Genomic DNA, 576716 nt, shown 5'->3' with positions numbered 1-576716 from the left:
AAGACAGGGTGGGACTTTTTGGGTTAAAATTAATGTAAGACAGGGTCTTACTTTCGGGGAAACACGGTATTCCAGATCCGGCACCTTCCGGCTCCCATAGACTTCCATTCTAGCAAACAGCCGGAGACAAAAAACGCTGCTATGGACTTTTTTCCAGAAACCGGAAACGGCAGATTTGCCGGATCCGGTGAAAATCGTATGAAACGCAATGTCATCCGGCGCAATCCGGAACTAATGCAAGTCTATGGGAAAAAAAACGGATACGGCGGCAAAATTCGCCGGATCCGTTTTTTTGAAATTTAGCCTGACAGCGAAAACCTGATGTGGGAAAGTAGCCTTAGGCATACCCACTTGAGTAGAAATGTTTAGCCTTTGGATTTAAGAATGTTCACATTCACTGACCTCAATCAGGCATCCTGAAAATGATGATAAGTAGAAACACAAAAGGGCCAATTCAACAATGCAGGGTTTTCCTATTCCATTCTTGAAGGAAAGCCTGATGAATTTCAAATGCAGAATAAATACAAACAAAAAGAAAATGGAGAGACGAGTACAATAATAAACAATTTAATTAATTATGACCTGCAGTAGGTTGTTGCTATAAGTTACACCACTTTCAGGAGTAAATTCTAATAATTTTTGGGGTCTGTGGTGAGACTAACCCCCTCTCACTAAGCCTGACCCACTTTTTTGAAAATGCAATTGTTTTTAAAGAGGATTTTTAAAATTGGATCAGAGATCAGGATGAGAGCATCTGTGTATCATTACATTTCACAGGAGAAAGTAGGTTCTACTGACTTTCTGGGGCGTGTTGTTTTTTTGGCATCTGCATGATGTCTCCTTCTTATGATTGGTCACCATCACACAGGAGAAAATTTATATGTCCATAGAAAGAAATCTCTGGTAATGTCCAGTTGGAATTATCATAAATTAGAACTTAAGCTTTACAAGCTAATATCTCTGCAACAGAGATGAAAAAAATAATAATTAAAAATTAAAGTTTTATTCAACTCTGCAGGCACTGATGTAGCCAGTATATCATGCTGAGATAGGAAAATTTACATTTTTCATAATAAATGTATACACTGTTAGCTGCCCAATAATTTGTCACATGAGAAATAAGTATTTGATCCCCTACCAACTATTAAGAGTTCTGGCTCCTACAGACCAGTTATATGCTCCTAATCAACTCATTAACTTCATTAAAGAAAGCAGTCTTACATAGTCACCTTTACAAAAGACTCACTTAATCAGTCGGACTCTAACCTCTACAACATGGGCAAGACCAAAGAGCATTACAAGGATGTCAGGGACAAGATCATAGACCCGCACAAAGCTGGAATGGGCTACAAAACCATAAGTAAGATGCTGGGTGAGAAGGAGACAACTGTTGATGCAATAGTAAGAAAATGGAAGAAATACAAAATGACTGTCAATTGACATCTATCTTGGACACCATGCAAAATCTCACCTCGTGGAAGGTGAGAGATCAGCCTAAAACTACTCGGGGGGAACGTGCTAATGATCTCAAGGCAGCTGGGACCACAGTCACCAAGAAAACCATTGTTAACATTACGCCGTAAAGGTTTAATATCCTGCAGTGCCCGCAAGGTTCCCCTGCTCAAGAAGGCACATGTGCAGGCCCGTCTGAAGTTTGCCAATGAACACCTGGATGATTCTGTGAGTGAATGGGAAAAGGTGTTCTGGTCAGATGAGACAAAAATTCAGCTCTTTGGCATTAACTCAACTCGCCGTGTTTGGAGGAAGAGAAATGCTGCCAATGACTCAAAGAATGCCACCCCCACTGTCAAGCATGGACATGGAAACATTATGTTTCTGTGCTAAGGGCACAGGACTACTTCACCACATCAATGGGAGAATGGATGGAGCATGTACCATAAAATCCTGAGTGACAACCTCCTTCACTCCACAAGGACATTAAAAATGGGTCGACTGGGTCTTAGAGATGATCTGCAAAGAGGAGTGGACCAAAATTCCTCCTGACATGTGCATAAATCTCATCATCATCAACTACAAAAAACATCTGATTGCTATGCTTGCCAACAAGGGTTTTGCCACCAAGTATTAAGTCTTGTTTGCCAGAGGGATCATATACTTATGTCTCACTGTAAAATGCAAATAAATGTATAGAATTTATACAATGTGATTTTCTGGATTTTTTTTTTGATATTCTATCTCTCAATGTTAAAATTAACCTACCCTTAAAATTATAGACTGTTCTTGTGGGCAAACTTACAAAATCAGCAAGTGATCAAATAATTATTTCCCTCACTGTATATTATCCTAAGAAAGACATAACTTCACTTTTACTTCGTTAAATATTTAGATTTCAGGTTTTTTTAACCTTTTGGATGCACCGACACCAGTGAAGGTTTTCAAAAATAAATTGAATCGTCAAAAATACAAATTGCCTGATATTCGTGCACATGGTGTATAGTGTACACACATAACTGCTTACTCTAATACTGTACCTGAAACGACAGGTATTCTTAAAGTGAAAATGGGATTGTGAACCTTCTTGATGCAGAGGCTGATCTGAATCCTGACAATCTCAGTAGAAAGTGAAAGCCTTCTGATCCTCCTTTTGCAAAAAAAAAACAGCCTCTAGTCGCTTCAGGTAGCTTTGAATGAGTTCCTGGATCCTGGATGAAGGTATTTTTGACCATTCTTCTTTACAAAACAATTCCAGTTCAGTTAAGTTTGATGGTCGCCGAGCATGGACAGCCCTCTTCAAATGATCCCACAAATGTTGAATGATATTCAAGGTCTGGGGACTGGGATGGCCATTCCAGAACAGTGTAATTGTTCCTCTGCATGAATGCCTGAGTAGATTTGGAGCTGTGTTTTGGATCATTGTCTTGCTGAAAGATCCATCCCCTGTGTAACTTCAACTTTGTCACTGATTCATGAACATTATTGTCAAGAATCTGCTGATACTGAGAGGAATCCATGCATCCCTCAACTTTAACAAGATTCCCGCTTCCCAAAGCATGATGGAACATCCACCAAATTTTACTGTGGGTAGCAAGTGTTTTTCTTGGAATGCTGTGTTTTTTGGCTGCCATGCATAACGCCTTTTTGTATGACCAAATAACTCAATCTTGGTTTCATCAGTCCACAGGACCTTCTTCCAAAGAGAAATTGGCTGCTCCAAATGTGCTTTTGCATACCACAGCCGACTCTGTTTGTGGCGTGCTTGCAGAAACGGCTTCTTTCGCATCACTCTCTCATACAGCTTCTCCTTGTGCAAAGTGCGTTGTATAGTTGACCGATGCACAGTGACACCATCTATATATCTATATATATATATATATATATATATATATATATATATATACACTGCTCAAAAAAATAAAGGGAAAACTTAAACAACAGAATATAACTCCAAGTAAATCAAACTTCTGTGAAAACAAACAGTCCACTTAGGAAGCAACACTTTAACACTTTGATAATCAATTTCACATTCTGGTGTACAAATGGAATAGACAACAGATGGAAATTATTGGCAATTATCAAGACACAGTCTATAAAGGAGTGGTTCTGCAGGTGGGGACCACAGACCACATCTCAGTACCAATGCCTTCTGGCTGATGTTTTGGTCACTTTTGAATGTTGGTTGTGCTTTCACACTCGTGGTAGCATGAGACGGACTCTACGACCCACACAAGTGGCTCAGGTACTGCAGCTCACCCAGGATGGCACATCAATGTGAGCTGTGGCAAGAAGGTTTGCTGTGTCTGTCAGCGTAGTGTCTGGAGGTGCTACCAGGAGACAGGCCAGTACACCAGAAGATGAGGAGAGGGCCGTCGGAGGACAATAACCCAGGAGAAGGACCGCTACCTCAGCCTTTGTGTACGGAGGAACAGGAGGAGCACTGCCAGAGCCCTACAAAGTGACCTCCAGCAGGCCACAAATGTGCATGTGTCTGCACAAATGGTTAAAACTGACTCAATGAGGATGGTCTGAGCGCCCGACGTCCACAGATGGGGGTTGTGCTCACAGCCCAACACCATGCAGGACGCTTGGTATTAGCCACAGAACACCAGGATTGGCAAATTCACCACTGGCGCCCTGTGCTCTTCACAGATGAAAGCAAGTTCACACTGAGCACATGGACAGACGTGACAGAGTCTGGAGATGCCGTGGAGAGCGATCTGCTGCCTGCAACATCCTTCAGCATGACCGGTTTGGTAGTGGGTCAGTAATAGTGTAGGGTGGCATTTCTTTGGAGGATGGCACAGCCCTAGATGTGCTCACCAGAGGTAGACCTGACTGCCATTAGGTCCTGAGATGAGATCCTCAGACCCCTTGTGAGACCATATGCTGGTGCGGTTGGCTCTGAGTTCCTCGTACTGCAGGATAATGCCAGACCTCATGTGGCTGGAGTGTGCCAGCAGTTCCTGCAAGATGAAGGCATTGAAGCTATGGACTGGCACGCCCATTCCCCAGACCTGAATCCAATTGAACACATCTGGGACATCATGTCTCGCACCATCCACCAACATCACGTTGCACCACAGACTGTCCAGGAGTTGGCAGATGCTTTAGTCCAGGTCTGGGAGGAGATCCTTCAGGAGACCATCCGCTGTCTCATCAGGAGCATGCCCAGGCATTGTAGGGAGTTTATACAGGCACGTGGAGGCCACACACACTACTGAGCATCATTTCCTGGTCATGAGGCATTTCAACTGAAGTTGGATCAGCATGTAACCTCACTTTCCACTTTGATTTTGAGCATCATTTCAACTCCAGACTATTGTTCTCAACGCATTCCACTATGTAATGAATAAAGATTTGCAACTGGAATATTTCATTCAGTTACATGTAGTATCTGGGATTTTAGTGTTCTATTTATTTTTTTGAGCAGTGTATAAATATATCTATATATAAATATATATATATATATATATACACAGTATATATCCCTTTTCTGTGTCATTTGCATCGTGACTGCTTTATGTAGAGCACTCAGAGTAGAACATAGGCAACACATCGGCTCTGTATTAATAAATAGTTTATAACAACACTGTTAGACACTAATATATTTATATAGGGTCCCACTGGGGATCTGAATCACCGTTGCCTATGAAACAATTTTCATACACGGTTCCCTAGAGCTCTTTTCTATAATTTCTTTGATTGCACAAAAAAAAGGAAAATTATGCACGGCTGCACAAACAACAAACAAAAACACCGGCTTACAATCGTTCCTCGGCTTTGATCTTTCTTTATTCCGCTTGAAAGGAGACCAAAATAATTTCGCAGCGACTTTTGTATTTGTAATTGCTGACAAAAACTAAGTTTGGTGCTGGGGAGCTACGTTGGAGAAGGACAGCTGGATTTCACATGGTCACGAACGTGGATCCGGAATGAAATGTAACCACAGGATATTTTAGTAGGACTTGTGCTGCTCCATTATGGAAAATAGTTGGAATGTCTCCAGTTTGCACAGGCCAGCCAGTCATGGATATCCTGCTCTGGCCACAAAGGGGCTGCGGAGGAAGCAGCCTCACAACAATTGGGGAAAGGTTTTTAACCACAGGAGTCAAATGAATGAAGCCAGCAGCAGCTTCGGCCAAGTGATGCAATCCTTGAAAAAAAAATAGGCTCCTACACTGCAGCATTCATCATTCACTGTGACCTTCCAGGAATGTGCTGACAGACGCAAAGTGTTTTGTGTAACATTCTGCCAGGGAGCTGGAACGCATTTTTTTTTAGTTATAGCTATGGATCTTGACAGAAGGATGCCATCTGCTGGTAGAAAGTTGTCACAAATACACTGTTACATTTATGCATGTAAAAAATATATATATAAAGCTTTATGTAATCTTGAAAAACACAAGCTTGCATATATCTTTTTCAAGATGGCCATAAGTGGAGATTCAAAGTGTAACTGCACTTTCAAATAAGTTTTTGTTATTAACATTGCTACGCATGTACATGAGGAACGATACTATTTCTGCCACTTATTTGACTTGTTTCCTGCATTTTTAGGAGTTTTACCTGTTTATTTTGCATTTACCCTTGAGCTGGTGGGAAAAGACTAGCTGTTATGATGTCTTCTAAACACAACACAACATGCAGGTTGATCAGCAGAAGCTGTATGGAGGAAATTCCACAGCTTTATTGTAGCATGTGTCCATCTCTTGGGGGAGGTAAAAGACTTGTTGGAAAGCTCAGCGCGATCTTTTTGTGCCTCTCTCTGCTTGTTTGCTGCATTTTCACCAGTTTTACCTGTTTATTTTGCATTTACCATTGAGCTGTTGGGAAAACACTAGCTGTTATGATGTCTTCTAAACACAACACAATATACAGATTTGTCAGCAGAAGCAGAATGTAGGAATGCCCACAGCTGTACTGTAGTATGTATCCAGCTCTTGGGGGAGGTAAAAGACTTGTATGAAAGCTCAGCACCATCTTTATGTGCCTCTCTCAGCTTGCTTTCTCACTCTGCTCCTCACCCCATAATGTATAATAGGAGGTGTAACCTGACACTACAGTTAGCTGACAGTTCATCTTGTCTTGAGCAGTTTTTAAGAATGGATGACAGGTACAGGAGATAACGGGTAGCAATAGAAATGTCTCAGAAGTAGAGAAAGAAGCAGAATTCTCTGGAAGGATATATTGCAAAGTTTAAAATATTTGCATGCACTATTGATTTATGCAATGTTTGCTAAAAGTACAGCTCTTTTGTAAAGAGAAGCATTAGAAAAAAAATGGTATTTACCTATAACCAAAGTTTGAGTACGAAGTAAATTGGATTTTTTTTTTTTTTTTAAATTCCTTTATAATATTAACTTTTTCTACAAATTGTGAATCAAGTGTAATAATACTACTCACTAGCACTCCTCCACAGGGGCCTACCAGAGGATTCTACTGTTCTCCTGTGGGCCAGTCCGAGCCTGCGTGAACCTTTCAGTAAAGTTTAACATATAGAAAAAAGCCAGCATGTAGGGTTTGTAACATGAATACTAACTCAGTTATAGCATGTTAAATATAAGAGGACTAACATAGTAACATAGTAACATAGTTAGTAAGGCCGAAAAAAGACATTTGTCCATCCAGTTCAGCCTATATTCCATCATAATAAATCCCCAGATCTACGTCCTTCTACAGAACCTAATTGTATGATACAATATTGTTCTGCTCCAGGAAGACATCCAGGCCTCTCTTGACTAGAGTTATTAGTATTAAAAATATCATTTATTAAATACAAAAAACATAAAAAATACAAAAAAACTTTTAAAGTATCACATATAATAAATAAGCATGAAAATATAAAGGATAGTGTGATCCCTATGGTGTAAAAACGCAAAGGGGTCGTAATCCTGGGCTACGAGAGGCAGCAATACACAATGTGAAAATACAATGAATGGCATGGAAACAAGTAAATTTGAACTGCACATGTATTAGCAGGGAAGGTAATTTCCTTCCTTGTAACCTTTCAAATGGTTCCAGCCGTGCACAACTACCTCTATATCATCAAGGGCACTTGTTGCCCACAAACAAAAATTGCATAATAGAAGGTTAATTACCCATAGTGTGTATAGTGCCGTCCAGGACATGACCTCTCTCCCCGACGTGCGTTTCGCGAGAATAGGTCTCGCTTCCTCAAGGGGGCGTGGTCTCAACTGAATAGACGTCAGCGTTAAGTACCCGGCCGTTCCGGTCACATGACCAGCAACGAGCCTATAGTATCCCATGTATTTACGCATGCGTAGGCGCTGTCACCGGGACCAATGGATTGCAACCTCGCACCGCCAATGCACATGCTGGACACAGCGGCCGGCACCAAGCCGCATATTATCCGACATGAGACATGGAGGTACAGAGCACGCAAATAAGCCCAGAGCACAGCGGACACGCAGGTGAAACACACTATCCTTTATATTTTCATGCTTATTTATTATATGTGATACTTTAAAAGTTTTTTTGTATTTTTTATGTTTTTTGTATTTAACCCCTTTACCCCCAAGGGTGGTTTGCACGTCAATGACCAGGCCAATTTTTACAATTCTGACCACTGTCCCTTTATGAGGTTATAACTCTGGAACGCTTCAACGGATCCTGGTGATTCTGACATTGTTTTCTTGTGACATATTGTACTTCATGATAGTGGTAAAATTTCTTTGATAGTACCTGCATTTATTTGTGAAAAAAACGGAAATTTGGCAAAAATTTTGAAAATTTCGCAATTTTCAAACTTTGAATTTTTATGCAATTAAATCACAGAGATATGTCACACAAAATACTTAATAAGTAACATTTCCCACATGTCTCCTTTACATCAGCATAATTTTGGAACCAAATTTTTTTTTGTTAGGGAGTTATAAGGGTTAAAAGTTGACCAGCAATTTCTCATTTTTACAACACCATTTTTTTTTTAGGGACCACATTTCATTTGAAGTCATTTTGAGGGGTCTATATGATAGAAAATACCCAAGTGTGTCACCATTCTAAAAACTGCACCCCACAAGGTGCTCAAAACCACATTCAAGAAGTTTATTAACCCTTCAGGTGTTTAATAGGAATTTTTGGAATGTTTAAATAAAAATGAACATTTAACTTTTTTACACAAAAAATTTACTTCAGCTCCAATTTGTTTTATTTTACCAAGGGTAACAGGAGAAAATGGACCCCAAAAGTTGTTGTCCAATTTGTCCTGAGTACGCTGATACCCCATATGTGGCAGTAAACCACTGTTTGGGCGGATGGGAGAGCTCGGAAGGGAAGGAGCGCCGTTTGACTTTTCAATGCAAAATTGACAGGAATTGAGATGGGACGCCATGTTGCGTTTGGAGAGCCACTGATGTGCCTAAACATTGAAACCCCCCACAAGTGACACCATTTTGGAAAGTAGACCCCCTAAGGAACTTATCTAGAGGTGTGGTGAGCACTTTGACCCACCAAGTGCTTCACAGAAGTTTATAATGCAGAACCGTAAAAATAAAAAATCATATTTTTTCACAAAAATTATATTTTTGCCCCCAATTTTTTATTTTTCCAAGGGTAAGAGAAGAAATTGGACCTCAAAAGTTGTTGTCTAATTTGTCCTGAGTACGCTGATACCCCATATGTGGCAGTAAACCACTGTTTGGGCGCATGGGAGAGCTCGGAAGGGAAGGAGCGCCGTTTGACTTTTCAATGCAAAATTGACAGAAATTGAGATGGGACGCCATGTTGCGTTTGGAGAGCCACTGATGTGCCTAAACATTGAAACCCCCCACAAGTGACACCATTTTGGAAAGTAGACCCCCTAAGGAACTTATCTAGAGGTGTGGTGAGCACTTTGACCCACCAAGTGCTTCAGAGAAGTTTATAATGCAGAGCCATAAAAATAAAACAAAATTTTTTTCCCACAAAAATTATTTTTTTAGCCCCCAGTTTTGTATTTTCCCTAGGGTAACAGGAGAAATTGGACCCCAAAAGTTGTTGTCCAATTTGTCCTGAGTACGCTGATACCCGATATGTGGGGGGGGAACCACCGTTTGGGCGCATGGGAGGGCTCGGAAGGGAAAGAGCGCCATTTGGAATGCAGACTTAGATAGAATGGTCTGCAGGCGTCACATTGCGTTTGCAGAGCCCCTAATGTACCTAAACAGTAGAAACCCCCCACAAGTGACACCATTTTGGAAAGTAGACCCCCTAAGGAACTCATCCTGATGTGTTGTGAGAGCTTTGAACCCCCAAGTATTTCACTACAGTTTATAACGCAGAGCCGTGCAAATAAAAAATATTTTTTTTCCACAAAAATTATATTTTAGCCCCCAGTTTTGTATTTTTCCAAGGTTAGCAGGAGAAATTGGACCCTAAATGTTGTTGTCCAATTTGTCCTGAGTACGCTGATACCCGATATGTGGGGGGAACCACCGTCTGGGCGCATGGGAGGGCTCGGAAGGGAAGGAGCATCATTTGGAATGCAGACTTAGATGGATTGGTCTGCAGGCGTCACATTGCGTTTGCAGAGCCCCTAATGTACCTAAACAGTAGAAACCCCCCACAAGTGACCCCATATTGGAAACTAGACCCCTCAATGAACTTATCTAGATTTGTAAACAAAAGTTGAAAAAGTAGCGGCACTCACCAGTCTGCTCAAAATTATGTCTTTAATGTGTCTTCAATCCATAGTACAGATTATGCGGACACAATGCAGGTAGTTACGAGGGTGCGGGGAGTGAAGGGGGACGACGGCCGTTTCGTGCGCTCTGCACTTCGACGGGTCCATTTCTCCAAGGAATTTTCTAGACATTATCTAGATTTGTTGTGAGAACTTTGAACCCCCAAGTGTTTCACTACAGTTTATAACGCAGAGCCGTGAAAATAAAAAATCTTTTTGTTTTCCCACAAAAATTATTTTTTAGCCCCCAGTTTTGTATTTTCCCAAGGGTAACAGGAGAAATTGGACCACAAAAGTTGTTGTCCTATTTGTCCTGAGTACGCTGATACCCCATATGTTGGGGTAAACCCCTGTTTGGGCACACGGGAGAGCTCGGAAGGGAAGGAGCACTGTTTTACTTTTTCAACGCAGAATTGGCTGGAATTGAGATCGGACGTCATGTCGTGTTTGGAGAGCCCCTGATGTGCCGAAACAGTGGAAACCCCCAATTATAACTGAAACCCTAATCTAAACACACCCCTAACCCTAATTCCAACGGTAACCCTAACCACACCTCTAACCCTGACACACCCCTAACTCTAATCCCAACCCTATTCCCAACCGTAAATGTAATCTAAACCCTAACCCTAACTTTAGCTCCAACCCGAACCCTAACTGTAGCCCCAACCCTAACCCTAGCCCTAACCCTAGCCCTAACCCTAGCCCTAACCCTAGCCCTAGCCCTAACCCTAACCCTAGCCCTAGCCCTAATCCTAGCCCTAATCCTAGCCCTAACCCTAGCCCTAACCCTAGCCCTAACCCTAGCCCTAACCCTAACCCTAACCCTAACCCTAGCCCTAACCCTAGCCCTAGCCCTAACCCTAAACCTAGCCCTAACCCTAGCCCTAACCCTAGCCCTAACTCTAGCCCTAACCCTAGCCCTAATCCTAACCCTAGCCCTAACCCTAGCCCTAGCCCTAGCCCTAACCCTAGCCCTAATGGGAAAATGGAAATAAATACATTTTTTTTATTTTTCCCTAACTAAGGGGGTGATGAAGGGGGGTTTGATTTACTTTTATAGCGAGTTTTTTAGCGGATTTTTATGATTGGCAGCCGTCACACACTGAAAGACGCTTTTTATTGCAAAAAATATTTTTTGCAATACCACATTTTGAGAGCTATAATTTTTCCATATTTTGGTCCACAGAGTCATGTGAGGTCTTGTTTTTTGTGGGACGAGTTGACGTTTTTATTGAAAACATTTTCGGGCATGTGACATTTTTTAATCGCTTTTTATTCTGATTTTTGTGAGGAAGAATGACCAAAAACCAGCTATTCATGAATTTCTATTGGGGGAGGCGTTTATCCCGTTCCGCGTTTGGTAAAATTGATAAAGCAGTTTTATTCTTCGGGTCAGTACGATTACAGCGATACCTCATTTATATCATTTTATTATGTTTTGGCGCTTTTATACGATAAAAACTATTTTACAGAAAAAATAATTATTTTGGCATCGCTTTATTCTCAGGACTATAACTTTTTTATTTTTTTGCTGATGATGCTGTGTGGCAGCTCGTTTTTTGTGGGACAAGACGATGTTTTCAGCGGTACCATGGTTATTTATATCTGTCTTTTTGATCGCGTGTTATTCCACTTTTTGTTCGGCGGTATGATAATAAAGCGTTGTTTTTTGCCTCGTTTTTTTTTTTTTTTCTTACGGTGTTTACTGAAGGGGTTAACTAGTGGGCCAGTTTTATAGGTCGGGTCATTACGGACGCGGCGATACTAAATATGTGCACTTTTATTGTTTTTTTTTTATTTAGATGAAGAAATGTATTTATGGGAATAATATTTTTTTTTTCATTATTTTGGAATTTTTTTTTTTTTTTTTTTTACACATTTGGAAAATTTTTTTTTTACTTTTTTACTTTGTCCCAGTGGGGGACATCACAGATCAGTGATCTGACAGTTTGCACAGCACTCTGTCAGATCACTGATCTGACTAGCAGCGCTGCAGCCTTCACAGTGCCTGCTCTGAGCAGGCTCTGTGAAGCCACCTCCCTCCCTGCGGGACCCGGATCCGCGGCCATCTTGGATCCGGGGCTAGAGCAGGGAGGGAGGGAGGTAAGACCCCCGCAGCAACGCGATCACATCGCGTTGCTGCGGGGGGCTCAGTGAAGCCCGCAGGGAGCCCCCTCCCTGCGCAGTGCTTCCCTGCACCGCCGGCACATCGCGATCATCTTTGATCGCGGTGTGCCAGGGGTTAATGTGCCGGGGGCGGTCCGTGACCGCTCCTGGCACATAGTGCCGGATGTCAGCTGCGATAAGCAGCTGACACCCGGCCGCGATCGGCGGCGCTCCCCCCGTGAGCGCTGCCGATCGCTATGACGTACTATCCCGTCCAGGGTCAGATAAGCCCAGGGCACCTCGACGGGATAGTACGTCTAAGGTCACAGAGGGGTTAATAAATGATATTTGTAATACTAATAACTCTAGTCCTCTTATATTTAACTTTCAGTAAAGTTATTGATTACTACATTTTTCACCTCTGTTGTCCATCTGCACAATCCAAACAAGTTACAAGATACAGAGGTTTTATAAATGAAATATTTGGAGATTTTTTCTAAATGAAGACTAAAAGTTTGTCATTTTATGTATAATTCAACTATTGAGATGACTATTTTTATCGTTATCAATATCAAAAAGAAATTAATGTGAGGGGTCAAATACTTTGATATACTACTGTATGAAAAAGTACACAGGGTGGGAATTTCTTATCTGTGTGATTTTCAGTAAATATTAACAGAGTATACGTTGTCTAGAGGAAATCTTAGCCGTCGATCGATGCATTGTTTCCTCTATGAATTATCCATTTCTGCTTGAAATTAAATGGCAGGTACAAAGTGCAGGTCTCAGAGGGACGTATCATATTATAGAGACACAGAGGTCATATGTCGCACATCTATCTTCTGCTATTTGTCTTGGACTGAATGAAATACAAGAATCACCATTCAATTCATTACCATGCTCCACTTCTCTCATCATGGGCATGTCAGCAAATAGAGAAGATCCAAGGATAACAATTCGTTCTGTAATTTGTTTTGTTTTCTTTCTCCATACATATGCTTCCCCAGACACAATGTAATTAGACTCCTCAAAACTTAAGGCAGAGCAAAGCAGGTTGCAGAACAAGGAGACATGTTCATTACAGGCCTCCATCAAAGCCTGAGAGTCAACACAAAGGTTTATCGTCGGTGCTATAAGGGTATGTGCACAAGATGGCTTATACCCTCTGAGTATTTGAAGCAGTAGACGTTTCAGGGAGTGTCCTCAAGTGTCTTCTTTGGTCTCATTTTCATCGTCTTTGGAGCCTGAAGAATGGTGTGGTCACTTATTTTAGCTTCTTCGCAACTTTCGAAGCCTAAAGCAGTTAAAAGAAGCAGAAAAAGATTGAATATGGGCACAGCAGGTCTTTTTTGACATTGAAGTGCAGATGTTAAATTCTTTTTAGTCTTTTTAAGTGCTTTTTTTTGTCGGATTTCAAGTGTTTGTTTTCTAGAGGCTCGCATGTCTCTGTAAAAATAGATAGGCATAGACACAGATATGGAATAGATAGTGATTGCTGAAATTGTTGGCACCCTTGAAATTGCTCCAGAAACTGTTGAATTTGTGTCATAAAATTATTGCAATTACACATATTTTGTTATACACATGTTTATTTCCTTTGTGTGCATTAGAGCAACACAAAAAAAACTGAAAAAAAAGGAAAATTGGACTTAATTTCACACAAAATCCCCTAAAATGCGCCAGACAAAATTGTTGGCACTTTTCCAAAATTGTGGGTAAACCACTTTGTTCCAAGCATGTGATGCTTGTTCAAACTCACCTGTGGCAAGAAACAGGTGTGGGCAATATGAAAATCATACCTGAAACAATATAAGTCCAACTTCCTTGGCGTTGTCCACACCAGCCTATGAAGATAAGTTTAGGAACGCCTCAATACTCTTGCCAGTTCAGCTCACACCTGACCTCTGCAATCCAGGTAACAGATCTTTTCATGCGTGTCTCCAGTTTGCATTTACTTTTCTTTTACATTACTGCTATTAATCGTTGCTGTGCCAGAAGGTACAATACTGCATTTACCTTTCTGTTAAGCGGGTTTCAGGGAAATATTAGCTGAAACCGAGCCCACAGCATTGCATCGCTTCTGCAGCTGCCGGCTTCCAAAGGAAGGGACCCTGCCCCCTGTGATCCTACTCCACCACTGCCACAATCCCCCTAGTAAGCTACATTCAAACTATAAGACGCCCTGATCAGATTCAAACATGTCTTGACTGAAATCTGTTCCCAGCTCTCTTCTACACATTCCCAAAGTTGGTGCATACTGGTCCACTCACTTGGGTATGTATTCAGTTTTTTTCTTCAACTGTACCCACAAGTGTTCAATTGGGTTGAAGTTTGGGGACTGTGGGGCCTAATCCAGCACCTCTACTTCATTGTCATTGAACCATTTCTTCGCCAACCTTGATGTATGCTTCAGGTCTTTGTCCTGATGGAACACAATGTCATCCTATTCATACTCATAGTACTCGAGTGTATGAAGTAACTCGTCATGTAGGATACTCACATGTAGCTAAGCATTGATACCACCATAGATCCTGGTCAAGTATCCAACGCTTTTGGCTGTGAAACAACCCTATGTCATCAGGCTTCCTCCACCAAACTTGACGGTTCCTTCAATTTCTCTTTTTCTCTTGTTTCTTCCAGAACCATTTGCACCCATCAGAGCCTAGCCTATTGATCTTCATCTCATCGCTCCAAATCACTAGTTTCTAATCTTATACTGCCCTCCTTTCATACTTTTTTGCAAACTCGAGCCCATGCTTTTTATGGTGATATTGAAGTTGAGGCTTCTTCACCTTTTTTTGAGACAAAATTCCAGACTTGTGTAATGTTTGTTGCACAGTGCTTGCTTGGACGTCTGTGATTTCACTATTATGAAGTATACAAGCCACATCTACTGGCTTTTTTATCGAGCCAGAAATGATAGACCTTCTGATAAACCAACTTGTTGACTTCGATATTTTGCCAGGACATCCACTTCTTGGCTTTTGAATGAATAGACAGACTTCATTTCATATTCTTCCAACTGTCATGGCACTTACATGATGCAATTTGGCAAATTTCTTGGCAGAGAGACCGCTATCGTTGAGATGGATGATGCTGTTTCTCTTTCCCTGGGAAATCTAATTCATTGCTGCTCCTGGATTGGAACCAGTGACCTTTGGTTTGTGAATCAACCTAATAACACACTGAACTATCAGGGCATGTGAGAACAGATTGTATTTTATTATATACAGGAAGAAAAAGATATTTGAGAAAGGCACCGCTCCAGCGCAGAAGCGCGCTGGTATGAATAAAAACCTTTTTGGAATCCCAAGGCTCTTTATTCCCACAGAGCAGTCTGCCTAAACGTGCCAGCTTTCCTTTTTGCCATTATACCTCTGGAAGAACTTTTTCCTCCAGCAGTTGTGTAATGTGTGTCGCATGGTGTTTCAACAGACCTTACGGGGCAGCAGCAGCGCTTTTATAGGTGTTGTGCCTGTACACAACTCCTTTAGATGAGTGCTACCATCGATTATGCCTATCCCTTGCACCTATTTTGTGAGCTCCAGTGTCCCTTTCCAGAGCTTCACAATGATGAATAAATAGCTCTTTGTCGGTCAGCGGATAGAAGATAAAATGTTTCTCTCATTTGCTAATAGACTTTTGAAGTAAATGGTGACACTGAACTATACAGAAGAGCAAAGACCTAGTACCTTCATGAAAATAGGTATTGTGTTTTGAGATCAGTTTCTCTTCCAAATGTAGAGAATTCTGCAAGAGAAAATCGGATGGGAATCGAACCAGCTGTGGAAAGAAGCAGTTACTAAAGAAAAGAAAGAACTATTTTCTGGAGATCCCAACAACTCAGTATGTCAAGTGAAGTCCCAGAAAATCATATAGACATCATGATGTGGGGTTGAGAGTTGAGGAAGAAAGGCATGGTGGTATTGGAGAGTACCATGTGTTCCAAAGTTTCATTGAACCCCAGAATGAATATTTTGACAGAGTTTTATTGGCCTGTGGTCAGTTTATTAAAGTCAAAATACTAGAGACTTGTTCTGAGTGAAAGACCACCATATGTGACCTTCCAGGAGAAAGCAGTCCTGAACCCAGAAAGTGCAGTTAGAATTACTCAGGTATGCCAGTTATACGAAGGTATTTGTCTCCGGTCCATTAGAAGTACACACAAGGTATGAGGCATTGGTGCCTTTAGTGATCGACATTAGCAAGGAAATAAAAGGAGTTGTCTCTCAAAATTTGAGTAATAAAATTGGTGGAAGCAGGGCCGGACAGGGACTAAAATTCAGCTCTGACATTTGAAGTCACAGAGGCCCACTTGTCACATGGTGACTGTATAATATCTTTGTACACTTGTAGGCAGGGCCGGTTTTAGGCAAAGTGGGGCCCAACGCCTGGCTAAAGTTTAAAATGGGGCCCCAAATGCTAACATATTGCACATCACGCAAAAGCATTTCGGTTGTATTTACGAGCGCTGAGTTCAGGCTGCTAAATGACAACAATACTGAAGTTGTTCAACACTTGTTTCCCGGTCTCTTTCCACCAGCTGAGGAATAATGATGGGACAGAACGATCACTAATAGATCACTAACAGATCACCATACAGTATCATGTTATCAGCAGCACATCTACAGTTTATGCTGGCGATGTGCTGCTGAGAACAATGATTTTTGTTCCAGCAAAAACAATCTGAATATGCAGCATTTTACTTGTTTAGTAAAATACACCCCATAGTCCTCCATATATTATAATGTGCACCACAGTCCTCCATATAGTATAATACACTCCCTATAGTCCTCCATATAATAAAATACACTGCTCAGTCCTCCATATAGCATAATACACTCCTCATGGTCCTCCATATAGCATAATACACTCCTCATAGTGCTCCATATAGTATAATGCACCCGCATAGTCATCCATGTAGTACAATTCACTTCCCATAGTATAATGCTCCCCATAGTTCTTCATATAGTATAACGTATTCCCCATAATCCTCAATACAGTATAATGCAGCCACCCCAGAGTATAATGCAACCACCCCATAGAATATAATACAGCCCACCTCCCCATAGTATATAATGCAGCCCCCATAAAATATAATGCAGCCCCCATAGTATAACACAGCCTCCCCATAGACTATAATATACCCCCACAATAGTATATACCAGCCACATAGTATATAACACGGCCTACCCCATAGAATATAATATACCCCCATAGTATATAGCACAACCCGCATAGCAGATAGCACAGCTCATGTAGCAGTATACAGCACAGCCCACACAGTAGTATACAGCAGAGCCCACACCATAGTATTTAGCACAGCCCACATAGTAGTATACAGCACAGCCCACACAGTAGTATACAGCAGAGCCCATACAGTAGTATATAGCACAGCCCACACAGTAGTATACAGCACAGCCCACACAGTAGTATACAGCAGAGCCCACACAGTAGTATATAGCACATCCCACATAGTAGTATACAGCACAGCCCATATAGTAGTATACAGCAGAGCCCACATTGTAGTATACTTCACAGTCCACATAGTAGTATACAGCACAGCCCACATAGTAGTGTATAGCACTGCCCACATAGTAGTATATAGCACAGCCCACATTGTAGTATACTTCACAGCCCACATAGTAGTATACAGCACAGCCCACATAGTAGTGTATAGCACTGCCCACATAGTAGTATACAGCACTGCCCACATAGTAGTATACAGCACAGCCCACACAGTAGTATATAGCACAGCCCACACAGTAGTATACAACACTGCCCAGATAGTAGTATACAGCACTGCCCACATAGTAGTATACAGCACAGCCCACATAGTAGTGTATAGCACAGTCCACATAGTGTATAGCACAGCCCACATAGTAGTTTACAGCAGAGCCCACATAGTAGTGTATAGCAGAGCCCACACAGTAGTATACAGCAAAGCCCACATAGTAGTGTATAGTACAGCCCACAGAGTAGTGTATAGTACAGCCCACACAGTAGTATATAGCACAGCCCACATAGTAGTATATAGCAGAGCCCACACAGTAGTATACAGCAAAGCCCACATCTCTCCTCACCCCCTAGAATAGCCCCACAGTCCAATAAAAAAAAAAATACTCCTCACCTCCCCTCATGCCCTCGTTGCTCCCTGCTCCTGTGTCGGCGGCTGCCGCTGCACTGCCTGGGTCACAGTGAGTGCGCGCGCACCCGCAGTGTCAGAGGCATAGCGGGGAATTATGGGAGAGGGAGCATCAAGTGATGCTCTCTCCTCCATCATTGCATTCAACTGTACCGGCGTCATAGACGCTGGTATGGTTGAATGCAGCAGCGGCGGCGCTGGGGGGTGGGGAATCGGCGTGCAGCGGCCCACTACTGGCACCAGCTCTTCTGGCATTTGCCAGAACTGCCCGATGGGGTGGAAGCCAAATTTAATTTGCTTTGAATTTTATGAAAACTTTTGACCATCAGGGAACAACTCAAACAAAATCATGATAAACTGAGCTGACTGTGAGCAACTTGTAAGATGTGGTCGAGCTGCTGGTGTAACACCATCCCTGCCTATACTTACACAATAAAGGACTTCAGAACTCGAAATTCCGCCAGGAGACACTAAACCTAATTGGGAGCGTTATCACCAGATCTCTTTAGCTCTCTATCCAGAAGTCAAGATGTTATTACTGGAGAACATGATCAGGCACAATAAGAGTACCTGGGTGTCCTCATTCGTGTTAGTGAGGATCTGTGTTGTCTGTCGACAACTGAATGTCCGCACAGTGAATGTCCGCACAGTGCAGGATGCAAATCAATTGTCACGAATAGAGTAGATTCTGAGCATCAATTTTAAGTTTGTTAGAGCTATATCTGGGGCATGTTGGGACAGATATAGTGTGCAACCTACGGACAACCTGTCTTCTTAAATTGAGAGACCAGAACTCACCCTGGATAATGATAAATTATGTGGCCTTGAAGAAGAGCAAACCTTGAGATTTGGTACTGTGTGTCTATATTCTTGCCTACGTTGACCCCACCATGTCGCTTGGGTTATACATAGAATTCAAAATTTTTTTTGAACCCAATATGATCAAGTACCCTCACTGTTTAAATCTGCAAGACATAGATACCACTCATTTCCTACCGATAAAAGGCAAAGTGTTACAAGCCTATCACTGTTTGGGTAGAGTCTTTGAACAAGATCAGGTGCTTTCTAATGGTAAAGAGGCAAAATAGAGGACTCTTTAACTAATAAAGAATTAGCAACTGGACGTATACAGTATGTGGAGGCAGTGAAGCTGAGGCTTGTGGAGGGACTACAACCAAAACAAGAGGAAAATCTATCATGATAGAAATATATTGCTGATGTTGATGTGACGCCCCAGGGTCCTGGTCGTCACAGTGATATTGCTTTCCTCATGGGTAGAGTGATGCCACGTTTGGAAGCGATGAAGGATAACTCTTATCAGGTAATCACAATGCACACAACATGTTCACACTCCAGGCCACAAGGGGGAGCTTTTGATCCTATTCCTAGGTTACTCCCCCCTATATATTGTGGTATGGAGGGAAAGTGAGTTCAGTTCCTGTCAGAGAGAGACAGAGGAGAGAGCAGACCGACATAGAGTGTCAGAAGGTCTGAAGGGGCCGTGTAGTCTGAAGTACTACAGCCCCTGGAGAAAGGGACATACAGAAGGAAAGAACATAGTTCAGTGAGCATGAAGGAGAGCGAAGCACAGGAGAGTGATATCAGGGGAGACCAGCTGCGAAGGAGCTGCCTCCCTCTGAAGCGCAGATCACCGGTAGCCGGAACACCAAGGTTGTAAGGGACTCTACAACTTACAGCAGAGACCAGCAGGACAGCTGAACTGCAAGTTACCTGTCCGCCACACACACCTGAAGACACAGTAACACATAGCACCCGGAGCATGATAGAGTCCCTGTAAAAAGGCTCGAGTTACCTGTCAAACAGGTATTGTCTTATCCTATATGGGGGTCAGAGAGAAGAACTGTGAGTAGCAGCTGTGATCTAGATGTGATAAAAAATGGGGAATTTCAGACCTTCAAAACCACTTAGCTGGCTACAAAAATAATCTTTCTCTTCTCCTAAGTTACAGAAGGCCCTTCATGATATCTGCCGGAAGCTTTAGGCTAAGTTCATACCAGCGGGTTTTTTATTCCCCCTTCTTGCAAATTTTCAGCTGCGTTTTACAGTACCAGCAAAGGCTATGAGATTTCAGAAATCTCATGCACACACATTGTTTTTTTGTCATCCGGATATTGTGCTTTGCATGGGTGCATGGGTTTTTGCACAAAAGAACATGTCATTTCTTTCAGAGCTCTTCATCCATTGACTTTAATGAGTGGTGAAAAAACGCTGAAAAATGCACCAAAAGCGCAGGTATCATGTTTTGCTGCATTTTTTGTGCCAAAACCTGATTCTATAGAATAGGACTTTATCAGAAAAATCTAGCATGCCAAAACCGCAGCACACAAATGCAAGAAAAAACAAGGAAAACTTGCTTTTTTCTACAGCGTCTTTCCTGCCAAGAGATCAGGTTTTGCCGTAGAAAAAAAATGCTGAAAAAACGCCTAGTGTGTTACCCTAACAAAGGTGAAAGGACAATGGACCCTAATAAGCACCATCCAGATTTCTTACCCCTTGCCATTAGTGTTGATGGGATATCTGATAGTAAAATAATTGCTACATGTCTACCAGTAGCTGGTGTGCGTCCTTGACCGCTTTACAAAGATTGCAGAGGCTGTCGCAACCCATGATCAGATTTTGTTGAAGAATTTCATCTTTCTTTATGGTTGCCCCACACATCTACAGTTTGTGAAGAAGAAAACTGATTGAAGTACTGTGTTGGCTCTGTTTGATAAGAACGTTTCAAGCTTTTCATGTCGAGCTCATGGCAAAATTTTAAAGAAATGAGAGTTTTTGAAAACTTTTTTTTTTCTTTTCTAAGGCTAGTTTCACATTTGTGTTTAAAAACGCAGCGTTTAAAACGCAAACGCAGGTGGTGAAAAAAACGCATGTAAACACGTGCAAACGCTGCGTTTTTTAGACACATGCGTTTTTGCATGTGGTAAAAAAAAGCGGCGTTTTGACGCGTTTACATGCGTTTTTTCATGCGTTTGCGTTTTTGAAACGCAAATGAGAAGTGTGTGACAGCTGCCAATCATCAAAATCAATTAGAAAATCCACTATAAACAGAAATAGCTAGGGTTAGGGTTAGGGTTAGGATTAGGGTTGAGCGAAACGGGTCGAACATTTTCAAAAGTCGCCGACTTTTGGCTAAGTCGGGGTTTCATGAAACCCGATCCGACCCCTGTGTGGGGTCGGCCATGCGGTACGCGACTTTCGCGCCAAAGTCGCGTTTCAATGACGCGAAAAGCGCCATTTCTCAGCCAATGAAGGTAAACGCAGAGTGTGGGCAGCGTGATGACATAGGTCCTGGTCCCCACCATCTTAGAGAAGGGCATTGCAGTGATTGGCTTGCTGTCTGCGACGTCACAGGGGCTATAAAGAGGCGTTCCCGCCGACCGCCATCTTACTGCTGCTGATCTGAGCTTAGGGAGAGGTTGCTGCCGCTTTGTCAGAAGCAGGGATAGCGTTAGGCAGGGTCCATTAACCACAAAACCGCTTGTGCTGCAGCGATTTGCACTGTCCAACACCACCCTCGGTGTGCAGGGACAGTGGAAGTTTTTTTTTTTTTTTTTTTCCCCTCAGCGCTGTAGCTCATTGGGCTGCCCTAGAAGGCTCCCTGATAGCTGCATTGCTGTGTGTACGCCGCTGTGCAAACCAACTGCTTTTTTCAAAGCACAAATCCTCTTGTTCCTTCCTTTCTGCACAGCTATCTTTTTTGTTTGTCCACACTTTTTATTTCATTTGTGCATCAGTCCACTCCTTATTGCTGCCTGCCATACCTGGCTGAGATTACTGCAGGCAGGGAGATAGTAGCTGCCTGCCATACCTGGCTGAGATTACTGCAGGCAGGGAGATAGTAATTGTAGGACATTCCCTGTTTTTTTTTTTTTTGGTGGGAGATTAAGATTGGCAATTTGGCATTTCTGCTAGAGTGCCATCCCTGTGTGTGCCATCTCTCTCACATAGTGGGCCATAGAAAGCCTTTTCATTTTTCTGTATTTTTTTTTGTGGGGTGTATAAATTCTCCCTGATAAAAATACAGTGGGAGATTAATATTGGCCTTTGGGCTTGTGTGCCAGTCCTGAGTGTGCCATCTCTCTCACAAATAGTGGGCCATAGAAAGCCTATTTTATTTTTTTTGGGGTTTTATAAATTCTCCCTGAAAAAAAGGGAGATTAATATTGGCCTCTGGGCTTGTGTGCCAGTCCTGAGCGTGCCATCTGTGCCAGCCCTGAGCGTGCCATCTCTCTCACAAATAGTGGGCCATAGAAAGCCTATTTATTTTTTTTTTTGGTTTTATAAATTCTCCCTGAAAAAAAGGGAGATTAATATTGGCCTCTGGGCTTGTGTGCCAGTCCTGAGCGTGCCATCTGTGCCAGCCCTGAGCGTGCCATCTCTCTCACAAATAGTGGGCCATAGAAAGCCTATTTAATTTTTTTTTTTGTTTTATAAATTTTCCCTGAAAAAAGGGAGATTAATATTGGCCTCTGGGCTTGTGTGCCAGTTGTGAGCGTGCCATCTGTGCCAGTCCTGAGCGTGCCATCTCTCTCACAAATAGTGGGCCATAGAAAGCCTATTTAAATTTTTTTTTGGTTTTATAAATTCTCCCAGAAAAAAAGGGAGATTAATATTGGCCTCTGGGCTTCTGTGCCAGTCCTGAGCGTGCCATCTGTGCCAGTCCTGAGCGTCCCATCTCTCTCACAAATAGTGGGCCATAGAAAGCCTATTTTATTTTTTTTGGGGGTTTTATAATTTCTCCCTGAAAAAAAGGGAGATTAATATTGGCCTCTGGGCTTGTGTGCCAGTCCTGAGCGTGCCATCTGTGCCAGCCCTGAGCGTGCCATCTCTCTCACAAATAGTGGGCCATAGAAAGCCTATTTATTTTTTTTTTTTGTTTTATAAATTTTCCCTGAAAAAAGGGAGATTAATATTGGCCTCTGGGCTTGTGTGCCAGTTGTGAGCGTGCCATCTGTGCCAGTCCTGAGCGTGCCATCTCTCTCACAAATAGTGGGCCATAGAAAGCCTATTTAAATATTTTTTTGGTTTTATAAATTCTCCCAGAAAAAAAGGGAGATTAATATTGGCCTCTGGGCTTCTGTGCCAGTCCTGAGCGTGCCATCTGTGCCAGTCCTGAGCGTCCCATCTCTCTCACAAATAGTGGGCCATAGAAAGCCTATTTTATTTTTTTTTTGGGTTTTAGAAATTCTCCCTGGAAAAAAAAAGGGAGATTAATATTGCCCTTTGGGCTTGTGTGCCAGTACTAAGCGTTCCATCTCTCTCTCTCTCTCTCTCAGTCAGTGGGCCATAGAACGCCTATTTTTGGTTTTATTTGTTTTATAAATTCTCCCTGAAAAAATCATTTTATTTTATTTGGTTTCTAAATTCTTCCTGATAAAATCTTTTTTTTTTTATTATTTTTTTTTCTAAAGTCTCCCTGAAAAAAAAAAAAAAAAACAGTGGGAGATTAATATTGGCCTTTCTGCTTGTGTGCCAGTCTTGACTCCTGGGTGTGCCATCTCTCTCTCTCTCTCTCTCTCTCTCTCTCTCTCCAATTGTGGTCCATACAAAGCCTATATTTTTTTTCCTTGATTTGGGTTCTAAAATCTACCAGAGAAAATAACTACATCAATCATTGGTAGAAAAATATTGGCCTCTGGGTTTGTGTGCCACTCCTGACTCCTGTGTGCGTCATCTCTCAGTCAGTGGGCCATAGAACGCCTATTTTTGTTTTTATTTGTTTTATAAATTCTCCCTGAAAAAATCATTTTATTTTATTTGGTTTCTAAATTCTTCCTGATAAAATCATATTTTTTTTATTATTTTTTTTTCTAAAGTCTCCCTGAAAAAAAAAAAAAAAAACAGTGGGAGATTAATATTGGCCTTTCTGCTTGTGTGCCAGTCTTGACTCCTGGGTGCGTCATCTCTCAGTCAGTGGGCCATAGAACGCCTATTTTTGGTTTTATTTGTTTTATAAATTCTCCCTGAAAAAATCATTTTATTTTATTTGGTTTCTAAATTCTTCCTGATAAAATCACATTTTTTTTATTATTTTTTTTTCTAAAGTCTCCCTGAAAAAAAAAAAAAAAAACAGTGGGAGATTAATATTGGCCTTTCTGCTTGTGTGCCAGTCTTGACTCCTGGGTGCGTCATCTCTCAGTCAGTGGGCCATAGAACGCCTATTTTTGGTTTTATTTGTTTTCTAAATTCTCCCTGAAAAAATCATTTTATTTTATTTGGTTTCTAAATTCTTCCTGATAAAATCACATTTTTTTTATTATTTTTTTTTCTAAAGTCTCCCTGAAAAAAAAAAAAAAAAACAGTGGGAGATTAATATTGGCCTTTCTGCTTGTGTGCCAGTCTTGACTCCTGGGTGCGTCATCTCTCAGTCAGTGGGCCATAGAACGCCTATTTTTGGTTTTATTTGTTTTATAAATTCTCCCTGAAAAAATCATTTTATTTTATTTGGTTTCTAAATTCTTCCTGATAAAATCATATTTTTTTTATTATTTTTTTTTCTAAAGTCTCCCTGAAAAAAAAAAAAAAAAAACAACCAAAAAAAACAGTGGGAGATTAATATTGGCCTTTCTGCTTGTGTGCCAGTCTTGACTCCTGGGTGTGCCATCTCTCTCTCTCTCTCTCTCTCCAATTGTGGTCCATAGAAAGCCTATATTTTTTTTCCTTGATTTGGGTTCTAAAATCTACCAGAGAAAATAACTACATCAATCATTGGTAGAAAAATATTGGCCTCTGGGTTTGTGTGCCACTCCTGACTCCTGTGTGCGTCATCTCTCAGTCAGTGGGCCATAGAACGCCTATTTTTGTTTTTATTTGTTTTATAAATTCTCCCTGAAAAAATCATTTTATTTTATTTGGTTTCTAAATTCTTCCTGATAAAATCATATTTTTTTTATTATTTTTTTTTCTAAAGTCTCCCTGAAAAAAAAAAAAAAAAAAAAAAAAAAAAAAAAACAGTGGGAGATTAATATTGGCCTTTCTGCTTGTGTGCCAGTCTTGACTCCTGGGTGTGCCATCTCTCTCTCTCTCTCTCTCTCTCTCCAATTGTGGTCCATAGAAAGCCTACATTTTTTTTCCTTGATTTGGGTTCCAAAATCTACCAGAGAAAATAACTCCATCAATCATTGGTAGAAAAATATTGGCCTCTGGGCTTGTGTGCCACTCCTGATTCCTGTGTGCGTCATCTCTCACTCAGTGGCCCATAGAAAGCATATAGTTTGTTACATTTGTTTTCTAAATTCTCCCTGCAAAAATCTTTTTTTTTTTTTTTGGGGGGTTTCTAAAGTGTTCCTGAAAAAAATAAAAATAAAAAAAAAATAATAGTGTGACATTAATATTAACATTTGTGCTTCAGTGACAGTCCTGCGTGTGGGGCATCTCTCTAATTTGCAGCCACCAAAAAAAGAGTGTGTAACATTGGGCCTGATTTTCGCTGTGGTCTCACCAACCTGTAAAGGGGTAGCTAAATCATACTGAAGTTATAGCTCACCGTGTAAGTTGTGTGACTGCAACAAATAACGTTAGTTTGGTTACGTTTTTAAAACAATGAGGAAGTCTAGTGGAAGAGGTCGTGGCCGGGGGCGTTCATTGTCAGCTGGTAATGAGGGTAGTGGTAGTGGTGGAGCATCAGGTGGTCGTGGGGGAAAAAATATTGCACCTAAGTCTGGAGCTGTGGAGCCAGGTTCGTCGTCCGGCTACACAAGGCCTCGAACGCTCCCTTTTCTGGGATTAGGAAAACCGCTTTTAAAGCCGGAGCAGCAAGAGCAAGTTTTGGCTTATCTTGCTGACTCAGCCTCTAGCTCTTTTGCCTCATCTCGTGAAACTGGTAAAAGTAAAAGCAGCGCGTCGTTAGTGGATGTTCACGGTCAGGGACAAGTCACTTCCTTGTCCTCTTCAGCAAAAACAACAACAGAGAAGAATGCAGCAGGCGACACAACGGGTTACTCCATGGAGCTCTTTACACATACCGTCCCTGGCTTAGAAAGTGAAGCAGTTAACAGTCCATGCCCATTACAAATTGAATCTGACATGGAGTGCACTGACGCACAGCCACAGCCAGACTACTATGCTGGTCCTTTGACTCAGACCACAACATTGCCCTCGCAGGGTGCTGATCAAGAATCAGACCCTGATGAGACTATGTTGCCCCATCACGAACGCTATACCACCGAACGACACGGTGACACAGACGAAGTTGCGCAGGAGGTACAAGAAGAGTTATTAGATGACCCAGTTCTTGACCCCGATTGGCAGCCATTGGGGGAACAGGGTGCAGGCGGCAGCAGTTCTGAAGCAGAGGAGGAGGAGGGGCCGCAGCAGGCATCAACATCGCCACAGGTTCCATCTGCCGGGCCCGTATCTTGCCCAAAACGCGTGGCAAAGCCAAAACCTGGTGGAGGACAGCGTGGCCATCCGGTTAAAGCTCAGTCTGCAATGCCTGAAAAGGTATCCGATGCTAGAAAGAGTGCAGTCTGGCATTTTTTTAAACAACATCCAATTGATCAGCGCAAAGTCATCTGTCAAAAATGTTCTACTTCCTTAAGCAGAGGTCAGAATCTGAAAAGTCTCAATACTAGTTGCATGCATAGACATTTAACCACCATGCATTTGAAAGCTTGGACTAACTACCAAACGTCCCTTAAGGTTGTTGCACCCTCGGCCAATGAAGCTAGTCATCAACGCAACATCCCTTCCGGCAGTGTAGGACCACCATTTAGCGCACCACCTGCTGTATCTGTGCAGGTATCTTTGCCAGGCCAAAGCAGTCAGGGTCAGGGAATCACCAGTTTCGTAGTAGGAAACACTGCATCTAGGGCACCGGCGGCAACAATACCATCTCCCACTGTCTCTCAGTCTGCCATGTCCACCGGCACCCCCGCTAGTTCCACGATCTCCAGCTCTCCAGTCCAGCTCACCCTACATGAGACTATGGTTAGAAAAAGGAAATACTTAGCCTCGCATCCGCGTACACAGGGTTTGAACGCCCACATAGCTAGACTAATCTCGTTAGAGATGATGCCCTACCGGTTAGTTGAAAGCGAAGCTTTCAAAGACCTGATGGACTACGCTGTACCACGCTACGAGCTACCCAGTCGACACTTTTTTTCCAGAAAAGCCATCCCAGCCCTCCACCAGCATGTTAAAGAGCGCATCGTCCATGCACTCAGGCAATCTGTGAGCACAAAGGTGCACCTGACAACAGATGCATGGACCAGTAGGCATGGCCAGGGACGTTACGTGTCCATCACGGCACACTGGGTAAATGTGGTGGATTCAGGGTCCACAGGGGACAGCAAGTTTGGGACAGTTCTGCCTAGCCCACGGTCTAGTAAACAGTTGTCTGTAGCCGTTCGCACCCCCTCCTCCTCCTCCTCCTCCTCGTCCTCCTGCAGAAGCAAGAGCTCGTCCACAGACCGCAGTCGCACAAACACTCCATCCGCACCTGCCACTGTTGCACACCAGGTCTCCCATTATGGGGCAGCTACTGGCATACGTCAGCAGGCTGTATTGGCTATGAAGTGTTTGGGCGACAATAGACACACCGCGGAAGTTCTGTCCGAGTTCTTGCAGCAAGAAACGCAGTCGTGGCTGGGCACTGTAGATCTTGAGGCAGGCAAGGTAGTGAGTGATAACGGAAGGAATTTCATGGCTGCCATCTCCCTTTCCCAACTGAAACACATTCCTTGCCTGGCTCACACCTTAAACCTGGTGGTGCAGTGCTTCCTGAAAAGTTATCCGGGGTTATCCGACCTGCTCCTCAAAGTGCGTGGACTTTGCGCACATATCCGCCGTTCGCCTGTACACTCCAGCCGTATGCAGACCTATCAGCGTTCTTTGAACCTTCCCCAGCATCGCCTAATCATAGACGTTGCAACAAGGTGGAACTCAACACTGCACATGCTTCAGAGACTGTGCGAACAGAGGCGGGCTGTTATGTTTTTGTGGGAGGATACACATACACGGGCAGGCAGTAGGATGGCAGACATGGAGTTGTCAGGTGTGCAGTGGTCGAAGATTCAAGACATGTGTCAAGTCCTTCAGTGTTTTGAGGAATGCACACGGCTGGTTAGTGCAGACAACGCCATAATAAGCATGAGCATCCCCCTAATGCGTCTGCTGATGCAAAGTTTGACGCACATAAAGGATCAGGCGTCTGCACCAGAGGAAGAGGAAAGCCTTGATGACAGTCAGCGATTGTCTGGTCAGGGCAGTGTACATGACGAGGTACCGGGCGAAGAGGAGGTGGAGGATGAGGAGGATGATGGGGATGAGTATATTTTTAATGAGGAAGCTTTCCCGGGGGCACGGGAAATTGGTGGCGTGGCAAGGCCGGGTTCTGGTTTTTTGAGGGACACAAGTGACGTAGATTTGCCTGCAACTGCCCCTCAACCAAGCACAACCGCAGATTTGACAACGGGAACTTTGGCCCACATGGCGGATTATGCCTTGCGTATCCTCAAAAGGGACACACGCATTACAAAAATGATGAACGATGACGATTACTGGTTGGCCTGCCTCCTTGATCCTCGCTATAAAGGCAAATTGCAAAATATTATGCCACATGAGAACTTGGAACTAATATTAGCAACAAAACAATCAACTCTTGTTGACCGTTTGCTTCTGGCATTCCCTGCACACAGCGCCCGTGATCGTTCTCACACGAGCTCCAGGGGCCAGCAGACCAGAGGTGTTAGAGGGGCAGAAATCAGAAGTGGTGTTGGCCAGAGGGGTTTTCTGACCAGGTTGTGGAGTGATTTTTCTATGACCGCAGACAGGACAGGTACTGCAGCATCAATTCAAAGTGACAGGAGACAACATTTGTCCAGTATGGTTACAAACTATTTTTCATCCCTTATCGACGTTCTCCCTCAACCGTCATTCCCATTTGATTACTGGGCATCCAAATTAGACACCTGGCCAGAATTGGCAGAATATGCATTGCAGGAGCTTGCTTGCCCGGCAGCTAGTGTCCTATCAGAAAGAGTATTCAGTGCTGCAGGTTCAATACTAACAGAAAAAAGGACTCGTCTGGCTACCCAAAATGTAGATGATCTAACCTTCATTAAAATGAACCACAACTGGATTTCAAAATCTTTTGCCCCACCCTGCCCGGCTGACACCTAGCTTTCCTATGAAAAGGTCTTGCCTGTGGACTATTCTGAATGACTTTTCCAATCTCGTAATTTTCTTCACCTGATTGTCCAGCATACGACATGTTTCCACCTCACGAAATGGCCAAACTCCCCACACGGGGCCGTGCTATCGCCACTTTGCGCTTGGACCCTTGAGAGTGCTGTTTGTCTGAAGAGGTGGGTGTGGCCGCTTTTGGTCGACGGCACTGCCACTGGGTCCCTCATAGTACAATAAAGTGTCTCTGGCGGTGGTGGTGCGCACCCAACGTCAGACACACCGTTGTAATATGAGGGGCCCTGTGCCTGTAACGCCGGCCACAAGACAGTTCCCCCCCCAGCTCAAACAGTGCTCTACCACTAGCAAAATTATCTCTCACAGCTTCACCAATGTGTAGTCTAGGCGCTGACATCCTTCAATGCCTGGCACTGACAATACCATTGTTTTGACATTTTTGTTATGTTAGGCCTTCGAAGCCTGTCTGCGGTCCCTTCTTTCTACAACTACTACACTGACCAGGCCACTGCTGGCCGTGTTACCCTGGAACCAATTTAAAAGTGCCTACAGTCAGCCCAATTTTGTTATGTTAGGCCTTCGAAGACTGTCTGCCGTCACTCCTTCCACTAGACTTCCACTGACCATACACTGCTGCCCATGTACCCCTGGAACCAATTTAAAGTGCCTACAGCCAGCCCAATTTTGTTATGTTAGGCCTTCGAAGCCTGTCTGCGGTCACTCCTTCCACTAGACTTCCACTGACCAGACCACTGCTGCCCGTGTACCCCTGGAACCAATTTAAAAGTGCCTACAGCCAGCCCAAGTTTGTTATGTTAGGCCTTGGAAGCCTGTCTGCGGTCACTCCTTCCACTAGACTTCCACTGACCAGACCACTGCTGCCCGTGTACCCCTGGAACCAATTTAAAAGTGCCTACAGCCAGCCCAAGTTTGTTATGTTAGGCCTTGGAAGCCTGTCTGCGGTCACTCCTTCCACTAGACTTCCACTGACCAGACCACTGCTGCCCGTGTACCCCTGGAACCAATTTAAAAGTGCCTACAGCCAGCCCAAGTTTGTTATGTTAGGCCTTCGAAGCCTGTCTGCGGTCCATTCTTTCAACTACTACTACACTGACCAGGTCACTGCTGCCCGTGTACCCCTGGAACCAATTTAAAAGTGCCTACAGCCAGCCCAAGTTTGTTATGTTAGGCCTTGGAAGCCTGTCTGCGGTCACTCCTTCCACTAGACTTCCACTGACCAGACCACTGCTGCCCGTGTACCCCTGGAACCAATTTAAAAGTGCCTACAGCCAGCCCAAGTTTGTTATGTTAGGCCTTGGAAGCCTGTCTGCGGTCACTCCTTCCACTAGGCCTCCACTGACCACACCACTGCTGTCCGTGTACCCCTGGAACCAATTTAAAATTGCCTACAGCCATGTGTTATTATTTTAGGCCTTCGATGCCTGTCTGCGGTCACTCCTTCCACTAGGCCTCCACTGACCACACCACTGCTGTCCGTGTACCCCTGGAACCAATTTAAAATTGCCTACAGCCAGCCCAATTTTTTTATTTTAGGCCTTCGATGCCTGTCTGCGGTCCATTCTTTCAACTACTACTACACTGACCAGGTCACTGCTGCCCGTGTACCCCTGGAACCAATTTAAAATTGCCTACAGCCATGTGTTATTATTTTAGGCCTTCGATGCCTGTCTGCGGTCACTCCTTCCACTAGGCCTCCACTGACCACACCACTGCTGCCCGTGTACCCCTGGAACCAATTTAAAATTGCCTACAGCCAGCCCAATTTTTTTATTTTAGGCCTTCGATGCCTGTCTGCGGTCCATTCTTTCAACTACTACTACACTGACCAGGTCACTGCTGCCCGTGTACCCCTGGAACCAATTTAAAATTGCCTACAGCCAGCCCAATTTTTTTATTTTAGGCCTTCGATGCCTGTCTGCGGTCCATTCTTTCAACTACTACTACACTGACCAGGTCACTGCTGCCCGTCTACCCCTGGAACCAATTTAAAATTGCCTACAGCCATGTGTTATTATTTTAGGCCTTCGATGCCTGTCTGCGGTCACTCCTTCCACTAGGCCTCCACTGACCACACCACTGCTGTCCGTGTACCCCTGGAACCAATTTAAAATTGCCTACAGCCATGTGTTATTATTTTAGGCCTTCGATGCCTGTCTGCGGTCACTCCTTCCACTAGGCCTCCACTGACCACACCACTGCTGCCCGTGTACCCCTGGAACCAATTTAAAATTGCCTACAGCCAGCCCAATTTTTTTATTTTAGGCCTTCGATGCCTGTCTGCGGTCCATTCTTTCAACTACTACTACACTGACCAGGTCACTGCTGCCCGTGTACCCCTGGAACCAATTTAAAATTGCCTACAGCCAGCCCAATTTTTTTATTTTAGGCCTTCGATGCCTGTCTGCGGTCCATTCTTTCAACTACTACTACACTGACCAGGTCACTGCTGCCCGTCTACCCCTGGAACCAATTTAAAATTGCCTACAGCCATGTGTTATTATTTTAGGCCTTCGATGCCTGTCTGCGGTCACTCCTTCCACTAGGCCTCCACTGACCACACCACTGCTGTCCGTGTACCCCTGGAACCAATTTAAAATTGCCTACAGCCATGTGTTATTATTTTAGGCCTTCGATGCCTGTCTGCGGTCACTCCTTCCACTAGGCCTCCACTGACCACACCACTGCTGTCCGTGTACCCCTGGAACCAATTTAAAATTGCCTACAGCCAGCCCAATTTTTTTATTTTAGGCCTTCGATGCCTGTCTGCGGTCCATTCTTTCAACTACTACTACACTGACCAGGTCACTGCTGCCCGTGTACCCCTGGAACCAATTTAAAATTGCCTACAGCCATGTGTTATTATTTTAGGCCTTCGATGCCTGTCTGCGGTCACTCCTTCCACTAGGCCTCCACTGACCACACCACTGCTGTCCGTGTACCCCTGGAACCAATTTAAAATTGCCTACAGCCAGCCCAATTTTTTTATTTTAGGCCTTCGATGCCTGTCTGCGGTCCATTCTTTCAACTACTACTACACTGACCAGGTCACTGCTGCCCGTGTACCCCTGGAACCAATTTAAAATTGCCTACAGCCATGTGTTATTATTTTAGGCCTTCGATGCCTGTCTGCGGTCACTCCTTCCACTAGGCCTCCACTGACCACACCACTGCTGCCCGTGTACCCCTGGAACCAATTTAAAATTGCCTACAGCCAGCCCAATTTTTTTATTTTAGGCCTTCGATGCCTGTCTGCGGTCCATTCTTTCAACTACTACTACACTGACCAGGTCACTGCTGCCCGTGTACCCCTGGAACCAATTTAAAATTGCCTACAGCCATGTGTTATTATTTTAGGCCTTCGATGCCTGTCTGCGGTCACTCCTTCCAATAGGCCTCCACTGACCACACCACTGCTGCCCGTGTACCCCTGGAACCAATTTAAAATTGCCTACAGCCAGCCCAATTTTTTTATTTTAGGCCTTCGATGCCTGTCTGCGGTCCATTCTTTCAACTACTACTACACTGACCAGGTCACTGCTGCCCGTGTACCCCTGGAACCAATTTAAAATTGCCTACAGCCAGCCCAATTTTTTTATTTTAGGCCTTCGATGCCTGTCTGCGGTCCATTCTTTCAACTACTACTACACTGACCAGGTCACTGCTGCCCGTGTACCCCTGGAACCAATTTAAAATTGCCTACAGCCATGTGTTATTATTTTAGGCCTTCGATGCCTGTCTGCGGTCACTCCTTCCACTAGGCCTCCACTGACCACACCACTGCTGCCCGTGTACCCCTGGAACCAATTTAAAATTGCCTACAGCCAGCCCAATTTTTTTATTTTAGGCCTTCGATGCCTGTCTGCGGTCCATTCTTTCAACTACTACTACACTGACCAGGTCACTGCTGCCCGTGTACCCCTGGAACCAATTTAAAATTGCCTACAGCCAGCCCAATTTTTTTATTTTAGGCCTTCGATGCCTGTCTGCGGTCCATTCTTTCAACTACTACTACACTGACCAGGTCACTGCTGCCCGTCTACCCCTGGAACCAATTTAAAATTGCCTACAGCCATGTGTTATTATTTTAGGCCTTCGATGCCTGTCTGCGGTCACTCCTTCCACTAGGCCTCCACTGACCACACCACTGCTGTCCGTGTACCCCTGGAACCAATTTAAAATTGCCTACAGCCATGTGTTATTATTTTAGGCCTTCGATGCCTGTCTGCGGTCACTCCTTCCACTAGGCCTCCACTGACCACACCACTGCTGTCCGTGTACCCCTGGAACCAATTTAAAATTGCCTACAGCCAGCCCAATTTTTTTATTTTAGGCCTTCGATGCCTGTCTGCGGTCCATTCTTTCAACTACTACTACACTGACCAGGTCACTGCTGCCCGTGTACCCCTGGAACCAATTTAAAATTGCCTACAGCCATGTGTTATTATTTTAGGCCTTCGATGCCTGTCTGCGGTCACTCCTTCCACTAGGCCTCCACTGACCACACCACTGCTGCCCGTGTACCCCTGGAACCAATTTAAAATTGCCTACAGCCAGCCCAATTTTTTTATTTTAGGCCTTCGATGCCTGTCTGCGGTCCATTCTTTCAACTACAACTACACTGACCAGGTCACTGCTGCCCGTGTACCCCTGGAACCAATTTAAAAGTGCCTACAGCCAGCCCAAGTTTGTTATGTTAGGCCTTGGAAGCCTGTCTGCGGTCACTCCTTCCACTAGACTTCCACTGACCAGACCACTGCTGCCCGTGTACCCCTGGAACCAATTTAAAATTGCCTACAGCCAGCCCAATTTTTTTATTTTAGGCCTTCGATGCCTGTCTGCGGTCCATTCTTTCAACTACTACTACACTGACCAGGTCACTGCTGCCCGTGTACCCCTGGAACCAATTTAAAATTGCCTACAGCCATGTGTTATTATTTTAGGCCTTCGATGCCTGTCTGCGGTCACTCCTTCCACTAGGCCTCCACTGACCACACCACTGCTGTCCGTGTACCCCTGGAACCAATTTAAAATTGCCTACAGCCATGTGTTTTTATTTTAGGCCTTCGATGCCTGTCTGCGGTCCATTCTTTCAACTACTACTACACTGACCAGGGCACTGCTGGCCGTGTACCCCTGGAACCAACATCAGAAAATATAAAAATAAGTATTTTGCTTATAAAAAAGAAAATACTGGTGAGATATCAAATGCAGACATTTTAACATTAAAAACAAACACACAACTAAAATCTGGTACAGTACTAAAAATGGCCACCAGCTACAATTACTTTCTCCTGCAAGTAGTTAACTGAAAGTTTTTTTAAATTGAAAACACACATATGGCATCCACCGAGTGTTGTCCTGTCGCGTCTTCTTTATATTATTGCCGAGAAGATGCAAAATAATGAAAATAATAAAATCATTAATTACCAAAATAATAGAGAAAGTCAACACCACATTGCAAATAAACATTCATTCCAAATAAAGAAGCAGGGCGCGTCCGAGGGTGAGTATATACCTAATAAGAATCTAATCACCCTCGGACGCGCAATGCTTATTTCCAACAGCCTTCCTTCCTAAGAATCATCCCTTCCGTGGTGTAGAGAGACGTTGTGTTACACTCCAAGGTGTTCCCCAGGTTGCCTTTCCTGAGCTTCGATCTACCGGCTCTCGTTTAGTAGTTGTTGGAAACTACGCTGCATTAGGCCTTCAAATTGGGTATGGGGTGTAGAGAGATGGTGTGTTCCACTCCAAGGTGTTCCCCAGGTTGCCTTTCCTGAGCTTCGATCTTCCGGCTCTCGTTTAGTAGTTCTTGGAAACTACACTGCATTAGGCCTTCAAATTGGGTATGGGGTGTAGAGAGAGGGTGTGTTACACTCCAAGGTGTTCCCCAGGTTGCCTTTCCTGAGCTTCGATATTCCGGCTCTCGTTTAGTAGTTGTCGGAAACTACGCTGCATTAGGCCTACAAATTGGGTATGGGGTGTAGAGAGAGGGTGTGTTACACTCCAAGGTGTTCCCCAGGTTGCCTTTCCTGAGCTTCGATCTTCATGCTCTCGTTTAGTAGTTGTCGGAAACTACGCTGCATTAGGCCTACAAATTGGGTATGGGGTGTAGAGAGAGGGTTTGTTACACTCCAAGGTGTTCCCCAGGTTGCCTTTCCTGAGCTTCGATCTTCCGGCTCTCGTTTAGTAGTTGTTGGAAACTACGCTGCATTAGGCCTTCAAATTGGGTATGGGGTGTAGCGAGAGGGTGTGTTACACTCCAAGGTGTTCCCCAGGTTGCCTTTCCTGAGCTTCGATCTTCCGGCTCTCGTTTAGTAGTTCTTGGAAACTACACTGCATTAGACCTTCAAATTGGGTATGGGGTGTAGAGAGAGGGTGTGTTACACTCTAAGGTGTTCCCCAGGTTTCCTTGCCATTGCTTCGGTCTTCCGACTCTCGTTTAGTAGTTGTAGAAAAGTACACTGCATTAGGCCATACAAAATGGGTATGGGGTGGAGAGAGATGGTGTGTTACACTCCAAGGTGTTCCCCAGGTTGCCTTTCCTGAGCTTCTATCTTCAGGCTCTCATTAAATTGTGGTTAAATGGAACAACTGCATTTGGCGTACTAGTTGGTTTGGGGCCTACTATCGGTGTCTGCCACTCCTTGCTGTTCTCCTCCACTGAACAAAGCTGTGCCGCCTGTTTACTACGGTTGCCAATTTTGAACTGCATTTCGACTACTTACTGATTTGGCCCTACTCTCTGTGTCAGCCTCTCATTCCAGTTGTCCTCCACTGCAATGCCCCCTGGTTATTCCTGTGTTACCAATTTTGAACTGCATTTAGCCCACTTTCTTCTTTGGGCCTATATCTGTGTTTCCACTTCATCGTGCCCATTGCCCAGCCAGTGATAGATGAGTCTGCTGGTACATTGACCCATAACGCAACATTCCCCGTGCACGCTACACAACAACATTGTGACCCTGCTGAAAGTCAGGTTGCTCTTCCCGCATACCATACCACCTTACACGGGGACAAAGAGGAAGGTGCAGATGAAAGTGCAGGTTCCTTCATCAGGTGGGGGGAGGAATACTAGTTGGCGACGTCACTGGCACAGGGCCTCTCATAGTACGCAAAAGTGTTGCTGCCGGTGGGAGGCGCCCCCGCCGTGCAAACACACCGCTGTACTTTGAGGGGCCCTGTGCCAGTGCCAATGCCAACGAGTGGGCCCCCCCTGCTTGCTCAGGTTCACAGCACTTGCAAAGTTGAAATACTTACCTCTCCCTGCTCCACTGCCGTGACGTGGTCCAGATTTCCTGGGCCCACTAATTACTTGAACCAGCCCTACCCCCCACAACTTTAGCCAAATGACCCCCAATTTCAAATGCCTTCCAATTATTATAAGGTAAATTACGCTTGACAAGCTTCATTAAGAAGAATGGATGGTTTTGACATTAAAATGGGCACTCTAGGTGTTTTCCTGGCCCCCACTCACTGCCGACTATGCTGCCCCATTGACTTGCATTGGGTTTCGTGTTTCGGTCGATCCCGACTTTACGTCATAATCGGCCGATTTCACTCGACCCGACTTTGGACATAGTCGGGTTTCGCAAAACCCGGCTCGACTCTAAAAAGGTCAAGGTCGCTCAACTCTAGTTAGGATCCCTAGGGTTAGGGTTAGGGTTAGGATCCCTAGGGTTAGGGTTAGGGTTAGGATCCCTAGGGTTAGGGGTAGGTTTAGGGTCAGGGTTAGGATCCCTAGGGTTAGGGTTAGGGGTAGGGTTAGGGGTAGGGTTAGGGTTAGGATCCCTTTATCACCTTTATGGTGGGGGGTGGCTTATAAGTGTGTATTCTTGTTTTTTTCTATGGAAACACATGCGTTTTTAATGCAACCAAACGCATGTGCTTAAAAACGCATGCATTTACATAGACAGCAATACGTTTTTTTGCCGCAAAAAAAGCCTCTAGAAATTACTACATGTTGCATTTCCGCAACAAAACGCAAGCATAGAATCGACGCATGCGTCGTGAAACACGGCAAAACGCATGCAAAAAAAGCATGCGTTTTTAATGTTAAGTATAGGGGAAAAAAAGCATGCTTTTTTTGCGCTAAAACGCAGCAGCAAAAAACGTAAATGTGAAACCAGCCTTAGTAAGAGGAAACAATTCGACTTTGCTTGATACAGTACAGATGACTTCAGGCCATGAATGTGTTCATTTGAATCTCCATGGTGGTGAATGATGTTATTCTCTTTGACATTCATATTGTACTCATCTTTAGATAGTAATAGTACGGAGCCAAGACTTTTGCATCATTTTGCAAGCATGCAAGCTGTTTTCAATTTGTTTGCATTCTCAATAATGGGAGTGCTCGGTCCCTCTGGGGTGCAGAGGAGCTGTGGCCCTGCCATATGTTGTCCCAGCAGTTGCATAGCACTTAAACCAAAAGCCTCAGGAAGGAAATGAAATGTGGTAAGAGAAGAGTGGCCCTGTGGTGAAGGAGCTGGTCTCCACAATGGAGAACCACAGTCTGAGATCCCATGCCAACTCCATGACACAAGTCAATTTATAGTTTACATATTTTAGTAGTAGAGGAACAAGTGGCTATGGCTCGGGGCTTCGGAAAGAAATTATTGTTCTGCTATTTCCCAACTACAGTAACAGATGTGTGTCAGGCCGTGTTCCTTTATTAATGTTCTGCCTTAATTTATAGGCTAAGCTTGAAGACAGCGAGAGAAAAAAATGATGACAGAGAGAAATAGATACTAATTGTTCACATATTCAAATATGTTATCATTTTTATTACATTTCTAATATAATAAACTTGCACTGAGGCTCCCAAATCTTGCACAATAACATCGGTATGACTTAAAGGGAATCTGTCAGCAGGATTTCACCCCCAAGCTATTTACATGCACACGTAGCTCTTGTAAAGACAAGTCCAGTAATACGTTTAGCTTGACAGACCGTTTTTCCTTTACTGAAAAATCTGCATATTATTCAATATGAAAATGAGGTTGAAGTGCTTTTGGACCATGATAGCACTTCTCAAGACTCTGTCACTCCAGCTCTATTCCCCTGCCCACCACTGCTTTCTCTTGCTTGACTGACACCTCCTTTGCTTGAAATTTCACTGCAAAATGAGCTTTTGAGTCACCCGCTAGGGCTGTGGGGTGCTCGGTACCGGGTCCAGTATTCACAGGGGGATGTCACGGTGGCGAGCCAGGCCATGGCCGTGGGCTCCCATGTAAAAGAGGAATTTGAATAAATGTTATGTTCGTGACGCCACCTGTGGTATTCTGTCAGTGGGGACCGACGCTGCTTTAAGGGGTCCACTGGGGTGATGTTATGGCAGTTAGATGGTATACCTTCCCACAGGTGAAGTGTGTCCCCATGGCTCCCGATGTATAGATGAAAGATGGTGAATGGCGCAGTAAAAAAACGAGGACACAGGTTTGCAATCTCTTTACCTTGTTTACTGAAGACTTCAGGCAGCCACAGTCCAGGATACCAGATCACAGGGCAGATAGGGTCCGGCCGGCTTGGAAGCGAATCCAGAGTCCCTTTATCCAGGTTGGAGTTCAAAGCCTTCCTCAAAGCGCAGTGGTGTTGTAGTCCCTTACTTCCTATGGCTTCACATAAGGTCCTCAAAGTTGTTCTCTCTGTCCCCCATATAGGATAGGACATAAACCGTATGACTGGTGACTTGAGCCTTTTTGCAGGGACTCAAGCACGCCCCGGGGTCTATAGGTGTCACCGTGTCTCCTGGGTATTAAGGCAGACAGGTAACTTGCAGTTCAGCTGTCCTGCCGGTCTTTGATGTAAGTTGTAGAGTCCTTACAACCTCGGTCGTCCGGCTACCAGTTATCTGCGCCTCAGAGGGAGGCAGCCTGCTCTTAGCTGGTCTCCCCTGATATCTCTCCCCTGTGCTTCGCTCTCCTTCACACTCACTCAACGATGTTCGGCTTTCAGTATACTCTCTGTCCAGGAGCTTCAGCACTTTCTGGCTGAACGGCCCCTCCAGTCCTATAGACTGCTCTCTTCTTGCCTCAGACTGCTCCAGTCTGCTGTCTAGCAGGAACTCTCTGACAATCTGACCTAAACTGATGTCCTTTCCTTCCAAACCACAATATACATATATATAGGGTAGTCACCTAGTAAATGGGATCAAAAGCTCCCCCTTGTGGCCTGGAGTGTGAACATGTTGTGTGTGTGGTGGTTACCTGATAAGAGTTATCATTCATCGCTTCCAAACGTAACATCACTCTCCCCGGGAGGAAAGCAATTCTACTGTGACGACCAGGTCCCTGGGGTGCCACACTCTCAGTTAAGCAGAAAAGGTGGGTGGGGAATGGAGCTGGAGTGACAGAAGTTTGAGAAGTGCTATACCAAAGCACATAAGCCTCATTTGCATATTGATTCAAAAGCAGATTTTTCAGTAATGGAAGAATAGACTGACTAGTTAAAAGTATGGTTGGGCAGCATGGTGGCTCATTGGTTAGAACTGTAGCCTTGCAGCGCTGGAGTTCTGGGTTCAAATCCCAACCAAAGACAACAACTGCAAGGAGTTTTTATGTTCTCACCGTGTTTGTGGGAATTTACTCCATTTTCCTCCCATATTTCAAAGACATACTGATAGGGAATTAAGATTGTAAACCCCAATGGGGACAGCAATGATGATGTATGTAAAGCGCTGCCCCGCTAGGGCCGTGGGGTACTCGGAACCGGGTCGGACGGCTCTGATAGTGCTCGTCACAGCAGCGGTGACCCGGTCAGTGTCCCTGGGCGTGCAATAAAATGAGAAAGGGAATTTTGTAAGGGATTTTAATGTCACGCCACCTGTGGTGTTCGACTGTAGATGGCCGACGCTGCTTAAGGAGACTGCTAGGGCCAATGGTGACCCAGCTGGGATGGTTCTGCTCTCCACAGGTGGAGCGGGGCCCAAGGGCTACCGCTACAGTATGGGAATTGTGGACGTTGGGGTGCAGGACTGAGGGCACAGGAAATGACTAGAGGACACAAGGCTGCAGTTTTCTTTACCTTTAATCCCTGGTTGAAGGTGCAGTCCGGGGCACATGTAACAGGTGGTAATGAAGATCCGGGCAGCCTGGAAGCAATTCAAAGTCCTCCTAACCAGGTGGGGTTGGAGGCCTTCCTACTGTGCTGTTCTCTGGGTTCTTGGTGCTTTAAGTTCTACTCATGTCCCTCTCTCAGTCTGTCCATTAAATGGAACACTATCCGCATGGCAGGCAGCTTGAGCCAGTTACAGGTGTCACTCCCTCATGGCGACTCCGGGCTCTGGTATGCTGCAGTGCCTCTGGGTGTCAGATGAGGCCAGGAGACCTGCAATCTCCTGTCCTCCGGATTTAGTTGCTGGATCTTCAGTACCGGCACAACCACAGACTCCGGCATCCGGCTTTCTTGCGCTCAGCTCTGGGGGAGCTTGGTCACAGCTCCACTCCCCATGCTCTCCTCACTTTTGTCCCTCCAGATTCACACTCTCTGACTGACTAACTAACTCTGCCCCAGGCTAGAACTTATGGGGAAGCTCCCCTGAAATCAGATGTTAGAGCTTCCCCTTCAGGTCTGGAGTGGGAAAGGTGTGGGATACTGATGTCAGGTGGTAAGGGGACCCATCCTTGCTTCCAGGCATGGCATCACCCCCTGTGAGGGAGGCAATGCCACTATGGCAACCGGACTCCTGGGGTGCCACAATAACGCCATATAACCAAACATAATAAATAAATAACTTCTCTTTGCAAGAGCTATATGTGCATATAAATAATTTGAGAGGGGGAGTGTGAAGCCCTGCTGGTAGATTCACTTTAAATGGAACCTGTCAACATTTTTGTTAGGCAACCAGATGTATTGTATTATAGCACAGTGTCCAACAATGCCTATTTCTTTATGATCTGACCATTTAGGTGAAATGTTATTTTTACCCATATATAAATGAGCCCACCAACACACTGGGGGCAGTATTGCACTAGCATTCTATGGCTACTTCTCACTTGTCCCTGCCTGGTGCCACTCTCTACTGTTTGATTGTGGAGACTCTGCTAGGTGACGTCACCATGTCCGTTGAAACCCCATAGTATTTTGCTGATCTACCTTTGTCTGGCACAGTATGGTGCCATGCTATGCTATGCCACACTACTATGCTCTGCAGGCCAACGAAAAAGTAGCATATGTGGGAGATTCTGGTCGAGAGCAGAGGTGTAATCAGGGGATGATGAAACATAGGGGGAGATTTATTAAAACTAGTATAAGGAATAGAAGTGTTAAACCTATAGCAATGAAAACCTTTAGTATTTGAAAATCATATATCTTCTCTTTGTGCAGTTAGGTGACTGTGGAACCCTTTAAAGGCTTGTTCACACTGGCGAGTAGCATCTGATGATTCTCTCATGCCAGAGAATCGAATGATATATGCAAATGACCCTTGGCTCAAAATCTACTATGAGCGCAAGCCGAGTGTCAGTGCTCTGTGCTCCAATTCTCTCGCAAGAGTGAATCACAGCACAGGTGTGAAGGAGAAGGAGAAAGTCAGTTCTCCATTTCCTCCATTGCTGGTGCCCACGATAAATGGGTACTGTTATGACCTGATGGTCAGGACAATAATTGACCTGGTGGTTAAGAGCACACGGAATGACCTGATAGTTTCTGATAATAAAGGACGAGCTCTGGGACGTGGGAACTCTGCTGACCGCAATCCCTAATCCTATCAAACACACTAGAAATAGCCGTGGATTGCGCCTAACGCTCCCTATGCAACTCGGCACAGCCTAAGAAAATAGCTAGCCCTGAAGATAGAAAAATAAAGCCTACCTTGCCTCAGAGAAATTCCCCAAAGGAAAAGGCAGCCCCCCACATATAATGACTGTGAGTAAAAATGAAAATACAAACACAGAGATTAAATAGATTTAGCAAAGTGAGGCCCGACTTACTGAACAGACCGAGGATAGGAAAGGTTACTTTGCGGTCAGCACAAAAACCTACAAAAAGACCACGCAGAGGGCGCAAAAAAGACCCTCCGCACCGACTCACGGTGCGGAGGCGCTCCCTCTGCGTCCCAGAGCTTCCAGCAAGCAAGAAAACAATAAAAATAGCGAGCTGGACAGAAAAATAGCAAACCAAAGAAATACAAGCTGGAACTTAGCTTCTGCTGGGAAGACAGGTCACAAGAACGATCCAGGAGTGAACTAGACCAATACTGCAACATTGACAGGTGGCATGGAGCAAAGATCTAAGTGGAGTTAAATAGAGCAGCCAGCTAACGAATTAACCTCGTTACCTGAGGAAGGAAACTCAGAAACACCCACCAGAGGAAGTCCATGGACAGAAGCAGCCGAAGTACCATTCATGACCACAGGAGGAAGCCCGACAACAGAATTCACAACAGTACCCCCCCTTGAGGAGGGGTCACCGAACCCTCACCAGAGCCCCCAGGCCGACCTGGATGAGCCAAATGAAAGGCACGAACCAGATCGGCAGCATGAACATCAGAGGCAAAAACCCAGGAATTATCTTCCTGACCATAAAACTTCCACTTGACCAGGTACTGGAGTTTCCGTCTTGAAACACGAGAATCTAAAATCTTCTCCACCACATACTCCAACTCCCCCTCAACCAACACCGGGGCAGGAGGATCAACGGATGGAACCACAGGCGCCACGTATCTCCGCAATAACGACCTATGGAACACATTATGGATGGCAAAAGAAGCAGGAAGGGCCAAACGAAATGACACAGGATTGATAACCTCAGAAATCTTATACGGACCAATGAAACGAGGCTTAAACTTAGGAGAGGAAACCTTCATAGGAACATAACGAGACGACAACCAAACCAAATCCCCAACACGAAGTCGGGGACCCACACAGCGACTCATGGTGCGGAGGCGCTCCCTCTGCGTCCCAGAGCTTCAGCAAGCAAGACAACAAATTAAAAAGCAAGCTGGACAGAAAAATAGCAAACCAAAGAAATAAAAGCTGGAACTTAGCTTCTGATGGGAAGACAGGTCACAAAAATGATCCAGGAGTGAACAGATCAATACTGGAACATTGACAGGTGGCATGGAGCAAAGATCTAAGTGGAGTTAAATAGAGCAGCAGCTAACGAATTAACCTCGTCACCTGTGAAACTCAGAAACACCCACCAGAGGAAGTCCATGGACAGAACCAGCCGAAGTACCATTCATGACCACAGGAGGGAGCCCGACAACAGAATTCACAACAGGTCCCTATGCAACTCGTCACAGCCTAAGGAACTAGCTAGCCCTAAAGATAGAAAAATAAAGCCTACCTTGCCTCAGAGAAATTCCCCAAAGGAAAAGGCAGCCCCCCACATATAATGACTGTGAGTAAAGATGAAAATTACAAACACAGAGATGAAATAGATTTAGCAAAGTGAGGCCCGACTTACTGAACAGACAGAGGATAGGAAAGGTAACTTTGTGGTCAGCACAAAAACTACAAGAGGACCATGCAGAGGGCGCAAAAAGACCCTCCGCTGTTATGATCTGGTAATTCAGTACCACAATGGACATAGAAGTCAGAGCACATACAGTGACCTGACAATAACCCAAAAACATAGAACGAGCTCTGAGACGTGGGAACTCTGCTGACCGCAATCCCTAATCCTCTCCAACCACACTAGAGGCAGCCGTGGATTGCGCCTAACGCTCCCTATGCAACTCGTCACAGCCTGAGAAACTAGCTAGCCTGAAGATAGAAAATAAGCCTACCTTGCCTCAGAGAAATACCCCAAAGGAAAAGGCAGCCCCCACATATAATGACTGTGAGTTAAGATGAAAAGACAAACGTAGAGATGAAATAGATTTAGCAAAGTGAGGCCCGACTTTCTGAACAGAGTGAGGATAGGAAAGGTAACTTTGCGGTCAACACAAAACCCTACAAACAACCACGCAAAGGGGGCAAAAAGACCCTCTGTACCGAACTAACGGCATGGAGGTACACCCTCTGCGTCCCAGAGCTTCCAGCAAGCAAGAAAAAACAAAATAAGCAAGCTGGACAGAAAAAACAGCAAACAAATAGCAAAAGCGGAACTTAGCTATGCAGAGCAGCAGGCCACAGGAACGATCCAGGAGGAAACAGGTCCAATACTAGAACATTGACTGGAGGCCAGGATCAAAGCACTAGGTGGAGTTAAATAGAGCAGCACCTAACGACTTCACCACATCACCTGAGGAAGGAAACTCAGAAGCCGCAGTACCACTCTCCTCCACCAACGGAAGCTCACAGAGAGAATCAGCCGAAGTACCACTTGTGACCACAGGAGGGAGCTCTGCCACAGAATTCACAACACTCCGCACCGACTCACGGTGCGGAGGCGCTCCCTCTGCGTCCCAGAGCTTCCAGCAAGCAAGGCAAAAATCAAAATAGCAAGCTGGACAGAAGCATAGCAAACAAGAGAAAAACAAGCAGGAACTTAGCTTCTGCTGGAAAGACAGGTCACAAGAACGATCCAGGAGCGAACTAGACCAATACTGGAACATTGACAGGTGGCATGGAGCAATGATCTAAGTGGAGTTAAATAGAGCAGCCAGCTAACGAATTAACCTTGTCACCTGTGGAAGGAAACTCAGAAGCCGCAGCCCCACTCACAACCACCAGAGGAAGCCCATGGACAGAACCAGCCGAAGTACCATTCATGACCACAGGAGGGAGCTTGACAACAGAATTCACAACAGTACCCCCCCCTTGAGGAGGGGTCACCGAACCCTCACCAGAGCCACCAGGCCGACCAGGACGAGCCAAATGAAAGGCACGAACCAGATCGGCAGCATGAACATCAGAGGCAAAAACCCAGGAATTATCTTCCTGACCATAACCCTTCCACTTGACCAGGTACTGGAGTTTCCGTCTCGAAATACGAGAATCCAAAATCTTCTCCACCACATACTCCAACTCCCCCTCAACCAACACCGGGGCAGGAGGATCAACGGATGGAATGGAACCACAGGCGCCACGTATCTCCGCAACAACGACCTATGGAATACATTATGGATGGCAAAAGAAGCCGGAAGGGTCAAACGAAATGACACAGGATTGAGAACCTCAGAAATCTTAGACGGACCAATGAAACGAGGCTTAAACTTAGGAGAGGAAACCTTCATAGGAACATAACGAGACGACAACCAAACCAAATCCCCAACACGAAGTCGGGGACCCACACAGCGCCGGCGGTTAGCGAAACGTTGAGCCTTCTCCTGGGACAATGTCAAATTGTCCACCACATGAGTCCAAATCTGCTGCAACCTATCCACCACAGTATCTACACCAGGACAGTCCGAAGACTCAACCTGCCCTGAAGAGAAACGAGGATGGAAACCAGAATTGCAGAAAAACGGCGAAACCAAAGTAGCCGAGCAGGCCCGATTATCAAGGGCGAACTCAGCCAACGGCAAAAAGGACACCCAATCATCCTGATCAGCAGAAACAAAGCATCTCAGATATGTTTCCAAAGTTTGATTAGTTCGTTCGGTTTGGCCATTTGTCTGAGGATGGAAAGCCAAGGAGAAAGACAAATCAATGCCCATCCTAGCACAAAAGGATCGCCAAAACCTCGAAACAAACTGGGAACCTCTGTCAGAAACTATGTTCTCCGGGATACCATGTAAACGTACCACATGCTGGAAAAATAATGGCACCAAATCAGAGGAGGAAGGCAATTTAGACAAAGGTACCAAATGGACCATCTTAGAAAAGCGATCACAAACCACCCAAATGACCGACATCTTTTGAGAGACGGGGAGATCCGAAATAAAATCCATAGAAATATGCGTCCAGGGTCTCTTCGGGACCGGCAAGGGCAAAAGCAACCCACTGGCACGAGAACAGCAGGGCTTAGCCCGAGCACAAGTCCCACAGGACTGCACAAAAGAACGCACATCCCGTGACAAAGACGGCCACCAGAAGGATGTAGCCACCAAATCTCTGGTACCAAAGATTCCAGGATGCCCAGCCAACACTGATCCATGAATCTCAGAGATAACTCTACTAGTCCATCTATCAGGGACAAACAGTTCCTCCGCTAGGCAACGGTCAGGTCTATCAGCCTGAAATTTTTGCAGCACCCGCCGCAGGGGAGATGGCAGACAAAATTACCCCCTCTTTGAGAATACCCGCCGGCTCAGGAACACCCGGAGAGTCAGGCACAAAACTCCTTGACAGGGCATCAGCCTTCACATTCTTAGAGCCCGGAAGGTACGAAACCACAAAATCAAAACGGGAGAAAAATAACGACCATCGAGCCTGTCTCGGATTCAACCGTTTGGCAGACTCGAGATAAGTCAAATTCTTGTGATCTGTCAAGACCACCACGCGATCCTTGGCTCCTTCCAGCCAATGACGCCACTCCTCGAATGCCCACTTCATGGCCAACAACTCACGATTACCAACATCATAGTTACGCTCAGCAGGCGAAAACTTTCTAGAAAAGAAAGCACATGGCTTCATCACCGAGCCATCAGAACTTTTTTGCGACAAAACAGCCCCTGCTCCAATCTCAGAAGCATCAACCTCAACCTGAAACGGAAGCGAAACATCTAGGTGGCACAACACAGGGGCAGAAGAAAAACGACCCTTCAACTCCTGAAAAGCCTCTACAGCTGCAGAAGACCAATTGACCACATCAGCACCCTTCTTGGTCAAATCAGTCAACGGTTTAGCAGCAGTAGAAAAATTTGCGATGAAGCGCCGATAAAAATTAGCAAAGCCCAGGAACTTTTGCAGGCTCTTCACAGATGTCGGCTGAGTCCAATCGTAAATGGCCTGGACTTTAACAGGGTCCATCTCGATAGTAGGAGGGGAAAAAATGAACCCCAAAAATGAAACCTTCTGGACTCCAAAGAGACACTTTGACCCCTTCACAAACAAGGAATTCGCACGAAGGACCTGGAACACCATTCTGACCTGCTTCACATGAGACTCCCAATCATCAGAAAAGACCAAAATATCATCCAAATACACAATCAGGAATTTATCCACGTACTCTCGGAAGATATCATGCATAAAGGACTGAAATACTGATGGAGCATTGGAAAGCCCGAATGGCATAACCAGGTACTCAAAATGGCCCTCGGGCGTATTAAATGCAGTTTTCCATTCATCGCCTTGTTTAATACGCACAAGATTATACGTCCCTCGAAGATCTATCTTGGTGAACCAACTAGCCTCTTTAATACGAGCAAACAAATCAGACAGCAACGGCAAAGGATACTGAAATTTGACTGTAATTTTATTAAGAAGGCGGTAATCAATACAAGGTCTCAAAGAACCATCCTTCTTGGCCACAAAAAAGAACCCTGCTCCTAACGGTGATGACGACGGGCGAATATGGCCTTTCTCCAAGGATTCCTTTATATAGCTCCGCATAGCGGCGTGTTCTGGCACAGATAAATTGAACAATCGGCCCTTAGGAAACTTACTACCAGGAATCAAATTAATTGCACAATCGCAATCCCTATGAGGAGGTAGGGCACTGGCTTTGGGCTCATCAAATACATCCCGATAATCCGACAAAAACTCTGGAACTTCAGAAGGAGTGGAAGACGAAATAGACAAAAATGGAACATCACCATGTACCCCCTGGCAACCCCAGCTGGACACAGACATAGATTTCCAGTCCAATACTGGATTATGAACCTGTAGCCATGGCAACCCCAAAACGACCACATCATGCAGATTATGCAACACCAGAAAGCGGATATCCTCCTGATGTGCAGGAGCCATGCACATGGTCAATTGGGTCCAGTACTGAGGCTTATTCTTGGCCAAAGGCGTAGCATCAGTTCCTCTCAATGGAATAGGATACTGCAAGGGCTCCAAGAAAAAACCACAGCGCCTAGCATACTCCAAATCCATCAAATTCAGGGCAGCACCTGAATCCACAAATGCCATAACAGAATAGGATGACAAAGAGCAAATCAGAGTAACAGACAATAGAAATTTAGACTGTACCGTACCAATGGTGGCAGACCTAGCGAACCGCTTAGTGCGTTTAGGACAATCGGAGATAGCATGAGTGGAATCACCACAGTAAAAACATAGCCCATTCCGACGTCTGTGTTCTTGCCGTTCAGCTCTGGTCAAAGTCCTATCACATTGCATAGGCTCAGGCCCATGCTCAGAGAATACCGCCAAATGGTGCACAGCTTTACGCTCACGCAAGCGTCGATCGATCTGAATGGCCAAGGACATAGACTCATTCAGACCAGCAGGCATGGGAAACCCCACCATGACATCCTTAAGGGCTTCAGAGAGACCCTTTCTGAAGATTGCTGCCAGGGCACATTCATTCCACTGAGTGAGCACAGACTACTTTCTAAACTTCTGACAATATATCTCCGCTTCATCCTGACCCTGACACAGAGCCAGCAAGATTTTCTCTGCCTGATCCACTGAATTAGGTTCGTCATAAAGCAATCCAAGCGCCAGGAAAAACGCATCAACATCACGCAATGTCGGATCTCCTGGCGCAAGGGAAAATGCCCAGTCTTGAGGGTCACCACGTAACAAAGAAATAATGATCTTTACTTGTTGAACAGGGTCACCTGAGGAGAGAGGTTTCAAGGCAAGAAACAATTTACAATTATTTTTGAAATTCAAGAACTTAGATCTATCACCAAAAAACAAATCAGGAATTGGAATCCTAGGCTCTGACATCGGATTCTGAACCAGAAAATCTTGAATGTTTTGTACCCTTGTAGTGAGATTATCCATCCAAGAGGACAGACCTTGAATGTCCATGTTTACACCAGTGTCCTGAACCACCCAGAGGTAAAGGGGAAGAGAGAGACAAAACACACTGCAAAGAAAAAGAAATGGTCTCAGAACTTCTCTTATCCCTCTATTGAGATGCATTAGTACTTTGGGCCACCTGTACTGTTATGACCTGATGGTCAGGACAATAATGGACCTGGTGGTTAAGAGCACACGGAATGACCTGATAGTTTCTGATAATAAAGGACGAGCTCTGGGACGTGGGAACTCTGCTGACCGCAATCCCTAATCCTATCAAACACACTAGAAATAGCCGTGGATTGCGCCTAACGCTCCCTATGCAACTCGGCACAGGCTAAGGAACTAGCTAGCCCTGAAGATAGAAAAATAAAGCCTACCTTGCCTCAGAGAAATTCCCCAAAGGAAAAGGCAGCCCCCCACATATAATGACTGTGAGTAAAGATGAAAATGCAAACACAGAGATGAAATAGATTTAGCAAAGTGAGGCCCGACTTACTGAACAGACCGAGGATAGGAAAGGTTACTTTGCGGTCAGCACAAAAACCTACAAAAAGACCACGCAGAGGTCACAAAAAAGACCCTCCGCACCGACTCACGGTGCGGAGGCGCTCCCTTGCGTCCCAGAGCTTCCAGCAAGCAAGACAACAATAAAAATAGCGAACTGGACAGAAAAATAGCAAACCAAAGAAATACAAGCTGGAACTTAGCTTCTGCTGGGAAGACAGGTCACAAGAACGATCCAGGAGTGAATTAGACCAATACTGGAACATTGACAGGTGGCATGGAGCAAAGATCTAAGTGGAGTTAAATAGAGCAGCCAGCTAACGAATTAACCTCGTCACCTGTGGAAGGAAACTCAGAAACACCCACCAGAGGAAGTCCATGGACAGAACCAGCCGAAGTACCATTCATGACCACAGGAGGGAGCCCGACAACAGAATTCACAACAGGGTACATGCGATCCGATTCTCAGATGCACTCGTAGCAGGCTGTGATTGCTTTCTCATACCGAATCGAATCTGCACTGCCCCATAGAATAACATTAGGCCAAGTGCTATCCGATAAAACATCAGAGAGCACTCAGTCGTTTTATATGGAAGTATGAGCAAGTCCTTAGTCAGTGACTTTTGAATATTGTCCTAATGAAACAATAGTCTGTCTACTCATAGTAAAGAGCTATGTTTTTTGGTTTTGTTAAACTGTCTTGATCCATAATGTTGTAGTAACGTTTTTAATGTTTTGGTTCCTTTATTTGGTATCTGATTTAGTGCAAAATCAGGAAAAGACTCCCCAGTAAATTTATTTTGCTCTTGATTGGGTAGAAAATCAGGAAAAGTCTCCCCTGTAAATTTAATAAACACTAAAATCCCAATTCATCCAAGTGTTTAAATCAGAAAAGTAATGTAAAGCAGCTCCGTCAAACTTGGCGGTACTGGAGTGGAGCTAGCGCACAATGGGGAGTGGCTACGGCCCACCAGTCAAGTTGTTTAAAAGTGGCAGCGTTTCTTACACCAGAAATGTTACTCCAGTCATATTCCATATTTCTGAGAGGGCGCATAGAGAAGCATGACACTGCTAACATGCGCCAAATTCATTAAAGGGCGTGTGCCTCTTAATGAACTCTGCACATCTTATTCCCACACACAATTATTAATGCTCTACGAAATGCAAGTGTTAATGAATCGGGGCCTTAGGCTATGAATTTCATGGCAACTTTGGACATAAATATCTCAATCATCTGAAGGCCTCAATGTCACTTCTATTCACAACTATTGATTTGTATGATTGTGCTGAAGTACATGGCCAGAACTGACCACGACACGACTGTCTAACAAATAGGGATTGTTCAAACCAAACAACACCTTTAACATCAAATCAATAATGGATATTGATATTTAGGAACATTTTGTTTCTTGAATTTGCCTTCCAAAGTTAAGAAAGAAGATGGACTTTTCGTCATGTCAAATCATATGCATCATCTACTGCATCCTTCATCCGGTTCATTTTATATTGATGTTTTGACACCATATTTATTATTCAGGAGATAGCCTGGGTGTGATTTCTAACTGGTAATGGAATGACTTGTTTCTGAAATGCATGATGGGATGGAGTTTGGAGGTTAAGTGGCTTTTGTCTTACTCATCCTAACCTCTCAAACACAAAATATAGGATGTAGACAAAAACAGCACTTTAGCCCTTAACCGCCCTGCCTTGCACTGATCCTTTTCTATTATACTGTATATCAAAACTGTTCCAAATATTCATATGACCCAGATGATCAGACATTTCCTGTCCTCCTGTCAAATCTGTGTCTTTCTTCAAAAAATAACTTAGTTTAACAGTAGCCCTCCACAAGTGACCAAAGACCCAATGTACCCGTTAGACAAAAAGTGGCAGAAAAACCATCTTTAGATGGATAAATGTCAGCAGAAAAAGAATATCAGTAATATCAGTCTTTATCCATGTTGGACTTTTTTGACCGATGATGCAACCAGTGCTTGACAATGGCTGAAAAAAGTCCATTGTACCCAACCAGCGTTTATGAAAGATAACGGTACATAGTTACATAGATTGATAAAAGACCTATGTTCATCAAGTTCAACCTTTCTCCACCAATTACACACTTTTTGTCACTAAATTATCTATAACCCACAATGTTATGTGTACTAAGGAAATCATCCAGCCCTTTTTCACAAACTGTCATAGTGTCTGTGTGGCGCCTCAGGGTCCTGGTCATCACAGTAATGTTGCTTTCCTCATGGGGAGAGTGATGTTACGTTTGGAGGTAACGAAGGAGAACTCTTTGTCAGGTAACTGAAAAAATGCATGCAACATGTTCACACTCCAGACCAGAAGGGGAAGATCTAAGCCAGTTTAAGGTGAACTCCCCTATAGGAACATCCAGATCTGGAGGGAAGGAGTTCAGTTCCTGTCAGAGAGATAGAGGGTAAGGAAAGAGATGAGCCGTGTAGCTTGAAGTGCTACAGCTCCTGGAAGGAGACATTGCAGAAAGCAGAATACATTGCAGTGAGCGTGCAGGAAAGCAAAGCACAGGAGAGGATACCAGAAGGGGACCAGCCCAGAGTAAGTAGCCTCCTTCTGAGGCACAGATAACGCCGGTAGCTGGAACAACGAGGTAGTAAGGACCTCTACGCCTTACTTCAGAGACTAGCAGGACAGCAAATTGCAAGGCCATCTGGGTGCTACATGAACCACAGCCCAGCCGCACAGTGCCCCCTAGGTGTCCTGCCCTCAAGTACCACCAAGAGGTGGCGCTTCATCCTCAGGTCCCTGCTGAGGCCGATGCCCAGTTCCTCGATGATGATTCCCCCACGGGACTACGTCTCCAGCTGCAGGAGCTGACTAAGAACTTTGCTGCATTAGCCCGGACCGTGCAGTCCCTACAGGAGGCCCCCAAGTAGAAGATCAAGCTGGCTTCCAGATGGGAGGATGTTCCCGGGCGACGACAGAAGAGGACTCCGCCGACCCGAGGAAGGGGTGACGATCGCTATCACCAGGATGGACGACCCATCTGCCGCTGCTGCGACACATCGCAAGGTACTGTCATTTAAATGAGTGACCCCTGGGGCAGAGGGCCAAACCCCAGGAGTAGGACGACCAGGCCCACAGAACTGGCGAGCCAAGTACGTCGGAGGCCGACCAGTCCTCCCTATTGTGATCGACGGCATCCCGATGAACACTTTATTGGACACCGGTTCTCAGGTGACAACTATGCCTTACATCCTTTATAAACGTTATTGGGCTGACACAGACATTACTCGTGGCCCCGATGATGATTTCACCATAGTAGCCAGTAATGGTCAGCCACAGCTACAAGTGGGGTGCAAAGAGGTCACCATTAAGGTGGAGCGGGTAGAATTGAAGGCCCAAGGAATGGTGATTGTTGATATTGACCGACGTGAACGTAACCACGTAACCCCATGATAACCATTGGTACTAATGTCATAGAAAATTGTCTTGCAGAGGTTATTGTCTTATTACAACAGGTGGCCGAAACTGCTGGTTCCAGTGAACAACGTGTACTGCAGAAAGAAATCAGAGCTCTGGTGCAGAGACAGCAGGTAGAACTATCTGGTGGAGAAATTGGCTGTGCAACAGTGAGTGATTCAATCCCCATTGCAATACCCCCCAGGAGTGAAATGTTAATATGGTGTCGGGCAACAATAGGCCTCAGAGGGAAAGACTACCAGGCCCTGGTAGAACCTGTGTATTCAGATAGTAGGCCCACAAGCCTGACAGCCAGAGGGGTGGTTGAAATCCGCAAGGGGAGGGTGCCAGTACGCGTCCTTAACTGTGGAAAGAAGGAGGTCTGCCTAACCAAATATGCCACACTTGCCAAACTGTTTACTGTTGATAATAATGTGATACAGGCAACAGAACCCTTGGGCCCGTCCAACCAGGTGGAGGACAATGGCTCTGCAGTACAAATGGAAGATTGGTGTCAAAAATTACACGTGGGCAATGACTCTACACCATCACACCAAAAACAAGGGGCTTACTGGGTGGTCCATGAGTATGAGCGAGTATTCAGCAAACACCCACTAGATTTTGGGCAGGTAAAAGGGATTCAACATCATATCCCCACGGGAGATCATCCACCCATTTAGGAGACATACCGGCCTGTACCTCCAGCTCATTATCAGTGTGCCAAAGACATATTACGAGAGATGAAAGAGGCTGGGGTAATCAGAGATAGTTGTAGCCCCTGGGCAACTCCATTAGTCCTCATCAGGAAAAAGAACGGCAGCTTGAGAATGTGTGTAAATTATAGGCAGATAAACCGCATAACACACAAAGATGCATACCCACTGCCCAGAATTGAAGAGTCATTAGCTGCTTTAAAATCTGCTAACTACTTCTCTACCTTGGATCTCACCAATGGGTACTGGCAGGTTCCCGTAGCAGAGGTGGATAAGGAAAAGACAGCCTTCACCACTCCGATGGGTCTCTGTGAATTCAACTACATGCCGTTCGGACTGTGCAACGCCCAGGAACGTTTCAGAGGATGATGGAGTGATGTCTTGGACACAAGAATATCGAAACCATCTTGCTGTATCTGGACGATGTCATTGTCTTCTCCAAGACTTAGGAGGACCACCTGAAGCACCTGGCCGAGGTGTTCGAAGCTTTGTCCAACTTTGGCCTAAAGGTAAGACAATCCAAATGCCATCTGTTAAAGCCCAAAGTGCAGTACCTGGGCCATGTTTTGAGCGCTGAAGGAGTGGCTCCAGACCCTGACAAGGTCACTGTGATCAGAGACTGGCCAAAGCCCAGCAACCTCCATGAAGTCTGGCAGTTCCTTGGGTTGGTAGGCTACTACAGAAGATTTATCAAAGACTTCACTAAGAAAGCCACTCCACTACAAGACCTGTTAGTGGGCCAATCCAAGAAAACCAAGGGTAAGAATGCCCCATTTGACTGGGACGATGGACTGGAGAAATCCTTCACTCATTTGAAGTTGGCTCTGATGGGAAATGAGGTACTGGCTTACCCTGAATATGACCAACCGTTTGTGCTGTACACAGACGCCAGCAACGTGGGACTAGGAGCCATGTTGTCACAGGTCCAGAAAGGCAAATAAAGGGTAAGCAGGAAACTTCACCCAACCGAAAGGAACCCTGAAAACTACAGTTCTTTAAGCTGGAGTTCCTCAGCATCATCTGGGCAGTGACAGAGAGATTCAAGCATTATCTGACCTCAGCAAGATTTACCGTCTTCACGGATAACAATCCCCTGACACACTTGGACACCGCCAAACTAGGTGCCTTGGAGCAACGGTGGATGGCTCGGTTGTCCAATTATGATTTCACCATCTAGTACCATGCAGGGCATAAGAATGCGAATGCCGATGCATTGTCTAGAATGCCCAACTTGCCGGAAATAAGAGAAGATTCAGAAATACTCGTAGAAATAGAGTTACCAGCTTTCCATCACCCCAGGGTGACTAAGTATTCTCATCATGTGAGGAACAGGCGGAAGGACAAACAGGACGCCACGCTGAATCCCCTGCCCCACCATGGGTGGGCAGAGACCCAGGACAGTGACCCCGCGGTCCGTCTGGTGAAAGAACTCCTGACGCAGGCACGTTCACACCCTGGTCCAGATGATCCACAAGAGACACAACTGTGGAACGAGAAAGGCAAACTATTTTTCTACGATGGTAAGCTGTGCCGGAGAAACATCGACCCACGCACTCACGAGTTAGTTTGGCAGATAGTGGTCCCAAGACAAGATACGCCAATGGTTCTGGAAGCATACCATGATGGAGCAGGACACTTCGGATAGAAGAAGTTAGAGATTCTACTTCGTGGAAGGTTCTACTGGTTTGGCATGAGAAAAGCCATCGAAAAGTGGTGCCGAGAGTGTGGCCCATGTAGCTTGCGTAGAAAGGACCGTGACAGCCAGAGGGCTCCCCTACAGCCCATAGTCACCCAGCAGCCACTTGAACTGGTGGCCTTAGACCATGTGAAGCTAACTCCAAGTCGGTCAGGCTATGTCTACGCCTTGACTATTGTGGATCACTACTCCAGATTCCTGGTTGTCGTACCTGTCAAGGACCTGACAGCAAAGACGCAGCCAAAGCCTTCCAACAGCACTTCTGTAGACCACATGGATATCCTGAGAAGGTACTTACTGATCAAGGACCAGCCTTTGAAGCGGAAATGTTTCAAGAATTCTGCAATTTTTACAGATGTAAAAAGATCAGAACCACACCGTACCACCCACAAACCAACGGAATGTGTGAAAAGATGAACCAAGTAGTGGTTGACCTACTGAAAACCTTACATATACAGGAAAGGAACTTATGGCCAGAAAAGTTGCCAGACTTGGTAGACTTGTACAACCACATCCCAGTAAATTCCACCAACTGCACACCAGCATACCTGATGAGAGGAAGATCCAGTAAACTACCTATTGATCTAGACATGGGAGTCCTAACCCCAGAAAATACCTCATCTGATGCAGATTGGGATACGGAAAGACAACAAAAGTACCGCCAAGTACAAGAGTGCGTAGAGAGAAGTTTATGACAAGCAAGGCAAAACAAGAAAGATACTATAACCAACATGCCCCTGCAATTCCCTTGTCACCAGTTGAACAAGTGCTCAAATGTAAAAGAAGACTGCTCAAACCTGATGACCAGTGGGAAGCAGAACCTTACACTATTCTACCTTCCAACTTTGACAACACAAAAGTCTGCCTTATCAGCAAAGATGGAGGAGAAACATCGACGGCGGTGTCCAGAGACCATCTCAAAATATGCCCTGATAAATTGAGGAACAGAGAAACAGACCCAGGAACATCTCCACCCATGGAACCAGAGGAAAAGAAAATTCGCACTGTTCTTGGAGATTTTCCCCAGTCTTGAACTCAAGTACGTCAGGCCATCATGATACCTGTCTTGACTTTTCCCCAGCTGAAAATACCAGAACAAAATGTGATTCCAGACCATCCTGAACCAGAAGAGACTGCACCAACAGGTTCAAGCAGCAAATGTCACCTCAGCAGTGGAACCAGAAAATCCACCCTCTGCTATTGGTGAATCTGTTAGACCTATGGTGAATCTAAGAAGACGCAGACTCTTGCCCAATTTACCTACACAATGCAGGCCTACAGACAGTACACACACTAGTGGGTCCACTACAGTAACAGCAGACATGTTAGATCAGGAGCTACGCATGTCTACTCGTAGTACCAAAGGTCACATCCCAGCTCGTTACAGGGACTAAAAATGTCAATAATTGCTGTTATTTGTTGAATTGCTTGCTTACATTTGTTACAGCTTATATGGACATTGAGGTAATGGACAGTGAATTACCCAAAGACTTTCATTGTAAATAGTTTGGCACCCTCAAGGTGCACCCTGGTTCTGCCCACTTTGCCAGCGTGGGCAGAGCCTTTCTTTGTTTCTACGGACCAAAGACAACACCAAATGTACTTTTATAAACTTGTTTTTGCAACGTTCAAGTGTCCTTACCTCCCATAAAGGGAAGCCAAAGTTTTGTAATTGTTCCAATATGTTTTTCAAAATGTTTGCATTATTTATCTTGTATTGTTGTTCTTCTATTCCCAGATCCTAACGCTGTATGACTTTCTGGTGTTTTCCTATCTTGTGGTGGTTAGGTGTTCTATTCACAGACCGGGAGTACTGGATTTAATGGAGGGGAGTATGGCACCCCAGGGTCCTGGTCATCACAGTAATGTTGTTTTCCTCATGGGGAGAGTGATGTTACATTTGGAGGCAACGAAGGCAAACTCTTTGTCAGGTAACACAATGCATGCAACATGTTCACACTCCAGACCAGAAGGGGGAGCTCTAAGCCAGTTTAAGGTGAACTCCCCTATAAGAACATCCTGATCTGGAGGGAAGGAGTTCAGTTCCTGTCAGAGAGACAGAGGATAAGGAAGGAGAGGAGCCGTGTGTTAGGGGTCAAGTTCCTGCCTCTGCACAGGGGGAATCTCGGGCCATCTCCGCTGCGGTCTCCCATTCTTCTCCGGCCGCAGTGGAACCTGCTCAGCGGAGACGTTGATCCCAGCGTCTCGCTCAGTCTGACTTTGTGCTAAGAGTTACTGCTGCATTTCCTGCTTCTGCCATTGAAGTCAGTGCTGGGCAGCGGCGAGCAGACGCTTCTGGGACTAAGTCCTGCTTTTCACGTTCTGAGCATGCCCAGAGTAAGATCGCTCACTCGAGATCGAGGGTCACATGATCAGATACTGCAGCTAGGTCATTGGTCCTTCTTGGAAGGTCCTTGTAGGTGCTAGGACTAAGTCCTGCTTTGCACTCTGAGCATGCCCAGGGCAAGATCTCTCAGTGGAGATCTGGGGTCACATGCTCAGGTACTGCAGCAAGTCCTTCTCTGAAGGTCCTAAATGTGCTGCAACTATTTAAGGCTCGCATGGCCGCACGGCCATGCGCGAGTATTGACTTTTTTTAACGTGTGTGCGTTGTGAGTGAAAGTCGTTCTTTAAAATCCCCTCCCTATTGTATGACTGATCGCGGAAGGTGGATGATTGCTATCTAGCCCCCGTCTTAGCCACCAGCACGTTACACACATTACAGCGTCTAATTGCTGTGACCGCCAGTGCGGCGCTGTGCGCTTTCTCTGCGCTTTCCTGACCCAAGCGTGGGTGGTTAGTGGCGTCCGCCAGTGCATTCCACAGTATGACTGCTCTAACTATAAAGAACCCTTTCCTATTTAGCTGACTGAATCGCCTTTCTTCCACCCTTTCTTTCACTCTTTGGAAGGAATAAGTCATGTGCGTGTCCCTTGTAATGACCACCCATGTATTTACACATATAAAAGAGATCTCCTCTAAGACATCTTTTTCCTTAAGCTAAACAAGCCGAACTTTTCCAACCTCATCATATGAGAGGCCTTATATCCTCGCAATAATCTAGTTGCCGGCCTTTGAACTGACTCTAACTAGAAATGAACAAACCCGAACTGTAAAGTTTGGTGTTCGTCCCAGACAACTAGTGTCAGGTGCTTAACCTCCAAACACAGACTTCTTGTGGAAGTTCATTTTACAGTTCAGGACTCCAGGGAAGAGATTGATTATCCAGTTCCAAAGTTTGGGTCCCCATTGATTTCTGTGGGTTTCGGGTTTTGGTTCAAGTTCGGGAACAGTTCTGGTACCCAAACCAAATTTTACGATAAATCCAGCAGGAAATTCAAGTAAAAATTCTTGTTTATTTCTTCATATTAAAATATAGATAATGGTAAACCACTCAAAAAGTATCCAGGTTTTGTTGACCTTTTCATTAGGTGATCATTGGTTAAAATAAATTAAACGTTTGTTCATTATGGTTGAAATCAGCCATTTCAGCAATCTCTTAAACGTCTTATCCAAGATTAAATTATTTATTTATTGGTTACAAAAAACTAACAGGTAGGCAGTTGCTAACTAGTTAGCCTTCTCAATCTGGTACCAGCTCAGAGTGGTCACTGACCACTTCTACCAGCAATTCAGATGCCCAACATTAACAAAATAGCTCTTCTTCTTCTTCCGGGCAGCTCTATCAGCGAGGTGTGACTGCCAGCGTTATGCTCATTGACAGCCGGTTTCCTGCAGTTAGGCAGAACAGAGCAGAAGAGAAGCCGCCACTCTGTCAACATAATGTAGCGTAGGCCGCAGAATCATTACAGAGATCAATGACCACTCTGTGCTGGCAGAGATCTGGCAGATCTGCATTGGGCAGTACAGGTAGACCCTACCTGACTGTTGCTTCTTAGGCCCACAGTAAAAAATGAATAAAGTCACTTCTCCACTAAGCCTCACCTCAGAACCTGTATGATTTATTAATAATTTTTAGTTTTAGTATTTTTCTACTCACCTTTCAGTGTGCTCCTACTACCAGATGGCTTCCGTTTGTAGTCTAACAATGATCTTCTGCTCCTTATAGGTGCCTCCAGATCTCCATTTCTAGCTGTGCCTTTTTAGCTGCCTTTTTAGCACGGCAACTGGCTTGACCCAATGACGTCAAACCAAAAAGGCAAATTTGAAGGGTCATTGGCCTCCTGACCTCATGTAAGTTCTTGGTTATTGACCACTTGCAGAATTGTCTCTGTGTTTAATGGTTCTTATCAATAAGTCTTCACTTGACCTTTGTTACTTTAATAGGGAAGGTACGAGGAGTAAATTCAAAGAAATTATTTCACTTCAACTGCAAATTTATGCACTAAAATATCCACCGCATCCTTCCCTGGGCTTATTTCTACACAGGTGGATGCAGTTTTGTTACCAGCAGTGACAATAATGTTTCTCTGTTTAGAAATGTTGAACATCGATACGTGTAATACACTTACATGTATTGAACCTCTATGGTTTCTTGCTCATAGGTTGTGAGAGGTTTGAAATGAGCTAGCATATTTTATATTTATGTTCTAAATACAGAAACATCATCTTGAGTGCTTGTAACACATCTATTCTTACCCACAAACAATGTACTATTGATCTCTGCTCTGAAGGTCCAATGTCTTAGACTATTCTGACCAAATTTAAAGGTCTTCGTAATGGTTCTGGTGTTGACCCTCTTGATCTACACATCTCCTCTACAGCTCTCCTTTTCAGCTTTTCTCTAAGAGGGATTAAAATCATTTTTCTTAAAATGTAAAAGTTTTGTTAAAGATATTTACATAAGTTAAATAATTTACCAACGTATTCTTGTAAGACCAAGTGTCGCCATCATCCTCCAGTCCCTGCATTCCAGGTCCAGGCAGGTCGTTTTCTGAATGTGTGCTCAACATAAATACAAAAAGACTGTGTGGCACTCTTGTAGGGTGCTCTGATAGGGTTCTACGACATAAATAGCAAAAGAAAGGAATTTGGCACTCCAGTATTTTGATGCTGAAATTATATGAGTTTATTTGACATAGAAAAAAAAGAATCCACTTATGTAATTGACGTTTCAGCCTAAACTGGCCTTCTTCAGAACGAATAGTAATGCCTCTCCATAAGCACGGTTGAGCTTCCTTCCCAGCGTGGTTTGTTCTCTCTGCACAAGACTTTACTGCTTTTACACCAACTCTTACCTTCATTTGATCTATTATTGTTCTGAAAAAGGCCAGTTTAGGCCGAAACATCAATTACATAAGTGGATTCTTCTTTTTCTTGTGTGCTCAATACAAGACATGGCTGAAGCAGTGAATGAAGGAGGCTGGCCCACTTCTAATTTCAATAATTAAGCCAGTTTGATCCTCAGACAAAATAGTTTGGACAGCAAGATTATTCAAATTAGCAGTTAAAGAAAACTTTGATCATGGAGTGATGCAGGAAACACAGTCCACTGCTAAGGACCTGATAGTATCTGGAATATGGCAGATGAAGGTCGATGGAGGACCTAGGGTAAGAAGACTGCATTAGTAAGCTATCTAACATGCTATGTAAAAATTATATTTAACAACATGTTTGAAAGGAGTTATACACGCTTAAAGGTGTTGTTTATGTTTGGGGTCAATTTTTTTCCATAAAGGGGTTATCCGGTCCAAATCGATAAGTCTGCCGTCACTCTGTGTGACTACAGACTTATCAATTCCCCCAGAGCACACACTGTGCACTGTGGGGATTCGCCGGTTTCTGAGTCGGGACTGGTGGATATGTATGAGTTATTCATACTCCCGGACAGAAGCTGTCTAGTGAGCTTGGCTGACTAGAAGGGTCAACCTGCAAGTGTATGGAAGCGATTTCGCGCCCATTGGCATGGAGTATGTATAATTCATACATACGCTCAAGGTCCAGAATCAGAAGCTGGCGAATCCCAGCAACCTCTTTTATAAAATGCATGCAATTGGGGATAAAAATAATTTCTGCAATTGGGTGTTATTAAAAGTTTTGCAGTTTTTCTTCTATATCCTCTGTATTGTACTGCCTGCTGCAAGCTGCATAATGAGTTAACTAATCAGTCAGCCAGCCTGCCACTATGATGGGTCTGGTGAAGAGTTTGTATCTCTTTTATCTCTATTTTCTGAGTTCCTCTCTGCTGACTTATTACCACCAGCCACTTCAAAGTTGAATGTGCAATAAAACAAAAATTCTGTAAACGTCAGACTGTGTAAAATTTTTTCAAGGAACCCAACTGCAAACATTTTTTAGCCCCAAATACATGCATTTAAGTAAAATTTTTAAAAAAAGTTCCCCAAAAATATGTCCAATAGTGATGAGCCAGCGTTTTCGGATAAGATGTTATCCCACACTCGTGTGCTAATAGAGTATCTATGGTGTGCTTGAATACTATGTTCGAGTCGCCACAACTGCATGTCTCACGGTTATTCAGCATGAGATTGCCTAACAAACAGGTAATCCCTGCATGTGTTGCAGCTATTAAACAGTCGCGTGACTCTTGAGACATGCAGCCGTGGGGACCCGAACATAGTATTCAAGCACGTCGAAGATGCCCTATTAGCACATGAGCTAATGCTAATGAGCATGCTCCTTCATCACTAGTGGCCAATGCTTAAAGGGAATCTGTCAGTTGGTTTTTGCTACCTGATCTGAGAGCAGCCTGATGTAGGCAAAGTGAATCTGAATCCAACCATGTATGACTTAGATTACTGGGTGCAGTGGTTCTGACACAATCAGAGCTTTTAGTCTTATAATGAAGCAGAGCTGAGAAGCTGACCCAGCCCACACCAGGCTTCCTGTATACAAAGTCCATAGACAGTGAGCTGCTTATCACAGGAGGGGGCGTGTAAGACCAGGGCTCACTCAACCAGCCAGTCAGAGCAATGATAAGGTACTGGTACTAAAATAATCATTGTAGGCAAACAAAACCTCAGAACTTGATACGAGAGGCATCACTGAAATCTGTGTTTTCACCCCTACCTCATGCTGTCTTCAGATTACATAGCAAAAACCTGCTGACAGATTCACTTTAAAAGGAACCTGACAGCAGAGTCATGCAACCTGGACCATGGGCAGCATGAATCAGAGTCCAACTCTACTTTTACAGCTGTGTATATGTTATTTTGAAACGTTTTAGCATTTTAGAGAAAACATACTTTTTTATAGACGGCTGATGAAAATGTAACAAGGATAACGAATCTAAGGCTAAGATCACGCCAACGTATTTTTTCTCATCTTAGAGAATTGTGCCAATTATGGTAATTCCACTCTGATTTTCTCGGAAGAACAGAAGATGGAAAAAAAAATCTCCATCTTCTCCATTCTGTCACTTTGTGAAAATCGGACAGCACTCAGATATCAGCCAAGTGCAGTCTCATGTTTTCCACGTACTCATTGACTTACAGGGTCAATAATTGCGATTTTTTCCTCCGACCAGCTCGGTTGAAGGAAAAAATTGGATATGTGAACGGCTCCATAGAATAACATTGGTCCGAGAGTTATGTTTTGTCAGATCGCAATTGTACTGACAATATGGCTGTGTGAATGCGCCCTTGGGGACGGATCCACAGTGGATTCTCCAAGCCCTCTTAAACAGATTGACAGATCTCTTCCTACATGTGTATGGGGAGAGGTCTGGCAGTCAAAGAGATTGACTGCCAGAAACTCTGCAAACTCTGCAAACTCTGCAAAAACTCTTACTGTTTCACTTATTCATTCTCGTCTGGACTATTGTAACTCTCTACTAATCGGTCTCCCTCTTGCAAAACTCTCCCCGCTCCAATCTGTCCTGAATGCTGCAGCCAGGATCATATTCCTCACCAACCGTTACACCGATGCCTCTACCCTGTGCCAGTCATTACACTGGCTACCCATCCACTCCAGAATCCAGTACAAAACTACTACCCTCATCCACAAAGCACTCCATGGCTCAGCACCACCCTACATCTCCTCCCTGGTATCAGTCTACCACCCTACCCGTGCCCTCCGCTCCGCTAATGACCTCAGGTTAGCATCCTCAATAATCAGAACCTCCCACTCCCGTCTCCAAGACTTTACACGTGCTGCGCCGATTCTTTGGAATGCACTACCTAGGTTAATACGATTAATCCCCAATCCCCACAGTTTTAAGCGTACCCTAAAAACTCATTTGTTCAGACTGGCCTACCGCCTCAATGCATTAACCTAACGATCGCTGTGTGGCCCATTTATAATAAAAAAAAAAAAATAAAAAAAAAAGGATCCTCGCATCAGGTTCTCATACACTTTATGCAGTATTAGCCCTCTGTGTCTGTACTGCTACATACTGGTTCATGCAGCTTTACATGAACACCCGAGCCTTACACTATGGCCGGTCCGAATAACTAAAGCAATTGTTACCATCCACCTCTCGTGTCTCCCCTTTTCCCCATAGTTTGTAAGCTTGCGAGCAGGGCCCTCACTCCTCCTGGTATCTGTTTTGAACTGTATTTCTGTTATGCTGTAATGTCTATTGTCTGTACAAGTACCCTCTATAATTTGTAAAGCGCTGCGGAATATGTTGGCGCTATATAAATAAAAATTATTATTATTATTATTATTGAGGCACTGAGATGCCGCCAGGGACCCACCTTTTGGACTAGTCATATGAGTCACATCGCATCCCACTAGCTTTTTAAAGGTGCTTTCTCTGAAATCCTGCAGACTTTCATAGTAACACATACACAGCTGCAACAATGGAGTCAGTCCTGATTCATTCTGTCAGTGGTCCAGGCTCCATAATTCCATTTTTAGGTTTCTTTTACGATACCGATGACCTATCTTTAAAACGCCTTTGCGGCTTCATCATGTGGGATACGGACCATCGTTTAATTATAACTCTATCTATGTAACCTCCTCCAATATACAAACCCAACTGCGCTCCTCTTTACAATGAAAGAGAGTTTTAATTAGTTCTTAACTAACAAGAGAAGTAATAATGAAAGTCAATAAAAAAAACTAAGAACCGAGCTCCAGTGGGCCATTCTGTTCTACTATGAAAGGTCAAACTCAAAGACAATCATGGATTAAAGCCTGTGCATTTAAAAAAGTTACTTTTGCTCTCCCGTAAAGCAAATTATAACATCTAATCAATTAAACCATAAATATATGGCCTAATGAAAGATCAGCGACATGCGCTGAGATCCTGTGACTCCATCCAATGCCCACACCCCATGGATTATAAACTACAAAGAACATTTTAATGAAAAATTGATTGGGCGCAGATCACATAAACCCAGAACTTTAGCTTCAGTCACTTTGTGTTTGGTCATAATTACTGAGGCAAGCTTCCCTCTTGAAATCCGAGTTAATGCATTGCATTCTAATTGCACATTATGTTGACTATACTAGTTGTAAAGAATGGACTTGTACACCATCTGGGAATGTGGTCACATTACATGTGGCTAGGTAATTTGCGTGTGACCGGAGTATGCCAGAACATGCGCTCCGTTATTGGTCACAAAGAAGAGTTGTAGGCAAAAGATCTTCTATATTGTCCATATGTCCCAATAGAGCATTTTACATTTTAATTGATTCCATCTTAGCCCCTGTAACTGGGCTCCTATGCAGTGGCAAATCGAGGTTTTCCCCACACGTGACAAAAATTCAGTTTGTCGATTCCTCCTATACACAGCTTAAGTGGATTGAGTACTTATCATGTTACAGCTCCTGCAGGATACAGCGGAGCTAAATAGCAAACCTGAACCCAGAATGAGGCAGAGCAAAATTAACCTTTGACATGATCAGCCCAGGAAAGGGACAGACAGGGCTCAAAACCCAGACTGGATCATGACAGCAATCCTTAACTTGTCAGAAAGCAGAACTCTTTATTAACATAGCCGTGCATCATATTATTTGACAAGTTATCTATTGCTACAAATGTACAGTATTAGAACTAATAACAATACATACATAAATACAGCCCCATAATCACCACCAATACATGAATGCATCACCAGAACTACCAAAAATACAGAAATACAGCATCACAATCACTATCAGTATAGAAATACAGCATCACAACCACTATCAGTACAAGAAAACATTGCCAGAACCACCATCAGTATATGAATACATCACCAGTACCACCATCAGTACAGAAATACATCACAACCACCATCAGGACAAGAATGCATCACCAAAAACACCAAACCTACCGAAATACAGCACCAGAAACTCCCACAGTCCAAAAAAATACACCAGAAACATCATCTGTACAGAAACATATCACCAGAACCATCAACAGTAGAGAAATACCTCACCAAAGCACAAGTGAGTTGCCCAGCAGGGCAGTATGGTACCGGGTCAGGTCGCAAGGGGGATGTCACGGTGGCTGCGACCCGGTCCATGGCCCTGTGCCTCAACATTTAAGGGGAAAATATTAAAAGTTTGTTGTGACGCCGCCTGTGTTGTTCGGTCAGTAGTGGGACCGACGCTGCATTAAAGGGGTCCCCTGGGGGTTGTTGCGGCAGCACAGATGTTACACTTCCCACAGGTGAAGCGGGGTCCCCAGGGGTCCTATGGTGTAGGGCGTGGATGGTATGTGCCGATGAATAAATGGAGGAGACAAGTTGTAAGTCTTTACCTTGTTTACTGCAGGCTGCTGGCCAGAGTCCAGAGTACCAGGCACAGGTGAGGATAGTCCGCCGGCTCCGGGGCAATAGAGGGTTCCCTTCTCCAGTAGAGGTCTGTGAGCCTTTCCAACTAGCGCCATTAGAGGTGAGGTCCCTGCTGCCTGATGTTTCCTACAGGGTCCTCCAGTTTCCCCCTGTCCTGGGACAGGTATCTGCACGACGGGCAGCTTGAGCCTTTCTACAGGGACTCTATCATGCCCCGGGCTCCTCAGGTGCTGCTATGTCTCAGGCGTGGTGCGGGCAGGTAACATGTAGTATCATACCCTCCGGTTCTGCACTGTGTCCTAGAGTCCCACAAAAGCCTCAGGCTCCCGGTTCCTGGCTACTGCGCTTCAGCTCTGAGGGTGCCCTGCCACAGTTCCCCTCTGAGCTCTGTTCCTCTCCTGTGTTCCTTCTCTTCTGGCTACTCCACATTCAACACATCAGGTCTTCCTCCTTCCAGAGGCTGAAGCTCCCTCGTGGCTGCCAGGCCTCTCTGTCTGCACTGCGTCTCTCCTAGATGTCTGCTCTGCTTGGTCTCCCAGGACCAACTGTCTTCGCTCCTCCTCCAGGTCAGGAATCATATAGCATAGGGAAGCTCCCCTGAATCCGGGTCCTGAGCGCCCCCTCCTGGCCTGGATTCAGAATGTGTTGCAGGTGTGTGCCTTACCTGGTGAAGAGAACTCCATTGCCTCTGAGCATGACATTACCTTTCTGGAAGGAAAAGCAACATCACTGCAGAAACCGGTCACCTGTGGTGCTGCACAAGCAGTACAGTAATACAGCATTACAACCATATCAGTACAGGCACCTGTCAGCAGAACATGAAGGCATTACCAGAACCACTATCAGTAAATGAATACAACACCAGAACCAACATCAATAAAGAAATACAGCACTACAACCACCATTAGAATATGAATACATCACCAGAACCACTAATAGTAGAGAAATACATCACAAGAACAACCAGCAGTACAGGAATACATCACCTGAACCACAAACAGTGCAGGTATGTGGGCACCAGAACCACTATCAGCATAGAAATACAGAACCATAGGCACCATTAGTACATGAATACAGCACCAGAGCCACCAACAGTTTAGAAATCCATCACAAGAACCACCTTTAGAGCATAAATATAGCAGCAAGTCTAGTCCAGCGATCAATTGTAATGGCCAGCAGTTTTAATATACAATTTTATTACATGAACCTACAACTCAACAATGGTAAATATAGACTGGGAATTGCTGTTAACAGTCATCATCAGATTATGGATCATACAAAAACTATAGTACTAATGACATGCTGTAAGTATCGCAAATAAACATTTACAGCCATGTACTTTATAAGTGACATCTTCTCGGATAGTAGCAGTTATCTTTCCTTTCTTCTTCTTTGTTGTGAAGATGCCATGATGACTTTTCACATCCACAGCTCATCTATGCAAACTTCCATCTTCTCCATCTTCTGCAGCACATCATGATAAAGTTAAAGGGAACCTGTCAGCAGATTTTGCCACTATAAGATGTGGCCACTGCCTTTCAGGTCTTATCTACAGCATTTTATAATGCTGTAGATAAGCCCCCCGGTCCAACCTGCAAGTGAAGAAAAATAAGTTATATTATACTCATCCGGGAGGCGGTCCGGTCCGATGGGTGTGGCAGGTCCGGGTCCAGCGCGTCCCATCTTCTTGCCTTGACGGCCTCCTTCTTATTCATCTCTCCCTGGTATCGCGCTCCTGCGCAGGCGTTCTTCTCTGCCCTGTTGAGGGCAGAGTAAAGTACTGCAGTGCAAAGACGCTGGGCCTCTGACTATAATGACCCCTCAGCTCTCCTCTCATATTGTCTCCTCACACATTTCTCTCTCCCCATACTGTAACCTAATTTAAAGACGTTGCAAATGCAAGAAGTTTATGTCTTGTGTCCTGATATGTGAAACCATAGAACTCAAAGAGGGTATACTTAGTTTTTCCCATGACTGTAAGATCTTGACATTATACATCTGCATGTATGATAATTATCTGCAAGATCCACAATTCTTGTACTTTGTGGTGACATGTGGAAAACCCTGGAAGACAATTTTTGCTTGATCTGAACTTTTCCTTCTGTAAATTGGCGAGAGCGGCATAGATTGTACATTGTGAGCTGTTGACCAGTCTGTTTGTTTTCCTCTTGCCGCTTTGTTAAAATAATTGTACTCTACAGCTTATCGATGCTTCAATTAACGTCCCCGTCAATCTGAATGAAGACCGGACTCCCAGGGAACATCGCCACTAAATATCCTGTATCCATGAAACAAAGGACGTGACGGCATCACCACTGCGCTGCCACAATACAGAGCCAACACCAACAATAATGATATTTAAATTGTGTTTTTCTCCGAGGGATCCAGGCTGGATGCCGTCATTTACAGGGAATGTCATGAAGAACATTGCATTCAGACATAAAACAGAGGAAAATGAATCCGGGGAAACATGTCACATTGCATTTTCTAAATCTGCCTCAAAGCAAATTCGTACATTTTGCCTTTTTTATTACTCTACGTCAGACACATCCATACAATACTACTAGATACAGAGCCTGAACAGTGTTGTCAGTCACAAAATGCCTAATAATAGGCATAAGTACAGTGTGTGCATCATAGTGATAGCTCCCCTGACCACGTCTTAATCATATAATAGTGCTAGCGTCAGGGGTCCTGTATAGTGACAGCCACAGAGCTCCTGTAATAATAACATCCACAGAGTTCTGAATGTATTGTGGTACTGTTTTGAATCAACTGATTGTGTTGATCTCCCAAGCCCAAGGTCCTGGTGGGCACACGGCCACAGCTATCGTTGAAGAAGGTAGATGAGGCATGCAGGAAACAGATCGCAGAGGTGCTGCAGACTGCCGGCAGACGGGAGGCTGAGAATTAGGTAGCAGAGGTACTGGATACTGCAGGCAGACAGGAGACCGAGAAGCAGGTAGCAAAGGTACTAGAGGCTGCAGGCAGATATGAAACTGAGAAGCAGGTAGCAGAGATACTAGAGGCTGCAGGCAGACAGGAGACTGAGAAGCAGGTAGCAGAGGTAATTGAGACTGAAGGCTGACAGGAGACTGAGAAGTGGGTAGCAGAGGTGCTAGAGGCTGCAGGCAGATATGAAACTGAGAAGCAGGTAGCAGAGGTACTAGAGGCTGCAGGCAGACAGGAGACTGAGAAGCAGGTAGCAGAGGTACTGGAGACTGCAGGCTGACAGGAGACTGAGAAGTGGGTAGCAGAGGTGCTAGAGGCTGCAGGCAGACATGAGACTGAGAAGTAGGTAGCAGAGGTACTGGAGGCTGCAGGCAGACAGGAGACTGAGAAGGAAGTAGCAGAGGTACTAGAGGCTGCAGGCAGACAGAAGACTGAGAATCAGGTAGCAGAGGTGCTCCAGACTGCAGGCAGACAGGAGACTGAGAAGTAGGTAGCAGAGTTACTGGAGGCTGCAGTCAGACAGGAGACTGAGAAGCAGGTAGCAGAGGTACTAGAGGCTGCAGGCAGACAGGAGACTGAGAAGCCTGTAGCAGATGTACTAGAGGCTGCAGACAGACAGGAGACTGAGAAGCAGGTAGCAGAGGTACTGGAGGCTGCCGGCAGACAGGAGACTGAGAAGCCTGTAGCAGATGTACTAGAGGCTGCAGGCAGACAGGAGACTGAGAAGTGGGTAGCAGAGGTGCTAGAGGCTGCAGGCAGACATAAGACTGAGAAGTAGGTAGCAGAGGTACTGGAGGCTGCCGGCAGACAGGAGACTGAGAAGCAGGTGGCAGAGGTACTGGAGGCTGCAGGCAGACAGGAGACTGAGAAGCCTGTAGCAGATGTACTAGAGGCTGCAGGCAGACATAAGACTGAGAAGAAGGTAGCAGAGGTACTGGAGACTGCAGGCTGACAGGAGACTGAGAAGTGGGTAGCAGAGGTGCTAGAGGCTGCAGGCAGACATGAGACTGAGAAGTAGGTATCAGAGTTACTGGAGGCTGCAGTCAGACAGGAGACTGAGAAGAAGGTAGCAGAGGTACTAGAGGCTGCAGGCAGACAGGAGACTGAGAAGCAGGTATCAGAGGTGCTGCAGACTGCAGGCAGACAGGAGACTGAGAAGCAGGTAGCAGAGGTACTGGAGGCTGCAGGCAGACAGGAGACTGAGAAGCAGGTGGCAGAGGTACTGGAGGCTGCAGGCAGACAGGAGACTGAGAATCGTGTAGCAGATGTACTAGAGGCTGCAGGCAGACAGGAGACTGAGAAGCAGGTAGCAGAGGTACTGGAGACTGCAGGCTGACAGGAGACTGAGAAGTGGGTAGCAGAGTTACTGGAGGCTGCAGTCAGGAGACTGAGAAGCAGGTAGCAGGGGTACTAGAGGCTGCAGTCAGACAGGAGACTGAGAAGCAGGTAGCAGAGGTGCTGCAGACTGCAGGCAGACAGGAGACTGAGAAGTGGGTAGCAGAGGTGCTAGAGGCTGCAGGCAGACATGAGACTGAGAAGTAGGTAGCAGAGGTACTGGAGGCTGCCTGCAGACAGGAGACTGAGAAGCAGGTGGCAGAGGTACTGGAGGCTGCAGGCAGACAGGAGACTGAGAAGCGTGTAGCAGATGTACTAGAGGCTGCAGGCAGACAGGAGACTGAGAAGCGGGTAGCAGAGGTAATAGAGGCTGCAGGCTGACAGGAGACTGAGAAGCGGGTTACAGAAACACTAGAGGCTGCAGGCAGACATGAGACTTAGAAGCAGGTAACAGAACTACTAGAGGCTGCAGGCAGACAAGAGACTGAGAAGCAGGTAGCAGAGGTACTGGAGACTGCAGGCAGACATGAAACTGAGAAATAGGTAGCAGAGGTATTGGAGACTGCAACAGGACTCAGGAACAGTAACAGTCTTAATACCATGAAACTGGTGTGTGTCTTGCCTTATATAGGTCCAGGCTGATGATCACATTGGAGCATGCTGAGACACCTGCAAAGCCCATGCAGCACAACAGAGTTCAGCATCCCAGTTTCACTTTGAAATGCTGCAGAGCTTTACATAAAATGTATCTTTAACCTCTTTCCGACATTGGGCATAATAGTATGCCAATGTCAGACTCCCCCTGTTTGGTTTGTCTCCATCGCTGAGCCCGCACCTTTCCGGGCATATGTCAGCTGAATTGCCACCTGTGGCTGTTAAACCATTAAATGCCGCTGTCAAACTCTGACAGCAGCATTTAACTCACTCTTCCGGCAAGTGCGCCAGAAAACTCACTCATCGGTGACCCCGTCACATGATCGCGGGTCACGGATTGGGTTGGCATGACAACTAGAGGTCTCCAGCAGACCTCTATTGTTGTCATAACCAGATTGCCATGAGCGCCGCCCGGTAGTCAGCGCTCATAGCAAGTGAGAATTTCTGCTACATACAGGCTATCTGATCATCGCCTGTTTGTAGCAGAGCCGATCGGGCTATGGCAGCTTCTAGCCTCCCATGGAGACTAATGAAACATGACAAAAGTAAAAAAAGTTTTTAAAAATATAAAAAATAAACAAAATATAAACGTTCAAAAAATCAAACCTACACATACACTGTGTTCCAAATTATTATGCAAATTGGATTTAAGTGTCATAAAGATTTAATTGTTTTGTTTTTCAAATAAACTCGTGGATGGTATTGTGTCTCGGGGCTCAATGGATAACTGAAATCAATCTTAAACACATGTGATAATTAGTTTTCCAGGTGATTCTAATTAAAGGAAAACTACTTAAAAATGATGTTCCACATTATTAAGCAGGCCAAAAGTTTCAAGCAATATGAGAAATAAAAAGGATCTCTCTGCTGCTGAAAAGCATTAAATAGTGCAATGCCTTGGACGAGGTATGAAAAAATTAGATACTTCACAAAAACTTTGTGATCATCATACTGTGAAGAGATTTATGACTGAAACAGAGCACAGACAGAGTTCATGCAGATAAAGGCATAATGAGGAAGGTTTCTGCCAGACAAATTCATTGGATTAAGAGAACAGCTGCCAAAATACCATTGCAAAGCAGCAAACAGTTATTTGAAGCTGCTGGTGCCTCTGGAGTCCCTTGAACCTCAAGGTGTATGATCCTTCAAAGGCTTGCTGTGGTGCATAAACCTACTATTCGGCCACCCCTAAACAGTGTTCATGAGCAGAAACGGTTGCCGTGGGCTCAGACATACATGAAGACTAATTTTCAAACAGTCTTGTTTTCTGATGAGTGTCGAGCAACCCTGGATGGTCCAGATGGATGGAGTAGTGGATGGTTGGTGGATGGCCACCATGTCCCAACAAGGAGGTGGAGAAATCATGTCTTGGGCCGGAATCATGGGGAAACAGCTGGTGGGGCCCTTTAAGGTTCCTGAAGATGTGAAAATGACCTCTGTAAAGTAAATAGCACTTCTGACTGACAACTTTCTTCCATGGTCTAAAAGCAGAAACGTGCCTTCAGGAGCAAAATAATCTTCATGCATGACAATGCCCCATCTTATGCTGCAAATAATACCTCTGAGTTACTGGCTGCTATGGGCATAAAAGGAGATAATCTCATGGTGTGGCCACCATCTTCCCCTGACCTCAACCCTATAGAGAACCTTTGGAGTATCATCCAGCACAAGATCTATGAGGGTGGGAGGCAGTTCACATCAAAACAGCAGCTCTGGGAGGCTATTCTGACCATGCAAACACGTACAAGCAGAAACTCTCCAAAAACTCAAGAATGCAAGAATTGTTAAGGTGATATCAAAGAAGGGTTCCTATGTTAACATGTAACTTGGCCTGTTAGGATGTTTTGGAGTTAAATAGCTGTTTTGTTCAGTGAATGTGACCTCCTAATGCTGCAAATTCCACAAATGAGCATTTTCAGTTCTTTAAAACATATCAAATGTTTAGAAATTCTACTGTGCCTAATAATTTGGAACAGTGCATTTTGAGTCTTTATTCATTTTGGAGATTATACTGTTATCATTGGGAGGTTTATTCACTAAAATTCGATGTATACTCTAACGGGTGATGATGTTTATTAGACTGACTGTCATTTACACCGACCATTTAGGAAAATCCGAGAAAAATATCATCTGCATAATAATTTGGAACACAGTGTATTTGGCATTGCCACGTTCAGAATCACCTGATCTATCAATATAGAAAAAGAATGAAACCGATTGATAAACGACTTAAAGAGAAAAAAAGTAAAAATGCCAGAATTACTTTTTTTTTGGTCGCCGCAACATTACATTAAAATGCAATAACGGGCGGTCAAAAGATCGTATCTGCACCAAAATAGTGTCATTAAAAACTTCAGCTTGGTGCACAAAAAATAAGCCTTCACCCAACCAGAGGTCATGAAAAATGGAGAAGCTACAGGTGTTGGAAAATGGCACAATTCTTTTTTTTTTTCAACAAACTTTGGAATTTGTTTTCACCACTTAAATAAAATGAACCTAGACATGTTTGCTGTCTATGAACTCATAAGGACCTGGAGAATCATAATGGCAGGTCAGTTTTAGATTTAGTAAATTTGTTAAAAAAACAAAAAATCAAAAACAACAACTGTGGGATTGCACTTTTTTTGCACAGCAGTTGGATTTTTTTCCCCCATTTTCCAGTGCACGATAAAACCAATGGTGGCGTTCAAAAGTACAACTCGTCCTGCAATAAACAAGCCCTCACATGGCCATTTTGACCCAAGAAATTACAACATTATGGCTCTGGGAAGAAGAGGAGGAAAAATGAAAACGAAAAAGCAAAAATACCTATGGTCGTTAAGGGTTTTAAATAGTAATGAGCGAATATACTCATTGCTCGGGTTTTCCCGAGCACGTTCGGGTGACCTCCACGTATTTGTTAGTGTTCGGAAATTAAGTTTTCATCACCGCAGCTGAATGATTTACAGCTATTAGCCAGGCTAAGTACATGTGGGGGTTGCCTGGTTGCTAGGGAATCCCCACATGTAATCAAGCTGGCTAATAGCTGTAAATCATTCAGCTGCCATGATGAAAACGAAATCTCCGAACACTAATAAAAACTCGGAGACCATCCGAACGTGCTCGGGAAAACTCGAGCAACGAGTATACTCGCTCATCACTAGTTTTAAATCTAACTAGTCCGAGGCACCTTCTCGCTGTACTTCTCCCATTGGTAAGAGCCAGTCCAGTTACTGTGCTCCTACATTAAAGCCATCCATAGCCACCATACATCAATGCTCTTACTGCCTCTACCACTCAACTTCTCTCCTTATCTCAGGTACATGCGTTTCTGGATTGTAGGGTATTATCAAGTTTGGAAGTCATTTCCTATCCATAGGAAAGGACATAACGTCTTAATCGCTGGGAGTATGAGCACCGGGACTTCGCTGATCCGGGGAACCAGAGCTCTGGTGCACAAGGCATATTTGCATACATACGCCAAATTTTACGATTCCCCCTTTTCCAGGCACTTTTAAATACGGCAGACACCATGCAGTTATTTTTTTTACCAAATTTTGCCCTATTTTGATTAGTCGTTCTCCCTATCGCCTTTCCAATATCACACACAGGTCTTTTCTTTTCTTTCTCTATTTCTTCCAGAGAAATACATTTAGACTCTACTATGTGAAATGCAAATGACATGAAAAGAACCATCTGATTCTGGTGATTTCCCATTCGTCAGTGATTTGATTGAAAGAGATACTTCCCCGGTTACAGCAGCAAATTCATAGCCGTGTTTCGCCTCGGGCTCAGGCCTTGTCACATTACATGTACTTAAAAACAGTTTGATTTTTCCATATCTGTGCCAGAAATAGCTCTTCATTCAGCGGAAAGGGAACGATGGGACCTGTAGGAAGCACTTATCATACTGGGGTATTAAAACATTGTATTATTCATCTCTGCAGTAGAAATCTGTCTTAAAGGGGACCTGTCGGTAACATTTTCGAGGTGGTGCAGTGTAAAAAAAAATGTGTAAAAATTGCAACAATACAGATTTCCATGTGATTTCACCTAAAATAAAATTGGCAAATGACATTGAAAGTGCTTTGGGGATCATATTGAGTCATTTACAGGCCATGGCTCCCCTTCAATTCTTCTCCCTACCAAACGCTTGATTGACAGCAGAAAAAGCCACCTCTGCTCCGACGTGATGAAATCTTATGCTGATGCCGCTCTTTATTTGAGCAATGCATGCACAATACTCTACCATGTGTTGCCCCGATCCTTAGAGTCTGTGCATGGATTTTGGTCGCCTCTTTTTTTTTCTGCGCAGTTTTGTTATGAAACCTGAAGGATTTTCTAGCACCGGCAAAGTAAATGAGATCTGAAGTGTCACGCACGCGTTACTCATTTTTTTTCTTGCAGATGTAAATCTGCGGGTTGTCAATTCTTTCAGCGTCTTTGCTGCAGATTTCACTCAAACTAATGAGCGCGGAAAAATCTGGAACAGAAAGGTAAGTAAAAAACGAGGCAAAAATGTATGAATGTTAATGATATTGGGAAGGAATCGGTAGCACCTATTAGGCTACTTTCACACTAGCGTCGTTTTGGATACGTCGCAATGCGTCGTTTAGGGTAAAAAACGTATCCTGCAAAGTTGTCTGCAGGATGCGTTCTTTCCCCATAGACTAACATTAGCAACGCATTGCGACGCATTGACACACGTCGCAACCATCGTGCGACAGTTGCGTTGTGTTGTGGCGGACCGTCCGCAGCAAAAAACGTTACATGTAACGTTTTTTGCTGCGTTGTGTCCGCCATTTCCAACCGTGCATGCGCGGCCGGAACTCCGCCCCCACCTCTCCACAACTCACAATGGAGCATCGGATGCGCTGGAAAAATGCATCCGCTGCCCCCGTTGTGTGGCGCTTGCACAGAATGCGTCGGTACGTCGGGCCGACGCAGCGCGACGGCCCCGTACCGACAATAGTGTGAAAGTAGCCTTAGATTGACAAACTGCTCCACAAGTCCAGGAGGTCTTCTCTTCTCCTGAGAGCCTCCAGGATGCTACAGGGCAGTTGGTAAGTATGGCTTACCAGTGACGTGACGGAAGGGCTTGGTATCTTCTTCCAAGAGGGTGAGAAACGGTGCGAGGAGAGGAGACCTATATAGTTTTTTTTGGCTTAATGCCACTCCTGTTTATTGATTGTACCTGCTACTACAGATCAGCCTCCTTCATCTCCTCCACATGAATAGGTTGATGCTGCAATACAAGATACAGCCTATAGACAAGAGTGGTGCTGTTTTTTGGAAAAAAACAAAAGTAACATCATTTTTTCGCATTTCGTCGGCCCCTTTAAAAAATGATTTGTGCATCACGAACCAGATGACAGGTTCCCTTTAATTCTAGCAAGCTCCATGTAAATGCTGCTGGTAATCAACGGTACCGGAATTTAAATTATGCAATTACCGATGCAATGCGATCAAGGGGAGTTGATGGGTTTTTACATGGTACTGGGAGCCTGCCGAATTTAGACGGACTGTGAAGCGCATCCACAGACTGAGCTTCATAGAAAACCTGCCATGTTACCATTTACCGCAATACCATGGTATTGCACTGTGTAGTACAAGCGATCAAACGATTGCAGGTTCAGAACACGAAGCAAAAACGAATAAAAATAGTTTTAGAAAATATTAAAAATATATAAAGTTTTAGATCACCCTTCTTTTCCACCTTAAAAAATAAATTTTTCTATAAAAATATTTGGCATCATCGGGTCTGAAAGAGTCTAATATATCGAATTAGAAAATTAATTAAACCATATTGAAAACATCCAAAAGAAAGAAAAATATAAACTGCAGAATTGTCAATTTTATGGTTGCCACACGTCTCCCAAAAAAGTACAATAAAAGTGATAAAAAATGTATCGACCCCAGTATTGTATTAGTAAAAGCATCAATTAAGCAAAAACAAAAACAAGCCATCACCCAGCTCCAAGGAGAGAAAAATATCAAGAAATGGTGAAAAAAAATAAAGAAATAAATAGTCACAATTTTTTTTAACGATTAAAATATTTAAAAAATCCTTGTAAGTTTAGTATTATTGTAATCGTACTGAGCTGCACAGTAATATAATTAACCGATGGAAAAATGCTATAAAAACAAACGTAAAAAATAAAAACAATGGAGGAATTGCGTTTTTATTCACCCAACATAGAGTTTTTTTTCCTATTGTTCGGCACATTATAAGATAAAATTGATCATGACATTCAAAACTACAACTCATCCTGCAAAAACAACAGCCTTCATGTGACTATGTTGATGGAAAAATTAAAAAAAATAAAAAGTTATGGTTATTGGTAGAAGGGGTGGAGAAAACAAAAGCGCAAAAAACTAAAATATCTGCGTCCTTAAGCGGTTAAATTTAATATTGTTTTTGGTCTGAACACTGACCACCACGGCCTCGTTTTCAGCCTCATTTTACTAATATCTGCATTATGCCGTACTTTGTTATTTTCCTATAGAAATGAAATGGAATATCAGGATTTGGAATTCGAGTCACATCGAGAAACAAAACCTCAGAATCGTGTTTCCAGTAGCAAGCATGAAACATTTACTAAATGAGTTCTTCCATTCTGGCATTTCAGACTAGGCGCTGGAGTTCTGTTGGGATTATAATATTTTGGCAATTAGATGCTGTATGCTGTTAGCGCTCACAAATTATTTAAAATGTTTCACCGATGTGTTCACTGGAGCAGGCAGAAGCTCATGCCGTGGAAAATACTTTGGGAGAAAAGTAGGCTTTTATCTGCACTCTTCTCATACTGAGTTATGGCGCTGGTTATAAATCTTAAAAATCACACTTTGTTCTTATTTATATAATATTGATGTAGTTAAATGATAATGTAGGTTGTCAGCCCAGTAAAATGGACCCTAAAATAAAATTCTTATACCATTAGACACGCACTGAAAAACAGAGGCTAGTTACATTGTGTTTAAAGGAAAAGCAAGTCTGAACATATAGGAAGTCATACTTTTTTTATAGAGTGCTCTGTATGCAAATTAGCCCTATCCTTGAAGAAAAGAAAAGTCTCTAGTGCCACTTTGTGGAAGTAGTTACCCTGTAACTGTTCTAACAAACCTTGTGTTAGGCTGGTAGGTGTAGTCCCACTTTGCCATGAGGAGGCTTACCAAGGGGCAATTGCCTGGTTTTCACTAGAGCGTCTGGTGGTGAGGTAGGCTTGGTCACCGGTAATTGCCAGGTGTCATGCCAGGGCAGTCCTGGACCTTCAGCAACTGACCCATGGGTCAAAGTAGGTATATGGAGAAGAGGAGGGCAAGACAAATGCATGGTCAGATAGTCCATGGGTTCATGATACAAAACGGGGTCAAGAGTGGAGAGTTCAGAATAGATGAGTGGACAAGCCAGGTCAATAACAGAGACTAAATAGGGGTATACCTTAGCAGGAAGCTAGAGACAGATGCCACTAGAACCAGGATCAGGCAAAGATGAGGAGGAAGAAGCTGCCTAATATATCCCATGCCTGTCAGGGGATTGGCTGGGCAAGACAAACCCTGCAGTAAACAGCAGGGTTAAATTACTGCAAGATCTGGCCACACCTCCCTATAGCCAGGGGGAGACAGCAGGAATATGCAGCAAGGTTTGGAAGTGCTGCATAAAGACTCAGCACAGTGGTCTGACACAGGGAGGAGCAGAGCGGCAAACAAAATGAATAGGGTGGCACTAAGAAGGCATGAGAGTCACCAGTTTAACAGTACCCTCACTATGCCCCCCTTTTTTTTTAGGCCAGACCACTGAGAAACACTCCAAAGAATGACAGAATGATAAAGCTTCCATGGACAGACTTGCACAAGTCATTCTGTTTAGCAGGCCCAATGGGAACCTTGGCCTTCACGCTTTAAAGTGCATATGTCAGTAAAATTAACCCTCCTAGTCCTAAGCAGTCTATAAAGGAATAAGGTCATAGAAAGTTTAATTAAATTATACCTTAAGATATGCAATCTGATGAATGTTTCCCATGAAATCCACAAGAATTGTTAACCAATCATTGGATTTCAGATCTCAAGGAATCTTTTGATTGAACTTTATATGCCCTGCATACCCATGTACACACGTGGTCAAAATTGTTGGTACCCCTCGTTTAATGGCAAAAAAACCCACAATGGTCACAGTAATAACTTGAATCAGACAAAAGTAATAATAAATAAAAGATCTATGAAAATGAACGAATGAAAGTCAGACATTGCTTTTCAACCATGCTTCCACAAAATTTAAAAAAAAATAAAAAAAACTCATGAAATAGGCCTGGACAGAAATGATGATACCCCTGAAAATAATGTGACAAAAAGGGATGTGTTAAATCAAGCATCACATGTGTCTACAATCTTGGAATCAGTGAGAGGCCTGTATATAGGGTTACAGATACTCACTGTGCTGTGTGGTGACATGGTGTGTATCACACTCAACATGGACCAGAAGAAGCGAAAGAAAGAGTTGTCTCAGGAGATTAGAAAGAAAATTATAGACAAGCAGCTTGATGTTCCTGTGACTACAGTTGCACATATTCTTTAGATCCATGGGACTGTAGCCAACCTCCCTGGACGTGGCCGCAGGAGGAAAACTGATGACAAATCAAAGAGATGGATAATACGAATGGTAACAAAATAGACCAGAAAAACTTCTAAACAGAGTAAAGGTGAACTTCAAGCTCAACGAACATCAGTGTCAGATCGCACCATCCGTCGTTGTATGCCCCAAAGTTGACTTCATGGGAGACGACCAAGGAGGACACCATTGTTGAAAAATATCATAAAAAGCCAGACTGAAATTTGTCAAACTACATGTTGACAAGCCACAAATCTTCTAGGAGAATGTCCTATGGACAGATGAGACAAAAATGGAATTTTTTGGTAAGGCACATTAGCTCTATGTTCACAGATGGAATAATGAAGCATAAAAAAGAAAAGAACACTGTCCCACTGTGAAACATGGAGGAGGATCTGTTATGTTCTTGGGCTGCTTTGCTGCATCTGGCACAGGGTGAATGTGTGCAGGGTACAATGAAATTTCAAGACTATCAAGGGATTCTAGAGAGAAATGTGCTGCCCTGTGTCAGAAAACTTGGTCTCAGTCGCAGGTCATGGGTCTTGCAACAGGATAATGACCCAAATCACACAGCTAAAACACCCAAGAATGGTTCAAAGGAGAACATTGGACTATTCTGAACTGGCCTTCTATGAGCCCTGACCTAAATCCCATTGAACATCTTTGGAAAGAGCTGAAACATGCCGTCTGGAAAAGGAAACCTTCAAACACGAGACAACTGGAGCAGTTTGCTCTTGAGGAGTGGAACAAAATACTTGTCGAGAGGTGCAGAAGTCTCATTGACAGTTACAGGAATCATTTGATTGCAGTGATTGCCTAAAAAGGTTGTGCAACAAAATATTAATTTAATGGTACCATCATTTCTGTCCAGGCCTATTTTATGAGTTTTATTTTTTTTTAAATTCCGTGGAAGCATGGTTGAAAAGCAATATCTTACTTTCATTTATTCATTTTCATAGATTTTTTATTTGTTATTACATTTGTCAGATTCAATTTATTTCTCTGACTATTGTGGGTTTTTCTGTCATTAAACGAGGTTTACCAACAATTTTGACCACGTGTGTAGATAGTTTAGTAGGGTTTATCCTACTGACAGATGCTCTTTAATTCCTATACAGAGATCTGGACTTACGCAGGGCCCCCCTGGGTTGCATCTACGGCGTTGCACTGGCTGATGGATCAAGCTGGCAGAGAGAAGGGTCATCAAGCCAGATCAAATCCAGAAGGTCAAAGTAAGAAGCAAAAACAAGAAACAGTAATCAAAATACAAGTTGAGTTAAGGAACTAAAAATTAGGAAAGTAATAGCTACAAGGACTAGACAAAATAACAGTCCAAGATAGTAACTATATATATCTAGCAACACAAAGTTAGCTTCTGAAAGTTTAAAAAGGAAGTGGCCCCGCTAAAATCTCACAGCAGTGACCTTGGTTGCAAGAGATAATCAGCACCCAGCAACAAGACAAGGGCACTCCAGACTGATGTAACACGGGACCACGCCAGCATCCCTCAAAGCCATCGGTAGTGCAAGTCTGGTGCCACCTAGTGGCAGAGACAGTGGTAAAACGAGTGGTTACTTAAACAGCTGTAACAGCTATTATTCCTAGCCATTTAAGTGTTGCACATTGACATGGAGGGTGACTACCTTAACAAGATGGCACTGGTGAAATAGTTTGTTTTCTTTCCAGGTGAGAACTAGTGTGCATATTTTTCCCACGGAGAATTGTCAGTAGGAGTCTAAATTTAGTTGGTCTCTGTAAGGAAAACCGGCCCCCTCCCCAAAGTACAGTTTAATGTTTAAATAGTATGTGGTAAGCTGCTTAGCTCCCCCTACTGGTAGCTACAGGCATCCAGAATGCAGTAATTCTGAACCGCGTTGTTGCATTAAATGGGTACATTTTCATTCCCCAACAACAGCTTTGGTGACAATTTGTGCAGAAAATTTCAAAAGTTCTCTCCATAATCCTTACATTGCCCCTACTCAAAAAAAAACAATTCATCTGTGAATTTCTCCGATTCCCACAGACATGTGTATTCCATAAGACACCACTTCCAGGATATAAACATCTCATGAGTCACAATAATGTGCACAATCCACATCCATAATGTGTTGTGGGCTCCATTGTTTTATGGTGACAATAGGATTTCCAAGTGCTAATGAAGCTCTTGTTGATGGCAGCTAAATGAGAACCAGCTACAGGTCAAGAGGAATCATTTAATTAAGATGTTCTGGGTTTCCATGGGAGCTCTGTAAGACAATCCTCACAATGTATCACGAGCCATCATATCCTTGACAGATCCCTCATCTGTTCACAATAAGTACAATTACGAGACCCAGACCTGGATGTGTCTCAGCCATCGCTGAACATACACAATTAATTTCTGCAATTACAGAATATAAAAACATCTCAGGAATGGGGAACATGTAACCATAAGTCCAAGGTGATAAATAAAGTGGATGGTGTGACATTTAGCAGTTGGATTTCACAGCTAACGTATAACCTGTCTAATTATACCATGTGCAGTGAGGCGCACAGGAACGTAGGGTTGTGTCATCGGCTCTGAGGTTTCAATATTCGCTCTGGCCACAGCTTTCGAAATAAAACGAAAAACAGCTGGCCATTTTACCAGGTGTGCATGGGGGAGGAAGTCATGTTTCCTGTTTTGAAATATTGGAGAAGTAGACCACCGGAACAAATACTGGCGGAAAGAAACGTAAAATCAGCTGTTAAGGAAAAGGGTTTTTTTTTACTTTTCAGTTTTTTTCTTTCTATATTTGATGTTGCGTTACAGCCTCTACATGTAAATTGTACAGAAGTCTGTTCAGACATGCTTAAGGTATGGCCTATCTCGCACATGCAGTAGGCAGCTCAAGGCATCCTTGCTCTTTGCCAAGGCCACCGTGCACAATAGATAAAAGTTGGTCGGGCTTACCTATTTCCATGGAACCAGCCTACCAACTGTTGTGTGTGGGCCTGTCGACCATCTCTTGACTGATGATGAAAAGAAGAATCAGGCCATTTCAATAATAACAGATGATTCTTTTGTTTTCTCCTCTCTCCCGGTGGAAGACACATGAACACTCGTTTGCCGAGTGCTCATGTGCATGGGGAGCTTCCAGAGAGATAACTGTCTGCTGAACGAACACTCGACAACAGCTATCTCATATGTTTCGCCAACTTTAGGCACTAGGCTGAAACAATTTATTTATTTTACATACTTATACGGCACCATCATATTCTCCAGCGCTTTACAGACATTATCATCACTGCCCCCATTGGGGCTTGCTAGATTTTCTATCAGTATGTCTTTGGAGTGTGGTAGGAAACCGGAGAACCCGTAGGATTCCCACATAAACATGGGGAGAACATACAGACTCCTTGCAGATGTTGTCCTTGGTGGGATTTGAACCCAGGGCCCCAGTGCTGCAGTACTAACCACTGAGCCAAGAATAAAATGTCAGCCCCAGTGATTTACAATACTGACTATGATATGTCCAACAAAACCCCATCTTTTTGTCAGCACCGCAATCTGCAATGATCTTGGTACAGAAATCATAGCCACCAACAATCCCAAAACTGTCAGAAATGCCTAATATTTTCAGAAGCCATAAGGACAAATGTCCATGTAAGGCTACTTTCACACTAGCGTCGGTACGGGGTCGTCGCCATGCGTCAGCCGGACGTACCGACACACGTTGTGAAATAAATGAACAACGGGGCAGCAGATGCAGTTTTTCAATGCATCCGCTGTCCCATTGTAATGTCCGGGGAGGAGGGGGCGGAGTTTCGGCCGCGCATGCGCGGTCGAAAATGGCGGACTCGACGCACAAAAAAACGTTACATGCAACTTTTTTTGTGCCGAGGGTCCGCCAAAACACGACACATCCGTCGCACGACGGATGCGACGTGTGGCAATACGTCGCAATGCATCGCTAATGCAAGTCTATGGAGAAAAAATGCATCCTGCGGGCACATTTGAAGGATGCGTTTTTTTCTCCAAAACAACGCAAGTCCCTTTTTTATTAATTAGGATGAGAGTATGAGAAAAGGTTTGAATTGCTAGGATCTGAGAGCCCGTAAGACTGCAAATGAAGTTAAGACACATACCCCTTTGTAGGATTTTTTAAAAATTCTTAAGTTCTGTATTATTTATGCCATGAGACACTGACATTCTGATAGGGCCTCTATTTTGCATCGATGTAGCGTTACAGAGCAGGGTCACTGAGTGCTGAAGAGCAAAATGCATAAAAGTCACCATCGCTTCTTTGGTATTGACATCAGCGCAAACACTGCGCCCCACCGGGAGCTTCAAAGCATGGATTTCCATGGCCAAGCAGCTACATGGAACCTTACATCACCAAAGCATAATACCAGGTGTTGGATGGAGTGGCGTAAAGTCGCGGTCAATGGATTCCGATGCAGAGGAACCATGATCTGTGCAGTGATAGATCACGCTTCTCTATCTGGCTTATGATGGTCTGGATTTGGCAAATGCTAGAACGTTACCGGTCTAACTGCATTGTGCCTTCTGTAAAGTTTGGTGGAGGAGCGATGATGCTATGGAGATGTTTTTCAGGGTTGTCTTTGGCTCCTTCATTCCAGTGAAGAGAAATCTTAATGCTTCAACATAGTAATATATTTTGGATAATTGTAGTTTCCAACTTCATGGGAACAGTTTGTTGAAGGCTTTCTTCTCTTCCCCATGGTGGTGTTCAGTGCACAAAGCAAGGTCTATAAAGGCATGGTTGGGCAGTTTGGTGTGGAAGAACATGACCGGTCGCCCATAGCCCGGACCCCAACCCAATCCAACATCTTTGGGAAGAATTAAAACAAAGATTGAAAGCCTCAACATCAGTGTCTGACCACACAACTGATCTTCTGGATGAAGAGGTGAAAATGATATATGGATAAATGGTTGTAAATTAAAAATCTCCAATACTGGACCAACACAATAAAACATGGAAAACTGAACTCATTTCTCCCCTTTTTTTAATAAAAGAGCTTTTACGTAATGTCTTATTAAATATAGATTTTTAAAAATTATATATAAAAGTAGGTTTGTAATAAATACCCAGAATTGTAAAAAAACAATGTAAGTCACCATAGAGGGTTTGTTTTATATTGACAATCTGCATAATAAAACATAGTTATGTTCAGTTGCTGCATAAAAAATGAGAAAATTATCTAAAAATGCCTTTAAAAGAGTCACATCAACATAATCTGCCTGTATCATGAATTGCAAAGTTAATTAAACAAATGGAAAAAAAACAAGGTCAGCAATAACTATAAAAAAAAATAAAAAAAGCATCTTCTTAACCAAACGAATGCAAATCTGCTCCAGGTGTTATCCACAAACATTGTACATCTCGGTTTTGTGAGTCATAAATTCAAGAAATGTTTAATGAAATGTATCAGAGTCATTTGGTGCAGAGTGAGCCCTGAGCCCGAGCAAACGCCAACAAATTCATACATGCGCTTGTGAATATTTCATAGAGCAGCACAAGATGGAACGACTTCATTATTTTTTTTCTATATCAACTCAATTTATATTAAGTGTTGAAATCCAGGAATATACAGTAATTTCTTCACGAGCGACCAGGGAATGGTTTAAGTTATTTCCACTCTTTTTGTATTAAAAGGATTTCAGATAATAAGACAATCACAAGTTGTACTGCTGCCGAGATCCCGAGTGATCAGCAAAAAATCTTTATAGCAAGTGTCCATCTTGCCTGCAGTGCCCCCGCAGGGGAGAAAAAGTATTACACTGTACACACTGTAATGCACAGCGGTGATCATTCCTCCAAAGCAACAGTCCGTTGTTGGATTTGACTATTAGTAAAAGTCCTGAACAGGTGACCCCTCCATTAAAATGTGTTTTCCGAAAAAGACAATTCAGCCCTCCACAGAAGCAGAAACTGTGGAGGTCTGAGACTTCAAGCCGCAGGCAAAAATCTGGCTCCAGGTTTACGCGGCCACTTGGGAGACACAGTCCAAGTGGGCCCTTTCTTCGCTTTCAATATTTCTTCTTCATCTTCGATAACTTTTCTATATTTCGGTCAATAAGGCTCGGTTTTTTTTTGTGGTACGAGCTGTAATTTTTATTATCACCATTTTGGGGAACATACAACTGTTAGATCTTTTATTCCTTGCTTTAAGCGGTAACTTAACAAAACAAACAAATGCAATTTTGCCATTTCAGATTCATTTCAGGGGCAGTAGGTTACATCATATTGCGTGTGGGGCTATGGGGACCATCCCACTGTATGTTGGGGGCACTTTAAGGACATCATGCTGTGGAAGGAATTATACTCTATTAGAGTTAGTGTGGCGGCGTCATACTTTGCTGGAGGCACTGCGGTATCATCTAAATGTCCGTGATGTGGGAATATTGGGGGAATTCACTGTGTGGTATCCTACAGAATGTGGGTCAATTTTTAGAGCATTGTGCTCTATAAGAGCCATTAAAGGGGTACAGTAGTGGGTGAGAACACCAAGGGGCTTCAGTATTGGCATATCTACTTTGAACATGCTGTAATACATGTATCTCTTTCTGATTTTAAAAAAGACTACGCCTATTCCGGCAAAATTATTTTTTGGGTGGGGCGTGTAGAAGAGGAGCCCAATTACGGTAGATATTTTGCTATGAGTTGGGTTATTGGGGGCAGAAAACCCTGCATTTGCTTAGGTTCATTGGGTTCTATCATCATGCCTTGACAGGTCAAAGCTTTTTTCAGTGGTACAAGGAGGATTCCCCACATTATTGGGCAGGTGGTTTAATGCTATGGTTTATTGGTTTATGTTGCATTTTGAAAGAAGCCCGGTAGTACAAATTTCCAATTAATCGGCCACCTCTCTAAAAAATTCTGGCTTGATTACATATAATAAGTGACACAGATGAAAGCTGGAATCCGCCATTATTTCTCTCCTTATCAATAAAGAGGATGGAAGTTTGACCTTGAATCTTCAGAGAATGGTGCACGGGGATATGCATAGCAGCAATAGTCATGTGTTTATCTAAAATCTCCCTGACGAGAAGATGGATTTTTATTTTCAGCTCTCTGTGCCTGATTACTGCAGAGAGGGAAGAAAAATAATACAGACGTAGTGGTTGATTTCCAATGTGAAACTTAAAACCACAATCTCCGGTTCAGAAAACAGAATGAGTCACAGGAAGAGGCCACTTGATTGTAAAACTCATTAAAGGCAACGCGAGGCACATTGGATTTCCTATGTCGATAAATAGATTCTGGCATTCCATGGATTGCTTTGTGCGTCTTGTATTTGAATAATATATACATACTCCATCGACGTGTGCCAAATTAAGGAATAAACACTATACGTCTCTTGTGTTAGGATATATTTCCCATTCTGATATCAGAGTTTTCACTTTGGTCTTACATAGGACAAGATATTGCACTAATATAAAACACAGGACTATCACAATGCACAAAAGATGCTGCTGTAAACACTCTGTGCCATATATACAGGGTGGGCCATGTATATGGATACACCTAAATAAAATGGGAACGGTTGGTGATATCAACTTCCTGTTTGTATCACATTAGTACACTGCTCAAAAAAATAAAGGGAACAGTAAAATACCACATCCTAGATATCTCTGAATGAAATATTCCAGTTGAAAATTTGTATTCATTGCATAGTAGAATGTGTTCATAACAATAAAACATAACAATTATCAATGTAAATCAAAATTAAATCAAAATGAATATCCCATGGAGGTCTGGATTTGGAATTAAAATCAAAATCAAAGTGTAAAATCAAATTACAGGTTGATCCAACTTCAGTGGAAATGCCTCATCACAAGGAAAAGATGCTCATTAGTGTGTGTGGCCTCCATGTGCCTGTATGACCTCCCTACTGTACAACACCTGGGCATGCTCCTGATGAGGCAGCGGATGGTCTCCTGAGGGATCTTCTCCAAGACCTGCACTAAAGCATCTGCCAACTTCTGGACTGTCTGTGGTGCAACGTGACTTTGGTGGATGGAGGGAGACATGATGTCCCAGATGTGGATTCAGGTTTGGGGAACAGGCGGGCCAGTCCATAGCTTCAATGCCTTCAACTTGCAGGAACTGCTGACACACTCTAGCCACATGAGGTCTGGCATTGTCCTGCATTAGGAGGAACCCAAGGCCAACCGTACCAGCATATGGTCTCACAAGGGGTCTGAGGATCTCATCTCGGTACCTAATGGCAGTCAGGCTACCTATGGCGAGCCCATGGAGGGCTGTGCGGCCCTCCAAGGAAATGCCACCCCATACCATTACTGACTCACTGCCAAACCGGTCATGCTGATGGATGTTGCAGGCAGCAGATCGCTCTCAATGGCATCTCCAGACTCTGTCACATCTGTCACATGTGCTCAGCATGAACTTGCTTTCATCTGTGAAGAACACAGGGCACCAGAGGTGAATTTGCCAATCCTGGTGTTCTGTGGCAAATGCCAAGCATCCTGCATGGTGTTGGGCTGTGAGCACAACCCCCATATGTGGACTCTGCCAGTGCTCCTCCTGTTCCTCCTTGCACAAAGGCAGAGGTAGCGGTCCTGCTGCTGGGTTGTTGCCCTCCTACGGCCCCCTCCACATCTCCTGGTGTACTGGCCTGTCTCCTGGTAGCGCCTCCAGCCTCTGGACACTACGCTGACAGACACAGCAAACCTTCTTGCCACAGCTCCCATTGATGTGCCATCCTGGATGAGCTGCACTACCTGAGCCACTTGTGGGGGTTGTAGAGTCCGTCTCATGCTACCACGAGTGTGAAAGCACAACCAACATTCAAAAGTGACCAAAATATCAGCCAGAATCATTGGTACTGAGATGTGGTATGTGGTCCCCACCTGCAGAACCACTCATTTATTGAGTGTGTCTTGATAATTGCCAATAATTTCCATCTGTTGTCTATTCCATTTGCACAACAGCATGTGAAATTGGTTGTCACTCAGTGTTGCTTCCTAAGTGGACAGTTTGATTTCACAGAAGTTTGATTTACTTGGAGTTATATTTTGTTGTTTAAATGTTCCCTTTATTTTTTGAGCAGTGTATATGGGAGGGGGAGAACTTTTCAAGATGGGTGGTGACCATGGCGGTCATTTTGCAGTTGGCTATTTTGGATCCAACTTTACTTTTCCCAATGGGAAGAGGGTCATGTGACACATCAAACTTATTGAGAATTTCACAAGAAAAACAATGCTGTGCTTGGTTTTAATGTAACTTTATTCTTTCATGAGTTATGTAACTTTATTCTTTCATGAGTTATTTACAAGTTTCTCTTTGCTTACAGCCAATGACATGTTGCAGAGGTTAACACTTGAGGAGCGGATAGAAATTGTCTTGATGTCTGGTGAACCCGGGTCATTGCAGCAGATTTCAATGCAAGACACCCTACGCAAGAAAACTCACCATTCCCATGTTATTTAGGTGTATCCATATAAATGGCCCACCCAAAAAAGTTTGCCTCGACACTGAACATAATGTTCTGTGTAAACTGAGGGTCCTGTTCCAATTTTTGTTTTGCCCATTCTGCAAATTCATCACGCCAATCTTGCATCAGTCGAACATACCTTCGGCAGATATTAGCTACTCACAAATGGCACCCTTACAAAATCCAGCTGCTGCAGAATCTCAAAGAGGATGACCCGTATCGGACCGCTGAATTCAAGTCAGCTACCAGGCAGTCTGTTGCGCTACACAGTGGTGTCCGATCCAATGTTACATAATGTCCTAGAGGTTCTCAATTGGATTCAGATCTTGGGAACACGGGGGACAGTCAATGTCATCAGTGCCTTCATCATCCAGAAACTGCCTTCATAATATGGATACATGAGGCCATGCAGTTCCCACTCTAGGACCTTGGTCCATCATTCCACCATCATAGAGTCTGTTTCTTGCAATTTGGCTAGAAGTCTTTTTTGGAGAGTTCTAGCAGTTTCCCTGCTGTTTCTCTTCACATAAAGGAGCAGATACGGGTTCTCCTTGTGGACTGATGCACTTCTAGGTTCCTGTCCAGCTCTCCTTGTTTGCTGATATTTATCTTTAGACTGTGCTGGGAAACCATTCTGCAATGGCAAATATAGATGAACCACCCTGGAGGAGCTGGACCACCTCTACAACCTGCAGGTATTGGCTCATGCTACCAGCAGTGACAAAGACACAAACAAAAATAAAGAAGAACCGGTCAAGAAGGAGAAAGGAATTGTCTATGGCCAACTGCAGCAAAACGATTCCCTATTTGTCCGTGTATGGACCGTGATATAAGGACTGGCTGCCGGTTTCCCTACAGACATATATGAAGCTGTAGAATTCGGGATGGCCAGCCTGTACATCCCATTCTATACAGAGACCATAATTTCTTTTTTGGCCTAACTGGACAGAATGATATTCCAGAAGACTAATTGACTTGGGACTATACTGTGATGTGCAAGGGTTAACTTAATTATTTTGAACAGTTTATAACTATAGACAGATGCAGCAGAGCCATGTGGGTCTTTTGGCGCAGTGATATATTCGTCTATAGTGTATTTATAACCATATATGCATAAACCACACACAATCATGAATTATTCCTGACATCATCTTACAATTATTCCTATTTACAGCGATCAGCGCGACGTTTATTTCACATTCATCTCCTGCACAATCTATTTTTCATTGTCTTGCAATACGCCTCTGGGATGGAGAAGCAGCACAGATATGCAATTCTGCAAAATTCATATGACAGAACACAGGGGTAGAGACTTTAATTCTGCTTTGTAAATTATGTATATCCCTTTTCTACCATAGTATATGAAGTCATTTGTCAGAGAAGCATTGAGGGTAATAAAACCATAGTGTGATTGGTATTCTGTGCACTGAGCTCGGGGGGGAATATGCATCCCAATTACACTCCTATAAGGCCAGAATTGGGGTAATACAGGCCAGTATGATGGGGTTTGGAAAGACTGTATTAGAGCTAGATCCATTTAACCCCTTCATGACCTTGGGATTTTTCGTTTTTCCGTGTTCGTTTTTCACTCCCCTCCTTCCCAGAGCGATAACTTTTTTATTTTTCCGTCAATTTGGCCATGTTAGGGCTTATTTTTTGCGGGACGAGTTGTACTTTTGAACGACATCATTGGTTTTAGCATGTCGTGTACTAGAAAACGGGAAAAAAATTCCAAGTGCGGTGAAATTGCAAAAAAAGTGCAATCCCACACTTGTTTTTTGTTTGGCTTTTTTGCTAGGTTCACTAAATGCTAAAACTGACCTGACATTATGATTCTGCAGGTCAGTACGAGTTCATAGACACCTAACATGACTAGGTTATTTTTTATCTAAGTGGTGAAAAAAAATTCCAAACTTTGCTTAAAAAAAAAAAAAAAATTGCGACATTTTCCGATACCCGTAGCGTCTCCATTTTTCGTGATCTGGGGTCGATTGAGGGCTTATGTTTTGCGTGCCGAGATGACGTTTTTAATGATAGCATTTCGGTGCAGATACGTTCTTTTGATCGCCCGTTATTGCATTTTAATGCAATGTCGCGGCGACCAAAAAAACGTAATTCTGGCGTTTTGAATTTTTTTCCCGCTACGCTGTTTAGCGATCAGGTTAATGCTTTTTTTTAGTTGATAGATCGGGCGATTCTGAGCGCGGCGATACCAAATATGCGTAGATTTTATATTTTTTTATTGATTTATTTTGATTGGGTCGAAAGGGGGGTGATTTAAACTTTAATATTTTTTTTATTTTTTTAACATTTTTTTTTCAACTTTTTTTTTTTACTTTTGCCATGCTTCAATAGCCTCCATGGGAGGCTAGAAGCAGGCACAACGCGATCGCCTCTGCTACATATCAGCGATCTGCTGATCGCTGCTATGTAGCAGAAATGGAGGTGTGCTGTGAGCGCCGACCACAGGGTGGCGCTCACAGCCACCGGCGATCAGTAACCATAGAGGTCTCAAGTCCTGGCTGGTGAAAGATTTGTCTTCCTGTGCTAAGTGCTAAAGCTGAGTAGCTGGAGTGGAGTTATAGTAGTAGTGACGTGTTATTAGCTGTTATACGTGTGAGTTTATCTCCTGGTCCCTATTTCTATTTTGTTTATTCCTCCCTATCCACATCCTCCACCCTATTTTTGATGAGTGCTTTTGTATGATAGTGGTTTTCTGTAGGGTTGAGCGACTTTTGTTTTTATAGGATCGGGTCGGATTTCACGAAACCCGACCTTTTCAAAAGTCGGGTCGAGTGAAATCGGCCGATCCTATAGAAAAGTCGGGGTCGGGGTCGGCCGAAACACGAAACCCAATGCAGTGCATTGGGTTTCTAATGGTTCCCAGGGTCTGAAGGAGAGGAAACTCTCCTTCAGGCCCTGCGATCCATATTAATGTGTAAAATAAAGAATAAAAATAAAAAATATTGCTATACTCACCCTCGGACGCGCCCTGGTTGTAACCAGGAGCCTTACTTCCTAAGAATCAGCGCTTGTAGGACCTTTCGATGACGTCGCGGCTTGTGATTGGTCGCGTGAGCGGTCACATGGGCGTCACGCGACCAATCAGAAGCCGTGACGTCATCGAAAGGTCCTTCAAGCGCTGATTCTTAGGAAGGAAGGCTGCGGGTTACAACCAGGGCGCGTCCGAGGGTGAGTATATACCTATTAGGAATAGTGTGTTACTAACAGTAATGTTTGAGACTTTGCTCCCAGCTTTCTTCAGGTCATTGGAATCAATGGGATAAGCGGATTCCTGTATATAGTTAAAATATAACTTTTATTTCTATCTTCTTAAAAAAGTACAGACATAGTGCCAACAAAGGTGCAAGGTGCATACGTACAACACAAAAGACACATATAAAAACGCATCTGCGTATCACCGCCAAAGAAACAGTAATGCCTAGTAACAATGACTAGCATTACATACAGGTCTACGATATCCGTGAATCCGTAACCCTCTAGATCTCACAGTTTATAGATCTGTATATACACAACATACGGTAGGATGGCGTGCCAGAAAACTATATTGCTGCCAGTCTTCAAACTTATTGGTGACCACTATTGTGATACACACATTCCTACCAGGCGGTATGATCTTATTACAATGCTCATTTATCCGCAGTGACCCCGTGGTTATATAGACCTACTCGATAAATATATATATCAGGTATGATACCACATATGTCACCAACATCTATGAAGAAATAATGATACTCATCAGTCTTCTGCCGGTTGCCATCTGGACCTTATGCAGTGCTGAATTACAGTGGCCCGTTCGGGCGGTTTAATTCTTCCAACCACATCCTTCACTTTGGGTTCACGTTGCTAAACAGTGCCTCATCCTTACCCCATGAAACAAGATCTTGGAGCCCATGACCGAGGAAGATTGGCAGTCATCTTGTGCTTCTTTCATTTTCTGACAACTGTGCCAACAGTTGTTGCCTTCTCACCATGCTGCTAGCATATTGTCCTGTAGTCCATCCCAGCCTTGTGCAGGTCTACAATTTTGTCCCTGGTGAACTTAGACAGATCTTTGGTCTTGGCCATGGTGGAGAGGTTGAAGCATGATTTATTGAGTGTGTGGACAGGTGTGTTTTATATAGATAATGAGTTCAAATAGGTGTAATTACTACAAGCAATAAGTGCAGAGTAGGAGGGTTTCTTAAAGAAAAACTAACAGCTCTGTGAGAGCCAGAATTCTTGCTGGTTGGTAAGTGATCAAATACTTATTTCATGCAATAAACTTCAATTTAATTATTGAGAAATCATACAATGTGATTTTCTGTTTTTTTTTTTATTTTTGGATTTTGTCTCTCACAGTTGAAGTGTAGCTAAAACAATTACAGACCTCTCCATTCTTTGCAGATGGGAAACTTGCAAAATCGTCAGTGTATCAAATACTTATTTAGTTCACTGTTTCTAATACCTTGGAAATTTTTCTGTACCCTTCTCCTGACTGATAACTTTCAAAAACAATAAAGCCCTTCGCTGTGTTGTAAGCTGTTTACAGACCATGGATTGTGCAGAAAATGTCAAGAATATCCTACTAAAACAGCAAAACTTGATATGTGGTTCACCAGAATCAATTAAGTTTAAATGTGATTGTTTCACAGTGGATTTGTGCAGATTATGGATGACATCATCAACTTTTTGATAACACTGCGCACGGTAGACACAGGAACATTCAGGTCTTTGGAGATGGACTTGTAGCCTTGAGAGTGCTCATCCTTCCTCACAATTTGGTTTCTGAAGTCCTCAGACAGTTCTTTGGTCTTCTTTCTTTTCTCCATGCTCAATGTGGTACACACAAGGACACAGGACAGAGGTTGAGTCAACTTTATTCCATGTCAACTGGCTGCAAGTGTGATTTAGTTATTGCCAACACCTGTTAGGTGCCACAGGTAAGTTACAGGTGCTGTTACTTACACAAATTAGAGAAGCATCACATGATTTTTTGAACAGTGCCAATACTTTTGTCCACCTCCTTTTTATGTTTGGTGTGGAATTATATCCAATTTGGCTTTAGGACAATTCTTTTTGTGTTTTTTTCATTAAAGACAAATTAAATGAAGATAATAATACCAAAGAATTTGTGTTTGCAATCATTTTCAGGAAGAAACTGAATTTTATCTGACAGAATTGCAGGGGTGTCAATACTTTTGGCCACAACTGTATGCACCGTTGAGGCCATAGACTATAAGGGTGTTGGCAGAGAGAATGTGAGCTTTGACATCTATCATTTTCGGAAGTATACGCCTACTGGAGGCGGACACAAAGGCGCAGTCTATGATGTCTGAGTATCCACCTCCAGTAGATGCACGTCAGAGCTCTCATTCTTCTATTTGCACCATTAGAGTCTATGGCCCCGCCGTCGCAAGCTCCCACGAGGCCAAGGAACGGGAACCTGAACGCAATGTCAAAGCGCCCTGACAAATACCGATGTGAAATACTGACTAAAATACTGCTGCATCAACGTACCCAAAAACTGATGAAACTCTGATCAAACTCTGATAAGAAATAGTGATGAAACTTGGACCGGTTTGCCTGTACAAGAAAATAACTGATGTGTGCATGAGGCCTAACTTACCAGAAAAAGGGAATATTTAGTAGAGTAGCAAAAGATGTAGACAAGATGCATACACAAAAAGTGATTTTGCTAATTTGTTTTATTTTTGTATTTTTTTTCATTCAGGATTGAAAAAAAAGGTGATTGCAAAAGTGTACATACCTTTCACATTGTATTTCATGGACATTCAATTTCAAAATTAGCTGGAGTACAGATCTTCCAGAAGAACTTACGGTTTAGATGTTTGTCATCAGAGTCTAAAAGTCACCATATTATCCTTATATTTTGCACTACAATTACCGTACTTAAGATCTGGTCAGAGGTGGGAGGAAAATTTTAGGGCATCACTCCTAGTATCCATATTGCCTTTAATTCATACGTCCATATGTAGCAGTTTTGCGCTCTTTTGTCACAATTTTCCAAATACAGTTCAAAATGCTAAAACAAAACCTGCATTTTGCCTCCCTCAAAAACTTCCACTATCAGGGTTGTTCCACAATTCTATTTATTTCCTTTCTACAGGTTAGTTGATAAATATCTGATCGCTGTGACCCCTACAATCACAAGAACGGGCGCCCCTTCCCAGAGCAAGTTAATGGAGCAATTCAAACCTATGGGACTGACAGAGACCACCAGTTCCATGCAATTATAATGGGAGCTATGCCCATAATGGGAGGATTGCCCATATTCTCAAACTCCTCCAGGCTGCAGGTGTGCAGAACAGTAGGGGTCGCAGTGGCGAGGCCCCGCACCCCTCCGATAGAACATGTATTACCTACCATTTGTGAATATAATAAAAAACCCTTCACACTGCAGGCGTGCGGAGAGTAGAACCGGGAGGACCTGTAGGGGTTCCAATGGCGAGGCCTTCCCCCCCAATAGGACGTGTATTACCTACCCTGTGTGAATGTAAGAAATACGCATTTGCACTGCAGACGTGTGGAGAGTGGAACCGGGAGGATCAGTAGGGGTCCCAGTAGCGAGGCCTTCCCCCCTATAGGACATGTATTACCTACCCTGTATGAATGTAAGAAAAATCCCTTCGCACTGAAGGTGTGCAGAGAGTAGAACCAGAAGGACCAGTAGGGGTCTCAGTGGCGAGGTCTTCCCCCCTGATTGGACATGTATTACCTACCCTGTGTGAATGTAAGAAAAACCCCTTCGTACAGAAGACATTCAGAGAGTAGAACTGGGAGGACCAGTAGGGGTCTCAGTGATGATGCCTTCCTCCCCCCCCCCCGATAAGACATGTATTACCTACCCTGTATGAATGTAAGAAAAACCCCTTTGTACAGAAGGCACCAGAAGGACCATTAGGGGTCCCAATGGCGAGGCCTTCCCCCCGATAGACAAAAAAAAAAGGTTGCACTCTATCGTGCCAAAGCATGTCGAATATGAAATACATCAAATATGAATAGCAAAATGGCTTTTTGAACATTAGGAAAAATATTTGAGATGCTTTGCACAGAATTTGGCCAAATAGTGTGAGCCCATCAACCATCGTCAAGGTGGTCTCATTAATCTGATGGGTCCCTGACCTCCCTGTCCAAATGTGAACACTTACCGAAGGCTAATGTCTATATGCATGGGTGAATGTGGACACCTCTCTCAGTAAAGCCTACATATATGGGTTGGCCGGAACCAAGTGTGATTAGAAGTAATTAAAAACATTAGATGAGGTTTTTAATTACATCTAATTACACTTGGCTCCGGCCAACCCATATGTAGGCTTTACTGAGAGAGGTGTCCACATTCACCCATGCATATAGACATTAGCCTTCGGTAAGTGTTCACATTTGGACAGGGAGGTCAGGGACCCATCAGATTAATGAGACCACCTTGACGAAGGTTGATGGGCACACACTATTTGACCAAATTCTGTGCAAAGTGTCTCAAATATTTTTCCTAATGTTCAAACAGCCATTTTGCTATTCATATTTCATGTATTTCATAATTTCATATTCGACATGCTTTGGCACGATAGAGTGCAACCTTTTTTTTTGTTTTTTTTTGTATATTGTATATTGTATATGGAGGTAGCTGCTCCTGGTATGCACCTATTCACACTAGTTTGGATGTGCCAGTCGTTTTTCTGTCATTCCCCCCCGATAGGACATGTATTACCCGCCCTGTATGAATGTAAGAAAAACCCGTTTCGCACTGAAAGCTTGCGGAGAGTAGAACTGGGAGGACCGGTAGGGGTCTCAGTGGCGTGGCCTTCCCCCCTGGATAGGACATGTATTATCTACCCTGTGTGAATGATAAACATTTTCAGCAAATATTTCAATTAAATTCGAGATCCCCTCACTGCCACTTATGTAATTTTTCCCAGTTTGGATCTCCCTGTGATTTCGGGTGTCAGTATCACAAGGTGCAGGGCTGGTTCTAGAGTAGCACGACCGAGATCACTCATGAGAAGTGAAGACTGATTAACAGTCAAATACTCTACAGCAGCTTAGAGCCATAGAGAAGCCTCACGGGGTGAGAGGATAAGTGTACATGCAACAAACTCAACATTACAGCAAAAGGATTAACTAAAAATACAAAAAATTCAGAAACAGCACACGCTCCGCATAGAAAAATACTCAGCTCTACTAATTGTGTAGAAATAATAAAAGTATTGAAAATAATTTAAATATGAAAATATATATATATATATAGATGCAGCAGAGCTGACCATCACTTGGCACGCCTTATGGGTATATCCTACAATAATACACAATTACAGTAATAACTCCCAGTTGTCATATATACAACATTCATAGTCTGGCGCGGCTGAGGATACATTTTCGTGTCATGAGTCTTGATGCCAGCCAATACATTGAAATCCATACTAGGACCGTGAATGTCGGATGTGTGATCCCGGCCTTAACCATCATTTTATTTTTATTTTTTTCTAAATTATTAGTAGGCGTGAAAAAGAAGCCGATTTCTCTGATAAGATAAATTTCAAAGTTGCTTATTTTCATGCAAACTGTTGAGTTATGATATGCAAATGAAAACGATTATTGCTCTATAAAGATATTTTACTGCTAAATACATTTATCTCCTATCCACAGGAAAGGTGTTAAATGGTTGATATCCGGGGAGCCCACTGGTCTATACACTTTAATGGAAGTGACCCTGTGAATTGAGGGCATGACCACCGCTACATTCACTGCCATGGGACAGACAGAATGGTTATTGCTGTCAGTCCTACAGGACTGAGTGATCCGGACATTACATATGTGCCTCACTGCTCTATTCACACAGGAGACTTTAGGACCCCTTTTCTCAGGACCAGAGGTAGGACCCCCAGTGATCATATATTTATTACCTAGTCTATAGATAGGGAAACCGTACGACTATGGGACCAAATGTTACCAACGAGTCCAAATTCATATTAAGGTCTTTTCTATCAAATCAAACAATGTGTTCATAAAAGCCATAAGGCAACACGTGAAATGCCTGCGACTTCATAGTAGGGAGCCGCATGGACGCATGTACCTCTGTATAGTGCTGTGGACTGGCGGACACAGGCAGAAGAGGCCCCTGTGCCAGAACAATATGTGGGACCTTTGCAGTCCAATAGTGCAAAATAATGCCCAATTCCACCGGCTTTGGAGATGGATCGGGCCCCCTAACCTGTTGGGCACAGGCTGCACCAATGATATATTTGCCCCTGGTGCAGTGAATATGAGACCTTAGGCAAGTTACACATGTACAACATTCATAGTCCAAGAGCGGAACAAGATGTCCAGACTTAGGTCAAGAGACCTGCCGGCGATCTGAATGTCATGGTTCGTACTTGGACTGTGAGTCTTGAAAATCTGAAACCAGAACTGGAGACCGGGATCAGCGCTGTCTTCTGTTGCCAAGATTGAATCAAGAACAGTGTCTTTTTGATTGCCAAAAATGGAGTTCAAAAGGTCCCTCCAAACTACAGATGACTGGGTTTCACAACCCTCTGCTTGTTGGTGGAGAGTACTAGCTGTTTCTAATTCAATCTGAAACCGGCGTTCCTCAATAGACTGCACAGAAGAGTTAAAAGACATGTTCAGCTCTGCTACATCGATATATCCATATACTGCAGTTGATTAATATGACGTTGGAAGGTGTCTAGATGGAGCAATCATGGCTTCTTGTCTTAATACTCATAAGGCCATAATCCTTTGTTCAAACCCATATTAATGGTCTATGACTATATGACTTCAGTGGAGAGTTTTATCCATGGGCAAAATTGTGTCCCAGACACCAGCAGTTCTACACACCCCAGCCTAATTCTACATTATAAATTATGTCACGTGTTATATAATATGTCTTATAAACACAAATGTTTCTCAAAATTATAGCAACAACCAATAAAATAAATCATGCCTCAGTTATCAAAACTGTCTGACAAGATGACCTTGTTGCCCATAGCAACCAATCAGCGCTCTGCTTAGATTTCTAAAACTCCTCTGGAAAAATGAAAGCAGCGCTGTGATTGGTTGCTATGGGCAACAAGCCTACTAAATGAGGCCTAGTTAGTATAAAAAGCTAATGAGCTCTCACATACACAACTTAAAGGTAATCTGTCAGTGGGTTTTTGCCATGTAATCATAAGACAGCAGGGGATAGAGTCTGAAACAAAAATTCAGGGATGTGTCACTTGTTAAAGTGGGTGCTGTAGTTTACTAACTGTGAAGGATTATTCACTAAGAGATTAACATTTCCGGACTAGTCCGTCAAATAAGCACCTCACTGTCTATGGAGTTTGTACACAGAGAGCATGGTGTGGGCGGGGTTAGCTGTGGTGAGGGCGGGGTTAGCTTTCTCAGCTCTGCTTCAGTCTGAATCTAAAAGCTCTGATTGTGTCAGAACGGCTGCACTCAGTAATCTAAGTGATACATCGTTGGATTCAGATTCTCTTTGCCTACATACTGCTACTCTCAGATGAGGTAGCAAAAACCTACTGACAGATTCCCTTTAAGCCCAAATCTATCCATAAGACAAACAAGTTTCTCAGCTTTGTGCTTTAATAAAGAGTAAATTAAGTGCATCAAAACATCCAGTAATAATATAGATCATCACAGTAAACCCAGCGATTCTTCCCCCTCGATTATTAAGATTCTGTCACAACACTGGTCGCACCTCAATACATCCTTTTAGCAATTACACAATAAAAAAATAGATATGAGTATATAGGTGAATAAAAACCCTGCATTACTATGTAAGCGGCCCATGGATTTCTTTCATAGAAAGAATAAGTAGTCCACATAGCACTCTATAACGGTCCTATGGAATCCTGCATACTATGTCTGTCTAGGTAGTGAGTCGATGAGCGATGCCATCTGGCGACAGTGCGAGGTGGGGAAAATATTTTTGAACAAGGAAAAAAAATCAATGTTTCTAGAAAACTAGGATGGATGATGAACGCCTGAAGGAAAAGTTCAAAGTTTGGTTTGATACCATTCTGAAAAGTGCTGACCGATGGGCCAGTGAGGTAATTGTCTCTCAAAAAAGCCCGCCATCTGGCCATCAATATGTCTGCTCACTGAGGCAGAAGCTGTCAGCGCTTTCCTTTTCTTCACCTATGTTATTTTTATTTTTTCTTATACGAGGCATAAAATCCCTTTGGTGTGATCCATTTGAATGAAGTGTCAAAAAGAACCACGCCATCTTGCAGCTTCAGATGAAATGATAGCCTAAATGATAGAGCTGCCAATACGATGACGTACCCTGTATGCCGTCATGCCATATAATAATGTGCATTTAATACTAGTCTTACTTTTCATTCTATGGTATTATTATATGCATACACACAACAATGGATGTCTTCTTCTGGGAGACGATAAACCAAACGAAACATCAGTGTACAGTGTATAGTGGTCCTGTACAGTATGTGAAATATGTGCCGGTTACAAAAATTTCATAGCGGGCAATGTAGCTTCATTGATTACTGGATTTGTAGGTCCACTAAGTGAAAAATGTAATCTTGGTGGGGATCCAGGAGTTAATGCTGCCACTGTCCAGTAGTACAGTGGACCTTGGTTCCCTTTCTTTTCACGCCATGAAGTTTTACTGAATGCATGCCAACTCCGAAAATGGCCACAAAGGGGTGGTGTTTATGCAAATTCATTCCAAAAGTGGATCTTTTTGGGGCACTTCTGGGGTTAGGTTTAAAGAGGTTGCCCAGAAAAAAGAAGTTATCCCCTATCCTGCATCGATCGGTAGAAAATTTTATCCCCATTACAAAATGAAGAGGCAGATTGAATACCCAACCATTGCTCCATTCATTCTCTATAGGGCTTCCGAAAAGAGTCGAACACAGTGCAAGGAAGCCCCATAGGGAATAAATGGAGCAATGGTTAAACATGAACACTGCCACTGCATGGATAAAGGTTTCCCTGTTCTACAAATCGGTGAGGGTTTTGGGGGTTAGACCCTCACAATCAACAAGGTATCAACTTGACAGGTGATGACTAGTGATGAGCGAGCGTGCTGGGATAAGGTGTTACCCGAGTACCCTCGTGTACTAATAGAGTGTCTTCGGCGTGTTCGATTGCTATATTCGAGTTACCGTGGATGCATGTGTTGCGACAGCCGCGACACATGCATGGATTGCCTAACAAATCCCTGTATGTGTTGCGGCTGTCAAAAAGACATGAGACATGCAGCTACGATGACTCAAATATAGTATTCGAGTACGCCGATGATACTCTATAAGCACACGAGGGTACTCAGGTAACACCTTATCCCAGCACGCACGCTCATCACTAGTGATGACTTGTTTTCACCAGCCAACATCTTCACCTATCCCAATTTTGGGGATTTCAATGTTGAGAAGTATGGCTACTGCTGCTTTCAAAAGTAAAGAGTGATGCAAAAAACACCTTACTTTCACACTTGGTGCGGATCAGAAGCTCAGGACTCCCATTCTACCATTTATCGTGGGTCTTAGTGGTAAAACCCCTATCAATCTTAAGAAATGCTCACGAGTTGGCATCAAAAACTGATTCAAATACTCTCAGATTGGGATTATAAAGAGGATCTGCTTCAAAATCCATAAAAAAATAAATAAGTGTAAACATACCCCTAGATTATTAATTATTGTATAGATTAATCTTTGTCTTTGGGCAGATCCAGAAATACATTTCCGCATGGCTTAGTCCTGAGAAATGTACAGGACCTATCTATCCACTAATCTCTTCATTACACAGAACTTCCCAAAATGTACCAAATTGGCCTTAATTCTGGGGATTGCCCATAGCAAGTAATCAGATTAATGCTTTGAAGTAAATCTGATTGGCTAACGTAGGTGCAATATACGCTTACACAGTCTAGCATCGCAACCATATAGAACTCAATGGGAGGGAACACTTTAACATAAGCGTTACACCCAAGGACCTCAGTTCGGTGGAGACCGTACATTATAAATAAGCTTGTCCTTCCCTATATCGAAATAGAACAGTGGAAAAACAATGGCCGGATGATATTAATTGCATCTCCCTTCACATTGCAGGATTTCATAGCCTAGATTCTTTTCCCAGTTGGGATCTGATGCCACAGAAGCCTCGCGTATTAGGAGGGGAGGGTGCAGTCTTGTGTTACAGTACGCACACACCCCTCCGGTCATGTACAGAGAAAGCGCATATTACTCATGTCAATCAATACATTTCTCTGAAGAACGCAAATTCTATAGAAACCTCCTCGAAAACAGCAGAAGCAATCCCAGCTGGAACATATCAAGTCAAAATAATTATTTTGCCACCCGACTTGCGCAGCCGATGAAGTTCAGGGCATCGAGATGTATCAGATGTAGCACAGATTTTTTTTGTTTTACTTTTTCCTTAAGAAGCCGTAGGGTGTAGATCTTGGTTCTCAAATGGGAGTAAAGGTTCTCTCCAATATGTGAAATTGCTGTAAGTGTCTGAGCAAGGGAAATCCGAGGAATGGCTTCTTCTTAACAGCGGGAAGACGTGATCCACCACCTCACAGAGCCGAACGTAGCTGAAAAGACAAAAAAAGTCATGTGAGTGGCAACATGGTGAGCACTACAGTATATAATGACCACAGTCGTTCTTGGATATTGCAGGTAGTTGAGCCGCTTCTCCAAAGTCTCAAAAATTTAGGAAAATATATAATTTTAGAAAAACATTTCAGTGGTTTTTTTTTAAAGGAATAACACTGTCCATTGATATATCACCTAAATGAGTCTCGACTGCAGTACCAGACCCCGGTAATGGACAAAATTGGTGCTATTTCTGGGGGAAAATTGCTGTTTTAAACCCTTAAAAAATTGACTCCCCACTTTTTTTTTGCACAGGATGGTTTATAACTTGCTAATCACTGTACTCAGGCTATCTCAGAGTGCCTGTGCATACGCGTGGTCAAGCTCCACTCTTGCGTGACATTTCAGAGCTGCGTTCGTGGGATGGGTGGGGTTGTGAGTGTGCAGACTCAACAGCAATCAGCAAGTTATCACTTATCTGGTGAGTAGGTGCTAACTAGCTAAGTTAGGATTTGCAGCATATATCAGCCAAGACTCGCCAATGCAAGTCTCTGGGTGCGAGAAAAAAAAAATCGCACACCACACGGGGACCATCAGTGTGACTTGCAAGAAATACGCACCGGTGTCCTTTGAAAACCCGGCAATTCATGTGCGGTGTACAGTAAAATCACACTGAGGTTAGAATAGAATAGATATATACACTGTGAACGTAGGCTAATGAATGATTAGACTACCCTTGAAAACCCTTGTGCAAGTATGTCAGCACAGCTGAAAACAGTTTAGCTGATTAGAGAATCTATAAACCTGACTTTCCTTTGAGCTAGTTGAGAAGCTGGAGCATTACATTTGTTGGTTCCATTAAACTCTCAAAGTGGCCAGAAAAAAATGTCATGTGAAATTCGACAATCTATTCTTGTTCTTAGATATGAAGGCTATTCCATGAGAGAAATTGCCAAGAAACTGAAGATTTCTTACAACGGTGTGTACTACTCCCTTCAGAGGAGAGAGAGAACAAAAAGGCTTTAACCAGAGTAGAAAGAGAAGTGGGAGACCCCGCTGCACAACTGTACATTAGAGTCTGTAGTTTGAGAAATCGACGCCTCACAGGTCCTCAACTGGCAGCTTCACTAAATAGTACACGCAAAACGCCAGTGTCAACGTCTACAATGAAGAGGCGACTCCGGGATGCTGGCCTTCAGGGAAGAGTGGCAAAGAAAAAGCCATACTTGAGACTGGCTAATAAAAGGAAAAGATTAATATGGGCAAAAGAACACAGACATGGGACAGAGGAAGATTGGAAAAAAGTGTTATGGACAGGCGAATCCAAGTTTGAGGTATTTGGATCACACAGAAGAACATTTGTGAGATGCAGAACAACTGAAAAGATGCTAGAAGAGTGTCTGACGCCATCTGTCAAGCATGGTGGAGGTAATGTGATGGTCTGGGGTTGCTTTGGTGCTGGTAAAGTAGGAGATTTATATAAGGTAAAAGATATTTTGAATAAGGAAGGCTATGACTTCATTTTGCAACGCCATGTCATACCCTGTGGATAGCGCTTGATTGGCGCCAATTTCATCCTACAACAGGACAATGACCCAAAGCACAGCTCCAAATTATGCAAGAACTATTTAGGGAAGAAGCAGGCAGCTGGTATTCTATCTGTAATGGAGTGGCCAGCGCAGTCACCAGATCTCAACCCTGTTGAGCTGTTGTGGGAGCAGCTTGACCATATGGTACGAAAAAAGTGCCCATCAAGCCAAACCAACTTGTGCTAGGGGCTTCTGGAAGCATGGGGTGAAATTTCTCTAGATTACCTCAGCAAATTAACTGCTAGAATGCCAAAGGTCTTTAATGCTGTAGTTGCTGCAAAGGGAGCATTCTTTGGCGAAAGCAAAGTTTGAAGAAGAAAATTATGATTTCAAATAAGAATCTTTTTTTTGAACCTTGTCAATGTCTGGACTAGATTTTCAATTCATTTGGCAACTCATTTGATTAATAAAAGTATGAGTTTTCATGGAAAACACAAAATTGTCTGGGCGACCTTAAACTTTTGACCGGTAGTGTATATATATGTACTTTCTCAAAGATATCCATAAAAAGTGTTGTTTAAAGATTGCAACAGGCCACCCAGGAGACACACCAAACATGTGGAAGAAGGTGCTCTGGTCAGATGAAACAAAAAAAAAAACTTTTTGGCAACAATGCCAAACGATATGTTTGGCGTAAAGGCAACACAGCTCACACCCTGAACACACCATCCCCACTGTCAAACATGGTGGTGGCAGCATCATGGATTGGGCCTGCTTTTCTTCAGCAGGGACAGGACAGATGGTTAAAATTGATGGGAACATGGATGGAGACAAATACAGGACTATACTTGAAGAAAACCTGTTCGAGTCTGCAAAAGACCTGAGACTGGGACGGAGATTTGTCTTCCAACAAGACAATGATCCCAAACATAAAGCAAAATCTACAATGGAATGATCCACAAATAAAGGTATCCAGGTGTTAGAATGGCTAAGCCAAAGTCCAGACCTCAATCCAATCTAGAATCTGTGGAAAGAGCTGAAAACTGCTGTTCACAAACGATCTCCATCAAACCTCACTGACCTCGAGCTGTTTGCCAAGGAAGAATGGGCAAGAATTTCAGTCTCTCGATGTACAAAACTGATAGAGACATACCCCAAGCGACTTGCAGCTGTAATCGCAGCAAAGGTGGCGCAACAATGTATTAAGTTAAAGGGGCTGAATAATATTGCACACCCCACTTTTCAGTTTTTGTATTTCCACATAAATTTAAAACAACCAATAAATTTCGTTCAACTTCACAATTGTGTACCACTTGTTGATTCTTCACCAAAAATGTACATTTGGTATCTTTATGTTTGAAGTATGATATGTGGGAAAAGGTTGAAAAGTACGAGTACTTTAGCAAGGCACTATGTATATATACATATATATATATATATATATATATATATATATATACATACAGTATATATATATATATATATATATATACATATATATATATATATATATATATATATATATACACACAGTCATGGCCAAAAGTATTGACACCCCTGCAATTCTGTCAGATAATATTCATTTTCTTCCTGAAAATGATTGCAAACACAAATTATTTTGTATTATTATCTTCATTTAATTTGTCTTAAATGAAAAAACACAAAAGAGAATGACGTAAAAAGCAAAACATTGATCATTTCACACAAAACTCCACAAATGGGCCAGACAAAAGTATTGGCACCCTCAGCCTAATACTTGGTTGCACAACCTTTAGCCAAATAACTGCGACCGACCGCTTCCGGTAACCATCAATGAGTTTCTTACAATGCTCTGCTGGAATTTTAGACCATTCTTCTATGGCAAACTGTTCCAGGTCCCTGATATTTGAAGGGTGCCTTCTCCAAACTGCCATTTTTAGATCTCTCCACAGGTGTTCTATGGGATTCAGGTCTGGACTCATTGCTGGCCACCTTAGAAGACTCCAGTGCTTTCTCTCAAACCATTTTCTAGTGCTTTTTGAAGTGTGTTTTGGGTCATTGTTCTGCTGGAAGACCCATGACCTCTGTGGGAGACCCAGCTTTCTCACACTGGGCCCTACATTATGCTGCAAAAGTTGTTGGTAGTCTTCAGACTTCATAATGCCATGCACACGGTCAAGCAGTCCAGTTCCAGAGGCAGCAAAGCAACCCCAAAACATCAGGGAACCTCCGCCATGTTTGACTGTAGGGACCGTGTTCTTTTCTTTGAATGCCTCTTTTTTTCTCCTGTAAACTCTATGTTGATGTCTTTGCCCAAAAAGCTCTACTTCTGTCTCACCTGACCAGAGAACATTCTTCCAAAACGTTTTAGGCTTTTTCAGGTAAGTTTTGGCAAACTCCAGCCTGGCTTTTTTATGTCTCCGGGTAAGAAGTGGGGTCTTGCTCGGTATTCTACCATGCAGTCCCTTTTCATTCAGATGCCGACGGATAGTACGGGTTGACACTGTTGTACCCTCGGCCTGCAGGGCAGCTTGAACTTGTTTGGATGTTAGTCGAGGTACTTTATCCAGCATCCGCACAATCTTGCGTTGAAATCTCTTGTCAATTTTTCTTTTCCGTCCACATCTAGGGAGGTTAGCCACAGTGCCATGGGCTTTAAACTTCTTGATGACACTGCGCACGTTAGAGACAGGAATATTCAGGTCTTTGGAGATGGACTTGTAGCCTTGAGATTGCTCATGCTTTCTCACAATTTGGTTTCTCAAGTCCTCAGACAGTTCTTTGGTCTTCTTTCTTTTCTCCATGCTCAATGTGGTACACACAAGGACACAGGACAGAGGTTGAGTCAACTTTAATCCATGTCAACTGGCTGCAAGCGTGATTTAGTTATTGCCAACACCTGTTAGGTGCCACAGGTAAGTTACAGGTGCTGTTAATTACACAAATTAGAGAAGCATCACATGATTTTTCGAACAGTGCCAATACTTTTGTCCACCCCCTTTTTTATGTTTGGTGTGGAATTATATCCAATTTGGCTTTAGGACAATTCTTTTTGTGTTTGCAATCATTTTCAGGAAGAAAATGAGTATTATCTGACAGAATTGAAGGGGTGTCAATACTTTTGGCCATGACTGCATATATATATATATATATATATATATATATATATATATATATATACATGTTTTGAAGAATATTTGGTTTTAAAAGGATGTGTACAGTTGTGTACTACAATGCAATTTTAACATGAGCTTTTACAGAGAGAGAACTGCTGTATGTAAAAGCTCATGTTAAAATCGCATTGCATACGGATGCCATACAGGTGTCACACGGTTACTTGATGCGAGGAAATCGCATCATCGCACAGCAAACGGATTACACACGGATCACTGATCACTATTCGGAGAACATTGCTGCGATTCTCGTCCGTCAAAATTGGACCGATTTTTTATGCGTTAAGTGTGACTCCAGCCTGTAGAATCACAAACCTTGGCACCCAGTGTGTTGCTGAAACACCCTGTTATCTCTATGTGTATATATAGTGATAAGAAGTGCACACACTCCAGAACAAACCACTGATGGCTGTATGTGTTACAGCAGAACTGGTGCTGAGCTTTATAGTTTTAATACTAGTACAGCTCTGCTATTCACCAGAACTGTCACTCAAGGAGGAAAGCACCGCCCCACCAGAAGCCAGGAGGTTAGGAGACAGTAAGGAAGCAGCTCAGAGATAACAATTTGGGAATAACCCTATTAGGGCCCTGATCTTGAGATAGATGCAGGTCCAATATTCCAGGGATTTAAGGTAGACGATGAGAATAATACTTTAATTATAAAGGCTACAAACCATATGATCAACTCCATCAGTGTCACTATATAAATACAGTCGCAGAGAGAAAATCCCACAAAAGGTGAAACACAAGCAAGCAATATTAAGTATATTTTACCAGAGATTATAGCACATTATATTAAACTGCACATAGTTTTCAGAGCTGTATATATATATATATATATATATATATATACCGTATATATATATATCATCATATAATTATCAGCAGCACTGAGCTTTATTATCAGCAGGTTTTCGCATCGCCTAATAACCAAGCAGAGATAATTACTGAGGAAAGATTCTCGGGAAAGTAATTAATGAATCTGTGTGCTAATTGGATTCCTACTATTTTTGCATTCCATTGACAATTGATCAAATCACAATTTTAGGACAGATGATTAAATATATGATCAAAAAACATTTTTTAGGGGATTTTATTTATGAACAATCAATACTTTTTTCAGAATTTGCAGAAAAAATAATAAATCATACGTTTACCTAAAATCCCATTAATTTAAAAATGCCAATATAAAATCCACTAAAGGGTAATGTATCATGAAAATTGTTTATATTTCAGCAAGGGTCTGTAGAAAAGAAAAAAGGGAGCTTTGGGGTATTTTTTTTTTTTACTTTTACAAACTTTTTTGTTGGAGGCCATAACAGAGTGTTGACCTTATGATCAATGTAACAGACTATTACAGTCTCCAGTAAGTGAAGGAGCACAGACCCTACCCTGAGACTAAGGAGCATCCACATCCGGATGTAATTATGTGGCATGTTTGCCAGGTATTTTCTCGCATTGTGAATGCCGGGCAAGTACTATACCCGCAGCCCATTTCCATCAATAGGACAGATGCATGATCACTGCTACGTGTGCACAAAGTCTGGTAAGCGGCTGACGGACACCACATCAGCAGCTTTTCGACAGTAGTTTGTTGGGTGCGGTGCACGGCCAAATGTGTGGACCAGTTCCCAAATGTGAATAAGGTAGATAATTCCAGCATCCACAATTGAATTGAAAAAAAAAAAAAAAAAAAAAAAAATATATATATATATATATATATATATATATATATATATATATATTTGATTACACTAAAATTTCGCAGCCACAATAATTAAAACAAACCTAGCCTACGCGTTTCGAGCCCATGCAAGGCCCTTAATCAAGACTATGACTCGCCTTTGAAATTTTAGAGTGAACAAATAATTATGTTTTATTTATTTATTTATTTTAATTCAATTGCAGATGTTGGAATTATCCACTTTATCTCACCTATTAATGCTTAAAGAGAGCCCCTGGATAAACCCTTTAAAGCTACGTGCACAATGAGATTTTCATGGAGTTTTGGCAGCAGAAACAGAGCAGAAACGCAAAAAGACTCCATACCCTAAACTGGACTTACACATCAGGTCGAAGATGGCAGACCGCCATTAATCCCGACCCCTATAGACATGCATATTCTGGCTGAGGCTCATCTCCCCTGGGGTCAAATGGACATGTTGAAATTCAACATGTTTGATCCTGTTTTCCCCCCAACATCGGCCATAGGTTAGATCTAGGATTTACATTAGGGCCTTGCTGCTCATAGCGACCTACAACTTTACGTTTGTTATATGACCAGTTTGTTATACCCAGTTCTGATAAATGAGATCTACAGGGCAAGATTAACCAAAAGGTTGGAAGCAACTCACTAGGACCCATAGTCACATTTGTCTTCCTTACGCCACACACTTTATAGTGTAGATGTCAAAATTCTGTGCTAAAAATATGCATTTGTAATCAATTTACCATTTTTCTTATCAATGTTTCTTTTTTTGTTTAAGATGATTTTCGAAAAGGTTTAAAAGTGAAGTGAATTTGTTTTCAAGTCGTAGTTTGGAGCAATATATGTTAGCACTCCAGGGCACTTAGTTACATAGTTACATAGTTACATAGTTATTAAGGTTGAAGGAAGACTATATGTTCATCTAGTTCAACCCATAGCCTAACCTAACATGTTGATCCAGAGGAAGGCAAAAAAACCCCATGTGCAAAGAGTAAGCTCCACATTGGGGAAAAAAATTCCTTCCCGACTCCACATACGGCAATCAGACTAGTTCCCTGGATCAACGCCCTATCAAGGAATCTAGTGTATATACCCTGTAACATTATACTTTTCCAGAAAGGTATCCAGTCCCCTCTTAAATTTAAGTAATGAATCACTCATTACAACATCATACGGCAGAGAGTTCCATAGTCTCACTGCTCTTACAGTAAAGAATCCGCGTCTGTTATTATGCTTAAACCTTTTTTCCTCCAACCGCAGAGGATGCCCCCTTGTCCCTGTTTCAGGTCTATGATTAAAAAGATCATCAGAAAGGTCTTTGTACTGTCCCCTCATATATTTATACATTAAAATAAGATCACCCCTTAGTCTTCGTTTTTCCAAACTAAATAGCCCCAAGTGTAATAACCTATCTTGGTATTGCAGACCCCCCAGTCCTCTAATAACCTTGGTCGCTCTTCTCTGCACCCGCTCCAGTTCAGCTATGTCTTTCTTATACACCGGAGACCAGAACTGTGCACAGTATTCTAAGTGTGGTCGAACTAGTGACTTGTATAGAGGTAAAATTATGTTCTCCTCATGAGCATCTATGCCTCTTTTAATGCATCCCATTATTTTATTTGCCTTTGTAGCAGCTGCCTGACACTGGCCACTGAATTTAAGTTTGTCATCCACCCATACACCCAGGTCTTTTTCATTGACGGTTTTGCCCAGAGTTTTAGAATTAAGCACATAATTATACATCTTATTACTTCTACCCAAGTGCATGACCTTACATTTATCCCCATTAAAGCTCATTTGCCATTTATCAGCCCAAGCTTCTAGTTTACATAAATCATCCTGTAATATAAAATTGTCCTCCTCTGTATTGATTACCCTGCAGAGTTTAGTGTCATCTGCAAATATTGAAATTCTACTCTGTATGCCCCCTACAAGGTCATTAATAAATATGTTAAAAAGAAGAGGGCCCAATACTGACCCCTGTGGTACCCCACTGCTAACCGCTACCCAGTCCGAGTGTGCTCCATTAATAACCACCCTTTGTTTCCTATCCCTGAGCCAGCTCTCAACCCACTTGCACATATTTTCCCCTATCCCCATTATTCTCATTTTATGTATCAACCTTTTGTGTGGCACCGTATCAAAAGCTTTTGAAAAGTCCATATACACTACATCCACTGGGTTCCCTTGGTCCAATCTGGAACTTACCTCTTCATAGAAACTGATCAAATTAGTCTGACATGAACGGTCCCTAGTAAACCCGTGCTGATACTGGGTCATGAGGTTATTCCTCTTCAGATACTCCAGTATAGCATCCCTTAGAATGCCCTCCAGGATTTTACCCACAGTAGAGGTTAAGCTTACTGGCCTATAATTTCCGAGTTCAGTTTTTGTCCCCTTTTTGAATATTGGCACCACATTTGCTATACGCCAGTCCTGTGGCACAGACCCTGTTATTATGGAGTCTTTAAAGATTAAAAATAATGGTCTATCAATGACTGTACTTAATTCCTGCAGTACTCGAGGGTGTATCCCATCCGGGCCCGGAGATTTGTCAATTTTAGTGATTTTTAGACGCCGCCGCACTTCATACAGTTTATCTACTTACAACTCCATTAGGGTATGTTCACACGTTGCCTTTTTTTGCAGCAGGTTTTTACTGCACCAAAAACCAGAGTGGAGGCAAGAAACAACAAAAATATGTGGGGAAAAAAACAGTGTGTACATGAGATTTCAGAAATGTCACTGATTATGCTGGTACTGTACAATGATGGACATTTTATGCACCAAATACGCTACGTAATAAATGCAAAGTGTGAACATACCCATAAAGGGTATTTTTACCAAAATTGAAAGTTATAGCACTGTCCTCAGTTATCTTCAGCAGTCAAATAGGCAATGATGGGAACGGAGTTGTGCATGTTCGACCTCTGCTCCATATCGACAGGGCTTTTCCGAAATCCCTTCTGCAGATGGGTGGGATGAGTTATAGCAAAATTGAAAGTTATCGCACTGTCTTAGGTCATCTTCGGCAGTCAAATAGGCAATGATTAGAGCGGAGTTGTGCATGTTTGACCTCTGCTCCATATCGACAGGGCTTTTCCGAAATCCATTCTGCAGATGGGTGGGATGAGTTTTAGCAAAATTGAAAGTTATCGCACTGTTTTAGGTTATCTTCGGCAGTCAAATAGGCAATGATTGGAGCGGAGTTGTGCATGTTTGACCTCCGCTTCATATCGACAGGGCTTTTCCAAAATCTGTTCTGCAGATGGGTGGGACAAGGGTTTTACCAAAATTGAAAGTTATTACACTGTCCTTGGCTATCTTTGGCAATCAAATAGTCAATGATTGGAGCGGAGTTGTGCATGTTCGACCTCCGCTCCATATCGACAGGGCTTTTCCAAATTCCCTTCTGCAAATGGGTGGGACTCACAGCAAATGGATTCCCAGCGATTATTAAGTTACGACAGGGGATAACATCCAATCATGGTAAAACCCCTTTATTACTTGTGCGTTCTCACTGTAAAATGTTTTGGAATATTCGAGTCTGACTCCGCACAATTCTGTAACGCCTTCCGATTTTCAAAAAGGTTTATATCAGTTGGCTTAGGGCTTCATAAAATTGGTGTCCAAGCTGAGCGGTCCAATGCCCCACAATCGTCTACTCTACCAAGTTACAACAGGACAGATACTCACGAGGAGATGTTGGTCTTCGCATGCTCCTGAATGAGTTCTCCTTTGGGATTGACGGTAAATATTCTGTTTAGAGAAACTCCCACTTGCTTATATGAATAAACATCCTGTGTAAATCATAAAAAATACGCAGATTAGTTTACAGTGTTGGCAGTTTTACGGAGCAATAATGGCATCAACTCCGGCAAGTTCAGAGCATTTCCATTGATTTATCACGTCATAAAGAGAAGTCCTCTGTGTAAGCAGATAAAAAACACAGAATGAGAAAAAGTCCAATAAAAAGGTTCCGTGTAAGATTCAATAAATATCCTCTAAGAGTGCGCGAGTGCTTGGGTTTTATGTGGACACCGTCGTAAATTCACTGACGCCTCCTATTGGATTAATACAAGTGTTTTAATCTCTGTCCTATTCAGTCAGATCTAATCCTGCCAAAACCAAGATCCTGTTACCACGGGGAGCGATAAGCTGTGTGGATGTCGCAGCGTTTTATAGGAGGTGGATACATAAAATATTAACAGGCAAACGGGCTCGTGACTTCACATGAGAAATACTGATTCAGACTGTGCTGAGCTACAGATGAGCAGAGATAACCGCTGTAAGACTCGGAACATTTCCAAACCCAAATTATCGCTTATTCAAAGTGAAAAGAAAACTAAGGATCGTGGAATCAAAATTAACAATTTCATATATTTAAAAAAAAAGAAAATTGTGTTTTAAAGTGTATTTTTTTGTGAACATTGTAGAACATGCGGACATCATATAAAGGGATACTGGCGATAATAGCTGCAGCATACCCGGTGATTCATACAGGTATCTGAAGCAAGATCTACGATTGTCACCGGTCAGGCTTCAAATTAAAAAGCGGTTGTCCAATAATGTACAATAAAGATAATTCAGAATAAGCAGATTGGATGAGGTTTACAAAAGGGAGAGAGATTTACAAAAGGCAGGTAGAGAGGAAGCAAGAGACAGATTTACGGCAGGTGGAGACAGAAAGAATTATGGCAGGGGAGACACAGAGATCAACGTCAGGGGGAGACAGAGAGATTTACGACAGGGGGAGACAGACATTTACGACAGGGGAGACAGAGATTTATGACAGGGGGAGACAGACATTTACGACAGGGGAGACAGAGATTTATGACAGGGGGAGACAGAGATTTACGAAAGGGGGAAACAGAGAGATATACAGCATGGGGAGACAGAGAGCTTAATGGCAGGGGGAGATAGAGATTTACGACAGGGGGAGACACACATTTACGACAGGGGAGACAGAGATTAACTACAGGGGGAGACAGACATTTGCAACAGGGGAGACAGATTTACGAAAAGGGGAGACAGAGAGATTTACAGCATGGGGAGAAAGAGAGCTTTACGGCAGGGGGAGACAGAGATTTACGACAGGTGAAGACAAAGATTTACGACAGGGGAGACAGATTTACGACAGGGGGAGACAGACATTTGCGACAGGGGAGACAGAGATTTATGAAAGGGGGAGACAGAGATATTTACAGCATGGGGAGACAGAGCTTTAGGGTAAGGGGAGACAGAGATTTACGACAGGGGGAGACAGAGATTTACGAAAGGGGGAGACAGAGATATTTACAGCATGGGGAGACAGAGAGCTTTAGGGCAGGGGGAGACAGAGATTTATGACAGGGGGAGACATAGATTTATGACAGGGGGAGACAGATTTACGACAGGGGGAGACAGACATTTACGACAGGGGAGACAGAGATTAATGACAGGGGGAGACAGACATTTGCGACAGGGGAGACAGAGATTTACGAAAGGGGGAGATAGAGAGATTTACAGCATGGGGAGACAGAGAGCTTTACGGCAGGGGGAGACAGATTTACGACAGGTGAAGAAAGAGATTTATGACAGGGGGAGACAGATATTTACGACAGGGGGAGACAGAGATTTACGTCAGGGGGATACAGATTGATTTACAAAAAGGGGAGACGGATTGATTTACGGCAGGAGGAGAAAGTGATTTACCAGAGGGAGACAAAGATTTACAAATGGGAGAGATTTACAAGAGAGAGAAGTGCATTGAGCAGCAAGGTGGATTGCAGCTGAGGGGAAAAAGAAAAAAAAAATATTCTTTAAATCTTCAGCTAAGCGAGTGTGACCTGAGCGTAAGTGTGACTTGTGATTCAGTGACTTTGGGGTCAGGGAGTTTCCAAGGGAGGAATTACTGAATAGCGGTCTATGTTTTATTGATACTTTGCATTTATTTTTTTTTTGTTTAACGGTCCTGTCTGGTGCAATCCCGATTAGGAAATGTGCTCCACTATTGTTAATGCCATCCAGTGCACATCTTGCCACATAACTGCTATCCTTGAGCAGCCGGTCGAGGGTGCATACTGCTGTGCAAGATGTGAGCACGTTCTGCACTTGGAAACCCAGATTCTGGATCTAAATGTGCAGCTGACAACACTGAGATCCATTGACAACATGGAAAGGAGTCTTCTGCTCACTGAGCAGACGCTCAATGGGACAGATGAGGTGGGGGATGGTAGGATGGAGCTGCAGGATGGTGAAGAATCAAGCTGGGTGACAGTTAGGAAGCGGGATAGAGGGAAGAGTGCCAGGGAGGCTAGTCCTGATCTTGCACACCCCAATAAGTTTGCTAAGTTGGCAGATTAGGGGGGTGCCAGCACAGGGCTAGCACTGCTGCAGCCAGGCATGTCCTCTGAAAGCCGGAGGAGTGACTGCTCCAGTAAGGAGGGAAATAGAAGAGCAGGGCAGGCCAGACAGGTGCTGGTAGTGGGGGACTCAATTATTAGCGGAACAGATAGGGCAATCTGTCACAAAGACAGGGATCATCGAACGGTGTGCTGCCTACCTGGCACTCGAGTCTGACACATCGCTGATCGGGTGGACAGATTACTGGGAGAGGCTGGTGAGGACCCAGCGGTCATGGTGCACATTGGCACAAATGACAAAGTTAGAGGTAGGTGGAAGGTCCTTAAAGATGATTTCAGGGAATTAGGCTGCAAGCTGAAAGCAAGGACCTCCAACGTGGTATTTTCCGAAATACTGCCTGTACCACGTGCCACGCCAGAGAGGCAACGGGAGAATAGGGAGGTTAATAAGTGGCTGAAGAATTGGTGTAGGAAGGAGGGGTTTGGGTTTTTGCAGAACTGGGCCGACTTCTCAGTTGGCTACAGGCTCTACGCTAGGGACGGGTGCAGCTGTGTTGGAGGAGAAAATGGCTAGAAGGTTGGAGGAGTGGGATTGGGGGGAGGGAATTCATTTTATAGGAGGGGATGATAGTGCAGATAGAGACCTGATCACAAATAAGGAAGATGGGGGTGGCGGTGGCATGGGGGGAGGGGTTAGAACAGTTAACAATTTAAGAAAGAATAGAGGTACAGAGAGGAACATCAAGTGCATGTATACTAATGCCAGAAGCCTTGCCAACAAAATGGAAGAATTAAAATTAATGTTGTTGGAGCATAATTATGACATGGTGGGGATATCTGAAACGTGGCTGGATGAGAGTCATGACTGGGCTGTTAACTTGCAGGGCTATAGCCTGATCAGAAATGACCGAATGGATAAGCGAGGGGGTGGGGTGTGTCTATATGTAAAATCGTCCTTAAAACCCATCCTGCGTGATAATATAGGTGAATCTAATGAAAATTTAGAGTCCCTGTGGGTGGAGATAAGGGGAGGGGGAAAAAATAATAAATTACTGATAGGGGTTTGTTATAAATCTCAAAAAATAATGGAAGCAATGGAGAATATCCTCGTAAAGCAAATAGATGAAGCTGCGACTCAAGGAGAAGTCATTATTATGGGGGACTTCAACTACCCTGAAATAGATTGGGGAACAGAAACCTGCAGTTCCAGCAAAGGTAATCGGTTTTTGACAACTATGTGAGACAATTACCTTTCACTAGGGTTGAGCGACCTTGACCTTTTTAGAGTCGAGCCGTGTTTCGCGAAACCCGACTATCTTAGAAGTCGAGTCGAGTGGAATCGGCCGATTATCGCGAAAAGTCGGGTATCGCCCGAAACACGAAACCCAATGCAAGTCAATGGGGGAGCATAGTCGGCAGTGAGTGGAGGCCAGGAAAACACCTACACTGCCCATTTTAATGGCAAAAACATCCATTCTTTTTACTGAAGCTTGTCAATCGTAATTTAGCTTATAATAATTGGAAGGCATTTGAAATTGGGGGTCATTTCGCTAAAGTTGTGGGGGGTACGGCTGGTTCAAGTAATTAGTGGGCCCAGGAAATCTGGAACGCGTCACGGCAGTGGAGCAGGGAGAGGAAAGTATTTCAACTTTGCAAGTGCTGTGATCCTGAGCAAGCAGGGGGGGCCCACTCGTTGGCACTGGCACAGGGCCCCTCAAAGTACAGCGGTGTGTTTGCACGGCGGGGGCGCCTCCCACCGGCAGCAACACTTTTGCGTACTATGAGAGGCCCTGTGCCAGTGACGTCGCCAACTAGTATTCCTCCCCCCACCTGATGAAGGAACCTGCACTTTCATCTGCACCTTCCTCTTTGTCCCCGTGTAAGGTGGTATGGTATGCGGGAAGAGGAACCTGACTTTCAGCAGGGTCACAATCTTGCTGTGTATACAAAAAGTAACCAGCGCACTACCAATAATCAAATAATATAAAGGGGTGCGAAAGAGATGGTATAGAAGACAATAAAACAAAAAAGAAAAAGCACCACTCTATATTAAATCGCACACCACTAGTAAATAGTGAAAAAAGGAAAACTTTTATTGATGCACAATTTAAAAAACAATTAAAATGGCATAATGCCATAATCCCCACACTGGCCCGCCACAAAAAGTCTACAAATAAGCACGGGCACATACAGCAAATAACATAGCCAAGTCAATCGTATAATACACAGCAGTGCCACGCGCCCACAGTCTTAATAATAAAACGGCACAGTCAGTACATAAAGATCCCCCCGGAGGAACAAAATGATAAATAGCACCTGATGTAGGAACAGGGTATGTCCGCATGCACAGTGATCTGAATAGGACATAGAAGATAAAGCGTGCTAAATACCAGGGTCGGCTGTCAGCATGGCACAGGGGTATAGAGTGACTGGGTGAAGTGGCAGTAAATATACACCACAAAATGACCCCAGTAGTGGTATAATTACTCAAGGGAAGAAAGCACAACCAAGACCTAGGTCCTAGGTACAGCCAAATAGAACCCTACAGGCACTATAACAGAGAGTCCAACGGAGGGGACTAGGTGCCAGAAGAAGGGCACAGCGTGGGGAGCGAACCCAACGCGTGTCGCCGTCACAAGGACGGCTTCGTCAGGGGAAGATGCAAGGAGGCAAACAATGCCAGTTTAAATACCTTATCCTAAGGCAAGGTGATGAGCCGGGCACGCCGGAAACCGGAACCGGAAACGACACAGATAGGGCGGAAGCACGCATACTGGCAGACGTCTCTGCCAATACTACACAGTGCGCATGCGCCGGAGGTATCCGGCGCTGCGCATAGTGTAAGAAAGTAGATGGAATATACAGCGCTGCGCAAGTAATAAGCATGCATGGAGGACGAGGGAACGAAGTGGAGTACAAAAGCTAACTGACTAACTAAATAAATGAATATATGGTCAGCTGGAACCGGCCTGATGGAGTTGAACAGGGGAAAGATGGTGTAGACTGAGCACACATGACATACAGGCAAGCACACAAGAGGGGAAGAAGACCAAACGAAACAAAGAATTGTAGACAGTCAGTGAATACGTAACCAGGCAAGGTAAACATATAAGACCTGCCTGAGTATACAAAACATCCATAGGTATGTGCCTAGGCATAAACCTAAAGAAAAAGAAAAAGGAGGGAACACAGGCATAAATGAATGCAAATAGTAAAGATTTATTACGTAACGCGGCATGGTAACTTATATGCCCACTTGTCAAAAAGAGCTACCAATCACAGGTAGGATAGCAAAGACATGCTAGACCAAATCAATATAAGGTAGACCATAGGATGTTGGTGGCAAGAGACATGATGGACCAAATCAATATAAAATAGATCATAGGATGTCGGTGGCGAAAGATGATCAATCACCCCAACATAAATAACTAGCACCAAGAGGCCCCTTGATGAAACCTATGAGTAGGATGGTGTAGATAGTGCTCCCCTAAGAGAAGGAGAAACAAATACTCCTATTACATACAAAAATGTCCAAAGAGCAAGGTAAGATCCAGGCAGCTCGCCCGTGTAACCTAGAACATATGATCAGAGCATAAGTACAGATATGTAAAAATTATATAATATAGCAATCATGCCAAAGAGCATAGGCATCTTGATCTAACCGAGGTGATTTGCTTGAATATATCATCTGCTGATTATTAGTATCTCGCTGGTCCTCCGAAGAATGCTTTATGTAGAGAAAGAGGACATATCAAACAAGCTTTGCTCCATGTGTAAAAGAAAAAAAGAAGAGAAGATGTAGACATCAAACCATGGTCGACGAGGAAATGGGAGCTAGTCCCGATGACATCTGGTGAGAACATCTGGAACAAAGAAATGACTGGTTAGACTTAACCCAAAAAGCCCGTAAAAAGAAGATCCTCATTTATACCAGAGGGGACTGTAGATCGTAATGAGAAAATCCAACGGGCCTCTACTTGTAGGAGCCTGTTTTCAAGTGATCCACCTCTGCCCGAGCCATAAACACGTTCCAAACCCACTACTCTGGCACCCGAGTATTTGCCCGCATGGTGCAATAAAAAATGAGCTGCCACTGTGGTGAGTATTTTGTCCTTACGGGAGTCGGCTGCTGCGGTACTTATTGTGGAGAAATGTTTTTGTATACGTCGGCGCAACTCCTGGGACGTTTGCCCCACGTATACAAGTGGGCAGGGGCAAATGAGGGCATAGATGACATTAGTTGTTTTACAATTGACATAGTTCTTAAGTACATGTTTGCTCTGGTCAGTGGGATTACAAAAATTATCCCTCACCGGATGCATGTACTGGCAAACGTTACAGTCACCGCAAGGAAAAGAGCCCTTTAACGAAACGCCCCTGTTCAATTTCACCGTAGGCCTCGCATAGTGACTTCTTGTAAGGATGTCTCGTAAGTTGGGCGCTCTTCTTGCGGTTATCAGTGGACGCTCACTGACCACCTGTGCTGTTGCCAAATCAGTCGTAAGAATGCCCCAATGCTTCCGTAGGATCTGTCTTACCTTAGACCAATGTGTAGTGAACTCAGTAATGAACCGGACAGATTTGTCCGGTGGTTTCTTTCTTGAGTCCAAAAGGGAGACTTGAGACTGCATCTTGGCCCTTTGATATGCTTGAGAGATACATTTATTGGGGTAGGTCCTCTTCTTAAACCTCCTGGTCAAGTCCTGCGCTTCCCTGTAGAAATCTTCATCACGTGTGCAATTCCTCCTTGTCCTGAGGAATTGTCCAACAGGAATACCCCTCTTCGTGTGGGATGGGTGGAAGCTGCGAAATTCCAATAGACTGTTTGTGGCTGTAGGTTTCCGATACAGACAAGTGGACAGGACGCCGTCCTGGCACATCACATTGAGGTCCAGGAAGCTCACTGAAGAAGAAGAACACGAGGAGGTATGGAAAATGTTAAACGGATTATCATTGAGAGAGTTGATAAAGATCTCGATCTTTACGGATTTATAGACGACAGTAGACTCCCACCACCCTAAGAATAAGTTTGCCAGGGCTGGGGCACAACGTGCCCCCATCGCGACGCCGGAGACTTGCAGATAGAAGGTCCTATCAAACAGAAAAAAATTGTGTCTGAGAATGAAATCAAGGAGATCAATGATAAAGGAGTCATGTAACCTATTGGAATTCTGCTGCAAATCAAGAAAGAAAAGCACTGCTTGCAAGCCATGGTCATGATCAATATTTGAATACAGAGACTCGACGTCACAAGTCACCATAATCTCACCTTGAGCAAGGGTAATATCTTGTAAGGATGACATAAAATGGGATGAATCTTTGACATATGACGGAAGCTCCAGTACAAGTGGCTGCAAACTTATTCTTAGGGTGGTGGGAGTCTACTGTCGTCTATAAATCCGTATGGTTTCAATCTAAGGTACGATGTTGGCTAAGATACATCGATGATGTGTTCTTCATTTGGACAGGTTCCCTGGATGAGATCGAGATCTTTATCAACTCTCTCAATGATAATCCGTTTAACATTTTCCTTACCTCCTCGTGTTCTTCTTCTTCAGTGAGCTTCCTGGACCTTAATGTGATGTGCCAGAACGGCGTCCTGTCCACTTGTCTGTATCGGAAACCTACAGCCACAAACAGTCTATTGGAATTTCGCAGCTTCCACCCATCCCACACGAAGAGGGGTATTCCTGTTGGACAATTCCTCAGGACAAGGAGGAATTGCACACGTGATGAAGATTTCTACAGGGAAGCGCAGGACTTGACCAGGAGGTTTAAGAAGAGGACCTACCCCAATAAATGTATCTCTCAAGCATATCAAAGGGCCAAGATGCAGTCTCAAGTCTCCCTTTTGGACTCAAGAAAGAAACCACCGGACAAATCTGTCCGGTTCATTACTGAGTTCACTACACATTGGTCTAAGGTAAGACAGATCCTACGGAAGCATTGGGGCATTCTTACGACTGATTTGGCAACAGCACAGGTGGTCAGTGAGCGTCCACTGATAACCGCAAGAAGAGCGCCCAACTTACGAGACATCCTTACAAGAAGTCACTATGCGAGGCCTACGGTGAAATTGAACAGGGGCGTTTCGTTAAAGGGCTCTTTTCCTTGCGGTGACTGTAACGTTTGCCAGTACATGCATCCGGTGAGGGATAATTTTTGTAATCCCACTGACCAGAGCAAACATGTACTTAAGAACTATGTCAATTGTAAAACAACTAATGTCATCTATGCCCTCATTTGCCCCTGCCCACTTGTATACGTGGGGCAAACGTCCCAGGAGTTGCGCCGACGTATACAAAAACATTTCTCCACAATAAGTACCGCAGCAGCCGACTCCCGTAAGGACAAAATACTCACCACAGTGGCAGCTCATTTTTTATTGCACCATGCGGGCAAATACTCGGGTGCCAGAGTAGTGGGTTTGGAACGTGTTTATGGCTCGGGCAGAGGTGGATCACTTGAAAACAGGCTCCTACAAGTAGAGGCCCGTTGGATTTTCTCATTACGATCTACAGTCCCCTCTGGTATAAATGAGGATCTTCTTTTTACGGGCTTTTTGGGTTAAGTCTAACCAGTCATTTCTTTGTTCCAGATGTTCTCACCAGATGTCATCGGGACTAGCTCCCATTTCCTCGTCGACCATGGTTTGATGTCTACATCTTCTCTTCTTCTTTTTTTCTTTTACACATGGAGCAAAGCTTGTTTGATATGTCCTCTTTCTCTACATAAAGCATTCTTCGGAGGACCAGCGAGATACTAATAATCAGCAGATGATATATTCAAGCAAATCACCTCGGTTGGATCAAGATGCCTATGCTCTTTGGCATGATTGCTATATTATATAATTTTTACATATCTGTACTTATGCTCTGATCATATGTTCTAGGTTACACGGGCGAGCTGCCTGGATCTTACCTTGCTCTTTGGACATTTTTGTATGTAATAGGAGTTTTTGTTTCTCCTTCTCTTAGGGGAGCACTATCTACACCATCCTACTCATAGGTTTCATCAAGGGGCCTCTTGGTGCTAGTTATTTATGTTGGGGTGATTGATCATCTTTCGCCACCGACATCCTATGATCTATTTTATATTGATTTGGTCCATCATGTCTCTTGCCACCAACATCCTATGGTCTACCTTATATTGATTTGGTCTAGCATGTCTTTGCTATCCTACCTGTGATTGGTAGCTCTTTTTGACAAGTGGGCATATAAGTTACCATGCCGCGTTACGTAATAAATCTTTACTATTTGCATTCATTTATGCCTGTGTTCCCTCCTTTTTCTTTAGGTTTATGCCTAGGCACATACCTATGGATGTTTTGTATACTCAGGCAGGTCTTATATGTTTACCTTGCCTGGTTACGTATTCACTGACTGTCTACAATTCTTTGTTTCGTTTGGTCTTCTTCCCCTCTTGTGTGCTTGCCTGTATGTCATGTGTGCTCAGTCTACACCATCTTTCCCCTGTTCAACTCCATCAGGCCGGTTCCAGCTGACCATATATTCATTTATTTAGTTAGTCAGTTAGCTTTTGTACTCCACTTCGTTCCCTCGTCCTCCATGCATGCTTATTACTTGCGCAGCGCTGAATATTCCATCTACTTTCTTACACTATGCGCAGCGCCGGATACCTCCGGCGCATGCGCACTGTGTAGTATTGGCAGAGACGTCTGCCAGTATGCGTGCTTCCGCCCTATCTGTGTCGTTTCCGGTTCCGGTTTCCGGCGTGCCCGGCTCATCACCTTGCCTTAGGATAAGGTATTTAAACTGGCATTGTTTGCCTCCTTGCATCTTCCCCTGACGAAGCCGTCCTTGTGACGGCGACACGCGTTGGGTTCGCTCCCCACGCTGTGCCCTGCTTCTGGCGCCTAGTCCCCTCCGTTGGACTCTCTGTTATAGTGCCTGTAGGGTTCTATTTGGCTGTGCCTAGGACCTAGGTCTTGGTTGTGCTTTCTTCCCTTGAGTAATTATACCACTACTGGGGTCATTTTGTGGTGTATATTTACTGCCACTTCACCCAGTCACTCCATACCCCTGTGCCATGCTGACAGCCGACCCTGGTATTTAGCACGCTTTATCTTCTATGTCCTATTCAGACCACTGTGCATGCGGACATACCCTGTTCCTACATTAGGTGCTATTTATCATTTTGTTCCTCAGGGGGGATCTTTATGTACTGACTGTGCCGTTTTATTATTAAGACTGTGGGCGCGTGGCACTGCTGTGTATTATACGATTGACTTGGCTATGTTATTTGCTGTATGTGCCCGTGCTTATTTGTAGACTTTTTGTGGCGGGCCAGTGTGGGGATTATGGCATTATGCCATTTTAATTGTTTTTTAAATTGTGCATCAATAAAAGTTTTCCTTTTTTCACTATTTACTAGTGGTGTGCGATTTAATATAGAGTGGTGCTTTTTCTTTTTTGTTTTACAATCTTGCTGTGTAGCGTGCACGGGGAATTTAGCGTTATGGGTCAATGTACCAGCAGACTCATCTATCACTGGCTGGGCAATGGGCAGGATGAGGAGGAAACACAGATATAGGCCCAAAGAATAAAGTGGGCTAAATGCAGTTCAAAATTGGTAACACAGGACTAACCAGGGGGCATTGCAGTGGAGGACAACTGGAATGAGAGGCTGACACAGAGAGTAGGCCCAAATCAGTAAGTAGTCGAAATGCAGTTCAAAATTGGCAACCGTAGTAAACAGGCGGCACAGCTTTGTTCAGTGGAGGAGAACAGCAAGGAGTGGCAGACACCGATAGTAGGCCCCAACCCAACTAGTAGGCCAAATGCAGTCTAACATTAACAACTACTTAACGAGAGCCTGAAAATGGAATTTCAGGACAGGAAACCAGGAGAACAGCAAGGAGTGGCAGACACCGATAGTAGGCCCCAACCCAACTAGTACGCCAAATGCAGTTGTTCCATTTAACCACAATTTAATGAGAGCCTGAAGATAGAAGCTCAGGAAAGGCAACCTGGAGAACACCTTGTAGTGTAACACACCATCTCTCTACACCCCATACCCAATTTGTAGGCCTAATGCAGTGTAGTTTCCAACAACTACTAAACGAGAGCAGGAAGATCGAAGCAATGGCGAGGAAACCTGGGGAACACCTTGGAGTGGAACACACCATCTCTCTACACCCCATACTCAATTTGTAGGCCTAATGCAGTGTAGTTTCCAACAACTACTAAACGAGAGCAGGAAGATCGAAGCAATGGCGAGGAAACCTGGGGAACACCTTGGAGTGGAACACACCATCTCTCTACACCCCATACCCAATTTGTAGGCCTAATGCAGTGTAGTTTCCAACAACTACTAAACGAGAGCAGGAAGATCGAAGCAATGGCGAGGAAACCTGGGGAACCCCTTTGGAGTGGAACACACCATCTCTCTACACCCCATACCCAATTTGTAGGCCTAATGCACTGTAGTTTCCAACAACTACTAAACGAGAGCATTAAGATCGCAGCAATGGCGAGGAAACCTGGGGAACACCTTGGAGTGGAACACACCATCTCTCTACACCCCATACCCAATTTGTAGGCCTAATGCACTGTAGTTTCCAACAACTACTAAACGAGAGCATTAAGATCGCAGCAATGGCGAGGAAACCTGGGGAACACCTTGGAGTGGAACACACCATCTCTCTACACCCCATACCCAATTTGTAGGCCTAATGCACTGTAGTTTCCAACAACTACTAAACGAGAGCATTAAGATCGCAGCAATGGCGAGGAAACCTGGGGAACACCTTGGAGTGGAACACACCATCTCTCTACACCCCATACCCAATTTGTAGGCCTAATGCACTGTAGTTTCCAACAACTAGTAAACGAGAGCATTAAGATTGCAGCAATGGCGAGGAAACCTGAGGAACACCTTGGAGTGGAACACACCATCTCTCTACACCCCATACCCAATTTGTAGGCCTAATGCACTGTAGTTTCCAACAACTACTAAACAAGAGCATTAAGATCGCAGCAATGGCGAGGAAACCTGGGGAACACCTTGGAGTGGAACACACCATCTCTCTACACCCCATACCCAATTTGTAGGCCTAATGCACTGTAGTTTCCAACAACTACTAAACGAGAGCAGGAAGATCGAAGCAATGGCGAGGAAACCTGGGGATCACCTTGGAGTGGAACACACCATCTCTCTACACCCCATACCCAATTTGTAGGCCTAATGCAGTGTAGTTTCCAACAACTACTAAACGAGAGCAGGAAGATCGAAGCAATGGCGAGGAAACCTGGGGAACACCTTGGAGTGGAACACACCATCTCTCTACACCCCATACCCAATTTGTAGGCCTAATGCAGTGTAGTTTCCAACAACTACTAAACGAGAGCAGGAAGATCGAAGCAATGGCGAGGAAACCTGGGGAACCCCTTTGGAGTGGAACACACCATCTCTCTACACCCCATACCCAATTTGTAGGCCTAATGCACTGTAGTTTCCAACAACTACTAAACGAGAGCATTAAGATCGCAGCAATGGCGAGGAAACCTGGGGAACACCTTGGAGTGGAACACACCATCTCTCTACACCCCATACCCAATTTGTAGGCCTAATGCACTGTAGTTTCCAACAACTACTAAACGAGAGCATTAAGATCGCAGCAATGGCGAGGAAACCTGGGGAACACCTTGGAGTGGAACACACCATCTCTCTACACCCCATACCCAATTTGTAGGCCTAATGCACTGTAGTTTCCAACAACTACTAAACGAGAGCATTAAGATCGCAGCAATGGCGAGGAAACCTGGGGAACACCTTGGAGTGGAACACACCATCTCTCTACACCCCATACCCAATTTGTAGGCCTAATGCACTGTAGTTTCCAACAACTACTAAACGAGAGCAGGAAGATCGAAGCAATGGAGAGGAAACCTGGGGAACACCTTGGAGTGTAACACACCGTCTCTCTACACCCCATACCCAATTTGTAGGCCTAATGCACTGTAGTTTCCAACAACTACTAAACGAGAGCAGGAAGATCGAAGCAATGGAGAGGAAACCTGGGGAACACCTTGGAGTGGAACACACCATCTCTCTAGACCCCATACCCAATTTGTAGGCCTAATGCACTGTAGTTTCCAACAACTACTAAACGAGAGCATTAAGATCGCAGCAATGGCGAGGAAACCTGGGGAACACCTTGGAGTGGAACACACCATCTCTACACCCCAGACCCAACTTGTAGGCCGAATGCAGTGTTGTTTTCAACAACTACTTAAAAAGAGCCTGAAGATCAAAGCTCAGAAAAGGCAACCCGGGGAACACCTTGGAGCGGCAGACACTGGTAGTAGGCTGTAAACCCCAAATTTTGGTCAATGGAGTTTATGAAATGTTCCAGGGGTACACAGGCAGCATTGGTGTGGTAAGCGGAGGACAATTTATATTTGGGACTGCAGACAGACTTTGTAGGCTGTCCCCTGTGGACCATGCATCCACAACATTAACCCAGTGCGCCGTAATGGACATCTAACCTTTCCTGGACATGCCTACTGGTCCATGCATCTGTTGTCAGGTGCACCTTTCTACTATTAGATAGCCAGAGAGCATGGACAATGCAGATTTTTACATGATGCTGTAGTGCTGGGATGGCTTTTCTTGCAAAAGAAGTGACGACTGGGTAGCTCTTACCGTGGTACAGCGTAGTCCATCTGGGCTTTATAATTGTAAAATAGAGAAAAAAAATTGGCTGTATGCACTTTAAAATAGGTTACAGGGGTACACGGGCGGCAGTGGTCTGGTCAGTGTAGTTGTAGTAGAAAGAAGGGACCGCAGACAGGCTTCGAAGGCCTAACATAACAAATTGGACAGGCTGTAGGCACTTTTACATTGGTTCGAGGGGTACACGGGCAGCAGTACAATGGTCAGTGGAGGCCAAGTGGAAGGAGGGACCGCAGACAGGCTTCGAAGGCCTAACATAACAAAAATAGGGGTGCAGGCAATTTAACATTGGTTCCAGGGGTACACGGGCAGCAGTGGTCTGGTCAGTGTAGTAGTAGTAGAAAGAAAGGACTGCAGACAGGCTTCGAAGGCCTAACATAACAAAATTGGGCTGTTGGCAATTTAAAATTGGTTCCAGGGGTACACGGGCAGCAGTACAATGGTCAGTGGAGGCCTAGTGGAAGGAGGGACCACAGACAGGCTTCGAAGGCCTAACATAACAAAAATAGGGGTGCAGGCAATTTAACATTGGTTCCAGGGGTACACGGGCAGCAGTGGTCTGGTCAGTGTAGTAGTAGTAGAAAGAAGGGACTGCAGACAGGCTTCGAAGGCCTAACATAACAAAATTGGGCTGTTGGCAATTTAAAATTGGTTCCAGGGGTACACGGGCAGCAGTACAATGGTCAGTGGAAGCCTAGTGAAAGGAGGGACCGCAGACAGGCTTCGAAGGCCTAACATAACAAAAATGTCAATACAATGGTATTGTCAGTGCCAGGCATTGAAGGATGTTAGCGCATAGACTAAACATTGGTGGAGCTGTGAGAGATAATTTTGCAAGTGGTAGAGCACTGTTTGAGCTGGGGGGGGGGGAACTGTCTTGTGGCCGGCGGTACAGGCCCAGGGCCCCTCATATTACAACGGTGTGTCTGACGTTGGGTGCGCACCACCACCGCCAGAGACACTTTATTGTACTATGAGGGACCCAGTGGTAGTGCCGTCGACCAAAAGCGGGCACACCCACCTCTTCAGAAAAAAAACAGCACTCTCACGGGTGCTGGCGCCAAGTGGCGATACCACGGCCCCGTGTGGGGAGTTTGGCCATTTAGGGAGGTGTAAACATGTCGTATGCTGGACAATCAGGTGCAGCAAATTACGATATTGGAAAAGTCATTCATAATAGTCCACAGGCAAGAACTTTTCATAGGAAAGCTAGGTGTCAGCCGGGCAAGGTGCGGGCAAAAGATTTCGAAATCCAGTTGTGGTTCATTTTAATGAAGGTTAGATCATCTACATTTTGGGTAGCCAGACGAGTCCTTTTTTCTGTTAGTATTGAACCTGCAGCACTGAATACTCTTTCTGATAGGACACTAGCTGCCGGGCAAGCAAGCTCCTGCAATGCATATTCTGCCAATTCTGGCCAGGTGTCTAATTTGGATGCCCAGTAATCAAATGGGAATGACGGTTGAGGGAGAACGTCGATAAGGGATGAAAAATAGTTTGTAACCATACTGGACAAATGTTGTCTCCTGTCACTTTGAATTGATGCTGCAATACCTGTCCTGTCTGCGGTCATAGCAAAATCACTCCACAACCTGGTCAGAAAACCCCTCTGGCCAACGCCACTTCTGATTTCTGCCCCTCTAACACCTCTGGTCTGCTGGCCCCTGCAGCTCATGTGAGAACGATCACGGGCGCTGTGTGCAGGGAATGCCAGAAGCAAACGGTCAACAAGAGTTGATTGTTTGGTTGCTAATATTATTTCCAAGTTCTCATGTGGCATTATATTTTGCAATTTGCCTTTATAGCAAGGATCAAGGAGGCAGGCCAACCAGTAATCGTCATCGTTCATCATTTTAGTAATGCGTGTGTCCCTTTTGAGGATACGTAAGGCATAATCCGCCATGTGGGCCAAAGTTCCAGTTCTCAAATCTGCAGTTGTGCTTGGTTGAGGGGCAGTTTCAGGCAAATCCACGCCACTTGTGTCCCTCCAAAAACCAGAACCCGGCCTTGCCGAGCCAACAATTTCCAGTGGCCCAGGAAAAGCTTCCTCATTAAAAATATAATCATCCCCATCATCCTCCTCCTCTTCGCCCGCTACCTCGTCCTGTACACTGCCCTGGCCAGACAATGGCTGACTGTCATCAAGGCTTTCCTCTTCCTCAGCTGCAGACGCCTGATCCATTATGTGCGTCAAACTTTGCATCAGCAGACGCATTAGGGGGATGCTCATGCTTATTATGGCGTTGTCTGCACTAACCAGCCGTGTGCATTCCTCAAAACACTGAAGGACTTGACACATGTCTTGAATCTTCGACCACTGCACACCTGACAACTCCATGTCTGCCATCCTACTGCCTGCCCGTGTATGTGTATCTTCCCACAAAAACATAACAGCCCGCCTCTGTTCGCACAGTCTCTGAAGCATGTGCAGTGTTGAGTTCCACCTTGTTGCAACGTCTATGATTAGGCGATGCTGGGGAAGGTTCAAAGAACGCTGATAGGTCTGCATACGGCTGGAGTGTACGGGCGAACGGCGGATATGTGAGCAAAGTCCACGCACTTTGAGGAGCAGGTCGGATAACCCCGGATAACTTTTCAGGAAGCACTGCACCACCAGGTTTAAGGTGTGAGCCAGGCAAGGAATGTGTTTCAGTTGGGAAAGGGAGATGGCAGCCATGAAATTCCTTCCGTTATCACTCACTACCTTGCCTGCCTCAAGATCTACAGTGCCCAGCCACGACTGCGTTTCTTTCTGCAAGAACTCGGACAGAACTTCCGCGGTGTGTCTGTTGTCGCCCAAACACTTCATAGCCAATACAGCCTGCTGACGTTTGCCAGTAGCTGCCCCATAATGGGAGACCTGGTGTGCAACAGTGGCAGCTGCGGATGGAGTGGTTGTGCGACTGCGGTCTGTGGACGAGCTCTCGCTTCTGCAGGAGGACGAGGAGGAGGAGGGGGTGCGAACGGCTACAGCCAACTGTTTCCTAGACCGTGGGCTAGGCAGAACTGTCCCAAACTTGCTGTCCCCTGTGGACCCTGCATCCACAACATTCACCCAGTGTGCCGTGATGGACACGTAACGTCCCTGGCCATGCCTACTGGTCCATGCATCTGTTGTCAGGTGCACCTTTGTGCTCACAGATTGCCTGAGTGCATGGACGATGCGCTATTTAACATGCTGGTGGAGGGCTGGGATGGCTTTTCTGGAAAAAAAAAGTGTCGACTGGGTAGCTCGTAGCGTGGTACAGCGAAGTCCATCAGGGCTTTGAAAGCTTCAAGCCACATATCCAAGCCCTTGCCTCCTCCTGTCGTCTCAAACTCAAAAATATTTCCCGGATCCGTGCTTTCCTTGACCGCGTAGTCCATCAGGGCTTTGAAAGCTTCAAGCCACATATCCAAGCCCTTGCCTCCTCCTGTCGTCTCAAACTCAAAAATATTTCCCGGATCCGTGCTTTCCTTGACCGCAACACTGCAAAAACGCTAGTGCATGCCCTTATCATCTCCCGCCTCGACTACTGCAACCTCCTACTCTCTGGACTCCCCTCTAGCACTCTGGCACCGCTCCAATCCATCCTACACTCTGCTGCCCGACTAATCCACCTGTCCCCCCGCTATTCCCCAGCCTCTCCCCTGTGTCAAGCCCTTCACTGGCTTCCTATCGCCCAGAGACTCCAGTTCAAAACCCTCACACTGACATACAAAGCCATCCACAACCTGTCTCCTCCATACATCTGTGACATGGTCTCCCGGTACCTACCTACACGCAACCTCCGATCCTCCCAAGACCTCCTTCTCTACTCCCCTCTCATCTCTTGTTCCCATAACCGCATCCAAGACTTCTCCCGTGCTTCCCCCATACTCTGGAACTCTCTACCCCAACACATCAGACTCGCGCCTACCATAGAAACCTTCAAAAAGAACCTGAAGACTCATCTCTTCCGACAAGCCTACAGCCTGCAGTGATCCTCAACCTACTGAACAGCCGCACAGCCAGCTTTTCCCTCTCCTAGTGTATCCTCACCCACCCCCTGCAGACTGTGAGCCCTCGCGGGCAGGGTCCTCCCTCCTTATGTACTCGTGTGCCTTGTTATCTGCTCATGTTTAATGTATTTGTCTATATTTGCCCCGTTTTCACATGTAAAGCGCCATGGAATAAATGGCGCTATAAAAATGTATAATAATAATAATAATAACTAACCGGTAGGGCATCATCTCTAACGAGATTAGTCTAGCTATGTGGGCGTTCAAACCCTGTGTACGCGGATGGGAGGCTAAGTACTTCCTTTTTCTAACCATAGTCTCATGTAGGGTGAGCTGGACTGGAGAGCTGGAGATCGTGGAACTAGCGGGGGTGCCGGTGGACATGGCAGACTGAGAGACGGTGGGAGATGGTATTGTTGCCGCCGGTGCCCTAGATGCAGTGTTTCCTACTACGAAACTGGTGATTCCCTGACCCTGACTGCTTTGGCCTGGCAAAGAAACCTGCACAGATACTGCAGGTGGTGCGGAAAATGGTGGCCCTACACTGCCGGAAGGGATGTTGCGTTGCTGACTAGCTTCATTGGCCGAGGGTGCTACAACCTTAAGGGACGTTTGGTAGTTAGTCCAAGCTTGCAAATGCATGGTGGTTAAATGTCTATGCATGCAACTTGTATTGAGACTTTTCAGATTCTGCCCTCTGCTTAAGGTAGTTGAACATTTTTGACAGATGACTTTGCGCTGATCAATTGGATGTTGTTTAAAAAAATGCCAGACTGCACTCTTTCTAGCATCGGATACCTTTTCAGGCATTGCAGACTGAGCTTTAACCGGATGGCCACGCTGTCCTCCAACAGGTTTTGGCTTTGCCACGCGTTTTGGGCAAGATACGGGCCCGGCAGATGGAACCTGTTGCGATGTTGATGCCTGCTGCGGCCCCTCCTCCTCCGCTTCAGAACTGCTGCCGCCTGCACCCTGTTCCCCCAATGGCTGCCAATCGGGGTCAACAACTGGGTCATCTATTACCTCTTCTTGTAGCTCGTGTGCAACTTCGTCTGTGTCACCGTGTCGGTCGGTGGTATAGCGTTCGTGATGGGGCAACATAGTCTCATCAGGGTCTGATTCTTGATCATTACCCTGCGAGGGCAATGTTGTGGTCTGAGTCAAAGGACCAGCATAGTAGTCTGGCTGTGGCTGTGCATCAGTGCACTCCATGTCAGATTCAACTTGTAATGGGCATGGACTGTTAACTGCTTCACTTTCTAAGCCAGGGACGGTATGTGTAAAGAGCTCCATGGAGTAACCCGTTGTGTCGCCTGCTGCATTCTTCTCTGTTGTTGTTTTTGCTGAAGAGGACAAGGAAGCGACTTGTCCCTGACCGTGAACATCCACTAACGACGCGCTGCTTTTACATTTACCAGTTTCACGAGAGGAGGCAAAAGAGCTAGAGGCTGAGTCAGCAAGATAAGCCAATACTTGCTCTTGCTGCTCCGGCTTTAAAAGCGGTTTTCCTACTCCCAGAAAAGGGAGCGTTCGAGGCCTTGTGTAGCCAGACGACGAACCTGGCTCCACAGCTCCAGACTTAGGTGCAATATTTTTTTTCCCACGACCACCTGATGCTCCACCACTACCACTACCCTCATTACCAGCTGACAATGAACGCCCCCGGCCACGACCTCTTCCACCAGACGTCCTCATTGTTTTAAAAACGTAACCAAACTAACGGTATTTGTTGCTGTCACACAACTTACACGGTGAGCTATAACTTCAGTATGATTTAGCTACCCCTTTACAGGTGGGTGAGACCACAACGAAAATCAGGCACAATGTTACACACTCTGTTTTTTGTGGCAACAAATGAGAGAGATGCCACACACGCAGGACTGTCAATGAAGCACAAATGTAAATATTAATCTCCCACTGTTTTTTTTTATTTTTTTTTTTTTTTCAGGGAGACTTTAGAAACAAAATAAAATAAAATGATTTTTTCAGGAAGAATTTAGAAAACAAATAAAACAAAAAATAGGCTTTCTATGGCCCACTGAGTGAGAGATGACGCACACAGGAGTCAGGAGTGGCACACAAGCCCAGAGGCCAATATTTTTCTCCCAATGATTGATGTAGTGATTTTTTCAGGTAGATTTTGGAACCCAAATCAAGCTAAAAAAATTATAGGCTTTCTATGGCCCACAATTGGAGAGAGAAAGAGAGAGATGGCACACCCAGGAGTCAAGACTGGCACACAAGCAGAAAGGGCAATATTAATCTCCCACTGATTTTTTTTTTTTTTTTCAGGGAGACTTTAGAAAAAAAAAATAATAAAAAAAATGATTTTTTCAGGAAGATTTTAGAAACCAAATAAAATAAAATGATTTTTTCAGGGAGAATTTAGAAAACAAATAAAACAAAAAAATAGGCTTTCTATGGCCCACTGTGTGAGAGATGACACAAACAGGAGTCAGGAGTGGCACACAAGCCCAGAGGCCAATATTTATCTCCCACTGATTGATTTATTGATTTTTTCAGGTAGAATTTAGAACCCAAATCAACCAAAAAAATAAATAGGCTTTCTATGGCTCACTATCTGAGAGAGAGAGATGGCACGCTTAGGACTGGCACACAAGCCCAAAGGCCAATATTAATCGCCCTTTTTTTTTTTCAGGGAGAATTTATAACACAAAAAAAAAAAAAAATAGGCTTTCTATGGCCCACTATTTGTGAGAGAGATGGCACGCTCAGGACTGGCACACAAGCCCAGAGGCCAATATTAATCTCCCACTTTTTTTTTTTTTTTTTTCAGGGAAAATTTATAAACCCAATAAAAAAAATAATAAATAGGCTTTCTATGGCCCACTATCTGAGAGAGAGAGATGGCACGCTTAGGACTGGCACACAAGCCCAAAGGCCAATATTAATCTCCCTTTTTTTCAGGGAGAATTTATAAAACCCAAAAAAAAAAAATAAATAGGCTTTCTATGGCCCACTATTTGTGAGAGAGATGGCACGCTCAGGACTGGCACACAAGCCCAGAGGCCAATATTAATCTCCCCCTTTTTTTTTGTTTTTTTTCTTCAGGGAAAATTTATAAACCCAATAAAAAAAAATAATAAATAGGCTTTCTATGGCCCACTATCTGAGAGAGAGAGAGATGGCACGCTTAGGACTGGCACACAAGCCCAAAGGCCAATATTAATCTCCCTTTTTTTTTTCAGGGAGAATTTATAAAACCAAAAAAAATAAAATAAATAGGCTTTCTATGGCCCACTATTTGTGAGAGAGATGGCACGCTTAGGACTGGCACACAAGCCCAAAGGCCAATATTAATCTCCCACTGATTGATTTATTGATTTTTTCAGGTAGAATTTAGAACCCAAATAAAGCAAAAAAAAAAAAATAGGCTTTCTATGGCCCACTGAGTGAGTGATGATGCACACAGGAGTCAGGAGTGGCACACAAGCCCTGAGGCCAATATTTTTCTCCCACTGATTGATGTAGTGATTTTTTTCAGGTAGATTTTGGAACCCAAATCAAGCAAAAAAATAAATAGGCTTTCTATGGCCCACTGACTGAGAAATGGCACACACAGGAGTCAGGAGTGGCACACAAGACCTGAGGCCAATATTTTTCTCCCACTGATTGATGTAGTGATTTTTTCAGGTAGATTTTAGAACCCAAATCAAGCAAAAAAATAAATAGGCTTTCTATGGCCCACTGAGTGAGAGATGGCACAGACAGGGGATGGCACTCTAGCAGAAATGCCAATCTTAATCTCCCATAAAAAAAAAAAAAAAAAAAAGGAACTGTCCTTCAATTACTATCTCCCTGCAGTAATCTCAGCCAGGTATGGCAGGCAGCAATAAGGAGTGGACTGATGCACAAATTAAATAAAAAGTGTGGACAAACAAACAAGATAGCTGTGCAGAAAGGAAGGAACAAGAGGATTTGTGCTTTGAAAAAAGCAGTTGGTTTGCACAGCGGCGTACACACTGCAATGCAGCTATCAGGGAGCCTTCTAGGGCAGCCCAATGAGCTACAGCGCTGAGAAAAAAAAAAAAAAATGTAGCTTCCACTATCCCTGCACACCGAAGGTGGTGTTGGACACTGCAAATCGCTACAGCACAAGCGGTTTGGTGGTTAATGTACCCTGCCTAACGCTATCCCTGCTTCTGACGAAGCGGCAGCAACCTCTCCCTAAGCTCAGGTCAGCAGCAGTAAGACGGCGGTTGGCGGGAACACCTCTTTATAGCCCCTGTGACGCCGCAGACAGCAAGCCAATCACTGCAATGCCCTTCTCTAAGATGGTGGGGACCAGGACCTATGTCATCACGCTGCCCACACTCTGCGTTTACCTTCATTGGCTGAGAAATGGCGCTTTTCGCGTCATTGAAATGCGACTTTGGCGCGAAAGTCGCGTACCGCATGGCCGACAACGCACAGGGGTCGGATCGGGTTTCATGAAACTCGACTTCGCCAAAAGTCGGCGACTTTTGAAAATGTTCGACCCGTTTCGCTCAACCCTACCTTTCACAACTGGTTCAGGACCCAACAAGAAGGGCGGTACTGCTAGACCTAATATTAACCAACAGGCCAGACCGCATAGCAAATATAAGGGTTGGGGGTCACTTGGGAAATAGCGATCACAAAATAATAAGTTTTCATGTATCCTTTAAAAAGATGTGTAATAGAGGGGTTACAAGGACACTAAACTTCAGGAGGGCAAATTTCCAACGGATGAGAGAGGATCTTGGTGCAATTAACTGGGACGATATCCTGAGACTTTAAAATACACAAAGAAAATGGGAGACATTTATTAGCATCCTGGATAGGACCTGTGCACAGTATATACCGTATGGGAATAAACATACTAGGAATAGTAGGAAACCAATATGGCTAAATAGAGCTGTAAGGGGCGCAATAAGTGACAAAAAGAAAGCATTTAGAGAATTAAAGGAAGTAGGTAGTGAGGAGGCATTAAATGAATACGGAAAATTAAATAAATTCTGTAAAAAGCAAATCAATGCAGCAAAGATTGAGACAGAGAGACTCATTGCCAGAGAGAGTAAAAATAATCCTAAAATATTCTTTAACTACGTAAATAGTAAGAAACTAAAAAATGATAGTGTTGGCCCCCTTAAAAATAGTCTGGGTGAAATGGTGGATGAGGATGAGGAAAAAGCCAATATGCTAAATGACTTTTTTTCATCAGTATTTACACAAGAAAATCCCATGGCAGACAATATGATCAGTGATAAAAAAATTCCCCATTAAATGTCACCTGCTTAACCCAGCAGGAAGTACGTCGGCGACTAAAAATCACTAAAATTGACAAATCTCCGGGCCCGGATGTGATACACCCTCGAGTACTGCAGGAATTAAGTACAGTCATTGATAGACCATTATTTTTAATCTTTAAAGACTCCATTATAACAGGGTCTGTACCACAGGACTGGCGTATAGCAAATGTGGTGCCAATATTCAAAAAGGGGACAAAAACTGAACTCGGTAATTATAGGCCAGTAAGCTTAACCTCTACTGTGGGTAAAATCCTGGAGGGCATTCTAAGGGATGCTATACTGGAGTATCTGAAGAGGAATAACCTCATCAGCATGGGTTTACTAGGGATTGTTCCTGTCAGACTAATCTGATCAGCTTCTATGAAGAGGTAAGTTCTGGACTGGACGAAGGGAACCCAGTGGACGTAGTGTATATGGACTTTTCAAAAGCTTTTGATACGGTGCCACACAAAAGGTTGATACATAAAATGAAAATAATGGGGATAGGGGAAAATATGTATAAGTGGGTTAAGAGCTGGCTCAGGGATAGGAAACAAAGGGTGGTTATTAATGGAGCACACTCGGACTGGGTTGCGGTTAGCAGTGGGGTACCACAGGGGTCAGTATTGGGCCCTCTTCTTTTTAACATATTTATTAATGACCTTGTAGGGGGCATACAGAGCAGAATTTCAATATTTGCAGATGACACTAAACTCTGCAGGGTAATCAATACAGAGGAGGACAATTTTATATTACATGATGATTTATGTGAACTAGAAGCTTGGGCTGATAAATGGCAAATGAGCTTTAATGGGGATAAATGTAAGGTCATGCACTTGGGTAGAAGTAATAAGATGTATAATTATGTGCTTAATTCTAAAACTCTGGGCAAAACCGTCAATGAAAAAGACTTGGGTGTATGGGTGGATGACAAACTCATATTCAGTGGCCAGTGTCAGGCAGCTGCTACAAAGGCAAATAAAATAATGGGATGCATTAAAAGAGGCATAGATGCTCAAGAGGAGAACATAATTTTACCTCTATACAAGTCACTAGTTCGACCACACTTAGAATACTGTGCACAGTTCTGGTCTCCGGTGTATAAGAAAGACATAGCTGAACTAGAGCAGGTGCAGAGAAGAGTGACCAAGGTTATTAGAGGACTGGGGGGTCTGCAATACCAAGACAGGTTATTACACTTGGGGCTATTTAGTTTGGAAAAACGAAGACTAAGGGGTGATCTTATTTTAATGCATAAATATATGAGGGGACAGTACAAAGACCTTTCTGATGATCTTTTTAATCATAGACCTAAGACAGGGACAAGGGGGCATCCTCTACGTCTGGAGGAAAGAAGGTTTAAGCATAATAACAGGCGCGGATTCTTTACTGTAAGAGCAGTGAGACTATGGAACTCTCTGCCGTATGATGTTGTAATGAGTGATTCATTACTTAAATTTAAGAGGGGATTGGATACCTTTCTTGAAAAGTATAATGTTACAGGGTATATTTACTAGATTCGTTGATAGGGCGTTGATCCAGGGAACTAGTCTGATTGCCGTATGTGGAGTCGGGAAGGAATTTTTTTCCCCAAAGTGGAGCTTACTCTTTGCCACATGGGGTTTTTTTTGCCTTCCTCTGGATCAACATGTTAGGGCATGTTAGGTTAGGCTATGGGTTGAACTAGATGGACTTAAAGTCTTCCTTCAACCTTAATAACTATGTTAATTACTATGTTAATTACTGGTATTTATGAGAGTTAGGGAGAGATTTACAAAAGGGAGAGAGAGGAAAAAAATTAGATTTGCAAGAGAGAAATTTACGAGAGAGAAATTTACAAGAGAGAGGGAAAGAGAGATTTACGAGAGGGAGAGAGAAAGATTTATGAGAAGGAGAGTGATTAACAAGAGGGAGAGAAAGCGCGAGTATCGAGAGGGAGAGAGAGAGAGATTAATGAGAAAAAGACAGATAGAGACGTACAAAAGAGATTTACAAAAGAGATATTTACAAGAAAGAGATTTACGAGAAAGAGAGACACAAAAGTTGGAATTTTTTTTGCAAACCGTGAACTAAATCTCAAGGTTTTCGAATTTGCTTGAAAGTGCAAATTCTGGTAAATTCAACTTGAACTCGATCTCTAACAATGAGCGCCCCAGATCATGGTCAGCACCAGATGCAATGCTGCGAAAGTCGCCCCTCTGCCTTTGACTGATGTGGATGATATTTGTAATGTCATCTACGCAACCTGGAAAATCTGACGGAAGTACAATTAATCAGGACCAGTGCATGAGCAGGAGAGAATCGGGAAATTGTGGCATATGCTGCCAATCAAAGGGGCAAGAGTGACATTCTCAAAGCAAATTTAATACATAAGAATTTGAATTTGGTTTTAAATGAAAAAACCCGATGACAGGTAATTAGAAAAAATTTGAACATTTTCTGTGTAAAAATTAGTAAATCCGTTAAGATCATATCCATACAGTCATGTAACATTGGTATAATACCACACCACCCAATAACCATATTTTCATTGCTGCACTCACCGTAGGTCTATTCCCAAAAGCAGCGTAGAAGGGTTCAGTGTTTGGGTGAAACAGATTTTTAATATCTGTCAAGCACTCGATCTTGAATTTTTCCGGCTTCTTTTCTATTACTTCCCTGTAAAAAAATGATTTGTTTAAAAGAGAAAATGATGAAACCATATGTGGAGGGCCGATGCGGTAATAATACAGAACTAATCCAAAACATTACAAGGAACCCATCATCAGACTCATGCTGCCTGAACCACGGACTTGCTTTGTTTCAGAGTATAACATGTTTTGAAGAGCCGGGAGGGGACTGTGTGTGTCTAGGCTGACTTGTCCGATGAGGTTTGGGACGTAGTCTCCCCACCCCGCTCCTGTGGTCACACCAGCAACTCTCACGCCTTCTCAGCACCGTCCGACTCACTTTGTTTGCCGCTCTGCTCCTCCCTGTGTCAGACCACTGTGCCTCATGCAGCACTTCCAAACTTTGCTGCCTATCCCTGCTGTCTGCTCTCTCTCTCCAACTGTTGATAAGGAGGTGCTGCAAGATCCTGCATGAATTTAACCCTTCTGTGTTCTGCAGGGTTTGTCTTCCCCCGTCAATCCCCTGCCAGGCAAAGGTTATATTAAGCGACTCCTCCCTCCTACCTTTTGCCTGAGCTTAGGTTCTAGTTGCATTTGTCTCTAGCTTCCTGCAAAGGTGTACCTGTTTAGTCTCCTCTGTCATCGACCCGGCTTGTCTATTCTGATTTCTCCATTCCAGACCCCAGCTTGTATAGTAAACTGGTGCTACCCACCCTGACCATTTGACTATGCCTCTGTCTCGCCCTCCTGTATCTGCTCTGACCTGTGGGTCATGTCCGGGGACTACACTGGAATGATACTTGGCAGCTAACTGTGACCAAGTCTATTGTCAATACCAGAGGCTCTAGTGAAAACTAGGTAGTCGCTTAGTTACGCCCCTCCATTGTAAGTCGGGCCTGTGATGCACCCACCAGTGTTACAGACCTGTTAGTCAACAGGGGAATATGGCCAGGGATTGCATCGGATTGGTCAACCGAGACTCACAGTCCCTGGCCGGATCTTCAAAGTATGTTTACTCTGAAACATTGAGCATTTCAGACTAAACATACCTGGCTTCCAGGCTCTGATTCATGGTGCCCGTGGTTTGGGTAGCATGAAATTGATGACAGGTTCCCTTTAACATAACTGTAATCTACACATTACTGCAACCTTCAAATATGGCTCCAATGCCTCCATATATGTTATACAAACCTCTATGTATGAAGCCCGTTCTGTGCGCCACCATAAGGCGCCTCTGTACGACACTTTATTTTATAGATATTCACTTCTACAAGCAATGCTTCCAGGAGACTATATTGGCGTCAAAAGGCATCTAATGGAGCTTATGTATGAGACTTGAGCTACGTTCAGGTACAGTAATGCTCCATATATTTCTAATGCTACCGTATTACGACAGCTCAGAGGTCCTCTGAATAATCCATCATTTTCCTGTGTGTATGAGCTCTTACACGCCACAATTTAAATAAACTTTGACGCAAGAAAATATGTGAAAAATAAAACCTAAGAAAATATAAGGTTTTATTTGGTTAGTCATTATGAAGTTAAGCTGCTGCCAATACCTGTGTAATGCAGAGAACAAACTACTAGGACTCAAGAGGACGGGTCCTTGGGGTAAGACTGTGCCACGTTCATTAACCCAGTGCAGATATCCTCGGGTCATGTCTGCCATCCCGATAGCTCGTGCGGAGCAGTAGAGGAATTTGTAACCATTCCTGTTCCATGAGAAGAAGAAGAAAGACATAAGTTATGGAAAAGGGAACAAGAATAAGGGTAAGAAGCAAATCTATGAAATCTTCTGGCAGGTTGGAGTCAGACTCAGGGACAACTTACGACTCAAGGATCGGGTCAGAGAGATGGGTTAGGACTGCTGGTGAAAAATATATCTAAGTGGACATACTACTGGCGTGGGCAAGTTGTACTATAGGATGTCCTATAGACTCGGAGATCCCAAGAACATGTCATCAATATGGCAGCTGTTTGGGAATTTACAACTTTTATGTGCACAACCAGTCTCATATAAGAAGGTAGGGCAAATACTTGGGGATAATGTTGTAATACTCACTGGCTGACTTTATGATAGAGTTTTGCAATACCCTGGTGAGTCCAGTCTTTTCCTAGCGTTGGTAAAATGTGACCTAACGTATCTGATCTGAAAAAGAAAACCGAAGATTTCACTTGACGATTGTAGAAAGGTTTCTGCTAACAGCATTCACAACTTTACAGCCATCACACAGACCACTGGATGTGTAGCTGGGAAGAGACTCAAAGTTGTGGGCATGATCGGTAATCTATGTGGAGGTCATTTTGAAGGAAAGGGGTGGAGGTGAGCTGTGACCATCACTTGTGTACCCTGGATCTTATGTCATCTACTATTTATAAAGATGTTACCAGTCACTGTAAGTGTGTCTGTGATGATAAGGAGATGACTGCTAACGCCTCTTTCACACTTCAGTCTTTTGGCGTCAGTTTGAATCCGCCGTTTTCAGCAAATAGCGGATCCGCCATTTTTTTTTTTGGCGGATCCGCTATTTTCCCATAGACTTGCATTAGCGACGGATTGTGGCGGATGGTCGTCCGTTCTATCCGCCATGTGACGGATCCGTTGAAATTTGGCGGACGTCATCTAGACATTGACGGACATTGCAACGTTTTTTGCCTGCGCCGAAATGGCGGTTCATGACGGATCCGTCGCGTCCACAATTTCCTAGAATGGCCGCCTATGGACGATCCGTCGCGACCGTCTTTTGGCGGATCCGTCACCCCAATCCGCTTTTTCAATTGAGCATGCTCCAAAAAGTAGATACTTTTGCCAGATACACAGATGCGTCAAAAAAATAGAACCGTTTTCTCAACAATTTTGACGGATCCGTCACGATGTCGGAGCAGACTGACGCCAAACAACTGAAGTGTGAAAGAAGCCTAAGAAGTGATCTCTACACAACAGGAAGTATCAGCCAGAGTGAAAACTTCAAGATTTCAAAATTATCTTTCATTTTACATGTGATATGAAAAGAAATAAAAAAAATAAAAATAAAACGTATGTCATCAAAACCTAACAGGTCATTTTCTAGCAATATATTGCCTGTAAGTGTTAGGTGCCACTTTAAGTTCATTCTGGTTATCCTGGAATTACACTGTCACTTTGGTAAAAGCTATGGTTAATATGCAGAATAATAGCGTTACAATGCTGCCCGACTACAATGCTCAAAGTGCGACACATGAGAGAAGACAGACTTATTTCCTCCCGGGAGCGCCGGCTTTCAGTCATATAGGCATGCACGCAGTGGTTACAATCACCGCTTACAGTATTTTGACTGAAAGCTGGCTCAGCATTGATTGACAGACAGCTCATTGGTGTATTAGTGTCGACCCAGCTGTCGGTCAAATTGCTGCGAGCGGTGATTGTAACCGCTCCCGTCCATGCCTGTACGCCTGAAAGCCGGCGGCTGCTGGAAGGAAATGAGCATGCTTTCTCCCGGGTGTCGCACTTTGAGTACAGTAGCCGCTCCTCATTGTAATGCCATTATCATGCAGATTAACTCAGCATCTGCAGGTTAATAGCATTCTCTGGCGTGACAGGTTCCTTTTAAATTTTAGTCAACAGTACATATTAAAATGTTGTCAGATTGGCATCATCTAGAGGGCCAAAAAATGTTCACAAATCTATAATAACAGCCAAATAAAAAGTAGGATTGTTTTACTTCCATAGAAAGCTTTGAACCCCCTTATGTAATCTATAAAGATTGGAGACCATGGGAAAATTACATATATCTGCCAAGTAATATTACATCCATGGATGGATGAAGGTCCGACAAGGTCATTGGGTCAAACTTCTGCAGGGCCTTTATTTTATTTCCCAATATTTTTGGGAAGGAGGTAACTGCGGATGTATAATATGATATTTGATGTCACATTTGGCACAGTATGGTGGTATTCTTTTGGCAATGTAATAGTGTTTTACTTACAATAGTATAATGCAATTAATTCATACCAGCACCAAAGAGACAATATAAGGCCGGGGTCACACTTGCGAGTGCAATGCGGGAAACTCTCATGAGTCTCTCCCATCAATACCCGGCACTGCCGCCGGCACTCGGGAACGGAGCGTGCGGCTGCATAGAAATATATGTGGCGGCACACTCCGGTCCCGAGTGCCGGGTATTGAGGCGAGAGACTTGTGCGAGTTTCTCGTATTGCACTCGCAAGTGTGACCCTTGCCTAAGAGTAGTAGTATCCATATAAGAAAACCACTATGGTTCCTAACAGCATAGCCAGAACAATGGCGTACATCTGGGCCAAAAAGAGGGAATGGCGATAGATTCTCTGGGGTGATTGCATCTTTTACGTAGAAATAATACAATGAACTTCATACTGTCACAACATATACATTAAAAAATATCCTTTCTTCTTCTTCTCCGATAGAGGATGACCTTATCACCAGTTGGCTGGTCAAGTTTCTCCAAAGCTCCTATCAAGACCGTTAATGTTTATTTGAGTTTTGGAGCTGCAGACAAGGAATTGTAAGACATAAAGTTTCCATCAATTCTCGAAACGAATAGAAGCTTGCACACACTTTCTGAAAAGGCAATTAAAGGACGGTAATAGAAGCAGCACATTCCGCTCGCACCATGTCCCCCCGCAAGTAACACCGAACTTGACGAAGAACTCACCTGGTAATTGTTCCATCAATATCAGAAATGATGATTTTATCATCCCAGTTCCACAAGTAAATGGTGCCCTCACAGCGACACGTCCCCTGGTATTGAGTGGTAACGCTAAACACAACATCATTTGGGCCGTTTTTCAGCTTCAGACTTTTCTAAAATAGAATATAATTAGAGTCAGAACACAATCCACCATCGGCCCAGCGTCAACACAGGCTTGGGTATAACAACGCCTGAAAATTAGTCTGCTCCGGATAACCTCTCGGCGGTGGAATAGATATCATTTAGAGGTTTTTTTAGACAATTTTTTGTATTGAGTACATGATAGTACACAGCAATTAGTTTTGCTCAGGCTGTTGGGAATAAACGTTTTTGGAAAACAAGTCGACAGTAGGAGAACATTATCGTAATTCTACAAATACCAAATTTATAGCTAGAATATGTGAACTGAACATCATTCCTAGACATCAGTTATGTACAATAAATCAAGAGGCGAGTCCCCAATCAATCACAAGAACTGTCCCCCATCAGAATAGAGCAGTGGTCTCTTATGAGCACCACTGCACCATTCAACATTTAGGAGACTGAAGAAAATAACGCAATCTACCACGCGTATGCAGAAGTGGCAAACGCTCTATTCAAATGAAGGATGCGGGACCCATGATTTCCTGGACAGGCAAGCTATTTTGCTTGTAGGCCAACCCTTTTAAGTTATGTGGTTCTGACGGCCTCAATTACCCAAGACGGGCCAAACCAAACCATTAGATGACCGTCACTTGGCTATATACAAGCTGATCAGAGGTCATTTAATGGTCTACCGTATGTACACAGCATATGATTGTTCTTTGCATATAGAACATGGTGTTATTGGCAGTACGTCACCTGCTAACATGGGACAATGTGATCTTTTTTAAGCCCTTCTCCCATCAACGTTTCATCCTCTTAATACATTGCAGTCATCATATTATATAGCACTGTGTAATTACAATTGCTCATTTTGTCTTTCTACCCAAAAAATTATTCTCTTTTCCATTAGGTCTACCGCATTGTATTTTTTTTTTTTTAAATTGCAACAAAAATGATAATCGAGGAAAAAAAATGCAATGCGGCCACAAATCGTGAATGCAGTCTAAACATCAGAGCATCTAACAAACTTGCACTTTGTTCATTCAAGTGGTTGCTGGCTTGTTTAGATGCTAGTTGCGAACGACTGTTCCTAGGAAAGCCAATTGCTCAATTATTGGCCCATCTACACGGCCAACATACTATTACAAAATCATTTTGTCATGAGTTGTTTTTTTTTTTTTGAAGGGGAGGGGGAGAAGCCTTGAACTCCTTTCTACTATCAATAGCCAGAGGAGAACTTTGCCTAAGGAGACCACGGCCCCTCAGATAGTGAATCTGCTCTATGGGAAGTGTAGTATTCCAGGGTGGCCGCACCAACGAATCTTACAGAGCAGCTCTCAGCTCTGGTTTATACATGGGGTCATGTATATATGGGACTAATATGACATGTAGATGGAGGGGATGACTGTATGAGACTACCTCTTTAAGACACTAAGAGTCAAACTGTAGGAACACTGATGTCTGGCCAACATTAAGACCTTTCACCCAACGAAATCCAGTAACCCAGTGTCTTTGGAATAAATCTGGCCTCAAGTACCCGACTAGGGAAGCAAAGTGCTGTGGAAGCACACGTTATATCATATGAGGTAGATAGCTTAGTATGGGAAGAGTTGACCAGACTAGGCTATCTACGACATTTGGCATTGTATGTAGACCAGTGGGCTCTCTTCTGGCCATGTTGGTGGAAGGGGCTGAAGGTGAACTGCACTTTTAAAATGACCGTGTCTATTACACATATTGGTACTACATATTTTATATACATACATCAATATTCACTAGGAAACACCATCATACCTCCTACATGCCAAAAACATGTGAAAAAGAGCTAAGAAATGGAAAGAGCAAAGAAATGGCGGCTCAGAAGAAGATTATTATGGCAGCACATTAAGGCTCAGATCACACAACAGTTTTCTCCACATCCGACAAAATCGGTCCGATTAAGCTGACAAGACTCTGATCAGAGTGTGATCCGATTTTCTCGGAGGTGGAGAGAAAAAAAAAAAAAGTTTCTCTTCCTACTCTATGTCAGTTGTGAAAAATCGGTCCAATGTTTTCCATGGAACCGCAGGTATGAATAGGCGAGTGCCATCTGAATATCGGAGGCAAATCATGCATGCCGCGATCTTTGACTCGGTCTGAGGAAAAATGTTGGACATCTTCACAGCCACATAGAATAACATGGGGACAAGCGCTATCTGTAAAAACGACAGATATCACTTGTCTGAGCTATACGAGCCCTAAGGGAGATTTACCAAGCTAAAATGTACCAGATTTCTTTCTTTTATGACTTGCATTCACACGAGGGGGAGCGAGGAGAGGCGTGGTACATTGCAGCACAGTGTACCAAAAATGCACCAAAACTTAGACTAGACAGTGCAAGAATGCCAAAAGTTTCTCAAACAGCGTAAGTCCTATGGTAGATCTGGCACATTTTTAACAGTACACTATGTGTAAAAATTAGACAGGTACAAATGCCCCATTGCGCGTGAACTCTACCCCTTCTTAAATTTTTCATTGTCAATCACCCATTCATTCTTCAGTCATTCATTTTTTTTTTTTGCTTCTCACGTCAAACACTTCTTGTAAATCTCCTTACTCCGAGGATACATTTTATTCGATTGTGACTCATTACTGGCTGCGGCCTCTCTCACCAGACATAACCAATTTACTTCCTGTGTTGTACATTGATACATCTAATGGACATCCCTAATGCACTCCCGTCTAACATCAAGCCAATTATACCTAGACTTCTCACGCTACTCACAAAGTGTGAGCCTCAGATAACAAGTACCTCTGTTTTCGGGGTAATGGCTCCATTTCTTTGCGCCTGTCTCACTCTTTATAATGCAGCTAATATTCACTGGGAAGATATAGCAAAGTGCTCAAAAATAGGTTTGCCATTTTTTACTTTAGCCCCAATTCTGGTTTGAAATATTAGAAGTTTTCACGAAAATTAGGTCTTTCTTTTCTAGTAATAGTTGAAATCCTGCTGCCTAAGTATATTGTAAAACCACCGATAGATGGACATGAATCTGTGTTCTGTTAGCAGATTTCTCCCAACTTGATAATTTCACTAAATTCCAAAATGTCAAGCACTAGGTTACTCCTTTCTGTCTGTCTTTCTGTCTACTGCCTGTTGTCAAATGTAATCTATCTCCAGCAGAAGAGATTTCAAGGTGGATTACAGGTGGGGTTGGGAAGGATTATCTGTGAAACTGCACACGGAGGTAACAAAAAGACAATGAATCCTTCCCCACCCCATCTATATTCTGTCTTGGATTCTCTGCTGCTGGAGATGGATTACACTTGACAACAGGCAGTAGATAACAGTTCAGGGCAGTCAAGCCATTTGATGACAATGGAAGGAGGAATGAAAACTGAGAAGTGAGGGAAAGTAAGTTTCAGGCACTTTAATGATGATGGTAAAGAAGATCTGATCACTGAAGCAACAGAACATGAGAGAGAATTTCCAGACATATTAAGACTGGTATGTGCTTCAAAAGCAGTTTGATCTTGCTCTATGGAATGATGGCAGTAAGACCATGCTTTTCTAGAAGTTTTATGTAAGAGGTCAGGTGTGCTTTAAATTCGTTTCCCAAGTTTTAGACAATCTGTTTTTTTCATAAACCAGTATATGTTTGCAGGAGTGTGAGGCACAGATTTCATTAAGAGGCCATTTTTTCTGTGGTGGGCACCTCGCCAGAAATAATACTCCAGTTATCGACTGGAGTAACATTTCTGACGTAAGTTAGGCCACAACATTTGATTACTTTATTGGATGGGCGCCGAACATCTGTGGAGAAAATCTAATCTACCCGAAGATTTCATCCATTATAAGTTTATGATTAAAACATACAACTCTGCCCTTGACCTCTCCAAACAAACCTATTTTAACACCCTCATCACCTCGCTGTCCAATAAACCTAAATGTCTCTTTGACACTTTCCATTCCCTACTCAACCCAAGAGTGCAGGCCCCAACCATGGATCTCAGCGCTGACGATCTGGCCAATTACTTCAAAGAAAAAATTGACCACATTCGACAGGAAATCATCTCCCAATCTCTTCATACCATGCACTGTCCTCCCTCCCCCACTGCATCCAGTTCACTCTCTGACTTTGAATCAGTTACAGAAGAAGTAATCAGGCTCCTTGCATCTTCTCGCCCGACCACTTGCACCAGTGATCCCATTCCATCACATCTCTTCCAGTCCCTTTCCCCGGCTGTCTCCTCTCACCTAACAAAAATATTCAACCTTTCTCTCTCTCCTCCGGTATTTTTCCCTCCTCATTTAAGCATGCCATTATACACTATTACTTAAAAAACCATCCCTCGATCAAAACTGTGCCGCTAATTATAGACCTGTCTCTAATCTTCCCTTCATCTCTAAACTCCTCGAACGCCTGGTCCACTCCCATCTTACCCGCTATCTCTCAGATAACTCTCTTCTCGACCCTCTTCAATCTGGTTTCCCCTCTTTACACTCTACTGAAACTGCCCTCACTAAAGTCTCTAATGACCTACTAACAGCTAAATCTAATGGTCACTACTCCATGCTAATTCTCTTGGATCTCTCCGCAGCATTCAATACTGTGGATCATCAGCTCCTCCTCACTATGCTCCGCTCAATCGGCCTCAAGGGCACCGTCCTCTCCTGGTTCTCCTCCTATCTCTCTGACTGCTCCTTCACTGTATCTTTTGATGGTTCACCCTCTTCTCACCTTCAACTTACTGTTGGGGTTCCTCAAGGATCAGTCCTAGGCCCCCTCCTCTTCTCTTTGTACACTGCCCCTATTGGACAAACAATCAGTAGATTTGGTTTCCAGTACCATCTCTATGCTGACGACACCCAATTATACACTTCTTCTCCTGATATCACGCCTGCCTTTTTAGAAAACAACAGTGATTGTCTTACCGCTGTCTCTAACATCATGTCCTCCCTCTATCTGAAACTGAACCTGTCAAAAACTGAACTACTCATGTTCTCTCCCTCTACTAACCTACCTTTGCCTGACATTGCCATCTCCGTGTGTGGTTCCACCATTACTCCAAAGCAACATGCCCGCTGCCTTGGGGTCATCCTTGATTCTGAGCTTTCCTTCACCCGCCACATCCGATCACTGGCTCGCTCTTCTTATCTGGATCTCAAGAACATTTCTAGAATTCGTCCTTTTCTTACATTCGACACTGCAAAAACTCTTACTGTTTCACTTATTCATTCTCGTCTGGACTATTTTAACTCTCTCTTAATTGGCCTCCCTCTTACCAAACTCTCCCCGCTCCAATCTGTCCTGAATGCTGCTGCCAGGATTATAATCCTCACCAACCGATACACCGATGCCTCTACCCTGTGCCAGTCATTACACTGGTTACCCATCCACTCAAGAATCCAGTACAAAACACTCCATGGCTCAGCACCACCCTACATCTCCTCCCTGGTCTCAGTCTACCACCCTACCCGTGCCCTACGCTCCGCTAATGACCTCAGGTTAGCATCCTCAATAATCAGAACCCCCCACTCCCGTCTCCAAGACTTTTCACGTGCTTCGTAAATTCTTTGGAATGCACTACCCAGGTTAATAAGATTAATCTCCAATCCCCACAGTTTTAAGCGTGCCCTAAAAACGCATTTGTTCAGACTGGCCTACCGCCTCAACGCATTAACCTAACAATCCCTGTGTGGCCCATTAAAAAAAAAAAACACCTTAAACCTTAATCAGGTACCTCACATCATGTTCTCATATATTTCATGCAGTTAATAGCCCTCTGTGTCTGTACTGTTACATACTTAGGCTGTTAACTGGTTCATGCAGCTTTACATGAACACCCGAGCCTTACACTAAGGCTGGTCCAAACAACGAAAGCAATTGTTATCATCCACCTCTCGTGTCTCCTTTTTTCCTATAGATTGTAAGCTTGCGAGCAGGGCCCTCACTCCTATTGGTATCTATTTTGAACTGTGATTTTTGTTATGCTGTAATGTCTATTGTCTGTACAAGTCCCCTCTATAATTTGTAAAGCGCTGCGGAATATGTTGGTGCTATATAAATAAAATTATTATTATTATTATTATGGGTTTCGACACGCCCCATCCAGTTCAAGCCATGCCCACCTTAACCGAGGAAGCTAAAACTGGAGTGAAAATGCCCAAATCTGTTAAATTTTTGGCGCAACTTCACGTTGTGCAAAACTGTTGTGACATTTGAAGGCGTTCTATGCAAGTAATCTAAACACTAGTCAAAAAAACCTTGATGATTCAGAGCCTCCCACTAGACTCGTGCATTCAAACCCCAGGGATTTCTATGCATAAAATACAAGTTTTACGGAAACTTTTCAAACAAGCCTATATATCTTTCTGCTCAGCTTCTCCTTCTTTACACCACGCCATCCAAAGATGGCACTGTATATACAACATTCCCTTTAAAATTATAAATTTCCTTTCTGTAAACATTGCTTCTAATTTCAATACATAGAACCTATCAGCACATTCTCACATATGGAAGTAGGGAAACTAATATATTAGGCTACGTTCACATTTGCGGCTTTGGACGCAGCGGCGTCGCCGCAAAACAACTCACGCGTCATGTTTCCCTATCTTTAACATTGGGGACGCATGTGCGTTCGTTTTCATGCGTTTCGGTGCGTTTTGCGACGCATGCGTCCTTTCGACGCACCTGGCAGTGCGTTGCAAACGCAACATGTTGCATTTTTTCTGCGTCCCAAATTTTTAAAAAACGCTTGCGTCGCACTTGCGTTGTATTTGCGTCGTCGAAACTTCAAATCCTCCATTGAAGTGTATTGGCAACGAAGAAGACGCAAGTACTTGCGTTGTTGTGCGTTGTAGGACGCATGCGTTCTTTACTTTAAAAATAGAGAAACTGAAAAGACCCTATATATTAAAAAAGGGTTGAACGCATGCGTCAAAAATGCATGCGTTCTACTTGCGTCTTTCGTGCGTCGTGCGTTGCGTCCACGACGCTGCGTCCAAAGCCGCAAATGTGAACGTAGCCTTACACTTCACTCCCCAATAAAGTGTATTCCTTTGTTTTGTAGAGATCCGTTGTGATAGCTATGAGAAATCTAACATAGAAGAGTTATGATAATCAGGATGGAAGTGCGGTGGGCATGTGAATGCACTTAAGGGTAACAGTGACACGCCCCCTGTGCACTTCCAGACTGTTTTGCATATGCCTTCTACATCAGATTTCTGATGACTGGCACCAGACTACTGCTTCCAAAATGTACCAACAGGTTCCTTTGAAAGGGTCAACTAGACTCATCATGGGCTCTAAATCTACGGAAGAGATGCTGTAATCAGCCCAATGTTACACATAGACTTGATCCGTCCGCATGCCCAGAGACATAATGACGGGTCTAATAATACCGCATACTGCTGGAAATAGTCATGTATCCGGCACTCACAAGCTGGTCGGAGGTCAGCCGTAGCGTCTTCTTGTACGTAACACCAGATGATGAAAGGTGGCTTTGGTTCGATTGCATGGAGCCTATGTTCTGCTTGGCTCCTCTGGGGTCCTCGTCGCTGGACGACGATTCATCCTTCATTCTGGAACAAGCACAGGAAGATGACGTGATGAACCGGAAAACGCATTTGGCCAAGGGCTCATAAAATACATTTGCTCTGACTCGTTGAGTGCATTAATTGATTGTCTATCGAAAGCGTCGTCTCCGGGGAAGATACCGTAGACCTGAATGTTAAACTGTCGATGTGCGAGCCGGACTTGATCCTTCATTCATACCAGACTCCTTCCATTGAGAATAGGGTTTCCTATAATACCCAGCACTCAGATGTGATACGTTCTATGAATCATATGGAGTAAAAATAACCCTGTCTGAATGGTAATCAGATTACATTGCTTTACAGTCAAGGGATCCTGCCAGCCTTAAAAGCGGAGGGAGAAAAAAAAAAAAGAGAGAGAGAGTGGATTGCACAGAAATTAACCTTTTAATGACCAACTCCATCTTGCCCTTAAAGTACATAGTCACCATGTTAACACTCGACCATTTTTAGGTTCAACATTCCAAGACGATTTATTTAAAGAATATTCGTTTTATAACAGTCGGAGCCTAGTTTTTTTTGTTGTGACAGTCTAATTTCCAAGTATGGAGACAGCCAGCAGCTGCCACTAGGTTAAAGGAGTGCCTCATATCTGTACACAAGTCAACCTGTCAATCACTCTTTTTGGACGTTGGGAGCTTCCTTTAGGAGTCCTGGCAGCAATTGTGGAAAAAGTAGTTAAATACTGAATCAAATTTTTTTTTATTTTTTTTTTTTAAATATACCGTATAGCTCTACGGTTTTGACTTTTGGTTATGACGTCTATTTGACTCATTCAAATAAATGACAAAATGGTAAAAGCAGCAACCAGCTGTTCTCGAAACATGCACTTTAAAGGAAATGTGACGTCAGAAAATTACATTCATTTTTTTATAAATGAGGTTTTCATGCTAATGTTTTATTTGTATGCTTTTTTTTTCCAATTTTTTACATCTCTATATAAATAAAAAATAAATAAATCAGAAATCTTGTACACTGTTCATTAATCCTAATACTAGACTCACACTTTCTGTTGGGCACAGAAGACTTTTCAGCAGCCTCGTTATCAACACAGATAAGATTACAAGGATGGTATAGGATTACGGACAGTAGTAAAGACAGGATCAACCAATAGCTAATGTTACAGCTCTGAAAGAAGGAATAGAAACCAGCTCACCCGTGATGCATAAGCCAAATTTCGGGAGCACGGACCCGCTGTGTCCAGGCGTGTAGAATCCAAAAGAAGATAATGTCCAGCTTCACCGAATCCGTGAAAAAAAGGTTTTCTTTATTCACAAACTTAAACATGGAGGATACAGACTTCAGCACGAACCATATGGGTAAGAATCTCAACGCGTTTCTGGAGACTAAGCTCCCTTAATTATGAACATGGTCATGATTATAGGAGCCTAGTCTCCAGAAACACGTTGAGATTCTTACCCATATGGTTTTTGCTGAAGTCTGTATGCTCCATGTTTAAGTTTGGAATAAAGAAAACTTTTTTTTCACGGATTCGGTGAAGCTGGACATTTTCTTCTTTTGAACGTTACAGCTCGCCTCCTCCTCCTCCCTTCACAAGATCTATCACACAAACGGGGTAGGCATCAGCCTATTGCCACTAATCTTCATGCACCCAAGCACCCAACAAAAGCCTTAAGTTAGGCCTAGTGGTGAGGGTGAAAATTGGAAAAAAAAAATTATATATATAGAAAGTGATAAAAAACACATAAAAAAATGCATTAAACATAAATCTAAATTAAACAATAGGTCATTTTTTTCTGATGACACATATCCTTTAAATGGAGTTGTCCACCGTAAGTAAACTACTTTTTTTTTTTTGAAGGCCTCCTAAAAATCGGCTAATCACAAGGGATCTTCGTTCGGAGACCCCCCGTGATCGGCAAGTGTTCACCTGACTGATGGGAATTTAATGCTCTAGAGTCTAGACCCACATAAAGATATATGCCGAAATTAAACTGTGGCTCTTAAAACTAATTGGTGTGAAAATCGATATTTTTTTACCCACTGGTGCAACGTTTCTTGAGGACTTACCTCTGCTCAATGCCACTGCCGGCAGCTTGTTCTCCAGGGTAAGGGCCTTTGCCACTTAATCCTTGTTCTGTCTTTGACTCCTAATAAAAATCAGATGCTAAGCCAGTTATTATAAGGTTTGGGCAAGCTATAAGGTACAGAAATATGGCACCTTGCTTCCAATATGAGAAATCCAGATGGCCAAGGTTTTACCATTTATAACAAGTCATTAAATATCATGGCGCACGTAATATTTATAACCGAGATAATAATAAAAAAAAATCTGGTCCAGACTCGAATTCACTTTACCAAGTAGGGACCTGAAATGGTACAAACCAAGTTCTCTGGCAAAGAAAGAAATGTCATGGAAAATTAATCTGTTCCCTTTCCTAATATTTGTCATCGTATAAATCAGATATATAAGCATAGTGCCTCCATGTAACCCTGTATGTCCCTTATTATTTAATTCCTCTGATGGCATTAGTCCTCCCTTAGGACCTCCGTGATTTTCTCTTTGAAATATCGCAGATCACAATCTTTAAAAAATAATTCTTTAATTTTCCCTCCTTATCTCTTGGGATTATTTTATGCAAAATTTTCTGGCCTCTTAACGACGTTAAGAGAAAAGTCCTTCCCTTTAAAGATGTTAGAAAGGCCCTTCAACAATAAACATATGGTGGGATTGCCTCTAGATTTGACCTCTAGCAATCAGCTGTAATCTGTGACCAAGTGTGTTTAGTTTCCCTGCAGTGCATCCGGTGGACAGATTCGGCATTACCGATCTTATAGAACACAGAAGGTTCTTCCCTTGAAATGCATGGGCATGGTTTGACCTTAATGCCCCCATACACATTAGATTGCTATTGCCGAACGATACTTCGGCCAATCGTTTGGCCAACACCCATTTGAACGTCTCTCCCATACACAGGAATACTAGTTTGGCCGACTGCTCTGATGTTCTGAAAACAATTACCAGACATCTCTGCCAGTGGCTCATCTCCGGGAGAAGAAAGCAGTTGGCAGACTGAAATCAGACATGCTCAATCGACATCACCCCTAATATTAGTTGGCCGTGCCCTCCATACACCATAACAGTGTTGGCCAAACCCATAAATATCAGCTGGTACGCCCATCATTAGGGGCTTAAGGCATGTTACATTATAGTTGGCTGAAGCCGTTGATATTGGCGAGATCAACCGACAATTTAAAGCAACTTCCTTACATTTTAGGTATTATATTGGGCCGATAGTTCAGTTGGCAGCTGAAGCAGCAGTTGGCAGTTGGCCGACTTTTCCCTACACAGGAGCAATTGCTCTGCCAAGCGCTCCTGTGTTCTTCATGAGATGAGTGAGCTCCTCTGTGAAATCTCTGGTGGTGGATTATCTCTTAAGAGAACAAAGGATCATCAATCCAAACTGGGACTTACTAGATCCATATCTCCCCCTACATCAGATGTCAGGGGAGACTCAGGGAGACCCAATACACTTTAGATGGTCCGACGATTCAGGAATATAGACTAGTTCGACTAACATTTCTCTAATGTTCATGGGGGCCTTAAAGAAGCACTCCTCCTTCCAACAAAATTTGTATCCTCTTAATGTATTGCAATTCTATAGCACTGTGTACTTACAATTGCTCATTTTGCCTTTCTACCCAGTAAATTCTCTTTGCTCTACTCTATACAGAAACTGGAAGTCTCTTTCCCTGCATAAATCATTCCCCTCTCCAACTCCTGACCCAGCTACTCCTCCTCCTCTTCCTCCAGACTTCTGCAGTGACTCATCACTCATACAGGGAGAAGAGACTTCCTGTTTCTACATAGAGATTAGAAGAATTTAGCTAGTCAGTTTTTAATCAAGTGATGTCATAGACCTAATGGAAAAGAGAAGAATTAACTGGGCAGAAAGGCAAAATGAGCAATTGTAAGTACACAGTGCTATATAATATGAAGACTGCGATATAATAAGAGGATAACAATTGTGATGGTAGTGCCTCTTTAATTCCATTGGCCAATCCTTTTTTTAGGTGCAGAAATAAGCTGATGCCACAGTAGCCTGGCAGCGACTATCAAAGAGAACACTTATGGGGGAGTTGGGAGACTGTTGGCCGAGCGATCGGGGGCTTCAGTAGTCGCTCTCTACTCTAATAGATAAGACCCGAATATTGTTACCGACCACCAAGTTACAATTTCAAGGGCATAAATCTTTACATTTCTGAGTCAGTAGCCACAAACTGTCGAATAATACGGAAATAATAAACAAAATGGGAGCCTGATAACAACTGCTTACCGCTTTTATATTGTTGTTCCTTCCACGCCAAGAAAACCACCATCTTCCACCCTTTTTGGGCATCTTATCTCTCATCAGAGTATCCACAGTAACCTGTGATAAATGCACGGTGACCACAGTAACGTAAAAGAAAGCAAAAAACAGAAATATCTAAATGAATAAAAATGATAATGTAAAACAAAACTAAAAAAAAGTAACAGGTTAAAAAAAAAAGCAGTGAAGCAACGACAAACAAGCAAGCAAGCAAGCACGTGTATGAGAAACATACATACTGTCTGCTGGCCACAGAGACCAGAAAAACAAAATCTAATGGAATCTACCACTGCACAGACGTAATCAAAGCACGAGTACTTGAAAGAAAATGAGAAGAAGAAAATATAAAAACATATAAAAGTCTGTTAGTATTTGGAATCTGGGCAGAGCGAGCGCCGTTCTTTCATTACTTCCCCAGAATGTCTCCATAACAATTTTTCATTCCATTGCTCCATGCAAACTTTTGATTTGGGCAAACCTATAGATAAGATCTATATAGACTACATAGAAAAAAAATGGCGACAGATTCCCTTTAACAAGCCTCTGCCTCCTAAGGTTGTTTTCCCGCCCAGCACCAACCCTTTTTAGCTTGATTGATAGCTGACTGTGTGACGTCAGGTTCTAGGCAAAGAAATCAGACAGTGAGTTATCAATCAAGTATGGCCTGGTCATACTTCATACGTGATAATAATGGTAAAATAATTAATGCCATCACAAGTTTAACGAAAGCCTGGAGTCACGCCTTTTCCCCTACAGACCATAGACAAGTGATGTCATCTGGCCAACAAATGGGCATACAATTGGTTTTTCCGAGTTTCTTAGAACTTTGTATTGTGTTGTACCCAATGCAGGGGCCGATAGAGTGTGTATGTCACAGAAAGTCTCTCCGAGGATGCATTCACGTGTCCGTTGTTTCCATACCAGCCGTGGTTATACTGAGACAAATCTCAACATCCTCATGAATGCCTTTAAGGGGGTTGTCCAGGCTTGGAGCTTAAGTCTGCAATCACTCTATGTGACTACCGACTTGTGAATCCTCACATTGCATGCACTGCACGCTGTGAGGATTCTTTGGTGCTGGCACCATAAGCGGCGGGCACGTACCCGGAACTATGTCATTTACATAAGTTTGGTCACGTGCCAACTAGACTTATATGGTCTTCCTCGATGCAGGTGTATTGATAGAGGCCGGACATGTCTAGTCGGAATGTGGTCAGAAGTATACACAACTGGAGCAAGTTCAGGGAAGAGCTACCAGGATGGTGAGCAGACCGCAAACTATGTCCTACGAGGAACGGTTAAAGGATCTGGGAATGTTTAGCTTGGAAAAATGAGGAGACTTAATAGCTGTCTACAAATATGTCACAGTGTAGCGGGATCATCTACTGAAAAGGAGTAGCTACAGATAAGATGTTACAAAAAACTTTAAGTGAGGGTGATCAATGAGTGGAACAGGCTGCCACGAGCGGTGGTGAGTTCTCCTTCAATGGAAAGTCTATTGACAAACGGAATGGTAACACCCAGTTCCTTCCTTTCCAGGAATAACGGAGGAACTGTACAATGCACAGTTCTATTACAAAATTCTAAAGAATTTTATTTAATGGAAAATGCAAATACTTATTACAACAGAATCGTCAGAAGAGGTTTCTGAAACAGAGATGCACTGTGGCATTCATGGCCATATCAAGCCCGGAACACAATTTGCTCATCGTCCCTTTAAACGCCCATTTGTTTGCTGCTTGTTACTCTTTTACATTCAATAAATGTAGTTAACATTTTTTGCTCAACCTCTTGCAATATTTCAATAATTCAGATTATAATTTGCGATCATAAATAAACTCTGAGAGAGAGAAATGGTTGGGTATGATCCATCCGCGCTGGTAAACAGCCTCCGAATAAATACTAAACTTGTTTGAATAGCCATAGCCTGAAGATTAGATAATCAACCATTGTGCTCTGGGAAAATGGAGCATTCGCAAACAAATAATTCTATTTCTAACCACCTTGAAAGAATAGCGCTCAGCCATAATGGGTAATTACATGATTCATGTCTTATTATTCTCCGCATAAACAAAACACGTTCTAATGGAAAATGTTGCTGCGCGACCAATCTCATCTGATGAAAAAGCGCCTGACAATAGGACACCTCAATTATATTTATACGTGAATAATACGTCGCCAGTGGCAACCAAATGGAGGAAACGACAAAAAGCTTTTCTTTCCGCCAATAATATTTTGTCTCTAACCACATAAACCAAGATCCCTTGCCACGAGTAGAACACGGCACGAGACATTGCCGCAGTCAGGAAAACAACGGAAGTCTGCAGGCTCATTCCCGTTGTAAAGGTTGATTGAAAAGTGAAAATTCGCTATTTGACTGGATGATGAGGGTTTATCGCTAAGAAGATAAGAAGAGATTTCAAAATGTGTTGTTGGTTTATGAAAAAAAAGCTTCTTCCCATTTACTGACCCATGTAAAACAGGCCACTGGTCAGCCATCAAGCAAAACACTGGATCGATAATTAATGTCTGCAAAAAAATCATCGTTATCGGCAGCACATTGCCCATATAAACGGGGGGATGTGCTGCTAAAAACCTACTGGCTGCATGGAGACAGATTGTGCTAATGATTGTTCTGTCTCCACATGGTTGCATCAGCCTCTCTCTGGCTGTAAGGTAGCCACCTGCAGCACAAGTTTCCCCCATTGCTCTGTCTGCAATAGACCAGACACAATGATGGTGCCCATTCCCCGAATATACTGGTAGGAAAGAGCTATTAGTTCTGATCTCCCCCCACACAAGCATGCCCAGATGAGAGTTCATGTGTCCTTCATGAGGAGAGCACTCTAGCCGGTTTATCTACTGCAGCAACAAAATGTTCAAGCATAGTTATTCAACATGCCCAGTGTTGGGGGTCGAGTTCCCACCTCTGCAGAGGGGGAATCTCGAGCCATCTCCGCTGCGGTCTCCCATTCTTCTCCTGCCACAGTGGAGCCTGCTCAGCGGAGACGTCGGTCCCAGCGTCTCGCCCAGTCTGACTCTGTGCAAAGGGTTACTGCTGCTTTTCCAGCTTCTGCCATTGATGCCAGTGTTGGGCAGCGGCGAGCAGATGCTTTTGGGACTAAGTCCTGCTTTTCCCCTTCTGAGCATGCCCAGGGTAAGATCTCTCATTGGAGATCGAGGGTCACATGCTTAGATACTGCAGCAAGACCCATTGGTTCTCCAGGAAGGTCCTGTAGTTCCTCAGGCTCTGTGGCAGCATCTCATTGGTCCTTCTAGGAAGGTCCTGTACGTGCTGCAGCTATATAAGGTTCGCATGGCCGCACAGCCATGCGCTAGTATCAATGCATGACATGAGTTTTGCGCTAGTGTGGTCACGCTTGTGTGTATTCAGGGACCCGGCTGAAATAAGCCACTAGAATACCGGCACCTCCGGTGAGGAGATTGTGTGTTTGGTTTCAGGGCCCCGGATGAAATAAGCCACTAGAATACCGGCTCCTCCGGTGGGGAGATTGTACGTTTGCCTCCTGGACTGCGTGACCACAAGCTGCTATCTGCTCAGCAGTTACTGTGTATTCCTGTGGAGTTTAACAGGACACAGTCCTTTCTTTATAGCGACTCTGTGAAGCAACAGAGTTCGCTTCTACCGCCATATTGTGCCGCCGTTTGCCAGCAGCAGGTTCTTTTCCTGCACGGTGGACCCCGGGCTGCAAACGCACCAAATAACATCTCTATATTTACTCGGTGCGTTCCGCCAGCCCTAACACCCAGTCCTTCTTTCAACCCAAATAACATCAGCGAAAAGTGAGGACTCTGAATAGGGAATCATCTATAAACATTATATGCTAATCCAACCCACGAAAATCAGCGTACTTGGCCAATCAACTTGTATAGTCTGCATGTCTCTTGCTGTAAAGCAACCAGATGCATCAGGAGCTTCCCCCCACCCACTGCTGTGTCTGCAATTAGTGACCAGGCACTCTACAGGTGACTATTCACCTTAGATACCAGAGAGCTCTACCATACACATGCATGTTCAGCTGAGTGTGCATGCGAAGAGAGCATAGTAGGCAGCTGCCAGACACTTCTGGCAGCAGCTTATCCACTGGGGGAAAAAATAGGGTCAGGCGTTATATTGTTACTTCCCTGACCCAAACAACATTTGTTGTGGTAGAGTTGAGAGACCCCTATAGGCACTACTCTTAAATCCAAACCAACCGAAGTCGGAGTATTTGGTTGACATTAATCAAATGTGTATAAACCCCATTAGTTTGGTAAAGTCTTACCCTCTTTAGCTAAATCTGTACATCAATAGCACTGTATACGCTAAGCGCTCACATCGATGAACATCTCACATTTCTGACCTAGTATTTTTATGTAAGACATGCCAACTAGTGATGAGCGAGTGTGCTCGTTACTCGAGTTTTCCGAGCATGCTCCGTTGTTCACCGAGTATCTTGGGCGTGCTCATAGATTATGTTTGAGTCGCCGCAGCTGCATGATTTGTGGCTGCCAGACAGGCTGAATACATGTGGGGATTCCCTAACAAGCATGCAATCGCTGCATGTGTTCAGGTTGTCTAACAGCTGCAAATCATTCACAAACATAATCTCCGAGCACGCCCAAAATACTCGGAGAACACCAGAGCCTGCTCGGAAATCTCGAGTAACAAGCATACTCGCTCATCACTAATGCCAACTATCACAAATTCTTATACAATCTAAAGACTATAGAAATTCAATATGTGCAATATAACAAGGGGCTTTTCATCTTAAAGTGTTATTCCCAAAATAGTAAGGTATCCTACATCCTACAGCCCCACTCTTGAGATTTTTCAGCAGTCGGACCTGAAATTTATTATCTTTGCAATAACCCTTGAAATAAGTTGAAAATGCTCAGTAGATCGGATTAATAATATATACATCTCCATACATACCAACAATCGAATCCAAAATCTTGAGCCATGTTAATCCCATCCAACCCCACGACCCACCACCACATCTTGCGTCTGGGAACACCTCCCAGATTAGCCTTTCAGTACCAATTTTCATGCCACTTCTGCAGGTCTGTTAGCGAAAAGGTCCCATGAAAATGAGGGCTGTTGGCCAGTAAGTACTCTCAAGAAGGATCCAAAAACATGTGCCTGGCTCAGATCTTTCCTTTAGGTTATGAGAACACAACGTTTTTCTAGAAGTTTTTAGAGCGGAATCTCTCCAAATATCAAAACTCCTTAAATATTATGAGTTTCTGGTCAGTTTCTACTCTAAAAACTCAGTGGGCACATAGCCTTAGGGTAATTTTATAGAGTTTTTTGGAAAAAAAAAAGTGACTTTGGTCTTTTTAGAACTTTTTTTTTTTTTATCCAAAGCCCTCAAATAGAATATTTCCACCTGGTTGCTGAGGACATCCATGAAAAAACGTTATATGGGTGAACATGCCTTTTAAGTAGATTTGGTTGCCGAATGGAAAAGTTACCATCAACAGCGCTTTTATGGGTGGAGTTAAAAGAGGAAGTGGTTCTTGCTTTACGTTAGTGTTGGAAATGTGTTAGTTATGGTATTTTGCCAGGCGGTCATTAGCAGTGATATTAGTACCTTAGCTGGCAGGACACTAGTGATCAACCACACATAATATATAGAGACGGGATCTGCTGTTTTGCTTATGCCTACCTTAGGCAAAGGTTTCTGGAAAGCCTGCATGGCCAGGAGGACGGGGGCGGCTGTAGGCCAATTGTAGTATCTGCAAAGGAAATCATGAGGTTAGATGGCTTCCATATCTAAAGAACTGAAGTGAATGCAAAAGAAATCAAGATCTGTGGTGCATCAGGAGGCAAAAATATGTTAAAAACATGAAAAAAAAAAAAAAAAAAGATACCCTACTACCAGTGTCGGACTGGGGTGCCACAAGTGACCAACTCCAGGGCCCCACATTTCAGTTACATGCACAGGGGCCCACCGGAGGATTCCCCTGTTCTCCTGTCGGCCAGTTCAAGCCGCACTACTACCCCCCAAAAAAGGGTCATGTCAAATAGTGAAGCATTGCCTCCGTCAGCAGAGTAAATGACAATAACAACGCTCGGTCCTATGAATTGTTCATCGCTAGTTTACATATATGCAAACGATGCAGATCGCCGAGATGGAAAAGTCAAATAAGACTTTTTAGCATCAAATTTTTTTTTTTTTTTTAAGCAACAGCTCTAACTCAGCATTTTTACACAGTCGCTATGGAAACTGATGACTGCTAATATCTCTAATTAAGTGAGGAATAAATTATAACAATGAGAACTTTCTCCTGCAAAACTCAACACTCGGATGTCAGTGGCCTCATAGATTACGGCACGATGTGCACCTTTCACCTCTGCAACTCTGTCATCGAAATAGGCAGCATCAATATTTTAGAAGGTTTCTCCTGATTAAGAAGGACGAGGAGTTCTATACACTTAATTAGGACAAAGAACAATTCCCGTGTCCCACCGCGCAAACATAAGAGCGGAAAAATTGATAATCCATATGCAGCAGCCAATAAGAGTCATATATTGTACAGCCGAATACACAACTGCCCCCTAGTGGTGGCAAAAGGCAGCTGTGATTTTTATGCAGGTGCATATTAGGACCACAATGTCATGACCAAGAACTGCGATATCTCCATTAACCGCTGGAATTCACTAAAAAGTTATGTAAATTACCCCATTGAGAAAAATGTCAACAGTATTCAGGATCTATGTGATACAGGTCTCAAATATTGCTACATGTCTGAGGCCTCAGAGGAAGAGAGATGATGCAATAAATCACTTATTTTTAGTAAGTTCAAAACTCTGTTCCAATTGATTGCTTACAGTGGAATTTTCATTCAGAAAAACTTGCAACAAAATTTCCGTGTCTGCCTCCAGCTCCTCCCTCCTCCACAGAGCCTGATAAGCAAAATCTGTCACCTCCAGCTCCTCACTCCTCTATACAGCCTTATAAGCATCAACTGTCACCTCCAGCTCCTCCCTGGTTCATAGAGCCTTATCAGCACCAACTGTCACCTCAAGCTCCTCCCTCCTCCATAGAGTCTTATAAGCACCAACTGTCACCTCCTGCTCCTCCCTCCTCCATAGAGTCTTATAAGCACCAACTGTCACCTCCAGCTCCTCCCTCCTCCATAGAGTCTTATAAGCACCAACTGTCACCTCCTGCTCCTCCCTCCTCCATAGAGTCTTATAAGCACCAACTGTCATCTCCAGCTCCTCCCTCCTCCATAGAGTCTTATAAGCACCAACTGTCACCTCCTGCTCCTACATAGAGTCTTATAAGCACCAACTGTCACCTCCTGCTCCTCCATAGAGTCTTACAAGCACTGTTGTGAATTCTGTGGCTGAGTTCACTTCTGTGGTCACAAGTGGTATTGCAGTCTCTGGGCTTGCTCCCTCAGGTGTTTTGGTGAGCTCGTTGGCTGCCTTGCTATTTAGCTCCACCTGAGTCTGTCTTCCTTGCTCCTTGTCAATGTTCCAGTGTTGGATCTGAGCTACTGCATCTTTCCTTGGGCCTGCTGCTCTGCTAGATAAGTGCTTCTAGTTTGTTTTCTGTTTTTTCTGTCCAGCTTGCTATTAACTTTTGCTGGAAGCTCTGAGAAGCAAAGGGGTGCACCGCCGTGCTGTTAGTTCGGCACGGTGGGTCTTTTTGCCCCTTTGCGTGGTTTTCGTTTTAGGGTTTTTTGTAGACTGCATAGTTCTCTTTGCTATCCTCGCTCTGTCTAGAATATCGGGCCTCACTTTGCTGAATCTATTTCATTCCTACGTTTGTCTTTTCATCTTGCTAACAGTCATTATATGTGGGGGGCTGCCTATTCCTTTGGGGTATTTCTCTGAGGTAAGTCAGGCTTGTATTTCTATCTTCAGGCTAGTCAGCTCCTCAGGCAGTGCCGAGTTGCATAGGTAGTGATAGGCGCAATCCACTGCTGCTTATAGTTGTGTGAGGATAGATCAGGTACTGCAGTCTACAGAGATTCCACGTCTCAGAGCTCGTCCTATTGTTTTTGGTTATTGCCAGATCTCTGTATGTGCGCTGATTACTGCACGCTGTGTTGCCTGATTGCCAGCCATAACAGTACAAGGAGCCACACCAATGATTCCCAATAGAGGGAAAAAAGAAATCCTGACATCATTTTTTTTTCTTAGCTCTGTCTTCAGTCTTTTTTTTCCCCTAGACATTAGAGTGCTTCAGGACACAGCTGTGGACATGGATATTCAGGCTCTGTGCTCCTCAATGGATAATCTCGTTGTAAATGTACAAAAGATTCAAGATACTATTGATCAGAAATCGATGCTAGAACCAAGAATTCCGATTCCTGATTTGTTTTTTGGTGACAGAACTAAGTTCCTGAGCTTCAGAAATAATTGTAAGCTATTTTTGGCCTTGAAACCTCATTCTTCTGGTAATTCTATTCAACAGGTTTTGATTATTATTTCTTTTTTGCGCGGCGACCCACAGGACTGGGCGTTTTCTCTTGCACCAGGAGATTCTGCATTGAGTAATGTTGATGCATTTTTCCAGGCGCTGGGATTGCTTTACGATGAGCCTAATTCAGTGGATCAGGCTGAGAAAAATCTGCTGGCTTTATGCCAGGGTCAGGATGATGTAGAAGTATATTGTCAGAAATTTAGGAAGTGGTCAGTACTCACTCTGTGGAATGAATCTGCACTAGCGGCTTTGTTCAGAAAGGGTCTCTCTGAAGCTCTTAAGGATGTAATGGTGGGATTTCCTATGCCTGCTGGTTTGAATGAGTCTATGTCCTTGGCCATTCAGATCGGTCGTCGCTTGCGCGAGCGTAAATCTGTGCACCATCTGGCGGTATTGTCTGAGAGTAAACCTGAGCCTATGCAGTGCGACAGGACTATGACTAAAGTAGAACGGCAAGAACACAGACGTCTGAACAGACTGTGTTTCCATTGTGGTGATTCTACTCATGCTATTTCTAATTGTCCTAAACGCACTAGGCGGTTCGATAGCTCTGCCGTTATTGGTACTGTACAGTCCAAATTCCTTTTGTCCATTACCTTAATGTGCTCTTTGTCATCGTATTCTGTCATGGCGTTTGTGGATTCAGGCGCTGCCCTGAATCTGATGGATTTGGATTATGCTAAACGTTGTGGATTTTTCTTGGAGCCTTTGCGGTGTCCTATTCCGTTGAGAGGAATTGATGCTACACCTTTGGCCAAGAATAAGCCTCAGTACTGGGCCCAGCTGACCATGTGCATGGCTCCTGCACATCAGGAAGTTATTCGCTTTCTGGTACTGCATAATTTGCATGATGTGGTCGTGTTGGGGTTGCCATGGCTACAAACCCATAATCCAGTATTGGATTGGAACTCTATGTCGGTAACCAGCTGGGGTTGTCAGGGAGTACATGGTGATGTTCCATTTTTGTCTATTTCATCATCCATTCCTTCTGACATCCCAGAGTTCTTGTCGGACTTTCAGGATGTATTTGAAGAGTCCAAGTCTGATGCCCTACCTCCGCATAGGAATTGTGATTGTGCTATCGATTTGATTCCTGGTAGTAAATTCCCTAAGGGTCGTTTATTTAATTTGTCCGTACCTGAACACACCGCTATGCGCAGTTATGTGAAGGAGTCCCTGGAGAAGGGACATATTCGCCCATCGTCGTCACCATTGGGAGCAGGGTTCTTTTTTGTAGCCAAGAAGGATGGTTCGCTAAGACCGTGTATTGATTACCGCCTTCTTAATAAGATCACTGTTAAGTTTCAGTATCCCTTGCCATTGATTTCTGACTTGTTTGCTCGGATTAAGGGGGCTAGTTGGTTTACTAAGATTGATCTTCGTGGTGCGTATAATCTGGTGAGAATCAGGCAGGGAGATGAATGGAAAACGGCATTTAATACGCCCGAGGGTCATTTTGAGTATCTGGTGATGCCGTTCGGACTTGCCAATGCTCCATCTGTTTTTCAGTCTTTTATGCATGACATTTTCCGTGAGTATCTGGATAAATTCTTGATTGTTTACTTGGATGACATTTTGATCTTCTCAGATGATTGGGAGTCTCATGTGAAGCAGGTCAGAATGGTTTTCCTGGTACTGCGTGCTAATTCCTTGTTCGTGAAGGGATCAAAGTGTCTCTTCGGTGTGCAGAAAGTTTCATTTTTGGGGTTCATCTTTTCCCCTTCTACTATCGAGATGGATCCGGTTAAGGTTCAGGCCATCCAGGATTGGACTCAGCCGACATCTCTAAAAAGTCTGCAGAAATTCCTGGGCTTTGCTAATTTTTATCGTCGCTTCATCTGTAATTTTTCTAGCATTGCCAGACCATTGACCGATTTGACCAAGAAGGGTGCTGATTTGGTTAATTGGTCTTCTGCTGCCGTGGAAGCTTTTCAGGAGTTGAAGCGTCGTTTTTGCTGTGCCCCTGTGTTGTGTCAACCTGATGTTTCTCTTCCGTTCCAGGTCGAGGTTGATGCTTCTGAGATTGGTGCAGGGGCGGTTTTGTCACAGAGAGGTTCTGGTTGCTCAGTGTTCAAACCATGTGCTTTCTTTTCCAGGAAATTTTCTGCTGCTGAGCGTAATTATGATGTGGGCAACCGAGAGTTGCTGGCCATGAAGTGGGCATTCGAGGAGTGGCGTCATTGGCTTGAGGGTGCTAAGCATCGCGTGGTGGTTTTGACTGATCATAAGAACCTTACTTATCTTGAGTCTGCCAAGCGCTTGAATCCTAGACAGGCCCGTTGGTCGTTATTTTTTGCTCGTTTTGATTTTGTGATTTCATACCTTCCGGGCTCTAAAAATGTGAAGGCGGATGCTCTGTCTAGGAGTTTTGTGCCCGACTCTCCGGGGTTATCTGAGCCGGCGAGTATCCTCAAGGAAGGAGTCATTGTGTCTGCCATCTCCCCTGATTTGCGGAGAGTGTTGCAGAAATTTCAGGCTAATAAACCTGATCGTTGTCCGGCCGAGAAACTGTTCATCCCTGATAGGTGGACTAGTAAAGTTATCTCTGAACTTCATTGTTCGGTGCTGGCCGGTCATCCAGGAATCTTTGGTACCAGGGAGTTGGTTGCTAGATCCTTCTGGTGGCCATCTCTGTCACGGGATGTGCGTGCTTTTGTGCAGTCCTGTGGAATTTGTGCTAGGGCTAAGCCCTGCTGTTCACGTGCCAGTGGGTTGCTTTTGCCCTTGCCGGTCCCGAAGAGGCCTTGGACACATATTTCGATGGATTTCATTTCTGACCTTCCCGTTTCTCAAAAAATGTCGGTCATTTGGGTGGTCTGTGATCGCTTTTCTAAAATGGTCCATCTGGTGCCCTTGGTTAAATTGCCTTCCTCCTCTGATTTGGTGCCTTTGTTCTTCCAGCATGTGGTTCGTTTACATGGCATTCCTGAGAATATTGTTTCTGACAGAGGTTCCCAGTTTGTCTCGAGGTTCTGGCGAGCCTTTTGTGGTAGGATGGGCATTGACCTATCTTTCTCCTCGGCCTTCCATCCTCAGACTAATGGCCAGACCGAACGAACCAATCAGACCTTGGAAACATATCTGAGATGTTTTGTTTCCGCTGACCAGGATGATTGGGTGTCATTTTTGCCGTTGGCTGAGTTCGCCCTTAATAATCGGGCCAGCTCAGCTACCTTGGTCTCTCCATTTTTCTGCAATTCTGGGTTCCATCCTCGTTTCTCTTCAGGACAGGTTGAGTCTTCGGACTGTCCTGGTGTGGATTCTGTGGTGGACAGGTTGCAGCAGATCTGGACTCAGGTAGTGGACAATTTGACCTTGTCCCAGGAGAAGGCTCAGCTTTTCGCTAATCGCAGACGCCGTGTGGGACCCCGACTTTGTGTTGGGGATCTGGTTTGGTTATCTTCTCGTCATATTCCTATGAAGGTTTCCTCTCCTAAATTTAAACCTCGTTTTATTGGTCCGTATAGGATTTCTGAGATTCTCAATCCGGTGTCTTTTCGTCTGACCCTCCCAGACTCCTTTTCCATACATAATGTATTCCATAGGTCGTTGTTGAGGAGATACGTGGCACCTATGGTTCCATCTGTGGAGCCTCCTGCCCCTGTTTTGGTGGAGGGGGAATTGGAGTATATTGTGGAGAAGATTTTGGATTCTCGTGTCTCTAGACGGAAACTCCAGTATCTGGTCAAATGGAAGGGTTATGCTCAGGAAGATAATTCCTGGGTTTTTGCCTCTGATGTCCATGCCCCAGATCTTGTTCGTGCCTTTCATGTGGCTCATCCTGGTCGGCCTGGGGGTTCTGGTGAGGGTTCGGTGACCCCTCCTCAAGGGGGGGGTACTGTTGTGAATTCTGTGGCTGAGTTCACTTCTGTGGTCACAAGTGGTATTGCAGTCTCTGGGCTTCCTCCCTCAGGTGTTTTGGTGAGCTCGTTGGCTGCCTTGCTATTTAGCTCCACCTGAGTCTGTCTTCCTTGCTCCTTGTCAATGTTCCAGTGTTGGATCTGAGCTACTGCATCTTTCCTTGGGCCTGCTGCTCTGCTAGATAAGTGCTTCTAGTTTGTTTTCTGTTTTTTCTGTCCAGCTTGCTATTAACTTTTGCTGGAAGCTCTGAGAAGCAAAGGGGTGCACCGCCGTGCTGTTAGTTCGGCACGGTGGGTCTTTTTGCCCCTTTGCGTGGTTTTCGTTTTAGGGTTTTTTGTAGACTGCATAGTTCTCTTTGCTATCCTCGCTCTGTCTAGAATATCGGGCCTCACTTTGCTGAATCTATTTCATTCCTACGTTTGTCTTTTCATCTTGCTAACAGTCATTATATGTGGGGGGCTGCCTATTCCTTTGGGGTATTTCTCTGAGGTAAGTCAGGCTTGTATTTCTATCTTCAGGCTAGTCAGCTCCTCAGGCAGTGCCGAGTTGCATAGGTAGTGATAGGCGCAATCCACTGCTGCTTATAGTTGTGTGAGGATAGATCAGGTACTGCAGTCTACAGAGATTCCACGTCTCAGAGCTCGTCCTATTGTTTTTGGTTATTGCCAGATCTCTGTATGTGCGCTGATTACTGCACGCTGTGTTGCCTGATTGCCAGCCATAACAAAGCACCAACTGTCACCTCCTGCTCCTCCCTCCTCCATAGTCTTATAAGCACCAACTGTAACCTCCAGCTCCTCTCTCCTCCATAGCCATAGAGCTTTATAGCCACCAACTGTCACCCCCAGCTCCTCCCTCCTCCATAGAGCCTTACAGGCACCAACTGTCACCTCCAGCTCCTCCCTCCTCCATAGAGCCTTACAGGCACCAACTGTCACCTCCAGCTCCTCCCTCCTCCATAGAGCCTTACAGGCACCAACTGTCACCTCCAGCTCCTCCCTCCTCCATGGAGTCTTATAAGCACCAACTGTCACCTCCAGCTTCTCCCTCCTCCATAGAGTCTTATAAGCACCAACTGTCACCTCCAGCTCCTCCCTCCTCCATAAAGTCCTATAAGCACCAACTGTGACCTCCAGCTCCTCACTCCTCTATAGTCTTATAAGCACCAACTGTCACCTCCAGCTCCTCCCTCCTCCATAAAGTCCTATAAGCACCAATTGTCACCTCCAGCTCCTCACTCCTCTATAGAGTCTTATAAGCACCAACTGTCACCTCCAGCTCCTCCCTCCTCCATAAAGTCCTATAAGCACCAATTGTCACCTCCAGCTCCTCACTCCTCTATAGAGTCTTATAAGCACCAAATGTCACCTTGAGCTCAGCAATAAGACAAATCTGTTTTCACTAAAGACCGATTTTACACATGAACCGACAGTGAGAGGTCAGATGAGATTTCTCTAATAAGATCTATTACAACGTTGCATACTTTCACATGTATTATTTATTTATGGGAACAATACAATAAAATGACGGTTCCTCATCAAAAAGGGTTTTCTAGGTCTTCGATACTAATGACCTATCCTTGGTTGAGATTAAAATATCAATTCATCAGAAATTAGTTACCAATTTCCCCAAATTTTGGATTCTCCAGAATTCAAATTTTTAGTGAGTGAATTTACAGAAATCTAGGTCACATGGGGTGTGACGCATAGCATTGGTAGTACCTGGGGCAGTACACGTCAATGATGGGCGTCATGCCCTATGGCACCGCATGACATCCAAAGATGGTAGGGAAGAAACAGAATACTAAGCCGGGATCTGTGATGACAGAAGAGGGGAAGGTCTAGGACAAGCAAGTATAATTTTTCATTATTCTTTAACCTTTTCCCTCACCTCTTATTTTGCTTTTGGGTCATCACGGAGAGACCTGGTAGCATAATAAATGTCTTTTCGGTGCACTTTCGATTCAGACCTAATTTTATTTGTATCAAATGGAATCTGACAGGTGATTTGAGCGAAATCTGCCCAAACTTAACTTCGGGAGATTTGGAGGTCCGGCTCCCCACCGATTAGCTGTTTGAGGCTTCTGTAGAGGATAGATGTACAGAGCTGGAACATCACAGCTCCATGCTCTGTTTATGGCCCTCTCTCGGGTACTGCAGATCAGGTCCTAATGATTTTTTGGTAGCTGAGATACAATACCAATAGGTTATGGACAACTCTCTTATAAGCACCAACTGTCACCTCCAGCTCCTCCCTCCTCCATAGAGTCTTATAAGCACCAACTGTCACCTCCTGCTCCTCCATAGAGTCTTATAAGCACCAACTGTCACCTCCTGCTCCTCCATAGAGTCTTACAAGCACTGTTGTGAATTCTGTGGCTGAGTTCACTTCTGTGGTCACAAGTGGTATTGCAGTCTCTGGGCTTCCTCCCTCAGGTGTTTTGGTGAGCTCGTTGGCTGCCTTGCTATTTAGCTCCACCTGAGTCTGTCTTCCTTGCTCCTTGTCAATGTTCCAGTGTTGGATCTGAGCTACTGCATCTTTCCTTGGGCCTGCTGCTCTGCTAGATAAGTGCTTCTAGTTTGTTTTCTGTTTTTTCTGTCCAGCTTGCTATTAACTTTTGCTGGAAGCTCTGAGAAGCAAAGGGGTGCACCGCCGTGCTGTTAGTTCGGCACGGTGGGTCTTTTTGCCCCTTTGCGTGGTTTTCGTTTTAGGGTTTTTTGTAGACTGCATAGTTCTCTTTGCTATCCTCGCTCTGTCTAGAATATTGGGCCTCACTTTGCTGAATCTATTTCATTCCTACGTTTGTCTTTTCATCTTGCTAACAGTCATTATATGTGGGGGGCTGCCTATTCCTTTGGGGTATTTCTCTGAGGTAAGTCAGGCTTGTATTTCTATCTTCAGGCTAGTCAGCTCCTCAGGCAGTGCCGAGTTGCATAGGTAGTGATAGGCGCAATCCACTGCTGCTTATAGTTGTGTGAGGATAGATCAGGTACTGCAGTCTACAGAGATTCCACGTCTCAGAGCTCGTCCTATTGTTTTTGGTTATTGCCAGATCTCTGTATGTGCGCTGATTACTGCACGCTGTGTTGCCTGATTGCCAGCCATAACAGTACAAGGAGCCACACCAATGATTCCCAATAGAGGGAAAAAAGAAATCCTGACATCATTTTTTTTTCTTAGCTCTGTCTTCAGTCTTTTTTTTCCCCTAGACATTAGAGTGCTTCAGGACACAGCTGTGGACATGGATATTCAGGCTCTGTGCTCCTCAATGGATAATCTCGTTGTAAATGTACAAAAGATTCAAGATACTATTGATCAGAAATCGATGCTAGAACCAAGAATTCCGATTCCTGATTTGTTTTTTGGTGACAGAACTAAGTTCCTGAGCTTCAGAAATAATTGTAAGCTATTTTTGGCCTTGAAACCTCATTCTTCTGGTAATTCTATTCAACAGGTTTTGATTATTATTTCTTTTTTGCGCGGCGACCCACAGGACTGGGCGTTTTCTCTTGCACCAGGAGATTCTGCATTGAGTAATGTTGATGCATTTTTCCAGGCGCTGGGATTGCTTTACGATGAGCCTAATTCAGTGGATCAGGCTGAGAAAAATCTGCTGGCTTTATGCCAGGGTCAGGATGATGTAGAAGTATATTGTCAGAAATTTAGGAAGTGGTCAGTACTCACTCTGTGGAATGAATCTGCACTAGCGGCTTTGTTCAGAAAGGGTCTCTCTGAAGCTCTTAAGGATGTAATGGTGGGATTTCCTATGCCTGCTGGTTTGAATGAGTCTATGTCCTTGGCCATTCAGATCGGTCGTCGCTTGCGCGAGCGTAAATCTGTGCACCATCTGGCGGTATTGTCTGAGAGTAAACCTGAGCCTATGCAGTGCGACAGGACTATGACTAAAGTAGAACGGCAAGAACACAGACGTCTGAACAGACTGTGTTTCTATTGTGGTGATTCTACTCATGCTATTTCTAATTGTCCTAAACGCACTAGGCTGTTCGATAGCTCTGCCGTTATTGGTACTGTACAGTCCAAATTCCTTTTGTCTATTACCTTAATGTGCTCTTTGTCATCGTATTCTGTCATGGCGTTTGTGGATTCAGGCGCTGCCCTGAATCTGATGGATTTGGATTATGCTAAACATTGTGGATTTTTCTTGGAGCCTTTGCGGTGTCCTATTCCGTTGAGAGGAATTGATGCTACACCTTTGGCCAAGAATAAGCCTCAGTACTGGGCCCAGCTGACCATGTGCATGGCTCCTGCACATCAGGAAGTTATTCGCTTTCTGGTACTGCATAATTTGCATGATGTGGTCGTGTTGGGGTTGCCATGGCTACAAACCCATAATCCAGTATTGGATTGGAACTCTATGTCGGTAACCAGCTGGGGTTGTCAGGGAGTACATGGTGATGTTCCATTTTTGTCTATTTCATCATCCATTCCTTCTGACATCCCAGAGTTCTTGTCGGACTTTCAGGATGTATTTGAAGAGTCCAAGTCTGATGCCCTACCTCCGCATAGGAATTGTGATTGTGCTATCGATTTGATTCCTGGTAGTAAATTCCCTAAGGGTCGTTTATTTAATTTGTCCGTACCTGAACACACCGCTATGCGCAGTTATGTGAAGGAGTCCCTGGAGAAGGGACATATTCGCCCATCGTCGTCACCATTGGGAGCAGGGTTCTTTTTTGTAGCCAAGAAGGATGGTTCGCTAAGACCGTGTATTGATTACCGCCTTCTTAATAAGATCACTGTTAAGTTTCAGTATCCCTTGCCATTGATTTCTGACTTGTTTGCTCGGATTAAGGGGGCTAGTTGGTTTACTAAGATTGATCTTCGTGGTGCGTATAATCTGGTGAGAATCAGGCAGGGAGATGAATGGAAAACGGCATTTAATACGCCCGAGGGTCATTTTGAGTATCTGGTGATGCCGTTCGGACTTGCCAATGCTCCATCTGTTTTTCAGTCTTTTATGCATGACATTTTCCGTGAGTATCTGGATAAATTCTTGATTGTTTACTTGGATGACATTTTGATCTTCTCAGATGATTGGGAGTCTCATGTGAAGCAGGTCAGAATGGTTTTCCTGGTACTGCGTGCTAATTCCTTGTTCGTGAAGGGATCAAAGTGTCTCTTCGGTGTGCAGAAAGTTTCATTTTTGGGGTTCATCTTTTCCCCTTCTACTATCGAGATGGATCCGGTTAAGGTTCAGGCCATCCAGGATTGGACTCAGCCGACATCTCTAAAAAGTCTGCAGAAATTCCTGGGCTTTGCTAATTTTTATCGTCGCTTCATCTGTAATTTTTCTAGCATTGCCAGACCATTGACCGATTTGACCAAGAAGGGTGCTGATTTGGTTAATTGGTCTTCTGCTGCCGTGGAAGCTTTTCAGGAGTTGAAGCGTCGTTTTTGCTGTGCCCCTGTGTTGTGTCAACCTGATGTTTCTCTTCCGTTCCAGGTCGAGGTTGATGCTTCTGAGATTGGTGCAGGGGCGGTTTTGTCACAGAGAGGTTCTGGTTGCTCAGTGTTCAAACCATGTGCTTTCTTTTCCAGGAAATTTTCTGCTGCTGAGCGTAATTATGATGTGGGCAACCGAGAGTTGCTGGCCATGAAGTGGGCATTCGAGGAGTGGCGTCATTGGCTTGAGGGTGCTAAGCATCGCGTGGTGGTTTTGACTGATCATAAGAACCTTACTTATCTTGAGTCTGCCAAGCGCTTGAATCCTAGACAGGCCCGTTGGTCGTTATTTTTTGCTCGTTTTGATTTTGTGATTTCATACCTTCCGGGCTCTAAAAATGTGAAGGCGGATGCTCTGTCTAGGAGTTTTGTGCCCGACTCTCCGGGGTTATCTGAGCCGGCGAGTATCCTCAAGGAAGGAGTCATTGTGTCTGCCATCTCCCCTGATTTGCGGAGAGTGTTGCAGAAATTTCAGGCTAATAAACCTGATCGTTGTCCGGCCGAGAAACTGTTCGTCCCTGATAGGTGGACTAGTAAAGTTATCTCTGAACTTCATTGTTCGGTGCTGGCCGGTCATCCAGGAATCTTTGGTACCAGGGAGTTGGTTGCTAGATCCTTCTGGTGGCCATCTCTGTCACGGGATGTGCGTGCTTTTGTGCAGTCCTGTGGAATTTGTGCTAGGGCTAAGCCCTGCTGTTCACGTGCCAGTGGGTTGCTTTTGCCCTTGCCGGTCCCGAAGAGGCCTTGGACACATATTTCGATGGATTTCATTTCTGACCTTCCCGTTTCTCAAAAAATGTCGGTCATTTGGGTGGTCTGTGATCGCTTTTCTAAAATGGTCCATCTGGTGCCCTTGGTTAAATTGCCTTCCTCCTCTGATTTGGTGCCTTTGTTCTTCCAGCATGTGGTTCGTTTACATGGCATTCCTGAGAATATTGTTTCTGACAGAGGTTCCCAGTTTGTCTCGAGGTTCTGGCGAGCCTTTTGTGGTAGGATGGACATTGACCTATCTTTCTCCTCGGCCTTCCATCCTCAGACTAATGGCCAGACCGAACGAACCAATCAGACCTTGGAAACATATCTGAGATGTTTTGTTTCCGCTGACCAGGATGATTGGGTGTCATTTTTGCCGTTGGCTGAGTTCGCCCTTAATAATCGGGCCAGCTCAGCTACCTTGGTCTCTCCATTTTTCTGCAATTCTGGGTTCCATCCTCGTTTCTCTTCAGGACAGGTTGAGTCTTCGGACTGTCCTGGTGTGGATTCTGTGGTGGACAGGTTGCAGCAGATCTGGACTCAGGTAGTGGACAATTTGACCTTGTCCCAGGAGAAGGCTCAGCTTTTCGCTAATCGCAGACGCCGTGTGGGACCCCGACTTTGTGTTGGGGATCTGGTTTGGTTATCTTCTCGTCATATTCCTATGAAGGTTTCCTCTCCTAAATTTAAACCTCGTTTTATTGGTCCGTATAGGATTTCTGAGATTCTCAATCCGGTGTCTTTTCGTCTGACCCTCCCAGACTCCTTTTCCATACATAATGTATTCCATAGGTCGTTGTTGAGGAGATACGTGGCACCTATGGTTCCATCTGTGGAGCCTCCTGCCCCTGTTTTGGTGGAGGGGGAATTGGAGTATATTGTGGAGAAGATTTTGGATTCTCGTGTCTCTAGACGGAAACTCCAGTATCTGGTCAAATGGAAGGGTTATGCTCAGGAAGATAATTCCTGGGTTTTTGCCTCTGATGTCCATGCCCCAGATCTTGTTCGTGCCTTTCATGTGGCTCATCCTGGTCGGCCTGGGGGTTCTGGTGAGGGTTCGGTGACCCCTCCTCAAGGGGGGGGTACTGTTGTGAATTCTGTGGCTGAGTTCACTTCTGTGGTCACAAGTGGTATTGCAGTCTCTGGGCTTCCTCCCTCAGGTGTTTTGGTGAGCTCGTTGGCTGCCTTGCTATTTAGCTCCACCTGAGTCTGTCTTCCTTGCTCCTTGTCAATGTTCCAGTGTTGGATCTGAGCTACTGCATCTTTCCTTGGGCCTGCTGCTCTGCTAGATAAGTGCTTCTAGTTTGTTTTCTGTTTTTTCTGTCCAGCTTGCTATTAACTTTTGCTGGAAGCTCTGAGAAGCAAAGGGGTGCACCGCCGTGCTGTTAGTTCGGCACGGTGGGTCTTTTTGCCCCTTTGCGTGGTTTTCGTTTTAGGGTTTTTTGTAGACTGCATAGTTCTCTTTGCTATCCTCGTTCTGTCTAGAATATCGGGCCTCACTTTGCTGAATCTATTTCATTCCTACGTTTGTCTTTTCATCTTGCTAACAGTCATTATATGTGGGGGGCTGCCTATTCCTTTGGGGTATTTCTCTGAGGTAAGTCAGGCTTGTATTTCTATCTTCAGGCTAGTCAGCTCCTCAGGCAGTGCCGAGTTGCATAGGTAGTGATAGGCGCAATCCACTGCTGCTTATAGTTGTGTGAGGATAGATCAGGTACTGCAGTCTACAGAGATTCCACGTCTCAGAGCTCGTCCTATTGTTTTTGGTTATTGCCAGATCTCTGTATGTGCGCTGATTACTGCACGCTGTGTTGCCTGATTGCCAGCCATAACAAAGCACCAACTGTCACCTCCTGCTCCTCCCTCCTCCATAGTCTTATAAGCACCAACTGTAACCTCCAGCTCCTCTCTCCTCCATAGCCATAGAGCCTTATAGCCACCAACTGTCACCCCCAGCTCCTCCCTCCTCCATAGAGCCTTACAGGCACCAACTGTCACCTCCAGCTCCTCCCTCCTCCATAGAGCCTTACAGGCACCAACTGTCACCTCCAGCTCCTCCCTCCTCCATAGAGCCTTACAGGCACCAACTGTCACCTCCAGCTCCTCCCTCCTCCATGGAGTCTTATAAGCACCAACTGTCACCTCCAGCTTCTCCCTCCTCCATAGAGTCTTATAAGCACCAACTGTCACCTCCAGCTCCTCCCTCCTCCATAAAGTCCTATAAGCACCAACTGTGACCTCCAGCTCCTCACTCCTCTATAGTCTTATAAGCACCAACTGTCACCTCCAGCTCCTCCCTCCTCCATAAAGTCCTATAAGCACCAATTGTCACCTCCAGCTCCTCACTCCTCTATAGAGTCTTATAAGCACCAACTGTCACCTCCAGCTCCTCCCTCCTCCATAAAGTCCTATAAGCACCAATTGTCACCTCCAGCTCCTCACTCCTCTATAGAGTCTTATAAGCACCAAATGTCACCTTGAGCTCAGCAATAAGACAAATCTGTTTTCACTAAAGACCGATTTTACACATGAACCGACAGTGAGAGGTCAGATGAGATTTCTCTAATAAGATCTATTACAACGTTGCATACTTTCACATGTATTATTTATTTATGGGAACAATACAATAAAATGACGGTTCCTCATCAAAAAGGGTTTTCTAGGTCTTCGATACTAATGACCTATCCTTGGTTGAGATTAAAATATCAATTCATCAGAAATTAGTTACCAATTTCCCCAAATTTTGGATTCTCCAGAATTCAAATTTTTAGTGAGTGAATTTACAGAAATCTAGGTCACATGGGGTGTGACGCATAGCATTGGTAGTACCTGGGGCAGTACACGTCAATGATGGGCGTCATGCCCTATGGCACCGCATGACATCCAAAGATGGTAGGGAAGAAACAGAATACTAAGCCGGGATCTGTGATGACAGAAGAGGGGAAGGTCTAGGACAAGCAAGTATAATTTTTCATTATTCTTTAACCTTTTCCCTCACCTCTTATTTTGCTTTTGGGTCATCACGGAGAGACCTGGTAGCATAATAAATGTCTTTTCGGTGCACTTTCGATTCAGACCTAATTTTATTTGTATCAAATGGAATCTGACAGGTGATTTGAGCGAAATCTGCCCAAACTTAACTTCGGGAGATTTGGAGGTCCGGCTCCCCACCGATTAGCTGTTTGAGGCTTCTGTAGAGGATAGATGTACAGAGCTGGAACATCACAGCTCCATGCTCTGTTTATGGCCCTCTCTCGGGTACTGCAGATCAGGTCCTAATGATTTTTTGGTAGCTGAGATACAATACCAATAGGTTATGGACAACTCTTTTAATACATCGACATTTGGTCGCCAATAGAAAGCGCCTTCTACATTGTGTGCCATTATTGATTCCAGCGTATAGATGCATGCAGTAAATTTGCCTTAGATGACAATTTCTATTTTTCAAGGAAACAGGAAATGTAGAGCTATAAATCGATATTGTGCCTCTCTTTTTTTTTACGTAAACTTTCACCAGTTTGAGCATGCTAAGCTGGCCACACCATAAAATCGTAGCATAGTGGCTACAGAGCTGAGCAAAATTTTTTCTTTACACATTTTAATTTCTCCTCTCCATTGTGGAGATATTCACTCCAACAGGGAGTTACGAAAAATCCTTTGGGGGCGTGTACTTTTTCCCCTGCATAAAGCTGTCCAATAATAAGAAGGATAAGTCATGCAGAGGGAAAAATAAACAACAAAAAGAAGATCAAAAGATCATGACTTCTCCTGTGAGATGCAATGATAGACAGCCCTGATTTCTGCATCTACTGTGCAGTATGGAGCAGAGCTGAGGGTCATTACACCTTCTGCTTTCATCCCACAGCAGTGAGTTTGGGGGGGAAGAGGGTGTAGAGATCTAGCTGAATGTGATTGCAAGTAGAGACGAGCGAATTTGTTCCGATTCGGTTCTGAATACGATCGGCATCGAATGTTGTTTTTGCAATATTCGCGAACGTCATAAGCGTCAATGGGAGTAGAAATTTCCGAATATGTTAGGAACTGAACATCAAACATACATTCTGAACGAATAGTGTTCGAATATGGCACAAATATGTCAACATCGTATTGCAGGACAAACACCGAACAAATTTGCTCATCTCTAATTACAAGCACCTCTGTGGCTGTCATCTTACAACACTGTCAGCTCTGTTGTACTCCCCTCTCCCAACACTGACTGCTGTGAGATGAAAGATGAAGGTGTTTGTAATCACTCTCAGCTCCGCTCTACTCTACACAGTAGATGCAAAGATCTGCGCTAGAGCAGGGCTGACTATCATTAAAGGGCTTGATCACTACCAGGACAACTCCTTCTTGATCCAAATGTTTGGCCCTCATAGAATAATAAAACCTATACTCACCTCCCGTATTTTGCGCCATTCAAGCGGTGTTGGCACTCTCGGTCTTGGCGCTCCGGTGCCACTATTGTGACACGTGACTCCGGCACCCAATCAGCGCTGGCGTCACTGTCTTTGCCTTCAGACAAATCGGACATCAGGAGGAAGTCCGGGCTACAGCTGATCTCAGTCTTCTTCCTTTTCAATTCGACTGGCAACAGGGACAGTGAAGCCAGAGGTGACTGAGCGCCAGCATCACGTGTCACAACAACTACACAGGAGCCCTGTGAGACAGAGTGCTGACACCGTGGGAACAGCACCAGCATGGGAGGTGAGTATAAGCTTTATTATTTTATGGGGCCAAGTAGTGGACAACTTCTTTAAATCTCACAGGAAAAATAAAGTGCTTCTGACCTTTTGGGGGCGTGTTCTTTTTCTCCCCTGCATGACGGCACCTGTTTATGATTGGTCAACTTTATGCAGGGGAAAAAGTCAAAGATCTAGTAACGTCCACCTTGGACTTATCATAACTTAGAACCTAAGCCTGACAAGCTAATATCACTGAAATGGAAATGAGAAGTTAAAGAATAAAAAACTATGTTTTATTCATATCTATTTCATGATGTGACCAATTTAGCATGCTCAAACTGGTGAAATGCCCTTTGTTATCCATAATCAGTGTGCCCAATGACATCAGTGGCGGCAGAAAAATTCTAGACAACTTTTGCACAGTACTGTTTCCATAGTAACCACAGAATATCTTCGATATGTTTACTAGCAACATGAGAATGGTTTATATTGGTCACGGTCCATGGGTATATGTGAGGTTTGGCTCCAGAATACAGAGACGTTTCCGCTTCAGATGATTATACTCCTTTGACGTTCCAGCCAGAGAGGACCATTCATGGATGACAGAGCAGAGGCACTATTGTCGTAATGTGAATATATATAGGGTTGAAGCTTCTATTCTTCCTTTTCCATACCTCCTGACAACTGCATCCCCATTTTTTGGACTTTTTAAAAATCCACTCAATGATTTATACTTGGGAACACCCACAAAACATCCCATAAATGCCCACTTTCGTGGAAATTTTCTTCTGTACTGTCCATTTTTTTACCTACTTTGTAGTTTCCTGCAAAAAATGGAATGCTTGTGCAGCTCTATATATAAATGTAAATATAAGACCTGTCTCAAGAGCGTGTGCATAGACCGTCACTAAGAGTGCCGCAGCAGTGACTGGCCGACTGCCTCCCCAGAGTGAGAGCAGCTTCAGGTTAGAGCCTAGTTTTTTTGGTTTATTCATGGGTAGCACAATCCAACCGCTTTTAAGAATATACAGATTACTAATAATTAAGTCCTAATCTGATCAATACTTACTTATTTCCAATTTTCACAACTAGGTTTGGATCGTCAATGATTGCCGGATTCTCCACAAACTGCTGATACGTCACTACTTGCTCTATAAACTGCTCTGTGGAGACAAAACGTGAAAAATGGAATGCAAGTTACAGATATAGAAATATTGATAGTTTTTAGGCATAGATTGGATTTTGTCAATCCTTTTTAGAAACAGCGCCACTCTTTTGCATAGGTGAGGCATTGTACTGCAGTTCATCTCTTATTTTTTAATCTTAGCTCCCTTAAGTTTTTGTGTTAGTGTGCTGCATTAATACTGAGGGCATTCCTTTCCTACTTTCACAAATGGGCACAGTGGTGAAAACAGCAGGAATTATTTTAATTTCCATTCTATTTTCTACGCAGAAATAAAACCATGACCTTGTAAACAAGTATCTGCTGTTCTACGACTTGTACTACGCTTTAGTCTGCGATTTTCATTCAGACGCCCTAATATGTAATTTTCAGCCTGATCAAAGTTTCCGAGTTTTCTCTAGTGAGAGTGTCTCTCACAGTAATATAGGCTGGATGTAAGCTCATATATCAGCACAGCTTCTATCCTGCACTTATTTCCTCATGGGCTTTTTTTTTAGCCTGTTTTCTCTGCTCATCCTGAGATATCATCTCTCCTCTCACCTTTGGTAATCTGTGTACAAACCACTCCCTGCACTATATCTGTACCATTGAAAGAAGGGCAGGGGAGAGCAGAGACCGATCAGAGCAAAGGACTAAGAGCTCTGCCAGAATTTTAGCATATGTTATCCAGATTGCAGCTTTTTTTTTCTGAAAGCTACTTAGACCGTTGCTCAACTTTTTTTTCTATTGTTCCTTTGCTTCCTAAATGCAAAGTCTGTCCAGAGGTGTACATAGCGTATCATTCTTATTTAGATTGTGTGAATACAAAGAACATTACAATATGAATGACTAACACTAATACATATAATAATAGTAAGATTAAATAGTGAACAGCTAATACTTGCATTGGATAATCCCTCCAGGGAGTATTATAGTCAGGCTTGGATTATGGCAGGGTCCTGATTCCACGTAATCCCATTATAGCTGCCACATATAGGAGAGGTTGCCTTTTCCAAGAAATCCCCTTTAAAGAGGATTTGTCAATTGCTGCCATTGATATATTATATATATTTTTATCTGGTCTAGATGCCACTGTTCTCCTGAATCCGACGCTGTATTACATGCGTTCCTGCGCCTCTCCTTTCCTGAGATATGGCCCTCTCTTCCTGTATGTAATTCTAGCCTTTTTAGCCAAGTGGGCGTGAGCCGCAAGTATTCAGTAGAGCACTGTTCCCCAACTCCGGTCCTCGAGAGCCTCCAACAGGTCACGTTTTCAGGATTTCCTTAGTATTGCACAGGTGATGGGATTAATGCCTGTGCAGATGATGCAATTATCACCTGTGCAATACTAAGGAAATCCTGAAAACATGACCTGTTGGTGGCTCTTGAGGACCTGAATTGGGGAACACTGCAGTAGAGGGAACTCTTGAAGACCACACCCACCCAGTTGGCTAATAATAAATAAAAAACATACATGGAAAAAGGGGCCATATCTCAGGAACCGAGAGGCGCAGGAACAAAAGAAAAACAGCGCCGGATTCAGGAGAACAGCGGCATTTACGCCATGTTAAAAGAAAAATAAACCTACATATTATGTTGATTGACAGGCCATCCGTAACCACTAAATAAACAAAATATTCTTACAAAAGAAGTACTAAAAAATACTTTAAAAAACTGTAATCTCCTTGACATTCTCTTTAGCGTGTTGCCGCTAATAAGGGGAAAATATTTTTTGCTTCGCTGGGCGCAATCAGCTCTGTAGATCTACGGCAGGTGTCACCCCGAGTAGAACGTCCATAGATGCCGCTCTCTCTGCGACAGCATCCAGTCTGTGTTATTAAAGCAGACGTATCGAGTACAAACAGATGGCACACGAGCCTCTGGCTGCGGAGCTGTTTGCATTATTTCTGCATGTTTTAATGAAATTTGCAGAGTACAGTGGAAGATACGGGAACAATTTAGCATAAATATTTAAGTCATACATTTGTAGGAAATATAAAAACAGGATTAGATGTTTCTACAGCAACAAGTAGTTAATATTCACAATTATGATGACTGCTCGTGAGCCCCTGTGACATCACCACACCCTGGTGCTGACATCACGGACGCGTCACTTGACATAGTGATGTCATTTTGCTTTTTGTACCTGGTGTAAATACTGCCGATCTCCTGAATCAGGTAATGTTTTCTCCATCCATAAGTCATGGCCCCTTCTTCTCTAAACATGCTTCTAGTCTTGTAAGTCAACCGAGCATGGTCCTCAACCATTCTCTGTGGATTTCTTGAGGATCACACCCCGTGGGCTAAGGCTAGATTTACATACAGAGTCTGGCACATTTTACTATCTGTATTGTATTGGCATTCTGAATGGATTTTCAAAGTAAGTACACTAGCTTCATCAGGTCTAAGATCCGTTTCATAATCTATCATTTTGTATTGTACAAACTTTCCATGTAGTAAAACTGTAAAATAATGACATTATCAATGAACTTAAAGAGAACATGTCATCAGGAGTTTATACCCCACACTAAGGGCATGCACGTAAAGCCGTTTTCATGCTGGGTAACCCCTTACCTTTCTTGTAGAAATCCCTTTTGCTGTTTTAGAGAAATACATAGTTGAAATTGTATGCTAATGAGTGGCAAGAGCAGTGGGCGGGCACTGCATTTACAGCTTTCCTGCATTTCTACTCATCACTGGCTGACAGGTCATGGAAACATGAGTGACCTAGAGAGAGGAGGCAGCGGGCAGGAAATAAGGAAAGTGGTAGTAAAGCTGTGAGTGCAGCGCTCGCTCACTGCACTTACATCTCATTAGCATAAAAATTCAACTATGGATTTCTCTAAAACAGTAAAACGGCTTGAGAAAGGCTGTTCACAGCTGAAACGTTGATACACCAGATGGGCTAATAAAGTCTCTTTTTCTCATTTTAATTTTGCCTCCTTTTCTTATATGATACAGTGGGGCAAAAAAGTATTTAGTCAGTCAGCAATAGTGCAAGTTCCACAACTTAAAAAGATGAGAGGCGTCTGTAATTTACATCATAGGTAGACCTCAACTATGGGAGACATAGTAACATAGTAACATAGTTAGTAAGGCCGAAAAAAGACATTTGTCCATCCAGTTCAGCCTATATTCCATCATAATAAATACCCAGATCTACGTCCTTCTACAGAACCTAATAATTGTATGATACAGTATTGTTCTGCTCCAGGAAGACATCCAGGCCTCTCTTGAACCCCTCGACTGAGTTCGCCATCACCACCTCCTCAGGCAAGCAATTCCAGATTCTCACTGCCCTAACAGTAAAGAATCCTCTTCTATGTTGGTGGAAAAACCTTCTCTCCTCCAGACGCAAAGAATGCCCCCTTGTGCCCGTCACCTTCCTTGGTATAAACAGATCCTCAGCGAGATATTTGTATTGTCCCCTTATATACTTATACATGGTTATTAGATCGCCCCTCAGTCGTCTTTTTTCTAGACTAAATAATCCTAATTTCGCTAATCTATCTGGGTATTGTAGTTCTCCCATCCCCTTTATTAATTTTGTTGCCCTCCTTTGTACTCTCTCTAGTTCCATTATATCCTTCCTGAGCACCGGTGCCCAAAACTGGACACAGTACTCCATGTGCGGTCTAACTAGGGATTTGTACAGAGGCAGTATAATGCTCTCATCATGTGTATCCAGACCTCTTTTAATGCATCCCATGATCCTGTTTGCCTTGGCAGCTGCTGCCTGGCACTGGCTGCTCCAGGTAAGTTTATCATTAACTAGGATCCCCAAGTCCTTCTCCCTGTCAGATTTACCCAGTGGTTTCCCGTTCAGTGTGTAATGGTGATATTGATTCCCTCTTCCCATGTGTATAACCTTACATTTATCATTGTTAAACCTCATCTGCCACCTTTCAGCCCAAGTTTCCAACTTATCCAGATCCATCTGTAGCAGAATACTATCTTCTCTTGTATTAACTGCTTTACATAGTTTTGTATCATCTGCAAATATCGATATTTTACTGTGTAAACCTTCTACCAGATCATTAATGAATATGTTGAAGAGAACAGGTCCCAATACTGACCCCTGCGGTACCCCACTGGTCACAGCGACCCAGTTAGAGACTATACCATTTATAACCACCCTCTGCTTTCTATCACTAAGCCAGTTACTAACCCATTTACACACATTTTCCCCCAGACCAAGCATTCTCATTTTGTGTACCAACCTCTTGTGCGGCACGGTATCAAACGCTTTGGAAAAATCGAGATATACCACGTCCAATGACTCACCGTGGTCGAGTCTATAGCTTACCTCTTCATAAAAATTGATTAGATTGGTTTGACAGGAGCGATTTCTCATAAACCCATGCTGATATGGAGTTAAACAGTTATTCTCATTGAGATAATCCAGAATAACATCCCTCAGAAACCCTTCAAATATTTTACCAACAATAGAGGTTAGACTTACTGGCCTATAATTTCCAGGTTCACTTTTAGAGCCCTTTTTGAATATTGGCACCACATTTGCTATGCGCCAGTCCTGCGGAACAGACCCTGTCGCTATAGAGTCACTAAAAATAAGAAATAATGGTTTATCTATTACATTACTTAGTTCTCTTAGTACTCGTGGGTGTATGCCATCCGGACCCGGAGATTTATCTATTTTAATCTTATTTAGCCGGTTTCGCACCTCTTCTTGGGTTAGATTGGTGACCCTTAATATAGGGTTTTCATTGTTTCTTGGGATTTCACCTAGCATTTCATTTTCCACCGTGAATACCGTGGAGAAGAAGGTGTTTAATATGTTAGCTTTTTCCTCGTCATCTACAACCATTCTTTCCTCACTATTTTTTAAGGGGCCTACATTTTCAGTTTTTATTCTTTTACTATTGATATAGTTGAAGAACAGTTTGGGATTAGTTTTACTCTCCTTAGCAATGTGCTTCTCTGTTTCCTTTTTGGCAGCTTTAATTAGTTTTTTAGATAAAGTATTTTTCTCCCTATAGTTTTTTAGAGCTTCAATGGTGCCATCCTGCTTTAGTAGTGCAAATGCTTTCTTTTTACTGTTAATTGCCTGTCTTACTTCTTTGTTTAGCCACATTGGGTTTTTCCTATTTCTAGTCCTTTTATTCCCACAAGGTATAAACCGCTTACACTGCCTATTTAGGATGTTCTTAAACATTTCCCATTTATTATCTGTATTCTTATTTCTGAGGATATTGTCCCAGTCTACCAGATTAAGGGCATCTCTAAGCTGTTCAAACTTTGCCTTCCTAAAGTTCAATGTTTTTGTGACTCCCTGACAAGTCCCCCTAGTGAAAGACAGGTGAAACTGCACAATATTGTGGTCGCTATTTCCTAGATGCCCAACCACCTGCAGATTTGTTATTCTGTCAGGTCTATTAGATAGTATTAGGTCTAAAAGTGCTGCTCCTCTGGTTGGATTCTGCACCAATTGTGAAAGATAATTTTTCTTGGTTATTAGCAGAAACCTGTTGCCTTTATGGGTTTCACAGGTTTCTGTTTCCCAGTTAATATCCGGGTAGTTAAAGTCCCCCATAACCAGGACCTCATTATGGGTTGCAGCTTCATCTATCTGCTTTAGAAGTAGACTTTCCATGCTTTCTGTTATATTTGGGGGTTTGTAACAGACCCCAATGAGAATTTTGTTACCATTTTTCCCTCCATGAATTTCAACCCATATGGACTCGACATCCTCATTCCCTTCGCTAATATCCTCCCTTAAAGTGGACTTTAGACAAAATCAGAAAAAAAAATCCAGAAAATCACATTGTCTGTTTTTTTAACATTTTATTTGCATATTATGGTGGAAAATAAGTATTTGGTCAGAAACAAAATTTCATCTCAATACTTTGTAATATATCCTTTGTTGGCAATGACAGAGGTCAAACGTTTTCTGTAAGTCTTCACAAGGTTGCCACACACTGGTGTTGGTATGTTGGCCCATTCCTCCATGCAGATCTCCTCTAGAGCAGTGATGTTTTTGGCTTTTCGCTTGGCAACACGGACTTTCAACTCCCTCCAAAGGTTTTCTATAGGGTTGAGATCTGGAGATTGGCTAGGCCACTCCAGGACCTTGAAATGCTTCTTACGAAGCCACTCCTTCGTTGCCCTGGCGGTGTGCTTTGGATCATTGTCGTGTTGAAAGACCCAGCCACGTTTCATCTTCAATGCCCTTGCTGATGGAAGGAGGTTGCACTCAAAATCTCACGATACATGGCCCCATTCATTCTTTCATGTACCCGGATCAGTCGTCCTGGCCCCTTTGCAGAGAAACAGCCCCAAAGCATGATGTTTCCACCACCATGCTTTACAGTAGGTATGGTGTTTGATGGATGCAACTCAGTATTCTTTTTCCTCCAAACACGACAAGTTGTGTTTCTACCAAACAGTTCCAGTTTGGTTTCATCAGACCATAGGACATTCTCCCCAAACTCCTCTGGATCATCCAAATGCTCTCTAGCAAACTTCAGATGGGCCCGGACATGTACTGGCTTAAGCAGTGGGACACGTCTGGCACTGCAGGATCTGAGTCCATGGTGGCGTAGTGTGTTACTTATGGTAGGCCTTGTTACATTGGTCCCAGCTCTCTGCAGTTCATTCACTAGGTCCCCACGCGTGGTTCTGGGATTTTTGCTCACCGTTCTTGTGATCATTCTGACCCCACGGGGTGGGATTTTGCGTGGAGCCCCAGATCGAGGGAGATTATCAGTGGTCTTGTATGTCTTCCATTTTCTAATTATTGCTCCCACTGTTGATTTCTTCACTCCAAGCTGGTTGGCTATTGCAGATTCAGTCTTCCCAGCCTGGTGCAGGGCTACAATTTTGTTTCTGGTGTCCTTTGACAGCTCTTTGGTCTTCACCATAGTGGAGTTTGGAGTCAGACTGTTTGAAGGTGTGCACAGGTGTCTTTTTATACTGATAACAAGTTTAAACAGGTGCCATTACTACAGGTAATGAGTGGAGGAAAGAGGAGACTCTTAAAGAAGAAGTTACAGGTCTGTGAGAGCCAGAAATCTTGATTGTTTGTTTCTGACCAAATACTTATTTTCCACCATAATATGCAAATAAAATGTTAAAAAAACAGACAATGTGATTTTCTGGATTTTTTTTCTCAGTTTGTCTCCAATAGTTGAGGTCTACCTATGATGTAAATTACAGACGCCTCTCATCTTTTTGAGTGGTGGAACTTGCACTATTGCTGACTGACTAAATACTTTTTTGCCCCACTGTATATATGATAACTGGATTGTTGTCTGGGAGGCCTTGCACCCATCTCTGGCTTATTTGGTTCTGTTACCATATTTTTTAAGATAGATAGATAGATAGATAGATAGATAGATAGATAGATAGATAGATAGATAGATAGATAGATATGAGATACAGTTGTGCTCAAATGTTTACATACCCTGGCAGAATTTTTGCTTTCTTGGCCTTTTTTCAGAGAATATGAATGATAACACCAAAACCTTTTCTCCACTCATGGTTAGTGGTTGGGTGAAGCCATTTATTGTCAAACTACTGTGTTTTCTTTTTTTAAATCAGAATGACATCCCAAAACATCCAAATGACCCTGATCAAAAGTTCACATACCCCATGTGATTTTGGCTTGATAACATGTACAGAAGTTGATACAAATGGGTTTGAATGGCTACTAAAGGTAACATCCTCACCTGTGACCTGTTTGCTTGTAGTCAGTGTGTGTGCATAAAAGCTGATTAATTTTCGGGAATCCAGACAGACTCTTGCATCTTTCATCCAGCCACTGACGTTTCTGGATTGTGAGTCATGGCGAAAGGAAAAGAATTGTCATCAGATCTACAGAAAAAGGTAGTTGAACTGTATAAAACAGGAAAGGGATGTAAAAAGATATCGAAGGAATTGATAATGCCAGTCAGCAGCGTTGAAGCTGTGATTAACTAATGGAAAATCAGGGACTTCGTAAAAACAAAACCACGGTCAGGTAGACCAACAAAAATGTCGTCCACAACTGGCAGGAAAATAGTTCGGGCTGCAAAGAAAAACCCACAAATAACATCAGCTGAAATACTGGACTCTCTGAAAACTAGCGGTGTGGCTGTTTCAAGATGCACAATAAGGAGGCGCTTGAAGAAAAATCGGCTGCATAGTCAAGTTGCCAGAAGAAAGCTATTACTGCACAAATGCCACAAAGTGTCTCATCTACAAAATGCAAAACAGCATAGAGACAAGCCTCTAAACTTCTGGAACAAGGTCATTTCGAGTGATGAGACCAAAATTGAACTTTTTGACCACGACCATAAACTTTACATTTGGAGAGAGGTCAACAAGGCCTATGATGAAAGGAACACCATTCCTACTGTAAAGCACGGAGGTGCATTGCTGATGTTTTGGGGATGTGTGAGCTACAAAGGCACAGAAACTTGGTCAAAGTTGAAGCAAAGATGAATGCAGCATGTTATGAGCAAATAATGGAGGCAAATTTGCACTCATCAGCCCGGAAGCTGCGCATGGGAAATACTTGGACGTTCCAACATGACAACTATCCAAAACACAAGGCCAACTCGACCTGTCATTGGCTACAGCAGAACAAAGTGAAGGTTCTGGAGTGGCCCTCTCAGTCTCCTGACCTCAATATCATTGATCCACTCTGGGGAGATCTCAAGCACTCAGTTCATGCTAGACAGCCCAAGAATTTACAGGAACTAACCGGAGGCTTTTTGCCAAGAAGAGTGGGCAGTTTTACCATCTGAGAAATTAACCCCTTTCTGACATTAGACGTACAATCCCGTCGAGGTGGGGTGGGCCCCTATGACCACCGACGGGATAGTACGTCATATGCGATCGGCAGCGCTCACGGGGGGAGCGCCACCGATCGTGGCTGGGTGTCAGCTGCCTATCGCAGCTGACATCCGGCACTATGTGCCTGGAGCGGTCACGGACCGCCCCCGGCACATTACCCCCGGCACACCGCGATCAAAGATGATCGCGATGTGCCGGCGGTACAGGGAAGCATCCCGCAGGGTCCCCCTGAGGGTCTCTTACCTCCCTCCCTGCCTGCTCCAGCCCCGGATCCAAGATGGCTGCGGATCCGGGTCCTGCAGGGAGGGAGGTGGCTTCACAGAGCCTGCTCAGAGCAGGCACTGTGAAGCCTGCAGTGCTGCATGTCAGATCGGTGATCTGACAGAGTGCTGTGCAAACTGTCAGATCATCGATCTGTGATGTCCCCCCCTGGGACAAAATAAAAAAGTAATAATGAAAAAAAATATATATAAATATATATATTATTCCCATAAATACATTTCTTCATCTAAATAAAAAAAAAAACAATAAAAGTTCACATATTTAGTATCGCCGCGTCCGTAACGACCCAACCTATAAAACTGGCCCACTAGTTAACCCCTTCAGTAAACACCGTAAGAAAAAAAAAAACAAGACAAAAAACAACGCTTTATTATCATACCGCCGAACAAAAAGTGGAATAACACGCGATCAAAAAGACAGATATAAATATCCATGGTACCGCTGAAAACGTCATCTTGTCCCGCAAAAAACGAGCCGCCATACAGCATCATCAGCAAAAAAATAAAAAAGTTATAGTCCTGAGAATAAAATGATGCAAAAATAATTATTTTTTCTGTAAAATAGTTTTTATCGTATAAAAGCGCCAAAATATAAACAAATTATATAAATGAAGTATCGCTGTAATCGTACTGACCCGAAGAATAAAACTGCTTTATCAATTTTACCAAACGCGTAACGGTATAAACGCCTCCCCCAAAAGAAATTCATGAATAGCTGGTTTTTGGTCATTCTTCCTCACAAAAATCGGAATAAGCGATCAAAAAATGTCACGTGCCCGAAAATGTTACCAATAAAAACGTCAACTCGTCCCGCAAAAAACAAGACCTCACATGACTCTGTGGACCAAAATATGGAAAAATTATAGCTCTCAAAATGTGGTAACGCAAAAAATATTTTTTGCAATAAAAAGCGTCTTTCAGTGTGTGACGGCTGCCAATCATAAAAATCCGGTAAAAAACTCGCTATAAAAGTAAATCAAACCCCCCTTCATCACCCCCATAGTTAGGGAAAAATTAAAAAAATGTATTTATTTCCATTTCCCCATTAGGGCTAGGGTTAGGGCTAGGGTTAGGGCTAAGGTTAGGGTTAGGGCTAGGGTTAGGGCTAGGGTTAGGGCTAGGGTTAGGGCTAGGGTTAGGGTTGGGGCTACAGTTAGGGTTAGGGTTTAGATTACATTTACAGTTGGGAATAGGGTTGGGATTAGGGTTAGGGGTGTGTCAGGGTTAGAGGTGTGGTTAGGGTTACCGTTGGAATTAGGGTTAGGGGTGTGTTAGGGTTATGGTTTGGATTAGGGTTTCAGTTATAATTGGGGGGTTTCCACTGTTTAGGCACATCAGGGGCTCTCCAAACACGACATGGCGTCCGATCTCAATTCCAGCCAATTCTGCGTTGAAAAAGTAAAACAGTGCTCCTTCCATTCCGAGCTCTCCCGTGTGCCCAAACAGGGGTTTACCCCAACATATGGGGTATCAGCATACTCAGGACAAATAGGACAACAACTTTTGGGGTCCAATTTCTCCTGTTACCCTTGGGAAAATACAAAACTGGGGGCTAAAAAATAATTTTTGTGGAAAAAAAAAAGGATTTTTTATTTTCATGGCTCTGCGTTATAAACTGTAGTGAAACACTTGGGGGTTCAAAGTTTTCACAACACATCTAGATGAGTTCCCTGGGGGGTCTAGTTTCCAAAATGGTTTCACTTGTGGGGGGTTTCTACTGTTTAGGTACATAAGGGGCTCTGCAAACGCAATGTGACACCTGCAGACCATTCTGTCTAAGTCTGCATTCCAAATGGAGCTCCTTCCCTTCCGAGCTCTCCCATGCGCCCAAACAGTGGTTCCCCCCCACTTATGGGGTATTAGCGCACTCAGGACAAATTGGACAACAACTTTTGGGGTCGAATTTCTCCTCTTACCCTCGGGAAAATACAAAACTGGGGGCTAAAAAATAATTTTGGGGGGAAAGTTTTTTTTTTTATTTTCACGACTCTGCATTACAAACTGTAGTGAAACACTTGTGGGTTCAAAGCTCTAACAACACATCTAGATAAGTTCCTTGGGGGGGTCTAGTTTCCAATATGGGGTCACTCGTGGGGGGTTTCTACTGTTTAGGTACATTAGGGGCTCTGCAAATTCAATGTGACACCTGCAGACCATTCCATCTAAGTAATGGCGCTCCTTCCCTTCCGAGCCCTCCCATGCGCCCAAACAGTGGTTCCCCCCACATATTGTGTATAATCGCACTCAGGACAAATTGGGCAACAAATTTTGTGGTCCAATTTCTCCTGTTACCCTCGGGAAAATACAAAACTGGGGGCTAAAAAAAATAATTTTTGTGGTAAAAAATTGTTTTATTTTTACGGCTCTGCATTATAAACTTCTGTGAAGCCCTTGGTGGGTCAAAGCGCTCAAAACACATCTAGATAAGTTCCTTAGGGGGTCTACTTTCCAAAATGGTGTCACTTGTGGGGAGTTTCAATGTTTAGGCACATCAGTGGCTCTCTAAACGCAAAATGGCGTCCCATCTCAATTCCTGTCAATTTTGCATTGAAAAGTCAAACGGCGCCCCTTCCCTTCCGAGCTCTCCCATGCACCCAAACAGTGGTTTACATATGGGGTATCAGCGTACTCAGGACAAATTGCACAACAACTTTTGGGGTCCAATTACTTCTCTTACCCTTGGGAAAATAAAAAATTGGGGGCGAAAATATAATTTTTGTGAAAAAATATGATTTTTTATTTTTACTGTTCTGCATTATAAACTTCTGTGAAGCACTTGGTGGGTCAAAGTGCTCACCACACCTCTAGATAAGTTCCTTAGGGGGTCTACTTTCCAAAATGGTGTCACTTGTGGGGGGTTTCAATGTTTAGGCACATCAGGGGCTCTCCAAACGCAACATGGTGTCCCATCTCGATTCCAGTCAATTTTGCATTGAAAATTCAAACGGCGCTCCTTCGCTTCCGAGCTCTCTCGTGCGTCCAAACAGTGGTTTACCGCCACATATGGGGTATCGGTGTACTCAGGACAAATTGTACAACAACTTTTGGGGTCCATTTTCTCCTGTTACCCTTGGTAAAATAAAACAAATTGGAGCTGAAGTAAATTTTTTGTGAAAAAAAGTTAAATGTTCATTTTTATTTAAACATTCAAAAAATTCCTGTGAAGCACCAGAAGGGTTAATAAACTTCTTGAATGTGGTTTTGAGCACCTTGAGGGGTGTAGTTTTTAGAATGGTGTCACACTTGGGTATTTTCTATCATATAGACCCCTCAAAATGACTTCAAATGAGATGTGGTCCCTAAAAAAAAATGGTGTTGTAAAAATGAGAAATTGCTGGTCAACTTTTAACCCTTAAAAAATTTTGGTTCCAAAATTGTGCTGATGTAAAGTAGACATGTGAGAAATGTTACTTATTAAGTATTTTGTGTGACATATCTCTGTGATTTAATTGCATAAAAATTGCATAAAAATTCAAAGTTGGAAAATTGCGAAATTTTCAAAATTTTTGCCAAATTTCCGTTTTTTTCACAAATAAATGCAGGTACTATCAAAGAATTTTTACCACTATCGTGAAGTACAATATGTCACGAGAAAATAATGTCAGAATCAGCGGGATCCGTTGAAGCGTTCCAGAGTTATAACCTCATAAAGGGACAGTGGTCAGATTTGTAAAAATTGGCCCGGTCATTAACGTGCAAACCACCCTTGGGGGAAAAGGGGTTAAAGAACCTCACCAACAACTACCACAAAAGACTTCAACCTATCATTGATGTAAGGCCGGGATCACACATGCGAGAAATACGTCCGAGTCTCGCATGGTGATACCCGGCATTCCCGCCGTCACTCAGGAGCGGAGCGTCGGCTGCATAGCACTACATGCAGCTGCACGCTCCGCTCCTGAGTGACGGCGGGAATGCCGGGTATCACCATGCGAGACTCGGACGTATTTCTCGCATGTGTGATCCCGGCCTTAGAGGGGGCAATACATGATATTAAGAAATGGGGTATGTGAACGTTTGATCAGGGTCATTTGGATGTTTTGGGTTGCCATTATGATTTAAAAAGAGAAAACACAGTAGTCTGACAATAAATGGCTTCACCCAACCACTAACCATGAGAGGAGAAAAAGTTTTGGTGTTATCATTCATATTCTCTGAAAAAAGGCCAAGAAATCAAAAATTCAGCTGGGAATGTGAACTTTTGAGCACAACTGTAGATAGATATGATATAGATAGATAGATAGATAGATAGATAGATAGATAGATAGATAGATAGATAGATATGATATAGATAGATAGATAGATATGATATAGATAGATAGATAGATAGATAGATAGATAGATAGATAGATAGATATGATATAGATAGATAGATAGATAGATAGATAGATAGATAGATAGATAGATAGATATGATATAGATAGATATGATATAGATAGATATGATATAGATAGATAGATGTGATATAGATAGATAGATAGATAGATAGATAGATATGATATAGATAGATAGATATGATATAGATAGATAGATAGATAGATGTGATATAGATAGATAGATAGATATGATATAGATAGATAGATAGATAGATAGATAGATAGATAGATAGATAGATAGATAGATGTGATATAGATAGATAGATATGATATAGATAGATAGATAGATAGATAGATAGATAGATAGATAGATAGATAGATAGGAGATAGATAGACAGATATGAGATAGATAGATAGATAGATAGATAGATAGATAGATAGATAGATATGAGATAGATAGATATGATATAGATAGATAGATAGATAGATAGATAGATAGATAGATAGATAGATAGATAGATATGATATAGATAGATAGATATGAGATAGATAGATAGATAGATAGATAGATAGATGTGATATAGATAGATAGATAGATAGATATGATATAGATAGATAGATATGATATAGATAGATAGATAGATAGATAGATAGATAGATAGATAGATAGATAGATAGATAGATAGATAGATGTGATATAGATAGATAGATAGATAGATAGATAGATAGATATGATATAGATAGATAGATAGATATGAGATAGATAGATAGATAGATAGATGTGATATAGATAGATAGATAGATAGATAGATAGATAGATAGATAGATAGATAGATAGATATGATATAGATAGATAGATATGATATAGATAGATAGATGTGATATAGATAGATAGATATGATATAGATAGATAGATAGATAGATAGATAGATAGATAGATAGATAGATAGATAGATAGATGTGATATAGATAGATAGATATGATATAGATAGATAGATAGATAGATAGATAGATAGATAGATAGATATGAGATAGATAGATATGATATAGATAGATAGATAGATAGATAGATATGAGATAGATAGATATGATATAGATAGATAGATAGATGTGATATAGATAGATAGATAGATAGATATGATATAGATAGATAGATAGATAGATAGATAGATAGATAGATAGATAGATATGATATAGATAGATAGATAGATATGATATAGATAGATAGATAGATATGAGATAGATAGATAGACAGCCCCGTTGGAATAAAAGCATACAGTAAAATGTCCTTTGACTGCGGGGATTATTTTGTAGAATACACGCTCGCTGGTTGAGGTTTGGCAGCCCCCTGTAAATTGCAGATCATCTTGAATTTTTAAATTACCGCTGAGTTTTGTTTCTTCGGTAGAACAGGTTGTTCATTTCTCTGGCATTTTATTTTCTTTGTTCTCTGGAAGCCGCTTTTCCTCGAGGTCAGGATGACAAATCGCATATATACAAGGGACCGTTTTATGTTTGTGCAATCTAAAATAAAATAAAAATGCAGCTGGCTCTCTGCCGGGGAGGATTTTATGTGCAGCCATTCCAGGGTAGAACAAATAACGGCCGCTGGGGTAAACCTGTCAACAACGAAACGGGAAAGCTGCAAGGCAGAATGAGGGAAATCTTGGGGGACCGACACCTCCATGACCAGCGAGACTGAACCCACAATGATGATGCCATTCAGAGAGAAAAATTTGGTAGCAATAGTGAATGAAAAGGTAAAGCGCCATGGAATAAATGGCGCTATAATAATAAAATGTGGAGTGTCATTACCATGTATAGGAACTGAAGAGCATTTACACAAAAAAATAAAAATAAAAAAAACATATAGAAAAAAAAATCCTAATTTGTCTGAATGGCATCATTAAACATAAGTTGATTAATAAAATAAACCTGAAATATAATCCAACATGACAAACTTACCGCCATTTCCACTATTCTTTTAGTTTGTCTTCATTCTACCGTATAGAAGCTGTCAACAAGCAGGGTGTTTGCTGTTGACTGATATTAAAGGGAATCCATCAGCAGGTTTCTGATATGTAATCTGAGAGTGGCATTATGTAGGGGCAGAGACCCTGATTCCAATGATGTGTCATTTACTGGTCTGCGTTTTACTGTTTCAATAAAATCAGTGTTTTATCAGCAGTAAATTATCACTACAGGACTAGGTGTCTCATGCCTCCTAGTCCAACCACGCCCCCACCACTGCAGTGTGCAGAGAGCAGCCAACCAGTGGAGTGGGCGGGGTTATACCCAGCTCAGCATTCAGAGCTCTGCTAGATCTGCAGCAGAGAAAACTGTATTGTATCACATCTGCTGCACCCAGTAAACTAAGCGATACATCACTGGAATCAGGCTCTCTGCCCCTACGTCATGCTGCTGGCAGATTCTATTCAAGAAAAATGATTATGTTTTTATGCATCGTGTAGGGTATGATCAAACTAATGCTTCATTGTTGTCAAACTTGTAAACTATTAAGTAGTGTGATTAACTCTTGCCATACATGTTACACAGCTGTCAGTTTTCCTCCAGATTCCCAATCATATACCTTGCAGGGTTCTGAATAGGGACGTGGGAGGTAACTGCTACCGAACACCTCATTCTTCCTGCTAAAAAAATGATTGAGCATGCTAAAATCCAACAGCCCCATCCTTTTCTTCCTGACATCTGCCAACAGGGACGTTTAGGGATACCCTATATACATTTACTATGGTTCCTCCCTCCCCATAGGAAATCGCGATTTACCCCTTAACCATACGATAGGGGAAACCATGCTGATCACTGGGGGCCCTATTAATAAGAGGTATCTGGAACCCCTTTAAGGCCTTCACCAGCCCGAACCACAGACCTTTCACAACATGTCACCACGGAGCTTGGAAGCGCTGAGTATTTTACCTTTTGTCAGCTCCTTGTTGTCGCTGAGGCCTCCACACAGCGATATAGCGATGGACGGCAGATCCCGCAAACCATCAGAGATACTTTCTACTCCGCTGTCTGCTCCGGAGCTTCCTACAGACTGGGGGGACTGATTAGCCGAGCGGACCCCGTTCTCTCCTGCGCTCTTCACAGCGGTGGCCGAGTCCCCACTAAAATAGGGCAATCACACAACCAGTGAGATGACAGAAGACCACTACACATGTAATGGAGTGCCGACACACAGGGACAGGCAGGAGGAAGGTTACACATACGCACAAAGCCCCCAAAAGCTGAGGGGTCCGAAGGCTTTATAGTAGATACAACACTTTAAGGGGTAGGATGAGATTATAAAAACAATTCTGCCTCATTTGCCCACAAGCTAACATTCAAGTGACTGCGGCCAAAATGTAATACCACACATAGCCTCCAGGCAAGGGTGGCGCACTTTCTGTTAAAAAAAAAAAGGGATGTTACTACCCCTTTAAAGTGCATTGCTTGCAAAAAAAGGGGGCAACAACAATTCCAAAGAATACTCTGCTCACGGCGCGCTCACACAGGGTTGTCCACCTTTGGGAACTACTTTTTTTTTCTTTATACAAGTACAGTGGGTACGGAAAGTATTCAGACACTTTACATTTTTCACTCTTTGTTTCATTGCAGCCATTTGGTAAATTCAAAGAAGGTCATTTTTTTCTCATTAATGTGCACTCCGCACCCAATCTTGACTGAAACAGAAATGTAGAAATTTTTGCAAATTTAATAAAAAAGAAAAACTGAAATATCACATGGTCATAAGTATTCAGACCCTTTGCTCAGACACTCATATTTAAGTCACATGCTGTCCATTTCCTTCTGATCCTCCTTGAGATGGTTCCACTCATTCATTGGAGTCCAGCTATGTTTAATTAAACTGATAGGACTTGATTTGGAAAGGCACACACCTGTCTATATAAGACTCCACAGCACACAGTGCATGTCAGACCAAATGACAATCATGAGGTCAAAGGAACTGGCCAAGGAGCTCAGAGACAGAATTGTGGCAAGGCACAGATCTGGCCAAGGTTACAACAGAATTTCTGCAACACTCAAGGATCCTAAGAGCACAGTGTCCTCCATAATGCTTAAATGGAAGAAGTTTGGGACCTCCAGAAGTCTTCCTAGACCTGGCCATCCAGCCAATCTGAGCAATCGTGGGAGAACAGCCTTCGTGAGAGAGGTAAAGAAGAACCCGAAGATCACTGTGGCTGAGCTCCAGAGATGCAGTAGGGAGATGGGAGAAAGATCCACAAAGTCAACAATCACTGCAGCCGTCCACCAGTTGGGCCATAATGGCAGAGTGCCCGACGGAAGCCTCTCCTCAGTGGAAGACATACGAAAGCCCGCATAGAGTTTACTAAAAACACATGAAGGACTCCCAGACTATGAGAAATAAGATTCTCTGGTCTGATGAGATGAAGATAGACCTTTTTGGTGAAAATTCTAAGCGGAATGTGTGGAAAAACCAGGCACAGTTCATCACCTGCCCAATACAATCCCAACAGTGAAACGTGGTGGTGGCAGCATCATGCTATGGGGGTGTTTTTCAGCTGCAGGGACAGGACGACTGGTTGCCATTGAAGGAAACATGAATGTGGCCAAGTACAGAGATATCCTGGATGAAAACCTCTTCCAGAGTGATCTGGACCTCAGACTTGGCAGAAGGTTCACCTTCCAACAAGACAATGACCCTAAGTACACAACTAAGACAACAAAGGAGTGGCTTCAGAACAACTCTGACCATTCTTGACCGGCCCAGCCAGAGCCCTGACCTAAACACTAGTGAGCATCTCTGGAGAGAGCTGAAAATGGCTGTTCACCAACGTCCACCATCCATCCTGAAGGAACTAGAGAGGATCTGCAAGGAAGAATGGCAGAGGATCCCCAAATCCAGGTGTGAAAAACTTGTTGCATCATTCCCAAGAAGAATCATGGCTGTACTGGCTCAAAAGGTGATTCTACTCCATACTGAGCAAAGGGGCTGAATACTTATGACCATGTGATATTTCAGTTTTTCTTTTTTAATAAATTTGTAAAAATTTCGACATTTTTGTTTTTTTTTCAGTCAAGATGGGGTGCCGAGTGTATAGGGTGGGTCATGTATATGGCTACACCTAAATAAAATGGGAATGGTTGGTGATATCAACTTCCTGTTTGTGGCACATTAGTATATGGGAGATGGTGCACCACCACATTATGGGCGTCAGGTCCGAGCATTCCTACATGAAGTTTCCTGGAAAGTGGATTGGTTGTCGTGGGCCAGATGAATGGCCACCAGGGTCTCCCGATCAGACCCCCTTAGACTTTTATCTTTGGGGTCATCTGAAGGCAATTGTCTATGCTGTGAAAATACGAAATGTGCAGCATCTGAAATAAAGGATACTGGAAGCCTGTGCTAGCATTTCTTCTGCGGTGTTGCTATCAGCGTGCCAAGAGTGGGACAAGAGGGTTGCATTTACAATCCAACACAATGGGCAGCACTTTGAACAAATTTTATAAGTGGTCATAAACTTGTAAATAACTCATGAAAGAATAAAGTTACATTAAAACCAAGCACACCATTGTTTTTCTTGTGAAATTCTCAATAAGTTTGATGTGTCACATGACCCTCCTCCCATTGGAAAAAATAAAGTTGGATCCAAAATGGCCGACTTCAAAATGGCCGCCATGGTCACCACCTATCGTGAAAAGTCCCCCTCCCCCCCCCCATATACTAATGTGCCACAAACAGGAAGTTGATATCACCAACCATTCCCATTTTATTTAGGTGTATCCATATAAATAACCCACCCTGTAAATTAATGAGAAAAAAATGAATATTTTCCATAAGCAAATATGTATTTGGGGCCAAAAATCATTCAAATGGCTTTTATTAAAAATGTTGCACCGTTTGCCTTCTACAGTTTCCGTCTCGCACTGGGTATTGATGGCTGCAGAATGAGTGAACTGAGGATCCATCAGTAAGCTCACCACTATGGTGTGAAGGGGAGTTGGTAGCTCTTTTCCGTCTTGTTTTTTGCTGCTCTCAGCTAATATCTGACCACAGAACAAATCAAACATATATGTCCAGAGGAACTTAGAGAGTGCAAAAGCCAAAAGGTGCAACATATTCAATGAAACCCAATTGCAAAAATGATTTTTAGGCTTGTTAATATTATTTGTCTTTTGACTTGCCTTGGCCACAAGACACAAAGTTCCATCCAATGAGGCTGAACCGCCCCGGACATTAGAGAAAGCAAAATGTAATAATAAAGATAAAACTACAAACCTCTTAGGAAAATATAAAGCCGCAATCTCCGGATCCATGCAGTTGATATCATCTAAATAGACCCCATCAGTCCCGAGATGTCGGCTTCTCTTATCTGCAAACACAAGATGGGAAATAAGAAAATTATTGCTCCAACTGTTATACTGCGTCGTCTATCCTCTCCCCATAACGGGCTAAACCCAATTTACAAGGAATAGTCCTCAAATTCACAACTAAATGGTATTGGCTTTTTCTGTGGGTCAGTAAGGCTACGTTCCCACTCTGGATGGTCAGTCCAACACTCTGATCCCAGGACTTTTGAAGGCATGTTCATGTTTTTTCTTTATCTGCTGTCAATTTTTTTTTGCACAACGCTTGTACATGGACCTGATATACAGCAGCAGCATGTGAATGGGGCTAAGCTGCAATACAAGCAAAGCCTAAATGGTCGGCCAGAGTTGGACATAAATGATGGATAGGTTTGGCCAAATGCGCCTCCATCTGCCGCCATATTGAGGACCAGATCACCATGCAGACAGGGAAGACTATACTACATAGGGCAGCTGAGACAGTGACGAAGCGTGGGCTACCAGTGGCCAGCGCAAGCAAGTATTGCACCTCATAACCCGTTAATACTACTCCTTGAGCGCCCCTATAAGATAAAGAATGCACAATATTGAATATACAGAATGAATGCCACCTAAAAATATATTAACAATGCCCCCTTAGTGCCCCCGCTAACAGTGATAATGCCACCTTTGTGTCTTTAGCTCTCTGCTCCACAACCAGATCCAGCTGTATCAGAGCCACATTGGCGCTCTGTCGAAGTAGACGACAAAAGCCGCTGAGCACGCAGATTGGCTGCAGCGGTATTGATGTGACGTCAAGGCTGCAGACAATGACACAGGACCAGTGCCGCTCAGTGCTGGGAGGGCGAGTTAACCAGGGAGGGCGACCCAGGTAGGGAGAGTTAACAAGGGAGGGTGACCCAGGTAGGGCAAGTTAACCAGGGAGAGTGACCCAGGAAGGGCGAGTTACCCAGGGAGGGTGACCCAGGTAGGGCAAGTTAACCAGGGAGAGTGACCCAGGAAGGGCGAGTTACCCAGGGAGGGTGACCCAGGTAGGGCAAGTTAACCAGGGAGGGTGACCCAGGAAGGGCGAGTTAACCAGGGAGGGTGACCCAGGAAGGGCGAGTTAACCAGGGAGGGTGACCCAGGTAGGGCAAGTTGACCAGGGAGGGCGAGTTATCCTGGGAGGGCGAGTTATCCAGGGGGAGGTGACCCAGGGAGGGCGAGTTAACCAGGGAGAGTGACCCAGGAAGGGCGAGTTAACCAGGGAGGGTGACCCAGGTAGGGCAAGTTAACCAGGGAGGGTGACCCAGGAAGGGCAAGTTATCCAGGGAGGGCGAGTTATCCTGGGAGGGCGAGTTATCCAGGGAGGGTGACCCAGGGAGGGCAAGTTATCCAAGGAGGGCAAGTTATCCAAGGAGGGCGAGTTATCCAGGGAGGGTGACCCAGGGAGGGCAAGTTATCCAGGGAGGGTGACCCAGGGAGGGCAAGTTATCCAGGGAGATTGAGTTATCCAGGGAGGGTGACCCAGGGAGGGCAAGTTATCCAGGGAGATTGAGTTATCCAGGGAGGGTGACCCAGGGAGGGCAAGTTATCCAGGGAAGGCGAGTTATCCAGGGAGGGTGAGTTATCCAGGGAAGATAACCCAGGAAGGGCGAGTTATCCAGGGAGAGTGACCCAGGGAGGGCAAGTTGACCAGGGAGGGTGACCCAGGAAGGGCAAGTTAACCAGAGAGGGTGACCCAGGGAGGGCAAGTTATCCAGGGAGGGCGAGTTATCCTGGGAGGGCGAGTTATCCAGGGGGAGGTGACCCAGGGAGGGCGAGTTAACCAGGGAGAGTGACCCAGGAAGGGCGAGTTAACCAGGGAGGGTGACCCAGGTAGGGCAAGTTAACCAGGGAGGGTGACCCAGGAAGGGCAAGTTATCCAGGGAGGGCGAGTTATCCTGGGAGGGCGAGTTATCCAGGGAGGGTGACCCAGGGAGGGCAAGTTATCCAGGGAGGGCGAGTTATCCTGGGAGGGCGAGTTATCCAGGGAGGGTGACCCAGGGAGGGCAAGTTATCCAAGGAGGGCAAGTTATCCAAGGAGGGCGAGTTATCCAGGGAGGGTGACCCAGGGAGGGCAAGTTATCCAGGGAGGGTGACCCAGGGAGGGCAAGTTATCCAGGGAGATTGAGTTATCCAGGGAGGGTGACCCAGGGAGGGCAAGTTATCCAGGGAAGGCGAGTTATCCAGGGAGGGTGAGTTATCCAGGGAAGATAACCCAGGAAGGGCGAGTTATCCAGGGAGAGTGACCCAGGGAGGGCAAGTTGACCAGGGAGGGTGACCCAGGAAGGGCAAGTTAACCAGAGAGGGTGACCCAGGGAGGGCAAGTTATCCAGGGAGGGCGAGTTATCCTGGGAGGGCGAGTTATCCAGGGGGAGGTGACCCAGGGAGGGCGAGTTAACCAGGGAGAGTGACCCAGGAAGGGCGAGTTAACCAGGGAGGGTGACCCAGGTAGGGCAAGTTAACCAGGGAGGGTGACCCAGGAAGGGCAAGTTATCCAGGGAGGGCGAGTTATCCTGGGAGGGCGAGTTATCCAGGGAGGGTGACCCAGGGAGGGCAAGTTATCCAAGGAGGGCAAGTTATCCAAGGAGGGCGAGTTATCCAGGGAGGGTGACCCAGGGAGGGCAAGTTATCCAGGGAGGGTGACCCAGGGAGGGCAAGTTATCCAGGGAGATTGAGTTATCCAGGGAGGGTGACCCAGGGAGGGCAAGTTATCCAGGGAAGGCGAGTTATCCAGGGAGGGTGAGTTATCCAGGGAAGATAACCCAGGAAGGGCGAGTTATCCAGGGAGAGTGACCCAGGGAGGGCAAGTTAAGAATAGTTCGGATTTTTCCTGCTAACGGAGCTTAGGGAAAAACAATTTCTGAAAGGGGAAAATACATGATGTCTCCACTTATCTCCTACACCGATAGCTTGTAATAATATTTGCCACAGGACTTGTCAACCATCGCTAAACTTTGCATAACGCTCGCAGTCTATCATGGCGGTGCAGCTGGATCGACCCCAGAGAGTCACGGACTGGAGTGTGTAGATAGGACTGGAAGCAGCCACAAAGCAGCGGCAGAGAATAATCCGGAAACACAACAGGCGCAGCTGAAACGACTTGGACGCGATCAACGCAAACAGCAGTGATGTGAAGTAATGTCAGCCAGGAGAGACTCCAGCAGCCGGCAGGAGCCATGCATGAACACATCCCATCGCCTGGCACATCCCAAGTGTTTACTTGTTCTATTATTTGCATTGCTGCCTCTGGAATACAATGAGATTGTTCCAGGAGCCGACATTTGCATAACGCTTTGGTTTCCAGCGATTGCATATTTCCTGAACCCAGACATTCAGCAATCATCAGAACGGATCGCTACAGCAGATATACAAAATGGATCCTTCAAGAGTAGGATCCTAAGGGGGCTTTTGTGTCGAGTCCTCGACAGCACAGCGATGATCCAGTTACATGGTATAATCCCACCAGACGGCTGCCGTCTATAGATAATGTGAGAAATCTGCAAATTATTTTATCTAAAACTGATGTCCCATAAAACAGTTACAGAAAGAAGGGACAGATCTTTGTCTCTCCACACAAAAGTAGTGGGGTTCACGGTTCTCCGTCACTCGGCGCAAAGTGGTGGTGGAGGTTCTCGGTCTCTCGGCATAAAGCGCGGGTAGGTCTTGGTATCTCTGAGTAAAGCGGGGGACTGGCCTTTGTCTGTCAGAGCAAAGCAGAGGCGGGCCTTGGTCTGTCAGAGCAATGCAGGAGTGGATCTTGGTCTGTAAGAGCAATGCAGGAGTGGATCTTGGTCTGTAAGAGCAATGCAGGAATGGATCTTGGTCTGTAAGAGCAAAGCGGGGACAAGTCTTGGTCTCTCAAAGCAAAGCCGGGGCAGGTCTTGGTGTCTCAAAGCAAAGCTGGGGCAGGCCTTGGTCTCTCAAAGCAAAGCTGGGGCAGGTCTTGGTCTCTCAAAGCAAAGCTGGGGCAGGCCTTGGTCTCTCAAAGCAAAGCTGGGGCAGACATTGGTCTCTCAAAGCAAAGCTGGGGCAGGCCTTGGTCTCTCAAAGCAAAGCTGGGGCAGGCCTTGGTCTCTCAAAGCAAAGCTTGGGCAGGCCTTGGTCTCTCAAAGCAAAGCTGGGGCAGGCCTTGGTCTCTCAAAGCAAAGCTGGGGCAGGTATTGGTCTCTCAAAGCAAAGCTGGGGCAGGCATTGGTCTCTCAAAGCAAAGCTGGGGCAGGCCTTGGTCTCTCAAAGCAAAGCTGGGGCAGGCATTGGTCTCTCAAAGCAAAGGTGGGGCAGGCCTTGGTCTCTCAAAGCAAAGCTGGGGCAGGCCTTAGTCTCTCAAAGCAAAGCTGGGGCAGGCCTTGGTCTCTCAAAGCAAAGCTGGGGCAGGTCTTGGTGTCTCAAAGCAAAGCTGGGGCAGGCCTTGGTCTCTCAAATCAAAGCTGGGGCAGGCCTTAGTCTCTCAAAGCAAAGCTGGGGCAGGTCTTGGTGTCTCAAAGCAAAGCTGGGGCAAGCATTGGTTTCTCAAAGCAAAGCTGGGGCAGGTCTTGGTGTCTCAAAGCAAAGCTGGGGCAGGCATTGGTCTCTCAAAGCAAAGCTGGGGCAGGTCTTGGTCTCTCAAAGCAAAGCTGGGGCAGGTCTTGGTGTCTCAAAGCAAAGCTGGGGCAGGTCTTGGTCTCTCAAAGCAAAGCTGGGGCAGGTCTTGGTGTCTCAAAGCAAAGCTGGGGCAGGTCTTAGTCTCTCAAAGCAAAGCGGGGACAAGTCTTGGTCTCTCAAACCAAAGCTGGGGCAGGTCTTGGTCTATCGGCTTCTGTCCACCTGCCTTGTCAAGTTACATGGGATGTTGATCCAGGAAACTAGCCTGATTTGCCATATGTGAAGTCAGGAGGGACTTTTTTTCCCCTAATAGCATCTGCCTAATGAGATTTTTCTCTATTTTTTAGATCAGCATGATAAACCTGTCTCTTCTTTCAACCTGAAAAGTATACCTGTAAGTATAACATACAGCATTCCAGTTCAGGACAGGTAAGGCAAGCCACTGAACAAAATCAGATGCAATATATGCTGGAAACTTCCTGCACATATAGTGCTGGCAGAAAACTGAAAATGTAAAACTACCCACTAAAAAAGTGAATTTCAATTTACAGAGCAGTAGAATCAGGACTCATTTCTTTTGTATTTAAGGGAAAAAATATACATATTTAAGTCATACATTTGTAGGAAATAAAAAACAGGATTACATGTTTCTACAGCAACTAGTAGCTAATATTTATAACAATGACTGCTCGTGGAAGATGTGAAGAGAGAGAGCGCTCTGAGTCCCTGTGACCTCAGCACACTTCACATAGTTACAGTAGCATGTAAAAGTTCAGGCACCCCTGGTCAAAATAACTGTCAGTGTGAAATTACAAAAAGGAAAATGGACAGATGTAAAAGTGTGGGCGCCCTGCATAGTTAGTACCTCCTTTTGTAAGTATCACAGCTTTGTAAACACTTTTTGCAGCCAGACAAGAGTCTTTCAATTCCGGTTTGAGGGATTTTCATTCATTGTTCCTAAGGCTTCATGTTTTTTGCGGCTCATTATTGCGAACCTTTTTTGCGGGCCATATCGCCGCAATTTTCAAGGTCTGCTGCAATATCGGACAGCAAAAAAATTGCGGATCACCGTTTTCCAGCTTCCCAATACTATAGCAAAAGTATTGGGGGAAAAAAAACGGCGGTCCGCAAAACCAGAAGTGACGGCACACCGGAAAAACAACCTTCCGTTGTTTTTGCGGCCCCATTGATTTACAATAGGGGCCGTGTCCGTAAGCCGTGAAATATATCGAGCTCGCGCGATAATTTTTCACAGCCGTAAATACGGCCCTCACGGCCTTACGGCGTACGGCGCTCCTCCGGATTTTTGCGGCCCTTTTCTGCGGCCCCATAGAAATGCAAAGCCGGGCCGAAAAAACACGGCAAGTGTGAAACCAGCCTTAGAACATTCTTCCAGTTCTGTGAGACTTCTGGGTCATTTTGCATGCACTGCTATTTTGAGGTCTAGCCACAGATTTTCAATGATGATCAGATCAGGGGACTGTGAGGGCCATTGTAAAACCTTCAGCTTGTACCTTTTGAGGTCATCTATTGTGGATTTTGACTGATGTTTAGGATCATTATCCATTTGTAGAAGTCATCCTCTTTTCAACTTCAGCTTTCTTACAGATGATGCTAGGTTTGCATCAAGAATTTGCTGAAATTTAATGGAATCCTTTCTTTCCTCTACCCCTAAAATGTTCCCCGTTCCATTGGCTACAACACAACCCCAAAAGAATGATTGATCCACCCCATGCTTATGGGCAGCACGGTGGCTCAGTGGTTAGCACTACAGCCTTGCAGCGCTGGAGTCCTGGGTTCAAATCCCACCAAGGACAACATCTTTAAGGAGTTTATATGTTCTCCCCGTGTTTGCGTGGGTTTTCTCCGGGTACTCCGGTTTCCTCCCACATTCCAAAGACATACTGATAGGGAATTTAGATTGTGAGCCCCATCGGGGACAGCAATGATAATGTGTGTGCTGTGGAATATGTTAGCGCTATATAAAAATAAAGATTATTATTATTATCATTATTAAGCTTACTGGTTGGCAAGAAGTTCTTTTCCTGAAATTCTTCGCCCTTTTTCTCCACACATACCTTTGATCATTGTAGCAAAACAGTTCTAGTTTAACCTCATTGGTCCACAGAACTTGTTTCCAAAATGCATCAAGCTTGTTTAGATGTTCTTTTGCATACTTCTGATGCTGAATTTTATGGTGAAGACGCAGCAGAGGTTTTCTTCTAATAACTCTACTATGAAGGCCATAATTGTGCAGGTGTCTCTCAACAGTAGAACAATGTACCACACAACTCCAGAGTCTGCTAAATCTTTCTGAAGGTCTTTTGCAGTCAAGAGGAGGTTCTGATTTGCCTCTCTAGCAATCCTATGAACAGCTCTCACTGAAATTTTGCTTGGTCTTGACCTCCACTGTTCCTGCCATTTCTTAATTACATTTCGAACTCAGGAAAGGGCAACTTGAAAATGCTTTGCTATCTTCTTACAGCCTTCTGCTTTGTGGGCCTCCACCATTTTCAGAGTGCCAGGCAGCTGCTTAGAACCCATGGCTGCTGCTTTTAGGCAGGATGTTAGAGGAGGCTGGGTTTTTACAAAGCTGGGAAATTTGCACCACCTGGCCTTTTACTAATGATGAAAGTGAACAAGTCATAATCCTAACAGGGCAATTAATGCCTGAAACCTTGGTCAAAGTTATCTAAGAACACAAATCTCCGAGGGTGGCCAAACTTTTGCATCAGCCCATTTTCCTTTTTGTAATTTTTAAATTGTAAAAAATGAAAAAAAAGATACATATATATATATATATATATATATATATATATAATTATTTATTTACTTGGGGGACTAAGATACAAGGGAGATGTGCTCAAACTTTTAGATGACACTGTATTACCAAATGCAGGTTTTATTTGGTGTAGGTGGTGATGTTAGTAAGGTTTTTACAGGTTTTAGTGTAGTCTCAAATCCACCTCTGCCCCAATGTCTGTTCATCCCTGCTGTTTTGTTTTCCCCTTGCTTTACACTGCATTTATCACGGTGCGTGCATGAACAGCTAATTTCAATTACAGCTTATTTTGGTGCTATGAGACATTTCACTATGACAGTTTAATTTGTAATCTTAGGCATTACATGGGACTGCAAGCAAGCAAATCTAAACCCCAATGATTAGGCCACAAAATCTTTAATATATTCAGCACTACTATACCCAGGAGCGATGAGGGGGAACTATCAGCCATTCTTAAAATAAAATGTATTGTGACCAGAGCGAATATACCTTTCTTCTTGGAAGGAGAGTCAGTCTTGCTGGCTGGTGGAGTAATAGGTGTTGATGTGGGGATCACATCTTCATGAGTGGGGAAAGCAGGGGCTGCAGCTCCCAAAGATTCAATATCAGGTTCACTCATTTTTGGAGTGTCACATTCAGGACCAACTTCTTCTGCAGTCAGTGGTGCTGGCTGCTCCTCTATTACTTCGGACAGGGTGACCTTCCCTTCCTCATTCATGTTCTGGATGATTCGGAAATGTGTGCTCTCTGAAGGACTTATGTTCACCACAATTTGTTCTTTCACTTTATGTGGAGACTGTGGGAAAAATAACATCACATTATCAGAAGAATAATGAATGAAAAAGTCTGAAAAAAAAAAGTATAAAGAAGAAAGTATGCAAATGATATGTGTACACAGAGACAGACAGATGCACTGCCTGGACAGAAGTATATGTGTAAAGGTACCTTCACACATAACGATATTGTTAACGATATCGTTGCTATTTGTGACGTAGCAACGATATCGTTAATGAAATCGTTATGTGTGACAGCGACCAACGATCAGGCCCCTGCTGGGAGATCGTTGGTCGCTGAATAAAGTCCAGAACTTTATTTCGTCGCTGGACTCCCTGGAGACATCGCTGGATCGGCGTGTGTGACACCGATCCAGCGATGTCTTCACTGGTAACCAGGGTAAACATCGGGTAACTAAGCGCAGGGCCGCGCTTAGTAACCCGATGTTTACCCTGGTTACCATGCTAAAAGTAAAAAAAAACAAACAGTACATACTTACCTACAGCCGTCTGTCCTCCAGCGCTGTGCTCTGCACTCCTCCTGTACTGGCTGTGAGCCGGAAAGCAGAGCGGTGACGTCACCGCTCTGCTTTCCGGCTCCCAGACAGTACAGGAGGAGAGCAGAGAAGCAGAGCGCAGCGCTGGAGGACAGACGGCTGTAGGTAAGTATGTACTGTTTGTTTTTTTTTACTTTTAGCATGGTAACCAGGGTAAACATCGGGTTACTAAGCGCGGCCCTGCGCTTAGTTACCCGATGTTTACCCTGGTTACCGGCATCGTTGGTCACTGGAGAGCGGTCTGTGTGACAGCTCTCCAGCGACCAAACAGCGACGCTGCAGCGATTCGGATCGTTGTCGGTATCGCTGCAGCGTCGCTAAATGTGAAGGGGCCTTAAGAAGAGGGACCTTGCCACTGGTACCTTTTTTGTGCCGGGTATGGAACTGTCGGGGCTGTCTCCTCTGTTGTCCGGGGTGAAGTTTAAAGGTACTGTCACACTAGACGATATCGCTAGCGATCCGTGACGTTGCAGCGTCCTCGCTAGCGATATCGTCCAGTGTGACAGGCAGCAGCGATCAGGCCCCTGCTGGGAGATCGCTGGTCGGGGAAGAAAGTCCAGAACTTTATTTCGTCGCTGGACTCCCCGTAGACATCGCTGAATCGGCGTGTGTGACACCGATTCAGCGATGTCTTCGCTGGTAACCAGGGTAAACATCGGGTAACTAAGCGCAGGGCCGCGCTTAGTAACCCGATGTTTACCCTGGTTACCATCCTAAAAGTAAAAAAACAAACACTACATACTTACCTACCGCTCTCTGTCCTCCAGCGCTGTGCTCTGCACTCCTCCTGCTCTGGCTGTGAGCGTCGGTCAGCCGGAAAGCAGAGCGGTGACGTCACCGCTCTGCTTTCTGGCTGCCCGGCGCTCACAGCCAGACCAGAGAAGCAGAGCGCCGAGGACAGACAGCGGTAGGTAAGTATGTAGCGTTTGTTTTTTTACTTTTTAGGATGGTAACCAGGGTAAACATCGGGTTACTAAGCGCGGCCCTGCGCTTAGTTACCCGATGTTTACCCTGGTTACCGGGGACCTCGGGATCGTTGGTCGCTGGAGAGCTGTCTGTGTGACAGCTCTCCAGCGACCAAACAGCGACGCTGCAGCGATCCGGATCGTTGTCGGTATCGCTGCAGCGTCGCTATGTGTGACGGTACCTTAAGAGACCGGACCATTCATTGCAGGCAGAAACAGGGGTGTGTGGCTAAGTGCTTAGGTTCTCAGCGTGCATGGAAATGGGCAGACTTGGCGGGAAGAGACAGTGGCAGCAGGGGGATGTAAGTGCTCCGGCCCTTGAGCATCAGTGTAGCGCAGGCCCGCGCTCGAGCTTCCCCACTACCGCTGGCAGAGACTGTGAGGAGGGACGTGCAGGGTGCCCGTTAGTGACCACAAAGCGGTGTTGAACATTCCGGGCTAGTGAGTACTGCGCACGTGCTGCCAGAGGGAGATTGGGTGCAGGACTGTCATCTGCGCCCTGATTCACCAGTGTATGTCTGCCGGGCCCCGTTTGACTCAGACAATGCGAGGACGTCTTGACAAACATCTGACAGAATAAGTTAACCCCCCAAGAACTGTTAATACCTTTTCCACTGTTCCTTAACCCCTGCATCTTAAATATATTTTTTGAACTGCCAACCCAACCCCCCGAGTTAACCTTTAACCTCCCTGCGTGGAGAATCTCAGTGTGAATTACAATTGTTAACCCTTGCTCTGTCTCCTGTCTGTCACTGCATCCCGCACCTTCCGAACATTTAGACACCACTTAATCATTGAATTTATGTTTTCCATTTGGCCTCATTGGCCCTGGTGTATAACATCCGGCCCCTCACCCCACGGTGTATAACATCCGGCTCCTCACCCCAAGGTGTATAACATCCGGCCCCTCACCCCACGGTGTATAACATCTGGCCCCTCACCCCACGGTGTATAACATCTGGCCCCTCACCCCACGGTGTATAACATCCGGCCCTGCACCATCCCACGGTGTTTACCATCCTGCCCTGCACAATCCCACAATGGATAACATCCGGCCCCTCACCCCATAGTGTATAACATCCGGCCCTGCAGCATTTCATGGCATATAACATCTGGCCCCACACCATCCCACGATGTATAGCATCCAGCCCTGCTCCATCCCAAGGTGTATAACATCCGGCCCTGCATCATCCCACGGTGTACAACAACCAGCTCTTTGCCCTCGGTGTATAACATTCGGTGCCTCACCCCCCGATGTATAACATCCGGCACCTCAGAACACCACGATGTATAACATGCGGCTCCATCACCATGTAAGGAGGAAGACCAGGCTGCGGGTACCTGCTTGCCGGGTCCGGAACTATTGAGGCTGCCTCCCCTGTTACCGTGGGGAAGAAATGAGGGACCGGACCAACCTCTTGACCCAGGTAGGAGGGGCGTGATAAAAGCAAAAGCGCGTGCAGTGAGGGGCAATTAGGCATGAACCAGCAGAGTGCAGCAGGGTGAGCAGTGTGCTCCGTCCCCTGAGCGCAAACACTGCAACCCGTCGAGCTTGCCACCTCCTGCCAACTTCAGCGGGACCATAGGAGAGAGAGGCTCCGTGCGGTCTATAACTGTGAGTACCGCGCACGTGCAGAAGGAAGAAAGCCGGGTGCCGGACAGACACATGCGGCCTGCCCCGCCAGTTGCTAGACTTCTTACTTTGGCCGTACAAGTTTATGGACTGGAGGCTCAGCAGAAGGTACCGGAGACCGACCGCTGCCGCCAGAAGACAGATCATTCTAAGGACCCCTTCTGTGGACATATTTCAGGCAGCTGCCGGCGCTGGAACCCCTGCGGAATCTTCTGCGGTGGAGGAGCATAAAGGACACGATAAGTCTAACAACGGCACTGTTATTGTTCTGCACTTGTTATTCCTATTATCTACCCTTTAACCATTTATCTCCCTGCAAGGAGTTAATACCCTGTTTGATTAAACTGTTAAATCTGTTAACTTTTGCTCTGCCTTCTGTCTGTCACTGCATCCCGCAACCTGCTTACAACCATACCACACGGTGTATAACATCCAGCAATGCACCATCCCATGGTGTATAACATTCGGCCCTGCATCATCCCACGGTGTACAACATCCGGCTCTTTGCCCCGGTGTACAACATACGGCGCCTAACCCCCTGGTGTATAACATCTGGCACCTCACCACTCCACGATGTATAACATCTGACCCCACACCATCCCTCAGTATGCAGTATAACATCCGCATCCCCTAAGTGCATAACATCCGACCCCTTGGCCCCCGATGTATAACATCTGGCCCCTCATCTCCCACTGTATAACCTAAGGCTCCTCACCCTCCGGTGTATAACATTTGGCCCCTTGCTCTGGGTGTATAACATCCGTCCATTCACCCCTGGTATACAACCTCCGGCCCCTCACCCCTGGTATACAGGTGTACAACATCTGGCCTTTTGCCTCTGGTGTACATCCTCTGGCCACTCATCCTCTGCCTCTCGCTAACAGGTGTATAACTTCCAGCCCCTCACCCCTGGTGTACAACTTCCGGCCCCTCACCCCTGGTGTATAACATTCGGCCCCTGGTGTATAACATCCACCCCTTTGTTCCCGGAGTACAACATCCAGCTCTTTGCTCCCCGGAGTAGAACATCCAGCTACTCGCCCTGCGGTGTATAACACCCAACTGCCTCCATACCTTTTGCTTTTACTAACATGTGACAGAACGGCTGGTGGTACAGAGCTCACTGATACCAGGGCAGTCCTGAAAAAGGAACCACCGATGTAACAAATCATTTCATGACATTTCTTCTCTCCTAAATCTTCCCCTCACCTGTGAGTGATATTATTGAGAACTGGAAGGAACGCAGCAACTCAGCCACGAAGTGGAGACCCTGTAACTTTACAGAGCGGGGGACAGGGTGCTGAGGAGCAGAGAGCAGGAAAGTCATAGAGAGATTTCTCTTGGTGGAGATCTTTGAATCCATGTGTCCTCCTTCCTCTCCTCCAGACCCTGCCTTAGAAATAACTCCATGGATCGGTTTGACCCAGAGTTTTTGCAGGAGCTGATTGTCCATAAATTCTTTAGGTTCGGCGTCCATGGCCAAGTTTCGGCAACTAAAATCCTGCCACATATTTATAAATGGAGTAAAGGCTTCTCCATCAGGCGTCTCCAACTGAGAGACGATGCACTTGAGAAACCAATTTGTCATTTCAAAGCGACTGATGGAGGGGTTTGGTGGGCACCTGCTCCTCCACCAGCGGCCATCGTGTAGACAGACGAGCCGAGCAGGAGGTGGACCTGGAGTATAATAGGTGCCACCATTACACCAGTTGGGTAGTTCAGTCGCTGATTTAAGGGGGATTTGACACAAGTTTATACTTTGTCTGATCTTATATTTGCACAGGAGCAATAAACTAATCTAAAATGCCGTTTTTGGCTTCATATTATTGATCCCCTTTTCCCCCCCAATTTGCTGATGCCTCAGAAAAGTATAAGATAATGGAGCTTGTGAGTGTTTTCCATGGGTTTCCTTTCATAGAAAAGTAAGAGAATTGTCCCCGGTATGGATGGAAAGTGAGTCAGGCCTTGGTATCTGGCGCCCCCTGGCTGTGCGTGTAAGAAATGACAGTATACAATGCTGGAGGATCCTGCTATAGACGTGACCACTTTACCTTGGTAGCCTGAGGTAATTCTCCCCAAGCCCAGTGCATTGGGAGCTCGCTAGGGCCCATTCCCCTCTCCTGGGATTTGCTGACTAATTCAGAGTCACTTTTGGGAGTCCCGGGACGGGAACCTGGAGGACTGAAAAAAGGGGAGACAATGAAATAATACAAATATTGCAGTAATTTAAGGTGCACATCACATTACCTCCTATTCTCTGTAAAGCACTATGGAATATGATGGCGCTATATACATGAGTAAAATATTCTCCTCAATAAGAGCTGAGCAGCAGGACCCCGCAGCTGCCCCTATAGTGCACGGAGCTGCGGGGTCCTTATCACCTCCACCAGCAGCCGGATGTAAATGGTGAATGGAACAAGACACCTCAGCACACCATCTACATCCGGTGGGGGTGATTGAAGCTGATGGGTGGTGGTGTCAGGTGTAGGACCCACACCAGAGGTGGGCATATGGATATGGCCATTGGTGCAACCTGTGCCGTTGCCAGGAGGTAAGCGGGCCCATGTCCACCATCAATGCAGCTGGTGATGAGCCTGAGGATGAACTAATGGGCTGTAAAGGGCCCATATATTGTTAATGAACAGGGGCATCTAATGTCTGTATCCATCAGTGGTCCGCACCTATGTGGTAATGACATCAGGATCAAACTAGTAGACATTTTGTATTCCTCAAACTGATAGATAGATAGATAGATAGATAGATAGATAGATAGATAGATAGATAGATAGATAGATAGATATGAGATATATAGATATGGGATAAATAGATCGATGATAGATAGATATGAGATAGATAGATAGATAGATAGATAGATAGATAGATAGATAGATAGATAGATAATAGATAGATAGATACATAGATAGATAGATAGATAGATAGATAGATAGATAGATAGATAGATATGAGATATATAGATATGGGATAAATAGATCGATGATAGATAGATATGAGATAGATAATAGATAGATAGATAGATAGATAGATAGATAGATAGATGCTTCTCACAAAATTAAAATATCATCAAAAAGTGAATTTATTTCAAAAAGTCAAACTCATATATTATATAGACTCATTACAAACAGAGGGATCCTATTGCAAGTGTATTGAAGAACTGAAATAAATTAACTTTTTGATGATATTCTAATTTTGTGAGAAGCCCCTGTAGACAGATCACAATCTTCCTCTGAAGGTAATTAGAGTGCGCAGCGGTTCCATTACTTCTAGCCGCGGTGATCGGGATGGGACACGGCCATCGACATATCTGTAGGGTACGTGATATTAATCTTTAGAGTAGTGGAGAGTAAATCTCCCTGTAAGCCATTCACAGAGGCTTTTATAGATGTAGTGACCCTCGGTAATTCAATCCCAGGCTGATTTATCTTGGAGAATGTGCTCGGAATTTCCGATGAATCATGGGGAAGGCGTCCGCCGCCGTTATTTTTCCAGGAAGAGGACAGAATCTCATTCATTAATGAGTTTTCGATGAGTTTCTGCACGCAGGACATGTTCTCGTCTTGTACATTACACCAAGATAGAGAAACAGATCTGCTGAAGTTAAAAAGAAAATGTGTCTCTTCATCCATGTCATAGGATGGAGCTGCTGAGATCAGTCAGCCTGGCCGTATGACGTTTCAATAAAGTGCACTGTACGGTAGTATTTATGGGCTGGAAATGTATCCTTAAGAACATCACAATATCTTCAAGTATAGCTCGGCTTTTAAAGATCTCTCTCCACTTCTGACATGTTTGTTTTAGTGATGTTCCTCCATTACTCCCCCATTATCCATCATGCTGAGGTGCATCGTGGCAAATGCTGCAGTGACTCTATAGATTACACCATACATGGATGATAGAGAGCTGATAAACCGCAGGATCGGATACAATTGGTCTCTCCGCTTTCAGACAAAGTGATCTCATGTGATAGATAATGTGACAATCTGCAAATCCCTTTATGTCAACATTATGCTGTCTTCACCCCAACAATTAATTCCAAGGAGCTGGCAGCTTCGCCGCACTTCTGTCTGACTTACTGTCCACTGCCTGTTGTCAAGTGCAATCAGTCTCCAGCAGCAGAGATACCAAGATGGATTTCAGGAAAATTAATGAGCCGCTAATGAGAATTAATTAAAAAACTGTAATAGAGCCTGACAAAATTACATCATGGAGATTAGAAGTACAGATTAATAGTGATGAGCCAATATACTCGTTACTCAAGATTTCCTGAGCACGCTCGGGGGTCCTCCGAGTATTTTTTAGTGCGCGGAGATTTAGTTTTTAGCGCCGCAGCTGAATGATTTACATCTCTTAACCAGCATAAGTACATGTGGGGGTTGCCTGGTTGCTAGGGAATCCCCACATGTACTTACGCTGGCTATCAGATGTAAATTATTCAGCTGAGGTGAGGAAAACTAAAACTCCGAGCACTAAAAAATACTCGGAGGACACTCGAGCATGCTCGAGAAATGAATATATTCGCTCATCACTAGAGATTAATTATTCTAGCAGTATACATTTTTTCACAATATAACTTCCTCCTGCTCTTGCTCTCCTGTCTGCCAAACTGCAAACTGTCTTAACGGAGAAGCAAACTTTTAGTTCAGTGCAGGCATGCCACTGGACAATGGTTGAGCAATGAATGCTGAGAAATGAGGGAAAGAAAGTTCCAGCTCAGAAAGTGCTGGCAGAAATGCTAATGAAGAGGAATCAGCCGTTGAAAAACAGTAGATGCCAAATTTTAAAGCATGAGAATTAGGATAGATCCAAAGCATACAAGACTGGTGTGTGCACCAAAAGTTTGTAAAAGCACGACTTTGCCATTTTTTTTTTTTATTTCACCACTGGAGTGATGTCACTAATGCATGTTCCTTGCCTCTATCTAGTATTCTACTTTTCAGCTGCCATCTTCTGCTATTCCCAGAGCTGCTACGCCATCATCATGTGACATGAGCTCCTGAGGAATGCAGGAAGTCAGAGCTACCAGTCTCAAGCTCTCAGTGTCTACAAGCAGATCATTCTGGCTCTCATAGAATTACAATGAGAGGTGACTTTCAGCAAACACTGGAGAGATCCAGCAGGTCTCAGCTGGCAGAAGACGATCGGAGGGCAGAAGAAGATGGCAGCTGGTCACTATATTAATAGGGGAAGGGATTGGACATTAGTGATACCGGCAGTGACATAAAAATAAGCAAAAAACGCAGGAGTGTTGTTTAAACATCTTGTGGGGGATTAAGGCTGTGTTTTTTTCTCTGGTTTTGTTGGAAAGGACAAGTGCACTTTAAGGCCTCAGTTTTTTTGACCTACAAGAAAAAAGAACCAAGTTTCATCACTGATTTTCGATAACGAAAACTGAAGAGAAAAAAAAAGGATCTTGATTATTTCCTATCAGTCAGTGAAAAAGAGCAAACAGATGGCATCCAAGTGCAGTGCGATTTTTTTTACGCACCCATAGACTTTCATTGGCGCATTTGATCTGTTATTTAAATCAATATCGGACATGTCTTTGCGATTTTGAACAGACCAAAAAAAAATCACAGACATTTGAACAGCCCCTTAGACTTTTATGGGTATGAACGCCAAAAAAAAAAGGAGAGAACTTTTACGTGAAAAACTGAGGTGTGACTGAGGCCTAAGACAGCACAATACAGTAACATAGGTTTGTCATTCCCTTATTAAAAAAAAACTAAATAAAGCTCTTGGACTTCAAAATATATTACTGCAGAAAATCCAAGATTCTGAGGCACCAGCGATGACAGGGATAAAACATAACCTTTATTCAATCATAAAAATCACATGGTGAAATATCTGACGATAAGTTAATGTGTCCTGCAACTTCTTAGTCCCCTTTCTTCATAGACATGTGCAAATTCACGTGGTAGTTGTGAGAGTCACTGGACTAAACGTTTTACCCGGCTGATGTCACACACAGCGCATGGCGCCAAGGTGCCCCAAATAATACATAAATCAGCTTGTTATAGAAGTGTCCGGCAGAATCACCAAGAAGGACTGTGGCCATCAACAGAAGAGTGATCGTAGCTTTGGGTGTTAGTAGAGTATAGCATAGAGTGGTATCTGTCAATAATCGGATGCGTATGGGCAGCAAACTGACATCAGTCAACGTGGATCTTTTCTAGTAAACGTTCTGTAGTTTTTCCTAGGGCTTCCTGCACTGGGTGCAATTACATCCACATTACAGCTAAGAGCAGGACTATGTTGCAAACACTATTGATCATAAACTTCGTCCGTTTTTAGTCTACAGCTCCTATGCAGAGTTATGTGTCTCCATGGTAACAGACTACAAACAAACAATCTCTGTAGTCTGATCCTCTACAGAGTTACTCTCCTTTGCCTCCTCTACTTCATGCACGGTGTGATAATCGCAATGTGATGCACAAACCTTTGTCCTGGAGTCCACTCTCCGTCAGAGTGCGGGTAAGTGTCGGCTTTAGAGAAGGGTCCGCCTTTCGCCTGGCCCATTTCATGGACTCTGTCAGTAAAGCTGGTCTGCACAGAAGATCTAGAAAAGGTAATGTAATAATTCATTATGGTGTTAAAAAAAAACTGCAGGTTCAACGTTTGTTACAGAATCTATCACGATGCCATGTATGCATCGCACTGCAATGATGACGCCACGCCAGGCCTTCAAATTAGAAGTAGCACCAGGGATACCGGCAGGTAAGAAGTTCACAGGCCTCTAGTCCAATGGCCATGGAAAACGGGATGTGGCTGCTGGACTAGGGTTCTCTGAATATTTTTGCCCAACACTTTAGTCCATGGGAAGGGAAACTCCAGCCCAGGGGCAGTAAATGGACCACAATGTTACTTCCTCCAACCCCTGACCAGATTTCCAGTGAGAGCAGTGCTTGGTCTGCCAGTCCTATTTTCGATAGCCAGCAAGACCTTTAAATTCATCTTTAGATTGTGAGCACACACACACGCTCCCTTTACTATGGAACGCTGCAGTGTATGCAATGACTGATTACACCCTGACGCGGGCCAGTGGAAGTATCATGATGCTTTTTGTGGGAGAAGATAACTCGCTCTTGACCCTATGATGGAACCAACAGTTGCAGTATCTAACGTGATATATATACACCAGTTCTACTGTCTCCTACTAATGTACATACAGCAATCTCGGTGTCTCCTATGTGATGTATATAAAGCAGCCTCGGTGTCTCCTATGCGATGTATACACAGCAGTCTCAGTGTTTCCTATGGAATGTATATACAGCCGTCTCAGCGTCACGGGGGTTACCGCGACAGTGTTTAGCCAGAAGACCACAGCGTCTGAAAGCTCCTACTCCGGCGCTGAAAAGAAGCCCTTATCCATTTTAAACGTGTTTATTCCTTCTAGCAAGAACAGGGGTTAATCCGCCATGTTGGAAATCTCTGTGCTCACATCTGAGCTCGGTTAGCCACTCTTTTCCCCTTTATAATCTGGGCTCTGTGACAAAATCCTTGTCAGAGCTACCATTTGCTGCATGGCTAACGGAGGGAGAGGGGTTCATATGAGAAGGAGAGTGGGAGGAGTTAGTCTCTATTCTGGTTTAGTCCCCTACCTCCATGCCCCAGTGCAGTCCTCTGTTATATGTGAGTGAATATTTTGTATGCCTGGAGTTTTCATATAGCATAATGCAGCCTCCATAGTCCTCCAGGTCCATATGGTACATATAGTATGATGCAGCCCCCATAGTCCCATAGTCCTCCAGTTCCATATGGTATATATAGTATAATGCAGCACCCATAGTCCTCCAGCTCCATATGGTACATGTAGTACAATGCAGACCCCATTAACCTCCACTTCCATATAGTACATATAGTATAATCTAGCCCCCATTGCCCTCCTTTTCCATATAGTACATTGTTATGACCTGGTGGTTCAGAAACACAATGGACCTGGTGGTTAAGAGCACACAAAGTGACCTGATAGTTACTAATAACATAGGACGAGCTCTGAGACGTGGGAACTCTGCTGACCGCAATCCCTAATCCTATCACACCACACTAGAGGTAGCCGTGGAGCGCTCCTGACCAGACATAGGCGCCTCGGGCACAGCCTGAGAAACTAGCTAGCCCTGAAGATAGAAAAATTAAGCCTACCTTGCCTCAGAGAAATTCCCCAAAGGAAAAGGCAGCCCCCCACATATAATGACTGTGAGTAAAGATGAAAATACAAACACAGAGATGAAATAGATTTGAGCAAAGTGAGGCCCGACTTACTGAATAGACCGAGGATAGGAAAGATAGCTTTGCAGTCAGCACAAAAACCTACAAACAACCACGCAGAGGGCGCAAAAAGACCCTCCGCACCGACTAACGGTACGGAGGTGCTTCCTCTGCGTCCCAGAGCATCCAGCAAGCAAGACAAACCAAAATAGCAAGCTGGACAGAAAAAATAGCAAACAAGAATCACAAGCAGAACTTAGCTTATGCAGGCCACAAGGACGATCCAGGAGAGAGCAAGACCAATACTGGAACATTGACTGGAGGCCAGGAACAAAGAACTAGGTGGAGTTAAATAGAGCAGCACCTAACGACTTAACCTCGTCACCTGAGGAAGGAAACTCAGAAGCCGCAGCCCCACTCACATCCACCAGAGGAAGCAGAACCAGCCGAAGTACCACTCATGACCACAGGAGGGAGCTCGACCACAGAATTCACAACAGTACCCCCCCTTGAGGAGGGGTCACCGAACCCTCACCAGAGCCCCCAGGCCGACCAGGATGAACCAAATGAAAGGCACGAACCAGATCGGCAGCATGAACATCAGAGGCAAAGACCCAGGAATTATCTTCCTGACCATAACCCTTCCACTTAACCAGGTACTGGAGTTTCCGTCTCGAAATACGAGAATCCAAAATCTTCTCCACTATATACTCCAACTCCCCCTCAACCAAAACCGGGGCAGGAGGATCAACGGATGGAACCACAGGTGCCACGTATCTCCGCAACAATGACCTATGGAATACATTATGGATGGAAAAAGAAGCTGGAAGGGTCAAACGAAAAGACACAGGATTAAGAACCTCAGAAATCCTATACGGACCAATGAAACGAGGCTTAAACTTAGGAGAGGAAACATTCATAGGAATATAACGAGACGACAACCAAACCAAATCCCCAACACGAAGTCGGGGACCCACACAGCGCCTGCGGTTAGCGAAACGTTGAGCCTTCTCCTGGGACAATGTCAAATTGTCCACTACATGAGTCCAAATCTGCTGCAACCTATCCACCACAGTATCCACACCAGGACAGTCCGAAGACTCAACCTGCCCTGAAGAGAAACGAGGATGGAAACCAGAATTGCAGAAAAACGGAGAAACCAAAGTAGCCGAGCTGGCCCGATTATTAAGGGCGAACTCAGCCAAAGGCAAAAAGGACACCCAATCATCCTGATCAGCAGAAACAAAACATCTCAGATATGTTTCCAAGGTCTGATTGGTTCGTTCAGTTTGGCCATTTGTCTGAGGATGGAAAGCCGAGGAAAAAGACAAATCAATGCCCATCCTAGCACAAAAGGCTCGCCAAAACCTCGAAACAAACTGGGAACCTCTGTCAGAAACAATGTTCTCCGGAATGCCATGTAAACGAACCACATGCTGGAAAAACAATGGCACCAAATCAGAGGAGGAAGGCAATTTAGACAAGGGTACCAAATGGGCCATCTTAGAGAAGCGATCACAAACCACCCAAATGACCGACATCTTTTGAGAGACGGGGAGATCCGAAATAAAATCCATAGAGATATGTGTCCAGGGCCTCTTCCGGACTGGCAAGGGCAAAAGCAACCCACTGGCACGAGAACAGCAGGGCTTAGCCCGAGCACAAATCCCACAGGACTGCACAAACGAACGCACATCCCGCGACAGAGACGGCCACCAAAAGGATCTAGCCACCAAATCTCTAGTACCAAAGATTCCAGGATGACCAGCCAACACCGAACAATGAACCTCAGAGATAACTCTACTCGTCCATTTATCAGGGACAAACAGTTTCTCCGCTGGGCAACGGTCAGGTCTATTAGCCTGAAATTTTTGCAGCACCCGCCGCAAATCAGGGGAGATGGCAGACAAAATTACCCCCTCTTTGAGAATACCCTCCTCCGGCTCAGGCAAACCCGGAGAGTCGGGAACAAAACTCCTAGACAGGGCATCCGCCTTCACATTCTTAGAGCCCGGAAGGTACGAAACCACAAAGTCAAAACGAGAGAAAAACAGCGACCAACGAGCCTGTCTAGGATTCAACCGTTTGGCAGACTCGAGATAAGTCAAGTTCTTGTGATCCGTCAAGACCACCACGCGATGCTTAGCTCCTTCAAGCCAATGACGCCACTCCTCGAATGCCCACTTCATGGCCAACAACTCTCGATTGCCAACATCATAATTACGCTCAGCAGGCGAAAACTTCCTGGAAAAGAAGGCACATGGTTTCATCACCGAGCCATCAGAACTTCTTTGCGACAAAACAGCCCCTGCTCCAATCTCAGAAGCATCAACCTCGACCTGGAACGGGAGCGAAACATCTGGCTGGCACAACACAGGGGCAGAAGAAAAACGACGCTTCAACTCCTGAAAAGCTTTTACAGCAGCAGAAGACCAATTGACCACATCAGCACCCTTCTTGGTTAAATCAGTCAACGGTTTAGCAATACTAGAAAAATTATTGATGAAGCGACGATAAAAATTAGCAAAGCCCAGGAACTTTTGCAGACTCTTCAGAGATGTCGGCTGAGTCCAATCATAAATGGCCTGAACTTTAACAGGGTCCATCTCGATAGTAGACGGAGAAAAAATGAAACCCAAAAATGAAACCTTCTGAACACCAAAGAGACACTTTGACCCCTTCACAAACAAAGAATTAGCACGCAGGACCTGGAACACCATTCTAACCTGCTTCACGTGAGACTCCCAATCATCCGAGAAGACCAAAATATCATCCAAGCATACAATCAGGAGTTTATCCAGGTACTCTCGGAAGATGTCATGCATAAAGGACTGAAATACTGATGGAGCATTGAAAAGCCCGAATGGCATAACCAGGTACTCAAAATGGCCCTCGGGCGTATTAAATGCTGTTTTCCATTCATCGCCTTGTTTAATACGCACAAGATTATACGCACCACGAAGATCTATCTTGGTGAACCAACTAGCCCCCTTAATCCGAGCAAACAAATCAGACAGCAGCGGCAAGGGGTACTGAAATTTGACTGTGATTTTATTTAGAAGGCGGTAATCAATACAAGGTCTCAACGAACCATCCTTCTTGCCCACAAAAAAGAACCCTGCTCCCAATGGCGACGACGACGGGCGAATATGACCCTTCTCCAAGGATTCCTTTACGTAACTCCGCATAGCGGCGTGCTCAGGCACAGACAAATTAAACATTCGACCCTTAGGAAACTTACTACCAGGAATCAAATCGATAGCACAATCGCAATCCCTATGCGGAGGTAGGGCACTGGACTTGGGCTCATCAAATACATCCCGGTAATCCGACAAGAACTCTGGGACCTCAGAAGGGGTGGATGATGAAATAGACAGAACTGGAACATCACCATGTACCCCCTGACAACCCCAGCTGGACACAGACATAGATTTCCAATCTAATACTTGGTTATGGACTTGTAGCCATGGCAACCCCAACACGACCACATCATGCAGATTATGCAACACCAAAAAGCGAATATCCTCCTGATGCGCAGGAGCCATGCACATGGTCAGTTGGGTCCAGTACTGAGGCTTATTCTTGGCCAAAGGCGTAGCATCAATTCCTCTCAATGGAATAGGATACTGCAAGGGCTCCAAGAAAAACCCACAGCGCCTAGCAAAGTCCAAGTCCATCAAATTCAGGGCAGCGCCTGAATCCACAAATGCCATGACAGAATAGGATGACAAAGAACAGATCAAAGTAACGGACAAAAGAAATTTCGACTGTACCGTACCAATGGTGGCAGACCTAGCGAACCGCTTAGTGCGTTTAGGACAATCGGAGATAGCATGAGTGGAATCACCACAATAAAAACACAGCCCATTCCGATGTCTGTGTTCTTGCCGCTCAGCTCTGGTCAAAGTCCTATCACATTGCATAGGCTCAGGTTTATGCTCAGATAATACCGCCAAATGGTGCACATTTTTACGCTCACGTAAGCGTCGATCGATCTGAATGGCCAAAGACATAGACTCATTCAGACCAGCAGGCATAGGAAATCCCACCATGACATCCTTAAGGGCTTCAGAGAGACCCTTTCTGAAAATTGCTGCCAGCGCACATTCATTCCATTGAGTGAGCACAGACCACTTCCTAAACTTCTGACAATATATCTCTACCTCATCCTGACCCTGACACAGAGCCAACAAATTTTTCTCTGCCTGATCCACTGAATTAGGTTCATCATACAGCAATCCGAGCGCCAGAAAAAACGCATCAATATCACATAATGCAGGATCTCCTGGCGCAAGGGAAAATGCCCAGTCTTTAGGGTCGCCACGTAATAAAGAAATAATGATCTTTACTTGTTGAACTGGTTCACCAGAGGAGCGGGGTTTCAAAGCCAGAAATAGTTTACAATTATTTTTGAAATTCAGAAACTTAGCTCTATCTCCAGAAAATAACTCAGGAATAGGAATTTTAGGTTCTAACATAGGATTCTGAACCACTAAATCTTGAATGTTCTGTACACTTATAGTGAGATTATCCATCAAAGAGGACAGACCTTGAATGTCCATGTCCACACCTGTGTTCTGAACCACCCTGATGTAAAGGGGAAAAGAAAGACGAAACACAGTGCAAAGAAAAAAAAATGGTCTCAGAACTTCTCTCTTCCCTCTATTGAGAAGCATTAGTACTTTGGGCCTTCAGTACTGTTATGACCCGGTGGTTCAGAAACACAATGGACCTGGTGGTTAAGAGCACACAAAGTGACCTGATAGTTACTAATAACATAGGACGAGCTCTGAGACGTGGGAACTCTGCTGACCGCAATCCCTAATCCTATCACACCACACTAGAGGTAGCCGTGGAGCGCTCCTGACCAGACCTAGGCGCCTCGGGCACAACCTGAGAAACTAGCTAGCCCTGAAGATAGAAAAATAAGCCTACCTTGCCTCAGAGAAATTCCCCAAAGGAAAAGGCAGCCCCCCACATATAATGACTGTGAGTAAAGATGAAAATACAAACACAGAGATGAAATAGATTTGAGCAAAGTGAGGCCCGACTTACTGAATAGACCGAGGATAGGAAAGATAGCTTTGCAGTCAGCACAAAAACCTACAAACAACCACGCAGAGGGCGCAAAAAGACCCTCCGCACCGACTAACGGTACGGAGGTGCTTCCTCTGCGTCCCAGAGCTTCCAGCAAGCAAGACAAACCAAAATAGCAAGCTGGACAGAAAAAATAGCAAACAAGAAACACAAGCAGAACTTAGCTTATGCAGGCCACAAGGACGATCCAGGAGAGAGCAAGACCAATACTGGAACATTGACTGGAGGCCAGGAACAAAGAACTAGGTGGAGTTAAATAGAGCAGCACCTAACGACTTAACCTCGTCACCTGAGGAAGGAAACTCAGAAGCCGCAGCCCCACTCACATCCACCAGAGGAAGCTCATAGACAGAACCAGCCGAAGTACCACTCATGACCACAGGAGGGAGCTCGACCACAGAATTCACAACAGTACATATAGTATAATGCAGTCCCCATAGTTATGCAGCGTCATATAGAATAATGCAGTTCCCACAGTCCTCCAGCACAATATAGTATAATGCAGATCCCATAGTCCTCCAGTACCATATAGTATAATGCAGCCTCTATAGTCATCCAAGTCCATATAGTACATAAAGTATGATGCAGCCCCCATAGTCTTCCATGCCCATTTAGTACACATAGTATAATGCAGCCCCCATAGTCATCCACAGGTCCATATAGTACATATAGTATAATGCAGTCCTCATAGTCACCCAGGTCCATATAGTGCATATGGTATAATGCAGCCCCCATAGTCATCCACAGGTCCATATAGTACATATAGTATAATGCAGTCCTCATAGTCACCCAGGTCCATATAGTACATATGGTATAATGCATATGGTATAATATGGTATAATGCAGCCCCCATAGTCCTCCACTAATAGTCCTCATGGATTTAAAAAACATAAATGTACTCACCTCTCCATGTTCCCTTGCTGCTCTGGTCTCCTCAGTAGCTCCAATGCCAAGCACAGTGCGGCGCAATGTGACATAATCATGCCTGCTGAGCTGAGACGTCAAACACAGAGGGGGAATGATGGGAGAGACAGGGTGTTTTTATTTTTCATTACCAAGAGTGCCCAAACTTTTGCTTGTTTAGTATAATGCATCCCATAGTCCTTCACACAGTATAATACACCGAATAGTCCTCCATATAGTATAATGCACACCCCATAGTCCTCCACATAGTATAATGCAACCCATAGTTCTGCAAATAGTATAATTCACCCTCATGGTCCTCCATACAGTATAATCCACTCCCCATACTCCTCCATACACTATAATGTACTCCATATTCCTCCATATACAGTATTATAAGGCACCCCATGGTCTTACATGTAGTATAATGTACACCTCATAGTCCTGCATATAGTATAATGCTCCCAATAGTCCTCCACATAGTATAATGCGCCACAGTCCTTCATATAGTATAATGCGCTCCTCATTGTCCTCCATATACAATAATACACCTCACAGTCCTCCATATAGTATAATACATCACCCATAGTCCTGCATATAGTATAGTGCACACTCTATAGTCCTCTGTGTAGTAAAACACACACCCCATAATCATCTCTATGGAGCCATGTGCAGCGCTACATGGGGCAAATATCTCTATGGAGCATCTTATGGGGCCATAATCAGCATTTGTGCAGCATTATATGGGGCATATTTTAATATGGAGCATCTTATGGGGCCTTCATGAACTGTATGGAGCATTATATGGGGCTCCTGATTCAATATGGATATTCAAAAACACTTAACCTACTGATGTCTCAATTAATTTTACTTTTATTGGTATCTATTTTTATTTTTGACATTTACCGGTAGCTGCTGCATTTTTCACCCTAGGCTTATACTCGAGTCATTAAGTTTTCCCAGTTTTTTTGTGGCAAAATTAGGGGGGTGGGCTTATACTCGAGTATATACGGTACTATGTTAGTAATGGGGGTGTCTGATAGATACCTCTCCATTACTAACCCCAGGGCTTTATGTCAGCTGTGATTTTTGATAAATTAGAGCTAACATCAACCCCAACCCCCCTTACCCCGATTGACACCGTACCTGGGCAATCGGGAAAACCCGGGCAAAGCACCAGAATTGGAGCATCTAATGTGACGTGTCAATTTTGGGGCTGCTGTGAGATGATATCTTTAGGCTCCGAAGTCCCCAATAACCATGGACCTTCCCATAAATGGAGTAGTGGTGCACATGATCGTACTGCGCTCCATTCAGTTGGGGCTCTTCAGAGTCCTGATTCTTGGGACTGGTGGGGGCCATGGCAGTCAGATCCCAGAGATTCGAAAAGATGTTCTCCGAGTGACGTCCGATGTACGCACACAGGGACAATGGAGAAGATGGAGAAATTAAGCTCTCCTTCTTCGCACCTGTGATACGATTCTCTCATGTCGAGTGTCATTAGAATAATTGGCCGGAGTCTAGTATGAGCGAGCACTATTACAGAACGTAGTGGTCCTGTGGCTGGAGATCACAGTGCCGTCATCACTCCTTGGTGCCAGCGCACACCATTAGTGTGGCCCGTGCAGGACCCTGATGAGTGACAGCAGGTATCCTTCTTTTTTTATATATATATCACTTTATGTTTGTTTTTGCTTTCTTTTTATTTCTTTTTTTACATTTATTACAGAGTGTGACTGGCTTCGAGGTGCAGAAAAAAAAAAATCACAGGCGATCAGTGCAGTAGTGTTGTCTATGGGAACACTTCTCCTGGGTGGCAGCACAGCTACTGTGCTGAGTCCTGACAGGTGCTGCTGTGCAACGTCAGGACTATGTCAGTGGTTAGGTGTCACTTAGTTAGGTCCTGAGGCTGGACAGCAGCTGTCAGGACAGGACAGAGTATATAAGCCAGAACATGAGAAGATGCAGAGCGCAGCCGCAGGTCAGTAGTACAGGCCTGAATGCTTCTGCCTAAAGGATTGCTGATGGAAGATAAATAACACTAGGCAGCTCAGCGCCGGGCAAGACTCACATTGTATGAGAACACAGCAGATCGCTCTGCCTCTTCTCCAACTGGGCAAAACACTGCCTAGTGTTATTCGAATTGTAAGCTTCATTGCATCAGGGGGCCCCTTCTGTGCCTGGGGACCCTAGGCAGCTGCCTAGTCTGCCTGCCCATATAGTCGTCCCTGGTCAGGCACAACCATTACACAGTACACAACAGGGAGACATTTATAAGATTATCTCAGCACAGGAACATTTTTTTAACACATCCAATTGTGGAAATTATTATTATTCCAAGATCTATTGATTCAAATTGTTATTAAAATGTACTTTGTTAGTGGGAAAACCCCTTTAAGTCTTTAATAACATACTGATAGGGAATCTAGATTGTGATTCCCATCGGAGACAGCGATGGTATGTATGTAAAGCGCTGTGGAATACAATAGCGCTAGATAAGTAATGCATAAATAATAAATTATACAAATGTGAAAAGCCCCTTTAAATGTTTTCTAAACATTGGGTACAGGTACTTCTATGGTACCAGCTACACCTTTGTTCATAGGGTTAATACGGTCCTTCACTTTTTGTTATAATATATAATTTACCCATTTTTAAAATAATAGATTATGTGACAAATATGCTTTTTACTATTAGTCCAAAGACATACTGATAGGGAATTTAGATTGTGAGCCCCATCGGGGACAGCGATGATAATGTGTGTAAAGCGCTGCGGAATATGTTAGCGTTATATAAAAATAAAGATTATTATTATTATATTATTATTAGTGCAATGTTTCTTAAAGTATCTACATCATCATGTGCAATACCACTTAACTCCACTAGATGTCATCAGATACCTTATTATCCACCGAAGCGCAGTTTCCCCCCATATAAGTACCCAAAGATATGACACATTCCCAGCCATAACATTAAGACTAACGACAGGTGATTAAGCCTGATTGCCTCGTGACTATGGCTCCTATTACGGGGTGATGATATATTAGGCAGCAAGTAAAAAAAAATCAGCTCCTGAAATTGTGTTGGAAGTCAAACATGGAGCGAAATGATTTAAGGTGTCCTCTGACAGCTGGATAATGCCTGTTAAACTGCAACAAAAACTGTCCAAGAATGGTTTGGGAAACATAACGAAGACTGCAAGGTGAGGACTTGTCTGCAAATCCCCAGATCTCACTCAGATCGATCATCTTTGGGATAATCTGCAAGAACAAGTCCGATCCATGGAGGCCGAGCAACGCACACTACTTCAAGTATCTGCTGCGACATCTTAGGGCTCATACTCACTTGCGAGCAAAATGGACGAGTGCAATCTGATAAAAAATCGGATTGCACTTGGACCAATGTTAGTCAATAGGTGACATCTCATTTGCGATTTTTTTTATCAGCCGAAATAGGACTGAGAAAAAAATCGCAGCATGCCAATGCAAGTCAATGGGTACGAGAGAAAGAAAAAAAAAAAAAAAATCGCACAGCACTCGCACCATGCGAGTGCTGTCTGATTTTTACACATCGGTGTTCTTTGAAAAGCCGGTAATTCAGCGCGGTGTACAGTAAAATCACACTGACAGGTTAGAATAGAATAGACATATACACATAGAATAGGTATATATATATATATATATATATATATATATATATATATATATATATATACATATATATACGGTATATATGTCAGTGAGGCACATACAGTTAGGTCCATATATATTTGGACAGAGACAACATTTTTCTAATTTTGGTTATAGACATTACCACAATGAATTTTAAACAAAACAATTCAGATGCAGTTGAAGTTCAGACTTTCAGCTTTCATTTGAGGGTATCCACATTAAAATTGGATGAAGGGTTTAGGAGTTTCAGCTTCTTAACATGTGCCACCCTGTTTTTAAAGGGACCAAAAGTAATTGGACAATTGACTCCAAGGCTATTTCATGGACAGGTGTGGGCAATCCCTTCGTTATATCATTCTCAATTTAGCAGATAAAAGGCCTGGAGTTGATTTGAGGTGTGGTGCTGCATTTGGAAGGTTTTTGCTGTGAAGTAAACATGCGGTCAAAGGAGCTCTCCATGCAGGTGACACAAGCCATCCTTAAGCTGCGAAAACAAAAAAAAAACATCCCAAGAAATTGCTACAATATTAGGAGTGGCAAAATCTACAGTTTGGTAAATCCTGAGAAAGAAAGAAAGCACTGGTGAACTCATCAATGCAAAAAGACTTGGGTGCCCACGGAAGACAACAGTGGTGGATGATCGCAGAATAATCTCCATGGTGAAGAGAAACCCCTTCACAACAGCCAACCAAGTGAACAACACTCTCCAGGAGGTCGGCGTATCAATATCCAAATCTACCATAAAGAGAAGACGGCATGAAAGTAAATACAGAGGGGTCACTGCACGGTGCAGCCACTCATAAGCATCAAGAATAAAAAGGCTAGACTGGACTTTGCTAAAATACATCTAAAAAAGCCAGCACAGTTCTGGAAGAACATTCTTTGGACAGATGAAACCAAGATCAACCTCTACCAGAATGATGGAAAGAGAAAAGTATGGTGAAGGCGTGGTACAGCTCATGATCCAAAGAATACCACATCATCTGTAAAACACGGCGGAGGCAGTGTGATGGCGCGGGCATGCATGGCTGCCAGTGGCACTGGGTCACTAGTGTTTATTGATGATGTGACACAGGACAGAAGTAGCCGAATGAATTCTGAGGTATTCAGAGCCGCCATACTGTGTGCTCAGATCCAGCCAAATGCAGCCAAACTGATTGGTCGTCGTTTCATACTACAGATGGACAATGACCCAAAACATAAAGCCAAAGCAACCCAGGAGTTTATTAAAGCAAAGAAGTGGAATATTCTTGAATGGCCAAGTCAGTCACCTGATCTCAACCCAATTGAGCAGCATTTCACTTGTTAAAGACTAAACTTCAGACAGAAAGGCCCACAAACAAACAGCAACTGAAAACCACCGCAGTGAAGGCCTGGCAGAGCATCAAAAAGGAGGAAACACAGCGTCTGGTATGTCCATGAGTTCAAGACTACAGGCAGTCATTGCCAACAAAGGGTTTTCAACCAAGTACTAGAAATGAACATTTTATATTAAATTATTGAATCTGTCCAATTACTTTTGGTCCCTTTAAAAAAAGGGTGGCACATGTTAAGGAGCTGAAACTCCTAAACCCTTCATCCAATTTTAATGTGGATACCCTCAAATGGAAGCTGAAAGTCTGAACTTCAACTGCATCTGAATTGTTTTGTTTAAAATTCATTGTGGTAATGTCTATAACCAAAATTAGAAAAATGTTGCCTCTGTCCAAATATATATGGACTTAACTGTATATATACTTATATTTCATACAGTGCTAAATAGCAGAAAAGCCGGTAACTCAATTGCCGGCTTTTGCTATCTCCTTCCCAAACCCGACAGGATATGAGACATAGTTTACATACAGTAAACCATCTCATATCCCTTATTTTTTTACATATTCTGCACTAATAATGTTCCAAGTGTATGTGTGCAAAATATGGGGGCTCTGTTAAAATAAAGGGTTATTTCACAGAAAAAACTGGCGTGGGCTCCCGCGCAATTCTCTCTGCCAGAGTGGGAAAGCCAGTGACTGAGGGCAGATATTAATAGCCTGGAGAGGGACCATGGTTATTGCCCCCCCCTCCCCCCGGCTAAAAACATCTGCCCCCAGCCACAAAGAAAAGGCACATCTGTAAGATGCGCCTATTCTGGCACTTAGCCTCTCTCTTTCCACTCCCCTGTAGCGGTGGAATATGGGGTAATAAGGGGTTAATGTCACCTTGCTATTGTATGGTGACATTAAGCCTGGTTAATAATGGAGAGGTGTCAATAAGACACCTATCCATTATTAATCCAATAGTAATAAAGGGTTAATAATACACACACAATAGGAAAAAAGTATTTTAATGAAATAAATACACAGGGTGTTGTAATATGTTTATTATACGCTCAATCCAAATGACGACCCATGTCTTCTGTAAAAAAGGTAAAACAAAACAAACAACAATATCCCATACCTCTCCGCCGCTACAGTCATGTCCCACGATGTAAATCCATCAGAAGGGGTTAAATAATTTTACAACCAGGAGCTCTCCTAATGCAGCTGTGCTCCTGACTGTAAAAACTGGGGAATGAATGGAAAGCAGGGGAACGTAGCTACCTAGACTTGCGGTGCTGCGCCCCCTGCTGGCATAACCTCATATGAACTTGAGCGTGGCAATTTTTGAGAATATTTTCTCACGCTCGAGTTCATATGAGGTTATGCCAGCAGGGGGCGCAGCATCACAAGTATAGGTAGCTACGTTCCCCTGCTTTCAATTAATTCCCCAGTTTTTACAGTCAGGAGCAAAGCTGCAGACCTCCCAAAGAATCATTGCGAAACGGGCGTCGGGGCAGAGGGATGCCGAGGAATTTTTCACGTGGCTGTTTGTGAGGTACATGACAAATCATCTTTTATCCACCTTAAGAATGCTATCTCTTCATTGTTTGCTCCACATTAGGTTACCACGGAGATAAGCGTTGACTTACCCAAATATTATTACAGAGTGATACCTATGTTTGGGAAACATGTATGCATTTTGGCAGTATTAACATGTATATTTACTATGTATTGGGGCATTTTATTGGTGGTCATTAGGTAATCTATTCGCATATGTTCAGCCTTGTTTTTTGAAGAATCCTATGGAAGTGTAGTCCCTCATCTTTGGATTACGTACCCTTCTTGTAATGTATAATTTTAAAAAAAAATTTTTATCTGGTTTATATTAATAAAATATTGATTTTATACAAGTACCATAGTGGAGATCATTATACATTTGGTCACCCTGATACTGTAAAAAGCAGCTTTTAATTTGCATAAAAAGCAGCAAATATGCAACGTGTGAACATAGCCTTAGCAGGAGAAACTTGTAAAAATGAAATTTTCTTTTTTTTTTTTTTGCATATGAGACAAACGTCAGCTACACTGATGGCAAAAATACATACGTGGCCAAAGAAAAAATAACGATGAAATAAGAAAAATGATGAAAATCAGATCCAGCAAACTAATGACCAATGGTCCATTATTTTCTTGTATGCAGAAACAAAACGGATGCCTGAATGGCACTATACAAACAGGACGATAGTCCGCTATTTGCAGGAGCTATATAATAGAGTCATGCACATAGGTGGGAACACTCAGAATTCTTAAAAGGAAATCACCAGGTTACATTTTAGCGCATACATTATATTAAAGGAAATCTGGCGTACACTCCACAAAATCTAATCTATATATATAATTGCCTAAGGGTTTTTCCGTCTGTCTGTCTGTCTGTCCTGGAAATCCCGCCCGCCAGGCCTCGACCAATCAGCGACGGGCACAGTATCGACGTAGAAATCCCGCGTCTCTGATTGGTCGAGGCCACCAGGCCTCGACCAATCAGCGACGATGATGTCATAAAGGACGTAGACATCCCGCAGCTCTGATTGGTCGAGGCCGCCTGACCTTGACCAATCAGCAACTGGCACAGCGACAATGATGTCATAAAGGACGTAGAAATCCCACGTTTCTGATTCAGCGACGGGCACAGTATCGACGTAGATGTCATAATGGTTGCCGTTATGGACCTGGTGGTTAGGAGCACCCGGAACGACCTGATGGTTAAACTCACACAGGACCAGCTCTGGGAAGTGGGAGCTCTGCCGACCGCAACCCCTAATCCTATCACACAACTAGAAATAGCCGTGGAGCGTACCTAACATGACCTAGACGCCTCTTCACAGCCTAAGAGCTAACTAGCCCTTAAGATAGAAAATAAAGGCTCTAACATCGGATTCTGAACCACAAAATCTTGAATGTTTTGTACCCTTGCAGTGAGATGATCCACACAAGAGGACAGACCTTGAATGTCCATATCTACACCTGTGTCCTGAACCACCCAGAGGCTTAGGGGAAAAGAAAGACAAAAAACACTGCAGAGAAAAAAAATGGTCTCAGAACTTCTCTTATCCCTCTATTGAGATGCATTAATACCTTGGGCCAGCTGTACTGTTATGGACCTGGTGGTTAGGAGCACCCGGAACGACCTGATGGTTAAACTCACACAGGACCAGCTCTGGGAAGTGGGAGCTCTGCCGACCGCAACCCCTAATCCTATCACACAACTAGAAATAGTCGTGGAGCGTACCTAACACGACCTAGACGCCTCTTCACAGCCTAAGAGCTAACTAGCCCTTAAGATAGAAAATAAAGCCTACCTTGCCTCAGAGAAATTCCACAAAGGAAAAGGCAGCCCCCCACATATATTGACTGTGAGTTAAGATGAAAGTCACAAACACAGAAATGAAACAGGTTTTAGCAAAGGGAGGCCAGACTTACTAAACAGACTGAGGATAGGAAAGGTATCTTTGCGGTCAGCACAAAACCCTACAAAAAGACCACGCAGAGTGGATAGGACCTGTGCACAGTATATACCGTATGGGAATAAACATACTAGAAATAGGAGGAAACCAATATGGCTAAATAGAGCTGTAAGGGGCGCAATAAGTGACGAAAAGAAAGCATTTAGAGAATTAAAGGAAGTAGGTAGTGAGGAGGCATTAAATAAATACAGAAAATTAAATACATTCTGTAAAAAGCAAATCAAGGCAGCAAAGATTGAGACAGAGAGACTCATTGCCAGAGAGAGTAAAAATAATCCTAAAATATTCTTTAACTACATAAATAGTAAGAAACTAAAAAATGATAGTGTTGGCCCCCTTAAAAATAGTCTGGGTGAGATGGTGGATGAGGATGAGGAAAAAGCCAATATGCTAAATGACTTTTTTTCATCAGTATTTACAAAAGAAAATCCCATGGCAGACAAAATGTCTAGTGATAAAAATTCCAAATGAAATGTCACCTGCTTAACCCAGCAGGAAGTGCGGCAGCGTCTAAAAATCACTAAAATTGACAAATCTCCGGGCCCGGATGGGATACACCTTCGAGTACTGCAGGAATTAAGTACAGTCATTGATAGACCATTATTTTTAATCCTTAAAGAGTCCATAATAACAGGGTCTGTGCCACAGGACTGGCGTATAGCAAATGTGGTGCCAATATTCAAAAAGGGAACAAAAACTGAACTCGGAAATTATAGGCCAGTAAGCTTAACCTCTACTGTGGGTAAAATCCTGGAGGGCATTCTAAGGGATGCTATACTGGAGTATCTGAAGAGGAATAACCTCATGACCCAGTATCAGCACGGGTTTACTAGGGACCGTTCATGTCAGACTAATTTGATCAGTTTCTATGAAGAGGTAAAATCCGGATTGGACCAAGGGAACCCAGTGGATGTAGTGTATATGGACTTTTCAAAAGCTTTTGATACGATGCCACACAAAAGGTTGATACATAAAATGAGAATAATGGGGATAGGGGAAAATATGTGCAAGTGGGTTGAGAGCTGGCTCAGGGATAGGAAACAAAGGGTGGTTATTAATGGTGCACACTCGGACTGGGTAGCGGTTAGCAGTGGGGTACCACAGGGGTCAGTATTGGGCCCTCTTCTTTTTAACATATTTATTAATGACCTTGTAGGGGGCATTCAGAGTAGAATTTCAATATTTGCAGATGACACTAAACTCTGCAGGGTAATCAATACAGAGGAGGACAATTTTATATTACAGGATGATTTATGTAAACTAGAAGCTTGGGCTGATAAATGGCAAATGAGCTTTAATGGGGATAAATGTAAGGTCATGCACTTGGGTAGAAGTAATAAGATGTATAATTATGTGCTTAATTCTAAAACTCTGGGCAAAACCGTCAATGAAAAAGACCTGGGTGTATGGGTGGATGACAAACTCATATTCAGGGGCCAGTGTCAGGCAGCTGCTACAAAGGCAAATAAAATTATGGGATGCATTAAAAGAGGCATAGATGCTTATGAGGAGAATATAATTTTACCTCTATACAAGTCACTAGTTCGACCACACTTAGAATACTGTGCACAGTTCTGGTCTCCGGTGTTTAAGAAAGACATAGCTGAACTGGAGCGGGTGCAGAGAAGAGCGACCAAGGTTATTAGAGGACTGGGGGGTCTGCAATACCAAGATAGGTTATTACACTTGGGGCTATTTAGTTTGGAAAAACGAAGACTAAGGGGTGATCTTATTTTAATGTATAAATATATGAGGGGACAGTACAAAGACCTTTCTGATGTTTTAATCATAGACCTGAAACAGGGACAAGGGGGCATCCTCTGCGTTTGGAGGAAAAAAGGTTTAAGCATAATAACAGACGCGGATTCTTTACTGTAAGAGCAGTGAGACTATGGAACTCTCTGCCGTATGATGTTGTAATGAGTGATTCATTACTTAAATTTAAGAGGGGACTGGATACCTTTCTGGAAAAGTATAATGTTACAGGGTATATACACTAGATTCATTGATAGGGCGTTGATCCAGGGAAATAGTCTGATTGCCGTATGTGGAGTCGGGAAGGAATTTTTTTCCCCAATGTGGAGCTTACTCTTTGCCACATGGGTTTTTTTTGCCTTCCTCTGGATCAACATGTTAGGGCATGTTAGGTTAGGCTATGGGTTGAACTAGATGGACATATAGTCTTCCTTCAACCTTAATAACTATGTAACTATGTAAGAGTGTGCAAAAAGACCTCCGCACCGACTCACGGTGCGGAGGTGCCACTCTGCATCCCAGAGCTTCCAGCTAGCAGGGCAAGATCATGATAGCCAGTTGGACAAGGAAACAATGAACAAATAAATAACTAGCAGGGACTTAGCTTCTGCTGGAGTAGACAGGTCACCAGAAAGATCCAAGAGCGAACTGAACCAGTACAAGAACATTGACAGCTGGCATGGAGTAACGATCTGAGTGGAGTTAAATAGAACAGCCAGCCAAAGAATAAACTACGTCACCTGTGGAAGGAACCTCAGAAGCAGCAGCTCCACTCACAGCCACCAGAGGGAGTCCATGGACAGAACTCGCCGAAGTACCATTCATGGCCACAGGAGGGAGTTCGATAACAGAATTCACAACAGTACCCCCCCTTGAGGAGGGGTCACCGAACCCTCACCAGAGCCCCCAGGCCGATCAGGACGAGCCAAATGAAAGGCACGAACTAGATCGGCAGCAGGAACATCAGAGGTAAAAACCCAAGAATTATCTTCCTGACCATAACCCTTCCACTTGACCAGGTACTGGAGTTTCCGTCTCGAAATACGAGAATCCAAAATCTTCTCCACCACATACTCCAACTCCCCCTCGACCAACACCGGGGCAGGAGGATCAACGGAGGGAACCATAGGCGCCACATAGCTCCGCAATAACGACCTATGGAACACATTGTGGATGGCAAAAGAAGCTGGAAGGGCCAAACGAAATGACACAGGATTGAGTACTTCAGAAATCTTATACGGACCAATGAAACAAGGCTTAAACTTAGGAGAGGAAACCTTCATAGGAACATGACGAGATGACAACCAAACCAAATCCCCAACACGAAGTCGGGGACCAACACAGCGCCGGCGGTTAGCGAAACGTTGAGCCCTCTCCTGGGACAATGTCAAATTGTCCACCACATGAGTCCAAATCTGTTGCAACCTGTCCACCACCGTAACCACACCAGGACAGTCCGAAGGCTCAACCTGCCCTGAAGAGAAACGAGGATGGAAACCAGAATTACAGAAAAAAGGCGAAACCAAAGTAGCCGAGCTGGCCCGATTATTAAGGGCGAACTCAGCCAAAGGCAAGAAGGACACCCAATCATCCTGATCAGCAGAAACAAAGCATCTCAGATATGTTTCCAAAGTCTGATTAGTTCGTTCGGTTTGGCCATTTGTCTGAGGATGGAAAGCCGAAGAAAAAGACAAATCAATGCCCATCTTAGCACAAAAGGACCGCCAAAACCTCGAAACAAACTGGGAACATCTGTCCGAGACGATGTTCTCCGTAATGCCATGCAAACGAACCATATGCTGGAAAAACAATGGCACCAAATCAGAGGAGGAAGGCCATTTAGACAAGGGTACCAAATGGACCATCTTAGAGAAGCGATCACAAACCACCCAAATGACCGACATCCTTTGAGAGACAGGGAGATCTGAAATAAAATCCATGGAAATATGCGTCCAGGGCCTCTTCGGGACCGGCAAGGGCAAAAGCAACCCACTGGCACGAGAACAGCAGGGCTTAGCCCGAGCACAAGTCCCACAGGACTGCACAAAAGAACGCACATCCCGTGACAAAGAAGGCCACCAAAAGGATCTAGCCACCAAATCTCTGGTACGAAAGATTCCAGGATGACCCGCCAACACCGAACAATGAACCTCAGAGATAACTCTACTAGTCCATCTATCAGGGACAAACAGTTTCTCCGCTGGACAACGGTCAGGTCTATCAGCCTGAAACTTCTGCAGCACGCGTCGCAAATCAGGGGAGATGGCAGACAAAATTACCCCCTCTTTGAGAATACCCGCTGGCTCAGGAACACCCGGAGAGTCAGGCACAAAACTCCTTGACAGGGCATCAGCCTTCACATTCTTAGAGCCCAGAAGGTACGAAACCACAAAATCAAAACGGGAGAAAAACAGCGACCATCGAGCCTGTCTAGGATTCAACCGTTTGGCAGACTCAAGATAAGTCAAATTCTTGTGATCCGTCAAGACCACCACGCGATGCTTGGCTCCTTCAAGCCAATGTCGCCACTCCTCGAATGCCCACTTCATGGCCAACAACTCTCGATTGCCAACATCATAATTGCGCTCAGCAGGCGAGAATTTTCTAGAAAAGAAGGCACATGGTTTCATCACCGAGTCATCAGAACTTCTTTGCGACAAAACAGCCCCTGCTCCAATCTCAGAAGCATCAACCTCGACCTGAAACGGGAGCGAAACATCTGGCTGGCACAACACAGGGGCAGAAGAAAAACGACGCCTCAACTCCTGAAAAGCCTCTACAGCCGCAGAGGACCAATTGACCACATCAGCACCTTTCTTGGTCAAATCAGTCAACGGTTTAGCAACACTAGAAAAATTAGCGATGAAGCGACGGTAAAAATTAGCAAAGCCCAGGAACTTCTGCAGGCTCTTCACAGATGTCGGCTGAGTCCAATCATAAATGGCCTGAACTTTAACAGGGTCCATCTCGATAGTAGAAGGGGAAAAAATGAAACCCAAAAATGAAACCTTCTGAACCCCAAAGAGACATTTCGACCCCTTCACAAACAAGGAATTCGCACGAAGGACCTGGAACACCATTCTGACCTGCTTCACATGAGACTCCCAATCATCCGAAAAGACCAAAATATCATCCAAATATACAATCATGAATCTATCCAGGTACTCTCGGAAGATGTCATGCATAAAGGACTGAAACACAGATGGAGCATTAGAAAGCCCGAACGGCATAACCAGGTACTCAAAATGGCCCTCGGGCGTATTAAATGCTGTTTTCCATTCATCGCCCTGTTTAATTCGCACAAGATTATACGCGCCTCGAAGATCTATCTTGGTGAACCAACTAGCCCCCTTAATCCGAGCAAACAAATCAGACAGCAGTGGCAAAGGGTACTGAAATTTGACTGTGATCTTATTAAGAAGGCGGTAATCAATACAAGGTCTCAAAGAGCCATCCTTCTTGGCCACAAAAAAGAACCCTGCTCCCAACGGTGATGACGACGGGCGAATATGACCTTTCTCCAAGGATTCCTTTATATAACTCCGCATAGCGGCGTGCTCTGGCACAGATAAATTAAACAGTCGGCCCTTAGGAAACTTACTACCAGGAATCAAATTAATAGCACAATCGCAATCCCTATGAGGAGGTAAGGCACCGGATTTGGGCTCTTCAAATACATCCCGGTAATCTGACAAAAACTCAGGGACTTCAGAAGGAGTGGAAGGCGAAATTGACAGCAACGGAACATCACCATGTACCCCCTGACAACCCCAGCCGGAAACAGACATAGATTTCCAATCCAATACTGGATTATGGACCTGTAGCCATGGCAACCCCAAAACGACCACATCATGCAGATTATGCAACACCAAAAAGCGAATATCCTCCTGATGTGCAGGAGCCATGCACATGGTCAATTGAGTCCAGTACTGAGGCTTATTCTTGGCCAAAGGCGTAGCATCAATTCCTCTCAATGGAATAGGATACTGCAAGGGCTCCAAGAAAAAACCACAGCGCCTGGCAAACTCCAAGTCCATCAAATTCAGGGCAGCGCCTGAATCCACAAATGCCATAACAGAATAGGACGACAGAGAGCAAATCAGAGTAACGGACAAAAGAAATTTAGACTGTACCGTACTAATGGTGGCAGACCTAGCGAACCGCTTAGTGCGCTTAGGACAATCGGAGATAGCATGAGTGGAATCACCACAGTAATAACACAGCCCATTGCGAGGTCTGTGTTCTTGCCGTTCAGCTCTAGTCAAATTCCTATCACACTGCATAGGCTCAGGCCTATGCTCAGAGAATACCGCCAAATGATGCACAGCTTTGCGCTCACGCAAGCGCCGATCGATCTGAATGGCCAAGGACATAGACTCATTCAGACCAGCAGGCGTGGGAAATCCCACCATGACATCCTTAAGGGCTTCAGAAAGACCCTTTCTGAAAATTGCCGCCAGGGCACACTCATTCCACTGAGTAAGCACAGACCACTTTTTAAACTTCTGACAGTACACCTCCGCTTCATCCTGACCCTGACACAAAGCCAGCAAGATTTTCTCTGCCTGATCCACTGAATTTGGTTCATCATAAAGCAATCCAAGCGCCAGAAAAAACGCATCTACATCACGCAATGCAGGATCTCCTGGCGCAAGGGAAAATGCACAGTCTTGAGGGTCACCACGCAACAAAGAAATAATGATTTTTACTTGTTGAACGGGGTCACCAGAGGAGCGGGGTTTCAAAGCTAGAAACAGCTTACAATTATTTTTGAAATTCAGGAACTTAGATCTATCCCCAGAAAACAAATCAGGAATTGGAATTCTAGGCTCTAACATCGGATTCTGAACCACAAAATCTTGAATGTTTTGTACCCTTGCAGTGAGATGATCCACACAAGAGGACAGACCTTGAATGTCCATATCTACACCTGTGTCCTGAACCACCCAGAGGCTTAGGGGAAAAGAAAGACAAAAAACACTGCAGAGAAAAAAAATGGTCTCAGAACTTCTCTTATCCCTCTATTGAGATGCATTAATACTTTGGGCCAGCTGTACTGTTATGGACCTGGTGGTTAGGAGCACCCGGAACGACCTGATGGTTAAACTCACACAGGACCAGCTCTGGGAAGTGGGAGCTCTGCCGACCGCAACCCCTAATCCTATCACACAACTAGAAATAGTCGTGGAGCGTACCTAACACGACCTAGACGCCTCTTCACAGCCTAAGAGCTAACTAGCCCTTAAGATAGAAAATAAAGCCTACCTTGCCTCAGAGAAATTCCCCAAAGGAAAAGGCAGCCCCCCACATATATTGACTGTGAGTTAAGATGAAAGTCACAAACACAGAAATGAAACAGGTTTTAGCAAAGGGAGGCCAGACTTACTAAACAGACTGAGGATAGGAAAGGTATCTTTGCGGTCAGCACAAAACCTTACAAAAAGACCACGCAGAGTGTGCAAAAAGACCTCCGCACCGACTCACGGTGCGGAGGTGCCACTCTGCATCCAAGAGCTTCCAGCTAGCAGGGCAAGATCATGATAGCCAGCTGGACAGAGAAACAATGAACAAATAAATAACTAGCAGGGACTTAGCTTCTGCTGGAGTAGACAGGTCACCAGAAAGATCCAAGAGCGAACTGAACCAGTACAAGAACATTGACAGCTGGCATGGAGTAACGATCTGAGTGGAGTTAAATAGAACAGCCAGCCAAAGAATAAACTACGTCACCTGTGGAAGGAACCTCAGAAGCAGCAGCTCCACTCACAGCCACCAGAGGGAGTCCATGGACAGAACTCGCCGAAGTACCATTCATGACCACAGGAGGGAGTTCGATAACAGAATTCACAACAGGTTGCCATGGCGACGGTGATGTCATAAAGGTTGCCTCGACCAATCAGCGACGGGCACAATCTGCCGCGAATTCTGGAATCATCATTGTCCATATACTACGGGGACATGCATATTCTAGAATACCCGATGAATCAGGCCACAATCTAGTATTGTTATATCTATCTAACAGTAATGGATTTTTAAACATGTTCCTCTTTGAAAAAAGTATAAAAGAAAATCATTTTATACATTTATATGTTGCCTGTAAATAGTCAAGAAGGATTATGAAGTACTCGACACGATGTCACGACTCCAGAGAAGACCCTGACCTCCTCCTTCTCGAAAAGGAGTTCAAACTCATTTTGAAAAGATTAGGATTTTTTCCCATTTTATTCAAAGTTTTTTTAATGTCTGCTCACATAAACAAAAAAAAGTTCAGAATCCTACCTGGCTGTTTCAAGGGTCTCAGTCTCCTCTTCGGAGCTCATCTCTATGGTAAACATATCTTCATCTTCCGTGGTGTCCCCATTATCTTCTCTCTTTAGGTTATCCAACTTTGATTTTCTCCTCCGTTTCCGCCTCTTCTTACCGGAGTTGTTGTCTGTGCCCCCCTGGGTCAGGTGCATGTTGCCAGAGGCCTGGGTCGAGCTGGACGGATCCAAACTTCTTGGCCATTCTATTGGGTTCCTCTTCAACTGCGCCTCCATAAGAGAAGCTCCATCCAGCAGGATAGGAGATGTGGCCAGGTGGGACGGGACATATTCCTGGGAGGACAATGGAATAAGTAAGCATATTATTAATTAGATGATATTCACAGAATATTCCATAGGAACACCAACAAGTATACAAAATCATGTCGCTCTGCATGAAAGGCTCATATTGTCACTCATCGAGATGCCGGTAGGACGCCCGCAGCCATGTCGAAAAGCTAAAGATGGAAGTTGTGGCATCGTAACGTTAGCAATCGGGTTTCTGTACAATTCTGTACACGAGTTTAGTTTCCAAAGACATTGCTGGCTTCAAAATGAATTAATTGGGAATCCATCAGTGAGCTTGTTCTGATGTGGCGTTTGTAATGCTTTTACTCCAAATTCACACTAACATGACTTTCTGTTCTGTCATAGGAACATAATAAAGTCCCCAAAGCGGCATTTGATGACATTGTGCCAGCTCGGGCCAATCAAAAGCCGCATCGGGGAAAGCTGAAGATAAGAGATTCTCGGGCCTCCTATCTAGTGGCCAGGTACAATTGACCTGGATGCTGGACCGGAGTACCGTAAATCGATCCGCACTTCTCTATACATGGGTACTTACTTCCAACCTATGGAAATCTCTTCTACAGGAATTTTATGACGTCATCCCCTTTTCTCAAGGTCTTACCTACACTTCTTATGGTGTCCGGACAATGTCCCCATCATCATCAGATGTTTCATAAATGCTCTGCAATCCACTTCCCGACAAGTTACGGGACCCAAAAGAAGGGCTGGCCATTTACACAGTAGATGGATCACGAATAGCTCCTAGTTCAATATATTTAAAGTCGATCTTCCACAATAAATGCTGCATACTATTACATTCATCTCCTAGAACTGACAAGGCAGGTATACTTATTTTGAAAGTTCACCCTCAGAATGGCTTTATATGTCTTTCTGAAACTTTTCACACCTCATGATAAATTGAGCAGCTAGAATTGGGTTCATACTACGGTAATTTTATTATTATACAGCTATTCTTACAGGGATTTGAAAAATAAGTGCAACGTGGTTCGGGGAGGTAGCCGTGTGTGATCGTCATCTTCTACGCCCCGGCATATTACTTGAAGGTTGGGGTCCTGGCTAGGTGTGGGGACTTGTGCTATGAGGGTGCTATGCCCGTGTAGACTGCATGTTACCAATGGCTTGGGTTGGCCAGGATCAGATTTTGAACAGTTCAGTAAGGGAGACCACCAGTCACAAATAAACTTTTCATGGACGAAAACTTGGAGGGGATTATATAGAGTAGATGGCGGGTACACATCTTAATGAACGTTTCCTTCACAATATGGAGAATTTTCCACACACAGTTCCAATTCCTTCCTCATTACTCGTTCATTCTCTAACTTCACCGTTCCACTCTACTTCACCACAGCCCAGCTTAGTGCTACAGTCCAGTTAGCAAGATACCAATTTTCACCCCGCAGTTCCGAGTCTTCTTTCCCCTCAAGGGAACTACGCCGCCAGTATGGCCAGTACTTAACTTCTCTGTCGCTGATGCTCTAGAACTGCCGCCTGGGGCACTTTCTTTGTCTTACATACTCTGTCCCGTCTTGGCCCTTAATCTCTCGGAGTTGTAAACTCTGGGCCGCACTACTAGGCATCCTGTCCCTGGATCCTTTTTGATCACTCCGTCCTCCTGTCCATTTTCCTTCTCTCTTTACTCGATTCACACTAATCACTGTCTGTCTCTCCTGACTTCAGGGACACCCACGTCATGTGGCACTGCCTACTGTCCAGACCTTAGGTCTACTTCAGATGCACACCGGGCCTTGTCTGTCGTCCTGACAGGAAACTGTCTCTGTCCCTTCACCTTAGCCCCTTACACTCTGGGATAGTCCCAACCATTAACTCTAGATCTCCATACTGTTGGACAGAACACAATAACCACGCTATTAACACATGTCACAGTTCCCATTGCACAATACACTTGTTCTTCAAGGGGGAACGTGGGCAGTATGTCCATCTCCTTACATAAGTAGCCCGTCACCAATAATCTGAGAGAGCCAAGAGGACAAGAAAATCTTCAAACTGAGACTGAGTAGGACAGTGAACATTATTTTTCAAAGAGGAATACAACTTTAAATTCATTTTTTTAATAATTTTTCTATTTCCAAACAGTAAAATCTTAAAAATAGTTAGGAAATAAAAAAAAAAAACAAAAACAGAAAAGGTATATGAGACAAACTAAGAAAAAAAAGAAAATTCTCCCAACCCGACAGCTAAGGGCATAACTACAGGGGGTGCCGAGGAGGATATATTAGTACCTGGGGCTTGGTGCCTTAAGGGGGCACATCGTTTGTCTACTGTCCTGGAGTAAAACAGCACCGGGCCACTAGAATTATAAATGGAGACGCCGGCCAGTTACACATCTGGTATTTGGGCTCAGTGGTTTCCAGTTACACCATTGAGAGGTACCATGGGCACGTGACGCTTGGGGAGGAGGATTTTTACAGATGTTACATTGTACAACATGGTGACACTGCACTTCTGTGTAAAGGCGATATTACTGGCATCACACAGGATCTTTTCTTAGTCGCACCATGATACCGCAGATAAAGTAGGCACTCGGGTTATATAAAGAAGAACTGCAAAGCCACCACAAGGTCAATGAGATCATTTACAGGAAAGCATTTAATAGACCTTCTTAAGAGATGATCCGGAGGCGAATGCAGGGCGAGCCCTACTAGAAGTAACAGACCGGTCATTTATCTGGGGTAATTCATTTAATGGGTTAATATAAGGAGAACAACAAGTGCAAGGCCGCTTATGGGTCAGAATTGCACAGCTCCTGCCAAGAAATTCTCCAGCAGCTCAAGACTGAATTGTGAAAGTAGCCAAGAGAAAACAGGACCGCGTCTGTCCATGGCTGAACCTGTCACTCTGGCATTATACAAATGCTGATCGCTGGTGTCCCATCTAATGTCAGGCAGAAGGGACATCATAAGAATAGGGTCCTAGGAACTTCTGTTATGTCACCTCCTCACAGGACAGAACATCCCGGACCTTCTCCGATATGCCCGTGATCTAAAACCGGCTATCCTGACACATAGGGCAAATAGGATAATAAGGCCACAATGTGAACAAGTATCTGCAAATAATGTGGGAAACCTATGGCGTCTATGTATGGCTGGATCTGCCAGGATTGGCTGCAGAGGTGATGTGTGCTCTCGTCGTGATGTGACTGCTGCAGCCATTAAACAGAGACCAGAGCAATGGCAGAGAGCCGGCACTGGACCGGGTAAAGGAGTGTCTGATATTATTTTATCCCAGCACCGAACTTTAGAGGCCAGAAACCTAAAGGAGGAAAACCTGTGTAATCCACTCACAATAACAACTACTGTGACACATGGAGGTCATAGATGGAGCCTCTAGTATGGGAACGTCCTCCAGGAGTCAGAGTGGAGAATTGCTTTCAGAGGGGCTTGGGGTAGGCCGGGCCTAAACATCTATTGTTTAGGCTAAGAGCACATAGTATTTTTGGCTACTGCCAGGGGAAATATATGACCTTAGTTTTGATTGAAGCAACCAGCATAGGGATCCATCGGGGTTTTCAGAAGTCTAACCATAGATGTGGATATTATACACAAGAGAAGCTATATCATGGTAGAACATCAGAGATATGAACTTGCTCTCCTACAATCAACTAACATAAAAGCCTAGTTCAATTTCTAAAAAGTATTTTCTCTATTCTAATAAAATACATTTTTTCCCACTGCGGCTCGTGAGGTCAGGACATGCTTCCACACTGCTCTGACCAGTTTTCCGTACGGGGAAAGTTGGAGAAGTGTTGAAGCGTGCACCCCCTGTGCTGGCACCACCCTGTCAACTAAGTACTGGTTGTTTTCTGCATCAACACAGCCACTGATTAGCTGAGGGGCAGAGCCGACACATAGGGTCAGACTGGCCCATCGGAGAAAAAGAGGATTCTCCGGTGGGCCCAGGCACTGACACCAGCTGGCATACTGGCATGCAGCTGCCTAGGGCCCCACTGCTCCTAGGATCCCCAGCCAGTGGTGTGTCACTAATAGCAGCACACCCAGCAGCTATGGGACCCCTGAGTCAGGGGGGCCCGCCCAGTGTCAGCTGAGAAACAGCTGGGGACAGGAGCCTGTCCCCGCTGCTAAAGAGAAATGAATATTCACGCTTCCCCACACCCTCATGGACGTGGAGAGGAATGAGTATTCATTTCACATAGCGGGCAGTGTTAGCCGCAGGCTGAGGCTAACACTGCCCACATGTAAATCCGGAGCGGCTGAATTGGGGCCCGGGAGGTGGGCCCCTGCAGGGCGGCAAATTCCTGTAGCTTGGCAGCGAAGCGGAGCTGCAGGGACCCGATGCCGTCCTGCTTCCTGCCCCCTGCCCGACACTTCCTGTCTGACACAGCACGGCTGGATGACATCATCATTCAGCGCGGCTGTTTCAGAGAGAAAGCTGCCAGCGCCGAAGATGCTGCTTCCTGGATGTGCTGTGGCTGCGGGGAAGGTGCAGATAGGTGAGTGTTGCTTTGTCTCTGTTTGTCTGCCTGCCTGAGTGTATGTGGTGCGGTGCTGTGTGTGGGGTGCTGTGTTTGTATTGGAGATTGGCAATGATGTGGGTGATGGAGAAAGCAGTGATGGGAATGGTGGGGGAGAAGGCAATGTTGGTGGTGGTGGAAAGGATGTTGGGGTGGTGGGGTGAAGGCAATGATGGTCGTGGTGGTGTTGGTGGGGGGAGGCAATGATGGAGGTGTTGGAATGGGCAATGATGGGGTGGTGGGGGAGAAAGCAATGATGGGGTGGCGGAAAGGACAATGATGGTAGTGTTGGAAAAGACAATGGTGGTTGTGGGGGAGGAGGCAATAATGGAGGTGGTGGAAAGGAAAATGATGGTAGTGGTGGAAATGACAATGGTGGTGAGGGAGGAGGCAATGATGGAGGTGGTGGAATGGTCAGTGATAGGGGTTGTGGGTGAGAAGGCAATGATAGAGGTGGTGATGAGGACAATGATGGAGGTGGAGGGGGCAGCATTATACCCTATGAGGGGAGCTGTGTTATACTTTGAGGGGGCTACATTATATTCTGTGGGGGGTTGCAATATATTCTGTGTGGGGGCTGCATTATTCTCTCAGGGAGCTACATCATACTATACGGGGGGGGCTGAATTATGCCCTATAAGGGGGCTACAGTATATTCTATGGGTGGCTGCATTATACCTTATGAGGGGGTTACATTATATTTTGTGGGCTGCTGCATTATACCCTATGAGGGGGGCTGCACTATATTCTATGAGCGGGGCTGCATTATATTCTGTGAGGGGGGCTACATTATATTCCATGAGGGTGGCTACATTATATTCCATGAGGGGGCTGCATTATATTCCATGAGGGGAGCTGCATTATATTCCATGAGGGGGGCTGTATTATATTCTATGAGGGGGCTACATTATATTCTATGAGGGGGTTACCCCAACCCCTGCTAGATAATTAAGACGTGTACTACCTTATATTATACCCTCATATTAGCGTGTTTTACCACACAATTGGTGGTCTTGTATTTATTTCTATGTAGCTACATAGTGGGCCCCAAGAATGATTTTCTCTAGTGGGCCCAACGTGCTACAGTCTGACGCTGCAGACAGAGGTAGCTGTTTCCATCTTGGAATCTGAGTGGGTGCAGCAAATAGAAGGGTGGCGCCAGCTCAAAGAGCGGGTGCCATCTTTGTGAGTGAACAGTGCATGCCATGAACACAGTCAGCCTGTACATACTGAATGCAGTGATCGCAGTCAGCCTGTACATACTGAACGCAGTGATTACAGTCAGCCTGTACATAATGAACGCAGTGATTACAGTCAGCCTGTACATACTGAATGCAGTGATTACAGTCAGCCTGTACATAATGAACGCGGTGATTACAGTCAGCCTGTACATACTGAATGCAGTGATTACAGTCAGCCTATACATAATGAATGCAGTGATTACAGTCAGCCTGTACATACTGAACGCAGTGATCGCAGTCAGTCTGTACATATTGAACACAGTGATTACAGTCAGCCTGTAAATACAGTGAACACAGTGATTACAGTCAGCCTGTACATACAGTGAACACAGTGATTACAGTCAGCCTGTACATACTGAATGCAGTGATCGCAGTCAGCCTGTACATACTGAAAACAGTGATTACAGTCAGACTGTACATACTGAACACAGTGATTACAGTCAGCCTGTACATACTGAACGCAGTGATTACAGTCAGCCTGTACATACTGAACGCAGTGAACGCAGTGAGGCTGCACAAAAAGTGAACACAGTGAGCCAACGCAAGTATTGAATGCCGTGAACGCAGTCAACCAGCACAAACAGTGCACGCAGTCAGCCAGCACAAAAAGTGAATGCAATTCACACAGCCAGCCAGCACAAAAATTGCACACAAAGAAAGCACTCAGCCAGCACTATTGTGTGGCTCCATTTTTTAATCAGAGCAGACATATGGAGCAGTCCATCTTGGACTCCGAGGTATGGCACAACTCTCTTAGCCATATTACTCAGAGACACCTCTCTTAGACCTACTTCCCAGGGACAGCTCTCTGAGCCCTACTACCCGGGAACAGCTCCCTGAGCCCTACAACACAGGGAGAGCATTATTAGTCTTATTACTCAGAGACAGTCCTTTTAGCCCTGCTACCAAGGAACTACACTCTTAGCCCTACTACCAAGAGATAGCTGTTTTAGCCCTACTACCCAGGAACAGCTCTCTTAGCCCTACTATCCAAGGATAGATATCAATCCTACTACTCAGGAACAGCACTTGAGCCCTACTACTCAGGGATAGTGCTTTTTGCCCCACTATCAAGGGATAGTGCTCTAAGCCCTACTACCCAAGAACAGGTCTCTTATAGCCCTACTACAAAGGGACAGCTCTCTTACAGTTCTACTATCCAGGGACAGCTCTCTTAGCCCTACTATCCATGGACAGATCTCTTATGGCCCTACTACCCAGGGATATTTCTCTTACACTTGCGGCCTTGAATCTGTGGTTTTCCAACTATAGTAGAATTACAATTCCCAAAATACCCTACCATGATGAAAGTTGCAGGTGGTGGCCACAAATTAACGACCATTGATTTAGACCATGCAGAGGACCCCTCCCGATGAGCCATTTAGGATTAGCCCTTTAGTGACCTTTTTATACATTTGTGTTAATAGCAGTACAGCATAATAAGAGTCTTGTTTGATCTTTATTTACCTCATTATTCTCAGTTTCCTCCACGAAAAAAGCTTCTCCATTGTCTCCAAGTTTCATGTGCAGGTCAACACACTCTCCATTGATTTCAATGTCAACCTAGGACAGTAAAATATTTTCTTTACTATGTGTAAAGTGTTTGTGTCAAGTTAATAAGTAACATCTTATTGATAGGAGAGGGGAAAACTTCCCGATCACTGCAGTCCAACCTGAGCGTTCTAGAGAACAGGGCTCTGAAGGTTCTGAATGGAGCGGAACATGCTCATCATCGTGCCATTCCCAGAGAGATCTGTGCTCAGCTATACTATGGATAGGAGGTAACTTCCAAACTTGGTACAACCTTAACACAAGTACATTCATATGCCCATATATTCAAGAAACCAGAAGATCCTCTTAGTAGAAGATAAGGAATAAAAAGCATATGTGTCTGCATTGAGGCAATTTTAGTCCCATTAGTTTCACTTATTTCATATAAACAAACATTACATTGCCCCTAAAATGCTTAAATTATTCAGAGAATCATAGAATGGTAGAGTTGGAAGGGACCTCCTGGGTCATCTTTTCCAACCCCCTGCTCAAAGCACGATTCACTAAATCATCCCAGATAGATGTCTGTCCAGCCTCTGTTTACAGACTTCCATTGAAGGAGAACTCACCACCTCTCGTGGCAGCCTGTTCAACTCATTGATCACCCTAACTGTCAAAAAAAAAATTTCTAATATTCAATCTGTGTCTCCTCGAGTTCAGTTTCATCCTATTGCTTCTAGCCTTTCCTTGTGCAAATGAGAATAAAGATGATCCTTCTACAATGTGACAGCCCTTGAGATATTTGTAGACAGCTGTTAAGTCTCCTCTCAGTTTTCTTGTTTGCAAGCTACAGTAAACATTCCCAAATTCTGTAACCAGTCCTCATAGGACATGGTTTGCAGACCGGTCACTGGTCTCTCTTCTCTGAACTCTCTAGAGTTTGTTGGTGTCTTTTTGTATGTCTTTTGTATTCAATAGAAGCAGCTACAGACACTACAGAAGGACCGTGCAACAGGCCGGCTTGCTGTGGTAACCACTGGTGTAGACCAGCCTGGTGCTCTTGGCAATATCACAACTGCAGCCAAAACACTGAGACTGGAGCCTACGCTGGACCTAGGGAGGAGAACCCTTTAAAGTTGGACAAACCCAATGATTTCTTACAAACTGACCAACTGGCTAATGTGTCAAGGGCTTCTTGACTTTCCCTCGATAGGTCATTTTAAAGGCGAGAAGGATCGGGCAGTTTAAATTTTGTACGGTATCGATTCCTTCAGGGCCATATAGATTTTACTTTTTTTTTTTTTTTTTTTACCTAGCTGCATGTATTTGGGGCTAACAAATAATATTTACAATTTGGTTTCATTGAAAATCTTGCACCATGTGGCTTTTACAGACCTTATTTCCCGCCACTCTACGGATTGCAAAATGAGTTAATTACCGTAGTTAATTGAAAATGCATTGATTAGCTTCTTCTGACCAGAAGTTTGTAACTCTTTGGCTGCCATCACACTAGCAGTATTTGGTCAGCATTTTACATCAGTATTTGGAAGCCAAAACCCCCCAAAAATTTTTGCAAATTACATTTTTATCTGTAGTAGTGTCCCATGTGGTTTCTCCTGTGGCAGGAGTCCTAGTCTATTCTTCGTACTTCAACTTTTTCTTTTACGCAGGTGTCCAAAACTGCCCGCAATAATCCATGTGTGACCTGCCTAGTTATTTACAGTGGGGCAAAAAAGTATTTAGTCAGTCAGCAATAGTGCAAGTTCCACCACTTAAAAAGATGAGAGGCGTCTGTAATTTACATCATAGGTAGACCTCAACTATGGGAGACAAACTGAGAAAAAAAAATTCGGAAAATCACATTGTCTGTTTTTTTAACATTTTCTTTGCATATTATGGTGGAAAATAAGTATTTGGTCAGAAACAAAATTTCATCTCAATACTTTGTAATATATCCTTTGTTGGCAATGACAGAGGCCAAACGTTTTCTGTAAGTCTTCACAAGGTTGCCACACACTGTTGTTGGTATGTTGGCCCATTCCTCCATGCAGATCCCCTCTAGAGCAGTGATGTTTTTGGCTTTTCGCTTGGCAACACGGACTTTCAACTCCCTCCAAAGGTTTTCTATAGGGTTAAGATCTGGAGACTGGCTAGGCCACTCCAGGACCTTGAAATGCTTCTTACGAAGCCACTCCTTCGTTGCCCTGGCGGTGTGCTGTGGATCATTGTCATGTTGAAGGACCCAGCCACATTTCATCTTCAATGCCCTTGCTGATGGAAGGAGGTTTGCACTAAAAATCTCACGATACATGGCCCCATTCATTCTTTCATGTACCCGGATCAGTCGTCCTGGCCCCTTTGCAGAGAAACAGCCCCAAAGCATGATGTTTCCACCACCATGCTTTACAGTAGGTATGGTGTTTGATGGATGCAACTCAGTATACTTTTTCCTCCAAACACGACAAGTTGTGTTTCTACCAAACAGTTCCAGTTTGGTTTCATCAGACCATAGGACATTCTCCCAAAACTCCTCTGGATCATCCAAATGCTCTCTAGCAAACTTCAGACGGGCCCGGACATGTACTGGCTTAAGCAGTGGGACACGTCTGGCACTGCAGGATCTGAGTCCATGGTGGCATAGTGTGTTACTTATGGTAGGCCTTCTTACATTGGTCCCAGCTCTCTGCAGTTCATTCACTAGGTCCCCCCGCGTGGTTCTGGGATTTTTGCTCACCGTTCTTGTGATCATTCTGACCCCACGGGGTGGGATTTTGCGTGGAGCCCCAGATCGAGGGAGATTATCAGTGGTCTTGTATGTCTTCCATTTTCTAATTATTGCTCCCACTGTTGATTTCTTCACTCCAAGCTGGTTGGCTATTGCAGATTCAGTCTTCCCAGCCTGGTGCAGGGCTACAATTTTGTTTCTGGTGTCCTTTGACAGCTCTTTGGTCTTCACCATAGTGGAGTTTGGAGTCAGACTGTTTGAGGGTGTGCACAGGTGTCTTTTTATACTGATAACAAGTTTAAACAGGTGCCATTACTACAGGTAATGAGTGGAGGAAAGAGGAGACTCTTAAAGAAGAAGTTACAGGTCTGTGAGAGCCAGAAATCTTGATTGTTTGTTTCTGACCAAATACTTATTTTCCACCATTATATGCAAATAAAATGTTAAAAAAAACCGACAATGTGATTTTCTGGATTTTTTTTTCTCAGTTTGTCTCCCATAGTTGAGGTCTACCTATGATGTAAATTACAGACGCCTCTCATCTTTTTAAGTGGTGGAACTTGCACTATTGCTGACTGACTAAATACTTTTTTGCCCCACTGTATAAGAGTGTAAAGCCGAGCTCTCAGCAGGCACTGCACGTCATGTGCCTTTGGCTGCAGCTTACTGGCATTGGTTGCTTGCTATTGAGTTCACAGTCCTCCAATGTTTCTGATCTCTTTCCATTTCAGTCTTACCCAGTGTTTCACCATTTAATAAGAGTGTGACACCAGTACAGTTATAGCAAATTACGTAGGGCATGGTATTATCCTTTTATAATTTTACACCCATTAAAAATAATGCTTATTTACATAGTCATTCGCCTTTAATCCCATTGGTGTCCCCCGAGCATTTATAGTGTGGTCCATAAATGTCAGCATACGTACATGGTTATTTTCAGTCTTTTTCTATTGGGTACAGTGGGATAATAGTGGCGCTCATCCAATGCATAAGCCGCAGTTAACTAAGACCCCTTTGTCATAGTTGACTGTATACAAGACTAGTGGCAAGCCGGGTATGTGAGCGTCGGTCCAAGGAAGGAGGAGGCAACGTAAAAGACGGAGGAAAGATCCAGATTACGGTTCCTCTGTAGAGAATAGAAAGTGACCGTAGGTTCGACCACTTTATCTGACCTTCATTCATGGACAAGAAAGCAGTCATCACTTTAAATATAAGTGGGCACCATGAATAGGAAAGGTGAATAACTTAATGGTAAGTGTGGTTCTTCAGGGATAGAGGAGAAAAAAAAGAAAAAAAAACAATTAAAGAAAATTACGTTATGCATAAATTTTTAAATACCGTAAATTAAAAAAATCGCACTGGTTTTGTCTAGGGATGTAATCACTATAGTACCTTAAAATGGTCGCCGTCTAGTTACACTGACAGAAATATGTTCTAGAGAATAGAACAGGAGCCTATGAGCATATGTAATAAGAAGATCCACTGCTGGGACCTGGAGAGGAGAACTACTGTCAATCTATTTCCAGGTTAATGCAGCAGGAAGACAGGGTAGGCAGCAGTGTACAAAGTGGCCTCTACTCACCTCACCACCCCTGGTATCTCCAGTATTACATCAGAAAGACAGGGTGGACAGCAGTGTGAGCAGCCTCTTCTTACCTCAGCGCCCATAGTATTTCCAGTATTAGTTCAGAAAGACAGGGTGGACAGCAGTGTGAGCCGCTTCTTCTTACCTCAGCACCCATAGTATTTCCAGTATTAGATCAGAAAGACAGGGTGGACAGCAGTGTGAGCCGTCTCTTCTTACCTCAGCGCCCATAGTATTTCCAGTATTAGTTCAGAAAGACAGGGTGGAAAGCAGTGTGAGCAGCCTCTTCTTATCTCAGCGCCCATGGTATTTCCAGTATTAGTTCAGAAAGACAGGGTGGAAAGCAGTGTGACCAGCCTCTTCTTATCTCAGCGCCCATAGTATTTCCAGTATTAGTTCAGAAAGACAGGGTGGACAGCAGTGTGAGCCGCCTCTTCTTATCTCAGCGCCCATAGTATTTCCAGTATTCGATCAGAAAGACAGGGTGGACAGCAGTGTGAGCCGCCTCTTCTTACCTCAGCGCCCATAGTATTTCCAGTATTAGTTCAGAAAGACAGGGTGGACAGCAGTGTGAGCCGCCTCTTCTTATCTCAGCGCCCATAGTATTTCCAGTATTCGATCAGAAAGACAGGGTGGACAGCAGTGTGAGCCGCCTCTTCTTACCTCAGCGCCCATAGTATTTCCAGTATTAGTTCAGAAAGACAGGGTGGACAGCAGTGTGAGCCGCCTCTTCTTATCTCAGCGCCCATAGTATTTCCAGTATTCGATCAGAAAGACAGGGTGGACAGCAGTGTGAGCCGCCTCTTCTTACCTCAGCGCCCATAGTATTTCCAGTATTAGTTCAGAAAGACAGGGTGGACAGCAGTGTGACCAGCCTCTTCTTATCTCAGCGCCCATAGTATTTCCAGCATTCGATCAGAAAGACAGGGTGGACAGCAGTGTGAGCCGCCTCTTCTTACCTCAGCACCCATAGTATTTCCAGTATTAGATCAGAAAGACAGGGTGGACAGCAGAGTGAGCAGCCTCTTCTTACCTCAGCGCCCATAGTATCTCCAGTATTTGATCAGAAAGACGGTGGACAGCAGTGTGAGCAGCTTCTTCTTACCTCAGTACCCATAGTATTTCCAGTATTAGATCAGATAGACCCATAGTATTTCCAGTATTAGATCAGATAGACAGGGCGTACAGCAGTGTGAGCAGAAGCTTCTTACCTCAGCACTCCTGCAATCTCCAGTATTAGATCAGATAGACAGGGTGGACAGAGGTATGAAGAAGCCTCTTCTTACCTCAGCACCTCTGGTATCTCCAGTATTAGATCAGATATACAGGGTGGTCAGCAGTGAGAGCAGCCTCTTCTTACGTCAGCACTCCTGGTATCTCTAGTATTAGAGCAGAATATCCACTGGAATCACATTCTTATACTCATGAAGGGACAGCTAAGAGCTTCCTACTGCACAGGCTTACAGGACAGGCATTTTTCAGGGTAACAAGACAACAGTCATTTTAATGTACTGTAATGATTACCTCCCTAGAAAAAAACTGTCAGATATTTTCTTCCTTTATTTACTTTTTTTTATATTCCTAGAGAACTAATTTAAGATTAAGGTGTAAGTTGAAAAAAATTATTACAATTCTGTACACAATAAACTATAACGTGAAAGGTGACACAAGTCCCTTAATTTGAAGAGTTTTGTTCTTTTATTACTTCTTTGTACAAGACTAGAGTTCTTCTACATCAATACGATCCACTTCTACATGGTCTACAAGCACATTTTACTCTGTAAGTCATGGAGAAGGTCTCATTGTTTTTCTTAAGGAGACCTGCAATACGGAGTCTTACAAGCAATGCTCCATTGGAGAAAAGCTCTCTTGCATAACAAAAGAGACTATATTAAAAAAGCCTAATACCCGACATTAATACTCATTTTTCCAGCTCCATCCTTTGTGGTCTCCTTGCCATCAGTTTCAGCATGAGGTGTGAGATCGGAGGTGCAACCCCAAGTTATCTTGCCCATTAGATCCAGTGGTGCTTTCTTCAGTGGTTGGAGCCATGTGGCACCACAGAGATGGCTGATCCCTATGTCCAGACCTGCCTATGGGCTCGTAGTGTGTCCACATGGAAGTTATCCAATTTACCTAAATGCTATTTCATCAATTCAAGATATCTGGAAATGTAAACTCACTCACCACTTTCTCCCTGGAGCGCAGAACTCCCATCTTCCCGAAGCGCACATGGAAGGGTGAACATTGTAGATTGCCGTTGGGCTGACGAACCACAATGACGTCTATGCAGCCGGACAGAGTGGCCGGGTTCAGTCCTCTGTACAGTTCCTTCACAGTCACAAACACCTGTCCAGCGAGCTGCCCCACGTAATTCATTGTTTGAGTCTGGGGAGAATAAAAGAACAAAATAGGGAAATTAGGAGAAAAGAATAAATAATTCAGATTTCATATCATACTTGTCTAGACATGAGGAAAGCTGTAGGAGCCTCAGTCCTAATGTCAGATTATATACAGCCGTGAGACAGAATTCCCACAGTGTCTTCCTTGTGTAATGTAAGGCGTTGGATGAAAAGCTCCTCAGAGATCCAAGTGTTGACCAGGAGAAGGCAAATTCCCAAGAGGCCTTGTTCCTCTCGCTAAATATAAACATCCTCAACTTTCCCAGATCTTCTTCATATCTGAAGATCTCCATCTTCTACTATTAATGTGGTATCTTAAAAGGGTTGTTGAGTGAATAAAAGTTATCACCTAACATTGATAAAAGTGCCCCATTCTGGTGATCAGCGCAGGACCCTCACCGGTCAACAAGTTCTCACCTATCTTGTGGATAATTTGCTTTCACTGGATAATCCCTTTAATCTAGCCATACAATAGAGATATTAGATGGATGTTTTCTGAAAGTTTGGTCATCCAGAGGTTAATCTGTGAAGTTTGTTGTCTTAGATGACAATGCCATGGATAAAATGTAAGGTTATACACATGGGAAGAGGGAATCAATATCACCATTACACACTGAACGGGAAACCACTGGGTAAATCTGACAGGGAGAAGGACTTGGGGATCCTAGTTAATGATAAACTTACCTGGAGCAGCCAGTGCCAGGCAGCAGCTGCCAAGGCAAACAGGATCATGGGGTGCATTAAAAGAGGTCTGGATACACATGATGAGAGCATTATACTGCCTCTGTACAAATCCCTAGTTAGACCGCACATGGAGTACTGTGTCCAGTTTTGGGCACCGGTGCTCAGGAAGGATATAATGGAACTAGAGAGAGTACAAAGGAGGGCAACAAAATTAATAAAGGGGATGGGAGAACTACAATACCCAGATAGATTAGCGAAATTAGGATTATTTAGTCTAGAAAAAAGACGACTGAGGGGCGATCTAATAACCATGTATAAGTATATAAGGGGACAATACAAATATCTCGCTGAGGATCTGTTTATACCAAGGAAGGTGACGGGCACAAGGGGGCATTCTTTGCGTCTGGAGGAGAGAAGGTTTTTCCACCAACATAGAAGAGGATTCTTTACTGTTAGGGCAGTGAGAATCTGGAATTGCTTGCCTGAGGAGGTGGTGATGGCGAACTCAGTCGAGGGGTTCAAGAGAGGCCTGGATGTCTTCCTGGAGCAGAACAATATTGTATCATACAATTATTAGGTTCTGTAGAAGGACGTAGATCTGGGTATTTATTATGATGGAATATAGGCTGAACTGGATGGACAAATGTCTTTTTTCGGCCTTACTAACTATGTTACTATGTTACTATGTAAAATGAGAATTTGGACAAAAAGGTGCGGCCAGGTCTTTCATTGCTGGGACACAGAACTATTATTTAGCATAAATGACTTATCAATGACAGCACCAGACAATGGATGAAAAAAATCCAACAAAGCAGATCAACTTTTCAATACTCAATAAATATTGGCTTCAGCATCTGTCACAACTTGTCCGAGTCATGAAGGTTGGCATGCAACAGTCTAAATCGGACTTTTCAGCCATGAAAAAAACTATGTGTGGCCAAAAAAAACACATTCATAACCAAGTCCCCTGGTAGATTTTTTTTGTCAAGTGTCAAAGGAAGTTATCACCTATCAATGCTGATCACTGGGTGGACCACGCAACCTCGAGAGCAGGGCTCCGAAATGATAGGAAGGAGTGGTGGCCACACATGTGCTGCTCTGTACATTGTGTATGGTCTGTAGAGACAGCCAAGTGAAGTTTCAGGGCCCATATTTGGTACCAGTGGGGTCCCAGTGGTCGGGCCCCCCAGTGACTAGCATGTTATATTATCCAGTGGATATGTAAGAACTTGCTAAAATGGAAATAACCCTTGAAATGTTTCGCACTTCAACTTCTTAGGTTCTGCTCACATCACGTTTGGGCATGTGCTGAATACTGATAATACAATATACCTGCTGTATATTATTTGGGCAGTATAAGCATTGAGACACCTACACATTACACCTGCAGAAGCTGTTATGACCTGCCGTTCTAAATCCAAAGACATTAATATGGAGTTGGTCCCTTTGCAGCTATAACAGTCCCCACTCTTCTGGGATGGAGACTTTGGAGTGATCTGCGGGAATTTTTGTCCTTTCATCCAGAAGAGAATTTGACCCTGATGTTGGAGGAGAGGCCGGCCTAACAGCCCCTGTTTTACTCCATCATTAAAGGTCCTGGATGGGGCTGGGGTCAGGGGTCTGTGCGGAGATAATAGCCAAAACTAATCTGATATCAATGACCGATAATGATAGATCATCAACATGTTAAGCCTTGAAATCCCCTTTAATTTCTTTGCTAATTAATTCATTAATAGACAGTTGGAGCTTTGTATCAGCAAGCAGAAGCACTAACACATCTGCACAAAAATTCAAAAGAAATCATGCAGGACGTCTTCTCACCACTAGTGGGAGCTTGGTGTTTTCATTACCTGTATGCAGGAAGCTCTTACACTCCCCCTAGTGGTGGCTGCAGAGAGCTATAATGTTATATTTTACAGATATGTTTATGGAGCACTCAACGAGGAAAGAAAAGTTTTGACTTATGAAAGTTATCTGAAGAAACTTTTGAATCTATGTAGGTATGAAAAGAAATAAAATGTCACTCAAGGATCGAGATTCACTTTAAGGGTTAATAAGTTGTGAAAATGTTCTTTTAGAGAAATCATGAGAGAAATCGTCAAGGAAGTGTATGCTTGCGGCACATCACCACTTCTGCTTTAGTCGCTCGGACGGGGTCATAAATATACAGGAAAAGAAGCATCTGTGTAAAGATAAGCACTTAAAGCCACAGAAGGAGCACTTCACTATAGACGGCACATAAACGTTAATGACCTGTCAATCAATACCACAAATATAGGTTTCATCCGGATATTAGATAAGAACAATGCACTGTATCAGGTCTCCTTAATACCTTAGTACAAGGTTATAGTATAGGTGTGGGGCGACGGTAACGACATAGATTGTGAGCCCACCAGAGCCAGAAACTAAGGACTCGTCAGCGCTCCAGAATATGGTGGTGCTATATGAGCACCAAAATACTGCATGGAGACAACGTACAATATTAGACTGCTGAAAGGGAATCTGTCAGAAGATTTTACAGATGGATGTAGTGCTATGGCTATGTGAAAAACTTGCCCACCACACCCAAAAAGTTAAATCTTTTTGTAGAGGGAACAGGGACTCAGCTCACCAGGCTTACAGTATAATCCTCGTAAAGGGGCACGAGCATATGAGCTTGTCAGAAGTTAACTGTGAAAAACTATCCGTCACTCCGCGAGTGGACTATAGTCTTCAAAATTTATTTCATGAACATAAATGTAGACAACTCAGTAGTCAAAAACCAACGTGTTTCGACCAGAAGGTCTTCATTCAACCTTCTGGTCGATACTCAGTGGTCAAAAACCAACGTGTTTCGACCAGAAGGTCTTCATTCAACCTTCGGAACGATACTCAGTGGTCAAAAACCAACGTGTTTTGACCAGAAGGTCTTCATTCAACCTTCTGGTCGATACGTGTTGGTTTTGCCGTCTGAATTGTCCTGTCTACATTTATGTTCCTGAACTAAATTTGAAGACTGTAGTCCACTCGCGGAGTGCCGGATATTTTTTAATCCCTTTTTTTTTAGAGAGATTTGAAGTACTAGTCATGAGAAATCTACCTCAGATGTCATATGCAAATCAGCCTGACATAGCACTTGGGGCGTGTCAATGCACCAGGAGGAAGCCGTCCAGATACACAAACACATCCTCAGTGCATTTCCAGCTTGATTTGCTTCTTCAGTAGATTTCTCATGACCTATATACATCAGATTTCTCAAAAAAAAAGTTATTTTTTTTAGGCTAAGGGTGGGACATAAGCCATACTACAACTTCAATGTGTAAACATGTAGACAAGTGCCCTTTAAAGGAATTGGATCATATCCACAGTGCAAGTGATAAGGCCATGTTTGCCAGGACTCCCGTTGGTCACGAGACAGGGGGTCCAATCACTGGAACAAGTCTTAACAGATTTATTACCTATCCTCAGAAGTATGGTAGAAGTATGATCACCGGCAGTTCCACCATTAATATCACCCATGCAGTGTCGAGACCCCTCTAATTACAAGAATGAGGGTCCCTGTACCTTGTTAGAATGAAGAGGTGGTCACACGTTTTGGAGACTGAGAGATGGCCGAGTACTGCGCTCATAGACATTGAATGGAGTGGTAGTGTGCGTGCGTAACCTCTGCTCCACTGAAATGAGGGACGCACCTCTTTCTTGTGATCAGTGGGGGTCCCAGCAGTAATTATGTGGGATTGGGACAAGCACTTTGGGGAAACTGGTTTGGGGTATGTATTAAGGGGGTCTGGAGCTTTGAGATGTGAGATTATTTAGGGGATTTGGTCTGCTGCTTGCATATATGTTGGAGTTCAGTGACGCGTGGCAAACGCACCATGGACCTATCTAATATAAATGAGGGAGGAGAAGGTCGAACTTTTCTCACCCCCTTTTCAAAATTCCCATTAGCTTCCCAGTGCTCAGCGACAGGTGTGCGCGGCCCGGCAGAGCTACACATCCAAGAGGTAATACAAGCGAGTCTTGTCTGAAACACCCTTGTTTACACCCATCGCCAGGACTTCAGGGCTCGCCTTTGTTATAACACTGCATGAAAAGCCGTCATTGAAAAACCCAGGTCACGTGCTTTGCAGGCAGAGCAAACAAACAACTTGTTCCAATCTCCGAAAACACAGAAGTAAAGCACTGAGCGGGCAGAGAATGGAGGCCGAGGAGCACGGACCGGTCTGTCCTTACTGACGGACCAGGGTTCTTCTAATGAAATGATGAGATAATGGGATAAGCAAAACATGAATTCCTTGGGTTGTCAGGCATGGGAGATACAAAGGTTGTCAGTTTTGTTTGAAAATTTGCACAAATAGTGTCTGTGGCCGATATCTGTACAAGACAAAATCATTTGATGCCCAACTCAGAATTTTAAAATCAGCAGATTAACAATTTCTGTTGCAGATTTTTTGCTGCAAATCTGTGGCAAATCCATTACGGTGCCGTCACCGAAAAAGGTGAAAAGTCAAACAAGAAATTGACGTGTTGCAACTGACATGTCGTAATGTGAACAGGGCTCTTTACAGTGTCAGTTTTTACCCGAATGTCCAATTTATCAAAGTGACAGTCGTTTAACTCCTTTACTTTACTTATTCAGTGGAAACTGCTACAAGAAACCGTCCTCCTTTCAGGAGGTTTTTCATTTCCTAAAGAGTTTTTTCAAGTCTTTCTGGAGAGTTTTTATCCTGAAGCTTTTGTTTTTGCAGCCTTCTGATTGGACACTGCCTCGTCTGACACATTTCCCATCAAAGTAGTGACATGCAGTCTTTTTTCCCCACCGAGTGTTTTTCCAAAAAGCTATAGTGGGAAAAAAAACGTTCAAAAGACCTAACGATAAACAGGAAAGCGGTTTTACAATCAAAATTAATAAAAAGCTTTCCATTTTCAGGTTTTTTTCAGCGCAGTCCCGATCCATAAAACTCCTAAACAAAGTCTGTGTGCAAATAACCTTGGGCTCTGTGCACACAGTTTTTTTTATGAATTTGTTTTAGTGGATCCGCTCCTATATCAAACCTTATAAAAATGTTTTAAAGGGAGTCTGTCACCCCCAAAATGCAAATTACGGTAAACTGCATGAATATTTATATAAGGGACCCAGCCCGTATCAAAATCATACCGGGTATATACTGTTTAAGTTAATATTTGCAGAAAAACTGCTTTTATTTGCAAATATGTAAATGAGGGCGCTGCTGTGCACCCTTGACGTGGCTGATGCGTTGGTGCACCGTTACGAGCTCCGATTTGCATATTAAAGCCAGACTCTTATATTATAACATTCTAACACCTGGTTCCTGCCCGTTGTTGACCGACTTGAGGAAGAGGGTGTTGAAGTGAACCTACTGTTGATCAAGACAAAGGACTTGTTTTAACGTGCAAATATTTGGGCATAGAGGTGCACCAAGGCGTAAGCAGCACCAAAGGTGCAGAGAAGCGCCCTCATTTGAATATTAAATAAAAGTAGATTTTTCAGTAATTATTAAAAACTGTATATGACCGGTACGATTTTTATAGGAGCCGTGTATCCCTATATAAATGTTTGTGCAGATTAAATTGGAATTTTGGCGGTGACAGACTTCCTTTAAAAATATTTGGAAAACTATTTCTATTAATTTCCATGAAAAATCATCCACTTTGTTGTTCATATGTGAAGGTTTTTTAAGCTTTTCTTTTTAGAGGTCTCGAATAATTCCTGGTAGAAAAAAAGGAACAAGAGATTGTCATTTCTTAGATACGGATCCCGATGAAATCACGCTATATCCAAAGCCATTACCAATCAAAAGGCTGCAAAAACAAAAACACCTCTCCCAAAATTTTTCTAAATCACCTGACAAAAAGGAAAACTCCTTCAAAAATTGAGCGTGGTGTGTACTAAAACATTTGCAAAAATCGTTGGTTTTGATTGCCTCAAGTATCAAGTAGAGTCCTAATTGTAAGACCCCTACCGATCTGGATTTAATTGGCAATTCTGTCTGCAATCCCCTTTAGGAGAGAAAGACGATAGGATTTTGGTTAAGAAGATCTTCATTTTCGAGGGAATCATTGGTACGGTTGTTCTATACACGGATGTTGTCTGAACTTTGTCTTATCATCAGGTTTAATCTAAATCGCGGGTTTGATGAAACATTCCGGATTCCTAGTGCTGAACAGTAGGGTTAATGATCAGATATACTGCGCCATCAGAGAACGTCTCAGGGACTGACATTAGCAACTGAAGTAGATGTACTCTGCCAACAATCGTCACCACTTCCAGCCCTTGATCCGAGATCGTACTACAATACACAAGCCACCTGCTTGTCCTTAAAAATCCTTATAGTACTTATGTGTTCCAGCACATTGCCTGAAATACACCCATGTACTAAGTACACACACCTGAAGGAACACACATAATGCATGCAAACATAAAGACTGCCAAGGCCCATTCTGCCAGTACACTAGTTTCCACTTTCCAATTCTTCCCGAATGGACACATTGGACCTTTGAATGAGTGCACACACTTTTGGAAACTTTCTTACAGAAAGGGTGCAGGAAAGAGGTGTGGTATGAAAACCTGAAAAGAAGGCGAGGGTATGGGGACTTTTCAGAGTTTGCTGGAAAGATCTCCCTTCCCACCGCTCCTAGTACAGCTTGATTGATTAGTGTTTCTTTAATTGCCAATTAGTCAGAGTCCTGTAAAGTGAGCCAACCACGGGAAGAAGGAAGGAAGAAGAAGTTCACCATTTATGCTATGATTTCTATGAAACTCTGTAGCTGTTCAGAGTAAAACATAGATTTCTGTGATGAGGAAGCCCTTCAGGATTTCATGTGACCTGGGTCAATCGAGGGAGAATTTTTTATGATACAGAACTGCAATTCTGGCTTAGGTTAATTTTCTTTACTACATTTGCTTCCCCAGTGTAAAAATAACAAAATTGGTTAGCAGGATAACCGGTGAGCCCAGTGATTGGCTGCAGAGGTCATGAGAGTTGTAGCCGTGATGTCACCTCTGAAGCCTATCAGCAAAGACTGATACTATTGGTAGAGAGGCCGAACTGGACTTGTGGAGGAGGAGTTTGGAGAAAAAGTTTTAGTAAAGAAAACAAATACCCAAAAGATCCTTTAACTAACATAACAATGGTTTCTCCTAGACCATGGAGATCAAAGTTGACAATTCACCTTAAATGGTTATTCCCAACTTAGGGTACCATCACACAGTGGCATTTTGATCGCTACGACGGCACGATCCGTGACGCTCCAGCATCGTAACAATATCGCTCCAGCGTCGTAGACTGCGGTAACACTTTGCAATGTACGACGCTGGAGCGATAATTTCATGACGTATGTGCGATGTAGAAGCCGTTGGTTACTATGCGCACATCGTATACAATATCGTGCACACCTTTGTTACACCATGCGATCATGTCGCCACAGCGGGACACTAGACGACGAAAGAAAGTTTCAAACGATCTGCTACGACGTACGATTCTCAGCGGGGTCCCTGATCGCAGGAGCGTGTCAGACACAGCGAGATCGCTGGAACGTCACGGATATATCGCTGGAACGTCACAAATCGTGCTGTCGTAGCGATCAAAATGCCACTGTGTGACGGTACCCTAAGGGTTGACATGACCTAACCAAAAGATAGGGCATTAATTGCTGACTGCTGGGGTTTATCTGTTGGGGCCTCCATGGATCCTGAGAATAGCATTTTGAATTGTCCCATTACAACATGTGTACCTGCAGCTCCATACCTTGTTTATGGAATTGCTGAAAAAAAGCTGAGCGCTGTACTGAAAGAACCTGTGCTCGGCAAGTGTGAACCCAACTCGATTCTAATAGTAACTCAGCTCTTTAGGATCCAGTGCCCAGAGCTGCTTCCACCTTCTGCTGACAGTTCTTGGCAATTTGGCACACACCTTTGGGTTTAGAGGCCTACTCAGGCAGTGGATTGGCTACCAAGTTTGCAGTTAGCTGGCATCCACGCTACTACACTGGACTATTACTTGTCCACCCTGCTACATTGAGATGTCTCCTAACATACTCAACTCTACTACATCGCTGGGCTCTGCAATACTACTCCATCCTATTATTCTGTGATGCTTTCAGTCCTAACTAGCTATGCTACATCGCAACAGCAAGTCTACTAACCTACTTGGCTATATTTCCACAGTAAGGGCTCGTGCACATGACCGATTATCTCGGACGAGTGCTATACATGGTTTTCAGAGACAGCACTCCAACCCACGATATTCTATGGGACTGTCCATATGTCCTATTTTATTCTCAGACCATGCGGTCTAAGGAAACAAAAACGAAGACATGCCTGATTTTGGATGATACAAGTGTGGTACGATATTCATGGACTTCCAAAATGGAGGAAATGGAGAAACTTTTTTTTTCTCTCATCTAAGAAAATCTGATACCACTCTGATCAGAATAGTTGGGCCGTTTATTTTCGGATGGAGACAAAACGGTCATGTGACCCTGCCCTAAGTTTTCTGCTCTACACAGCTATGCCACACCGCCAGTTCTTTCCTGCTGTTCTTCATCGGTTCCTCACACTGAATCTCTGGGTCCTTGTGGTCTTCTATCCTACTCCATTAATTGCTGTCCAGCCTTTACAGCCCTCCATGAGAAAAAAAAAAGAGAGCAACGCAAGAGTAAGAAGAAATCTGGCAATAATTATCCCACCACATCTCTGAATGACTGGATTCTTTCTAACGGCTGCAAAATGAACACAGCCAAACTCAGTATGACTAAATTCCTGGAGAAAAATGTCTGCCGTCATCAGTGTGTCTGAAGAAAGCACATTACACAGTCGGAGCTCTTCATATTCTTCCTGCATACGATGAAAGATCTGACTTCACCTCAGAAGACAGGACGACATTCTGAGGGAGAGTAATAGAGCCACATAGAGGTACAGGACTATAGTCAGGAAACTCGCAGATTTTTATGGAGAAGACAAGAATTCAAAATAAATTCTACATGAAATAATCATCTTTTCCAGATCGATCATCAAATAGGCAGAACCAAAAAAATCCAGAATACAATTTCCATCTCAGAGGTGAAATATAGACATCCAATCCTTGTTACCTCTACACCACCACTTGTCACTGGATATCTGGTGCATGGCTTCGAAAACATCAACATAGAGGACAAAAATCTATGTCTGTCCGCCCCAAGCGCCCACCACCAGTAGACAAGTGTGACATGGATTGGAGAAGAAATCAGCCATGTTTTTAAAATTCTAGAAAATCTTTTTAAATCAATAACTAGGACCCCTCTGATTAAAAGTAGTGCTCAGCCCAAGCTTAGAGAGCAGAAAAGCCGCTGATGGAGTCAAGGGAAGGATTTAGGGCACAATAATCTGTTGCAATGCGCTAATGTGCACCAGGCCTGCCACCAGTACCACAGAGAATTACAGGCAAAACTGAAATATATGATAGGCAAATAGCAAGCTGCAATATTGGAGGCAAAAAGCTCGCAATCTGAAAGTATGGTGAAATGTAATGTGCACAAATTTCATCAATATCTGACTGGCAGCAGCCTCATCCTATGTTCCTTCTCGCCTCGTGTCCCCCATTGCCAGCAGCCGCAACCCATCTCTTCTCTCATCCCATGTCCCAGACTGCCAGCAGCCTCATCCTATGTCCCTTCTCGAATCGTGTCCCCCAATGTCAGAAGCCGCACCCCATCTCCTCTCTCACCATATGTACCCCACCGCCAGCAGCCTCACCCCATCTCCTCTCTCACCCCATGTCCCAGACTGCCAGCAGCCTCACCCCATCTCCTCTCTCACCCCATGTCCCAGACTGCCAGCAGCCTCACCCCATCTCCTCTCTCACCCCATGTCCCAGACTGCCAGCAGCCTCACCTCATCTCCTCTCTCACCCCATGTCCCAGACTGCCAGCAGCCTCACCCCATCTCCTCTCTCACCCCATGTCCCAGACTGCCAGCAGCCTCACCTCATCTCCTCTCTCACCCCATGTCCCCCACTGCCAGCAGCCTCACCTCATCTCCTCTCTCACCCCATGTCCCAGACTGCCAGCAGCCTCACCCCATCTGCTCTCTCACCCCATGTCCCAGACTGCCAGCAGCCTCACCCCATCTCCTCTCTCACCCCATGTCCCAGACTGCCAGCAGCCTCACCCCATCTCCTCTCTCACCCCATGTCCCCCACTGCCAGCAGCCTCACCCCATCTCCTCTCTCACCCCATGTCCCAGACTGCCAGCAGCCTCACCCCATCTGCTCTCTCACCCCATGTCCCAGACTGCCAGCAGCCTCACCCCATCTCCTCTCTCACCCCATGTCCCCCACTGCCAGCAGCCTCACCCCATCTCCTCTCTCACCCCATGTCCCAGACTGCCAGCAGCCTCACCCCATCTGCTCTCTCACCCCATGTCCCAGACTGCCAGCAGCCTCACCCCATCTCCTCTCTCACCCCATGTCCCCCACTGCCAGCAGCCTCACCCCATCTCCTCTCTCACCCCATGTCCCAGACTGCCAGCAGCCTCACCCCATCTGCTCTCTCACCCCATGTCCCAGACTGCCAGCAGCCTCACCCCATCTCCTCTCTCACCCCATGTCTCCCACTGCCAGCAGCCTCACCCCATCTCCTCTCTCACCCCGTGTCCCAGACTGCCAGCAGCCTCACCCCATCTCCTCTCTCACCCCATGTCCCAGACTGCCAGCAGCCTCACCCCATCTCCTCTCTCACCCCATGTCCCAGACTGCCAGCAGCCTCACCCCATCTCCTCTCTCACCCCATGTCCCAGACTGCCAGCAGCCTCACCCCATCTCCTCTCTCACCCCATGTCCCAGACTGCCAGCAGCCTCACCCCATCTCCTCTCTCACCCAATGTCCCAGACTGCCAGCAGCCTCACCCCATCTCCTCTCTCACCCCATGTCCCAGACTGCCAGCAGCCTCGCCCCATCTCCTCTCTCACCCCATGTCCCAGACTGCCAGCAGCCTCCCCCATCTCCTCTCTCACCCCATGTCCCAGACTGCCAGCAGCCTCACCCCATCTCCTCTCTCACCCCATGTCCCAGACTGCCAGCAGCCTCACCCCATCTCCTTTCTCACCCAATGTCCCAGACTGCCAGCAGCCTCACCCCATCTCCTCTCTCACCCCATGTCCCAGACTGCCAGCAGCCTCACCCCATCTCCTCTCTCACCCCATGTCCCAGACTGCCAGCAGCCTCGCCCCATCTCCTCTCTCACCCCATGTCCCAGACTGCCAGCAGCCTCACCCCATCTCCTCTCTCACCCCATGTCCCAGACTGCCAGCAGCCTCACCCCATCTCCTCTCTCACCCCATGTCCCAGACTGCCAGCAGCCTCACCCCATCTCCTCTCTCACCCCATGTCCCAGACTGCCAGCAGCCTCACCCCATCTCCTCTCTCACCCCATGTCCCAGACTGCCAGCAGCCTCACCCCATCTCCTCTCTCACCCCATGTCCCAGACTGCCAGCAGCCTCGCCCCATCTCCTCTCTCACCCAATGTCCCAGACTGCCAGCAGCCTCACCCCATCTCCTCTCTCACCCCATGTCCCAGACTGCCAGCAGCCTCACCCCATCTCCTCTCTCACCCCATGTCCCAGACTGCCAGCAGCCTCACCCCATCTCCTCTCTCACCCCATGTCCCAGACTGCCAGCAGCCTCACCCCATCTCCTCTCTCACCCAATGTCCCAAACTGCCAGCAGCCTCACCCCATCTCCTCTCTCACCCAATGTCCCAGACTGCCAGCAGCCTCACCCCATCTCCTCTCTCACCCTATGACCCCCACCGCCAGCAGCCTCGCCCCATCTCCTCTCTCACCCCACGTCCCAGACTGGCAGCAGGCAGCCTCACCCCATCTCCTCTCTCACCCCATGTCCCAGACTGCCAGCAGCCTCACCCCATCTCCTCTCTCACCCCATGTCCCCCACTGCCAGCAGCCTCACCCCATCTCCTCTCTCACCCCATGTCTCCCACTGCCAGCAGCCTCACCCCATCTCCTCTCTCACCCCATGTCTCCCACTGCCAGTAGCCTCACCCAATCTCCTTTCTCGCCCAATGTCACCCACCGCCAGCAGCCTCACCCCATCTCCGCTCTCACCCCATGTCCCCCACTGCCAGCAGCCTCACCCCATCTCCTCTCTCACCCAATGTCACCCACCGCCAGCAGCCTCATCCTATGTCCCTTCTCGCCTCGTGTCCCCCAATGCCAGCAGCCTCAACCCATCTCTTCTCTCATCCCATGTCCCAGACTGCCAGCAGCCTCACCCCATCTCCTCTCTCACCCTATGTACCCCAACGCCTGCACCCTCACCCCATCTCCTCTCTTACCCCATGTCCCCCACTGCCAGCAGCCTCACCCCATCTCCTCTCTCACCCCATGTCCCCCACTGCCAGCAGCCTCACCCCATCTCCTCTCTCACCCCATGTCCCAGACTGCCAGCAGCCTCGCCCCATCTCCTCTCTCACCCCATGTCCCAGACTGCCAGCAGCCTCGCCCCATCTCCTCTCTCACCCCATGTCCCAGACTGCCAGCAGGCAGCCTCACCCCATCTCCTTTCTCACCCAATGTCCCCCACCGCCAGCAGCCTCATCCTATGTCCCTTCTCGCCTCGTGTCCCCCATGCCAGCAGCCCAACCCATCTCCTCTCTCACCCCATGTCCCCCACTGCCAGCACCCTCACCCCATCTCCTCTTTCACCCCATGTCCCCCACTGCCAGCACCCTCACCCCATCTCCTCTCACCCCATGTCTCCCACTGCCAGCACCATCACCTCATCTCCTCTCTCACCCCATGTCCCCCACTGCCAGCAGCCTCACCCCATCTCCTCTCTCACCCCATGTCTCCCACTGCCAGCAGCCTCACCCCATCTCCTCTCTCACCCCATGTCTCCCACTGCCAGCAGCCTCACCCCATCTCCTCTCTCACCCCATGTCCCCCACTGCCAGCAGCCTCACCCCATCTCCTCTCTCACCCCATGTCCCCCACTGCCAGCAGCCTCACCCCATCTCCTCTCTCACCCCATGTCTCCCACTGCCAGCAGCCTCACCCCATCTCCTCTATCACCGCATGTCCCAGACTGCCAGCAGCCTCGCCCCATCTCCTCTGTCACCCCATGTCTCCCACTGCCAGCAGCCTCACCCCATCTCCTCTATCACCCCATGTCCCAGACTGCCAGCAGCCTCGCCCCATCTCCTCTGTCACCCCCTGTCTCAGACTGCCAGCAGGCAGCCTCACCCCATCTCCTCGCTCACCCCATGTCTCCCACTGCCAGCAGCCTCGCCCCATCTCCTCTGTCACCCCCTGTCTCAGACTGCCAGCAGGCAGCCTCACCCCATCTCCTCGCTCACCCCATGTCTCCCACTGCCAGCAGCCTCGCCCCATCTCCTCTCTCACCCTATGTCCCCAGTGCCAGCAGCCTCCCCCCCACGTAACCCTTTCAGGGTCCACTAAACAATAGTTGACATACCTTAAATGATCATGGCTTAAAGTCTGGATAAAGATGAAGACAAACACGAAGACACAATAGCCATTCCTAGTAAACAGAATCTTGGCATCGCTTTCTCCAGACTCCCACCCATCTGTGGTAACAATACCATCTTTTCATGCCCAAGAAATCTGCTAATAAACATCCAACATGAGGAAATCCTCTTAAATCACTGAGTCCGAACATTACACATGTAGCAGTTCATCTGTAGGGTCAGAGCTGATATCAGGAGTTCTGGATATATTAGGATGAGTTTCTGTAAAACTCCTACTGATGGATGTCTACGATATGAAGACCTTCATTACTGGACGAGCACCTTATATTCTGCGCTGCACTGGTTATGCTGTCCAATACAATATATGGAAACGTTCACTCTGAGCCGTAACATTTCTTTCTGAAAGACACATCTACACAGCATGCACACAGACTCTCCCATAGAAGTCAATGAGTCACCTCCCGAAACCAGTTTCCCCTCTAAATGCAGAAAGATAGCTTCCCGAGTAGTAATTTACCAAAAAAAAAAACACAATTAGAAAAAGAAACATTACAAAAAACAAATGTCACAACGCAGCTGTCGGGTGACCTGGGACCAGGGGCTCCTTCCCTGCCCCTAACATTAGGGGGCACCCTAGCTCGCCCTATTCCCTGGGATACTTCTGAATGTGAAGATGCCAGGGCCTCTGCCCTTGCCTTATCTCCAGAGTCATCCTTCTGACTGTTCCCTTCCACCACCCAGGGAAGAAGGAGCTGCCATGCACCGCAGTATTCACTCACATATAACAGAGGAATGCACCAAGGATTGGATGATGGTAAAAAAACAAAGAAAGAGGAGGGAAGGGAATTACCACACTTACAAACCACGCAACAGTCACAGATAAACTCCTCCAAACTTCTCATATAACCACCAATACACCTCTCCTCCTAACCCATGCAATATAAGCTAGCTCTGACATATGTTTCAATCAGGACTCAGATTATAAAGGGGATGTGAATGGCTGAGAGCTCATACTCCCACAGCCCTCAACATGGCCTATTAACCCCTGCTCTACCAAAAGAAATTAACACCATTTAAAAAGAAGGTGAAGTGCTTCTTGTCAGTGCAGGAGTAGGAGCAATCACATGCTGCGGTCTTCTGGCTACTCTCTGTTGCGGTAACCCCGTGAGAATAATATTTATGAGTGTCTAGTTTTAGTTAGTAAATATATGTTGTACATTCTTGAAAGCTTTGTAAGTGACAGTTATGTTTTCACTCTGCTGAGTTGTATCATCCCACAAAAAAAAACAGGATTGGGTATGCTGAAATTCACCATGCCTGATCTCTCTTGCTCCCAAACATTTTCCACCAAGACAGCTGGAATATACAGTCATGGCCGAAAGTGTTGGCACCCTTGAAATTATTCCAGAAAATGAAGTATTTCTCCCACAAAATTATTGCAATTACACGTTTTGTTATACACATGTTTATTTACTTTGTGTGTATCGGAACAACACAAAAAAACAAAGAAAAAGGCAAATTGGACATAATTTCACACAAAACACCCAAAATGGGCCAGACAAAATTGTTGGCACCTTTCCATAATTGTGGGTAGACTGTAAACAATTTGCTCAAGCATGTGATGCTCGTTCAAACTCACCTGTGGCAAGTAACACATGTTGGCAATATCAAAATCACACCCTGAAACCAGATAAAAAGGGGAGAAGTTGACTCAGTCTTTGCATTGTGTGTCTGTATGTGCCACACTAAGCTTGAAGAACAGAAAAATGAGAAAACTGTCTGAGGACTTCAAAACCAAAATGAAAAATATAGTGAATCTAAAAGTGACAAGTACATCCCCAGAGATCTTGATGTTCCTTTGTCCACAGTGCACAACATAATTAAGAAGTTTATAACCCATGGCACTGTAGCTAATCTCCCTGGACGTGGACAGCAGAGAAAAAATGATAAAAGGTTGCAACGCAGGATAGTCTGTATGGTGGATAAGCAGTCCCAATCAAGTTCCAAAGAAACTCAAGCTGTCCTGCAGGCTCACGCTGCAACAGTGTCAGCACAAACTATCCGTCGACATTTGAATGAAATGAAACACAATGGCAGCCGGAGACCCAGGAGGACGCCACTGCAGTTTGCCAAAATGTATACAGGTCCTTCTCAAAAAATTAGCATATAGTGTTAAATTTCATTATTTACCATAATGTAATGATTACAATTAAACTTTCATATATTATAGATTCATTATCCACCAACTGAAATTTGTCAGGTCTTTTATTGTTTTAATACTGATGATTTTGGCATACAACTCCTGATAACCCAAAAAACCTGTCTCAATAAATTAGCATATCAAGAAAAGGTTCTCTAAACGACCTATTACCCTAATCTTCTGAATCAACTAATTAACTCTAGACACATGCAAAAGATACCTGAGGCTTTTATAAACTCCCTGCCTGGTTCATTACTCAAAACCCCCATCATGGGTAAGACTAGCGACCTGACAGATGTCAAGAAGGCCATCATTGACACCCTCAAGCAAGAGGGTAAGACCCAGAAAGAAATTTCTCAACAAATAGGCTGTTCCCAGAGTGCTGTATCAAGGCACCTCAATGGTAAGTCTGTTGGAAGGAAACAATGTGGCAGAAAACGCTGTACAACGAGAAGAGGAGACCGGACCCTGAGGAAGATTGTGGAGAAGGACCGATTCCAGACCTTGGGGAACCTGAGGAAGCAGTGGACTGAGTCTGGTGTGGAAACATCCAGAGCCACCGTGCACAGGCGTGTGCAGGAAATGGGCTACAGGTGCCGCATTCCCCAGGTAAAGCCACTTTTGAAGCATAAACAGCGGCAGAGGCGCCTGACCTGGGCTACAGAGAAGCAGCACTGGACTGTTGCTAAGTGGTCCCAAGTACTTTTTTCTGATGAAAGCAAATTTTGCATGTCATTCGGAAATCAAGGTGCCAGAGTCTGGAGGAAGACTGGGGAGAAGGAAATGCCAAAATGCCTGAAGTCCAGTGTCAAGTACCCACAGTCAGTGATGGTGTGGGGTGCCATGTCAGCTGCTGGTGTTGGTCCACTGTGTTTCATCAAGGGCAGGGTCAATGCAGCTAGCTATCAGGAGATTTTGGAGCACTTCATGCTTCCATCGGCTGAAATGCTTTATGGAAATGAAGATTTCATTTTTCAGCACGACCTGGCACCTGCTCACAGTGCCAAAACCACTGGTAAATGGTTTACTGACCATGGTATTACTGTGCTCAATTGGCCTGCCAACTCTCCTGACCTGAACCCCATAGAGAATCTGTGGGATATTGTGAAGAGAAAGTTGAGAGACGCAAGACCCAACACTCTGGATGAGCTTAAGGCCGCTATTGAAGCATCCTGGGCCTCCATAACATCTCAGCAGTGTCACAGGCTGATTGCCTCCATGCCACGCCGCATTGAAGCAGTCATTTCTGCCAAAGGATTCCCGACCAAGTATTGAGTGCATAACTGAACATTATTATTTGATGGTTTTTTTGTTTGTTATTAAAAAACACTTTTATTTGATTGGATGGGTGAAATATGCTAATTTATTGAGACAGGTTTTTTGGGTTATCAGGAGTTGTATGCCAAAATCATCAGTATTAAAACAATAAAAGACCTGACAAATTTCAGTTGGTGGATAATGAATCTATAATATATGAAAGTTTAATTGTAATCATTACATTATGGTAAATAATGAAATTTAACACTATATGCAAATTTTTTGAGAAGGACCTGTATAACCCAAAAGCCTTCTAGGAAAACATCTTGTGGACAGATGAGACCAAGATAGAGCTTTTTGGTAAAACACATCATTCTACTGTTTACCGAAATGAGAATGAGGCCTACAAAGAAAAAAAAAACAGTACCTACAGTCAAATATGGTGGAGCTTCAAAGATGTTTGGGGTCATTTTACTACCTCTAGATTGTGTGCAAGGCATCATGAAATTTGAAAATTACCAAAAAATGTTGGGTCGCAATGTATTACCCAATGTCAGAAGAATGGGTTTGCACCCTAGATCATGGGTCTTCCAGCAGGACAATGACCCCAAACATAGTTCAAGAAGCCCCCAGAAATGGATGCTGGAGAGTTCTGAAGTGATCAACAATGAGACTGGATCTAAATCCCATTCAACACCTGTCGAGAGATCTTAAAATTGCTGTTGGGAGAAGGCGAAATATGAGAGACCTGGGGCAGTTTACAAAAGAAGAATGATCCAAAATTCTAGCTGAGAGGTGTAAGAAGCTCGTTGGAGGTTATAGGAAGCGATTGATTGCAGTTATTTATTCCAAAGGATGTGCAGCCTAATATTAAGTTGAGGAGGTCAACAATTTTGGCCGGCCAATTTTGGGGGTTTTGTGTGAAATGATGTCCAATTTTCATTTTTTTTTCTCTTTTTTTGCGTTATTCTAGTGCACACATCGGAAATAAACATGTGAATAACAAAACGTGTTTAAATGCAATAGTTTTTTGGAACAATTTCAAGGGTGCCAATACTTTTGGCCATGACTATCTGTATATTACACACATACACTAGTGTGTAACCAGCAGCTTTACACACAAACTCTATTTTTATTAAACGTTTAAATATCTGAAAAAGAAAGTGAAAGTAAGAAGGTATTGTGTCACTTTAGGACTGAACCACAAACAATCCACAGCAAATATTCTTCAACTAACGACCTAATTGTTTTTAAAAAAGGAGACATCAGCAGGTCAGACGTGACCAATATTTGCTCTCATTTTATTCCCATTGCATTTTTTTTCCTTTTTTTTTTTAAATAATAGCCTTAATAATAATAATAATAATAATAATCTTTATTTTTATATAGCGCTAACATATTCCGCAGCGCTTTACAGTTTTTGCACACAATATCATCTGTCATGTTAAATCTGTCAAAAACATGAAAAGTGCCCATGATGAGTTTTTGATGCTGCGTATTTCCCTTGCGCAAAACACACAGCTTCTGACAGTTCCTGCAAATCTCCTATTTTTTTTTAACGCCGTGTAAAACTGACCTGTGGTGCATTTCAGAAATCCGCAACATTTATCAATGTTGTTTGCGTGTACTGAGATTTATATGCAGATTGTCCCAAAAAATGGCCTTAGATGTGGAAAATCTGAGCAATTGTAAGAGCACACAGCGCTATATAATATGGTGAGTGCAATATATTAAGAGGATAAAAACTTTGATGGGAGAAGGAAGAGGAAGAGGAGGAGGAGGAAGTAGAGGAAGAGGAGGAAGAGGAGGAAGAGGAAAAGGAGGAGGAAGAGGAGGAAGAAGAGGAGGAGGAAGAGGAAGAGAAGGAAGAGGAGGCGGAGGAAGAGGAGGAGGAAGAGGAGGAAGAGGAGGAAGAGGAGGAAGAGGAGGAGGAAGAGAAGGAAGAGGAGGAAGAGGAGGAAGTAGAGGAAGAGGAGGAGGAAGTAGAGGAAGAGGAGGAAGAAGAAAAGGAGGAGGAGGAGGAAGAGGAGGAAGAAGAGGAGGAGGAAGAGGAAGAGAAGGAAGAGGAAGAGAAGGAAGAAGAGGAAGAGGAGGAAGAGGAAGAGGAGGAGGAAGTAGAGGATGAGGAGGAAGAGGAAAAGGAGGAAGAGGACGAGGAGGAGGAAGTAGAGGATGAGGAGAAAGAGGAAAAGGAGGAAGAGGAGGAAGAAGAGGAGGAGGAGATAGAGGAAGAGGAGGAAGAGGAGGAAGAAGAGGAGGTAGAGGAAGAGGAGGAAAAAGATGAAGAGGAGGAAGAGGAAGAAGAGGAAAAGGAGGAAGAGGAGGAGGAAGGGGAGGAAGAGAAGGAAAAGGAGGAAGAAGGGGAAGAGGAGGAAAAAGAGGAGGAAGAGGAGGAGGAGGGTTCTTTCACTAAAAGGCTCATATCTCTGGAACCGCATGGCGATGTAAAAAGGAAAAATGAAATAATCAGGGAATTGACGAAAGTAAAATTAAAAGCAAAAACTGTCCACTTTGGATGTGGTGACAGGTCCTCTAAGTATGGCACATCTGTAATTGCTGAGCTTTATCGTATCTGAAGTCCATCAAATATTCATACCATGTGGTTAATTGGACTTTCTGATACCGCACAATTAGTGTTCGGCACTGAGCAGCGATGATCAAGATAAGACAAGTCCTAGCAGGAAAACAGAACATTTGTCTCTCCCCTCCTACACTGTAAGGCCATATTCACACCTGGCAGATTTCCTAAACGCATTTTTTTTCTCTTTCTTAATGGCTGGAAGGAAGTCGATCTCTGCAAGTCACATCTAGGTTAAGAGAAGTTTCTGCCACAAAATTGCCAGAAAACGACATATTGTATTCCTTGTAGATGCATCAAGATAAAAGAAAGATAAAGGGAACAGCATTAAATATGAATAGTGTTAGATAGAGGATGATATATTTGTATTTTATTAAGGGGGAGGTCATTTAAACCATATTCCTCCCGACCCCCCCACCTATCAGTAAAACAAGGGACCCATAAGTGAGGGGGCACAGGATGGAGAGGAAATGGAGAATGCACCAAGTGTCTCTGCCGCTTTCTCCGCTCACATCCATAGTTTTCCAATATATAAGGGTAAATATAATAAATCTAAACTGTTTTCCAAAATATCAGCCGTGTATTGTCTCCCTTCTGTCTAACTTACTGTCCACTGCATGGTGTCAAGTGCCATCTGCCTCTTCCAGCAGAAATTCCCAAAATGTTGGGTCTGTATCTGCGCTCCTGTACACGGGCGTAACAGAAAAGCAGTTTGGTGAAGACAAGTGACTGCACAATGGCAGGAGGGAAAGGAGGATCTGGCACCTATAGTGCTGGTAGAATGCTGATGAATAGGGAATACCCACTCACAAGGAAAGAATCAGGGCAGTTCCCGTACATATTATGTGCATGTTTAAGGGCTGAGGGAAGCAACACTTCACTTTTCTAAAAAATTTGGTTGAAAAGGACAAGCATTTAAAAAGAAAAAGGAAGATTTATGAAGAAACTGACGTGATCCTACAATACTGCCCCTAACCTGAGCCTATGGGGGTGCATGAGGTTCCATGGGCACGTTAATATGCAAACTGCCTCTTCAGTGGGCAAGTGGAACTGATCTCTACTGCCACCTACTGGAAGGAGCAATCCTAAAAGTCAAAAGTCCATACTCAGTTTTAAGATTGCTTCTTCCAGTAGATGGCGGCAGAGATCAATTCCACTTTGTCTCTGAAGAGGCAGGGTGCATGGCCTAAAAGTCTCCTCACCCTGGCTTGTCACTCTCCACGAGGAGAAATGTTACCCCTGTGTCTGTTCATTTCCTGCATCCACAATATCCCACCTTAAAAATAGTGTTGGATTTCTTAACGATTATCGCAAAATCAAAATGGATGATCCTCTTCTCAGTTGGAACATGGTGTGGGGTATCCCATCCCAGACCCCCAATCTACAGGGGTTTCCAGACTGCCCTGTCCTGACTTTCTTCCAGGTTTTGTCCTCCACAATGCAGAGGATGATGTATCTACACCTTGGGCTGCAGATCTGACGGCCATTTTCACATTCTCCGCTTCTTCGTCCTTTTGCCACCGTGGACTTAACATCTGTAAAGTCCAAATCATTTAGAGCCAAAGAAATTGGTCTTTGATCAACTCCCAGGTCCCTTATTATTCATCTACAAGAAGTCCCAGCACAAAACCCCAATGTCCCGACCTAACGCCCCCGATATTTGGGGGATTTCCTTTCATAATTAAAAAGAAAAAAGAAAAAAATAAATATAAAAAAGTCATAAACATCAAACAAATGTAGAAAAGAAGCCGGAAATCCTCAGAGAATCAGTGTTAGTATCACACAGAAGAACTAGGTCAGCGGTGAGAAGGCATGAAGGAAAAGCGACAGAGCCGGGAGCGGAGGAGAACATAACATCTAGACTTTCCAGAACTTACAGAGTCTTGGAGGAGGAGGATATGACTGGAAGTGCCCGGGACAGCAGCGCCATGTACAGCCCCAGACCAGGAGCGCCCACCCTCCAGCACCGGCCCCTCACTGCACCCAGCCAATGGCACCCGGCCCGGGGAAACAAGTCTCAGTTTGAAGGAAAATATACAAATTACAAAAAGGATGAGAACAAACCTGCTCTCCACCCCCAGGAGGCCACCACAGCTGGTCCGACAGAGCCAGGATCTACTGGACCTGCAGGGACTGGAGAAACCACAACCAGCAGCAGATGTCCTCATCCAGGTCACCAGCCATAGGTGTATGTGATGATCACATATACAAGGCAACAATGTATCAGCCACATACAGGACTGAGCTCCTGACCAGACACCAGGTCCCTGCACCGGGCACTTACATCGGAAGGACATTATATATTGATCAATGTGCTCAGGTATCTCTAAAATAAGATTTATAGATTTACTTCATAAAGCCTTGTACCGACAATGCAACAATGTGTCATAATATTGTCCTTGTTTGTAAATATATTATATGGATTAAAGGACCATAAATACTGGGACAGATGATAGATAGATAGATAGATAGATAGATAGATAGATAGATAGATAGATGATAGATAGATAGATAGATAGATAGATAGATAGATAGATAGATAGATGATAGATAGATAGATGATAGATAGATGATAGATGATAGATAGATAGATAGATAGATAGATAGATAGATAGATAGATAGATAGATAGATAGATATGAGATAGATAGATAGATAGATATAGATAGATATGAGATAGATAGATAGATGATAGATAGATATGAGATAGATAGATAGATAGATAGATATGAGATAGATAGATAGATATAGATAGATATGAGATAGATAGATAGATGATAGATAGATATGAGATAGATAGATAGATAGATATGAGATAGATAGATAGATAATAGATAGATAGATAGATAGATAGATAGATAGATATGAGATAGATAGATAGATAGATAGATAGATAGATAGATAGATAGATAGATAGATAGATATAGATAGATATGAGATAGATAGATAGATAGATAGATGATAGATAGATATGAGATAGATAATAGATAGATAGATAAATAGATAGATATAGATAGATAGATAGATAGATAGATAGATAGATAGATAGATAGATAGATATGGGATAGATAGATAGATAGATAGATAGATAGATAGATAGATAGATAGATAGATATGGGATAGATAGATAGATAGATGATAGATAGATATGAGATAGATAATAGATAGATAGATAGATATGGGATAGATAGATAGATAGATAGATAGATAGATAGATAGATAGATAGATAGATAGATAGATAGATAGATATGGGATAGATAGATAGATAGATAGATAGATAGATAGATAGATAGATAGATAGATATGAGATAGATAGATAGATAGATAGATGATAGATAGATATGAGATAGATAATAGATAGATAGATAGATATGGGATAGATAGATAGATAGATAGATAGATAGATAGATAGATAGATAGATAGATAGATAGATATGGGATAGATAGATAGATAGATAGATAGATAGATAGATGTATGCAGATGATCTGTATGCAGATGACATCGTGCTGTTATCACCAACTGAGAAAGGCCTCCGAGATCATCTGAAAATCCTAGAGACCTTCAGCAGCACATGGGCACTGCCAATCAACGAGAAAAAAACTAATATCATGGTGTTCCAGAAAAGAAAGCAGAAACCCACTGGCAATCCTACCTTTATGATAGTCAACCGTCCACTTACTGAAACCAACAGGTACACCTACCTGGGCCTAGAACTCAGCCAGTCAGGGAGCTTCAAGCAAGCCATAGAGTCACTAAAAGACAAGGCATCCAAAGCCTTCTATGCCATCAGAAGGCGTCTGTACCACCTCAAGGCACCAGTAACCGTATGGCTAAAAAATTTTGACTCCATCATTGCCCCAATCCTTCTATACGGTAGTGAGGTCTGGGGCCCAGTCTCATACCCATAGTGGGACGCTGGGCCGACAGAAATATTCCACCTAGAGTTCTGCAAGCATCTTCTCCAAGTCCATCGGAGCACATCAAACAGCGCCTGCCGAGCAGAGCTGGGCAGATACCCACTACACATCGCAATAAAGAAGAAGGCGCTGTCATTCAAGGCTCATCTACAAAGTAGCAGTCCCAGCTCCTACCATCACAAAGCCTTCCTACACCAGGAAGCCTCAGGAAGCCTCCCAAGAAAAAGTACCCAAAGCCAGTCTGACCAAGCCATCAACCTACATGGCCTGACAAAAGGTGAAATCCAGAAAATGGTACACAAAGTCAAAGAGGAATATCTCAGCATCTGGAGGAACGACATAAACAAATCCCAGAAACTGACAATATACCGGAATCTACAGAGGGAGTACAAACTGGCCCCATATCTAGAGAAACTAGAAAACCCCAAAGATCGACAGATCCTGAGCCGGTACAGACTGAGCGCCCACAGCCTACTCATCGAATCCGGGCGGCACCGACAGAACTACAAGCCGAGAGAGAGCAGACCCTGCCAGCAGTGCCCCCAGGAGGCCGTGGAGGATGAGGCCCACTTCCTGCTGAGGTGCCCCAAATACTCCGCAGTGAGGGACACTCACCTCAAGAGACTGTCTGATCTCCTCCCAGACTTCACCTCCAAGGAGGAGGAAGAGAAACTGCCGATAATACTGAGGAAGAGGAAAGTGCAGTGGCCGTAGCAGCGGAATATGTCAGTGCCTGCCACAGACTAAGAGGAGCCTGATATGTCATGGACTCCTGTACCCCAACACTGGACATATCCCTATCCCCCGACTAAAGAGCCCGATATGTCATGGACTCCTATACCCCACCCTGGACATGTCCCTATCCCCCCACTAAAGAGCCTGATATGTCATGGACTCCTATACCCCACCCTGGAAACATCCCCTATCCTCTAAAAGGAATTTGATATTCCTTGGACCTCTATATCCCCCCCTTCCCCACCCCCGTATTTTTACCATATGCTTTGGCAATGCTAACGTGTACTTAGTCCTGCCAATAAAGCTCATTTGAATTTGAATTTGATAGATAGATATGAGATAGATAGATAGATAGATATGAGATAGATAGATAGATAGATAGATAGATAGATAATAGATAGATAGATAGATAATAGATAGATAGATAGATAGATAGATAGATAATAGATAGATATGAGATAGATAGATAGATAATAGATAGATAGATAGATAATAGATAGATATGAGATAGATAGATAGATAGATAGATAGATAGATAGATAGATAGAAAACTAAAGTGGATTTACCAGAATAGATCACATAGATCTATACATAGAAAGACACAATAAATAGAAGGAGCAGCATAGAGAGACCCATTGGCCGCTGGGCTTCTCCACATCACATTACTGCTCCTCCTGATGTAATTATAGACTTACAGCTGATGATCCGATGCAGACGCTGCAGCCCCCCGGCCCGGCAGTGAGACCCCGGCAGCCCCCCGGCCCGGCAGTGAGACCCCGGCAGCCCCCCGGCCCGGCAGTGAGACCCCGGCCCGGCAGTGAGACCCCGGCCCGGCAGTGAGGCCCCGGCCGCAGTGGGGGGACCCAGGGGGGCTCCGGCCTCAGCAGTCACCGCGCAGAGGACAGTCTCCGGCCGGCTGCGGTGCGATGGTGGTCCGTGCAGCTGTCAGTCAGGGCTATAGGAGGCGGCGCATCCTCGGGGTGAGGAGCTGGCTGTCTGCACCATGCTGGAAGTGACTTGTGACTGAGCTGCAGGGAGGGGCTGGGGTGATCGCTGCAGCCAATCACAGGCCGGCACACACTCCCCCAGGACATCAGCAGCTTCCCAGTGACTACAGAGCTGTCATGTTCTCAGGCTCCACTAATCCTCCCAGCATGCAGGGAATGAATAGGTGCTGCTGGGCTACTCACCTGTCACCCTGTGCTATGGTTCAGGTGGAAGCCATTGTTATACGAGACAATCAGCAATAAACAAAGGTCACGGTACAATGAAAACAGCAGCCAAACCCCCAAATCACTGCAAAGTTCGTAAAAGTTTTTATCAACCTTAAAAAGTTGTTTGAAGACTGTTGCAGCCACTAGATGGTGGCCCAATACTAACGCATCGGGTATTCTAGAATATGCATGTCCACGTAGTATATTGCCCATCCACGTAGTATATTGCCCATCTACATAGTATATTGCCCAGTCACATAGTATATTGCCCAGCCACATAGTATATTGCCCAGCCACGTAGTATATTGCCCAGCCACATAGTATATTGTCCAGCCACATAGTATATTGCCCAGCCACGTAGTATATTGCCCAGTCACATAGTATATTGCCCAGTCACATAGTATATTGTCCAGTCACATAGTATATTGCCCAGTCACATAGTATATTGTCCAGCCACATAGTATATTGCCCAGCCACGTAGTATATTGCCCAGCCACGTAGTATATTGCCCAGTCACATAGTATATTGCCCAGTCACATAGTATATTGTCCAGCCACATAGTATATTGCCCAGCCACGTAGTATATTGTCCAGCCATGTAGTATATTGTCCAGCCACATAGTATATTCCCCAGTCACATAGTATATTGTCCAGCCACATAGTATATTCCCCAGTCACATAGTATATTGCCCAGCCACGTAGTATATTGCCCAGTCACATAGTATATTGTCCAGCCACATAGTATATTCCCCAGTCACATAGTATATTGCCCAGCCACATAGTATATTGCCCAGTCACGTAGTATATTGCCCATCCACGTAGTATATTGCCCAGTCACGTAGTATATTGCCCAGCCATGTAGTATATTGTCCAGCCACATAGTATATTCCCCAGTCACATAGTATATTGTCCAGCCACATAGTATATTCCCCAGTCACATAGTATATTGCCCAGCCACGTAGTATATTGCCCAGTCACATAGTATATTGTCCAGCCACATAGTATATTCCCCAGTCACATAGTATATTGCCCAGTCACGTAGTATATTGCCCAGTCACATAGTATATTGTCCAGCCACATAGTATATTCCCCAGTCACATAGTATATTGTCCAGCCACATAGTATATTGCCCAGCCACATAGTATATTGCCCAGCCACGTAGTATATTGTCCAGTCACATAGTATATTGCCCAGCCACATAGTATATTGTCCAGCCACGTAGTATATTGTCCAGTCACATAGTATATTGCCCAGCCACGTAGTATATTGCCCAGCCACGTAGTATATTGCCCAGCCACATAGTATATTGCCCAGTCACGTAGTATATTGCCCAGCCACGTATTATATTGCCCAGTCACATAGTATATTGCCCAGCCACATAGTATATTGCCCAGCCACGTAGTATATTGCCCAGTCACATAGTATATTGTCCAGTCACATAGTATATTGCCCAGCCACGTAGTATATTGCCCAGCCACATAGTATATTGCCCAGTCACATAGTATATTGCCCAGCCACGTAGTATATTGCCCAGTCACGTAGTATATTGCCAGCGACGTAGTATATTGCCCAGACACGTAGTATATTGCCCAGCCACATAGTATATTGCCAGCGACGTAGTATATTGCCCAGACACGTAGTATATTGCCCAGCCACGTAGTATATTGCCCAGCCACGTAGTATATTGCCCAGCCACATAGTATATTGCCAGCGACGTAGTATATTGCCCAGACACGTAGTATATTGCCCAGCCACATAGTACATTGCCCAGCCACGTAGTATATTGCCCAGTCACGTAGTATATTGTCCAGTTACGTAGTATATTGCCCAGCCACGTAGTATATTGCCCAGTCACGTAGTATATTGTCCAGTTACGTAGTATATTGCCCAGCCACGTAGTATATTGCCCAGCCACATAGTACATTGCCCAGCCACGTAGTATATTGCCCAGTCACGTAGTATATTGCCCAGCCACGTAGTATATTGCCCAGTCACGTAGTATATTGCCAGCGACGTAGTATATTGCCCAGACACGTAGTATATTGCCCAGCCACATAGTATATTGCCAGCGACGTAGTATATTGCCCAGACACGTAGTATATTGCCCAGCCACGTAGTATATTGCCCAGCCACGTAGTATATTGCCCAGTCACGTAGTATATTGCCCAGCCACGTAGTATATTGCCCAGCCACGTAGTATATTGCCCAGTCACGTAGTATATTGCACAGAGCCACGTAGTATATTGCCAGCGACGTAGTATATTGCCCAGACATGTAGTATATTGCCCAGACACGTAGTATATTGCCCAGCCATGTAGTATATTGCCCAGTCATGTAGTATATTGCCCAGCGACGTAGTATATTGCCCAGTCACATAGTATATTGTCCAGCCACATAGTATATTGCCCAGCCACGTAGTATATTGCCCAGTCACGTAATATATTGCCCAGCCACGTAGTATATTGCCCAGTCACGTAGTATATTGCCCAGCCACATAGTATATTGCCCAGTCACATAGTATATTGTCCAGCCACATAGTATATTGCCCAGTCACGTAGTATATTGTCCAGTTACGTAGTATATTGCCCAGCCACGTAGTATATTGCCCAGCCACATAGTATATTGCCAGCGACGTAGTATATTGCCCAGACACGTAGTATATTGCCCAGTCACGTAGTATATTGCCCAGTCACATAGTATATTGCCCAGTCACATAGTATATTGCCCAGTCACATAGTATATTGTCCAGCCACATAGTATATTGCCCAGCCACGTAGTATATTGCCCAGTCACGTAGTATATTGTCCAGCCATGTAGTATATTGTCCAGCCACATAGTATATTCCCCAGTCACATAGTATATTGTCCAGCCACATAGTATATTCCCCAGTCACATAGTATATTGCCCAGCCACGTAGTATATTGCCCAGTCACATAGTATATTGTCCAGCCACATAGTATATTCCCCAGTCATATAGTATATTGCCCAGCCACATAGTATATTGCCCAGTCACGTAGTATATTGCCCATCCACGTAGTATATTGCCCAGTCACGTAGTATATTGCCCAGCCATGTAGTATATTGTCCAGCCACATAGTATATTCCCCAGTCACATAGTATATTGTCCAGCCACATAGTATATTCCCCAGTCACATAGTATATTGCCCAGCCACGTAGTATATTGCCCAGTCACATAGTATATTGTCCAGCCACATAGTATATTCCCCAGTCACATAGTATATTGCCCAGTCACGTAGTATATTGCCCAGTCACATAGTATATTGTCCAGCCACATAGTATATTCCCCAGTCACATAGTATATTGTCCAGCCACATAGTATATTGCCCAGCCAAATAGTATATTGCCCAGCCACGTAGTATATTGTCCAGTCACATAGTATATTGCCCAGCCACATAGTATATTGTCCAGCCACGTAGTATATTGTCCAGTCACATAGTATATTGCCCAGCCACGTAGTATATTGCCCAGCCACGTAGTATATTGCCCAGCCACATAGTATATTGCCCAGTCACGTAGTATATTGCCCAGCCACGTAGTATATTGCCCAGTCACATAGTATATTGCCCAGCCACATAGTATATTGCCCAGCCACGTAGTATATTGCCCAGTCACATAGTATATTGTCCAGTCACATAGTATATTGCCCAGCCACGTAGTATATTGCCCAGCCACATAGTATATTGCCCAGTCACGTAGTATATTGCCCAGCCACGTAGTATATTGCCCAGTCACGTAGTATATTGCCAGCGACGTAGTATATTGCCCAGACATGTAGTATATTGCCCAGCCACATAGTATATTGCCAGCGATGTAGTATATTGCCCAGCCACGTAGTATATTGCCCAGCCACGTAGTATATTGCCCAGCCACATAGTATATTGCCAGCGACGTAGTATATTGCCCAGACACGTAGTATATTGCCCAGCCACATAGTACATTGCCCAGCCACGTAATATATTGCCCAGTCACGTAGTATATTGTCCAGTTACGTAGTATATTGCCCAGCCACGTAGTATATTGCCCAGTCACGTAGTATATTGTCCAGATACGTAGTATATTGCCCAGCCACGTAGTATATTGCCCAGCCACATAGTATATTGCCAGCGACGTAGTATATTGCCCAGACACGTAGTATATTGCCCAGCCACATAGTACATTGCCCAGCCACGTAGTATATTGCCCAGTCACGTAGTATATTGCCCAGCCACGTAGTATATTGCCCAGTCACGTAGTATATTGCCAGCGACGTAGTATATTGCCCAGACACGTAGTATATTGCCCAGCCACATAGTATATTGCCAGCGACGTAGTATATTGCCCAGACACGTAGTATATTGCCCAGCCACATAGTACATTGCCCAGCCACGTAGTATATTGCCCAGTCACGTAGTATATTGTCCAGTTACGTAGTATATTGCCCAGCCACGTAGTATATTGCCCAGTCACGTAGTATATTGTCCAGTTACGTAGTATATTGCCCAGCCACGTAGTATATTGCCCAGCCACATAGTACATTGCCCAGCCACGTAGTATATTGCCCAGTCACGTAGTATATTGCCCAGCCACGTAGTATATTGCCCAGTCACGTAGTATATTGCCAGCGACGTAGTATATTGCCCAGACACGTAGTATATTGCCCAGCCACATAGTATATTGCCAGCGACGTAGTATATTGCCCAGACACGTAGTATATTGCCCAGCCACGTAGTATATTGCCCAGCCACGTAGTATATTGCCCAGTCACGTAGTATATTGCCCAGCCACGTAGTATATTGCCCAGCCACGTAGTATATTGCCCAGTCACGTAGTATATTGCACAGAGCCACGTAGTATATTGCCAGCGACGTAGTATATTGCCCAGACATGTAGTATATTGCCCAGACACGTAGTATATTGCCCAGCCATGTAGTATATTGCCCAGTCATGTAGTATATTGCCCAGCGACGTAGTATATTGCCCAGTCACATAGTATATTGTCCAGCCACATAGTATATTGCCCAGCCACGTAGTATATTGCCCAGTCACGTAATATATTGCCCAGCCACGTAGTATATTGCCCAGTCACGTAGTATATTGCCCAGCCACATAGTATATTGCCCAGTCACATAGTATATTGTCCAGCCACATAGTATATTGCCCAGTCACGTAGTATATTGTCCAGTTACGTAGTATATTGCCCAGCCACGTAGTATATTGCCCAGCCACATAGTATATTGCCAGCGACGTAGTATATTGCCCAGACACGTAGTATATTGCCCAGTCACGTAGTATATTGCCCAGTCACATAGTATATTGCCCAGTCACATAGTATATTGCCCAGTCACATAGTATATTGTCCAGCCACATAGTATATTGCCCAGCCACGTAGTATATTGCCCAGTCACGTAGTATATTGTCCAGCCATGTAGTATATTGTCCAGCCACATAGTATATTCCCCAGTCACATAGTATATTGTCCAGCCACATAGTATATTCCCCAGTCACATAGTATATTGCCCAGCCACGTAGTATATTGCCCAGTCACATAGTATATTGTCCAGCCACATAGTATATTCCCCAGTCATATAGTATATTGCCCAGCCACATAGTATATTGCCCAGTCACGTAGTATATTGCCCATCCACGTAGTATATTGCCCAGTCACGTAGTATATTGCCCAGCCATGTAGTATATTGTCCAGCCACATAGTATATTCCCCAGTCACATAGTATATTGTCCAGCCACATAGTATATTCCCCAGTCACATAGTATATTGCCCAGCCACGTAGTATATTGCCCAGTCACATAGTATATTGTCCAGCCACATAGTATATTCCCCAGTCACATAGTATATTGCCCAGTCACGTAGTATATTGCCCAGTCACATAGTATATTGTCCAGCCACATAGTATATTCCCCAGTCACATAGTATATTGTCCAGCCACATAGTATATTGCCCAGCCAAATAGTATATTGCCCAGCCACGTAGTATATTGTCCAGTCACATAGTATATTGCCCAGCCACATAGTATATTGTCCAGCCACGTAGTATATTGTCCAGTCACATAGTATATTGCCCAGCCACGTAGTATATTGCCCAGCCACGTAGTATATTGCCCAGCCACATAGTATATTGCCCAGTCACGTAGTATATTGCCCAGCCACGTAGTATATTGCCCAGTCACATAGTATATTGCCCAGCCACATAGTATATTGCCCAGCCACGTAGTATATTGCCCAGTCACATAGTATATTGTCCAGTCACATAGTATATTGCCCAGCCACGTAGTATATTGCCCAGCCACATAGTATATTGCCCAGTCACGTAGTATATTGCCCAGCCACGTAGTATATTGCCCAGTCACGTAGTATATTGCCAGCGACGTAGTATATTGCCCAGACATGTAGTATATTGCCCAGCCACATAGTATATTGCCAGCGATGTAGTATATTGCCCAGCCACGTAGTATATTGCCCAGCCACGTAGTATATTGCCCAGCCACATAGTATATTGCCAGCGACGTAGTATATTGCCCAGACACGTAGTATATTGCCCAGCCACATAGTACATTGCCCAGCCACGTAATATATTGCCCAGTCACGTAGTATATTGTCCAGTTACGTAGTATATTGCCCAGCCACGTAGTATATTGCCCAGTCACGTAGTATATTGTCCAGATACGTAGTATATTGCCCAGCCACGTAGTATATTGCCCAGCCACATAGTATATTGCCAGCGACGTAGTATATTGCCCAGACACGTAGTATATTGCCCAGCCACATAGTACATTGCCCAGCCACGTAGTATATTGCCCAGTCACGTAGTATATTGCCCAGCCACGTAGTATATTGCCCAGTCACGTAGTATATTGCCAGCGACGTAGTATATTGCCCAGACACGTAGTATATTGCCCAGCCACATAGTATATTGCCAGCGACGTAGTATATTGCCCAGACACGTAGTATATTGCCCAGCCACGTAGTATATTGCCCAGCCACGTAGTATATTGCCCAGTCACGTAGTATATTGCCCAGCCACGTAGTATATTGCCCAGCCACGTAGTATATTGCCCAGTCACGTAGTATATTGCACAGAGCCACGTAGTATATTGCCAGCGACGTAGTATATTGCCCAGACATGTAGTATATTGCCCAGACACGTAGTATATTGCCCAGCCATGTAGTATATTGCCCAGTCATGTAGTATATTGCCCAGCGACGTAGTATATTGCCCAACCACATAGTATATTGCCCAGTCACATAGTATATTGTCCAGCCACGTAGTATATTGCCCAGCCACGTAGTATATTGCCCAGTCACGTAATATATTGCCCAGCCACGTAGTATATTGCCCAGTCACGTAGTATATTGCCCAGCCACATAGTATATTGCCCAGTCACATAGTATATTGTCCAGCCACATAGTATATTGCCCAGTCACGTAGTATATTGTCCAGTTACGTAGTATATTGCCCAGCCACGTAGTATATTGCCCAGCCACATAGTATATTGCCAGCGACGTAGTATATTGCCCAGACACGTAGTATATTGCCCAGCCACATAGTACATTGCCCTGCCACGTAGTATATTGCCCAGTCACGTAGTATATTGCCCAGCCACGTAGTATATTGCTCAGTCACGTAGTATATTGCCAGCGACGTAGTATATTGCCCAGACACGTAGTATATTGCCCAGCCACATAGTATATTGCCAGCGACGTAGTATATTGCCCAGACACGTAGTATATTGCCCAGCCACGTAGTATATTGCCCAGCCACGTAGTATATTGCCCAGTCACGTAATATATTGCCCAGCCACGTAATATATTGCCCAGTCACGTAGTATATTGCACAGAGCCACGTAGTATATTGCCAGCGACGTAGTATATTGCCCAGTCACGTAGTATATTGCCAGCGACGTAGTATATTGCCCAGACACGTAGTATATTGCCCAGCCACATAGTATATTGCCAGCGACGTAGTATATTGCCCAGACACGTAGTATATTGCCCAGCCACGTAGTATATTGCCCAGCCACGTAGTATATTGCCCAGTCACGTAATATATTGCCCAGCCACGTAATATATTGCCCAGTCACGTAGTATATTGCCCAGTCATGTAGTATATTGCCCAGCCACGTAGTATATTGCCCAGCCACGTAGTATATTGCCCAGTTACGTAGTATATTGCCCAGTCACATAGTATATTGCCAGCGACGTAGTATATTGCCCAGCCACGTAGTATATTGCCCAGCCACGTAGTATATTGCCCAGTCATGTAGTATATTGCCCAGCCACGTAGTATATTGCCCAGCCACGTAGTATATTGCCCAGTTACGTAGTATATAGCCTAGTGACGTAGTATATTGCGCAGCCACGTAGTATATTGGCCAGTTACGTAGTATATTGCCTAGTGACGTAGTATATTGCCCAACCACGTAGTATATTGCCCAGCCACGTAGTATATTGCCCAGTCACGTAGTACATTGCCCAGCCACGTAGTATATTGCCCGGTGACGTAGTATATCGCACAGCGACGTAGTATACAGCACAGAGCCAAGTAGTATATTGGCCAGTAACGTAGTATATTGCCCAGTGACGTAATATATTGCCGAGTGACGTAGTATATTGCCCAGTGACGTAATATATTGCCGAGTGACGTAGTATACAGCACAGAGCCACGTAGTATATTGCACAGCAAAGTAGTATACAGCACAGAGCCATGTAGTATATTGGCCAGTCACGTAGTATATTGCCCAGCTACATAGTATATTGCCCAGCCAGGTTTGTCACAGGTGAAAAAATTAAAAATAATCATATACTCACCTTTCCGAAGGCCCCTTGTAGTCCACGGTAGCTTGCGGTCCCAGGGTTGGCATCAGAGCGCAGGACCTGTGATGACGTCGCGGTCACATGACCGTGACGTCATGGCAGGTCCTTCTGACATACCATCTTTGCCACCGGAAACTGCAGCGGAAAATGGCGGCTGGCGGGAGCGGCTCAGTGGACTACAGAGGGTGAGTATAGCAGGTTTATTTTTTTTTAAATTATTTTTAACATTACATTTTTTACTATTGATGCCGCATAGGCAGCGTCAATAGTAAAATGTTGGGGACACACAGGGTTAATAGTGGCGGTAACGGAGTGCGTTACCCGCGGCTTAACGCGGTCCGTTACCGCCGGCATTAACCCTCTGTTAGCGTTGACCGGAGGGGAGTATGTGGGCGACAGGCACTGACTGCGGGGAGTAAGGAGCGGCCATTTTCTTCCGGACTGTGTCCGTCACTGATTGGTCGCGGCAGCCATGACAGGCAGCTGGCGAGACCAATCAGCGAATGAATAACCGTGACAGACAGACAGAAGGACAGACGGAAGTGACCCTTAGACAATTATATAGTAGATTAGTGTCCCCACAGAATTGGTGCAGCGGCTATTCAGGTGTATGGAAAAGTTGGGTTATGACAATATAGCTGCCCTGGGCAGGAACAAGGTATGGCATGGTGCCCTAGGCAAATAAAGTGCCTGGTACCCACCCACCATAAAGCTAAGGAATGGGTCAGGGACTAAGACAACAGGTCCCTAACCCCCCCTTGATGGCTTAGGTAACAAGCTCTGACAACCACTTACACTAGGATTGTTACTTTTTCACTAAAAAACACAGCAGACAGCAAGTGAACAAAAGTCGTAAACTTCAGGAGTGTGAATTATCAGGGAGTGCAATTTCAAAGTTAGATATGGAATCATTCAAAGTTTGCCGACTATTTACACAATACCAGGGACAAATAGCGATTTTCATCTCTGACTGTTATAAATAAAGGAATATGTATGACTTTTTTGCGCCTGTCGTGCAACAAATACAGCTTGATGGTTGTTCTGGTGATTTATTAATGTACTGATGGTGGTTCTGGTAATGTATTCCTGTAAAGATGATAGTTATGGTGATGTATTCATGTACTGATGGTGGTTCTGGTGATGTATACATGTACTTGTGATGGTTGTGGTGACATATTCATGTACTGACTGTGGCTCTGATGTATTCTGGTTATGGCAAGATCATCATGTAGTGGTGTTTGTTCTGGTGCTCTATTCATGTACTTCTTTCTGATGGCTCTGATGATGCATTCATATAGTGATGATGATTCTGGTGATGTATTCACCACTAGAATCATCATGAGTACATGAATATGAAACAAAAATCAGCAGTACATAAATAGAACACCACATATATCAATTGTACATGAATATGGCAATAGAACCATCATCAATAAATAAATGTCACCAGAACAACCATCAGTACATGACTCCATCACCAGAACCACCATCAATACATGAATACATTACCAGAACCACCGAAAGTCCATGAGTACATTACCAGAACCACCATCAGTATGTGAATACATCTACAGACCTACCATAAGTACATGAATACATTACAAGAACCACAATAAGTACATGAATACATCACCAAAAACACCATTATTACATGAATGCAGCACTAGAAGCATCAGTACATGAATACATCACCACGATCACTGTCACTACACGAATATCTCACCAGAATCACCATCAGTACATGAATGCATCACCAGAACCAGCAATTAATTGTAATGTCAATTGGAATGTGAAACCAGCAATTAATTGTAATGTCAATTGGAATGTGAAATAAAACATAAAAACTGAAAATAAATACAACAATGAATGACTATTTATAAAATGTAAATTCTAATTTCAGGGAAAAAAGCACAAAAAAACTAGAGGGTCAAAGGACAAACTATTATATTAATGTTTTCCTTAAAGTACAATACATTTCCTTTTGGAAAAAGGGATTCAGTGTTGGACTGGTGAAAGGATCTTGGGGAATGCTAATGGTTAACAGGTTAGAAGTCGCAAACTACTTCACTTTTTCCACTTCACTGATATTGATGTCCTAAACTTAGGATAGATCATCAATATCAGATCAATGGGGTCTGGCATACGGCACCCCCATCAATCAGCTGCTACCAGCTCTGGCAGTATATGGATGTAAACTGTACAGAGCATAGATCCACAGCTCCATCACACTGTTCAATTGCCTCTGCCGGGTATTGCAGATCGACTCCTATTCATTTGACTCTGATGCTCTCAATCAGATGATTGACTGCAGTGGTCATATGCCGTCCAGTCATCTGAGCATGTCACATCACAGGTCTCATCATCAGGGGACCACAGAAAGGGGTTGGCATGTCCTGGAGCTGCAAGGGTTAGACTAGGTGAGTACACATCAGTGGGACAATCCCTTTAGGATTTAGATAGGGGGACATTAACTTACTAGGTGTCGGGATTCTGTTATATGCCATGTACCACATTTATTAAAGGGATCCTGACAGGTCACCCATGACCTCCAACCTACAAGCATGTGTATACTTCTTGCTAAATTCCTTGCCTAACCAACCCTTTATAGTGTTTGACACCTAAACACATTTATAAACTTCACTTTCCATATGCAAATTAGCATTTCTTTCCCCAGACTAGTCTTCCCACTCCGCATATTATCACGCCCCTGAGGGTGTGATATCATGATTTGCTAGAGTCGCAGTCATCGCCTGCTCTTGGAGAATCTTTTCCTTCCCTGTCATCCCGCCTCTGAAGCCAAGTGTAGCAATTGTCAGTCAATGTAAAAATCTGTCTTCACTGAATACGGATTTTACCTGAGAACTGAGGATTTTGACAGCGACTGATCAGTCCAGAAAGAGAAAGAAGCAGATATCTCTGATAATATATATTACAAAGTTGCTTATGTTCATGTGTACCATTGAGTTATGACATAAAAATTAAAACAACGGTTAGTCCATTGTTCCCATATTGAGGAAAAGTTTGAACAACAGTATCACTATCGGCCATCACCATGTAGTAATGCGTAAGAGTAAATATGAGAATTTCCTTTCTGATTTCCATCTTTATTTTTGCAGATGGGCAGTGATCTAATTGTTAGTACTCGGACAGTGGGAATACACCACCCGGTTTTAGTCGATTGTGTGCGCGGACTTCCAAAGAGACAAGCATCTGTACCTATGAACACAACAGCTGTCACCTTGTAGATCAAGAACGTATGTGCCGTGCTACAAAAGGATCTATCATGTCAGTTATTATCCATTGTGACCGGTGTATGCGGATAAGAGGATTAGGTTTGGACAACTCCACGGCGCGCGCTGTGTTCTGCATCACTCTGGGAACACAAGACATGTTCCTGCACAAGGATGATTTTGGTATTTTGATGACACCAGTGTTATCTTACCGAAAATTTGGATCAGGGTGAAATGCAGAGTGGGGAGAATGGGATCTGATAAAAGCATCCAGCCTGGCTAACATCAACATAGAGGGATAAGAAAAGGAGCAGAATCTATCTTCAAGGTGACCGGAGCTGCCGTTCCTTATCCATTAGGTATTACCTGCTGTAACAAATTACTGTGCGCTGTTATAACTAAAGCCTTTCCATAAAGGTGCAGGAAAAGCAATGTTATGCTGCTCACCTATGTACGCTAAGACAGATTTAACTAAGATTTAAGCGTACCACGCGAGCCACAGATAGCAAAAAACAGGCACTGGCTGCGCAACTGCCGCCACATAGGTTTTACTCTGAAACCTTGCAACGTTTTGGAAAAAAAAAACACTTTAAAAAGCCTATGCATCTCAGCTGAAAAGTCTGAGGCAGGTCCCCGGCGGATTCTCCCCGCCACAGCAGAGTCGACTGATAGGTTTCTCCCTGTCAGGCAAAGAGATTGAGGCTGGAAATAACATCCAGAGATTGGGTTCAGACTAGTCAGCCGAGACCAAAAGGTCAGAATTCTGGCATAAATCACTGTATAAAGTCGCAAAAATGCTACAACTGTTGGCATTTTTCATACCAGTTTCGTCAATGTTTCGACACCAGTTTTCGTCTGCTTATCTGATTCCTGATGAGCTGTCTGTGCACCTTATGCCGGAGTAACATTTGTGGTGAGGTGCGCAAAGACGCACACCACTTCTCAGACGTGCCTCTTAATGAATCCGGAGCCTCTGACTCTTCATCAAGACTTATTCCAACTAAACAGGAAAAAGTTTGGTGATACCGGAGTGACTGTATGTTCTCTGGATGCTTAATCGTTCATACAACGCGTTTCGAAGTCGGGTTGACTCCTTCATCATACCTGATAAAGGAGTCAATCCGACTTCAAAACGCGTTGTATGAATGAATAAAGATCCAGAGAACATACAGCTTTGTCCTCACTCTGTGGTAGTGCCCGGGAATCACCTCTCTTTTTCCTGGTTGGTTTACATATGTTTCTTCCCACTGGTGTGTGGGTCAGCGTACGCAGAGCAGCCTTTCAGTCTTACAAATATCGAGTTGCGCCAGGTCATACCCAGGCAGGTGAGCATATACAATCCTTTGATCACTGTCTCCTATATTGAAGGTAACCCACTTGGAGCTCGTTTTCTCTTTTTCTTTCCCCTCATGAAGACTGGTGTGAACAAAGCTTGTTTCGTATCCTCAGAGGGTATGGCGCATGCGCAGTAAGCTCCATCCTGATGTTGCGAGAGCTGAACTATTGATCTGTGCATGTGTCTCCCCCTCTGAGGAGATGACCCTGGGGCAACGACAGCACCTACACAAAATCTTAGGTCACTGAGACAAGAGGGACCTTCCCCAATCGGCAGATATTCCTGTTTATTGGAATTGGAGACGTGTAGAATACCTACCAATCGTGCATGTGTCTCTGCAGACGTGTGGGTCATAATGTCATCTGCACTACTTGCTTCCCTTTGCAGGGTTGAATGGCTCAAGATGTCTCTGGATAGCCACTTTAAATGCCAATAATTATGTTGGAAGTGGTTTCTCACTTGGAGAAATGTTTACAAAACTTTCAAGTTACCCCCGATCCATAGCATATAGAATAACCTGATCAATGAGGGTCTGGCCTCTGGGAACTTCAGCGATCCTGAGAATGTAACTTTGGGACCTTGATAAGGGGGATCTTCAAGTTCCGTCTTGAATGGAGTAGATGTGTGCATGGTCAACCTCCAGTCCATTAATTGTCTGTGTGTCTATACTGCACTTGGCTTTTTCCGGCATGCACACCTCTGCTCCCTTCAAAATGGGACCAGAACAAATTGACAACTAAGTTTTACCATTCCCCTTGTCAAATGCATGTGTCCCTACTGAGGCTGATATTGTTGGCACTGACTGGACAATGACAAACTGTTAAGGGACAAGTTCCCCAATTATTAACACCTAGGTGACAATGTTTATATAAATTTCCAGGAATAAAAACCAGAGGAACATCTCCATGTAGAATTCTAGGAAAGGATGTTCTAGAATTTTTATTTTATGGAGGCTACAGGTGATTATCGGTCCTATTCAAGATGTCGTTGGCGTTTCCTAGCATAAAGCCAGTCCGACAGTAGCATCATGCTAGGAATGGCACCATTGACTCCTTAATTCTGCTTTTTCCAGATGCCATTGTTTTTTATTGGGTTTTGTCAGTGAAATGGCCACAGTGTGAATGTGCTCTTACACATTGCACATATACTAACTTATGCTCCGGCCGCGGGATGCCGCGCGTGCGCAGATGGAGATCGCGGCGGCCATTTTCCTGAAGCCCCGGGCAGCAGAGGACTCCATATGCGCACGCGCGGCCTCAGGAAGATGGCCGCCCCCACAGATCACCAGGGAAATAGCGCAGATCGCGCGTTTTTTCTTCTCCTGCCCAGTGGATTCGGAAGATGGGCATGCGCAAACCACTACGCCACCAACGGAAAGATATGCAAGATCTGGGGGAAGAAACAGCGATGTCGCCACGCCCATCTGACCTGACCAGCCTGATTGACAGGCGAAAACGGCAACTTTGGTAAGTTATTTCGGCAGCATAGGTGGGGAATCAGGGTACACAAAATACACTATAGTAACGCACAGCTCAGGCCCTATTTAACAGTATTTTTATCTCGTACTGAAAAAACGGGGTGACAGGTTCCCTTTAAGTAGTTAAATGCCGCTGTCAAACTCTGACAGTGGGTATTTAAATGCCCTTTCGGATGCCGGTCCGGAAATACGCGCGTTGCCATTACAACCAGAGGTCTCCTCGAGAACTCTATGGTTGTTGATGGCAGATTGCTATGAGACCCACCCTGTGGTCGGCGCTCATAGCAAGCCTATACTTCTGCTGCATAGAGGTGATCTGAGCATCACCTCTATGTAGCAGAGCCGATCGCGCTATGGCAGCTTCTAGCCTCCTATGGAGGCTATTGAAGCATGCCAAAAGTAAAAAAAAAAAAAGTGTTTAAAAATATAAAAAAAATTAAAAAAAACATAAAAGTTCAAATCACCCCCCTTCCGTCGCAATCAAAATAAAGCAATAAAAAAATCAAACCTGCACATATTTGGTATCGCCGCGTTCAGAAACACCCGATCTATCAATAAAAAAAAAATTAACATGATCGCTAAACAGCGTAGCAATGAAAAAAAATCAAAATGCCAGAATTACATTTTTTTGGTCGCCGCGACATTGCATTAAAATGCAATAACGGGCAATCAAAAGAACATATCTGCACAAAAGTGGTATCATTAAAAATGTCTGCTCGTCCCTCAAAAAATAAGCCCTCACACGGCCACATTTATGACAAAATAAAAAAGTTATGGCTCTGGAAAGAAGGGGAGCGAAAAATCGAAAACCGCTCCGGCCATGAAGGGGTTAAAAACCTTACGTGATACAGACTTTTGGAGCACATATTCATGTTCAGCATATCAAAATCTATAAGATACAATAAAATATTCTCAGGGGACAAGAACTTCCCTGAAATTTGTTGTTCAGTGTTGTTGTTAACTAAGTACCCCATGTACTATTGCTATTTACTTGTTACAGGGTTTATGCTCATTTTGTTTTTTTATTGGATGTTTTCATATCAAAAATTGTTAGAATATTGCGAGGAAAGGCCTTGCTTTTTATCTCTGGTGGTATGAGTGCTATGATCACTGGTGGTCTGAGTGCTATGATTGCTGGTGGTCTGAAAGCTATGATCACTGGTGGTCTGAATGCTCTGATCGCTGGTGGTCTCAGTGCTATGATCAATGGTGGTCTGAATGCCATGATTGCTGGTGGTCTGGGTGCTATAATTGTTGGTAGTCTGAGTGCTATTATCGCAGGTGGTCTGAGTGCTATGATCTCTGGTGGTCTGAGTGCTATGATCGCCGGTGGTCTGAGTGCTATGATCACTGGTGGTATGAATGCTATGATTGCTGGTGATCTGAGTGCTATGATTGCTGGTGGTCTGAGTGCTATGATCGCTGGTGGTGTGAGTGCTATGATCACTGGTGGCCTGACTGCTATGATCTCTGGTGGTCTGAGTGCTATAATCGGTGGTCTGAGTGCTATGATTGCTGGAGGTCTGAGTGCTATGATCACTGGTGGTCTGACTGCTATGATCATTGGTCGTCTGACTGCTATAATCACAGGTGGTCGGAGTGCTATGATCGCTGGTGGTTTGAATGCTATGATGGCTGGTGGTCTGAGTACTATGATCGCTGGTAGTTTGTGTACTATGATGGCTGGTGGTCTGAGTACTATGATCACTGGTGATCTCAGTGCTATGATCGCAGGTAGTTTGTGTACTATGATCACTGGTGGTCTGAGTGCTATAATCACTGGTGGTCACAGTGCTATGATTATGGGTGGTTTCAGTGCTATGATTGTGGGTGGTCTGAATGCTATGATCACTGGTGGTCTCAATGCTATGATCGCAGGTGATCACTGGTGGTCTCAGTGCTATGATCGCAGGTGGTCTGAGTGCTATGATCGATAGTGGTCTGAGTGCTATGATCGATAGTGGTCTGAGTGCTATGATTGCTGGTGGTCTCAATGCTATGATCGCAGGTGATCACTGGTGGTCTCAGTGCTATGATCGCTGGTGGTCTGAGTGCTATGATCGATAGTGGTCTGAGTGCTATGATAGCTAGTGGTCTGAGTGCTATGATTGCTGGTGGTATCAGTGATATGATCGCTCGTAGTTTGAGTGCTATGATCGTTGGTGGTCTCAGTGCTATGATCGCTGGTGGTCTCAGTGCTTTTATCGCTGGTGGACTGAGTGCTATGGACTATCAAAGGCGGATTATGCAGCATTTGAAAATATGTAGCAAACATGAAGCATGAAGGTCCCATTGGTCTCAGGATCAGTGGGTGTCCCAGCAGTGATAGCATATCTTCCTTGCTTATTCTGATCCCAACAGAAATTTGGTAATTGCCAGCTAAAAGTGCAATCTTGTCCGTGCTCCCAAATTCCCCATGTGCCATATTTTCCAGATATGCAATTACAGTTTTGAAAGTCAGCAGTAGATCCTATAATCTTCATGTATTTGTTTAAAAATCCCATTATATGCTGAGTACAAGCTACAAGTCAGGCTGGAGACTGCATGAGACTACAATTGGACTCACGAGCTCTCTGGCTCTATAGCTGGATTCCTTTACTGCTTTTCTTAATATCAGGATTATACAGCCATGTTGACATTGATTTTCAAAGTAAGTACACCAGCCTCATCAGGCATGCCTGCTACTAAACAATGCATCAGTTTCTTTTGACAATTCTGGAGACAAATCCACTTTAAAGGGAACCTGTCATGTTGAAAATGATATTAGATCTCCAGGCAGGATGTTATAGACCAGGAGGAGTTGAATAGACAAATATACTTTTTTGTGAGAAAAGTTTCATTAAAATTCCTATTGTTTGTATGTATACGAATCCAGGGGGTGGTCCTACTCAGTGATTCACAGTCTTCCCTGTATGTCTGTGCATGTAGAGTTAGCTTTCAATCACTAGTAGAACCGCTCAGTGGAGTCATATGCTATATAATCTTATAATCTTTATAATCTTTATTTTTATATAGCGCTAACATATTCCGCAGCGCTTTACAGTTTGCACACATTATCATCACTGTCCCCGATGGGGCTCACATTAACATATTAGTGATTTCCACTAATAAAATAAAACATATACAGATTTTTTTCCAACAAACCTCTATATTATTCTGCTCAGCCTCTCCTCTATCCCAGAGAACGGACCAGGGGCGGACATACCGCATGTCCAGCCGATGCAGCTGCATTGTGGCCCAGAGGTGAAGGGAGGCCCCTACAGGGCGGCTAATAATGAGGGCAATCTGGCCTGTTTATCCGGCTTTGGGGGGGTCTCTGTCCAGATTGCCCTCATGTGCGGCGGGCAGGGAGAGATCCCTGCAGCTCCGCTGCCTACAAGAGGAAATGGCAGCGGATCAGAGCTTCCTGTCTCACACAGCAGTCAGCAGCGAGGCTGGATGACTTAATTCAGTGCCACGACTGTGCCAGAGAGAGGAGCTCTGCGGGGGAAGGTGCAGAGAGGTGAATGGTGCTGTGTGTGACTGTGTGTGTATAGGTGGAGGAGAGGCAATGATGGAGTGATGGGGGAGAAGGCAATGATGGGGGTGACAGAGAGGGCAATGATGGGGATGTGAGGGAGAAAGCAATGATGAAGGTGGTGGAAAGGACAATGATGGGGTGGTGAAGGGGCAATAATGGGGTTGGTGGGGAAGCAGGAAATGATGGAGGTGGTGGAATGGGCAATGATGATGGTGGTGGGGAAGAAGGCAATGATGGAGGTGGTGGAAAGGACAATGATGTTGGTGGTCGAAAGGGCAATAATGGGGGTGCTGAGGAGGAAATGATGGAGGTGGTGGAATGGGCATTGATGGGGTGGTGGGGAATAGGCAATGATGGTAGTGGTGGAAAGGATAATGATGGTGGTGGTGGAAAGGACAATGATGGAGGTGGTGGGGAAGGAGGCAATGACGGAGGTGGTGTGGGGAAGGCAATGATGGAGGTGGTGGGGGAGAAAGCAATGATGGGGGTGATGGAGAGGGCAATGATGGGGGTGGTGGGGGAGAAAGCAATGATGGGGGTGATGGAGTGGGCAATAATGGGTGTGGTGGGGAGAAAGCAATGATGGAGGTGGTGGAAAGGGCAATGATGGGGGTGGTGGGGGAGAAAGCAATGATGGAGGTGATGGAAGGGACAACGATGGGGTGGTGGGGGAGAAAGCAGTGATAGAGGTGGTGGAATTGGCAATGATGGGGTGGTGGGGAAAAGGCAATGATGGTGGTGGTTGAAAAAACAATGATGGTCGTGGTGGAAAGGGCAATAATGGGGGTGGTGGGGAGGAGGGAATGATGGAGGTGGTGGAATGGGCAATGATGGGGGTGGTGGGGTGAAAGGCAATGATGGTGGTAGTGGAAAGGACAATGATAGTGGAAAGGGCAATGATGGGGGTGGTGGGGAGGAGGAAATGATGGAGGTGGTGGAATGGGCAATAATGGGGGTGGTGGGGAAGAAGTCAATGATGGAGGAGGGGGAATGGGCAATGATGGGGTGGTGGAGAAGAAAGCAATGATAGAGGTTGTGGAAAGGGAAACGATGGGGATGGGGGAGAGGACTATAATGGGATGCAGGGAAGAAGGACAATGAGGGGTGTGGGGGATTGGGATGGGATGAAGGGGGATTTATAATGGATTTAGGAGCAGGGGGAGGTGGAGGAAGTCATTATTAATCGCTTATCATGTCTAACACAGTTCCTTAGTATATAGTGTACTCACTTATTATACATAACACAGCCTCTTAGTATATAGTGTACTCACTTATTTTATATAGCTCAGTCCCTTACTATATAGTGTACTCACTTATTATGTATAGGGCCATCCCTCAGTATATAGTGTAGTCATTTTTCATGTATATCACAGTTCCTTAGTATATAGTGTAATTACTTATTATGTATAACACATTCCCTTAGCATATAGTGTACCATGTACCAACTTATTATGTATAACACCATCCTTAGTTACATTGTTCCCTTTTTTGTTATGTATAACACCGTCCCTTATTACGTACCATCCTCTCTAGTTATATATGGTGCCGTCCCCTATTATATAGCTTCCTCTGCTGCTATGTACAGTGCTGTCTCTTACATAGTGTATTCTTGATATTTTTGTTATTCTTAGCACCCTCTTTTATTACATAGTCCCCTCTCTTGTTAGATATAAAATAACTGCTGATGGAGGAGCCGGTGACCAGACTACCAGTCCATCAGCTCCTCCATTAGAAAATAAGCTTTCCCATGCTCCATCAGCCATCATTGCATCATACAGCTAACAAGACAGGACGGTATATAATAAAAAACAGGGCTCTATATAATCCAACATGTAAGGGATGGTGCTGTACATAACAAGACGGCAATATACATAATAAATATATACACATGTATGTGTGTGTGGCAATATATATATATATATATATATATATATATATATATATGTATGTAGCTCTGACGCCATAAAAGGAGGGGGGCCCAGACACATTTCTTGCACCGGGGTCGCAAGTGTCGGTGTCCACCCCTGGATAGGACTCCATCTACGACATGATGGGTTTGAGGACCACTTGTATTTTTTTTTTAAATTCCAAATATTGTCACAATTCTCCCCGGTATAATAAATGCATAAAAAGAAAACTAAAACAATGAAACCATTTACTGGAAGATGCTACAAACCGTCGTCTTTTTCACTTCACATTCGGACACGAAGCTGTTGTACTTCAGGGAGTGGAGGATTTGTTTGACTCTTCCCATATTTTGGTGCCCACAGATCTGAAACTTTCGTTGGATTCATCGAGATCTCCAGAAATGCCGAGGTGCCAGCCTATCCCTGGTTCCTTACAGACGTAGTATCTGGATCTACTGGAGCCGGTGGCTGCCCAGCTACACTATCCAGCAGTCTTTGTTACATGGCAGGACAGCACTTTCTAGTAGATGTGCGCTGCCTGTTAATGATGGGGTAAGCTCATTCTCTGTCCACAGAAGAATAGGCAAGAGAGACGAGGGTCCAGTACACAGGGCAGGCCAGGGGCAGGGCAGGGGAGTGTGGAAGACATGCTCACTCATCATATCCTACAAATATCTGTCTAACATCCCACATCCTACATTATTAAAGCCTTGGATCATTGACTTTATGAAAAAAGGGGCATCATGAGAAGAGCCAGGAAAAGATAGATGCTGGGTGTTTGTAAAGAAGGAAAAAAGGGGAAAAGAGCAGCCGGTGAGATGGAGGGACAAATCACAAAAACGTGAGGGACACCATCATCAGAAAGAAGATGCTGATCCACGAAATTTTATTGATTTAAACAATAAATACAAGAACAGAAAAATAAGCACCGACTATAAATCATACTGACAAACTGTATTTATTATTATTATTTATTATTATAGCGCCATTTATTCCATGGCGCTTTACATGTGAGGAGGGGTATACATAATAAAAACAAGTACAATAATCTTAATCAATACAAGTCATGACTGATACATGAGGGGAGAGATATATCTATCTATCTATCTATCTATCTATCACATATCCATCTATCTATCTATCTATCTATCTATCTATCTATCTATCACATATCCATCTATCTATCTATCTATCTATCTATCTATCACATATCCATCTATCTATCTATCTATCTATCTATCTATCTATCTATCTATCTATCTATCTATCTATCTATCTATCTATCTATCTGTCTCATATCTATCTACCTATATATTTCATATCTATTATCTATCTATCTATCTATCTATCTATCTATCTATCTATCTATCTATCTATCTATCTATCTATCTATCTATCTATCATTCTATCCCATATCTATCTATTTCATATCTATTATCTATCTATCTAGAAAAAGAAAAACACAGCAGCATTTTATATAAGACAAGATATATACAAACACTGAAAACATTGAATCTAAACTGTTATTTCTCAGTAAGATGTACCGTACTTACAAAAATGAAGGTTATTAGCGCATAAATTTGCCCATTCATGTATGCCCATCAACCACGGCTAGGTGACCTCCCTCTGATGGGTCCCTGTTCTACTGTACATACCTCTCTTTAGCCTACAGTTACAGGTGCTACTCAAACAATTAGAGTGATCTATTTCAAGTGTTTATTTCTGTTAATGTTGATGATTATGGCTTACAGCCAATGAAAACACAATTGTCATTATCTCAGTAAATTAGAATACTTTATAACACCAGCTTGAAAAATAATTTTAAAATCCGAAATGTTGGCCTACTGAAATGTATGTTCAGTAAATGCAGTCAATACTTGGTCGGGGCTCCTTTTGCATCAATTACTGCATCAATGCGCCGTGGCATGGAGGCGATCAGCCTGTAGCACTGCTGAGGTGTTATGGAAGCCCAGGTTGCTTTGATAGCAGCCTTCAGCCCATCTGCATTGTTGGGTCTAGTGTCTCTCATCTTCCTCTTGACAATACCCCATAGATTCTCTATGGGGTTAAGGTCAAATGAGTTTGCTGCCAATCAAGCACAGTGACACTGATGTTTGTAAACCAGGTATTGGTACTTTTGGCAGTGTGGACAGGTGCCAAGTCCTTCTGGAGAATGAAATTTCCATCTCCAAAAAGCTTGTTGGCAGACAACTTTGGTCTTGATAAAACACAGTGGACCTACACCAGCAGATGACATGGCTCCCCAAACATCACTGATTGTGGAAACTTCACATTAGACCTCCAGCAGCTTGGATTGTGGCCTCTCCACTCTTCCTCCAGACTCTGGGACCTTGATTTCCAAGTGAAATGCAAAATTTACTTTCATTTGAAAACACCACCTTGGACCACTGAGGAACAGTCCAGTTCTTTTTCTCCTTGGCCCAGGTAAGACATTTCTGGTGTTGTCTATTGGTCATGAGTGTCTTGACACAAGGAATGTGACACTTGTAGCCCATGTCCTGGATACGTCTGTGTGTGGTGACTCTTGAACAATCAATGACTCCAGTAGCAGTCCACTCCTTGTGAATCTCCCCCAAATTTTTAAATGGCCTTTTCTTAGCAATCCCTTCAAGGCTGCGGTTATCCCGGTTGCTTGTGCACCTTTTTCTACCACACTTTTTCCTTTCACTCAACTTTCCATTAATATGTTCGGATACAGCACTCTGTGAAGAGCCAGCTTCTTTAGCAACAACCTTTTGTGGCTTACCCTCCTTGTGGAGTGTGTCAGTGACTGCCTTCTGGACATCTGTCAAGTCAGCAGTCTTCCCCATGATTGTGAAGCTACTGAAACAGACTAAGGGACCTTTTTAAAAACTTGAGGAAGCCTTTGCAGGTGTTTTTTGTTATTTACTGAGATGAATTTTGGGTATTCTTTGGCTGTAAACCTTAATAATCAACAATAACCGAAATAAACACTTGAAATAGATCACTCTGTTTGTAATGACTATATATAATATGAGTTTCACTTTTTGTATCTTCGGGGGTGACAGGTTCCCTTTAATTATTATGCTGATTTTCATTCTATACGTGTCACACTGACACAAGGATCTCATCAGTGCTGTTTTTTCCAGTACCGCAATCACCAGGACGGGTGAAGGAGGCCTAACATGCAGCCAATCAGCTGATAAGAGAGAAGTGCTCATTTGTTGGCTGATTCAATAATTTGTGGACAATTCAATCTTTTGATGTCGGCAGCACATTGGCCATTGTATAGAGGGAATGTGCTGCCGACAACTTGCACATTGTATAGAGGATATGGCGATCGTAATTGTTTCCTCAGCCCGTATAAATGAGGGCCGATCATCTTATATTTAGGCAATCAGCGCTTATTTATGGCATTTAACTTGATTGTCACTTTAAGTTCTTACTAATGATGTATGATTTACTTGCACAACACCAATCCTTTATATCCTGAGTGTATAAGAATTAACCATTTAGAAGCAAGAAGAAGGGAGGTGACGAGTTTTCTCGATCTTTAAAGTGAATATGAGTAATAGTCATTGTGCAAACTGCGTATGTTGTGTACGGTAATAAATGCCGCGCTGAATCATCTGCAATACTGCCATCTAAGCCCTGATGATTAGGGAAAGATGTCAGAAGTAATATCCATCATTGTGACCTAAACGCAAGCCAGTATTAGCCAGGGATGGAATATAGTTAGGATGTGCCACTGATTTGCTAGAATAAAGAAGTAGCAGCGCTCTGCGGAGCATGATGGCTGATTGGTGCTCCAGGCGATGCCAAAGCAAATTATACCCATCCCAAATATTCTAAACATAATAAGTAAAAATATTAGGGGAATCCCAAATATGTAGATATTGTAGTACAATACCAATAAAATAGCCAAAAACCGTACCCAGGTAAATATTGCACTATATAGCCCAGATAAGTGATGCCAGTCCAAAAATGCAAAATACCGTGCCCCAAATATAAAAAGCTGTTCCATTTTCCAATAAGTAGCACCATACATTGCCTAATGATGTCCAGGTAAGGCTACATAAAGTACACTGTGATAGATAGGCTCACTTGGCTGCACATGGAGGTAGACACGGGAACACTGCAGCTTTAAGGATGCACTTGGTTTATTAGCTACGGCATAAACAAAGTTTAAAAACTAAATAAAAACGGCCCTCTGGGCAAAACAGCAAAACAAAATGGTAGCACTAGGTATAGTCCTTGCATTAGTGGGTATCAGCCTGCTCAGGATTAGCAAGACCCATGGTTCAGGCATAAGCAAAGCACAAACCATTTCTCTGGAGTGTTCCTCTCCAGGCACTGAACACTGCTGCTTTTGGAGGCCAGCTACTTAAGCCCCAGATCACACCCTGAGGAGGAGATAAGGTGGACATCCTCCCACCCGCTCTATGGATGTCCACATAAAAGCCAGCACACTATATAAATGACTTAACCCCTCACAACACTTAGTATGCTTGAAAAATATGAGTTTTATATCACTGATGCCAATAGGAGTAGTGAAACATATCTCCCCTCCATCACTTTACCAGTGACTTTGCCACAACACATACAGTGCCATTACATGCCCATAAGTTCCACACAGAGCTGAGGTGACCACTTAATGGATGTGTAAGAGTAGGCAGAAAGTGTTGTACAGTGGCCTGATAAGTAGTGGCCTACAGACAAAGTATTACTTCCTTCCTGTGAATTGATTAATGTGTACTGTAGTGACTCAGATCTATCACTTACAGGGAATATGTCCAGCGCTCAGTGTACCGTTGTGGTCGAGCAATCTCCACCTTCTCCTTCATTAATTGACGGTTTGGGCTTTACAGGAGTCTTAGGAGGATGTAGATAAATGGGGAAAAGAAATAGGTGGGTAGGTGCTCTGAACTGTTTGATCACAATAAGGCTATGGTCGCACCACTGTATTTTCTCTCACCTGAGAGATTCGGGCTGATTATGCTTATCACAATGGTCAGAGTTTGATCAGAGTGTCATCTGAATCCTTTGGATGAAAAGAAGATGGAAAAAGATGTCTCCATCTTCTCCATTTTGTCAGTCCGTGGAAATTGGAGCACACTCAGATGTCATCCGAGTGCAGTATGATGTTTTCCATGAACTCAATGACTTACATAGTCGAGTGCGATCTGAATATTGGATGGAACTTGGCCATACTGCAATTTTTGCCTTGGACAGACTCTGTTCGATGAAAAAATTTGGACATGGGCACGGGCTCATAGAATACCATTGGTCCAAGTGTAATCCCGTTTTGTCAGATCGCACTCGGCCAGAAAAAATGGTCATCTGCACGAGTCTTAAGTTTGCACCAACCAGCTATGTTTGGTCTGATTCTGACTCCCTTTAATATCCTTGTATAGGCTGTTTTTGGAAAAATTAGACTCCAAAATGACTAGTGTATAGGCCGAAAGAGGCTAGCCTAGCACTAATGGGTAGTGGGCAGGAAAGCAGGGCATCAAGGATTTTCGAAAACCTGGCACTGGCAATTAATAAAGCAATCCTGGCCACTTTAAATTTCCCCTTGTTCATACTTTGGGGTGCTATACTGGGTACTGATCACTTTTGCAGTGTTCCACCAGTATTTTCAGCTTCTCTCTGGACATACCACATAAGCAAACATTTCCACCTAAGCGAAAAAAACATAATGCAAATCCCACAAAGAAATTTCCACAGATATCCGCAGGGTCTGTACCCGAACCTCAGAAAAAGAAAAACAGAATCAAAACTTAAAAGTCTGGATAGATTTTTTTAAAATCCAAACAATGTGTTGCAGCGCGATATAAACCAGTTCTTACGGCGATAACTTGGGTGGAGTTGAGCACTTATTAATTATTAATGATATCCGCTTCCGTCTGAATTACATTTGACACTACACTATGGCAATTAACGTCGCTTATAACAGTATTGCAGTCGGTTGTGTGACCCAATGACACAGTGACTACGGGAGGGACATTTCCAGAAAAACAGGTTCCAATGACAAATAACCTCTGAATAGATGCATAATGCAAAGTATGAAGGAAGTGATATTTGTATCCGACGGGATGATTCTGCCAGAGAAAGTCAGGATTCGTCTTCATTAATCTCGTGTTTTTTTGGCCACCACCAAAACTCTATTCGACCTTGGACTCCTCTTTAGATTTCTCATTTTGTGTACTGGACCTGAGGTGCCGGTGGACCGTGGATCAATCTGTGGAATCTGTACCACATGTTTGGTGGGTGGGTATCAAAATTATTTGTGCACTTTTAGTTGTATTAAAAATTGTCCCCAACTGCCTAAAAATGATTGTCCCATAATCATCGCAAGGGCGGACATATCAATGGTACAACCTGAGCAGTCGCACAGTGGTCCGAGAGCTAAGGGTACATACATTGGGTCCGGAAAGTATTCAGACCCCTTTCCATTTTTTAGTCTTTGTTTCATTGCAGCCATTTGCTAAATTCAAAAAAGTTCATTTTTTTCTCATTAATGTACACTTCGTACCCCATCTTGAATGAAAAAAAACAGAAATGTAGAAATTTTTGCAAATTTAATAAAAAAGAAAAACTGAAATATCACATGGTCATAAGTATTCAGACCCTTTGCTCAGACACACTCATATTTAAGTCATATGCTGTCCATTTCCTTGTCATCCTACTTGAGATGCTTCTGCTCCTTCATTGGAGTCCAGCTATGTTTAATTAAACTGATAGGACTTGATTTGTAAAGGCACACACCCATCTATATAAGACATCACAGCTCACAGTGCATATCAGACCCAATGAGAATCATGAGGTCAAAGGAACTGGCCAAGGCGCTCAGAGACAGAATTATGGCAAGGCACAGATCTGGCCAAGGTTACAACAGAATTTCTGCAGTACTCAAGGTTCCTAAGAGCACGGTGGTCTCCAGAATCCTTAAATGGAAGACGCTTGGGACCACCAGAAGACTTCCTAGACCTGGCCGTCCAGGCAAACTGAGCAATCATGGGAGAAGAGCCTTGAGGAGAGAGGTAAAGAAGAACCCCATGATCACGGTGGCTGAGCTCCAGAGATGCAGTAGGGGGATGGGAGAAAGTTCCACAAAGTCAACTATCATTGCAGCCCTCCACCAGTTGGGCCTTTATGGCAGAGAGGCCCGACGGAAGCATCTCCTCAGTGCAAGACATATGAAAGACCACAGAGAGTTTGCTAAAAAACACATGAAGGACTCCCAGATTATGAGAATTAAGATTCTCTGGTCTGATGAGACTAAGATAGACCTTTTTGGTGATAATTGTAAGCAGTATGTGTGGAGAAAACCAGGCACGGATCATCACCTGCCCAATACAATTCCAACAGTGAAACATGGTGGTGGCAGCATCATGCAACGACTGGTTGCCATTGATGGAAACATGAATGCGGCCAAGTACAGAGATATCCTGGATGAAAACCTCTTCCAGAGTGCTCTGGACCTCAGACTTGGCCGAAGGTTCACCTTCCAGCAACACAATGACCCTAAGCACACAGCTAAAATAACAAAGGAGTGGCTTCAGAACAACTCTGTGACCATTCTTGACCGGCCCAGCCAGAGCCCTGACCTAAACCCAATTGAGCATCTCTGGAGAGACCTGAAAATGGCTGTTAACCAACGTTCACCTTCCAACCTGACAGAACTGGAGAGGATCTGCAAGGAAGAATGGCAGAGGATCCCCAAATCCAGGGGTGAAAAATTTGTTGCATCATTCCCAAGAAGACTCATGGCTGTACTGACACAAAAGGTGATTCTACTCAATACTGAGCAAAGAGTCTGAATACTTATGAGCATGTGATATTTCAGTTTTTCTTTTTTAATAAATTTGCAAAAATTTTGACATTTCTGGGGGGTTTCAGTCAAGATGGGGTGCAGAGTGTACATTAATGAGAAAAAAAAAGAACTTTTTTGAATTTACCAAATGGCTACAATGAAGCAAAGAGTGAAAAATTTAAAAAAGTGTGAATACTTTCCGTACCCACTGTATTTCGACCTCCAAAGAGGTAAACAGGTCCTGCCACAAACACAAAGAAGGGCCCATACAGTATACTGTTGTTGCATTGAGGCTATCTTCTATCTGTCTGCTGCTGAAGCACCAGATATCTCCCACAGTTTAGGTGATAACTGTTTGATTGCTGCAGATTTGACCACCATGTACCCCAGGTATCATGAAAATGGAGGATTTCAAACTCCCGTTATGAGCACCACTTTATTCACTTTTTAGGACAGGCATGGTGGTGGTCGTACAGTACATCTCCATTCACACAAGAGACATTAGGGCCCCCATTTTCTGGATTTATTAGGGTATCAATGGTAGAACCCTTGATGAATTAGAATTTACTACCTACCCCATGGATAGGTGATAAATGTTGTTTATGGGACAACCCCTTTGAGTAGGATCTGTCATTCTAATATATGGGAAATTGTGCATGTCCTGTTGGACGGCAACTGAGCAGCGAAAGTTTGCTGATGTGCTTGGATCGGGCCCTTTATTTCCATACTAGCCGCAATGGTGGTCCCTGCTCAAAAGAACAAATTATTGAAATGCAAAATTTATTGGGCATAAATAGAAGTTGTAATTCCCAAATGCCCTGTGAGCTTGTATTTTGATGGTAGGGTATTATCTCCTATCATTGTGTATATACCAAACCTATGGCCATCTACGCGCCGCTATAGTAACAGACTACAAACAAATCCTTTGTAGTCAGATCCTTCAATCACTTTCAACTTTCTTCTATTTCTTGCTAACTGATTAAATGTATGTTAAGGTACCGTCACACATAGCGACGCTGCAGCGATACCGACAACGATCCGGATCGCTGCAGCGTCGCTGTTTGGTCGCTGGAGAGCTGTCACACAGACAGCTCTCCAGCGACCAACGATCCCGAGGTCCCCGGTAACCAGGGTAAACATCGGGTAACTAGGCGCAGGGCCGCGCTTAGTAACCCGATGTTTACCCTGGTTACCATCCTAAAAAGTAAAAAAACAAACGCTACATACTTACCTACAGCCGTCTGTCCTCGGCGCTCTGCTTCTCTGGTCTGGCTGTGAGCGCCGGGCAGCCAGAAAGCAGAGCGGTGACGTCACCGCTCTGCTTTCTGGCTGACCGACGCTCACAGCCAGAGCAGGAGGAGTGCAGAGCACAGCGCTGGAGGACAGACGGCTGTAGGTAAGTATGTAGTGTTTGTTTTTTTACTTTTAGGATGGTAACCAGGGTAAACATCGGGTTACTAAGCGCGGCCCTGCGCTTAGTTACCCGATGTTTACCCTGGTTACCAGCAAAGACATCGCTGAATCGGTGTCACACACGCCGATTCAGCGATGTCTACGGGGAGTCCAGCGACGAAATAAAGTTCTGGACTTTCTTCCCCGACCAGCGATCTCCCAGCAGGGGCCTGATCGCTGCTGCCTGTCACACTGGACGATATCGCTAGCGAGGACGCTGCAACGTCACGCATCGCTAGCGATATCGTCTAGTGTGACAGTACCTTTAGCAAAGCGTAGGGGACAGATTAAAGACAATATGGTGCGAGAGCAGGATTCAGTGTCCAGATAAATAGTTTGTACAGTACCCAGATAAACAGTGCCAATATAAATAGTCACTATGCGATAATATGCTTCTGTACAGTACCAAACTGAATCTGTGAAAGGCCCAAATAACTTATCTATGCAGGTTACAGGTACTGGTTCTGAGCAAGACAAGCCTGTATGGGGGTCGGAAAGGAGCCTGAAAAGATCAACCCTTATACATGTTAAAATATTGCACTGAATAGATAATATGTTGGGAGTAACAGCCATTAAGTGTGTTATATAATTTTTTTTAATGTATTTCTGTTTCCATTTTTTGTCAGAACTAAATTACATGTGATTGCTAAAAGGGTTAATGGAAATGGTGAACTGTCTGTGAATGACTGACAGGAAAGTGCCGCTTAGGAGCTTGTTGGTTCCGTAATTGACCACCGTTTGGCTTTGAGTCGTTTGGTAAGAGAAAGTTTTCTATTCCAAAAGGTCAGACCTGCAGTAAAGTGAGCGAGTAGAGCTAAGGCGACTTTGGTGCTGACCATAGAGAAGGGTCAGGAACTGATTATCTGACTCAGCTAAACATTTTGGGTTGGCATGCTGCCTCGGGTGTGGGATTAGGAGGGTCCACCCACGAGCAACATTGTAAATCTGCCAGGTATGACAGTGTAGGGTGCAGGGTGACTGAGAGTCCCTGCAAGTACCAAAGGGTGAAAGGGTGCCAAGTGATGAGACTGAAAAGCCAAAGGGCCCCACTATTAAGGTGTGATTCGATGTGAGACACTGAATCGAAAAACACCACCTGCCGATGAGACTATCCAGCGACAAGACTTAGGTCAGAATGTCCACATGACTGTGGTCTAAATGAAGAACTAGTGATGTTGGAACAGTTTTTCTTTTCCTTCGTGCCCCTCCATTCCAAAGTTTCGCCCCTGCAATAAATATGCAAATCTTCCCTTTAACCAACTGGGCTTACACCACAAAACTTCTCTGTAAGAATTTGCTTTTTCTCCTCTGACATTGGCCGATCAAGACACATCCGCTCCCAGAGAGAATTTGCGTGGTCCATGCCTTGTTGGTTGAATGGAAAGTCTTCATTTTTTGGAGGCATAACTTTGGAACAGAAGGGCTTGGAATAACAAGAGAAACCGTTCTAGAATCAGTGGGACAGCAGCAATTAGATGTATTCAAAGTAAATGTAAAAAAAAATCTAGTGATATCAAAAAAGGGACCTTCTCCAGTGTTTTGCTCCATCCCACCCACCGCGTAAAGATGGGGGCAGGAGCGAGGCGCAGCTGGGCGGAGGCCCCCCATGACTGCTTTGAGCCGGGCGGTCTTTTTAAATAATGCCACGGTTGGGGATAGGAGGATGGCAGGGGGGTAGGAGCTTGAAAGGGGGAGTTGGTAGGGAAAGTGCGGGAAAACCGCCATTTCCTACCTTAATCCAGGCCGAGGAAGACCCACCCACCCTCCCCTTTTTTGTTTGTGCTTAGGGGTTTTTTTCATGGGGGGGGGAATTGTCATGTATATTTCATATATCGATATGGTTATGTAAGTTGTAAACAAAAAAAAAAAAAGAAGAAGGGTGTTGGGCATACACTTTCAATGCGTTTGAGGGAAGAATGTTGGGTTCATTCTCTATATTTTATTCGTTTATTGTCACAGTGGCAGTGTGGTGGGGGGGTTCTTGGAGTTGACGCTGATTGGTTGGGGGAAGGAATTGGAGCATAATTACAGGCAATTTAAAATGTGGTGGGGTTTGATCTGGCATTTTGGTATGGGCTCTGGACGGGGTTTTACCCTGGGAGCTGTTGGTGGTTTTTCTCTTCCCGGAACGGGATGTACGGTGCCCTCGAGCTGGTGATTTACAGCTGAGGGTAATATGGTGGTCGATCTTCATTTGTGGGGTTTTGCCAGATCTTTTAGCTCCAAGAACCCTCCCCTCGAATTTATATTGTTGTATTAATGTTTATGTTATTTTGTTAATAAAAGTTTGCCGCTGTGGCCAAAATATCCAAAAGAATATAATTAGTTATGCTTTTATTTAAGGAGAGGGTTGGGACGGGGGGTCAGGGTTTGGTGGTTTGGGTTTACGCACGAAGGAAAAGACCATACTCGGCATACGCGGTCAGGAAATTTCCAAAGGAGGCCTGTCCTGCAGATGTTTTTCTAGCGTGGTCTTGTCCATTTTGGCTCACATTACAAGCTCAAAGATAAAGGAGACACTATAATATACTGTTTAGTAGAAGGATAATACAGGAGCTTCATACATTTCTACAGTAGGATCAGGAGAGGACATGGCTGAAACATCACACATTGCTGCTCCACCTAACTACGGCATGGAGCCATGAAAGATCGAAAACAAGATAAGACATATAATTGAGAGCACTTGGTCTCTGTTTAGCAATGATCTTTTGCAGTTACTGAAGTTTATATAATTGCCAATACAGTCACATGTCGGCTCAGGCTCATTGCCAAGGACTGAAGTAAACAAAAGATCTGCAGCTACAATGAGTATAAAGGAAGGGCAAACTTTCCAGTGCCTTACATAAGAGTTGATGTAAAAAGTAACTGTGCCAGAGGTTGTATAGTATGTTGTGAGTGGAGAGCGCGATATACTGTATAGCCATAGTACAAGGAATTGTCTGAACAAAGTGAAAACGCACAAATAGATTCAATAAAGTTACTCACTTTTTTATCCAAAGCACCACTCCAGCATTAGTTTTTTTATTTAGGCACTGGAGTGGTGGAGTTGTCCGAGACTTCAACATTGATGGCCTATCCTTCAGATAGATCGTCAATGTCTGATTGATAGGGTTGCGACAACCCGACACCCAGGGTCGGCGTCAGCACCCGGGCAAGTACCGGGGCCCTGGTAAGACGGGGGGGCCCATTGACGGTATGACACTGAGGCTCCTGGGGGGCCCCCGCAGCCGGACTACATCCTCTGTCCCCTGTAATACACAGTACAACTCACAGGACTCTGAGCACATCCCCAGCAGCAGGTGGCACAGAGCTCTGGGAGTTTTGCAGCTGCTGGAGAGCCATGACGCGTCACCGTTGATTATCAGTCTCACCATGGATACGCAATGTGACTTCCGGTCTGTGTCGCCACTTCCGGGTGAGAGTGATGATGAGAGCTCAGAGCGGCCTGTCCTGCCCTGGGAATCCTCATCGTCCATACTACGTGGGCTGCTATATACTATGTGGGCTGCTATATACTACGTGGGCTGTTATATACTACGTGGCAGGCTGTGCTATATACTGCATGGGCAGTGTTATATACTACATCTCTGTGCTATATACTACGTGGTTGTGCTATATACTACGTGGCTGTGCTATATACTACGTGGTTGGGCTATATATTACATGGGCTGCTATATACTACGTGGGCTGTTATATACTACGTGGCAGGCTGTGCTATATACTACGTGGGCTGTTATATACTACGTGGCAGGCTCTGTTATATACTGCATGGGCAGTGTTATATACTACATCTCTGTGCTATATACCACGTGGTTGTGCTATATACTATGTGGCTGTGCTATATACTACGTGGCTGTGCTATATATTACATGGGCTGCTATATACTACGTGGGCTGTTATATACTACGTGGTAGGCTGTGCTATATACTACGTGGGCTGTTATATACTACGTGGGCTATTAATCTGGCATTGTACTACACCTATATTTCTCTGCTGTATCTGTGCATCATGAATCGTGGTTTGTGTTAAAGGGGGGGGCCCACTGAGACTTTTTTGCCCGGGGCCCTCAAAAATCTGGAGCTGGCCCTGCGACACCCGTACTGATCAACTGTTCCTAATGTCAGTGGCAGATGGAATTATGCAATTGCGGAGCTGCACAACACAGCTCAGTTGACGGATTAGTGGCCACGGCCGGGAACTGCACATCTGCCCCCTATTAATTTAAATAGGTGGCAGATATGCCGCACCCAGCCGCAGCAACTATAAAGTCTACGGAGCAGCTAACAGGCACAAAATCTCAACAGAAGTCTATGAGAGCCTCGTTCGGCCCAGTTCTGCCTCTCATAGACTAACACTGAATTGTAATTTCCAGCTAGCCCAGCAAACATTGCAAATGGCAGGTCACAACCTGTAGAAGACTGAGCAGAGTGGTGCCAAAAACAGATGAGGACATCGGCTGGTAAGCAGGGTCGGTTTTAGACAGAGTGGAGCCCTGAGCAAAAGTTTAAATTAGGGCCTAAATGCTCAGATATTGCACCATCACAAGCAACATTTTCGGTTGTATTTCCATTCGCTGAGTTCAGGTCGTTAAACAACCGTGATCAACAATATTGAAGTTGTTCGGGGCTTGTTTCCCGGCCTTTTTACACCGGCTGAAGAAGAATGATGGGAGCAGAACGATCACTAGAAGATCAATCTGTCCCCGTCCCAGTATCATGTTATCAGCAGCACATCTACAGTCTACACCAGGCGATGTGCTGCTGAGAACAAGGATTTCTGTTCCACCATAAACAATCCAATCCCCCAATAATTAGCAGCATTTTGCTCATTCATTGAGCGATTGCTGATGTTTAAACCTATGAACTTTCATCTGCGCTGCTGGGATTTATAAATGCGGATGCTACATACATACACAGTATGCGACACAGAGGGCTCATACTCACATGTAGCTTCACGCTCCGCTCCTGAGTGCCGGGTATTGACGTGCGAGACTCATCCGAGTTTCTCGCATGTGAGTATGAACCCAAATACTGTATGTTGCACTCATACACACACACACACCACATACCCACGTTTACAGAGCATATACATACACATACATGTCTTCACATATATGCATGTAAGGCTACGTTCACACTAGCGTTGTGCGCCGCTGCGTCGGCGACGCGACGCACAATGCACCGAAAAACGCGTGCAAACGCATGCAAAAACGCTGCGTTTTTCGACGTGTGCGTCGTTTTTTGACGAAAATCGGACGCAAGAAAAATGCAACTTGTTGCGTTTTCTTGGTCCGACGCTAGCGTCAAAAAAGACGCACGTGTCGGAAAACGCAACAAGCAAAAAGCATGCGTCCCCCATGTTAAACATAGGGGCGCATGACGCGTGCGTCACCGCTGCGTCGCCCGACGCTAGCGCGACGCACACTAGCCGAACGCTAGTGTGAACGTAGCCTAACACCTGCAGTGAGACCCATGTGTGTTTCTGTACAGACATTCACAGCGGCAGACCTTAACCCCTTCACCCCAAAGCCTGTTTTCACCTAAGTGACAGGGCCAATTTTTACAATTCTGACCACTGTCAATTTATGAGGTCATAACTCTGAAACGCTTCAACGGATCCTGGTGATTCTGACACTCTTTTCTCGTGACATATTGTACTTCATGATAGTGGTAAAACTTCTTCGATATTACTTGCATTTATTTGTGAAAAAAACAAAAATTTGTCGGAAATTATGAAAATTTAGCAATTTTCAAACTCTTAGTTTTTATGCCCTTAAATTAGAGAGTTATATCACATAATATAGTTAATAAACAACATTTCCCACATGTCTGCTTTACATCAGCACAATTTTGGAAACATAATTTTTTTTTGTTAGGACGTTATAAGGGTTAAAAGTTGACCAGCGATTTCTCATTTTTGCAACAAAATTTGCAAAACCATTTTTTTACGGACCACCTCACACTTGAAGTGACTTTGAGGGGTCTATATGACAGAAAATGCCCAAAAGTGACACCATTCTAAAAACTGCACCCCTCAAGGTACTCAAAACCACATTCAAAAAGTTTATTAACCCTTCAGGTGCTTCACAGGAATTTTTTGAATGTTTAAAAAAATTGAACATTTAACTTTTTTTCACAAAATTTTTACTTCAGGTCCAATTTGTTTCATTTTACCAAGGGTAACAGGAGAAATTGGACCACAAAAGTCGTTGTACAATTTGTCCTGAGTACGCCGATACCCCATATGTGGGGGTAAACCACTGTTTGGGCACATGGCAGAGCTCGGAAGAGAAGGAGCGCCATTTGACTTTTCAATGCAAGATTTGCTGGAATTGAGATCGGAGCCCATGTCACGATTGGAGAGCCCCTGATGTGCCTAAACAGTGGAAACCCCCACAAGTGACACCATTTTGGAAAGAAGACCCCCTAAGGAACTTATCTAGATGTGTGGTGAGCACTTTTAACCCCCAATTGTTTCACTAAAGTTTAGAATGTAGCATTGTGAAAATTAAAAAATCATTTTTTTCTTTCCACAAAATGATTTTTTTTTCCCAAGGGTAACAGGAGAAATTGGAGGACAAATGTTATTGTCCAATTTGTCCTGAGTACGCTGATACCCCAACGTTGGGGGAACCAACGTTTGAGTGCATGGCAGAGCTCGGAAGGGAAGGAGCACCGTTTGAAATGCAAACTTAGATGGAATGGACTGCAGGTGTCATGTTGCATTTGCAGAGCCCCTGTTGTACCTAAACAGTAGAAACCCACCACAAGTGACCCCATATTGGAAACTAGACCCCCCAAGGAACTTATCTAGATGTGTTGTGAGAGCTTTGAACCAACAAGTGTATCACTACAGTTTATAACGCAGAGCCGTGAAAATAAAAAATATTTTTTTTTCACAAAAATGATATTTTATCCCCTATGTTTTTATTTTCCCAAGGGTAACAGGACAAATTGGACCCCAAAAAGTTGTTGTCCAACTTGTCCTGAGAATGCTGATACCCCATATGTTGGGGGGAACCACTGAATGGGCACACAGGAGAACTCGGAAGGGAAGGAGCACTGTTTTACTTTTTCAAAGCAGAATTGGCTGGAATTGAGATCGGACGCAATGTCGCGTTTGGAGAGCCCCTGATGTGCCTAAACAGTGGAAACCCCCAATTATAACTTGAAACCCTAACCCCAACCCTAGCCCTAACCCTAGCCCTAACCCTAGCCCTAACCCTAGCCCTAACCCTAACCCTAGCCCTAATGGGAAAATGGAAATAAATACATTTTTTTACATTTTATTATTTTTCCCTAACTAAGGGGGTGATGAAGGGGGGTTTGATTTACTTTTATAGCCTGTTTGGCGGATTTTTATGATTGGCAGCTGTCACACACTAAAAGACGCTTTTTATTGCAAAAAATAGTTTTTGCATCACCACATTTTGAGAGCTATAATTTATCCATATTTTGGCCCACAGAGTCATATGAGGTCTTGTTTTTTGCGGGACGAGTTGACGTTTTTATTGGTAACATTTTCGGGCAGATGACATTTTTTGATCGCTTTTATTCCGATTTTTGGGAGGCGGAATGAACAAAAACCAGCAATTCCTGAATTTCTTTTAGGGGGGGCGTTTATACCGTTCCACGTGTGGTAAAATGGATAAAGCAGTTTTATTCTTCAGGTCAGTACGATTACAGCGATACCTCATTTATGTAATTTTCTTTATGTTTTGGCGCTTTTACACAATAAAAACTATTTTATATAAAAAAATAATTGTTTTTGCATCGCATTATTCTGAGAGCTATAACTTTTTTATTTTTCTGCTGATGATGCTGTATGGCGACTTTTTTTTTGCGGGACAAGATGACGTTTTCAGCAGTACCATGGTTATTTATATCCGTCGTTTTGATCGCGTGTTATTCCACTTTTTGTTCGCCTGTATGATAATAAAGCAATGTTTTTTGCCTTGTTTTTTATTTTTATTTTTTGCGGTGTTCACTGAAGGGGTTAACTAGTGGGATAGTTTTATAGAGCGGGTCGTTACGGACGCGGCGATACCAAATATGTGTACATTAATTGTTTTTTTTTTTTACATAAATAAATGGATTTATTGGGAAATGTTTTTTTTTTATTATTTGGGGATTTTTTTTTTTTTTTACACATTCTATTTTTTTTTTTTTGAACTTTCTAACATTGTCCCAGGGTGGGACATCACTGTATTAGATCAGATCGTTGATCTGACACTGTGCATAGCACACTGTCAGATCAACGATCTGACAGGCAGTTTAGGTGGCTTTCTGGCGCCTGCTCTCAGCAGGCGCCGGCTAGCCAGGTCACTTCATGACCCGGAAGGAGTCCGGCGGCCATCTTGGATCCGGGGACTCCTTCCGGGTAACCGGAGCAACGCGATCTCAATGCGTTGCTCCGGTGGGAGAGCGCAGGGAGCCCCCGTCCCTGCGCGATCCCCCTCTATGCCGCTGTCACTACTGACAGCGGCATCAGAGGGGTTAAATGCCCGCGATCGGCGATAGCGCCGATCGTGGGCATTGCTGCGGGGTGTCAGCTGTCATATACAGCTGACAACCGCACCCGATCACCGCGGCGCTCAGCGCGAGACCGCGGTGATCGGTGCGCCGTACTAGTACTGCTGCTGGCACAAATGCAGTGTCGGCAGCGCAGTACTAGTACGGCGCATGGCGCGAAGGGGTTAATGCAGGGGTGGAGAATCTTTTTTTCTGCGAAGGGCTATTTGAATATTTCTACCATCCTTCAGGGGCCGTACAAACTCCATCCGCAAAGTACATCCTGACGCTGGCACTGGTTTCAGGACGTAATGCCCTTCAGTGTTCAGTAGTGAATACTGCTTGTGTGTGCTAAGCAAGCAAGAAGAAATTAACCCCTTCACCCCGAAGCCTGTTTTCAACTTCCTGACCGGGCCATTTTTTTTCAAAATTCTGAGAATGATTTCTCGAGACATATTGTACTTTATGAAAGTGGTAAAATTTCGTCGATTTGACTTGCGTTTATTTGTGAAAAAAAACGAAAATTTGGCGAAAATTTTGAAAATTTTGCAATTTTTAAACTTTTAGTTTTTATGCCCTTAAATTAGAGAGTCATATCATACAAAATAGTTAATAAATAACATTACCCACATGTTTGCTTTACATTAGCACAATTTTGGAAACATCATTTTTTTTTTGTTAGGAAGTTATAAGGGTTAAAATTGACCAGCAATTTCTCATTTTTACAACAAAATTTGCAAAACCATTTTTTTAGGGACCACCTCACACTTGAAATCACGTTGAGGGGTCTATTTGACAGAAAATGCCAAAACGTGACAGCATTCTAAAAACTGCACCCTTCAAGGTGCTCAAAACCACATTCAAAATGTTTATTAACCCTTCAGGTGCTTCACAGGAATTTTTGGAATGTTTAAAAAAAAAATTAACATTTCAATTTTTTCACAAAATTTTTAATTCAGATCCAATTTGTTTTATTTTACCAAGGGTAAGAGGAGAAATTGGACACCAAAAGTTGTTGTACAATTTGTCCTGAGTACGCTGATACCCCATATGTGGGGGGGAACCACTGTTTGGGCGCATGGCAGAGCTCGGAAGGGAAGGAGCGCCTTTTTGGAATGCAGACTTAGATGGATTGGTCTGCAGGCGTCAGGTTGCATTTGCAGAGCCCCTGATGTACCTAAACAGTAGAAACCCCCCACAAGTGACCCCATATTGGAAACTAGACCCCCCAAGGAACTTATCTAGATATGTTGTGAGAACTTTGAACCCCCAAGTGTTTCACTACAGAGCTGTGAAAATAAAAAATCTCTTTTTTTCCACAAAAATTATTTTTTTAGCCCCCGGTTTTGTATTTTCCCAAGAGTAAAAGGAGAAATTGGACCCCAAAAGTTGTTGTACAATTTGTCCTGATTACGCTGATACCCCATATGTTAGGGTAAATCCCTGTTTGGGCGCACGGGAGAGCTCGGAAGGGAATGAGCACTATTTTTCTTTTTCAACGCAGAATTGGCTGCAATTGAGATCGGACGCCATGTCGCGTTTGGAGAGCCCCTGATGTGTCTAAACAGTGGAAACCCCACAATTATAACTGAAACCCTAACCCTAACACACCTCTAACCCTAATCCCAACGGTAACCCTAACCACACCTCTAACCCTGACACACCCCTAATCCCAACTATAAATGTAATCCAAACCCTAACTTTAGCCCCAACCTCTAACCCTAATGGGAAAATGGAAATAAATACATTTTTTAAAATTATTATTTTTCCCTAACTAAGGGGGTGATGAAGGGGGGTTTGATTTACTTTTATAACTTTTTTTGGCGGATTTTTATGATTGGCAGCCGTCACACACTAAAAGACGCCTTTTATTGCAAAAAATAGTTTTTGCATCACCACATTTTCAGAGCTATAATTTATCCATATTTTGGCCCACATAGTCATGAGGGGTCTTATTTTTTGCAGGACGAGTTGACATTTTTATTGGTAACATTTTCAGGCACATGACATGTTTTGATCGCTTTTTATTCCGATTTTTGGGAGGCAGAATGAACAAAAACCAGCAATTCCTGAATTTCTTTTAGGGGGGGCGTTTATACTGTTTCACGTGTGGTAAAATTGATCAAGCAGCTTTATTCTTCGGGTTAGTACGATTACAACGATACCTCATTTATATCATTTTTTAATGTTTTGGCGCTTTTACACAATAAAAACTATTTTATATAAAAATTAATTGTTTTTGCATCGCTTTTTTTCTGAGAGCTATAACTTTCCTATTTTTTGCTGATGATGCTGTATGGCGGCTTTATTTTTGCGGGACAAGATGATGTTTTCAGCGGTACCATGGTTATTTACATCTGTCTTTTTGATCTCATTTTATTGCACATTTTGTTTGGCGGTATAAAGCATTGTTTTTTGCCTCGTGTTTTATTTTTTGCGGTGTTCACTGAAAGGGTTAACTAGTGGGGTAGGATAGTTTTATAGAGCGGGTTGTTACGAACGCGGCGATACCAAATATGTGTACTTTTATTGTTTTTTTTAATTTACATAAATAAATGGATTTATTGGAAAATATTTATTTATTTTTTCTTTATTTGGGGATTTTTTTTTTATACATTCTGTTTTTTTTTGCTTTATAACATTGTCCTAGGGTGGGACATCACTGTATTACATCAGATCGCTGATCTGACACTTTGCATAGCACTGTGTCAGATCAGCGATCTGACAGGCAGTGCAGGAGGCTTGCCGGCGCCTGCTCTGAGCAGGCTCCGGCAAGCCACCTCAGTGAAGGACCCGAAAGGAGCCCAGCAGCCATCTTGGATCTGGGGACTCCTTCCAGAACACCGGAACAACGCGATTGCATCGCGTTGTTCCGGTGGGAGAGTGCAGGGAGCCCCCGTCCCTGCGCGATGCCCCTGTATGTCGCTGTCACTACTGACAGCCGCATCAGAGGGGTTAAATGCCCACGATAGGCGCTAGCACCGATTGTGGGCATTGCTGCAGGGTGTCAGCTGTCATATACAGCTGACACCAGCACGCGATCGCTGCGGTGCTCACTGTGAGACCGCGCGATCGTGCCGCCGTACTAGTACTGCGGTTTGCGGGAACTCAGTTCCCGCAGAGCAGTACTAATACGGCGCATGTCAGGAAGGGGTTAATGAGCTGGTGGCAATCAAAATACACCTCCCTGTCTAAGAATGCAGTCCCTGAGAATCTGCTCGGGGGAGCCTCATAAAAGGTCATTGAGGGCCATAAATGGCCCTGGGGCCTGAGGTTCCCTACCCCTGCCTTAAAGGGAACCTGTCACCCCGAAAATCGCGGGTGAGGTAAGCCCACCGGCATCAGGGGCTTATCTGCAGCATTCTGTAATGCTGTAGATAAGCCCCCGATGTTACCTGAAAGAGGAGAAAAAGACGTTAAATTATACTCACCCAGGGGCGGTCCCGCTGCTGGTCCGGTCGGATGGGCGTCTCTGGTCCGCTGCGGCGCCTCCCATCTTCATTCCAAGACGCCCTCTTCTGATCTTCAGCCACGGCTCCGGCGCAGGCGTACTTTGCTCTGCCCTGTTGAGGGCAGACAAAGTACTGCAGTGCGCAGGCGCCGGGCCTCTGACCTTTCCGGCGCCTGCGCACTGCAGTACTATCCTCTGCCCTCAAGAGGGCAGAGCAAAGTACGCCTGCGCCGGAGCCGTGGCTGAAGATCAGAAGAGGACGTCATGGAAAGAAGATAGGAGGCGCCGCAGCGGACCGGAGACGCCCATCCGACCTGACCAGCAGCGGGACCGCCCCTGGGTGAGTATAATATAACGTCTTTTTCTCCTCTTTCAGGTAACATCGGGGGCTTATCTACAGCATTACAGAATGCTGTAGATAAGCCCCTGATGCCGGTGGGCTTACCTCACCCGCGATTTTCGGGGTGACAGGTTCCCTTTAATGAATGAATCTCTTGCTGCACTACCTGGCCTGGACTACAATTCCCAGGAGACATTGCTCCTTTCTGCATCATAGGGGAGGAGGAGCAGTTGAGGAAGAGACTGATTGGCTGAGCGGGCTGGAGAAGAAAGGAGCAGGGGTCGAGACCAGTGGGGAAGAGGGTGGTCAGCCATTACTGAGCAGAGATCGGAACACCAGAGGAGCTAAGTCCAGTATGCAGACTGATGCTTCTGCTAATACCTGGGGAAGGAGTGTGAGCAGTGACATTGTACTAGAACCCCAGAAGCCAGATGATCTGGGAATACCCTCCTCCCCCTGGCTTCACCGAAAGAAGGAGAATTCTGCCTTCCATTGCTAAGGGTATGTTCCCATGGTTAGTAAACGCTGTGGGTTGGACGCTGTGTATGACATCTGCAGCGGCCAGATGTTACAGCATAGTGGATAGGATTTCAAGAAATCCCATGCCCACTATATGTGCCCCGGCACCTGCGGCTTCCCTGCAGAGACGGACATGCGGCGCGTCTTTCCAGACCACAGCATGACTATTTATCTTGTGGATACGTGAGTCTCTGCAAGACAAATTTCATCCGTCCAATGTATTGAGCACGGTGATTCCGCACGGTTCAATGAACACAAGCGGAATCACCTGCGTTCAATAGCCGGCAGCACTTTGGACGGAGCGGACATGTTCTGTGCCCAAAGTGCTGCTGATTACTGACCGTGTGGACATATCCTAAGCTTGAGAACAGCTGGGACTACAGAACAGCTACTTCAAAGACTAAGTAGCTTGCAGGGTCTTGTGGCTCCACTGTGGATAAATATATAAAAACTTTCTATAAGGGAGCTTGCCGGGATTGATGGTTACACACACTTGAAGTTATAAAAGCACTATCTGTGAAGGAAGTTTTATTTTGTTATGTGCACCAGCAAAGTCTTAAAGGGACACTGTCACCTGAATTTGGAGGGAACAATCTTCAGCCATGGAGGCGGGTTTTTGGGTGTTTGATACACCCTTTCCTTACCCGCTGGCTGCAATTCTGGATTGAAGTTCATTCTCTGTCCTCCGTAGTACATGCCTGCGCTGTGCAAGATTGCCTTGTGCAGGCGTGTACTACGGAGGACAGAGAATGAACTTCAATCCAATATTGCAGCCAGCGGGTAAGGAAAGGGTGTATCAAACACCCAAAAACCCCGCCCCTATGGCTGAAGATTGTTCCCTCCAAATTCAGGTGACAGTGTCCCTTTAAAGAGCTCCATCATCCGCGGCAACCGGGCCCCAACAGTGAACTTTGTTATTTTCTTAGGCTGCAGCCATTCATAGTTAAGCAGTTTTATCTAGGAGTGTTTGTTGCTATTTAAAGGGGAAGTGTCTTCACTATCTTTCAAGTTGACTGCAAATCCTCAACTGATTATATGTGTAAATTGTGAATACTGTTTGACTTGTTATTACTTGCCATCCCCCTTACCATATTTACCATTTACATTCCTCCACAATAAACCTGTTTAAAGGGAACCTGTCACCCCCAAAATCGATGGTGAGGTAAGCTCACCGTCATCAGGGGCTTATCTACAGCATTCTGTAATGCTGGTCTCAGTCTACCACCCTACCCGTGCCCTCCGTTCTGCTAATGACCTGAGGATAACATCCTCAATAATCAGAACCTCCCATTCCCGTCTCCAAAACTTTACACGTGCTTCACCAATTCTTTGGAATGCACTACCCAGGTTAATACGATTAATCCCCAATTCCCACAGTTTTAAGCGTGCCCTAAAAACACATTTCTTCAGACTGGCCTACTGCCAACTTGCGAGCAGGGCTCTCATTCCTCCTGGTATCTGTTGAACTGTGATTATTGTTATGCTGTAATGTCTATTGTCTGTACAAGTGCCCTCTAAAATGTAAAGTGCTGCGGAATATGTTGACGCTACAGAAATAAAATTATTATTCTTATTATTTGGTTGAAAGTCTAATGTGTATCGAGGTACCCAAATTATAACTGTTGGGGGTAAATAAGGATCTGGCATGTTCAGTTTTGGACATGTTGATAATTTTGTTCTCTAGAGATACAGTAAGTCTTCTACCAGAGATGTTTGCCAGCAGCTCCCTCAGAGAATACAGGAGCGCTTGGCAAGTTTTTGAGAGTCTGGTGAGATAACTGCCAGACAAACAATTGGCCGAAATATCATTTGGCCCACCACTATTTAAAGTTTATGAGGGGCTTTGTACAGAGAAGGCTGTTCATTACTAATTCAGACAATGGGCTGCAGCAGGAGCCTCCCCCTCTGGCTTGTTTACAATAGGACATAAGTTAACTAAGTCCCACCCTTTGTCAAGATGGTTGGACTCCAGGCAAAAATAAAACTGATCAAAAGGAGACTACTAAGCCCAGGGCTGGCAGGGGGCCCACTCGCTGTCAGTGACACTGGCGCGCTATAGTGCCGGCCCCCGCGAGTGGACCCTCCGCCTGCTCCGGGCCCCGGCAAGATGCCGACGGTGAGGAGTCCAGAGCAGAGCAGTGTCAAGCAACGAGAGGTGAGTATTTCATTTTTTTTTATATTTGGAGCAATATATGGGGACCATCAGAAGGGGCTCATATATAGAGCATTATATGGGGCTAATAATATAGGGAGCATCTTATGGGGCCAATAATATAGGGAGCATCTTATGAAGCCAATTCTATAGGGAGCATTATATGGGGCCAATTTAATATGGAGCATCTTATGGGGCCAATAATATAGGGAGCATCTTATGGGGCCAATTCAATATGGAGCAGTATATGGGGCCAATAATATATGAAGCATCTCATGGGACTAATTATATATGGAGCATTTTATATGGCCAATTATATATGGAGCATTATATGGGGCCCATTATACATGGAGCATCTTATGGGGCCAATTATTTTTGTAGGAATATATGGGGCCCATTCTGTAAGGAGCATTATATGGGGCCCATTCTGTATGGAGCATCACATGGGGCCCATTTTGTATGGAGCAATATATGGGACTCAGTATACTGTATGGGGCTGATCATATACTGTATGGAGCATTATATGAGGCCCATTATATATGGAGCAATAGATGGGGCCCATCACATACTGTATGGAGAATTATATGTGGCTCACTATACTGTATGGAGCAATATATGGGGTCAATTCCGTATTGAGCAATATATGCAGCTCATTCTGTATGGAGCACTCTGTGGTTCCCATTATACTGTATGGAGCATTATATGAGGCTCATCATTCTGTATGGAGCATAATATTGGGCTCATTATTCTGCTTGGAGCAATATATGGGGCTCATTATTCTGTATAGCGGACTATGTGGTGCCAATTATACTGTATGGGGCAATATATGGGCTCATTATTCTGTTTGGAGCAATATATGGGGCTCATTATTCTGTATAGAGGACTATACTGTCCGGTTTCTGAGCTAATGTAGAATGTACAATAGATATCACTCATGTAATGTAAGAAGTAAGTGAAATCTTTGGCATTGTACTATACCTATATTTCTCTGCCGTATCGGTGCATTATGAATTGTGGTATGTGTTAAAGGGGCCCACCGGGACTCTTTCGCCCCGGGCCCATGAAAACCTGGAGCCGGCCCTGACTAAGCCTTTTGGTTTTATGTTTGTTTTTTAAGGAGTTTTAGGATCGTGCGAAAAATGTTGTTAACTAATAAACAATGACGGCAACTAGATTTAATTTCATTCATTTGTATGTATAGGGTTTAATCATGTTGTGTATGGCCAGCCTCAGTGCCTCAGAAGTGAATTCCTCGCATTCACTCGCTTGTCTTTGTGTCATTTTACTGACTTGTTTATGCACCTGCAAATGAACATAGGACTTGTGAGGAAGAACAAAGTGTCCCATCATAATTCTCTGCAAGTCACAAGCTCAGTCCACCTACTCTTTTCCGACTAAGCTTTCTGCTTAGCACCGGTGCTCGTACTCCACACTACGCCAAAGTAATAAGTGGCCCCTCCAAAAGAAACAATGCCACTAATACCTCCAGTCACTGAGGATGTGTTCCCCGCCGGGCTGATTGTGAGCCCTCACGGGTAGGGTCCTCTTTCCTCCTGTACCAGTCGTGACTTGTATTGAAAAAGATTACTATTATGTATACCCCTCCTCACATGTGAAGAGCCATGGAATAACTGGCGCTATTATAATAATAAATAATAATAACTGCCGTGATCTCGGTGAGATCCCCGCTAGCACCGCTACAGGGCAAGTGGGAAGAGTCGGGCAAAGCCCCAGAATTAGTGCATCTAATAGATGTGCCTTTTCTGGGCAGCTGTGGGCTGCTATTCTTAGGCTAGGGGGGCCTATACTCATGGCTTTCCCCAGGGTACGGTGTGGGGACCCCTCTTGTTAGGGCTAGCGGAACGCACCAAATAATTAAATAGATACAATAAGGTGCGTTCGCAGCCCGGGGTCCACCGTGCAGAGATGGGACCTGCTGCTAAGTAATGACTGACTATATGGTGGTACAATGAGGATACACACATGGGTTAACTTCACCCTGTATGAAGAAAGCGATCCCTGTTAAGTCACAGGGTCATGGTACCGCACAGAGAGCGCAAGAAAGGAACCACAGAACTCTATCCCAGGACACAGGATTGGAGTTAATGTAGACCTCTTGAGATCGACACCACATTTGGGGTATCAGAGGTAACTAATATGCACAGAAGTGTATGCTGTGCCACACTAGCAGACGCCACAAACCACCCAGACTTGGGTAAGGTAAGCGCTCTAATAGCGCACGGCGCTGCACTGGCAGTCACAGCAGTTAGATGCTGTTTCGTGCGTTAAAGCTGTGAGTTCAGCCGGGCGCTAGATTGCTGCCATACACCTTACGCGAACAGTCATACACAAGGGATGGGTTTTTTAAGGAACAACTTGCACTCATCAACACACACACGATAACAATTGCATACTAGCGCATGGCCGTGCGGTCATGCGAAGCTTATATAGCTGCAGCACGTTCAGGACCTTCCAATAAAGGACCAATGGGATCTGCTGCAGTATCTGAGCATGTGACCCCCGACCTCCAATGGGAGGTCATCCCGTGGGCATGCTCAGAAAGGGAAAACCTGGACTTAGTCCCAGAAAGACCTGCTCGCTGCTGAACATTGCTGGCTACAAGAGCAGAACCTGGAAGGGCAGAAGCAACCAGTCGTCCAGTAATAGCCTAAGCTAGACGCTGGGACCGACGTCTCTGCTGAGCAGACTCCACTGTGGTTGGAGAAGAATGGGAGACTGCAGCGGAGATGGTTCGAGATTCCCCCTGTGCAGAAGCGGGAACTCGACACCTAACACCTTTATTCTTGATAACCAGCCTTGTTGAAGCTGACAGCTGAAGGTTGCTGCCCCCAGCTGTCAGTTTTGCCTGACTGGTTATCAAAAATACAAGGGGACCCCATGTAGTTTTTTTTTAAATTATTTACAGCGCAGGAGCTGGCTAATGAATAGTCCTATCCGTTGCTCCTGCTCTCACTGATATTAGCTGCTGTAGGTGTCAGATGATGGGAGCAGTAGCCCCATCAGCTGACACCAGTGACCGGAGGTAAACCTTATACATCCGATCACAGCTGAGCGCTCCTGATGTCTTCTGACAGCATGGGAACCGCGACTCTCTGACCGACGGGGTGATTTCACCACCGATCAGAAGCGGTGTTTGCCGCACTGTCATGAACATGACAGCATGGAAAACACTGGATGTTCGGCCCCCTGTTCCGGTACCCGAACTTTTTGTAACTGTTCAGCCAAACCTGTCGGACCCAAACATCCAGGTGTCCGCCCATCTCTAGTAAGCATACATGTGGCCTGCAGAATGGAGATTGGTGGGAGCTATGGCTCCCTGCCCCACCACAGGATCCAACTGTACTGGTGACATGTTGACACTCATGAAGTGGAAAGTGACGCTCGCCTAGAGATCTGGGGAATGGTCTTTGGCTCCGATCTTCAACACTAGAAACACTACTGATAGATTCCTTTTTTTTCCTCTTTTTCGTTTGATATTTTTTCTCCCATCTACCATTTTGCTGGTGCCGCAAAACCGCACAGAAGAAATGCAGTGTGTGAATAAATTCTAAGACTTTTGCACCCAGTGTTCTCACACTATGCCATTGACTAACCGGTACACTCAGCTATTATCGGACCACATGCGGTAATACTAGTCTGCATACACCGTAGCTATGATGTCAGGGTATTTGGAGAGTTTGAAGGCAAAATTGTTGTAGAGAAAGCTCTGCACTTATAAAATAGCTAATTCATCAGTCAGCCATAGGTCTAAACCTGCCTATTACCTATCACACATAAAGCTTTACCCAAGGGCCACAATAATACTCATGTAAAGGTTTTGCATGCTTTGCTTTTGGCATCTTTACTCCCCAGTGAGACTCAGAAAATGACCGCAGTTCCCAAACACAGCGACTGACAGCTACCATGGATGCACGCCACCCAGCGTCACGTCTCACATACCACCCTTTACTGGATGCTTTGGGTTAGCATTCACCCTGCAGCAGTGGAGATAATTAGGGTTGAGCGAAACGGGTCGTTCATTTTCAAAAGTCGCCGACTTTTGGCAAAGTCGGGTTTCATGAAACCCGATCCGACCCCTGTGCGGGGTCGGCCATGCGGTACGCGACTTTCGCGCCAAAGTCGCGTTTCAATGACGCGAAAAGTGCCATTTCTCAGCCAATGAAGGTAAACGCAGAGTGTGGGCAGCGTGATGACATAGGTCCTGGTCCCCACCATCTTAGAGAAGGGCATTGCAGTGATTGGCTTGCTGTCTGCGGCGTCACAGGGGCTATAAAGAGGCGTTCCCGCCGACCGCCATGTTACTGCTGCTGATCTGAGCTTAGGGAGAGGTTGCTGCCGCTTCGTCAGAAGCAGGGATAGCGTTAGGCAGGGTCCATTAACCACCAAACCGCTTGTGCTGTAGCGATTTCCACTGCCCAACACCACCTTCGGTGTGCAGGGACAGTGGAAGCTACATTTTTTTTTTTTTCCCCCTCAGCGCTGTAGCTCATTGGGCTGCCCTAGAAGGCTCCCTGATAGCTGCATTGCTGTGTGTACACCGCTGTGCAAACCAACTGCTTTTTTCAAAGCACAAATCCTCTTGTTCCTTCCTTTCTGCACAGCTATCTTTTTGGTTTGTACACACTTTTTATTTAATTTGTGCATCAGTCCACTCCTTATTGCTGCCTGCCATACCTGGCTGAGATTACTGCAGGGAGATAGTAATTGAAGGACACTCCCTGTCTTTTTTTTTTTTTTTTGTGGGAGATTAAGATTGACATTTCTGCTAGAGTGCCATCCCTGTGTGTGCCATCTCTCAGTCAGTGGGCCATAGAAAGCCTATTTATTTTTTTGCTTGATTTTGGATCTAAAATCTACCTGAAAAAATCACTACATTAATCAGTGGGAGAAAAATATTGGCCTCAGGGCTTGTGTGCCACTCCTGACTCCTGTGTGCATCATCACTCACTCAGTGGGCCATAGAAAGCCCATTTTTTTTTTTTTTTTGCTTTATTTGGGTTCTAAATTCTACCTGAAAAAATCAATAAATCAATCAGTGGGAGATTAATATTGGCCTTTGGGCTTGTGTGCCAGTCCTAAGCGTGCCATCTCTCTCTCTCAGATTGTGGGCCATAGAAAGCCTATTTATTTATTTATTTATTTTTTATTGGGTTTATAAATTTTCCCTGGAAAAAAAAAAAAAAGTGGGAGATTAATATTGGCCTCTGGGCTTGTGTGCCAGTCCTGAGCGTGCCATCTCTCTCACAAATAGTGGGCCATAGAAAGCCTATTTATTTATTTTTTTTTGGTTTTATAAATTCTCCCTTAAAAAAAAAAGGGAGATTAATATTGGCCTTTGGGCTTGTGTGCCAGTCCTAAGCGTGCCATCTCTCTCTGTCTCTCAGATAGTGGGCCATAGAAAGCCTATTTATTATTTTTTTTATTGGGTTTATAAATTTTCCCTGGAACAAAAAAAAAAAGTGGGAGATAAATATTGGCCTCTGGGCTTGTGTGCCACTCCTGACTCCTGTGTGCGTCATCTCTCACTCAGTAGGCCATAGAAAGCCTTTTTTTGTTTTATTTGTTTTCTAAATTCTCCCTGAAAAAATCATTTTATTTTCTTTGGTTTCTAAATTCTTCCTGAAAAAATCATTTTATTCTATTTTTTTTTTTTCCTAAAGTCTCCCTGAAAAAAAAACAAAAACAAAACAAATCAGTGGGAGATTAATATTGCCCTTTCTGCTTGTGTGCCAGTCTTGACTCCTGGGTGTGCCATCTCTCTCTCTCTCTCCAGATGTGGGCCATAGAAAGCCTATTATTTTTTTAGCTTGATTTGGGTTCCAAAATCTACCTGAAAAAATCACTACATCAATCAGTGGGAGATAAATATTGGCCTCTGGGCTTGTGTGCCACTCCTGACTCCTGTGTGCGTCATCTCTCATTCAGTGGGCCATAGAAAGCCTTTTTTTGTTTTATTTGTTTTCTAAATTCTCCCTGAAAAAATCATTTTATTTTATTTGGTTTCTAAATTCTTCCTGAAAAAATCATTTTATTCTATTTTTTTTTTCCTAAAGTCTCCCTGAAAAAAACAAAAAAAAAAACAAATCAGTGGGAGATTAATATTGCCCTTTCTGCTTGTGTGCCAGTCTTGACTCCTGGGTGTGCCATCTCTCTCTCTCTCTCCAATTGTGGGCCATAGAAAGCCTATTATTTTTTTTAGCTTGATTTGGGTTCCAAAATCTACCTGAAAAAATCACTACATCAATCAGTGGGAGATAAATATTGGCCTCTGGGCTTGTGTGCCACTCCTGACTCCTGTGTGCGTCATCTCTCACTCAGTGGGCCATAGAAAGCCTTTTTTTGTTTTATTCGGTTTCTAAATTCTCCCTGAAAAAATCATTTTATTTTCTTTGGTTTCTAAATTCTTCCTGAAAAAATCATTTTATTCTATTTTTTTTTTTCCTAAAGTCTCCCTGAAAAAAAAAAAAAAAAAAAAAAATCAGTGGGAGATTAATATTGGCCTCTGGGCTTGTGTGCCACTCCTGACTCCTGTGTGCGTCATCTCTCACTCAGTGGGCCATAGAAAGCCTTTTTTTGTTTTATTTGTTTTCTAAATTCTCCCTGAAAAAATCATTTTATTTTATTAGGTTTCTAAATTGTTCCTGAAAAAATCATTTTATTCTATTATTTTTTTTTCCTAAAGTCTCCCTTAAAAAAAAAAATAATCAAATCAGTGGGAGATTAATATTTACATTTGTGCTTCAGTGACAGTCCTGCGTGTGTGGCATCTCTCTCATTTGTTGCCACCAACAACAGAGTGTGTAACATTGTGCCTGATTTTCGTTGTGGTCTCACTCACCTGTAAAGGGGTAGCTAAATCATACTGAAGTTATAGCTCACCGTGTAATTTGTGTGACAGCAACAAATACCGTTAGTTTGTTTACGTTTTTAAAACAATGAGGAAGTATGGTGGAAGAGGTCGTGGCCGGGGGCGTTCATTGTCAGCTGGTAATGAGGGTAGTGGTAGTGGTGGAGCATCAGCTGGTCGTGGGAAAAAAAATATTGCACCTAAGTCTGGAGCTGTGGAGCCAGGTTCGTCGTCTGGCTACACAAGGCCTCGAACGCTCCCTTTTCTGGGAGTAGGAAAACCGCTTTTAAAGCCGGAGCAGCAAGAGCAAGTTTTGGCTTATCTTGCTGACTCAGCCTCTAGCTCTTTTGCCTCCTCTCGTGAAACTGGTAAATGTCAAAGCAGCGCGTCGTTAGTGGATGTTCACGGTCAGGGACAAGTCGCTTCCTTGTCCTCTTCAGCAAAAACAACAACAGAGAAGAATGCAGCAGGCGACACAACGGGTTACTCCATGGAGCTCTTTACACATACCGTCCCTGGCTTAGAAAGGGAAGCAGTTAACAGTCCATGCCCATTACAAGTTGAATCTGACATGGAGTGCACTGATGCACAGCCACAGCCAGACTACTATGCTGGTCCTTTGACTCAGACCACAACATTGCCCTCGCAGGGTGCTGATCAAGAATCAGACCCTGATGAGACTATGTTGCCCCATCACGAATGCTATACCACCGACCGACACGGTGACACAGACGAAGTTGCACACGAGCTACAAGAAGAGGTAATAGATGACCCAGTTCTTGACCCCTATTGGCAGCCATTGGGGGAACAGGGTGCAGGCGGCAGCAGTTCTGAAGCGGAGGAGGAGGGGCCGCAGCAGGCATCAACATCGCAACAGGATCCATCTGCCGGGCCCGTATCTTGCCCAAAACGCGTGGCAAAGCCAAAACCTGTTGGAGGACAGCGTGGCCATCCGGTTAAAGCTCAGTCTGCAATGCCTGAAAAGGTATCCGATGCTAGAAAGAGTGCAGTCTGGCATTTTTTTAAACAACATCCAATTGATCAGCGCAAAGTCATCTGTCAAAAATGTTCAACTACCTTAAGCAGAGGACAGAATCTGAAAAGTCTCAATACAAGTTGCATGCATAGACATTTAACCACCATGCATTTGCAAGCCTGGACTAACTACCAAACGTCCCTTAAGGTTGTAGCACCCTCGGCCAATGAAGCTAGTCAGCAACGCAACATCCCTTCCGGCAGTGTAGGGCCACCATTTTCCGCACCACCTGCAGTATCTGTGCAGGTTTCTTTGCCAGCCAAAAGCAGTCAGGGTCAGGGAATCGCCAGTTTCGTAGTAGGAAACACTGCATCTAGGGCACCGGTGGCAACAATACCATCTCCCACCGTCTCTCAGTCTGCCATGTCCACCGGCACCCCCGCTAGTTCCACGATCTCCAGCTCTCCAGTCCAGCTCACCCTACATGAGACTATGGTTAGAAAAAGGAAGTACTTAGCCTCGCATCCGCGTACACAGGGTTTGAACGCACACATAGCTAGACTAATCTCGTTAGAGATGATGCCCTACCGGTTAGTTGAAAGCGAAGCTTTCAAAGCCGTGATGGACTACGCTGTACCACGCTACGAGCTACCCAGTCGACACTTTTTTTCCAGAAAAGCCATCCCAGCCCTCCACTAGCATGTTAAAGAGCGCATCGTCCATGCACTCAGGCAATCTGTGAGCACAAAGGTGCACCTGATAACAGATGCATGGACCAGTAGGCATGGCCAGGGACGTTACGTGTCCATCACGGCACACTGGGTAAATGTGGTGGATGCAGGGTCCACAGGGGACAGCAAGTTTGGGACAGTTCTGCCTAGCCCACGGTCTAGGAAACAATTGGCTGTAGCCGTTCGCACCCCCTCCTCCTCCTCTTCGTCCTCCTGCAGAAGCGAGAGCTCGTCCACAGACCGCAGTCGCACAACCACTCCATCCGCAGCTGCCACTGTTGCACACCAGGTCTCCCATTATGGGGCAGCTACTGGCAAACGTCAGCAGGCTGTATTGGCTATGAAGTGTTTGGGCGACAACAGACACACCGCGGAAGTTCTGTCCGAGTTCTTGCAGAAAGAAACGCAGTCGTGGCTGGGCACTGTAGATCTTGAGGCAGGCAAGGTAGTGAGTGATAACGGAAGGAATTTCATGGCTGCCATCTCCCTTTCCCAACTGAAACACATTCCTTGCCTGGCTCACACCTTAAACCTGGTGGTGCAGTGCTTCCTGAAAAGTTATCCGGGGTTATCCGACCTGCTCCTCAAAGTGCGTGGACTTTGCTCACATATCCGCCGTTCGCCCGTACACTCCAGCCGTATGCAGACCTATCAGCGTTCTTTGAACCTTCCCCAGCATCGCCTAATCATAGACGTTGCAACAAGGTGGAACTCAACACTGCACATGCTTCAGAGACTGTGTGAACAGAGGCGGGCTGTTATGTTTTTGTAGGAGGATACACATACACGGGCAGGCAGTAGGATGGCAGACATGGAGTTGTCAGGTGTGCAGTGGTCGAAGATTCAAGACATGTGTCAAGTCCTTCAGTGTTTTGAGGAATGCACACGGCTGGTTAGTGCAGACAACGCCATAATAAGCATGAGCATCCCCCTAATGCGTCTGCTGATGCAAAGTTTGACGCACATAAAGGATCAGGCGTCTGCAGCTGAGGAAGAGGAAAGCCTTGATGACAGTCAGCCATTGTCTGGCCAGGGCAGTGTACAGGACGAGGTAGCGGGCGAAGAGGAGGAGGAGGACGAGGAGGATGATGGGGATGATTATATTTTTAATGAGGAAGCTTTTCCGGGGCCACTGGAAATTGGTGGCGCGGCAAGGCCGGGTTCTGGTTTTTTGAGGGACACAAGTGACGTGGATTTGCCTGAAACTGCCCCTCAACCAAGCACAACCGCAGATTTGAGAACTGGAACTTTGGCCCACATGGCGGATTATGCCTTACGTATCCTCAAAAGGGACACACGCATTACTAAAATGATGAATGATGACGATTACTGGTTGGCCTGCCTCCTTGATCCTCGCTATAAAGGCAAATTGCAAAATATAATGCCACATGAGAACTTGGAACTAATATTAGCAACCAAACAATCAACTCTTGTTGACCGTTTGCTTCTGGCATTCCCTGCACACAGCGCCCGTGATCGTTCTCACACGAGCTGCAGGGGCCAGCAGACCAGAGGAGTTAGAGGGGCAGAAATCAGAAGTGGCGTTGGCCAGAGGGGTTTTCTGACCAGGTTGTGGAGTGATTTTGCTATGACCGCAGACAGCACAGGTACTGCAGCATCAATTCAAAGTGACAGGAGACAACATTTGTCCAGTATGGTTACAAACTATTTTTCATCCCTTATCGATGTTCTCCCTCAACCGTCATTCCCATTTGATTACTGGGCATCAAAATTAGACACCTGGCCAGAATTGGCAGAATATGCATTGCAGGAGCTTGCTTGCCCGGCAGCTAGTGTCCTATCAGAAAGAGTATTCAGTGCTGCAGGTTCAATACTAACAGAAAAAAGGACTCGTCTGGCTACCCAAAATGTAGATGATCTAACCTTCATTAAAATGAACCACAACTGGATTTCGAAATCTTTTGCCCCACCTTGCCCGGCTGACACCTAGCTTTCCTATGAAAAGGTCTTGCCTGTGGACTATTCTGAATGCCTTTTCCAATCTCGTAATTTTCTGCACCTGATTGTCCAGCATACGACATGTTTACACCTCACTAAATGGCCAAACTCCCCACACGGGGCCGTGGTATCGACACTTGGCGACAGCACCCGTGAGAGTGCAGTTTGTCTGAAGAGGTGGGTGAGCCCGCTTTTGGTCGACGGCACTGCCACTGGGTCCCTCCTAGTACAATAAAGTGTCTCTGGCGGTGGTGGTGCGCACCCAACGTCAGACACACCGTTGTAATATGAGGGGCCCTGGGCCTGTACCGCCGGCCACAAGACAGTTTCCCCCCACCCCAGCTCAAACAGTGCTCTACCACTTGCAAAATTATCTCACAGCTCCACCAATGTTTAGTCTATGCGCTGACATCCTTCAATGCCTGCCACTGACAATACCATTGTATTGACATTTTTGTTATGTTAGGCCTTCGATGCCTGTCTGTGGTCACTCCTTCCACTAGGCCTCCACTGACCACACCACTGCTGCCCGTGTACCCCTGTAACCAATTTAAAATTGCCTACAGCCATGTGTTATTATTTTAGGCCTTCGATGCCTGTCTGCGGTGACTCCTTCCACTAGGCCTCCACTGACCACACCACTGCTGCCCGTGTACCCCTGTAACCAATTTAAAATTGCCTACAGCCATGTGTTATTATTTTAGGCCTTCGATGCCTGTCTGCGGTCACTCCTTCCACTAGGCCTCCACTGACCACACCACTGCTGCCCGTGTACCCCTGGAACCAATTTAAAATTGCCTACAGCCATGTGTTATTATTTTAGGCCTTCGATGCCTGTCTGCGGTGACTCCTTCCACTAGGCCTCCACTGACCACACCACTGCTGCCCGTGTACCCCTGGAACCAATTTAAAATTGCCTACAGCCATGTGTTATTATTTTAGGCCTTCGATGCCTGTCTGCGGTCACTCCTTCCACTAGGCCTCCACTGACCACACCACTGCTGCCCGTGTACCCCTGGAACCAATTTAAAATTGCCTACAGCCATGTGTTATTATTTTAGGCCTTCGATGCCTGTCTGCGGTCACTCCTTCCACTAGGCCTCCACTGACCACACCACTGCTGCCCGTGTACCCCTGTAACCAATTTAAAATTGCCTACAGCCATGTGTTATTATTTTAGGCCTTCGATGCCTGTCTGCGGTCACTCCTTCCACTAGGCCTCCACTGACCACACCACTGCTGCCCGTGTACCCCTGGAACCAATTTAAAATTGCCTACAGCCATGTGTTATTATTTTAGGCCTTCGATGCCTGTCTGCGGTCACTCCTTCCACTAGGCCTCCACTGACCACACCACTGCTGCCCGTGTACCCCTGGAACCAATTTAAAATTGCCTACAGCCATGTGTTATTATTTTAGGCCTTCGATGCCTGTCTGCGGTCACTCCTTCCACTAGGCCTCCACTGACCACACCACTGCTGCCCGTGTAACCCCTGGAACCAATTTAAAATTGCCTACAGCCATGTGTTATTATTTTAGGCCTTCGATGCCTGTCTGCGGTCACTCCTTCCACTAGGCCTCCACTGACCACACCACTGCTGCCCGTGTACCCCTGGAACCAATTTAAAAATGCCTACAGCCATGTGTTATTATTTTAGGCCTTCGATGCCTGTCTGCGGTCACTCCTTCCACTAGGCCTCCACTGACCACACCACTGCTGCCCGTGTACCCCTGGAACCAATTTAAAATTGCCTACAGCCATGTGTTATTATTTTAGGCCTTCGATGCCTGTCTGCGGTCACTCCTTCCACTAGGCCTCCACTGACCACACCACTGCTGCCCGTGTACCCCTGGAACCAATTTAAAATTGCCTACAGCCATGTGTTATTATTTTAGGCCTTCGATGCCTGTCTGCGGTCACTCCTTCCACTAGGCCTCCACTGACCACACCACTGCTGCCCGTGTACCCCTGGAACCAATTTAAAATTGCCTACAGCCATGTGTTATTATTTTAGGCCTTCGATGCCTGTCTGCGGTCACTCCTTCCACTAGGCCTCCACTGACCACACCACTGCTGCCCGTGTACCCCTGGAACCAACATCAGAAAATATAAAAATAAGTATTTTGCTTATAAAAAAGAAAATACTGGAGAGATATCAAATGCAGACATTTTAACATTAAAAACAAACACATACAACAAAAATCTGGTACAGTACTAAAAATGGCCACCAGCTACAATAACTTTCTCCTGCAAGTAGTTAACTGAAAGGTTTTTTCAATTTTAAACACAGATATGGCATCCACCGAGTGTTGTCCTGTCGCGTCTTCTTTATATTATTGCCAAGAAGATGCAAAACAATGAAAATAATAAAATCACTATTTACCAAAAAATTAGAGTAAGTCAAAACCACATTGCAAATAAACATTCATTACAAATAAAGAAGCAGGGCGCGTCCGAGGGTGAGTATATACCTAATAAGAATATAATCACCCTCGGACGCGCCCTGCTTCTTTCCGACAGCCTTCCTTCCTAAGAATCAGCCCTTCCGTGGTGTAGAGAGAGGGTTTGTTACACTCCAAGGTGTTCCCCAGGTTGCCTTTCCTGAGCTTCGATCTTCCGGCTCTCGTTTAGTAGTTGTTGGAAACTACGCTGCATTGGGCCTGCAAATTGGGTATGGGGTGTAGAGAGATGGTGTGTTCCACTCCAAGGTGTTCCCCAGGTTGCCTTTCCTGAGCTTCGATCTTCCGGCTCTCGTTTAGTAGTTGTTGGAAACTACGCTGCATTAGGCCTACAAATTGGGTATGGGGTGTAGAGAGATGGTGTGTTCCACTGTAGAGAGATGGTGTGTTCCACTCCAAGGTGTTCCCCAGGTTTCCTCGCCAATGCTTTGATCATCATGCTCTCGTTTAGTAGTTGTTGGAAACTACGCTGCATTAGGCCTACAAATTGGGTATGGGGTGTAGAGAGATGGTGTGTTCCACTCCAAGGTGTTCCCCAGGTTTCCTCTCCATTGCTTCGATCTTCCGGCTCTCGTTTAGTAGTTGTTGGAAACTACGCTGAATTAGGCCTACAAATTGGGTATGGGGTGTAGAGAGATGGTGTGTTACACTCCAAGGTGTTCCCCAGGTTTCCTCTCCATTGCTTCGATCTTCCGGCTCTCGTTTAGTAGTTGTTGGAAACTACGCTGCATTAGGCCTACAAATTGGGTATGGGGTGTAGAGAGATGGTGTGTTACACTCCAAGGTGTTCCCCAGGTTTCCTCTCCATTGCTTCGATCTTCCGGCTCTCGTTTAGTAGTTGTTGGAAACTACGCTGCATTAGGCCTACAAATTGGGTATGGGGTGTAGAGAGATGGTGTGTTCCACTCCAAGGTGTTCCCCAGGTTGCCTTTCCTGAGCTTCGATCTTCCGGCTCTCGTTTAGTAGTTGTTGGAAACTACGCTGCATTAGGCCTACAAATTGGGTATGGGGTGTAGAGAGATGGTGTGTTCCACTGTAGAGAGATGGTGTGTTCCACTCCAAGGTGTTCCCCAGGTTTCCTCGCCAATGCTTCGATCATCATGCTCTCGTTTAGTAGTTGTTGGAAACTACGCTGCATTAGGCCTACAAATTGGGTATGGGGTGTAGAGAGATGGTGTGTTCCACTCCAAGGTGTTCCCCAGGTTTCCTCTCCATTGCTTCGATCTTCATGCTCTCGTTTAGTAGTTGTTGGAAACTACGCTGCATTAGGCCTACAAATTGGGTATGGGGTGTAGAGAGATGGTGTGTTCCACTCCAAGGTGTTCTCCAGGTTGCCTTTCCTGAACTTCTATCTTCAGGCTCTCATTAAATTGTGGTTAAACGGAACAACTGCATTTGGCGTACTAGTTGGTTTGGGGCCTACTATCGGTGTCTGCCGCTCCTTGCTGTTCTCCTGGTTTCCTGTCCTGAAATTCCGTTTTCAGGCGCTCGTTAAGTAGTTGTTAATGTTAGACTGCATTTGGCCTACTAGTTGGGTTGGGGCCTACTATCGGTGTCTGCCACTCATTGCTGTTCTCCTCCACTGAACAAAGCTGTGCCGCCTGTTTACTACTGTTGCCAATTTTGAACTGCATTTCGACTACTTACTGATTTGGGCCTACTCTCTGTGTCAGCCTCTCATTCCAGTTGTCCTCCACTGCAATGCCCCCTGATTAGTCCTGTGTTACCAATTTTGAACTGCATTTAGCCCACTTTATTCTTTGGGCCTATATCTGTGTTTCCTCCTCATCCTGCCCATTGCCCAGCCAGTGATAGATGAGTCTGCTGGTACATTGACCCATAACGCAACATTTCCCGTGCACGCTACACTGCAAGATTGTGACCCTGCTGAAAGTCAGGTCCCCCTTCCCGCATACCATACCACCTTACACGGGGACAAACAGGAAGGTGCAGATGAAAGTGCAGGTTCCTTCATCAGGTGGGGGGAGGAATACTAGTTGGCGACGTCACTGGCACAGGGCCTCTCATGGTACGCAAAAGTGTTGCTGCCGGTGGGAGGCGCCCCCGCCGTGCAAACACACCGCTGTACTTTGAGGGGCCCTGTGCCAGTGCCAATGCCAACGAGTGGGTCCCCCCTGCTTGCTCAGGTTCACAGCACTTGCAAAGTTGAAATACTTACCTCTCCCTGCTCCACTGCCGTGACGTGGTCCAGATTTCCTGGGCCCACTAATTACTTGAACCAGCCCTACCCACCACAACTTTAGCCAAATGACCACCAATTTCAAATGCCTTCCAATTATTATAAGGTAAATTACGCTTGACAAGCTTCATTAAGAAGAATGGATGGTTTTGACATTAAAATTGGCACTCTAGGTGTTTTCCTGGCCCCCACTCACTGCCGACTATGCTGCCCCATTGACTTGCATTGGGTTTCGTGTTTCGGTCGATCCCGACTTTACGTCATAATCGGCCGATTTCACTCGACCCGACTTTTGAGATAGTCGGGTTTCGCGAAACCCGGCTCGACTCTAAAAAGGTCAAGGTCGCTCAACTCTAGAGATAATACCTGGTTAACTAAAGTTATTTTATTGCCATGGAAATGTCCCATTAATGCCATTCTGTATCCCGTAATATTGTATTATGTTATGGTGCTGCAAGCTTCTAGCAATAGACTGACTGGGTAATTACCCTCTTTCATTAGACGAACAAGATAATGAGTATATACAGTTGCGTGAAAAAGTGTTTGCCCCTTCCTGATTTCCTATTCTTTTGCATGTTTGTCACACTTTAATGATTCAGATCGCCAAACAAATTTAAATATCAGACAAAAAAACACAAGTAGTCACAAAATGCTGTTTTTTTTTTAATAAGGATCTTTATTATTAAGGGAAAAAGTAATCCAAGCATGAGCATGAACCTTCTTTTTAAGGTCATGCCACAGCATCTCAATCAGATTAAGGTCAGGACTTTGACTAGGTCACGCCAAAGTCTTAATTTTGTTTGACTTAAGCCATTCAGAGGTGGACTTGCTGGTGTGTTTTGGATCATTGTCCTGCTGCATAACCAAAGTGCGCATCAGCTTGAGCTCACGAACAAATGGCCTGACATTCACCTTCAGGATTTTTTTCACACAGGACCCTGTAGGTTTGGATTTCTTTTTTCCCTTAATAATAAAGACCTTAATTTATAAACTGCATTTTGTGTTTAGTTGTGTTATCCTTGTGAAATATTTAAATTTGTTTTGTGATCTGAAACCTTTAAGTGCGATAAACATGCAAAATAATAGGAAATTAGGAAGGGGGCAAATATTTTTTCACACAACTGTATGTATATCGTTGAGTGTTTGAGACGCACCAAAAATATCACCCAAAAAAAAAAGGTCTGAAATAAAACAATTCCTTTATTAATTAATCCAAAGATATAGATAAAAAGGTATCTAAAAAAGCAGAGTAATGCAATGGAGAACCATATTATTAATATTATTATTAGTATTATTTATTTATATAGTGTAGTGAGCTGGCCGGCTGTGACTGTTCTGTTATCATTGACATAGAATCTGTGACAGACACTGCCCCCGTGTGGCCAGAAGTTATACCTATGCCAAATGTGATTACAGAGGGACAAACTGTATTGGCAAAACTTCCCCGTGATGTCATGTGAACAGGAAGGGGAGGAAAAGAGAAAGCCCGGGAAACTGGTGTGTGCAGAGAGAGGTCTGTGTCTGCTGGCGTCCTCCTGTAGATGCGATATAGAAGATTGCCTGGATGACCGCTATCTCTTGGAAGCCGACATCCAGATTGTTCCCAGCTCCCACACTGCGGAGCACCCAACGGTGACATCTTCACAGATCCTGGAGCCCATGAACTGTAAGCGGGTCCTCTGTTGAGAGGCCGAACATTCCACCCTTACCTGTTGAACCCCAAGGACTACAGTCTGGACCTGAGAGACGGAGTTTTGTTCAATCCCTGTTGTTTTTCTCTTCGGCTGGAGCGTCCCCCTGCAGTGACAGACAGGCCTGCGACGTGGGAAGATAACCTCTTGGAACAAAGGAACTGGTAACGTGTGGATAGGGAAAGTGAGGGACAGTTTGTTATTACACGTTATCTCTGTGAATAGGCATATTTTGTACTGTATATTATTGTGTTCCGCTGTGTTAAAGAAAATGTATAACAGTAAAGATACGGTTGTTTAAATAGAATCTGAGTGTGGAAGTTTTGCTGGGCCAGATCATGGATATACATGGGCGACCTTGCCCTCGGTCACTTCGTCTGGCGTAGTCGGCAGGATCTGTGCCCAGCAGGATTCCCACCCAGTGTACAGTCAGAAACCGCCGCCGGTGTCCATTGTAAACCAGGTCAGGAAGTTTGGCGGGCGAAACTACCCCGTACCAGAATGGGCGGAACAAGTGCGGATACTGGGAGAAATGTATAATATTGACCCTAAGACCTTGGCAGAAATGGCGGTACTGACGCTAGAGGGGGAGGCATGGACGACAGTCAGACTGGAGACGGTCAGGGGGCAGCGTACGTTGGAGGACTTGGTGCGGGTGCTGGAAATGACCTATGGACCTACTACGTACCAGGGAACACTGCGATACCTGTTCTTTAGACGGACACAGCTTGAATGGGAAGACATCCCCCAATATGCAAATGCCCTTCAGGTACTCCTTGAACAAGTCTGTGCAAAAGGGGAACAACTGACTACTATAGCTCCTCGTGACCTGGTACTGAGAGACCAATTCGTTATAGGGCTGAGAGACCAGTATCTTAACCGTACGCTACAGGACTTGATTCGGATGACGCCGACTCTCACCTTCGCTGAAGTCAAGCAGGAGGCCATAGAACGTTCTAGGGGACCCGTCATGGATGTGGGGACTCAAAGCGCTGCGTGCAGATCCATATTAGACGTTAAACAGCCCAACAGTGACACCGAGGAGCTGAAACAGATGGTAGCAGATTTACAGCAACAGGTGTCACAGTTAATACTAGAACGACAGAGAGTCCAGCGGATGCAACCTAGCCGTCCCGCAGGACCGTGTTGGTCATGTGGTGATCCTCGTCATAGGGCGAATCGTTGTCCTCAATGAACAAACCATCAGTTACCACGACGAACAGAATATCAGCTACATCCACGAGCAGAGCAGCCACGCCAGGTCTCACCACAATGGCCGCCGTTAAACTAGACACCCCTGCAGCTGAGGTTCGAGCAGCAGGGGGGGACAGAGAATGGGGTGTAGAAAAACAGAGCCAGCAACGGAGTACTCTTGCCTCGAGTAGTCCTACACTTGAAGTTATTCTGGAGGGAGTTGCAGTACAAGGATTGATGGACACTGGGTCGCAAGTGACCACGATCTCTGAACAGTTTTATGAAAAGTACCTCAAACCAAGGACTGCTTGTGATCCAGATACCACCATTAAGATAATTGCGGCTAATAACCTACCCATTCCAGTAACCGGAGTCGCCTGGATGGATACGAAGGCCTGCGGACAAGACCTAGGGAAACGAGGAATCGTCATTGTCAAGGAAGGCTTCGGCTCCAAGACCCCAGTAATAATCGGAATGAATATCTTGAAAGACCTGGATCTTATGCTGTTGACAAGAAAAGGGCCCAAGTACTGGCAGAAAGTTACGAAACATAAACCGACTCGTCTGGCGTTCCAGCGCGTAATCCGGACCGTTGGACTCCAACAGATGGCAAAGGAACAACTACCCCTAGCAGCCATTAAAGTGCCCCGCTGTACCCGGATTACTTTGCCTGCTGAAAAAGAGACAGTCATTTCCCTGCCTCTTAACACCAACCTACAGCTTGAAGGAGTTGAAGTGTTAATCGAGCCGAGGGCTCCAAGTGGGGGTAAGCTAAACCCACTGGTCGCCCGCACCCTAGCCGTCGTGAGGAACGGAAGAGTCCCTGTCCGGCTGAACAACACCGCAGACGTAGGTGTAGCCCTCGAAGCTGGCACGCAACTTGCCAGAGTATATGCTCTACCCACAGAAGTGAACCCCATGGGGCCCTTACAATTCACCCCGTCTACAGAAGATGGCTGGACGGTAACTGTCTCAGCCATAAATGCTCAAGCAGATGATGAAGATATTGGGCGAAAATTACTGGAAAAAGTGTAACTGGACCCGTCCCAGTACACCAAACAGGAAGTGTCTCAAGTGGAGGGACTACTGCGAGAACACCAAGACTCCTTTGCAAAGCATGACACCGACTTCGGGTACACCACCAGTATCCAACACGAGATTCCCACGGGCGATACTGCCCCTATTCGCGAGAGGTACCGACAAATACCACCTCAACAATACCAGGAGGTGAAAAGCCTCTTAGAATCTATGCTACACGCTGGAGTGGTGCGGGAGAGCCAGAGCCCATGGGCTGCACCCGTGGTGATAGTCAAAAAGAAAGATGGGTCCCTGAGATTTTGCGTAGACTACCGTCGGCTGAACGCGTGCACGATCCGGGACTCCTATCCACTCCCCCGGATCGAAGAGTCACTGACCGCCCTGAAGAAGGCCAAATATTTTTCGTCTCTAGACTTGGCCAGTGGATATTGGCAGGTCCCCATGAGTGAGAAGGACAGAGAAAAGACCGCCTTCATCCTTCCCATGGGCCTGTACGAGTTTGACCGGATGCCATTCGGCTTGAGTAACGCACCAGGGACCTTTCAGAGACTGATGGAACGCTGTCTGGGAGATTTCAACTTCGAATTCACGCTGATATACCTTGATGACATCGTGGTATACTCCGCCACCTTTGAGGATCATCTTCACAAGCTTGGCAAAGTGCTCCAGCGCTTGAAGAGACACGGCTTGAAGTTGAAGCCCAGCAAGTGCCGTCTATTCCAGCAGGAGATCGATTACCTGGGACACCGGATCTCAGCCGAAGGTGTCCAACCCTCTCCAGAGAAGATAGCAGCTGTCCGAGAGTGGCCACAACCAACTACCATCAAAGAAGTCCAGGCTTTCCTGGGACTAGCGGGCTATTACCGCCGATTTGTCAAGGACTTTGCCCGGCTTGCGGAACCACTGCATGAGACTCTCCGAGGGACCGTGAACAGTCCCAGAGGACGACACATCAGCTGGGGGCCCGACCAAGAAAAATCCTTCCGGGCGCTTCAAGCTGCTTTGACATCGCCCCCTATTCTGGCATTTGCAGATTACACCCTGCCGTTCCAGTTATACACAGACGCCAGCCTTCAAGGTCTCGGGGCGGTCCTCTCCCAAGTCCAAGATAACAAGGAACGCGTAATAGCCTATGCCAGTAGATCCCTCCGTGACACCGAAAAGAACCCCGTCAACTACAGCTCTTTCCGCCTGGAACTCCTGGCCCTGACCTGGGCTATGACAGAGAAATTTGCTGGCTACCTGACAGGGGCGGAGGTGCTGGTCGTGACAGACAACAATCCTCTTGCCCACCTAGAAAATGCCAAACTAGGGGCAATGGAACAGCGCTGGATGGCAAGGCTCTCTAGATTCCAATACAAAATTAAATACAGAGCGGGGACGGAGAATCAGAATGCTGACAGCCTTTCCAGAGTGACATCATCCTCGCCAGTGGGGGACCGGGATGAAGAGTTGGAGGAAGATGAACTGCCCGACTTTGCCCGGCTAGCTAAACAAATAGAAGATAGCCGCCAGTATGCTGTAGGCGGGATCGAAGCCATAGTGGGGTCACCCCTGTCCCAACAAGAATGGGCCAAGCTTCAAGATCGAGACCCTGAACACGTCTTACTGAAACAGTACGTGAAGACACAAGAGAAACCACCCTCCGAAGTAAGAGCCCGACTCTCAACCAGGACCTCTGCCCTACTTGCCCAATGGGATCGGCTGATCGTGAAGGATGGAGTCTTGTATCGCAGGGCCCTTTTATCCCATATGCTGGAAGAATGTTTGCAGATTGTCGTCCCGGTGCAGCTGGCCCATGAGATGGTGGCTGAAGCCCACAGAAGGAACGGCCACTTCGGCATAGACAAGACCCTCCGGTGGACCCAGCAATTCATTTTTTGCCCAGGACTCCGTAAGCTGGTTGAAAACGTCTGCCTAGGATGTCGTACATGTGAACTCCACAAGTCTACTGAGCAGCGTGCACCCGTCCAGACTATTAGCACATCCAGGCCCCTCGAATTGTTGATGGTGGACTATCTGTTGATTGGAACGGCGAATAGTGGCTACCAGTACTGTCTGGTGATGGTAGACCACTTCACGAAATTCGCCGTCGCTGTTGCTACCAAAGATCAGACTGCCGAATCAGCTGCACAGGCCATCTGTCAGCACTTCGTTCGGGTCTACGGGTGTCCGGAGCGGCTACACTCTGATCAGGGGGCGTGTTTCGAAGGGCGAGTCATTGAAGAACTCCAGCAGATGTATGGAATCAAGAAGTCCAGGACCACCCCGTATCATCCGCAAGAGAATGGCGCGTGTGAACGTTTCAACCGGACCCTCTTACAACTGATCCGAACCTTAGCAGAAGACAAAAAGCCCGACTGGCCTCGATTCGTCCCAGAACTGCTGTGGGCCTATAACAATCAAGTTCATTCTGTCACCGGATACACGCCTTACACCCTCCTTTTTGGCCGCCCAGGCAAAGGCATCCATGAGCTACACCTGTCTAACTCTGATGAAGACACCTGTGGTACCTATCCTTCCTGGCTACAAGCACACCGTCAAAGGATGGAAACTGTCTACCGGCTGGTGGAACAGCAGATCCAGGACCAGGTCCACGCTGATCCACTTCCAGTACAAGAAGACCTACTGAGTGTGGGTCAACTGGTCCTAGTTCGTATAAAGAAACCGCAAGGAAAACTCCGGCCCAAGTGGGAGACCGAAGTCTATCGAATAATTGGACACCCGTACCCTGGTGGCCCCGTCTACCAAGTACAAGGCGAAGACAGCGGCAGCCTCCGCACCCTGCACCGCAACATGTTGCGCCCCTGTCGTTCTCAGCCTGACTCCCCTCCTGTGATACCTAGAGAGATGGATATCACTAATACTGTGGGAGACACCGATACCGGGGATGTAGAGGTGGAAGACATCCCTACCCCTGCTCGCCTGACTGAAGCGTCTGAACCCCTTACCTCCTCGACTGACTTACCGACTGGGGCAGAGAGTGGGGTGACTGATCGGGAAGAGAGGTTAGCACCCATTAGGCGGACAACGAGGACCACCGCAGGAGTGCCCCCGGGACAGTCCTACAGAGACCAATATGTGTGGCCCTTTTCGCAGCCGGGTCCTACAACCTCCACAGCCATCGCCGCCCTGGAGACAGTCGTTGACAGGGACTGCCAACCTTTAAGCGGGGGGGGCGTGTAGTGAGCTGGCCGGCTGTGACTGTTCTGTTATCATTGACATAGAATCTGTGACAGACACTGCCCCCGTGTGGCCAGAAGTTATACCTATGCCAAATGTGATTACAGAGGGACAAACTGTATTGGCAGAACTTCCCCCTGTGATGTCATGTGAACAGGAAGGGGAGGAAAAGAGAAAGCCCGGGGAACTGGTGTGTGCAGAGAGAGGTCTGTGTCTGCTGGCGTCCTCCTGTAGATGCGATATAGAAGATTGCCTGGATGACCGCTATCTCTTGGAAGCCGACATCCAGATTGTTCCCAGCTCCCACACTGCGGAGCACCCAACGGTGACATCTTCACAGATCCTGGAGCCCATGAACTGTAAGCGGGTCCTCTGTTGAGAGGCCGAACATTCCACCCTTACCTGTTGAACCCCAAGGACTACAGTCTGGACCTGAGAGACGGAGTTTTGTTCAATCCCTGTTGTTTTTCTCTTCGGCTGGAGCGTCCCCCTGCAGTGACAGACAGGCCTGCGACGTGGGAAGATAACCTCTTGGAACAAAGGAACTGGTAACGTGTGGATAGGGAAAGTGAGGGACAGTTTGTTATTACACGTTATCTCTGTGAATAGGCATATTTTGTACTGTATATTATTGTGTTCCGCTGTGTTAAAGAAAATGTATAACAGTAAAGATACGGTTGTTAAAATAGAATCTGAGTGTGGAAGTTTTGCTGGGCCAGATCATGGATATACATGGGCGACCTTGCCCTCGGTCACTTCATCAGCACCATTGATTCCATGGTGCTGTGCATAAAGTAATGCAATACGGTATACAATATATTTTTCAAAGGCTGTAAAGTGCCGAGTGCATATATGCATTCTTTTGGATGTACTTACAAAAATCAGTAGTATATGCCATAATGAAAATTCTGGACCATAGTGACAAAAGTAGAAATACTTACAAGCTATGCTGATGAGGCAGCACGGTCCCTCCCCAGGTATGTTTTGCATATTGTTTCATTCTGCCACAGAATAATATGTGTGATTCGTTATATTCTGTAATGCTGTAGATAAGCCCCCGATGTATCCTGAAAGATAAGAAAAAGAGGATAGATTATACTCACCCAGGGGCGGTCCCGCTGCAGTCCGGTCCGATGGGCGTCGCGGTCCGGTCCGGGGCCTCCTATCTTCATTCGATGACGTCCTCTTCTTGTCTTCTTGCTGCGACTCCGGCGCAGGCGTACTTTGTCTGCCCTGATGAGGGCAGAGCAAAGTACTGCAGTGCGCAGGCACTGGGTCTCTCTGACCTTTCCCGGCGCCTGCGCACTGCAGTACTTTGCTCTGCCCTCAACAGGGCAGACAAAGTACGCCTGCGCCGGAGCTGCGGCATGAAGACAAGAAGAGGACATCATCGTAAGAAGATAGGAGGCGCTGGACCCGGATCTTGACACCCATCGGACATGGACCGCAGAGGGACCACCCCTGGGTGAGTATAATCTAACCTCTTTTTCTCATCTTTCAGGATACATCGGGGGCTTATCTACAGCATTCCAGAATGATGTAGATAAGCCCCTGATGCCGGTGGGCTTACCTCATATACGATTTTGGGGGTGACAGAGTCCCTTTAAAGACATTACACTTGAAAAATTGCTCAGCTTGAGAAATGCCTGTTGCAGAGGTTTTCTCAGTAGCAGTACAGTAGTATTACTCGGCCCTCCTAGATCCAGCATCAGGTGCTGCATCTTCCATCTTCTGCCCCGCATTTCTCTGCACTTCTGGTCAAATCGCAAACAGATGCACCTTTATGGCATCACTTTCCTGGGCCCCATAGCCTTGCTTTGGCGGCATATTATTCAGGTAGTTGACATCCTCCCACTACTTAAAGGGGATATATGGGTCTTTACAAAAAAACAAAAAATGTATGTAAGCACTAACAGGCAGGTAGTTGCTACTTACCTGCCTGTTCTGCTCAGCAGTGTTCTCTCCTGGCACAGACCGCTCCTGCAGGGGATTCAGCTGCATCTGCTGATGCGACGGGGTGGGAATTCCACGGTCATTCTGACTGATAGCCGGAATCCCCAGTTAAGCAGCAGAGATCCAGCTGTCAATCAGAATGACCTTGGAAGTATCGCCCCACCTACAGAGTGGACCAGGAAAGAAGCCTCTGCTCTGTAGACATGAAGCAGCAGAGGCTTCTGTATCCCCGGCAGAAGTGTCTGTGATCGCTCTGTGCCAAGGTAGAACAGCACCATGCACAACAGGCAGGTAAGTAGCAACTACCTGCCTGTTAGTGCGTAGATACATTTTTTTGTTTTTTGTAAAGTCCCGGATATCCCCTTTAAGTGTTGAAAATCTACTCTGCTGCATAGTGCCTGCATTGTGTCTTTTCTGTTACACCATTGTATAGCTGTCAAAGTGTGACTATGGGATAATAGATGTACACCTATACATTACCCTCAGGCTAGGGGTCCCTGGCTATCCCTGTCCCAGGATTACCCTTAAAGGTGGAAATGCCTGAGCCTCATGCCTTCCTATGCTCCTAAGTAGCACTAATCTGTACAGTGTATGAGGAAATGCAAAACAAGACAAACATGGTGTAGCGCCGGCATCCCTGTACACTTCCCTCCCCCAGCAGGGATGTCGACTTACCCACCGCCATGGACCCAGTCCAGCACTTCCTTCTTCTCTTGGTGCTGCCTGGGGTCTGCGCACGGCTTGCAGATCCCCAGGCACTTGGCTCCCTCATTCTTAAAAGTGACAGCACACCGTCCTAAAGTGTCCCCAGTCAATAGCTGAGAAACACTTATTATTTAAGGCACCTCCACCTGATGGGAGGTGTCTGAGCAATGTGTATATTCTGCTTGTTTGCATGCTTGCTAGTTCCCAGGTTCCCTGTTCTATTTTATCTTCCAGTAACTGCCTGTACCTGCCAGTATACAAGCCATTCTTGCAATACCTGCCTGCACTTGCCATGCCCACCTGGGTACCAACCACAAATGCCTGCACCTCCATGCACCTGCCTGTATACCAGCTATTTTTACCGTGCCTGTCTGCACTTGCCATGCTCACCTGCATAGCATCCACACCTGCATGTGCCCGCCTACATACCAGCCATACCTGTATGCACCTGCCAGTTCCCACCTGTATGCTAGCTGTTCCTGTCTGCATCTGCCAGTGCCTGCCTGTATTCCAGCCACCCTCACCAGCATCTGCTGCTCCTGTGTTCCTGCCGTACCTGCCTCTACCAGCTGAACCTTCCCTTCTAGGCCATTCCAGCTTCTTGCCCCCTGGGTGTCAGCTGTCAAGTGTCCCAGGTCCGTCCTGGGGTAGCACCTGGTGTGCATCTGGAGCCAAATCTAACCCCACCACCAAGAGCTTTAGCAAAGAGTCAGGTGTTCACCTATTTACACCCCTCCAGTCTCTCCTCCGACTACAGCACAGTGTTCTACCACCACTCCCATTGCACAGTTGTTCCACCACCACTCCCATTACATCGGGCAGAAACGGAAGCACAATCACACAACACTCTCTCAGGGAATACACAAAGGAATATAAGGTGCACAACCCAAGAGGCAACAAAGTAATATAAAGATAACTAGGGGAAAAGAAAAGGGCTAAGCAAACGCTGCTCACAACAAGTTTAGAAATAACCACTAATAGCTAGCACATGTCCAACTCTCCAGACCAGGATGGAGAACTATTGCTGGCATTACCTTAATGGTGGAGCCAGCTCAAATGAGGAAAGAACACACATGACTGATTCTTCCGCAGCACAGGGGCGAATATACCGGAGGTGCAGCTGGACCGGGTAGGGGAGCCCTTGCAGGATGGCTAATAATGAGGGCAATCTGGCCTGTTTCTCAGAGACAAAGGCTCCATGGACCAGATTGCCTTCATCATGAGAGGCAAACAGGGAGTGATCTCTGCAGCAACAGGAGAAAATGGCAGCAGAGCCACATGAATCTGACCTCTGCTTCCTGCCAGATTGCGTTCTCTCTGACACAGGCGTGCGTGGCTTGATGTCAGCATGTAATGTGCATCTGTGTCAGAGAGAAAATTGCAGGCGACGATGCTGCGGGGGACAAAGAGGTGAGTGTTGTGTTTTGTTTTTTTACCAATACACTGGGGAGAGGACAATGAGAGGTGATGGGGAGAACCAGGGCCGGCTCCAGGTTTTTGAGGGCCCCGGGCGAAAGAGTCTCAGTGGGCCCCCCCTTTAACACATACCCCGATTCATGATCGCATATAAACACAGCCATGTAGTATATAACACTGCCCATGTAGTATATAGCAGCCCACGTAGCATATAGCAGCCCACGTAGTATATAGCAGCGCCACTCACTCATGCACTGGTAGGACTAGGAGCTCTAGGAGCTCCTCCTGAATCTGCCTCATAACTTCAGCAGCACGGCAGCCAGCCAGGGGCGGAGATCAGAGCAGAGAACGTGCTCTCTCCCCCCACAAACAATGTCACACTGGCTGCCTTCTCTTAACCCCTATGTGTGCCTGCCTGGCTGCACTCACTGAGTGATAAGATGCTTGTGTCAGAGCTGGCACATAGGGGTTAAGAGAACGCAGCCAGCAGTGACTTTATAGGCGGAGAGCATGTTATCTCCTGCTCTGCTCTCCCAGCTGTATCTAGACAGCATGAGTGGGCCCCCCTCTCTCCCCAGGGCCCCGGCATTTGCCCGCTGTGCAGGGTGCTGACGCCAGCCCTGGGGAGAACAATGATGGGGGAGAGGGGGTGGAAGGCACAATGATGGAGGTGGGGGAGAGGACAATGATGGAGGTGGCTGTGAGGACAGTTATGGGGTGAGAGATGACAATGATGGGGGTGGGGAAAAGACAAGAGGTGGGGAGAGGACATAGATGGATGTGGGGAGAGGACAATGGGGGTGGGGGAGAGAACAATGGGGGTGGGGGAGATGACAATGAAGGATGAAGGATGTGATGGAGAGGATAATGAGGGGGTGGGGGAGATGACAACAAGGGATATGGGGGAGAGGACAATGAGGGGGTGGGAGATTGGGATGGGAGTAAGGGTGGCTTATAATGGACATATGAGCAGAGAAGGGAGAGGTAGAGGGGAGGAGGACGTTAGGTATGGATGTAAAATTAATTGGGTGGTGGAGAGGGTGCTAAGTCCATGAGAGCGTCCTCCTCCAGCTCATAACTCATAATGACACTATGAGGGACTTAAACTTTATTGGGCAGAGGAGTGGGTAAGGTGCATATTACACTTTACAATTAATTGAAAGGTGGGAGAAGTCATTTTCAGAATTTATGGTTACATGCTCCATAGTGCTGAATTTATTTATAAATTTCCAAGAGGAATAAGGCTAAGTTCACATTTGCGTATATGTGGGCAGTGTATCATCTGCATACGCAAACGCATACCAAAACACATGCAAACACATGTTTGAGCAACGTTTTTTTATCTGCATCAGCTTAGACATAACGGCAGAAAAGGCTGCGTGTGCATGCGTTTGTATGCGTTTTTTGCCTGCGTTTGTGTTTTTTATGTACATGCTCCACTGAAATTGCCCTAACTAGGGTCACCAATGACCTCTTAACCGCCAAGAGCAAGCGACACTACTCTGTCCTCCTCCTCCTGGACCTGTCAGCTGCCTTTGACACAGTGGACCTTTCCCTATTATTACAGACCCTCTCATCCCTTGGCATCACAGACTTGGCCCTATCCTGGATCTCATCATACCTAACTGACCGGACATTCAGCGTCTCCCACTCACACACCACCTCCTCACCTCGCCCTCTATCTGTCGGAGTCCCACAAGGTTCAGTCCTTGGGCCCTTGCTCTTCTCCATTTACACCTTTGGCCTGGGACAGCTCATAGAATCTCACGGTTTTCAGTATAATCTCTATGCCTATGACACAGATCTACATCTCTGGACCAGATATCACCTCCCTACTAACCAGAATCCCTCAATGTCTGTCCACTATTTCATCCTTCTTCTCCGCTAGATTTCTAAAACTTAACATGGACAAAACAGAATTCATCATCTTTCCCCCATCTTACGTGACCCCCCCAACGTATCTATCCTTTCCAGTAAATGGCTGCCCACTCTCCCCAGTCCCACAAGCTCGCTGCCTCGGGGTAATCCTTGATGCTGATCTCTCCTTCAAACCAGATATCCATGCCCTTTCCACTTCCTGCCGACTTCAACTCAAAAATATTTCACAAATCCGTTCATTCCTCAACCAAGAATCTGCAAAAACCCTAGTCCATGCCCTCATCATCTCTCGCCTTGACTACTGCAACCTCCTGCTCTGTGGCCTCTCCTCTAACACTCTCGCACCCCTCAAATCTATTCTAAACTCTGCTGCCTGACTAATCCACCTGTCCCCCCGCTATTCCCCAGCTTCTCCCCTCTGTCAATCCCTTCACTGGCTCCCCATTGCCCAGAGACTCCAGTACAAAACCCTAACCATGACGTACAAAGCCATCCACAACCTGTCTCCTCCATATGTCTGTGACCTCATCTCCCGATACTTACCTACACGCAACCTCCGATCCTCACAAGACCTCCTTCTCTACTCTTATCTCCTCTTCCCACAATCGTATACAAGATTTCTCTCGCGTATCACCCCTACTCTGGAACCCTCTACCCCAACATATCAGACTCTCACCTACCATCAAAACCTTCAAAAAGAACCTGGAGACCTACCTCTTCCGGCAAGCCTATAACCTGCAGTAACCACCGATCGACCAAACCGCTGCATGACCAGCTCTATCCTCACCTACTGTATCCTCACCCATCCCTTGTAGATTGTGAGCCTTCGCGGGCAGGGTCCTCTCTCCTCCTGTACCAGTTATGACTTGTATTGTTTAAGATTATTGTACTTGTTTTTATTATGTATACCCCTCCTCACATGTAAAGCGCCATGGAATAAATGGCGCTATAACAATAAATAATAATAATAATATTTCAAGGAGGGCGTGTCTCAATCAGTTCCTGGTCATTGCCAGTCCGAAGTACGCAAGCGCATCGAACGCATGCGTTCCCATAAACAGTAATGCTTTTTTAACGCACTCATCCGCATGCCTGCGCATATTTGACGGACTTTTGACGCCTCCAAAAATGCAACATGTTGCATTCGCCGCGCCCAGCCGCACACCGCGAAAAACCGCATGTGTAGCAAAAGCATGCGAACGCATGCAAATGCATGTCCATGCGTACACCATGTTAAATATATGTACGCATGACGCATACGGATCTATGCGGATCAAGCGCTGCGCACAGATACGCAAATGTGAACCTAGCCTAACACATCAAATCTTTTAAAGCAGAGTTCGAAATCAATGCTTTTTTTTCTGGGAATACAATTATTTACTAAAACGGACATGTTAGGTTCCCGTCAGTCAGGTTCCCTGCCGAGTTACCTCTCTGCGCAATGTTGCTCCAAATTCGGATCTATATGTGATAAAACTGCATATAAAATACAACTATTGCTTCTGTTATGTTACTACAGCCGTTCACAATGAAGTCACACATAATGGTATCTGTCAGAGGGAGGCCAATGTAGGAATGTAAACAGTCTGGAAGAAAACAAGAGTTTCCTGGAAAGTGCTGGCTGTTCTCAAGATGTTCTAAGAAAGAGGCGGTGGTCATTATTGTCGAATCAATGGTCACAACACAAGTCCAAACATCATGTGACCGGTCGAGCCTCTGCCCTGCGGTCACTAATCACTTTACTGCAACAGTCCCGTGGGATTAGCACATACTGGCAGCAAATATATGGAGCTGCCTATAGAAAATGCATTGTGCTCAGATCTGTGACCGTGCAATAATAGTCCCCCTAATAAACCTCTGCTGCTCCAACCCCCAGTACCAAGCAAGTATTCAGCAGCAATTACTCCATTTATTTGGCCCACCAATTTGGACAGGTTTTGTGGAAAACCTCTAAGGCCACACAAGGTTCACACGGTCAGTATTTGGTCAGTATTTTACCTCAGTATTTGTAAGCCAAAACCAGGAGTGGAACAATCAGAGGAAAAGTATAATAGAAACATATGCACCACTTCTGTATTTATCACCCACTCCTGGTTTTGGCTTACAAATACTGAGGTAAAATACTGACCAAATACTGAATGTGTGAACATGGCCTAAGTCTACAGCCACAACTGGAACACTGACAAGCGACAAACAAAGATCAGCAACCACAACAAAGATCAAAATATGTCTCGAACATGATGACCAGTGCCCCCACCTAGGATATAAAGGCCTGTTTTCCCTTCTTTCCATGAACTTTAATGTTGCCATAAATATATAATTTCATAGCTGATCCAAATGCCGCTGTTCTGCTGAATCCGGCATTGTTTTTCTTTTATTCCTGAAATATCGTCCCTTCTTCCCTGTATATAAATCTAGCCTTTATAGTCAATAGTAGGCACATGATGTGACGGGAAAGAAAGTTCCAGCACCCAGAGTGCTGGCAGAGTTCTGATGGAGAGGAACCTTCCGCTGATTGGTTGTCAAGTTACAGAGGACAGAAATCAGGATAGTTCCAGGACCTATCAGACTGGTATGTGGTGTTAGGGATGAGAACAACAAGAACATAGCCGTCTGTGCAAGAGGATGAGTGGCTTGAGGGCTGATTAGTTTTGGGGCTGTGTGGATTGTGCTGGAAAAACATTTCAGTAATGCAATTCAATTAAAATAAGAGATTATCTAAGAAGTGACGCACTGAATTTGATTTGGCTTGTAACAAATTATTAAATATCTCTGAGAGCGTCATGAGGAGGAAATGTTGTTACATGCCCAGCGTGCCGGGATAATCATCAGATGCATGCAATGTCCCAATATGTGCCGGAGCTTATATGCAAAGTGCTATGAAGTTACAAGGATCTGCGAGGGCTGCGCGCCATGCTACGTTACTGCGGTCATATAATCCCCTGCAGCGCAGTGCACGGCGGATGCTTGTGATAACTGGCGCTTCATTTACTGCCAGGGCATGAATAGCTGGCACCTGGAGAGGAACTCTACGTCATTCATCAGCTTCAAGCCTAAGCATTTCTCAGGGATTTGATGGCAGGTTTTTTTTTTTTTAAGAGACAGGCTGAGAGTTGTTTTTTTTTTCAACACTTAGAGGACAATGATCTGAATGATACCCATTATGTGCCCTTAAATGGGCTTTTTGGAAAAGCATATACTACAGCTTGCAATCCAGCCTACATTATTAACCTGCGAGGAATAGTCAGCGAGATCGGATATCCGTCTGTATCGGATGTCTGGCTGAGGTTTGTTCAGCAGATTTCGAGTAGATAAAGGATCAGGCATGTTGAGATTCACCATGCTCGATCCTTTGTTATCAAGGAAGATTATTCCTCTCATCTCATTGAAAACACATGCAAGCTTGGTCTCACCGAACGTCCATGTTAATGGAGGACTCTGTAGGAACAACTATCATCCTCATGACCACTTTAGATCCTCCAATTCCCAAAATTTGCTAATGGTCTCGATTTTTTCTCCTCAACAGCGAAACAGGCCATTGCTGAACACTTTGTAGCCAGTCTTGGCTTAAATCACCTAGTTTGAGACATGGCAACATTGAAGAGTAGTAAATTGGAGAATTTTAGGTCAGGGAAGTATTGTAGATGTAGTGGTCCAAGGAGCCCAGGAGGGGCAAAAACTCTCTTTGGCCCTTAGGAGAAGAGTAGGACAATTGAAGATCCTTGATAGTTGGGGCTCAACAATGAAATGATGCCCTTTCTATGGCGTATTAATTTAAGGGGCACTCACTTTTCTTTTTTGGAGGTGAGCATTAATTTACCTTAACATTAATGCTGATGTACCATATAAATATGTTCTGCTTTTGCTCTCCCTTTTTTGTTTTTTGGCCATCTTATTCAAGACGATGCATCTCATGGTCCTCACTCTGACTACTCAGCAGCTCCATCAGTCTTCCAGCAAACTACAGTCTGATGGGTTGTTCAACTAGCTCATTCCTGTCCCCCGGTATTTCCCCATGTCTGTGTAGCACTGCAAATGTAAGTTTCCCCTCCAAAAGGTATGAAACAATGGGGCATTATGGGACTCATAGTACAATGGAGCACTACGTCAGAAAACTGCACAGTGTAGATGTGGGATCTTCCTTGATATAATAAAGGCCGGAGCCCTAGTCCCTGATAATGCAAGGAGGCCGCCATAAAAATGATATGGAAGGAGGTGGGGTCACTATAAGGGGTAGGAGTGAGGACAGGTATATTCTTTATAAGGCTAATATGGGGATGGAGTTCTTCATTATCCCGCTTTTAAGGACACGATTAAAATTAGGGATGATCCCTTAATTTTGGGGGGGATCAGAAGATTAAGAATTTGATGAATGGTTATCAGGTCATGATGGCTAACTGCTCTTGGCGGGGTCCTTAGATCTGGTCCAGAACATTCATAAGGGTATGGATTCTCCAATTGTAAGTCTGTTAGTTCATCTGGTGATTTTGTGGCACTTACGGCAAGGGAATGTCGGGTCCCCGGGTATCTTCTAAAAATGGGAACCCTTTGTATTATGGTGCTCCCGAGCCTGTGGGTTACAGCTGTGAGAATTACGTTTTTATTGGGTTGTTCTTTGGAATGACCAGATTTTGCAGTTTCCAGGACCCTACCAAGTTTACTATATGGCTAAGTTGTTTTAAAGATTGTAATGTATTTGTTATAATAAATGCTGTTGTGGCCAAAATTATTCAACCTAAAGTGTCAGGAGTTTTATTGAAGGAGTGTGTTGGTTGAGAAGAAAGAAACCTAAAATAAAAAGGTGATTTAGTCAGTTTTTGACCCCTGAGGGATCTACAATACCAGAGTTATGAATGTAGCAGAAAGATGGGCCAAGATGGCAGAACTTTAGCAGAAATTGGCTGTCATGGGTGTAGTAAACCGCGATCAATACGGATACAGCTCACGCTGCAGTCTAGCTTTAAAGAAAAAATACAGATAGAGAACTTCTTTAAAATCAGTAGATGTCCACTGACTTTGGTTGGTATCACCATGCTTTCTGAAAATTACATTTATATTTTGTCACCCCATAATAACAGCAGTGAACTGTTATAGGATGTTTCGCCCCAGCAGATCGCCCCCGCACATTTCGTCCCCAGCATTTCGCCCCCAGGATGATACTTACCTGTCGCAGCTGCAGCTCCTTGGGTCACGGAGCGCAGTCTAGCGGTTCCCCATGACGTCAGATGGAAACAGTTGATTTAACACATCACAAAAGTGCGGCACTCTGTACAGTACTTTTGTGACATTTGGATTGATGATGGACGGGAATTCATGAACCACAAGGACAAACGGGGGCAAACTGCTGGGGGCGAAATGTGCCCAGGGGGCAAACTGCTGTGGGCGAAACATCCAAATCCCGCAGTGAATATCTCTGGCGATGGCCGAGATGAAAGTTGTGCCTACATGAAATCCACAATTAAGGAACCTAGGGTGGAGGTGGTAGAATTGCAAAGTGATTGAGAAAATGTATCACCTATAGAAAATGCATATTTTCCTATATAGCAAACACATAAAGAACATAACAAATGAATTTCATAGTAAATACCACCTAAGCGAACACCTTTCCTTCATCTCCAGGTCGTAAGTGGAGAATCTATTTCAAGACTGCAAAAAATAATCTCAACAGCTTCAGGGAGGACACCGGTAACAAGAATGTAAATCAGTCCGTAAAGTGACGTCATGTGTCATATGAAAGCACTTGATCAAATAATCACAAGGTAGACGCGCTCACTACCCTGAGCATCATAGGATCGTATCACATTACTTAGTATCTCAGTGGACCGGGAACAAATCCACCTTGTCATCCAAAGAAATGTTGCTTGAGGCTTCTGCGCATTCAAAATCATAATGGTACGTCTGTTAACCCAACCCCATGGTCTTCAGGATTTGTCACCCAAGTGTACGGAATGGGTTACCCGCGTGCTGTGGGCACTGGAGTCTTCCCAGATCTATGTGTGAACTTCATCGCAAAAGCTATGCCATCCAAAAAAGTTGCTTCCAAAGCCCAATCTACTGTAAGTGCATAGCTGTCCCCATCCCATCCCTTTAGATGACACTTGTCAGAAGGTCCCTCATTGTATTGCTTTTGAATGCAGTGAATACTAGGCAGTGCCTATACCTAATATCACCTGTGGTGGCGCTGCATGCTAGGATATAACACATTCTGCAAGGTTCCTCCACAATGGAGGTGAGTGACTTACCATTTGGGAAAACAATCTAAGGCTATATTCACACTTTGCGGATTTTGCTGCGGATCCGCAGCGGATTTGACCGCTGCGGATCCGCAGCAGTTTCCTATGAGTTTACATTTCAATGTAAACCTATGGGAAACAAAAAACGCTGTGCACATGCTGCAGAAAAATCCGCGCGGAAACGCTGCGGATTACATTCCGCAGCATGTCACTTCTTTTCTGCGGATTTTCAGCTGCTCCAATAGAAAACTGCAGTTGAAAATCCGCAGAAGAAAACGCAGTAAAAACCGCGATAAATCCGCAGTAAAAACTGCGATGGGTTTTCACTGCGGATTTTGCAATTCCGCTGCGGAAAAATCCGCAGTGGAATCTGCAAAGTGTGCACATAGCCTAAGGGAGTTTTTTTTGCTGAGTTTTCCTACCAGACACTCTCCAACTCTCCATTCAAAATTCTCAATTTTTGGACTGTTTCTAGGATATATTTTCATGTTGAATGTAAAAAAAAAAGTGTCACATTAAATATTACAGGGCGGTTGGATTTGTTAACAGTTCTATATTTTGCCATTTCACAATCAAGGTGTCCCGTGACCTAAAGGGGTAGTGATTATGTAAAGGGCCAGTACCTCAAACAGGTTACAACAGCTGGAATGATGTAAGCGTACCATGACTAAGTATCACTCAATTTGGTCAGATACAACAGATCAGAGATATTCGAGTGTTGCTCCCTTATTATCCCCCTTACACGTACATCTACATCCAGATTTCATTGTCTAGACCCAGAGCGGTGTTCACACCTTACATTTCATTTATGTGGAGGGGATGGTCTAAATTTAGGGTTATGGGGTCTTGGGTACTTGTGCATTTTGGTTTTGTCTGTTACATGGCCACAGTGTGAACGCCCTCCTACACATTGCACATATACCAACTTTTGCTCCGGCTTATTTCTTTGGTTTTGTTGTAAAAATTTGTAATCTGATCAAGGGTCTATATTAATTTTGTCTAGGATCTGTATTTTTCACGTGGTCTTGTATGAAGCCTGTATAATTTTGAGAAGCACATGAAGAGAAGGACAGCACCACAGCAATTGTGAAAAGACAGCTCCAAAGTTTATTCTGCCATCTGCAACGTTTCGGTCCGTGGACCTTTTTCAAGCATAGTGAAAAGACAATACAACCACCATTATATACCCTTAGGCCAAACCCATTAATTAACAAACAACCAATGGTGTGGCTCCATATACCTGGAAAAAATACATCATAGTGCAACGTACATATATACATATAAAAACAGTCCCACATTGCCAGCCCCCTATATATACTAGCCGCTAACATAGTCCAACTACCTCTGATCGCTCGCCACTATTGTGTGACACTCGTAAATCCCCAATAAGTCCCCAAAGTCCACAATGTAAACAAATATCACTCGCACCAATCCGGGTACTGCATCCACGATCGTCATGGCATTGTGGGCGTGTTCAGAACAAGAGCAGTCCAATCAGCTCCTCAATCTTAAATCATGTGATCGACATATGCCCAGCATGCAGTGCTCCTCACCGCGCTAGTTCATAGGCTGCTGGACCACATGTCAGTGGTAAACAAACACCGCCCACTCTTGTCCAATGGTGCACATTGAATTGCGCATGTCCGTGACATTATCCCTGTCCGTAGCTCATATGCGCATGTCGCAGTCCCGGACTCCAGTACAATCAGCACACTGAGTCCATATAGTCAGCGACTGCGTATGACAGAGGAATTCTCCATAGATCTCTTCATGACAGATGGTTCCAGTGAGCGGCCCCATAGCGCTATAATGACGGAATCCAGCATAGTCAGCACACTGAGTCTATTTAATCGGCAACTGCAAAGTAATGCTCCATAGACTTCTTCATAATAGATGACTCCAGTGAGCGGTCACATAGCGCTACAATCAGCGCGCAAAAGTACATCCAGGCTCATAGCTAGGTATAGTATTTTTTCACTCCAGGTCCATAGTATACAACGGTATACAATATGACATTTCTCCACTTCACACCTTATATATTTATCCCCAATATCGACTATTCATATATTATGTGATCCGTCATTTTAAATATTTACATCTATTCATACGGGCCTGTAATGAAAAACGACATATACCGAAAAAACAACCATCATAATAGCTTAAACTCAGTCCGTATAAAACTCCTTGCAAGGACATACATACATTACAAACACCTTTGGTACAAGGGATTCCCAGCCCGTCTCCCATGTTGGTAATTGCCCAGCCTCAAGCTGCTTAGCATTTGCGATCTGACGAGAGCAGGCACATTAACTCCATAGACATCTATATTTTTTTTATCCTGGAAAAACTACATCCAAGCATAAAAAGGGAAAAAGGAGGGGAAAAAAACAGATTAAGGTAGATATCAGGGATTCCCAGCCCGTCTCCCATGTTGGTAATTGCCCAGCCTCAAGCTGCTTAGCATTTGCGATCTGACGAGAGCAAGCACATTAACTCCATAGACATCTATATTTTTTTATCCTGGAAAAAATACATCCAAGCATAAAAAGGAAAAAGGAGGGGAAAAAAACACAATATATAAAAAAACGGATTAAGGTAGATATCAGGCAAAGATCAAATTGATCAAGAGGCTACATTTGTATATATAGGACAGATCTAAAAAGCAACTGTTAATGAGACCACCCCTAACAAAAATAAACAGTATATAATAGAATTAAAAACAATAATACACCGATAAGGTACCACAAATGACCAAAAGGACCTTACAGGAGACAACTTTGTTGATAATCAATATTTAAGCCTTTTGGAGAGAGAGTATCAAGCTCATAGATCCATTTCAATTCTTTTCTCTTCAGAAGAGAGACCCGATCGCCACCCCGTCTTGGCATAGGTACATCATCAATGACTCGGTATCTGAGCTGATTAACCGAGTGCCCGAACTCATGGAAGTGCCTAGGTACTGGAAGGTCAATCAAATTCGTTCTAATAGTACTCTTATGCTTTGAAATTCTCGCTTTGACCTCCATTGTGGTCTCCCCTACATAGTAGAGACCACACGGGCAGCTAAGGATGTAGACCACAAAACTACTTCTGCATGTATATCGTTTCCAAATCGTATACTTTTTTCCAGTGTGGGGATGATAAAAACATGCCCCTTTGATTAAATTATTGCAGCTTGCACATCCGAGACAGGGAAAATTACCCAGGCTCGGACGGCTTAAAGTAGTCTGCGGATCCCTCCTTGAGCTGCCCACATCAGACACCACCAACTCGTCCTTCAGATTTCTATTTCTCCTATATGAGAATAATGGGGGCAACTGAAACTCACTCACATTGTCATGTCCCCTCCCCAAAAGTGACCAGTGCCTTCGAATCACATCCGAGATCTGGCCACTCAAACCATTTAATGCTGTCACAAATGGTATCCTCTTATCAGATTCTATAGCAACCTTGGGAGTAAGGAGCTCATCTCTTCCTTTAGACAATGCTTTAGTTTTGAATGTATCCAAGTCCTCCTTAGGATATCCTCTCGCCAGAAATTTTTGGCACATCTCATTAAGCCTCAAATCTATAAGAGAGTCACTCGAGACAATCCTCCTGACTCTTAGGAGTTGGCTCCATGGGAGGGACTCCACCATTCTCCGTGAATGTTCACTGGAAAAATGTAAAACATTATTCCTGTCTGTCTTTTTGACAAACAGGTCAGTATATAAAAAACCTTCACTCTTATAGACACATGTATCCAGAAATTGCATCCTGGTCTGAGAGCACTCCATTGTGAAACCCAACCCAGGGTAGATATTATTCAAAAAAAGGTGGAATTGTACGAGCTCATCATAATCACCATCCCAAACCAGGAAGATGTCGTCGATGTAGCGCCGCCAGCCCCTAACACGGCCCCAAAACTGCGACTTGTACACGTGTTCGCCCTCCAGGACAGCCATATAGATGTTAGCATACGTAGGGGCCACATTGGACCACATGGCTGTCCCGCGGCGCTGCAGGAAGAAATCATCCCCAAAGAGAAAAAAATTCCTCTCGAGAATGAACTCCAGCAGCGCCAGGGCGAACCGTGCACAGTCCGGGGCCATGTCGGAGCCGGCCAGCGCCACACCGACAGCAGACAACCCCCTGGCATGCTCGATGGAAGTGTATAGAGATGTAACATCAAATGACACCAACCATGTGGTATCCCCGACCTGCACACCCTCCAAGGACCTAATGAAATCACTAGTATCCTTCACATAGGAAGGTGTAGTAACCGCAAATTTTCTCAGTAAATGATCCAAAAAGATTGCCACTTTATTACACAGAGACCCCCTGCCCGACACAATCGGGCGGCCAGGGGGCCTCTGTAGATCCTTATGAATTTTTGGGAGGGTGTACAGGACGGGAACCACTGGGTGTTCAACTGTAAGATATTTGGCCAACTTAGCATCAATTAGGCCACTATTCAATGCCTCCTCAATTATTGTATCCAATTCTGATTTAAACCTCTGGAGACATTGCCATTATAGGGTGCGGCTTTACTATTTATATTTGATACTTGTATAATTTTGAGGTCTCAGGTCTGTATTTTTTGGAGAGTCTAATCTGGGGCTCTGTATGAATTTTAGGATCCCACTTTAGTTCCACATTCAATTTGTGTTTTTTTCTGTGTTTCGAGTGAAGTTTTGGGCTCTAGTCTTGGATCAGATTAGATTTTGGGATCTGATCTGTGGTCTATATTAATTTATGGTCTAGTCTGCGGTCTGTATTAACTTTAGGTCCTTACTTTGGATTTGTAATAATTTTGCAGTCTTGACTGATTTTAGATCCAATCTTGTGTTTGTATTAAGTTAAGCTATGGCTTTGGGTGCCACCGATTCATTTTAGGGTCTTCCATGGAGGTTGTATAATTTGGGGTCTGGTCTAGAGTTGGTATTAAGATGAGGTCTACTTTAGGGTTCTTAATTAATTTTTTTCTTTATCTTACTTCAGGTCTGTATAATTTGTTGGTCTGGCCTTGAGTCTAGTTTACTTTTGGGGTCTGGCCTTGGGTCTAAATTATTTCTGGTATCTGGCCTTGGTTTTGATGTTTCCCTTACCCAAGTTATGTTTGTGTCCTAAGATTTTCTAGGTGCACCCATCTTTCGTCTTCATGCGCTTACTTGGGCACTTACATTTTGGTAGTTGAGTATTTCGTGGCATTGGGCACGGCAGTGCTGTGGGTACAGTGGTTATAGAGAGTGATGATGTGGTACAGAAGAAAGGAGGCAAAGTTAGAGATATTATATTAATGGTCTCTTCTTATGTGACCCTTCAACCCTCACAGGTTCCACGGTCTGGATGTGACTACTACCTCTGCATCACCTACACCTGCACCCGTGGTCAAAGGTTGGGGTTGTAAATCCTCAAAAGGTTTTTGTGATAAGTAATCAATTTGGCTAATTAGCCCAGAGCACCAAAACACTTTGTCGTGACCCTGCCGACAGCAATTTGTTGATCACCGTCAGGTTTCTACAACCTTTCTAAGGGAAGCTGGATGTTCACTATTGCGCTGTAGCCACGTTGAACTTACAGTTTCTGCTGAAATATGCAGGAAATCAAGAAGAAACTTGAAATAAAACACACAGGTTTCAATCACCCCAGGAAAAAGTCAGCCGACCTTGTAACCATTGCTCGTTGGAATGTAGCTACAGTATAGAGTCAGTGCATAGCTCGCAGCGCACATGACCCGGAGAACATACCAATACCTTGTTTTTGCTGATTTGCTGCCAAATGTTGTAGCTAATTATAGACGATTTCTTTTCTGTCAGCAATTTACATACGAATGTCCACCACTCCTCATGGTCACTGCCTTTCTGCCTTCCGGAGGCCTCTTCTCATCGTAGAAGATGTAAACATGTTATTTTCAGATTGTCTCGCAGTTACTTGTTTTGTATCCCTGATCCTGATTTGCTCACAAGGGAAAATGAAACTGGGATATTATGCCTGGATCTTCCAGGAAATCCGCAGTGTATTCTAGTAGTAGAAATGTCTTTTTGCCAAATCTTGTCCATTCATTCCAGGAAAAAAAATCAGCAAATGATCTTGTTGAAAATTGACATTTTAACCCCTTAGCGACCGCCGATACGCCTTTTAACGGCGGCCGCTAAGGGTACTTAAACCACAGCGCCGTTAATTAACGGCGCTGTGGAAAAAGTCCATAGCGCCCCCCAGAGGACGATTTTCTCCGGGGTCTCGGCTGCCGAGGGTAGCCGAGACCCCAGAGAACATGATTCGGGGTTTTTTTAACCCACCCCGCATTTGCGATCGCCGGTAATTAACCGTTTACCGGCGATCGCAAAAAAAAAAAAAAAAAAAAAAAGCGATCTCTTTTTAATTTCTCTGTCCTCCGATGTGATCGCACATCGGAGGACAGAGAAAAGGGGTCCCAGGTGGCCCCCCAATACTCACCTAGCTCCCCCGATGCTCCTCGTGTCTCCCGGTGGGCGCCGCCATCTTCAAAATGGCGGGCACATGCGCAGTGCGCCCGCCGGCCGGCACCGGGAGAATCTTTGGGGTCTCGGCTGCTGGGGGTAGCCGAGACCCCAAAGAGCATGATCGGGGTCGGTATTACCGACCCCTGTTTTGCGATCGCCGGTAATTAACTGTTTACCGGCGACCGCAAAAAAAAAAAAAAAGTAAAGTGTAATTCTCTGTCCTCTGATGTGATCGCACATCAGAGGACAGAGAAATAGGGGGATTCGGGGACCCTAGCATACTCACCTAGGTCCCTGGATCCTCCTGCTGCTCCTCCTGGCCGCCGGCAGAAGAACATGGCGGACGCATGCCCAGTGCGCCCGCCATCTGTCTCCATCTGCCAGCCGGCAGGAGAACAGCAGTTGGGGCTAATATTAGGGTTAGGGGTAGGGTTAGGGGTAGGGTTAGGGGTAGGGTTAAGGGTAGGGTTAGGGGTAGGGTTAGGGTTAGGGGTAGGGTTAGGGGTAGGGTTAGGGGTAGGGTTAGGGGTAGGGTTAGGGTTAGGGTTAGGGCTAGGGTTGGGTCTAAATTTAGGGTTAGGGTTGGGGCTAAATTTAGGGTTAGGGTTGGGGCTAAACTTAGGGTTAGGCTTCTTTCACACTTACGTCGGTACGGGGCCGTCGCAATGCGTCGGCCCGACATACCGACGCACGTTGTGAAAATTGTGCACAACGTGGTCAGCAGCTGTAGTTTTTCAACGCATCCGCTGCCCAATCTATGTCCTGGGGAGGAGGGGGCGGAGTTATGGCCACGCATGCGCGGTCAGAAATGGCGGATGCGACGTACAAAAAAACGTTTCATTGAACGTTTTTTTGTGCCGACGCTCCGCCAAAACACAACGACGGACGCGACGTGTGGCCATCCGTCACGATCCGTCGGCAATACAAGTCTATGGGCAAAAAACGCATCCTGCGGGCACATTTGCAGGATCCGTTTCTTGTCCAAAACGACGGATTGCGACGGAATGCCAAACGACGCAAGTGTGAAAGTAGCCTTAGGGCTAGGGTTAGGGTTGGGGCTAAAGTTAGGGCTAGGGTTGGGGCTAAAGTTAGGGTTAGAGCTGGGATTAGGGTTAGGGTTTGGATTACGGTTGGTATTAGGGTTAGGGTTGGCATTAGGGTTACGCTTGGGATTAGGGTTAGGTTTGGGATTAGGGTTAAGGTTAGGGTTGTGATTAGGGGTGTATTGGGATTATGGTTAGGTTTGAGGTTAGGGTTGAGATTAGGATTAGGGGTGTGTTGGATTTAGGGTTTTGATTAGGGTTATGGTTAGGGTTGACATTAGGGTTGTTTTGGGGTAAGGGTTGTGATTATGGTTAGGGTTAGTGATTAGGATTATAGATCAGGTTGGGATTAGGGTTAGGGGTGTGTTGGGGTTAGGGTTGGAGCTAGAATTGGGGGGTTTCCACTGTTTAGGTACATCAGGGGGTCTCCAAACACGACAGCCAATTTTGCGCTCAATAAGTCAAATGGTGCTCCCTCCCTTCTGAGCTCTGCCGTGCGCCCAAACAGTGGGTTACCCCCACATATGGGGCATCAGCGTACTCGGGATAAATTGGACAACAACTTCTGGGGTCCAATTTCTCTTGTTACCCTTGTGAAAATAAAAACTTGGGGGCTACAAAATCTTTTTTGTGAAAAAAAAAATATTTTTTATTTTCACGACTCTGCATTCTAAACTTCTGTGAAGCACTTGGGCATTCAAAGTTCTCACCACACATCTAGATAAGTTCCTTGGGGGGTCTAGTTTCCAAAATGGGGTCACTTGTGGGGGGTTACTACAGTTTAGGTACATCAGGGGCTCTGCAATCGCAACATAATGCCCACAGACCATTCTATCGAAGTCTGCATTCCAAAAAGGCGCTCCTTCCCTTCCGAGCTCTGCCGTGCGCCCAAACAGTGGTTTACCCCCACATATGGCGCATCAGCGTACTCGGGATAAATTGGACAACAACTATTGCAGTCCAATTTCTCCTGTTACCCTTGTGAAAATAAAAACTTGGGGGCTACAATATCTTTTTTGTGGAAAAAAAAATATTTTTTATTTTCACGACTCTGCATTCTAAACTTCTGTGAAGCACTTGGGCATTCAAAGTTCTCACCACACATCTAGATAAGTTCCTTGGGGGGTCTAGTTTCCAAAATGGGGTCACTTGTGGAGGGTTACTACTGGTTAGGTACATCAGGGGCTCTGCAAACGCAACATAATACCCGCAGACCATTCTATCAAAGTCTGCATTCCAAAACGGCGCTCCTTCCTTCCGAGCTCTGCCGTGCACCCAAACAGTGGGTTACCCCCACATATGGGGTACCAGCATACTCAGGACAAATAGGACAACAACTTTTGGGGTCCAATTTCTCTTGTTACCCTTGTGAAAATAAAAACTTGGGGGCTAAAAAATCTTTTTTGTGGAAAAAAAAATATTTTTTATTTTCACGGCTCTGCATTATAAACTTCTGTGAAGCACTTGGGTATTCAAGGTTCTCACCACACATCTAGATAAGTTCCATGGGGGGTCTAGTTTCCAAAATGGGGTCACTTGTGGGGGATTTCTACGGTTTAGGCACATCAGGGGCTCTCCAAACGCGACATGGCGTCCGATCTCAATTCCAGCCAATTCTACATTGAAAAAGTAAAACGGCACTCTTTCTCTTCCAAGCTCTGCGGTGCGCCCAAACAGTGGTTTACCCCCACATATTGGGTATCGACGTACTCAGGAGAAATTGCACAACAACTTTAGTGGTCTAATTTCTCCTGTTACCCTTGTGAAAATAAAAATTTGTGGGCAAAAAGATCATTTTTGTAGAAAAAATGCAATTTTTTTTTTCACGGCTCTACGTTATAAACTTCTGTGAAGCACATGGGGGTTCAAAGTGCTCGCCACACATCTAGATAAGTTCCTTAAGGGGTCTAGTTTCCAAAATGGTGTCACTTGTGGGGGGTTTCCACTGTTTAGGCACATCAGGGGCTCTCCAAACGCGACATGGCGTCCAATCTCAATTCCAGCCAATTCTACATTGAAAAAGTAAAACGGCACTCCTTCTCTTCCAAGCTCTGCGGTGCGCCCTAACAGTTGTTTACCCCCACATATTGGGTATCAGCGTACTCAGGAGAAATTGCACAACAACTTTTGTGGTCTAATTTTTCCTGTTACCCTTGTGAAAATAAAAATTTGTGGGCAAAAAGATCATTTTTGTAGAAAAAATGCGATTTTTTTTTTCACGGCTCTACGTTATAAACTTCTGTGAAGCACATGGGGGTTCAAAGTGCTTGCCACACATCTAGATAAGTTCCTTAAGGGGTCTAGTTTCCAAAATGGGGTCACTTGTGGGGGGTTTCCACTGTTTAGGCACATCAGGCGCTCTCCAAACGCGACATGGCGTCCAATCTCAATTCCAGCCAATTCAACATTGAAAAAGTAAAACGGCGCTCCTTCACTTCCAAGCTCTGCGGTGCGCCCAAACAGTGGTTTACCCTCACATATGGGGTATCGACGTATTCAGGAGAAATCGCACAACAACTTTTGTGGTCTAATTTCTCCTGTTACCCTTGTGAAAATAAGAATTTGTGGGCGAAAAGATCATTTTTGTGTAAACAAAAGCGTTTTTTTATTTTCACGGCTCTACGTTATAAACTTCTGTGAAGCACTTGGGGGTTCAAAGTGCTCACCACACATCTAGATAAGTTCCTTAAGGGGTCTAGTTTCCAAAATGGGGTCACTTGTGGGGAGTTTCCACTGTTTAGGCACATCAGGGGCTCTCCAAACGTGACATGGCGTCCGATCTCAATTCCAGCCAATTCTGCATTGAAAAAGTCAAACGGCGCTCCTTCACTTCTAAGTTCTGCGGTGCGCCCTAACAGTGGTTTACCCCCACATATGGGGTATTGGCGTATTCAGGAGAAATTGCATAACAAAATTTATGGTTACATTTCTGTTTTTACACTTGTGAAAATAAAAAAAATGGTTCTGAATTAAGATGTTTGCAAAAAAAAGTTAAATGTTCATTTTTTCCTTCCACATTGTTTCAGTTCCTGTGAAGCACGTAAAGGGTTAATAAACTTCTTGAATGTGGTTTTGAGAACCTTGAGGGGTGTAGTTTTTAGAATGGTGTCAAACTTCATTATTTTCTACCATATAGACCCCTCTAAATGACTTCAAATGTGATGTGGTCCCTAAAAAAAAATGGTGTTGTAAAAATGAGAAATTGCTGGTCAACTTTTAACCCTTATAACTCCCTAACAAAAAAAAATTTTGTTTCCAAAATTGTGCTGATGTAAAGTAGACATGTGGGAAATGTTATTTATTAACTATTTTTCGTGACATATCTCTCTGATTTAAGGGCATAAAAATAAAAAATTTGAAAATTGCAAAATTTTACAAATTTTCGCCATATTTCCGTTTTTTTCATAAATAATCGCAAGTAATATCGAAGAAATGTTACCACTAACATGAAGTACAATATGTCACGAAAAAACAATCTCAGAATCAGCGGGATCCGTTGAAGCGTTCCAGAGTTATAACCTCATAAAGTGACAGTGGTCAGAATTGCAAAAATTGGCCTGGTCATTAAGTACCAAATTGGCTCTGTCACTAAGGGGTTAATTCTACATGTCAATTTATGTTGTGGATTTTCACAGCAAATTTCACCCCTGAATCAGAATCTACAGTAAAATCCACAATAAAATCTCCATGTTGTAAATGCTAAATCCAAAAAAGACCACTCAGTTATGTCTTGTGTGGACGTCGCCTTAAAAAAGTTTTGTGCACTTATTGAAAATGCTGATTATTTACTGATTGATTGAAGGGTCTCACATTTCTAACATTATGGCCCCAATTTATCATCTGTTTCTAATGTCACAAAATTGTGCAACTTTTGGCAGCTGTGCCGCTTTTCAAAAACTTTCTATTATAGCAGCAAGGAACATGGAGGGGTATTGTTGTTTGACACTTCTATCCTGAATATGGAATTCCTCTATCTCTACATACTGTTGGTGCCAGTCGTCTATTCCTTGTTGTTATTATGATGTTTCATTGTTGTTATTATGCCATGTTGTTATTTGTTATATTTACAGCTTGTTTACTCACCAACTTGTCTTTATTCGGGTGCCCACACTCTTTCCCACAACTAAGATGGCTGCCACACTGCACGCATGTGCGGTGTGCCCCCAGTCTGCTCGCGTCCCGGAAGGCATCCTTGCGGCTCAGTGACGAAACAGGAAATATTTTCCTTGACCCACACTGTGGCCTGGATTGCCAGAAGTGACGCGGTTACGGATGTGGACCCGCCCCGCTTGCGCTCACTTGAGTGCGGCACCATCTACATTGAGTGGTCATCCCATATATATCTCTGCGACAGGTGTGGTGGACCACACAGCCCCCCTAGGAAGCTACATCACGTGAAACGTGCGTCGGGGCTCTTCTTGGCGTGCACAGTTGCTCACTGTTCCCTTTTCCCACATGGGAAAGCAATGGTTTGCACTATGGATGGCACTTTAATCCCTGAAGGCTATGAGTATCTATAATGGTACTACATTGACTTGTCCACAAGGATCGGCATAGGAATTCAGCCTATATGCCCTGTCTGGGGATATGCATGTACTTACAAATTAAGTTTGTGATCAGTGCATTATTATGCTATTTTTACTTTATTTAACTAGGGGTTCAGTAGAGCTTGTGCTGCTTGGTTCATTTCCCATTATTAAACTTTTTGTAGCGCCATTGCAAATTTGCTTTTTATGTGTAAGATGCTAGCAGGTATGCGGGATGTCGTCACGGACAGGAGGCAGATCAAGAGTTAAGGTATTTATTTAACACAGAACAGTACTCCTCTCATTGAGTAGGGGGTTGAGGTTGAAGGGTGAAGGTAAGGAATGGGGCAGAACTGGGAGGATGGCAGGCTAGGTTAGGCAGGAACGAAAGTTCAATAATAAAGAGGTTAAACTTATCGGACTGTAGTCTTCTGATGTGAGGAAGTTCAAGGTTCCAACGGTGGCACCAACAACAGCGGCACGTGGTGTCTCCGCGTGGTCTCTGACAGGCGGGAATCCAATGGTGGCAACAACAACAGTGGTGCGTGACGTCTCGACGTAGTCTCTGTGTAGAGGTTAGTACCCCCATGCTTAAAGGTGGCTAGCACGGGTCTGAGTCCACTGTGGGGAACCGCCAGAACAAAGCATTTCTCCGCAATGTACACAAGACCTTCGTAGAGGGGCTCTGGCCTAGCCGTCCGTCTCTCTCTCTCTGTATTGCACACTCAGTGCAGTCTCTGCCTTCAACTATGGTCACCTCTTAGCGTGGAGGGTAGCGGGGAGCTGACAGTCGGTAGTCCGCAAACGGTGGACCTATATGCAGGGGTCTGTCAAGTATGCAATCACCCTTGGGGCGTGTGTGGTACTCACTATCACCCACGAACAGCACCTGGCTTAGCTCTGCTCTGCTGACAGAGCTCTGCACAGCTCCGCTGTGCTGCACGGCTCTGCACGGCTTGGCTCTGCACGGCTAGGCTCTGCAAGGCATTCTCTGTTGGCGACCAGGCTCCTTCTATATGGCTCATCGCCACACCGGTACCCTCTGGTGGGGGAGGCAGGGTGTGCCGCTCACCACTCTGCGCGCTGCTCTCTGCGCTGCCCTCCGCACTGCACTCCACCGGTGCCAGACTACTCGCTTTGCGCGCTTCCTGCTCTTATCCTCCCGATGCTGCGCGCTCTTTTCAGTTTCTCCCCGCTCCTGTGACAGCAGGAAGCTCTGTCTCACTAGGGCTTCTCCCAGGCTTCAGGGGAAGGTCCACCTCTCTAAAGCTTCTGCAGCACCCCAGGGTCCTGGTTGTTGCAGTAATATCATTTCCCTCTAGGGGGGAGTGATGTTACGTCTGAAGGCAATAAAGGAGATCACTTTCCCAGGTATCACAAACCACACAACACACTTCACACTCCAGCCCACCAGGGGGAGCTATGCTCATATCCATTAGGGCACTCTTCACAATTAGGTAAAACTGGTGGTCTGGATAGGAAGTGAGGCAGAAGCTGACTGGGCTTCACCCAGGCAGCACCTGTCAGGCAGCCAGAGGAAAGGAGGAACATCTAGCAGCTGCAGACAGGGGGGTCCCTGACAGGGGTGGGAGCCTGTCAGAGGCCTAGACAGAAGGCCACGGAGCTGCGTCAGCCCAGCGTGCGGCAGCATCCTAAGGAAGGACACGAAAGAGAATTGTATTGTAGAGGGTGAGAAATGAAGTCACAGCAAAAGGAGAGGAATCCAGAAGGAGTTCTGCCCTGCAAAAGGCTGCCTCCTTCTGAGGCGCAGGATCCGGTGGCCGGAACATCGGGGGAGCAATCGTCTCCATGCATTGCTCCAGAGACCGGCAGGACAGTTAATTGCACATTGCTGATCCACACCTATACCCAGGAGGCACGGTGGCAACTTGTGGGGGCTGGGGCGTGCTAGAGTTCCTGTAAAAAGCCTCAGGCCATCAGTCATACGGGTTGCTCCTATCCATCTGGGGGACAGAGAAAGACATAACATCTAGAACACCAACAACAGTTGTGAGGACCTTACGAGAGGCTCAGCAGTAAGGTACTACAACACCCAGGCGCTAGTAGGAAGGCTACTGATTTCCACCTGGATAAGGGGACTCTGGAGTTGCCTTCAGACCGGCTGGACTCTGCCTGCCCTGTGATCTGGTGCTCTGGACTGTGGATGCTGAACCTTCAGTAAAAAGGTAAAGAGACTGCAACCTTGTGTCCTCGTTCTTCACCGCGCCTCACACCATCCACAATCCACACTCTGGGAAGCCCTGGGGACATACTTCACCTGTGGGAAGGTATACCATCTAGCTGCCATAACATCACACCAGCGGACCCCTAAGCAGCGTCGGTCACCCTGACCGAATACCACAGGTGGCGTCACGAACACTATCCCTTTAAAGACCTTTCTCCCATTTACAAAGGACGTCCCTAGGGCCACGGACCGGGTCAGCCACCGTGACATCCCCCTTGAGAACCGAAGGGCCCGGATCCGAGAACCCCACTGCCCTAACGGGGGCGCTTCACTTCCCCCTGGGAACAGAGGATGCAGCCCTTTCAGTTCCGGACCCGGAATGCAGGTACCCGCGGTCAGGGCCACCATCAGGGCATTACAGCCGTGACTGGCGTATGGGGGCCGGTGGGCAGAGGGGGCCCGCATCGGCCCCCCCTGCAGGTGCTGCGGCACGCTATTGACGTGCAGACCCGCGCCCGCACATCAATAGTTAACAGCCGCCAGCCAGTTGGAGGCTGGCAGCTGAGCCACAGTGCGCACGTCGCCGGCGTCTGACGTTAGTCAGCCGCCGGCGAGTGCATGCTTTACCTGAGGCTGCGTGGAGGGAGTGAGCTGAGCTTCGCCCGCCGCAGGAGCACGGCCAGGTAAGATCTCGTGTTTTTTTTTTTTTGAGAGCGGCGATCCAGGGGGCCCCGGGGCAGAGATGCTGGACATGAGGGTCAGAATGCTGGACATGAGGGGCAGAATGCTGGACATGAGGGGCAGAATGCTGGACATGACATGCAGAATGCTGGACATGAGGGGCAGAATGCTGGACATGAGGGGCAGAATGCTGGACATGAGGGGCAGAATGCTGGACATGAGGGGCAGAAAGCTGGACATGAGGGACAGAATGCTGGACATGAGGGGCAGAATGCTGGACATGAGGGGCAGAATGCTGGACATGAGGGGCAGAATGCTGGACACTGGGGCAGAATGCTGGACACTGGGGCAGAATGCTGGACATGGGCAGAATGCTGGACATGAGGGGCAGAATGCTGGACATGAGGGGCAGAATGCTGGACATGAGGGGCAGAATGCTGGACACTGGGGCAGAATGCTGGACACTGGGGCAGAATGCTGGACATGAGGGGCAGAATGCTGGACATGAGGGGCAGAATGCTGGACACTGAGGCAGAATGCTGGACACTGAGGCAGAATGCTAGACACAGGGGCAGAATCCTGGACACAGGGGCAGACTGTGAGACCCGGGGGCAGAATGCTGGACACAAGGGCAGAATGCTGGACACAGGGGCAGAATGCGAGACGCGGGGCAGAATGGAGATATGGGGCATGATTGGAGACACGGGGCAGGATGAAAGACATGGGGGCATGACTGGAGACAGATGGAGCAGGATTGGAGACAGATGGGGCAGAATGGAGACACAGGGGGCATGATTGGAGACAAGTGGCAGGATTGCAGACATAGGGCAGGATGAAAGACACGGGGCATGATTGGAGACGCTGGGGGCAGAATTGGAGACAGATGGGGCAGGATTGGAGACAGATCGTGCAGGATCATGGGGCAGGATGGATATGATGGAGACAGATGGGGCAGGATGGGGAGATCATATGGGGCAGAATGGATACTCATTAGGGCAGGATGGGAGAACATATGGCTGACGCCAGGAATGAGACACACGGGGGCAAGGATGGGGAATATTATTACCTTAGGGACTAATTTAGGGATATTATTACTGCAGTGATATATTTATTTTATTTTTTGAGGACACGGTTTTAAATGAGGGGTGGTCCTGTTACTGTGTAGAGTGACCCTATGTCGCCTCTTTTTCTTCATGTGGTGTAATGTAGAAGTTGGGAAAAATTAAGTAATGTGTTCTACAAGCGGAGCTCGAGATAACTGTGTTATTTCCTGCAGAGACGAGTCCTGCCTGGTAGAAGTGATGGCGATCTGTGCTGGATGAAAGATTAAGGACTTCACCTAGAGACTTCACTGGTGAGTAGTGTTGAGCGATACCGTCCGATACTTGAAAGTATCGGTATCGGATAGTATCGGCCGATACCCGAAAAATATCGGATATCGCCGATACCGATATCCGATACCAATACAAGTCAATGGGACATCAAGTATCGGAAGGTATTCTCATGGTTCCCAGGGTCTGAAGGAGAGGAAACTCTCCTTCAGGCCCTGGGATCCATAGGGATGTGTAAAATAAAGAATTAAAATAAAAAATATTGATATATTTACCTCTCCGGCGGCCCCTGAACTCAGCGCGGGTAACCGGCAGGCTTCTTTGTTCAAAATCAGCGCTTTTAGGACCTTAGAATCACGTCCCGGCTTCTGATTGGTCGCGGGCCGCCCATGTGACCGCCACGCGACCAATCACAAGCTGCGACGTCACCGCAAGCTATTAGCGCGCTCATTTTTGAAAAATGAGCGCGTTAATGACTTTCAAAGACGTAGCGGCTTGTGATTGGTCGCGGCCACGCGACCAATCACAAGCCGCGACGTCACCGCAAGCTATTAACGCGCTCATTTTTAAAAATGAGCGCGTTAATAGCTTGCGGTGACGTCGCGGCTTGTGATTGGTCGCGGCCACGCGACCAATCACAAGCCGCTACGTCTTTGAAAGCCATTAACGCGCTCATTTTTAAAAATGAGCGCGTTAATAGCTTGCGGTGACGTCGCGGCTTGTGATTGGTCGCGGCCACGACCAATCACAACCCGCTACGTCTTTGAAAGCCATTAACGCGCTCATTTTTAAAAATGAGCGCGTTAATAGCTTGCGGTGACGTCGCGGCTTGTGATTGGTCGCGGCCACGCGACCAATCACAAGCCGCTACGTCTTTGAAAGCCATTAACGCGCTCATTTTTAAAAATGAGCGCGTTAATAGCTTGCGGTGACGTCGCTGCTTGTGATTGGTCGCGTGGCCGCGACCAATCACAAGCCGCTACGTCTTTGAAAGTCATTAACGCGCTCATTTTTCAAAAATGAGCGCGCTAATAGCTTGCGATGACGTCGCGGCTTGTGATTGGTCGCATGGCGGTCACATGGGCGGCCCGCGACCAATCAGAAGCCGGGACGTGATTCTCAGGTCCTAAAAGCGCTGATTTTGAACAACGAAGCCTGCCGGTTACCCGCGCTGAGTTCAGGAGCCGCCGGAGAGGTAAATATATCAATATTTTTTATTTTAAATTCTTTATTTTACACATCTCTATGTATCCGATACCGATACCCGATACCACAAAAGTATCGGATCTCGGTATCGGAATTCCGATACCGCAAGTATCGGCCGATACCCGATACTTGCGGTATCGGAATGCTCAACACTACTGGTGAGTCAGTGTGTTTCCTATACACTGACACTATACACTGTATCCTATATACAGAGCTCCTGTGTATAATTTCACTAGTGATCACTGTATTATCTGTACACAGACACTGCATACTAAGTACAGATCTCCTGTGTATAATGGCACTTATGGTGATAGTATGGTGCTTTTTTTTATTACTGATCAGTATTGTAGTATTCAGTCACTATGTGGTGGTAATATGTGGTCTGGTCATGGTGCGGTGGTATTTGTTCCTTGGCATGTAGATCATAGGTAGGGATGAGGGGACCGGTGGATGTTTGGGTTCGCCGGGTTTGGATGAACTTTAGTTCAAAATTCGGTTTGGGCATCAGAACTTTATCCAAACTAGACACCGAACCTGTACCCAAGAGAAGTCAATTGGGACCTGAAGTTTGGTACTTTAACCCCTTTACCCCCAAGGGTGGTTTGCACGTTAATGACCAGGCCAATTTTTACAATTCTGACCACTGTCCCTTTATGAGGTTATAACTCTGGAATGCTTCAACAGATCCTGGTGATTCTGACAATGTTTTCTCATGACATATTGTACTTCATTATAGTTGTAAAATTTATTTGATATTACCTGCGTTTATTTGTGGAAAAAAACAGAAATTTGGCGAAAATTTTGAAAATTTTGCAATTTTCCAACTTTGAATTTTTATGTAAATCACAGAGATATGTCACACAAAATACTTAATAAGTAACATTTCCCACATGTCTACTTTACATCAGCACAATTTTGGGACCATTTTTATTTTGTTAGGGAGTTATAAGGGTTAAAAGTTGACCAGAAATTTCTCATTTTAACAACACCATTTTGTTTTAGGGACCACATCAAATTTGAAGTCATTTTGAGGGGTCTATATGATAGAAAATACCCAAGTGTGACACCATTCTATAAACTGCACCACTCAAGGCGTTCAAAACCACATTTAAGAAGTTTATTAACCCTTCAGGTGTTTCACAGGAATTTTTGGAATGTTTTAAAAAAAATGAACATTTAACTTTTTTTCACAAAATTTTTTTACTTCAGCTCCAATTTGTTTTATTTTACCAAGGGTAACAGGAGAAAATGGACCCCAAACATTATTGTACAATTTGCCTTGAGTCGCCGATACCCCATATGTGGGGGTAAACCACTGTTTGGGCGCATGGCAGAGCTCGGAAGCGAAGGAGCGCCATTTGACTTTTCAATGCAAAATTGATTGGAATTGAGATGGGACGCCATGCTGCGTTTGGAGAGCCACAGATGTGCCTAAACATTGAAACCCCCCACATGTGACACCATTTTGGAAAGTAGACCCCCTAAGGAACTTATCTACATGTGTGGTGAGCACTTTGACCCAGTAAGTGATTCACAGAAGTTTATAATGCAGAGCCGTAAAAATAAAAAATCATATTTTTTCACAAAAATGATCTTTTCGCCACCAATTTTTATTTTCCCAAGGGTAAGAGAAGAAATTGGACCCCAAAAGTTGTTGTACAATTTGTTCTGACTACGCTGATACCCCATATGTCGGGGTAAACCACTGTTTGGGCGCATGGCAGAGCTCGGAAGGGAAGGAGCGCCGTTTGACTTTTCAATGCAAAATTGACTGGAATTGAGATGGGACGCCATGTTGCGTTTAAAGAGCCACTGATGTGCCTAAACATTGAAACCCCCCACAAGTGACACCATTTTAGAAAGTAGACCCCCTAAGGAACTCATCTAGATGTGTTGTGAGAGCTTTGAACCCCCAAGTGTTTCACTATATTTTATAACGCAGAGCCGTGAAAATAAAAATTCCTTTTTTTCCCCACAAAAATTATTTTTTAGCCCCCAGTTGTGTATTTTTCCAAGTGTAACAGTTGAAATTTGACACGAAGAGTTGTTGTCCAGTTTGTCCTGAGTACGCTGATACCCCATATGTTGGGGGGAACCACTGTTTGAGCGCATGGCAGAGCTCAGAAGGGAAGGAGCGTCATTTGGAATGCAGACTTAGATGGAATGGTCTGCAGGCGTCACATTGCGTTTGCAGAGCCCCTAATGTACCTAAACAGTAGAAACCCCTCACAAGTGACCCCATATTGGAAACTAGACCCCCCAAAGGAACTTATCTAGATGTGTTGTGAGCAGTGGCGTAACTACAAAGTTATGGGCCCCGGTGCGAACTTTCAAATGGAGCCCCCCCCGCCAAAATATTTTTCACCCAAATCCACATCCTGCCCATGCTCCTGCCCCATCCGACTCCGCACTCTGCCCCATCTGACTCCGCACTCTGCCCCATCCGACTCCGCACTCTGCCCCATCCGACTCCTCACTCTGCCCCATCCGACTCCTCACTCTGCCCCATCCGACTCCTCACTCTGCCCCATCCGACTCCTCACTCTGCCCCATCTGACTCTGCACTCTGCCCCATCCGTCTCCGCATTCTGCCCCATCCGTCTCCCCATTCTGCCCCATCCGTCTCCGCATTCTGCCCCATCCGTCTCCGCATTCTGCCCCATCCGTCTCCTCACTCTGCCCCATCCGACTCCTCACTCTGCCCCATCCGACTCCTCACTCTGCCCCATCCGACTCCTCACTCTGCCCCATCCGACTCCTCACTCTGCCCCATCCGACTCCGCACTCTGCCCCATCCGTCTCCGCATTCTGCCCCATCCGACTCCTCACTCTGCCCCATCTGACTCCTCACTCTGCCCCATCCGACTCCTCACTCTGCCCCATCCGACTCCTCACTCTGCCCCATCCGACTCCTCACTCTGCCCCATCCGACTCCGCACTCTGCCCCATCCGTCTCCGCACTCTGCCCCATCCGTCTCCGCATTCTGCCCCATCCGACTCCTCACTCTGCCCCATCCGACTCCCCACTCTGCCCCATCCGACTCCGCACTCTGCCCCATCTGACTCCGCACTCTGCCCCATCCGACTCCTCATTCTGCCCCATCCGACTCCTCATTCTGCCCCATCCGACTCCTCACTCTGCCCCATCCGACTCCTCACTCTGCCCCATCCGACTCCGCACTCTGCCCCATCCGTCTCCGCATTCTGCCCCATCCGTCTCCGCATTCTGCCCCATCCGTCTCCGCATTCTGCCCCATCCGTCTCCCCATTCTGCCCCATCCGTCTCCGCATTCTGCCCCATCCGTCTCCACATTCTGCCCCATCCGTCTCCACATTCTGCCCCATCCGTCTCCACATTCTGCCCCATCCGTCTCCACATTCTGCCCCTGTCTCCACATCTCACCAGAACAGCAGGAACCGGAAATCTGCTGCTGGTTGATACCAGAGAACACGAGCTGCACACAACCAGGACTGAGCTGCTGAGAGCTGAAGGACCTGTGGTGACGTCATCGTCATGTGATCAGGAGGCGGAGCTGATAAATGGTGAAAGCCCTATGATAGTGATGACGTCACCACAGGATCTTCAGCTCTTCCTTTCAGATCAGGCGTCGGCTGCTGATCTGATGTGTGCGCCCGGCAGGTCAGGTGGAGGGCCGGTCTGTCTGTTGCCGTGCGGGAGGAATCACCTGCACGGCAACAGTTTTTAACTTTTTGCTGGTGTCGGCGTGCATCTGACCTGCCGGGGCCCCTGACTTCCCCCGGGCCCGGTCGCAGTGGCGACTGCTGCGACCGTGGTAGTTACGCCACTGGTTGTGAGAACTTTGAACCCCCAAGTGTTTCACTACAGTTTATATCGCAGAGCTGTGAAAATAAAAAATCTTTTTTTCCCACAAAAATTATATTTTAGCCCCCAGTTTTGTATTTTCCCAAGGGTAACAGGACGCAGAATTGGCTGGAATTGAGATCAGACGCCATGTCGCGTTTGGAGAGCCGCTGATGTGCCTAAACAGTGGAAACCCCCCAATTATAACTGAAACCCTAATCTAAACACATCCCTAACCCTAATCCCAACCCTATTCCCAACCGTAAATGTAATCCAAACCCTAACTTTAGCCCCAACCCTAACTGTAGCCTTAACCCTAGCAACAACCCTAATCCTAGCCCTAACCGTAAGGGAAAAATGGAAATAAATACATTTTTTTAATTTTTTTATTTTTCCTTAACTAAGGGGGTGATGAAGGTGGGTTTGATTTACTTTTATAGCGGGTTTTTTAGCGGATTTTTATGATTGGCAGCCGTCACACACTAAAGTCGCTTTTCATTGCAAAAAATATTTTTTGCGTTACCACATTTTGAGAGCTATAATTTTTCCATATTTTGGCCCACAGAGTCATGTGAGGTCTTGTTTTTTGCAGGACGAGTTGACATTTTTATTGGTAACATTTTCGGGCACGTGACATTTTTTGATCGCTTTTTATTCCGATTTTTGTGAGGCAGAATGACCAAAAACCAGCTGTTCATGAAATTCTGTTGGGGGAGGCGTTTATACCGTTCCGCGTTTGGTAAAATTGATAAAGCAGTTTTATTCTTCGGGTCAGTACGATTACAGCGATACCTCATTTATATCAATTTTATGTTTTGGCACTTTTATACGATAAAAACTATTTTATAGAAAAAATAATTATTTTTGCATCGTTTTATCCTGAGGACTATAACTTTTTTCTTTTTTCTTTGATTACGCTGTATGGTGGCTCGTTTTTTGCGGGACAAGATGACATTTTCAGCAGTACCATGGTTATCTATATCCATCTTTTTGATCGCGCGTTATTCCACTTTGTTTGGCGGTGTGATAATAAAGTGTTGTTTTTTGCCTCGTTTTTTTTTTTTTTTTTACGGTGTTCACTGAAGGGGTTAACTAGTGGGATCGTTTTATAGGTCGGGTCGTTATGGACGCGGCAATACTAAATATGTGTAGTTTTATTGTTTTTTTATTTAGATAAAGAAATGTATTTATAGGAACAATATATATACGGTAAATTTTTTTTTTAAGAATTTTTTTACATCTTTTTTTACACATGTGAATATATATTTTTTACACTATAACATTGCCCCGGGGGGGCATCATGTTATAGTGTAAGATCGCTGATCTGACACTTTGCTGTGCACTGTGTCAGATCAGCGATCTGACGTGCACTCCTGCAGGCTTACCAGCGCTTGCTCTGAGCAGGCGCTGATAAGCCACCTCCCTGCAGGACCCAGATGCAGCCCCGCGGCCATTTTGGATCTAGGCTTGCTGCAGGGAGGAGGAGGTAAGAGACCCTCGCAGCAACGCGATCACATTGTGTTGCTCCGGGGTCTCAGGGAAGCACACAGGGAGCCCCCTCCCTGCGCGATGCTTCCCTATGCCGCCGGAACACTGCGATCATGTTTGATCGCACTGTGCCAGGGGTTAATGTGCCGGGTGCGGTCCGTGACCGCTCCTGGCACATAATGACAGATGTCAGCTGCAATAGTCAGCTGACACCCGGCCACGATCGGCTGCGCTCCCCCGGTGAGAGCGGCCGATCGCTATGACGTAATATCCCGTCGGTGGGCATACGGGCCCACCCCACCTCGACGGGATAGTACGTCTAATGTAAGAAAGGGGTTAAAATGGCTGTAAAACGGTCATAGTAAATCTAGGGGGTTGAACAAGGAAGCAAAATGGGGGTAAAAGCAGGATAATTGCACTGTCAATCTCTGACAGCTACATTTAACTTGCGTGAGCCAGAAACTCGTCATAAGATACGCCCATCGGCGGCCCTGGCACATATTCATGGGGCGCCAATGGGTTGACATGACAGCTTGAGATCTGGAGAAGATCCCCGTGCCTGTCATTGTAACTATGAAAGCAAGCTCCAGGATGGTGTTTATATGCTAAACATAGCAGGGCTAAAAGGGTCAATTGAAGCAAATAAAAATCATGTTTTAAAACATATAAAAAATAAATAAAAACATAAAACTTCAAATCACCCCCCTTTTGCCCCAATCAAAATGCCACAATTAAAAAAAATCACATATTTGGTATCGCTGCATTCATAAATGCCCGATCTATCAAAATATAAAGTAATTTAATCCGATCGGTGAATGGTGTAACAAGAAAGAATCAAAACAGCAGAAGTGCATTTTTTGGTCACTATTTTTGGGGCAATAAAATGCAATAACGGGCGATCATAACATCGTATCTACCCCAAACTGGTATCAATAAAAACGTCAGCTCAGGTGAGCAAAAAATAAGCCCTCACCCAACCCGAGATCACGAAAAATAAAGTCGCTACAGGTATCGGACATGAAGACATTTTTTTCTTACAAGCTTTGATTTTTTTTTCCTCACAACTTAAATAAAAATAAAGAACCTATTTAGTGAATATTGACAACGGTCAGCACATGGATGCAACACAGATGGCATCCATGTGCCGTCTCTTTTCTTTTGCAGACACTGGAGACACTAAAAAAAGAAGAAATTAAAGAAATTTAAAAATGTATACATATATATATAAAAAGGCAAATATTTGGTATTCCCGTGTGCGATCTATCAGGCTATCGAATTATATGATGCATACTTTGACCGCCGAAAATAAAAATAACAAAAAGCCAGAATTGTCTCATCCAGTTCTATTGAAAAAAAAAAGTCTCAGAAAACAGGGGCGCAAACCAGGACGGGAAAATAAAAACGTATAGCTCTTTGAAGGAGGGGAAATAAAAAAAAAAAATAAAATACGAACGGAAAGGGGTTAATCGGAAACGTTTTTTGATGGTTAAGTTGTGCGCTTCGTTTATCTGCCACATGGTGTCGCTGTTTCCTTGCACTTTGGGTATTCTAGTTAATGTAGGCCCATAGAAGGCAGCTAGCAGCGCATCATCAACGATATGGGTGATGCATTATATCACCGCTTCTTGTATTATTAATTGGTATGTCACTATTCACAATGATTTCTTCAGCACATAATGTTATAGATAAGATCAGCTCCTTCTCCCTGTAGGATTTACAACCTGTTCTCTGGTGCTCTCCCTGGGGACAATTTTCGCGCGAATCTTTCACATGAAGTATTATTATTATTTTGGAGGATAAAACCACCATTAGGGGAGTAGTTTATATTTTTGCATGAGCACCACTACCATAAGCTTTTCTAAAGGTGTCCGCACATATTAGTGTTCAGCTGGGTTTGGCTGACGTTTGCTTAACGTCAGCAAAAAAATGATCTCTCGTGTCCACGGTAGAAATTCCACCAGTGTCAGGATGAGACTTCATCTCTTTTTTCCATTGAAAACGTATGCTCAGCAGGCTGAGTGCGCATGATTGACTTGGGAAAGGTTCCTGTCAGCCAAACATCATTTAGTCAACTGCTTAAGATTTGCCCAAGTCTTGGAAAACACCTTAAATTACTAAGAATATTAACAGATAATACAGCTGTTGTTTCTGGGCTTATAATATTGATGACCAATCCTTAGGATAAGTCTTCAATATCAAATCAGTGGCGGTCTGAAATCCGGCACTTGGCATCCTCACCAGTCAGCCATTTTGAGCTCCAGAAGCAACCATCCCAGGGAGTAGTACTGTAGGGGAGTAGACAATGTTTCTGTTGTGCCCTACCTTTCTCTCTTGTTCCGCAACCATCTGCTATTTATATATGTCTAGGTATAATGTTGTCTTGGTACTGCTACACCACTATGTGTATTACCATTCTTCTAAAGATGTGTATTTTTTTGGTACTGCTACACTACTGTGTGTATTATCATTCTTGCTGAATGATTATTGTATATTTGCTTTTATATATATTGTATAAGGAAAGTGCAGTTTATGGGTTGGCTGCTAGATGGGGAATTATAGTGTACAGAGCTTCCATCTACAGGCGTAGTGTAGGAAATGGTTAACATAGGAGGGGCTACTGTGTGGTAAGTTAGGAACGTTTTCTTGAGGAAGGCAGAAGGGCTCAGGCACCCGAATAGTCCACATGGGCTCTAGGCTCAGGACACCACAGCAGCCACGTAATGTTGTAAGAAGGGAATCATAGACATTCGGAGTCGATAGGACAGAAGTATGGTATCAAGCAGCAGGATTGCAGCAGTTCTTAGCTGGAGTAAGGAAGCATCCCGGAATAGTACAGGGTGCAGATTGATCAACATGTGGCAGATTATTGCATGGGTCGATGCTCTCAGTCCCGGGGTAAAACGGACTAGAGAATCCCCAGGCACAGTGAGTCTGAACAGGGAGAACGCTGTGATACCGCCTAAGGCGCTATTACTCCGTAATGTACTGGAGGACATGGAATTGAGTGCATGGAAAGAACAAAATGAGAACTGCATGGGACTTGCTGTTGATGTTGTTACTGACAAGAATATGCTGCCAAGTTATTCAAGTAAAATTTCGCATGTTGCATTGTGTCTCAATTGTTGTGAAGCCAATTGCAGAAAGGCCTCAGCACCACAGTGGTATTATCCCTGATGGCGCAGTGGGAGAAGACACAGGTACGCAGGTTAATGAATGCTGTTTTCATGTGAGAGGAGGCCAGGGCACAGATACATCGGAGTGCTTGGCCATGACTACGGCCCTGACACCCTCTTACAGTATTAACAAAAGCAGGTTACACATGACCTCCTTTGAGTCCAACAAGCATAGTAGTGGAGTATACGCAGAGGGCATTATGGAATATAAGACAACTCGAATAAGACACTCGTCTTATTAACAGCTGGATGATGTTACCTCTGTCAGCGACACCATCAGTGTTACGGACAGAATAGTTTGATTGACCACAATTGACTGTGGGCTTGTTCACGTGAATTGTTTTAGATGCATTTTTCCCATGTACATCATTTTATAGAAACAGCAAAATGATTGTGATTTCTAAAACATCATTGACCTGTGGTGCGTTTGTTAAAAAACACATTATGTCAATTTGTTTTGGGTTTTTCCCCATTGTGATCAAAATGACACAGCACTAAAACACATAATTCACATAGCATTTTTCTAGCTTGTAGCCTGTGTTTTTTCACACAGAAAAAAAAACACAAAAAACTTCAAGTCAACATACCATAAAATGGATGATTTTTAGACTGGTGTTTAAGTTTAAAAAACATGAAATCTGTCAGTGTATTTAATGGGCTGCTTCTTACCACTGATTTACCATCTGTTTATGTGGTGAGGTCACTTTGACATCACCAAGGCTGTGTTTGCGTTAGAGGCTGAAATGGGTTGGATACAGTCCTAGGAGACCTCAGAGTGTTACACACGGATAATAATTAAATATCCACTTATAGTATTACTGAACATGGTACATATTTAATAATAATAACACACAGTTAGGGCCAGAAATATTTGGACAGTGACACAATTTTCGCGAGTTGGGCTCTGCATGCCACCACATTGGATTTGAAATGAAACCTCTACAACAGAATTCAAGTGCAGATTGTAACGTTTAATTTGAAGGGTTGAACAAAAATATCTGATAGAAAATGTAGGAATTGTACACATTTCTTTACAAACACTCCACATTTTAGGAGGTCAAAAGTAATTGGACAAATAAACATAACCCAAACAAAATATTTTTATTTTCAATATTTTGTTGCAAATCCTTTGGAGGCAATCACTGCCTTAAGTCTGGAACCCATGGACATCACCAAACGCTGGGTTTCCTCCTTCTTAATGCTTTGCCAGGCCTTTACAGCCGCAGCCTTCAGGTCTTGCTTGTTTGTGGGTCTTTCCGTCTTAAGTCTGGATTTGATCAAGTGAAATGCATGCTCAATTGGGTTTAGATCTGGAGATTGACTTGGCCATTGCAGAATGTTCCACTTTTTGGCACTCATGAACTCCTGGGTAGCTTTGGCTGTATGCTTGGGGTCATTGTCCATCTGTACTATGAAGCGCCGTCCAATCAACTTTGCAGCATTTGGCTGAATCTGGGCTGAAAGTATATCCCGGTACACTTCAGAATTCATCCGGCTACTCTTGTCTGCTCTTATGTCATCAATAAACACAAGTGACCCAGTGCCATTGAAAGCCATGCATGCCCATGCCATCACGTTGCCTCCACCATGTTTTACAGAGGATGTGGTGTGCCTTCGATCATGTGCCGTTCCCTTTCTTCTCCAAACTTTTTTCTTCCCATCATTCTGGTACAGGTTGATCTTTGTCTCATCTGTCCATAGAATACTTTTCCAGAACTGAGCTGGCTTCTTGAGGTGTTTTTCTGCAAATTTAACTCTGGCCTGTCTATTTTTGGTATTGATGAATGGTTTGCATCTAGATGTGAACCCTTTGCATTTACTGTCATGGAGTCTTCTCTTTACTGTTGACTTACAGACAGATACACCTACTTCACTGAGAGTGTTCTGGACTTCAGTTGATGTTGTGAACGGGTTCTTCTTCACCAAATTAAGTATGCGGCGATCATCCACCACTGTTGTCATCCGTGGACGCCCAGGCCTTTTTGAGTTCCCAAGATCACCAGTCAATTCCTTTTTTCTCAGAATGTACCCAACTGTTGATTTTGCTACTCCAAGCATGTCTGCTATCTCTCTCTGATGGATTTTTTCTTTTTTTTCAGCCTCAGGATGTTCTGCTTCACCTCAATTGAGAGTTCCTTTGACCGCATGTTGTCTGCTCACAGCAACAGCTTCCAAATGCAAAACCACACACCTGGAATCCACCCCTGACCTTTTAACTACTTCATTGATTACAGGTTAACGAGGGAGACGCCTTCAGAGTTAATTGCAGCCCTTAGAGTCCATTGTCCAATTACTTTTGGTCCCTTGAAAAAGAGGACGCTATGCATTACAGAGCTATGATTCCTAAACCCTTTCTCCGATTTGGATGTGGAAACTATCATATTGCAGCTGGGAGTGTGCACTTTCAGCCCATATTATATATATAATTGTATTTCTGAACATGTTTTTGTAAACAGCTAAAATAACAAAACTTGTGTCACTGTCCAAATATTTCTGGCCCTAACTGTATTTTTAGTACCCACAGATATGACTGTACAAAACCCTATAATCAAATATCAAAACCATACCAAGAAAAAGATGACATAAGGTGAAAAATAGAGTATAAAAAACAATACTTTATTGGTTAAAACATTAATGACCATAAATGATTGGAGACAATAAAACGAACAAAACCAGCTGAGTGTCACAAAGCAATGGCAGGAGACAGGTTAGAGAGGGGTCCTAGTCCATACTCCAATAAAGGGGATGAAATCCTTATATAATTACAACTACAGACGGCGGCAAATGGTTATGCTGCCGGTTTTATACCACTGTTAATACCACTTGCATAGTCATATTGTACACATAACCGAGTAAATAAATACCCATGAGGCTTACCCACCGCAATGTAGGGACCTTCCACGAACCTGCCTCCGCCCCAACGCGCGTTTCGGCAAAAACAACCTTCGTCAGGGGACATTGAAGTAAACTACAGCCGTGTATATATAGGAACAACCCCGGAAGTAAAGAGCGGCAATGAACTGGAAGTGACCGACGCCACCATAGCAACCCACAGACGCCGAACACTACAGGAACTCCGGGCAGAGACCAGCGACCACAGGGGCCCCACGTGATCAGCCATCAGCCAGGGACCGCCCCTGGGTGAGTATAATATAACGTCTTTTTCTCCTCTTTCAGGTAACATCGGGGGCTTATCTACAGCATTACAGAATGCTGTAGATAAGCCCCTGATGCCGGTGGGCTTACCTCACCCGCGATTTTCGGGGTGACAGGTTCCCTTTAAGGTAAGTGACCACTTTATTCTCAGGCGTCATTTCTGCATCACAATCCGCACTTCTTAGTGCATCAGACGGGGCAGTCTGACACTGGGAGATGGCGGTGTTGGTGCTATGCTAGCTTCCAAGTGTCCATTTAACTTCTATTCTGGAGACCAGGCTATTTCTGGTGCACGTTCTCTGCATGTTGTGAGCGGTGCTGATAACGTACATACTGTCCCTCGATTAAAACATTTCCTTTCTTATCTCCAAAACAACACTCAAGAAATGTGAATGCAGGCGCTCTGCTCCGTAATTACAGGAGGAGGCTTTGTAACTTGAAAATACTTGTAGGATAGTGGCATAAAGTGGGAGGAAATGTTTCCATCACTAGAACAGATATTTAGGTAGATACATAAATGCAGACATAGATTATATGGGAAAAAGTTTATGGGCGCTTCCTAATCATTGAATACAGCTTTTTCATGCAGCCCCTCGCCCCACTGGTGAATAACATCAGTTCCCTCTTTCCCTCTGGTGTGTAACATCCGGCCCCTTTGTCCCCTCTGGTGTATAACATCCGGCCCCTTGTCCCCTCTGGTGTATAACATCCGGCCCCTCGTCTCCTCTTGTGTATAACATCCGTCCCCTCATCCCTTCTGGTGTATAGCATCCGGCCCCTCGTCCCCTCTGGTTTATAACATCTGGCCCCTGGTGTCCACTGGTGTATAACATCTGTCCCCTCTGGTGTATAACATCCGTCCCCTCTGGTGTACAACATTCGTCCCCTCTGGTGTATAACATCCGGCCCCTCATCCCCTCTGATGTATAACATCTGGCCCCTCGTCCCCTCTGGTGGATAACATCCGTCCCCTCTGGTGTATTACATCCGTCCCCTTGCCCCTCTGGTGTATAACATCCATCCCGTCTGGTGTATAACATCCGTCCCCTTGTCCCCTCTGGTGTATAACATCCGTCCCATCGTCCCCTCTGGTGTATAACATCCTTCCCCTCTGGTGTATAACATCCGGCCCCTCGTCCCCTCTGGTGTATATTATCCGGCACCTCATCCCTTCTGGTGTGGATTGTCCGATCACTTGCCCCCAAGTTTATATGTGGCACCCCAGGAGTTCGGGTACCACAGTGGTGCTGCCTTCCTCTTAGGGAGGGTAGTGCCATGCCTGGAGACAAGAGGGATCCCTTTGGCAGGTTATCTCACACAGAACACCTTCTGAATTCAGGCCAGAAGGGGGAGCTCTCAACCCGGTTTTAGGGGAGCTTCCCTCCATAAATATCCTGGTCTGGAGGAGGAGTCAGACAGTTGGTCCAGGGAGACCAGAGAGAGCAGACGTCTGGTGCAGATGAGAGATAGGGAAGGAGCAGAGGAGTGATTAGGGGTTTAAGGAGGCTGTGATTGGGCCTCCTCAGAGCCAGAGCACTAAAACCGGGCACCGGTAGCCCAAGGCTGTGGGGAGCTGCAAGCCCCACAGTAGAACCAGAGGGCATAGGACTATACCTTGCCAAAGACCCCCAAGAGAACGGCTCTGGCTGCCTACCGTGCAGGTACTTTCCCAGGACAGGAGAGAAAGGGGTTCCTTGCTAGCAAGCTACAGGGAGCAAGGGCCAGAAAACCAGCGCATAGTAGAAGGCTCCCAACCTGACCTGCCAAGGGGATTTCTGCTTGTTTTCGGGCTGCCTGGACTCCTCCTGTACCTGTTGCCAGCACCCTGGACTGTGGCCTGCTACCATCAGTAAATCAGGTAAAGACTGAAATCATGTGTCCTCCGTTATTTACCGGCAGCCCATCATCCTTGCCATACACCTTGGGAGCCCTGGGGACCCCACTTCCCCTGTGGGAAGCGTCACCATCCAGCCGCCATAACATCACCCCAGAGGGCCCCTTTAAGCGGCGTCGGTCCCTACTAACCAAGAACCACAGGTGGCATCACGAAAATAGACTTTATTAATCCCTTGAAAGACCTATCCCTCTTTACTTTGCCGTTGCGGATCCGGAACTGTCGGGGCTGTCACCCAAGTTGCACGAGGGAAAGCTTAAAACCCTGGACCGACCTTTGCACTCAGTGTTAGGGGGCGCGGCTATAATAAAGAAGCTGCAGAGCATGGAAAGCGCGGCAGACTTGGTGGGAACTTAAAGGGCCTCAGATCCTCAACCAGAGACTGCCGACAGAGATCAGTGAAGTATACGCTGACACCAGAGACCATGAGTGACAAAATTCCTCTGTCAGGACTTACACGCATGCGTGCTGAGACAAGAAAGCCGGGTGACCCACTGTGAACTGTATCCTCATGCACCCGCTTGCATCTGCTGAGTAACATCATACTCTGGCAGTGTTAACGACTGTGACGGTACCTCTACTCCATCTTCTGGACCCAGGACTCTCGTCAGGGCAACGAGGATACACCACCGCCACCAGGACCCCTTCCGGGCAACGAGGATTCACCGCCACCGCCAGAACCTGGACCGCCATTTTCCCCAGGATGACACCGGACCCCTTGTGAGCCATAGCCTTGGTGCCACTGCTTGAATTCAGGATTCTAGATTCTGACATCGTTGGACTGATAAGTGTAACATTACTGAACTTCCCCTTTAACTTACCCGCACCTGTTTTATTCCAAGTTAACAATTACTGCTAAAACCAGTTTTATTCTCTTTTCTCCCTGCATGGAGTATCCACTGTTAAAATAAATCCCAGGTTAACCCTTGCTCTGCCTCCGGTCCGTTACTGCATCCTGCAACCTGCTCACATGACCGCAGCACCTTCCTCCATATATTTGGGGAGTCTCCCATATGTCTTTGATAAACTCAAAACAATCCTTACAAGTTTTGTGTGTTAATAAAGGCTTTTTTCTGTCTACCCTTCCATAAGACCACCTCTATGGAGTGTACGGCTTATTGTGGTCGTATGGAAAGATACTCCAGTCTCTGCTTGGGAACTCTGTAGCTCCTTCAGAGATATCTTTGGTCTCTATGCTGCCTCTCTGACTAATGCCCTCCTTTCCCGGGCTGAGAGATTTGGTGGGCGACCCTCACTTGGCAGGTTTGTTGTGGCACCATGTTCTTTCCATTAGACGATAATGGATTAGATGGTTCTCCGAGGATCATTAGAGATTGGGATATTTTTTATAACCCAAACCCTGACTTGTACTTCTCAACAACTTTGTCCCTGAATTGTTTGGAGATCTCCGTGGTCTTCATGGTGGTGTTTGGAGATCTCCGTGGTCTTCATGGTGTTGTTTGGAGATCTCCGTGGTCTTCATGGTGTTGTTTGGAGATCTCCGTGGTGTTCATGGTGTTGTTTGGAGATCTCCGTGGTCTTCATGGTGTTGTTTGGAGATCTCCATGGTCTTCATGGTGGTGTTTGGAGATCTGCATGGTCTTCATGGTGTTGTTTGGAGATCTCCATGGTCTTCATGGTGGTGTTTGGTTAGTGGAGCCTCTTTTTAATGGTGTTGCAGTCTCTGTGGCCTTTCAGTAAAAGTAAAGTGTATATACTGACAGACAGGTGACATTTAGATCGCACACATGGTAACGGCCTGTCACTAATGAAGGTAATTACTTGAACCTGATATTCTTAGGGGCTTCTCGCAAAAGGGGTAAATGCATATGCACATGACAATTTCTAGCTATTTGATTCAATTTACCATATTTTTCGCTTTGTAAGACGCTCCGGATTATAAGACGCACCCCAGATTTTGAGGAGAAAAATAGGAAAAAACTTTTTTTAATAAATTGGTGGGGCGTCTTATAATCCATGCATCTTATTACTTACCAGGGGTTGTGGCTGTGGTGGATCAGGGTCCCAGGGTCGTTGCTGGAGGCAGGAGTGGAGCATTGCTGCAGGCTGGGATGAGGGGGTCTGCAGGGGGCTCCTGTGTTGCAGGGGGGCTCCTGTGCTGCAGGCTGGGATGAGGGGTCTGCAGGGGGGCTCCTGTGCTGCAAGCTGGGATGAGGGGTCTGCAGGGGGCTCCTGTGCTGCAGGGCTGTCTCCGATGCTGCAGGGCTGTCTTCGGTGCTGCAATGCTGTCTTCGGTGCTGCGGGGGGCTCTGGTGACATTTTGTGAAAGGCCAGAGCCCCCGGCAGTTTGTCCATGCGTTCCTGTATGACTGACTCCGGGAAAATGGCCGCCGGAATCTCGAGAGATGAGACCTCAGCGCTGAAATCTCATCTCCCGAGATTCCGGCGGCCATTTTCCCGGAGTCAGTCATACTGGAACTAACTCCGGGAAAATGGCCGCCGGATTCTCCAGAGATGAGATCTCAGTGCTGAAATCTCATCTTCTCATCTCCCGAGATTCCGGCGGCCATTTTCCCGGAATTAGTCATACTGGAAAGCATGGACGAACTGCCGGGGGCTCTGGTCTTTCACAAAATGTTGCCAGGGCCCCCCGCAGCACCGGAGCCTCCAGCATCACCCGGGGCAGCAGCGGCGGACGACAGCGGCGGCGGGCGGTAGCGGCGGCGGACACCCCCTCATCCCAGCCTGTAATGGTAAGTGGTATATCCGCTTTGTTAGACGCACCCACATTTCCCCCCCAAATTTGGGGGAAATAAAGTGCGTCTTACAAAGCGGAAAATACGGTATGCCTATATTTTTCTCACTTTATTTCACCAGCTTAGACTATTTAGTGCTGATGCATCAGACAAAAATCGGATTGCAGAAATCTTTAAACACAGGTTGCAATATTACAAAATCGGTAAAAAGCCAAGGGGGAGGGGGGCGAATACTTTTGCATGTCACAATGGATGGATAGATAGATATGAGATAGATAGATAGATAGATAGATAGATAGATAGATAGATAGATAGATAGATAGATAGATAGATAGATAGATAAATGGATAGGTAGATAGCATGCTCTCTATTTCTTTCTTGCCCTGGGCCTCATTTTCTATAAAACAGGCCGATCATTTAAATTATCATACTGGGTCATAGAATCAGATCATTGACAACATAACTGCTTCACCTTGTAATGACCAGCAGGTCATATTGAAGGAGACCTTAAATTTAATGGACATGAAGAACTTCCTATATAAATAATAATTATCCAGTCACATTTCTATTTGGCTAGGGAATAATTAAAGCTTGCCTGAGTATAATATTATACTTAGATGGAGTTTGCTGGCAGTTACGGCTCTTGGAACACCTGCCCTTTAAATCTCAGTGTCAAGCGAATGGCTCCAGATAGAAATTCATCATTCTTCCTGCTCCAGTGTTTGCATCACTATCTGGACTGAATTAATAAATTGAAATATAACAAGCAGATTTTTTCCAGCCTCTTTGTAAACATTATCCGCCAGAGTCAATAAGAACAACTCCTCCTAGGCGGCGTTCCCGGCAGCACTGCTGACAGCTGGAGGTAGGTGACAAGTATTGACACCCTAGGATATCTGGCTATTAAAATTCACAGATCTAGTCCAGTGACCAGACCAATTATATACAGTACATATTTCTGAAATAACAGCACAGACATTGGCATAATATCTGTAGAAACTGAGAATTTTTAAGCAGATTTTTATTTTTAAAAAAACTTAATTTTGGTATTTTTTTCGTTATGCCATTTACCAATCAGATTAATTTAGTATATATTATGATAGGAAATTTCTGTGCGAAGAAACACCAAATATGCGTATTTTTATTGTTTTGTATTGTTGATTTTCAATGGGGCGATGGGGGGGGGGGTGATTTGAACTTGTGTTTTTTTGTTTTTTTTCTAAACTTTTTGTCTCACTTTCTACTATATTTAATAGTCCACTTAGGGTTCTTGAAGCTGCGATTGACTGTTTGCTTATAATATACATAGCAGTGCTTCAGCATCATCACTGCTATGTATAGCAGGAATCAAGATCTCCTATGAACGCCAGTCATGACAGTGTTCACAAGAGGTTCATATTGACAGGCACAAGGGTCTTCAGCAGACCTCCAGCTGTCATGACTAGAGTTGAGCGACCTTGACCTTTTTAGAGTCGAGCCGGGTTTCGCGAAACCCGACTATCTCAAAAGTCGGGTCGAGTGAAATCGGCCGATTATGATGTAAAGTCGGGATCGACCGAAACACGAAACCCAATGCAAGTCAATGGGGCAGCATAGTCGGCAGTGAGAGGGGGCCAGGAAAACACCTAGAGTGCCCATTTTAATGTCAAAACCATCCATTCTTCTTAATGAAGCTTGTCAAGCGTAATTTACCTTATAATAATTGGAAGGCATTTGAAATTGGGGGTCATTTGGCTAAAGTTGTGGTGGGTAGGGCTGGTTCAAGTAATTAGTGGGCCCAGGAAATCTGGACCACGTCACGGCAGTGGAGCAGGGAGAGGTAAGTATTTCAACTTTGCAAGTGCTGTGAACCTGAGCAAGCAGGGGGGGCCCACTCGGCATTGGCACTGGCACAGGGCCCCTCAAAGTACAGCGGTGTGTTTGCACGGCGGGGGCGCCTCCCACCGGCAGCAACACTTTTGCGTACCATGAGAGGCCCTGTGCCAGTGACGTCGCCAACTAGTATTCCTCCTCCCACCTGATGAAGGAACCTGCACTTTCATCTGCACCTTCCTGTTTGTCCCCGTGTAAGGTGGTATGGTATGCGGGAAGGGGGACCTGACTTTCAGCAGGGTCACAATCTTGCAGTGTAGCGTGCACGGGAAATGTTGCGTTATGGGTCAATGTACCAGCAGACTCATCTATCACTGGCTGGGCAATGGGCAGGATGAGGAGGAAACACAGATATAGGCCCAAAGAATAAAGTGGGCTAAATGCAGTTCAAAATTGGTAACACAGGACTAATCAGGGGGCATTGCAGTGGAGGACAACTGGAATGAGAGGCTGACACAGAGAGTAGGCCCAAATCAGTAAGTAGTCGAAATGCAGTTCAAAATTGGCAACAGTAGTAAACAGGCGGCACAGCTTTGTTCAGTGGAGGAGAACAGCAAGGAGTGGCAGACACCGATAGTAGGCCCCAACCCAACTAGTAGGCCAAATGCAGTCTAACATTAACAACTACTTAACGAGCGCCTGAAAACGGAATTTCAGGACAGGAAACCAGGAGAACAGCAAGGAGCGGCAGACACCGATAGTAGGCCCCAAACCAACTAGTACGCCAAATGCAGTTGTTCCGTTTAACCACAATTTAATGAGAGCCTGAAGATAGAAGTTCAGGAAAGGCAACCTGGAGAACACCTTGGAGTGGAACACACCATCTCTCTACACCCCATACCCAATTTGTAGGTCTAATGCAGCGTAGTTTCCAACAACTACTAAACGAGAGCATGATGATCGAAGCATTGGCGAGGAAACGTGGGGAACACCTTGGAGTGGAACACACCATCTCTCTACAGTGGAACACACCATCTCTCTACACCCCATACCCAATTTGTAGGCCTAATGCAGCGTAGTTTCCAACAACTACTAAACGAGAGCCGGAAGATCGAAGCAATGGAGAGGAAACCTGGGGAACACCTTGGAGTGTAACACACCATCTCTCTACACCCCATACCCAATTTGTAGGCCTAATGCAGCGTAGTTTCCAACAACTACTAAACGAGAGCCGGAAGATCGAAGCAATGGAGAGGAAACCTGGGGAACACCTTGGAGTGTAACACACCATCTCTCTACACCCCATACCCAATTTGTAGGCCTAATGCAGCGTAGTTTCCAACAACTACTAAACGAGAGCCGGAAGATCGAAGCAATGGAGAGGAAACCTGGGGAACACCTTGGAGTGTAACACACCATCTCTCTACACCCCATACCCAATTTGTAGGCCTAATGCAGCGTAGTTTCCAACAACTACTAAACGAGAGCCGGAAGATCGAAGCTCAGGAAAGGCAACCTGGGGAACACCTTGGAGTGTAACAAACCCTCTCTCTACACCACGGAAGGGCTGATTCTTAGGAAGGAAGGCTGTCGGAAAGAAGCAGGGCGCGTCCGAGGGTGATTATATTCTTATTAGGTATATACTCACCCTCGGACGCGCCCTGCTTCTTTATTTGTAATGAATGTTTATTTGCAATGTGGTTTTGACTTACTCTATTTTTTTGGTAAATAATGATTTTATTATTTTCATTGTTTTGCATCTTCTTGGCAATAATATAAAGAAGACGCGACAGGACAACACTCGGTGGATGCCATATCTGTGTTTAAAATTGAAAAAACCTTTCAGTTAACTACTTGCAGGAGAAAGTTATTGTAGCTGGTGGCCATTTTTAGTACTGTACCAGATTTTTGTTGTATGTGTTTGTTTTTAATGTTAAAATGTCTGCATTTGATATCTCTCCAGTATTTTCTTTTTTATAAGCAAAATACTTATTTTTATATTTTCTGATGTTGGTTCCAGGGGTACACGGGCAGCAGTGGTGTGGTCAGTGGAGGCCTAGTGGAAGGAGTCACCGCAGACAGGCATTGAAGGCCTAAAATAATAACACATGGCTGTAGGCAATTTTAAATTGGTTCCAGGGGTACACGGGCAGCAGTGGTGTGGTCAGTGGAGGCCTAGTGGAAGGAGTCACCGCAGACAGGCATCGAAGGCCTAAAATAATAACACATGGCTGTAGGCAATTTTAAATTGGTTCCAGGGGTACACGGGCAGCAGTGGTGTGGTCAGTGGAGGCCTAGTGGAAGGAGTCACCGCAGACAGGCATCGAAGGCCTAAAATAATAACACATGGCTGTAGGCAATTTTAAATTGGTTACAGGGGTACACGGGCAGCAGTGGTGTGGTCAGTGGAGGCCTAGTGGAAGGAGTGACCGCAGACAGGCATCGAAGGCCTAAAATAATAACACATGGCTGTAGGCAATTTTAAATTGGTTCCAGGGGTACATGGGCAGCAGTGGTGTGGTCAGTGGAGGCCTAGTGGAAGGATTGACCGCAGACAGGCATCGAAGGCCTAAAATAATAACACAAGGCTGTAGGCAATTTTAAATTGGTTACAGGGGTACACGGGCAGCAGTGGTGTGGTCAGTGGAGGCCTAGTGGAAGGAGTGACCGCAGACAGGCATCGAAGGCCTAAAATAATAACACATGGCTGTAGGCAATCTTAAATTGGTTCCAGGGGTACACGGGCAGCAGTGGTGTGGTCAGTGGAGGCCTAGTGGAAGGAGTGACCGCAGACAGGCATCGAAGGCCTAAAATAATAACACATGGCTGTAGGCAATTTTAAATTGGTTACAGGGGTACACGGGCAGCAGTGGTGTGGTCAGTGGAGGCCTAGTGGAAGGAGTCACCGCAGACAGGCATCGAAGGCCTAAAATAATAACACATGGCTGTAGGCAATTTTAAATTGGTTCCAGGGGTACACGGGCAGCAGTGGTGTGGTCAGTGGAGGCCTAGTGGAAGGAGTGACCGCAGACAGGCATCGAAGGCCTAAAATAATAACACATGGCTGTAGGCAATTTTAAATTGGTTCCAGGGGTACACGGGCAGCAGTGGTGTGGTCAGTGGAGGCCTAGTGGAAGGAGTGACCGCAGACAGGCATCGAAGGCCTAAAATAATAACACATGGCTGTAGGCAATTTTAAATTGGTTACAGGGGTACACGGGCAGCAGTGGTGTGGTCAGTGGAGGCCTAGTGGAAGGAGTGACCACAGACAGGCATCGAAGGCCTAACATAACAAAAATGTCAATACAATGGTATTGTCAGTGGCAGGCATTGAAGGATGTCAGCGCATAGACTAAACATTGGTGGAGCTGTGAGATAATTTTGCAAGTGGTAGAGCACTGTTTGAGCTGGGGTGGGGGGAAACTGTCTTGTGGCCGGCGGTACAGGCCCAGGGCCCCTCATATTACAACGGTGTGTCTGACGTTGGGTGCGCACCACCACCGCCAGAGACACTTTATTGTACTAGGAGGGACCCAGTGGCAGTGCCGTCGACCAAAAGCGGGCTCACCCACCTCTTCAGACAAACTGCACTCTCACGGGTGCTGTCGCCAAGTGTCGATACCACGGCCCCGTGTGGGGAGTTTGGCCATTTAGTGAGGTGTAAACATGTCGTATGCTGGACAATCAGGTGCAGAAAATTACGAGATTGGAAAAGGCATTCAGAATAGTCCACAGGCAAGACCTTTTCATAGGAAAGCTAGGTGTCAGCCGGGCAAGGTGGGGCAAAAGATTTCGAAATCCAGTTGTGGTTCATTTTAATGAAGGTTAGATCATCTACATTTTGGGTAGCCAGACGAGTCCTTTTTTCTGTTAGTATTGAACCTGCAGCACTGAATACTCTTTCTGATAGGACACTAGCTGCTGGGCAAGCAAGCTCCTGCAATGCATATTCTGCCAATTCTGGCCAGGTGTCTAATTTTGATGCCCAGTAATCAAATGGGAATGACGGTTGAGGGAGAACATCGATAAGGAATGAAAAATAGTTTGTAACCATACTGGACAAATGTTGTCTCCTGTCACTTTGAATTGATGCTGCAGTACCTGTCCTGTCTGCGGTCATAGCAAAATCACTCCACAACCTGGTCAGAAAACCCCTCTGGCCAACGCCACTTCTGATTTCTGCCCCTCTAACTCCTCTGGTCTGCTGGCCCCTGCAGCTCGTGTGAGAACGATCACGGGCGCTGTGTGCAGGGAATGCCAGAAGCAAACGGTCAACAAGAGTTGATTGTTTGGTTGCTAATATTAGTTCCAAGTTCTCATGTGGCATTATATTTTGCAATTTGCCTTTATAGCGAGGATCAAGGAGGCAGGCCAACCAGTAATCGTCATCGTTCATCATTTTAGTTATGCGTGTGTCCCTTTTGAGGATACGTAAGGCATAATCCGCCATGTGGGCCAAAGTTCCAGTTCTCAAATCTGCGGTTGTGCTTGGTTGAGGGGCAGTTTCAGGCAAATCCACGTCACTTGTGTCCCTCAAAAAACCAGAACCCGGCCTTGCCACGCCACCAATTTCCAGTGGCCCCGGAAAAGCTTCCTCATTAAAAATATAATCATCCCCATCATCCTCCTCGTCCTCCTCCTCCTCTTCGCCCGCTACCTCGTCCTGTACACTGCCCTGGCCAGACAATGGCTGACTGTCATCAAGGCTTTCCTCTTCCTCAGCTGCAGACGCCTGATCCTTTATGTGCGTCAAACTTTGCATCAGCAGACGCATTAGGGGGATGCTCATGCTTATTATGGCGTTGTCTGCACTAACCAGCCGTGTGCATTCCTCAAAACACTGAAGGACTTGGCACATGTCTTGAATCTTCGACCACTGCACACCTGACAACTCCATGTCTGCCATCCTACTGCCTGCCCGTGTATGTGTATCCTCCCACAAAAACATAACAGCCCGCCTCTGTTCACACAGTCTCTGAAGCATGTGCAGTGTTGAGTTCCACCTTGTTGCAACGTCTATGATTAGGCGATGCTGGGGAAGGTTCAAAGAACGCTGATAGGTCTGCATACGGCTGGAGTGTACGGGCGAACGGCGGATATGTGAGCAAAGTCCACGCACTTTGAGGAGCAGGTCGGATAACCCCGGATAACTTTTCAGGAAGCACTGCACCACCAGGTTTAAGGTGTGAGCCAGGCAAGGAATGTGTTTCAGTTGGGAAAGGGAGATGGCAGCCATGAAATTCCTTCGGTTATCACTCACTACCTTGCCTGCCTCAAGATCTACAGTGCCCAGCCACGACTGCGTTTCTTTCTGCAAGAACTCGGACAGAACTTCCGCGGTGTGTCTGTTGTCGCCCAAACACTTCATAGCCAATACAGCCTGCTGACGTTTGCCAGTAGCTGCCCCATAATGGGAGACCTGGTGTGCAACAGTGGCAGCTGCGGATGGAGTGGTTGTGCGACTGCGGTCTGTGGACGAGCTCTCGCTTCTGCAGGAGGACGAAGAGGAGGAGGAGGGGGTGCGAACGGCTACAGCCAATTGTTTCCTAGACCGTGGGCTAGGCAGAACTGTCCCAAACTTGCTGTCCCCTGTGGACCCTGCATCCACCACATTTACCCAGTGTGCCGTGATGGACACGTAACGTCCCTGGCCATGCCTACTGGTCCATGCATCTGTTGTCAGGTGCACCTTTGTGCTCACAGATTGCCTGAGTGCATGGACGATGCGCTCTTTAACATGCTGGTGGAGGGCTGGGATGGCTTTTCTGGAAAAAAAGTGTCGACTGGGTAGCTCGTAGCGTGGTACAGCGTAGTCCATCAGGGCTTTGAAAGCTTCGCTTTCAACTAACCGGTAGGGCATCATCTCTAACGAGATTAGTCTAGCTATGTGTGCGTTCAAACCCTGTGTACGCGGATGCGAGGCTAAGTACTTCCTTTTTCTAACCATAGTCTCATGTAGGGTGAGCTGGACTGGAGAGCTGGAGATCGTGGAACTAGCGGGGGTGCCGGTGGACATGGCAGACTGAGAGACGGTGGGAGATGGTATTGTTGCCACCGGTGCCCTAGATGCAGTGTTTCCTACTACGAAACTGGTGATTCCCTGACCCTGACTGCTTTGGCCTGGCAAAGAAACCTGCACAGATACTGCAGGTGGTGCGGAAAATGGTGGCCCTACACTGCCGGAAGGGATGTTGCGTTGCTGACTAGCTTCATTGGCCGAGGGTGCTACAACCTTAAGGGACGTTTGGTAGTTAGTCCAGGCTTGCAAATGCATGGTGGTTAAATGTCTATGCATGCAACTTGTATTGAGACTTTTCAGATTCTGTCCTCTGCTTAAGGTAGTTGAACATTTTTGACAGATGACTTTGCGCTGATCAATTGGATGTTGTTTAAAAAAATGCCAGACTGCACTCTTTCTAGCATCGGATACCTTTTCAGGCATTGCAGACTGAGCTTTAACCGGATGGCCACGCTGTCCTCCAACAGGTTTTGGCTTTGCCACGCGTTTTGGGCAAGATACGGGCCCGGCAGATGGAACCTGTTGCGATGTTGATGCCTGCTGCAGCCCCTCCTCCTCCGCTTCAGAACTGCTGCCGCCTGCACCCTGTTCCCCCAATGGCTGCCAATCGGGGTCAAGAACTGGGTCATCTATTACCTCTTCTTGTAGCTCGTGTGCAACTTCGTCTGTGTCACCGTGTCGGTCGGTGGTATAGCGTTCGTGATGGGGCAACATAGTCTCATCAGGGTCTGATTCTTGATCAGCACCCTGCGAGGGCAATGTTGTGGTCTGAGTCAAAGGACCAGCATAGTAGTCTGGCTGTGGCTGTGCATCAGTGCACTCCATGTCAGATTCAACTTGTAATGGGCATGGACTGTTAACTGCTTCACTTTCTAAGCCAGGGACGGTATGTGTAAAGAGCTCCATGGAGTAACCCGTTGTGTCGCCTGCTGCATTCTTCTCTGTTGTTGTTTTTGCTGAAGAGGACAAGGAAGCGACTTGTACCTGACCGTGAACATCCACTAACGACGCGCTGCTTTGATATTTACCAGTTTCATGAGAGGAGGCAAAAGAGCTAGAGGCTGAGTCAGCAAGATAAGCCAAAACTTGCTCTTGCTGCTCCGGCTTTAAAAGCGGTTTTCCTACTCCCAGAAAAGGGAGCGTTCGAGGCCTTGTGTAGCCAGACGACGAACCTGGCTCCACAGCTCCAGACTTAGGTGCAATATTTTTTTTCCCACGACCAGCTGATGCTCCACCACTACCACTACCCTCATTACCAGCTGACAATGAACGCCCCCGGCCACGACCTCTTCCACCATACTTCCTCATTGTTTTAAAAACGTAAACAAACTAACGGTATTTGTTGCTGTCACACAAATTACACGGTGAGCTATAACTTCAGTATGATTTAGCTACCCCTTTACAGGTGAGTGAGACCACAACGAAAATCAGGCACAATGTTACACACTCTGTTGTTGGTGGCAACAAATGAGAGAGATGCCACACACGCAGGACTGTCACTGAAGCACAAATGTAAATATTAATCTCCCACTGATTTGATTTTTTTTTTTTTTAAGGGAGACTTTAGGAAAAAAAAATAATAGAATAAAATGATTTTTTCAGGGAGAATTTAGAAAACAAATAAAATAAAAAAAGGCTTTCTATGGCCCACTGAGTGAGAGATGACGCACACAGGAGTCAGGAGTGGCACACAAGCCCAGAGGCCAATATTTATCTCCCACTGATTGATGTAGTGATTTTTTCAGGTAGATTTTGGAACCCAAATCAAGCTAAAAAAAATAATAGGCTTTCTATGGCCCACAATTGGAGAGAGAGAGAGATGGCACACCCAGGAGTCAAGACTGGCACACAAGCAGAAAGGGCAATATTAATCTCCCACTGATTTGTTTTGTTTTTTTGTTTTTTTTCAGGGAGACTTTAGGAAAAAAAAAATAGAATAAAATGATTTTTTGAGGAAGAATTTAGAAACCAAATAAAATAAAATGATTTTTTCAGGGAGAATTTAGAAAACAAATAAAACAAAAAAAGGCTTTCTATGGCCCACTGAGTGAGAGATGACGCACACAGGAGTCAGGAGTGGCACACAAGCCCAGAGGCCAATATTTATCTCCCACTGATTGATGTAGTGATTTTTTCAGGTAGATTTTGGAACCCAAATCAAGCTAAAAAAATAATAGGCTTTCTATGGCCCACAATTGGAGAGAGAGAGAGAGAGATGGCACACCCAGGAGTCAAGACTGGCACACAAGCAGAAAGGGCAATATTAATCTCCCACTGATTTGTTTTTTTTTTTTTTTTTTTTTCAGGGAGACTTTAGGAAAAAAAAAAAATAGAATAAAATGATTTTTTGAGGAAGAATTTAGAAACCAAAGAAAATAAAATGATTTTTTCAGGGAGAATTTAGAAAAGAAATAAAACAAAAAAAGGCTTTATATGGCCCACTGAGTGAGAGATGACGCACACAGGAGTCAGGAGTGGCACACAAGCCCAGAGGCCAATATTTATCTCCCACTGATTGATGTAGGGATTTTTTCAGGTAGATTTTGGAACCCAAATCAAGCTAAAAAAATAATAGGCTTTCTATGGCCCACAATTGGAGAGAGAGAGAGAGATGGCACACCCAGGAGTCAAGACTGGCACACAAGCAGAAAGGGCAATATTAATCTCCCACTGATTTGTTTTTGTTTTTGTTTTTTTTCAGGGAGACTTTAGGAAAAAAAAAATAGAATAAAATGATTTTTTCGGGAAGAATTTAGAAACCAAAGAAAATAAAATGATTTTTTCAGGGAGAATTTAGAAAACAAATAAAACAAAAAAAGGCTTTCTATGGCCCACTGAGTGAGAGATGACGCACACAGGAGTCAGGAGTGGCACACAAGCCCAGAGGCCAATATTTATCTCCCACTTTTTTTGTTCCAGGGAAAATTTATAAACCCAATAAAAAAAATAATAAATAGGCTTTCTATGGCCCACTATCTGAGAGACAGAGAGAGATGGCACGCTTAGGACTGGCACACAAGCCCAAAGGCCAATATTAATCTCCCTTTTTTTTTAAGGGAGAATTTATAAAACCAAAAAAAAAAAAATAAATAGGCTTTCTATGGCCCACTATTTGTGAGAGAGATGGCACGCTCAGGACTGGCACACAAGCCCAGAGGCCAATATTAATCTCCCACTTTTTTTTTTTTTTTCCAGGGAAAATTTATAAACCCATTAAAAAAAAAAATAAATAAATAGGCTTTCTATGGCCCACTATCTGAGAGAGAGAGATGGCACGCTTAGGACTGGCACACAAGCCCAAAGGCCAATATTAATCTCCCTTTTTTTTTAAGGGAGAATTTATAAAACCAAAAAAAAAAAAATAAATAGGCTTTCTATGGCCCACTATTTGTGAGAGAGATGGCACGCTCAGGACTGGCACACAAGCCCAGAGGCCAATATTAATCTCCCACTTTTTTTTTTTTTTTCCAGGGAAAATTTATAAACCCATTAAAAAAATAAATAAATAAATAGGCTTTCTATGACTCACTATCTGAGAGAGAGAGATGGCACGCTTAGGACTGGCACACAAGCCCAAAGGCCAATATTAATCTCCCACTGATTGATTTATTGATTTTTTCAGGTAGAATTTAGAACCCAAATAAAGCAAAAAAAAAAAAAAAAAAAGGGCTTTCTATGGCTCACTGAGTGAGTGATGATGCACACAGGAGTCAGGAGTGGCACACAAGCCCTGAGGCCAATATTTTTCTCCCACTGATTGATGTAGTGATTTTTTCAGGTAGATTTTAGAACCAAAATCAAGCAAAAAAATAAATAGGTTTTCTATGGCCCACTGAGTGAGTGATGATGCACACAGGAGTCAAGAGTGGCACACAAGCCCTGAGGCCAATATTTTTCTCCCACTGATTGATGTAGTGATTTTTTCAGGTAGATTTTATAACCCAAATCAAGCAAAAAAATAAATAGGCTTTCTATGGCCCACTGAGTGAGAGATGACACAGACAGGGATGGCACTCTAGCAGAAATGCCAATCTTAGTCTCCCACAAAAAAAAAAAAAAAACAGGGAGTGTCCTTCAATTACTATCTCCCTGCAGTAATCTCAGCCAGGTATGGCAGGCAGCAATAAGGAGTGGACTGATGCACAAATTAAATAAAAAGTGTGTACAAACCAAAAAGATAGCTGTGCAGAAAGGAAGGAACAAGAGGATTTGTGCTTTGAAAAAAGCAGTTGGTTTGCACAGCGGCGTACACACAGCAATGCAGCTATCAGGGAGCCTTCTAGGGCAGCCCAATGAGCTACAGCGCTGAGGGAAAAAAAAAAAAAATGTAGCTTCCACTGTCCCTGCACACCGAAGGTGGTGTTGGGCAGTGGAAATCGCTACAGCACAAGCGGTTTGGTGGTTAATGGACCCTGCCTAACGCTATCCCTGCTTCTGACGAAGCGGCAGCAACCTCTCCCTAAGCTCAGATCAGCAGCAGTAACATGGCGGTCGGCGGGAACGCCCCTTTATAGCCCCTGTGACGCCGCAGACAGCAAGCCAATCACTGCAATGCCCTTCTCTAAGATGGTGGGGACCAGGACCTATGTCATCACGCTGCCCACACTCTGCGTTTACCTTCATTGGCTGAGAAATGGCGCTTTTCGCGTCATTGAAACGCGACTTTGGCGCGAAAGTCGCGTACCGCATGGCCGACCCCGCACAGGGGTCGGATCGGGTTTCATGAAACCCGACTTTGCCAAAAGTCGGCGACTTTTGAAAATGAACGACCCGTTTCGCTCAACCCTAGTCATGACAACCCATCGACGTTGCACGACCATATCACAGGTGGTCTGATGGGCAGGTGGAAAGACGCACCCTGTAGGAGTGGTGAAGATAGTGTTCCACTCTATGGCACCCCTAGTGGTAAATGTATTTTACGGTAATGTATGTGATCTGAAAGCAAACCGTTTGAGGCTACAGTGTAGCCTAGATGGGGTTAACTGTAATGGCCTACCCAGATTTGGGGAGGAGAACTGACGGTTAGTGCCAGGAATAAGAAGTTGAGTTCAGTTGGGGGGAGTATGGTGAAGTGATTACAGTGGAAAAGCCAATTACTCAGGGCAGTGAATTGCCATATAACTCTCCCGTGCTGACCCATCTACCTCAAGATGAGCGTCTGGGTCTTTGGACACGTCGAGCTTGTGGCATGGCAGGCAAAGATGGACACAGACTCTGTGATGCGGAAGATAATGGAATCCGGCTGCACTGCCTTCGGTGGAGCAGAATTCCCAGTGCTAGTGACGTTAGTAGGAAAAAATATGTTCTACTCAGACCGAGTGCTGGGGCTGAAGATATGTCCGATATCTGAGGGAAAGACCGTAGCCTGTTGTGCCCTATCCAACATGCTCCACTGTAATGACTGTAAACTGCTCAGTATAAATTTGCCTGTTCTAGAGCATTTGGAGTCCCCTGGATTGTGTGCGGTGGTTCAGGAAGATGTAATGTATGTGATCTGAAAGCAATCCGTTTGAGGCTACAGTGTAGCCTAGATGGGGTTAACTGTAATGGCCTACCCAGATTTGGGGAGGAGAACTGACGGTTAGTGCCAGGAATAAGAAGTTGAGTTCAGTTGGGGGGAGTATGGTGAAGTGATTACAGTGGAAAAGCCAATTACTCAGGGCAGTGAATTGCCATATAACTCTCCCGTGCTGACCCATCTACCTCAAGATGAGCGTCTGGGTCTTTGGACACGTCGAGCTTGTGGCATGGCAGGCAAAGATGGACACAGACTCTGTGATGCGGAAGATAATGGAATCCAGCTGCACTGCCTTCGGTGGAGCAGAATTCCCAGTGCTAGTGACGTTAGTAGGAAAAAGTATGTTCTACTCAGACCGAGTGCTGGGGCTGAAGATATGTCCGATATCTGAGGGAAAGACCGTAGCCTGTTGTGCCCTATCCAACATGCTCCACTGTAATGACTGTAAACTGCTCAGTATAAATTTGCCTGTTCTAGAGCATTTGGAGTCCTCTGGATTGTGTGCGGTGGTTCAGGAAGATGGAAGCCTGAAGCCAGCGCAGGCCTATGGCCTAGTGTGAACTTACCCTAAAAAGAGACTTCCTGCTCACACATAAAGCACAGTGTGAGTTGGAGTCTGAAGTGCAGCAATATCAAGCAGAAGAGGAGCTGAACGGCGCTGGATATCGGAGAAAATGGAGGTAGGTGATTATATCAGCTCACACACTACACTACATACACATACGCACAGATTTGGTAAAAAAAAAAAAAAGAAAAGAAAACTACATGGGATCGCTTCTTTAAAAATCATTTCCCTTGACGATCATTTCACTCAATGAACAGGTATTTGCTTATTCATACAATGATTAGCAGCCTGTACACACTGGGCAGTTATCAGGACACGGATATTCCTGATACTGTAATTGTCCAGTATAAATGTAGCTTTAGTCAAGTGGTAAAGAAATATAAACTCTTTCGGTGATGCTGAGCTGCACGGAAGATGGCTCTGTTATATTGACACTGTGACTGGTGCTTTAATATCAGGATTACGGCCTCGATTATTATTTTTGCTCCCCCTTTATTCCGTATTTAAAATGACTTTTTTTTATTAAATTTACTTAGATTTGTCTATTTTCTTTTTCATCCGACATTATGGACTTTGTTCATTTAGATATTTTAGCCTAATTCGTCATTTGCTACTTTTTGAGATGTTGCAAAATGTTTGTGCAGTTGTAAGTACGTTGGTGAAGTGCAAAATCTGTTTAATTTTATTTTTCCAGCATTAAAGTACTCATTGTAAAATGCATTAAAAGGTAAAGGACAAAAAATAAAAGAGCAACTTGATTTTGTACAAAATATATCATCCTGCCTATGCCATTTTGAAGAGTTTGGCGCAAAAAATGTCCTCGACGGACAAAAGACGAAATAAAGCTCTTAAAAAAACCCTCGAATGATGAATCAACACCTAAATTTTTCACTATTGTAAGACACAGCAGCCCTGATTCATGAAGACCGGTGTTTTGCATGGCTGTCTTGAAAAATGCACTGCGTTTGCGCTATTTTTACTTTGTACATCGGGATCATTTGTCCGCATGCTCGACCACAAAGCTTTCCACTGAAGCAACACCCAGTACCATAAAAATGACAAACGTTGCATGATTTTGCTCAATTAATTTCTAACAGTTTTTCACCAGAATGCTAGCCTGTCTGTCTCGGTTATGTCGGCACTGGGACTATTTCTGCCATATATGCTTTCCGTCTGGCTATGTCATTGGAACGAAAAATGGTATGTAGCTGGCATTCTAGCATGAGAAACCAAATACATTGTTAAGATATATAGAGATCTTAAAGTCATCAGCGGAAAAGGCATGGAATATTCACTATATTTATATACCACTCTTTCTGCAGCACTTTACAAATATCAGGTAATATTACCTTATAAATATTATTACTTATTACCTTATGTACAGTACAAATTATGATCTTGGATAGAAGGGGGATCCTAAATTGTAGATATAAATTTCCTTATGATTTGAGTCAGTATGTCATCTGTAAAAAGCCATATATTCAGTGGGTATCGTGCAATGTTCCATTTCCCCTGTGAGGGCGATATAGAGCAATGAAGATCTTGGTGTTGATGCCACGCAGTGACTGAACCTGATTAGGGAAAGGGGCCCTGGACCTTCCATAGGACTGAGGCCCTAACTATCCCTGCTCCCAAGGGTACCTCTAAAGGTGAGGAGGTTTGAGCCACCAGTCTTACTGCGCTCCTGTTATTCCCTAACCTGTCCCCACCCAGTGCACCAGGAGGCCTGGGACAGAAATGCTAGTGTATCAACACGTACAGTAAGACATACAGGAATAACAGAAAGCAATAAACATACAAGCACTCATTAACTGTAAAGAGGTATAAAGGGCGGGATAGGAATGTACCAACCAAATGGGAGTAGGACCATGAGGAAATTATACACCCAAAACAGCATGCAACAATCTCCAATAGCAACAACGATCTACAATGTAGCACAGCGTCTCCAAGGATCTAGGAAGCAAAGCTTTCACTGGAAAGGAAGAAAAAGTCTGACCAGATTATATAGAGAAAGGAAATGACCAGGTCAGGAACAGCTGTGAGATGGAGCTGCAAGTTTCTAATCAGCATAAAAAGAGTTGTTAACCTTTTCAGCACCAAAGGAAACACAAACACATCGACTAAATTGAAGATCTACGATTCACAATATGTATTGACTTTCTAACCACAGATCTCCCAGGAGGATGTGACCTACTCGTGACAGCTGAGAGGTCTCGGCAGCAGGAGAATCCGCAATCATTTCGTATAGACACTGCATAAATGGCATATTCTGTAATATCTCTTACATGTGTAACAGACGAGGAGTTTGGTGGCATTTTTTCAGCATCCACCAGGCGGTTGTTTATAAGGATTTCCAGGACATCTGGAGTGCAACATATATTATTCTATACTACTCTCATTACAAATCTACTGAAATAAAGCTGACTTTCTCATATTGTGATGGGCCATGGTGATGTGAGGGGGAGAGACAGGGCCGTAGTCATATGCGTTAGTGTGCCCTGGTCTCCCTTCACATGAAAATAGTGTCCCCACTGCAGCATATCTTGCACTTCACCTTCTCTACCGTCGGGGTTCCCTCGGGCTGGCTGAAGTTCCACTGCTGCTGTTGTTCTATTTAAAGACAGAGGGTCCATTTCAAACTACAAAGGCAAAACTTTGCTTTCATGTTCTCGCAGCACATCCATTTTCATATCAGTATCTGAGGGCATCAGCCCATGCGATGATCTGCCACATGGTGAGTGACCTGCTCTTCGTTACTGTTGTAACTTCTCCTGCAGCTCCAATTCTTACTAACACTGTCACTGATTTTGTTCCGCTGCTGTTCTGCTGCTGAACTGACCAGCTGGCCCTGGATGGCTGGGCCTCCCTCTTAACGTTACGTGGTCACTGTGAGGTCCCAGGCATTACACCCGTCGGGACTATCTGGGCACTCAGGCCCTCCTGAGCTGTTCAGCTCCCAGACTTGTCTCTCGCTAACCAGGAAATCCTCCTATCTTATGCCACAGTGGCAACTCATATGTTAACTATATACAGTACAGTGCGCAAAACTACTAATATAAGGTCCTCCTTCTCGTGAACATGACAGTACGAGAAGGGAAGGAAATAGCACTGCCTTTGAACCCCCTCACAGTGCCACACAGAGTAATTGGTGTAAGATGAGATGCTTGTTTTAAAGTGACATCTAAACATACTGACAGCTGTAAATCGTGCAGCACCTGAGCCCCATAAACCTGACACTGAAAACTGTGATTAAATCCTAAGGGTAATTCTCAGTTTTATATGGCTACAATGTAAAAGCCTCACTCTGTTGTATTATGCCGCTCAAAAACACATAATTCCCGTTATATCACCCTCTCCCTCCCTTTAGATGGGGCTTATCCACAATAGCCGGGTTTGGAGGCAAAAGTGTTAATATTGGTTGCAGAGTATGCAAATTGAGACCCGACTTGGCAGTGAAACTGTCGGGAATCTATATTGTTTTCTATAATTTGAGTCAATATTATGTTCAAAAAGCTTGTTCAAATGCAGCCAGGATTCATCAGAGAAGTCTGTGAGTTCTGCTAGATCTGCCCACACACAGTGATTGTCAGATTTTCCTGTAAAATATTAAATACAGGGAGAACTGTCAATCACTGCATGTGGGTGGGACTAAGCAGGAATCTCATTGTTTTCTACGAAAAATGGTAGCATTTTATGGATGCTGAATCAAATCATAGGAAATTTTATACCCCCAATCTCAAGATCCCCTCTATCCAGATCATTGGTTGTGCTGTGGATAAGGTAAAAAGTTATACTGAGCATAAGTAATAATCTGTCCTGTGTATAAGGTAGTAGGTGGTACTGTGTAATATGTTGTACTATGAATAAAGTAATAAATTATACTGTGTAAAAGGTAATAAGTTGTACTGTGTATAAGGTACATAGGTTAGATAAGGTAGGATGTTGGATTGTGTAAAAGATAATAAGTTGTGCTGTGTATAAGGTAGGATCTCCGGTTATCCCAAGACCTCCTTCTCTCCTCCACACTCATACGTTCCTCTCCCAATCGCCTATAAGACTTCTACCGAGTATCCTCCATCCTCTGGAATTCTGTGCCGCAGCACATCTGATTATTCACCATACTCAGAAGTTTCAGACGGAACTCGAAAACCAAGGAGGAGGGCAACAAAGTAAATAAAGGGGGTGGGGGAACTAGAATACCCTGAGAGATTAGCAAAATTAGGATTTTTTAGGCTAGAAAAAAGACGACTGAGGGGCGATCTAATAACCATGTATAAGTATATAAGGGGACAATACAAATATCTCGCTGAGGATCTGTTTATACCAAGGAATGTGACGGTCACAAGGGGGCATTCTTTGCGTCTGGAGGAGAGAAGGTTTTTCCACCAACATAGAAGAGGATTCTTTACTGTTAGGGCAGTGAGAATATGGAATTCCTTGCCTGAGGAGGTGGTGATGGCGAACTCAGTCGAGGGGTTCAAGAGAGGCCTGGATGTCTTCCTGGAGCAATATTGTATCTTACCGTTATTAGGTTGTTTAGAAGGACGTAGATCTGGGGATTTATTCTGACGGAATATAGGCTGAACTGGATGGACAAATGTCTTTTTTCGACCTTGCTAACTATGTTACTATGTTATCTCTTGAAAGAAGCTTAAAGTCTGCAATGACCCCGCTGCCCTCTCACCACCACTAGAGCTGCTGCAACCCCCTATCCTACTGTCTCCTGCCCCATTATCCTGTAGACTGTAGGCCCACAAGAGCAGAGTCCTCTCCCCTCTGTACCTGTCTGTCATTGTTAGTTTGTTCTATGTCATTTCTATTTGTGTTTTGTATGTAACCCCACATGTACAGCACCATGGAATCAATGGTTCTCTAAAAATAAATAATAATAAATAATAAGTTGATCTGTGTATAAGGCACCAGGGACGTGAAATCGTCCACCAGCAGAAAAATAAAATGCTAACCTGTATTATGATGAGGTAAAAATAGGTTTGAGATGTGATCCCATATTTGGTAACAGGATCAGGACAGATCTCCAATGGATCTCTGCCACATGCAGACGGCAGCTAGTTCATCATCTCCCTCCTCCTGATATTAGTGGGGTGAGGGCAGGTGACTCCATGTGACCAGTGCAGGTAATAGCTACACACACAGGTCTTCCATAGAGAGTTTAGTGCACATCCCTCCGTGGGGTAGGGGGTCCAGGCTGTAATATAGATGTTAATGTGAAATCGGCCAAGGGACTTCCAATGCACTTTCAATCTACTAGAAGACCTTGGCTGTTATGGGACATTGTGTCGGATGTAGCCGAGCTGAGGCTGTCAGCTGTAGCCGAGCTGAGATAATCATTTTTCTTAACTTATGTTTACGGCACAAATTGTTATCTGTGATTTTCCATCAGATGTACTACATTATCTAAGCCAAGTGCAGTGCCTCCTTCTCAAATTCTCTGAAGTAACCCAAGACTATGACCATCACTGTGCTGACCCTATTAAAAGCACAGCATGAGGCCCGTGTGACACCTAAAATACACAAGCCAACGGTTAGAACCTACACTGTAAAGCATGGCACAATGCAGAAATCCTGGAACATCCGGGGAAGTTATTAGTAAAAGAGGAGACTTCCCCGACTCCTGGAGGAGTTATTAAATCTACAAGATGCCCCAGGAGTCTCATAAGAAAGCCAAAAAAGCTTCCTGTATATTTCCAGGCCTCCCAACCAGGGGACAGTACAAGATTTGTGGAGCTGTCTTCGGAGATCAGAAACATGCCCACTTTTAATTCTATCTGCATCTTCAAGACTCAAGCCGCAATAGTAGAGCGGGGAACCGTCAGGCACAGTGAGGGTATCATACTATGTGGAAAGGACAGTTTAACAATATAGTTTTGAGCAGGGGGCACTCTGAAGTCATCATGGTGTGTGGGGGATCATCTTTGGGGCATAATAGGAAAAGTAAAAATCTCACCAGTGATGCCAATTAAATCTCACCAGCGATGCCCGTGGTTTGTTGACTGTGCAGTATGTATCGACAGGAGGGTGCCGTATCCAGCTGGCAGAGTCAGCACAAACAGGTAAGAAGAAGGGACGTCTAGCATAACCATCCATTGGTAAAAAATGATTCTATTTTATTAGTAATCCAGTAAAATTAGAAGAAGAAAAAAGTTGGTGGAGAAAATTTCAAGAATTCTTATGCGTTTCAAGAGGAAAGGAACAACCGCCCTAAATCATAACATAAAGAAAATTAAAAACGTAGCACATATGTATAGAAATGTGTAAGAGTTCTTAAAAGTTTCTTTTTGAGGCATCATACTATATATAGGGACGTTGTGGGGGCAATATACCGAAAGGGGGCCATAAAAGAGGTATCGAGCTATGTGGGTTTCACTGGGGGCACTATATTTGTGTGGGTGCACAAGAAGGACAGGGCTGGGTTAGTGGAAATTTGTGTCCTTTTTTCCATCTTTCAAACTTGAGAGGTTTAGAATTAATGGGAGACCTCGTCATCAGTCGATTTCATTCGAGAAGAGTAACAAGGGAACACGGTGGCTCAATGGTTAGGTCCCTGGATGAAATCCCACCAAGGACAGCATCTGTAAGGAGTCTGTATGTTCTCCTCATGTTTGGGTGGGTTTCCTCTGGGTTCTCTGGATTCCTCTCACACTCCAAAGATATACTGCCTATAATGTCTGTACTGTGGGATTAATAGGGCGTAGTTTGCTTGTGTGTCTGTTTGTTCCTTTATTCATCCACGTTGATGATGAAGAAGAGAACAGTTCCTGTATAATATCCTAAGTAAAATGGTTCATTATCCCAAAATGTCTGTTTCCTGAACGACTCAGCTGAAAGTGGAAATCTGCAGCAGTGTTCTGGGATAATATGACAGAGATGTGCCCTCACCTCGTCATGGTTATTTCCAGATAAGTAGCGTCATCCTGATGTTAATGAGTGTGTTGCTTTTCTGAAAAGCACTTAGTCTTGCTTGGTGGATGGGTCACTGACAGGGCTCCAAGCGATCACTAGATTTTATCTTTGTGTATTTGACCACTTATTATCCAGTGCAAATATCCTGTTACACAGTAAATAACCTTTTAATCCACACGTTAATTTTTCATATATATTTTTTAAGATTGCTTAAAAATATATTTCTTACAGATATAGAGGAGCTGAGTTTGTCATGAATCAAAAAGGCTCAACCCACTGATTAATTGTTATGGGGATTCACAACCAGTTTGATAATCACAAAATGAGCTCATCTACGTGTTAGGCTACTTTCACACTAGCGTTAACTGCAATCCATCACAATGCGTCGTTTTGCAGAAAAACGCATCCTGCAAAAGTGCTTGCAGGATGCGTTTTTTCCCCATAGACTTGTATTGACGACGCATTGCGACGGATTGCCACACGTCGCATCCATCGTGCGACGGATGCGTCGTGCTTTGGCGGACCGTCGGGAGCAAAAAACGCTACATGTAACATTTTTTGCTCCTGACGGACCGCTTTTTCCGACCGCGCATGCGCGGCCGTAACTCCGCCCCCACCTCCCCGCACCTCACAATGGGGCAGCGGATGCGCCGGAGAAATGCATCCGCTGCCTCTGTTGTGCAGTGCGTTAAACGCTAGCGTCGGAATCTCTGCCCGACGCATTGCGACGGGGAGATTCTGACGCTAGTGTGAAAGTAGCCGTACACAGTGCTCTCTGTACTTTTACTCAGCGGCGCAGCGTCGGAGACCCACAGAGGTGGTTGTCCCGGGTACCGAATTCTATGGGACACAAAGTTCTGCCTTTTCACCTCTACGGTTAAATAAATGCCATCGACAAGTGTATAGCATAGCAATCGAGAAGAGTTTGTTATCAGCTGCCGCAATCAAGATGACAATGCTCTCAGTACAATGGAGTGATGTTTGTCATCTCGGTTGTTGCCTATGTAGAGCGCAGCTGCGAGTGATGAGCTCATGTCAACTGCTACACTCTGCAAAAGCAGAGAACGTAATGACAGAAGCTGATTTCATGCATCGCATATGATTCAGGACTGTCTTCTACACTTTTAAACTTTTTCTATCCCAAACTAGAGTCAGGGCGAGGGTTAGGCTTAAGGCTACAGTTAGGTTTAGGACTAGGTTTAGGGATAAGGTTAAGGCTAGGGTTAAGGATAGGGCTAAGACAATGAAATATTTGTATAAAAGAGTGAAGAAATGTAAAAACAAAACTTCTAACAATGCTGAATGTTTTATTTATAAATTTTACATCTGATTTCAGTAAAAATCCTAATAAATAGAGGTTCAAAAACAAATTGTAATTACATCAGTATTTACCTCAAAATACAATATATGTGTTTGGGGGATAAGAGGTTCAATACTGGACTGGTGGAAGGGACTGAGGGAGGGCTAAGAATTTTAGGATTAAGGTGAAACAAAGTTGGCAATAAGAGCAAACAAATGAATTTTGGAGCAGGTTAAGCCAGACTTGTCACTCAAAACAAGGATCACCAAGCTACAACTTGCCTACTTTGGACACATCATACAGGAAGAGCAATCACTAAAGAAGAACATCATGGTTGGAAGTATAGAAGGCACAAGACAAAGAGGAAGATCAGCATGCTGGCTTCATACTATCAAGATAACGACGGAGACACGTGGATCTGTCTAGGCTTACACAAGATCGATCTTCCTACAGAGCGTTCATCCATCAAGTCGTCATGGCTTGAGATCGAACTGAAGACCACTTAAAAAAAAGGAGTTGCCTAGCCCCAACCACATCAACATGTCACTGCTTTCACTAGACTCAAGACTCAAAATAGATGTAACACTCAATATCACAAAGGCTAAGTTCATATTAGTGTTCGGGGGCTTTGCGTAGGGCTGCGTACATCCTACCGTTAAGCCTCGCCTACATCCACATATTTCTGCATGCATCCTGCGTACCTATCGTTAACATTGGGTACGCAGGACATGCGGACTTATGTGGATGCGTTTTTGATGTGCCCGCCGACCGCATGGGAACACAACAAGTTGCGTTTTGTGCGGACAGCGGTCGCGTCAAAATGATGCATCCGCTTACATCCGCATGTCCGGCATACCCAGTGTTAAAGACAGGTATGCAGGACGCATGGAGAAGTATGCGGAAGTAGGCGGGGCTTAAAGGAGGACGTACGCAGCACTCCGCAAAGCCCCCGAACGCTAATGTGAACCCGGCCTTATCTATGCACAAAAGTAAAGTTCTCATGTTGATCTCTAGATCTCTTGAGGCTGTAGGGGGAAGGAGAGTTGTTTGGTTTTCTTAGACTTGTCCATATGGTGGAGATACGTTCTTAGATTTCTACGGAGATATCCTATGTCCTAGGGAATTTTAACACAGACCACACTAGCAGTCTGAAGCACTGCATGTGCAATATACAGTAATCCCTCAAAACAAAATAATTTGGCAGGAAGGAAGCCTGGCCCCTGCTTGTCCCCCTCTCCCATTTCCACATCTGTTGGATTCACGAACGCTTTAGTGGTATGGTGGATGGCACTTCTGGAGTCCCTAAGATTATCCAGATATGTCACTCATTGAACGTGGAGGAGCAATGACAAGTATTAAGAGGGATTAGGGATTCTGGAGGAGTCAATGAATTGTGACAATGCAAATCTAGCATTTATTGTCTGGCCCTTCAAGGAACTAGCCAAAAAGTGAGGGGCTTGGTGTTGGGAATACCACCAATCCTGGGAACAAGACTCGGAAATGCCAATTTTTATCTATTATCTGTCTTACATCTCTGCTTATCTATCTATCCATCTATATCATATCTATCTATCTATCTCATGTCTATCTCACTATCTGTCAAGAAAAAAGCGAAAGCAGCAACAGGCAAAAGCGTACCTGGGTGCCGTGCCTCCAAGGTAATGACCAGACCTCTAAGTAGAAGATAAAAAATGGAGGTAGCACACCAGTTAATGGTGAAAAGGAGTGCTATCTATTAGCCCAAATAGCTATTTTGGGCTATTAAATAGCACTCTTTTTCACCTTTAAATGGTGCGCTGCCTCCATTTTCTATCTATCTATCTATCTATCTATCTATCTATCTATCTATCTATCTATCAATCTATCTATCTATCTCATATTGCAGTGCTTGAATTTGCAGTTACACAACTGTAAGGACTAATGAAAAGCATTTCTAACATACACAAATTCCAGTTCCAGCATAGCAAGTATTTTGTGTAGTCTAAATTAGTTAGACAGGTTAGATAGATAGATAGATAGATAGATAGATAGATCGATTGATCGATCGATCGATAGATAGATATGAGATAGATAGATAGATAACTTATGGATATGTGTCTTTTTGCAACCTATATACCATATGAGATATGAGACAGATCGATAGATAATGGAATATGTAGATCAATGCATAAACAGGTATAAGATTAATAGATATGACCCCAATAGAAAGATATACAGATGTTGTTTTTTTCCACTATGTTTAGCGAGAAAACTAAGGAATCCCCCAGAAACTTTTGATAACTTTCACTTTCTAACATTTCCACCAGTTACATGGAGTGAAGCCGCTCACACCAGAAAAATAAGATTACATTACCCAAGACCAGTGGTACTCTAATCCCAGGGGTATGCCGGCTAGCGTCAGTCTTTTCTCTAGGTGATCTTCTGGAAGACTGTTTCCTTCTTCAAGGTGGTCTTCACAAACTTCTTCTTCTTCAGGAATGACATCCATTTTGGGTGGGCTACAATCTCCCCAGTTTTTTGCTATAGTCCAGCATTCTGCACTGAAGGAATTGACAATGAAGCCTCGGGGTGAACATATTTACGCTGATCATGTTTGCTGGCTAATTTTACCTGCACAAGTTCTTGGAATGGCAGCTAACACAGAAATCTGAGACAGACGGCCAGCACACTCTTTCCTTACAACTGGCTCTTAAAGTATTCCACTTCACTATCCGGGTCGGATTCATACACAATGCCTGGGCCAGGAGGTACACAACACTGCTGACTTTTTCTTCTCTAGTCTTTTCAATGAGGTCTCTGAAAATCCTGAGGTCAAATAAATATCCCATGTCTCCTCTCCATATATCATAGGCTCAGGGAGCGGCCATCAACTGTGATATATTACAAGCCGATACATAAGATTTTGGTGGACTGTTTGGGCATTACATGCTAAGCTGTGGAGAGCTGGTGGAGGTCATGTCCCAAGTGCTGGTGAATGAGGGGAAACAGCAAGCCAGCCTGAGGAGCATCTATGCCCCCCCCCCTTCCCCGGTGAAGGAAAGCTTGGCTACACGTCTGCTTACATGTGCCTCGCACCTTTTTTGGTGACGAGTAAAATTATTTAATTTAGTTCTTCTCCCTGCAGGTCCTTCTATACACCAGGTCAGCTCCTGGATTTTTTTGGCCCTTGGTTAACACTGTCTCAGTGGACCCCTCCTTGTTTTTCTTCATTTAGCAAGAGCTATAATGTTTTTATGTTTTGGTTAGTAAGAGCTGCCGATTTTATGATTACCATGTTCGGGTTAACTGGATTTTCTGATCTCTTTTCATTCAATTTTTTTGAGGGGAAGGTGAATTGACCAATAAAATTCTATTTTTTTGTATTGGTATTCACCATATAGGATAATTACACTCCTCAAAATTGAAATTGCAGCACCAAGAAGGAAAAGTGGAATGGAAATTTTGGAAATCACAGGATGGATAGATACGGAAATAAGGAAAAAACAAACAAAATTTTTTAAACAACTCAATTTATTCAATATCTTCGCCTTTGAGTACTTTTTTCAGAAATTCTCTCACCTATGTGCCTTGGCTGCTATCAATGAGGATAATAATCATAGTTCTAAGGTTGAAAGTAGACTTAAGTCCATCGAGTTAATGGTTGTCTGTGTTCCACCCATTAGTGTGTCTGGGATACAGTTATTGACGGCTCAGCCATACAATCTGGTACAGGTGCTGAGCTGTCAGTGTGTTGATTGACAGCTTGACTATGCATTCTGAGACTGGGGGGCATTGGCTGTCTCCACGCGTTCATTATCCCAAGTTATTGCCATGCTATTCAACTGAGCTGAGTCTCCCCGACCTCTGCCAGGCGTACATTCAGTTAAGTGTGGGTTGTTTCCTCTGTGCCTTGAGTTCTATAGGTTGATCTTTTATTGCCTAACATTGGACCTCATTCTGACCATCCATCTGTTTGCCCCTTCTGCTCTGATCTGGTATTCTAACCTTGCAACGTTACCTGACTACGCTTTTGTGTCTTCCTTCTCTTTATGGCGTACCCTCCTGGCTTCTAACCTTTGACTCCTTCACTATCCTTATCCATGGCTTGGCCATGAGAAGTGACTAGCGTCACAGTCTGAGGAATGTTCTGCCTTGCTGAATGCATATGGACAAATAATCAACTTTGCAATTGCCAACCAATGATGTCATAGATGTGCTCGATTGGAGACAATTCTGGAGACTGCAAGTCATGGTAGCACATGTAGGCCATGTTGGCTGCTCAGAGTAACGCAAGCAACATGTGGCCTGGCTGTCTTGTGTTAAAAACGGCTCATGGGACACTTTGTAGAACTGGCCGTACCACTGGTCCCACAACCAAATAAATGTAATGCCAAGCTGTTAGTACACCTGGAATGAAGACTAGAGGGGTTATGCTAGTGTACATTATATCATACCTCACTATAATCATGGCAGTATAACTGGTGTGATGTTTTCTCATGAAGGCCTCTTCATGGCATTACCCACGTCATCTCCAAAACAATCTGCAGCTATTATTGCTTCTAATACAAAAGCGGGACTCTTGGCTGAAGACAGACCTCCATTTCAGCCTCCACTGCTTTCATTCCAGCATCCAACCATCATCTGGAGACCATGTGGGCAACACCTTGAAGAGACCTTCATGAGGAAACATCACACCAGTCCTACTCCATAGATTATGGTGTGGGGGGATAAAATGTATGGTAGTAGGGCCCTTCTAGTCTTCATTCCAGGTATATCTCTACATTATGCTGATGGGGTGGGGTGGCATCATGTATAGTAGCCGAACCCCATCTGCCTATGTAAAAGAGTCTTAAACATTCACATTATATCTTTGAGCTATAATCTATTCTGAATCCAGAAGCCAAGAACATGTTTTCTGTCCAAGTGCTACACTGGTTACTCCACTCTGTGCAAGTCATTGCACTGGTTGCCCATTTAGTCTATCTCATTACTGTCACCCACAAAGCTCTCCACAGTTTTGCACTGCCCTACCTCTCCTCTCTCATCTTTAACTAGCACCATACCCGTGCTGTCCGTTTTGTTAATGACCTAAGACTAACATCTTTGATAACATGAACCTCTTACTCCCATCTCTCCAAGTCTTCTTTTGTGCTGCACCAGTTCTCTGGAATACTCTACCCCAGACGGAAATGTCCAAGCAGGATGGGAGATTTTGCTAAATGAAATTCTCACTGCACAATCATTAATAGTACCGAAAAGAATGCAGAATTGGAAACATTTAAAGAGACCAGGATGGATGAACACAAAAGTTAAAGATTTTATTAAAAAGGAAAAAATAAACGTATACTAATTGGAAAGAGGGGGACATATCTAAAGAAGAATATAATGTTCTCTGCAGGGAATGCAAGGCAAGGGTTAGCAGAGCTAAAGTCAGTAATGAAGTGAGGCTTGCAAGGGAGACCAAAAGCAAAAAAAAATATTTTGGGAGTATGTCAAAAGCAAAAAAAAAAAGTAAAAGATGCTATAGAATGGTTACAGGATAAAAAGGGTGAAGTGGTCAAAAATTACGTTGAGAAGGCCAAACTTTTTAATTCCTATTTTGCATTTGTGTTCTCTAAGAAAGTAATTGCAACATCAATTAATCAATTAATCTTCACAGTGCTATTGAAGGAATAAAATAATTCACATTATCTATAAACAGAGAGATGGTAAGGGAACACTTAGAGAATTTAAATGAATTTAAATCTCCTGGTCCAGATTAATTACATACTATGGTACTGAAAGAGTTAGCACAGGAAATTGCAGAACCACTAGCCAGAATATTTGAAAAATCATGGAAAACAGGAGAAATCCCAGAAGATTTAAGAATGGCAAATGTTGTCCCTATCTTCAAAAAAGGAAAGAAGATGGAGCCAGGATATTACAGGCCAGTGATCCTTACTTCTATACCAGTAAAGATATTTGAACAAATTATTAAACAGCATGTTTGTAAGGACTTGGATAGGAATACAGTAATTAACCAGAGTCAGCATGGGTTTGTAGCAAACAAGTCATGCCAGACTCATTTAATTTCCTTTTAAAATGGAATCACTGACTGCGTCAATCAGGGAAATGCAGTAGATATAATATATCTCAACTTCAGCAAAACATTTGATAATTTATCTAATACTATCCTTATTTTAAAAATGACCAAGTATGGGATTGACAAGGCTATTGTTAAGTGGATTCATAACTAGCTCAGTGATCGTAGTCAAAGAGTGGTAATAAAAGGTTGTGCATCCAATTGGAAGAGTGTTTCAAATGGAGTACCACAAGGATCTGTCCTGGCTCCAGTGTTGTTCAACAGTTTTATAAATTATCTAGATAAGGGAACTAAAGGTAAACAAATCAAATTTACAGACAATGCAAAGCTAAAAAGTATAGCTAACACAACAGAAGATTCAGAAGTATCTAGCTAAGACTGAACAAAGAGCAGCGACCAATAGAATGGTATTTAACAGTGAGAAATACAAGATTCTACATCTGGGCAAGTAAAACAAAAAATTCAACTACAGAAGGGGAAGAATAGATCTAAGCAAAAGCATGTGTGAAAAAGACCTCAATATACTAGTAGATCACAGACTGCACATGAGTCAACACTGTGATGCACCAGCAGAAAGGCAAACACAGTTCTATGATGTATTAAGAGAAGCATAGAGTCTAGATCATGTGAAGTAATTATCCTCCTGTACTCCTCCTTGGTCAGGTCTCATCTGGAATACTGTGTCCAGTTCTGGGCACCACATTTTAAAAAAGAAATTGAACTGGAGCAAGTTCAGAGAAGAGCTACCAGGATAGTGAGCGGACTGCAAAGTATATCCTACGAATAACAGTTAAAAGGATCTGGGAATTTTTAGCTTGCAAAAAAAGAAGCCTAACCGGAGTCTTAATATCACGGGTCTGTCAGAGGCTGCAGATAGTCGTACTGCATCTGGCTGAAGAAGGTCTCAGCGATTGGCCTTGCAGACTAGTGGCCACCTCCCCTGTCCTTAATGGTGTCACCTGGATCTGGGTTTTTATAACTCCCAACTTCCTGTTGGGAGTTGCAGGTGTTATTTTCTATTTGCACTTCCCTATTGAGGCTTGGAGATGCAGCAGTCGGCTAGCGTCCTCTTGGAGATTGAAGGATGATGGTGTTTCCCTCTGAGTCTACTCAAGCTAAGTGTTCCCTTGTTTTGTGTATCCTAGCTGTCTTTAGCGGTAGTGGGGATTGACTAGCGCTCATCCTGTCCTTCTCAATGGTTTATTGCCAGGGTCAGGCAGGGATTAAGTATCCTGCTTGGTGATATTTGCCTATACGAACCTATATAGGGACGATAGGATAGACAGGGTGACGTTAGATCTGTCTAGGGGTCTCCACTCTCCCCTTCCCTAGTGTTTGGTTTCCTTTCTCTTATCCCTTTGTGTTGCACTTAGTCTGTCCTACACTGTGCGTGACACTTAATAGCTGTCTACAAATATCTGAGGGGATGTCACCATGTAGAGGGATCATCATTATTCTCATTTGCACATGGAAGCACGAAAAGCAATGGAATGAAAGTGAAAGGGAGAAGATACAGATTAGATATTATAAAAAACTTTTTTACAGTGAGGGTGATCAATGAGTGTAGCAGGCCACCACAAGAGGTGGTGAGTTCTCTTTGAATGGAAGTCTTCAGACGCTGGACAGACATCTGTCTGAGATGGTTTAGTGAATCCTGCATTTAGCAGGGCGTTGGACACGAAGACCCTTGAGGTCCCTTCCAACTAACATTCTTTGATCCTATGATTTGGTTAATTCTCAGTATCCATAGTTTCAAGCAAGCTCTAAAGCCTTTACTTCACCTCACTCAAATAATTGTTCTCTCTTCCTAAATTTTCATGCAAATTTCCTCTTCAGAGAGGACTCTATAGCGCCACCTGTTTTGGTACCTTGTGTTACCTGTTTCCATGCACTCACTGGCATTTTGTATCGGCACATATACACATACTTACTGATGACTGGTCCATGCAGCTTTTATTGAATATCCCTATTTATTTAGTATACTGATGCTTGGACCATACACAATAAGCATTTTTAACTTTTGTGCTCCCCCTTCCATTACCTAATAGATTATCAGCTTGTGAGCAGGACCCTCACTCCTCTTGGTAAATCTTGAATTATGTATCGCTATGAGATGTCTTGTTTGTATATGTCCCCTCTGAATTGTAAAGTGCTATATTTTGGCGCCACAGAACTAAGGTTGTTATTATTGTTATTATTATCGATCATGATCATCAATGGACTTGTGTCTTAGATCGGTGCTTGTTATGGTCAGAAATCTTCCAGGGTAAGCCCACCTTCAGTTGTGCCCAGTTATATGGTCACATCAGACATGTTGCTCCTCTGCACTTGTTTAGCAGCTGAAATACCTTAGCGAGGCACTGAGCCAGCCCAACACTTGGCATCCATGTGTTTTGTCGTCTCAGATCCTTGTCAACACAGCTCAGACTGTAAATACCAAGACGAAAACGTAAATGTGCACATAAGACTCAGTAACAAACATGCCCGTCACACAGCACGGCGCAATGCAAACTCTTTCCCATAGAATTGGTTTTGCTTATTACTGAGTTTTGTGGTCCGTCCAGGATTTCTGTATATAGTGGGTCACGCTGCTGGCACACGGCTGGGTATATAGTATAATCAGATTTTATGTGCTGACCTCTAAAGCATCTGATTCTTAAATCAATTGACTTACAGTAAAAATTCCACCGCCTGGTATTATGGGGGGAGGGGTACTGATAACAAATTGCCATATTCTACCACTTGTCATGCTTTGTATGAGCACATAACACATTTATGTACAACCTCTTCATTTTTATACATCCAACTCACGCATATATAGCCATTACAATTATTTTCTGCACCACTAGTAGGCGCACAGGAGCTTACTACATACTGTATTCTTGAGCTCCCCCTAGTGGTGAATTACTTACAGGGGACCTGTTGCTAGTCCTAAAGTGTCCAGTTGTTGCTTTCATTATATTCCTGGTACCACCCTGAGTATTTCACATTTTATTTTCTGTAAATCCGCCGTACAGTTCCAGAGATATGGGACTTTTTGTTAAGTTCTAATTTTTATGGTGCTTAACCTATTCTGTCCCCGGGGGCCTGTGGCAGCAAATATGGCTCTGTGAGATGCTGAATCTCTTTACCCTACTTACAATTGGCGATGGTTGCAGATAGCTTAACTCAGCTGCAGGCACACATGTTATTGAAGAATCCAGAAGAGACTTTGATTTCTTTAAGAATCCTTGTTGAATGCATAAACAGCAGCAGGTAAAAAAGACTTTCTTCAGACAAGCTGAAAGCACATGTGCCTCTAATGAAGCCAAGATGGAGGCTGAGACACAGGGAGAAGAAGAAGGAAGTGACATGACACCCAGCAGAGGGAGACAGGGACACAGAAGGGACAAACTTTATGGAAAGGGAGGATTTGAGCTATGGAAAACACAGGAACACATAGCAACAATAAACAATATGAGAGACTGCAATACAGCATGTAAAATGTACAGGACAGTCTGTAAAATGTCTCATTCATGGAACATAACACTCCCCATCTGAAATCTTTAGATTTCATAATTCTTATGATGTCCTGTGGGGATGTCACTGTAGACCTGAAAAACAAAAGGAAAAACAAGCATGCAAGTGACAACAACAACAGTTGTAGTCCAATTGACATGGTCCAGTCTTCAGTTGGAGGCATAAAGTCCTAAACAGCGGGATAGTCCGAGTCCAAACGTAAACCCATCATCAGATTGGGGAAGCCGCAACGTGCAAACACTTCCACCAACCCATGGAGACTGCAATACAATATGTAAAATGTACAGGACAGTCTATAAAATGTCTCATTCATGGGACATAACATAACCCTTTTCTGACATTGGACATAGTAGTACGCCGATGTCGGACTCCCTCCCTTTGATATGGGCTCCGGCGGTGAGCCCACATCTTTCCCGGGACATGTCAGCTGTTTTGAACAGCTGACATGTGCCCGCAATAGCCGCGGGTGTAATTGCGATCCACCCGCGGTTATTAACTAGCCAAATGCCACTGACAAACGCTGACAGCGGCATTTAAATGGCGCTTCTGGCAATCGCACCGAAAATACGCACACAGGTGACCCCTGTCATGTGATCACGGGTCACCGGTACGTCGGCATGACAACCCAAGGTCTCCTGGAGACCTCTATGGTTGTCAGTGCCAGCTTGCTGTGAGCGCCACCCTGTGGTCTGCGGTCATAGCAAGTCAGTAATTCTACTACATAGAGGCAAACTGATCATCGCCTCTATGTAGCAGATGTGATCGGGTTCTTGCAACTTCTAGCCTCCAATGGAGGCTATTGAAGCATGCCAAAAATGAAAAAAAAATGTTTTTAAAAATATTAAGAAAATAAAAAAATATAAAAGTTGAAATCACTCCCCTTTTGCCCCATTCAAAATAAAACAATAAAAAAATCAAACATACACATATCTTGTATTGCTGCGTTCAGAATCGCCCGATCTATCAAAAAAAGGATTAACCTGATCGCTAAACGACATTGCATTAAAATGCAATAATGGGCCATCAAAAGATCGTATCTGCACCAACATGGTATCATTAAAAACATCAGCTCGGCGTGCAAAAAATAAGCCCTCAACCAATCCGAGATCACAAAAAGTAGAGTCGCTACGGGTATCGGAAAATGGCACAATTTTTTTTAAACAAAATTTGGAAATTGTTTTTCACCATTTAGATAAAAAAGAACCTTGACATGTTTGGTGTCTATGAACTCGCAATGACCTGGAGAATTATAATGGCAGTTTTAGAATTTAATTACGGTAACCTAGTTGAAAAGCCAAACAAAAAACAAGTGTGTGATTGCACTTTTTTTGCAATTTCACCGCACTTAGATTTTTTTTCCCGTTTTCTAATACATGACATGGTAAAACCAATGGTGTCATTCAAAAGTACAACTCATCTTGCAAAAAATAAGCCCTCACATGGCCATATTGACGGGAAAATAAAAAAGTTATGGCTCTGGGAAGAAGGGGAGCGAAAAACGAAAACGCAAAACTGAAAAAAGCTCAGAGGGTTAAGGGGTCATAATGCAAAGCAACATAAGACTATGTTCACACACGGCTTTTCTTTCTGCAACCAAAACCTGTTTTCGTGACAGTAAAAACGCTGCTTTCAAAATGCAGGGTGCTTCTTTTTTGTGGCATTTATGAGTGATTTCTCTACATATACTGTGTAATAAAGTTCTTTTCACCAAAAACACAAGAATAAAACGCTGCAAAACCTGCTTGATGGATTTTTTTCAGCTTTTTTAACTTTCTCATTGCTTTATATCTGTGAAAAAACTGCGTTTGCATGAGATTTCTGAAATCTCTTAAGGTACCGTCACACTAAGCGACGCTGCAGCGATACCGACAACGATCCGGATCGCTGCAGCGTCGCTGTTTGGTCGCTGGAGAGCTGTCACACAGACCGCTCTCCAGCGACCAACGATCCCGAGGTCCCCGGTAACCAGGGTAAACATCGGGTAACTAAGCGCAGGGCCGCGCTTAGTAACCCGATGTTTACCCTGGTTACCATCGTTAAAGTAAAAAAAACAACCGCTACATACTTACCTACCGCTGTCTGTCCTCGGCGCTCTGCTTCTCTGCTCTGGCTGTGAGCGCCGGGCAGCCGGAAAGCAGAGCGGTGACGTCACCGCTCTGCTTTCCGGCCGCTGTGCTCACAGCCAGAGCAGAGAAGCACAGCGCCGAGGACAGACAGCGGTAAGTAAGTATGTAGCGGTTGTTTTTTTTACTTTAACGATGGTAACCAGGGTAAACATCGAGTTACTAAGCGCGGCCCTGCGCTTAGTAACCCGATGTTTACCCTGGTTACCAGCGAAGACATCGCTGAATCGGTGTCACACACGCCGATTCAGCGATGTCTGCGGGGAGTCCAGCGACGAAACAAAGTTCTGGACTTTCTTGCCCGACCAGCGACAGCACAGCAGGGGCCTGATCGCTGCTGCCTGTCACACTGGACGATATCACTAGCCAGGACGCTGCAACGTCACGGATCGCTAGCGATATCGTCTAGTGTGACGGTACCTTTAGTCCTGTTAGTGATAACAGATACGCGGGTGCAACGGTGCAGACAATGAGGAGACCGTTGTACTTAAACCAACAACTATTTGTTCAATTAACACAATTAAAGGAAATAAAGCAAAAGGTGAAAAATGAATCAAATTACAAGGACAACACAGTAATTCAGATGAACAAGGTATTGACACAACGCTATTGACACACTATCGTTTTACTATTTCTATAAAACAACTGTTATTGTCCGTGAGGTGTTAATCTTAATACCCTAGCCAAAAGGTAGGCACTATTACTACAATCACTGTCATCACTTTCTAGGCAACGCAGAACACGACACAGGCCCTAACAGGTAGGTTCCAGATTGGTGGGTTACTCTGCACAATCGGCACACTGGCTGCCTTCATTCCCCAAAGCGTGGCCCTAGTGGCCACTTTGTACCAGACGTCTGCAATGGAAGCGACGGCTCACATGAAATCCCTCCACTATAGCCTAGTCGTCTCTCTCTTGGCCTTGACTGTTCACTCGGCACAGCTCTCCCAGCTCTGGACTCTCTCGGGTCTGGTCTCTCTTAGGTCTTCACTCAGATCTGGTCTCTCTTAGGTCTTCAATCGGGTCAGGTCTCTCTAGTAATGGCAGTTATAAGACAACTCCACTGTTCACATGACCGCCCTGCTATAGGTCCAGGTGCCGACCCCTTCCCTTTTTGGCAATACCAGGCCTTTTAAAATTATTAGCAGCTATCACCTGACCTTGCATCTCCTCCAATCTCTTCCCTGAGGGAACATGAACTCAGGCCCGGATTGCTAACCTGCCAAGGCGGGCAGATGCCCAGTGGGCCGGCGGCTCTGAACTACAAAATGGGCTGCCGGCCCTTTAAAGCCTCTGACTAGGCCCTGTGTGCGTGCTCTCTCTGTTGCATGCACTGACAAGGGCCGCGGCAGCCAGTGTCAGTGTGTGAGCGCGGCCCCCATTTGTGATTGTCCGCGCCGCTGCGGCCCTAGTCAGCGCCGGCAAGCAGGAGAGCGCCACACAGGACAGGACCTAGTCAGAAGTTTGAAAAGGGCGCATACAGGACTCCTGCCTCTCTTTGTCTGACGCTGGCAAGTACCAGCATCAGAGAACAGTCGAGAGAGCCAGCACCACTCATCATAAAAGGTCAACATAAGGTCAACATACCTGCCTGTATGTGCACTCCCAGGGAGAGACAGGGAAGCAGCTCCAGTCAGCCCAGTGACAGCTTCTTCTGCTCTGATCTACATCCCTGGCAGAGAAGAAGAGACCGGGGCATGTGCTGGGACAGAGCTGTTGTGAGCAGGAGAAGCTGAAGAGCTGCACATGGACATCAGCCTCCCCTGCACCACAGAGGAGAGTGTGTATGAGGTATCTGTTGTGTGTGTGTGTATGTATGAGGTGTGTGAGTCGCCCTGCCAGGGCCGTGGGGTACTTGGTACCGGGTCCGGTGTTTCACAGGGGAATGTCCTGCAGTCATGTGACCGCGACGTCATCACAGGTCCTGCGCTCATACCAACCCTGGGACCAGAAGCTGCCGTGGACTACAAGGGCTCCCTCGGAAAGGTGAGTATATGTTCATTTTTTATTTTTTAACCTGTGACAAACCTGGCTGGGCAATATACTACGTAGCTGGGCAATATACTAGGTGACTGGCCAATATACTACGTGGCTCTGTGCTGTATACTACGTCACTGGGCAATATACTACGTGGCTGCGCAATATACTACGTGGTTGGACAATATACTACGTGGTTGAGCAATATACTACGTCACTGGGCATTATACTACGTAGCTGGGCAATATACTACATCACTGGGCAATATACTACGTGTCTGGGCAATATACTACGTGACTGTGCAATATACTACGTGGCTGGGCAATATTCTACGTCGCTGGGCAATATACTACGTGGCTGGGCAATATACTACGTGGCTGGGCAATATACTACGTGGCTGGGCAATATACTACGTGGCTGGGCAATATACTACGTGTCTGGGCAATATACTACGTGGCTGGGCAATATACTACGTGGCTGGGCAATATACTACGTGACTGTGCAATATACTACGTGGCTGGGCAATATACTACGTGGCTGGACAATATACTACATGGCTGGACAATATACTACGTGGGCTGTGCAATATACTACGTGGACATGCATATTCTAGAATACCCGATGCGTTAGAATCGGGCCACCATCTAGTCCACTATATAATTGTCTAAGGGTCACTTCCATCTGTCTGTCCTTCTGTCTTTCTTTCTGTCACGGATATTCATTGGTCGCGGCCCCTGTCTGTCATGGAATCCAAGTCGCTGATTGGTCGTGGCAAAACGCCCACGACCATTGCCATGACCATTCAGCGACGGGCGCAGTCCTGCGGCAACATGGCCGCTCCTTCCTCCCTGCAGTCAGTGCCCGCTCCGTACTCCCCTCCAGTCAGCGCTCACACAGGGTTAATGGCAGCGCTAATGGACCACATTATGCCGTTGTGTAACGCACTCCATTAACGCTGCTATTAACCCTGTGTGACCAAATTTTTTACTATTGATGCTGCCTATGCAGCATCAATAGTAAAAAGATCTAATGTTAAAAATAATAAAAAAATAAAAAATCATCATATATTCACCTTCCGGCGCCTTTCCCACTCCTCGCGATGCTCCGGTGACCGGTCCATGCATTGCGATCTCGCGAGATGATGACCGCAATGCACTCTTGAGACCGGAGCGCACGAGGAGCATCGGTAAACGCTTCCTGGATCCAGGGGCCAACGGAAGGTGAGTATATAACTATTTTTTATTTTAATTCTTTTTTTTAACAGGGATAAACATTGCTATATACTACTGGGCTGTGCAATATACTACGCGGGCTGGGCAATGTACTATGCGGGCTGGACAATGTACTACGCGGGCTGGGCAATATACTACGCGGGCTGTGCAATATACTATGCGGGATGTGCAATATACTACGTGGGCTGGGTAATATACTACGTGACTGGGCAATATACTACGTGACTGGGTAATATACTACTTGGCTGGGCAATATACCACGTGGCTGGGCAATATACTATGTGGCTGGGCAATATACTACGTGGCTGGGCAATATACTATGTGGCTGGGCAATATAGTACGTGACTGGGCAATATATTACGTGACTGGGCAGTATACTATGTGGCTGGGCAATATACTACGTGGCTGGGCAATATACTATGTGGCTGGGCAATATACTACGTGACTGGGGAATATAGTACGTGACTGGGCAATATACTACGTGGTTGGGCAATATACTACGTGGTTGGGTAATATACTACGTGGCTGGACAATATACTACGTGGGCTGTGCAATATACTACGTGGACATGCATATTCTATAATACCTGATGTGTTAGAATTGGGCCACCATCTAGTATGAAAATAATAAACCAACAATATACTCCCTGATTCGCAGTAATCCATGGGATATCGAGTGTCCCACGACGATCTCCCGTGGAGAGCTGTCACATCGGCAGATGTGACCGCTCTCCAGGGGCCCCGGGATACAATGATGAAAGGTATACTTCCACACTATATCCCTCCGCCACTGTGAGTACAGTATAGTTCATACTGTCACTTGTGGCCCAGATGCGTGGGAAAATTCTCACGCAGCAGTGCCATAAAGTGAGATAAATGAACTCATTGAACCCACAGTGATAATACTGCAGGAGCCATTGTCTCCTGTCAGTGTGTTACTGGAGGCCTATAGAGCTGTCACATCTCCTGATGTGACACCTCTATAGGGGAGATCTTCATGGGTCACTCGTTATTAATTGGACTACGTCGGAGAGGGAGTATACAGTTGGTTTATTATTTTTTATTTTTTGCAGGCTATCGATGGCTTCGGGTAATTAGACATGGCTGTAAGTATGGTGAAATTAAGAATAATAAAATACTTTTTTCTGGCTGTGTCTTTTTTTTAAACTCACTACTATAGGATTAGTAATGGATAGGTGTCTTATTGACGCCTCTCCATTACTAACCAGGCTTAATGTCACCTTACAATACAATATTACCCCATATGCCACCGCTACAGGGCAGTGGGAAGAGAGAGGCTAAGTGCCAGAATTGGAGCATCATACAGATGCACCGTTTCTGGGGTGGATATGAGCTGGTATTTGTAGCCAGGGGGGCCAGTATCCATGCTCCCTTCCTAAGCTATGAATATCATCCCCCAGCTGTCTCCATAGCCTTTCTGGCTATAAGTTATAGGGGACCCTGTAATGTATAAGAATTAGATCTGTCTCTTTAAGAAAGCGAGGGCGGGAGTTGAGAGGAGTTTCAGTTTCAGTTCTGACCTGAGGAGGAAATGTTATGCTGCTGTTATGCTGTGTGCTGGAGGAAATGAGAAGAATAAACTACAGTTAAAGCTAACTCTCTCTTAAATTCCTTACACCGTGTGGACATTACAACTGGCGACGAAGGATGGGATAGAATCACCTGCTACTGTGAGTACTGACCCCTGCTTTACTGCTTCACACGCCAGCGCCACTGAGAGACTCCATCATGGCTGAATACTTGCACATGTTCCCACAGTTTGATATGACTGATGTCACTAATCTTTTTGGGGGTCCCCCTATTTTAATAGCCAGTAAAGGCTAAATATACAGCTGCGGGCTGATCTCCATAGCCTGGGAAGATCCATGGGTATTAACCCCTTCCCAGGCTACAAACATCGGCCCCCAGTTGCTGGCTTTCCCACTCTGGACTTGAAAATTGCACAGGAGCCCACGCGATTTTTTCCCATTTTTTGTAAATTAAACAGATATTGCGTTTAAGGCCGGGGTCACACTTGCAAGAAACTCGCATGAGTTTCAGACCTCAGTACTCAACACTGCCGCCAGCACTCGGGACAGAAGTGTGTGGCTGCACAAAGGCTGAGGTAGTGGTCCTGCTGCTGGGTTGTTGCCCTCCTACGGCCTCCTCCTCGTTTCCTGGTATACTGGCCTGTCTCCTGGTTGCGCCTCCTACCTCTGGACATTACGCTGACAGACACAGCAAACCTTCTTTCCACAGCTCCCATTGATGTGCCATCTTGGATGAGCTGCACTACCTGAGCTACTTGTGTGGGTTGTAGAGTCCGTCTCATGCTACCACGAGTGTGAAAGCACAACCAACTTTCAAAAGTGATCAAAACATCAGCCAGAAAGCATTGGTACTGAGGTGTGGTCTGTGGTCCCCACCGGCAGAACCACTCTTTTATTGAGGGTGTATTGATAATTGGCAATAATTTCCATCTGTTGTCTATTCCATTTGCACAACAGCATGTGAAATTGATTGTCAATCAGTGTTGCTTCCTAAGTGGACAGTTTGATTTCACAGATGTTTGATTTACTTGGAGTTATATTCTGTTGTTTAAGAGTTCCCTTTATTTTTTGAGCAGTGCATATGTGCCTTACCTATCTCCTTATAAGGCTGCCGTCACACTAGCAGTATTTGGTCAGTATTTTAGATCAGTATTTGCAAGCCAAAACCAGGAGTGGGTGATAAATGCAGAAGTGTATATGTTTCTATTATACTTTTCCTCTAATTGTTCCACTCCTGGTTTTGGCTTACAAATACTGATGTAAAATACTGACCAAATACTGCTAGTGCGACGGCAGCCTAATAATGTAAAAAGCAGCTTCTTTTCTGCAGAAAAAATGCTGGAAAAAACGAATGCAGTCTAAGGCCATGCCCCCAGAGAATCCTGTGAGCAATGCCTCTTTGATAAAGTTCATCAAAACTAACATTAAATAAAACGTCCCATATGTTTGGAACCATATGGCAGATTTAAAAAAAAAAAGAAAAGAAAGAAAAACATAAAATACCCAGGAAAGCAGCGAAAATAAAATAAGAGTAAAAGCTGGACACTTTTTGACCTGGTCACAGGTAATCTTTAAAGAAATGAAAACCCGTCAATTGTGGATATCACTTTACAGTATACTGACTCTAGCCATGAGAGTTCCCACTTAGCCTTAAGGCTATGTGCACACGTTGTGGATTTTGCTGCGGATCCGCAGCGGATCTGCAGCGGATCTGCAGCTGCGGGTCCGCAGCAGCTTTCCATGCGTTTACAGTACAATGTAAACCTATGGAAAACGCAATTGCAGTGCCCATCATGCGGAAAAAAACATGCGGAAACGCTGCGGTTTACATTCCGCAGCATGTCAATTCTTTGACATGCTGCGGTTTACACTTGCTCCATAATAGGAATCCGCAGTTGTAAAACCGCAGGTGGAATCCGCACAAAATCAGCTGTAAATTCGCAGTAAATCCGCAGGTAAAACGCAGTGCCTTTTACCTGCGGATTTCTCAAATCCACTACAGAAAAATCCGCAGAGCTCAAAACTACGTGTGCACATACCCTAAAGGGACTGTCCGGTCCAAATCGATAAGTCTGCAGTCACTCTGGGTGCTGCAAATTTATGAATCCGACCAGGGCCTGCACTTTAGGGATTCCCCTGTTTCTGAGCTGGGACTGGATGGTACATATGCATTATACATACTCCCTGCCAGTGGGTGTGGCGTGGCTCCATAAGCTTGTATTGAACAAGGCTGTGCCCCAACTTGTGACATAATCTGTCTAGTGGGCATGGCCAACTACAGGGCATGGCCTTGCTCCATACAACTCTAATGCATGCACTCCAGTCCTGGCTCAGAAACCAGTGAATTCCTGCAGACTTCAGTGCGTGATCTAAGGGGTTTCATAAGTCTGCAGTCATAAAGAGTGACTGCAGACTTATCAATTTGGACCGGACAACGCCTTTAATGCCTGAATGGTCAGACTTTTCTCTGGAATAAGATACTTATTTATTCATATCAGGGATTTTCCTAAAGCCAAAGTCATTGAGGAAGAACCTCTATTAAAGGTGTCCTCCAGTTTAGAAATCAATTTTTAATATATTGGGGAAATCTGAGCTAACAGGGAAAGTCCTCTGTAACAAATTTCTTACAGTGAACTGCAGTGAACTCACTGAGCTCAGCGCTGCACTGTGAGATTATTTCTCATGGTGTTATTGGTAATCTCACTGAGGTGACCGCAGTTCATAGACCCGGCTCGCACTGAAGTGAGCAGGGAACGCAGCCTCAGTGACATGCGGTAACCTTGATGATGTCACCGCTAGTCACTGATCCTGCACTCGCAGCAGCTCATTCTACTGTGGTTTTCAGCATGAACAATCGAATCTAGGCACCGTCCATGTTGAAAACCAATAATTGCAGACGTGGATTACGGCATGGGACAGTATGTCAGACAGGTGAGGGATATTGTTGTTTTTTATTTTTATTTTTTTACAGTAGCCCAAGGCTTAACCCCTTAGTGACAGAGCCAATGTTGTGCTTAATGACCAAGCCAATTTTTACTATTCTGACCACTGTCACTTTATGTGGTTATAACTCTGGGACGCTTCAACGGATACCACTGATTCTGAGAATGTTTTTTCATGACATATTGTATTTCATGTTAGTGGTAAAACTTCTTCGATATGACTTGTGATAATTTATGAAAAAAATGGAAATATGGCAATTTTCAAACTTCCAATTTTTATGCCCTTAAATCAGATACTGTATATCACACAAAATACTTACTAAATAACATTTCCCACATGTCTACTTTACATCAACACAATTTTGGAAACAGAATTTTTTTCTTAGGAAGTTACAAGCTATTTCTCATTTTTCCCAAAAAATTTACGGAACCATTTTTTTTGGTTGGAATCAATGGTGGCGCCATGTTGCGTTTGGAGAACCCCTAATGTACTTAAACAGTGGAAACCCCCCAGTTCGAACTTCAACCATAACCCCAACACACCGTTAACCCTAATCCCAACCCTTATCATAACCCTAACCACAAACCTAACCCTAACACACCTCTAACATTAGCCCTAACCCTAAATTTAGCCCAACTCTCTTTATCCCAACCCTAACCTTAACTTTAGCCCAACTCACTTTAGCCCAACTCTAACCCTAATGGAAAAATGGAAACAAATACATTTTTTCATTTTATTATTTTCAGCTAACAAAGGGGGTGATAGAGGGAGGGTGATTTACTATTTTTTAATTATGATCACTGTTATAGGGTCTATCACAGTGATCAAAATAAACCAATAGGAAAAATTTCCTATTGTTGCCAAGTGCCAGCCGGGAGATCTCAGGAGAAGGCGCCTGCCATTTACTCCTGGATGAAGATGCCTGGGGGACTTCACGGGGCATGCAGGGACACTAGAGGTATGGGGGCCAGTGATCAGGGTCCCCTATTTCTCTCTCATCTGAGGTGCGATCACATCAGAGGAGAGAGAAATTAAAAGGAAAATTTGACTTTTTTTTTTGCGGTCCCGTTATATTGTTAATAATAGCGATCGCAACATCGGGGTCAGTAAAAACCAACCCGAATCATGTTCTCTGGGTCTCAGCTACCCCTGGTAGCCGAGACCATGGAGAAATTCAGACTCTGGGGGGGTGCTATACTCTTATACCTCAGTGCCGTTACGTTATGGTTTAAGTACCCTTAACTGCCGCCATTAAAGGGCGTATCGGCGGTCGTTAAGGGGTTAAATGGAATGGACATTAAGTGAGTATTTCTGTTGTCTATTATTTTATTTTTTTTTAAAGGGGACTAGGGCTTCAATGGAATGGGTGTAAGGTGAGTATAACTGTGCTTGTTATTTTTAAATACATTTGTAAAACAATTTCAAATAAAGGACTTTATTCTGGCAGTGTGTTTCTTTACAATATGATTATGGGATTAATAATGGATAGGCATCTTATAGATGCACCTCAATTACTAACTTCCGGCCTTGACGTCACATGAAAATAAAAAGGCGACATCAACCCCAGAAATATGAACCCCACTTGCCACCACCACAAGGCAATTGGAAAGACCCACACAAAGCAACAGAATTGGCACATCTAATAGATGCACCTTTTCTGGGACGGCTGTGGGCTGCTAATTTTTGGCGGGGGTCCAATATCCATGACCCATTGCCAGCCCGAGAATACCAGCCACCAAGTGTCTGCTTTTGCTCAGCTGGCTGTCAAAAATGGGGGTGACCACACGCAATTTTTTAAAAAAATTATTGATTTTCTTTTTAACCCTCCGTCACATACAATATTCGGACTAGCGAGTTCCCATACAATGTGCCTGTCAGGCGCCTGCTGGAAAAATACCTATAATATCTAATGTTTGCAATTTCAGTGCTCTAAAAGTGATCAGTGACCTTCATAGGGATGTAATAAAAGAGACTACACATAATCAGTTGCAAAAAAAAACATTTACTTAACATAAAACTAATAACTATGAAATACAAACTTTTCAAAACTCCCGCCAAATAGTCCCCAGTTCGACTCTCTCAAAAAAATGTACAAAGAAAATTTTTGAACACAAACTTAATTTTAAGGTACCTTAAGTACTATTAAAAACATATTCAATCAGAAGTAGATGCTGAGGTTTCCCCAGAAAAGTCACACTTGCAGAGCAAATAGCAAGAATTACACACCATTTTTGCATGTGTCAGGCAAATTGCTTTATGACATTTGAGACATTCATAATTTGAAAGCCTTCTGGTTCCGCTTTCCGTTTGGCAGGTGGTGCATCTCCTTCTTTTGTGAGGTGGTGCAGACGGTGACTTTTCACCATCATCTTCTGGGCGGAACCTTTTGAGCTGAACTTGAAGGCGAGAGGGGATACCGATTGTTTTCACGCTTCTCCTGCGTAGCTCTCCAAGTACTAGTTCATGGGCCAATTTTTTCAGATACAATCGTCTACGGAGTGGTTCAAGCTTGTTTTCAAGATCCCTGTCACCACTGTCACCATCTTGCTCTGTTTCAGAATCCAGGACACATTCTTCCACCTCATCATGAGAATCAATCTCACTTTCCTCTCCTAAATCCTCATTCAGTGTGAGGTCTCTATCATCTAACAGCATGTTTGTTACTTCCTCAACATCAAGTTGTTTGGATAAATTGTACATTTTCCTCTCCATTTCAGCAGATAATCTGAAGCAAGAGAAGGAATATGTTAGGGAACTACTGTATATGCCTGAGCAGCACACTTTCTTTTATAAAATCTCCCTTATTTCTATGAAATATCCTCACATTTTGTGCTATACATTCATAAAACAAGCTAAATAAACTATTGTGATGAATAAAAACATAAAATACCAACCTTACTGAATGTGACGTATTCACATACAATGAGCCTGAGAGATCTGTGCAGCTATATCCTCTCCCCTGAAGCTCTGAAATCCAACTGTGATATCAGGTTTCACAGACCTTCAAGAGACAGGACACGACCTGGAGGGAGGGGGCTTCCTCACAATCTGGTGAGGAAGGAGAAATGAAAGTAAAAGAGAAGCGCCTGTCAGATCAGTTGTATGTGACGGAGGGTTAAAACAGCGTGAGGACCCCTCAATTCTTGAAAAACAGCTATGATAAAGCTGACCGATGAAGGTGGCAGTCCGCAGCTGTCAGTTTTTCCATGCTGGTTATCAAAAATAGAATAATTTTTTATTTATATATTTATAGGGCATGCATTGGCTGATTAATAGTTCCATCAGCAGCACATGCGCTCGCTGATTTTAGTGGCAGCAGGTGTTGGCTGATGGAAGTAGTAGAGGAGAGAGGATCAGGGAGCTTCAATGTAGCAGTGATTCCATCCAAAGGTTGGTGATCATCGTTTCGAGCGAGCACAGCCAAGACAGTTGAAGGAAAAGGATTTTAGCTGGCACACCAACCAAGTGAAACTGGAAAATCCTTTATTCGGGCATTAAGAGAACGCAAAATGTGTAAGATCACCTTTATGTATATTCACAAAGTGCTTGGACGCTCCTGAAGAACCATTATTATTATTAATATTAGATACATGTTCTGCTATTTGTTTTTTTTAGTTTGCGGGTGGTACATGTATATATGAAGGCTATGCTGGGCTTTTACTTCTTGTAACCAAAATGATGCTAACTTTAGAAAAGGATCAAGCTCTCCACATTCGGATAATACAAGCTGACAGTGCCCGATAGATCCTCATTCTACTACTACTGGAATTCATGGTTGGACTGACAATATTTCCAACCTCACAAATATATATCAACAGCCTGCTCTTGTATTATGATTGACCCATGGCTCTGGAGACCTGAAGCCGGAGGTTTTAAGAGACTGTGTTGGGCACATGAAGTTCAAAACAACTTCAGATTTTCCATGTGCCGATATATTTTTATATGCCGATGTACCATGCTTGGTTGGGTGCCATGCGCTATGCAGAGATGTGGCACAATTTTTCAATTGTCAATTTCAATTGTCCTATTGAATCTCATAGCGAAAACCACGTTTGCGAGATATGCATACAGAGGTACAGGGAGGGCCTGGTGTGACTCTTCTTGCACCCTATTCTGGTTTTGTCTGTAAAGGAGCCCTCATGCAACCTTGTCTATAAGCCCATAGTGTGAGACATACTAAACTATGAGAAATCATCTTTCTTTTATGGATGTTTTCAGGTTTTCTATATACCTCGGATTCTAGATGCAGGATACACAATAGCACAGATCTTCACTTTTTCACTGACAGCTTTGTTCTCTAGGGCCCATTGATTGAAGTATCCACCAGAGCAGCTTTACTAAGTCATATTGCCTGCTGTTGACAGGGTCAGACTTACCAGACGAGCCTGCCACAAGCTGAATTTCAGTTTCTTGTGTCATGTTCTCTACACTGGATATGTATTAAAGAAATACAGAACATGGAAAAAACGAAAGATGAAAAAGTAGCCTGCATTGTTCATCAGTCTGCAGAGGTTTCTGCAAAGACTCAATATTTACAGTGCTATCTCTTATGTTTGAAGACTTCTACCCTTCGTCCTGACAGCTGGATATCAGCTTCTGGAAAAAAAATCCTGATTGATGGCAGCCCATTCTTGTCTAATCGGTGCTAGGCGTTTATTACAATTTTTGTGTTTTTCTGTTTGATGGTTGACCACAGGTTTTCAATGGGATTGAGATCTGGGGAGTTTCAGGATGCTTTACTGTTGATATGACACAGGACTCATGGTAGAGCTCACCTTTACTTCTCCAGACAGACATTCTTCCAGATATCCAGAAGTTCTAAACAGTCTGAAGGGATCTTCATCAGAGAGAATGACTTTACACCAGTCCTCTGCAGTCCAATCCTTATACTTCCTACAAAGTTATCTCCTCTGCCGAAACTCTTTCAGACACTTTGAGACAGCTGAAAGAATCATTGTCTGGAGAAAAAAATGGTTTGCCCTACCATGAGTCCTGTGTCATGCCAACAGTATATCATCCTGATACCATTCACCTGTGGGGGCTTTTCATCCATGGAGTGAGCTCACTCACAATTTTTCTTGAGAACACTGTCATGAATAAGGAATGGAATCTAAACATCCTTGAAGAGAAACTTCTCCCAACCACCCAGGAGCAATTTGGTGATGAGCAATGCTTTTTTCAACATGATGGAGACCACGTCTCAAGGTAAAAGTGATAACTAAGTGTCGTGGTGAACAAACAATTGACATTTTGAGCTAGGAAAATGCCAAGATCTCAATCCCATTGAAAACCTGAGGTCAATTCTCAAAAAGCTGAACAAAACACAGAAACTGTGATAAACTCCAAGCACTGATGAGAAAAAAATGGGCAGTCATCTGTCAGGATTTGATCAGAAGCTGATATCCAGCTGCCAGGGTGAAGGGCAGAAGTCCTGAAAAATAAGGGTCAACAGTGGAAATATTAAGTCTTTACATAAACTTGATGTATGTGTCAAAAGTATAAAACCCATATAAAATGTTAATAATTGGACTTCAGTAACTAGAGAAACATCTGACTAAAAGATCTAAAAACACTAATGCAGCAAACTGTGTGAAAACCAAAATTTGTATCTGCCTGGAAACTTTAGGCTTGAACTGTACACAGTATATGGAGATGTTCTGACATTATACTCTGTTTATTTCTGACCACTGCAAGAGAAAGTAGCAGCACTGGGGGTGATGGTTGTCAGACTCCCACCAATCTGATTTTGATTATATATCTTATGGTCTTCAATATGTTAATCCTGGATAACCCCTTTAATGAGGTACTTGATGCAACAGTAAAAAATCAATTTGGTTTCCAGCGATTGAATAGAGAAGCCAAGCACCTCACAAAACTGATCTCCTTAAGAAAATTTTTTTAAATTATTCACATATAATCTAATTAACATTTTTCTATTTTTCTTGTAGTTTGAATGGGTTTTTTGAACAATATATTTTGTACGTGTTATAAGCTAAGGGATCGTTTGTTTATGTCCTAAACTCATCCCCTGCATTCGTCTGCTTTTATTACTTTTCCTGAAAATACTGTATGAGATGGAGAGATAGGGCTTTGTCATAGACGTATCTGTTCTAGTCATTGTCCAACCGCCATTGTTGCTGTCTTCCTGTGACAGTATGCTATATCTCCCACACCAGCAAAGGCAGATAATGGTTACACAGGACAAAAGACAGAATAAATTGCTAAATCAGTGGACTGAAACTGACATGGTATTTCACAGATACAAATGATTCAATAATGGAGCAAAATTACTGTGGAAAGGTGAATTGGAAATACACATAGTTCATTTATTTCGTGCAGTCTTGTGTCATCCTCTTTTAGGCCTCTTTCACATGTCAGTGTCTCCGCTACGTGTACTGACAGTTTTCTCATGTACCGGAGACACTGACACAAGTAGACCCATTCAAATGAATGGGTCTATGCACATGTCTCCGTGTTTTCACGGACCGTGTGTCTGTGTTGAAAACAAAGACATGTCCGTTTTTCTACGGCAGCACGGTCCGCAAAGCGTCCTGCACACGTGCACACGGAGAACAGTGTGCACTCTCCTCCGTGTGCACGTACCGCCCGCAGGAGAGACAGTGCTACAGTAGGCGCTGTCCCCTGTTGTGAATTCTGTGGCAGAGTTCACTCCTGTGGTCACAAGTGGTACTTCGGCTGATTCTCTTTGGGATCTTGCGTTTGTGGAGGAAAGTGGTACTGCAGCTTCTGAGTTTCCTCCCTCAGGTGATCTGGTGAGCTCGTTGGCTTCTTCTCTACTTAACTCCACCTGATGCTTTGATCTATGCTTCCTGTCAATGTTTCAGTGTTGGACTGGTTTTTTCCCTGGATCATTCCTGTGGCCTGCTGCTCTGCAAAGCTAAGTTTTGCTTTTGTTATTTTGTTGCTATTTTTCAGTCCAGCTTGCTTAATTGGTTTTTCTCGCCTGCTGGAAGCTCTGAGACGCAGAGGGACGACCTCCGTACCGTTAGTCGGTGCGGAGGGTCTTTTTGTCCCCTCTGCGTGGTTATTTATAGGTTTTTGTGCTGACCGCAAAGTTATCTTCTCTATCCTCGTTCTATTCAGCTAGTCGGGCCTCACTTTGCTAAATCTGTTTCATCTCTATGTTTGTGTTTTCATCTTACTCACAGTCATTATATGTGGGGGGCTGCCTTTTCCTTTGGGGAATTTCTCTGAGGCAAGGTAGGCTTATTTTTCTATCTTCAGGAATAGCTAGTTTCTCAGGCTGTGACGAGGCGCCTAGGTTCTGGTCAGGAGCGCTCCACGGCTACCTTTAGTGTGGTTTGATAGGATCAGGGATTGCGGTCTGCAGAGTTCCCACGTCTCAGAGCTCGTTCTTTATTTTTGGGTTATTGTCAGATCACTGTATGTGCTCTGACCTCCATGTCCATTGTGATTCTGAATTGCCTTTCATAACAGTACAGGAAGCCGAAAGTGCTAATGATTCTCAATAGAGGGAAAAGAGAAGTTCTGAGACCATTTTTTTTTCTTTGCACTGTGTTTTGTCTTTTTTTCCCCTAGACATTTGGGTGGCTCAGGACACAGGTGTAGCAATGGACATTAAAGGTCTGTCTTCATGTGTGGATCAGCTCACGGCAAGAGTTCAAAATATTCAAGATTTTGTGGTCCAGAATTCCTTGCTTGAACCGAGAATTCCTATTCCAGATTTGTTTTTTGGAGATAGAACTAAATTTCTGAGTTTCAAAAATAATTGTAAACTATTTCTGGCTTTGAAACCTCGCTCTTCTGGTGACCCAATTCAACAGGTTAGGATCGTCATTTTTTTTTTGCGCGGCGACCCTCAGGACTGGGCGTTTTCTCTTGCGTCAGGAGATCCTGCATTGAGTATTATCGATGCGTTTTTCCTGGCGCTTGGGTTGCTTTACGATGAGCCTAATTCAGTGGATCAGGCAGAGAAAAATTTGCTGGCTTTGTGTCAGGGTCAGGATGAGATAGAGGTATACTGTCAAAAATTTAGAAAGTGGTCTGTACTCACTCAATGGAATGAAGCTGCGCTCGCAGCGATTTTCAGAAAGGGTCTCTCTGAAGCCCTTAAAGATGTCATGGTGGGATTTCCTATGCCTGATGTTCTGAATGAATCTATGTCTTTGGCCATTCAGATCGGTCGACGCTTGCGTGAGCGTAAATCTGTGCACCATTTGGCGGTATTACCTGAGCTTAAACCTGAGCCTATGCAGTGCGATAGGACTTTGTCCAGAGTTGAACGGCATGAACACAGACGTCTGAATGGTCTGTGTTTCTACTGTGGTGATTCCACTCATGCCATCACTGATTGTCCTAAGCGCTCTAAGCGGTTCGCTAGGTCTGCCACCATTGGTACAGTACAGTCAAAATTTCTTCTGTCCGTTACCTTGATCTGCTCTTTGTCATCATATTCTGTCATGGCATTTGTGGATTCAGGCGCTGCCCTGAATTTGATGGACTTAGAGTATGCTAAGCGTTGTGGGTTTTTCTTGGAGCCCTTGCAGTGTCCTATTCCATTGAGAGGAATTGATGCTACACCTTTGGCCAAGAATAAGCCTCAGTACTGGACCCAGCTGACCATGTGCATGGCTCCTGCACATCAGGAGCATATTCGCTTTCTGGTGTTGCATAATCTGCATGATGTGGTCGTTTTGGGGTTGCCATGGCTACAAGTCCATAATCCAGTATTAGATTGGAAATCCATGTCGGTTTCCAGCTGGGGTTGTCAGGGGGTACATGGTGATGTTCCATTTTTGTCAATTTCGTCATCCACCCCTTCTGAGGTCCCAGAGTTCTTGTCTGATTACCGGGATGTATTTGATGAGCCCAAGTCCGATACCTTACCTCCGCATAGGGATTGTGATTGTGCTATCAATTTGATTCCTGGTAGTAAATTCCCAAAAGGCCGATTGTTTAATTTGTCCGTCCCTGAGCACACCGCTATGCGCAGTTATGTGAAGGAATCCCTGGAGAAGGGGCATATTCGCCCGTCATCGCCGCCATTAGGAGCAGGGTTCTTTTTTGTAGCCAAGAAGGATGGTTCGCTGAGACCTTGTATAGATTACCGCCTTCTAAATAAGATCACGGTTAAATTTCAGTACCCCTTGCCATTGTTATCTGATCTGTTTGCTCGGATTAAGGGGGCTAGTTGGTTCACAAAGATAGATCTTCGTGGTGCGTATAATCTGGTGCGAATTAAGCAGGGCGATGAATGGAAAACTGCATTTAATACGCCCGAGGGTCATTTTGAGTATCTCGTGATGCCGTTCGGACTTGCCAATGCTCCATCAGTATTTCAGTCCTTTATGCATGACATCTTCCGAGAGTACCTGGATAAATTCCTGATTGTGTACTTGGATGACATTTTGATCTTCTCGGATGATTGGGAGTCTCATGTGAAGCAGGTCAGAACGGTGTTTCAGGTCCTGCGTGCTAATTCTTTGTTTGTGAAGGGATCAAAGTGTCTCTTTGTTGTGCAGAAGGTTTCATTTTTGGGGTTCATCTTTTCCCCTTCTACTATCGAGATGGATCCTGTTAAGGTCCAAGCCATCCATGATTGGACTCAGCCGACATCTCTGAAAAGTCTGCAAAAGTTCCTGGGCTTTGCTAATTTTTATCGTCGCTTCATCTGCAATTTTTCTAGTATTGCTAAACCATTGACCGATTTGACCAAGAAGGGTGCTGATGTGGTCAATTGGTCTTCTGCTGCTGTGGAGGCTTTTCAAGAGTTGAAGCGTCGTTTTTCTTCTGCCCCTGTGTTGTGTCAGCCAGATGTTTCTCTTCCGTTTCAGGTCGAGGTTGATGCTTCTGAGATTGGAGCGGGGGCTGTTTTGTCGCAGAGAGGTTCTGGTTGCTCAGTGATGAAACCATGCGCTTTCTTTTCCAGGAAGTTTTCGCCTGCTGAGCGAAATTATGATGTGGGCAACCGAGAGTTGCTTGCCATGAAGTGGGCATTCGAGGAGTGGCGTCATTGGCTTGAAGGAGCTAAGCATCGCGTGGTGGTATTGACTGATCATAAGAACTTGACTTATCTCGAGTCTGCCAAGCGCTTGAATCCTAGACAAGCTCGTTGGTCGTTGTTTTTTGCCCGTTTTGACTTTGTGATTTCGTACCTTCCGGGCTCTAAAAATGTGAAGGTGGATGCTCTGTCTAGGAGTTTTGTACCCGACTCTCCGGGTTTATCTGAGCCGGCGGGTATCCTCAAGGAAGGAGTAATTGTGTCTGCCATCTCCCCTGATTTGCGGCGGGTGCTGCAAAAATTTCAGGCTAATAAACCTGATCGTTGCCCAGCGGAGAGACTGTTTGTCCCTGATAGGTGGACGAATAGAGTTATCTCTGAACTTCATTGTTCGGTGTTGGCTGGTCATCCTGGAATCTTTGGTACCAGAGAGTTAGTGGCTAGATCCTTTTGGTGGCCCTCTCTGTCGCGGGATGTGCGTACTTTTGTGCAGTCCTGTGGGATTTGTGCTCGGGCTAAGCCCTGCTGTTCTCGTGCCAGTGGGTTGCTTTTGCCCTTGCCGGTCCCGAAGAGGCCTTGGACACATATCTCTATGGATTTTATTTCTGACCTTCCCGTTTCTCAAAAGATGTCAGTCATTTGGGTGGTCTGTGATCGCTTTTCTAAGATGGTCCATCTGGTACCCTTGTCTAAATTGCCTTCCTCCTCTGATTTGGTGCCTTTGTTCTTCCAGCATGTGGTTCGTTTGCATGGCATTCCAGAGAATATTGTTTCTGACAGAGGTTCCCAGTTTGTTTCGAGGTTTTGGCGAGCCTTTTGTGGTAGGATGGGCATTGACTTGTCTTTTTCCTCGGCTTTCCATCCTCAGACTAATGGCCAGACCGAGCGAACCAATCAGACCTTGGAAACATATCTGAGGTGCTTTGTTTCTGCTGATCAGGATGACTGGGTGTCCTTTTTGCCTTTGGCTGAGTTCGCCCTTAATAATCGGGCCAGCTCGGCTACCTTGGTTTCACCGTTTTTCTGCAATTCTGGGTTCCATCCTCGTTTCTCTTCTGGACAGGTTGAGTCTTCGGACTGTCCTGGTGTGGATACTGTGGTGGACAGGTTGCAGCAGATTTGGACTCAGGTAGTGGACAATTTGACCTTGTCCCAGGAGAAGGCTCAACTTTTCGCTAATCGCAGACGCCGTGTGGGTCCCCGACTTCGTGTTGGGGATCTGGTTTGGTTATCTTCTCGTCATATTCCTATGAAGGTTTCCTCTCCTAAGTTTAAACCTCGTTTTATTGGTCCGTATAGGATTTCTGAGGTTCTTAATCCTGTGTCTTTTCGTCTGACCCTTCCAGATTCTTTTTCCATACATAACGTATTCCATAGGTCATTGTTGCGGAGATACGTGGCACCTATGGTTCCATCTGTTGAGCCTCCTGCCCCGGTTTTGGTGGAGGGGGAATTGGAGTATATTGTGGAGAAGATTTTGGATTCTCGTGTTTCAAGACGGAAACTCCAGTATCTGGTTAAATGGAAGGGTTATGCTCAGGAAGATAATTCCTGGGTTTTTGCCTCTGATGTCCATGCTCCCGATCTTGTTCGTGCCTTCCATGTGGCTCGTCCTGGTCGGCCTGGGGGCTCTGGTGAGGGTTCGGTGACCCCTCCTCAAGGGGGGGGTACTGTTGTGAATTCTGTGGCAGAGTTCACTCCTGTGGTCACAAGTGGTACTTCGGCTGATTCTCTTTGGGATCTTCCGTTTGTGGAGGAAAGTGGTACTGCAGCTTCTGAGTTTCCTCCCTCAGGTGATCTGGTGAGCTCGTTGGCTTCTTCTCTACTTAACTCCACCTGATGCTTTGATCTATGCTTCCTGTCAATGTTTCAGTGTTGGACTGGTTTTTTCCCTGGATCATTCCTGTGGCCTGCTGCTCTGCAAAGCTAAGTTTTGCTTTTGTTATTTTGTTGCTATCTTTCAGTCCAGCTTGCTTAATTGGTTTTTCTCGCCTGCTGGAAGCTCTGAGACGCAGAGGGACGACCTCCGTACCGTTAGTCGGTGCGGAGGGTCTTTTTGTCCCCTCTGCGTGGTTATTTATAGGTTTTTGTGCTGACCGCAAAGTTATCTTCTCTATCCTCGTTCTATTCAGCTAGTCGGGCCTCACTTTGCTAAATCTGTTTCATCTCTATGTTTGTGTTTTCATCTTACTCACAGTCATTATATGTGGGGGGCTGCCTTTTCCTTTGGGGAATTTCTCTGAGGCAAGGTAGGCTTATTTTTCTATCTTCAGGAATAGCTAGTTTCTCAGGCTGTGACGAGGCGCCTAGGTTCTGGTCAGGAGCGCTCCACGGCTACCTTTAGTGTGGTTTGATAGGATCAGGGATTGCGGTCTGCAGAGTTCCCACGTCTCAGAGCTCGTTCTTTATTTTTGGGTTATTGTCAGATCACTGTATGTGCTCTGACCTCCATGTCCATTGTGATTCTGAATTGCCTTTCATAACAGTCCCCCCTGCGTGTGGTGCTGAAGCCGGCATCCATTCCTTCTTCCCAGCAGCGTTCGCTGGAGAGAAGGAATGAAAAATCAATGTTTTTTTTAATTTTTCCTTAAAAATAAAGTTTGTGGGTCCCCTCCCGCCTCTGATCCCCTGTGCGCCAACTCCCCCCCCCCCCTCCTTGCCAGGAAAAACCCAGCTCCTGCGAAGTATGCTCTCAGCGCCGGCAGCAGGTCCTGTGTGAACGGTCACGTGGTACTGCTCATTACAGTGATGAATATGCGCATATTCCTCACTGTAATGAGCGGTACCATGTGACCGCTCACACAGGACCTGCTGCCAGCACTGAGAGCATACATCGCAGGAGCTGGGTGAGTATTTCCTGGCAAGCGGGGGGCGCACAGGGGATGGGAGGTGGGAGGGGACCCACAAACTTTATTTTTAAGGGAAAATAAAAAAAAAAACATTGAATTTTCATTCCTTCTCTCCAGCGAAGATAGATATAAAAGGTTCGCATGGCTGCTCGGCCATGCACTAGTGTAAACTTATTTACTTGTGTGTAGATGAATGCCTGTTGATGGATGAAAGCTCCGAATCATTCCCATCCCTAGTGTTGTTGTCTGCTCGTGAATGGTGGAAGCTACCTAGCGCCAGACAGTGCTACTCTGCACATCCAGCACACAATTCAGCATTTCTCAGCAGTGACCACCATTGAGGCGCCGTGCGCTTAGTGTGCTTTCCTGGTCCTGGTTAGGGTGGTTAGTGGCGTCTGCCAGAGTGGGGTTGTACGCACTCTTGTGCGATAAATTATTATTATTAGTTCAGTTCTATCCCTGACACCACAGTAACGATGTCGAGCATAAGAGGTGTAGAGGAACTCCTTCCCCGTGTCTTGGGACAGAGTCCTGTGACACAACACGGTTTGCTTCCTTCATACCGGGTGAAGCTAACCCCTGTGTGTATTCACATTATACCGCCATCTAGTCCGCCATTACCGAGCAGCAGGTGTCCTTTCTGCACGGTGGATCCCGGACTGCGAACACACCTCATATTCTCTCATTATTATTTGGTGCATTCCGCCAGTCCTAACACACAGTTATACTCACCTAACGCCTAATTCCACCAAAGCCCTTGTTCTCCTGTAATAAAACTAAAATAAAAAAAAATAAAAAATACCATACCAATGTAATAAATTAGTACAATTGGAGTCAAAAGAATGTCATATAAAAAGAGAAGTTTATTAAATATAGTATACCAGTAGAAAATATATGTTAAGAACAATACCAAGTGCATTTGAACAGCAAGGTGGATTGCTGTTAAGGGAACTAGAGAAAGATTCAGTGAAGAGGTATTTGGAATGCCTTTAACAGATACCTGTGTGAATTGGTGTGAGTTGCTGAATTGGGAGTAGCTATATTCATAAGGGGTTAACTTAGGGTGGGGGCTCATAGTTAAGGGTTTATAAGGGGCAGCTGTTTGGGGCTCCAGTCCTTTTTGGAAGTGCATTTGAACAGCAAGGTGGATTGCTGTTAAGGGAACTAGAGAAAGAAAGAAAAAATCTATAAATCTTCAGCATAGCGAGTGTGAGCGAGCTGAGTGTGGCCTGAGTGTAAGTGTGAACGGCGGTAAGTGTGACTTGTGATTCAGTGACTTTGGATTCAGGGAGTTTCCAGGGGAGGAATTACTGAATTGCTGTCTTATTTTTATTAATACTTTGTATTTATTTTTTATTTTTTTATTGAACTGTTCTGTCTGGTGCAATCCCCATTAGGAAATGTGCTCCACTCTTGTTAATGCCATCCAGTGCACGTCTTGCCACATGTATGCAATCCTTGAGCAGCCGATCGAGGGTGCATACTGCTGTGCGAGATGTGAGCACGTTGTGCATTTGGAAATCCAGATTCTGACTCTAAATGTGCAGCTGGCAACACTGAGATCCATAGACAATATGGAGGGGAGTCTTCTGCTCACGGAGCAGACGCTCAATGGGACAGATGGGGGGGGGATGGTGGGATGGAGCTGCAGGACGGTGAAGTAGCAAGCTGGGTGACAGTTAGGAAGTGGGGTAGAGGGAAGAGTGCCAGGGAGGCTAGTCCTGATCTGGCACACCCCAATAAGTTTGCTAAGTTGGCAGATCAGGGGGTCCCAGTAGAGGGGTAGCACTGCTGCAGCCAGGCATGTCCTCTGAAAGCCGGAGGAGTGACTGCTCCAGTAAGGAGGGAAATAGGAGAGCAGGGCAGGCCAGACAGGTGCTGGTAGTGGGTGACTCAATTATTAGGGGAACAGATAGGGCAATCTGTCACAAAGACAAGGATCGTCGAACGGTGTGCTGCCTACCTGGCGCTCGAGTCCGAGACATCACTGATCGGGTGGACAGATTACTGGGAGAGGCTGGTGAGGACCCAGCGGTCATGGTGCACATTGGCACAAATGACAAAGTTAGAGGTAGGTGGAAGGTCCTTAAAGATGATTTCAGGGAATTAGGCTGCAAGCTGAAAGCAAGGACCTACAACGTGGTATTTTCCGAAATACTGCCTGTACCACGTGCCACGCCAGAGAGGCAACGGGAGATTAGGGAGGTTAATAAGTGGCTCAAGAATTGGTGTAGGAAGGAGGGGTTTGGGTTCCTGCAGAACTGGGCCGACTTCTCAGTTGGCTACAGGCTCTACGCTAGGGACGGGCTGCACCTCAATGGGGAGGGTGCAGCTGTGCTGGGGGAGAGAATGGCTAGAAGGTTGGAGGAGTGTTTAAACTAGGAATTGGGGGGAGGGTATTCAATTTATAGGAGGGGAAGATAGTGCAGACAGAGACCAGGGCACAAATAAGGAAGTTGGGGGTGGCGGTGGCATGGGGGGTGGGGTTAGAACAGATAATAATTTAAGAAATAGAAGTACAGAGAGGAACATAAAGTGCATGTATACTAATGTCAGAAGCCTCGCCAACAAAATGGACGAATTAGAACTAATGTTGTTGGAGCATAATTATGATATGGTGGGGATATCTGAAACATGGCTGGATGAGAGCCATGACTGGGCTGTTAACTTGCAGGGCTATAGCCTGTTCAGAAATGACTGTACAGATAAGCGAGGGGGAGGGGTGTGTCTATATGTAAAATCGTCCTTAAAACCCATCCTGCGTGATAATATAGGTGAATTTAATGAAAATGTAGAATCCCTGTGGGTGGAGATAAGGGGGGGGGGGAAAATAATAAATTACTGATAGGGGTTTGTTATAAATCTCCAAAAATAATGGAAGCAATGGAGAATATCCTCGTAAAGCAAATAGATGAAGCTGCGACTCAAGGAGAAGTCATTATTATGGGGGACTTCAACTACCCTGAAATAGATTGGGGAACAGAAACCTGCAGTTCCAGCAAAGGTAATCGGTTTTTGACAACTATGAGAGACAATTACCTTTCACAACTGGTTCAGGACCCAACAAGAAGGGGGGCACTGCTAGAGCTAATATTAACCAACAGGCCAGACCACATATCAAATATAAGGGTTGGGGGTCACTTGGGAAATAGTGATCACAAAATAATAAGTTTTCATGTATCCTTTAATAAGATGTGTAGTAGAGGGCTTACAAGGACACTAAATTTCAGGAGGGCAAATTTCCAACTGATGAGAGAGGATCTTGGTGCAATTAACTGGGACGATATCCTGAGACACAAAAATACACAAAGAAAATGGGAGACATTTATTAGCATCCTGGATAGGACCTGTGCACAGTATATACCGTATGGGAATAAACATACTAGGTATAGGAGGAAACCAATATGGCTAAATAGAGCTGTAAGGGGCACAATAAGTGACAAAAAGAAAGCATTTAGAGAATTAAAGGAAGTAGGTAGTGATGAGGCATTAAATAAATACAAAAAATTAAATAAATTCTGTAAAAAGCAAATCAAGGCAGCAAAGATTGAGACAGAGAGACTCATTGCCAGGGAGAGTAAAAATAATCCTAAAGTATTCTTTAACTACATAAATAGTAAGAAACTAAAAAATGATAGTGTTGGCCCCCTTAAAAATAGTCTGGGTGAAATGGTGGATGAGGATGAGGAAAAAGCCAATATGCTAAATGACTTTTTTTCATCAGTATTTACACAAGAAAATCCCATGGCAGACAAAATGACTAGTGATAACAATTCCCAATTAAATGTCACCGGCTTAACCCAGCAGGAAGTGCGGCGGCGTCTAAAAATCACTAAAATTTACAAATCTCCGGGCCCGGATGGGATACACCCTCGAGTACTGCAGGAATTAAGTACAGTCATTGATAGACCATTATTTTTAATCTTTAGAGACTCCATAATAACAGGGTCTGTACCACAGGACTGGCGTATAGCAAATGTGGTGCCAATATTCAAAAAGGGGACAAAAACTGAACTCGGAAATTATCGGCCAGTAAGCTTAACCTCTACTGTGGGTAAAATCCTGGAGGGAATTCTAAGGGATGCTATACTGGAGTATCTGAAGAGGAATAACCTCATGACCCAGTATCAGCACGGGTTTACTAGGGACCGTTCATGCCAGACTAATTTGATCAGTTTCTATGAAGAGGTAAGTTCCAGATTGGACCAAAGGAACCCAGTGGACGTAGTGTATATGGACTTTTCAAAAGCTTTTGATACGGTGCCACACAAAAGGTTGATACATAAAATGAGAATAATGGGGATAGGGGAAAATATGTGCAAGTGGGTTGAGAGCTGGCTCAGGGATAGGAAACAAAGGGTGGTTATTAATGGAGCACACTCGGACTGGGTAGCGTTTAGCAGTGGGGTACCACAGGGGTCAGTATTGGGCCCTCTTCTTTTTAACATATTTATTAATGACCTTGTAGGGGGCATTCAGAGTAGAATTTCAATATTTGCAGATGACACTAAACTCTGCAGGGTAATTAATACAGAGGAGGACAATTTTATATTACAGGATGATTTATGTAAACTAGAAGCTTGGGCTGATAAATGGCAAATGAGCTTTAATGGGGATAAATGTAAGGTCATGCACTTGGGTAGAAGTAATAAGATGTATAATTATGTGCTTAATTCTTAAAACCGTCAATGAAAAAGACCTGGGTGTATGGGTGGATGACAAACTCATATTCAGTGGCCAGTGTCAGGCAGCTGCTACAAAGGCAAATAAAATAATGGGATGCATTAAAAGAGGCATAGATGCTCATGAGGAGAACATAATTTTACCTCTATACAAGTCACTAGTGCGACCACACTTAGTACTGTGCACAGTTCTGGTCTCCGGTGTATAAGAAAGACATAGCTGAACTAGAGCGGGTGCAGAGAAGAGTGACCAAGGTAATTAGAGGACTGGGGGGTCTGCAATACCAAGATAGGTTATTACACTTGGGGCTATTTAGTTTGGAAAAACGAAGACTAAGGGGTGATCTTATTTTAATGTATAAATATATGAGGGGACAGTACAAAGACCTTTCTGATGATCTTTTTAATCATAGACCTGAAACAGGGACAAGGGGGCATCCTCTGCGTTTGGAGGAAAAAAGGTTTAAGCATAATAACAGACGCGGATTCTTTACTGTAAGAGCAGTGAGACTATGGAACTCTCTGCCGTATGATGTTGTAATGAGTGATTCATTACTTAAATTTAAGAGGGGACTGGATACCTTTCTGGAAAAGTATAATGTTACAGGGTATATACACTAGATTCCTTGATAGGGCGTTGATCCAGGGAACTAGTCTGATTGCCGTATGTGGAGTCGGGAAGGAATTTTTTTCCCCAAAGTGGAGCTTACTCTTTGCCACATGGGTTTTTTTTGCCTTCCTCTGGATCAACATGTTAGGGCATGTTAGGTTAGGCTATGGGTTGAACTAGATGGACTTATAGTCTTCCTTCAACCTTAATAACTATGTAATATATAAAGACACAAGTCAATAACCAGGTATCTAGAAAGCTGAAGGACACAGGTAAAACAGAGTCCCATAAACACACTGATAACAGAGAAATCCGACCAGAGAAATCAAATTCTTTGAAAAAAATATAGACCATAAAGTAAATATGTATATACACCTTTAAGGGCATAAAGTAAATTGGCTACTCAAAGATAGATTCTCACCCGTCATGGTCGCAGTGTGTCGAGGGACTGCCAGCCGCTACGCGCATTTCATGTAGGCTTCTTCCGGTGGCTGTCACGGAAGGAGAAGGAGACACTGCTGTGAGAGACGCACATATTGTGCAGATTCAAGCGGTTTGCTCTCAGGAGAATTTGTGAGTGACTGCTGGAAGAGAGACGTATCCTGTACCTTCGTGTTGAGAGGGACCCAGACAAGCCTCGTTGGAGTGCTATCCTGTACCGTATCCTGAGGCTACAGAACTGTAAGTCCCCAGCATGTGGGCTTGGCATCGGCCGACAAGATGCGGAGCTTTGTTTTTCTGTAGCTGTTTTGGCGCCAAAGATCTTGGAACTGGCTGCAGCCGATGCAAGTTATATGCCTAAGTAGAGGCTTCCCTCAGGTTAACGGTACCATAATAATAGATACCCGGGTATCTTTAGATTAAGTGTTATAGAGCTCCTGTTATATCTATAGATATTGTATTGTGGGTTTTGATTTATTTATACTCAGTGTGCCATCCCACAGGGTCCCATAATACCACCTCAGCCGATTTACACGTGTTTTCTTAGTACCTGATTTGATCTTTTGTGCAGGTAAATTTATTCTATATCTCAGTGTAACACACTCAAAAAGGGAACCTTGGGATTGGCACATTGTTTTTAGCTCTGGCTGAGTGAGTGTATTTAATAAAGGGATTTCAGTCTGTTTCTTTCAAATACTAAATCTCACCCCCACTGTTATTTAGTAATTTAGACAATATTGAGATTTCTGCCTCAGTCTCGGTGTCATGGAGGAGAAATAGGAAAACAGGAGATGAGGAATCAGGGCCCCTGAACTGCCCCTCAGGCTAGGGGAAGCCCTGTCTTTCTTTAACTTGGGGGTACCCTTGAAGGTAGGGAGGCCCAAGTCACCGACACGTCCCTGTCTCCTGTTAAACCCTGAACTAAACCCCCAACCCCCACCCCAGGAGTTGAACATTGAAAACAGCACCACAAAGCAAATAAACAGGAATAAACAAAATGAGAGTGAGGGGAACACGATACCAAAAGGTGAATGCACAAACTACAAAGTAACAAAGAAACAATAACACCACACTTAGCTTTCTCTGCTGCAATGCACCACACAGCAGAGTAAGGCACCAGGAATAAGTATTAAGCTGTAGAACCACAGCACTCAGCAAGCTCCTATTCCAGCAAGGTTGGTATCCAAAGGACCTGTATAACCAACAGTCAGCTGATGCACCAGGTGACCTTATAAAGGATGGTGGGAGTGATCACAAACATCAGCTGACCCAGCAGCAATGCAATGCAATAACACCAGCGGCCACCGGGGGGAGAAAGCTGCATTAACCCCCAATGACCAGAAAAGGAAAAAAGGTTTAAATCTGAGGGAAACCAGATCTGCCACAGATCCAAAGATGGATCGTGACAGTACCCCCCTTTCAATGAGGGGCCTCTGGACACTCAACACCGGACGTCACCACATAACAACCTATGGTGAGGACGCCTTAATCCACCAAAGTTCACCTCAGCAGTCACCTGACTCAGGTTTATGGCAAACGTGGCCTGATGAAAATGCCACCAACGAAGGCTCCGGAGGCACCACAAACCTCCAGAGGGCCGACCTGGGGAATGAGTTGTGTTCATGCATAACTGGGGGTAACTCCAACTGATAAGTCCCTGGGCTGAGAATGCCTGACACCCGATATGGCCCATTCACCCTGGAACTCCAGGACCCCGTTGCACACTGCCACCTGATGTTTTTGGTGGAAACCCATACATACTCATTTACTCACAGGTCCGGACCTGAACGTTTATTTTCTTGCATGTGTCTGCCACAAGATGGTGAATTCTTAGAGAACTTGACAACAGAGGCGTCCCCCTGTGTCACCAAACTCACACCCTCATTATGCTCAGAGGGAACCACCACCCTCCTCTGACCCCTCCTCCTAAGAGGTCTCTGACACACCGGGTTAGTATGTAGTGAGGGTAGTGTCTTGCCCCTACTCTCTGACAGCATCTCTGCTGCCCCCACTGGAGATGAAGGGGTAGGTTGTAGAAGGACGGCAGAGACAGTTGCCCCTGGGCAGCAGCCCTCAAACGACTGATCCCAGCTGACCACTTCCCTTGACCGCCAATCTATGACTGGGTTGTGTTTTTTCAACCAAGGGAGTCCTAAAACGATGGGTGTTGGTATTCCCCCCAAGATGTAGCACGACAGGAACTCCTCATGACGAGTCCCTATACGAAGGTGTATATCATCCACAACTTGGGTCACCCACCCCTGGCTGAGTGGTATGGAGTCAATGGCCTGGACACTTAGGGGTTTAGTTAGTGTTCTACACCTCAGGCCATGGGTCTGGACAAAATGAGCATCCACCAGATTGACACCTGCTCCACTGTCCACAAGCACCAGTATACACTCAGTTACCCTGCCAACCACTACTTCAGCTGACAGGTTACACTGAGGAGAAGATATGGAGGAAATATACACTCCCTGGTCGCCTCCCTCCACACAACCAGGGGGACACGGCTTCTTAAGTGGTACAGGTATTTTGGCACGAGCTGGGCAGACACCGATAAAATGACCAGTCTGCCCACAGTAAAAACATGCCCCCACTCCACGGCGAACCGCAGGCAACCCCGTTTGGGAAACAACTCCCACCTGCATGGGTTCATCCACCTGCTCTGGTGTGTCCCCCTCCCTAGCAAGGACTACCGGAGGCACATTAGGTGTATGTCTCTCCCTCAAGCGTCTATCTACCCGGATGGCAAAGGACATGGCGGCCTCCAATGACCTGGGGGCGGCATACTGCGCAAGAGTATCCTGCAACCTTGGAGACAGACCCTGCCTAAAATGGCTCCTAAGGGCAGGGTCATTCCACTGTGTGTCAGTGGCCCACCTCCTGAACTCCGAGCAGTACTCCTCAGCCGGCCGAGCCCCCTGCTTGATTTTACGCAGTCGGGATTCTGCCAGGGAGATGCCATCAGGATCCCCATACACAAGTGCCAAAGCCGCAAAAAACTCGTCCACTGACCGTAAAGATGGAGAACCGGCCGGCAGGGAGAAAGCCCAGGATTGAGGATCACCCTTAAGAAGGGAGGTTATAATCCCCACACGTTTTTCCTCATTCCATGATGAACGAGGGCGGAGCCTAAAGTAAAGCTTACAGGCTTCCTGAAAAACCAAAAATGTATCTCTCCCACATGAACATGTCAGGAACAGATATCTTGGGCTCTGGTTGAGCATGAACCTGGGCCGAAGCCCAAAGCCCCACCAACTGCTGCACCACCTCACCACGCATCACCTTAAACTCGTCGGTGAGGGTCTGAAGCAGTTGAGCAAAGGCCTGCATTTGAGCCATAGCTCACCAGAAAAAAAAATGGGTTGGTTATAATGTCACGGAGGAGAAATAGGAAAACAGGAGATGAGGAATCTTGGCCCCTGAACTGCCCCTCAGGCTAGGGGAAGTGTTATGACCTGGTGGTTAGGACAATAATGGACCTGGTGGTTAAGAGCACACGGAATGACCTGATAGTTACTAATAATACAGAACAAGCTCTGAGACGTGGGAACTCTGCTGACCGCAATCCCTAAACCTATCAAACACACTAGAAATAGCCGTGGATTGCTCCTAACGCTCCCTGTTATGACCTGGTGGTCAGGACAATAATGGACCTGGTGGTTAAGAGCACACGGAATGACCTGATAGTTACTGATAATAAGGACGAGCTCTGGGACGTGGGAACTCTGCTGACCGCAATCCCTAAACCTATCAAACACACTAGAAATAGCCGTGGATTGCGCCTAACGCTCCCTATGCAACTCGGCACAGCCTAAGAAACCAGCTAGCCCTGAAGATAGAAATATAAAGCCTACCTTGCCTCAGAGAAATTCCCCAAAGGAAAAGGCAGCCCCCCACATATAATGACTGTGAGTAAAGATGAAAATACAAACACAGAGATGAAATAGATTTAGCAAAGTGAGGCCCGACTTACTGAACAGACCGAGGATAGGAAAGGTTACTTTGCGGTCAGCACAAAAACCTACAAAAAGACCATGCAGAGGGCGCAAAAAGACCCTCCGCACCGACTCATGGTGCGGAGGCGCTCCCTCTGCGTCCCAGAGCTTCAGCAAGCAAGACAACAAATTAAAAAGCAAGCTGGACAGAAAAATAGCAAACCAAAGAAATAAAAGCTGGAACTTAGCTTCTGATGGGAAGACAGGTCACAAGAACGATCCAGGAGTGAACAGATCAATACTGGAACATTGACAGGTGGCATGGAGCAAAGATCTAAGTGGAGTTAAATAGAGCAGCAGCTAACGAATTAACCTCGTCACCTGTGAAACTCAGAAACACCCACCAGAGGAAGTCCATGGACAGAACCAGCCGAAGTACCATTCATGACCACAGGAGGGAGCCCGACAACAGAATTCACAACAGCTCCCTATGCAACTCGTCACAGCCTAAGGAACTAGCTAGCCCTAAAGATAGAAAAATAAAGCCTACCTTGCCTCAGAGAAATTCCCCAAAGGAAAAGGCAGCCCCCCACATATAATGACTGTGAGTAAAGATGAAAATTACAAACACAGAGATGAAATAGATTTAGCAAAGTGAGGCCCGACTTACTGAACAGACAGAGGATAGGAAAGGTAACTTTGTGGTCAGCACAAAAACTACAAAAGGACCATGCAGAGGGCGCAAAAAGACCCTCCGCTGTTATGATCTGGTAATTCAGTACCACAATGGACATAGAAGTCAGAGCACATACAGTGACCTGACAATAACCCAAAAACATAGAACGAGCTCTGAGACGTGGGAACTCTGCTGACCGCAATCCCTAATCCTCTCCAACCACACTAGAGGCAGCCGTGGATTGCGCCTAACGCTCCCTATGCAACTCGGCACAGCCTGAGAAACTAGCTAGCCTGAAGATAGAAAATAAGCCTACCTTGCCTCAGAGAAATACCCCAAAGGAAAAGGCAGCCCCCACATATAATGACTGTGAGTTAAGATGAAAAGACAAACGTAGAGATGAAATAGATTTAGCAAAGTGAGGCCCGACTTTCTGAACAGAGCGAGGATAGGAAAGGTAACTTTGCGGTCAACACAAAACCCTACAAACAACCACGAAAAGGGGGCAAAAAGACCCTCCGTACCGAAGTAACGGCACGGAGGTACACCCTCTGCGTCCCAGAGCTTCCAGCAAGCAAGAAAAAACAAAATAAGCAAGCTGGACAGAAAAAACAGCAAACAAATAGCAAAAGCGGAACTTAGCTATGCAGAGCAGCAGGCCACAGGAACGATCCAGGAGGAAACAGGTCCAATACTAGAACATTGACTGGAGGCCAGGATCAAAGCACTAGGTGGAGTTAAATAGAGCAGCACCTAACGACTTCACCACATCACCTGAGGAAGGAAACTCAGAAGCCGCAGTACCACTCTCCTCCACCAACGGAAGCTCACAGAGAGAATCAGCCGAAGTACCACTTGTGACCACAGGAGGGAGCTCTGCCACAGAATTCACAACACTCCGCACCGACTCACGGTGCGGAGGCGCTCCCTCTGCGTCCCAGAGCTTCCAGCAAGCAAGGCAAAAATCAAAATAGCAAGCTGAACAGAAGCATAGCAAACAAGAGAAAAACAAGCAGGAACTTAGCTTCTGCTGGAAAGACAGGTCACAAGAACGATCCAGGAGTGAACTAGACCAATACTGGAACATTGACAGGTGGCATGGAGCAATGATCTAAGTGGAGTTAAATAGAGCAGCCAGCTAACGAATTAACCTTGTCACCTGTGGAAGGAAACTCAGAAGCCGCAGCCCCACTCACAACCACCAGAGGAAGCCCATGGACAGAACCAGCCGAAGTACCATTCATGACCACAGGAGGGAGCTTGACAACAGAATTCACAACAGTACCCCCCCCTTGAGGAGGGGTCACCGAACCCTCACCAGAGCCCCCACGCCGACCAGGACGAGCCAAATGAAAGGCACGAACCAGATCGGCAGCATGAACATCAGAGGCAAAGACCCAGGAATTATCTTCCTGACCATAACCCTTCCACTTGACCAGGTACTGGAGTTTCCGTCTCGAAATACGAGAATCCAAAATCTTCTCCACCACATACTCCAACTCCCCCTCAACCAACACCGGGGCAGGAGGATCAACGGATGGAATGGAACCACAGGCGCCACGTATCTCCGCAACAACGACCTATGGAATACATTATGGATGGCAAAAGAAGCCGGAAGGGTCAAACGAAATGACACAGGATTGAGAACCTCAGAAATTTTAGACGGACCAATGAAACGAGGCTTAAACTTAGGAGAGGAAACCTTCATAGGAACATAACGAGACGACAACCAAACCAAATCCCCAACACGAAGTCGGGGACCCACACAGCGCCGGCGGTTAGCGAAACGTTGAGCCTTCTCCTGGGACAAGGTCAAATTGTCCACTACATGAGTCCAAATCTGCTGCAACCTGTCCACCACAGTATCCACACCAGGACAGTCCGAAGACACAACCTGCCCTGAAGAGAAACGAGGATGGAACCCAGAATTGCAGAAAAACGGCGAAACCAAGGTAGCCGAGCTGGCCCGATTATTAAGGGCGAACTCAGCCAAAGGCAAAAAGGACACCCAGTCATCCTGATCAGCAGAAACAAAGCATCTCAGATATGTTTCCAAGGTCTGATTGGTTCGTTCGGTCTGGCCATTAGTCTGAGGATGGAAAGCCGAGGAAAAAGACAAGTCAATGCCCATCCTAGCACAAAAGGATTGCCAAAACCTCGAAACAAACTGGGAACCTCTGTCAGAAACGATATTCTCTGGAATGCCATGTAAACGAACCACATGCTGGAAGAACAATGGCACCAAATCAGAGGAGGAAGGTAATTTAGACAAGGGTACCAAATGGACCATCTTAGAGAAGCGATCACAAACCACCCAAATGACTGACATTTTTTGAGAGACGGGAAGATCTGAAATAAAATCCATAAAGATATGTGTCCAAGGCCTCTTCGGGACCGGCAAGGGCAAAAGCAACCCACTGGCACGAGAACAGCAGGGCTTAGCCCGAGCACAAATCCCACAGGACTGCACAAAAGAACGCACATCCCGTGACAGAGATGGCCACCAAAAGGATCTAGCCACTAACTCTCTGGTACCAAAGATTCCAGGATGACCAGCCAACACCGAACAATGAACCTCAGAGATAACTTTATTCGTCCACCTATCAGGGACAAACAGTTTCTCCGCTGGGCAACGATCAGGTTTATTAGCCTGAAATTTTTGCAGCACCCGCCGCAAATCAGGGGAGATGGCAGACACAATTACTCCCTCTTTGAGAATACCCGCCGGCTCAGATAAACCCGGAGAGTCGGGCACAAAACTCCTAGACAGAGCATCCGCCTTCACATTTTTAGAGCCCGGAAGGTACGAAATCACAAAGTCAAAACGGGCAAAAAACAGCGACCAACGAGCCTGTCTAGGATTCAACCGCTTGGCAGACTCGAGATAAGTCAAGTTCTTATGATCAGTCAAGACCACCACGCGATGCTTAGCTCCTTCAAGCCAATGACGCCACTCCTCGAATGCCCACTTCATGGCCAGCAACTCTCGATTGCCAACATCATAATTTCGCTCGGCAGGCGAAAACTTCCTGGAAAAGAAGGCGCATGGTTTCATCACCGAGCAATCATAACTTCTCTGCGACAAAACAGCCCCTGCTCCAATCTCAGAAGCATCAACCTCGACCTGGAATGGAAGCGAAACATCTGGTTGACACAACACAGGGGCAGAAGAAAAACGACGCTTCAACTCTTGAAAAGCTTCCACAGCAGCAGAAGACCAATTGACCACATCAGCACCCTTCTTGGTCAAATCGGTCAATGGTTTAGCAATACTAGAAAAATTGCAGATGAAGTGACGATAAAAATTAGCAAAGCCCAGGAACTTTTGCAGACTTTTCAGAGATGTCGGCTGAGTCCAATCATGGATGGCTTGGACCTTAACAGGGTCCATCTCGATAGTAGAAGGGGAAAAGATGAACCCCAAAAATGAAACCTTCTGAACACCAAAGAGACACTTTGATCCCTTCACAAACAAAGAATTAGCACGCAGGACCTGAAACACCGTTCTGACCTGCTTCACATGAGACTCCCAATCATCCGAGAAGATCAAAATATCATCCAAGTACACAATCAGGAATTTATCCAGGTACTCTCGGAAGATGTCATGCATAAAGGACTGAAACACTGATGGAGCATTGGCAAGTCCGAATGGCATTACTAGATACTCAAAATGGCCCTCGGGCGTATTAAATGCAGTTTTCCATTCATCGCCTCGCTTAATACGCACAAGATTATACGCACCACGAAGATCTATCTTGGTTAACCAACTAGCCCCCTTAATCTGAGCAAACAAATCAGATAACAACGGCAAGGGGTACTGAAATTTAACCGTGATCTTATTTAGAAGGCGGTAATCTATACAAGGTCTCAGCGAACCATCCTTCTTGGCCACAAAAAAGAACCCTGCTCCTAATGGCGACGATGACGGGCGAATATGCCCCTTCTCCAAGGACTCCTTCACGTAACTCCGCATAGCGGCGTGCTCAGGCACAGATAAATTAAACAGTCGACCCTTTGGGAATTTACTACCAGGAATCAAATCGATAGCACAATCACAATCCCTATGCGGAGGTAGGGTATCGGACTTGGGCTCATCAAATACATCCCGGTAATCAGACAAGAACTCTGGAACCTCAGAAGGGGTGGATGACGAAATAGACAGAAATGGGACATCACCATGTACCCCCTGACAACCCCAGCTGGACACAGACATGGATTTCCAATCTAATACTGGATTATGGACTTGTAGCCATGGCAACCCCAACACGACCACATCATGCAGATTATGCAACACCAGAAAGCGAATAACCTCCTGATGTGCAGGAGCCATGCACATGGTCAGCTGGGTCCAATACTGAGGCTTATTTTTGGCCAAAGGCGTAGCATCAATTCCTCTCAATGGAATAGGACACTGCAAGGGCTCCAAGAAAAACCCACAACACCTAGCATACTCCAAGTCCATCAAATTCAGGGCAGCGCCTGAATCCACAAATGCCATGACAGAATAAGATGACAAAGAGCAGATCAAGGTAACGGACAAAAGAAATTTTGACTGTACCGTACCAATGGTGGCAGACCTAGCGAACCGCTTAGTGCGCTTAGGACAATCAGAGATAGCATGAGTGGAATCACCACAGTAGAAACACAGCCCATTCAGACGTCTGTGTTCATGCCGTTCAACTCTGGTCAAAGTCCTATCGCACTGCATAGGCTCAGGTTTATGCTCAGAAAATACCGCCAAATGGTGCACAGATTTACGCTCACGCAAGCGTCGACCGATCTGAATGGCCAAAGACATAGACTCATTCAGACCAGTAGGCATAGGAAATCCCACCATGACATCTTTAAGGGCTTCAGAGAGACCCTTTCTGAAAATAGCTGCGAGCGCACCTTCGTTCCATTGAGTGAGTACAGACCACTTTCTAAATTTCTGACAATATACCTCTATCTCATCCTAACCCTGACACAGAGCCAGCAAATTTTTCTCTGCCTGATCCACTGAATTAGGTTCATCGTACAGCAATCCGAGCGCCAGGAAAAACGCATCGATATTACTTAATGCAGGATCTCCTGATGCAAGAGAAAATGCCCAGTCCTGAGGGTCGCCACGTAAAAAAGAAATAATGATCCTAACTTATTGAACTGGGTCACCAGAGGAGCGAGGTTTCAAAGCCAGAAATAGTTTACAATTATTTTTGAAACTCAGAAATTTAGTTCTATCTCCAAAAAACAAATCAGGAATAGGAATTCTCGGTTCTAACATAGAATTCTGGACCACAAAGTCTTGAATATTTTGTACTCTTGCCGTGAGCTGATCCACACATGAAGACAGACCTTTAATGTCCATCGCCACACCTGTGTCCTGAACCACCCAAATGTCTAGGGGAAAAAAAAGGCAAAACACAGTGCAGAGAAAAAAAAATGGTCTCAGAACTTCTTTTTTCCCTCTATTGAGAATCATTAGTACTTTGTGCCTCCAGTACTGTTATGATCTGGTAATTCAGTACCACAATGGACATAGAAGTCAGAGCACATACAGTGACCTGACAATAACCCAAAAACATAGAACGAGCTCTGAGACGTGGGAACTCTGCTGACCGCAATCCCTAATCCTCTCCAACCACACTAGAGGCAGCCGTGGATTGCGCCTAACGCTCCCTATGCAACTCAGCACAGCCTGAGAAACTAGCTAGCCTGAAGATAGAAAATAAGCCTACCTTGCCTCAGAGAAATACCCCAAAGGAAAAGGCAGCCCCCACATATAATGACTGTGAGTTAAGATGAAAAGACAAACGTAGAGATGAAATAGATTTAGCAAAGTGAGGCCCGACTTTCTGAACAGAGCGAGGATAGGAAAGGTAACTTTGCGGTCAACACAAAACCCTACAAACAACCACGCAAAGGGGGCAAAAAGACCCTCCGTACCGAACTAACGGCACGGAGGTACACCCTCTGCGTCCCAGAGCTTCCAGCAAGCAAGAAAAAACAAAATAAGCAAGCTGGACAGAAAAAACAGCAAACAAATAGCAAAAGCGGAACTTAGCTATGCAGAGCAGCAGGCCACAGGAACGATCCAGGAGGAAACAGGTCCAATACTAGAACATTGACTAGAGGCCAGGATCAAAGCACTAGGTGGAGTTAAATAGAGCAGCACCTAACGACTTCACCACATCACCTGAGGAAGGAAACTCAGAAGCCGCAGTACCACTCTCCTCCACCAACGGAAGCTCACAGAGAGAATCAGCCGAAGTACCACTTGTGACCACAGGAGGGAGCTCTGCCACAGAATTCACAACACTCCGCACCGACTCACGGTGCGGAGGCGCTCCCTCTGCGTCCCAGAGCTTCCAGCAAGCAAGGCAAAAATCAAAATAGCAAGCTGGACAGAAGCATAGCAAACAAGAGAAAAACAAGCAGGAACTTAGCTTCTGCTGGAAAGACAGGTCACAAGAACGATCCAGGAGCGAACTAGACCAATACTGGAACATTGACAGGTGGCATGGAGCAATGATCTAAGTGGAGTTAAATAGAGCAGCCAGCTAACGAATTAACCTTGTCACCTGTGGAAGGAAACTCAGAAGCCGCAGCCCCACTCACAACCACCAGAGGAAGCCCATGGACAGAACCAGCCGAAGTACCATTCATGACCACAGGAGGGAGCTTGACAACAGAATTCACAACAGTACCCCCCCCTTGAGGAGGGGTCACCGAACCCTCACCAGAGCCCCCACGCCGACCAGGACGAGCCAAATGAAAGGCACGAACCAGATCGGCAGCATGAACATCAGAGGCAAAGACCCAGGAATTATCTTCCTGACCATAACCCTTCCACTTGACCAGGTACTGGAGTTTCCGTCTCGAAATACGAGAATCCAAAATCTTCTCTACCACATACTCCAACTCCCCCTCAACCAACACCGGGGCAGGAGGATCAACGGATGGAATGGAACCACAGGCGCCACGTATCTCCGCAACAACGACCTATGGAATACATTATGGATGGCAAAAGAAGCCGGAAGGGTCAAACGAAATGACACAGGATTGAGAACCTCAGAAATCTTAGACGGACCAATGAAACGAGGCTTAAACTTAGGAGAGGAAACCTTCATAGGAACATAACGAGACGACAACCAAACCAAATCCCCAACACGAAGTCGGGGACCCACACAGCGCCGGCGGTTAGCGAAACGTTGAGCCTTCTCCTGGGACAATGTCAAATTGTCCACCACATGAGTCCAAATCTGCTGCAACCTATCCACCACAGTATCTACACCAGGACAGTCCGAAGACTCAACCTGCCCTGAAGAGAAACGAGGATGGAAACCAGAATTGCAGAAAAACGGCAAAACCAAAGTAGCCGAGCTGGCCCGATTATTAAGGGCGAACTCAGCCAAAGGCAAAAATGACACCCAATCATCCTGATCAGCAGAAACAAAGCATCTCAGATATGTTTCCAAAGTCTGATTAGTTCGTTCGGTTTGGCCATTTGTCTGAGGATGGAAAGCCGAGGAAAAAGACAAATCAATGCCCATCCTAGCACAAAAGGATCGCCAAAACCTCGAAACAAACTGGGAACCTCTGTCCGAAACGATGTTCTCCGGAATGCCATGTAAACGAACCACATGCTGGAAAAACAATGGCACCAAATCAGAGGAGGAAGGCAATTTAGACAAGGGTACCAAATGGACCATCTTAGAGAAGCGATCACAAACCACCCAAATAACCGACATCTTTTGAGAGACAGGGAGATCCGAAATAAAATCCATAGAAATATGCATCCAGGGCCTCTACGGGACCGGCAAGGGCAAAAGCAACCCACTGGCACGAGAACAGCAGGGCTTAGCCCGAGCACAAGTCCCACAGGACTGCACAAAAGAACGCACATCCCGCGACAAAGACGGCCACCAAAAGGATCTAGCCACCAAATCTCTGGTACCAAAGATTCCAGGATGACCAGCCAACACCGAACAATGAACCTCAGAGATAACTCTACTAGTCCATTTATCAGGGACAAACAGTTTCTCCGCTGGGCAACGGTCAGGTCTATCAGCCTGAAATTTTTGCAGCACCCACCGCAAATCAGGGGAGATGGCAGACAAAATTACCCCCTCTTTGAGAATACCCGCTGGCTCAGGAACACCCGGAGAGTCGGGCACAAAACTCCTTGACAGGGCATCAGCCTTCACATTCTTAGAGCCCGGAAGGTACAAAACCACAAAATCAAAATGGGAGAAAAATAGCGACCAACGAGCCTGTCTAGGATTCAACCGTTTGGCAGACTCGAGATAAGTCAAATTCTTGTGATCCGTCAAGACCACCACGCGATGCTTGGCTCCTTCAAGCCAATGATGCCACTCCTCGAAGGCCCACTTCATGGCCAACAACTCTCGATTGCCAACATCATAATTGCGCTCAGCAGGCGAAAACTTTCTAGAAAAGAAGGCACATGGTTTCAGCACCGAGCCATCAGAACTTCTTTGCGACAAAACAGCCCCTGCTCCAATCTCAGAAGCATCAACCTCAACCTGAAACGGGAGCGAAACATCTGGCTGGCACAACACAGGGGCAGAAGAAAAACGACGCTTCAACTCCTGAAAAGCTTCCACAGCCGCAGAAGACCAATTGACCACATCAGCACCCTTCTTGGTCAAATCAGTCAACGGTTTAGCAACACTAGAAAAATTACTGATGAAGCGACGATAAAAATTAGCAAAGCCCAGGAACTTTTGCAGACTCTTCACAGATGTCGGCTGAGTCCAATCATAAATGGCCTGGACTTTAACAGGATCCATCTCGATAGTAGAAGGGGAAAAAATGAAACCCAAAAATGAAACCTTCTGAACTCCAAAGAGACACTTTGACCCCTTCACAAACAAAGAATTCGCACGAAGGACCTGGAACACCATTCTGACCTGCTTCACGTGAGACTCCCAATCATCCGAGAAGACCAAAATATCATCCAAATACACAATCAGGAATTTATCCAGGTACTCTCGGAAGATGTCATGCATAAAGGACTGAAATACTGATGGAGCATTGGAAAGCCCGAATGGCATAACCAGGTACTCAAAATGGCACTCGGGCGTATTAAATGCTGTTTTCCATTCATCACCCTGTTTAATACGCACAAGATTATACGCACCACGAAGATCTATCTTGGTGAACCAACAAGCCCCCTTAATCCGAGCAAATAAATCAGACAGCAGCGGCAAAGGGTACTGAAATTTGACCGTGATCTTATTAAGAAGGCGGTAATCAATACAAGGTCTCAAAGAACCATCCTTCTTGGCCACAAAAAAGAACCCTGCTCCCGACGGGCGAATATGACCCTTCTCCAAGGATTCCTTTATATAACTCCGCATAGCGGCGTGTTCTGGCACAGATAAATTGAACAGTCGGCCCTTAGGAAACTTACTACCAGGAATCAAATTAATAGCACAATCGCAATCTCTATGAGGAGGTAGGGCACTGGATTTGGGCTCATCAAATACATCCCGGTAATCCGACAAAAACTCCGGGACTTCAGAAGGGGTGGATGACGAAATAGACAAAAATGGAACATCACCATGTACCCCCTGACAACCCCAGCTGGACACAGACATAGATTTCCAATCCAATACTGGATTATGGACCTGTAGCCATGGCAACCCCAAAACGACCACATCATGCAGATTATGCAACACCAAAAAGCGAATATCCTCCTGATGTGCAGGAGCCATGCACATGGTCAATTGGGTCCAGTACTGAGGCTTATTCTTGGCCAAAGGCGTAGCATCAATTCCTCTCAATGGAATAGGATACTGCAAGGGCTCCAAGAGAAAACCACAGCGCCTAGCAAACTCCAAGTCCATCAAATTCAGGGCAGCGTACCATTCATGACCACAGGAGGGAGCTTGACAACAGAATTCACAACAGGGAAGCCCTGTCTTTCCTTAACTTGGGGGTACCCTTGAAGGTAGGGAGGCCCAAGTCACTGACCTGTCCCTGTCTCCTGTTAAACCCTGAACTAAACCCCCAACCCCCACCCCAGGAGGTGAACAGTGAAAACAGCACCACAAAGCAAATAATCAGGAATAAACAATATGAGAGTGAGGGGAACACGATACCAAAAGGTGAATGCACAAACTACAAAGTAACAAAGAAACAATAACACCACACTTAGCTTTCTCTGCTGCAATGCACCGCACAGCAGAGTAAAGGCCCCTTCACATTTAGCGACGCTGCAGCGATACCGACAACGATCCGGATCGCTGCAGCGTCGCTGTTTGGTCGCTGGAGAGCTGTCACACAGACCGCTCTCCAGCGACCAACGATGCCGGTAACCAGGGTAAACATCGGGTAACTAAGCGCAGGGCCGCGCTTAGTAACCCGATGTTTACCCTGGTTACCATGCTAAAAGTAAAAAAAAAACAAACAGTACATACTTACCTACAGCCGTCTGTCCTCCAGCGCTGCGCTCTGCTTCTCTGCTCTCCTCTTGTACTGTCTGGGAGCCGGAAAGCAGAGTGGTGACGTCACCGCTCTGCTTTCCGGCTCACAGCCAGTACAGGAGGAGTGCAGAGCGCAGCGCTGGAGGACAGACAGCGGTAGGTAAGTATGTACTGTTTGTTTTTTTTTACTTTTAGCATGGTAACCAGGGTAAACATCGGGTTACTAAGCGCGGCCCTGCGCTTAGTTACCCGATGTTTACCCTGGTTACCAGTGAAGACATCGCTGGATCGGTGTCGCACACGCCGATCCAGCGATGTCTCCAGGGAGTCCAGCGACGAAATAAAGTTCTGGACTTTATTCAGCGACCAACGATCTCCCAGCAGGGGCCTGATCGTTGGTCGCTGTCACACATAACGATTTCATTAACGATATCGTTGCTACGTCACAAATAGCAACGATATCGTTAACAATATCGTTATGTGTGAAGGTACCTTAAGGAACCAGGAATAAGTATTAAGCTGTAGAACCACCGCACTCAGCAAGCTCCTATTCCAGCAAGGTTGGTATCCAAAGGACCTGTACAACCAACAGTCAGCTGAAACACCAGGTGACCTTATAAAGGATGGTGGGAGTGGTCACAAACATCAGCTGACCCAGCAGCAATGCAATGCAATAACACCAGCGGCCACCGGGGGGAGAAAACTGCATTAACCCCCAATGACCAGAAAAGGAAAAAAGGTTTAAATCTGAGGGAAACCAGATCTGCCACAGATCCAAAGATGGATCGTGACACTCGGTTTGTGACCCACTGGATCTTATTTGGACCTCTGGTCATTACAACTGTGTTTTAGTCATATGAGCAAGTAGATATGGAGCAACTGAACAAGGAAAAGACAAAATTATTTGAAAGCAAAGAAAAAAAGAAGGAAAAGGGGGTTTGAGAAGGAAAGAAGAAAAAGAAAACAGAGATTAATATTCTTATTAGTTGGCATGGGTTGTTAAAGGGTCGACATTGACTTTTAGGATTGCTACTTCCTATAGGTGGCACTAGAGTTCTTCCGCTCAATTTGCACGTTTGTCTCCTCTGCTGGCAGTTTAACAGAATCTACTGTATATCTTTTGGCAAAATCCCTCAAAATTCTGCTTCTTTCTTACTTAGAACCACAGATGTTTGTATTAATCATAAGTCATTGTCATATTGCTGTTTTTGGAAAGATTTTTGCAAAATTGCACCAAAACTCCCAAGTTTTTTAAAAGGCACAGCCAAAATAAAATGCCTGCTGGTGATGTCATGTTATTTAATAGTCAGCAAAAATTTGCGAAATAAAAAATTAGTCTATGTTAATGCTGCGTTTAACTGCTCAATTTTGTCTAAACAAGCTATGAGCAATGCAAGTAAATCTAATAACCTTTTTACTTCACTGTGAGTACATTTATTAGGCAATTTGAATGCATGATGATTAATTTTATTATCAAACAATTACATTGCTGTCGGTCAGTCCAAAAACTTAAACTCAATTGTTTATTTCCATCTGTCACAGTGAGAATAATAACCAAACAGCTCAAAATGTACAAAATATATCTCTGACCTTTCCATTAAAAATCTCAGTGACCAATATACTGTATAGCCGTCCTTCTTCTCAATAACAGCCATAAGCTCCATCTCTGGAGTCTGTCAGTTTCTTAAACTGTTGATGATCAATTTTTTGGGCAGCACCAACAACAGCCCCTAGACACAGATCAGAGAGGTGACTGTTTCCCTTCACCATAAAGCTCTTTTTAAGAAGGGCCCACAAGTTCTCAGTAGGGTTTAGGTAAGGTGAAGAAGGGGCCAGGTCATTATACTTTTATCTCTACTGCCTTTACTGGCAGCCGAGCAGTGGACTCTACTCTTCGATATTGCGATGGCGCATTGTTTCCTGCATAAAAATCATGGTTTTCTTGAATGATGCAGACTTTTCCCTGTACCAATGCTTGAACAAAGAGTCTTGTTGACTGGCAACTGAAAAGGTCCAGCTAGCTCGTCATTGATAGTCCTAGCCCATAGGCATAGCTAGAATAACTCAGGGGGAACAAAACATCTGATTGGCCCCTAACCAGGTAACCCTGATTACAGCTGTCGTGACACATCCTAATCATGGGTACAGGGGAACCTTAACAGAAGACCGGGCTGTTACTGAGAAAATATCTCTTCCAAAGACCAATACTGATATTACTACCATATAGTGGTAGATCCCAGTCCTGCAGAGCACGTAAGAGATTACAGTACAGTTACAGATAGCGACTTACAGCTGATGTTATTTCTGATGGAGTCTCTATTTTTCCCGTTTTGTCTATTTGCAGACCCTGTGTTTCGGGGTACTGCCCCTCGTCAGTGCAAAGTGTGAGATCTGGCTTGTCTTTTATCCTAAGTCATGTGGCTAGGCTCTTTAAAGGGTCGGCATTGACTGTTAGGATTGCTACCTCTAATAGGTGGCTCTAGAGTTCTAGTCCTCTTCCTCTCTGAAGAGACAATTTGGATATTTAATTTCCCAGAGGAGCATTGCAAGACTTAAAAGTCTCCTCACCTTGGCATGCCAGGCTTGACATGTCACTTTCTGCAAGGAGATAGGGAACAAGCAGAAGCAGTGTGGATATTCAAATATTTCAGCTTGCTATTTTTTTTAATTAATAAAATCGAACAAATAATTTCCAGCAAAACTTTCACACTGTTATACCAAGTGCAAGATCTAGCAGGAGAACATGAGACAAGGATTCAAATAACACCAAAGAGAATTCCTGCGTCATGCCCCATCTGCTACTGCATAGATTTTTCCTAGGGTGCATTTGTGCCCACCTTTCCTGGTTAATTCTTGAAACCTACTACTGAATTAGATTAATTCACTGACTAATCAAATTGGAGTAATATAAAATATAACTGTTATTAATAAACTTACAAAGTACAAAAAACGTCTGAGAAATTATTGTATTTTTAATTTAAAAAATATATATTATGGTTCTCTCAGCATACAGATTGTTTAGTATGCATGTTAGTGATTACTGTATTTTCTTTATTTAAAGTGCCACACGTGCAATAAGGCTTCTTCGTTATTTTTAATTACTTTTGAATCAGCTTAGAGTATCCTGAGCCATATTTGATCTCCAATCTTACTGTTGCTAATATACACAATTTTTGTTGGGTATAGTGTTGAGGCGGACGGTCGGCCCTTCTTCTGAGTTGTCTCGATGATTGGTGGAGGCGTGAACTGGTGGACTGGTGGCCCAGCCTTCTCATCAAGAATCAAGACTTTCCAAGACTGAGAGAAGAGCACAATGCCTCAGAGCTTAGGACAACATTGTAAAAACCTTACAATGGGCATCAGACACAGCGTAAAGACAAGATCACATTATGAAACTAACCAATAAACGTACTCCAACTGTAACATACACTGATTCACAAAGTCTATCAATCCTTTTCATACTCTACTGCCTGTTATCCTGCTGTCAGTTGTTGTGTTTCTGCACCACAGTCTTTTACCTCCCTATTCTTGTCACACAAGGGGAGAGTTGAATTAATTTTGTAACCTATCCACCACCACCAACATATCTTTCTGTTGCTGCGGCACTCTGTACAGACCCTTCTGAAGCCTCCCCTTTGTCAGGCTCCTCAATAATTTTGCTTGGTTCTTTTCTCTGCTCAGTGCCTGTTGACTGACATCTACCAAGTGGCTTGGCCACACTCTGTCTCACTTCCTTATCTCCTTATGTTCTGCCCATTAATGTGCAGCAAGTTAATTCACAATGTTGTACCAGTGGTCACCATTAGAAGTCATTAGGTACACGTTTATCCTGTTCTGTATCCAGGAGCTTATCGCTTTAAGGTTGTCTTCTGACTAGAACCGCCCCCCCCCCCCCCGGTTTCCCAGGCAAGAGTAGCCATTTTCCCCCGCACCTTGAGTCTTACACACATGTTCCTGGCTCTCTCTTCCTGTAGATCATTGCTCTTGATAAGCGGATTCCTGTGAGACACAAATGTACTTACATGTGTGTGTTATGTTAGAACAGTTATGCAGCCACCGTGTAGCAGAGTGTGTAGTTAGGCATTTTGTGCTTTATTTCATATTGCTGTTTCTCTGTATGCAGATAGATGTTTGCCTGTATAAAGTAATACAATGCTAACAGCCTGAACCTGCCCTAAGATAGCCATGATAACTGTGTATCTGCCTTATCCTGTGTTCAGTGTTAGCTCTCTAATCTCTCTGTTATTCATGTTATTGCATCTTGTAACATGCTGTAATATACCCAGTACTGATGCACTGTTATTTCCTTTATAGTTTTTACCTGATCCATTATATCGAATATCTCACAATATCATCTACTATTGTTGTTCATCGTTCAGCATCTCAATAAATATAGACTTAAGAACCTATACAGTGTGTTTACTGAGGCAATGGATGAAGGTTTAGCCGTATGCTAGAATCCACACAGCATCATACGTGGAGGAAGGCAGAACAGTAAAAACGGGCCGCCGGTCACACGCGGTGATTACACAGACTGTATGGGACCGCTACCACCCAAACTGCTCCACATACAGGTATTATAGCCGCCGCCACACAGCCGCAAGGGACAAGAGTCCAGGCCCCAGTAAGACCAGATTAGCTGCCTTCTGTGAAACTGATAGCCGGTCGCAGGCTGTAGTTGATCAGACTGTACTGGACCGCTAACACCCACACTGCTCCGCATACGGGCATCACAGCAGCCGCCATACAGCTGCAGAATGAAGCCCTCCAAGAAGTGCTGCGCCATTCCCACCAAGTGGAAGCTCACTCGCACAAAGACTCAGTTTCCCACCAAAACACTCAGTAGTACGCAGCTAAGTGCACAATGTCTTGACGCGATACATCCTCACTCAAAATGAGGTCTCAACCAGGCTCTAACAAGTCTTAAATAAAAGAGCTTGCTGCTGTTGCTCTTGCCTAAGCTGAAGCAGCCAAAGCAGGTCCTCTTTCACTGAACAAGTGATGCATCTAAAGATGAGACAAGCAGAACATAAAGCAGAAACTGCACGCCTGCAAGCCGAAACCGCACGTTTGCAGGGAGAGAAAGAAAAGGAGAGTGCGCACCTGCGAGTGTCTCTACAAAGACTTGCAGCAGACAAAGAGACAGCAGCTGCAATAGCTAAGACAGAGTACTTGGAAGCTATAGAGGATCCTGATGATGAGAGACGCAGCAATGTACTTGTAACACATCTAGAGCAGCATGATTAAGCGCAGCGCATCGCAGAGTATGTCTATCAACATTCTGGCATGGATGACAGCCCTGACACACTATCAACCAGCCTATGCTGATTACCAGCGATCCAACCCCGAACTTCGCTAATATAGACAAGAGGACGCCAAGCATGGAGTTGTCGACCACAGCTACCATTCCACTAAGCAGAAGGTACAGCTTCCATCCCGCCTTAAAGAGACACCTTCACCGGAAAGGTACTACACAGACTATCCAAAGCCAGGAGCGTCTCACAGGTATGGTGGTACACCACACATTAGACATGACTGTAACACACCGGCTCGTACCAGCACTGACCAAGCCACCATGGACTTTGCAAAGTTCTTTGCCCGCCGAGAACTGGTTACTAAAGGACTTGTAAAGTTCACTGATAAAGCCGAAAACTATAGATCATGGTGAGCCTTGTTCCAGAACGCCATTCAGGGACTGGACCTTTCTAGTAGTGAGGAATTAGATCTCCTGGTAAAGTCGCTCGGAAGTGAGTCAGTCAAGCATGCCAAAAGACTAAGAGACATTAATGTAAAGTATCCACACATAGGTCTACGTAAAGTGTGGGAAAGACTTGATGAATGCTATGGGTCCATAGAAGTCATAGAGAATGCTTTATACAAAAGAATTGATTATTTCCCTAAGATAGCGCCTAAAGGTTATCAGAAGCTTAGAGAATTGAGTGATTTATTGATAGAGTTAAAGGTTGCCCAGAAGGAAGGTCACTTGGCATTCTTAGACACTGCTAGGGGTGTCAATCGGATAGTACAGAAACTCCCTTGCAACTTACAAGAAAAGTGGGTTACACATGGTTCACGGTATAAGCAAACTCATAACGTACCATTCCCTCCTTTTACTGTACTTGTGGAATTTGTCACCCAACAAGCTAGGATCAGAAATGACCCTAGTTTTGACTTCACTCTGGCATGTTCCACTGCCCCTGGTGTCAAACCCAGTAAGACACCTGTGGCAGTCCACAAAACTAATATTGTTTCCACAGGTCCTCCTCACAATACAAGTAAGCCCCCTCCAGAAGAGAACAAACCTCAAGATGTCAGTAAGCAGTGTCCTCTACACAGGAAACCACATCCTCTACTGAAATGCAGAGCCTTCAGAGAGAAGTCTCTGGGGGATCGCAAAGGTTTCCTCAAGGAAAACAATATCTGCTTCAAGTGCTGTGCCACAACCTCTCATCTTGCCAGGAACTGTGAAGCTAGCGTGAAATATGCAGAATGCAGCATGTTGTGAGTTCTGTTTTTGTGCTCCCTCTGGTGGTTACTGATGGTACTGGGTGATTTGTGTTCTGCTGTCTCTGGTGTCCACCTGTTCTATTAGGATTTGGGAGTTTCCTATTTAACCGGGCTTTCTTGTCATTTCCCCGCCGGCTATCAAGGTTATCAGAGTGTTTTGTTACCTCAGCTTCTGGCTTCAGTAATCTTCAGGACAAGCTAAGTTTTTGATTTTCTTGTTCCACGTTTTGCTTTATTTTTGTCTTGTCCAGCTTGCATATAATTGTTTCTTTGCTGCTGGTTGCTCTTGTGGGCTGTAATTGCTCCTCATGTTCCATGAGTTGGAACATGAGTTCAAGTAATTGCAGGATGGTTTTTTGAAGGGTTTTTTGCTGACCGCGCAGTTTACTTTTGTATCCTCTGCTATCTAGTTTTAGCGGGCCTCATTTTGCTGAATCTGTTTTCATACTGTGTATGTGCCTTCCTCTCGTTTCACCGTCATTATATGTGGGGGGCTGCTATTTCTGTGGGGTATTTCTCTGGAGGCAAGAGAGGTCTGTGTTTCTTCTAATAGGGGAAGTTAGATCTTCGGCTGGTGCGAGACGTCTAGGATCAACGTAGGCATGTTCCCCGGCTATTGTTATTTGTGTGTTCAGGTTTAGGGTCGCGGTCAGCTCAGGTTCCATCACCCTAGAGCTCGTTGGTGCTTGTCCTTTTGTGATTCCCTGCCATTGGAATCATGACAGTATAGCCGGCCCAAATGTTTGGGCTGAAGTAGGAGGAAAAGTAGTCTGAGGAAGTTTTTTTGTTTTGTTTTTTTTTTCCTCTCCTCTGAGGTTGCTGCCTAGCCTTAATTGCAGCCTGGCTGATTTTTTTTTTTTTTTTCCTCCTCTTAATCCTTGAATGGCTCTGACCTTAGCTGTTTATCATGGACGTCCAGAGTTTAGCTTCCAGCTTGAATAATCTTGCTGCTAAGGTTCAAAATATACAAGATTTTGTTGTACATGCTCCTATGTCTGAACCTAGAATTCCTATTCCAGAGTTCTTTGCTGGAGATAGATCTAGTTTTCTGAATTTTAGGAACAATTGCAAGCTGTTCCTTTCTTTGAAATCTCGCTCTTCTGGAGACCCTGCTCAGCAGGTTAAGATTATTATATCTTTCCTGCGGGGTGACCCTCAAAATTGGGCATTTGCATTGGCACCAGGGGATCCTGCGTTGCTTAATGTGGATGCGTTTTTTCTGGCATTGGGTTTGCTCTATGAGGAACCTAACCAGGAGATTCAGGCTGAAAAAGCTTTATTAGCTCTCTCTCAGGGGCAAGATGAAGCAGAAATATATTGTCAAAAATTTCGGAAATGGTCAGTGCTTACTCAGTGGAATGAGTGCGCCCTGGCTGCAAAGTTCAGAGATGGCCTTTCTGAGGCCATTAAAGATGTTATGGTGGGGTTCCCTGCGCCTACGGGTCTGAATGAGTCTATGACTATGGCTATTCAGATTGATCGGCGTTTACGGGAGCGCAAACCTGTGCACCATTTGGCGGTGTCTTCTGAACAGGCACTTGAGACAATACAATGTGATAGAGTTCAGTCTAGAAGTGAACGGCAAAACTATAGGCGGAAAAATGGGTTGTGCTTTTATTGTGGTGATTCAGCTCATGTTATATCAGCATGCTCTAAACGCACAAAAAAGGTTGATAAGTCTGTTGCCATTAGTACGTTACAGTCTAAGTTTATTCTGTCTGTGACTCTGATTTGCTCATTATCATCCATTTCCGTCGATGCCTATGTAGATTCAGGCGCTGCCCTGAGTCTTATGGATTGGTCATTTGCCAAGCGATGTGGGTTTAGTCTTGAGCCTCTGGAAGTCCCTATTCCTTTGAAGGGAATTGACTCTACACCTTTAGCTATGAATAAACCTCAGTACTGGACACAAGTGACCATGCGTATGACTCCCGTTCATCAGGAGGTGATTCGCTTCCTGGTATTGTATAATTTACATGATGTTCTAGTACTTGGTCTGCCATGGTTACAAACTCATAATCCAGTCCTTGACTGGAAAACAATGTCTGTGTTAAGCTGGGGATGTCAGGGGGTTCATGATGATGCACCTCCGATTTCTATCGCTTCATCTACTCCTTCTGAGGTTCCTGTATTTTTGTCTGATTATCGGGATGTTTTTGAGGAGCCTAAGCTCAGTTCGCTTCCTCCTCACAGGGATTGCGATTGTGCTATAGATTTAATTCCTGGTAGTAAATTTCCTAAAGGTCGTTTGTTCAATCTGTCAGTGCCAGAGCATACTGCTATGCGGGATTATGTTAAGGAGTCCTTGGAAAAGGGACATATCCGTCCATCTTCGTCCCCTTTGGGAGCAGGTTTTTTTTTCGTGGCCAAAAAAGATGGGTCCTTGAGGCCTTGTATAGATTATCGTCTTTTGAATAAGATTACCGTAAAATATCAGTATCCTTTGCCTTTGTTGACTGATTTGTTTGCTCGCATTAAGGGGGCTAAATGGTTCACTAAGATTGATCTTCGGGGTGCGTATAATCTTATACGAATAAAGCAAGGTGATGAGTGGAAAACCGCATTTAATACGCCTGAGGGCCATTTTGAGTATTTGGTAATGCCTTTCGGACTTTCTAATGCTTCTTCAGTCTTCCAGTCCTTTATGCACGATATTTTCCGTGAATATCTGGATAAATTTATGATTGTGTATTTGGATGATATTTTGTTTTTTTCTGATGACTGGGAGTCTCATGTTCAGCAGGTCAGGAAGGTGTTTCAGGTCCTGCTGGCTAATTCCTTGTTTGTAAAGGGCTCAAAGTGTCTCTTTGGAGTCCAGAAGATTTCTTTCTTGGGGTATATTTTTTCCCCTTCTACTATTGAGATGGATCCCGTCAAGGTTCGGGCTATTTGTGACTGGACGCAGCCTGCATCTCTTAAGAGTCTGCAGAAGTTCTTGGGCTTTGCTAATTTCTATCATCGTTTTATAACTAATTTTTCTAGTGTTGTTAAGCCTTTGACGGATTTGACTAAGAAGGGTGCTGATGTTGCTGATTGGTCTCCTTCGGCTGTGGAGGCCTTTCAGGAACTTAAACGCCGGTTTTCTTCTGCTCCTGTGTTGCGTCAGCCTGATGTTTCGCTTCCTTTCCAAGTTGAGGTTGATGTTTCCGAGATTGGATCGGGGGCGGTTTTGTCACAGAGAAGCTTCGATTGCTCGGTGATGAAGCCATGTGCGTTCTTTTCTAGAAAATTTTCGCCCGCTGAGCGGAATTATGATGTGGGTAATCGGGAACTTTTGGCCATGAAGTGGGCATTTGAGGAGTGGCGTCATTGGCTGGAGGGTGCTAGACATCGTGTGGTGGTCTTGACCACCAACCAAATTCCTCTATAACAACTAAATTCGATCCTCTTCACATAGCACAATATGTAACCAACTGAGGTAGTGAAGTCACAACACGATCCAAATATATAAAAAGTATAACTCTTTATTAACATATAACACAAAAATATTCCATATATCATATAGCATAAGTAATAATCATACAAAATTGCAAATATCTGTGAATATATTGAGCAGCAGTGACAAACCTGCTACTACACATGGACTCAGCAATAAAATGAGTAACAAAGAACAGAAAAACAGAGAGTGACCTATCCAAATATCACAGATCCACGTTAATAAAAGGAAGATATATTAACATATTAGTCTGTACTTGGTGGATCTGTATAGCTGCTAATACTACAATGGCCCCATAGAACATGCTTGATAAGGTGAATAAATGGATTCTTGGCTCATATAAAACATAATCCATCTAAATAGATGTGATATTTGGATAGGTCACTCTCTGTTTTTCTGTTCTTTGTTACTCATTTTATTGCTGAGTCCATGTGTAGTAGCAGGTTTGTCACTGCTGCTCAATATATTCACAGATATTTGCAATTTTGTATGATTATTACTTATGCTATATGATATATGGAATATTTTTTTGTTATATGTTAATAAAGAGTTATACTTTTTATATATTTGGATCGTGTTGTGACTTCACTACCTCAGTTGGTTACATCGTGTGGTGGTCTTGACTGATCACAAAAATCTGATTTACCTTGAGTCTGCCAGGCGTCTGAATCCTAGACAGGCTCGTTGGTCACTGTTTTTCTCTCGTTTCAATTTTGTGGTTTCATACCTGCCAGGTTCAAAGAATGTGAAGGCGGATGCTCTTTCTAGGAGTTTTGTGCCTGACTCCCCTGGAAATTCTGAGCCCACTGGTATCCTTAGGGATGGGGTGATTTTGTCGGCCGTCTTCCCAGACTTGTGACGTGCTTTGCAGGAGTTTCAGGCGGGTAAACCTGATCGTTGTCCGCCTGAGAGACTGTTTGTTCCGGATAGTTGGACCAGTAGAGTCATCTCCGAGGTCCATTCTTCTGCGTTGGCAGGTCATCCTGGAATATTTGGTACTAGAGACTTGGTGGCCAGGTCTTTTTGGTGGCCTTCCTTGTCGAGGGATGTGCGTTCTTTTGTGCAGTCTTGTGAGGTTTGTGCTCGGGCTAAGCCTTGCTGTTCTCGAGCCAGTGGATTGTTGTCACCTTTGCCTATCCCGAAGAGGCCTTGGACGCACATTTCCATGGACTTTATTTCGGATCTCCCTGTCTCTCAAAAAATGTCTGTCATCTGGGTTGTGTGTGACCGCTTTTCTAAAATGGTTCATCTTGTACCCTTGCCTAAGTTGCCTTCCTCCTCTGAGTTGGTCCCTCTGTTTTTCCAGAACGTGGTTCGTTTGCATGGGATTCCGGAGAACATCGTTTCTGACAGGGGATCCCAGTTTGTGTCTAGATTTTGGCGGACGTTCTGTGCTAAGATGGGCATTGATTTGTCCTTTTCGTCTGCATTCCATCCTCAGACGAATGGCCAGACGGAGCGAACTAATCAGACCTTGGAAACTTATTTGAGGTGTTTTGTTTCTGCTGATCAGGATGACTGGGTTACCTTTTTGCCGCTGGCCGAGTTTGCCCTTAATAATCGGGCTAGTTCTGCTACCTTGGTTTCTCCTTTCTTTTGTAATTCGGTGTTTCATCCTCGTTTTTCCTCTGGTCAGGTGGAGCCTTCTGATTGTCCTGGAGTGGACATGGTGGTGGATGGGTTGCATCGGATTTGGAGTCATGTGGTGGACAAGTTGAAGTTGTCCCAGGAGAAGGCTCAGCAGTTTGCTAATCGCCGTCGCCGCGTGGGTCCTCGACTTCGTGTTGGGGACTTGGTGTGGTTGTCTTCTCGTTTTGTTCCTATGAAGGTCTCTTCTCCTAAGTTCAAGCCTCGGTTCATCGGTCCTTATAGGATCTTGGAAATTCTTAACCCTGTGTCGTTTCGTTTGGATCTCCCGGCATCGTTTGCTATTCATAATGTGTTCCATCGGTCGTTGTTGCGGAGGTATGAGGTACCTGTTGTTCCTTCGCTTGAGCCTCCTGCTCTGGTGCTGGTGGAGGGAGAATTGGAGTATGTTGTAGAGAAGATCTTGGATTCTCGTGTTTCCAGACGGAAACTCCAATATTTGGTCAAGTGGAAGGGTTATGGTCAGGAGGATAATTCTTGGGTGGTTGCCTCTGATGTTCATGCTGATGATTTGGTCCGCGCTTTTCATAGGGCTCATCCTGGTCGCCCTGGTGGTTCTCGTGAGGGTTCGGTGACCCCTCCTCAAGGGGGGGGTACTGTTGTGAGTTCTGTTTTTGGGCTCCCTCTGGTGGTTACTGATGGTACTGGGTGATTTGTGTTCTGCTGTCTCTGGTGTCCACCTGTTCTATTAGGATTTGGGAGTTTCCTATTTAACCGGGCTTTCTTGTCATTTCCCCGCCGGCTATCAAGGTTATCAGAGTGTTTTGTTACCTCAGCTTCTGGCTTCAGTAATCTTCAGGACAAGCTAAGTTTTTGATTTTCTTGTTCCACGTTTTGCTTTATTTTTGTCTTGTCCAGCTTGCATATAATTGTTTCTTTGCTGCTGGTTGCTCTTGTGGGCTGTAATTGCTCCTCATGTTCCATGAGTTGGAACATGAGTTCAAGTAATTGCAGGATGGTTTTTTGAAGGGTTTTTTGCTGACCGCGCAGTTTACTTTTGTATCCTCTGCTATCTAGTTTTAGCGGGCCTCATTTTGCTGAATCTGTTTTCATACTGTGTATGTGCCTTCCTCTCGTTTCACCGTCATTATATGTGGGGGGCTGCTATTTCTGTGGGGTATTTCTCTGGAGGCAAGAGATGTCTGTGTTTCTTCTAATAGGGGAAGTTAGATCTTCGGCTGGTGCGAGACGTCTAGGATCAACGTAGGCACATTCCCCGGCTATTGTTATTTGTGTGTTCAGGTTTAGGGTCGCGGTCAGCTCAGGTTCCATCACCCTAGAGCTCGTTGGTGCTTGTCCTTTTGTGATTCCCTGCCATTGGAATCGTGACAGCAGCAGCATTGATCACAACACAGCTTTGCACCCTGGACCACCTCCACGAGCATTGTCGCAAGCAGAGGAGCATGATGAGAAGCAAAGGAACACTGAAGAAGACACCCCTGTGGTCACCTCTCAATGTACGGAGATCTGTAAGGGACTCACAGAGGAAGATCCTGTTCAAAAATCGTCCTTGTCCGAGTCTACCCAGCAGGCCGCAGGGACAAAGCGTTCAAGATATATGCAATCCTGGATGACCAAAGTAACAGATCTCTAGCAAAGTCCATCTTCTTTGACAACTTCCGCATTGCAGGCCCCGGTTATCCCTACTCCTTGAGGACGTGTTCAGGTACCGTTGAGATGGCGGGGAGGAAAGCAACTGGATACAAGGTGGAGTCCATAGATGGCCAGACCTGCCTATCACTACCTACCATCCTGGAATGCAACCAGATTCCCGACAACAGGTCGGAGATACTGTCAGTGGAGGTGGCAGCACATCACCCCCCACTTAAAGCATATAACCCACTTGATACCAGAGTTGGACCCAGAAGCCGTAATAGCTTTACTCCTGGGAAGAGATATACTAGGAGCCAACAAGACTAGAGAATATATCAACGGCTCCCGGAATGCTCCATACGCACAGAGGCTCGATCTTGGATGGGTCATTATAGGAGACGTCGGACTAGGAGGAACAAACAAGCCGGCCTCAGCAACAGTATACTTACCAGCACACTTGAAAATGGAAATCCGTCTCTCTTCCAGCCATGTAACAATAGTCTACTAGTAAAGGAATTACCAAACAGCACTTCCCTACTTTGCCTTTTCTCAGTTCTTACCAACGAAGACCATGCCTGTGAAGGTAAACAAGACCACATAGGATGTACAGTCTTCCACAGGACTAAGATAGAAGACAAGGTAGTGATGTCTATAGAAGACAGGATGTTCTTGGACATCATGGATAGTCAAATTGTCAAGGACAAGTCAAACAGTTGGGTCGCACCATTACCATTTCGACCTCAGAGAAGACGCCTACCCATCAACAGGGAACTGGTCTACAACCGATTCATCTCCCTCATACACAAGTTTCAGAAGTCACCTGAGACGAAGGAACATTTGTTTACTTTCATGGGCAAGATATTCCAAAACAACCATGCAGAGATCGCAACTGCACTTCTGCACTCAGAGGAGTGTTGGTACTTGCCCATCTTCAGAGTAACCATCCAAGGAAAAGTTGTGTTAAGGGACTTCACCCAAGACACATCTGATTGGGACGATCCACTTCCGGCAGAAAAGGCTGAACTGTGGGCAGAGTGGATGAAGTCTCTCAAAGCCATGACTGACCTACGTGTGAAACCACCGTATGCTCCTGTGCCATCCACAGAAGTGAAAACACAAAATCTTTGTATCTTCTGTGACGCATCAGTCAAAGCGATCACAGCAGTAGCATACCTCAAAACCATAGACGAGAATGATCAATGCCATATCGGGTTTGTGATGAGCCGTACTAAACTGGCACCACTCCGTGAACACACGATACCCAGATTGGAACTCTGTGCTGCTGTCCTTACAGTGGAGTTAGCTGAGCTTATCTCAGATGGGATGAATCTAGAGATCAAAGATGCAGAGTTCTACACCGATTGCAAGGTGGTACTGAGATACATCTGCAACAAAATGCGACGCTTCTATGTCTACGTCACCAACTGGGTACTGAGGATAAGACGATCCACATGCCCTAATCAGTGGCACTACGTGCCTACTCACCACAATCCTGCAGACCATGCGACTAGATCCATTGCACCAAGTTATCTTAAGGACACTACATGGTTCACAGGCCCTGCCTCCTTGAACTGTTTGATGCCCCATATCAGCAGGTCTGATACATTCGAACTAGTGGATCCAGATATCGATGAAGAGCTCTGTCCTTGAGTGTCAGCTCTACATACAGTGATTTCAAGTCAACACCTCAAATCTCATCGGTTCATCAGGTTTTCAACCTGGAAGTCACTTGTTCGAGCCATCGCTTGTCTACTTCATGTAGCCCAGTCCTACAAGTCAGCACTACCTGCATGCCAGAAACCTTCTAAAGGTTGGCATCACTGCAAGCATGCGTTTACCGCTCCCAACCTGGAAAGAGCCAAGGTTACAATACTTCGTGTTGTACAAAGCATGTCCAATGTCTTTTGGGACAGATGGAGAAGGCAGTATCTCTCCACTCTGCAAATCATAAAAAAAGTGGCAGAAAGACCACCCAAACATCCAACCTGGTGATGTTGTACTCATCAAAGACAGTCAGTCGCATCGAAACGAGTGGCCACTCGGCCTAGTCACCAGGCCCTTTCCCAGCAAGGATGGGAAGGTGCGCAAAGTAGAGGTCAGAGTGTGCAAGCTTGGGGAGAACAAACTGTTCCCCAGGCCAGTTACTGAACTTGTATTGTTATTTTCCGCAAAAGAACCAAATAGTGGCATCTGTTGATGCCAAGCGGGGAGTGTTCTGCCCATTAATGTGCAGCAAGTTTATTCACAATGTAGTACCAGTTGTCACCATTAGAGGTCATTAAGTACACATTTATCCTGTTCTGTATCCATGAGCTTATCACTTTAAGTCTGTGCTGACTAGAACTGCCCCCCCCCCCCCTGGTTTCCCGGGCAAAAGTGCCATTTTCCCCCAGACCTTGAGTCTTACACACATGTTCCTGGCTCTCTCTTCCTGCAGATGATTGCTCTTGTTAAGCGGATTCTGGTGCAGCACAAATGTACTTACATGTGTGTGTTATGTTAGAACAGTTATGCAGCCACTGTGGTGTAGCAGAGTGTGTAGTTAGGCATGTTGTGCTTTATTTCATATTGCTGTTTCTCTGTATGCAGATAGATGTTTGCCTGTATAATGTAATACAATGCTAACAGCCTGAACCTGCCCTAAGATAGCCATGATAACTGTGTATCTGCCTTATCCTGTGTTCAGTGTTAGCTCTCTAATCTCTCTGTTATTCATGTTATTGCGTCTTGTAACATGCTGTTATATGCCCAGTACTGATGTACTGTTATTTCCTTTGTAGTTTTTACCTGATCCATTATATCAAATATCTCACAATATCATCTACTATTGTTGTTCATCGTTCACCATCTCAATAAATATAGACTTAAGAACCTATACAGTGTGTTTACTGAGGCAATGGATAAAGGTTTAGCCGTATGCTAGAATCCACACAGCATCATACGTGGAGGAAAGCAGAACACCTTAGTTTCTGCAACAACAATGACACTTTAATGACAAAAATTTTAAGTTAGCTCCATTTTCTAATGATTATAGTGCATGACTTTGGAGCGTAATTGTTTTTCTAATTTACTCTATTAGAGGATTTTGCTGTTAGCTTGCAGCATGGACCACCTACAATGTGTGCTGCAGGCTTCACTAAACTAGGCAGTGTCCTGCTCCTGCTGCTAGGACTCCATCATCAGGGCAGGATGCAGCATGGACCACCTACAGTCCGTGCTGCGGGCTTCACTAAACTAGGCAGTGTCCTGCTCCTGCTGCTAGGACTCCATCATCAGGGCCTGATGCAGCATGGCCCACCTACAGTCCGTGCTGCAGGCTTCACTAAACTAGGCAGTGTCCTGCACCTGCTGCTAGGACTCCATCATCAGGGCAGGATGCAGCATGGCCCACCTACAGTCCGTGCTGCAGGCTTCACTAAACTAGGCAGTGTCCTGCTCCAGCTGCTAGGACTCCATCATCAGGGCACGATGCAGCATGGACCACCTACAATCCGTCCTGCAGGCTTCACTAAACTAGGCAGTGTCATGCACCTGCTGCTAGGACTCCATCATCAGGGCACGATGCAGCATGGCCCACCTACAGTCCGTGCTGCAGGCTTCACTAAACTAGGCAGTGTCCTGCACCTAGCATTCCGTCTTCATTACTTGATTGAACGTCATATAATCTTACCTGGCTCGTTCCTGCAGTGAAGACAACTGATAAGAGTGACAGGACATTATTTAGCTTAGTGCAACTCATTGCAAACACCTTGAGCAGTCCGTGCCGCAAGTTATCAGCAAAATCCTTTAATAGGGTAAATTAGAAAAAAATCATTATACTGTAAAGTCGTATAATCGTTGAATTTGAAACTTGGAGCAGCTTTGCATAGGTTCATCTGCTCCTCTATTTTCGAAGGGCCTGCTGAAGATAGCTGAGTACAGCACTCAAGCATGGACCATTTGTGCAGCAATAATCTATGCGCGCTGGTGTCAGATCGGCCTGTTATGTTCTGTGTGATCTGCTCAGCCTTGTCATACATTTTGTACACATTTTATGGTGCAGCAAACATTTGGTAAATTTGCTCCAGCAATAACTAGATTGACATGTGCAGCCAATTTATGAAGTGATAGCAGAGCGGGTTTTTACAGCTCCACTAAAGCTATGTTTGATATGTAACACAGGGACCTCATGCAGTCCTAGAACTCGTTCCGTTCCTGATGTCAACTACTGGAATGTATCTTATGCTGATGGATAAAGGACTCATAGGACAAGAGAGGTGATCAGGAACCTGACACGGGCAGAGATCATTTGTTTCTTTTTTTTTATAGTTTTTTGGCCAAAAAATAACCTAATACAGTAACTCCAAAATATTCACTGCCATTCAAAGCATTCAATATGTAATCCAAATGACAGACACTGATTTAGGGTGATATACACTACATCAGATAGACAATGTATGAAACAGGTTCTAAACTACTCGGACATCCCCTTCTCTATTTTTTCCCGTAATAAAATTATAATTTCTATACTCACCTCCGTTGCCAACCCCGTTCCAGCAATGCTCACAATATAAGGACTATGGGTCAGCAGGCACCCCCTGAAGAAGTGTGGACAAAACGCGCGTTGGGGTGGAGGGACACAACAAGGACTCCACACACCTAGTGTTATGGAGAGACTATATGGCATATGAAGATATACTGAAATCAAACTTATATGGACGCTTTGCTGAATATATATATATATTAGATTCATGTAGCTTTAAGGTTTTCTGATTCACTATCACAAGACTAAATTCTGTTGATCACTCTGTACCAGGATGTACCAGGATACACCCAGTATCCAGATGGACTTTAAGAAAGGCTGTGTAAATCCCCTACCCTTATCTAGAGTAAAAGTATCTGCACGAAGGTGAATCGATCGCCAATAAACCAAAGATAAGTAGAATACGTGCAGAGACAGATGTCAGCTTGACCCAAAAGGCGCCATTAGGGCGATAATGGCACAGGAATAGATTAAAAGTAATAATCATTAGAATAATGATTATATAAGTAATAAAGATAATAATAGAACATGTAAAGATCAAAAGAGTTTTCTGATAAGTGTTAAGTTGGAACAACCCAATGATGTAATGTGCTTTACTCCTATAAAAGGAGGCAATCTGCAAACCATTAAACCAGGCTAGAACCATTTGAGACACGATCCACTGTGTCCTGTGATTCTTTCCTCCGGCCGTAATACTTCACATCCAATTTGACCACAGACAATTAAGATGGGTCACACCCTAGTGTGACAGAATTCACAGCTGGCGCCCAACGTGGGGCTCAGGACGATACCCAGACGACCACAGCCGCACCACATCTCCCCCAGGACGAACGTCATCGGTGGGAAGAGTCTGCAGCTCTGAACGAGGTAAGAAAATATCTCATCTTACCTGACCCCTGTATACGTCCTCCCCTGGGTTGAGATAGTTGGCTGTCGTCCCTGGACAAAAGACCACATTTGAAAGTCCTGAGTCTACGAACCTGGTCTGATATATATATTTCCTTAATTGTCTGTATCTGTGTGTATTGTCCAGTCCGACTGAGGGTGTGTCTAGTGTCTACTCATAAGCCATCCCACACTACACATGGGTTGTTAGATCAGCTAAGTGCGGAGGGGGGACTGTTATAGGACCAACACGCAATCGCCCTGGTTCCGGCCTTAGACGGTCGAAGAGCTATACTCATACAGGTGCCCACGTCCGGCCATTCGCCCCATAGTTCAAAACAGGGGTCTGGTGACGTGGCTGACACGGCATACACATATATGTGACAATTGATTCAAAGGATTGTGGCATTGCTATACCCCTCCGCAGTAAGATCAACTGTACTAACCAAAGTTGATCATTAACTAAATTACTGCCCATTGCAGCTGAAGTACCAAAGTTCAGCCCTAGTTGTCTTGGTTACAGAACCAGTGACGGGAAGGAAACGCATTTAACTATTGCATTACTACTCACAGTAGTCTCATGTCTTGCCCTCACTGTGTACAAACACTCATACTCGCTATCTCACAAGAGGGTTGGCGCATTATCAAAGTACTAGACACACCCGTCCGCAGATTCAACACTGGTTATACCACCTTTTCTGCCGAATTTCCTGAATTTAAAGTGTTTAGACTGAACATTCACGCTAAGATATCTGTTCCTAGTCCTGAAGGCACATTATTACACCACATTAGAGAACAGTGAGTTGTCATAATGACCAGGGAGCACAGGGATAGGAGTGGCAGATAACATAGAAGCAGTTGGAGACGCTGAGGTGATATCAGGCAGCAAGGAGAAGCCGGTCATAGTACACAGATAAGGGCAGGCAGTGAGAATCCGGTAACTACAAAAAGGAAATTAGTATTAGCTAAGGAGAATAACTGTGTGTGAAAGAGAATGATTGATATATGAGATTCCCTGTTTGACGTTTGCAAGACGTATGTATGATAAATAAGGATTTAAGCATAAAAATCCTGCTTGTATACACATTGAGGTTCATGGCCTGCATTTTATTTTCTACCTTTTGCTAGTTGAGGCTTCACACCTTTATAATTGTAGGGCCTGCTGTTCTTACATTGTGAGTAGTGATGAGCGAATATACTCGTTGCTCAGTTTTTCCGAGCACGCTCGGGTGGTCTCCGAGAATTTATGACTGCTCAGAGATTTAGTTTTTGTTGACTCAGCTGCTTGATTTACAGCTGGTAGCCAGCCTAAGTACATGTGGGGGTTGCCTGGTTGCTAGGGAATCCCCACATGTACTCAGGCTGGCTAACAGCCGTAAATCATGCACTTGCGGCGACGAAAACTAAATCTCCGAGCAGTTATAAATACTCGGAAAAAGCAGAGCAACGAGTATATTCGCTCATCACTAATTGTGAGCAATTTAGGTGCAATACCATTTTGTCAGTTGTTATTTTTGTACATAGGTTTACAGCTGTTTCCTTACCCCCTCACATGCACTTTATTTCTGTGTATTTTTCATTTGTTTCTAGCTTATTTAATTACCTATAGGCTGTTTTCCTCCTTTACAAATTTATGCAATATGCTACATAAATTTACTTTGTAATAGTATATGGATTGGGTGTGATTAATGGTGTCGGTAGCTATATGTGTCTCTCACATCAGAGGTTACTCTGATTTTCATTATTTTTGCTTTCAATAAGCATTTAATAAATAATTATTTTTATAAAATCGTTGATATTTGTGCTTTTTCTGTTTTACTTTTCACAATTTGTGAAATTGAGTCTGACAGACGAGTTATATATTGGTATACAGTGGCATACGTTGCAGCTTTCTGTCAGAAATAAAGTACTGGGCAAAGGTTTTAGGCAGGTGGGAAAAAGTAGAAATGGTTTCGAAAATAGAAATATTAATAATTTATTTTTAGCAATTAACAAAATACAAAGTGAATGAAAAAAGGGAAATCTAATTAAAAAAATCAATATTTGGTGTGACCACCTTCTGCCTTCAAAGCATCAATTCTTCCAGGTACATTTACACACAGTTTGTCAAGGAGCTCGGTAGGAGGTTGTTCCAAACATCTTGAAGAGCAAACCACAGATCTTCTTCTGCAGATGTTTCTTAACCCCTTCATGACCCAGCCTATTTTGACCTTAAAGACCTTGCCGGTTTTTGCAATTCTGACCAGTGTCCCTTCATGAGGTAATAACTCAGGAACGCTTCAACGGATCCTAGCGGTTCTGAGATTGTTTTTTCGTGACATATTGGGCTTCATGTTAGTGGTAAATTTAGGTCAATAAATTCTGTGTTTATTTGTGATAAAAACGGAAATTTGGCGAAAATTTTGAAAATTTCGCAATTTTCACATTTTGAATTTTTATTCTGTTAAACCAGAGAGTTATGTGACACAAAATAGTTAATAAATAACATTTACCACACGTCTACTTTACATCAGCACAATTTTGGAAACAAAATTTTTTTTTGCTAGGAAGTTATAAGGGTTAAAATTTGACCAGCGATTTCTCATTTTTACAACGAAATTTACAAAACCATTTTTTTTAAGGACCACCTCACATTTGAAGTCAGTTTGAGGGGTCTATATGGCTGAAAATACCCAAAAGTGACACCATTCTAAAAACTGCACCCCTCAAGGTGCACAAAACCACATTCCAGAAGTTTATTAACCCTTCAGGTGCTTCACAGCAGCAGAAGCAACATGGAAGGAAAAAATGAACATTTAACTTTTTAGTCACAAAAATGATCTTTCAGCAACAATTTTTTTATTTTCCCAATGGTAAAAAGAGAAACTGAACCACAAAAGTTGTTGTCCAATTTGTCCTGAGTATGCTGATACCTAATATATGGGGGTAAACCACTGTTTGGGCGCACGGCAGGGCTTGGAAGCGAAGGAGCGCCATTTCAATTTTTGAATGAAAAATTGGCTGCACTCTTTAGCGGACACCATGTCACGTTTGGAGAGCCCCCATGTGCCTAAAAATTGGAGCTCCCCCACAAGTGACCCCATTTTGGAAACTAGACACCCCAAGGAACTTATCTAGATGCATAGTGAGCCCTTTAAACCCCCAGGTGCTTCACAAATTGATCCGTAAAAATGAAAAAGTACTTTTTTTTCACAAAAAAATTCTTTTAGCCTCAATTTTTTCATTTTCACATGGACAATAGGATAAAATGGATCCTAAAATTTGTTTGGCAATTTCTCCTGAGTACACCGATACTTCACATGTGGGGGTAAACCACTGTTTGGGCACATGGTAAGGCTTGGAAGGGAAGGAGCGCCATTTGACTTTTTGAATGAAAAATTATCTCCATCGTTAGCGGACACCATGTCGCGTTTGGAGAGACCCTGTGTGCTTAAACATTGGAGCTCCCCCACAAGTGACCCCATTTTGGAAACTGGACCCCCCAAGGAACTTATCTAGATGCATAGTGAGCCCTTTAAACCCCCAGGTGCTTCACAAATTGATCCGTAAAAATGAAAAAGAACTTTTTTTTCACAAAAAATTTCTTTTCACCTCAATTTTTTCATTTTCACATGGGCAATAGGATAAAATGGATCCTAAAATTTGTTGAGCAATTTCTCCCGAGTACGCTGATACCTCATATGTGGGGGTAAACCACTGTTTCGGCACATGGCAGGGCTCGGAAGGGAAGGCGCGCCTTTTGACTTTTTGAATGGAAAATTAGCTCCAATTGTTAGCGGACACCATGTCGCATTTGGAGCGTCCCTGTGTGCCTATGCAATGGAGCTCCCCCACAAGTGACCCCATTTTGGAAACTAGACCCCCCCAAGGAACTTATCTAGATGCATACTGAGCACTTTAAACCCCCAGGTGCTTCACAGAAGTTTATAATGCAGAGCCATGAAAATAAAAAATAATTTTTCTTTTCTCAAAAATGATTTTTTAGCCTGGAATTTCCTATTTTGCCAATGGTAATAGGAGAAATTGGACCACAAATGTTGTTGTCCAGTTTGTCCTGAGTACGCAGATATCCCATATGTGGGGGTAAACCACTGTTTGGGCGCACGGCAGGGCTCAGAAGGGAAGGCACGCCATTTGGCTTTTTAAATGGAAAATTAGCTCCAATCATTAGCGGACACCATGTCGCGTTTGGAGAGCCCCTGTGTGCCTAAACATTGGAGATCCCCCACAAATGACCCCATTTTGGAAACTAGACCCCCAAAGGAACTAATCTAGATGTGTGGTGAGCACTTTGAACCCTCAAGTGCTTCACAGAAGTTTATAACGCAGAGCCATGAAAATAAAAAAAAAATTTCTTTTCTCAAAAATGATTTTTTAGCCCGCAATTTTTTATTTTCCCAAGGGTAACAGGAGAAATTTGACCCCAAAAGTTGTTGTCCAGTTTCTCCTGAGTACACTGATACCCCATATGTGGGGGTAAACCACTGTTTAGGCACATGCCGGGGCTCGGAAGTGAAGTAGTGACGTTTTGAAATGCAGACTTTGATGGAATGCTCTGCGGGCGTCACTTTGCGTTTGCAGAGCCCTTGATGTGGCTAAACAGTAGAAACCCCCCACAAGTGACCCCATTTTGGAAACTAGACCCCGAAAGGAACTTATCTAGATGTGAGGTGAGCACTTTGAACCCCCAAGTGCTTCACAGAAGTTCATAACACAGAGCAGTGAAAATAATAAATACGTTTTCTTTCCTCAAAAATAATTATTTAGCCCAGAATTTTTTAATTTTCCCAAGGGTAACAGGAGAAATTTAACCCCAATATTTGTTGTCCAGTTTCTCCTGAGTACGGTGATACCCCATATGTGGGGGTAAACTATTATTTGGGCACTTGCCGGGGCTCGGAAGTGAAGTAGTGACGTTTTGAAATACAGACTTTGATGGAATGCTCTACGGGCGTCACGTTGCGTTTGCAGAGCCCCTGATGTGACTAAACAGTAGAAACCCCCTACAAGTGACCCCATTTCGGAAACTAGACCCCGAAATGAAATTATCTAGATATGTGGTGAGCACTTTCAACCCCAAAGTGCTTCACAGAAGTTTATAACGCAGAGCCGTGAAAATAATAAATACGTTTTCTTTCCTCAAAAATAATTTTTTAGCCCAGAATTTTTTATTTTCCCAAGGGTTACAGGAGAAATTGGACCACAAAAGTTGTTGTCCAGTTTCTCCTGAGTACGTTGATACCCCATGTGTGGGGGTAAACCACTGTTTGGGCACACGTCGGGGCTCGGAATTGAAGTAGTGACTTTTGAAATGCAGACTTTGATGGAATGGTCTGCGGACGTCAAGTTGCGTTTGCAGAGCCCCTGGTGTGCCTAAACAGTTGAAACCCCCCACAAGTGACCCCATTTTGGAAACTAGACCCCCCAAGGAACTTATCTAGATATGTGGTGAGCACTTTGAACCCCCAAGTGCTTCACAGACGTTTACAACGCAGAGCCGTGAAAATAAAAAATCATTTTTCTTTCCTCAAAAATGATGTTTTAGCAAGCATTTTTTTATTTTCACAAGGGTAACAGGAGAAATTGGACCCCAGTAATTGTTGCGCAGTTTGTCCTGAGTATGCTGGTACCCCATATGTGGGGGTAAACCACTGTTTGGGCACACGTCGGGGCTCGGAAGTGAGGGAGCACCATTTGACTTTTTGAATACATGATTGGCTGGAATCAATGGTGGCGCCATGTTGCGTTTGGAGACCCCCTGATGTGCCTAAACAGTGGAAACCCCTCAATTCTAACTCCAACACACCCCTAAACCTTATCCCAACTGTAGCCGTAACCCTAATCACAACCCTAACCCCAACACACCCCTAACCCCAACACACCCCTAACCCTAACCACAACCCTAATTCCAACCCAACCCTAACCCTAAGGCTATGTGCCAACGTTGCGGATTCGTATGAGATTTTTCAGCACCATTTTTGAAAAATTCGCGGGTAAAAGGCACTGCGTTTTACCTGCGGATTTACCGCGGATTGCCAGTGTAATTTGTGCGGATTTCACCTGCGGATTCCTATTGAGGAACAGGTGTAAAACGCTGCGGAATCCACACAAAGAATTGACATGCTGCGGAAAATACAACGCAGCGTTCCCGTGCGGTATTTTCCGCACCATGGGCACAGCTGATTTGGTTTTCCATATGTTTACATGGTACTGTAAACCTGATGGAACACTGCTGCGGATCCGCAGCCAAGTCCGCACCGTGTGCACATAGCCTAATTCTAAAGGTATGTGCACACGCTGCGGAAAATGCTGCGGATCCGCAGCAGTTTCCCATGAGTTTACAGTTCAATGTAAACCAATGGGAACCAAAAATCGCTGAACACATGCTGCGGAAAAACTGCACGGAAACGCTGCTGTTTACATTCCGCAGCATGTCACTTCTTTCTGCGGATTCCGGAGCGGTTTTACAACTGCTCCAATAGAAAATCGCAGTTGTAAAACCGCAGTGAAATGCGCAGAAAAACCGCGGTAAATCCGCGATAAATCCACAGCGGTTTAGCACTGCGGATTTATCAAATCCTCTGCGGAAAAATCCGCAGAGGACCAGAATACATGTGCACATCCTGAACCCTAACCCTACCCCTAACCCTAACCCTAACCCTACCCCTAACCCTACCCCTAACCCTACCCCTAACCCTACCCCTAACCCTAGTTCTTACCCCAACCTTAGTGGGGAAAAAAAAATTCTTTATTTTTTTTATTGTCCCTACCTATGGGGGAGACAAAGGGGGGGGGGAACATTTACTATTCTTTTTATTTTGATCACTGAGATATAACCTATCTCAGTGATCAAAACTCACTTCGGAACTAATCTGCCGGCCGGCAGATTCGGCGGGCGCACTGCACATGCGCCCGCCATTTTGGAAGATGGCGGCGCCCAGGAAAGAAGACGGACGGACCCCGGGAGGCTAGGTAAGTATAAGGGGGGGGGATCAGGGCACGGGGGGGTCGTCGGAGCACGGGGGGGGGTGGATCGGAGCATGGGTGGGTGGATCGGAACACGGGGGGGTGGATTGGAGCACGGAGCGGGGGATCGCTGTGTGGGGGGGTGGATCGGAGCACGGGGGGATCGCTTTGCGGGGGGGATCGCTGTGCGGGGAGGGGGAACGGAGTGCGGGGGGGTTTGATTGGAGCACGCGGGGAGCGGACAGGAGGACGGGGGAGCGGAGCACAGGACGGAGGGGAGTGGACCACAGATCGGGGGGCTGGGGGGGCGATCGGTGGGGTGGGGGCACATCAATGTTTCCAGCCATGGCCGATGATATTGCAGCATCGGCCATGGCTGGATTGTAATTTTCACCAGTTTTTTAGGTGAAATATTACAAATAGCTCTGATTGGCAGTTTCACTTTCAACAGCCAATCAGAGCGATCATAGCCACGGGGGGGTGAAGCCACCGCCCCTGGGCTAAACTACCACTCCCCCGTCCCTGCAGATCGGGTGAAATGGGAGTTAACCCTTTCACCCGATCTGCAGGGACGCGATCTTTCCATGACGCATATGCTGCGTCATGGGTCGGAATGGCACCGACTTTCATGACGCAGCGTATGCGTCAAAGGTCGGGAAGGGGTTAATGATATTGGCTGTATATTTTGGTTCGTTGTTCTTGCTGCAGAATATATTTGGAGGAGTCAATCAGAAGTCTCCATGATGGTACTGCATGAAAGTTTCTTCCTGTATTTCTCAGCATTGAGGACACCATTATTCTTAACCAAATTCCCAACTCCATTTGCTGAAATTTAGCCCCAACATTAAAGGCACCTCTACTCACTCTTTCTGCAGACAGCCATTATTTTACCATTCTCCATCCCTTTGACAAACAAACTGCCTTCTGTTACAGTCAAGTACGTTGTGTTTCAAATTTTGACCTGCCCGTCCAGAACGCCTGCTGCCATTTTCTGCACCCCAATTTCTATGTTTTGTATGCAAAGTTTAGTCACTTGGCCTCATTTCCATAATAAAGGTACAGTTTTTGGTCACAATTCTTCCATGAAGACCATTTCTGGCCAGACGTCTCTGAAGAGTAAATGAGTATAACTGGGTCCCACTTGTTGCTGCCAGTTCTGAGCTGATGGTACAGCTGGACATCTTCTGATTTTGAAGGTAAGTAAGCATGATGTGACTTTCATCTGCTGCACTAAGTTTCCTCAGCACACCGCTTCATCTATGGTTCTCAACCTTGCACCTTTTTGGTGTTCTCAATACTGAAAAAAGCAGATATTTGTCTATCATGCAATAACATCATGTAGGCATTTGACAATGACCCTAAACATACAACCAAAGTCATTAAAGGGGTTGTACAAGTTTAACACAAAAGTCTGCAGTCACTCTATGTGACTGTAAATTTGTGAATCCTCACTGCTCCCATAGTGCAGGTTGTCAGGATTCTCCAGTGCCAGTCATGTGATCAAATGCATGCACCATGCATACTTCAGCCAACATCTCAACTAGACGGGTGCCGCCTCCCATCCCGGAAATGTCTAGTTGGAATGTGGCTTGCGAGTATGCATGTCACATAATTACTGTCACATGACCACCTACTCTCAACAATGGAAAATCCTGACATCGCACAATGTACTCGCTGTGAGGATTTACAAGTCTGCGGTCACATAGGGTGACTGCAGACTTCAATGTTAAACCTGGACAACTCCTTTAAGCCCTATCTTCACTGTAAATCAGTTTTCAATTTAAACCTATGATAGATTTTTTTTCACATACGTGTACCCTTTGGATTGCAAGCAGGTTGGTGGTCCTGAGACCTCTTCCCGAGTGCTCAGAAAGGCTATTCTATCCGTACTCTGCTTTGTGTATGCGCTCAGGCAGGAGGTGCAGTTCCTTCTCCTGAACTTTCCACATCTCAGTGGGTTTTAGCAATTGGTGGGGGTAAATGACACGGTTCCAACTGATCTGCTGACAATTAAAAGTGCACATATACATTGGGGAAAAAAAAGTATTTAGTCAGCCACCAATTGTGCAAGTTCTCCCACTTAAAAAGATGAGAGAGGCCTGTAATTGACATCATAGGTAGACCACAACTATGAGAGTCAAAATGAGAAAACAAATCCAGAAAATCACCTTGTCTGATTTTGCAAGATTTATTTTGCAAATTATGGTGGAAAATAAGTATTTGGTCATTAACAAAAGTTCATCTCAATATTTTGTTATATATCCTTTGTTGGCAATGACAGAGGTCAAACGTTTTCTGTAAGTCTTCACAAGGTTGGCACACACTGTTGGTGGTATGTTGGCCCATTCCTCCATGCAGATCTCCTCTAGAGCTGTGATGATTTGGACCTGTCGCTGGGCAACATAGACTTTCAACTTCCTCCAAAGGTTTTCTATGGGGTTGAGATCTAGAGACTGGCTAGGCCAATCCAGATCCTTCATATGCTTCCTATGAAGCCACTCCTTCATTACCCTGGTGCTGTGCTTGGGATCATTATCATGCTGAAAGACCCATCCATGTTTCATCTTGTATACTCTTGCTGATGGAAGGAGGTTTGCACTCAAAATCTGACGATACATGGCCCCATTCATTCTTTCATGTACACTGATTTGTGATCCTGATCCCTTTGCAGAGAAACAGCCCCAAAGCGTGATGTTGCCACCCCCATACTTCACAGTAGGTATGGTATTCTTTGGATACAACTCAGCATTCTGTCTCCTCCAAACACGACAAGTTTTGTTTCTACTAGACAGTCATCAACTTCATCAGACCATATGACAGTCTTCCAATACTCTTCTGGTTAATCCAAATACTCTCTAGCAAAACTTCAGACGGGCCCGGACATGTACTGGCTTAAGGAGGGGGACACGTCTGGCACAGCAGGATCTGAGTCCATGGCGGCGTAGTGTGTTACTGATGGTAACCTTTGTTACGGTGGTCCCAGCTCTATGCAGATCATTCACTAGGTTCCCCCCCCCCCCCCCCCATGTGGTTCTGGGATTTTTGCTCACCGTTCTTGTGATCATTTTGGTCCCACGGGGTGAGATCTTGTGTGGAATCCCAGACTTTCATTTGTTCATTTTCATAGATTTTTTTATTTATTATTGCTTTTGTCAGATTCAAGTTATTTCTGTGACAATTGTGGGTTTTTCCGTCATTAAACGAGGGGTTCCAACAATTTTGACCACGTGTGTATTTTTAATGGGGGAGAAATGTTATTTTCATGATATATTTTTTTAAAGTCTGATCATAGAAGCTGAAAGGGGGGACTGGAAGTGAGGAGCGCTCAGCAGGGACAGGTAGATTCTGCTGCTGTTTCAACCAAATGTATTTGACTACAGTGCTGGATTCCCAGATACACTGCTCAGTGATGCTGTAGAATTTGCTCAATGCTTCTAACGCTTCTATTTTTTACAGAGAAAGTAGAGCAGGAATCCTTGTTTGCTTACACTGTGTATGAGAGACATGGAAGCTAGTCACCTTCCTTTAGCTCACAGACAACTAAAGACCAGGTACAATACAATGGCCAGAAATAGTGCAATCCTTAATATAAATATGACAGCTTATTCTGGAGAGTTACCTGAAAGTGAAACTTTTGTCATAAACCTGCTATTATTAGTATATATGTATGATATATATATATATATATACAGTTATGTGAAAAAGTGCTTGCCCCTTCCTGATTTCCTATTCTTCTGCTTATTTGTCACACTTAAATGTTTCAGATCACCAAACACATTTAAATATTAGACAAAGATAACACAAGTAAACACAAAATGCAGTTTTTAAATGGTCTTTATTATTAAGGGACACAGAAATCCAAACCTGCATGGTCCTGTGTGAAAAAATGAATTCCCCCCCAACCATTAAAACATAAATTAACTGGAAACCTGAGTTCAAATTCCCTAACTACACCCAGGCCTGATTGCTGCCATACCTGCTCTCAATCAAGAAATCACTGTGGTAGGATCAAAAATAAAGGAATTATTTTAGCCACATCAAACTGTAAAGATGATATCACGGCTTGTGGGATGATTGTTTGATGCCTCCTGTTCATCAATGTGAGAAGCATCAACACTTGTTGCAGACTGAGAGGGAAAGAGTCAATGAACTGAAAGACCTTGGTTTACCACTCTGGCAGATCGCAACGCACATAGGCCGAGATGTCAGCAGTGTTCAACATTGCAACTCAAAGCGGTTGCAAAGGCAACGAGAAACAGGAATGAGAGCAAAGAGATGCACAGTGGCAAACCTCCGGACAGATTGATCGTCACAATAGGAGTATGGCGCATAGTGATCAGTACTGTACTGCAAGTGAACATGAGCATACAAAACCTAAGGCAGCAAACAACAGTTTCTACACAAACCATCAGAAGATGTTTGCATGACATTGGACTGCAAGCCAGACCTTCAGCTACAGGGGTACCAATGACCTCACATCACCACTCTCAAAGGCTATCATTGTGCAGGGAAAGATGGCAATGGAGGTCTGTTCTCTTCAGCGATGAGTCCCGCTTGGCCTGGAAACAATGTGGGTAACGTCATGAAGAGGCCTTCACAAGGGAACGTCACACCAGGGATTATGATGTGGGGGGACACAATGTACGGTGGCAAGAAACCCTAGTCATCATTCCAATTTCCAGGTAAACTAACAGCACAGTGTGGAACCAATTGTACAGTCATTTCTCCACAGTATCCCAGGAGCTGTCTTTTAAAACAATAATGCCAGGCTACTGTGAGCAGCCTGTATGGGCTAAATGTGATACCGTGGCCGCAGTGTCTCTAAATCTTGGACATTATTGGTTGGCAATTACAAAGGACGATGCCAGCAGCAGATCTTGATGATTTGCTCAAGTGCATTCAGTTTGGCAGAACAGTCCTCCAATGACCATTAATAACCTCACTGATAGCAGCCAAAGCTGTAAGTGTGGGGATCTCTCTGTGTGGTGCACATGCTCAATTACTGAATAATTGGAGATGAATAAAAAATGTTGTTTCCATTTTCTTATACTTTGCATATCATTAACATTTCTAACCTTCTTGGTGTTGCAATTTCAATATTGAGGAGTGTATTTAATAATGTGTGTGGCTTGTATAGTGAAATATGGTGATAGATTTGCTTTAACCCTTTCACGATATGCGCCGTACTAGTATGGCGCATGTTGTGTCTCCCCCTTTGATGTGGGCTCCGGCGGTGAGTCGGGTGTTACCTGTTAGCTTCGGTATTTAGTAAGCGTTGCAATCAGTGCATCATCCCTGGTCTATGGCACAGATTGATTTGGTATATTCTATTCAGCATTTTTCTGGTCCCTTATTGTTAGAAATATCTTTAACATTCATTCCTGAGTGGCATATCCACCATTCATTCCCAGAAGCTTTACATAACTAGCGTGTACGGCAGTCAGATTCCTGGTGGTCCATTCTGTGCTTGTAATCGCAGCTGTTGATTAGAAGCCTGTGGCACCCAGGGAAATGTCATGTATGATATGCAAAATGTGTTCTTTATTCACCAAAATGTTATATTATGCAAGTATAGCTACATAAATATATTTCAACGAAATGCTCTAATAAATGTAGATGAGTTTTCAAAGTTAATTTATGAATATGAAATGGTTCTCGGAATATGCTTTCCTGCCAGGTCAAGGGCAAGGAAGAAGGTAATGGTAATCATGGTAATTATGCACTAAAGAAGACTACGTAATTAAAGTCTTTATTCTGTGCAATTCATAGGCAATTATTAGCTGTTCTAATGGTCCAGTATCAAGGCCACATTATACAGCTAAAGAGGACCAGTCAGCTGTCCATATAGTATGTCATTAAAGGGACACTGTCACCCCCCTCCAGCCGTTATAAACTAAAAGAGCCACCTTGTGCAGCAGTAATGCTGCATTCTAACAAGGTGGCTCTTTTAGTTTTAGGTTCAAGTATACCCCAAATAAAGCGTTTTTATACTTAGCCACAATTCCTGTCTCTAGCCAGGTAGGCGGGTCCTCACTCCCCAGCTCTAACCGCTCCTCTGCCGTCACTCCAATCTTCCTGCGCTTTCGGCACCGCCCCCTCAGCGCTGTGTACGTTCCAAAACCGGTGCCTGCGCAGTGTACTGCTGTGCTGCGCAGACGCAGTAAGCTCTGGCCGTCTGACGTCCCAGCCAGGCTTGCAGACTGCTCCTGCGCGGGCATTGCAGCCAGTCACCTTTGGAATCCCCGCCCTGCACTGTGTTATGCATTATGCATGGGGTGGGGATTCCAAAGGTGGCTGGCCGCAATGCCCGCGCAGGAGCAGTCTGCAAGCCTGGCTGGGACGTCAGATGGCCAGAGCTTACTGCGTCTGCGCAGCACAGCAGTACACTGCGCAGGCGCCGGTTTTGAAACATACACAGCTCTGAGGGGGCGGCGCCGAAAGCGCAGGAAGATTGGAGTGACGGCAGAGGAGCGGTTAGAGCTGGGGAGTGAGGACCCGCCTCCCTGGCTAGAGACAGGAATTGTGGCTAAGTATAAAAACGCTTTATTTGGGGTATACTTGAACCTAAAACTAAAAGAGCCACCTTGTTAGAATGCAGCATTACTGCTGCACAAGGTGGCTCTTTTAGTTTATAACGGCTGGAGGGGGGTGACAGTGGCCCTTTAAGGTATTGTATTCCCCATAATGCAGGAATTCTAGAGCATCTTTTCTTAGAACTCTCTGTTGTACTTTTGATGGATTTATATATACAGTGGGGATACTCAGCCACCAATTGAGCAAGTTCTCCCACTTAAGAAGATGAGAGAGGCCTGTAATTGACATCATAGATAGACCACAACTATGAGAGTCACAATGAGAAAACAAATCCAGAAAATCACCTTGTCTCGTTTGTCAAGATTTATTTTGCAAATCATGATGGAAAATAAGGCCGGCGTCACACTAGCGAGTTTTACGGACGTATGAGCACATAAAATACGTCCGTAAAACACGCATTACACACGGCCCAATGATTCTCAATGGGTCATGTCCTATCAGCCGTATATTACGCATCCGTATTATACGGCTTTCTACGGGCGCAGAAAATCGCAGCATGGTGCGTTTGTCACCGTATTGCGCAAAAAATCCGCCAATGAAAGTCTATGGGGGGCGAAAAAAATACGGATTACACACGGACCAGCAGTGTGACTTGCGAGAAATACGCAGCGGTGTTAGAGAGAAAAGCCGGCAATTCAGTGCGGTGTACAGCAAAATCACACTGACAGCTTACAATAGAATAGGTAGAATCAATGTCAACACATAGAATAGGTATATATTGCGCTTAGTAACCCGATATTTACCCTGGTTACCAGTGAACACATCGCTGGATCGGCGTCACACACGCCGATCCAGCAATAACAGCGGGTGATCAGCGACCAAAAAAAAGGTCCTGATCATTCCCAGCGACCAACGATCTCCAAGCAGGAGCCTGATCTTTGGTCGCTGTCACGCATAACGATTTCGTTAACGATATCGTTGCTACGTCACAAAAAGCAACGATATCGTTAACGAAATCGTTATGTGTGAAGGTACCTTTAGAGCACAACCATTTGGTAAAAAAATCTGTTCATTAACATAACAATGATGGAAAGTTGAGGACATTCTGTCTCATTACAGTGATGACTACCCACAATAATATAATGTCTGCTGACTTAAAATATCAAAATAGTTTTCTTTTTAGCCGTAGTATGTATTATGGATGTAGTATTATTAAGCTCATTAAGCACATTAAGTCCCTAATACAGCAAGCAATGCTGAATAATGGCAATAACAAATGTTACTGAGCAAAAAAATAGTACAATTAGAGATGAACGAATCAGGAAAAGTTCAGATTCCCCTTTTTACGCAGATTTTCCTGGAAAATTCAATTTGCAGAGTAGTTATTCTCGAAGTTGACCAGACTGAGTCTGTGATTTTATATGGATGATCGTGCAGGTGAAGTAGATGAAAAGGAAAATAAGTTTGATAAATATGGGCGTGATCTGATGTTGAAAAAAACAACGATGTTCCAGCTCCAAAAAAGTAAAATAAACAAACTTTATTGAAAAAATGTAAAAACATGAAAAATCATGAGCTCCATAAAGACAACACCATGACCTGCGTGAGTTTGGCAACGCGTTTCGACCGGAAAGGTCTTTGTCAAAGCACAACTACCAAGATTCCTGTGAGAATACAAAGAACCTTTCTGCCAATCAGGTAACTACAAAAAGGTCACATGTTTAAGGTCCTATAGGACATGATATATCTAAACTTGATTTAAGAAAACGAATACAAGTACCATATATACTCGAGTGTAAGCCGAGATTTTCAGCCCAAATTTTTGGGCTGAAAGTGCCCCTCTCGGCTTATACTCGAGTCAAGGTGGGTGGCAGGGTCGGCGGGTGAGGGGGTGAGGGCGCTGAGGCATACTTACCTAGTCCCAGCGATCCTGATGCTCACTCTGCCTGTCCCACGGTCTTCGGTGCTGCAGTTCTTCCCCTCTTCAGCGGTCACGTGGGACCGCTCATTAGAAAAATGAATAGGTGGCTCCACCTCCCATAGGGGTGGAGCCGCGTATTCATTTCTCTAATCAGCGGTGCCGGTGACCGCTGATAGAGAAAGAGGCTGCGGCACCGAAGACAGCTGTGACAGGCAGAGGGAGCCGGACGCCGGGAGCAGGTAAGTATGTAATATTCACCTGTCCGCGTTCTACCCGCCGGGCGCCGCTCCATCTTCTCGGCGCCTCCATCTTCCCGGCGTCTGCGCTCTGACTGTTCAGGTCAGAGGGCGCGATGACCCATATAGTGTGCGGCGCCCTCTGCCTGATCAGTCAGTGCAGAGACGCCGGGACCGGACGCCGGAACGAGACGCCGGGAGCTGCAAGCAAGAAAGGTGAGTATGTGATTTTTTTTTTTTTATTGCAGCAGCAGCGGCGGCACAGATTTATGTGGAGCATCTATGGGGCACAATGAACGGTGCAGAGCACTGTATGGGGCACAATGAACGGTGCAGAGCACTGTATGGGGCACAATGAACGGTGCAGAGCACTGTATGGGGCACAATGAACAAAGCAGAGCACTGTATGGGGCACAATGAACGGTGCAGAGCACTGTATGGGGCAGAGCTATGGGACAAAATGAACGGTGCAGAGCATTGTATATGAGGCACAGATATGGGGCAATAATGAACGGTGCAGAGCACAGTATGGGGCACAGCTATGGGACAAAATGAACGGTGCAGAGCACAGTATGGGGCACAGCTATGGGACAAAATGAACGGTGCAGAGCACTATATGGGGCACAGCTATGGGGAAATATGAACGGTGCAGAGCACTATATGGCACAGCTATGGGGAAATATGAGCGGTGCAGAGCACTATATGGCACAGCTATGGGGAAATAATGATCTATTTTTATTTTTGAAATTCACCGGTAAATGCTGCATTTCCACCCTAGGCTTATACTCGAGTCAATAAGTTTTCCCAGTTTTTTGTGGCAAAATTTGGTGGGGTCGGCTTATACTTGGGTCGGCTTATACTCGAGTATATACGGGTATATATACAAGAAATGCAAAAACCAACAAATAAATACATGAATAATAACAAAAATATGATATAAAATTAAAATTATCATGAAAGATCAATCTGAATAGTGAAACATAATTTCGTGACGTTTATTTAACCCTTCAGGAAATCTGGTCCCTAGATTAAATATCCAAAATGCTTCACGTGTGAGCAAAGTTCTGGCCAGATCACCGCCGCGAGGAGGTTTTTTCACTTTTTCAATGCCGGTAATTGTTAAAGAACTAGTATTCCTGGCATGTACGTCCACAAAATGTTTTGCTGCTGCAGATATATTACGATTAATATTTCTGATACTGGAAATATCATAAAGATGTTCTGAAAAACGTGTTTTTAGTTTCCGGGTAGTGCAACCAATATAAGATTTGTTACAAAGGTTGCAATCAATTTTGTAGACAACATATCTTAAATTACAATTAATGAAATCACGAATATGAAAAGAATTAGTTTTGTTAGAATCATAAAACGTTTTTGTAACAGCCATATGTTTGCACGTAGTGCAATTAACGGTGCCGCATTTGTAACTGCCCTTGCAGTCTAACCACGTTTTAGATCTGCGGTTATTCTGTGATACAAATAAACTCGGGGATAGAATGTTACCGAGAGTTGGAGCTCGTCTGGCCACAACATTGCAGCCTCTGTCCAATATTCTCGCTAAAATGGGATCCTCATACAATATAGGTATGGTTTTATTAATAATTGTTTTGATGGCATTAAATTGGGGACTGTATTGCAGACACACGAATGGTTTGTTCGAAAATTCTTTTTTGTGTCTATGTGTTTCATGGCTCTTTTGAGATGAAATAAGGTCTTTTTGATTTTTATTAATAACAATATTATAGGCTCGATTTAGCATCCAATTTGGGTATCCTCTATCATGAAATTTTTTACAAGATTTTGTTAAATCGTTATTAAGGTGATCATTGTTGTTGCAATTCCTTTTAAGTCTAATAAATTCACCTACTGGAATCGATTTTATTGTGTGCCTAGGATGGCCACTATTAGCACGCAAAATTGTATTGCCAGAAATTGGTTTGGAATATGTTCTGGTAGAAATACATTGCCCAGTAATACCAGTCAACTCCAAATCCAGAAAAGAAATGGTTGTTGTGTGATGAACAAAAGTAAATTTTATATTAAAATTATTGGTATTAATATAATCAATGAACATCGGTATGGCAGACACATCGCCCGACCACACAATCAACGTATCGTCGATGTATCTGCCATACCAATTGATACATGTAGAAAAAGGATTAGTAGATGAAAACAAAAAAGAAAATTCCCATGAGGCCATAACCAAATTGGCTAACGAAGGTGAAAATTTAGCACCCATGGCTACTCCAGTATGCTGTAAATAATATTTACAATCAAAAGAAAAAAATTTATGTGTTAGAAGAAATAAAGTCACCTGCAAAATAAAATTAATTAACTCATGTGAATAAGAACTGTAACAATCTAAATGAAACCGTAAAGCTTGAATGGCTATATTGAATGGTATACACGTATAAAGTGAAGTGACATCACAACTGAGCCAACTGTATTCAGAAGACCATTTCTTATATGATAATGGATCCAATACGTCCTTGGTGTCTTTGATAAGACCCGGAATCCTGAGAACAAGAGGCTGCAAAACAGAATCAAGCCACTGACCCAAATGTTCATTAATAGACCCAATGCTTGAAATTATGGGTCGCATGGGAGGAAAACCGCCAGTTTTATGTGTCTTAGGAAGACCATGTAAAATAGGCATGACGGGATGTGATACTTGTAAAAACTCTGCTTGTTTTTCAGAGAAAATGCCCAAAGACACACCCTCCATAATTATTTCATCTGCCTGCTTTTTAAACAAAATAGTGGGATCCGATGATACTTCTCGATAGACATCAACGTCAGATAATAACTCCAAAATACCGTTTTTATAGTCCTCAGAATCCATTATAACAATTAATCCGCTTTTATCGCTCATTTTTATGGTGATGTCCCCCATGTTTTTAATGTCTTCAATGGCTTTCCTGTGTTTTTAGGATAAATTGCCGGTCCTTTTGTTGATAGAGACATCATTCTGAAGAATTTTAAGCTCACGTTCAATAATTTCCTGGAATCTGCTCATGCAATCAGGTCTTGTTTGAACAGGATAGAAAAAAGGATTTTTCGTGTTAAAATTGTCAGAATAATGAACCAAATAATCAGGCACGTCATTGCTGTGTTGTAATTCTTGTAATGTTAAGAGGGACATTTGATCTTGAAAACTAATGAATCTTTTAGTGGTGGTTTGAACAAGTATTCTAATAAGACAAAAAATGTAAAAGGCGCGGCGGGCGTAAGCATCGAAAACAGTTCTGGCATGGTAACGCGCCGCAAGAAGGCCACATGAAAATTGATACAAGCAATGTGTTAAATTTATCCTCTAAGGTTTTTTCACAAGAACAATTAGAAGTTTTGTCATATGGACTTAATTTTGTTCCGGATAACAATTTCAATATTTTTTCGACTATTTTGGATTTGAACAAATTCGTTCGTAATCTTACTATCAAGAAACATTTTTGGACTAATGATGACACGGTCGAGGATGTTTCTGAAGTGACTCCTGTTAATGAATTTCGGACTTTGGATTTTCAAGATCAAATGTCCCTCTTAACATTACAAGAATTACAACACAGCAATGACGTGCCTGATTATTTGGTTCATTATTCTGACAATTTTAACACGAAAAATCCTTTTTTCTATCCTGTTCAAAAAAGACCTGATTGCATGAGCAGATTCAAGGAAATTATTGAACGTGAACTTAAAATTCTTCAGAATGATGTCTCTATCAACAAAAGGACCGGCAATTTATCCAAAAAGCACAGGAAAGCCATTGAAGACATTAAAAACATGGGGGACATCACCATAAAAATGAGCAATAAAAGCGGATTAATTGTTATAATGGATTCTGAGGACTATAAAAATGGTATTTTGGAGTTATTATCTGACGTTGATGTCTATCGAGAACTATCATCGGATCCCACTATTTTGTTTAAAAAGCAGGCAGATGAAATAATTATGGAGGGTGTGTCTTTGGGCATTTTCTCTGAAAAACAAGCAGAGTTTTTACAAGTATCACATCCCGTCATGCCTATTTTACATGGTCTTCCTAAGACACATAAAACTGGCGGTTTTCCTCCCATGCGACCCATAATTTCAAGCATTGGGTCTATTAATGAACATTTGGGTCAGTGGCTTGATTCTGTTTTGCAGCCTCTTGTTCTCAGGATTCCGGGTCTTATCAAAGACACCAAGGACGTATTGGGTCCATTATCATGTAAGAAATGGTCTTCTGAATACAGTTGGCTCAGTTGTGATGTTACTTCACTTTATACGTGCATACCATTCAATATAGCCATACAAGCTTTACGGTTTCATTTAGATCGTTACAGTTCTTATTCACATGAGTTAATTAATTTTATTTTGCAGGTGACTTTATTTCTTCTAACACATAATTTTTTTTCTTTTGATTGTAAATATTATTTACAGCATACTGGAGTAGCCATGGGTGCTAAATTTTCACCTTCGTTAGCCAATTTGGTTATGGCCTCATGGGAATTTTCTTTTTTGTTTTCATCTACTAATCCTTTTTCTACATGTATCAATTGGTATGGCAGATACATCGACGATACGTTGATTGTGTGGTCGGGCGATGTGTCTGCCATACCGATGTTCATTGATTATATTAATACCAATAATTTTAATATAAAATTTACTTTTGTTCATCACACAACAACCATTTCTTTTCTGGATTTGGAGTTGACTGGTATTACTGGGCAATGTATTTCTACCAGAACATATTCCAAACCAATTTCTGGCAATACAATTTTGCGTGCTAATAGTGGCCATCCTAGGCACACAATAAATTCGATTCCAGTAGGTGAATTTATTAGACTGAAAAGGAATTGCAACAACAATGATCACCTTAATAACGATTTAACAAAATCTTGTAAAAAATTTCATGATAGAGGATACCCAAATTGGATGCTAAATCGAGCCTATAATATTGTTATTAATAAAAATCAAAAAGACCTTATTTCATCTCAAAAGAGCCATGAAACACAGACAGAAAAAAGAATTTTCGAACAAACCATTCGTGTGTCTGCAATACAGTCCCCAATTTAATGCCATCAAAACCATTATTAATAAAACCATACCTATATTGTATGAGGATCCCATTTTAGCGAGAATATTGGACAGAGGCTGCAATGTTGTGGCCAGACGAGCTCCAACTCTCGGTAACATTCTATCCCCGTGTTTATTTGTATCACAGAATAACCGCAGATCTAAAACGTGGTTAGACTGCAAGGGCAGTTACAAATGCTGCACCGTTAATTGCACTACGTGCAAACATATCGCTGTTACAAAAACGTTTTATGATTCTAACAAAACTAATTCTTTTCATATTCGTGATTTCATTAATTGTAATTCAAGATATGTTGTCTACAAAATTGATTGCAACCTTTGTAACAAATCTTATATTGGTTGCACTACCCGGAAACTAAAAACACGTTTTTCAGAACATCTTTATGATATTTCCACTATCAGAAATATTAATCGTAATATATCTGCAGCAGCAAAACATTTTGCGGACGTACATGCCAGGAATACTAGTTCTTTAACAATTACCGGCATTGAAAAAGTGAAAAAACCTCCTCGCGGCGGTGATCTGGCCAGAACTTTGCTCACACGTGAAGCATTTTGGATATTTAGTCTAGGGACCAGATTTCCTGAAGGGTTAAATAAACGTCACGAAATTATGTTTCACTATTCAGATTGATCTTTCATGATAATTTTAATTTTATATCATATTTTTGTTATTATTCATGTATTTATTTGTTGGTTTTTGCATTTCTTGTATATATACTTGCATTCATTTTCTTAAATCAAGTTTAGATATATCATGTCCTATAGGACCTTAAACATGTGACCTTTTTGTAGTTACCTGACTGGCAGAAGGGTTCTTTGTATTCTCACAGGAATCTTGGTAGTTGTGCTTTGACAAAGACCTTTCCGGTCGAAACGCGTTGCCAAACTCACGCAGGTCATGGTGTTGTCTTTATGGAGCTCATGATTTTTCATGTTTTTACATTATTTCAATAAAGTTTGTTTATTTTACCTTTTTGGAGCTGGAACATCGCTGTTTTTTTCATTGGTTCGCATCGTATCAGGACTTGGTTCCGTGCTCTGTTGGATATGGTGAGCTGGCTTTTTTCTTTTTCCTTTGTGATCTGATGTTGACAAGATAATGCATTGCTTTTCATATACTGGCTACAGTTAATGAATCCCCAAGAAAAACGAGACACATAGGAACATTCATTCAAAACACATACAGCTCTGGCAAAAATTAAGAGCCCATCACATCAAAACCCTGTCATGGGCAGCCCAATCTCCAGACCTGAACCCCAATGAAAACCTCTGGAATGTAATTGCAGTGCCCCAGGGTCCTGGTCATTGCAGTAATATCATTCTCCTCTAGGGGAGGGTGATGTTACGTTTGGAGGCAAAGAAGGACACATTTCACACTCCAGGCCACCGTGGGGAACTATACTCCTATTTATTAGGTCACTCCCCACACTTAGGTAAAACTGGTGACCTGTAGGGAAACTTAGTTAGTTGCTGGCTGAGCTTCGCTCAGGTAGTTGGTCCCTGACAGGGGTGGGATCCTGTCAGAGATCAAGACAGAAGAACACAGAGCTCTGCATGCCCTCAGAGCTGCAGCTTCCAGAAAGAGATGCTGAAGGAGAACTGTATTGCAGAGAGGGTGAAAGAAGTCATAGCAAAGGAGTGGATACCAGAAGGGGATCAGCCCTACACAGACTGCCTCCTTCTGAGGCGCAGGATCCCGGTAGACGGAACACTGAGGGAGCAACGATCCTTTATGCCTTGCTCCAGAGACCGGCAGGACAGCTAATTTCACATTACCTGCCCACATTACACCCAGGAGGCAAGGTGGCACCGCTTAGAGGCTGGGGCATGATAGAGTCCCTGTAAAACCCCTCAAGCCACCAGTCATACGGCTTTGTCCTATCCTATCCAGGGAACAGAGAAAGAGAGACATAACATCTATATCTTCTGTGAGGACCTTATGAGAAGCTTAGGAGTAAGGGACTACAACACCGCAGCGCTAGAGGAAGGCTACTGACTTCTACCTGGACAAGGGAACTATGGACTTGCCTCCAAACTGGCCGGACTCTGTCTGCCCTGTGATCTGGTGCTCTGGACTATGGATGCTGAAGTCTTCAGTAAAGGTAAAGAGACTGCAACCATGTGTACTCGTTTTTCACTGCGCCTCTCACCATCCACCATCTACGCACCGGGAAGCCCTGGGGATACACTTTACCTGTGGGAAGGTATACCATCTAGCTGCCCTAACATCACCCCAGCGGACCCCTTAAAGCAGCGTCGGTCACCCTGACCGAACAACAAAGGTGGTGTCATGAACATTTTCCCTTTAAAGACCTTTCCCTTTAATACGGTCTTCCCAGGGCCACAGACCAGTCAGCCACCGTGACATCCCCCTGTGAACTGAAGGACCCGGTATCGAGTACCCCGCTGCCCTTGGGGCACTCCAAATCTTTTGGCATCACGAACAGGATCTACTTGAGCCTGAAAAATTGGGTCATGTGCGTCTAGAGACTTTGCCAGAATTGTGCTTGAACTGTGATTTATTGAAGGATTGTGTATTGCAAAAGACCGCCAAAATTCCCACCAAAACTGCCGCCATTACCGTGCCACGAGGAGCGCTGGAGAAGAAGAAGGGCGTGCCAACATGGGAGAAGACTACCAAAACGGCGCCAGAAGTGATGAACGCCCCTCCGACTGCTGCTACGTGATGGGGACGTGCCCAGCAGCCCAGGAGGTCCGCCCCCTTATTTGAAATGGTGGGAACAAGGAGAAGACGAAGCCCCAACCCCAGAAAATGGAGGAGCAGCGTGCATATGCGGCCGCAGATCCAGGAGCAGAGATGGCGACCAGCGAGTACCTGAATGACAAGGAAGTGACCCGTGATCGTCTCGAGCCACCAGAGGAGCACCCGGGCCTACCGCTGCTGGATGATGTGGACTTCCTGGAGTCACCAGCGGAGGAGCTGAGCCACCAACTCCTGGACGCAGAGCTGACAGTGGTGAAAAAATGGAAGTCAGCCCTGTGCAGGAAGATTGCGCTGGAAGAATCACGGTCTGGGCAGCAGCAGACTCCAACGTCCTCATCAGAAGAGCGGACTGGCATAGGTGGAACCACATCAGACGCAGGTACAGAAAACACCCCTGCCCCAGTGATCGATCCTGCACCAGCGACCGCTCTCCCCCCAGCTACTGATCCCGTTTCAGTAACCATTCCTTCTCCAGACTGCGACCGAACACCAGCCATCACTCCAGCTCCAGCGACTCCCCACACCACTGACGAGACACCCCACCCGCTCCTAGCGACCGAGGGCATACCGCTGGATGTGAGCCCTGGAGGGGTGATCTTCCTATGGCACGCTCCAAGAGATGGGGTGGACGGGGCCTATATTGGAATCCTCACCTGGGAGGAGTATAGACAATGCCTGCTCTTACACTGGAGAGACAGAAAGGAGCGGGAAGCCCAACGTAAAATGCAGACTCATAAAACCAAACGCTGTAATAGGAGTCCAGCGACACAGGGATAGTAGTAGCCTTTCACCCGAAAAGGGGTTGGGGCTTCATTCAGGAACCGGGACTGCAGCCAGAAGTCTACGTCACCAGCCGTAACGTGGAATCCCAGCTCCGGGAAGGACACCCTGACCGAGATTTGAGCCGAGGGGATCATGTGACATACACCCGCCACTGGAGCAAGAAAGGTTGGTACGCCAAGAATGTTAAACGATGTGCACCTGCAGTAGCGCCACCTGGTGCCAAAACTAAGACCACCAGCACTATTCCTCCAGTCCCTTAAACAGCGACTCCTCAAACCAACACTACTACAACCATGCGCATAATCACCACCACTGAGACTGCCGCTGTGGCAAATGCTAAAGCTGACATCCGTACTCAGGCAGCTAATGACTTGACCACACATGAGAGGCAAACTAATGACGTTGAAATAACATCAGATGAGAACTCGAATACAAACCTTCCCAGGGCCACGGACCGGGTCAGCCACCGTGACATCCCCCCTGTGAACCGAAGGACCCGGTACCGAGTACCCCGCTGCCCTTGGGGGCGCTCCATAATCAAGAGGATGATGGATAGTCACAAGCCATCAAACAAAGAACTGCTTAAATTTTTGTGCCAGAAGCAGTGTGAAAGACTGGTGGAAAGCATGCCAAGAAACATGAAAGCTGTGATTAAAAATCATGGTTATTCCACAAAGTATTGATTTCTGAACTCTTCCTGAGTTAAAACATTAGTATTGTTGTTTCTAAATGATTATGATCTTGTTTTCTTTGCATTATTTGAGGTCTGAAAGCACTGTTTGTTTGTTTTTTAATTTGGACCACTTCTCCTTTTGAGAAAAAAAACCAAAATTTATTACTTGGAAATTCGGAGTCATGTTGCCAGAAGTTTATAGAATAAAAGAACAATTTACATTTTACTCAAAAATATACCTATAAAGAGAAAAATCAGACAAACTGAACATTTTGCACTGGTCTCTTAATTTTTGTCAGAGCTGTATAAGGTTAACCAACATTTCTATAGGAATCGTAATGAGCAATCATCCCGATTTTATGTAAGAGGAAACATAATCATTCATTAGAATGTAACTAATGTCATAGCACCAAGCATTACCAAATGTCGAAGGAATAATATATCAACTGATTAAAATTCCATTTGCTGCTAAGCACATTACGGCGATCATACAGTTTTCATAGCACCAAAATGAAAGGAAAATGTGGCTATTATGACAAACACATATACTGTGTGTAACAATTTATACCTATTTAAAACTTGAAATGAGGCAGACTTCTTGAGTGATACAGAAACTTACACAGGGGCGGACATACCGTCGGTGTAGTTGCACTGGGGCCCGGAGGTGCAGGGGGCGCTTGCAGGGCGGCTAATAATGAGGGCCAGATTGCTCTTCTGAGCGACTTCACTGCCTACAGGAAAAAATGACAGCGGAGCTGCAGGAATCCATCCTCTGCTTCCTGCCTGGTGCTTTCTCTCTGACACAGGCGTGATGACATTGATGTGCAGCCTGCGCCTGTATCAGAGAGAAAGTTGCCAGAGATAATGATGCTGTGGGAGATCAGACAGAAAGTTGAGTGGTGTTGTTTTTTGCCAATACACGGGGAGAACAATGATGGGGGTGGGGGAGAACAATAATGGGGGTGGTGGAGAACAAAGATGGAGGTGGGGAGAACAATGTTGGAGGCTGGAAGAACAATGATCGGGGTGGGGAGAACAATGATGAAGTGTGGGAGGACAATGATGGAGGTGGGGGAGGACAATGATAGGGGTGGGGGACAGCAATGATGGAGATGGGGGAGAGCAATGATGGGGTGGGGGAGAACAATGATGGAGGTGGGGAAGAGGACAATAATGAGATGTGAGGGAGAGGATAATGATGAGATGTGGGGGAGAGGACAATGATGTATGTGAGGGAGAGGACAATGATGGAGGTGGGGGAGAACAATGATGGAGGTGGGGGAGAACAATGATAGGATGGAGGAGAATAATGATGGAGATGGGGAAGAAGACAATGTTGAGATGTGAGGGAGAGGACAATGATGAGATGTGGGGAAGAGGACAATGATGAATGTGGGGGAGAGGACAATGATCGGATGTGGGGGAGAGGACAATGATTGATGTGGCAGAGAGGACAATGATGAATCTGGGGGCGAGGACAATGCTGAGATGTGGGGAAGAGGACAATGATGGCGGTGGGGGAGAACAATGATGGATGTGGAGAGAGAAAAATGATGGGAGTGGGAGAGAGGACAATGAGGGGTGGGAAAGATGACAATGACAGATGTAGGGGAGATGACAATCAGCGAGGTGCTGAGGTGATAATGAGGGATGTGGGAGAAATGACAATGAGGACGTGGAGGAGAGGACAATGAGGGGATGTATTGGGATGGGAGTAAGGGGACTTATAATGGACTTATAAACAGGTGGAGGGGGAGGAGGACATTAGATATGGATGTAAAATGAATTGGTTGGTGGAGAGGGTGCTAAGTCAGGGTATGCTGAGTATGCTATCAGGGACTTTATTGGGGCATGGGAGAGGAGGGTGTAAGGTCCATAGGACACTTTAGAATTACTGTAATTGAAAGGTGGGAGATAACGATTGAATTGGGAGGTGGCGGAGGATGCTCAGCACCTGATGCCTTCTCCCACCCCCAAATTAATTTGCTATCAAGGATTTATAATGAATTGGGGGGCACAGGACAGGGACTAAGGCTATGTGCACATGTTCAAGATTTCCAGGAGAAAATTCTGCTTCATGTCCTAATGTGTTGGCAGGAAGAATGCTGTGTAAAATACATTTTTCACACATTTTTTACATGCTTTTATTGTGTATTTTCCAACACTCATTAGTTCAGGTGAAATTCGCTGCAAAAATTGACATTATACAGATTTTAATCTGCTGAAAATTTGCAATAAAAAAAAAAGGAACGTGTGCATGATACTTAAGGGATCTCATTCAGTTTGCTTATACTGTAAAACCTTGCATAGTTCTTGTGTGCACATAGCATTAAAGTTAATTGAGGAGAGTCACAGAGACTGAATCATTTATGTCATTGGGAAGCAAAGATTATAGTTAATGGGGGGCACGTGCTGCTTATCACTTTATATTTTGATTGATGTGCGGCTAATAGTATATTAGTAATGATGGGGTACATATTATTAGGACTGTGAGAATCATTGTGGCAAGAGGTGTCTTGACTGAAAGATGTCAACATGAAGTTCAGACTAGATTGAGAAGAAGCAGCAGAAAATGACTCTAATCAGTCGAAATGTTAGCGGTAAGTTCCTGTGTTCTGTCTCCGCCATCTAATTTGTTACCTCTGATTGTCTGTTTGCACAGTTTGCAGTTTTTTCAGTGGCCAGTATACAGTGACTGATATATCCATACCTTAAAGACTATCAAATTCATCGGAACCAGTGGCCACTTGGTCTAGTTACTGCAACATTCCCGAGCAAGGACGGCAACGTCTGCAAAATTGAACTAAGGATGACCAAAGGGAATGAACCTAAAGGTACCTTCACACATAACGATTTCGTTAACGATATTGTTGCAACATCATGCTTTTTGTGACGTAGCAACGATCCCGCTAACGATCTCGTTATGTGTGACAGCGACCAACGATCAGGCCCCTGCTGGGAGATCGTTGGTCGTTTTGGTCGCTGATCACCCGCTGTCATCGCTGGATCGGCGTGTGTGACGCAGATGCAGCGATGTGTTCACTTGTAACCAGGGTAAATATCGGGTTACTAAGCGCAGGGCCGCACTTAGTAACCCGATATTTACCCTGGTTACCATTGTAAAAGTTAAAAAAAAAAACAGTACATACTCACATTCCGATGTCTGTCACGTCCCCCGCCGTCAGCTTCCCTGCACTGACTGTCAGCGCCGGCCGTAAAGCAGAGCACAGCGGTGACGTCACCGCTGTGCTCTGCTTTACGGCCGGCGCTGACACAGTCAGTGCGGGAAGCTGACGGCGGGGGACGTGACAGACATCGGAATGTGAGTATGTAGTGTTTTTTTTTTTTACTTTTAGAATGGTAACCAGTATAAATATCAGGTTACTAAGCGCGGCCCTGCACTTAGTAACCCGATGTTTACCCTGTTTACCCGGGTGCTGCAGGGGGACTTCGGCATCGTTGAAGACAGTTTCAATGATGCCGAAGTCGTTCCCCTGAGCGTTGGTCACTGGAGAGAGCTATCTGTGTGACTGCTCCCCAGCGACCACACAACGACTTACCAACGATCACGGCCAAGTCGTATCGCTGGTCGTGATCGTTGGTAAGTCGTTTAGTGTAACGGTACCTTAAGACATTTTTCAGACCGGTATCTGAACTGATCCTATTGTTGCCTTCAGAAGAAAGGAGTAGTAACATCCATTGATGCCAGACGGGGAGTGTTCTGTCTCTGCCATCTAATTTGTTACCTCTGATTGTCTGTTTGCATAGTTTGCAGTTTTTTCAGTGGCCAGTGTACAGTGACTGATATGTTCATACCTTTATTTGTGTGTAGTGTTTTGGCTCTAGCGGTCAGAGTCATGTTCACAGTTCTATTTTCTGTTTTTTCTATTTTCCATGTCTGATTCTCCTCCCCTTTGCAAAGCATTATGGTAGCTCAGCCTACATGTCCCTCCATTTTCTTGTCACTTCCTTCAGTCTGCTTTCAATGAAAGACGCTTCCACTTCATCCCCCTTGCGATTGCATTGCCGGTGTGTCTTTATGCTTTCTGTAGGTAATTTCTGCTCTAATATTAGCCTAGCTTAGTCAGTTGTACTCCTAGTTCAGTTACTAGCCTTGTAAATTTTCATGCATAATGTACAACATGTTTAGTATGTATTTCTGCTATACCATGCACTGATTGTATGTATATCATTGTTTACAGGTTCACCGCATCAATATACTACTACGCTCAATAAAGCACAGACTCAACCACAGTCTCCTTATTGGACTCCAGTATAGCGGTTTAGCTGCCTGTATAGCTACATATGAGCCTGCCTCATTTAGTGAGGACAGAACATCCTGTTTGTAAATATTATTCTGTATTTGCACTGTGTGACTTGGAGTAATAATATTATCTGTAAAATCCCTTAGGACATATTCTCACATTTGTGTGAAATGTCTGTGTTCTGCCAGATTTTTTTATTAGATGGCACACGGACTCATGGAGTTTTATAGATCCATTCACATATCCAAGAAAATCATAGATCTGAGTAGATTTGTGAGGGTCGGAGAATGTTCTGTTCTGATACGATTTTGATGACTAGAATAGAACATGTTCTATTTGTCTGTAAAAGCTTGCAGCACCCCAACACTGCACATGGACACAGGAATGTAACCTTATTATGTATAGAACAGTCCCTTAGTATATAGTGTACTCACTTATTGTGTATAGTACAGTCCCTTAGTATGTAATGTAATCACGTATTATGTATAGCACCATCCTTAGTTACATAGTTTCCTCTTTTATTATGTATAACACCTTCCCTTATTACTAGTGTTGAGCGATACCTTCTGATATCCAGAAGTATCGGTATCGGATTGGATCGGCCGATATCCAAAAAATATCGGATATTGCTGATACTGATACCAATGCAAGTTAATGGGATAAAAATATCGGAAATTAAAATAAACCCTTTCTTTCCATGTAGGTTAATTCCACATGAAGGAAAACAACTAAGAAATAATGTAGGATGTATTGGGGGAGGTGGAGGAGACATTAAAGGCTTAGAGGTTTAGCCCAATCAAATAGAATAGCAGGAATTAATTTTTTTTTAAGACATTTCGGAGTTACAAAGATATTGACTATGTTAAGATTTTTTACATTTTGTCAGATATTTATATTTCACTACTTCCATGCTCTTCACCTTCTTTTTTACTTCTCCCACACTTTCTTCTTCATCATCCTCAGCAGCATCATCTTTTTCATCAACTTCTCCTTCACCTTATTCATCTTCTTCTTCACCTTCTTCCTATTATTCTTTTTTTTACATTCTTCATATTCTTTTTATTCAACTATTATTCTTCTTCATATTCCACTTCTTCATTTTCTTCATATTCTTCTTCTTCTTCATCATATTCTTATTTGTGACAGGCATTCCTGTAGTTGTTATCTATAAAAGTTTGAAGATTACACCTTCCGTTCTGCCTGTCACAAAAGATTTACAACAGGATTTGTCCGCGTTCAGTTTGGCCTGCAGCAGCAGGTTTTTTCCAGGGGCACCACGAGGAGGAACGGACTCACCCCCATACACTGCTTAAGGTACCGTCACACTTAGCGACGCTGCAGCGATACCGACAACGATCCGGATCGCTGCAGCGTCGCTGTTTGGTCGCTGGAGAGCGGTCACACAGACAGCTCTCCAGCGACCAACTATGCCGGTAACCAGGGTAAACATCGGGTTACTAAGCGCAGGGCCGCGCTTAGTAACCCGATGTTTACCCTGGTTACCAGCGTAAAAGTAAAAAAAAAAAAACACTACATACTTACCTTCCGCTGTCTGTCCCTCGGCGCTCTGCTTCTCTGCCCTGTGTAAGCACAGCGGCCGGAAAGCAGAGCGGTGACGTCAAAGAGATCCATTACTGCATCAGAGTACTATCGATGGACGGGTATAAGGAGCGAGTCTAAGGAAGACTATCAGACATTAAATTGGCCTCATAGAGATAGTGTTAAGACTTGGTCAAGATTACTGCTAGAGTTCCTTTCAATCCACGGTCTCCATATTTGATAGTAAGGCTACCATGAGTCCTCTCTTGTAGCTTGTATTCGTTCACATAGCATGATAGTGTTCATCTTGTCAATTACTGAGGAAAGAGATAGGGTAGTTGTTTTCCATTTCGTTGCAATGTGTAGCTTAGCGGCGAGGAACAGCTGATTTACTAAATTATGGAGTTTGTTGGAGAAGCCCGGGTATCTGGCTCCCAGTAGGAACACCGTTGCATCTAACTGAATTGCCTCACCATATAGCTCCTCCACAATAGATTTGATTCTTGACCAAAGGGCGGATTCAACCGGACAATCCCACCACGTATGCTTCAAATTGCCCAGGGCTCCACACCCCCTGAAACACCGATCCGATAAATTTGGGTAGATGGCATGTAGTTTGCTCGGAACTAAATATGTCCTATGTAGGAGCTTGATGGATGTCTCAACTAAAGAGGTTTGGAGACTGCCCTTAGAGTGAGAGCAGCAACATTTTTGCCACTCCAATGGGGACATTATCTTATTAAAGTCTCTTTCCCATTGTATCATATATTTGAGTTTTACATCCCCTGATATTGCGTTCAGGTTTGAGTATATTAAAGAGATAGCTCCCCTGCCCAGTGGGTCATTTAAACTATTTGCTCATAACCTGATGGGCAGTGGGTGACACCATGTCCTAAGATTTGTTCAGCAAAGTGAAAAATTTGGATGATACGCAATATTTCAGAGTTTGGTGGGGAGTACTTTTGGATGAACTCTTGCTTGGTGAGTAGAATGTTAAATGGCGAAGTAAGATGTTTAAAGGTAATTAAACCCCTAGATACCCACCAATGGAAAGGGCGAGGCTCTAACCCTGGCGGAAAAGCTGGATTATGAAAAATATGCGTCATTAAGGAAGTTTTGGATTGTAGGGAATGTTTAAATCTTTCCTTCCTCCATAACATCAGGGAGTGTGCTGTGAATGGAGCTGATGTATGGATCCCTTTTGGGAGTCTCTGCAATGACCACATGAGGCCTGGTAGGGTGAATGGGGTCAGGAGGTGAGATTCGAGATTCACCCATCTGGGTGTGCTGTGTTTGTCCGCATTAGCACTTATTAGCTGGGCTAGTTGGGCCGCTCTATAGTATAAAGTGAAGTTGGGCAGAGACTCTGACTTTGAACCAGTTACAGAAGAAGAAGTAAGCAGGCTCCTTGCATCTTCTCGCCCGACCACTTGCACCAGTGACCCCATTCCGTCACATTTCCTCCAGTCCCTTTCCCCGGCTGTCACCTCTCACCTAACTAAAATATTCAACCTTTCCCTCACTTCCGGTATTTTTCCCTCCTCATTTAAGCATGCCATCATACATCCATTACTTAAAAAACCATCCCTCGACCAAAACTGTGCCGCTAATTATAGACCTGTCTCTAATCTTCCCTTCATCTCTAAACTCCTCGAACGCCTGGTCCACTCCCGTCTTACCCGCTATCTCTCAGATAACTCTCTTCTCGACCCTCTTCAATCTGGTTTCCGCTCTTTACACTCTACTGAAACTGCCCTCACTAAAGTCTCTAATGACCTACTAACAGCTAAATCTAATGGTCACTACTCCATGCTAATTCTCTTGGATCTCTCTGCAGCATTTGATACTGTGGATCATCAGCTCCTCCTCACTATGCTCCGCTCCATCGGCCTCAAGGACACCGTTCTCTCCTGGTTCTCCTCCTATCTCTCTGACCGATCCTTCACTGTATGTTTCGCTGGTTCCTCCTCCTCTCACCTTCCCCTTACTGTTGGGGTTCCTCAAGGATCAGTCCTAGGCCCCCTCCTCTTCTCGTTGTATACTGCCCCTATTGGACAAACAATCAGTAGATTTGGCTTCCAGTACCATCTCTATGCTGACGACACCCAACTATACACTTCTTCTCCTGATCTCACGCCTGCCTTATTAGAAAACACCAGTGATTGTCTTACCGCTGTCTCTAGCATCATGTCCTCCCTCTATCTGAAACTAAACCTGTCAAAAACTGAACTCCTCGTGTTTTCTCCCTCTACTAACCTACCTTTGCCTGACATTGCCATCTCCGTTTGCGGTTCCACCATTACTCCAAAGCAACATGCCCGCTGCCTTGGGGTCATCCTTGATTCTGACCTTTCATTCACCCCCCACATCCGATCACTGGCTCGCTCTTCTTACCTGCATCTCAAAAACATTTCTAGAATTCGCCCTTTTCTTACTTTCGACTCTGCAAAAACTCTTACTGTTTCACTTATTCATTCTCGTCTGGACTATTGTAACTCTCTACTAATCGGCCTCCCTCTTACCAAACTCTCCCCGCTCCAATCTGTCCTGAATGCTGCTGCCAGGATCATATTCCTCACCAACCGTTACACCGATGCCTCTACCTTGTGCCAGTCATTACACTGGTTACCCATCCACTCAAGAATCCAGTACAAAACTACTACCCTCATCCACAAAGCACTCCATGGCTCAGCACCACCCTACATCTCCTCTCTGGTCTCAGTCTACCACCCTACCCGTGCCCTCCGCTCCGCTGATGACCTCAGGTTAGCATCCTCAATAATCAGAACCTCCCACTCCCGTCTCCAAGACTTTACACGTGCTGCGCCGATTCTTTGGAATGCACTACCTAGGATAATACGATTAATCCCCAATCCCCACAGTTTTAAGCGTGCCCTAAAAACTCATTTGTTCAGACTGGCCTACCGCCTCAATGCATTAACCTAACGATCCCTGTGTGGCCTATATTAAAAAAAAAAAAAAAAAAAATTAATTAACTGGTTCATGCAGCTTTACATGAACACCCAAGCCTTACACTATGGCTGGTCCGAATAACTATAGCAATTGTTACCATCCACCTCTCGTGTCTCCCCTTTTCCTCATAGTTTGTAAGCTTACGAGCAGGGCCCTCACTCCTCTTGGTATCTGTTTTGAACTGTATTTCTGTTATGCTGTAATGTCTATTGTATGTACAAGTCCCCTCTATAATTTGTAAAGCGCTGCGGAATATGTTGGCGCTATATAAATAAAAATTATTATTATTATTATTATTATTATTATTAGACATACCTCCTCGTCTTCTACTAATAAACATGGTTTTAAGTCTTATCCTAGGTCTTTTCCCCTGCCATATAAATTTAGAGATCGTGTTATGGATAACTAGTAACGTTTTGGCAGGGAGAGGAATGGGTAAAGATCGGAAAACATACAGAAATCGTGGTAAGGAAACCATCTTAATGGCGTGTAGTCTACCTAACCAGGATAAGGATATAGATGACCATCTGGTAAGGTCCGATTTGAGATTTCTAAATAAGGGGGTTGCTCTGATTTTTAGTCTTATGCTTAATGTTATTCTGCTTTTTGTTCTGCAGCTTCTTGTTCTTCTGCTTCTTGGTCTTCAGGGTCGTCGTCTCCAGGGTCGTCATCTCCAGGGTCGTCGTCTCTGGGGTCGTCGTCTCTGGGGTTGTCGTCTTCTTTGGGTGGTCTTCAGGGTCGTTGTCTTCAGGGTCTTCGTCCCCAGGGTCGTCGTCTTCTTCGGGGTGGTCTTCAGGGTCGTCGTCTTTAGGGTCTTGAACTTGGAAATGTAGCAGAAGGTAACATAGTAACATAGTAACATAGTTAGTAAGGCTGAAAAAAGACATTTGTCCATCCAGTTCAGCCTATATTCCATCATAATAAATCCCCAGATCTACGTCCTTCTACAGAACCTAATAATTGTATGATACAATATTGTTCTGCTCCAGGAAGACATCCAGGCCTCTCTTGAACCCCTCGACTGAGTTCGCCATCACCACTTCCTCAGGCAAGCAATTCCAGATTCTCACTGCCCTAACAGTAAAGAATCCTCTTCTATGTTGGAGGAAAAACCTTCTCTCCTCCAGACGCAAAAAATGCCCCCTTGTGCCCGTCACCTTCCTTGGTATAAACAGATCCTCAGTGAGATATTTGTATTGTCCCCTTATATACTTATACATGGTTATTAGATCGCCCCTCAGTCATTTTTTTCTAGACGAAATAATCCTAATTTCGCTAATATATCTGGATATTGTAGATCTCCCATCCCCTTTATTAATTTTGTTGCCCTCCTTTGTACTCTCTCTAGTTCCATTATATCCTTCCTGAGCACCGATGCCCAAAACTGGACACAGTACTCCATGTGCGGTCTAACTAGGGATTTGTACAGAGGCAGTATAATGCTCTCATAATGTGTATCCAGACCTCTTTTAATGCACCCCATGATCCTGTTTGCCTAGGCAGCTGCTGCCTGGCACTGGCTGCTCCAGGTAAGTTTATCATTAACTAGGATCCCAAGTCCTTCTCCCTGTCAGATTTACCCAGTGGTTTCCCGTTCAGTGTGTTATGGTGATATTGATTCCTTCTTCCCATGTGTATAACCTTACATTTATCATTGTTTAACCTCATCTGCCACCTTTCAGCCCAAGTTTCCAACTTATCCAGATCCATCTGTAGCAGAATACTATCTTCTCTTGTATTAACTGCTTTACATAGTTTTGTATCATCTGCAAATATCGATATTTTACTGTGTAAATCTTTTACCAGATCATTAATGAATATGTGGAAGAGAACAGGTCCCAATACCGACCCCTGCGGTACCCCACTGGTCACAGCGACCCAGTTAGAGACTATACCATTTATAACCACCCTCTGCTTTCTATCACTAAGCCAGTTACTAACCATTTACACACATTTTCCCCCAGACCAAGCATTCTCATTTTGTGTATCAACCTCTTGTGCGGCACGGTATCAAACGCTTTGGAAAAATCGAGATATACCACGTCCAATGACTCACCGTGGTCCAGCCTATAGCTTACCTCTTCATAAAAACTGATTAGATTGGTTTGACAGGAGCGATTTCTCATAAACCCATGCTGATATGGAGTTAAACAGTTATTCTCATTGAGATAATCCAGAATAACATCCCTCAGAAACCCTTCAAATATTTTACCAACAATAGAGGTTAGACTTACTGGCCTATAATTTCCAGGTTCACTTTTAGAGCCCTTTTTGAATATTGGCACCACATTTGCTATGCGCCAGTCCTGCGGAACAGACCCCGTCGCTATAGAGTCCCTAAAAATAAGAAATAATGGTTTATCTATTACATTACTTAGTACTCGTGGGTGTATGCCATCCGGACCCGGAGATTTATCAATTTTAATCTTATTTAGCCGGTTTCGCACCTCTTCTTGGGTTAGATTGGTGACCCTTAATATAGGGTTTTCATTGTTTCTTGGGATTTCACCTAGCATTTCATTTTCCACCGTGAATACCGTGGAGAAGAAGGTGTTTAATATGTTAGCTTTTTCCTCGTCATCTACAACCATTCATTCCTCGCTATTTTTTAAGGGGCCTACATTTTCAGTTTTTATTCTTTTACTATTGGGTACTAGAAGGCTGAGGAACTGCCGAGAACTAGCTGACGGTCTGGAACCCGGATGGCTACCCGAAGGTACAAAAGCCAATGGAACTACCAAGGACCAGCTGACGGTACTGGAACCCGGTTACTAAGCAGGAGGTACCCATGCCAGAAAGCACTACCAAGGACCACCAGACTTTGGTGGAACTTGGATACCCAGAAGGAGGCACCTAAGCTAAAGACTCTGCCTGGAACCAGCTGATGGTACTGGAACCAGGATGGGGAGCAGAAGGTACAAGAGCCAAAGACACTGCCGAAAACCAGCTGACGGTACTGGAACCCAGATGGGTAGCAGAAGGTACAAGAGCTAATGGAACTACCGAGGACCAGCTGACGGTCCTGGAACCCTGTTACTAAGTAGGAGGTACTCGTGCCAGAAAGCACTACCAAGGACCACCGGACGTTGGAGGAACTCGGATACCCAGAAGGAGGCACCTAAGCCAAATGCTCTGCCTGGAACCAGCTGACGGTACTGGAACCAGGATGAGGAGCAGAAGGTACAAGAGCCAAAGACACTGCTGAGAACCAGCTGACGGTACTGGAACCCGGATGGGTAGCAGAAGATACAAGAGCCAATGGAACTACCGAGGACCAGCTGATGGTACTGGAACCCAGTTACTAAGCAGGAGGTACCCATGCCAGAAAGCACTACCAAGGACCACCAGACTTTGGTGGAACTTGGATACCGAGAAGGAGGCACCTAAGCTAAAGGCTCTGCCTGGAACCAGCTGATGGCACTGGAACCAGGGGGACCTATTCAAGATGGTCTTCCAAAGAACCAGCTAATGGTGCTGGAACTCAGATAGGCAGCAGAAGGTCCACAGGAAAAAAAAAATTGCTAGGCCGCGAGCCGGCCGTAGTTACCGAAAACCCACAGTCCTACAGGGGGAGCTTGTCCTATTGGCACTACAGAGCCAACCTTGATTGCCAGTTCCCACAGCCCACATAGGAAGCACCTAAACTGCAGGCACCATTGAGTTGGCTAACCCGACCGCAACCCAACAGGACAACGTATTGGAGGCAAAGTGACCTTGACACTACCCGGAAACAGCTGGCGTGCTGGAACCAGGCTGGGCAGAAGGGAGTACCCATGCCAAAGACATTGCCGAGAACCAGCTGACGATACTGGAACCCGGATGGGTAGCAGAAGGTACAAGAACCAATGGAACTACAGAGGACCAGCTGACGGTACTGGAACCCGGTTACTAAGCAGGAGATACCCGAGACAGAAAGCACTACCAAGGACCACCAGACGTTGGTGGAACTCGGATACCCAGAAGGAGGCACCTAAGCCAAAGGCTCTGCCTGGAACCAGCTGACGGTACTGGAGCCAGGGGGACCTATTCAAGATTGTCTTCCAAAGAACCAGCTAATGGTGCTGGAACTCAGATAGGCAGCAGAAGGTCCACAGGAAAAAAAAATTGCTAGGCCGCGAGCCGGCCGTAGTTACCAAAAACCCACAGTCCTACAGGGGGAGCTTGTCCTATTGGGACTATGGAACCAGCCTTGATTGCCAGTTCCTGTAGCCCACACAGGAAGCACCTAAACTGCAGGCACCATAGAGTTGGCTAACCCGACCGCAACCCGACAGGACAATGTATTGGAGGCAAAGTGACCTTGACACTACACGGAAGCAGCTGGCATGCTGGAACCAAGCTGGGCAGGAGGGAGTACCCATGCCAAAGACACTTCTGAGCAGCAACTGGCGGTGTTGGAACCCAGGGATTACATGAGAAACAGAGTGTAGGCTGAGGCCTAATTGGAGCAAGTTTAATATCTGATTTAATGTGAATGTGGAGGGAGCAGGAGACATTGCCCGACAAACAGCAGGGGAGTAGCTGGTGTTGCTGAACCCCACTAACACAAGAGCTATTGTTTTTCTCTGTGCAGACAGCACTTCTGAGCAGCAACTGGCAGTGTTGGAGCCCAGGGTCAATCAGGGTGTAGGCCGAGGCCTAATTGGAGCAAGTTTAATATCTGATTTAATGTGAATGTGGAGGGAGCAGGAGACATTGCCGGACACAGCAGAGGAGCAGCTGACGTTGCTGAACACCACTAACAATTCCGAGCAGCAACTGGCAGTGTTGGAGCCCAGGGTCAATCAGAGTGTAGGCCGAGGCCTAATTGGAGAAAGTTGAAAGGGAACCTGTAACCCCCCCAGGCGTTTGTAACTAAAAGAGCCACCTTGTGCAGCACTAATGCTGCACAAGGAAAAGGTGCGCTTTTAGTTATGGTCCTTGCAAACGCTGAACTAAATACTTATAAAATGTGTCCCCTCATACCGTGAAAGTCCCGGAAGTGGGACTTTCCTTCCTAATCAGACGGGACACAGCTGTCATTCATACCCCCTTGGCACCGTGCGCCGCCTCCTGAGCGTTGTTTGAATCTGTCCCAGAGCCTGTGCTGTTATGTTATCCCTTGGCTATGCGCAGTTAGCGCTGCCCGTCTTCTGACATCATTTGATGTCAGGCTGACTGCACCTGTGCGGCCGCGCTGCCCGAGATCCTGATTCGCAGTGTCTTCTGATTTATTCACACTGTGGGGCTGGGATTCATCAGCATGCGCAGTGCATATCTTCGCCTCTCACTCATCTCCCTCCGCCTTCTTCAGACTGTGCGGCATTACCTGATCCCTAATCACCGTGACATGCGTGAGTGTGAGTGTGGAGGGAGCAGGAGAAATTGCCGGATACATAGCAGGGGATCAGCTGACGTTACTGAAACCTAATAACATTGAGTTATGTGTTGACTGTGCAGACGGCACTACTGAGCAGCAAGTGGCGGTGTTTGAGCCCAGGGATTACAGTTCAGGAGGTAGAAACATGAACACAACAGGAGACCTTGATACTGTTGCCAACCAATTATTTAATCTGGAACAGGAGTGGCAAATTCCTGCGAGATCCAGGCCTTGTTCATTTTCAGAAAAGTAAGTCAGTCAACATTATTGGATAGTCGCATGCGACGGTCTGTTAGTACACCACCTGCGGCACTAAAGGTGTGTTCCGATAATACACTAGCAGCAGGGCAAGCCAGCACCTCCAATGCATACTGGCTAAGCTCTGGCCATGTATCCAGCTTAGAGACCCAAAACTTGAAGGGGGAAGAGCCGTGTGGGAGTACACTGAGAGGGCAAGACATGTAGTCTGTCACCATCTGATGGAAACTTTACGTCCTGCTGACTGGAGCCGTCTGTGATGGTGTAGACATTTGTGGCGTGCACACAAAAGTTTGCCACATTTGGGCCAAACTCGTCTTGCCTTGTGCTGAGGCACTGCTTCTGCTCCCTCTTTGTGCAGAGCTTCCTCCACTGCCTCGACGCACTGAGCTGCTTTGTAAAGCACTAGCAGCACTGCTCTCGGTTGGACTGGAGAAGATGATGAAATGCACCAGTGTGTCTTGGTACTTCCGCATTTTACGCTCCAGGTTCAACGGTGTTATGAGGCTTTGTAAGTTGTCCCGATAGCGAAGATCTAGGAGGGTGTACACCCAATAATCAGCCGTGTGACGAATGTGGGTGATGCGGCGGTCATTTCTCAGGCACTGCAGCATGAAATCAACCATGTGCTGCAGACTGCCAACTGGCCAAGAAACGCTGTCCCCTGCTTGAGGCATGATCTCTGCCTGCTCTGCATTACCCCACCCTCGCTCTACATACTGACTACTAGAGCATTGTGGAACTCCCTCCTCTGGACAGATGTCTTCCTCCTCCATTGACTCCTCCTCATCCTCCTCACTAAGTGTCCCCTGCCTAGGCCTTTGTGAGGAACCACGTTGCGCAGACTGTCCAGAAGCAGATGGCATTTATGACTCCTCATCCTCCACCTCTTCCACAACCTCCTCCCTTAGCGCTTGCAGTGTTCTTTCAAGCAGGCAGATAAGGGGGATAGTCATGCTGACTAGGGCATCATCTGCACTCGCCATCCGTGTGGAATCATCGAAGGCACGCAAAACCTGGCAGATGTACTTCATAGTGGCCCACTCAGTGGTTGTGAAGTCTGAACTGCGTGCAGTGTGACTTTTTGCGCCTGATGCAGCTGGTACTCCATTACATAGTTACATAGTTACATAGTTATTAAGGTTGAAGGAAGACTATAAGTCCATCAAGTTCAACCCATAGCCTAACCTAACATGCCCTAACATGTTGATCCAGAGGAATGCAAAAAAAACCCATGTGGCAAAGAGTAAGCTCCACCTTGGGGAAAAAAATTCCTTCCTGACTCCACATACGGCAATCAGACTAGTTCCCTGGATCAACGCCCTATCGAGGAATCTAGTGTATATACCCTGTAACATTATACTTTTCCAGAAATGTATCCAGTCCCCTCTTAAATTTCAGTAATGAATCACTCATTACAACATCATACGGCAGAGAGTTCCATAGTCTCACTGCTCTTACAGTAAAGAATCTGCGTCTGTTATTATGCTTAAACCTTTTTTCCTCCAAACGTAGAGGATGCCCCCTTGTCCCCCTTTTACTGCTGGCTGCTGCTCACACAACCTCTCCAACATATGTAACGTTGAATTCCACCTGGTGGGTAGGTCATATATGATCCGATGTTCCGGAAGGCGGAATCGGCACTGCAGAGCTGCAATGCGCGATCTTGCCATGCTGGAATGCCGCAAGTGAGCACACTCTAGGCGGACCTTGTGCAACAGTGCATCAAGATCCGGATAGTCCCTCAAAAAACTGCACGACCAAGTTGAGCACATGTGCCAGACATGGGATGTGAGTGAGGTTGCCTAGACCCAGAGCTGCCACCAGATTTCGGCCATTGTCACAATACCATGCCTGGCTGGAGATTCACTGGCACAAACCACACATCGCTCTCCTGCTTGATGGCATTCCAGAGCTCCTGCGCTGTGTGGCTTCGATTCCCCAAAGAAATTAATTTCAATGCAGCCTGTTGACGTTTGGCCACGGCTGTGCTTATATCGTTCCTAACAGGTAACAGGTAAGCGTTCATGGGTCCATGTGGAGGTGGACTGTGACGACTCCTGCAGTGATGATTCAGAGGAGCTGGAGTATGAGGAGGAGTCAATGTGTACAGACTGGATTCCTGCAATCCTTGGAGTTTGCAGAACACGTACAGCGCCACTCGCAAGATCGGTACCCGGCTCCACAACATTGACCCAATGGGCAGTGGGGGAACAGTATCATCCCTGTCTATGGTGACTGGTCCACCCATCGGTGGTGAGGTGGACCTTGCTACTGACGGCGTTTAGTAGCGCATGTTTAATGTTTCCCTCCACATGCTTTTGCAGGGCAGGGACGGCTTGCCTGCTGAATTAAAAGCGGCTGGGCATGTTGTATTGTGGGACTGCCAATGCCATCAAGTTACGGAAGGTGTTAGTCTCCACCAGCCTGAATGACAGCATTTCAAGGGACAGTAGTTTTGCAATGCCAGCATTCAGAGCATGTGCTCGGGGTGGTTTGCCCAGAATGACTGCCTTTTCTCCCATGCCTGTGCTACCGATGGCTGTAGACTGGGCTGGGAGTGTGAGGAAGACAGGGAACGTGGTGCTGTGGGTGGAATTACACTGGGTCTCTGGACAACCGTGCCAGAGGTTCTTCCATGGCAATCCTGTGAGGAAGCCGAACCAGCTGTGTGTGAGCTGGAGGAAGAGGCTACAACATGAGCTGAAGAGGTGGTAGGTGCCGCTGTAGGTTGGCCTAGGTCTTCAGTGCGTTTTTGTAACTCCACCACATGCTTGGTCCGCACATGTTTCCAATGTTTCCACATATTTGTGGTATTGAGGTTGCTGACACTTTTCCCCTCTTTTGACTTTCTGATTACACAGCTTGCATTTGACAAAGCAAATGTCATCTGCAACTGTGTCAAAAAAGGACCAGGCACTGCAAGTCTTGGGAGTGCCCGTTTTGGGTTTTGGAAGAGGCATGCTCCTAAAGGGTGCCGAAGTGGAGGCTACAGGCAACGCAGTCTTCCCCCTCCCTCTCCCTCTTTGGGCCGTTCGGGGAATCTCTTCCTCAGAGCTGCTCCCACCACCTTCCTGTACCTCACGCCATGATGGGTCAATGACCTCATCATCTACACTACCCTCTTCCAACAACTGCTTCTCCTGGGTAGTGTGGTGCAGTGACCAATGTGACAGCCAGGGGTGCTGTGTGTGCTGTGTCTGCGCTGCAGGATGCCCTTGGTTGTATAACTGTGGTGATGAGACAAAGTCCAGCAGGATTATAAATGACCAGTATGTGTGTTGCAGAGGAAGACACTCTGCGTTGTCAGTTAAAAGTTATGTTGTGTTCTGGGACCTGTAGTCCCACAAGTAATGGTGTAGTTCTAATGGGAGACTGGCAGAGCTAGTTATGAGAGATGGGAGGGTCAAACTAGCCAAACACACCCACACTCCCACCCAGGGGAGTGGTTACAGGTATGTAATGTGGTTCATGTGGGTTCCTGTGTGTGGATCTGAATGATCCAAGTGCAAGGCCCTTGAAGCCTGTGTTGGAAGTCCTGGGGAATAGGATTCCTGAATAGCACATGGTTGGGTTTTGGCAATGAGTGGACAGTCAATGTTGGAGTCTCCTGGCAGTGGAGATGTCCTGGAAGCAGTGAAAAGACTGTGAGTCCTGCAATAGCCTGTGTGTTGGATTGTCTTGAAGTGGGCTGGAGTCCTGGAAGCACTGCTGAGGCTATGGACTGAATGCTCGAGGTGTTGGATTGTCCTGGTATGGGCTGGAGTCCTGGAAGCACTGCTGAGGCTATGGACTGAATGCTCGAGGTGTTGGATTGTCCTGGTATGGGCCGGAGTCCTGCAAGTACTGGGTAAGAGTGTGAGCTCCTGAGAGGTAACCCCTGGTATGGGGAAAAGAACTGTGCACTAACATATAACTGTTGCTGAACTTTGCAGTCATCTGGTGTCTGGAGAGAGATACTAGTGTGACTACTGAAGGCTATGTAAAGCCGTATGTGATATCCTGATATGGCGATGTAATGAACTGTTCGAGATATGGTTTATGCTGTATTTAATAAACCATATGGACTGATTTATGTGAGACATGGTGCCTGCATGCGTTATTCCCATGCCAAGCAAGTGTTCCCCAAGACCCGAAGTAAGGGAAACGCTACAATTGGTGTTCGATTGCGGGCAACGATCCAAGGAGCACATGTTACAGCAAAGGCTGGTCTGAGCCAGACGAGTGGACGGTCTGACAACCGTGTGTGATACTGTCCGGGATCAGTGAGAGACTGTGTTTTTTTTTCCTCAAATCAACTTGCTGTTTATCGGTGGGACTATGAAGGTGACAAGTGGCTTGCTGTGGATCGGTGGGTCCACGAAGTCTGCGGTAAAGCCTTGTGGAGTGTAGCCACGGTTGCAGCAAGAGGTTCCGCAGCAGGAGCTGCAGTGGCGGCAGGAGCTGCTTGTGATCAGCAGGAACTGGTGAAGTGTTGAGAAAAAAAAAAAAATGTTGTGCTCCAGGTTGTGCAGACTCTTAAAGGGCCAGTGCAAGCCCAGGGACATTCTGGTGCATGGTGCGAACTGGGGCCTGGGAGTGTCGTGGGGGAGTCCACGGGGTGTCCCTAAGGGAAGGGGAGGTATCCCTAATAGGGTGGTGTCCCAAAAGGGGGCAGTTTCCCAAAATAGCGTAGTTGCCTAAAAGGGGTGGTAACCCAAATAGGGGTGGTGGCAGGAAAAGAGGCGGCAGTGAATGCTTCATCGAATTGTTCCCTGAGGCAATTGTATTATGTGTGTCCAATCTGCTCTATGAACTACCCACCCGGAGAGAGGTTACGTGGGTGTGTACTAGAATTGAACGCAGACGTAGAAGAGGTATTTGGTCTGGTCGATTCGGGGAGCTCAGTGACCCTGGTAAGGGCTGTAGAAGATAAATTTGTAATATCTGAAAGGAAGATTGAGGTCACATGCATTCATGGGGACATTAAGGTTTATTCAGTGGCCTTGGTGCAACTCGAGACGGTCAGAGGTCATTCAAGTCTGGAGACCGCCATAGTGCCAAACTTACCTTGTCCAGTGATAGTAGGCCGGGACTGTAAGTTATTATCGGATTTGTGGAAGGAGGGTGTTCCTCTACAGCAGGAGGGTGGAAGTCTTTCTGTTGTTGCAGGGGCATACATAAAGACAGGAATAGATCCCAAAATTGATGGATCAGACATCGGGGTGACCAATGTGAAGGGTTCATCTGCCCAACATGATATCACCTGACATGTACCCCAAAATGACTGAGAGTAATGTGGTAGACAAAACCTGTGAAACTGACACCCTGTTAAAAAGGAACTTGAGGGTTCACCATAAGGTGGGGTGTGACACAGACTCCGGGGGTGACTGTGATGTGTCATTGTCAGTAGCAACCGCTAGGTCTGAGTACAATGGTGTGCTGACAGAAACACTGACACAGGGGGAACGACAGTGCTCCACAAGGTGACATCAGGATGGCAGGGGCAGCCATACCAGAAAATTTGACCTGTGTAAGTGGTGACTGCTGGTTCCAGGATAACCAAGTGGGTGGTGATGACTCCAATTCAGATGAGGAAAAGAGTGCAGTATAGCTGACTCAAGAACAAGTGGCAAGTCTTCCTCCCGTCGCCAGAGACGTAAAAGAGGAAAAGGGGCTAAACAAATTGCACCTTGTGAGAAAATTGATAAAGTGAAGGTCCAGGATCTCGCTAATGAGTTGTCTCAAGAGAAACAAAAGGTAACAGATTTACAGGCCGAGTTAAGGCATCGGAGACAAGCAGCTGAGCACCAGGTAGATGAGCTGGAGAAGGAAGTCTCTGAGCTCAAACATCACCTGTCCACATGGCAAAGGGTGTATAAAGCCTTAAGGGAAGATGTGGAAGGGCTCAGAGAAGCATTAAGTGGTCTTCTGCAAGAGAAGGAGATGCTGGTCAAAGACTCACAGCTGTGGTACCAGAGTGGTAACGAGGTGAAGATGCCAGTGTCCATCTTGGCCAGAGATCTGGAAGAGTGTAAAGCGGAGGAAGAATTGGCGCTAAAAGCGGAACAAGACAGTCGTCCGGTCGTAGCAGATGTCTTAATGGAAAGGTCCATGGCAAAACGGGAGCCAATTGTCCATGAAGAGAGTGAGACCCCGCTCTTCAAGTATGTGATAGATGTACCCAAAGATGTGCAAGAAGCCTGTACCGGTGAAGGTGTGCATGAGGCCTTTAAGAAGGGGGTCGAAGCGCATAGTGTGAACTGGGCACCAGAGACGAAACAGTTGGTGATACTGTCCACTAAGGAAGACACAGTAAAGCTGTAAAGTTCCCTGCTAAAACTGGGATGATGAGTCACTGGTGCCTGCAGCAGGCACAGAATCCCCACGTCCTCTCCCTGCTCTACCTCCACGCCCAAGACTACGTGCCTTACTCCCTGCCTTCTTCATCTTGGTAGACTGTTAAAGATAGGCAGAAAAGTACTAAGGGCTTAGTGTGCTTATTCCTGAACAGCTGCTAACAGGTATAAGAAACACTAATTTTATAAAGTGTGGACTAGACTTTAATATGAACTAATGTGGCCTACACAATTGTAAAGTGTAGTGTTTGGTGAACTTTATTAACTTTTTGTTTTTTGCGCAGAACAGACTACAGCGTGAGCTGAACTCACACAGAGACCTTGCAGACAGCCGTGAACAACGCTGCAAGGCCAAAAAAAGCTTCTCTATGTACTCCTATATAGTGTTTTTCCACAATCTAGCAGGATGCGGATGGAAACCCACTAATAGGATAAATCAGGACAAAATGTGCAGCAGGCAGCACTAATTGAAAAAAGGACAATGGAACAGTATGAGGCAGTGACGCACGCTGAGCTGACTACAACCAGCTGTGGCTGCAGAACAGACTACAGAGTGAGCTGCACTCACACAGAGACCTTGCAGACAGCCGTGAACGGCGCTGCAAGGCAAAACAAGGTTCTCACACAGCGGTTGCTAAATTAGCCTTGGTAAAGCACAATGAAGCAATCGCTATCTCAAACTGGCCCTCAGTCAGAACACAGTGTCCGCTGCCTAACTAAATTCACAGCAGAGTGAACCCAAAATGGTGACGGCGACTATTATAGTGCATCATGACATAATTTCAGCAGCCAATCACAGCCATGCCAGTAGTTACATGCCTAACATGCAGAGCAGAATGTGCCCACACTTCTAATGATTCCTCATTGGCTGAATTAAATCAAACTGGCTGATTGCAGTATGGGAACTTCCGATTCCGGTATCCGATATTGTGAAAGTATCGGAACTCAGTATTGGAATTCTGATACCATGAATATCGGCCGATACCTGATATTTGCAGTATCGGAATGCTCAACACTAGTTGCGGTTCTTCCTCGGAGTCGGGAGGCAGGAACGCTCTAGAGAGTGCATCAGCTTTAACATTCTTATTAGATGGACGAAAATGAAGAACAAGATTAAATCGAGCAAAAAATAAGGCCCAGCGAGCCTGGCGAGGATTCAGTCTTTGAGCGGATTAAAGATAGGCGAGGTTTTTATGATCCGTGAAGATGACAACCTGATGAACAGCTCCCTCAAGGAGATGCTGCCACTCCTGCAGGGCCGACTTGATTACCAACAATCCACGATCTCCTACAGAATAATTTCTTTCTGAAGTGGAAAAAACCTTGGAGAAAAAAACACAAGTAACCATCCGACCAGTAGACGATTTCTGGGTGAGAACAGCTCCAGCACCTATAGAAGAAGCGTCTACCCAGAGGCGTAGCTAGAGCTTTTGCCGCCCGGGGCTGTTCCCGAGTTTGGCGCCCCTCCCCCCCCCCGCTCAATACACACAAAGGTTACCAAAAATAGTTTTCCTGTTTTGTAGAACTTAAACTGGGCCTAATGGTGTCACCCCCACATGCCAAACCTGTGACTTTTCTTAATGACAATGAATGATATGGTTGCCCATAATCATCATTGTGTCATAACATCACAGGTGCACTCCATCGGTCTAACCGCTTAGGTACAGCGGACCATGTAGGTTGCAGCATCTGACAGGTTGAATGACTGGTGATGGGGTTGCGCCTTTTGCGCTTATGCCACCTGTGTGCTGTGCATATGCTATGCATAATACGCTAAATGTATAGGCGCCAGGGGGGTAAATCCCCAATTGTAATGCAAATTTTCACTCAGTGCTTACCTGACCGCACTCCTGCTCTCTCCACGTAGCTGAAGCGTGCACTCGCAATGACAATGACGTCAGACACCGGTGACATGCACGCTGGGACTGACGTCAATTGCCAGCCTCAGATTGGCTGGCGGCTGTTAACTATTGACGTGCGGGCGCGGGCCCGCACGTCAATAGCGTTAAACAGCTGCAGCCAGGGTCAGACTGGGGTGTCTGGGGCCCACCAGGGGAATGGACTCTAGGGGCCCACCCTACAGCTATACGCAAATATCTGTCATTAAAGTGGAGCATCGGCTGTAAAACACCGGCGGCTGCTGCACATCTACCGTGTGCCCCAATAACTGGGATGTATAATTACGGTAGTTTACATTAATGGGGTTCTTGGTTAAAACAAGTTATCACTGATCCATGGGCTCCACAGGACAGGTGATCGCTTAGATCCGACCATTAGAAATTGCACCGATCGGAAGAATGGGGAAGTTTTATCCCTGACAGGACACTTTTATCACTATTTTAAAATGCAGCGGCAGGTGGGATTTCTGACCGCAGCTCCATTCATTCTCTTTCGGGCTTCCAGAAAAAAACAAGTGCAGCCACTGAGGGAATGAATGGATCAGTGATCTAGTCGGACATGCCACTCCAGTCTAATGGGGATAAAAAGTTCCACATTTTGCTGAATGGGTCCAAGCAGTCAGACCCCCACCAATCAATACGTTATCACTTATCCTGTGGAGAGGTGATTACTTTTTTCCACAGGAAGCCCCCTGTGAGTGCATCTCCGCCGCTGTGTACAAAGCATTAAAACTAATGGAAATAAAGAATCTTCTCCTAATTAATATCAGAGAGAACAAATGACCGCCATACACAACACAATCCACTATGCCAAGACCAATAATATCACATACAGGAAGAAATACCACCACACCATGACCAGACCACATAGTGACCGAATAATACTATATACAAGGGACAAGTACCGCCACACCATGAACAGATCACATATTACCACCACTTGGTGACCAAATAGCACATACAAGGGACAAATACCACAACACCATTTCCAGACCACATATTACCACCACATAGTGACTGAATACTACAATACTGATCAGTAATAAAAAAACACAATACTATCACCATAAGTGCCAGTATTCACAGGAGATCTGTACTTAGTATACAGTGTCTGTGTAGAGGTAATACAGAGATCACTGGTGGTATTATACACAGGAGCTCTGTATATAATGTATAGGTAATACAGTGATCACTGGTGACATTGTACACAGGACCGCTGTATATAGTATACAGTGTATAGTGTCAGTGTATAGGTAACACTGACTCAACAATGACGTCTCTAGGTGAAGTCCTTCATCTTTCATCCAGCACAGACCGCCATCATTTCTTCCAGCCAGGACTCGTTTCTGCAGGAAATAACACAGTTATCACAAGCTCCGCTTGCAGAACACATTACTTAATTTTTAACAACTTCTACATTACACCACATGAAGAAAAAAAGGCGATATAGTGTCACTCTGCACAGTAACAGGACCGCCCCCAATTTAAAACAGTATACTCAAAAAATAAAATAAATACATCACTGCAGTAATAATATCCCTTAATTAGCCCCTATGGTAATAATATTCCCCACCCTGGCCCCGTTTATCTCATTCCTGGCTCCAGCCATATGTTCTCGCATCCTGCCCTCATGAGTATCCATTCTACCCCATAAGATCTCCCCATCCTGCCCCATCTGTCTCCATCGTATCCATCCTGCCCCATGATCCAATCCTGCCCCATGTCTTTCATTCTGCCCCGTGTCTCCAATCATGCCCCGTATCTACATTCTGCCCATGCCTCCAGTCCTGCCCCCAGTGTGTCCAGCAATCTGCCCCAGTGTGTCCAGCATATTACCCCTAGTGTGTCCAGCATATTACCCCCAGTGTGTCCAGCAACCTGCCCCAGTATGTCCAGCAATCTGCCCCAGTGTCCAGCATTGCCCCAGCGTGTCCAGCGATCTGCCCCAGTGTCCAGAAATCTGCCCCAGTGTCCAGAAATCTGCCCCAGTGTCCAGAAATCTGCCCCAGTGTCCAGAAATCTGCCCCAGTGTCCAGAAATCTGCCCCAGTGTCCAGAAATCTGCCCCAGGGTCTTCAGCATTGCCCCAGTATGTCCAGAAATCTGTCCCAGTGTGTCCAGAAATCTGCCCCAGGGTCTCCAGCATTGCCCCAGTGTGTCCAGCATTGCCCCAGTGTGTCCAGCAATCTGCCTCAGTGTCCAGTATTGCCCCAGTGTGTCCAGAAATCTGACACAGGGTCTCCTGCATTGCCCCAGTGTGTCCAGCATTGCCCCCAGTGTGTCCAGCAATCTGCCCCAGTGTGCCTAGCAATCTGCCCCAGTGTGCCCAGCAATCTGCCCCAGGGTCTCCAGCATTGCCCCAGTGTGTCCAGCATTGCCCCCAGTGTGTCCAACATTGCCCCCAGTGTGTCCAGCAATCTTCCCCAGTCTCCAACATTGCCCCAGCGTGTCCAGCAATCTGCCCCAGTGTCCAGAAATCTGCCCCAGGGTCTCCAGCATTGCCCCAGTGTGTCCTGCAATCTGCCCCAGTGTCCAGCATTGCCCCAGCGTGTCCAGCAATCTGCCCCAGTATCCAGCATTGCCCAAGTGTCCAGAAATCTGCCCCAGGGTCTCCAGCATTGCCCCAGTATGTCCAGAAATCTGCCCCAGTGTGTCCAGAAATCTGCCCCAGCGTCTCCAGCATTGTCCCACTGTGCCCAGAAATCTGCCCCAGTGTGTCCAGAAATCTGCCCCAGGGTCTCCAGCGTTGCCCCAGTGTGTCCAGCAATCTGCCCCAGGGTCTCCAGCATTGCCCCAATGTGTCCAGCAATCTGCCCCAGTGTCCAGCATTGCCCCAGTGTGTCCAGCAATCTGCCCCAGTGTCCAGCATTGCCCCAGTATGTCCAGAAATCTGCCCCAGTGTGTCCAGAAATCTGCCCCAGCGTCTCCAGCATTGCCCCACTGTGCCCAGAAATCTGCCCCAGTGTGTCCAGAAATCTGCCCCAGGGTCTCCAGCATTGCCCCAGTGTGTCCAGCAATCTGCCCCAGGGTCTCCAGCATTGCCCCAATGTGTCCAGCAATCTGCCCCAGTGTCCAGCATTGTCCCAGTGTGTCCAGCAATCTGCCCCAGTGTCCAGCATTGCCCCAGTGTGTCCAGAAATCTGCCCCAGGGTCTCCTGCATTGCCCCAGTGTGTCCAGCATTGCCCCCAGTGTGTCCAGCAATCTGCCCCAGTGTGCCTAGCAATCTGCTCCAGTGTGCCCAGCAATCTGCCCCAGGGTCTCCAGCATTGCCCCAGTGTGTCCAGCATTGCCCCCAGTGTGTCCAACATTGCCCCCAGTGTGTCCAGCAATCTTCCCCAGTCTCCAACATTGCCCCAGCGTGTCCAGCAATCTGCCCCAGTGTCCAGAAATCTGCCCCAGGGTCTCCAGCATTGCCCCAGTGTGTCCAGCAATCTGCCCCAGTGTCCAGCATTGCCCCAGCGTGTCCAGCAATCTGCCCCAGTATCCAGCATTGCCCAAGTGTCCAGAAATCTGCCCCAGGGTCTCCAGCATTGCCCCAGTATGTCCAGAAATCTGCCCCAGTGTGTCCAGAAATCTGCCCCAGCGTCTCCAGCATTGCCCCACTGTGCCCAGAAATCTGCCCCAGTGTGTCCAGAAATCTGCCCCAGGGTCTCCAGCATTGCCCCAGTGTGTCCAGCAATCTGCCCCAGGGTCTCCAGCATTGCCCCAATGTGTCCAGCAATCTGCCCCAGTGTCCAGCATTGCCCCAGTGTGTCCAGCAATCTGCCCCAGTGTCCAGCATTGCCCCAGTGTGTCCAGAAATCTGCCCCAGGGTCTCCTGCATTGCCCCAGTGTGTCCAGCATTGCCCCCAGTGTGTCCAGCAATCTGCCCCAGTGTGCCTAGCAATCTGCCCCAGTGTGCCCAGCAATCTGCCCCAGGGTCTCCAGCATTGCCCCAGTGTGTCCAGCATTGCCCCCAGTGTGTCCAACATTGCCCCCAGTGTGTCCAGCAATCTGCCCCAGTCTCCAACATTGCCCCAGCGTGTCCAGCAATCTGCCCCAGTGTCCAGAAATCTGCCCCAGGGTCTCCAGCATTGCCCCAGTGTGTCCAGCAATCTGCCCCAGTGTCCAGCATTGCCCCAGCGTGTCCAGCAATCTGCCCCAGTATCCAGCATTGCCCAAGTGTCCAGAAATCTGCCCCAGGGTCTCCAGCATTGCCCCAGTATGTCCAGAAATCTGCCCCAGTGTGTCCAGAAATCTGCCCCAGCGTCTCCAGCATTGCCCCACTGTGTCCAGAAATCTGCCCCAGTGTGTCCAGAAATCTGCCCCAGGGTCTCCAGCATTGCCCCCAGACAGACAGAGTCAGACATAGAGAAAAAAAAAAAAAGTAAAATCCTCACCTCTCCCGTTCCCAGTGCAGGTCCGGTGCACTCAGCGTCTCTCCAACTCTGCAACGCTCAGGACAGAGAGGCTGAGCGCGCAGTGATGACGTCACCGCACCCTCTGCCCTGAGACATCACAGAGTCAGAGGGCGCTGAAGACGCTGCAGCTACCGCACAGCCCAGCAGCCGCAGGAACCAGGAGAGGTGAGTATTAGAAGAAGGGGGGCCCAATGCCAGTGCTGTAGAAGGGGGGCCCAATGCCAGCGCTGGCACCGGGGGGGCCCGGGTCAAGGCGGCGGCCGGCGCCGCCTGAAGATTTAAAGGGCCCACGTCTCATTGTGCCGCCCGGGGCGGCCCACCCCCCCCCGCACCCCGCTTCCTACGCCACTGCGTCTACCTCAAGAAAAAATTGTTGATCAGAATGTGGACGATGGAGAACAGGTGCGGAAGAAAAGACCTGTTTTAGAGAAACAAAAGCCTCCTCTGCCTCAGGAGTCCATTCCTTGGCGTTCATACCTTTCCGGGTCAAGGCCGAGATGGGAGCCACTCGGGTGGAAAAATGCGGAATAAACAAACCTTAATAGTTGGCGAACCCGAGGAAGCGTTGTATGGCTTTTAGGCCAGATAGACGAGGCCATTTTAGGATAGCGGATACCTTCTCCGGGTCCATCTTTAAACCTGTGGACGAAACTACGTATCCAAGGAAAGGCAGAGAGGCTTGTTCAAAGAGACACTTTTCAAATTTAGCATAAAGTCTGTTCTCCCTGAGTCTTTGTAACACCAGACGTACTTGTCTCTAGTGAGAAGCTAAATCTGGAGAGAAGAACGGGAAGTCATCCAGATAAACAACAACACACGAATAAAGCAGATCTCTAAAATATCATTAACAAATTCCTGAAAAATTGCCGGTGCATTGCTTAGGCCGAATGGCATTACCGGGTATTCGTAGTGTCCATCCCGGATGTTAAAGGCGGTTTTCCACTCATCTCCCTCACGAATGCGTATCAGGTTGTAGGCTCCTCTAAGGTCCAATTTGGTGAAAATTTTAGAACCCCTAAGACGGTCAAACAACTCAGAAATTAGTGACAACGGATACCTGTTCTTTACCGTTATCTGATTCAGACCCCGGTAATCAATACAGGGCCATAGAGAACCATCTTTTTTCTTCACGAAGAAGAATCCTGCTCCAGCTGGCGAGGATGACTTCCGGATAAATCCTCTGACCAGGTTCTCCTGGATGTACTCAGACATGGAGTGAGTCTTTGCTTGAGAAAGAGGATAAATTCGCCCTCGAGGAGGAGATGTTCCGGGGAGCAGATCAATGGGGCAATCATACAACCTGTGTGGAGGTAATTTCTCTGCCTCCTTTTTCCAGAAGACATCAGCGAAGGACCAGTAAGAAGGCAGTAGACCCGGCAGGGCAGTAGGCTGGACTGGAGGGAGAACAGGACGGACGGGAATGATACACCGATCCAAGCAGGAGTCTCCCCAACGCAGAACCTCTCCCATCTTCCAATTTAAGACTGGTTCATGTATCTGAAACCAAGGTAGGCCTAAAAGCAAGGGGTGAGACGAATCTGGCAACACATAAAAGCGGATTATTTCTGAATGCATTGAACCTACCCAAGGTTCCAAAGGCTCAGTCTGGAACCGAACGGACTCGGACAAAGGTTTACCATCCACTGATGTCACCTGCAACGGCTCTGGAGGACGCTGAACTGGAATCTGATATCGATCCACCAACGCTTGCTGAATGAAATTTCCGACAGCTCCGGAATCCAGGTGACAGAGTTCCAAAAATTTTACATTGCCAAAGGCCACAGAGACAGTTATTTGCAGTGAAGGAGAGAGATGATTCTTACCTAGGGTAGCCTCTCCTACAGACCCTAGGCACTGGAGTTTCCCAACTTCTTTGGACAAGAGTGGATATAATGCCTGGAACTGCCACAGTAGAAACAGCTCCCCTCCAGGCGGCGTGCCTCCTGGCGGCGGTTGCCCAAGCTCACACGATCCGCCTCCATAGCCATAGGTGAGGGAGACGAAGTTGAGGAAGTCGTGGATTTAGGAGTATTAGAACCTTGAAGATAGGACCCCTTTTCATGTTTGGTCTCCTTGGATAATTCTTGAAACCGTAGATCAATCCGAGTTGCCAGGGAAATCAGGTCCTCCAGAATTGTAGGTATATCCCGTCCCACCAGCTCATCCTTTATTCTTCCTGAAAGACCCTGCCAGAAGGTAGCTACCAAGGCTTCGTTGTTCTAGGATAGTTCAGACGATAGGGTACGAAACTGCACTGCATACTGAGCCACTGTAAGATTCTCCTGTCGTAGTCGAAGAAGAGCCGAAGCTGTCGAAGTAGCACGACCGGGTTCTTCGAATCCTGCAAAATGCCTCTAGAAAGGACTGAGTAAACTGAGTAACCACAGGATCCATTCTCTCCCATAGTGGATTCAACCAGGCAAGAGCCTCCATCTAGGTGAGACATGATGAAGCCCATCTTGACCCGATCAAAAGCAAACATATGCCCCAGGAGTTCAAAGTGTAACGTACACTGATTAATGAACCCCCGACACTGAACGGGATCACCACGGAAGTGGGTGGGAGCTGCCAGGCGAGGGTCTTTACTTGCAGTACAGCTAGATACCTGGATACCAGTAGCAGAGACAGGTGCAGTTGAAGCGACCAGGGTATCCATGCGAGCAGACACATTGTGCAGAAAAGACATGATCTTGTCCTGTTGGCCCTTCAGATGGGTAACTTCTTGACATAGCTCCACGGCCGGTAGAGTCTGAGATCCAGCGGCTTCCATGGCCACGGAACAATCTGTAACGAATGAAAACAGAGGCACAAAAGTTGAAGTTCACATTTGTTTTTAGTTAGGTTTAATGTGGAACCTCGGGACCACGGTCCGGGGGGCTCCGAAGGGGGCGTGACTACGTGAGCCCCAGACATCCGTGGAAAGTCCCCTCGAACAGGGACAGAGTGGGAAGCCTGGGGGACATGGGTGCTACCTCCAGTTAGACCCCGAACTCATGGCAGCTGTCCCAGCGGGACAATCGGACAAGCGGGGTTAGCGGGAGACGTGGAGCTAACCAGGTGATACCGGGTGTATGGGTAGAAGCTGGTTCCAAGGGTACTGGCATTGTCTGGAGAAGATGATGGCAGATTGGCGGGACGAGACGGGATTGCGTAGATAGAACAGTCGTCGTCCAGGATAGCCGGGTAACTGGTAGCTGATGATCTGTGGAAACAGACAGTATAAGCGGAGTACAAACGAAAGCACTTCAGAAACAGGAGCAAATGCAGACAGGAACCGGAAGTAAGCAACAGTGGATACTTGTTGCTCCGGCACCCTCCCTATGGTGGAGGAGCTAGAAATAGCAATGAATAACCCGCCATTGGCTAGAAGCATATTTTAAAAATGTGTGCTGTCTCTTTAAGAGACCGGGAACGAGTGCGTGCCCTAAGCACTCTGCCCGAGAACCTGCTGGCAGCACGCCAGGAAGCAGGAGAGGGAGGAGGAGGGGAAGCTGCATCCTGACACCATGGAGCCAGCACAGAGCGGGAGTCCCGACGGGGACTCTGCAAAGGTACAGAGACCGGACAGGGTGTAACAATCCCTTTGCCAGAACAGTCAACATTTCCCACAATCCCCCTGGGGCTCTGCTAACCACTCTCTGTCTCCTGTGACTATATTAACCCCTCTAGTTGCTGGATGCTTTTGAAGCAACAGCAGTTAACACTACTTTCCCCCAGAAAGAACGTCGGCTGTACGTCACCATCTGTAACTGTGCTGTAATCTTTTACATGCTCTGCAGGACTGGTATCTACCACTATATGTTCACCATATGGCAGTAATATGAGTGTTGGTCTTTGTATAGTGAATTATTTTCAGCAACAGCATCATCATCTGCTGAGGTTCTCATCCACTGTTAGGGTGCGTCACCAAGTTGTAATCAGAGTTACCTGGTTAGAGGCCCACTCAGAAGTTTATTTTCCCCCTGAGCTGAACCCCTAGCTACAGCTCTGCTCCTGGACTTGAAAGAGCTTCCTTTTAGAGAACTGCAAACTTTGGCCCCAATTCATCAAAGCGATTATGCCAAATTTTGAAGTAAATTAATTGGAAAGTCTCAAAATTTTAATAATGACTATGCACAGCCCATAAACGCAGAAATTTATGCAAGAAACGCCACCATTGTTGACATCCAAAGCAATTAAACAACATACAACATACAAGACATATGATTCTTAAAGGAGTTATCCTCTGTTTGATTCCTCCTTCTCACCGAACACTGTGTACCTCGGCGATCTCTTGACCATGAATATGTCATATGAGCACTGGAAACTATCAGTGGGAACTGATTGGCTGCAGCCTTCACATGTCCTTCAGAAGGAACTGACATAACCAAGGTCACCAGATCACCGGGGACACAGAGCTAGGAGTGGAGGAGTGGCACCCTTCTGAGTGGTAAGTATTCTTTTTTTAAAAAAAAAAAAAAATTCACTAGGCAGGATAATGACATTGAAAAGTAGTTGTCGACTAGTGGGCAAACCCTTTAAAGGGACACGGTCACCTGAATTTGGAGGGATCAATCTTCAGCCATAGGGATGGGGTTTTCGGGTGTTTGATTCACCCTTTCCTTACCCGCTGGCTGCATGCTGGCTGCAATATTGGATTGAAGTTCATTCTCTGTCCTCCATAGTACACGCCAAGATTGCCTTGTGTAGGCATGTACTACGGAGGACAGAGAATGAACTTCAATCCAATATTGCAGCCAGCATGCAGCCAGCGGGTAAGGAAAGGGTGAATCAAACACCCGAAAACCCCGCCCCTATGGCTGAAGATTGTTCCCTCCAAATTCAGGTGACAGTGTCCCTTTAAGTACAGCTGCAGTAAACGTAGGTTCAGCCCCTGCTCAAAATAAACCCTTTTTCTTACATTCTGCCAGTGCCGGATGTAAAAATGCAATTTGTGGCAGTTAGAGAGTTAAATGTGCATAATAGTGAGTTATTCCTGAGATATTAATTCTCCAGTCATAAACACACTTTGTTATAATTAAACACAATTTGCGCCCACGTATCGCTTCTTCCGAGTTCCCGTCTGTTTTACTAACGTCTAATTGAAAAGAAGCCAACTTAGTAATCGAAATATGTCATGCATTAAATCAGGTTTCTCACAAAGGAAACTGCGAAGATTACCAAACAGATCTCGGAAACTTATTGAGGCTGGTGTACTTACTTTAAAAATCCATTTCAGAAGTGCTGTCTATTCTTATTTGTAAGTTTTCCTCCCTAAGGCTACTTTCACACTAGCGTTAACTGCAATACGTTAAAATGCGTCGTTTTGCCGAAAAAACGCATCCAGCAAAATATTTTGCTGGATGCGTTTTTTCCCCATAGACTTGTATTGGCGACGCATTGCGACGGATTTGCATACGTCGGTATACGTCTTTCGACGGATGCGTTGAAATTAGGCGACACATCGTCTGGAAAAACGTAGATTGTAACGTTTTTTGGCTCCGACAATAAAACGTGTCTCGGTGCATCCTGCGGCATGCGTCTTTTGCTACAATGAAAGTCTATGAGCGACGGATGCGTCGAGACACGTCGTACGACGCAATGCAGCGCTGCAATACTTTTTTTTTCTACTGAGCATGCTCAGAAACAGGATTTTTTATCTAATTGGCCAGACATCCCCAAATCTATATAAACCTGGTCTGGGCCTTCAACCCCACATATGCCAGCAAGACCCAGAGAGAAGAAAGAAGAAGCCTCCAGCCAGCCGGACACCAAGACCCCAGCCGGACACCAAGACCCCAGCCTGGCAGCAAGACCCCAGCCGGACACCAAGACCCCAGCCGGACACCAAGACCCCAGCCGGACACCTTTACCCCAGCCGGACACCTTTACCCCAGCCTGGCAGCAAGACCCCAGCTGGACACCAAGACCCCAGCCGGACACCTTTACCCCAGCCGGACACCTTTACCCCAGCCGGACACCTTTACCCCAGCCGGACACCTTTACCCCAGCCTGGCAGCAAGACCCCAGCCGGACACCAAGACCCCAGCCGGACACCAAGACCCCAGCCTGGCAGCAAGGACCAGACACACTCCAACAGTGTGAGTATATTGCCATTTGTGTGTGTGTGTGTGTGTGTGTGTGTGCGCATTTGTGTATGACGTACTGACTACAGCAAGAGCTTTTAAAACCTGAATCCAACCTGAGGCCTGTCGTCGTCCTGCAACAGCCAGTGCCCTGCTACAGTCCAGATCCACCCTGAGGCCTGCCACTGTGAAGACATCAAGCTCCAGCCGGAGGACTGATGGCCGTGTGTGTGTGTGTGTGTGTGTGTGTGTGTGTGTGTGTGTGTGTGTGTGTGTGTGTGTGTGTGTGTGTGTATTTTTGTACTGCTGTGTGCTTTTGTATGTATGTGTTCACGTGCCTGCACCTTATTTTGCCTTCGTCAATATTACGCCTGTTCATGTGTTATGCTTGCGTTATGACTCTGCTTGTAGGTATGTTTGTGTGCGTTTTGTTGGTTGCATGTGCATTTGTCAATGTCATATTGGTTAATGTACTTTTTTGATGTATTTACTAGTATAGTGGTTTGTGCAGCCTGTGGTTTTTTTTTTTTTTTAATCTGATGTATTATTGCAAAGTCTAGTGGTCTGCAGCTTGTGGTTAGAATGTGTTTTTTTTTTTTTTTTTTTTTTTTTTTTTACAAAGTGTTGATTTTTTTTTAACTGTTGAAACCATTTCCAGGTGATGTACTTGTATTTAAAATAAAGAGCATTTCTGCTCCATTGTGATTATTAAAAAAAAAAAAAGAAAAAAAATATTAATAAACTGTTTATTAAAAAATTGTCCGTAGTATAATTTCATAAAGGTAAATTTAAAACTGGTGTATGTACCAATGGTTACACATGCAATACACAGTTGGTTGAGGGCTCATTTTTTACTGAAGGTTATCCATTGAAGGTTTTTTGGGGGAGGTTATTTTTAAAAACAAAAAATGTGTTAACATTATTTTTCCGTGTTTTCTCACATTTTCAATTTTTTTTTTTGGGACATGGAAATCAATGGTATAACGTGCACCTGTTTTTGGGTTTTGGTGTTCACCTATTTCTCACATTTTAACAGGGTGTTTATTGTTAAACATTATCTAGTTCTGCGGTGGTCTAACTATAAATCCATTATACTTATTATATTGCAGATAGAGTAGTGACCACAGCGACCGGCCGTAGCCACCAGGACCACAGCCACTGGCCGCAGCCACCAGGACCGCATCCTCAAATTCTTAAAAGTAAGTTTTGAAGACCCCAAATCTGCTACTTCAATGTGTAGAGCAGATTGCAAGTGTCTTTTAACTTACAGACCCACCAGGACCGTAGCCACCAGGACCACAGCCACCAGGACCACAGCCACCAGGACCGCATCCTAAAATTCTTAAAAGTAAGTTTTGAAGACCCCAAATCTGCTACTTCAATGTGTAGAGCAGATTGCAAGTGTCTTTTAACTTACAGACCCACCAGGACCGTAGCCACCAGGACCGTAGCCACCAGGACCACAGCCACACAATGTCCTCTTCTGACAGCCCTCCTCCACAGCAACAGCGGGTATCGGTAAGTAAACAATTTTTTTTTTTTCTAAATTTACATCATTTTTATTCACTACATGCATTTATGTTTAAACAGGAATCAGAATCCGATGAGGAGCTGTCAGAAGGGACCGAGACGGGTGGAGACATACAAGTGGAGGAGGAACCAAGTGTAAGTAGTGGTGAAACACTTGCTTCACACATCACACTGCACCATACACAAAACATAATTTCATATATAACGTAACACAGAAAACATATACATACATTAAAGGTAATTTTTGTTATCCTTTATTTCAGTCTCCTGCTGCTGCTGAACTTCCAGCACAGCATGAAGGTTCTCCCAGGCGCTCCCAGAGTCGGCGGAATCGACGACGCGGACGGCCATCAGTGAGTTGGTTTTTTGGGGGGCTTCGATTGGTAATTATTTTGTTTCAGTCTGCTAATTTTTATTTTTTTATTTTTTTTTTTTCTCACAGGCTTCACAGCGTGCTCCCGCAGAAGACTCTGATATAGAGATTGAAGCCCTCATCGAGGATGTCCGAGAGCGGGAGCCGCTGTGGAACATGGCTGACCGCAGGCATGCTGACACCAGTGTCACCCGTCGGCTCTGGTTGGAAGTATGCCATAACATCTTTCCAAGGTGGGAGGACCTTCTTCCACAGCAGCAGAGCAAACTATGTAAGTATTCAGTTTTCAGTGATGTTTAGCGCTGAATGTAATGTCTTGTATTTACCTTTTTTTTTTTTTTTTTTTTTTCTTCATTCCTGTCTTCACAGGTGGCAAGGTTAGGAAGCGGTGGCGGTCACTGAGGGATCGCTTTAAGAGGGAATTTAACCTGGAGATGCAGACCCCTAGTGGCTCAGCAGGAAGGAAGAAGAGGAGGTACAGATCTGCCCCTGCCCTCTCCTTCCTGAGGCAAACCATGCTGAGTAGAGTGTAAGTATTCAACATCCCAGTAAGAACCTGTCTAATCACAAAACTTTTGTTTCAGTCGGGGCTTTTTCATATCAATATATTAATTTTTTTTTTCTTTCACAGCACCTTCTCCAGCCACCGTGCGCCTGCATCTTCCTCTGCGCCCTCTGGAGCGATCCCTCCTGAGTCCGCCACCGGGGACCACGTCGGTAGGCCCCACACCTCTGTCCCCTCCACTTCATCCACCTCAGGCACTGGAGCGCAGCCTTCGTTACTCGCATCTGATGGTCAACAGATGGCGTTCCCTTTACCCCACCCCTTTGACCCTGCCACCTCTACACCACCATTAGGTTCATGGCGGCAGCGTCAGAGGGGTCAGGAAAGGAGCTATGCTCCTGAGTTCTTACATCTAAATGCAGGCTTCCAAAGTTCTTTTAAAATTTTGGGAGAACAAGTGACTGCTGGTTTCAGCATGGTGCAATCACCCATCAGTGAAACCCACCATGAAATCAGCAGTCGCTTGGATAGACTGCATTTAGATGTAAGTCAAGCTCCGGCCAATCTTTTTTTTCAATCCATGCTCAGGAGCATGGAAAAGCTTTCTTTTGATCAGCAGATGCGGGTAATGAATAGCTGCCATAACGCTCTTCTCAAGGTCCTCAACGAACCCCAATCTACCCCCACATCTCCCCACACATACCAGTCACCATTTCCACACCTTGCCCCCCAATATCAACGTCAGTCCCAATACCATACCAGGCCCCCAACCCAAATGTATTCACCAGTGTTTTCGTCTTCCTTGCCCAGCTTTTCTTCCCCATTCAGTTTTACAACTACCCCAACACAACCCCCCTCTGGTCAGCCTCCTGCTTTTCACCCCCCTTCCACTGCAGAACAAACAAGTAGGGTTTCCCCAATCCCACCTACCGACGTGGTCCAACATTCCAGCCCCTCCTCCCATAGTTACTCCACCCGACACTACCAGGACTTGTAGTCCACAAATTAAAGTTTTTTTCAACATTTATAAACTTTTATTTTGAAATTAAAAACTAAATGTTTTTGGAAAATGATAAAAAAATAAAAAAAAGGTTTTAAATAAAAATCTTTCTGGTTTAAAATCTACTGTGTGTTGATTCATTAAGGTAAATATTAAAGGTTAAGTGAAAAGAAACACCAGACGTTTTAAAGGTATAACAAAATGGTTTTATATTACCAAGCAAACCACACTTTGGGATTTTTATTTTTTTGTTTTGTTGCTACCAACAAAATTTAGACATAAACAACAAAAGACATGAAAAACATGTCACACAATGATGTCTTGCCATGGAATCCGCCCAACAGGTGACAAAAAATAATCCGCAAACTGGTCCCTCATCCTAGTAACAGAACCGGTGGAGCGAACAGAGGCACTGCGGTAATCCCACAAGGTTGTCTCCAATTCTTCGTCATCCAAGGTAACGGGCTCCTTTGAAATGACAAAATTATGGAGCACCACACATGCCTTGACAACATCGTCTACAGTTTTGGTTTCCAGTTTTATTGCCGTCAGCAGAACTCTCCACTTTGCCGTCAATATACCGAAAGAGCACTCTACTACTCTTCTTGCTCTGGTAAGACGGTAATTAAATACACGCTTGGTACGGTGTAATTCACGGCTGCTGTATGGTTTCAGTAGGTGCGGCGACAGTTGAAAGTCTTCATCACCTACACACACATATGGCATGGCTGGTTCACTTGTTCCTGGGAGCGGTCTTGCTGGCTGGAAATTGTATGTATCTCCATACAGGCAGCGACCCATTGGAGAGTTTTTAAAAACTTGTGAGTCGTTGGACCGGCCATACGCTCCTATGTCCACAGCAAGGAATCGGCAGTTGGCGTCTGCAATAGCCATGAGTACAATGGAGAAATATTTTTTATAGTTGTAGTACTGAGATCCTGTTCCTGCCGGTTTAGCAATCCTTATGTGTTTGCCGTCCACGGCACCAACACAATTTGGGAAATTGTAAATTCTCTCAAATTGTTCGGAACTTCTCAACCAGATTTCCATTGTTGGTTGTGGGATATACTCCGGCTGTAAAGTGTCCCAAATCGCCCGACATGTGTCCTTCACTATTCCACCAATAGTGGAAATCCCCAGCCTGAATTGGAAATGGAGTGAAGTCAGAGACTCACCCGTAGCTAGGAAGCTGCAGAAAAGAAAAAAAAATGTAAAAAAAAATTGCACAGACCATCAACAAAAAAAACCTGTGGAATGGCCTCAAACAAACCAAAAAATTACATGCTGCAGAAAATGCTGCGCAATGTATCAGCGCAGTTTTCTCTGCAGCATGTAATAACATTCAATATGACCAATGACACAAGAAAAAAAAACCAGTGGAATGGCCTCAAACAAACCAAAAAATTACATGCTGCAGAAAATGCAGCGCAATGTGTCAGCGGAGTTTTCTCTGCAGCATGTAATAATATTCAATATGACCAATGACACAAGAAAAAAAAACAAGTGGAATGGCCTCAAACAAACCAAAAAATTACATGCTGCAGAAAATGCTGCGCAATGTGTCAGCGCAGTTTTGTCTGCAGCATGTAATAACATTCAATATGACCAATCACATAAAAAAAAGATGCTTACCGCAGTGTCACCAGGAGCCGCTCCGCCGGTGTGATGGCAAGCCTCATCCTTGTGTCCTGCCTTTGGATGACCTCCTCTAGTTTTCCAACCAAATAATCGAAATGTTCCATCCTCATCCGTACATAATTAAAGAATTTCTGTGGGTTGCACCGCAACTCCAGATAGAGAGTGGACTGGACACCCCTGGTCATCCGCAGCTCATTGATTGGATGTATCCAGAATCGTCGCACTCTCCGTTGCATCCTCCGTCTTTCTGCTGCCGCCTCCTTCTCCCGCACTATGATATCCAGGCGATTCGTCTCAAATATAACATCAGTAACCAAACTCGCAATCCTCCCAATTACACCATCCATGATCCATCCTTGCCACTAAACTAAAACCATCAAAGATGGGCTGTAAATACAGTCAGTATATAGATTTCCCTTAGTTTCCAGTAGCCAATCAAATTTTGGTGCCTCCCATTTTAACAACGGATCCGTCGTAAAAACGTATGCAAGGATGGTAAAAACGTATGCAACGTATGCAACGCATCGAGCATTTCAACACATTTGCGACGGATCCGTCGAAATGCTGTATGCGTTGCATACGTTTTGCACTTTTTTGACGCATCCGTTTTTTCGGGAAAAAGACGTTTTTGTGACGGTTTGCAGTTAACGCTAGTGTGAAAGTAGCCTAATAGTAAAATGAGTTGTTGCCTGACTCTAGAACCGAAATTCCCACTTTTATTTCAGAATTAAACAGCATCTCTGACATGGATATTCAAAGTAATCACACTTATCTTATCAGGTCTAATTTAATCTAATTTATTTTTTATGCACAGTATGCAGTGTGTGTTAAGCAATCTGGCGACAGATCCGCTTTAACCCTTAAACTTTCCCTGATGGATATACGTAATGAAGCGTGTCAGGGTATATGGAGCAGACTCGGGAGCTGTGCTCGGTTCATACAGAGCAGAGGCCAGCTATATTGAATAGCTGGCATCAGTAGCGATTGTCGTTACCAGCACTGTTTGCTGCCGTTAACCTCTGAAATGTCGCTTTCAATCACTGACAGCAACATTTTAGAGCTGCGATACAGTCTGTTGTTTGTTCAGGTGCCCATCGCCCCTTGTGACGTGAATGCGGGGAGTCAAAAGGTTAGCATGACAGCCGGTGGCCACTGAAAATCCCCATGCCTGTAATGTGATTTTCACTATATAAAACAATACTGGGATATTACTATCAAAATAGTACATACCGTATATACTCGAGTATAAGCCGAGATTTTCAGCCCAAATTTTTGGGCTGAAAGTGCCCCCCTCGGCTTATACTCGAGTCACGGTAGCGGTGAGGTCGGCGGGTGAGGGGGAGAGGGCGCTGAGGTATACTTACCTAGTCCCAGCGATCCTCGCGCTGTCCCTGCTGTCCCACGGGCTTCGGCGCTGCAGTTTCTTCCTCTCTTCAGCGGTCACGTGGGACCGCTCATTACAGAAATGAATAAGCGGCTCCACCTCCCATAGGGGCGGAGCCGCTTATTCATTTCTCTAATCAGCGGTGCCGGTGACCGCTGATAGAGAAAGAAGCTGCGGCACCGAAGACAGGAGGGGACAGCGCGAGGATCGCCAGGACTAGGTGAGTATGTTATATTCACCTGTCCGCGTTCCAGCCGCCGGGCGTCGCTCCATCTTCCCGGCCGGCGCCTCCATCTTCCCGGCGTCTCTGCTCTCTGACTGTTCAGGCAGAGGGCGCGATGACGCATACAGTGTGCGCGGCGCCCTCTGCCTGATCAGTCAGAGCAGAGACGCCGGGAAGATGGAGGCGCCGGAACGAGACGCCGGGAGCTGCAATCAAGGGAGGTGAGTATGTGTTTTTTTTTCTTTATTGCGGCAGCGGCGGCACAAATTTATGTGGAACATCTATGGGGCACAGTGAACGGTGCAGAGCACCGTATATGGCACAGCTATGGGGCACAGTGAACGGTGCGGAGCACCGTATATGGCACAGCACAGCTATGTATGGGGCACAGTGAACGGTGCAGAGCACCGTATATGGCACAGCACAGCTATGGGGCACAGTGAACGGTGCAGAGCATCGTATATGGCACATCTATGGGGCACAATGAACGGTGCAGAGCACTGTATATGGCACATCTATGGGGCACAGTGAACGGTGCAGAGCACCGTATATGGCACAGCTATGGGGCACAGTGAACGGTGCAGAGCACCGTATATGGCACAGCACAGCTATGGGGCACAGTGAACGGTATATGGCACAGCACAGCTATGGGGCACAGTGAACGGTGCAGAGCACCGTATATGGCACAGCACAGCTATGGGGCACAGTGAACGGTGCAGAGCACCGTATATGGCACAGCACAGCTATGGGGCACAGTGAACGGTGCAGAGCACCGTATATGGCACAGCACAGCTATGGGGCACAGTGAACGGTGCAGAGCACCGTATATGGCACAGCACAGCTATGTATGGGGCACAGTGAACGGTGCAGAGCACCGTATATGGCACAGCACAGCTATGGGGCACAGTGAACGGTGCAGAGCACCGTATATGGCACAGCTCAGCTATGGGGCACAGTGAACGGTGCAGAGCACCGTATATGGCACAGCTATGGGGCACAGTGAACGGTGCAGAGCACCGTATATGGCACATCTATGGGGCACAATGAACGGTGCAGTGCACTGTATATGGCACATCTATGGGGCACAGTGAACGGTGCAGAGCACCGTATATGGCACAGCTATGGGGCACAGTGAACGGTGCAGAGCACCGTATATGGCACAGCACAGCTATGGGGCACAGTGAACGGTGCAGAGCACCGTATATGGCACAGCACAGCTATGGGGCACAGTGAACGGTGCAGAGCACCGTATATGGCACAGCACAGCTATGGGGCACAGTGAACGGTGCAGAGCACCGTATATGGCACAGCTATGGGGCACAGTGAACGGTGCAGAGCACCGTATATGGCACATCTATGGGGCACAATGAACGGTGCAGAGCACCGTATATGGCACAGCTAGGGGGCACAATGAACGGTGCAGAGCACTATATGGTTCACACCTATGGGGAAATATGAACGGTGCAGAGCACTATATGGCACAGCTATGGGGAAATAATGATCTATTTTTATTTTTGAAATTCACCGGTAAATGCTGCATTTCCACCCTAGGCTTATACTCGAGTCAATAAGTTTTCCCAGTTTTTTGTGGCAAAATTAGGGGGGTCGGCTTATACTCGGGTCGGCTTATACTCGAGTATATACGGTAATATATTTCCAGGTTGGGATCATAACACTACTTTTGTGTTCCCCCTATAAGTAAATAAAGACAAAAACAGGATGGAGTACTCCCATAGCATTGTAGAACCCAAAGACATCTCTGCTAGGGTAGTCACACAACCACCAGAAAAACATTAAAATAAATTTTATTGAAACATAGTTAAAAGAAATGGTACATGTATAATATGGTGGTCTAATAAGGAGGAAAAAGCGATGAAAGAAGTTTAATATCCCATAACACACACAGGTAAAGAATTATTACATTTGTGGTATCCCACAAAATGGCTATCTCCATGCCATAACAGATGTATGGTGTGTTCCATTCAAATACTCTGATTTCTGTGTAAACTGTATGTTGTAACATATTGTGAGACTTGTACAGTAGTAGAGGAAGGCAGACTTCAAATAGGAGATGCTGATCCCCCCTCTCTTCCCCTGACTGCTGGGTCTGAAAGGGAGAAAAAGGTATTATATGACGACATCACGTAGGTACAATGTGTATGTGATCACAAAATTGCGTACTGGTCAGACTTGTACTCAGCCTAGTCGTCACAATAACATGCAAAACAGGGGGGGCTGTGGATACCACAGAAAAAAACGACAGTAGGAAAAAGAACTTAAATAACGAGTAAACCTTTATTAATACAAATGACATACATAATAAAAAATGGACCATAACTTAGGACAAAGTGCCAAGATAATGCAGACCACAGGAAAACCACTGCCTGTGCAATAAGGACATGCAGCTAAGGAACTGGCTACCTTAGAAAATGGTACTAAGTATGTAGTGGAAATAAGAGCAAACCAGCTAGGGTATTTACTATAGATGGTGTCCATGTACACCAAGGCAAAAACCCAACACTCAGGTGTGCAAAGCTCTAGTGCGGCCCAAACGGTAATTACCTAATCAGCAAGTGCACTCTAGAGGGCCAACATATTGTGCCTATAATAAAGGGAGGGTAATGCCCATACATGGAGGTCAAAAAAAGACCCAGTCAGCGGATGGCAATATAAGCTATGACTACAGAACCGCAACCATCAGGTACACTAATAGGTCACATAATGTAAAGCAGACCCTGCTGCTGCGGGGTATATTACCTGTTGGTGCGGCTGCTAATGCCCTGCCAGGACCCGAAGCTGCACATCCGCCCGACGCGCGTTTCGGAGGAGAACTCCTTCATCAGGGGGCGTGTCAAGGTGGTCGCATGCTGCGCTTTAAATATCCCACCGCTTGATCTACCGCGTACACCGGAAGTGACGCAGGCGTCGCTGGGACAACCTGACACTCCTGGCGGCGGCGACGTCATGCAGGGGCGCCGCCATAACCATGGCAACCACCCAAGCATACAGACGCTGCAAGCCACCCGGAGTGACAGCGCCCAGCACGCATGCGTGCGGGTGCCGCTGAGATGATCCGGAGACACATGTCTCAGATGTTAAGCTGAGATAACTAGCGCGAAACCGGAAGTCAGTGACGGCCAGGCTTGCCTAATAATAAATCCCAATAATAGCAATAATAGGCCACATAAGTATAGATAAAATGTCTATATAGAAAAACTCTCATTTTGGGCCACACATATCACCAAGGTGACATAGTATGCATATAAATATCGGTCAATCAACATAGACAGCTAAGAATGGTTGGAAAAACATCAATCAAGCAAATGACATAATAAGAGAAACATGACAAACAACATGTACAAATCTATAAAGTGCTAAAATGATGTGTCCATTAGCCGGGATCGGACCCAGAAAACTATAAGGCTGGAGTCACACTCAGCGTAAGACAATACGGTCCGTATATTACGGCCGTAATACGCTGAAAAGTCCCCAAAATAGTGGTCCGTAGCTCCTCCGTAGGCAGGGTGTTTCAGCATTTTTTGCGCATGGCATCCTCCGTATGTAATCCGTATGGCATCCGTACTGCGTGTTTTTCTCGCAGGCTTGCAAAACCAACATACGGCTATACAAGGGATCCATGTGTAAAAAAAAAAAAAACATATATACTGTCTATATATATATATATATAAATGTCAGTAAACACATATATGTATATATATTATTACTTCATACAGCGCTAGATAGCTTAAAAGCAGGTAATTCAATTACCGGCTTTTGCTATCTCCTTCCTAAAACCCGACATGATATGAGACCTGGTTTACATACAGTAAACCATCTCATATCACCTTTTTTTTTTGCATATTCCACACTACTAATGTTAGTAGTGTGTATATGCAAAATTTGGCCGTTCTAGCTATTAAATTAAAGGGTTAAATGGCAGAAAAAATTGGCGTGGGCTCCCGCGCAATTTTCTCCGCCAGAGTAGTAAAGCCAGTGACTGAGGGCAGATATTAATAGCCTGGAGAGGGTCTACGGTTATTGGCCCCCCCTGGCTAAAAACATGTGCCCCCAGCCACCCCAGAAAAGGCACATCTGGAAGATGCGCCTATTCTGGCACTTGGCCACTCTCTTCCCATTCCCGTGTAGCGGTGGGATATGTGTTATGACCTGGTGGTCAGGACAATAATGGACCTGGTGGTTAAGAGCTCACGGAATGACCAGATAGTTACTGATAATATAGGACGAGCTCTGGGACGTGGGAACTCTGCTGACCGCAATCCCTAATCCTATCAACCACACTAGAAATAGCCGTGGATTGCGCCTAACGCTCCCTATGCAACTCGGCACAGCCTAAGGAACTAGCTAGCCCTGAAGATAGAAAAATAAAGCCTACTTTGCCTCAGAGAAATTCCCCAAAGGAAAAGGCAGCCCCCCACATATAATGACTGTGAGTAAAGATGAAAATACAAACACAGAGATGAAATAGATTAAGCAAAGTGAGGCCCGACTTACTGAACAGACTGAGGATAGGAAAGGTAGCTTTGCCGTCAGCACAAAAACCTACAAAAAGACCACGCAGAGGGCGCAAAAAGACCCTCCGCACCGACTCACGGTGCGGAGGCGCTCCCTCTGCGTCCCAGAGCTTCCAGCAAGCAAGACAAAAATCAAAATAGCAAGCTCGACAGAAAAATAGCAAACCAGAGAAAAACAAGCAGTCACTTAGCTTCTGCTGGGAAGACAGGTCACAAGAGCGATCCAGGAGTGAACTAGACCAATACTGGAACATTGACAGGTGGCATGGAGCAAAGATCTAAGTGGAGTTAAATAGAGCAGCCAGCTAACGAATTAACCTCGTTACCTGAGGGAGGAAACTCAGAAACACCCACAGCCACCAGAGAAAGTCCATGGACAGAACCAGCCGAAGTACCATTCATGACCACAGGAGGGAGCCCGACAACAGAATTCACAACAGTACCCCCCCCTTGAGGAGGGGTCACCGAACCCTCACCAGAGCCCCCAGGCCCACCAGGATGAGCCAAATGAAAGGCACGAACCAGATCGGCAGCATGAACATCAGAGGCAAAAACCTAGGAATTATCTTCCTGACAATAACCCTTCCACTTGACCAGGTACTGGAGTTTCCGTCTCGAAATACGAGTATCCAAAATCTTCTCCACCACATACTCCAACTCCCCCTCAACCAACACCGGGGCAGGAGGATCAACGGATGGAACCACAGGCGCCACGTATCTCCGCAATAACGACCTATGGAACACATTATGGATGGCAAAAGAAGCAGGAAGGGCCAAACGAAATGACACAGGATTGATAACCTCAGAAATCTTATACGGACCAATGAATCGAGGCTTAAACTTAGGAGAGGAAACCTTCATAGGAACATAACGAGATGACAACCAAACCAAATCCCCAACACAAAGTCGGAGACCCACACAACGCCGGCGGTTAGCGAAACGTTGAGCCTTCTCCTGGGACAATGTCAAATTGTCCACCACATGAGTCCAAATCTGCTGCAACCTATCCACCACATTATCTACACCAGGACAGTCTGAAGACTCAACCTGCCCTGAAGAGAAACACGGATGGACACCAGAATTGCAGAAAAACGGTGAAACCAAAGTAGCCGAGCTGGCCCGATTATTAAGGGCGAACTCAGCCAACGGCAAAAAAGACACCCAATCATCCTGATCAGCAGAAACAAAGCATCTCAGATATGTTTCCAAAGTCTGATTAGTTCGTTCGGTTTAGCGAAATTAGGATTATTTAGTCTAGAAAAAAGACGACTGAGGGGCGATCTAATAACCATGTATAAGTATATAAGGGGACAATACAAATATCTCGCTGAGGATCTGTTTATACCAAGGAAGGTGACGGGCACAAGGGGGCATTCTTTGCGTCTGGAGGAGAGAAGGTTTTTCCACCAACATAGAAGAGGATTCTTTACTGTTAGGGCAGTGAGAATCTGGAATTGCTTGCCTGAGGAGGTGGTGATGGCGGACTCAGTCGAGGGGTTCAAGAGAGGCCTGGATGTCTTCCTGGAGCAGAACAATATTGTATCATACAATTATTAGGTTCTGTAGAAGGACGTAGATCTGGGGATTTATTATGATGGAATATAGGCTGAACTGGATGGACAAATGTATTTTTTCGGCCTTACTAACTATGTTACTATGTTACTATGTTTGGCCATTTGTCTGAGGATGGAAAGCCGAGGAAAAAGACAAATCAATGCCCATCCTAGCACAAAAAGATCGCCAAAACCTCGAAACAAACTGGGAACCTCTGTCAGAAACTATGTTCTCCGGGATACCATGTAAACGAACCACATGCTGGAAAAATAATGGCACCAAATCAGAGGAGGAAGGCAATTTAGACAAAGGTATCAAATGGACCATCTTAGAAAAGTGATCACAAACCACCCAAATGACCGACATCTTTTGAGAGACGGGGAGATCCGAAATAAAATCCATAGAAATATGCGTCCAGGGCCTCTTCGGGACCGGCAAGGGCAAAAGCAACCCACTGGCACGAGAACAGCAGGGCTTAGCCCGAGCACAAGTCCCACAGGACTGAACAAAAGAACGCACATCCCGTGACAAAGACGGCCACCAAAAGGATCTAGCCACCAAATCTCTAGTACCAAAGATTCCAGGATGCCCAGCCAACACTGAACAATGAATCTTGAATCTCAGAGATAACTCTACTAGTCCATCTATCAGGGACAAACAGTTTCTCCGCTAGGCAACGGTCAGGTCTATCAGCCTGAAATTTGTGCAGCACCCGCCGCAAATCAGGGGAGATGGCAGACAAAATTACCCCCTCTTTGAGAATACCCGCCGGCTCAGGAACACCCGGAGAGTCAGGCACAAAACTCCTTGACAGGGCATCAGCCTTCACATTCTTAGAGCCCGGAAGGTACGAAACCACAAAATCAAAACGGGAGAAAAATAACAACCATCGAGCCTGTCTCGGATTCAACCGTTTGGCAGACTCAAGATAAGTCAAATTCTTGTGATCTGTCAAGACCACCACGCGATGCTTGGCTCCTTCAAGCCAATGACGCCACTCCTCGAATGCCCACTTCATGGCCAACAACTCTCGATTGCCAACATCATAATTGCGCTCAGCAGGCGAAAACTTTCTAGAAAAGAAAGCACATGGCTTCATCACCGAGCCATCAGAACTTCTTTGCGACAAAACAGCCCCAGCTCCAATCTCAGAAGCATCAACCTCAACCTGAAACGGGAGCGAAACATCTGGCTGGCACAACACAGGGGCAGAAGAAAAATGATGCTTCAACTCCTGAAAAGCCTCTACAGCTGCAGAAGACCAATTGACCACATCAGCACCCTTCTTGGTCAAATCAGTCAACGGTTTAGCAACACTAGAAAAATTAGTGATGAAGCGCCGATAAAAATTAGCAAAGCCCAGGAACTTTTGCAGGCTCTTCACAGATGTCGGCTGGGTCCAATCGTAAATGGCTTGGACTTTAACAGGGTCCATCTCGATAGTAGGAGGGGAAAAAATGAACCCCAAAAATGAAACCTTCTGAACTCCAAAGAGACACTTTGACCCCTTCACAAACAAGGAATTCGCACAAAGGACCTGGAACACCATTCTGACCTGCTTCACATGAGACTCCCAATCATCCGAAAAGACCAAAATATCATCCAATTACACAATCAGGAATTTATCCAGGTACTCTCGGAAGATGTCATGCATAAAGGACTGAAATACTGATGGAGCATTGGAAAGCCCGAATGGCATAACCAGGTACTCAAAATGGCCCTCGGGCGTATTAAATGCTGTTTTCCATTCATCGCCTTGTTTAATACGCACAAGATTATACGCCCCTCGAAGATCTATCTTGGTGAACCAACTAGCCCCTTTAATACGAGCAAACAAATCAGACAGCAACGGCAAAGGATACTGAAATTTGACTGTAATTTTATTGAGAAGGCAGTAATCAATACAAGGTCTCAAAGAACCATCCTTCTTGGCCACAAAAAAGAACCCTGCTCCTAACGGTGATGACGACGGGCGAATATGGCCCTTCTCCAAAGACTCCTTCACGTAACTCTGCATAGCGGTGTGCTTGTTACTTGTTGAACAGGGTCACCTGAGGAGCGAGGTTTCAAGGCAAGAAACAATTTACAATTATTTTTGAAATTCAAGAACTTAGATCTATCACCAAAAAACAAATCAGGAATTGGAATCCTGGGCTCTGACATCGGATTCTGAACCACAAAATCTTGAATGCTTTGTACACTTATAGTGAGATTATCCATCAAAGAGGACAGACCTTGAATGTCCATGTCTACACCTGTGTTCTGAATCACCCAGATGTAAAGGGGAAAAGAGAGACAGAACACACTGCAAAGAAAAAAAAAAGGTCTCAGAACTTCTCTTATCCCTCTATTGAGATGCATTAGTACTTTGGGCCACCTGTACTGTTATGACCTGGTGGTCAGGACAATAATGGACCTGGTGGTTAAGAGCACACGGAATGACCAGATAGTTACTGATAATATAGGACGAGCTCTGGGACGTGGGAACTCTGCTGACCGCAATCCCTAATCCTATCAACCACACTAGAAATAGCCGTGGATTGCGCCTAACGCTCCCTATGCAACTCGGCACAGCCTAAGGAACTAGCTAGCCCTGAAGATAGAAAAATAAAGCCTACCTTGCCTCAGAGAAATTCCCCAAAGGAAAAGGCAGCCCCCCACATATAATGACTGTGAGTAAAGATGAAAATACAAACACAGAGATGAAATAGATTAAGCAAAGTGAGGCCCGACTTACTGAACAGACTGAGGATAGGAAAGGTAGCTTTGCCGTCAGCACAAAAACCTACAAAAAGACCACGCAGAGGGCGCAAAAAGACCCTCCGCACCGACTCACGGTTTGGAGGCGCTCTGTTATGAACAGGTAATTCAGAACCACAATGGACCTTGAAGTTCAGAGCACACAAAGTGACCTGACAATTACCAAAAACATAGGACGAGCTCTGAGACGTGGGAACTCTGCTGACCGCAATCCTTAATCCTATCCAACCACACTAAAGGTAGCCGTGGAGCGCTCCTGACCAGTCCTATGCGCCTCGAGCACAGCCTGAGAAACTAGCTAGCCCTAAGGAAGAAAAATAAGCCTACCTTGCCTCAGAGAAATACCCCAAAGGAAAAGGCAGCCCCCCACATATAATGACTGTAAGTTGAGATGAAAATACAAACGCAGAGATGAAATAGATTTAGCAAAGTGAGGCCCAACTTACTGAACAGACCGAAGATAGGAAAGATTGCTTTGCGGTCAACACAAAACCCTACAAACAACCACGCAGAGGGGGCAAAAAGACACTCTGCACCGACTAACGGTACGGAGGTACTCCCTCTGCTTCCCAGAGCTTCCAGCAAGCAAGGAAAACCAAATAACAAGCTGGACAGAAAAAATAGCAAACAAAAATAACACAAGCAAAACTTAGCTTATGCAGGAAGACAGGCCACAGGAACGATCCAGGAGGAAGCAAGACCAATACTAGAACATTGACTGGAGGCCAGGATCAAAGCACTAGGTGGAGTTAAATAGAGCAGCACCTAACGACTTAACCTCATCACCTGAGGAAAGAAACTCAGAAGCCGCAGTACCACTCTCATCCACCAAAGGAAGCTCATAGACAGAACCAGCCGAAGTACCACTCACGACCACAGGAGGGAGCTTGGCCACAGAATTCACAACAGTACCCCCCCCTTGAGGAGGGGTCACCGAACCCTCACCAGAGCCCCCAGGCCAACCAGGATGAGCCACATGAAAGGCACGAACCAGATCAGCAGCATGGACATCAGAGGCAAAGACCCAGGAATTATCTTCTTGACCATAACCTTTCCACTTAACCAGATACTGGAGTTTCCGTCTCGAAACACGAGAATCCAAAATCTTCTCCACTATATACTCCAACTCCCCTTCAACCAACACCGGAGCAGGAGGATCAATAGATGGAACCACAGGTGCGTATCTCCGCAACAATGACCTATGGAACACGTTATGGATGGAAAAAGAAGCTGGAAGAGTCAAACGATAAGACACAGGATTAAGAACCTCAGAAATCCTATATGGACCAATGAAACGAGGCTTAAACTTAGGAGAGGAAACCTTCATAGGAATATAACGAGATGACAACCAAACCAAATCCCCAACACGAAGTCGGGGACCCACACAGCGCCTGCGGTTAGCAAAACATTGAGCCTTCTACTGGGACAAAGTCAAATTGTCCACTACATGAGTCCAAATCTGCTGCAACCTATCCACCACAGCATCCACACCAGGACAGGCCGAAGACTCAACCTGCCCTGAAGAGAAACGAGGGTGGAACCCAGAATTGCAGAAAAACGGTGAAACCAAAGTAGCCGAGCTGGCCCGATTATTAAGGGCGAACTCAGCCAAAGGCAAAAAGGACACCCAATCATCCTGATCAGCAGAAACAAAACATCTCAGATATGTTTCCAAGGTCTGATTGGTTCGTTCAGTCTGGCCATTTTTTCTGAGGATGGAAAGCCGAGGAAAAAGACAAATCAATGCCCATCCTAGCACAAAAGGCTCGCCAAAACCTCGAAACAAACTGGGAACCTCTGTCAGAAACGATGTTCTCTGAAATGCCATGTAAACGAACCACATGCTGGAAAAACAATGGCACCAAATCAGAGGAGGAAGGCAATATAGACAAGGGCACCAAATGGACCATCTTAGAGAAGCGATCACAAACCACCCTAATGACCGACATTCTTTGAGAGACGGGGAGATCCGAAATAAAATCCATAGAGATATGTGTCCAAGGCCTCTTCGGGACCGGTAAGGGCAAAAGCAACCCACTGGCACGAGAACAGCAGGGCTTAGCCCGAGCACAAATCCCACAGGACTGCACAAAAGAACGCACATCCCGCGACAGAGACGGCCACCAAAAGGATCTAGCCACCAAATCTCTAGTACCAAAGATTCCAGGATGACCAGCCAACACCGAACAATGAACCTCAGAGATAACTTTATTCGTTCACCTATGAGGGACAAACAGTTTCTCCGCTGGGCAACGGTCAGGTCTATTAGCCTGAAATTTTTGCAGCACCCGCCGCAAATCAGGGGAGATGGCAGACAAAATTACCCCCTCTTTGAGAATACCCGCCGGCTCAGGCAAACCCGGAGAATCGGGCACAAAACTCCTAGACAGGGCATCCGCCTTCACATTTTTAGAGCCCGGAAGGTACGAAACCACAAAGTCAAAACGGGAGAAAAACAGCGACCAACGAGCCTGTCTAGGATTCAACCGTTTGGCAGACTCAAGATAAGTTAAGTTCTTGTGATCAGTCAAGACCACCACGCGATGTTAGCTCCTTCAAGCCAATGACGCCACTCCTCGAATGCCCACTTCATGGCTATCAACTCTCGATTGCCAACATCATAATTTCGCTCAGCAGGCGAAAATTTCCTGGAAAAGATGGCGCATGGTTTCATCACCGAGCAATCAGAACTTCTCTGCGACAAAACAGCCCCTGCTCCAATTTCAGAAGCATCAACCTCGACCTGGAACGGAAGCGAAACATCTGGTTGGCACAACACAGGGGCAGAAGAAAAATGACGCTTCAACTCCTGAAAAGCTTCCACAGCAGCAGAAGACCAATTGACCACATCAGCACCCTTCTTGGTTAAATCAGTCAACGGTTTAGCAATACTAGAAAAATTATTGATGAAGCGACGATAAAAATTAGCAAAGCCCAGGAACTTCTGCAGACTCTTCAGAGATGTTGGCTGAGTCCAATCATAAATGGCCTGAACTTTAACAGGGTCCATCTCGATAGTAGAAGGGGAAAAAATGAAACCCAAAAATGAAACCTTCTGAACACCAAAGAGACACTTTGACCCCTTCACAAACAAAGAATTAGCACGCAGGACCTGGAACACCATTCTGACCTGCTTCACATGAGACTCCCAATCATCCGAGAAGACCAAAATATCATCCAAGTATACAATCAGGAATTTTACTCTCGGAAGATGTCATGCATAAAGGACTGAAACACTGATGGAGCATTAGAAAGCCCGAATGGCATAACCAGGTACTCAAAATGGCCTTCGGGCGTATTAAAAGCTGTTTTTCATTCATCGCCCCGTTTAATACGCACAAGATTATATGCACCACGAAGATCTATCTTGGTGAACCAACTAGCCCCCTTAATCCGAGCAAACAAATCAGACAGCAGCGGCAAGGAGTACTGAAATTTGACCGTAATTTTATTTAGAAGGTGGTAATCAATACAAGGTCTCAGCGAACCATCCTTCTTGGCCACAAAAAAGAACCCCGCTCCCAATGGCGACGATGACGTGCGAATATGACCCTTCTCCAAAGACTCCTTCACGTAACTCCGCATAGCGGCGTGCTCAGGTACAGATAAATTAAACAGTCGACCCTAAGGAAACTTACTACCAGGAATCAAATCGATAGCACAATCACAATCCCTATGCGGAGGTAGGGCATTGGACTTGGGCTCATCGAATACATCCCGGTAATCAGACAAGAACTCTGGGACCTCAGAAGGGGTGGATGATGAGATAGACAGAAATGGAACATCACCATGTACCCCCTGACAACCCCAGCTGGACACAGACATTGATTTCCAATCTAATACTGGGTTATGGACTTGTAGCCATGGCAACCCCAGCACGACCACATCATGCAGATTATGCAACACCAGAAAGCGAATATCCTCCTGGTGCGCAGGAGCCATGCACATGGTCAGCTGGGTCCAATACTGAGGCTTATTCTTGGCCAAATGCGTAGCATCAATTCCTCTCAATGGAATAGGACACTGCAAGGGCTCCAAGACAAACCCATAGCGCCTAGCAAACTCCAAGTCCATCAAATTCAGGGCAGCGCCTGAATCCACAAATGCCATTACAGAATAGGACAACAGAGAGCAAATCAGAGTAACGGACAAAAGAAATTTCGACTGTTCCGTACCAATGGTGGCAGACCTAGCGAACCGCTTAGTGCGCTTAGGACAATCGGAGATAGCATGAGTGGAATCACCACAGTAGAAACACAGCCCATTCTGACGTCTGTGTTCTTGCCTTTCAGCTCTGGTCAAAGTCCTATCGCACTGCATAGGCTCAGGTTTATGCTCAGATAATACCGCCAAATGGTGCACAGATTTACGCTCACGCAAGCGTCGACCGATCTGAATGGCCAAAGACATAGACTCATTCAGACCAGCAGGCATAGGAAATCCCACCATGACATCCTTAAGGGCTTCAGAGAGACCCTTTCTGAAAATAGCTGCCAGCGCACATTCATTCCATTGAGTGAGCATGGACCACTTTCTAAACTTCTGACAATAAATCTCTATCTCATCCTGACCCTGACACAGAGCCAGCAAATTTTTCTCTGCCTGATCCACTGAATTAGGCTCATCGTACAGCGCTAGAAAAAACGCATCAATATTACATGATGCAGGATCTCTTGGTGCAAGGGAAAATGCCCAGTCTTGAGGGTCGCCACGTAATAAAGAAATAATGATCTTAACTTGTTGAACTGGGTCACCAGAGGAGCGGGGTTTCAAAGCCAGAAATAGTTTACAATTATTTTTTAAATTCAAAAACTTAGCTCTATCTCCAGAAAATAACTCAGGAATAGGAATTTTAGGTTCTAACATAGGATTCTGAACCACTAAATCTTGAATATTCTGTACATTTATAGCGAGATTATCCATCAAAGAGGACAGACCTTGAATGTCCATGTCCACACCTGTGTTCTGAACCACCCTGATGTAAAGGGGAAAAGAAAGACAGAACACAGTGCAAAGAAAAAAAAATGGTCTCAGAACTTCTCTTTTCCCTCTATTGAGAAGCATTAGTACTTTGGGCCTCCAGTACTGTTATGAACAGGTAATTCAGAACCACAATGGACCTTGAAGTTCAGAGCACACAAAGTGACCTGACAATTACCAAAAACATAGGACGAGCTCTGAGACGTGGGAACTCTGCTGACCGCAATCCCTAATCCTATCCAACCACACTAAAGGTAGCCGTGGAGCGCTCCTGACCAGTCCTATGCGCCTCGAGCACAGCCTGAGAAACTAGCTAGCCCTAAGGAAGAAAAATAAGCCTACCTTGCCTCAAAGAAATACCCCAAAGGAAAAGGCAGCCCCCCACATATAATGACTGTGAGTTGAGATGAAAATACAAACGCAGAGATGAAATAGATTTAGCAAAGTGAGGCCCAACTTACTGAACAGACCGAAGATAGGAAAGATTGCTTTGTGGTCAACACAAAACCCTACAAACAACCACGCAGAGGGGGCAAAAAGACACTCCGCACCGACTAACGGTACGGAGGTGCTCCCTCTGCGTCCCAGAGCTTCCAGCAAGCAAGAAAAACCAAATAGCAAGCTGGACAGAAAAAATAGCAAACAAAAATAACACAAGCAAAACTTAGCTTATGCAGGAAGACAGGCCACAGGAACGATCCAGGAGGAAGCAAGACCAATACTAGAACATTGACTGGAGGCCAGGATCAAAGCACTAGGTGGAGTTAAATAGAGCAGCACCTAACGACTTAACCTCATCACCTGATGAAAGAAACTCAGAAGCCGCAGTACCACTCTCATCCACCAAAGGAAGCTCATAGACAGAACCAGCCGAAGTACCACTCACGACCACAGGAGGGAGCTTGGCCACAGAATTCACAACAGCGCTCCCTCTGCGTCCCAGAGCTTCCAGCAAGCAAGACAAAAATCAAAATAGCAAGCTGGACAGAAAAATAGCAAACCAGAGAAAAACAAGCAGTCACTTAGCTTCTGCTGGGAAGACAGGTCACAAGAACGATCCAGGAGTGAACTAGACCAATACTGGAACATTGACAGGTGGCATGGAGCAAAGATCTAAGTGGAGTTAAATAGAGCAGCCAGCTAATGAATTAACCTCGTCACCTGTGGGAGGAAACTCAGAAACACCCACAGCCACCAGAGAAAGTCCATGGACAGAACCAGCCAAAGTACCATTCATGACCACAGGAGGGAGCCCGACAACAGAATTCACAACAGATATGGGGTAATGAAGGGTTAATGTCACCTTGCTATTGTAAGGTGACATTAAGCCAAATTAATAATGGAGAGGCGTCAATTATGACACCTATCCATTATTAATCCAATACTAGTAAAGGGTTAAAAAATACACAAACACATTATTAAAAAGTATTTTAATGAAAAAATCACAAAGGTTGTTGTAATAATTTATTCAACGCTCAATCCAATCACTGAAGACCCTCGATCTGTAACAAAAAAAAACAAAAAACAACAATATACATACCTTCCGAAGATCTGTAAAGTCCCACGATGTAAATCCATCTGAAGGGGTTAAAATATTTTGCAGCAAGGAGCTCTGCTAATGCAGCGCTGCTCCTTGCTGCAAAACCCCGGAGAATGAAGGTAAAGTAGGTCAATGACCTATATTTACCTTCATTTGCGGTGAGGCGCCCTCTGCTGGTTGTTCCTAGATCGTGGGAACTTTCCTAGAAAGCTCCCAGGCTCGAGTTCATAAGAGGCACCCTCTGCTGGTTGTCCTCATATGAACTCAAGCCTGGGAGCTTTCTAGGAAAGTTCCCACGATCTAGGGACAACCAGCAGAGGGCGCCTCACCGCAAATGAATGTAAATATAGGTCATTGACCTACTTTACCTTCATTCCCCGGGGTTTTGCAGCCACGAACAACGTTGCATTAGCAGAGTTCGTGGCTGCAAAATATTTTAACCCCTTCAGATGGATTTACATCGTTGGACGTTACAGATCTGCGGAAAGTATGGATATTGTTGGTTTATTTTTATTTTTTTGTTACAGATCGAGGGTCTTCAGTGATTGGATTGAGCGTAGAATAAAATATTACAACAACCTTTGTTTTTATTTCATTAAAATAATTTTTGATAATGTTGTTTTTTTTTTTTTAACCCTATACTAGTATTGGATTAATAATGGATAGGTGTCATAATTGACGCCTCTCCATTATTAATTTGGCTTAATGTCACCTTACAATAGCAAGGTGGCATTAACCCTTCATTACCCCATATCCCACCGCTACATGTGAATGGGAAGAGAGTGGCCAAGTGCCAGAATAGGCGCCTCTTCCAGATGTGCCTTTTCTGGGGTGGCTGGGGGCAGATGTTTTTAGCCGGGGGGGGGGCAATAACCATGGACCCTCTCCAGGCTATTAATATCTGCCCTCAGTCGCTGGCTTTACTACTCTGGTGGAGAAAATTGCGTGGGAGCCCATGCCAATTTTTTCCGCCATTTAACCCTTTAATTTAATAGCTAGAACGGCCAAGTTTTGCATATACACACTACTAACATTAGTAGTGTGGAATATGCAAAAAAAATGGGGATATGAGATGGTTTACTGTATGTAAACCATGTTTCAAATCATGTCGGGTTTAGGAAGGAGATAGCAAAAGCCGGTAATTGAATTACCGGCTTTAAAGCTATCTAGCGCTGTATGAAGTAATAATATATATACATATATGTGTCTCACTGACATATATATATATATATATATATATATACCTATTCTATGTGTACACATTTATTCTACCTATTCTACTGTAAGCTGTCAGTGTGATTTTACTCTACACCGCACTGAATTGCCGATTTTTCTCTCTAACACCGCTGCGTATTTCTCGCAAGTCACACTGCTGGTCCGTGTGTAATCCGTATTTTTCTGGCTTCCATAGACTTTCATTGGCATTTTTTTGCGCAATACGGTGACAAACGCAGCATGCTGCGATTTTCTACGGCCGTAGAAAGCCGTATAATACTGATCAGTAAAATACGGCAGATAGGAGCAGGGGCATAGAGAATAATTGGGACGTTTGTTAGGTGTGTTTTACGGACGTATTTTCTGCACTCATACGTCCGTAAAACTCGCTAGTGTGACTCCAGCCTAATAAGTGCATACCTTCTTAATGGGAACTTCAATACGGCTTGATGGAATGGATATAGAAGAGCTGGAAGCAAAGGTCCGTCATATCCAAATGGCTGTATGTAAACCATGTCTCATAACATGTCGGGTTTAGGAAGGAGAAATGAAAAGCCGGCAATTGAATTACCGGCTTTTCTGCTATATCGCGCTGAAGTAAATATAAATATATATATATGTGTTTCAATGACATATCTATAATATAACGCTGGGAGCGTCACTCTGTCCAAAGCCTTTATAGACTGCGCAAGCGCAAGCGCCGGCGCAGTCTGGACCCCACAGAGTGACGCTCCCAGGAGATCGCGGTATGCGTAAACACTGAACGCACACCGCGATCTCCACCGTAGAGGCAGGGATGCGCCAGGAGGGCAAGTATATTCACCTGTCCCCCGTTCCAGCGCTGCGTGCGGCTCCGTCTCCCGGGTCCTCTGCCTCAGTTCAGAGGGTGCGATGACGCGCTTAATGCGCGCCGCTCTCTGACTGAACAGTTACAGCCAGAGGAGCCGGAACACGGAGCGGACGCAGCGCTGGATCAAGGCCAGGTGAATATAGCAAGTGTCGGGGGCCTGAGCGAGCGGCAACTCCGGCACCTGACCCCCACAGCGCGCCGGTGTCCCCGCCTGCTCAGGCCCCCCGGCACTCGGCGCCCAGCGACGATAGGTGAGTATGGTATTTTTTTTTTATATATCGCAGCAGCATACGGGGCATATAATCCTATGCAGCATCTTATGGGGCCATCAACCATAATGGAGCAGTGTACGGGGGCATATAATACCATGGAGCATCTTATGGGGCCATCAACCATAATGGAGCAGTGTACGGGGGCATATAATACCATGGAGCATCTTATGGGGCCATCAACCATAATTGAGCAGTGTACGGGGCATATAATACCATGGAGCATCTTATGGGGGCCATAAACCTTTATGGAGCAGTGTACGGGGCATATACTATGGAGCATCTTATGGGGGCCATAAACCTTTATGGAGCAGTGTACAGGGGCATATACTATGGAGCATCTTATGGGGGCCATAAACCTTTATTGAGCAGTGTACGGGGCATATACTATGGAGCATCTTATGGGGGCCATAAACCTCTATGGAGCAGCGTATGGGGCATATGGATGGGAGCAGCAAATTACAGAATGGGGTGCAGGATGGGAGCAGCACATGACAGAACAGGGGCGCAGGATGGGAGCAGCACATGACAGAATAGGGCAGCACATGACAGAACGGGGGTGCAGGATGGCAGCAGCACATGACAGAACGGGGCGCAGGATGGGAGCGGCACATGACAGAACGGGGGCGCAGGATGGGAGCAGCACATGACAGAACGGGGGCGTAGGATGGGAGCAGCACATGTCAGAATGGAGGTGCAGGATGGGAGCAGCACATGACAGAATGGGGGCGCAGGATGGAGCAGCACATGACAGGATGGGGACGCAGGATGGAGCAGCACATGACAGGATGGAGACCATATACCAATATAAATGCTTGCCACCCGGGCGTAGAATGGGTTCAATAGCTAGTATATATATATATATATATATATATATATATACATATATATATATACATATATATATATATATATATGTATATATATATATACTAGATTGTGGCCCGATTCTAATGCATCGGGTATTCTTGAATATGCATGTCCCCGTAGTATATGGACAATGATGATTCCAAAATTCGCGGCAGACTGTGCCCATCGCTGATTGGTCGAGGCAACCTTTATGACATCATCGTTGCCATGCTGTGCCCGTCGCTGATTGGTTGAGGCCTGGTGGCCTCGACCAATCAGAGACGCGGGATTTCCAGGACAGACAGACAGAAAAACCCTTCATCGTCGCCATGGCAACCATTATGACACCTACGTCGATACTGTGCCTGTCGCTGATTGGTCGAGGCGAATTCGCGGCAGACTGTGCCCGTCGCTGATTGGTCGAGGCAACCTTTATGACATCATCGTCGCCATGCTGTGCCGTCGCTGATTGGTCGAGGCCTGGCGGCCTCGACCCATCAGAGACGCGGGATTTCCAGGACAGACAGACAGAAAGACAGAAAGACAGACAGACAGACGGAAAAACCCTTAGGCAATTATATATATAGAAATATATATATACTAGATTGTGGCCCAATTCTAACGCATCGGGTATTCTAGAATATGCATGTCCCCGTAGTATATGGACAATGATGATTCCAGAATTCGCGGCAGACTGTGCCCGTTGCTGATTGGTTGAGGCAACCATTATGACATCATCGTCGCTGTGCCCGTTGCTGATTGGTCGAGGCCTGGCGGCCTCGACCAATCAGAGACGCAGGATGTCTACGTCCTTTATGACATCATTATCGCTGTGCCCGTTGCTGATTGGTCGAGGCCTGGCGGCCTCGACCAATCAGAGACGCGGGATTTCTACGTCGATGCTGTGCCGGTCTCTGATTGGTCGAGGCCTGGCGGCCTCGACCAATCAGAGAGCCGGGATTTCCAGGACAGACAGACAGACAGACAGAAAGACAGACAGACAGACAGATGGAAAAACCCTTAGACAATTATATATATAGATATAGACAGTACATATGTTTTTATGATTTTTTGAGCACATGGATCCATTGAATGTCCGTATGTCGGTTTTGCAAGCCTGCGAGAAAATCTCGCAGTACGGATGCCATACGGATTACATATTTCCCATTGACTTGCATTGGGTTTCGTGTTTCGGTCGATCCCCGACCCCGACTATTTGCGATAATTGGCCGATTTCACTCGACTCGACTTTTGAGAAAGTCAGGTTTCGCGAAACCCTACTCGACCTTAAAAAAGTAAAAGTCGCTCAACCCTACTGGGCACAAATAAGGAAGATGGGGGTGGCTGTAGCATGGGGGGGTGGGGTTAGATCAATTAATAATTTAAGAAAGAATAGAGGTACAGAGAGACAGATAAAGTGCATGTATACTAATGCCAGAAGCCTCGCCAACAAAATGGACGAATTAGAATTAATGTTGTTGGAGCATAATTATGACATGGTGGGGATATCTGAAACGTGGCTGGATGAGAGTCATGACTGAGCTGTTAACTTGCAGGGTTATAGTCTGTTCAGAAATGACCGAACGGATAAGCGAGGGGGTGGCGTCTGTCTATATGTAAAATCATCCTTAAAACACATCCTGAGTGATAATATAGGTGAATCTAACGAAAATGTAGAGTCCCTGTGGGTGGAGATAAGGGGAGGGGGAAAAATAATAAATTACTGATAGGGGTTTGTTATAAATCTCCAAAAATAATGGAAGCAATGGAGAATATCCTCATAAAGCAAATAGATGAAGCTGCGACTCAAGGGGAAGTCATTATTATGGGGGACTTCAACTACCCTGAAATAGATTGGGGAATGGAAATCTGCAGTTCCAGCAAAGGTAATCGGTTTTTGACAATTATGAGAGACAATTACCTTTCACAACTGGTTCAGGAGTCAGGACCCAACAAGAAGGGGGGCACTGCTAGACCTATTATTAACCAACAGGCCAGACCACATAGCAAATATAAGGGTTGGGGGTCACTTGGGGAATAGTGATCACTAGGGTTGAGCGAAACAGATCGGCACTTGTCAAAAGTCGCCGACTTTTTGCAAAGTCAGGTTTCGTGAAACCCGACCCGATCACACTCTTGGATCGGGTCGGCGGTCGGCGATCTCAAGTGAAAAGTCGGGTTTCTTTTTATATATATTGTAGCATGGCTAAAGGATGTCTAATCGATGGGAGATATGTGTCTTATAGATGGCTTGCTGCTGTGATGTAACCATAGCTACCTATATGTGTTTCAGGACCTGTGGTGATGTCACAACCACATGTCTGGTCATGTGATGGGTTCTGGGTGTGGTTAGACATATAAAAGAAAGCCTAATGCTTAACACAGATAGATATGTGAGGAGGTGAAACCCTCCTGTGTGTGTCAAGGCTCCAGGACTGAGCCGGAAGGACTGGACATTTGTTTTTCTTTTCCTGAGCCAAAGGCTATTTGTTTTCTGTTATTTCGCCACGTGGTTTATGATGCAATAAACCCTATGAACTTTTCAAGAAACATGCCTCCTGAGTCTCAGACGTCGCACCCGAGTGAGTGAAATCCCTACAATTGGCGGTAGACGTGCGGGCAGCGTTCCCAGCGGAGACGAAGAGTCTGTTATTGGATGTCCTGGGTCAAGTCTGTGGTAAGCCAGCAAGCATTGCCGGAGAAAATGGAGGACCTGCTGAAACACTTGCTCCAGTCGCAGCAAGAGAGCAACAGGCTGTTGATGCAGCAGATTCAACAGAACCAGCAGCAGATACAACAGAGCCAGCAGGAGCAACGGCAGCAGATGCAACAGAACCAGCAGGAGCAACGGCAGCAGATGCAGCTTCTGGCAACTGCCATCCAGGGCAAGACGAGCGCCCCAACCCCAGGTCTGGCTGATGACACCCACGTTCGGAAGACGGTAAGACGCGCGTTGCAAAAAATGACTCCCGGGGATGATGTTGAGGCCTTCCTGACGGTGTTTGAGAGGGTCGCTGAGCGGGAAAAACTTCCGCCAGAGCAGTGGGCAGAGGTACTGGTGCCATACCTGACGGGAGAACCCCAGAAGGCATACTATGATTTGACCTTGCAGGATGCCAAAGAGTATCACAAATTGAAAGCCGAGATTCTCGCACGTTTGGGGGTGACACTGACTGTCAGGGCACAGGGAGTTCACTGCTGGGCCTATCACCGGGACAAACCACCTCGTTCCCAAATGTTTGATCTGTTGCACCTGGTCCAGAAATGGCTGCAGCCAGAGTCATCTACACCTGCACAGATGGTAGAACGGGTGATGATGGATCGGTTTGTCCATTCCCTCCCAAGGCCTATACAGTCTTGGGTTGCCCAGGGTGATCCCCAGAATGCCGACGAGCTGATCGGACTGGTTGAGAGATACCAAGGGTTGGAAGGCTCCTTCGGGAGGCAGCCCATGCCATACTGGGGGTCCCAGAAGGGAGCTGAGTCCCAAAAAGGGGTGGTGCGTCCAAGGTCACAAAGGGCGGGGGAGGTGGTGCCCAAGGTCCCTACGGGTGATATTATTTGTTGGAGGTGCCACGGGCCGGGACATATAGCTGCCCGTTGTTCCCAGACCACTGAGCAGATGGACTGCAGCATGGGACGCCGTTGTTCATACTATGCGTATCCAGCCTGTAGTGTGCACTCTCCATCCAACGAAGGACCTCAAGCGTGTCCCGTAAAGGTGAACGGTCGAGCAGTAATGGCACTGTTAGACTCGGGGAGCCTAGTGACCCTGGTGAGGGCCACTTTTCCTCTCCACCTGCTCCCAGGAAAGAAGGTCGGAGTGCGATGCATACATGGTGATGCAAAGGACTACCCTATGGCCAGGGTGGACATTGAAATGGCATGTGGCACTGAGTCCCACATAGTCGGCGTCGTTCAGGACTTGTTGCACCCTATAATTATTGGCCGGGATTTCTGTTTGTTTTGGGATTTGTGGGGGAAAGGTTCTGGGCTGCCTAGCAAGAGTAGGGAACCAATGAACCCTGGAAAGGTGTCGCCACACCCAGAGTCAGACAGGTTTCCTTTTTGTGTCCTGGTTGGAGATGAGGAGGAAGTGTCCCTTGCATCTGACATTCTGGAGTTAGAGGTATCCGGTGAAAATTTTGGGACTGCCCAACATAGGGACCCCACTCTGAGGGAAGCCTTTAATAATGTCACAGTTATTGACGGGGTGGTACAGGAGCCGGGGGCAGACACAAGATTTCCCAATTTTCTGATGAGTGGGGAGTTGTTGTACCGAGTCACGAAAATAAGGGAGGAGTTGGTAGAGCAGTTGGTAGTGCCGGGTCCGTATAGACGGTAGGTGTTGGACATGGCCCATTCACACATCTTGGGTGGACACCTAGGGGTGGAAAAAACGCAGGAACGGGTTGTGCAGAGGTTCTATTGGCCTGGGTGTCACCGGGAAATAGTGAACTATTGCAGGTCTTGCCCTACATGTCAGCTAACTGCTCCCACTCCTCATTTCCGGAACCCCCTTGTGCCACTGCCCATTATTGAGGTACCGTTCGAGAGAATTGCCATGGACTTGGTCGGTCCCTTAGTTAAATCAGCTCGGGGCCATCAGTATATATTAGTCATCCTGGACTATGCCACACGCTATTCTGAGGCAATTCCCTTGAGAAATTCTTCCTCAAAGAGCATAGCCCGCGAGTTGGTCCATGTCTTTTCCCGGACGGGTCTGCCGAAGGAGATCC

The 576716-nt window shown here is 44.8% G+C and overlaps 1 protein-coding gene and 1 long non-coding RNA gene across 4 annotated transcripts; one reads left to right on the top strand and one right to left on the bottom strand.

Annotated features, from left to right (window-relative positions):
- Window positions 1-102574: 102574 nt before the first annotated feature.
- LPIN1 (lipin 1) lies at window positions 102575-420137 on the bottom strand. 3 transcript variants are annotated; one of them, XM_069728107.1, is made up of 20 exons: window positions 419515-420137; window positions 256055-256255; window positions 249534-249629; window positions 242005-242321; window positions 217712-217831; window positions 213309-213438; window positions 207819-208125; window positions 199875-199968; window positions 196550-196740; window positions 180127-180220; window positions 161524-161593; window positions 155822-155914; window positions 153555-153634; window positions 151370-151511; window positions 143828-143976; window positions 141220-141306; window positions 140717-140869; window positions 139092-139206; window positions 112953-113056; window positions 102575-102866 (listed from the first exon to the last, which is right to left on the bottom strand). In XM_069728107.1, exons 1-20 carry the CDS (start codon window positions 419647-419649, stop codon window positions 102707-102709), a joined length of 2838 nt encoding a protein of 945 aa, XP_069584208.1. In that variant the 5' UTR covers window positions 419650-420137; the 3' UTR covers window positions 102575-102706. The 3 variants fall into 3 exon arrangements, with proteins under 3 accessions (XP_069584208.1, XP_069584209.1, XP_069584210.1); XM_069728108.1 differs by lacking the exon at window positions 419515-420137 and adding an exon at window positions 302903-303119; XM_069728109.1 differs by lacking the exon at window positions 419515-420137 and adding an exon at window positions 281817-281931.
- A 128683-nt stretch (window positions 420138-548820) lies between these two features.
- Window positions 548821-549459, top strand: LOC138680933 (uncharacterized). The gene is made up of 3 exons (XR_011321841.1): window positions 548821-548949; window positions 549048-549207; window positions 549310-549459. It is a non-coding gene; the product is annotated as an uncharacterized lncRNA (long non-coding RNA).
- Window positions 549460-576716: the final 27257 nt, after the last annotated feature.

This window comes from Ranitomeya imitator, chromosome 5 (genome assembly GCF_032444005.1).
Source record: "Ranitomeya imitator isolate aRanImi1 chromosome 5, aRanImi1.pri, whole genome shotgun sequence".
Lineage (NCBI taxonomy): Eukaryota > Metazoa > Chordata > Amphibia > Anura > Dendrobatidae > Ranitomeya > Ranitomeya imitator.
This window is presented reverse-complemented; position numbering and strand designations above follow the sequence as displayed.

Excerpts from the sequence above, each read along its gene's own strand:
- LPIN1 (XM_069728107.1), bottom strand. The coding sequence starts at position 419,649 with ATGGATGTCATTCCTGAAGAAGAAGAAGTTTGTGAAGACCACCTTGAA. Across the intron at positions 256,256-419,514 it reads TAGAGTACCACTGGTCTTGG|ACTCAAACAATGAATTACGT; the intron begins GTAATGTAATCT and ends TATTCTCCCCAG. Across the intron at positions 161,594-180,126 it reads GTTGTGAAAATTGGAAATAA|ATACTACAATTGGCCTACAG; the intron begins GTAAGTATTGAT and ends TTTCCTTTGCAG.